The 576,716-nt window shown below is 43.2% G+C and overlaps 2 protein-coding genes and 2 long non-coding RNA genes across 12 annotated transcripts in view; 2 read left to right on the top strand and 2 right to left on the bottom strand.

Annotated features, from left to right (window-relative positions):
- DNAJC1 (DnaJ heat shock protein family (Hsp40) member C1) overlaps positions 1-248,655 on the top strand; it is a 255,175-nt gene extending 6,520 nt beyond the window's left edge. Inside the window, exons 2-12 of one of the 2 annotated variants that reach the window (XM_075922502.1) lie at positions 79,880-79,981; positions 80,776-80,822; positions 87,849-88,014; positions 89,133-89,230; positions 90,393-90,486; positions 104,830-104,920; positions 115,735-115,901; positions 213,719-213,838; positions 242,535-242,583; positions 245,421-245,905; positions 247,254-248,655. In XM_075922502.1, coding sequence (XP_075778617.1) covers positions 79,880-79,981; positions 80,776-80,822; positions 87,849-88,014; positions 89,133-89,230; positions 90,393-90,486; positions 104,830-104,920; positions 115,735-115,901; positions 213,719-213,838; positions 242,535-242,583; positions 245,421-245,905; positions 247,254-247,322 — 1,488 coding nt within the window. In that variant the 3' untranslated portion in view covers positions 247,323-248,655. Of the gene's footprint in view, positions 1-79,879; positions 79,982-80,775; positions 80,823-87,848; positions 88,015-89,132; positions 89,231-90,392; positions 90,487-104,829; positions 104,921-115,734; positions 115,902-213,718; positions 213,839-242,534; positions 242,584-245,420; positions 245,906-247,058; positions 247,092-247,253 lie in introns of those variants that run through there. The other variant, XM_075922503.1, reaches the window with a different exon arrangement.
- LOC142827358 (uncharacterized) lies at positions 221,954-231,490 on the bottom strand. The gene is made up of 3 exons (XR_012902069.1): positions 230,946-231,490; positions 229,670-229,790; positions 221,954-222,542 (listed from the first exon to the last, which is right to left on the bottom strand). It is a non-coding gene; the product is annotated as an uncharacterized LOC142827358 (long non-coding RNA).
- Positions 248,656-256,322: 7,667 nt separating the features above from the next.
- Positions 256,323-566,412, bottom strand: MLLT10 (MLLT10 histone lysine methyltransferase DOT1L cofactor). Of its 7 annotated transcripts, none has more exons than XM_075922496.1 (22): positions 566,261-566,412; positions 565,832-566,000; positions 560,505-560,584; positions 519,802-519,856; positions 489,997-490,106; positions 464,477-464,580; positions 437,519-437,612; positions 425,609-425,704; positions 392,893-392,988; positions 381,654-381,909; positions 376,960-377,529; positions 339,397-339,585; positions 333,730-333,908; positions 289,002-289,074; positions 276,541-276,745; positions 274,552-274,706; positions 272,412-272,600; positions 271,697-271,785; positions 271,216-271,568; positions 266,906-267,008; positions 265,658-265,870; positions 256,323-258,019 (listed from the first exon to the last, which is right to left on the bottom strand). In XM_075922496.1, exons 2-22 carry the CDS (start codon positions 565,998-566,000, stop codon positions 257,975-257,977), a joined length of 3,423 nt encoding a protein of 1,140 aa, XP_075778611.1. In that variant the 5' UTR covers positions 566,261-566,412; the 3' UTR covers positions 256,323-257,974. The 7 variants fall into 7 exon arrangements, with proteins under 7 accessions (XP_075778611.1, XP_075778610.1, XP_075778613.1 ...); XM_075922495.1 differs by having other exon boundaries at positions 566,183-566,298; XM_075922497.1 differs by lacking the exon at positions 276,541-276,745 and adding an exon at positions 290,368-290,485 and having other exon boundaries at positions 256,484-258,019; positions 566,183-566,298.
- On the top strand, positions 461,590-468,786 carry LOC142827357 (uncharacterized). 2 transcript variants are annotated; one of them, XR_012902067.1, is made up of 5 exons: positions 461,597-461,727; positions 461,831-461,870; positions 461,985-462,135; positions 466,224-466,405; positions 468,650-468,786. It is a non-coding gene; the product is annotated as an uncharacterized LOC142827357 (long non-coding RNA). The 2 variants fall into 2 exon arrangements; XR_012902068.1 differs by lacking the exon at positions 461,831-461,870 and having other exon boundaries at positions 461,590-461,727.
- Positions 566,413-576,716: the final 10,304 nt, after the last annotated feature.

Raw genomic sequence — 576,716 nt, 5'->3', positions numbered from 1 at the left:
GGGCTGCAGCAACCTATAAGATCATGCTACCAATTCAAGAAGGGGATTGAAAGTGGTCAAGCCCTAGGGCAGACTGTGTTCTCTTTTCCACCCTCTTTGATGTTGTGATCAGAGAAGTATTGTGTTCCAGACAAAGATTGAGTATTTGTACTCTCTCCTGTCCCCCAGATCTCTCTAGGTGTTTTCCACTAATGAATGGTACAGGCAGTGTCAGGGAAGCATGATGCCTAAGAACAAAGATGTGAGGATTCTATGACTAGTCTCCAACTCAGAAACTCCAACCAACAGGCATTGCTAGGGAAATATAACTATAATATTTGGGACTCTAGTTAAATGTAGTGATTCCTTACCCCCAGGATTCCAGGCAAGAGTTCTTACTCCCCTTAAAGGAAGGTAAGACAGTGCCCAAAGCTTTCCTCCAGACAGCACTGGATGTGGTAGGTTTAGCTGCCAGATAAATGGCCTTAGCGGTGCCCATGCAACATAGCTTGTGGCTACAGTCCTTGGGACTGCCCCAGGAGGGAGAGCAACTTATTCAGGACCTTCCATTTGAGAGCATTACTCTATTTTTTTTCAGAGCAGACAGATACAAAGCTACATGATCTGAAAGACTCCCTAGGTTTGTATGCTACTCAGGTTTCCAGGACGCATTTGCAGCCATCATCACCACTGAGATTCTCAGATCCACCACAGTAAGGCCTTACAAGAGAAGAGACAGAGTGTTTAAGCACTGCCAACCTACCCAGTTTTTCTTGACAAACCAGTTGGGCCCCACATCACTTTTGGCAAGCATTTTAAGGGTGCACGCAAGGATGGAATTCTAGTTTTTTGCCCTAGGAACTATCCCACATTTTTATTTCTGAATCATTTGTCTGTCTTGTTGCATGGACCTAAGTTACCTGGGAACATTGGGTGCTCAACACCATAGCAACTGGTTACACCTTTCAGGTTTTTTTATTACCCTCCTTCCTCATCCTTCTTTGGGGTCCCCTCTTACAAGCAGCTCCTTGTTCAGGAGGTGGACTCTTCATGACCTGTAGACGTAGGGGAGGAAGTTACTCAAGATATGAAGGGGGAAGAGTTTTATCTCTAATCCCAAAGCCAAAAGGCGGGGATGGGTGAGGGGCAGCCAAAGCCAAAAGAAGGGGGGGGCATGGTGAAAGGGTGCTTCAGACTCATTCTAGATCTGACTGTCACCTCAACAGATGTCATGAAGTTGAAGTTCCACATGATCTTCCTGGCCTTCATCATCCCCTCTCTGGTATGCCACTCTCAAAAGATGCCTATTTCCATATTTTTATTTTCTATGGTCACAGGCAATTCCTCTGGTCACAGGCAATTTTATGGTGTGGCAGTGCCAGTACCAATTCTTGGCACTACCCTTCAGCCTATCTTCTATTCCAAGAATCTTCATAAAGTGCATTGAATTGGTGACAGCTTACCTGGAAAATCAAGGTATGAAGATCTTTCTTTAGTGTGAGTCGTTGGGAATTGAACCTGCTTATAAATGAACAAAAAAGCCCACTCAATCACTATTCACATAAATTACATAACATCTTTAAAATATACTAGAAATGGTGAAAAAGTAAAAGAGTTAAGACAGGCTGCATTGGTATGTGTCAATGCCTTCTGTTAGTCTTGGTCCAAATAATTGGAGCCTATTACTATCTTATAGACAAAAGTTTTTCGAGTGATGTCCCTGTGGGTGCCCCACTGTCAGTATTGGTCTTGTCTCGGCACCACGGAGCGGAGACTTTCAAGCTGTGTTCAGGCGGGTTGCACAGATGTGAGCGGCGTTTCTGCCTTTGAAGCTAGTGTGCTCAACCTGACTTTTTTCTTTCTTCAATACCTCCCTTAGTTCCTTCTTCACTGGCTATGGACTGAGCTCAAACCCTCTCCTCCTCAGTGCACTTCTGGTAAAGCAAAGAAGTAATTTAGTTAGACAGAAGGCCTGAAGTACCCAGGATGACTTTTCCTTTTCAAATAATTCAATTAAAAAAAAAAAAAAACACACAAACCAAATAAAAAAAAAAAAAAGCCAGTAGTTTTTACCACCACACAGCGGCAAGCCACAACAAACTACCAAAAAAACCCCCAAAACCGAACAAAGAAACCAGGCACAGATGGCTCTGCTCAGACAGCTATATAGCAGTATAGTCTGGCACTAGGAGACATGTCGGGCTCCCCTAAAGACAAAAGATGGGACAAATGCCGAGACTCTATGCCAGCTTCTGATAGTCACAGCGAATGCATGCACTGTTTGGGGGACATGCATGTACCACAGCAATGTGTCCATTGTCGCAGCCTAACAGTGAGAGTTGGCAAGCAAAGAGAGCTTACAATACGCATTCTATCGACAAAGCCCTAGACCCTCCTAACTATAAAGGGGGCAATAAGGGCTCAGCCATGGTGTCCCCTCAGGGCAATCCCTCCAGCCCTTCACCTCAGAAAGCATGCTCCCTCTTGTCAAGAATGAGCAAAGGAGATAAACCAGGCATCTCGAGCATGGCAAAATCTGCAGCCTTCTCACTAACAGGCTCAAAAGCGTGCTCTAAACAGGTGGTGAAACCAGCTACCAGTCATCAAAAAGGTCACCTACTGAGGGCCCTGATGTAACAGAGGCACTACTGGCATTAATGGCACCTGGGATGCTGCAGGTACACTTGATATCCCTGGCGTAGTGCGAACCCCCAGGGTAGCCTTCACTGCGGGCACTGAGAAGAGGCAGAGCTAGCTCCAGCTGCTCTCCAGCACCTCACACTAACCCCATGTTCTCCGATGTATCAACTGCAGCCATGCCGCCACTGCAGGCACCAGTGGACTCGGCAACAGGACAGAAATCATCATCCCACTGCAATTCCCCAAGGCGCAAAACACAAGCTCCATCAATTCATGACAGGAGGACTAAAACCAGCTTCCCCGCTGAGTCTTCAGTACAATGCCACTCGGGCTCCCCATTATCAGTAACGGGCTTGCCACCCTCACTGTGCTCACCTGCTTAGTCACAACTCAGTGCCTACAACAGAGATTCAAGGAGTATTTTCTCCTCACAACACCCCTCCCCAGACAGCAAATGCATCATTCGGGGCACACAGGCTACCACATTATCAATATCCCCTGTGGCACCCTGATTGGCAGTACTATTCTAGACATAACAGCTGATGGTTCCCAGCGCCCCATTGCTGTTGGTCGCCATGACACACATCCACTGCCCTTCCTACACCTGCACAGAGATCACTGCCCTCTATATACTCAGATCCATTGCATTCCCCATCTGAGGACGTGGCTTTCGAGGCAGAGCAGATTGAGGATGATCCTACTATCTAACAATCGGACATGCCACCAAATGATAACTTCTCCTCTGCTCCTAATGAAGCAGTTATCCCAAATGACCCAACATATAGTGACGACCTCAAACAATTCCAGGACTTATTCAAAAGAGTGGCTGTCAGTCAGGAGGTCGTTTTTATCAGAGGTGCAGGAAAAATAAGACAGGCTTTTAAAGAACCTGCAGCCTTTAGCAAAATCCAAAATTGCTCTAGATGAAACAATGCTTGAGGAGCCGATAAAGTATGGCAAACACCAGCCACAGCCTTCCTCCTCCCTCCCCCCCAGTGAACAAAAGGGCTTATAGAAAGTACTTTGTCCTATCAGATGCTTTCTATATTTACACACTCAACCCAACTCTTTAATGGTTGATACTGTGAATCAAAGGTTCTCAAACCTCCAACACAAAGCACATACATAGGACAAAGACCACGAACGCCTGGATGTCTTTGGGAGGAAAACATATTCCTCTTCAACCCTTCAGGTTCGCATAGCCAACTACACAGCACTGCTTGCCAATGATGCTGTTGATAATTATGCAAAACTAACAGAGCTCATGCAGCATATTGCAGAGGACAAGAGACCTATCCTTAAAGCAATCATTAAAGAGGGATATAGTATATCCCTTATAGCGGTACAAATAGTCCTTGATGCCACAAATACTGCGGCAAGAGCTACTGCAATGTCTGTTGTAATGAAACATACCTCTTGCCTGCAAACAGCAAGAGTCCCTAAGGATCTCCAGGCCAAAGTAGAGGACCTGCCATTTGATAATGCCAAATTGTTGTCTGCAGGAACCGACGAGGCCTTGTATTCTAGAAAGATTTGCTCACCATCTTATTCTCGTTGGGGAGTACACTCCCCCTACCGAAGGAAGTGCTACACACCCTACCAAAGACACAAGGATAAAGCCTTTAACAGACAACAGCAGTTGAACAAAAGAACTTTTGTTCAACAGAACCTTTTGAATCTGCCCAACCTCCCCTCCACACCAGTACCAGGAGAGTCCAACATATTTCACCACCGCTTGCACCCCAAAAGTCCTTACCTCCTTGCAGTGGTGGACCAAGGCACAGAACCTCTGCAAAGGAGTGCCCTTCCACCACAATCAGCAGTCTAAACAGATCACTGTGGATGCCTCACTGATAGGTTGGAGCACACACTTTCAACAACAATTCGCACAAGGGAAGTGGTTCAAAGACCAGACCAGACTCCACATAAATCTGCTCGAGCTTTGAGCAGTTCACAATGTGTGCAAACACTTCCTCGTTATCAACAACATGATTACTATGTTTTCCATCAACGGGGTGCAAAATCCCAGTTGCTTTGTGGTGAGGAAATCAGGCTTTGGAATTGGTGTGTCTGCCACAACATATCTACATGGGGACAAGAATATCATGGCCAATACCCTCTGCCACAACTTTCTCACAGAACACGAGTGGGAACTACATGGTCAGATCACCCACAAGCTGTTCCAATGCTGAGGTCCACTACAAATAGATCTCTTTGTGACCAGAAAGAACTCCAAATGCCTCAATACTGTTTGAGAGCAGGCATAGGATGCGGCTCTTTAGGAGATGCAATGCTATTCCCATGGAATACTCACCTGTTATATGCCTTTCTTCCTATTCCTCTCATCCCCAGAGTTCTCCAGAAGATACAGGCAGATGGGGCCTGTGTAATTCTAATAGCCCCAGCGTGGCCTCGACAGATATGGTTCTCATGTCTTTATCAATTATCTCTATAACCTCTCTATCCACTTCTGACATGCCTGGACCGTCTCTCCCAGAACAAAGGACAATACTTCATCCCCAGCCACAAACACTACACCTGACAGCATGGTAGTGGGCACCCATGGGGGGGGACATCTCGAAGAACATCATTACTGCACTGAGTGAGTAACTTCTCTATTATCTTCCTTTTCTAAAATAGAGGCCTGTGACTCTTTTGGGTTTGCTCCCTGGTGATAACCATGCTATTTTTATAAGCCAGCCAAACAATACAAGTAAAAAAAGATTGTGTAATAGGTCTACCAAAAATGTTCAGTAATGCCTTTTATAGTTTCTGGAGACTAGTCAGGATGAGAGTTCCATTGTGCTAGATGTTCTAACATCCCTAGCTTATATGAAGCAGTTATTATAGTGAACCGCTAAATTTCCTAGCAATTACATGACTACACAATGTCCCTCTGGTGGTGGGGTCAGCAGTGCTTTCCCTGGCTCCACTCCCAAGGAGTCCCCTGCAGTCCTATGCTGCTGCCTCTGAAGCTGGTACGTGAGGGGAGACAGCTTTAAAAATAGGCTCCCTGTGCAGACTGGCTCCTGCCTGCTACCCTGCACTGCTGCTTCTGATACATCTTACAGAGAGGCTTCTGTTTGTGACAAGCCCGGGCCCACCACAGACAGAGGATGCTCCATGGCATCATCCCCCTCCCCTCTGTGGACAAGGGCTCCTGCTGCAAAGCAGCCTCTGTCCGTGGCGGCCCGGCTCCCCCCTCCGCTCCTTCTCCACCCTCCTCGTGGACAGGGGCTGCTGCTGCCCTGCATTGCTGCCTCTGACACAGAGGCAACAGCATGGGATGGCCCTCCTGCGTGCTCTTCATTGAAAACTTATGGATTGGGACTGAGCCAGCATGCCAGTCCGAGTTTTTTTTTTTTTTTTTTTTTTTTTTTTTAAATGCAGAGCATACCGGGAGGTGGGGGAATTGTTGCAGCAAACTGGGACCACTAATCATTAGCAATCATTGGCAGTCATTGGTTCTCTTCTGCTTCTTTAGGTATTTACTGCTTTAGATCAGTGGTGGGCAACCTACGATCTGTGGGTTCTAGGTGGCCCATTGGGATTCTGCGTGCAGCCTGGGAGACATTTTGTTTGCCATTGCCCATGGCGGGGTTGCCAGATTCTGCTGGCTTCTGTACATGTAGGTTTTTTTCTTCCGGTATTACTAAAGAAACATGCACGTAAAGGAAGGGCACCATGAAGTGGGGCACACGCTTATTGCATACAACATAGACTGGGCATCCAGTCAAAGCACTGCTACGTTTCAGTTGACACACTGCACATTCTAGGCATGCAAGTGCAGTGAGCAAAACTACCCTGTCCTGGGAGACCATCTTGGTTATGACAAACTTGTGGTCCACTCACTAGTCTAGGTTGCCCATCACTGCTTTAGATATTGTGCGTATAAGCACTATGCTGCACTCTGCTTTTTCAAAAGGAACAAGTCCTACATAAAGCTAATTCCTAGGGCCATGTCTGTGATACAAAATGTTGCCCTAACTTACATCAGCATACAGCTCCTGAGAAATTACATTTCATGGACATATTTACACTTTGCTCCTTGTGTTAGTAGTGCTTGTCCTTACTATATTGACTTGTACTCTGAGCTGTTTGTGGAATTAGAGTTTAAATTGGTGTAGTGGAACAGTTATGTCAGTGGAAGTGAGTTTAAGCATGGACACTTCTATAGGTAGGTTCACGTAAGCTGCCTTGCTGTCAAATGGGGGTGTAAAAATCAGTTAAATGTAACGGTGTAACCATTACAAATCCTAAAAATTACATGCACTATGGGCTCTGCAGTGTAAAGCCTATATAGAAATGACCCTGGCCATGCAGGCACTCTAGTGACAATGTAAAAGGCCACAGCTCCAGCTGCTACAGTAGTGGTGGCAGAAGTGGGAGCTCCAGGCTTTTTAGAATCACCAGGCCATGGGACAGTTGTCCCCTTTCCCCTCCCATCAATGGGGCCTGAGTCCAGTCATTAAACTGCTTCACCTGGTGCTCTGGTATGAATCCTCACAAGTATCTTTCAGTTGTGTCTACCCTATATTTGTCTTAAACTAAATATTTTGTCTATTGTTTGCTGCTTTGCCAGGGTGTAGGAACAGCCTGTATATTAGCTAGGGATGTAAAGGTTTAACTGGTGGTGTTGGAGCAGTCCAGACCCGTGGCTGGGGGGTCCCACGGCAGACAGGGGCTGCTTCAGCTCACCCTGGAGCAGCCTCTGTCTGCAACTGGTATCCCAGGAGGTACAGCCCTTGCCTGCAGTTTGGAGGGGTTCCAGCCCAGCAGTGGTCCGGGGGAGGGAGAACACTCCAGCCAGGCTGGAGCCTCCACCCACCCTCCCTGCTTGTCCTCCTTTAGTTGGTTAATTGGTTAGACAATATGTTTAACTGGTTAGCCAATTGAATGAGATTTTATAGCTCTAAGATTAGCATTGGAAAAATCCTAAGAAGGCAAATTTACCTATTTTTGCCAGCTATAAATTCAGCTAGTGGTACAGACATTCACTTAGGTTCATATTTGATTCTTAGATCCACATGAAACTGAGTTTTTTGTTGAGATTTTTGGTTTTTTTTTGAGATTTTTTTCTAGCTGCCCATCCTGCAAACTCAATCTCTAGACAGAAAGCTAAATTGTTTCATTGTTATGTGAAATCACTAGTTGTAGATTATACATTTGTAACCTGTGGTCGCAAACAACTTTGCTGTATGAATAAATATAGAATCCTTTTCATTTACATATGCATCCTCTCCAAGTCTCTTACCAGTTTTTCTAATCAGTGAGGAGTACTAATCTCAGATTTTTTTCAAGTTCCTGAGAACTGTTCTTCAATTATGTGTGTGTGTGTGTGTGTGTGTGTGTGTGTGTGTGTGTTTAATTTAAAAATACTGTAGTTGAAATTTGAGGTCAGGTGTCTAATGATGTCAGCAGTAGTGCCTGTGTTACGGAGAACTATAGAATACACAGTGAACATTCTCAGTGTTTTTGCTCTTTACACACAGTTTACTTCAGTGGTCCCCAACCTTTAGAGGCTGCCGGGTGCCAGGGGGCGGGCGGCCCCCCCCACAGCCGCGTGCTCGGGGGCGGCCCCCCCCCGCAAGCGCCGCGCTCCCGGAGCTGGCCTCCCCCCCCGCAAGCGCCGCGCGCCGGGGGCCGGCGCCCCCTCCTTCCCCCAAGTGCCGCGTGCCCGGGCCGGCGCTCCTCCTAAGCGCCGTGCGCCCGGGGTCGGCGCTCCCCCGCCAAGCGCCGCGCGTCCGGGGCCGGCGCTCCCCCCCTCGCCCTCCAAGCGCCGCGCGCCCGTGGCACGAGCGGCCAATTCGCGGCGCTCCCGGGGCCGGCGCTTACCATGCACCAGGGCCGGCTCCGGCACAGCGCATGCACCACGAGCCCAGGGCCAGGCCAGCCCCGAGCACTTGGCGGTCGCACAAAAATGGCCCCGCAGGCGCCATGGCACCCGCGGGCACCGTGTTGGGGACCACTGGCTTACTTCTACTTTAATGAATGTAAAGAAGCTAATATTTAAATCAAACACTTAAGACTTTAGGTGTGGATTTTACAAGACCTATTAAATAGTCTTGTATATAAAAAATATTGTTGCTTGAAAGAACACTTTCAAATGAAGAAACTAGTGTGCCTTTCCATATTAACAAATATTGGGGTTTGTTGTGGCCTTCATTCTTAAAGGAACAAAAGTAATTTGAAATCTTAATTAATTGAAGGGTTGAAAGTTCCAGATGGAGCTCTCATTCTTCCTGCCAATTGGTTTGTTCAGAATATTATTCTGTTTTTATAAATATTTTTCCTCTCCCTTCTTACTGTGTGAAAGACCCACAGAAACAGGAAACTGACTATTCCTAGGAACCCAGTGTGAATTAATAATAAACCAGGTTCAATTAAATACACAAAGTAAACACATTTAGGAATAGATTGTTTTATATATTCGACTGTAATATAATGCTGCTCTTCAACTATATGGCAATTTTTTTCCATAAAAGTGAGACTTAACAGTTAAAAGTGACTTTATCAACTTAACAGTGCCCCCAGAAAATTTTTGAAACCCTTCATGTTAGCTCAAGTGTTCTATTTCCCTCCCCTTCTTTTTCTTCTTTTCCCTTGGTGATTTTCTTCCAAGGGCATTTACAGGAAAACGTGATCTTCATTACTTAAGCAGTAAGAGCAATTGAACCTCTTATTCTCTTGGAAGTCATCTTTGACCTTGTAATTAGTAGCAGGAAAAATAAGCTTCTGAATGAGGAATGGTGATTTAGTCTACTGGATTGTGTTGATACTTCCTTTTTTTCCTTAAAAAAAAGGACTCCCATGCTTCCTCTTGATATGTTTCTGTACATACCACTGGACTCTCCATGTCTGCACTCACACCTCATACAGCTCAAATACAAGCTTGCACCCACTGTTTTATAGCTGTCCACAGGAGCTTCTTTCCTTTGACCCCTCTAGACAGTCCTCAGCGTGCCCATATCCCTAATAGGTTGCAGTTGTTTCATGTTAAAATTGTTCCCTTTTTGATGAATGGTGAACCTTTTTTTAGGTGTCGTTTAGGAAACTGATTTTGGTACCTCAGTAAGCTCACTTTTTTTTTAAAATTCATTTGTTTCTATATTTATATTTTTTTGAGTTAGGATGTTAGGAAGTACTTGAGATTTCATTTTTACTTTAAGGTCAATTACTCTTTTGGCAAAGAAGGGAAGAAAGCATCCAGAATGGAAGCATTCCTTAGATGAATTGATGTATAAATGGCTGTGCTGAGAGAATAACAAAGAGTCTGTTGTGCTGTTATACAAATGAGCCAATGCAGAACATGGGTAGAAGCAATTCTAAACAACAAAGATTTTGCTATTATGCAAAATAGGTCTGGTATTAAAAATGGGAAGAGAAGCAGAAAATTAGGATAGAATTTTTTAAATTGAATATTTTTCAGTGTTGTACAAGAAATCAGTAAACTTCAAAGCAATTTCTGTTGTTGAAGGTTTCCAATTTTGCTCTTAGATTGGTGCTTGTTCATTTCCTCCTCTCCTTCTTTTGACAGTACCGCCTATTCCTTAAAAGTTTGCTTCTATTAATATTTGACTACATGCTTTTTTTAGAGCATGGTCTGGCTTTATATTTTGAGTTTTTAAGCGCATAGTTGAAATTGTGAAGCATTTAGTGCTTCCCCTCCTCCCCCCCCAATAGAAGCTATTGTTTCGGGATGTGCATTACATAAATGTAATGGAGATGGTTTTAATGTATGGCTTGAAGTATTTTTTTTCTGCCAAGGAAATAGTTTAACAGGATGTTAAGCCCTGATCCAAAATTAGCCCCTGACTCAGCTCTTAAGCACGTGCTTATGTATTTTATTGGAACAGGGCATTAGTTTTACTTTGATCACTGTCTGAAATCAGTGTGTGACAAATATTCTGCCAGTGTAGCAGTACCATTCCAACTCAGCTGCAGAACTCCAAAATCTTCATTCTGAACAGTGGTTTTAGAAAACTGTTTACTGTTGAAGAAATATAGGATCCATTGAAAATGAAATGCTTGGTTGCACTCTTTTTGGCCTTACGGAAGATTGTGAGTGGCAACTAGTATCTAGTGAAGAAAAGGGGAAAATCAGCAGAGGCTGCTTTTCCCTACAAATAATTCCGAAGCACCCTGCTTTCAGGTACATAATATGGTACTTGTTAAAGGATTTGAGATGATATTTATGAGCAAAACAAGAAAACTGAGTTATGTCCATGGAACTGACATAGGACATTGGAGGCCAGTTTTTGTTGCAGCCCTTGGCAGGGAAAGGAAAGACATGTCCCAAAGACTAAAAATCAGGACTGGACCCGTCTGTACTTGATTCAGTTTCAGTGTCTCAAGCTGAGTATGGTTAATAGTTACTTATTTTTTTACATTTGTGTGTCTCTTCTTGAGGGGTTTCAGAAAATCTTCCTGTCTTGGACAGTGGACTCTGGAAAAATTATTTAGGAAGCATACTGCATTTTTCAAAATCTGAATCTTTATTACTATTGAACTAAGAATATAGGAACTGCTATACTTGATCACAAGCTGGGAAGAGCCTGTTTCCCACTTTAGTGCTAGATCTCGTTGGGGAAAGTTTGAGAGGCTGTGCAAGAAAAGGAAGTGTGGTCAACTTTGGCAAGTGATGTTCCAACTCCAGAATTTTCAGGAGCATACAAAAGCCGAAATGATAATGGAGAGAAGTCATATCCCCCAAAGCCATGGAAGGCTTTTTTCAAATGGAGGTTAAGAGGGAAATATATTGACTGGCAAAGACTCACAATTAGAGAACTAGAGACCGTGGTGAGATTCAAGTAATTAAAGAGGACGGTGGAAATTCCTTAATTATTTTCTGAAAAAGTGAGTTTTACCCATGAAAGCTCATGTTATAATATATTAATCTCTAAGGTGCCACAGGACTGCTTATTGTTTATAACATTGAGGTGGGTGGAGAAGTTGCTAGTGCTGATGGAAAAAGCAGCCACTGCTTTTCTTGAGATTTTTTGCTGATATAATTAAGTAGGAAAACTACGGTGCTTGTCAGGTATTGGTACTGAGGAGACTGGCCTGTTCTGGAAAACTGTCTGACAGAACCTACATCTCCAAGAAGGAGAAAGTGATGCCAGGCTTTAAAACTGTAAAAGACCACTTAACTCTTTTGCTTGAAGGGAATGCTGCAGGGGTTTTTAAGCTTACGCCACTACTGGTTTACCATTCCAAGAACCCTTGAACATTTAAGGGTATAATGAAAGCTGCTCTGCATGTCATGTGGAAGTCAAATCACAAGATTTGGGTATCTGGTAATTTTGGATGACTGATTCTTTCATGATTTTAAGTATCAGAGGGATAGCTATGTTAGTCTGAATCTGCAAAAGCAGCGAGGAGTCCTGTGGCACCTCCTTATAGACTAACTGAAGTGTTGGAGCATAAGCTTTCGTGGGCAAAGACCCACTTCGTCAGATGCATGTAGTGGAAATTTCCAGAGGCAGGTATAAATATGCAGGCCAGAATCAGGATGGAGATGACGAGGTGGATCCAATCGAGGAGGAGGAGGCCCACCTGGAGCCATTCACAGTCTTTGTTTAATCCAGAGTTGATTGTGTCCAATTCTATAGGCATCTTTCCTCAGATCCGACTAAGGAATACACTAAGAAACTGCACCATCTGCTCAGCACACTCCCTACACAAGCACAGGAACAAATCAACACACCCTTAGAGCCCCGACCAGAGTTGTTCTATCTATTACCCAAGATCCACAAACCTGGAAGTCCCGGATGCCCCATCATCTCGGGCATTGGCACTCTCACTGAAGGACTGTCTGGATATGTGGACTCTCTACTCAGACTCTACGCCACCAGCACTCCCAGTTACCTCCGTGACACTACGGATTTCCTGAGAAAACTGCAATGCATAGGTGATCTTCCAGAAAACACCATCCTAGCCACCATGGATGTAGAGCCGTGGTCCCCAACACGGTGCCCGCGGGGGCATTTCTCGGCGCCCACCAAGTGCTCAGGGCTGGCTTGGCCCTGGGCACGTGGCGCATGCGCGGTGCCGGAGCCGGCCCCGGGCGCGTGGCGCACTGTGAGCGCTGGCCCCAGGGGCGCCGCGGGTTCACCCCCCGCGGCGCATGGGGGGGGGGAGAAAGCGCTAGCGCCGGCCCCGGGCGCGCGGCGTTTGGGGGAGAGAGCACCGGCCCCGGGCGCGCGGCGCTTGGGGGAGGGAAGGAGGGGGAGGGAGAGAGCGCCAGCGCCGGCCCCGGGCGCGCAGCGCTTGGGGGGGAGAGCGCCGGTCTCAGGCGCGTGGCGCTTGAGGGGAGAGCGCCGGCCCCGGAATGCGGCTATGGGGGGGGCCACCCCCTGGCGCCCGGCGGGCGAACGGCCACGCCCCCGGCGCCCGGCAACCCCAAATGGTTGGGGACCACTGATGTAGAGGCTCTCTACACAAACATCCCACATGCAGATGGAGTCCAAGCTGACAGGAACTGTATCCCTGATGATGCCATAGCACAACTGGTGGCTGAACTCTGTGAATTTATCCTCACTCACAACTATTTCAGATTTGGTGACAATATATACCTCCAGACCAGTGGCACTGCTATGGGCACCTGCATGGCCCCACAATACACCAACATTTTTATGGCTGACCTGGAACAACGCTTCCTCAGCTCTCGTCCACTTACACCCCTTCTCTACCTACGCTACATCGATGACATCTTCATCATCTGGACCCATGGGAAGGAGACTCTGGAAGAATTTCACCATGATTTCAACAGCTTCCACCCCACCATCGACCTCAGCATGGACCAGTCTATATGGGAGGTCCATTTCCTGGACACCATGGTGCAAATAAGTGACGGTCACATCAATACCACCCTACGCCGAAAGCCTACCGACCGCTATGCTTACTTGCATGCCTCCAGCTTCCATCCTGGACACACCACATGATCCATTGTTTACAGCCAAGCACTGAGGTACAACCGCATATGCTCCAACCCCTCAGACAGAGACCTACACCTACAAGATCTTCAACAAGCATTCTGTAAACTACGATACCCACACGAGGAAGTGAAGAGACAGATTGACAGAGCCACATGTGTACCCAGAAACCGCCTGCTACAGGACAAGCCCAAGAAAGAAACCAACAGAACACCACTGGCCATCACCTACAGTCCTCAGCTAAAACCTCTCCAACGCATCATTAGTGATCTACAACCCATCCTGGACAATGATCCCTCGCTTTCACAGGCCTTGGGATGTAGGCCAGTCCTTGCGCACAGACAACCCGCCAACCTGAAGCATATTCTCACCAGCAACTACACACCGCACCATAATAACTCTAACTCAGGAACCAATCCATGCAACTAACCTCGGTGACAACTCTGCCCATATATATACACCAGCAACACCATCACAGGACCTAACCAGATCAGCCATACTGTCACTGGTTCATTCTCCTGCACATCTACTAATGTAATATATGCCATCATATGCCAACAATGCCCCACTGCTATATACATCAGCCAAACTGGACAGTCCCTACGTAAAAGAATCAATGGACTCAAATCAGATATTAGGCATGGCAACATACAAAAACCTGTAGGGGAACAGTTCAGTCTTCCTGGACACACAATTGCAGATCTAAAGGTAGCCATCCTGCAGCAAAAAACCATCAGGACCAGACTTCAAAGAGAAACTGCTGAGCTACAGTTCATCTTCAAGTTTGACACAATCAACTCTGGATTAAACAAAGACCGTGAATGGCTTCCTAACTACAAAAGCAGTTTCTACTCTCTTGGAATTCACACCTCTAGATCAGCTACTAGAAGTGGGCCTCATCCTTCTTGACTGGATCCACCTTGTCATCTCCATCCTGATTCTGGCCTGCACATTTATACCTGCCTCTGGAAATTTCCACTACATGCATCTGACGAAGTGGGTCTTTGCCCACGAAAGCTTATGCTCCAACACTTCAGTTAGTCTATAAGGAGGTGCCACAGAACTCCTTGCCGCTTTCATGATTTTGTATCTGTAATTAAATTGCTTTGTGCCAAAAATTATATTCCCTTCAAAATTTTGTTTGTGTTAGATAGCACACCAAGACACCCAGTTTTCCTAAATGATTTTCATCCTGACATCAAAGTTGTGTTGTTTCTTAACACAACCTCCTTGTTGCAGCCAAAGGGATCAAGGAGTTAAAGATAATTTAAGACTTAGTACACCCATAAAACCTTTGCACTGGCAATTAGGGCTACAAAAGGAGAAGAAGCTTCTGCTCTGAAAGGTTTCTGGAAGGGTTACAACATTTTCGCTGCAGTAAAGGACATTGGGGAGCATTGGGCTAAAGGGATGTAAAATCCCATTTAATTAGTTAACTAGTTAAATGTAATGTTGAACTGGTTAACCAATTAAAGAGGGGACCGATGGGGGGCTAGGGTAGCCCTCCTCCATGGACACGGGCTGCTCCGGATGGCTGGAGTGTCCCTCCCAACTGCAGGCTCCACGGGGCTGGAGCAGCCCCTTGCTGGCCCCCACCGATTAACCATTCACATCCTTATTGGGATGAAGTCATGCAGAACAACGTGAATGGGGTTTTGAAAATTTTTTGCCTTCGGTTTGTTAATGATTTTAAGGAGTTGGAGGAGACTCTGAAGAATGTCGCTGAAAATATAATTGAGATGGGAAAGCAACTCGATCTTGAACTGGAAGTGGGTGATGCAGAGGGCTTGTTGGACTCACACATAAGGTTTCTCTAATGATGACCTTGTGCAATTGGATGCACAAAAGATTGTGACAGAGAAGGTTGCATAGGTGTTGGCTGAGATGCCCCACCCAAAAGATTCACAACTAAAAAGTCTGAGGCCTTTAAGATTAAGGAGGTCATGGGCTGGCACTGTTTGAGAAGCAAGACCCAAACTCACCAGAGCTGTCAGAAATGCCCTCACATGTTACACGAAGATTTACCTTGAGAAAAAGAAGGTAACTATCCAGACTTCCCTAGAGACTTTTTTAAAGAAAACTGCTCCCAAGGAACCAGTACCATCAGCCTCCTCCTCCTCTAATAAAACCTGCCTTTCTTCAACCACCATTCAGGTTACATAAAAATAATTTCTTAGTCAATTTTATTTTTTTTGCTTTAATTACTGTTGCCTACAATTCTACATTGCGAATCTACAAAATTTCAGCTAGGGAAGTTAAATATCTGTTAATTGAATAGTCGATTAACCTCATGAATTCTTATCGATTAGTCGACTATTCTGTAGTCCCTGGGCAACCCATGTCTGGGGGGAAGGGGTCTGAGCTCCCAGACCTGGCATGAGCTGGAACTGAGCTGGGCTGCCTGCCTGCCTGTTTCCTAATACACTTTAAATACAGAGCTACAGCGAGGGTAGATCCAGGACCCAGTGCAAGCTGGGACTGAGCTGGGCTTCTGGTCAGGCTGCTAAAAAATGTACTGGCAAGGGCAGGGTGAGGGGGGAGGAGGGTAAATGCAAGTAGTCTATAGCATTAACCTATAAGGTTTTGCTGATCGGTTAATTGCCTATACTATTACATCTCTAATTTCAGCTACATTATGGGGGAAAATAGGTTTTTGTGGGGTAGCCTGGGATTCTAACGGCCATTTATAACATTGTTTCTATGGAAAAATGTGTTCCGAGTTCCAGGCAACCTACTTATAAATGAACTTTTAGAACACAACCCATTTGTAAGTTGGGGGCTTACTGTATTTCTCTTTTAGTTTTTTGAGCACTACCTTTCAGTTTCACTGGATTTCCTTTGTTCATGTGCTCCGGTACCTGTTTGACGTACCAGTTTTTGACAATACAAGTTAATGGAACAGCAGTCAAACAAAAAAAATCGCCAGTGAATCATATCTACTGAAAATACAGTCCCAGTAGTATGCCTCTTCATTGAAGATAGCAATCAGGGAGGCTGTTCCCATTAGAACTGTGATGAGAGAAACAGCATTTGATGTGGAAGGTTAGGAGCAAATTAATGAGACATTAAAAAAAATCTATATTTTAAAATTGGTTACTGCAGTATGCCCTACTACTGACCCTTCCTCCTCATGTTTCATTTCAGTAAGAACATAAGAATTGCAATACTGGAGCATACAAGACATCCATTTAGTTAATTATCCTGGGGGTGGTGAATACTGGATGCATCAATATAACGATACAGAAAACCCTGTAGTGGACAATTATGAAGTAACCTACCAGTGAGTTAGTGGCTGGCTCAGGACCTGAATCATGAGGATTTACATCCTACTTTAGCATTTGTGCATTGTAATTAACTATCAGTGTTTTCATGGTGTCTCTCTAAATATCCAATTATATTTAAATCCTATTAAGATCTTTACCTCAGTGGTATCCTGTGGTAACAAGGTCCAGAGGTTATTCATTGTATAAATATGTTTATTTCTAATGTGCTTTTTCTTACCCAACTTCTAATCCATGATAGTAGCTAATTTCTAAGTACAGGTTGGATCTCTGTAGTCCCGACTTCCCTTATCCAGTAGCATCTTTGGTTCTAGGCTGTAGCACTCACGGGGAAAAGCTGAGATCTTGAAATCAGCAACTTCTTCCTCTTTCTTCCTGAGTGCTGCAAATAGTTCATTTGTGGCATTCAGGTTCAGTGAGTGGGGGAAGAATGGGGCTGGATGGGGTACTTTTGAGGGTAGAGGCAGGATGGCTGCAAAGCACTGTGGGTGGGGACCAGGAGTACAGCCATCCATCCAGCAGCAGGGGCCCGGGAAGCAGCTCATCTGCTGAGGGACTTGATGTTCTCCAGTAGGGCTGCACTCATGGGGCTCTGCATCCACCCTGCCCCTTCCTCCAAAGTGCTCCTTCCCTTCCCCCCCCCACTCAGTTAATGCTGTCCCCTCTGCTGCCACTGGAGAGGCACCTGCAGCTGTTAGCTGGTGCCTGGTCAGGCAAATTCCCTGGTTCAGGTCAAGTACTGAGGGTGCCAGACCAGGAAGGTACAACCCAATGACTTTCTTACCCTGATTCCATAATGTTTTAAGGGACATAGTGTTTTTGAAAGATTTTATAAACTGCCACTTGGCTGTCCTGTAACATACAATTCTAATATTTTTTTCAGAGACATGGATGTGGGTGGACTTGCCCACAGTTGGAACAGGCATCAAAATAGAGTCAGATGCCAGAGCAGAAGTCAGGAATCTGAGCTGAAGATATCTAGAGCAAGACAAGACAGGAATAGGGGAAAAAACTAAGGTTGAAACAAGGTGGGGGTAAGGCTGGGAGCAAGTGGGCTCTGGTGCTATTGCAGCTGCAGGAAATTGCTTTGAGCAGCTGTCAAACTGTTGCTGCTGGGCGTGAGTTGGCCTAACTCTTCTCGCCAGTCACTGTGCATAGCTAGCTAAACAGTCTACTGCAGGCCAACTGTGCTTGTTAGATTGCCCACACACTGGCTATGCTGCAGGACCTGACTCTTGATAATATTGGAAAGACATGATTGTTCTTCTCAGAAATGTCCTTGTTAACAGGTGTAAAATTCTGTTTTTAATGATGTGACGACGCAGTCGGGGTTACCCGACTGCACCCCCGTAGCAGCAAGAACAGACTCCATCAGCCAGTAGAATAGAGGGTTTATTGCTTCTCCAGGATACAGCACAGCATAGACGTGCTATTGCTACAGGAGTTTGGGCCAGGATGCCTCCAACCCCTTGAGATGGGGTCCCTTGGCCCCTAGATTCCAGCCCCCTCCTTGGACTGGTTCCTCCATGATTCCAGCCCAAGACTGACCCTTCCCCCGAACACTCACTTCCCTAGTTCCCTTGCTGCCCCAACTTGTCTGATCCATTAGGTCTTTGTCTACGTGACTTAGGCAGCCCACCTGCTGGGAAGTGCTCACAGGCAGAGGCCAGTAGGGGTCATTCACAGTCTAAGCACAGCAACCAGCAAGGTATTGACGCTACATCACAACATGTGGATGAGTCAGTGGCAATCACATCTCACAATGCAGGGGGACCCCGGGATACAGAGCAGACAGCACCCTCACTACGTCACAAATGATCATTTCCATCAGTAATTCTAGAACTGAAATAGGGTTGACTGGTCTCAAATTGCTAAGATAATCCTTAGTGCCTTTTGAAAAGATAAATACAATATTTGTTGCCCTCCAGTCCATTGGCATAGTAGCTGATCTTAATCTGTGATATTTTTTGTTAGCAGTTTGGGCATTTCATCCAAGACTTCTGAACAAATTTAAGGATTAATATATCCCATTCTGCTTACTTATTTTATCAATCTGTTCTAATTCTCCTTGACATTTCAATCACTGGCAATACAGCCAGTTCTTTTCAGATTAATAAAGATGTTTTGTGTTTACCGTAGTTTAGCGAATATAACACGCACCCGTGTATAACCCACGGTTTTTCTTTTTTGTGTAAAAGAATCCTTAGATTGCCCGTGAGTCCTGCATTCATCCACTCACCGCATTCATGCCCAGGCCCTGTGCAACCGCAGCCAGGCACAACCCACCCTCCTCCGGGCGGGGGAGCAGAGAGCGCAGCACAGGCACGCTGGCTGGCCTGCAGGAGGGGACCTGTACTCACCCCCAGACTCCGCGCAGCCGCAGCAAGGCACAACCCACCCTCCTCCGGGCAGGGAAATGGAGAGCCCCCAGGCCCCATGAGTAAAAATAAATGTGTATACCCTGTGGACATGTATACCCCATGGGGGGGGGGCAGGTTTGTAAAAACGTGCATAACCGGTGGGTTATATATGCTAATTTACGGTAAATATTTTCTCCCCATTCTCAAAACAAAATGAAAAACCCCAACCAAATCATGGTGAAGATTGAGACAAATCTTTTCTTTATTTCAATGTCTTTATCCTCATTTAATTTTTTTATGTACTAACAAAATCAGTGGACTGACTGGCTGGATGCCTGTGGCTGTGATTAATATCTTATTATCTAATTCTGTTTTAATTTTTCTGTTTTTCTACCTTGCATTTCACCAGCCCTATTTGTGTTCTTTCTAGTTAAGGTGGGATTGGCTTTCACTCATTTGGTTAACTGTGGAGTTTTTAAACTCTCCAGTGGTTAAGTATGGGTTTCCTTTAAATTCTGGTATTCAGATTTTAAACTTCAGCTGTGAAAAATTAAAATTAGGAATAAATGGCTGGGGGAAAACACTGTTAAAAGTTTTCCATGCCAGCTAGAGCCAGTATTGAAAACTCAAACTTGGAATAAGATTTGCTTTTTGCAAAGACACTTCACTTGAAATGTGAGAGCTTTTAATGGTTTTTCAACTTAAAATATTTAAGTTGGAACCCCCTATTGTGGAAACAGATATCAAGATTTTAACATGAATATTTAAAGTACAATTAGGTCACATCTATTCTGCTAAAGGGAACTGCTCTTTAGGAAGGTGTTTGGGGGTACAACTGTAGTATAATAACTTCACTGAACTGCTGTTTGTTGTACATATACACTTTATTATTTTTGCTTCACATGTGCAATAATTGAACATCCTGGGTCAGACTCTGGCAGTGGCTTGCATACTGTTCACCCCACTAAAGCCAGACAGATGTAAATTGGTTAGAATTTGGCTCTCTGACCTTAAATTCCACAGTTTGCAATGCAGTTAGAGAGTTTGTTCTTTGTATGCAGTTTGCCTCTCCATGCCACATTTTTCTCTATTGATTAGTTGCATAGGATAATGTAGCAAGAGAGGGAGTAAGACTTTAGAACCTGGAGAAGCAGACTAACTAAAAGTAAGTCTGAATCACTCCTAGAATAAAAGGGAAATATTAATTTCTTCTTTGAATGCTGGTGCCTGTATGTATTCCACACATGGTATGCATTGCACGTCATGATTTGCGACTATACCCTGGAGTTCCTTATGCTCAGTATTAAGAGTGTAAGGAGAAGTATGGACCAAGCTCCTCTAGTTTTCTTACTACTGTATGGCATGAGTTGCAATCCTCTGTGTCCAAAGCTGCTTCATTGTGATAGTATCCATAAATGCACAATAAATAGCTTTTAGTATTTTACTGATTCTCGGTCTTTTCTATTAGCTTTTTATAGTTGGCATAAAGTAGTTTTTCCCTTGCTTGGGTACCCTGCCCGTGTGCTGCCCCCCACTTAGAGAGAGTATAGCTTTCCATTGCTACTGATCAGTGACAACAGTGCCTTTACTGCTTTGGGGAGGTTCACATCTTTGCCAAGTGCAACATCTCCTTGAACTGAGAGCGACAGGAGCTTCAACTGAGGAAGTAACCTGTGGCAAAGCTTGAGACCCCAGTCAGGTGCACACCAGGAGCAATCCTAGTCATGCCTCAGCAGCACTCCTGAATATGAGATCTGGAGCAGAAGCCAGAGCTGTTACGTCCAAGACGCTAGCCTCTCATAAGAAAAAAGCACTTTCATGGAAAGAAGACCAGATGCCCTTTCCGATCTGTTTGCAAAAGAAGGGAGGGATCTTTCCCTAACTCCCTACAAATTAAATGAGTCTTTGCACCCACATCTTAAAGCCTTAGATCCGTCAAAGCCTCCCAGCTGCAAATGTAAGGTGCAGAAGAGGAAGAATCTGATATTGGGAATATTAAAATGTTGAAATGAAAATTTCAGTGATTACACGGTTACATGCTGGGGACAGGTGTCTTCCACCTGCTTTCCATGCTGCTGCCTCTGATACCAGCTCCTGTCTGCCCTTCCCTGTGCAGCTGCCTTTGATAGAGGCAGTTTCATAGGATTGGGGAACCAATGCAGTTGACTGCATGACACATGTATGTGGACACTGCAGAAGACCAAGGTACATATCAATATTTTGGTGCTAAGAGCAATCAGTCTGTAATACATTCCTCCACTTACATGGTTTTGTCATATCAGGATAACATCAAACTATATTGTGACTATTTTCTACATAAATAAGATTAAAATTCTGTAATGGGTAAGTGTCAGGGACAATAAACAAATTCACAGTCACCTTTAACTTTTCTTGGCTCCAGTCCTGCTGCTGCTCTAGCCCTAATGGGGTTGATCTAGTCCCAGTCAGCTGCTCCCGCAATCTGTAGCTGTCCCATTCCTAGTCATTGCTTCAGCCCTGGAGCTGCTGTTCCAATGACTCTGGGGCTGACAGGTGTTACTGCCTACCCCAGAAGTAGTCCCGAGGTCTTGGAATCTCGGGGAATTCGTGACTTCTGTGACAGAATCTCTTTCTTGTACACAGTCAAGGAGGAGCAAAATCTCTTCCTCTCTGCATAGAAAGAGTGCACTTATGAAACTGATATATCTTGAACCACATACTACACTCTCAGTTATGTACCTCCAGGAGTCTCGAAACACTCTGGTGGATGATCTCTGCAGATAGTTCTCCACAGACCACATGTGGGAGAATTGCAATTCAGACCTAAATGAAATCTTCACTCAGTGGGAACACTGTCATGGGACCAGCTTGCTGCCCAGATGAACAAGAAGTTCAGTCTAGACTGGTCCATAACATCAAGACTTCAGGTATGGCATGCCGTTCCTCCCATTCCACTGCTACTCCAGGTTCTGTGGAAAAATTAATCACAACGAAATGCAAGCCAGTGTCATTGCACTAAGCTGGCCTAGACAGTTTTGGTTTCTGGACTTGCTGTCCTCCCATCATCATCTGACCTTTTGTAGATTTACTAACTCGGGAGAATAACCTGGCATATGGATGGGCATCAAACCTAAAGCATTCATGTTCAGAGACAGTTCAAACTATTCTCAACTATGGCAGAAAAGACTCGACCAGAAAATTCAGTGTAGCTGACATGGAGGCATGTTTTGTACATGAACTCAACAAAACCATTTAATTCCAGAGACAGCAGGTAGTCTAGAATGAAAGGAATATCTCCTTACTCTTAAGAATTGGATCTTCATTTAGCTTGCTCTAGATCTGCCTAGGAGTAATCAGTGCCTTCTGTCACTGAGTAGATGGCGATTTTGTTCTTACTCGTTAGATCGTAGTCAGATTCTTAAAATGTCTTACTAAGTTTTCCCATCAGGAATGAAGCTAGGGTGCAGCAGGCACACAGATACAGAAAGGCAGCAATCCAGAGTACCGTTCACACTTTGAAGCATTATGCTTTCATCCAATCCCCTTCTGCAGATGAAGCTATGTATGCTGTCTTCATCTTTGCACACCAGTCCTATTTGAATATTGCTTGCCAGTGAACCTCGTGTGAAATACATCCTCTGCATGGATCATCACTTTGTAGTGGTGTGTTACAGTGACCCCTGAGAGTGACGCTGCTTGGAATCATGTACTGCCTTAGGGTTGCCCATGGCAGAACGATCAAGGGCCAGGTTCCAGACCAGAGTATGATCCAAGAAGTTCTCAATGGCAAAGCAGACTGAGGAAAACTGCACCATGGAGTTGAAACTGTTGTGTAATATTACAGCCGCTGTGAAGACCGATGAAGGCTGGAGCAGATACAGGATCTCCAATCATCATGGTGCCCATGCCATTAGTTTCAAGCCCTCTATCTGTCAGGGACAGTATGGTAACTGTTGTGTATCAGTCTCTGCACTTTTAAAGAAGTCCCACACAGGCATCTTTCAGTTTTTGGGAAAACAACACCTGCACAAGTCAGAAGTCTGGTGATGATCAGTGAGTGGCAACAAGAACAGGACAGTGAGATCCAGAAGTTCCTCATTGCAGACTGACACACAGGCAGTGGGTGTGTGATTCAGTCGTCATGCTAGAGGACTCAGGCAGGACAAGCATCTCGGCTGCTGCACCAGTGACTGAGCAGTCCTCTTTAGGATCTATTCTGCTCACCCCATATGGGGAGGGAGATAGAAAAGGTGCTCTAAAAATAGTCCTCTTATCCTCCTGGCTGGATAGCCCCATCCAGTAGGATTACCATCCCAGCAGTCAAAAATGTAAGAAACTTTTCAACTTTGGAACCTGGAACGTACGTACCCTGATGGACAGTGACTGACCAGAGCGAGACACAGATATCATTGCTTGTGAATTGAATCAGTTTAACATCAATATTGCTGCTTTATCTGAAACTAGAAGAGGCGACAGGTGAGGGAGGAGAAAGGAGGATATACCTACTTCTGAAAGGGAAAATCTGTAGATGAGACTCAATTGCATGGAGTAGTCTTGCTATTAAGAACAAGCTTGTAAGGTGCTTCTCTGAGCTGCCAGTAGGCATCAGTGAGTAGCTTCTGATACTCTGATGCTCACCAAAAACCAACAGGTAACTATTGTGAGCGCCTATGCGCCAACAGTGGACACTGATGAGGATGTAAAGGAAGATTTCTACTCTCAGCTGGAAACCATTTTATCAGGGATCCCTAAAAAAGATAAGATCATTCTTCTGAAGGATTTCAATGCAGGTGTTGGATGAGACTTAAACCTGTGGAAAGCAACAATCAGGAAAGACGAAGTTGGTAAAGCAACTCAAATGGAATCCTGCTCCTGACCACGTGTGCTGACCATGAATTTATCATCACGAGCATCCTTTGTGATAAAAGAACAAGTTCAGAGCATCTTAGAGACACCCGTGTTCAAAGCACTGGCATCTGGGGTTCATGCTTGACTAGATCATGGTTCATGCTTGAGATTGTAGTGATATACTTCTCAGAAGAGCAATGACAAGTGCTGCTGGCTGCTGGACTGATCATCATCTCATTTGAGCGACACTGAAAATTAAGGTCGTCCCCAAACAAAGGCTGCAAAAGAAACAGATCAAGCACAAGCTGAAGGTTCAAGATCTGAATGACCCCCATTAAGCATGACCACTTCCAAGCAGTCTTAGAAGAATAGTTTCCATCAGAGTTTCTGGAAGAAACTGAGGAACCACTGGAGCCAGTTAAAAGCAGTAATCATCAATACCTGGGAGGAAACCATTGGCTACCACACCAGACAGCATCAGGATTGGTTTGATGAGAATGATGTTAAAATTGAGCAGCTCATCAGTGAGAAGAGAATGGCATTTCGTGTTTGGCAGAATGATATAAATTGCAAGACAAATAAGCCCATACTATGGTGAAGGCAGAAGTCAACATAAAACCAGAGAACTCAAGTACAAATGGTGGACTGAGCACAAGAACGGCAACATTTTGTGGATACTAGGGCTATCAAGCGTGATTAATTGTGTGCACCTCCCCTTTGAAACGCCGCTGTGGTATTTCAACGGGGCAGTGCTGCATGGAGCCTGGGATCAGCTAGAGTCCCCAGCTGACCTTGGGCTCCATTCAGCACTGCCCCTTTGAAGTGCTGGAGCAGCATTTCCAAAGAGCAGCGCAAGGAGGAGCCTGAGGTCAGCTGGAGTCCCCAGCTGTCTCTGGGCTCCTTGGAGTGCTGCCCCTTTGAAACGCCACAGTGGCACATCAAAGGGGTAGCGGAACACGGAGCCCAGGATCAGTTGGAGTGCCCCGCTGATCCCCGGTAGGGAAGTTAAAGACTAGTTGATTATTGGATAAGCAAATGCTTATCGTATGGTCAGTTGACTAGTGGACTAGTCTATTTCCCCCCCCCCGCCTTTGCTGCCTCTATCAGATAGAGGCAGCAAAGGAGCAGGGAAGGGATACTTCAAAGTGGCAGCACTACACAGTGGTGCAGCACTGCCACTTTGAAACCCCAAGATGATGGAAGCGGCGTTTCAAAGGGGGAGGCATGGAGCCCAGGGTCAGCTGGGGATGCCTCAGCTGATCCCAGGCTCCAGGGCTGCCCCTTTAAAATGCCACCTCCACATGTATTTCAAAGGGGCACTGGAGGCCCGGGTCAGCTGGGGAGTCCCCATGTGATCCCAGGCTCCGTGTTGCACTGCTCCTGTGAAGCGCCGAGGTGGCACTTCAAAGGGGCAGCATAGCATTAACGCTTGCGATTAACACATTAAAAAATTTAATGTGTTAATCTTGGACTGGGTTAATCGCAGTCATTAACACGTCAGTTGACAGCCCTAGTGGATACCCATAATACATGTGGTTTCTTTAGTGCTTTATAGGCTGTTTATGGGCCAGCTTGTCATGGCATGAACCTTACTTTTGAAGAACAAAGAATGAAACCATACTTTTGAAGGTCAATGAAGCCATTAATTTTCACTGGAAAAAACATTTTGAAGATATTCTTAATCATAATTCCATGGTTGCCGATTAAGTTCTTGAGGAAATCCCCCAACAACCTTCTAGGAATGAGCTTGGAGACCCTCCCAGTTTGTATGATGATACCAAGCTGGGAGGGGTTGCGACTGCTCTGGAGGTTAGGGTCGTCATTCAAAATGACCTGGACAAATTGGAGAAATGGTCTGAGGTAAATAGGATGAAGTTAAATAAAGACAAACGCAAAGTGCTCCACTTAGAAAGGAACAATCAGTTTCATATATACAGAATGGGAAGCGACTGTCTGGGAAGGAGTATGGCAGAAATGGATCTAGGGGTTATTGTGGACCACAAGTTGAATATGAGTCAGCAGTGTGATGCTGTTGCAAAGAAAGCAAACATGATTCTGGGATTCATTAACAGGTGTGTTGCGAGCAAGACAGAAGAAGTCATTCTTCCACTCTACTCTGCACTGGTTAGGCCTCAGTTGGAGTATTGTGTCCAGTTCTGGGCACCAAATTTCAAAAAAGATGTGGAGAAATTAGAGAGGGTCCAGAGAAGACCAACGAGAATGACTAAAGGTCTAGAGAACATGACCTATGAGGGAAGACTGAAGGAATTGGGTTTATTTTAGAAAAGAGAAGATTGAGGGGGGACATGATAGCAGTTTTCAGATATCTAAAAGGGTGTCATAAGGAGGAGGGAGAAAACTTGTTCATCTTGGCCTCTGGGGATAGAACAAGAAGCAATGGGCTTAAACTGCAGCAAGGGAGGTTTAGGTTGGACATTAGGAAAAAGTTCCTAACTGTTAGGGTAGTCAGACGCTGGAATAAATTGCCCATGGAGGTTGTGGAATCTCCATCTCTGGAGATATTTAAGAGTAGGTTAGAAAAATGTCTATCAGGAATGGTCCAGACAGTATCTAGTCCTGCTATGAGGGCAGGGGACTGGACTCAGTGACCTCTTGAGGTCCCTTCCAGTCCTAGTATTCTGTGATTTCTATGATTTTCTATGATTGTCTCTAATTTGCCATCCTCCCTTCTACTATATGTTAGAATCATGAACACTATAATTTCATGATCACTTTCACCCAAGCTGCCTTCCACTTTCAAATTCTCAACCAGTTCCTCCCTATTTGTTAAAATTAAGTCTAGAACAGCTTCCCTCCGGTAGCTTTTTCAGCTTTCTGAAATAAAAAGTTTTCTTCAATGCAGTCCAAGAACTTATTGGATAGTCTGTGCCCCGCTGTGTTAGTTTCCCAACATATAGCTGGATAATTGAAGTCCCCCATCACCACCAAATCCTGCGCTTTGGATGATTTTGTTAGTTGTTTTAAAAAAAGCCTCATTCACTTCTTCTGCCTGGGTAGGTGGCCTGTAGTAGACCCCTAGCATGACATCACCCTTGTTTTTTACCCATTTTAGCCTAATCCAGAGACTCTGAACACTTCCATCTCCTATGTCCATCTCCACCTCACTCCGAGTGTGTTCATTTTTAATATATAAGGCTAATACCTCCTCCCTTTTTTCCCCAGCTGTCCTTCCTGAGTAAACTGTACGCGTCTATACCAATATTCCAATCATGTGTATTATCCCACCACGTCTCTGTGATGCCAACGATGTCATAGTTGTATTTATTTATTAGCACTTCTAGTTCTTCCTACTTATTACTCATACTTCTTGCATTTGTATATAGGCTTCTAAGATACTGATTTGATCTTGTCTCCCAGTTTTGCCTTGTCCTTCCTTTCTCTCTGCTATTATAGCCCATGGGACCTTATCTATCAGCTCTCTGAGCTTACCAAAATCCGCCTTCCTGAAATCCATTGTCTGTTTTGCTGTTCTCCCTTGTACCCTTCCTTAGAATTGTAAACTCTATGATTTCATGATCACTTTCACCCAAGCTGCCTTCCACTTTCAAATTCTCAACCAGTTCCTCCCTATTTGTTAGGATCAGATCTAGAACAGCTTCCTGCCTGGTAGCTTTTTCAACCTTCTGAAATAAAAAGTTGTCTCCAGTGCAGTCCAAGAACTTATTGGATAGTCTGTGCCCTGCAGTGTTATTTTCCCAACATATATCTGGATAGTTGAAGTCTCCCATCACCACCAAACCTTGGGGTTTGGATGATTTTGTTAGTTGTTTAAAAAAAGCCTCATCCACTTCTTCTGCCTGGGTAGGTGGCCTGTAATAGACTCCTAGCATGACATCACCTTTGTTTTTAATCCCTTTTAGCCTAACCCAGAGACTTTCAAGACTTCCGTCTCCTATGCTCATCTCTACCTCACTCCAAGTGTGTTCATTTTTAATGTACAAGGCAACACCTCCTTCCTTTTTTCCTGTCTATTCTTCCTGAGCAAGCTGTACTCTTCCATACAAACATTCCAATCATGTGTATTATCCCACCAAGTTTCTGTGATGCCAACAATGTCATAGCTGTACTTATTTATTAGCACGTCCTGTTCTTCCTGCTTATTTCCCATACTTCTCGCATTTGTATATAGGCATCTAATATCCTGATTTGACCTTGCCTCCTAGTTTTGCCCTGACCCTCCTTTCTCTCTGCCATTGTAGCCCACGCTCTCTCCCATTTCCGACCCATCTCCCAGGTCTCCATGTTCTCCACTTACCTGTGGGCTTTGCTCACATGTCCCCGTCGAACGTAATTTAAAGCCCTCCTCACTAGGTTAGCCATTCTGTATCCAAATAGGGTCTTCCCCCTCCTCGTAAGGTGGACGCCATCCCTGCTTAGCAGTTCTTTCTGGAATAGCATCCCATGGTCGAGGAAGCCAAAGCCCTCCTGGCAACACCATCTTTGCAGCCAGACATTCACCTCTAGGATGCACCTGTCTCTGCCTGGGCAGAAGAGAATACCACTTGCGCTCCAAACTCCTTCAACCGACTTCCTTGGATCAACCAGGAGATCATGCATAATCTAAAAATAAAAAAGGAGTCATATAAAAAATGGAAACTAGGACAAATTACAAAGGATGAATATAAGCAAACAGCACAGGAATGCAGGAGCAAGATTAGAAAGGCAAAGGCACAAAACGAGCTCAAACTAGGTACAGGCATAAAGGGAAACAAGAAGACATTCTATAAATATATTAGAAGCAAGAGGAAGACCAAGGACAGGGTAGGCCTATTGCTCAGTGAGGAGCGGGAAACAGTAACAGGAAACTTGGAAATGGCGGAGAAGATTAATGACTTCTCTGAGAAATCTGATGAAGGAATGCCTGACATAGTGAATGCTAGTGGGAAAGAGGTAGGCTTAGAAGATAAAATAAAAAAAGAAGTTAAAAATCACTTAGAAAATTAGATGTCTGCAGGTCACCAGGGCTTGATGAAATGCATCCCAGAATACTCCAGGAGTTGATAGAGGAGGTATCTGAGCCTCTAGCTATCACCTTTGGAAAATCATGGGAGACAGGAGAGATTCCAGAAGATTGGAAAAGGGCAAATATAGTGCCCATCTATAAAAAGGGAAATAAAAACAACCGAGGAAACTATAGACCAGTCAGTTTAACTTCTGTGCCAGGAAAGAGAAAGTAATTAAGGAAATCATCTGTAAACACTTGGAAGATAATAAGGTAATAGGAAATAGCCAGCATGGATTTGTAAAGAACAAATCATGTCAAACGACTCTGATAGCTTTCTTTAATAGGATAATGACTTTTGTGGTAAGGGAGAAGCAGTGGACGTGGTATACCTAGACTTTAGTAAGGCATTTGATACGGTATTGCATGATCTTCTTATCAATAAACTAGGCAAATACAACTTAGATGGGGCTACTGTAAGGTGGGTTTATAACTGGCTGGATAACCTTTCCTAGAGAGTAGTTATTAATGGTTCACAATCCTGCTGGAAAGGAGTAACAAGTGGGGTTCCGCAGGGGTCTGTTTTGGAACCGGTTCTGTTCAATATCTTCATCAACAATTTAGATATTGGCATAGAGAGTATTCTTATTAAGTTTGCAGATGATACCAAGCTTGGACGGGTTACAAGTGCTTTGGAGGATAGGGTCATCATTCAAAATGATCTGGACAAATGATCTGTGGTAAATAGGATGAAGTTTAAGAAGGACAAAACCAAAGTGATCCACTTAGGAAGGAACAATCAGTTTCACACATACAGAATGGGAAGCGACTGTCTAGGAAGGAGTACGGCAGAAATGGATCTAGGGATTGTAGTGGACCACAAGCTAAATATGAGTTAACAGTGTGACGCTTTTGCAAAAAAAGCAAACATGATTCTGGGATGCATTAGCAGGTATGTTGTGAGCAAGACACGAAAAGTCTTTTTTCTGCTCTACTCTGCACTAATTAGGCCTCCACTGGAGTATTGTGTCCAGTTCTGGGTACCACATTTCAAAAAAGATGTGGAGAAATTGGAGAGGGTCCAGAAAAGAGCAACAAGAATGATTAAAGGTGTAGAAAACATGACATGAAGGAAGACTGAAAGAATTGGGCTTGTTGAGTTTGGAAAAGAGAAGATTGAGAGGGGACATGCTAACGGTTTTCAGGTATCCAAAAGGCAAGGAGGAGAGAGAAAACTTGTTCTTCCTGGCCTCTGAGGATAGAACAAAAAGCAATAGGCTTAAACTAGAGCAAGGGGGGCTTAGGTTGGATATTAGGAAAAAGTTCCTAACTGTCAGGGTGGTTAAGCATTGGAATAAATTGCCTAGAAAGGTTGTGGAATCTCCATCTGTGGAGATATTTAAGAGTAGGTTAGATAAATATCTATCAGGGCTGGTCTAGACAGTACTGGGTTCTGCCATGAAGACAGGGGACTGGACTCAATGACCTCTCGAGTTCCCTTTCAGTCCTAGTATTCTATGATTTAACATCCCTACTGTATATCAGGTGCTCATCTTTTGCAAAGATCTGCTGTGGTTAGTGCTTGCAAAGTGGCTTTTTAAAAGACATGCCTCAGCAGGGGAAGAGCCTGTCAGATGTTTAAGATGAGATATTTCTCACTTCGATGAAGTGTGAACTGTTACCCAGGCTAATGGAAGGCAACAGGGAAAGTTGTCAAACTCCTGCGAGTTCAACGTAAGCTGGTACAAATTAGCCTTATTAAACTTAAGAAGAGCAAGTGCAGACCCTCAACGTATCTATCACCGTTTTAGTCTTAGAACTGATAAATGGCAATTAATAATAAAAACTTACAATTTAGATGGATTTAAACCACAAGACTATATTGTACAATAAATAAAGAACATTCATTCATTGGGGAAGTCCCAATGAGAAGGGAAAGAAATACCACAGTCTTATGGCGCGGAGACGATGGACGAGGAGCTGGCGACCTACAAGCCATTGGTCCTTGCGGGCCTCAGGTGAGGAACAACCAGGAGTCCCTCGGTGGTAGTCTCTGGGTCAAAGCTGGTGACCTCAAGTCTTTGGTCCTTCCGGACCTCTGACGAGGAACAGCAGGCGATCCCACAAAGAGCTAAGATGAATCGCTGACGTCGCCTTCTGCGATGCATGATTCTTCGTGCTCTTCGGCGCAGCTGGAACAGACGATGTGGATAGCTACCTAACCTAACTAAAGAAAACCTATTTAAATCACAACGCGCATGTTGGATAAACTCGATGACAGCCGATAAGCAGTTACCGACGCGAACCTGCCGAACAAACACGACGACGATATCTAATCTACCTAATTCTAACTAAACCTAAATTAAGGAGTAGACCGTCCGTCTATTCCTAAAAGATTATAGCCTAGGCTACGATGAACCTAACTAAGCCCGATGACCCGACGCCACAACACAACTGTTGCTGCGTGGTCTTTTATAGGCTTGGCTAATGAATATGTATGAGTATTCCGCATTGAAATGATTGGTCAAGTCGGAATGCTCATTTACATGATTTCAAACCTATTGGTTCCCAGACCATAACAAATTATCATAAAGCATAACAGACAGGTAGGTCTACGTGGGGTACGTGACAAACATCAAACCCATAGTGGTTTTCATTTAAGTGACAGCACATCCCATGTGATTGACAGTTTACAATTGATTGACAACCATTGACCTGCAGATTAACAGACATTAACCCAACATAACTGAGCCTCATTTACATAATAAATCACAAAATGTACATAGTTCACAGCAACACATTCATTAAAAGATGGTGACTTCAATTCAGGCTAACAGAACAGGCATTTACTGAATTGCACCTGCCTGTGAGAAGAAGTGCAGAAAAATACATGGTCCGGTGTATGGGTGGTCTGAGGAGATATGCTCAAGGTCGTTCTTAAATTTAGCTAGAAGACTTCAGCTTTTCTTTGTTCGAATATTTTGACAATCTCTTGTGAAGTAACACTGGTTCAGCTCTGTGGAAACTGTTTAGAATCGGAACTGCACTAGCATTAGCACTTGTGAAGAAACATTCAAAAATTGCTAATGTATGTCCAGCTTGAGAGATCCAGGCCTTCTCCTGCAAAGAGTCCTTGGTACATTTCTTCATCCCATTGTAATGTGGCCATTCCATCAGCTTTCCCTACTGGTTGTTCATTTTCCCCCCCTCTTAGTTGGTAGCGTAGTGTTAAAACTTTTTATTTTGATAAGTTAGAACCTCCATCCCCCTTCCATGTTAAACCAAAGTCTAAAGAATGGCTTCGGTAAACTATTCTTAACTTTTTCTCGACCAAAGTGACCTCTCCAGAGTCTGAACAATTTTTCTCCCCCTCCACCATGCAATGTAGAGGATTTAAGGGGGCTCCCTTCCACTCACTATTGGCAGGGGCTGGTGAAACCATAGATTTAATAAAGGAAGCAGATATTTGTCCTAGGCTTCCTATGAACTCTGGTTCAGTTGTTCGTGGTCATGTCCTTCTTTGAGAAGAAAAACAAAACAAGTCCCACAAATAAACTGTCCTGGGGTTTCTCCTCGGTCTCTCAACTCTCTACACATCTGTAGTCGCTTCCCATGTTTGTCCCTTCCTATTACATGGCAGGTCTAAGTGTCTCTGAACTAATAGAGAAGATTGTTCTCTTACCAGTGTGATTTTATTGTTCCCTCCCTTGATTTTCACTTTGTTATGCAGTGTTGTTGCAGCCATGTTGATCCCAGGATAGTAGACACACAGTTTGAGTGAGGTAATATAATTTTTGGACCAGCTCCTGTCAGTGAAAGAAACAAGCTTTCAAGCTACATGGAAGGTCCTCTTCAGAAAAGCTTTGTGTATCTCAAGAGCTAGTCACTTTCATCTTTTATTGGTGGTCCAATGCACTTTGCCCACCTTGACTTTAAGTTCTAGGATTTTATAGTTTTTGGAACTGGCAACTCTCTCATGCAGGGAATGGCATCTCCAAAACAGTGCTTGTACTATTTTCATCTATTGCTCTGAATGAAAAATATACAAGTATTTGAACTGGCAAAGCTACTCGAAAAAAATATGAAATTGGAATGTTTCAGTTTCCATTAATGCCATTCCAGTGGTGTATGCATAAAGCTGGCAAATGCAGTTTCCGTTAACATACAGTGCGAGAGAGATTTTCAAAGACGCATGCATTTCTATATGTGTAGTCTCTATAGAGTCAGTGGGACTTCTGTTATTTAAAATACTAAAGTAGAGAGATTTGTATCTAAGGGTACATCTACACTGTTGCATATAGCTCAAAATAAGCTATCTAATTTGAGCTACGGAAATTGCATACCTTATTTTGAGAGAGCTTATTTTGAAATTTGGCACTATCTACACAGCACCAAATTTTGAAATAAAGTGCTATTCCGGTGTCTTCCTTTTTCCTTTTGCAACGAGGTTTACAGGAAGCCAGAATTAGACTCCTGTTTTTTCAAATCTATTTTGAAATAACAGGTATGCTGTTAAGATGCGGAGAATGCTATTTCGGGATAACAGACATTATCCTGAAATAGTGCCGCTGTGTAGATGTACCCTAAGTTACTCAAGGGATGGGTAAAAGAGGTAAATCAAGACCTTTCAGTCTGCCTCTGTTTTGCTACTGCTATAGCTTTTCCTCAGTTCCTTACGTGTTTTGTCTAGGTCAAATTCTTTTCCCGTGTGGACTTTATTTGCTCTCCCAGAACCCAATTTCGATTGCACAGCCTTCATTTGTTCAGCAGATTGCAGTTACACAACACAAATAGAGAAACTGGTCCAGTTGTATATATGCTACATAAGAAACTATGCCTAAGTTGTTGGCTGCTCTTTTGTTCTTCCTTTGGGAGATAGACAAAGGTAAGTTCAATAAGATGGTGGTTATGGTAGAATAATTATTATTCCATGTATTACGAAATTAACAAAGGCCAACATGGGAAATGTAATATATGCCAGCACAGTTCCTTTTTATCTCAGTGTCATATATTCTGAGTAACAGTGTCTTCTGGGCAGAAATCATAATCAGTTTTATTTCGTCAGGAATTTTGAAATAAAAGTGAGAATCTAAGGCCAGTACAGAAAACATCACTGTATTTCTAGGGATAAAGGTAAACTATCAGCATTTTGGAATCTACACTAGGATTTTAAATATAGAAAAAGCATGAACGTTTTACAGTATTTTTATTTTTTATATTTTCTGAAATATCCATGCATACTTACACTGATTATTTGGACACTAAATATTTTAACTTCAGTTTTGGTCTCTTACCACTTGATGGCAGTGAAGGAGTTAGTGTTGCCAGGAAAGGTTCAGGGCAAGAACCGATTATGAATAACAAAAGGGGAGGTACAATGGAAATCTTTGACATTTTAATATTTATCTCATTTCTAAGTGATATTACATATATTAAAATGATAGTAGAGAAAGAAAAACCTCTAGATGGAGCTTCAGTACTTCATAAGGAGGAGAGATTTCGGAATGTTTCTAAGTGGAGTGTTTCTAATTTGTTTTAAATAATTTTGTTAAACTAGAACACTTTTGTATTTGCAAATGGAATTTTACTTATTGCAACTATCAATTATGCTGTAAAATGTGTTATACCTCTTGAGAATCTTGCCATTTAGCATGTCACTTCTGACACTAGATTTAGTGCTGTAATCGTATTAGCTATGGCAAAAGTTTTAACAATTATCAAAGCAATATTAGAAATTTTGTGAATGGATAAGCGAATACTTGCCAAATGTGTGTCAACTAATTTTTGAAGGCATGTTAAAGAAAAATAACAATAGAAAGTTTCACATTTGATTGAAGCAAGGCAAAGTATGGAAGATATTGGTACAAGGCAAGTATGAAAATTGTTAGAATTCTAAACCATTTACCATCTTGGAAACAATGATTGTAACTTGACACCCTCAATATTATAATATACTAAAATCTGTTTTAGGCCCTTCAAGAAGGCTCCACCACTTCCCATACCTGTAGTCTCCTGGCCAACTTACTGTAGAGAAATTAACAACATAATGGCCCATATCTTTTAATTGGCTCCATGTGAGTGGATCCTCACATGCAGGTGGAACCCCATTTCAAGTAATTAGGGCTTTATATAGATTCTGGGCTCTACACACACTCATCCAGTTGTAAATTCAGGACTAATACAATTTGTTAGTGTTTTTGAAGTGTACAGTGTCTTTGACCTAAAGATGATCTGTGAGTTCTAGTACTGTGTATGTCTGTATCTCTTTCACATAAGTTGCTTGTTCCATTGTGTCTGTCCTTGTGTATTTTGAGGAAGCTTGTGTTTTACTGTAGTTATATACTGCAAATGTTATAGACATAGTTAGCAAATAACACTTAATTGTACCTAGTGTTTCCAATTTAATACAGCAGAGTTATGTTATATTCAAGTGGAAGAATTTGTTTAATGCTACATAGGCTATATTATTCTTATTACATATAACAATAACATCAATGGTGTGCATTAAGAAATACATTTACAAGTAAAATGTAGTAAATTGTATTACCCACCAAGAGACCAGGTGTAAATATGCTAAATACTTCAGCTATAGTCGTAGTATACTATAGGGCCTATGCAGGGACAACTGAGTCTATATGGTGTTGAAAAAAGTCTAAATCTAAGTGTTTTTAAAGGTTGTTCATCAGAAATATACATTCAATCAAATAGAATTGAAAAACTGAGTAGTTGACTTGAGTTCTAAATTTGCCTCCTAAAATGAATAAGTAAATTTTGCTGTTTCTGGAAATTTATGTGGATTGTTTAAAACTAGCCAATTAGCTTGTCATAAGACGGGATTTTCAGGTCTCTCCTCCACTGCGGTTTTCTCTCCTGAGCCTCCTGTGTCTGTCTGTCTCTCTCTCTCTCTCTCTCTCTCTCTCTCTCTCTCTCTCTCTCTCCCCTCCCCCCTCCTGTCTCCACCTCTCTCTCTCTCTCAGCTCTCCTCTGCCTCCTGCCTCTTTCTCTGTCTCTCTCTTTCTCTTCTCCTCCCCCTCCTGCCTCTCACTCAGGGGACCGTAGAGCCCAAACAGATATGCATGGGGAGCGCAGAGCCCAAACAGTCGCTTGCGCCTCTTGCTCCCATGCGGCGGCCTGGCTGAGTGGGCGAGGCCTGGCGGTGAAGCCTGGAGCCGCTGTCACGCTGCACGTCGCTGCCCTGCCCCCCTTCACCTCCCACCGTGGTGCTCGGCCGGGCTGCCGCGGGGGAGCAAGTGGCTGTTTGGGCTTTCCCGTGGCAGCCTGGCTGAGCAGCACAGAAGTCATCTGAGCGCCACAGCATGAGGCGAAGGGGGGCAGTGACGTTCACGGCCGGGGATGAGGCCTGGAGCCGCTGTCACGCTGCACGTCATAGCCCCACCCCCCCTTCGCCTCCCGCCGTGGCACTCGGCTGACTTCTGTGCTGCTCAGCTGGGCCGCTGAGGGGGAGCAAGCGGTGCAAACGGCCCTTTGGGCCCCGCACTCCCCATGCAGCACAGGCCACCCAGAGGGAACAGCCAGTATTTCAGGCAACAGCGCCGCCCAGAGGGAACTGCCAGCATTTCAGCGTTACAGACTCTCAGACATTGGGCTACTATATATATGATGAGAAAAGTGGGCAGTTCTGGCTATATTCATTTTCATGCCTCTGAAAGCATTTAACTGGTTTGTAGCAATGCCTTAAAACATCCTAATACAGCTTTTCCTAATATTTATGTAAAAAAGTAACTTTAATGTAAGAGAGGGCATGTTTTATGTCTGAAAGTAGCTAATTTTATTTGTTTAGGACACCAATGTTTTGTTACTCTTTTCTTCAGGCTAAATTAAATCACATAGCCACTAAAAATCAAGCTATATGGAAAATTGAGGTGTGCTTCTTTGCAAAATGTTAGTATTTCTATTTTCTAAGTTAAAGTAATCAGAAGATATATATTTGAATAAATGCAATGATTCACTAGCTTCTGCAGTTTACTGAAGAAAACATACATAAGTACTATGAATTGATGCCGTGAATGAATCAGGTATTTATAGTTGATAAATCTTGTGTTTATTAAATGGCCCTTGTTAAAAGTGTGTGGGGGCAGGGGAGGGAAATGTAATATACTCTCTCTTACTTTCGGGGGGATAATTGGTTTTTAGGTGTAGTTTTTGTGTTAATCAGCTCACTAGTAGCTGTTCCTTCGAAGCCAGGTGTTCCATTTGCTCCATATCTGATTAAATAGTGCAGTCTATGATAGAGAGGACATGTTCAGAAATGTCTCAAAATTCCTAAAGCTCATCTTCAATGCTAGCCTTTGCTGAATGAAATATAATTTTTAAAGTGACTTCTGTACTCTTCTGAGATGTAAAAGCAAGTATCTGGAAATCATTACTGACTACACATGACTTTTCTTCATGGACCAAATTCTTTGCAGTGTAATGCCATCGACTTCAATGAAACTGTGATGATTTAATATCCTCTAAGTATTTGGTTCTATGTGTATATATAAGTAAATGTTAAGCATAGAAAAGATCGATGAACATTATGCTTTAACATGTTAGAATTATACTGTTTTATTTTACAAATGGCATTATTGATGAACTAACAATTTTTTACTATGATGGTGTTTTCACATTTCTCTTTAATATTGAAAATAGACTTAACTCACTTATGGTGAGTTCCACTTTCAGGCTCTTGTTTGTTACCAAAATGCTGAATTTCTAAGTAGTGAAGGAAAATGTTTTTTTTAAAAGTAGCTTCCGTACGTTAAAATGTTAATATAAAAGTCAGTTACAATTTATATTGTTTGATTTAATTATCATTTTGACAGGATCAAAACTTGATTTTTAGTTTTGATTTGAAAGTGACTTCCTAGAATAAAAATCATTAACTTTATGATGAAAACCTTTGAGGAGAGGATTATAGGTTATAATGTTATAACACTTGTATTGAATTTAAAGTGACTTCTGTGTAAATCCCAAGCTGTTATTTTCTGTGTATATTAATAAAGCTAGCTGCATTTTTGCGAAAGGTTTTCAGTTTGCAATTATAAATGTGTGAAGTCTATCAACTGTGGTTCAGAATACTTTTCCTGAAATATCATTAGATTCAGTATTTGTGGCATACTTTAGACATAATCTTAAGTTCCTGTTTTGCTTAGACATTTTTAAGCTGTATCTTAAAGAAAAGAAAATCTGGTACCATAACTGGAAACTTAAGTGTAGTTGGGTTCTTTTTACATTATTGCTACCGGTATACTCTTTTATTTTATTTATGAATAGAAAAAACTGAATTTGTATGCTTCCAACTTCACTGAAACAAATTAGATGATAATGTCCTCTGAACAATTTTGTTTTATGTTTGAGCTAATGGTTTACTTTCAAGTTTAGAAATGTGTAGCAATTTTGTCTTTACAAAATTAATGAGGGTTTTATGAATAACCCCAGGGAAATATAACAATTCATAAGATTGACTAGCTTTTTTGACAACTCTAGGTAGTCTTATTTAATCTTAAAACTAGTGCTTTGGAACTTAAATTGCATTGTTCTGTGACCATTTGGTTAACTCAGTGGGCTAGGTTTGTTTCTTGTTGTGATGTAATGTCCATATTCATTTGAAATAGGAATTTTTCTTTTGAATGACTGACCAATGAGTGATGATTTTCCCCCTAAGGAAAGAGCAAAAATATTATTCTTCTCTCTCCATTTCTTTTTCCCCCCTGTACGCTGATTACTATTTGTATTGTTCTGAAGCGTATGTACCCAGTTATTTCTCCTATATATAAAAAACCTTTTCCTGCGGGATTGGTAGAATGACTGCTCTATGAAAAGTGAGGAGGGTGATGGTGCCATCCACACCTATCCCTTGGAGCAGTGTCGGCCTGCCTCTGGGCCCTGCCCCCAGCCTGCCTGGCCTACACAGCTGCCATGCAGCTTTGCTCTGTGTGGCCCGGCCACAGTGCTTGGGAGCCATGCTGCAGGTCTCCCTCCGAGTGAGCAGCTCTGGCATGTGCTGGTGACTCAGGCCAGTGCGCTCTTCCAGGAGTTCTGTCTCTGCATATCCCCTGGAGCAGCAGCCGCATGCCTCTGAACCCTGCACCTAGCCTGCCCAACCCTTGTGTCTGCCACGCGGCTTGGCTCTATGCGGCCCACGTTCAGGTGTGCTCTCCAGAACCCGCCATGAACTGGAAAGGTCTTGCCCCCGGCCACTTCCTCAGCTCCTTGGAGTGGCTGTTCTGTGCTCCCTGGGCTCACCACAGAGCAAAGCTGCCCCAACAGGCCCATGAAGAAAGGTTGGTCTGGGGGTGGGCTGTGGCTCCTGCTGAGGTGGCTGGAACTGTGCTGCCCAGCCTGGTGGTGCTCCTGGAGGGGAGGGGTGCACAGCTTGATGAATTCAAGGGAGAAAGGGGGATAGGGTTCATGTGCGGACAGGTGGTGTGGTGAGGGGGATGGTAGGGATGAGGGGGATATAGGAATGGAGGCAGTGGGATGAGCAATGTGGGGGTAGAGAGGAGTTAGGGAATTTTGGGGGTGTAGGGAATGGAGGTGGGTAGGGATGGAAGGAGGGGTGTAGGCAGTGTGGGGTTGGTTGGGGAGGGGCATGGGTGAAGGAGGATGGTGAGTACAGGAATGGAGGCATCATAATCAACAACAACCATGGGCTCAACGCCCATTAGTGTCCAATGCCTCCCTCACTATTTCCTTGGATCTTTCCCTGTCCAGTGCGGAATGGCTTAGTTTCTGTAGATTAGCTCTGCACCAATCTATCCATTCTCTGTGGGGTCCTCCTATTCGGACCAGGCAGGGGGATTAAATTGAAGTACAGGTTGTGGGGTTGGGGGAGAGCTGGGACTGGCCTGGCCTTGGCCCTGCCTGATGGTCGGAAGTGGGGAAGGGGGCTGGCCGGGGCTGCCACACCACACCTCAGTCCAGCCCTCCCCAATAGCCGGGGGAGAGAGCCAGGGCTGCCTACCCCCAGAAACAGGGGGTTGGCGAGCATAGCCAGCAGGGAGACTGCTCCCAAGTATCTTTTAATCACTTTTTCTTTATAGTCATTAATCACTAATATATATTTTATAATATCTCTTTTAGTTACCCCATTCTAATAGACTGCTGTTTCCCACCTGGTTTGTTTCAGATACTAGTTCTGAAGTGTTCAAATTAATGGCATTTGTTTTAAATACATCATCTGGATAAACTACATCCCCATTTTTTTTATGAATAAGTGAAACAAATTAAAGTTCCCTTTGCAATGAGAGCTTATAAATGTACCTTATTAACTGCTTAGTGAAGTGTTAGACTAAGATTTTCTGCATTTTGTTAGAAACTTGAAGACATGTCAGACATGTGGTAATATGTAAATTAAACTATTATGAATAAACGTATTTTTCAGATAAAATCATTCAATTTTAGAAACATTTACTAGGGCTCTCAAGCAATTAAAATTTATCATAATGAATCAGTTAAATCATAGAATTCCATTTATTTAAATATTTTTCAAGTTTTTTACATTTTTTGAATATATTGATTTCAGTTACAATGCAGAATACAAAGTGTACAGTGCTCACTGTAAAAAATGAGATGATGACTTGAAAAATACTTAATACAAATACTATAGTGTGATCTCTTTATAATGAAATTTAAATTTACAGATGTAGAATTAGATATAAAAATGTATTGAAAAAATCAAACTTTAGAGCCTAGAAATCAACTCGGTCCTATTTCTTATTCAGCTAATCACTCAGACAAAGAAGTTTGTTTACATTTATGGGTGATAATGCTGCCTGCTTCTTATTCATAATTTCACCTGAAAGTGAGAACAGGCATTAACATGGCACTATTGTAACTGGCATAGCAAGATATTTACATGGCAGATGTGCTAAAGATTCGTATGTCCCCTCATGCTTTAGTCACCATTCCAGAGAATATGCATCCCTGCTGATGATAGGTCCTGCTCAGTAACAATCCAAAGCAGTGTAGACCAACACGTATTCATTTCCATCATTTTAGTTAGATGCCACCAGCAGAAGGTTGACTTTCTTTTTTGTGATTTGGGTTCTGTAGTTTTCACATTGAAGTGTTGCTTTTAAGATGTGTGAAAGCATGCTCCATGCTTCATTCCTCTCAAAGTTTGTTAGAAATTTCAGATTCTTAAACCTTGGATCAAGTTTTGTAGCTATTTGTAAAAATCTTACTTTGGTACTTTCTTTGTGTTTTGTCAAATGTGCAGTGAAAGTTCTGAAAATGAACATGTTCTGAGACTTCTGAAACATGAAATGCATGGCAGAATGTGGGTAAAATAGAACCAAAAACATACAGTTCTCCTCCCAAGGAGTTTAGTCACATTTTTTAAGGCTTCTGGAATGATGGCCAGAGCATGAAGGGGCATATGAATGTTTAGCACATGGGTTCCCAAATCAATGTCATTTTCTTTACAGATTAGAAAATACAGGAAGCCCTCCCCATTATGTTTAAGGAAGGATGGTTTAGAAGTTCTCTCATTCATGATATTTTTAAAACTAATATCTAGATTATTCACATTTTTTCTGCAGGAGAGGAAGTGTCTGATATAGAATCATAGGACTGGAAGGGACCTCGAGAGGTCATCTAGTCCAGCCCTCCACCCTCAAGGCAGGACCAAGCTCCGTCTACACCATCCCTGACAGATGTCTATCTAACCTGTTCTTAAATATCTCCAGAGAGGGAGATTCCACCACCTCCCTTGGCAATTTATTCCAATATTTGACCACCCTGACAGTTTTTTCCTAATGTCCAATCTAAACTTCCCTTGCTGCACTTTAAGTCCATTACTCCTTGTCCTGTCCTCAGAAACCAAGAGGAACAAATTTTCTCCTTCCTCCTTGTGATACCCTTTTAGATATTTGAAAACCGCTATCATGTCCCCCCTTAATCTTCTTTTTTCCAAACTAAACAAGCCCAGTTCATGAAGCCTGGCTTCATAGGTCATGTTCTCTAGACCTTTAAGTGTTGAAAGTTAATGGAAGGAGACATAATGCAATGATTGACCTCTGTGTGCCCTTGTTGACAATTTTTGTTCCTAAAGTAGAATTTTATCATGTCTGTATCAAAGCAGCTCAATAACTTCAGTATTTATTGCATTTTCACATGCAGTGTGTTTTGTTTTATTAATTTAAGTTTATCTGGCATTATTCTTACAAAATAAATCTTTCATTTTTGGATATTCCACCAATAGATTTTTCCATTGTACTACTGTTGGAGCTGTTGCCTGGTCCACAGATTAAGAGGAGCTTCCTTATTTCCATATTCCATCTTTTAAAGAGGTCAACTCCCAATAAATCTCCTTAAATCCTGCCCAAGTTGTGTTTTTTCTTTTTTTAATTTGTACTTTTTAAAATACTTTTACCATTCAGCATTCCTGTATCACGTATGAAAGAGGCCTGACTGTTTTGCATTTTATATAGACATCAGGGGCAATATTATGTATTTTTTTAAATATAGAAATGGAGAAACAAACATTCACGGATTCTAAGGTCAGAAGGGTTCACCCTGATAACCAAGCCTGCCCTCCCTACATCTTTCGCACATAAAACACATAATTTCTTCCAGAAGCTGGAATAGAGCATACCTTTTAGAAAAATATCTGTTCTTGCTTTAGAGCAGAGCTACTCAACACGTGATCCGTGGGCTACATGTGGCACGCAGCCCATTTGTTTGCGGCCCTTGGTGCAGTTTGGGTTTACGTGGGGCTCAACATGCAGCCTGCAGGTGGGAGCCAAAACAAAATAGTCGTCAATATAATGGTCTTATGTTGATATGCGTTTTAGTAGTTAAATTCCTGGACTGTCATTGCTCATTAAAAGTGCTGTTATATAGGTGGAAATTGGGAAAATACTGCATTTTATTAATACAGTAAGTCCCCGGGTTATGTGGGTCTGACTTAAGTCGGACCCCTAGTTACGAATGCGGGGGGCGCAGCTAGTGCGAGGTGCCTCCCCCACTGTCGCCAACCTCCGGCGGCGCGGGGGCGCTTCCCCCCAAGCAGGCCAGGGAGACGCGGAGCTAGCGCCCCCCCCACTCCAGCAGAGCAGGGAGGTGTGGAGCGGCTTTTCTCGCTGCGGAGGACGCGGGTGGCAGGACCGCTGAGACACGCCACGGTCCTGACACCCGCGTTCTCCACGGCGAGAAAAGCTGCTCCGTGTCTCCCTGCTCTGCTGGGGGGTGGGTTCAACTAGTGCGCCCTCCCCCCCCCCCAGCAGACCAGGCTTTTCTCGCCGACGCCTGGGCTAGAGCAGCCGGGGGGCTGCCGGGTTGGTCCCACAGCGCCGAGGTGCGGCGCTACTGAACCAACCCAGCAGCACCCCAGCTGCTCTGCCCCAGGTGTCCCCAAGTCAGTTGCTGCTGAAACTGATCAGTGGCTGATTCCAAGGAAAATATCTTCCAAATATGGAATAACTGTAAAGCCACTTGAGCTTGGGCCTTCTGCACGCATTGCATTTTAGAATGGAAGAAGACTCTGTCATTGACATGCTCTTTCAGTCTCCCACACTCTAAAAGTCTACTTTAGAGGACAGTCCTTTGTCTCTTCAAGGAAATCATCCAATGGTTTCTCAGAGATGATTTGAGGTATTAATGCTGTAGTCAGATTATGGTCTCTTGTTTGACAAATAGGACGGAATCCTAACTAATATGCTAGAGAGGGGATTCTAAATTGAGAGACTCTTACTAAAGAGAGGACGTGTCTATTAAGTGTTTCTCGTAGAGTGTGTTTTAATACTGCTGTTTTTAACATGTTTCAAAAGTCTAGATACAAATACATGTATTTAAAAGGTATCAGAACAAATTGTGGAATTTTTTTTTCTGTTTTTGAAAGGTGAAATACCCTGCATTATCTGACCAACATTATTTTACTATAGGCGATGGTAATATAGCTTTGGTTGAGATTATGCAGGATATTGCTACTTTTTGCCAGATTGTTCTTGAAATCAAAGCATTTAAAAAAAAAACTCGGTAGTATTAAAAATATTTTTCCATAAATATGACAGCATCTGCTCTGTATTTTAGAACTAAAATATTTTAGTATTAATATTGGCATCTTCTTTGGTGGGGAAAGTTTTTTTTTTTTTTTTTGAAAATGAAAGAATGTGCCATAATATGATCGAATACATGCCAAATATTTTATGTTAAGATCCCCTGGCATAATAATTATTGCAACATCGTTCATGCCCATTTCAGTGGTACTGTTTCTTGGGTGATCCCCTGGAGAAAGTTGTCAGTGATTTCTCTAAATAGAATAACTTTCTCCATCTAGCTTTATCATCAGAAATGAAAAAAATATTTGTAGGAAAAGTACAGGTGAACACACGGTATTCATCACAGTGAATCCTTCTGATTAATTGGTTCTTTTGGAGCCAGGGAGTATTTTTCCAAACTTGCAAGACTGAGGCAAATAGAGCTCCAGTTTGAAAGATATGTATAACCTTACTGTTTTATTATTCCTTAAACTTCAGGAGAAAATTAATTTTTCCTTCTTGATCAATGCTTCCTCAAAAACTTTCTAAGAATTATATTAAAAATGGTTTGCATGGCACCAATTATACAATTAAGAGTTTTTCTTCTCTACTTTTTTATACCAGATAATTTGTATTTTGAAGTAAGTGTGTAAATATATATCCAGGCATACATGAGAGCAGTAATTCTAATACCCCCATCCAATCCTCATATATATATTATTCTGGTTTTATAATATCAGCGAAGATGGAATTTTACCTATCTTTGTTCAAATCATGACCCCGCTCCTGCAAGCAGATCCTCTCATAACTATTGACTTAAGGTTTTCTGCAGAAGTAATGTCTACACATACAAATCAGCCTGCAGTTGCAGGAATAGGACAATTGTCTGTAATATCACATTCGGAACAGAAAATATCACTTGACTCAATTAAGCCATGGATTCATGCTACTTTTTAATTAACCTGTTCTCAAAAATCCTAAATTCCTTTACCCATCTGGTATAGTCACTGTTCTCAGTCTACACTGATATTTCCAATTTATCTAAAACTGATCTGACAGGTCCACATTGAGAGAGGGTGTTTTCATTATCTGGATGACATACCTCTGAAAATATATTTAGAGAATGGTTCTCATCACATGATCCATTCATTGCATCATTGTTGCTGTGTATTAGTTGTTACAATAGTGCTTAAGCAAGGGTGGCATTTGGTAAGGGCAGGGGGCAGGGCTGCAGTTGGCAGTACCAGGACGCTGCTTGTTTTTTCCATTCTCCTGACTGTCAGGGACCAAGGGGAAAGTATAAAGCTTGCATGCATTCCTCTTAATCCCAGTTTGTGAGGGGAGATGGCAGAGAAGTAAAAAAGTCATATTGTGATCAACCAGTACAATCAGGCCCACGAGCCACCGAAATGATGCAACTACGAAAAAGACTAAGGCAATCCTAGTATGCATCAGGCTAAGTATTTCCAGTAGAGTCAATATGCTACAAACTCATAACAGAGAGATGGTTGCTGATCTGAGGAGCATAATTAGCTAAACCAAAAACTTTTGATATCTTCAGGCCTGTCCATCCAACTTTTTTTTTTTTTTAAAGATTACTTAACTGGTATTTCATGGTGAGTTTAAAAATTCAGTGTTTAAGCCTTTTCTCTCAAAGGATTTGCTCTCTCTAGCATGGTTGGAAATTGTCTTATCTGTAAATTTCAGTTGAGACTTTTTCTGTTTGTTAGCAAATGTGATGATTGCTAGATGCTCCGCAGAGTGTGCCATACACTTTGAAAGTGGGAGTGGAAAATGGTACCTAACTACCTAACTTTTTTTATTTGGAAATCTCCCACCTGCGAGTTTTTAATGTAGCATACATATCCTGTTGCAGTGCTATATTTTTTGTAGCATCTTTAATAAAACCTGCGTTCTGAAGTGCTCGGCATAGTTAAATAATGATTAGAAAATCTAAATTTAAAAGGTTAAATGAGAGAAGGAACAAGTGAGAAATGGCTTGATTGCATACATCTGTTTTTATACTGATGATCATAACTGTGATTTAAGAGTGTGCATATATAGGCTAATATTTATTCAGAGTTCTGAGCATCTGTAACTGTCAGTGAATACAGACAGTATTGTTGGTACTCAGTTCTCTTGGAAAATCAGGCCCAATGGTTGCTTGTCTTCTGATAAATGGATGCAGTAAAGACTGATAATGAGTCTGTCAGGTTTGGGAGAGATTATGTTGGTCTGATATCCTGCCAGGTTTGATATCCTTATCCTGGTCAAAGGAAAAATTATCAAACAAACCTGTAACTTTCCATCTACAGGATTCTGAAGCAGTTTAGCTCATAACTAGTCAGGCCTAGTGGTAAGAGTCTGAATGTCAAAGCAAAGGATTGAGACAGGCTCTGAGTCAGTCAGAGCTGAGTGTCAGAACCAGGTTATCAGGAGTCAGGGAAGGCAGGATCAAACTGAGGATGAGACACAGCTGTGTGTAAGGTGGGGTATGATCTGGTCTGGAGAAGCAAGTAGGGAAAGGATTTGCAGAGCTGAACACGGAGCAGAGTGCCATGGGCATGTATATTAAGCAGGCAGCAAGCTAATGCTGGGCTTAAGAAGTGGCCTGCTAGTTCCCTTAGCCAATCATGCAGGTTGGTCCATCTAGTAGAGATGAAAAATCCCATTTAATTGGTTAACCAGTTAAACATTGTTAATCCATTATAATGGATTAAAGAGGGCATGGGGGGACCAGCCTGAATGACTTGTGAGGCAGTCAGCAGTATTGAGCAGGTGCAGCTGCAGGACCTTGCCTCTCGCAAGTACAGGAAAATTTAATGGTATTTGACTTCACTGACAAGATTGGTATGAATCAGTGGCTGTAGAAATGTCTACTTTTGTTTTTAAAAGGAATAGACTGTAATACTAACCTTAGCAAATGATGTTATAATCCAAGTTTTTGGTGAATACCAATATATTGGAGCAAAACCCAGAGGCTTTTGAAAAATATATTAGCTCATAGTACAGTAAAGGTGGTTAATAAAGAAACCAAACAAATATTAGAAGTCCAAAACCAGGAATTGACCACATTCCATCTGAGATGTTTGTGGAGAAAACGTGGTGTCTGACGGTGGGATAAAGTAAGTAATGCTTATGTGCTACAAAGAACAGGTCAACAGAATGTAGAGACAAATGATTTAAGAAAACTGTTCGAGAGGTTTGGGCATGTTATATGGATGTAAAAAAAATCTGTTTCTAAACAAGCCTTCGAATGAATACTATTTGAAAGATGAAAAAGAGGACAATATGAAAACACATGAAAATCATTGAGAACAATATAATTGTCATGGAAACATACTACAATAAGGCAAGAAACATGGCATTAGACAGATGTGAAACCTCATGTCAAAAGACACAAGAACATCTGATCTAAAAAAATATCCTTTGTGGTAGTTTAAATCTGCAATCTAAAGTATATTGGTATTACTGCCATTTTAAGAGCCCCAGTTGTGGTCCAGGACTCTATTGTGCTAGCTGCTATACAAAGAACAAAAACTAATTTTTGCTCCAAAGAGTTTACAGCCTCTGCAAGAGATTGAAGATGGATATGAACAAGGAAACGAGTCGGTTTGATAGGCCATGGTCTCAGCACATAGCAGTGTTTCTGTTAAGTTTTTGTAGGCATCACCATAAAAAAAGTGTATTAAGGAGGGTTCTGAAGGAGGAGAACGAAATAGTTTTGTGTCTTTTATAGGAAGCATCTCCCAAATGTGAGAGGAGGTATAGGAATGTGGAGCACGAGGAGATAATTCAGAATCTGATGTATGAAAATTTTACAAGACTTGAGACTTTTTGTCTATATAACTAATCCCAGTGAACGAAGCACTCTGGGTAAAAGTTCAGAAGTGGTCCCATCGAAGTCTTGTTTTCAAAAGTGTCTTAAGGATTTATATTTGTAACTGGCTAATTTATATTTATACTTGTCACTTTTGAAAATAACATTTTGGTTCCTAAATCACTTGGGAACTTTTGGGCAATTTATTCTTTCTTGTTTTAAGTTCTGTTTTTAAAATTTCTCTAGTCCCAGTAAAATGTTATGTTACTGATCTTGTTTTTTGAATAAGTTAAATCAGGTTCATTCACAGAACAAAGTATAGTTTTGTAAAGATGAGAACATTGTTACTTTATGGTCTTGTAAACTGGAGATATGAAAAGGTTCTGTTTGGAGGAAGAAGATTATCAGTCTCCGTGATTTAGATGTTTAATTTTCCAGCATTCAGCTCATCCTGTGCTGCCCACATTAGTGGAAGATTGGCAAGAACTTTGTGAAACATTTTGTTTCATTCTTATCAAATGTAAGGCTTTCATGTTTTTGTAAGGCTATTGTTTCCTTCATCATTTAACCCTAAGAGCAAATGTATATGCCCAGAGAATTCTGAGGTGAAGAAAATGGGCAAAATACAGCTAATCTTCCAGCTCTTCTCCCTTTTCTCAAGTTAGCGCACTCCATCTCTCTGTTTTGTTCTTCACTCACCTTCAGCACAACCCACAGGAGAAAAAACACTCAGCAGCAAACTGTGAGCCTCTGTCTGTCAAATGTCTCCACTTGTTACTCTGTGGCAGAGGTGGGCAAAAGAGCCTTTGCGGTCTGGTTTTGGCCTGCCAAGCCAGTTGATCAGGCCTTTGGCCACCAGGCAACCCCTCTACACCCAGGCTAATCAAGATCTGGGATCAGGGGACGCATGAAGTCTTTTCCCCCTGCCAGGACCTTGCAATTGACAGTATGAAATTAACAGCACCCAGTATCAAATGTCTGCCCCTTGCAGGGTGGGGACAGAGGGTGAGAGACTTTGTGTGCTTCCTTTCCCCCCTGGCTCTGATTGGCCTCGGGCAGAGGGAGCATGCAGTGTCCTCTCACCGCCACAGGTATGCAGTACGTAGAGGGAACTGCTTTGAACTGTTGGCGGTTCTCTCTAGGTGATTTAGAGTGTGGGACCAAGACTTCATGTGCTCTTCCACACTCCAGGCCAGTAAGGGTCTGTGGGTGGGGGAGCACAGAAAGTGTCCTGGCCCTGCCCCTTCAGGATGGCCTGGGGGCACTTCAGAAATTTGTGAAGTGGCCCTCCTTCAAAAATTATTGCCCACCTCTGCTCTGGAGGTACCTCTCAAATATACTTGTTTTTGGGAGATGCCACTTATTTTCAAATATCTAAAAGGGTGTTATAAGGGGAAGGGGAAAAAATTGTGGATAGAACAAGAAGCAATGGGATTAAATTGCATCAAGGAAGGTTTAGGTTGGACATCAGGAAAGACTTTCTGCCTGTCAAGGTGGTTAAACACTGCAATTCATTGCCCTGGGGGGTTGTGGAATTTCTATCACTGGGGATGTTTAAGAGCAGGTTAGACAAACACCTGTCAGGGATGATCTAGAGTAGACAATGCTTGATCCTGTCATGAGAGCAGGGGACTGGACTTGATGACCTCTCAGGTCCCTTCAAGTTCTAGTGTTCTGTGATTCTATTTTAGTCTCAGAGATACATATATGCAACATAGATTTGGTGTCCTCTCACCTTTTATTGTTGAAAATTATCAGCAATAATTATTCAAATAAATATAATAGATCATTTCATTAAATGAAACATTTAAAGTTTCCTCATAAGTAATTTTTATGTGCTCCTGATTTTTGGTCTTATACACATTGCATTGCACGTTTGGGTCTTGGCAGATTCAGAGGCCTGATTTGGGGGGCATCCATGCTAGGAAGTACTTGGTGCTCTGAGCTGCTGCTTCACCTCTTGAGTCAAAATTGGAAGTAAATAGGAATTTTTTCTGTTTTACTCTGTGGGGATATAACCAAATCCACAAGGCTACCTGTGTAAGTTAGGGATGTTAAGGACTAGTCAACTAGAAAAATGGGGGACGAAGGGTTACCTCAAAGCGGCAGCACCACACAACTGATCCTCAGCTCAGCTGTGCAGCGCTGCCCCTTTGAAATGCTGCCTTGGAATTTGAAAGGGACAGCGCCGCACAGCTCAGCTGGGGATCAGCTGTGCAGCTGCCCTTTTGAAACACTGAAGAGGAGTTCAAAAGGGCAGTGCCACACATCTGATCCTAGGATCAGCTGTGTATCGCTGCCACGGGTGGAGCCCAGTATTACCGTGGAACCTGGGATCAGCTGGGGAGGATCAGTTGGGGTCAGCTGGGGAGGATCAGTCCTGCCCTGGAATCAGCTGGGGAGGATCAGTTGTGTGGTGCTGCCGCTTTGAGGTAACCCTTCGTCTCCCCTTTTTCATTGTACATTTCTTGTACATTTCAAAGCTGGCCCGTGTGCAGCCCGGAGTCAGCAGGATTTCCCGCTGGCCATGGGCTACATGTGGAGTTCTACACACTTCGGGCTGCACGCGGAGTTCCATTCCTGGCAAGGGCTCTTGTACATTTCAAAGGAAGAATGCAGAAGTGCTTATTGAGTAGTCAATAGAAATTCCATCTACTACTTGACTAGTCAATTAACCATTACTTTAACATCCTTAGTGCAAGTGTCCTAATCAGCCCATGTCTCCTTGTGTTCCCACCCTCTATTTAATTCTGGAATTTAAACTGTTGTGACCATTTAAAAAGTCTTGGGGGTGTTTTCATGGTTAAATGTGAGTGGAGAGTGCAAGAGGGAGATCTATCATGTCTGAATTCAAATGTATGAAATTAACAGCATTCAGAGATCAAATTCCATCTAGGCCAGGGAGAAAACATTTTCAGATTGGGTTTGAAAATGAGGTGTTTGGGAGGGGATGTTCCAAACAGTAGGAGTGGCAGAGGAGAAAGTTCTTTTGCACTATTAATATTGAGGCAGTGTGAAGAGATAGTTGTAAGAATTACCTGAGAGTCTAAGCTTGCTGCTGCCTTCAACAGCTAACATTGTCTCTCAGCTATCTTTGGTCAGTGATGGGTTTTGTACAATGCAATGTCTGGTGGAAAAAATTTCTGAATGCTAAGCTTCTAGAGTACTGGAGAGCAATCATTCAAAGGACCTGGTTGTATTAATAAATAACCTTGTGCTTAAAGCAGGGGTGGGCAAAAGGGACTCCACGGGCTGGATCCGGTTCACCAAGTGGATTGATCCAGCCCACTGAGGCCCTGCCGCTTCCCCACCCCCAGGCCAATTAGGGCCTGGGGAATAGGGGGAAGCGCATGCCATTTCCTCCACCCTGCAAGGAGCATGTAGCGCTTCTAAGTGCCATGGGCTCCTCACAGGGCAGGTGGAGACTTCATGTGCTGCCCTGCCCCCAGCCCTGATTGGCCTGGGGGCAGAAGGGGGAGCGCACAAACTCTCTTCCCACCTCCAGGGGTATGGGCTCCTAGGAGGAACCTCCAGGGGGGTGAGGGAAGGGGCAAAGACTTCATGCATCCTCCACCCCCTGAGCAGTCATGGTCTGTGGGTGGGGAAGCAGGGAAGTATACTGGCCCCACCACTTCTTCTTGAGGCCCTGCCCCTTCTGGTGCAGCCCGAGGCCACTTACAAATTTCTGAAGTGTCTCCCAGTAAAAAATTATTGCCCACCCTTGGCTTAAAGGATGAAACCAAAAACGTGTTGATTTGTGTTTGATGCTAATTGGCTTCAAAGTAAAACAAGTAAAGCAGGAAGAAATGTTTGCCTGATGAAAGGCTTGGTGTTTAAATACACAGGAAAAATTATTAATGAATTGTTGATTCTTATGCAAAAATGACCCTTGAGGAGGTCAATATCTGTGGGCGATCTGTCATGTAAATCCTGGATAATTATATAAGATAATTGGTAGATTTGACAAAAAAGAAGTTTCAAGTTTTCTTTTTTATGAATGGAGATGCTTTATTTATCATGGTGTCTGTTGTGTATTCTTGTTAACCCTTTTCTGTCCAAGCATGTGTGTCATGTTAATATACGTGAACATTCTAGGACACCCCACAAGCAAATAAAACATCTTTTGTGCCCTTAGGCATTTACAGTTTAATTAGAGAGCTGGAAACACATACACAGGATCAACAAATAAAGAGGGCTGGGGAAGTATGGAAAACTACGTACTATTATTAAAATCTAGTTATGCAGGCAGATATGGTTTTATGTCTTCAAATTAAGGTACAAAAACTTTTCTCTTGAATTTTAAAAGTATGTTTTTAAACATGAGGAAGGTAGAAAAAGTAGTTAAGGGTCTATATAGTAAGAAACCTAGGAGGGACAAAGGCCTTGCACCTGTAGTGAGTACCACAACTGGGACCCCAGCACCTATACAAAGCCTCACTGACTTCATTTAAACCTTGAAGTCATTTAAGCATTCTTTTATGCACAACTTTCTAACATTTTGCTTAAGAGGTTAACAGATGGCAATCCTGAATTTGTAACTTTTGTATTTTAAAGATATCCTGCTCGAAAAAAAGAATTATAGTTTAAGTAATTGGTATAATATTAAAGTGTACTGGTAATATGAAGAATGTTAGAGCAAAACCTGAAATTATTGTAGACCAGTCTAAAGCACCAGTTGGCCTGAAGGCAAACTTTATTTAGCAGAGTGCTATTTCCATTTGGCACTAGGATATATGACACACACACACTACAGAGGAATAAAGGGAAAAGTAAGTATAAACCAGTGATAGGCAACTTAGGCTAGTGAGTGAGCCTCATGAGGGCAGCACAGCAGCAGAGTCAACACCAACAAAACACTTGGTGCCAAAGACGCACAAAAAGCAGCTGGCATCGAGTCAGTCGCTACTGCAGACACTGCGAGCCTGGCCAGTTCCCATACTGCCCCTCCTCTGCCGGTACAGCAATTTACAAGTGCAGGGGAGGTCTGTTACTTTGGTGCTAGGATCACCATTATTTGGCACTAATGGCACTTCAAATACATCAAGGCATAGCTTCTCATCCACCCCAGCCGCATTAGTGGCCTCAGTATTTAGTGATGAGGATGATGATGTGACTACCCACGCACATTTGCTGAGGCACTCCTTATCCCTGCCTAAACAACAACGGCAACCACTGCAACGGCTCCCACCACCCATCCTACCCATTGACCATAGTGGGACCCTTGGGCAGTACACAGACCACAGCAGATACAGCAACCACAGCCGCCATCTCCAGTGCCAAAATCATATGCACTAACAGTACGCTCTCCAGATTGATACAGTTCAGATGCAGAAGAAGATGACTTAGACATTATGTGCTAACATCACACATCTTGTTCGCCTCCACCTATGCATATTTCAGCGTCCCTTGACAATACGGACATGCCCCCCTCCACTGATCTCAGAGCATTATTTTAGATTGTTCCAAGAACTTTTTAAGAGAGTTGCAGACACATTGGAGATTTCCCGACTGCTATTCCAGAGACGCAACATAAACTGTCAAACTTACTACATGCGTCTTCACATATGAAATTAGCAATCTCCATAAATGAGGCTCTCACAGACCCGGCCAAAAGTATCTGGCAGATGTCTGCCACAATATTGCCAACCAGCAGGAGGTCAGATTGAAAATACTGTGATACCCCTAAAGGAGCAGACTTCCTAGTCTCCTACCCAGCCCCAAATTCCCTAGTGGTAGAGATGGTAAATCAAAGAGGGAAACAACAGGCTACCCGAACCATCCCATAGGGACTGGAAGAGGCTGGAAAAAAAGCACACTCATCTGCAAGTCTACAGCTCAGAATAGCCAATTATTCAACACTACTAGGAAAATACACAATTACATTTTTGATCAGTTAGCTAATCCTAAAAGACTCACAGGCCACATTAAAAACTCTTGGCATCCATGTTCCTGTCACAAAGAGAAAACAGGGCAGGTTATTCACACAAGTACAGACCCACATCCTTTAACCAACAACTATGACAATAGACATTGACTGCATCAAAATAAGCACAGGCAGGCCTCTCAACAGTCAACATCCCAACAACCATCAACATCTCATCAAGCATTTTGAAGTCCTGGTCGAGGGGCCGATGACCCCAAAATTTCCACGGCTGGAATTTGAATCCTCCACAACATTTGGCGGCACACTAGCTGCATTCTGTCCAGCCTGGCGTACCATCACCATTGACAGGTGGGTCCTGGAAATCATAAAAACTGGTTAGTGCATCTCACTTTTAGTTATCCCCCTTCCCACCTCCTTTGCCTGTCCCTCTTCAGGAACCCCTTATGAACATGTGCTTGTATAAGAGGCAGAACACCTGCTCAAGCTAGGTGCCATAGAAGAGGCACCACAGGAGCACAGAGGTAAGCGTTTCTACTCCCATTACTTCCTCACCACCAAGAATCAGGAGGGCGGAGGTCGCTTCGTATGGTACCAGCGGTTCACGATGGCAACCCTCACCACAATTATTCCTACCTTAGAAAAGGGATCATGGTTGTCCACCCTTGACTTCCAGGATGTCTATTTTCATATATTGATTCACATGTTGCACAGACGCTTTCCTTCATTTCAAGTTAAAGAACAGACACTTCTAGTACATAGTGCTACCATCTGGACTCGCAATGGCCCCATAAGTGTTTTTGAAGGTTCTGGTAGTAGCAACGCACACTTACACAAAATGGGCATCACTATATACCTTAACATAGACGATTGTCTAGTAATGGGCACCATAGAACGAGACACAGTACAAGCTGTCACAACCACCAGAGCCCTATTTGACAGCCTTGGACTCCAGATAAATATAGCAAAATGCACACTAATCCCAACTCAAATATTAGTATTTATAGAGGTGCACTTAGATTGCAGAACAGCCATAGCCTCTTTACCAGAGCACAGATTTACAGCAATCAAGGACCTCATATTTACAGAGCAGGCCGGTCCAGTTGTAATGGCCCAATGTTGCCTACAAATATTAGGGCACATGGCAGCGACGATGTTCATGGTGCCACATGTCCACCTACACATGAGGACTCTAGGCATGGCTACACACAGTGCAGCCATTCAGCCATCATATAAACAAACAGCTTACTATGCCAACCAAGATAAAGACCTCACTCACATACTCAACAATGTATGTGTAGGGGTCCCCTTCCAAAGAACCCCTGCCATCAGTAACAGTTACTACAGATGCTTCACTTCTGGGCGGGGGTGCACACCTAGACCATCGAGTGGCACTGGCTCAATGGACTCAGGACGATACCAGGCAACAAATCAACTTACTCGAACTCAAGGCAGTATGAAATGCATGTACACCCTTTCTCCCCCAATCCAGAACAAAACAGTTCAGATTCTTACAGACAATGTAATTACAATGTATTATATCAACCGGTCACACCAACTCAGCCAAGAGCCAGTCCACTTGTGGGAATGGTGTACCCCCCCCCCCCCCCGGAACATACATCTGGTCACAACTTACCTCCCCAGCAAGGACAACATACTACTGGACAACTTAAGTAGACAATTTCCACAAAATCATGAATGGGAAATAAACCCATCAATGTTGACTTTTCTCTTCAAGAAGTTAATTAGAGCAAGGGATGATTTCAGAGCTACTGACTGACCTGGGCATCCTTGCCCTCCCTGAGAGCAGGCCAGGCCTCTCTCCTCCCCCTGCATCGGTCCAGGGCTTGTGCTCTGTTCATCTGTCTGTGTCCCTCACTCTGGTATGGGTCAAGCTTTAGGCAGCCCCCGGGGTCTGCTCCTTGAAGAACCTTGACTGTGGGGAGGGGTCACACTTTACCATGTGCCCCCAGGTCCTGTGATCTCTGACCCTGACCCTATCCTATCCTAGTCCCTAATGCCCTCCTCATCCTGGCCCCCACTCTCCCTGGCTCTGGGCCCTATCCCCCCACCCCATTGCTTCCTTCTCCCCGAGCCCCTCCACTGCCTCATCACCCCCCCCCATTTGGCTCCGCCATTCTCTTCCCTGCCCTATTGTTTCCTCGGACCCAGCACCCTCATCACCCCCAAACCACTGATACTCCAGATCCCCCGTCTGTCTCACATGGTGGCAGCTGCTCAAGGGTGGTTCTGGACGGAGCTCGGGGGCAGGACAACCTGTTTCCTGCCCCCTACCCCAACTGTGGGTCCCTGTATGCCAGTGGGGCCGGCCGGGGTGGACGGAGCGGCAGTGGCACATGTGCATGCGGGGGTCGTGCGGGGTCCTGGTGCTGCCCGGTGGTGGTGAGTGGGAAACTGTGGCAGCTCTTGGGGGCACCGGGGGCTGACTCAGTGGGGAACAGTGTTGGGTGGGGAAGGTTGGGGCTTTCTTCATGTCCCCCCTCTTCCACGCACCCTCTCATCTGGAAGCTGAAGTTCCAAGCCTCATGGCTGCATGGGCTCCCTGCTGCGTGGGAGAGAAGGGTGGGGGCTGAGTTCAGCCGCAGACCACCTGGGTCTTGTCAAAGAGTGGTCTTCAGACTGCTCTTTGAGAACTACTAGTCTAGATCAGGGTGGGAAACCTTTTTTCAGTTTGGGGATGGGGAGGGGAGCCAACCCATCAGTGAGAAGTGCAAAAAACCAAACCAGAACAAAAAGTCCCCACAACCATACACTCAGTCCCAAATCACAGAGTGTGTTGGAGAGATTTGGGGCTGCTGGTGCTCGTGCTCCAGCCATGGAGGTGAGTAGAGTTGAATGTCAAGGCTATCGTGGACCTAATCTGTGTCATAGGTTCCCCACCGCTGCTTGAGGCTATGCTCTATTTTACTTGCTAATGGCTATGTCAGCAATTTGTGTGTTTTAGCAGGAATTTTTAAAACTTAAGAATAATTGAAGACTTTGTCTTTTAGAAGCAAATACTAAATTGTAGTAAGCAACCGAGTCCTATTGTATAACCGCATTATAGTCAAGGGAACAATTTAGGATTTGAAATTTGTAGATTGGTAATTACAAACTGTGAATATTGATCTTTTTTTCTTGTGACTTAATCAGAGTGCGTGTGACTATCTGATCTATATTGCTTGGTAAACTTTTTTTTAAATTCATTAGTAATCATAGCTATGCTAAGTAGACTAGTTGAAAATAAGACTGTTGTACAATATAGTTTTAGCAGTTCTTGGAGTAAATTTATTAATGAAATCTCTGGAGAAGAGGTCTCAAAGTGTATGTTATTGGCACTGTACAGTACCTTGAAGAAATTGTGTGGGGATTGAATTGTTATCTGAGACTAGATCTGCAAAAGGAATTAGATGCCTAAATGCTACTTCAGGCTTATTCTTCCAACATTTCAGGTACTACTGAGATCCTCAAAACCCTTCTTAGCTTCCACTTAACCTTGCAAGTGTCTACGTTTCCACTGTTGGTCACCTAATTTTCTATCGTGCCCAGTCTTGGTGCCCACACGTGTCTCACACCCAAGTCTGTCTTAGGTGGCTCCTTGCTCATAGTGCTGATTTTTGTGGATCCCACTCTGATATGCCTCTCTCCCCATCCATTGTGTAGCGAGCCTAAGCATCTAACTCATATTTTGGATTTCACAGGATGGCAAGATCCCACATTCTCACAGGTACTTAGGTCACCTACTTATGTCATGCAATATACACTTGAAAACCCAATTGGTTACATGTACACATGTTCATGGTTGAAGAGTTCCCAAGTGAATATTTGCAAGTATATTGTTGAAGACACATAAGAATCTGTGTTGAAGTCTTTGAATTTTAGGCCAATGGTTGTTTTATCTGAAGGCTAAATGTATAATAAAATAGTTCTTAAACTAATTAGTTATCTTCAACTGCTGCCCACTTTTTCTAGCAATGTTGCTGATAACTGAGATTTACACTAAATGTTTCTAAATATAACTTTGATTGCTTTCAATTTTAGTAATACTTTTTAGCATAATATGAACCTCTTGCTCCCCTAAAGTATAAACTCGCAGAGAATGCTAGTTTTTTTCAGAGCATGGATATTAGGGCCAGATGGAAAATATCTTTGGTGTAATTCAAATTTACAACAAAAAAGAAACAGAAGATCAGTGTAGTCTAGTTAGAATTAAAGTGAATCTGAAACTTATTTTATATATACAGTAAGTGGGTATTACTACTAGCTTACAATATCGATTTAATGTTAATCTGCATAAGTAGCAATGCTTAAATATCTCAAAAATTTTAAGATTAGAATAAATCTTATAATGAGGCTGGTTTTCAAATAGAGAAATGCCTTTAATTTGTTCCAGCTCTCTTGTTTTCTGTATTATTTTTGTTTAAACTCTTGATTAGTCATCCATTAGGAGGTATGAAGTCAGTCTTCAGTACTTTATATTTGTTTCCTATCTCTAGAAATTTGGATTCAGACATTTTGGGTATTTCTACTCTGCATTTAAAAACCTTCAGCTGGACCATGCCAGCTGACTCAGGTTCACAGGGCTCAGGCTATAGCACTGTTTAATTGCAGAGTAAACATCCAGACTCCGGTTGGAGCATGGATTTTAGGACCCAGTGAGGTAGGAAGGTCTCAGAGCTTGGGTGGTAGCCTGGCTGAAATGTGTACACTGAAGTAAAGAGCCCTTCAGCTGGAGTGCCACGAGCCCAAGTCAGCACTGGGCCCAAGTTAGCTATGGGTTTGCAATGTAGACCTATCCTATTATCTACATTGTGAATTCTAACCCCTGAAGAACATAAGAACGGCCGTACTGGGTCAGACCAAAGGTCCATCTCGCCCAGTATCCTGTCTGCCGACAGTGGCCAGCACCAGGTGCCCCAGAGAGGGTGGACCGAAGACAATGATCAAGCGATTTGTCTCCTGCCATCCTTCTCCAGACTCTGACAAACAGAGGCCAGGGACACCAATTCTATTCCCTGGCTAATAGCCTTTTATGGACCTAACCTCCATGAAATTATCTAGCTTCTCTTTAAACTCTGTTATAGTCCTAGCCTTCACAGCCTCCTCTGGCAAGGAGTTCCAAAGGTTGACTACACGCTGTGTGAAGAACTTTCTTTTATTAGTTTTAAACCTGCTACCCATTACTTTCATTTGGTGTCCTCTAGTTCTTCTATTATGGGAACTAATAAATAACTTTTCTTTATCCGCCCTCTCCACACTACTGATAATTTTATATACCTCTATCATATCCCCCTCAGTCTCCTCTTTTCTAAACTGAAAAGTCCCAGTCGCTTTAACCTCCCCTCTCATGGGACCCGTTCCAAACTCCTTATCATTTTAGTTGCCCTTTTCTGAACCCTTTCCAAGGCCAAAATATCTTTTTTGAGGTGAGACCACATCTGTACACAGTATTCAAGATGTGGGCGTACCATAGTTTTATACAGGGGCAGTAAGATATTCTGTCTTATTTTCTATCCCTTTCTTAATAATTCCTAACATCCTATTTGCCTTTTTGACCGCCGCTGCACATTGTGTGGAAGTTTTCAGAGTGGAAGTTTTCAGAGAACTGTCCCCGATAACTCCAAGATCTCTTTCCTGATTTGTCATAGCCAAATTAGCCCCCATCATACTGTACCTATAGTTGGGGTTATTTTTCCCGATGTGCATTACTTTACACTTATCCACATTAAATTTCATTTGCCACTCAGTTTGGTGAGATCTTTTTGGAGTCTCTCACAGTCTGCTTCTGTCTTCACTATCCTAAACAGTTTGGTATCATCTGCAAACTTTACCACCTCACTGCTTTCCCCTTTCTCCAAATCATTTATGAATAAGTTGAAAAGGATTGATCCCAGGACTGACCCTTGGGGGACACCAGTAGTTACCCCTCTCCATTCTGAAAATTTACCATTTATTCCTACCCTTTTTTTCCTGTCTTTTAACCAGTTCTCACTCCAAGAAAGGACCTTCCCTCTTATCCCATGGCAGTGTAATTTACACAAGAGTCTTTGGTGAGGGACCTTGTCAAAGGCTTTCTGAAAATCTAAGTGGATCTACTGGATCCCCCTTGTCCACATGTTTGTTAACCCCTACAAAGAACTCTAATAGATTAGTAAGATGTGATTTCCCTTTACAGAAACCATGTTGACTTTTGTCCAACAAATTATGTTCTTCTACATGCCTCACAATTTTATTCTTTACTGTTGTTTCGACTAATTTGCCTGGTATGGAAGTAGGCTTACCGGTCTGTAATTGCCAGGATCGCCTCTAGAGCCCTTTTTAAATATTGGTGAAGATTCTTGTCATTTATAGTTTTGAGACTTTAAAAAACGTATGAGAAATTCTTCCTAATTTTGTAAGTCTGTTGCAGATAGGGATAGTAAGACATTAGAAACATTTACAAATAGATAGATCATTTACCCTTGAAATTTTAGGTAAGATGACTTTATTGCTAGAAAGATCCAGTGTACTCTTGCTTCAGGTAAACAGGTCGTTATGTCAAATTACAGACTGGGAGATAGGCAAAGATGTTTTTAAAAATTAAAAATAAATCTCTTTAGTTAGGTACTTTGCTTTATGGCTTATTAGTAGAATTAGTTGAAACATTAGTTCCTTTTTGAGTGTCTCCATGGGCATGCCACGACCATGCAAACAGACTAAAGACCTTCCTCTACAAAAGGTCTCTCCAATCACCTTCAGAGGACTCAACAACTGCCTCAGACTTACCATCCGAGCTGAAAGGTGTGGACAAATCAAGTCCCTCTACCTCTCCTTGGCAAGTCTGTTTCACAAACGAGATTATCTCCAGCGCAATCCTTGCCCTTGGCACTGTCTGCCTCAAGGGTCAGCACTGAAGAGAGGCCTGGCACATTGGCCTGGCACCGCCCAAGATGCTGGCACCGCATAAAAGGGTGCACTCAGAGCCCAAAGAAAAACAAGCGGCACCGACAACAGTGGCCACATTATCCGGCCAACACACACACTGCTCGGCACCAATGCAGCCAACTTGCTTGGCACTGACATCAGTACCAAAGAAATCCCATGCCAATATGCTTCCTCCAGACCAATCGGCACTGCCTATTTCCACAGCACTGAGCAATGCAAGAACCTCAACACCGTCCCAGGAGCATCGACAACACGATGCTCCTATCAGGAGCCACCCCTCCCTAGCACCGGTATCCCCAGGCTCCTCTAACATACTTATCTGAACATAAGAAGCCTATCCTCCTCAACTTTATGCAGGAGAGCCATACAGTTTCTTGCACGGCCCAACAGTCTGTGATGGATAGAGCAGACATGGCTGTATGCGTCTTTGCCTCAGCGATTGTGATGTGGAGAATATCTTGGCTCCAAGCATCTGGGGTTCCTAGGGATTTGCAGCAGAAAGTCATAGAATCATAGAGCTGGAAGAGACCTAAGGAGGTCATCAAGTCCAGCCCCCTGCCCAAGGCAGGACCAATCCCAACTAAATCAACCCAGACAGGGCTTTGTCAAGCTGAGATTTAAAAACCTCTAGGATGGAGATTCCACCACCTCCCTAGGTAACCCGTTCCAGTACTTCACTACCCTCCTAGTGAAATAGTTTTTCTTAATATCCAACCTACACCTCTCCCACTATAAGTTGAGACCATTGCTCCTTGTTCTGCCATTTGTCACTACTGCTAACAGCCTTTCTCCATCCTCTTTGGAACTTCCCTTCAGGAAGCTGAAGGCTACTATCAGATTCCCCCTCACTCTTCTCTTCTGCAGACTAAACAAACCTAAATCCCTTAGTTTCTTCTCATAGGTTATGTACTCCAGTCCCCTAATCATTTTGGTTGCCCTCTGCTGGACTCTCTCCAATGTGTCCGCATCCTTGCTAATAGTGGGGGGTTCAGAACTGGACACAATACTCCAGATGTGGCCTCACTAGAGCCGAATAAAGGGGAATAATCACTTCTCTAGATCTGCTGGCAGTGCTCCTCTTAATGCAACCTAATATGCCATTAGCCTTCTTGGCTACAAGGGCACACTGTTGACTCATATCCAGCTTCTCATCCACTGTAATCCCCAGGTCCTTTTCTGCAGAACTGCTACTTAGCCAGTCAATCCCCAGCCTGTATGCTTGGGATTCTTCTGTCCCAAGTGCAGGAATCTACATTTGTCCTTGTTGAACCTCATCAGATTTCTTGAGACCCAATCCTCTAATCTGTCTAGGTCACTCTGGACCCTATCTCTGCCCTCCAGCATATCTACCTCTCCTCCTAGCTTAGTGTCATCCTCAAACTTGCTGAGGGTGCAATCCATCCTCTCATCCAGGTCATTGATAAAAATGTTGAACGAAACAGGTTCTAGAACCGATCTTTGGGGCACTCCGCTAGAAACCAACTGCCAACCTGACATCGAGCCATTGATCACTACCCATTGGGCCTGACAATCTAGCCAGCTTTCTATCCATTTTACAGTCTGTATTCCCATCTATATTCCCTTAACTTGCTGGCAAGAATATTGTGGGAAACCGTATCAAAAGCTTTGCTAAAGTCAAGGTATATCACATCCACTGACTTCCCCATGTCTGCAGAGCCAGTTACCTTATCATAGAAGCTAATCAGATTTGTCAGGCAAGACTTGCCCTTCGTGAATCCATGTTGACTATTCCTGATCATTTTCCCCTCTTCCAAGGGCTTCAAAATGGATTCTTTAAGGATCCTCTCCAGGATTTTTCCAGGGACTGAGGTAAGGCCGACTGGTGTGTAGTTCCCTGGATTGTCCTCCATCCCTTTTTATAAAGATGGGCACTACATTTGCCTTTTTCCAATCCTCTGGGATCTCTCCCAGTCTCCATGAGTTTTCAAAGATAATGGCCAAAGGCTCCACAATGATATTTGTCAACTCCATCAGTACCCTCAGATGCATTAAATCCGGACCCATGGATGTGTTTATGTTTAGCTTTTCTACATCGTTCCTAACCTGTTCTTTCTCCACCAAGGGCTGTCCACCTCCTTCCCATACTGCATTGCCTAGTGCATTAGTTTGGGAGTTGACCTTGTCTGTGAAGACAGATGCAAAAAAAACAGAGTACTTCAGCTTTTCACACATCATCTGTCACTAGTTTACCTCCCTCATCCAGTAGGGGCCCCACACCCTCTCTGATTACCCCCTTACTACTAATATGCCTGTAGAAGCCTTTCTTGTTACCCTTCACATCCCTTGCGGGCTGCAATTCCAATTGTGCTTTCGCCTTCCTGATAACTCCCCTGCATTCTGAAGCAATATATCTATACTCCTCCCTAGTCATCTGTCTAAGTTTCCACTTCCTGTAAGATTACTTGTTGTGTTTAAGCTCACCAAGGATTTCCCCAGGAAGCCAGTCTGGTCACCTACTATATTTGCTTTTCTTACTGCGCATCAGTATGGTTTCTTCCTGTGCCTTTAATAAGTCTTTAAAATACTGCCAGCTCTCGTGGACTCTTTTCCCCATCAAGTTACCATCCTTGGGAATCCTGCCCATCAGTTCTCTGAGGGAGCAAAGTCTGATCTTCTGAAGTCCAGGGTGTATATTTTGCTACTCTCCTTTCTTTCTTTGGTCAGGATCTACCATCTCATGATCACTGCTTCCCAGGTTGTCACCCACCTCTACTTCCCCTACTAGTTCCTCCCTGTTTGTGAGCAGCAGGTCAAGCTGCGCATGGCCCCTGGTTGGTTCCTTCAGCACTTGTACCAAGAAGTTATCCCCCAACATTCTCCAAAAACTTCCTGGATTGTCTGTGTACTGCTGCATTGGTCTTCCAACAGATGTCAGGGTGATTAAGGTCCCCCATGAGAACCAGGGCCTGTGATCTGGAAGCTTCTCTCAGTTGTCTGAAGAAAGCCTCATCTACCTCATCCACCTTATCCGGTGATCAATAGCAGACACCAAACATATCACCCCTGTTGCTTCCACCTCTAAATTTAACCCATAGACTCTCAGACTTTTCTCCCTGTATATACTAGAGCTCTGAGCAATTATACTTCTCTCTCACATAAAATGCAACTTCTACTTTTCTCCCTGACCTGTTCCTCCTGAACAGTTTATATCCTTCCATGACAGTGCTCAAGTCATGCGAGTCATCCCGCCAAGTGTCTGTTATTCCAATTAAATCATAGTTCTTTGACTGTGCCAGGGCTTCTAATTCTTCCTGTTTGTTTCCCAGGCTTCTTGCATTTGTGTACAAACACCTTAGAAAGCCAGTTGATTGCCCTACCTTCTTCATTCGCATCAGGGGTCTTCCTTTGTTGCTCGTTCCTCCTTGTGTTTCTTCCTGGTATCTGACTTCCCCACTCCTCTCAGGGCTTTGGTCACCATCCCCCAATGAACCTAATTTAAAAGCCCTCACTAGGTTTGCAAGCGTGCCCGCAAAGATGCTCTTTCCTCTCTTGGTTAGGTGGATCCCATCTCTTCTTAACAATCCTTGTGCCTGAAATAGTCTCATGGTCGAAGAAACCAAAGCCCTGTTTCCGACGCCACCTGCGCAACCACGCATTTACTTCCTCAATTCGACATTCCCTACCTGGACCTTTTCCTTCAATAGGGAGAATGGACGAGAACACCACTTGTGCTTCAAATTCCTTTATCCTTCTTCCCAGTGTTACATAATCTGCAGTGACCTGCTCAAGGTCATTCTTGGCTGTATCGTTAGTTCCTACATGAAGAAGTAGGAAGGGGTAGCTATCCCAAGTTTTGATCAGTTTTGGAAGTGTCTCGGTTACATCTTGAATTTGAACTCCTAGTAAGCTGCACACTTCTTAAGATTCCAGGTCTGGACGGCAGATGTATGACTCAGTCCCTCTTAGGAGGGAGTCCCTGATCACTTTTGGTGGATGATGTACCCTTCTGATTTCTTCCCTGAGAGGTCTTTGCTAAAGCATTCTCCACGTCAGTGCCTGTGGAGCGAGCCTGTAGGCGGTTACTTACCTGTACAGGAATGGGGGATACGTGAGATAGCCGCCTTCTTTTAGAGGTTACGTGCTGACAGTTCTCTTCCTTGTTCTGTACTGCCCTTGCTGGCTATTCAGCCTGCTGTGCTTGCAGGATTTAATGCTGCCTTTATTGAGGAAGTCTTCATCCTCTCTGCTGGAACGTAGGGTTGATACTTGGGCCTCAAGTCCTCTAATTTTTTCTTCAAAAATGGCGACTAAATTGCACTTAGTGCAGATGAAATTTTTCTATCTTCCGGGAGGAAGACCAACATGGCACATGTTGTGCAGGTAACAACAGCAGACCTATCACTATCCATACCTGCCTTCCTTTGGAGAGATTCCTCAGATATTTTTAAAATGCCTCCTTGAAGGGCAGAAGAGAAAAGAAAATCAAGGAAAAGAGCATTCAACACTATGGAGCTCCCACAGGATGAACTCCCCTGTTGGCTGCTGCCCTGTTCGCTGCTCTCTGTGTTTGCTCTTGCTGCCTTTTTTATAAGGCTGAGGCTAGGCCCGGCTGAATGCCTTGCCTCTGATGAAATCAGGCCCTTAAGGCCCACCTGAAACAAAGCACTCCCAAATCACACTTTTCAAACTTTCCAACTGCTGCTTTTTTCAAATTGTGAAACACACAGGCAAACAAATGCTCAAAGACAGACAAACAATTTGATGCTCACAACACAGCTCCCCAAAAGCTAAACTTACCTGAGCTCCTCTCTGAAGTTTCCTAGGCAAACTCGCCTGTTGGCTGCTGCTCTCTGCTTCCGTTCTGGCTCACTTTTTTATAAGGCTGAGGCTAGGCCCAGCCCAAAGCCTAGCCTCTGGTGCAATCAACCCCTGAAGGCCCACCTGAGCTCAGGAAGTTTTGATTATACTTTAGTGTAAAGGTTTTAAAGAATGGCAAGTGTACCTCACCCCCTTCCCACTCCCGTTCCAAACTCCCTCTCAAAACTCCGATAGCAGCCCCTGTTCTCAAAGAAGACCTACCCTTCAATAAGACCAACCTCTTTTCTGCAAAAATGGTTGAAGTACTTCATTCGATGGAGGACTCCTGCACCACCCTCCGGACCCTGGGGAAGTACACGCCCTCATTTAAGAGAGCCAGATACAATTACCAAAGACCCAGGGAGTCATCTAGATAGCAACCAAGATATGACTTCTGACAAAAGCAAAGACTCCAATGATACAGCTCAACGCCAACAGCAACACTGAACAGGGGCAGCCTAACCCTCCACATCCAAACAGCAAATTTGAAGGTTCGGTCGGAAGCCAAAAAGAAACTCTCCTTGTGGTTACTCCATCAACCATTTGCAATTCAATCACCACCTCCACCCCTACCTTCAACAGTGGGCTCAAATGACATTACAAATGGGTCCTAGAGCTCATCCACTATGGTTACTCCATCCCTTTCATTTCTCTTCCCTCTACCCATCCTCGCTACCCGTCCCTCTTCAGGTATCCCTCTCATGAGGCCCTCCTCGAGCAAGAGGTGCTTAACCTCCTCCACCTAGATGCTATAGAACTGTTACTAACAGAGTTCCACAGCCGAAGGTTTTACTCAGCTTATTTTCTGACAAAAAAAGAATGGAGGATGGAGGCCCATTCTAGATTTACAAAAGCTCAACAAGTACATCACTTAATGATTCAAGATGGTGACCCTAGCAACAATAGTGCCAGCATTGGATCAAGGAGACTGGCTTTTGGCTCTTGACCTTCAAGATGCATGCAATCACTGTTATCAAGATGGATAACAATCCATCCCACCCACAGACATTTTCTATGATTCACAGTTGGCAGTCATCATTACCAATACCGAGTGCTCCCTTTTGGATTTTAACAGTCCCCAGGGTGTTTTCCAAAATGCTAGCCATTGTAGCGGCATGCCTACGTTGTCAGGGAGTCATAATATTTCCATACTTAGATGACTGTCTTATTAAAGGCACATCTCTCCAAGAGACAAACACATGACCGAGACTACCACGAATCTTTTTCTCCGCCTCGGTTTCAATATAAATTATGAAAAATCCATGCTCCATCCTATATAGAGGCTGGAATTTATAGAAGCACAGATCGATACCATCGTAGCCAAAGCAACTTTGCCCATGCACAGGTTCAGCACCTTATGCAACCTCATAATGGTAGCAAGAGCGACCCTACCACGACAGTTCATGAATGCCTAAAAATTTTGGGCCCCATGGCAGCCACAACCTACATTGCCAGTCTGGCGAGGCTCCACATCAGATGCCTTCAATCTTGTTTTGCCACATTTTACACCCCATTCAGAGACCTGCTCTCCAAGTCAGTTACCATTCTGCCATGGGTCCTCAACTCTTTGCACTGGTGGACGAATCCACACAATGTTTTAACTGGCGTTCTATTTCATCAACTAACCCCTACACTTAGTGTTACGACCGATGCATCACTCATGGGATGGGCTGCTCACCTAGAAGCCCTCACAGCCCAGGCAAATGGTCCTTTGCAGAGCAAACCCTCCATATCAACCTTTTGGAACTGAGCACAGTGCAATATGCATGCCAGCATTTTCTACACTACATAGCTCACAAGACTGTCAGCATCATGATGGACAATACCACTTGCATGTGTTATATCAATCGGCAAGGTGGTGCACGATCGCCGTCCCTATGTACAGAGGCGCTCAAGCTATGGAATTTGTACCTGGCATACCAATTACCCCCATTGCCACGTAGCTCCCAAGGGTGTTAAATGTTACAGCAAATGCCCTCAGTCGCAAGTTTTACAACCACCACGAGTGGGAGATGGGGATGCACGCCCTCGGTTATGTGTTTCGTAGAGGGGGTCAACGAGAGACCTTTTCGCGATCAGGAATGATTGCAAATGCCACCTTTACTGCTCCAGGGCAGCTTTAGGAAAGTACTCCCTGAGGGATGCTTTCGTCATCAAATGGGACGCACCGCTACTCTGTGATCCCATCCCTTCCCATTTTCCACAAGGTCAGAATCAAAATCAGAACAGATCGAGCTCACGCGATTCTCATCGCACCAGAATAGTCGAGACAGACATGGTATCCATACCTCCTCAGAATGACAGTCATAGATCCATATGCTTTTCCGCCTCAACACAATCTTCTCTTCCAGAATCATGGCAGAATTCTCCACCCTAAACTGCACAAACTCCACCTCCACGCTTGGCTCCTTTATGGCTCCAGGATCTGAGAACACGTGCTCTGAAAGAGTAAAATAAATACTAATCAACAGCAGAAGAGAGTCCACCAAAAAAACGTACCTCTACAACTGGAACAGGTTCGCCCAGTAGGTTAAATGTACTCATAATACTATACCCCCTGAGACCACCTCTCTCCCCCTCCTACTGGATGACCTCTTGTACCTTAGGAAGTTGGGCGGCACTGGCACTAAGTGCTATCAAGGTTCACGTGGCTGCTATAGCAGCCTAATCGCACTACTGAGGATGATTCTTTCCTTTCGAACCCAATAACCAAAAGATTCCTCACTGGTCTACAAAACACCTTTCCATCCGTTCGCCCACCAGTTCCTATCCGGGGACCTAAACCATGTACGCAAGAGCCTGACGAAGCCGCCTTTCGAGCCCTTGGCAACCTGCCCTTGGTCATACCTATCTATGAAAATATACTTTCTACTCACAATAATCTTCAGAAGAATAGTGGGGGAACTTGCCACCCTAATGGCAGACCCCCCCATACAATTTTCACCAAGGACAGGGTGACACTTCGACCTCACCCCAAATTTCTCCTGAAAGTTCCCTCTCCCTTCCACATCAATGAAACAATACTTACCTGTGTTTTTCCCCAAGCTGCATGCTGATCCATTACAAGCAGCATGGTACACCCTTGATGTCCGCAGAGCACTCGCAGTCTACATTGATCATATGAGAGCCTGGCGAATATCTCCTAGACTCTTCCTATCCTTTGCGGAATGATCCAAAGGGCAGCTGTCTCTTCTCAAAGGATCTCCAAGTGGATCTCTTCAGGTATCCACAACAAAGAACTACCAGGCACCATCATGGCCCATTCCACCAGAGCTGTGTCCTCTACAACTGCTTTCCTTAAAAATGTACCTCTACAGGACATTTGCAGTGCAGCCACTTGGTCATTACATCACACATTTGCACAACATTACACTCTTGCATCCTCCATAGAATCATCCATGGCTGTTGGACACGCAATATTATCCTCTGTGGCAACACCAGGACTCCAAACCCGCCTCCTCGAGCTGACTACTGCTTTATAGTCACCCAGAGGGGAGCATCCACGGGGACACTACGTGAAGGAGGAGTTACTCGCCTTGTGCAGTATTGGTGGTTCTTCAAGATGTGTGTCCCCGTGGTGCTCTACTATCTTCCCTCGTTCCCCTGCTTTGGAGCCCCATGTTCTACTAGCATGGATACAGAAGAAACAGAAGAAGCCACATCGCGCACATGCCTAACAGACACCAACGGCATGAGGTGGTGCGGTGGACACTGCTCGAAAAATCTCCGGTCGCTGGTGCAAGGACATACCAGCACCCAGAGTGGAGCATCCACAGGGACACACATCTCAAAGAACCCCCGTTACTGCACTCTTTCTTCTTCTTCGAGTGAGTGATGAGTGATGCTAGGTGCTCTACTGTTGGTGTCAGGCTCGTCCTGGTGCCACGGATCGGAAACTTTTACAGAAGTGTCCAGTTGGACTGTGCATGCACAAGAGGTGCACAGTGTTCCCACCTTTGACGTTCGCACGTGCAGCCTGACTCCTCTCAGTTCCTTCTTTGCTGCTGTCAGCTGCTGATGGAGTTCCAACCTGTCTCTTCCTCGTGTCACTTCTGTGAAGGAAAAGAAAGAAAATTAGATAGGTAAATCTGCAATATCTGTTCTGTTAGTTTTTCATTTGTTTAACAAATAGTTTAGAAAAAAGTTCTCTTACTTCAGTTTATATATAGTCAGACAGTTTACCTCTGCGCAGTGCCAAGCCATGGTGAACAAGAAAGAAACAAAGAAATAAAAAACGAGCTTTTACTCATAAGTAAGAATCACAGCAGCGAGTAGCATAGTCTACCACTTGATGGAACGCCGGGCTCTGGCTTAAAAAAATGCGAGAAATGCTGGGACTCTGCCTGCTTCTGAAGCCCTCGAATCCCATCCACATAACGGGCAATAAGGGCTCAGATGTGAGGTTCCCCTAAGGGGACGTCGCAAGTCCCTCACTGCAAAAAGCGCATTCAAAAACAAAGTCCTCACCAGCCCACTCCTTCCCATCATGAATTAGTATGGGAGATGAACCAGGTACCTCTGGCATTCAAAAAGCGCATGCCTGCTCACTAACAGCACGCTAAACAGCCTGAAAAACTGGCTCCTCAGCTATTTAAAAGGGCACCTTCTAAGGACCCTGAATCAAGAAAGGTGCCACTAGCACCAGCGCTATCTCTGGCATGCAGTGAGCCCCCGGCACATCTCTCACATCTGGCTCCGAGAAAAGACAAGGCAAACTCCAACCCTCCTCTCATGGTACAGACTAACCCTAGATCTCCTGGGGTTCCAACAGCATCGATGCCTCCGCTGCTGGCACCAGCAGACTCGGCACCAAGGCATAAAGCATCAAGTCACTGTTATTCCCCAACGTGTGGCAAAACATGCTCTCCATCAATAATTGACAGGAGAGCAAGAACCAGGTCCCCAAACAAGTCCTTGGCACGGCATCACTCAAACTCTCCCTTATCAATGAGAGACTCTTTGCCCTTGCCACACTCACCTATTTTATCACAGTTCAGTGCCTACCGGGGGATACAAGGATTGTGTTCTCTTCACAATACTCATCCCCAAAGAGAGCACATGCATCATATGGGGCACACAGGCTATGACACTCCTCAGTGCCCCCTGTTGCACTCATACTGGCAGTACTAGCCTCAGCCATGCTGGAGGAGCTGCTCCTTTCACCACTGTGATTTCGGAGAGCCTTGCAGCTTAGAAGTCTCCAGTGCAGTGGGAGGAGGAAGGAGTCCCCACCTCCTCCCCAGTAACTGTGTCCCCCTTTAGCTGATGATCCCTTTTGGTCAATTCCATTAGTCATGGCTCCCCATACCAGATTTCACCTGTACAACAATGTTAAGGGGGGGCCCATGCAGGCTGGTTTGTTTCAGTCCCCGCACTCTTCTAGGGACAGCCCATCTTACATGCCACCCTCAATACCATTTTTTGACTTAATAAAATCATCATTTTTAGATTGAAATGTTTCTCAAAATGTTGTCTTTGCCCAAAACAATATATTTTAAATAAGTATAGGAGAAATTTCTGCAGCAATTTAAATAGTAAGTGGTATGAAATAGGAATGTGATAATGTACAAGGTTAAATGGTTAACCAACGAGCCTGGGCTCATTGGTTAACTTGCATGGTTACACACAAAGTGGTGGTGGATTGTGTAGGTAGCTCCCCATGCCCACCTGCTCCCACAGAGACACCTCTTCTCTCCCCCCCTCCCCCCGGACCATGAATGTTGACTGACCAGAAAGTCGACCACAGTGGTTCAACCTGTAGCATGAGATTCATAGACATGAATGCTGGCAGTAAGATATGTGTGCTTTAGCTAGTTGAGATAAGGGCTAGGGATAATAATGGTTAACTGGTAAGCCTCACCTTAATGGGTAAGGCTTACTGGTTCTGGTTAACTGGTGGAGGCTGGAGTAGGTTTCCTCCCCCCCCCCCTCACTGCAGGCAGGGATCTGATCCAGCCTGGTGCAGGTGGGGGGCACTCCAAACTGGATGGGGGGGCCCCCGCAGTGGCCCAGCCCCCCCACATCTGTTTAATCAGATAACCAGTTAAACTTAACGTTTAACCGATTAACTAGACCAGTGGTCCCCAACCTTTCAAGTTGCCGGGCGCCAGGGGGCGTGGCCGTTCGCCCGCCGGGTGCCAGGGGGCGTGGCCGTACGCCCACCGGGTGCCCGGGGCCGGCGCTCCCCCCGCCAAGCGCCGCGCGCCCGGGGCCGGCGCTCCCCCCGCCAAGCGCCGCGCGCCCGGGGCCGGCGCTCCCCCCGCCAAGCGCCGCGCGCCCGGGGCCGGCGCTCCCCCCGCCAAGCGCCGCGCGCCCGGGGCCGGCGCTCCTCCCGCCAAGCGCCGCGCGCCCGGGGCCGGCGCTCCCCCCGCCAAGCGCCGCGCGCCCGGGGCCGGCGCTCCCCCCGCCAAGCGCCGCGCGCCCGGGGCCGGCGCTCCCCCCGCCAAGCGCCCGGGGCCAGGCCAGCCCCGAGCACCTGGCGGGCGCATGTGTTGGGGACCACGGAACTAGACAAACAGGATTTTACACCCCTAATAAGAATTGGGAATTTTATACTAGTAATGCTTCCTCTTATGGAGCAGGTTTCAGAGATAGCTGTGTTAGTCTGTTTCAGCAAAAACAACAAGGAGCCTAGGGCACCTTAAAGACTAACAATTTGATTATGGCATAAGCTTTCCTGAGTTGCAACTCCCCTCATCAGATGCTTGAAGGGAAAGAGAAAGAAAGAGATAGTACAGATACAGAGATGGGAGTGTTACATTAGAGCTAATTCAGTTAAGGTGGATGTGGATAAGAAGGTGAGAATACCTCAAGTGGAAAATTACTTATGATAAGGAGTCATTTCCAATTTCTATGCATGCTCTCTATGCATATGATGAAGTGGTTTTTACCTACGAAAGTTTATGCCCAAATACATCTGTTAGTTTATAAAGTGCCACAGGAATTCTCATTGTTTTTGCAGACTAACATGGCTACTTCTGAGACTAGGGTATATATGTAGACAGAATTGGCAACAGGGTTTGTTGCAGGGATTGATTCCTCGGTTTGTGTTTCTGTTGTGTGGTTGGTCGTGAGTATGTGTTTCTGGTTGGGGGGCTGTCAAGGAGTGGCCTGTCTCCCAAGGTCTGTAAGAGTAAGGGATTCTCATCTAGGATAGGTTGTAGATCCTTGATGATGTCTTGGAAAGATTTTAGCTGGTTGCTGTAGGTAATGCCCAGTGGTGTTCTGTTGCTTTCTTTTTTGGGCCTGTCCTGCAGTACGTGACTTTTGGGAACTTGCCTGGCTCTGTCAATCTGTTTCTTCACTTTCCCAGATGGGTATTGTAGTTTTAAAAATGTTTGATAGAGATCCTATAGGTGTTTATCTCTCTGAAGGACTGGAGCAAATTCATTTTTATCGAAGGGCTTGCCTGGAGACAGTGGATTGTGTGATGTATTCTGGATGAAAGCTGGAGGCATGTAGGTTAAGTATAGCAGTCAGTAGGTTTCCAGTAGAGGCAATATTTGTGACCATCACTTATTTGAACCATAGTGTCTAGGAAGTGGATCTCTTGTGTGGAGTGGTCCAGGCTGAGATCAATAGTGGGGTAGAAACTGTTTAAATCCCAGTTGAATTCTTCAAGGACTTCCTTCCCGTGGGTTCAGATGATGTTGTCATCAATGTAGTACTGGGGTGGGCAATAATTTGATGGGGAGCCACTCCCAAGATTTTGGTAAGTGGTCATACTTTTCTATGGAGGAGGTTGTGAGGTCTGGGATGGAGGTTGGGTGCAGAAGAGAGCTTGGGGTAAGAACTGGGGTGCAGGAGAGGGTGTGTTGAGAGATTGAGTAAAGGAGGGGGTTGTGATCTGGGACATAAGCTTAGAAAACAGGGTCTGGGTGAAGGGAATGGGTGCAGAAGAGGATCTGGCCTGAAGGAAGAGGGTGCAGAGTCTGGGAGGGAGCTGTGACCTGGGAGAGGGGGTGCAGAGGTTTTGGGTGGTGACCTGCTGGGGGTGGGGGGGAATGGCCTGGGGCAAGGAGTTGAGGGGAAAGAGGTGCTGAGGTGCAGAGACAAGCTCTGGCGAAGAGGGGCTTACCTAGATGACTCCTAGCCACCAGCCCTGCAGGATCCTGAGACAGGCTCCCTATCTGCAGCAGTTCCAGGCTGCTCAAAATGGCTGGATGTTTCCTGTGGTGCTCTGCTCTGGGTGCCAAGGAAGGCTTTGTGCACTGACCCTGCCTCCTAGCAAAATCTGTCAGCTCCTATTGGCCAGTAATGAAGCTGGGCCCTTGTGTGGCAGGGCTGAAGCCTGAGCCTCATTGCCTGGATCTGAAGAATTTAACTTAATTTCCCAGGGCCTCCTGTGGTATGGGGCCCCAAGCAGTTGCCCTGCTTGCTATTCCTAAGCTGACCCTGCACTCTTCCCCTCCAACCCATTGCATACCTCCCATCCCTAGAGGATAACAATCCCCAGGTTGAGAAACATTGATCTGTGTGAATTGAGCATCCCATGGAAGACCTCTGCATATCATAGAGGGTGTGTGCGCCCCTGGTTGTGAACCATTGGTCTGGAACATTAACAGGCCCCTCTGCTAATGGATGTGTGCATCTTAGGTAATTGCAATCATTTTCTTAGAAGCAAGAAGGAAAGCCCAATTTTTACTGAAATGTGAATGAAGCCCTCCTTGAAATCCCTAAAGCCACCACTTAAAAAAAATATTGAAAATGTGTCTGCAGGGGCTTCTTGGCTTCTTTCTATCTTCATTGGGACCCACCTCTACTTTTTTTTCTGGTCTGAATAGAGTATGGACTCTTCAGGACTATCTTAGTGCTGACTGTTCCTTGGCTTCCACTGGAGCCTCATTATAGGAGGCTACAGAAGGTGAAGCTGAGAGGCAGCTAGCAGTTAAAATAAACTAACAGATCGACAGGGCTCGACAAATAATGTAATCTACTCTCCCGTGGTGAGTAGATTACGACCTGGAAGAGCTGGTGCAGCGCAATCTGCGCGAAACCGCGCAGCTGGCAAACGGGGTTCACTGCCGCTTGGCGAGCCCTGAAAATAAAGGTTATTAAAGCAGCTGGTACAGACGCTGCTGGGATCTGAATACTGAAGTATAATAGCTCCCTTCAGCTCACATATTCAGGGCATTGTTTAGAATTGCATTTAACCAAAACCAAACAGGACTTTATACAACAAAGGTTACAGCTATTCGGGCATATCTGCAGAATGTACGAGAAGCGAAAAGTTAAGACCCTGGTATTCAGCATAATGGATGGTCCGAATAGGAGAGGCAGACCCTACAGAGAATGGGTGATATAGTAGATTGGTGCGGAGCTAGTCTACAGAAACTAAGCTGCCACTCACTGGACAGAGAAAGATGGAAGGAAATAGTGAGGGAGGAATCTGACACCAACGTGCATTGAGCCCATAGTTATTGATGATGATGAAGAGGATTCTCAGGTATTGTTGCAAGGTAAGTGTCTTTCTGTAATTGAGAATATACAGAGTTGTTACTTGTAACACACACAGGCTGAGGACAAAGACCCAAGATGTTCTACTGTGGTAGAAGGCTCAGGCCTTAGTAATCAATAGTTGTTCTTCATGATTCAGGCCACTGAAGGCAGAACATAAACAGATCTGGAAACTTATCTCAAAGTGCCAACATTATCTGAAGGCTTTCTTTTTAGTGAATAAAGTCTCAAGGAGGTTGTCTTCACTACATAATTTCATTGTATTTAGTTAGCTGGAGTAGTGATAGTTACTTTCAGATTAGTGTAGGCCAGGACAAATTGTGTTCATCTTTGTCAGCTAAACATAGCATGATGTTGAATGTGCTTTATACCTTATCTACCTCCTTTGCTTTTCCTTACCCCTTCCTACCTCCTTCTCTCAGGGTTTAATCATGATTACCTTACCAGCTGAACACAATTTGTTCTGGATTAACAGAGTGCAAAGCCATGATCCACATTGTATCTGCTAACTTGATTCTCTTCAACAGTATTGAAATACAGAAATGTTTTGTAGTGAGGACAAGCCCAGTCAGGAGATGAGATGTCTAATTGGAGTAATAAGTGGCAGTAAATAAGATGGTTCAGAAAGTAATTTAGATACTACCAAAGTATGTGCTGTGTAAATAGGTCAACTTTTATTTCATGCTTAATTTTCTATTTATAAAAATGTTTTCCTTTTTTCCCCCCCCAATCACTCTCTCCTGTTTAATTTTAATAAACAGAAATAATTGTAATAGGAGAGACATAACTCAAATGCTCTCAAAACCAATACCACTGTAATATTAGAAAAGCCCTTGGACTTAAAACCTTACAAAAATAAAAGATTTTAATTTGGGAACAATTCAGTTTAAATTTTCCTTCTAACAAAGAAACACTACAAATTCTTTTGTTAATCTGCTTCTGAGTCTGAAGGAGTTGACTCAGACAGTGTTCTTCCAACAACTCCTTAAAATTTCTTGTCAGACCTGTAGTGAAGCAACTCAGTTAATGGTCCTCCATAAAAATCAAACACAAATCTTGATACAGATGAAGAACATTAGTACTTAAGTTGGGAGGAAAAGAGTACCCAGGCAGTGTTCCCTCTAAGATTTCCCTCCCAGGAGGGGAGTGAGTTTTCATCTTGTGTACCAACATTGACATCATGTGCACTTGTTCAGATGTGCACCACTGTGGCAATCACCAGTTCCTAACAAAATTATATATATATATATATACATACACACACACACACACACACACACTTAAATTGTTATACAGGAAAAAAAATACTAAACCATGGTGTGAGGGGGTTCACTCACCACCATAGCACCCCCTGCCGTCTGTCCAAGGAATTAGCTCTTTCTGCTGGCAGGGTTCCTTCCCCTCAGGTGGTGTTTCCCCTCTTTCCTTTAGGCTGCGGCATTCTCTTCAGGACACTGCCCTCCGGCAGTGCTCATGTCAGTCTCTGAGCCCCCCCTTCGGGGGTTGTTGTTTCTTCAGTGGGCCGTTCTTCAGGCCCTGCAGTCTGGGGGTTTACTTGGCCAGAGCTCCCCTAGCCCTGCCCTCCTTCCAGCTCCTATTCTCCCAGCAGCCAGGCTCTCACTGCTCTCCCTAGGAGCAGCAGCCCATCCTCTTATATAGCTCCCAGCTGGGCCCTAATCAACTAATGCAGCCTCAGCTGGGGCTAGACTCCCAGGCCCTGCTCCAGGCTGGGGTTTGTCCTTAAAGGGCCAGTGCAGGGCAAACGCCCTGTCACACATGGGACAATTAATAAGGCGCATAACCCTGTAGTACAGGAATCAGGGCAGGGGGTGGGAGATGGCGCTTTTTTTATTAAAAAAAAAAAAAAAGTGCCTGTACTCTGAAAAGTTGTTGAGCTCTGACTGGAGGAGTCGGCACAATGTCTGGAGGTGTTGGTACTGCGTACTAGGCAGTACCATTACAAAAAAAGCACTGGTGGGAAGTATGGGGGGGCCTCAGGTCAGGGGGTGCAGGATTCAGGGCAGGGGGAGTTTAGGATGGGGGACTGAGAGATCAGGGAGGTGGCAGCTTCTTGCTGGGGGTGTGGCTGGAGCTAGGCTGCCCATTCCTCTGGTGGTTCCTTGAAGGGGGTGGGCCCAGGACTGTGTTGCCCAGTCCCTCAGGAAGCTGCTCACTGAGGGGGGGAGGGGAGAACTGAGCTGGGCTGCCTGACCCATGGGTGGCTTTCAGCTCTTCAGGGGAGGAAGGGCTGGGGCTGGGCTGCCCAGCTCCCTCAACCGGTGGATGAGGGGGGAGCTGGGGCTGTGCTGCCTAGCATGGCTAGCTCCTGGGGTAAGGGGGCCAGGGCTGCTGGCTGGTGTTGCAGCTGAGAACACCTGGCTGGTGGTGCAGCTGAGAACCAGGGCATAGGTTTGGGGGCCACAGGGTGGCTCCAGACCTGGCCGCCAGAGCTACTGCTGCCACTTGCCACATGGCTCTGGCCCCTGTTGGGAGAAAGGGCCAGTGGCAAGGCCCTTGGTAGGGGGAGGGAGCCCTGTTGCAAAGGCCCAATGTGGGGGGGAGGAGGGTTAGAGTTGGGGCTGGACCAAGGCTGAACCAGGGCTGGATGTCCCTCTGGCAGCTGCCTGCCCACATGGCAGCTGCCAGAGGGACATCCAGCCCTGACTTGAGCCAGGGTGCCTCCTGCGGGGTAACCCCTAGTCCAGCCCTTCCCCTCCCACATCAGACTTCTGCAGTGGGGCCCTCTTCCTCTGTCCCTGGACCTCGCTGCTGGCCCCTCCCTCCCACATACCACTGGCCTCTGACCCAGGGCTGGATGTCCCTCCAGCAGCTGCCATGTGGGCAGGTGGCTGCCACAGTTAAAATTGAGCAGCATGGCCCCTCTGCTGTCCGGGGAGGGGAAGTGTGCAGGAGCCATGGGGGCTTGAGTGGGGGGAGGAGGGGCACCCAGAAGCTATGGGGGCTCAGGTGGGGGGGGTGGCGCACAGGAGTTTGGGTGAGCCAAGCGACCTCTCAGGGGCTTGGGTCGGGCATGGTGCATGGGAGTTTGGGTGAGCTGTGCAACCTCTCGGGGGCTTGGAATGGGTGGTCGAGGGGGCACGTAGGAGCTGCAGAGGCTCGGGTGGGGGAGAGAGGTGTGAGTGAGGGGCAGAGGGGTGTGTGTGGGAGCTGCAGAGCACCACAGGGGCTTGGGTATGGGGAGGAGGTACGCGTGACGTGTGGTGTCCAGCTAGAGAGGAGGGGTGTGGGAGCCATGCGGCCTTGCTCATTGCAGGGGGTGGGGAGGCAGAGCCATGTGTCCTCCCCACTCCCTGTGAGAAGGAGAGAGAGAGAGAGCCAGGCCAGCCACAATCTTGGTCTGGCCCAACACTCCCTGGTGGCTGGAGGGAGGGAGCTGGGCCAACCTTGGTCTGGTCCAACTCCCCCAGCAACCAGAAGGGAGGGAGCCAGCCCAGCCAGAGCCTCTGTCTGGCCAACCCTCCACCTCTGGTGGCAGGAGGGAGAGAGGTGGTCCAGACTTGGTCCAGCCCAACATCCACTCCCTCCCCCCAATGGATGGAGGGGGAGAGCTGGGCCAGCTGCAGCATTGGTCTGGCCCAAGCCTAGCAGCCAGAGGGAGGGAACCAGGCCAGACACAGCCTTGGTCCAGCCAACCTCTTCCCCCCACCCCAGTGGCCAGAACAGGGAGAATTGGGGCAGGCCAGGATTGCCACGTCTTGGTCTGTCCCTCCCTGGTGGCTGTGGGGAGAGCTGGGGCTGCCTGTCCCTGGAGAGGGGTTGGCGAGTGTCACAAATGGGGCACCACCCCTAGTGTATATTATAAAAATATTCACTTCTGGGCTGAAAATTTTAGCCAGACTTATAGTTTCATGGTATAAACCTTAAAATTTGTTATGAAGACAATGGTTTGTAATGGAAAGTTTGAAAGACTAATTACAGTGTTGCTTTAGTTGTCTTATTTCAGTTTTGTTCTTCTAACAGCTGTTCTGTTATAAGGATCGGTTTGTTCGGTTTTTAATTAGTCCCTGTTGATAGTCATCTTAAAATATAACTTGGAGAATAAATTGTAAAACAAAAAATCTAAAATTTCACAAGACTTTTATTTTACTTCAGCATGTTTTGATAATAAAATCATCTTGGTCTGTTTAGGTTGTAGTCTTTTAGATTTAGGTATTCAGACTCGATACTGATACATTGCCCAAGTGATGCTTCCCATTAAACACAAATTCCTGGTTTATGACATACATGGCAACTTTGTGGATTTCTTAGTAAGCAATAGATATAACTTCATAAAATCCCTCTGATGTGGGTCATTTATATATTCGTAGTAACTTGGTTATGTTTAAAAGATGCACAGTAAATGGTAATATATGTGCAATTGATATAGTATTTTGTTTTATAGTCTCATCATTCAGAAACCTGAGAGAGGTAAAAATGAAATTGAAAGCACAAAGATTTGTCTTATCTTCTACATTGCAACTATATATAAGTATAGTCATGGTAGTTTCAAATTAAAAACAAACTGAACTTCAGAAAATATATTTCTTTAGGCATCCTGAAATTGAGTTTTCAAGAAAGTCCTATAAGCATGGAATTAGTGTAAATAATACTAAGGGAGGAATATGTTCCAAGGTCTGAAATTAAGATATTTATCATAATGTGAAAGAATGATGACTTTCTCGAAGATACATAGATATATTAATTTTTAATTTGTCTTTTTGATCTCTAAACTAGTGTAGAAATATTACTGGTTAATATTAAGAAAGTGTTTGGAAGTTTTTGCAAATACTAACTTGTAATGCGTGTATGGTAATGAAAGAAATTAAGATGAGAGCTGAATTGGAGTGAATGATTGTTCAGTCATGTGGGTCAGGCTAGCTGCATAGCGTGGTTGTTAGACTGATTGCTCAGATTACATTGCCTCAGGTCCTGCGTTTGGTTGGCTGTCTTCTTAGATCTTAACAAGGTTCTGGGAATTTGTTTCTGACAAAGTTTGCTTTGTGTTATTGCAGGATGCTTCATCTGTAGACATTAGGAAAGCATATCGTAAGCTTTCACTAACTCTACACCCAGATAAGAACAAAGATGAAAATGCAGAAACCCAGTTTAGACAAGTAAGTGACACATACTATCGGAGTGGGTGGGCAGGAATAAGTTCAGAATTTGTCTGACATTACTTATTACTATCATGAATAAATACAGTTTTGATAGCAAAGTAATATTTTGAAATTATTAGTAATTTTCAAACAAGGCAAGATTATTCCTATTTTAGTTGGATTTAGTGTTGGGCAGATATCACATAAATGTTCTGAACAATCTACAGTAACTTAGATTAATATTTGAATATATCTGGTTTACAAGCATTTTAAAATATTTGTATGTATTTCTGTTAACTGGAAAACAAATTTATTATGTTTTTCTATCTGTGTAAAAGCATGCATACCAACTTTTATTAAGGGGGAAAGTATGTTTGCAAGCATACACTTTGCCTTTTAATGTAAGTTGGGAAAGAACTGCTCATCAGTCTTCATTATTAGTCATTTAATGTAGATATCAGTAAAATATGTATCTTAAGTCTTGATCATTTTCTTTTCTGAATCCTGACATTTAATTGAGCAATAGCATGTACCTGTCATTATTCAGCCTTTACCTATTCAATGTACTTCACTAAATGAAGGCTACTTGCAGTGTGGTGGTATAATTCGAGAACCTGTGCACCTTTTGAAGAGATACTATCAACTTAAAAATCACATTCTTGATGGAAATTTTTTACCTATATGAGACAAATATCATGTTAGATTAAAATGATATTTAAGAGGGAAAAATCTATTTTAACTATTTGTTTTGTGCATTGTATTTTCACAATTTCTTAGTCACTTTCTTAATAAAAGCGATGTTTTTATTTTAGTTGGTGGCTATATATGAGGTTTTAAAGGATGAAGAGAGAAGGAAGAAGTGAGTATAGTTTGCATATTTTTAAAGATCTATGATGGATGCGAGTACTATGAAGATTTATGCAAATGCTTAACTTTATGCACTTGTGAATAACCCTATTGACATCATTGACTTACAATGATTATAGTTATGCTCTATTGTGCAAAGGCTTAAACACATGCATATTTTTTATTTAGCAACAATTTAAAATAAATAAGATATATATATATATAACTGTTTTAGTGAGATAAGATGATTACTCTCTTCAGTTCTGAATGTTTTTTAAAAGTAATTTGAATTGGGAGGGAAATGTTCTGTTAGAACAATCTCTAATAGATTAGTTTTTGTAGTTCTGTGTTTGTGGGTCATGTATGTGGGGATAGAGCAGGGTTAGTTGAGAATTACAACCCACTTTGTGCAGCTGTTAGTTCCTTCTCACTACGTAAGAACTTTCATATGATGCTTAGGTACTCTGTTGGTGAATGTTTCTAGCTTCACATATCTTTCTATTTTTCTTTTAAAAACATAAAATTATGATACTAAATTTATACATTTATAGTAGTCAGATAAGCCTAAGATTTTTTTTAAGTGATAAATAATTTTTCTGGTTTATACTAGTACCACAAAAGTTTAAGTGGTGTTTGTTCTGAGAATACCTGAAAGATAGCTTGAATGGATAGTATCTTATGTTTGGACTGCTTTCCAGAGGACTGTATTGTGCCTGAACATATAATCTGATTTAGGATATCCACTTAACCTGATAATCATTAGTTCAGCTTGGCTAAAGAAAGAGTCATGCTCCTAGCACAGGAGTTTCAGTAAAGTATCTTTAGGTTTACCGATCTCTAAACAGGGATTCTTACAACCTTCTCTTGAAAGCCTTTGGCTTTGTGGAAGTCTTGGCAGGAGTCCATGTCTCATAGTAGAGATTATCTTCTGTTTGGTAATCCTCTATTTTCAACAAGTCATGAAAATGTGTTTAAGGGAGGTTTTTTTAGATTGTGTATGTTTTCTCCTCTGCCTCCCTCTGTGGAATTTCAACTTGGAGTCACAGATCAAGGAGTTACAAAGTTTAACAATGGGTGCATGTGTCAGTATCTATTTTTAAATGGCTCTGACAGTAAGAATTAGCCTAAAATCTTATGTCATCTTGCTTTTGTGGGTTACATAATTTTAAATGTATTTCCTGTTTCACCATAGTTTAATGTTGAAAGTGTTTATCATGAAATTTGTCTTTGGAGTTCCTTAGGAATGTCCTCATATCTTAATACCATGATCTTGCTTTGCTTGCAGTTGTGATTCTGTAGCTTGACAACATTGTATTTATTTATCTAAACTGCTTTAGAAATTGATACTGTTAAATGTTGTAGCTGTTTCATATGGAATTTTTATTTCATCTTAAGGGTGCTTTGTATCAGTTAAGCTTAAGTTGATTCATTGCTAACAGTTTTTTCATATAGATATTTTTGTTTCCTAGAGAATGACTAGCCATTGTAGAGGCAAAAAGGTGGTGTTCACTTAAAAAGAGATTTCTTGCAATGGTGTGCACTTTTCAGCATAAGTTCTAGTTGTTTAGTCTCTTCTTTAGGAATCCTTTACTGAGTTGAAAAACTGAACTGACAGATACATACATAAGTAGAGGAGTATTCATCCCCCCCTTAAGGCACAACCAACACATAGGTAACTAGCTTATCTTGCTGAAAGTATCAACTAATCATGCTGTGAGTCATTCCTAGGGACATGCCTGAGGCCAGATGTCCCCCTTGCAGGCTTAAAGATCTGGGGGAGTGAGAGGAAAAGGATAATGGCCCCTCTTAGGGTTTTCTTACTCCATTGATGGGTTGGGGGATGCATTTCATAGGCTGGTGGACTGACCAGTGGTACTTAGGTAAGCCATTGTCCCTTGCAGCGTTCCCTCTATTTTTTTAATCCATGTGTGGAATACATTTTATGTGCACTGATGCATGTGTGGATGTGCACCACCAGTAGAAACAAATATTGCTTGCAGTAGGTACTCTGCTAATCAGCTGGGCCACATTCAAATTTCTCCTTGCCTCCCAGGCGCTCAGCTTACTGTAAGCACTGGCCTTGTATGCTTAGGAGAGTATAGGTAAGATCTGTCCCTCCAAGGCTATGTCTAGATTGCAAGCCTCTTTCGAAAGAGCCTCTTTCGAAAGAGAGCGTCTAGACTGCACGGAGAAATTTCGAAAAAGCGGCTTGCTTTTTCGAAAGAAAGCATCCAGTGAGTCTGGATGCTCTCTTTCGAAGAAGCCCTATTTACATTGAAGAACGCCTTCTTTCGAAAGAGGAACTTTCGAAAGAAGGCGTTCTTCCTCGTAAATTGAGGTTTACTGCCATCGAAAGAAAAGCCGCGTTCTTTCGAATTAATTTCGAAAGAACGCGGCTTGAGTCTGGACGCAGGGGAAGTTTTTTCGGGAAAAGGCTACTTTTCCCGAAAAAACCCCTGAGTCTGGACACAGCCCAAGTGATCCCTCTCCCTTTTCAGTTCCCCCATCCAAGCCCTACAATTAGCATTGGAAGAGTTTATGTGTGTGAGTGGGTTTTTGGTTGATTGTTTTTTTGTCTGCTGTGGGCATTATGCTGGTTATATTTTGGGGAATTTTCCCTCCAACATCGGCAAGTTGTCTGTAGGCATCATGGATTATTTTACTTCCCCACATCCGATCACACTTGGTCCAATAGGTGTCAGAATTTAGCAGATAGCAGGTGACCTTGTTGGTGGTACTTGTGCCATAGGAAATCTGGATCACTGATTAAACCAAAAGCAATAGTGCATGTTATGGGAAGCTAGCCCCTAAAGTAGCTGGGTAAAGCTGGTACAGCAAGACCAATCCCCTTTTCTCAACCCTTTAAACTTGAAGCCGCATAGAAGGGGTAGGTGGTCAGGTCCCAGCAATGGACTAGGACCAGGTATGGGTGACAGTTGTTGGCAGCCCTAAAGCAGATGGAAACAAAGAAGCAAAGGTGACCTCTATTGTATGAGTCACTGCAAGGTAGTTCCAAGACGAGTTAAGTTAATGAAGTTGCTACCTAATTAAACCACACTCCTTTCATCTTTTCTTTTTCCTGCATATCTAGGACTATGATTGAGTGTACAGAAAAAATAGTTACACTTTTACGGAACAAATCAGTGGAGCAACACCTTTTAGCAGGATTTATTTAAAAAGGAATCTTTCACTTTAAACACATAAAGCTAGGCATAATTTATATTTTTATTCTCTGTCATTTTGGAGTATAAACATGCCTTACAGAATTACAATTTACTAGTGGTAATATTTTATAAGAACAGTAAATAAAAACCTATTTGTCTTATCCAGAAAGGCCCACTCTACCAGTAGAGTATACTACTTCAGCTATTAATACTTCATATTTTCCTTTTTGATTTTAATAGTAGTTTAAATATGTATGTAATATGCATTAAAATATTTACTGTATGTATAAGCTGTATGCCCAGTGGTACAGTGCACAGAGCCCTTGATGTAAATTAATCCCTGTGAAAGTGTTATGTCCTAGATTGGATCTTGCATAGGCTTCCTGTGCTGGACGGAATTTCACCCAATAAGATTTATGTTGGGTAAAATTACAAGCTAAACTCATTGATAATCATTACTTCAATTTTAATTTGTGAAGCAAATGTATGCAATTTTGAACAGATTTTTTTCCATTACCTATATTTAAGTAAATGTCTTCATAAATTTAAATATTTGTGTTTTTAACTAACTTTTGGTTTATAAAGTCCACTTTCTGTAACATCGTGATTTCCATTATTGCAAATATTCATGTGTGAATCAAAATTAAAAAGCATCCTTGTAACATTTAATGAATATACATTAGCACTTCTTTTTGTAATCGTATGGCTTTATATGTAGCATATGGAAAGTATAAAGAATTCTTGACTATATGTGTATTACATGTTGCCATTGATAGTTTATGGAAAACTGCTGCTTTTTCTAAGATTTTAGATTTTAAATTTATAAGATCTCATTACTTCATACTTGTTTATTGTCCCTTTTAAAATCTACATTAGGTCTCTGAAGTAATGTGTGAAATGTGAAGTTTTGTGGGCTTTATAAAAATGTAAACATTTTATTATATGTTTGTAAAATAGCTTAATTATATTGTAATTTTGAACATAGCTACGTAGATTAATTGATTTTCTTGCACTATAATAAAATCTAAAGTTCTAAAACGTATAACTTGAATGTTATAGGTAGGAGAAATTATGAATTTTCATAACTGGTTCTTAATGGTGGTACTAAATTTTAAATTCATGTTTTTTATAAAAGTTTTACTGTCATTATGAAGTTTATTTTCTTGTGCTGTGATTCAATTACTTCCTAATATTTATTTTCCGCTATTAGTTGACGTTTATTTCAAAGCACACACAACTGCTGGGCACTCTCATTTGCCTTATACCAGTTGCTTTATGCGTGCTTGTATACATTTGAGGGCAGTGGAAAATAGGGTGGCTAGATCAGATGAAATTGTGCAGGAAGTAGAGGTAAGAAGTAGTAATTTAAAATAGGTTGATGCTTAGTAAATTAATTTTGAATATGATTTTCTTTGCTGCTCATGATTTGACTATCATTCATAGCTAATCATTTTTGTAAATAAGTACTTTGCTGAATAATTTGCATGCTTATTAATTAAACAGTGTCTTAAATGTGGAAAACAAAATGCAAGTTATGGTAGACTTCTGAGGAATTCTGCCATTGTTCATTTGTAACTCTAAAAATTATCGTGAAAGCATTTTTCAAATACACTGTTTAGTTTCTTTCAATGGTATATATTCTAAAAAGTGTTTATAACAGAAGCTATCTTCCTTTAAAATGGCCAGTCGTGTGAGCTATAATGTTCATTGATAGTAAAATCAATAGAGCATTGATTCTAAGACCTAATCCTCGGAGACTGTTGTTCGGAACACTAGACATAGCCTAGTAAGTAGGTGTACTGTTTAGATTGTTTAATGTATAAAATTCTGCTGTCTTAAATTTGGTTGTGTTAAAAAGGATTTATATATCATGAAGATAAGATTGCATTGTTGATACTCATAACAATATGGGAAAACAAATATTTTATCATAACTTACTTGTTTTCCCCTTACTAGCAGATAATGTAGGTCTAGTAGCTAATATAAAATATTTAGTAAATTAATAGTAATGTAGGAAAAGACTTCTATCCTTTTTCCTCCCACCTCCATATGTCTTTGAAAGCTTTAAATTGATGGTACACACGAACATAATATTTTGTTAGCAGATTTTTTTTCTAAAGTAAAATTATCCACAGTATTAGTTGCAAGTAATCATTTTGCTCCCAAAATATTTTTCTTGTATTTCAGTTCTAAACCATTTAGTAAGACTAGAATGCATTGTGATTTTTAAATTTAAACGTGGGTTAAAGTGGTGGAGTTTGCTTGGTTTGGTCTTGAAATATGCAGTGTTCTATCCTCTAGTAGTTTAGATTTAAAATGTAATTTCCTAAACTAAGTGCTGAGTAGGGTTTTTTCCTTAAACAGATTATATTGCCTCATATCTTACACTAATTTATTATGAAGGAAGAAAAGAGTTATCCTAAACTCAGAATTTACATTTCTGGATATTAATCTTATAAAATTATGAAAATGTAGATGAAGACAGTTTCATTGTAAATATCTTATTTAATATGTAAGCATTGAAGTCATCTGAATCTTGTGCTTTAAACCTTTTCCCTAGTAAATTACTAATATCTCCTGCCTTGAATAAATGGTCATTTATCAGAAGTCAAATTTTCTAGATTTGTTGAATTAAATATATTTTGCACTTAAACCCGTGTTTTTCCACTAAAAAAAAGTTGCCAACAATAAATCTTCATTTTTTTTAAATTTTGTAGTACATCTCCAAGGTATCAATTTAATAACTATCAAAGTAGCTACTGCAGTTGTTGCATTTAAATTGATTTACATGTCAAGACTGGCAGTTTAGCAGCTGCGCTATTATTCCTGGATCGGTCAATTTACTTGAGAAAAACCTACTACTGAGTTCTACTGACCTGCATGACAATATAGGCCCTATTTCTATTCCTGTAATTAGGCCTGCGACTAACTCAGAATATTTTTAATTAAAATATTTTGGTCAATGTGTTGCACCAAATTAGGCCTTTCAGTGCAGATTTAATTCTAGAAATGGTGTGATTAGAATATGTAATGAGTTGTGTTCAATTTAAGATTAACAGGTTGTGTATCTTGAACATACAGTATTTGAATGTGACTATTTTAAGTTTTATATTATAGCTTTTTCCAAAGTATATTAAATACATTAATTGGCAAAAACTGTTTATGCTAAAATACTTTGAGTAAATGTGGAAAAATAAGCTGACTGTTTTGTTCAGATGGCTTTTGTATTACCGTAATAAAAGAGCATAACCTTAAAATAAATTGAATAGTTAAATGTGAGAAGGTTAACTTTTCAATAGCAGTCTTTAGAAATAAAGTTGCTTGGATCCCGTGAACCTTGATTTTTAGCATCATAAGCAAGAGTTTAATTAGAAGGGTTATTACATTGCACATGCATTTTACTCTGTAATGGAAGTTGACATAACACAATAAAGAAAAACATGAGCAAAGACATTTTACCTCATTATTCATATTTTTAATTAGTAAAACACTTAAATAATTGCAACTTTGTTCCTTGCAGTCTCACATTTGTTGTTTTTCTTGTCCACTTATATCCTGAGCACTTGACCATTGATTGATATGATGTAGAACATACATTCTACAGCAAGCCCGGTTCACAAGTGAATCAGACGGGGATGCTGTAGGAACAGTATTTTACCACCTTTTCTGCAAGACATGGAAAACATTTCAACATCATGCTGCTTTGAATTCTGTCTATGCCCACATCATTGCTGGTATTTCAGAAATGTTATATGATGATGATGATTTTATTTAATCTTGTGGATTGTTGTGGTAATTTCTGTCTTTAACATGAATTGGGTAGGTTTATTTCATTTTAAACTCTCCATGAAAGCCTGTTATATTTGCTACTGTAGGTATGATGATATTCTGATCAATGGACTACCAGATTGGCGACAGCCTGTATTCTACTACAGGCGGGTGAGAAAAATGAGCAATGCTGAGCTGGCATTACTGTTGTTCATTATTCTCACAGTGGGTCATTATGCTGTGGTTTGGTCAATCTACCTGGAAAAACAGTGGGTAAGTATTAGTAATAAATCAAATGCAGTATAATCATTAGTTTATTTGAAATACTTTGCAAAAGTTTCCAAATAGGGATTTTTACTATTTGTCATTTTTCCATTAAAATTTGTGTTCTGATATATAAAATGTGATTAATTCAGTGGCACCTTACATACTAAGCTTTATTTGGCCATAAGCTTTCATGGGCAAAGACTTCAAGTAAGTCTTTGCTCATGATTGCTTATCTCCAAATTCTTGTTTTTGCAGATACAGACTAACATGACTACCCCTCTGTAAGCTGTATCAGTAGCAAAGATTTTATTAATTAGTTATATGTTCTAGATTCAAAAGTCAAAATGGAATTATTTTATATGGATGTAATACAAAATTGAATTTCTTGTATAGCTACTGATGACAATTAGTGAATAAGAGGAGTTTCTCTAGTTTCCAGAGGAACGAAAGACAACAGACACTTTCTCTATCGTATGTCGAAGCATAAACATGACGTTCCAAGGTCATGCTTTTGGTCTTCGCAAGTACTGGTTGTCTCTGGTCTTGATTTTCAGAATTCATACTCACTTTGGCTTTTCCTCTTACTGGAAGTTTTTCTAAATTAAAACCCTATAAATATTTTCATGTCAATTAGATTAACAGTCAAAGCTAAAACATTTCTTTAGTATTTATTTATTTCCCTCCCACCCCTACTTATCTTTGAAAGTTTTTGCTGCTACAAGTGAACATAAGATAGAAAGCAATCAGTTTTTGTTTATAATCTTAAAAAACATAATTGAACAGTATTCACATATTGGCATTTATTTACTCTTTTTATTTTCCAAGCTACATTATTAAAGTTGCTGAATGAGAAAGGAGGCAAGTTGAATGCTTTCTCTTCTTAGAAAACTTTGATTGCTATGGAGATACACATGACTGACAGAGCTGGACTTCATGTGTGTTTAAGGACTGGATGCCATGGCAACAGTTATTGTTAAAGATAGATGATTTTACTTAATCGTGTACGACCCTAGATATATTTGCATAAATGCTACTCTAATGTTTATCCTTCACACAAGAGTTCCAGTAACATTCATAGAGTACATGTTAATGATAATTATAACCGTAATTCTTTCTGCATTAAGGGTGAACTGCTTAGCAAAAAAAAGAGAGACAAGAAGAAAAAAACAGGAAGCAGGAGTGCAGATGAAGTAAAACTTGGTCCTGCTGACAAAAATGAAAGGTGGGAACCCTTACTAGTGTATTTTCACATTTAAATGATTTTGTCAGAGCTCTACTTCAGCTGCTAGCTTAGTTGATCAAATGTTTTACATTCAGTCTATATTCTTGTATGTGGTGCATCCACAGTGAAAGACAATCTTTTAAATTTATGAGAACATAGCAAAACTGGCAATGTGTACTAGGATTGTGATTTATAAATATTCAGTGAGGCTTTGGTATGAGTTTGTAATATGAAATGTGGTTATGTGGAAGATCCACAGTAGTTGTAAAACAAAGAATGTATTAAGTGTAGTTTATTTGTAGTAGGATGCATTTGGCTTAAAACATTTTATAAGAAGTTTATTATAAGCTTTTCCACTGAAGATTGAAATTAGGTTAAAAGTGTAAACTAATAAATTCACTGTTACTAAGTCTTTAATGGATTGGTCTGTAAGTGCTGAAATTTTGAAGGTTTTTTAATCTGTGTCATTGTTTGATTCACATAGAAACATTAGTAAAGGATTCTGACACTGCTTAGTTAAGAAACAACATAGGAAGGTAGTGACATCAAGTGTACTCCAAAAGATACCACCATTTCTTCTATTGATTCATAGAAAGAAATAAAGGGTTTAAATAGTTCACACAGCAGGGGCATGAACTGGATCAATGCAGGATGGAGATCAGAGACTATTGTGCCTGTCTTCTATTCTGATGACATCAGTGAGTAATGCTTCAGTGAACTGCAAACGACATTAATTTTTATGTATTGGTTTATTTATGCTACCGTCTTCATATTTAGTTGTCAGGACATGTGAACACTTTGGTGATGGTAGTCTTTTTTAGCTGATGTGATCATGTAAGCCTTAGGAATTTATTTTGTGTAACTGAAGAAAAGCCCTTGTTAAAAGAAGATTAAAAATATAACAATAGAAGAACATTGTCTAAATCTAGTTTTGATTCTTTGATTATATGTTTAATGGCTTCAATATTCATGATGAATATTTTGCATTAATGTTTATGCACTTTCACAATGGATTGATAAGCATTTTGAATTTTACTTCTAATTTGAGGCTGTAGGAAAGTTTGCTGATTTTTGTAAACAGGTATATTGTGTATGAATAATGTATATTGTGCAAGAATGAAAATGTATTTTTAATATTTAAAATAATTTTACTTTATTGTAGATCATTGGAAAAACCACAGTGGCGTGATTTACTTCCATGCAAGCTGGGAATTTTGTTCTGTCTTACTATAAAAGCATTACCTCAGCTGTTGCAGGTAAAATACAATTTGCACACCACTTTTTATAGGATTGTTTTGATGGTTTCATTATGCTGTGAACAAACACACTGTTGCTTGTTCATATGATTTTTCTGTCTTCAGAAGCACAGATAAGTTATTATTTTAAGGATATTTAAATGCTCATCTAAATGTGAATATATATTTCTAAAGTGAATATTTTGTTTAATATACTGTATTGTTCGGATAGTAGTTCTCTCATTAATTTGCACTCATATTTATAAACAGGCAAGACATTAAGAACTAACTGTTCAAGAATAAGTAGAAAAGGAAGGTGAAAATTACATGTATTTTAGGAAAAAGAAGCAGTGTGTTGAAATAAGCTGTAAGTGATAATAGTTAATTATAGTTTAAGTGTGTATATAAAATATACAGTATTTGTTATATTATGTATTAATATCCTGTTCAAATTTATTAGGAAACAGAAATAAATTGATGATGGCTTTTTTTCTGCATGGAGTAATTTTAGTTTTACCCTTTTCATTGGCAACTGATATCCATCTTTCCCTCAAATTAATCTGTAATTTTGTTCTAATGACTGAGGATTTGTTAACCTTCTATTATCAGCTTTTGCATATAAATCAGATTTTAAGGTAGTACAGTTAGTACTTTGGAGCAGGGGAGAAATCAGGAAAAGCAAAAATTAATATTAGCATGGGAACTTAAATTTGGCCAGCCTGTCTGTAAACAGTATTTTCTTACACTTTTTAAAAAAAGTGTTCAACAATAGTCTTGTTTGTTTAAGGCATAGTGTAAGATACGCAAATATATAACATCATCTATATAGCAACTATAGAGATAAAATACCTTCTTACATAATATATTTTTACACTCTGTGAGGTTTTCTTTTGGTTATATATGCTTTAGTAAATACAAAAAAAGGTGGTTGCACTTTTTATTATTATTGTTAGCCTTATTAATTCTGTAGGATTGTTATAAATGAAGGAAAGAAAGCAGAATAGATTTTGGCTTACACCTCATCAATATAATTCTTAACTTAGGCACCATTGCTGGAACTGTTTCCATGCATAGAATATTGAGGTTTCATTTGCATGCAGTTACCTTTACAAGAGCAGCACATAAAACAATCAAGAAAGCAAAACAATGAATTGGTTTACCTTTTATTAGATATAAACTTACTAAGGAAGTTGCTGAGACAATAAAAATGGATCTCCAGGACTGCCATTTGTAGTGCCTTTTTTAGGGACAAATTCTCTTGAATGTTAGTCGTAGACATCTTAACTTCTGTAATTTCGTATTTTATACAAAAATAATGGTATAGTTTTGATTTTGAATTAAAATAGATTTTTGTTAATTGTCTTGTTTTAAAGAAAATAATGGCCATGCTTTATTAAGGTGACTTCTTGTTCACAATTGGACTTTGAAGTTAATAACTCATTTTGGTGAACAAGTTGAGGGAAGAATGAATTCACAGATTGCTGATGCTATTTGTTGACAATTTGCTGTATTAGTTTACAGGACAGTAGCACCACTTATCGTTTTTTATTATTTTCTTCACAAATATATAGATGATTTTTTTTCTGGTGGAAGCATTGAATTTGTAAAACATTGCAGAATGTAATAAAAATTATGGAGGCCTGAAAATTGGGGATTTACAACATTTTTGTGTCTATAGTTTTCTCTTGGTCTTGACATTGACACAGTTTGGTTTGTTTGGATTTTTTGTTTGATAAATAATTTACAATTTCTCCAATCCTTTTTCAAGTGCAATTCCAACACCTGTCAGACTGGACAGAGAGAGGAATATTTGTTTGAAAGGATGATATATTGTCATTAAATAATGTTAAAAAATCTTTTATATCTACTGAACATGCCCTAGTTACTTTTTTCAGTCATGTAACTTTACTGTCCAACAGACTATTCTTAAACTTGGCTAGTGATACTCTATAATTAATTAAAGCTCCATTTCTATTTGAATTAACTGTGTGTAGGTGAGAAAGCATTGCAAATGTTGCCCATTCCACTCACTATTTTCACTCTTAAGCCTTATTTACTACAGATAGCTAGCTGAACAGATTGTCCTCAAATTTAAAAAATGAATAAATTTTTTCTGATACCAGACAGCTTCATGCCCAAAAGAGGCTTTAAAGAAAGTTAAAGCAAGATAATAATTAAGCTTGCAAAATAGTTTCAAGCTAGTGTTTGCTTTAAAAAATATTTATTTTTGAGATGGGGCATGTCAACATTCTACTTGCCACAGTTCTATCCACTTAAATTATTCAGATTGCAAGGATGCTATGAATGTTTAATTTTAATTTATCCAACTGAGTGTCTTCCTCCCCTTTCCTCCTTAAAAAAATATCAAATTTGAGAAGGAGGCACTTAAAATAATTAAGGTGGGCCTTTGCTTGAGAGAGATGCTTTGTTTGCATGTCCTTGGAATGGTCTATGTCATTTTATTATACTCTGCTTTTTTGCATCATGGTGTTAAAAGAAAAATTAAAGCAAGATGTGTGAGAGAAATGTAGAACTTTCAAAACTGAATTATATAAGAGATATTTTATTTTTAATATTTGGGGAACATGATTTAAGAGGAGGAAGAGGAACAAGATGGATTTTCATAGTTTTGCCTATGAGGTTAGTAAATTTAGGGGAGGTGAAAGTAAAGAAAACTAAGTTTTAAAAAATAGTAATTGTAGGATGGGAGCTTGTTGAAAGACATGATGGTAACCAAGTTGATAGTCTAAGCCAAATCAGGGTGTTGCTTTTTTGTGAATATAGTTTGAAACACTTAAACATCAACTTGAATTATTCAGTGTAATTTGTACTATAATAAAATGTATGATTTGTATTTTACTATGAGAATACAATAAATGGTTTAGATATGAGACACATAAATAGGGTACATATTTGTTATTCGGGCCATTTTTGTTGATTATTTTAAATGAAGGAAGGAAGATTGTAGGTAGCTTTTTTTTTTTCTTAAAAATAAACAGACAAAACAATCCCCTTTCGCAATACAGCTTAGAGATTCAAAAGTCAAGCTTGTAAACAAAAGAATGAAACTGCTTACTAGTGTGTGAGTATCGTAGTCTAAATCAGAAGTGTAATTCAGAGAGACACTTGTGTTAATTACAAATTTTAATGATCTTTGTGTGGTACTAAAGCAGACATATCTGTGAATAGACTGATTTTTAACAAAAAGGTGACTGACGGTTTCTGTCTATAGATGAAGACATACAACTTAAAGAAACTCTTTTGCTGTTTCTTAAAGCTGCTCACTATCCACTCTTTATTCTCATTGTTGCTTTTAGATACCTGAAAAATAAAGGTGTTCTCTATTAAGCCAATTTTTTTAGAGCAAGTATTCTTGTCTTTTCTTCTATATTCCTTGAAGTGGAAGCTTAAAAATTAGTGTGTAAGTCTTCATTCTGTACTAACTTTGTCAGCATAGCACTAGGAAACATTTTTGTTAGTTAATTTGTCATGTTGCTGCTTGTCTTCCTATAATGAAGGAAGCATTTTTGTCTGGTTTCTCCAGAAATGGACTCTTGTAAAGAAAATGGAATTCTCCTATTATCTGCAGAATAATGATACAAGCTTCACTGAATATTTCCATTAATAGGTTGTTGGAAAGTCTAGTGATTCTCCAGTGGTGAGGAGTTCTTCAGTCTCCATATATATTTGCACTGAATGTAACCTATTGAGATTGTCAACAAGGTTTCTAATTATGATGGTGACTTTTGGAACTAATTTCAATTTAAATGATTTCTTTGCAGACAAAATAAAAATTACCACTAAATTAATCTATGTAGACAATGTATAATAGTGAGTTACTATCCTAGATTCAGTGTAACTAAGCAGTGAGCAAGATGTATTTAATTTCTTAGCAATACAGTGTTGAATTAAAAGAAAAATCCAGGAGAAAATTTTCACTGTATTTAAACAGTTTTTTTAAAGATAGTCCTGTTCTTTCCCCAACAGGTCAGAAGTATTTTGTTGATCACAAAAACCTATACTAAAAAGCATTTTGTCTTTGGCAAAAATTGTCATATTTCCTTTGTTTTGTGATCTAATCAAATGTTTTGTTGTGTATTTCCTACATTTCAGTTTAATATTTTACTTTAATATCAAATGTATTGCATCTATAATATTTAAATAACATAAAAACACATGGGCTTTAACAGAGGGAACTTGCAAGCATAAGTTTTTAACCTTTAGAAAACTATTTAATTCCTAGGAGGATGACAACTGGGACCTACCTAGTTTTCTAGAGTTTTAGGATCTCTAGTACTGGAACGCTGCACTTATTAAGAAAAGTTCCTAGCTTCTGCAAGATAGGGAAGGGCGAGATGTGTCACAGAATGGGTGAGCATTTATCCTTCCTGGAACCAGACAAAATAATTTTGTGGCCCTGGGTACTATGGGAATTAGGGACCTCCTCTTACTTAAAGTGCATCTGTCCATAGATACCCCACATCACATAGACATCCAAATACCCCTTCTGTCTCAGCAACCCTCCATCTGCCCCTAGTATGCCCCATACATATCCCAGGAGGCAGGGCATGCATTTGACTAACTGCAATCTGCAACGTGTTATCTTTACCAGTAGTCCCCAGTATCCCAGCTCTCAACCTATCTGACCCTTCAACATCACCAACTGTCCCTCACTCTGTAGCCCTCTAACAATTCTCATTCAGATCACAACCTACCAACAGCTTGCCCCAGCTTCTCGCCTCCTGACCTTCCTGGCCATTCATTGGTGCAGGTCTTCGCTCAGGTCTTGAACCAGCATCCCATAGCTCCTATCAATCCCAGCTCCGCAGATCTGCTGACTTCCTTTGCTTCCTATGCCTTTCATGAACTTCATGGCATCTGAGCTGCCCACTGTCAGGACAAATTTGAATGAGTGATGGTGTGAACAGTGACAGATTCTCAGTGCTGCCCTGGTTTTGTGTTTTTTGGTGTGTGTCCCCCCCGCAAGTGCGCTGAGTGCATACCAGTTAACCTGTGCCTGACTGGAACTAATTTCATCATTTTAGGGGAAATGGCAGTGGAAGGTTGCGTTGGAGCTCATAGGTCAAGGCAGAGATTAAGTGGCTCAGAAGGTGTCAGGCAAAGGAAGGTTTGGGGTAAAGCAGGGACTGTGGAAGGTAAGCAAGAATTATTTAGCTTGTTCTAAGTGGGTTACATCATCTGGTATGCACTAGAGGAAATAAGTGACTTCTAGTTTGGGAGGGAGCAGAAGGTAATCGGGAGTGGAATAAAAGTTACAGGAGGGAAGAGAATCACTAAAAGAATATACTTGTCTGCAGCTTACTGTAGTCTGAGGGTTAACACATCTATTTTTTTCTTATCATTTTTATGCAGTGTTTGTTGAAAGACAAACTGGTACATAGAGATATTTTTCTTAAGGCTTGTCTACACATAAAGTGCTGAAGCATTGCAGTTGCACTGCTGTAGCACTTTAGTGAAGTTGATACTTCACTGATAGGAGAGCTTCCCCCAGAGGTGTGGTAAATCCACCTCAAGTTAGAGGCAGTAGCATTGTTAAGGAGTGAGGCACCTCCTCTCTCCCCCTCCCCCCATTGATACAGCTCTGTCTCCTTGGGATTAGGTCAGTATAACTGCATTACTCATGAGTTGTGGATTTAAGTTTGTAGCATAAACCTAGCCTGAGCATGCTTTTTTGTTTTTGATCATGGATAGTATTTCATGTTCATTTAAATTTTTGACATTCCATTCATTACCTTGACAATGCGCTGATGTCAGGGTTACTTATGCAACGAAGAGCATTTTTGTCACATGGTAGTTGGCATTGTTAATTGTACAAGATTTGGCAAATCCTAGATTGTGTTTTCAGATAGCTCCAACTTGACCCTTTCTTCATATTCTCATATACAAAAAAATACCACAGGCTGCCCCTGACTTGCAACGCGATTGGTTCCTGGGATAGGACGTAAGTTGGGGGTTATCGGCCTGTTCTGCACTTAAAAAAATGGCTGTAAGTGCAGGGGGGAGAGGATTGCAACTTGGGCCATCATAAGGCAATGGTTTCCTGTACATACTTAGGATAGTTTCTATGATTGTTATAACTCTCATACAGACTACATATATTAACATTAAAAAACAACTACTAATGATCCAAAAACTATGGAGATGACCATATGGTACTATGTGTAAATATGAGAGAGAGAGAGAGAGAGAGACAGAGAGACAGAGAGAGATTGAGCGTCCGTCCGTCCGGTGGGACAACAGAGTGATGTCATCATATCACTGTCCATCCCACAATCCTTCCCTCCCTGATGCGTTGTGGCTGGGGGGAAGAGCATGGGACCTGTGCAGACTTTCCCATTTGCACAGGCAGGGGGGAAGGGCTGCCAGCCACGTGGCCTTTTCCCAATGTGACGGAAGAGGGGGGGAACCACCACCTGTGAGACCTTCGCCACTTGCAGGGTTGGGGTGGCTGGCCGGCTGGCTGGAGAGAGACAGCTGGGTCAGCTGCCTTGGACTGGCAGCTGGAGGGAAAGAGCCAGGCCAGCTGTGACCTCAGCCCGGTCACACCTGCCCCTGGTGGCCAGAGGGAGAGAGCTGGGCCAGCCTCGGCCCGTCCCAACCTGCTGCGGCCAGATGGAGAGAGTCAGGCCAGCCGCAGACTCGGCCAGGCCCAACCCCCAGCCGCTGGAGGGAGAGAGCTACGCCAGCCTTGGCCCAGCTCAACCCCTTGCGGCTGGAGGGAGAGAGCTGGTTAGCTTCAGCCTTGGCCTTTCCCAAGCCCCCGGTGACTGGAGGGAGAGAGCCAGGCCAACCGTAGCCTCAGTCCAGCCCAACCCCCCTGGTGGCTGGAAGGAGAGATCTGGGCTAGCTTCCGCCTCAACCCAGGCCAGCCCTATCCCCAGCCCCACCCCCTCCTGCGGCCAGAGGGAGAGAGCTAGGGCAGCTTCAGCCTCTGCCCAGCTCAATCCCCCTGCAGCTGGAAGGAGAGAGCCAGGCTAGCTATGGCCTCAGAGCAGCCTGGCCCTTCCAGCGGTTGGAGGGAGAGAGCCAGGCCAGCTGCAGCCTTGGCCTGGTCCAACCTCCTGGTGGTCAGAGGGAAAAAGCCATGCCAGACTTGGCCTAACCCAACCTCCTGGTGACTGGAGGGAGAGAGCTGGGCCAGCTCTGGCCTTGGCCTTTGCCTGGCCCAACTCCCCCTGGCTGTTTGCCAGAGGGAGAAAGCCAGGCCCCCTGCAGCTGGAGGGAAAGAGCCAGGCCAGCCTTGGCATGGCCCAGTCCCCTGGCGGCCAGAAAGAGAGATCTGGGCCAGCTGCAGCATCGGCACAGCCCAACCTGCTGGCTGCTTGCCAGAGGGAGAGAGCTCGGTTTGGTGCAGCCCAACACCCCGGCAGCTGGAGGGAGAGAGCTGGGCCACCTCAGACTGGCCCAGTCTGGCCCCACGCCCTGCAGCTGGAGAGAGGGGAGAGCCAGTACAGACCAGGGCTGCCACCCCTTTGTCTGGCCCTCCCTGACTACTGGGTGGAGATCCGAGGCTGCCTACCCCCAGAGAGAGGGGGACTGGTGAGCGTAGTGAGCAGGGGGCACTGTTCTTTAGTAATTACATATTTCCAGGTGGGTTGTTGATCTGTGTGAGTATGGGAGTGCTGGAGTTCCAGTATTTTCAGACCAGCTATCCTTAAACTTAAAGAAAGGACTGTGTCAACTAATACAGGGCCAGAGCAAGTGAGAGTCTGATTTTTTTTTTAAAACCATGGAATGTGCCAGAAATCACACCTGGTTCAGTGAGGCAACCCTCTCCCTTTTTCGCCCTTGTTTTGTTTGCTTGGCTCTGTCCTTCTTGTGAGGGGAAAGAGGAGAGTTCAATGAGGGCCATGTGAAGAGAAGCAGAACAGCAAAGTCTGGTCAAAGCAATTGATTGTAATCCTCAATTCTGTATATTAATTCCAGTATCAGAAAAACACCATGGTAAAGATGGTAGCTTTTCTTTATTTAAAAAAAAAAAAATCAAGTGAGGATTTATTTTGTTGCCCTTCACTTTCAAGAACTTTTATTCTACCTGGCACCATAACACTAATCTCATTTTGTAAAGCACATTTTGTTGATGTAATCTGTAAATTTACTGACTGCTCATGTAACGCTGACATGCGGAACGAAACCTGGGACCTCTGGAGCTTAGTGCATGAGCCTCAACAGCTTGAGTTAAAAGCCAGCTGGCTCTCAGCTAAGGCTGTAGAGTACTTTCATTCTTTTTTTCTGTAAGTGGTCTAAGTCAGTGTTCCCAACCTTTTTTATGCCAGGGACCAGCAAACTCATTCACAAACCTTTGGAGGACTGGCAACACTGTATTTGCATATTCATTATGCAAATACAGTGTTACCTAACTGACTAGATCCAACCCAGCCCTTGGTTCCCAGTGCCTAATACCCTTTGACCCCATCCCTATGCCCCATGCCCTTTGAGTCTTTAACCTCTGACCCTGATAGCCCATGCCAAAGAGCTCTTGCCCCGTGATCCCACCATGCCCTCACCCAACATTCCTTTGCCCTCCCCACACCATCACTGCCCAGAATAAGGCTGCCTCCCTAGGGAGCGTGGCTGTTACTGCCATGTGGAAAGGGGGAGCAGCTGCTGGCGACACGTGCGCGCTCCCTCCCCCTTCGTGTCCCCTCCCTCCCCAAGTCCATCTTGCGCCCCCATGGGTGGGAGTGTGGAGTGCTGGTCTCTGACCAGGTTGCCATTACTGAGTGGAGAGGAGCGAAGTGCCTCCTCTTGCTGCTGCCTCAGCTCCGCAGCCGGCACAAGTGGCTGCACGGGAAGAACGCGGAGCCCCGGCTGACTGCCATTACTGAGAAGGGAGGGAGGTGTTTCCTCATGCCGCTGCCACCTCAGCCTTAGTGCTGCTGTCTGCAAAAGTGGCTGAGCAGAAAGGGCAAGCAGCTATTGGCAGGGCGTGCACCCCTTTCTCCTTTACGCCCTCTACTTCCCCAAGAGTGGGGGAGGAGGTGAGAGGAAGGTGCCTCCTGCTCCATTTCCCCCTGCTATGCCTCAGCCACCATGAATCTCTGTGAACAGCCGGCTTGAGCTTCAGCAATCACCATGGCCCGGCAGCCAGTGGGTCACGGCCAGGCAGTGGTCCGTAGCTCAGCGGTTGGGAACTGCTGGTCTAAGTGCCATCCCATTGGACTGTACAGTATATGTGTGGGTTACACTGGGAACACTGTATATCATGTGGCAGAGCTATGAAAACCTTAACTTCATGTGTCCATGCTTGTGTGTGATAGCATGTGGACTATTATATTACATTTAACTGTCTTTGTCTTTAATATACTTGTTTGAAAGATCAACCAAATCAAATCAAGTATATAAGCTAAGTGTATACCTGTACAATTGTACATGTGTTTGTACATGAGTACAAATACACACAGCATTGCTGGGAGCCTACAGCTCATGACAGTAATACATTACACTTTCCTTAACTGTCTTGATATTCTTTTCAAATGCTTCTACTCAGTGGTACAAATAAATAAAAGTTCCTGCCAGTGTGCGAGCGGTGAGGGCACCAGCTGAGGTTCTGTGTGTGTCTTCCATGTAGGGTTGCCAGGTGTCTGGTTTTGAACCAGATAGTCCAGTATTTGAGTTTTCTGTTTGGGAAACAAATTGAGAAAATATAAATGAGGAAAATATAAATGTCCGGTATTTTCTAAATAAGATGTAATGTAGATTGTGATGTAATGTCAAGTCTGTCCGGTATTTTTGTTGAAACCATCTGGCAACCCTACTGCCATGTCTCAAGCCTGGGGACCCACATTACTTCAGGGGAGGGGCGGCTTGGAGGGCAGTACAGTAGCTAGAGGAGGTGCTGGCAGTTCTGCTATCCTTCCCTTGCTGGGTGGGGCAGTGGGGAAGGAGCAGAATTGCCAGCTCTACTCCCCGCAACCCTGTACACAGAGATAGAGCTCCGTGGAGAGGCTGGGGGCAGGGCTGGGAGTTCTGCTTCTTTTCCTGCTCCCCCCACCCCCAGTGGGGACAGGAGCAGAACTTCCAGCTCCACCTCCACCCCTCCACAGAACTGCTGCTTCTCTGTGTACATGGAGGGGTTCTGGCAATTCTGCTTCTTTCACTGTTGGGAGGGGTAGCAGGGAAAGGAGTAGAATATTGGCGGCGCTGCTGTAGTGCTCTGAGGGCTTTACACAGAGACACTGCAGCCAGTGAAGGGGATGAGATGGCCGGCAGGGAGTCTTTCCAATACTCCATACTGGCTAAAAATAACTTGCCGGGTTGTACCAGCCTACCCACCAACACTACTTCTACTTCACAAGCAGATTCCTTCAAACAGGAGGAAAACACTTGTTTTTATTAATAAATGTGCCCAAACTGTTCCCTTTAGGCAGAACATTTCCAAATTGCTTGTTTCTTTGGAAATGTGAGCTTTGATACAGATTCAGATGTCATGCTTGAACTGCTCTTTAATTCTTTGAGGACTTAACACGTACCAAATATGAAATGTAGATGTAGATATATTTTGAATTATTGGAATGCAAAATAAATTGGTTGGTCAAAGATGTGCTTAGAAGTGTGACTTATCCAAATTGGGGGAGTGTGCAAATTATATTTTTATATTTATATTTTCAAAATTTCATAGAATAATCCTCAGCAGTTTGGCCTGAAAATGATCATAATACAATAAAATCGAATCCCAAAATGTCTTGGAAAGCTAGGAGACTAAACATGAGGATTTATAATGAAATGACATTTCAACCATAACTAAAGAAATATGGCAATTAATTCACTGCAGGATTGGGCAGTAGCAAAAATATGTTGGTGAGTGGGAGAGCTCACATTCGAATGTAAGGATTTGGTATGATACCAGGGTTATAGAAAAAGTTACCGGTTTAAGTAAGTTACTTGGTATAACTAGCTTTCTTTTTAATTTTTTTTCCTAACAAGTTTCCCTGGTTCTTAATCTTTCTGTAAATCTACGCTTTTTCAGTTTTCATTTTGAATTTCACTGAATTTTTTTTGGGCCAACTATCTATATATTAGGGATTTTAAAATGCATTTAATTAATCCTGTAACTGCTGAAAAATTCAGACTTTGCACAGTTACATGTTTGGGGGCGGGGACAGCCGGCTCTCTGGGAGCCGGTATGCACGAGGAGTTTGCTTATAACCATGAAGGTTAACCGATGAGTCCAGCTCATCATTTAACTGTGTACCCAGTTACACTTTCAAATTTCTACTATGTGTATATGCAAATATAGATGTATATACCCAAATTCTGCTCTGAATTGCAACTTTTTAGCTCCCAACTTTTTAGCTCCCATAGCCAAATGTTAACATTTTGAAAGTAGAATTAAACCTATAAATATTTTAAATTAGTTATTTTTCTTATTGCTGTCTTTTTGCACAGATCTACACATGTTGTTTTTATAAGATGTGCTGCCATTGTGTTCTTTATTCATGTTAAGGCTGGTATTCTGATTGTACAATAATTAATTGTATTTAATGAAAAATATTCATACAGTACACTGTTTGGTATGTATTAACCTGAGCAGTGCTGCCCACTTTATAGAGATACATCAAATTTAGTATTGCTGTTGCTCTATCCGCTTCTGACTAGTTTTCTTTGTTTTTCTGCTATTGTGTCTCATTTTCATCTGAGCCACTGTTCCAATTGTTCCATGATTGACACACCAGAGAGATTGACAGTTACCCCCTAGTGCCTGCTGTCTAGGGGTCCCATAAGCAATAATGGATTTTGCACCAGAATTTAGCATCAAATATTGGTTTTCAATGTTAAATCAGAAATGCTGGATGAGTGTATCCTCTTAAAAATCATAGCTTTACACAAAAGGGTACTTGGGATATTTGTAATCTAAACTTTTATGTATTCAGTAGTTTCATGTTGGTGATTATTCTGGTTAAATCTATAAGTAACCACATAAATACATGGAAAACTTCTTGTGTGTAAGTGGGGATTTCAAATTTCAGTTTTAATTCAGTTCATAATTTTTCAGTGATTTGGTTTAGAAAATAGGAAGTACCTTTAACAGAGCTTGCACTGGAATTGTTATGATGTTCAGGATACCTGCTGTAAATGATAACCATCCTGTATCCCACGCATACAAACATGTACGGGCCCTTTCCTATCGTGATTTAATCACGTGCTTAAATTGTGCACTTCAGACCACGTTCTCTGGTATATTGTGTCCAAATAATGCAAAATAGATAGAAACTGTTCAGAAATGTCCAGTGGAGTATGTCTTCTGCACATGGTGATATCTCTTGTGGCATAAAACTGGTAGAGATGACATAGCCATAACTTGTTCCTGATTCCCCTCATTCCACAGCAACTCACATGCTTTAGGGTTCGATGGTCTCTAAACTGAATGCAGGTGAGAATCCAACTCTCTGAATAGTTCCATTGTCTTTGGTGGGTATTCTTCACAGTGCACACAGCACAAGTATAAGGGTTTTTTATTATTATTGGGGGGTTTAATCATGACCCAAGATTATACATTCGTCAGTGCAAGGACCACGTTTTCGTTATGTGTATGTACAGTGTGTAAGCTTGATTGATGGGTTGGGACCTTTAGGTGCTAACACAATGCATATATAATAATTGATTGCATAACATCTGCGTGGTGGACTTTTTTTTGTATAGCTGCCAACAGTGGTAATGTAGGATGCAAACAGAAAAAGACTACTTAACACAGTTTATAAATAATATTTCATTAAAATTGCTTCTATTTTTTATTAAGAAAAAAACCTGATTTATAAATTTAAAAAATATTGTAAAGGTGTTTCCTGGTACAGGAATAGTCAAAATGAAATAGAATGTTTATAAAAAGAAACTGAACAACTAATTGCTAGTGCATTAAAGGAAGAAATAATTACTTATTTTTGGCATTAATAGATTAAATAAGGTATAATTGTTATTTTAGGGAATAACTCAATTAAAATTAAGTTTAGTGTTACTAATCTTGATGTGATAGAATGTTGTGCATATCTAAAGTTAATAAACGTAGTTGCAAACACTTCTGTTTCAACACTTTATCTTAGTTCTTGTTACTGGTTGAATGCAGATTTACTTAGTGCATAAATAGGAATGCAACTTTAATTCGATTAACTGGCCATGATTGCAGGAAAACTTTCTCTCACTTATCTCAACTCTGAAATTGTAAAAGCTAAATTAGAGAGCTTTTTTCATTATGAATTAATTTAAGTCTGTTTGAAGATTATTATTTCTCACTTATATTTCTGTCCATAGTTGTCTTGATACAAATCTTAATCTTACAAGTGCTGTAAGTTTCTAATGTAAATCTGATAAACTGGTTTTTTAATCAGTAAGGCTAGCAAAAACCATAAAAAATGTTTGATGTTTATGCTTAACTGCTGATGTCTTTTTCACAATTTTAAAAGTATTATTAAAGAAGTGGATTTTTTTGGTCCTTTTGTTGAATTTTGTTATAAATGATTTTGCAGCAAGGCGTTTACTGCCATGCAATAGAAAAAAAGTCAGCTTTTATTATAAATTTTATTTTTAAATATCTGTTTGTGTGGTGATGAGCTTCTTGTTACTTGAACTTCTAGATGGTTGGGGTGAGCAAAATGAGTGCATGTTTTCTTAAACATCTGATTAGGGAAGCATTACCTTCTAATGTACAGGCCATTAAAGTCTCTTCTGAAGGTGTTTTTCCTTTTTCTTTTAAGTTTCATGTATATATTACATTTTAATCTAGACATTATTAAATATGGACTTAACACATACATTCTGGCTACGTCTACACTGGCCCCTTTTCCGGAAGGGGCATGTAAATTTCACCAGTCGTCGTAGGGAAATCCGCGGGGGATTTAAATATCCCCCGCGGCATTTAAATAAAAATGTCCGCCGCTTTTTTCCGGCTTTTAAAAAAGCCGGAAAAGAGCGTCTAGACTGGCCCCGATCCTCCGGAAAAAGTGCCCTACTTCAAAGTAGGAATAAGACCCCCCGGAAAAGGGCACTTTTTCCGGAGGATCGGGGCCAGTCTAGACGCTCTTTTCCGGCTTTTTTAAAAGCCGGAAAAAAGCGGCGGACATTTTTATTTAAATGCCGCGGGGGATATTTAAATCCCCCGCGGATTTCCCTACGACGACTGGTGAAATTTACATGCCCCTTCCGGAAAAGGGGCCAGTGTAGACGTAGCCTCAAAGTTCAAAGCAAGTCATTCCTATAACTTGAAAATTGCTGTCTTTTTAGTGGATTGAGTGAGTTTTCATTTGCTTTTTAAAGAATTAATTTAAAGTAGAATAATTTAAAACAGTGCCATTGTGACAAGGTTATTTATATCAAGGTTGCTAATGTCATTGCAACATTTTCTTAAAGGATGCCAGACAATCATATATAGAAAATAAAGAAAAAAACATGAAGGCGAGAGAAGATGCCCTGGCTAGAGCTGAACTTGAAACACTTCAGAGTGAGTTTTTATTACTGTCTTAATACACAATGAATGTAATTTATGATAACATACGTAACTGCAGAAGGTAAATAGGAAAATATGCTTTGATTGTTCTGAAATTTGTTTTGCAAGGTTTTTATGCAGTCTAGTGAAAGTGACTTCTGTGATATGACTTTTGAATGATTTCACTTAACCTGAGACAGGTTGTGTCCAGTAACGACTTTGGTGACATTGTTTTCAGAAACAGTCTCAGGTTGTATCTACCTATAATTGCAGGTATGTCTTATAGTGCTTATGTGCATATGGGGTAGATGTCTGTGTGCTATAAAATGCACCCATAGTTACGTGCACCTATAAAAACTTAGAGGCAGACTTCAGGTGCAGAGTTGTGACACTATTGACATTGGAACTTTAGGGTAGAAGATCCCTCTGTTCTTCATACACAAAAGTGAAAGCAAATAAGTAACTAGCATACATATTTTAATAGTGAGGCTTGGATGACTTTCCCTTTTCTAATTCCTTTTTTTCATCATAACTAAACTTTTAAAACTTGTTTGTAAAAGAAGCCAAAATGTATTTGTTTGAAATGAGTATAATGTTCCTCTATGCATTTTTTTTATTTTGGTGTGTGTACTTAAAGCTACTAAATATTGTGAGGCATAGAATATACATAAGGAAAACCCTTTAGAAATTAATAGTAAAGTCCCATTTTCCTATGGTCCCAGGGTTTTGTAAAATCAGCAGAGATGGCTTAGCATAATTTGGTACTATCTCCCCTAAGCCTCAAGTACAAAGATCATTCTGCTTTTCAGTTGATACAGACTGCCAGCTACAAAATTGGCTTTATATTTCATCTTGCAAATTGTGGGATAGCAGTGTGAAAACTGCAACAGTGTTTATCAGTCACTTCATGATATTAGAATGCATTGTCATTTTGTTTCATTTGAATGATGACCTACAACAAAGTTTTCCAAACTGTGCTCCAGGGATTACTGGGGCTCCATGTGCTGTGTCCAGGGGCTCCATGAGAAAATATTAATGACAGTTACATGATCCTGTAATTTTGTTACTAATTTTCTGATAGTTTTCTTGAAAAAAAAATGATAAGAAATAAAATAGAATTCCAAAACTTTGTATATTTATTTGAGTACTTATTGAATTTTTTAAAAATCATAATATTTTAAGGGCTCTGCCAAATTTTCAGGACTCCCTAGGCCTATAGGGTCTCTGTGGCTTAAGAAGTTAGGGAAACCCTGACCTAGAGCATATCAATTACAATCTTTTAATATTTTGTTTAAAAAGACTAGTTATGATGCTAGAAGTGCAAATCAAACATGAAAACATGAAAATTGTAGTGGTTTATGATCCTATGTTCATATTATTTTTTAAATGGCAGATTTTTTTCAGCATTTTTCTCCTCAGTACAGGAAGTGCAGGGAGAGGCAAAGATATTAATTATGACCCTAATTAGTAGAGTTTGTGGTGGAATTTGACAAAGCCTTAATTGGGCTACTGACACTGAGCAGTGCAGTTATTGGCTAACGATGTGTTGTCCATCATATATTTTAAAAATGATATTCAAAAGTGTTAAACATTTTACAATGTTCAAGACTGTGTGTTCTGAAGTCAAAATATGTAATAAGAAATCTCCAGCGATTGCATACAAAACAAAAATTCTTTTAAAGTTAAGTTCATTGTTTACTTCAGAATTAGCATATCAAGGTTGACAATCCCCAAATGTGCATTTCAATTGCCCCTTTCTTTCTTAATTTTAAAGACCATCAGTGGACTACTGAGTTCATAATAACATTTCCATCTATCTAATTGAGTAAATGCATCTCATGCAGATTAGTAATAGCTGTTTTACGCTGCCTGTTTTTCATGATCTAATTGCTAATTTGCCCTCATGTCTATCTGCTTTACTGTTGAAATTGTGTAATATTCTCTGGGGGATCGAACTAGAACCAGTGCAAAGGGGAATTCCCTATAACTTGCAAATAGGAGAGAATGCAGCATGGAGGTCTCATTAACGTGATGCATTGCTAGAGAAGATACAAAGTGTGAAAAGGTAATTTCTTGATAAGTAAATATTATCCTGCCAGGGAAATCTCTGTGTAGAATTTTAGCTTATTCTATTGACACCTGTGCATGATTCCTGTTAGCACTTCTCACTATACAGTAAACCTTTTATCACCTCACCTCATGTTTGTGTAAAATATAATTATTAAATCCTCCATAAAGTAGATATTTATAAAAATGTGGTTTATAGAAAGTTTTTCTATTTATTGCAATTATATGTAGCTATGTTTTTAGTGACAGAGCTGAAAATATTTATTATTTTAACATGTGAATTTTCTCATTTCTCTATTTAAATTCTTAGGATGCTGGGAAAACCATAACTTGTTACAAGGATACCAGAAAAGAGAGACAACCCAATTCTAAAGTGCAACTTTATTTGTAGAATTAAAAGTGATTTTTCATTGAACTAATAGTATACATGTTGGTAATCCCTGTGGTAAGGGATGTTCCTGTGACTATAGTTAGTTCCTTCTAAATTTTGGTGTTAAACAGGTGATTTATAATTCTTGTTCAGTGATCACCAGACTAAGTAGCCTTAGGCTTCCTAAGACTAGCCAGCTATCCATTTTCTCAGTTGGGAACTCAACTTACTTTAAGAGTTTAAGCAACTGCTAAGTCAAACTTTGGCAGTATATACTGGTTGGTTTCTCTCATGTTTTGGGGAGTGTACATTACAGAGTTTCTGAAATTCAGAATTGTAAAGGTCTGCTTTTGAGATGTTTTATGGGTCTTTTTTAAAGAGAGTTCAAGCACAAGTTGAAGGCCAACTGGATTTGAAGGTACTAAGCACCTCTGAAAATCAGGTTTGGGAGCTACATCTGCTGAAAGTGCCAAATGTTAAAACAAACGTATTTGTAAATAAGAAGAATTGGGGGGTGGGAAACCAGACACCAGGTTAAAAAGATACATTTTGTTCAACATATTTGAGGAAGGGGGAAGACAAAAGTGACCTTTGAGCTATCTTTTTGCCTCATCCATTCATGATGCCATCTCGCTATGCAAGGCAAGGGTATTGGATGGTATAATACTGACTTTACATCACTGGGAGAGACTCCCATCTATCCATTCTTCTTCGAGTAGTGTCCCAGTGGGTGCTCCACTGTTGGTGACCAATCATCCCCACAGCTGCAGATCAGAGCTTTTCAGAGCAGTTATCAGCTGGGCCACACGTACGCGAGAGGCACCTTGCACTGTTCGTGCTTCAGCGGCTCACGCACACGTGACATGTTCCCTTCCCTTCCTTTCCCCAGTTCCTTGCTTACCGCCCTTTGGTCACAGACGGAGCTCTTCTCTCACCTAAAGTGTCTTCTCCTCTGATTATGTTCTTCAAATTTAATAGTTTTATTAGTTCTAGTGTTGTTTTCTAACTACATACGTTTGTTGCTCTGTCAAAAAAAAAGGGGGGGAGTTCTTTGTTTGAAGGGTCGCAGGCAAACTGTCTCCTTCCTGACCCCCTGTTCCATCGTATGTTTAAAAAAAGAAAAAAAAAAAAAAGCAGAAACGAACAAACCAGAGCAACAAGCAAAGAAAGCATTAAGATGATGATAATACAAAGCAAAAGACTAACTGCCATATAAACAAACCGTGGTCTCACTAACAATACAATGCTGGGCTCTCCAGGGTTTAAGTAATGCAAGACCTGTGGGGGATCTGTCGAGGGGCAACCTACTCTGGGAGGCCCCTCAACTTTAGTCCTCCTTGCGGCTTACCTGCCGGGGTCCCTACACGTGTCCTTCCCTGAGGGACATAATACTGCCCCGCAGCCAAAGTCCGTACCCAGACCCTTATGGCAGGGTTAATACAGCCTGGCGGCCAGAGTCCATTCCTCAGTCCCCTCTTATTAGGTATAATATGACCCAGAGGCCGAAGTCCATCCACAGGCCCTTATAGCAAGGTTAATATGGCCTTGAGGTCTAGTTCACAAGCTTGTAGGCACCTCAAGCCACCTACAAGGTGGTAGAGGGACCTGGGCCCTCCTACTCCATAGCCCTGTAGACCGTGGCTGAGGCCGCTGCTACACTCAACGGGGAATCCTTCCCCAACACACTGAGCACTCTAGGGTGACTCCCCACCCTAGGCTACTTCCTACTGGGGTCTGGCGGATGTCTGCCCCGTGATTTCCCCATAATCCTCTGGCCTTGCAGGTAGTAGTTCCTGGCCTGGCTGCCGCTGGAAGCTCTAGTCACTCTTCTGCTCTAGAGTTATCCCAGCAACTCCTTCCCCATCAGCCCCAACTGAGTTGTCCCAGGGCTTTTTATAGTCTGGTTCCTCCAGGAGCATGCCCAGCAGAGCTGTGGGGGAGGGGCTCTTTCAACCAGTTGGGCAGAGCTTACTCCCTGCTCTTCACTGCAGGGTTGATATACCCCGTCACAGGATCCCATGCCTGTTTCTGAAAGACACTCTTCATGTATACGCTGCTTGGATGAAGCCCACAAAAGTGAGCACTGTCACAGTCTTACTGCGAGAGCCAGAAAGGACAGGGAGCTTCAGCTCCACTTGATTCTATGCAGCCCACAGAGGACCCAGAACCCTCCCAACCTCCCAGAGAGTCTAATAAGAAAAGGGCTTCTTCTCCACTGCAAAAGTGCCCAAGGAAGTGAACCTCCCCTGCGAGATCCCTCCCGCCTAACCCGTCTCCAAGGGTTAACAAGGGAGATAAACCCAGCACCTCTGATACAGTGGTATCGAGACCACCCACCGGCACCACCTCTATTGCTGCACATAACACCTCAGTGCCAATTGACTCATCATCAGCACTGGAGAGACCTCAAAGGCAATCCCTATCAGAGGCACTAGCATGTGACCCAGTGCTGATTAAGAGTTCGGCACAGACGCCTAAGCTCACGCATTGCAAACCATCAGTGCCGGCTCTCAGAGCCAATGCCTGACACAATGCTCTCCCCATTTGAAGTCTTGGCATGGAGGAGGGACAGAGAATGACAAGCTTCCCTCCCCCTGTCGAAGGAGCCACCTCAAGCACTTTTCTCTTCATATATGCCTCACCAAAACTAGTAAGCTCTCTCAGGCTGTCAGAATGCATGGGATTTGGTGAAGATGATAGAAGGAGTGTTTTCTCCTCACAGTACTCCTCTCCAACTGCATCTAAGCATTACTACTATCTCCGTGACAAACATCACTCCACGTTACTCGGACTGGCCATACCCTCCTCCATACTATCCACCCTTTGGGCCACTATGGGAACATTGGAGTTATTGGAGGTGCTGCTTCATGGCTCCATACACCCCAGCGAGGAGACCTCCACCATCCTCGCCCCGCCACACATTCCTAACCACGGTCAATTCGGAGGAGGAAGAGGGTCAGATCCTTGATGAGCAGACTGATGCACAAGCTCCCGTGTGCTCACCTAATGACAACTCATCATCACTACCCAATGAAGCAGTTATTCTAGATGATACATACCCCTCAGACAATTCCAAGAACTTTTTAAAAGGGTGGCTGACACCCAGGAGGTATAGCTACAGGAGCTTAAGGAAAAACAACACTGCCTCCTTAAACATATACAGCCCATCTCTCAAGGTAAAGTTGCGCTACCTCTCGATGAGGCTATTATGAAAGTTTCTGAAGAAATATGGCAGACTCCGGCTTCCATCCAACCTACCTGTAAAAGAGCAGATAAAAAGTACTTCGTACTTCCTAAAGATCTTGATTTCCTTTTCTCTCATCTGCAGCCCAACTTGCTAATAATGGACACTGCCAATAATCAATCCAGCATTTCTCAATTTAAATCCACATTTGTTGACAAAGAACTTAAAAAGTTGAACCTGTTTGGCAGGAAAGTATATTACTCTGCCACACTACAGCTTAGAATCACAAACTATTCAGTGCTCCTAGCGAATCACGACTTCGATAACTATTCTAAGCTAATTGAGTTAATGGAACACCTCCTGGACCCCAAGAGACCTATACTGAAGGCAGTCATACATGAAGGCCACACCATCACCTGCACAGCTCTTCAGTCCTCACTCACTGTGGCAGGCACGGCTGGTAGAGTGACAGCTATGGCAGTCATTGTGCGATGGTCTTTGTGGCTCCAGGCAGCAGGGGTGCCTAAGGAACTGCAGTCCGAGGTGGAGGACCTCCCCTTTGACAAGCAGAAGCTCTTTGAAGCTTAGATGGATGACGTCCTACATAGCAGCAAAGAGTCCGGAACTAATTTAAGGACACTAGGCATGTACACCCCACCATATCGCAGGAAGTGCTATACACCTTATAATAGAAACAAGAACAGCTATTTCAGCCATTCACAGCAGAGAAACCTTATGAGTTCAACCAAAACAGACAACACCTTCAGAGTCTTGCCCCTTGGGCTCCCAGGCTGCCAAGCAGCAGATTTGAGAATTTGGTTGAGGGTCTGTCTGACCTCCCCACTCATTCAGTGCCAACAAGTCAGTGCCATCTTTTCACCCACAGTCTATGTCCCTTCCTCCATCACTGGGACTCTATAACATCAGACCAGTGGGTGTTGCAGATCATTCGTACAGAATACACCATCCCCTTCATTTCACTATCCCTTAACCTTCCCCTATCCTTCTTCAGGGACCCCTCTCATGAGACTCCTCTCAGGCAAGAAAACGATTGTCTCCTCCATCTCAGAGCAATAGAGAGGGTCCCAGATGTGTTCGGGGAAGGGGTTTCTACTCCAAATACTTCCTCACCGAGAAACACATAGGGGGTTGGAGACCAATTCTGGATCTCTGCAACTTAAACAAGTTCCTGCGAAAACAAGAGTTCAGAATGGTCACATTGGGTTCTATTATCCCAGCACTGGACAAGGAGGACTGGTTCACAGCCTTCAACCTATAGGACTCATGTTTTCACGTGGCAATACATTCCTCCCACGGATGCTTCCTCAGATTCACTGTGGGCAAGGACCACTTCCAATACAAAGGTCCTCCTCTTTGAACTTTCTTTGGCCCCTGGGGTCTTTTCAAAGGTCCTGCCGGTGGTAGCTGCTTACCTCAGACAGCAAGGTGTGATCATCTATCCGTACCTAGACAACTGCCTGATAAAAGGGTGATCCAATGGGGACATCACCAATATGATCATCAGGACCAGACACCTTTTTCAGTGTCTAGGCCTACTTATAAATGATCACAAGTCCACCCCAGAGCCCATTCAAGACAGAATTTATTGGGGCCCATCTCAATTCCTTGTCAGCCTAAGCTTATCTTCCATGTCTCTGTTTCGATGTGCTGCAGGACTTGGTATCCATTCTTTTCCATGAGCACCTCTACTACCATACTTATCTGCCTCAGACTTATGGGCCACATGGCCTCCAGTACTTGCATTGTAGAGCAAGCACGACTCCACCTTCATGCCGTACAACATTGGCTAGCAACGTATATAAGCTGTCCAGCCATCCACTTTTCAAAGTAGTCTCTGTTCCCAAAAGCGTATTGCATTCTCTCAAATGGTAGACGTCATCTGACAGTCTCCTAGTTGGGGTTCCCTTCCATCAGCTCAATCCAGTGATGCAGTTCACCATGGAAACCTTCTGCTAGGCCGGGGGGCTCGCCTATATCATCACACCATCCAGGGCAGATGGCTCCCCCACGAAACAGTACTAAACATCAACCTCTTCGACCTCAGGGCTGTCAGGAATGCCTGCAGGCATTTTGCTATAATCATTCCCAACTCATTGATGTGTGTATTCACAGACAACATGACCACCATGTTTTATATTGACAGAAAGGGGGGTGCCTGGTCCCAGTCGCTTTGTGAAGAGGGAGTGCGTCTGTGGAACTGGTGCATTCACCACAAAGTCACCTTGAGGGCATCATACCTACCTGGCATGAACACCACCATAGTGGTTGATCTGAGTCACAATTTCTTTACGGACCATGAATGGGAGATATACCCAGTGGTCCTTGCCTCTGTCTTTCACAGGCGGGGCTACCCACCTATAGACCTCTTTGCAACTCGCCACAAAACCAAATGCCCCCACTTCTACTGTCAAGCAGGGCTAGGTGAGGGATCAGCAGGTGATGCCTTCCTAATTTCCTGGAGGGAACCTCTGCATTATGCCCTCTCACCAATTCCATTGTTCCTGAGAGTCCTTTTCAAAGTTCGGTCCAACTCGGCTCGACTCATCCTGATAGCACCTTCTTGGTTGAAATAGATTTGGTTTCCTTGTCTCCAGCCTGTCCATCAAACCACCAGTTCCTCTTCCTCACCACTATGACCTCTTTTTTCAAAATCGAGGCATGCTTCTGAACCCCCAGCCCTACACCCTGCACATTCATGCCTGGCTCCTCTCCGGTTCCATGACAATTAAACCCTCTGTTCAGAGCAGGTGAGGACTGTGCTTTTACACAGAAGACATCCGTCAACCAGAGCCACTTAACTGCCAAAATGGAGACAGTTCTACTTGTGGCACCAACAAAAGCACGTTGATCCCCAGACTTCACTGATACAAACAAAATGCAGGACAATGTAGCACTTTAAAGACTAACAAGATGGTTTATTAGATGATGAGCTTTCGTGGGCCAGACCCACTTCCTCAGATCAAATAGTGGAAGAAAGTAGTCACAAACAGTCCTTGATACAAACAGTCCTTGATTACATACTACACGTAAACCACGGGGGTCTGTCCATTTCCTTACTGAAGGTACATCTTGCTGCAATATCAGCCTTTCACATACGGGTTGATGGGTCATTGGTCTTTGCTCACCTTATTACCAGGAGATTCCTAAAAGGGTTCACAAATTTGTACTCCCCACAGAGAGTACCTGCCCCCTCGTGGAGCATGGTATTGGACTGCCTCATGAGACCTCCTTTCGAATCTATGGCTACCTGTACTTTTCTATTCCTATCAATGAAGGCGGTGTTCCTAATTGCCATCACCTCTGCAAGAAGAGTTAGCAAGATAGCGGCACTGATGGTGGGACCACTTTACACCATCTTCACAAAGGACAAAGTAACCCTGCGCCCACAACCCTCCTTCCTGCCCAAAGTCTGCTCCTCCTTCCACATCAGTGAACCGATAGTGTTATGCACATTTTTTCCTAAACCCCATATATCTAGAGATGCTGTGCTACATACTCTTGACATTAGGTGCTCATTGGCCTTTTACATTGACAGAATCCGAGCCTTCTGTAAAACTATACACCTCTTTGTGTCTATTGCAGAACACTCGCGAGGCACACCAATCTCAACTCAGTGTATTTCTAGATGGAGATCATCTTGCATAGTCCAGTGTCACTCTACCCACAATAGGCCTTTACCAGCCCCACCAAGAGCACACTCTACTCATGCTACGGTGACATCAATGGCTTTTCTAAAGAACGTGTGTAGGGTAAACTGAGGCAGTCCATGATATCTTGCTGAGAACTGACAACTCAAATCCGAAATTATTAGGCCAGGCCTGGAAAGCATACGGGCAGGCAGTTACCGTGTCCCTGGTTCCCTGGCAACTACATTCCAAAGGGGCCTCACTCTGATAAGGCCTGGCTGGTATCAGCCAGGCTGCATGGTTTTTTCTTACTGTCTCCTGTGATTTCAGATTAATGAGCTTGGATCTCAAGGACTGTTCCAACACAAGGATGGAGTCATCTCGCAGTAGACATCACAATTTCAGCTAACAAGCTAACAGCAATATATCCATTCTGGGGGCTGCTATCCTGTTTATGTTGGCTCATTTAGCTTGTTAGGAATAACTACCTGTATTAGTGATAACATGTTTAATTGGCAATGGGCGGAGATACTGTGTAACTTTTGTAGTCCACTGGCTTATGTGCATATCTCACTTCCACTGCTAGACCTATCAAATCACTTCTCTGTCCATCTGCTACCTATATAATCTAATGTATGTTTTGGTTAAGTTAGTGCTCTCTGGGCTAATACCTGGTTGGCATTTCACCAGCGCTGTGTGTTCAATAAATCCTCTGCTTGTTTTCACCTGCACCCAGTGTGTCCGGAATTATTCCCTACAACGTGCCCCTTACAGTTGTCTACCAGACAGCGACCTGGTCGTCCGACCATGCTCGTGCCAGACACTGCAATTATGCCACAGGTTACTGAAGATACACTGGTGGCTATGACAGTGTTATCTACATCTGTCAAGCAGTGACTCTGAGCCCCACCATCCTGGTGGAGTACTGCTTTGTATTCCCCAACAGTGGAGCACCCACGGGGATACTACTTGAAGAAGAAAAGGAAGTTACTCACCTGTGCAGTAATGACTATTCTTCGAGATGTGTCCCCCTATGGGTGCTCCACTACCCTCCCTTCCTCCCCGCTGCTTGGAGTTTAATTTACTTGGGCATATATGAGAAACTGAGGAGGGGTGGGCTACGTGTGTGTGAGGTGCTGAAGCGCAAACAGCATGAGGCGCCTCTCGTGCGTGCATGTCCCGGCTGATAACTGCCCTGAAAAGCTCCAATGTATGACACTGGGGATGACCCATTACCAACAGTAGAGCACCCATGGGGACATACATCTCGAAGAACAGTCGTTACAGCACAGGTGAGTAACTTCCTTTTTAGGGCAACTTTTCAGCTGCTGCTCAGAGACTGAAGATCTAGCCTGACTCTGTATTTAATTTTAACTTTGCAGAAAAATGAAACATACTGTTCAGTTTTGGCTATGATAAACATTTGTCTTCTTTCTCCCTAATTAAAAGAATGAATCTCCTTTTTAACTGAAAATTTCATCTTAACATTGACCATGGAGAGGTGAAGAACACCTCTAAATCAACAACAATAGTAATAGATCATTTCTATCTATTGTTGTAGAGGAGAAGAAACCTAAAGTCAAGAAACCAAAGTCTGAATTCCCTATATATATTGCTTCAGAATCCAATGCATATATACCGTCATATGATCACGGAGCATCTATTGAAGAGATTGAGGAACAGGTGGATGATTGGTTGGAGAATAAGAACAGAACATACAAAAAAAAGGCAAGTTAAAATGTCCCTTTACATTTGTCAAGTATATTTACAAATTCTTTTTTCAGTGATTGCACCTGTGCATTCAGCTCTTGGTGTGTGTGTGTGTGTGTGTGTGTGTGTGTGTGTGTGTGTGTGTGTGTGTGTGTGTGTGTGTGTGTGTGTGTGTGTGTGTGTGTGTGTGTGTGTGTGTGTGTGTGTGTGTGTGTGTGTACGCGCGCATATGCGCGCGCCCTGCTCGCAGTCAGCAGAAATTTTCCCCTCAGTGGTATCTGTTGGGCTGCTTGAGCACCCTTTGCTTATCGTGTGGCACTGGTACCAATATAAAGGGCTCAGCCAACCCCAAGTCTCCTCAGTTCCTTCTTACTACCAGTAACAGTCCCTGGAAGGCAGGTCTTGTTTTTTTAAATATTCTGTGTCTGTGTTCTCTTATATTTTATTCTAAATAGTTTACCATTATTAAGTACACCAGACTTTGTTTTTCCTTTGTTTTCAAACACTTTTTCCATTTCCTACGTGCTTGGTCCCATATCACTGTAGGCCATTGGGTGTTGAGCACTGAGAAGTAGGAGCCACACACTAATTTATTTCTGTCCCTCTCACGAAGAACTTCGGGTGCAGGAAGTTGTCTCTCTTTCAGGTGAGAACCATAGAGGAGGTTCCATAGAATTTACAAGAGAAGGATTTCTACTCCCATTATTTCCTAATCCCAAAAGCAAAGAGGAGTCTCAGACCTGTATCAGCTCTCAAAAAGATAAAAGTTTGCATGGTCACCCTGGCTTTAATTTTTTTCTCTCTTCAGATCCTGTAGACTGTTAGATAACCTTTGATTTAAGACACCCTACTTTCACGTGTTGATCTACAGAGCGCATAGAAAGTCCTCCTCCAACTATTATTTCTGTGGGTGCTCCAATCAGATGTTAGTACATCCTCACGTTGGTGATCAGAGATCTTTAGCCTTCCCACAACGCACATGCATGGTCACTGTCTCTCGCTGTTTTCGTCCGTTAGCTGCATGCGTGGTATGGGTCCCCTCAGCTCCTTTTCAACTGTCATTGGCAGAAGACAGAGTTTTGGAACAGTGCTCTCCCAACTGAAAAAAGATTTAAAAAATTAGTAGTTTTAGTAATTTTAATAGTTATTGGTCAATTGTTGGTTAGCCTTAGTTGTTTTTTCTTAAAAGAAAAACAAGACAAATACAAACAAACAAAAAAACCACACACCAACACTGTTGCTCCCCAGGTTTGTTTTGGGTTTTTTTCCCCATTTTTTTCTCCAAATTCTACGTGCCTCCGTTTTTCTCATTATGCCAGGTTCCTCTGGCTTTAAAAAGATGTGTTTCTTTCAGAAACTCAGTGCCCACTTAGGATGGACATGCCTCCTGCATAAAGTGCCTCAGCAAAGGCCATGTATCAGAGAAATGCCTACACTGTTAGAGCATGGCTGCTAGGGCAAGAGAAGACCAGGAGATGAAGCTCAAGAACGTGCTGTGGGAGAAATTCCTTCAGCCTCTGGAGTCGAAGACAGTGGTGCCTGTGGAGCCATTAACTTTGAGGAAAAGAGCAAATTCATTCCCTATGCGGGACCCCCCCATAAGTCGTGGGCTTCTCTGGCACGGTCCCTGCCAGCTGTGACGTCAGCATCCCTTGCTGCTCGTCCACCAGTGCCGTCCACCTTTGGCACTGTGGGAAAGTGCAAAGCAATACCGACAAACAGGGCAGAGTTTGAGCTGAAGAGAAAAACCAGCTCGTCTGCACAGTCTGGCATAGCCTCTCTCTTGGCACCAACCAAAGCTGACATGCTGCCTCCACCAGTGCTAATGGATATGGCGGCACCAGAATGATCTTCTGACTCCTGATGCCTGCTGGAACCTAAGCACACACCCGCACTAGAGATTCCAAAGCCACGAGCCCAGAAAGCAACAGAGTCCTGGCACTGAACACAACTGCCAGCACCATTACCTCTGGTGCTGACAGACAACTCACCTCCTCATTCTCCCATAATTGAGGAAGCTAGTCCACATTGACATTCCTCTGAGTACATTTCATTTCCCCCTACTCCATCCTCTACTGGCACCAGACCCGGCACTAGCCATGGGAGCAGGCTCTCCTCTAAGTACTTATCACCAACAGTGTCATTGGAGCATTCAATTCGGCACTGACCACCATGCCATCATCCATAGAACCTTTGGTTTAACAACTTGTGGCCTTATCCTCTGCAGCAGTATAAATCTCAGTGGCCACCCTGGGAACTGTGGTGCCAATACCGCACCCACTCTTCACATTGGTGCCAATCATGGGAGTCAACTTTAGCAACCCCAGCACACACAACAGTGTGGTCTCTTCCTCCTACTGCTCAGTCCTTGCCAACCCTCCCTCCCCCACCATCATCCTCGATGACCACTCAATCAGATCCTGTGGAGGAGGATGACAGTTTACTTCGATTGAATTCCAACAACTACTCTCCACTTCCTCACTCTTCTTTGTCCCCTGACAAGGCTATGTTTTCTTCTTCTTCCTCTCCCCCCGCAGATGACCTGAAGCAATTTCAGTATCTATTTAAGAGCGTGGCATAGTCCCAACACATAGCTCTGCAGGAGGTAAAAGAAAACCAGCATAAGTTGCTGAAAATTGTGCAGCCTACCACATCTAAAATAACACTACTGGTTGACGAGGCCATTATGGAACCATCTGAAACTATATGGCAGACATTGGCCTCTACCCCCCTCCACTAATCGCAGGGCAGATAGAAAATACTTTGTCCCAGTGAAGGGTATGGATTTTCTTTTCTCCCACCCCAGCCAAATTTATTGGTGGTAGATGCTGTCCATCGTAATTCTAGACAGCCACAATTTAAATTGATGCCCCAGGATGAAGAACATAAGAGACTGAATATTTTCGGGAGGAAAGTTTACTCCTCTGCCACTCTGCAGTTCAGAATCTCCCAACTACACAACCCTCCTTGCCAACTACGATCATGCCAATTAAACTAGGCTGCAGGAGCTTTTAAAGGACCTCTTTGAACAAAAGAGGCCACAGTTACAATCAGTCATGTAAGAGGGCCAATTAATTGCCTAGACGGCGCTGCAGGTGTCCATGGATGTAGTGGATATGGTGGCCAGGGTGACAGCAACAGCAGTTGTACTGTACGTCATGGTTACAATCATTGGGCATCCCCCATGAGCTACAGACAAAAGTAGAGGTGGTTCTTCGAGTGATTGTTCATATCCATTCGAATGAGGTGTGCACGCACAGCGTGCACGATATCCCGGAGCTTTTTTCCTTAGCAGGTTGCTGCCTGGAGTGACACTGCTATAGCAGAGCATAAATACCCCTGCTGGCGCTCCCCCTCCTCAGTTCCTTCTTACCACCCGTGACGGTCATTGGAGCTTCGCTGCTTTTGTGCAGTTTCTAGCATGTGTTGTTTGCCCACTGGCAGTTCTTCTTTTATTGTTTTTCAAGTAGTTGTAGTTGTTAGGTACCTAGTTAAGTGTTTGTAGTTGTTATCTCTCCCCTTCAGGGGAGGGGGATGCCAGGCCCGCACGGCTTTAAACCTTGTGCGTCCTGTGCAAAATCAATGCCTAAAGGAGACCCCCACGATGCTTGCCTTAAAGTGTCTGGGAGAGTCCCACTTCACAGACTCTTGTAAAATTTGTAGAAGTTTTAAGCCGCGTACTAAGCGGGAAAGAGATTCCCACTTAAAATTGCTGCTTATGGAGTTGGCTCTCCAACTGGCACAGTCTCGAGAGGTCATGGTGCGTAGTGCACTGGCGTCGGTGCGAGAAGCAGAACTAGGCCCCTCCCATACCAGGGCACCGAAGACGTCAGCACCCAGGCACCGGTTACAGTCCCCAGCTCCGAAGAGGAAGAAGGACTCTAGGGGAAGGTCACCAGGTCATAAGACCCATGTGGGCCGGCACCGCCTACGTTCCCTGTGCCCAGACTCCCCCAGATCAAGTCGTGTCGGTGCACAGAGGGGGAGTGATGACCCACCTCGTGCTCAGAGCCCAGGTCCGATTCCCACACACTGGCCTTCCACTCCAGAGACATTCGAGGCAGCCCACGAGCTCATTGAGCTGATGGCCTCGCCTCCATCGCCCCTGCACTCGGAGGGGTTTTTGCCTTCGGCACCAGGGGCCATGGCGGCACCAGTTGCAGCACCAAAGCCAGTAGCCTGGTTGGCACCGGTGGCTTTCAGCACCAGTGGCTTCTACAGCGCCAGCATCAATGTCAACGTTGATGACAGCATTGACACCTGCACTGAGGGCATCGGCATCGGCGGATCCCCAGCACGTGTGAGGGGACCACACGGCACTGGTAGTTAATGCCTGTTCTCAGGGCGCATGTCTGGCACCAGCATCGCATGCTTCGTTGTCACCGGCGCCATTTGCAGCCCCCACTCCTAGTTCTGTGCAGCAGCTGCCCAGCACCGGAGTTCCGGCACCGCCATTAATGCATCCACCCAGACAGACCTATGAAGGAAAGCCAGAGTCCATGTCTAGGTATAGGCTTAGTCTCCCTTCCAGGCACTCCTCCACAGCACCGCCCTGGTCCGCTTTGGACTACTCCTCTGAGTCTGAGGCAGAGTTGCTGTACTTGGAGGGCTCGTCTAGGGTTTCGTCTTGTTACTGCTCACATTCTCGGCACCTGCCAGTGCTGAAAGATTTTCAGCAGATGTGGCCTCCGCAGGTTCAACCGCCCTGGCCATTTTGGATGCCTTGGGCATATCATCAGTGGCAGAGCCCACTGCCACCCTTTTGAGCATCCAGTGTCTCCCATCGGAGGAGCACCCTGTCCGCCTCAATGTAGAGACCTTCTTCGTCCTCTAGGGTAGACAGTCCACAGAGGGGGAAGGCATTAGGGGAAGTGCCTCCAGTGGGTACCCCACAACCTGCTTGTGCAGAACCCCAGCAGACGACCTGCTCTCCAGAGGTGGTGGAAGACCCTGGGCCTGTTAGGGAGTCATCATCATCATCGTCCCCCGATGAGGCCCTGGCGGACCCAGCTCCGTCCATGCCAGCAATAGACTCTAGAGCGCATCAAGAGTTTCTCTATAGGCTGACAGCTAATCTGGGAGTACCAGCGGAGTCAGAGGCTGAGGATTCCTACCCAATGGTTGACATCCTCACTGCAGATGCCCCTGCCAACTTGGCCCTACCTCTAAATAAGACAGTGGCTAAGATCATAAACACCTTGTAGGAAACTCCAGCACCTATAATCCCCATCCTTAAAGGGGTTGAGAAAGAGGTACTTCGTTCCACAATCAGGGCATGAGCACCTCTACTCGCATCCGGTTCCAGGTTCACTGGTGGTCCAGGCGGACACTCAGAAGGATAGGCAGGGGCATCCTAGACCTACACCAAAGGCCAAGGAGCCCAAGCGCCTTGACTTGCTGGGGCGCAGTCTGTGTGACAGGCGGTGTCCAGTTGTGCATCACCAACCAGCAGGTGATGCTCAGTCACTATGCCTATAACATGTGGCAGGCGATGGATAAGTTCCGGGACAGGCTGCTCCCAGATGCTAGGCAGGAGTTCGCGGCTATGGCCACGGAGGGGAGGACCATAGCATGCACGGCCCTATAAGCCTCCCTGGATGCAGTGGACTCAGTGGCCAGGACCATGGCCTCTGGTATGGTCATGTGTTGGAGTGCCTGGCTGCAGGTGTCGGGGATCCCGCTGGATGTGCAGTCCACGATCAAAGACCTTCCCTTTGATGAGAGAGCCCCTTTTTCCGAACACACGGACTCCAGACTGCGTAGTCTGAAGGACACAAGGACTATGCTTAGAGTGCTAGGCATTCACACTCCAGCGCCTCAGAGGAGGCAGCTACTTATTAGGCAGCCGGGGAGATCGCAGTTCCAGCCTTCTCAGCTGGACCAGTGGAGGTGTCATCCTCGTGGTTCGAGCTGAGGTATAGGTAGTGCGGCAGGTGCCGCTTCCACCTGTAATAGGTGACATCGCCCGCAGGCTGATGCAGATAGGGGAGTCATTCAGCCCTCCACCCAGCAGTCTAAGCAGACATTTTGATAGTGCGCCTGAGGACCGTGTACCAGCCCCCGATATCACCCCGCCATTTAGGGACAGGTTGCCTCATTTTTCCCGAGCCTGGGCCCGCATCACGTCCAACAGGTGGGTGCTGGGCTTGGTAAGGATGGGTTACTCCATCCCCTTTTTGAGTTCCCTGCCTTCCCTTCCCCCCTCCAAGTCCCTTTTCAGGGCCCCATCTCACGAGGCCCTCCTCCGTCAGGAGGTCCTCTCACTCATGGAAAAGGGAGTGGTGGAAAGGATCCCGTCCCATTGGGAGGACAAGGGGTTCTATTCCCATTATTTGATTATCCCCAAGCCCAAGGGAGGACTTCGTCCTATCCTGGATCTCAGAAACATCAACAAAGCTATAAAAAAGGCAAGGTTCAGGATGCTGACCCTGGCCTCCATTATTCCAGCTCTAGAAATAGGGGATTGGTATGCGACCCTCGACTTGAAGGACCACTTATTTTCACGTGTCCATACGGCCAAGTCACAGGAGCTTTCTCCGTTTTGTAGTGGCCCACAGCCACTATCAGTTTGCTGTGCTCCCCTTTGGGCTCTCCACTGCCCCCAGGGTCTTTACAAAATGTATGGCGGTGGTGGCGGCCGTTCTCAGGAGGCACGGAGTCTTAAGTGTTTCCATACTGAGATGACTGGCTCATTCATGGGCGGTCCAGGGAACCAGTTATAGCGCATATAGACTTTACAAGGACTGTCTTCGGAAAGCTCAGGCTCACGTTAATGAGGAGAAGTCACTGCTAACCCCCTTGCAGGACATAGAGTTTGTGGGGGCCTATATAGATGCCAGATAGGGGCAGGCATATCTCTTCAGGACCAGATTCCAAACTATGGCTGCCTAACGCTGTTCCCACTCACAACGGCTCAGAATTGCATGAAACTGCTTGGACATATGGCAGCCTACACATATGTGGTCCGTCACGCCAGGTTGAGACTCAGATCGGTGCAGGTTTGGCTGGCAAGGTCTTTCAACAAGGCCAGAGCACATTGGGACACCCTGACGGTGATTGCCTCCCTGCAATGGTGGGCTCGGGAGGACAAAGTGTGCAAAGGGGTGCCTTTTCAGGTGGAGGTTCCCTTGGTCACACTAATAACCGGTGCCTCCGACAAGGGTTGGGGTGCACATTTGGAGCGCTACAGGACACGGGTTATGGGCTTCCCTTGAAAAGGTCCTACATATAAACGTCAGGGAGTTGAGGGCTGGCAGGAGGGCATGCAAGGTCTTCCTGACCACTCTCTTAGGGAAATCTGTATCGGTGATGCTAGACAACAAGGCAGCAGTGTTTTATAGAAACAAGCAAGGGGGGGTTCGGTCTTCTCCCCTGTATCGCGAAGCTGTGGGAGTTTTGCATAGCCCCTGATATTCAGTTCCAGGTGGTGTACTTGCCAGGTTGCAAGAACACACTGGCAGACTCACTGAGTAGGTCCTTCAGAGCCCACAAGTGGTGCTTGAAGAATGTCACTCTTTTACCTCTCTTCCAGAAGTGGGGTCCTCCACAGGAGGACCTGTTTGCCACAGAGGCAAACAGGAAGTGTCCCCAATACTACTTATTCCTGGGCCTAGAGATGGAGTCAAAAGGGGATGCCTTGGTCGCTCCTTGGCCGTGGGGACTACTGTATATTTTCCACCCATTCCCCGTTGTTCCCAGGGTTCTAACCAAGATCAGGTAGTCCAAGTCTCGAGTCATCTTGATAGCCCCGGACTGGCCCAGACAGTTTTGGTACCCCATGCTATTGGAACTGGTGCGGGACAAGCTGCAACCCCTCTCGCTAGTTCCGGATTTGATCACGCAATCCTGGGAGGGGGTCTCTTCTACCATCCAAATATCAAGTCCCTCTACCTGATGGCATGGCTTATTCATGGCTAACGCAGCCTGAGCTTGCCTGCTCTGAGGGTGTGCAGGCAGTTCTTCTGGGGAGCAGAACGCTGGCTACCAGGTTGTCCTATGCCGCTAAGTGGAAGAGGTTCTCCCTGTGGGTGTTCAGGAAGGGCATAGACCTGTCCTCGGCCCCTATCCCAGTGGTCCTTGACTATCTTTTTGAACTGTGTCAGGCAAGCCTGTTCACCTCGTCTATGAGGGTCCACTTAGTGTCCCTGTTGGCCTGGGGGTTGGCGGCAGATCCCTTTTCACTAGCCCTGTGGTTAAGAGGTTCTTCAAGGGGCTAGATAGGTTGTTCCCGTATGTGGGCACCCGTGCCTCAGTGGGATCTGAACCTGGTGCTTACTTGACTTATGTCTCCCCCGTTTGAGCCCTTAGCCACGTGTCCACTTAACAGTTGTTTAAGGTGGCGTTCATAGTAGCCATTACCTCAGCGCGCAGGATGTCGGAGCTTCGGGCTCTGACCGTGGAACCATGCTATGTAGTGTTTTCAGCGGATAGGGTCAGCTTACACCCCCACCCAGCATTTCTCCCCAAGATGGTGTCATCTTTCCACATGTCCCAGGACATTTATTTATCCATTTTCTTCTCAAAGCCCCACCTCTCCCCTAAGGAGCAGGCCTTGCATTCTCTCGATGCAAAAAGAGCTGTAGCTTTTTATTTAAACAGAACAAAGCACTTCCGCAAATCTTCTCAGCTGTTTATTTCTTTTGCGTAAAGGATGAAGGGGTTGCCGGTGTTGGCCCAAAGGCTGTCCACTTGGATCTTCTTATGTATCAGGGAGTGTTACGTTATGGCGCACAAAGAGCTGCCCCAGGTCAGCACTCACTACCAGAGCGCAGGTGTCCTCTGTGGCTTTTGTGGCACAGGTGCCTATCATTGATACTTGTAGAGCGGCCATGTGGTCCTCCGTCAACATATTTGCTGCACATTATGCCATTACCCAGCAAGCCAGAAGTGACACTGCCCTGGGTTCTGCGGTACTCAGTTCAGTTCTGTGAAAAGGACAATAAGGGGAGAAAGTTTATACGTGTGGACAATGTTGCTACCTCAGTTGAGTACTTTGCGTTCAATAAAGTTTGATGGTTATGTTGCTTATCTGTTGGTGACTTGTTTCTCTCAGGAATGTCTCTACCCCACCTCCTTTGGGTTTAGCTGGGGAGTCACCTCATTCGAATGGACATGAGCAATCACTCGAAGAAGAAAAAACGGTTACTTAGCTGTAACTCTTGTTCTTCGAGATGTGTTGCTCATGTCCATTCGATTTCCCCCCTCCCCCCACCTCCACTCCGTCAGAGTCTCCGGCAAGAAGGAACTGAGGAGGGGGAGTGCCGGCAGGGGTATTCATGCTCCGCTACAGCAGCACCACTCCAGGGGGCGACCTGCTAGCCCGACGGATACCTCCAGGGAAAAAACTCTCTGGGATACCGTGCATGCAGCGCTTGCACACCTCATTCGAATGGACATGAGCAACACATCTCAAAGAACAACAGTTACAGGTAAGAAACCGTTTTATCTGCGTTTTGACAGGAATCAACTTTTTGCGGCTCAAACGGACAAGGTTCTTCACTCAATGAAGGATTTGTAAACACCTCTTCAAACATTAGGCATATACATGCCACTTAATAAGAGAAGGAGGTACATCCCGTATCAGAGGCCAAGAGATGGCTCTTATCAGACAGCAATAGAGGTCATTTGATCATAGGTCCAAACAATGGCCCGATATGTGAAGAGCTCAGCACATCCACTGCAAATTTGAAGGTGTGGTCAAGGGCCTGCGCGACCTCCCTACAGAACCAGTGCACACCCCTTACATTTTCCATCACTTTCTGAGACCTTTTTACCATCAGTGGGACCTCATTACTATGGACTAATGGGTACTCAAGAGCATCAAAACAGGCTATACAATCCCCTTTACTTCTATTTCCCCTACCTAACCACCCTTCCCATCCCTCTTCAGGGACCCCTCTCGTGAGTCCCTTCTATAAGCAGAGGTACAAAAACTACTCAGCTGGGGGCCTTAGAGCACGTTCCACCCAAATTTCACGAAGACGGTTTTATTTCAGCTATTTCCTTCCAAAAAGACAGAAGGTTAGAGGCCGATCTTAGATCTCAGGAAACTCAACAAGTTTGTCCACAACCATAAATTCAGGATGGTGACTTTGGGAACTATCACACCTGCACTGGATAAGGGGGATTGGTTCTCAGCCCTTGACCTTCAAGATGCATACTTGCACATAACTATCCACCCAGCTCACAGGAAGTTTGTCTGGTTTACAGTAGGCAATGACCATTATCAGTATCGAGTCCTTCCCTTTGGACTTTCTACATCACCACATGAAATTTCCAAGATGTTGGCCATTGTGCCTGCATTCCTCAGAAAGCAAGGCATTATCATATTCCCATTCTTAGAAGATTGTCTAATCAAAGGGACTTCACGACAACAAATGCTAATCATGACAGACATTACCAGGGATGTTTTTTCCTGACAGGATATGCTTGTAAATGTACAGAAATTCACTCTGGAACCTACCTAGAGAATAGAATTCATCCGAGCATTGCTAGATGCTGTGACAGCCAGAGCCTCTTTTCCTCTACACCAATTTCAAGCCCTATGCGATATAATAGACAGTGTACTTCATGTTCCTATTACAACTGTCTGCATCTGTCTTCAGGTTGTAGGCCACATAGCAGCTGCTAGTTTTGTGGTATGTCTCGCGAGACTCGACATGCAATGTCTACATGCATTGTTGGCCTCAGTTTACACCCCCAACTGGCACAGCTTTGCCAAATGAGTCGCACATCTGCCATTAGTGTTGACATCACTGCAATGGTGGACCTGTTCACATAATCTGCCCTTTCACCATTCAGACCCCTCACACGTAATAACTACAGATGCATCCTTCACAGGATGGGATGCCCACTGTGGACATCAGATGGTGATCAGCTGTTTGTCGGTTCAGTGCGCTAGTCTGGACGCTCCCGCGCCAACATGAAAGCCCTTTATCGACCTCCCCGGTAAACCTCATCCTACGAGGCATAATGGGGAGGTCGATAAAGGGCTTTCAGGTCGGCGTGGGAGCGTCCAGACTAGCGCGCTGAGCCAACAAACAGCTGATCAGCTGTTTGTCGGCTCAGCGCGGCAGCCATTTAAATTTAAATGAATCCGCGATTATTTAAATCACGGCTTCATTTCCCTTTGCCGTTCAGCCTAATCTACATGGCTCCATCGATGGAGCCATGTAGTTTAGACACACCTCCAGATAGTAAAGCTTTGCTATTCTTTCCCCCCAATTCTACTCCTGAACTCTAACAAGCAGGACCACATCTAGGTTACATTAATAACTTCAGTGTGGTCCTACAATTACAATGGTTTCCCGCTCTATTAAATCTCTCCATGGCAATGCCAGTCTGACTCAAGTTGCATTTGAATTTGATCTCCCAAGAGTACAGTCAGCTGCTGCACCCAAACTTGCAGTTCCTTCATTTAATGGCCTGGAAGCTCCTTAGCTAAATCCCGAAGAGCAAACTTGTTTGGCACAATTTTTCCAGATCTTATTAAGTAGCAGAAAGCACTCCATCAGAGCTGCCTACCTGTCAAAATGGAAACAATTCTATGGGCTTGTCAGAGAGGCATTTCACTGATGCAGTCACCAATCCAACATGTATTTAACTGTCCAGGTTCACTTGGCAGCAATATCAGCTTTCCACCCTTGTGTGGATAGCTATTGTTGTTTTTTAAATGAAATGACATTTGGGTTCTGTAAAGGCCTGAAGAGGTTGTACCTTCAATTAAAGCAGGATTTTTCCTGTCCAATTTGAACTTTGGTCTTATTTAATCTTATGAGACCACCATTTGAGCCTTTAACAGTGTGTTCTTTATTGCACCATTTGTGGAAGATGGTTATCCTAATTACTATTGATAGTGCAAGAAGATATCTGAACTCCATGTCCTCATCTGAGTTCCTTCTCTAGCAGTAGTTTTAAATTTTCATGTCAGTCAATTTACTTACATTTAAGCAGCAACCTAGTTATTGGTGCACACTTTTTTCCTCTCATTATGCCATCATCCAGTACAATTGAGATCATGCCAAATTCAGTCAAGCAGTATTACAGTGTGTATGTGAATTCCAATCCCTCTGTTTATATTATTGCTTAGCAGACACCAAGAGTGGATTGTACATGTGCAATCACTTGAAGAAGAAAAACAGTTACTAAGCTTTTGTGACTGTTTTTCTTTGAGATGATCTGCATGTATCCATTTAATGATTGGCCCTCCTACTCTTCTAAATCAGAGTTTCTGGAAAGAAGGAACTAAGTGGGCTAAGGGTCTGCTGGTTGCTTTATACTGGTATAAGCAGCACACAACCACATTAAGGCACTTTACTCACCCTAAGGGTACCAGTGAGGGAAAAATGTCTGCGGCCTGCGTGTAGTGCATGCATACAAAGGAAGGAATGGACATGTGCAACACATCTCAGTTTTTTACCTTACATTTAAACTTTTATCTTTAGGGATTTTTTTTTTTTTTTTGGATAAGGTCATTGTGACCTATGAATCCCTTTATGCCGACTGGCAAAGGGCACATTCAATATGCCATTTTCAGAATATCTGATGAGACGGTATCTTGTATGGCATATAAACCTGTTGTCATACTGATCAGTGTCATCATGTGGTGTATGTATGTATAAGGAGTTTTGTGTGTGTGCTGGAAATATGTTTGTAAAGCATATTTTGGAACTAGTGGGCACGAAAATTGCCCTGGACAAAGGAATGCTGTGTTATTCTTTGCCTGTCTCTCCAATACAAATTGACCAAGGGGAGGCAAGAGACGACGAACGCACATTTTCATCTAAGGTAAAGTAATTAAACCAACTGGAAAAGCAAATGAACCACAACCAGGTTTTATGTTTCTATTGGTGATGCACATGCCTTGAGGCACATAAAATTTTATTCTCCACATGGATAGAAAAAATTTGCATATGGATAGAAAAGGTTAGAGGAATCACTGGTCATGAGTGATTCAGAGACCTAGGATTAGATCATGTATTTCTAAAATGGGGAGTTCCCTTGGTAGATCTGTTTGCGTCCAGTGTGAAAGTGGTTTTCCCATTTATGCAGCTGATCTTGCAGGCTCTGTCTGATGCTCCCATCCCAACTCTTTGCTTGACAAGCTGGTGCAACCTTCTCCCACAAACAGCACAAAATTGAATTCAGGACCCAGCAATCATGCTTGGCAGCAATCTATTCTAAATCGGTTGCCTGAGTAACCACAGGGATTCCTTTATCTTTCCTATACAATGACAACATTCCAAAGTTGAACCCATTCAACCTTTGCTCTTGACAAAAATCTGTTTGAAGACTCAAATTATAGACTCTTTTTTTCTTAAACTATTATGAGGCTCTCTTCACTGATCCAGGGATGCTTCAAGAGCTGAGGACCTAGCACTGAGTTGGCTACAGTCAGCACTGATAACATGAAACAAAGCCTTTCCTCATCAGATGATGGAAGACGGGAGCCTTCAATCTCTAACACTTCTGTGGCCTCAGCTAGTTCTGAACAGAAGGCTGACTGGTTGGTTGGTTATAATAAAAGGTTTTGGTTGAATCAGACTAACTTCAGCCCAGTAACTGGCTTTCTTTGAAGTCGAAGGCACACTTTTTGTCAGCAGAAGCTGATGGTTAATGTCATGTTTATTATCTCTGCAAACTTATATATCCATTACTATAAACTACTCATAGTCTCCTATAGACAACCACCTAACCTCAAGATGATTCTTACCAACAACCACAGGACATACCACACTAATACCAACCCTGGTACCTTCCCTTGCAACAAACCCTGTTGCCAGCTTTGTCCACATATTCACTCTGCTGATACCATTATTGGACCTAACCAAGTGAGTTATAAGATCAAGAATACATATTCCTGCGCATCCAGAAATATAATTTATGCTATCATGTGCCGAAAGTGTCCGTCTGCTTTGTACATTGGACAAACGTCTCAAACACTTCGCCAAAGGATCAATGCCCACAAAACAGATATCAGACAGGATCACAAAGAAAAAACAGTTTCTTGCCATTTCAACCAGAAAGGACACTGTCTCAACAACTTAACTACCTGCATCCTACTACAAAGACCTTTCAAATCTGCACTTGAAAGGGAATCCTCTGAACTGTCATTCATGCTAAAATTCGACACTCTACATCTGAGTTTAAACAAAGGATCTAGTTATCTTACCCATTACAAAGATAGCTTCCCCAATGATCACCTCTAATATCATTAGCCCACAGACATTCATCTTTCCCCCTCCCCATTTCCCTTCTGTTCTGAAATTTGATTTGTCCTTTTCATATGTGTTCATTTTTTAAATTGTATCATTTGGTATATATGGTTAACAATTTTCTTCCACTACTTGATCTGAGGAAGTGGGTCTGGCCCACGAAAGCTCATCATCTAATAAACCATCTTGTTAGTCTTTAAAGTGCTACGTAGTCCTGTATTTTGATATAAACTACCAGTGACTATTAACAAGGACATAAGCAGTAACCATTCCTCGTGATATACTCTGGGCTATATAAGGTTTGCTTATAAATCTTTAGATGATAGACGAGAGAGTCAGCGTTCATCATCACATTAACAACCAAAAATTCCAGAAGTTACTGTCTTTCTGTTCTTCTGCCTAACACCAAACTTTCCAAGAGCACTTACTGTGGTGTCATTATTCTTTCCTGTCTGCACATTAGTCACCTTGAGGTTGTACTGACATCTCTTCTTGGTGTTTCATTAACAATTCACTTCAGTTGCTAGTAAAAACTGTCTGCAGCTGCATCATTGGTCTTGATGTTGGTGGACCATTTACTGTAATGACAAGAAGATATCCAGAGACAGTATGAAATCAGACACTGATAAGTAATTCAGTCTCTTGTAAACCTTGCAATTTCCATTAGGCATTGGGTGAAACTACTGTGAACACCCATGTGCCACCAGTCCATTGGGATGACATCAGAATAAAATATATGGTCTTCCACTTTCTTTTCAGTGCTTCCTGACCAGTGAATGAACATGCAGCTAAGTCTGGGAAGGCAAATGTGATAATGATGTAGGCTCTTCCAGACTGCCTGGTGTACTAATGTCATCCCTAGTGATTGGAAAAACAGTGTTGTTCTGCTTCTGTTCAAAATGGGTGCTAAGGCAGAACATAGTAATTACAGAGATATTATGCTGTTGTTAGTTTATGGGAAAGTCATTTATCTCATGCTAGCACGTTGAATCAATGATGCACTTTGTGACAAGGACCAGAATATTCAGTACAGCTTAAGAATGGATTGTTCTACTGTTGACCAGATCTTTACCTTGAGACAAAGCTTTTTAAGAAGATAAACAAATTTAATAAGCCATGTTTGGCACTTTTTATAAACTTCCATCAGGCTTGTGATCAGTAGATCAGACAAGTTTGTGAGATTTGAAGAGGTGACTTAGTGTCCCTGGGAAGACAGTGTCATTGATAGGAGAGCGCTACAGTGAACCAGAAAGCTGTATTTGAGTTAATGATGTATATGCATCATAGTTCCCAGTGTCTATAAGAATTCAGCAAGGCTGCGTTCTATCATCAACATTCAATAGCAACATTGATTAATTGATAGATATGCTTGAGAAGGCAGCTGTTGGGAGTGTTGAGCTGAACCCAATTCTGTTTAGAGATCTCAAATATTCCAATAACATTGTTTTGTTGGATCAATTGGTGAATTGCTGCAGCTGTTGGCTGATGGTCTTGTTATTAATCTGTATAAAAGTAAATTACTGGCTGTTGCTATCAAGCAACTTTCAGATCTTGATTACGATTACAATCAGCTTACTATTAAATCTGTCTGGACTGGTCATCAGGCAAGTGAGAACTATCAAATTTCTGGGCAGCATCATAGTGTTGGAAGATGCTTAAAAGGATAACATTCATAGAACAGTATCTTCAGCCATTTTGAGAGCTTCTCAGTAGCTTGTGGAGGAGTCATGATATCAGACTTTCTATGAAGCTGAAGGTCTTTAGACTCAGGATCATACCAACTCTGTTGTACTTAAGTGAAATATGTGCATTGAGGAAAGCTATAGAACGCAAGATGAGTATTTTTGATTCTCATTGTCTTCATCATTTGCTCCATATTAAACGGCACAACAAGATCAGAAATATAATTAATACCAATTAACATGGGTTTATGGAAAATAGCTCTTGTCAAACTAATTTGATTTTTTTTATGTGATTGCAAGTTTTGTTTATAAGATGGTAGTATTAGTTCCATTTATTTAGACTTCTGTAGAGCATTTGACTTGGTACCACACACATTTTCATTGAAAAAAACCCTAAAACTATGTAAAATTAGCATGACATGTGAAATGGATTAAAAGCTGACAATGAAATTAGTCTGCAAATGTAATTGTAAACAGGGAATCATCATTGGATGGGTTTGGTTAGGGATAGAGCAGGGATCAGTTCTTGCCTTAATGCTATTTAACATCATTATCCAATGACCTGGAATAAAACATAAAATCATCACTGATAGTTTGCAGATGGCCCCAAAATTGGGGAAGTGGTAAATAATGAAGATGACAGGTCACTGATAGTGATGTGAAGCTATTGGTAACCTGGGGGTGAGCAAATAATATGCATTTTAATATGGCTAAATGTCTACATGTATAAACAAGAAACGTAAACCACATTTACAGGGTGAGGGATTGAATCTTGGAAACAATGACTCTGAAAAAGATTTGAGTCTTGGTCAATAATCAGCTGAAAATGATGCACCAGTACAGTGTAGTGACCAAAAGGGCTAATGTAATTCTTGGATCCATACAGAGAACATGAGAATAGCTATACCGGGTCAGACCAATGGTCCATCTAGCCACCAGTATTCTATCTTCCAGCAGTGGCAATGCCAGGTGCCAGAACAGGGAATCCTTAAGTGATTTATCCCCTGTTGCCCAATCCCAGCTTCTGACAGAGGCTGGGGACACCATTCCTGCCTATCCTAGCTAATAACTATTGATGGACCTGTCCTCCACAAACTTCTCTAGTTTTTTGAAAAACTCTGTTATAGTCTTGGTCTTCACAACATCCTCTGGGAATGAGTTCTACAAGTTGAGTGTGTGTTATGTGAAGAAATACTTCCTTTTGTTTGTTTTAAACCTGCCTACTAATTTCATTTGGTGACCTCTAGTTCTTGTGTTATAAGGAGTAATTAACTCTTCTTTTTTCACTTTCTCTATACCAGTCAATTTTATAAACCTGTATCATATCCTCCCTAATCATCTATTTTCCAAGATGAAAAGTCCCCAATCTTGTTAACCTCTCCTCATATTGAAGCTGTTCCATATCCTTAATCATTTTTGTTGCCATTTTTGTAACCTTTCCATTTCCAATATATCTTTTTTGAGATGGCGTAATCACATCTGTATGCAGTATTCAAAATGTGAACATACAGTATTTTCTATTTTATTACCTATCCCTTTCTTAATGATTCCCAACATTCAGTTCTCTTTTTTGACTGTTGCTGAACATTGAGTAAATGTTTTCAGAGAACAATTCACAATGACTCCAAGATTCCATTGAGTGAGTAATTTAGATCCCATTATTTTATATGCAGAGTTGGGAGTATGTTTGTCTAAAATCTGAAGTCTGAAGAACATATCTTGTAAGTCGATACAGGAGAATATACAACTTTATAAAAGCAAAATAGAAGCACGGGTTGGACCTCCCTGTTCTGGAATCCTCAGGACCTGAAAGATCCTGGATAAAGGGATTTGCCATAACTCCGGGAAAGTTTGGGAAGGGGGAATGGTGCCAGCCTTCTCACTGGGCTCCTGTACCCAGCCAGCTGGCACCTCTACCCCTGGTCCTGTGACTGCAGCAGCCTTGTAGGTTCTGCAGTCACGACAGCATTTCTGCCCCACAAGCTCTGACAGCTCTGCTGGGCAGTTCTGCTCCAAGCCACTGATAGCCTTTGCTGCTGGACTTCTCTAGTCCAGCAATACCCGTGGACTTGATGCACCACAGATATTGGCCAGATCAGGGAGATACTGGACCACAGAGGTTCAACCTGTAAACAGTTGCAGACACATGTTATAATGCAAAGTACTCAGAAAAGCAAATTTTGAACAATTTCAGTTAGTATTCATAAATCTAGATTGCTGTTTTGGTTGTTTGAAGAGGAAAAGTTGTTGCTCCTGAAAATGTTTGTGTTGTAGTACAGTCTAAAGGCTTCTGTTAGGATCAGGATCCCATTATGTTAGACCCTGTTCAAACACATATGAAGACATGATCTCTGCACTGAATAACTTAGGGTATGTCTACACTACAATGTTAGTTCGAACTAACAGACGTTAGTTCGAACTAGCATTCATAGGCGCTACACTAGCGCTCCGCTAGTTCGAATTTAAATCGAACTAGAGGAGCGCTTAGTTCGAACTAAGAAAACCTCATTTTACGAGGATTAAGCCTAGTTCGAACTAGCTAGTTCGAATTAAGGGGTGTGTAGCCCCTTAATTCGAACTAGTGGGAGGCTAGCCCTCCCCAGGTTTCCCTGGTGGCCACTCTGGCCAACACCAGGGAAACTCTATTGCCCCCCTCCCGGCCCCGGACCCCTTAAAGGGGCACGGGCTGACTACGGTGCCCGTGTCAGGTGCAAGCCTGCCAGCACCCAGCCAGCAGACCCTGCACCTGGCACGGCACAGAGCCATCCACCCGATGTCCCCCAGCCCACCCCCTCTTCCCGGGACCAGGCTGGCGGCTCCCGGGAGCTTGCCTGGGACCGCAAGAGGCGGGCACCTTTCTGGGCTAGTGCAGACATCGTGGACCTCGTCCACGATCTCCGCACTAGGCACAGGAAAGTGGCCGTCTAAGGCAGGAGAGCTGCCAGCCTGGCCACCCAGGAGCAGGTTGGCATGAAAATCAAGGGGGTCCACTGAGACCCCCAACCCTGAGCCCTGAGCTTACAATGGCCGTACTGGGTCAGACCAAAGGTCCATCTAGCTCAGTAGCCTGTCTGCCCACAGCGGCCAACCCTAGGGACCCTGGAGGGGATGGACCGAAGACAGTGACCAAGCCATTTGTCTCGTGCCATCCCTCTCCAGCTTTCCACAAACTTGGGCAGGGACACCACTCCTACCCCCTGGCTAAGACTACTCCATGGACCCAACCTCCATGACTTGATCTCACTTCCCTTTCAACTCTGTTCTAGTTGTAGCTTTCACAGCCTCCTGCAGCAAGGAGTTCCACAGGTTAACTATTTGCTTTGTGAACAACAACTTTCTCTTACTAGTTTGAAGCCTGCTACCCATTCCTTTCCTTTGGTGTCCTCTAGTCCTTCTTTATGGGAACTCATGAAGAACTTTTCTGAATGCACCCTCTCCACCCAACCCCTGCTTTTAGAGACCTCTATCCTGTCCCCGCTCCATCTCTTCTTTTCTAAGCTGAACAGTCCCAGTCTCTGTAGCCTCTCTTCATCTGGGACCTGTTCCCAACTCCTGATCATGTTAGTTGCCCTCCCCTCTCCCAGCCTTTCTCTTCCCCTCTCCCACCTCCTTTTCCCAGTCTCCCCCAGTTTTGTTCAATAAAGACAGAGTCAATGTTGGAAGAAACGTTATCTTTATTTTGTACATCAGGAAGGGGGGCTAGGGAAGGGTAAGTGGAAGGAGGTGAGGGAGGAATGGGGTACGAGCCCCCGATGGGGAGGACTGGGCTGGCTCTGCGGGCTTCTGGGGGTGGAAGCTCTTCTGCAGCCCCCCAATTGCCCCCTCTCCCCAGATGGCAGCCTGCGTCAAGTGCAGCCAGTCTGATGGCCGAGTGCTGTGATGTGCCCAGTGTGGGCACTCTGGGCACTCCAAGCCAGGACTGGTTTTCAAGCGGGGCACCCCTGAGAACTGTCTGTCCGGGGTGGGGGTCGGGTCCCTTTAAGCGCAGCCCTCGGCTAGCCTGAGACAGCATCTCCACGCTCTAAGTCCTCCTCTGATGCCCTGCCGGCACTGCTTCCGGCCATCCTTAAGCCCTGTTCAGGGTCCACTCAATGTGTACATGCTAGTTCGAATTAGCAAAACGCTAATTCGAACTAGTTTTTAGTTCTAGACGCGTTAGTTCGAATTAGCTTAGTTCGAATTAACTAATTCGAACTAAGTTAGTTCGAACTAACTCTGTAGTGTAGACGTACCCTTAGAGTCTTCTTTGAGTGTTTGCTCATGTCCATTCAGTATAGGTGTTTGTGCCTGCCACATGCACCAGTGCTGGCATTTTTTCTCTAAGCAGTACCTGTAGGGGCCAGTGTCCCCATTGGCCCCTGGAATGGCGCACACATGCCACACTATATAGCAGTGGTCACCAACTAGTCGATCAAGATCGACTGGTTGATTGTGGTGCCCTTAGGGCTCGATCAGCGCTGCCAGCTGGCTGGGCAGCTGTCTCTCTTTGATCCAGCCCAGCTGGAGTGTGGTGCAGCTTTGGTGGGCTGAATGCCCCAGCCAGCTTGGTTGGAACAAACTGGCAGCCACCCGGCCAGCTGACCATGGTTTTCAGCCCTAGTGGCTGCCCCTGTATGCACCAGCCCAGCTGGCCAAAGAGTTTAGCCTTCCGAGGCTGCGCTGCGCTCCACCTGGGCTGGAGCAGAGGGGTGGCTGCCATTCTTTCATCCAGCCATCTGGAGCATAGCAGGCTGAAAGCTATGGCCCGCAAGTCTGTGCCACACTCCTTCAAAGAGCTGCCTGCCCCTCTTTGTTAACTTGTCGGCGGGGAGGGGGGAAGAGGCATGCATGCAAACACACACATGCGTCCTTGCTCTTGCCTCCTGCTCCGGGAGGGGACTGGGTGGCTGGCATACGTGGGGCGCTGGGGAGAGGGCTACACCACATTGTTCCCTGTGGGCTGTGTGCGGGATTGGAGAGCCCCTTCTCCAATGCCCCCCTGCACCCGGCAAGGCTGAAGCCAGCCCTGGGCTCCCGGACTCTGCCTGCCGCAGCCGAAGCCCCGGGGCCACTGTCTGTTGGTGCTGGGCTGGGCAGGGAAGAGACTGCCTCTTCCCCATCCTCCCCCAGCTCTGCTCCCTGGAGGCTGCAAGTACCAGTGCTGCTATCCTGCCGGTGAGTGCGCTGGGGGCACAGGGATGTGGGAGCAGCGGGGGGGGGGGGGGGAGCAGAATGCAGGGGCAGGATGGGAGGGGGCAGAGGTTGCACTGAGGGGTATGGGATTATTCAGGGGATCAGGCTGCGGGGGTAGGGGTTGCACTGAGGGGCATGGGGTGATGATGGGGGGGATCAGTCTGAAGGAAATCATGGGGCTGAGGGGAGCGAGGTTGGAGGAAAGGGAAAATGTGAGGGGGGATACAGCTATTTGGCAGCATTCTCACCCTTTCAGCTTTTCTGTGTTACTGCCCTCAACCCTCTCCTGCCCCCAAACTCCCTCTCATACTCCCATCCCACATCCTCTCTTGCTGTTAAACTCCCTCCCAGATCCTGCATCCATATCCTTCTTGCTGGCAGCCCTTTCCCGCACGTTCAACCCCTCATTTTTGTTCCCATCCCAAAGCCTATGGGCATCCACAAAATCCACTAACTCTGAAACCCCAGAAAAGTAAACCTGTCCTATGGGAAGCCATGAACTTCAGTACTTCCTACCCCTGTGGGGGCTGAAGTACCAGAGGAGTGAGGTGTGTCATTTGGGGGCCACATCAGTGAGGGTTGGGGGTTTGGGGAAGAGTTTTTTTGCTTCACACTTGTGTGGTCCCCAGTTGATTTTTCTGTGGGTCAGTGGCCCATGACTCAAAAAAAGGTCCCCACACCTGCCATAAATAAAGAAAAAATTGAAACCTTTTGTGTTGGACATAAATGAAAAATGAAGTTTGATCAACTAACATGAGTAAGTTAAAATGCTTAATCTGTTTAATTTAAATTAAATCATTCCCCCCATCTATAGCACTAGCAAAATGGCTCGGGTGTAATTAACAGTGAGTTTCCATTAGCAACGGGTAGTCCACCAAAAGATTTGGAAAGGGCGGGGCCTCGGGAAGGGATGGGGTAGATCAAGGCTTGCCCTGACATTTCATAAGTGAACTTGGGTGTAAAAAGGTTGGAGAGTACTGCTATATAGGATGCCCCATCCCCTCCCTTCTCAATTCCTTCTTACTGCCAGTGATGGTGTTTGGAACAGTATGCTCCCGCCTTAGCAGTAACAAGCACTCCCTTTGCATTGTTGATAGTTCTAAATAAACTAAGTACCTTCAGGTGCTTACTGATTGCCAGTTCTGCCTTCCTGTTTTTCCCATTGATATTTTTATATCTTCTGCTCCTTGTTTCCCACCCCCTTCCTTTTTTCCTTTCCCCTATAAAGTGCTACCAGACCATTTGTTGTTTTTTAAGTTTGTCCTGTACAGACTAACTCAGCTATCCCCTGAAGTACCTGTAAATTGTTGGACTTCTAATTCCCTTTGAAGAGACTCTGCCTGGGTGATGGAGCATGTCCTGCTCCCCTGGCTTGAAAGCCTGTGCAGGAAGCCACAGGTCCATGCCAGTCAGCGATACACATGCTGACTGCCTGCGTTTCCTGGGGGAAGGACATACTTTGCACGAGTGTTGCGTTTGCAGGTCCTTCTGTCCCAAAACTATTAAAGTGTGAAGCATTTGTCTTAGAGCACTCTTAATGGAGTCCACACTTGCCCTGCAGGATCAGCGGTCAGACTTGGCACCAAGTATCAGTGCCTTGGTGCTCAGCACACCACCAACAACTATGGCTCAATGCTAGATATCGCCCAAAGCCCCAACTAGGCCTGCTAGAAAGCTGGGAAGAGACAAGTCCCCTTGTAAGGATAAAGGGAAGAAGAGTGACTAGCCTGTGCACAAGCCGGAAGACCCACAGAAGGCACCAAGCCCAGCATCTGGGTCACCTTCATCGGTACTGGATACCTGTCTCCCCTCCACACCAGGGACCTTCCAGGATGCATAGAACTTAAGTGTCATGCATGTATTGCTCCCGATTCCGACAGGACCCTGGCACAGGAGTAAACCGCCATTTGGCCCCTTGTCTCCTGGCATGGTCTGATCTTGCTCTCCTATGGTGTCCGAGAGGAGAACGCTCCCAAGTCCCCAGAGGTTTGCATGTGAGAGACTGGGGCATGGCGCATGATCTCCTGTGTAACTGGAGTTGGTGTGCAGATTTGTGCAGGCATGTGCCTCCTGACACAAAAGGTGGTGAAGGGACAGTGATTCTTCCTACTCACCATGCTGACTTTGGGACTGTTCAGCATGCCGTAGATACTTGCAGGCACTGAGACTCCTCAGCTGCAGAGGCACAGCTGGCTTCTCCTTGTCTCCATCCCGGCACCATGGATCTTCTCTTTGGCACCATTTTCTGGACTCAAGTGACTCTTTGGGGCATCATAGCTCTCGCGGACACTGCAGACATTCCCAGATTCCAACGTCTCTATTGGTAGTGGAGTCCCAGCACCGGAAAAACCACTGCTTCCGCTCTTGGTTGTGGGTGTCGGGGAATGTCCTCTCCTGTAGCCTGGCTTCAGAAGTGGCCTCGATCCCTCTGGTGCAGCAGTTGGCACAAACCTTGGTGATGTTGATGCTAGCACTGCCAGTGCCATCCCATGGCATGTCGTGGCCATCATATCAGTGGCAGGCGCAGTAGTGCCCATGCACCGCCTGGGGCTTTCTGGTACACCCCCAGCTTACCTACTCAGTCACCAGAGCGTCCCAGTTCCCCTTGGTGACAACACAGTCTTGTGGGCAGCAAGGTGATGCAAGGACGCCAGCCCCACCTCAACAGACAGAAGGGTCAAGTGGCCAAACTCAACCTCATAAGGAAGGTCAACTGGCCCTGGCTGCCTCTTCGTTGCTGGATGAAGCAATTGTGGCTTCTCCCCCAGCATTACCTCAGGAGGACTTGAGAGCCCACCAGGACCTCTTTAGGAGGGTGGCTAATGGCTTGGGTGTCTAGGCCAAAGAGGTACAAGAAACCACGGACTCATTGTTCCGGGTTCTGGGTCAAGCAGGTCCTGGCAGTATGGCCTTGATTCTGCACGAGGCGATCGCCAAGTTTGCCAAGGCCCTCCTCCAATCAGCCCTCTTGGCTATAGGAGGGATTGGAAGTACTTTGTCCTGGCGGGAGGCACGACTGCCTTTACACCCATCCACTACCCAACTCCCTTGTGGTGGAATCAGTCAACCACAGGAAGTGCCAGGGCCGGCCAGCCCTCACCCTTAAGAATGAAGACTCCAAACGCTTGGACTTTTTTTGTAGAAAGATTTATTCTTCTTTGAGTGATTGCTCATGTCCATTTCATGTAGATGTGTGTACGCTGAAGTGGCGCCGGTATCATCATCAACAACCATGGGCTCAACGACCATGGTGTCCGAAGGCTCTCTTACTATTTCCTTCCATCTTTCCCTGTCCAGCAGAGTGGCTTAGTTTCTGTAGACTAGCTCCGCACCAATCTACTATATCATCTACCCATTCTCTTTGGGGTCTGCCTCTTCTATTCAGACCATCCATTATGCCAAAAACCAGTGTCTTAACTTTTTGCTCATTGTTCATTCTGCAGATATGCCCAAATAGCTGTAACTTCCATTGTATAACCTTCTGCAGTAGGTTCTCTTTCGGCTGTATCTTCCTATATAATTCCTTGTTGGTGACCTTCTGCATCCATCCTGTTCTCAGGCTCTTTCTATAACAACTCCCCTTGAACGCTAATATCCTTCTCTTCAAATCTTTCGTTATCACCCATGTCTCACATCCGTACAGCATGCTGCTAAATACACACGTTTTCAAGACGCTCAGCTTCGTTTCTAAGCTAATCGCTTTTCTTTTCCAGATCTTATCCATTGCCTTAAGAGTCACTCTTGCTTTGGCTGTTCTAGTCACTATTTCCTTCTTACAGTCTAGATCATACATTGTGTTGCTCCCAAAATATGTGAACTTCTCTACATTCTCTAGTTCAATCCCATCTACACTGATCTTCCTTCCTATTTCCTTATCTCCAAATACCATTGTCTTCATTTTATCAATATTCATAATCAGTCCACTCTTCCCTCCATGCTTTTCATGGACCCGAGTGCACACCAGAACCTTCTTCGCTGCCTTGCCCAGAGTCTTGGGATCCAGGCTGAGAGGGTGTTGGAAGACTCCAACCCTACTGTCAACATCTTACAGTCTGACACCCTTACCAGAGTGGCACTCCCTGTCAACAAAACAGTGGCCAATATCTCAAAGTCCCTCTGGCAAACCCCAGCCTCTATCCCATCGATGGACAAGAAGGGCAAGTGGCAGTTCTTCATGTCCCAGGAGGGGAACAAATACCTGTTCTCCCATCTGCCTCCCTGGTCCTTAGTCCTCCAGGCAGTACACCAAAGGGAGCAGCAGGGCCAGCCGGGTGCCACGTCCAAGAACAGGGATGCCAAAAAGATGGACCTGTTGGGCAGGAAAGCTTACGATTACAGAGGCCTCCAATTTTGCATAGTGAACCAGCAAGTTCTGCTGTCTCGCTATGCCTTTAACACCTGGGTCTCCATGGACAAGTTTACTGAGCTGCTCCGCAGGGACTCTCAGCCCAAATTTAGAGCCCTCTCAAGGGCAGCGCTCCAGGTGGCCCTTGATGCAGCTGATGCAGTTGCACGGGCTATAGCTATGGGGCTGGTACTACGCCGCAGCTCCTGGCTGCAAGTGTCTGGTGTACCCCCAGATCTCCAAAGTACCAACCAGGACCTCCCCTTTGAGGGCCCGTCTCTATTCTCCGAGCAGAGAGACCAGCATCTGCATGATCTCAAGGATGCCCGGGCCATGTTAAAGTCCCTGGGTATTCACACCCTGGCTACTCAACCAAGCTCCTTCTCTGGCAGGAATGCCCCTAGACCTTCCCAGCAGGGCACATGTCTTGACTACTTCCTTTGCCGTAGTAGGAACGGCAGTGGAAGAAACAGCAGGTACTGTCCCTGGCTGGCACAAGATCAAGGTCAGGGCCCACCTGGCAAGTCCTCGGGGCCCCGTGAAGGGTTTTGAGGGTACACCCAAGGACAGCTAACCATCCTCATCCTTCCCTTTCTGGGACCACCTATTTCCTTTCCAAGGGGCCTGGAAGTCCATTACCTCTGACCATTGGGTCCTGGAAACAGTGGGAAGGGGGTATGTCATCCCTTTCAGTTCTGTTCCTCCTTCCCATCCTCCTGCCCCATCCCTCTTCAGGGACCCCTCTCAAGAGTTTCTCCTTTAGGAGGAGGTTCTTCAGCTCCTCACCCTGGGGACCGTAGAGCCGGTTCCCCACCAAGGTTTTGGGCTGGGGCTTCTATTCCTGGTATTTCCTGGTCCCCAAAGTCAAGGGTGGGTTTCGTCCCATCCTGGTTCTCAGGGATCTGGATGCCTTCATTGTCAAGACAAAATTCAAGATGGTGATTCTGGCATACATCATTCCCTGTCTAGCTTCTGGAGACTGGTATGTTGCCCTTGAGCTAAAAGATGCCTACTTTCACATTTGCATTGCGCACCACTTTACAGTGAGTGGAGACCCTACCAGTTCATAGCCCTTCCCTTTCATATTTCCATGACCTCCCGGATCTTCACAAAGTGTATGGCCTTCGTTGCTGCCACTCTGAGAAAAAGAGGTGTCCAGGTGTTCCCCTATCTGTATGACTGGCTTTTGCAAGGGCAAACAGCGAACCAAGTGCAGGCCCACATCACCTTGGTCCACCACCTTTTTCGGCAGTTGGACCTGCTCCTGAAGATGGCCAAATCGACTTTGGTGCCTACTCCGGGGATAGAGTTTGTAGGCGCCAATTTAGACTCCACATCATCCAGGGCCTCCCTCCCCGGGTCCCACTTCCTGGGACTGCAGTTGGGACATGCAAGCGTTTCCGATAACCACGGCCAGGGCCTGCATGTGCTTTCTGGGTCTAATGGCCACATGTACCTACATCACACAGCACACCAGGCTCCGTATGCACCCACTGCAGATGTGATTGGCACGGATCCACAACCCGGCCTTTCACCCTGGCACAGGGTGGTGACAGTTCCCTCCAATGTCCTTTGCTCCCTGGATTGGTGGACCCAGGAGGAGGAGATCTGCACCAGAATCCCATTCTCCAGGCCCATATCGATCCTCCGGCTTGTGACAGATGCATCAGACACTAGTTGTGGGTCCACCTGGGAGACATGCAGACTCAAGGTATGTGGTCCCAGGACGACCTCTCCCTGCACATCAATGTCAGGGAGCTGCAGGTGGTCCGCCTTTCCTGTGCGGCCTTCCTTCCTTGGCTCAGGGGCAAGTCAGTCCTCATCCTGTCCAACAATATGTCGGCAGTTTCATACATCAACAGATAGGGAGGAGCCCGCTCTCTTCACCTGTGTCAGGAAACCCTTTACCTGTGGGACTTCTGCATCGGGGTGGGTATTCACCCAATGGCCTCCTATCTCCCGGGTTCCCAGAACACTTTGGTGGACCAGCCGAGCAGGTCCGTCTCCAGCCACAAATGGTCCCTCAGAGAGGACATGGCCCTCTGGATCTTCCACTAGTGGAAGTTTCCTCTTCTGAACCTGTTCACCACCTGACAGATCAGCAAGTGCCCAAGGTTCTACTCCCTCGTGGCGCTGGGGTGGAACTACCTGGGAGATGCGTTACTCATACCCTGGCCTGGGGGGTCTGCTTTATGCGTTCCCACCAGTTCACTGGCTCTTGACTCTCCTGAGTCTGTTGTGCAAAACACTGGTAGCACTTCCACTGGTCTCAGACCTGATTACACAGGACTGAGGCAGGCTTCGCCACCCGAACCTGCATTCCCTGCACCTTATGACATGGAAGCTCCTTGGCTGACAGCAGCGGAGCTTCCGTGCTTGGTTTGTGTGCAGAAGGTACTGTTGGGCAGTAGGAAACCTTCCACTATGACTACATATCTGGCCAAGTGGAATCAATTCCATTTCTGGACTACCCAGAGGGGGTATCTCCTACGGACACACCAGTCTCCCTGGTCCTGGATTACCTTCTGGATCTTAGGCTTCAGGGGTTATCCTCCTCCTCGATTAAGGTTCACTTAGTAGCTATCTCTGCTTTCCACTTTAGTGCCAGGGGTAAGACTCTTTCCAGACCCAATGGTGAAGAGATTTTTGAAGGGCCTGGAGAGGCTTTACCCACACATTTGGCAGCCTGTCCCCCAGTGGGACCTCAGCCTGGTCCTGTCTAAACTTATGGGACCTCCCTTTGAACTCCTGGCGACGTGCTCATTGCTACATCTGTTCTACTAGGTATCCTTGCTGGTGGCCGTCATGTCGGCCAGATCTGTGTCTGAGCTGAAGGCTCTCACTTTGGACTCCCTATATACTGTTTTCTTTAAGGATAGAGTCAGATTGTGCCCCCACTTCGCCTTCCTGCCAAAGGTGGTGTCTAACTTCCATGTGTCACAGGACATTTTCCTTCCATTATTTTACCCCCGAACCTCACGCATTGGGTAAGGAACAGGTGTTGCACACTTGGATGTTAGGAGGGCATTAGCCTTTTATTTAGAGAGAGCGAAGCCTTTCCACAAGTTGCCTCAGCTCTTTGTTGCCATTGCAGAGCGGCTGAAAGGCCAGCCTGTCTCTGTACAAAGGATCCCTTTCTGGATCACGGCATGTATTAGGGAATGCTATGGGCTAGCTGTGGTCCCAGCACCTCCCCTCATGGCCCACTCTACTAGAGCTCAGGCCTCCTCCGCAGCTTTTGTGGCTCAGATCCTGATCCTGGACATCTGCAGGGTTGCCACATTATCCTGTGTCCACACCTTTGCTAATCCCTACACTCTGACACATCAAGCAAGGGAGGACGCTGCTCTGGGTAGGGCTGTCCTCCACTCAGTGGAAAGTTAAAACTCCGACCCCGCCTCCTGGGGTTTCTGCTTTGGAGTCACCTACATGGAATGGACATGAGCAATCACTTGAAGAAAGGAGGGTTTCTTACCTCGTAACTGTTGTTCTTTGAGATGTGTTGCTCATGTCCATTCCAAATCCCACCCACCTCCCTTTCCTCGGAGTGGTCTGGTAAGAAGGAACAAAGAAGGTGGAGGGCCAGTAGGGGCTCCCCTGCTGGTCTGATGGGTAGTGCTAAGGGAAACATTTCTGATGACACGTTCATGCTGCGCTCACACATCTACATGAATGGACACGAGGAACACATCCTTGAAGAACAACTGTTATGAGGTAAGTAACTGTTCTTTCTTCAGCCAGTTTTCAGTTAAGGGTGGCAAATTACCAGGCTTTGTTCACCAGGTAGGAGGTAAACCTGCAGGTAGGAGGAGTACCTGGCAGGCACTGGCTAGATTTGAGACTTTCTTGCCTGAAGCCTCCTGCAAGGAGTATAAGGTCCTGTTGAGGATGGATCCTCTGTGGCACTGGTGGCCTTGCAGGCAGCATCTGATGCTGTGGACTCGGTGGCTTGCTTTATGGCTTCCGCCATCTCCATGAGGCATGCAGCCTGGCTTCTGTCGGGCCTGTCTCCGGAGGTGTGGGACTCCATTCAGGACCTCCCTTTTGACACGGAGGCCCTATTCTCAGAGCAGATGAACACTAAATTGCATGGGTTAAAGGACTCCCGAACGACCTTGAAAAACCTATGCCTCTACATCCCCGGTTCTGAGAGGAAGAGGTTTAAGCCCCAGTACTCACAACAAAGGGGCCAGTATCCCCACCAGGAGAGAGCTTTTTCATCCTCTGTCTGGCCAACAATCGAACAGCCAGGAAAAACCCCAGGACAAGCGTTCCTTTTGAGGGTACACCCAGGGACTACATTACTATACTCCCAAGATCCTACCCATCTGTTCTCCTTCAGGCTACATCCCTTTCTTTTGGAGTGGATGGACATTATATCAGACCATTGGGTCCTAGCCACTGTCCAGTGTGGCTACCTCCTCCAGCTCTCCTCCACAACACTCTCTGTCCCCGTCCCTCTTCAGGGACCCTTCTCATGAGCAGATTTTTGAATAGGAGCTATCCCATTTGCTGCAGATGGGAGCAGTGGAGAGGGTATTTCCAGAGTTCGAGAACAAAGGTTTCTACTCCTGATACTTTTTGATCTCAATGGTGAAAAGGGGCATATAGACTACATTGAACTTGGGGGACCTCAACAAATATTTGGTCTGCCTTAAGTTGCATATTGTCTCCCTGGCAACTATCATTCCTGACCTGTGCCAAATAAAGGAGAATAATAACTTCTCTAGATATGCTGGAAATGCTCCTCCTAATTCATCTTCATATGCCATTAGCCTTCTTCACTACCAGGGCACACCATTAACTCATATCCAGCTTCTCATCCATTGTAATCCCCAGGTCCTTTTCTGCTGAACTGGTACTTATCCAGTCAGTCCCCAGCCTGTAACAGTGCTTGTGATTCTTCCATCCCAAGTGCAAGACTCTGCCCTTGTCCTTGTTGAAGCAAAATACAGGACTATGTAGCACTTTAAAAACTAACAAGATGGTTTATTAGATGATGAGCTTTTGTGGGCTCTGTATTTTGCTTCAGCTATACCAGACTAACATGGCTACATTTCTATCACTTGTCCTTGTTGAACCTCATCAGATTTTTTCCCCCCAATCCTCCAGTTTTCTAGGTCACTCTGGACCCTATCCCTATCCTCCAGCATATCTACCTCTCCCCGTAGCTTAGTGTCATCCGCAGACTTGCTGAGGGTGCAATCCATCCCATCATCCAGGTCATTAATAAAGATGTTGAACAAAACCGGCCCTAGAATCCATCCTTGGCACACTCCACTTGAAACCGACTGCCAACCAAACATCAAGCTGTTGATCGCTACCCATTGGGCCCAACAATTTAGCCAGATTTCTATCCACCTTGCAATCCATTTATCCTTTATGGGGCAATAGTGAAAGGGCAAATGTCCTAGCAGCGGGGAGAGAGACACTCACCAAGGGGACAGTTGATAGCTCCTTCTGGTGCCCAGTGGCCATTTGGGAGACCATCAGGATTTAGTCCAATGGAGGGGCCACATGGGGCCACTTTTGGCTCCTTTTCAGCAAAGAAAAGGTTATTAACTAGCTTCCAGCAGAAGCAATAACAGTTCTCCAGATGCAAAAAGAGGGTCTATTCTAGGGGAGATAGCAGCTGCTCCCCCCTGCAGAAGTGATACATCTGCTCCCCATCTAAACATGTGGCTATGTCTTCTGTGGAATCATAGGACTGGAAAGAATCTTGAGAGGTCATCAAGTCCAGTCCCCTGAACTCAAGGCAGGAACAAGCATCATCTAGACCCGTGGTGTCCAACCAGTTTTGAAGCAGCAACCACATTCAGTTGGCCAAATAGACACATTGTTCAAGCCAACTAACAACACTCAAGCAGCCAAATAGCTACATGTGGCTAGTGGCTAGCGTGTTGGACACCACAAATCTAGACCATCCCAGACAGGTGTTTGTCTAACCTTGTCAAGGCTGTTCCCCACTCTGGCACTCCAAGTGCTGAAGGTGGGGGCCCACAAGAGATCTTAAAAATAATAGCTTACCTCTATAAGGCTTCTGCTTAAAAAAAAAAACTCCCCAAGGTTACTGATCCTGGGAGACAAGCGGCCACCAGCAAGTGATACAACTCTTTTCTTCTTGAATCCAAGAAGAAAGCACTTGGAACTTCTTCCAGAGGGGTACCCCAAGCTCTTTTTTCAAGCTCTCTTGTGGTAAAAAGAGAAAGCAAATTGCAGTCTCTGATAACTGACCTCTGAGAATTAGGCATGCATACACAGACCTCCTGTTACCTTCCAGGACACAAGAATCAAATCATCACTTTAACAAAAGTGATTTTATTAACAGACCAAAAAGATATACTTGATAAAGCATACTTGATTGCTAAGTGTTACAGAGCAACAGAGAAAATAATGGATGAAAACACAGAAAAAATGATATCTCTGGGTGACAGCTTAGATACAGTATACGGTGGGGGGGGGGGGGGGCACATGACTTTAGGACAGAGAAGTTTAACCAAACAACAAAACAAAGAAAATAACCTGATCACGTCTAAATAGACATTATATTCCCTATCTACTCACATGTTTCAAGATCTAGTCCATTTCCATGCCTAGTGTTCTTTGTAGGCATGGTAGTTTTGCCTGGTTCAGTTCATCTTGTTCCCCCAGATCCTGGCTTAAAACTCACACAAAGAAGAGAAAGCAAGCAGGGCTTCTTTTATTACAAAACTCAACACCTTCCCCCATTGGCTCTCCTGGCTCCCTGCCAACACCTCCTAGCTATGTGAGTTTAACCCTTTGGTTACTTTATGCTGGGATGTTCAGAGCATTTCTCCTATCCATCACAAACCTGCTCTTAAAAATCTCCAGTGATGGGAATTCTACAACCTCACTAGGCATTTTTTCCAGTGCTTGCCCACCCTGGCAGGAAGCTTTTTTCTAATCTAAAGGTCTCCTTCGCTGTATTTTAAGCCCATTGCTTCTTGTCCTATCATCAGACGTTAAGAAGAATAATTTTTCTTCCTTCTCTTTGTAGCAACCTTTTTGGTATTTGAAATCTGCTATCATGTCCCCTCTCAGTCTTCTCTTCTTCAGATTAAAGAAACTCAATTCTTTAGATCTTCCCTCATAGGTCATTCTTTCTAGACCTTTCATAATTTTTATTGCTCTTCTCTGGGCTTTTTCCAGTTCATCCACATCTTTATTAAAATGTGACACAGAACTTCACACAATACTCTAGTTGAGGCCTACTCAGTGCTTATAGCACTCCTGTTAATACATCCCAGAATAATGTTTACTTTCTTTGTAACAGTATTACACTGTTGTTTCATATTTTTCTAGTGGTCCACTGTGACCCTTATATCCCTTTCTGTAGTACTCCTTCCTAGATAGTCATTTCCCATTTGTATGTGTGAAACTGATTGCTAATTCCTAAATGGAATACTTTGCATTTATCTTTATTGAATTTCATCGTATTTACCTCTGACCGTTTCTTGTTGTCTAGATCATTTTGAATGTTAATCCTATCCTCCAAAGCACTTGCAGCCCCTCCTATTTTGGTATCATCCACAAACTTTAAGTGCACTCCCAATGCCATTATATAAATCATTGAAGATATTGAACAGAACTGGACTGAGAACTGATCCCTGCAGAACCACTTGTTATGCCTTTCCAGAATGACTGTGAACAATTGATAACTGCTCTCTGGGAACAGTTATCTAATCAGTTATGCTCCCACCTTATAGTAATTCCTTCTAGGTCTGTGGTCACCAACAGGTCGAAATCGATCACGAGGCCTCGACCAATCGATTGCAAAGCGTTCGGGCAACCCCACCCCCTATTTTCCCCCCACCCCCGAGAAGCCACACTACCTACCTCTAGTGTAGTGCCGGCTTCCCGCGGGGTGGACGGAAGTCCTGTCTGAAGCCCACGTCATTTCCGGGGTTTCTGGAATTGCGCGGGCTGCTCCCCTCCCACAGCTCTGTTGCGTGCTGGGGGAGGGGGTGTCAGCCCTGAAGGAGGAGTGCGGAGGCTTCCCTGTGCCGCCGGCGCCAGAGGGGTGAGTTGAGCGCAGGGGTTTCCCTGTGCCGCAGGAGCGGGGGGCGGCCCCGTGGTTTGGCCCCGCTGCGGGAGGGGAGGGTGTTGGCTGGGTCGTGCCGTGCCATGGGAGGTGGGTTTGACCCCAGGGCAGGCACCCGCGGGGGTTGGCCATGCTGCATGAGGGGTCTGGCCGTGCTGCGCCGCGGGAGGAGGGTTTGGCCCCGGGGTAGATGCTCGTGGGGGTTGGCCGCGCTGTGGGAGGAGAGAGGAAGGGGGGGATGGGCTGTGCTGTGCCGTGGAAGGGGCATTTGGCCCCAGGGCAGGCTCCTGTGGGGGTTTGGCCCCACCGCGGGGGGGGGGGGAGCTCGGGCTCAGAGAAGGCATATGCTGGCTTCGCTCTGGGGGGGGAATCCTGGGAGGAGGCAGATGCAGGGGACTCTCTGCTGCCACTGGCACCCTGCTCCTCAGACCCCACTCCCCTGTCCCCAGCTACAGAACTCTGTCCCCACTCCCCTGTCTCCAGCTACAGAACTCTGTCCCCATTCCTGTCCCCACTCCCCGAACTCTGTCCCCACTCCCCTGTCTGCAGCTACAGAACTCTGTCCCCACTCCCCTGTCTCCAGCTACAGAACTCTGTCCCCATTCCTGTCCCCACTCCCTGAACTCTGTCCCCACTGGCACCCTGTCCCGTGCTGCAGAACCCTGTCCTCTGCCCTCCCAGCACCCTGTTCCCTCTCCCCTGCCCCCAGCCGCAGAACTCTGTCCCCACAAAATGTATAATTATAAATGCTTCATTTTAGATTTAAATAGCATGAATAAAAAACAGACCACTTATTTCAGAACTATAAACACGTGATTTTAATTTTATATATCGCATAATTTAAAAATAAACTGTTTATCAGAGTGTATAAGTAAGGGCTGGGGATAGCAAGTGATGGACAGGAGGAGAATAGAGAGGGTGGGGCTTCAAGGAAGGGGCGGGGCGGTAGATCTTCACCTGTTCTGAGATTTAAAAAGTGATCTTCGGTGTGAAAAGGTTGGAGACCACTGATCTAGGTGGTGTTTGCTTAGTTTGTTGCTGACAAGGTCATGCATATCTGTATCAAAATCCTTAGTTAAGTCTAGGTATACCGTATCTACCTCTGGCGACAGAGGCATGTAGTCTAGACGTACCCGAAGAGAATACCACCTTTGCTCTAAATTCCTTCACTCGTACTACCACATTCCTGTAGTCACTTCATGCCTCACAGTATTAGTGTCCACATGGATGAGTAGCATGGAGAAATAGTTGGAGGGCCAGATGATCATCAAGATTTGCTCTGTAATGGTTCAGATACAGGCAGGCAGTCTGCTTCCCCCCAAAGCCTCACATGCCCCTGCAGAATATATTCCACAGGCCCTCCTGGGTGGCCAATCCCATACTTTGAGAACCTCTTCTGTGGGGAAACTACTCTCCCCACGCTCTCTGCCTGTGGAGCGGAAAGGCTAGGAACCATGCAGTGACTCTGTGGTGGCTAGGAAGGGTCCTGTATCCCTGGGTGGCTCTACTAGCATCAGGTTTATTGTCTTGGCCCCTACTCATGTGCAGAAAAAGATCATTTGTGCACACACCTCCTCAGAATTTGGCTTCTGGTGGGCAGAGGGCAAAGGCCTTTGGGGTCTTTGCCAAGGGTACAACCAGGAAGCCAGCAGATTCTGTTCTATCCCTCCTTCTTCCTCTCCCTGATGTGTGGTGGCAGGAGTCAAAGTATTGATAGCATGGGTTCCCTCCTGCAGGCAGGGGAAGGAACACTGTATCTTAATGGAGAAACGGAGTGTTGTGGTCTCAGTGGTAGGTAAGGATTAATTTGGGCAGCTTTTACGTTTAATTGTGGACTTGGAGATGCAGTCTCCGTACAAGAGAACATGCTCAATCTTCACAGGAAGGGATCAGACAAGGTGCAGTGGCCTTACACAGGTGCAGAAGCAGAGTCACAAGAGGAGACTAGCTTGGCAGGAGCCAAGTCAACAACAGGAATCATTCACTTTGAGGATGGTGGTGAATCAGAGGAGTGCATTCCCCTCAGTGGGGTCCTGAACCCTCATATGGGAGGTCCACAAGCTAGATTCAGGCTCTGTGTTTAAGGATATTGATGGTCCAATCTTTATTAGGGTGAATGAGTATGACCATGAGTGGATGAGTGGGCCTGTTCCTCATTCCCATAACCTGTTAACAGTTCAGCAGGCATCTTCAGAATGTGATAGTGGGTTCTCCAGCAATCTACAGATCCTGACGGGGGGATTGCAGACCTTGGCCCTCAGGGACAAGGGTGACAGTACAGATTCCTCCTCATTTGGACACTTCACCCCAAGGGATACAAGGGTGACCTTGTAAAATCACTGGTATTGGTAGCCCATAGGTTGGGCAGGCTGGCTGAAAAGAGTGGGACACTCTCAGAGGAAGGATGACACACACATGTTTGGTGTGGGACTGATTTCTTGCAAAGGAATATAGAGCAATTAGGAGTCCCTTTCCTTTGCCAGTGATAACATTCCTAATGAAACCAGGCAGGAGATACAGCATATTACATCTGTGGAGCTTATATGGAGTAATAGTCTATCTGTTTAAGGGGTTAAGGAAAAGGTTGGAAAGGGAAACTTCTGAATGTATGTATCATGCTGTTCAGAGAAGAGCTGAGAGAGGTATGTAGGGTGTTTATCTGCGTTTAGCCATTCCTGTTGTTTTTCCATAGTCATAGCCAAAAGCTGTTGCTTTTCAGAACCATTTAGTTGATTGATTTTTGTATGATCATTGGTTTCTAAATTATCTGGTTCAGTATAATCAATACATGGCCAGAATTCATTCCAGGAGCCAATTTAGAGCCAGTCTCATTCCAAGACTCAAATATAGACAGCTCTTTGAAGTCAGCTGTTTATAAAAATTTGTGTAAGATTCAAATTCCATTGATCCTAGTAATAATCTCTGTAAGAGGTTTCACTTGTATCAATGTTCATATTTTCTATAATGCCATAGTCTGTGGGCAGAATGAGGCTTATGATTACTAGCAAAAACAATAACAAATGTTTCCATCTTCTGTCAATAGTTTTTCAATGGCAGGATGAGATGGAGCATTATCCATCAGTAGCACAGCTCAGATAGGTAAAGTGGAACAAAGTGTTAAAAAAAAGTTGCTTTTATCCATCCAAGCACTGCACTGGCTGTGGTAATGGACAGGAAGAGCTGGCATAGTGACATTTGCAAAGCAGCAAGGCTCCACATTTTCATGAATGAACTAATGGGAGACTGAAATTCCAACTTGTGTTAGTAGTAGCCATCAGTGTGAACCAATCTTCACTGGGTTTGAAATTCTTTACCTGTTTTTTTGGCCTGCCTGCCAAAGTGTTTGGAAGCAGGTGCCAGTAAAGGGCCTCTCATTACAGCTAAATTCTCGGTCTGCGTTATGTTCATGCTGTTCATTAAATGATTGAACATGTTGTAAAGTAACAATGGGCCTGGGGCAGCTCTGAGAGGGTCAAATCAGGGCAAATTGCTTAGAAACTACTTACAGCACACGACTGGAGTCCTCCTCTATAAGGCACCAATCCAGTCACAAAGAACACTTCAGCTGCCAATCTGACCAGCAAGAAGTCACACAAGCAATCCCCTTAGACACTCCAGCTTTACCTGTGCCACAACTAGTACTACTCCTTATACAGATGAGAAGTTATAAAAACCAAGCTCACCAAATCCAAACAGGTTCTATCTTTCCCAAAGGACCACCCACATTCCCAGGTCAATTGATACCTCAGATCTTACCCAAAAGAGCATGTGTACCAATCCTTTAGAATCTAAATGTTTCTTAATAAAAGAAAGAAATGGTTGAGAGTAGAATTATTAAAGAAAGCACATTAGATACATCAAACACCAAGTTCTTGATGCAGGCTCTTAGTGGAGATGTAATAAACTGCTATCTTAAACATCTCTGGAGTACATCCTATGTTAGGATGGGTCAACAGATCTTTCCGGGCTCACTGACCTTAGCAAAGATGCATCTGAAGTTAAGAGCAGGATTGAAGACAAAGATGGAGGAACCCCAAGGATCCTTTTATAATTTTGCCCATGTGGAGGGAAATCCATTGTTCTCCAGAGTGATGGTACCTCCCAAAATGAAGCTGATCACATGATCAGCTAACCTGTCCATGTCCTTTTTATGCAAACAGCCTTGTGGTACCTGCTAGTCTGCATATTCCCAGCAGAATTCCTCAGGTGTTTATTGGCAACACTTAAGGCCCATTGTTCATGCAGCATAGCTCTTCACTAAGCACACAGTAGGTGATCGATACCTGCTGTTGTCTCTCAGATACAAAACATTTAAAATACAAGTACAGAGCTCATATTCATAACTTTACATACAGAAATCATACATGTATGTGAGCAGTACAAACAGAATCAGCAAAGTATAAGCTCTCACTAAACACCTCACTTGGCTCACTTTGCACAGAATGTGGGCCAAACATACAACAGTGGATGCAATGATGATCTGCATTTTCCTATAAAATCCAATCATGTGACAGGTGTTTTTAAATTAACCAGTGTTATTTGAGTTAGCTGTCAGACTTCTTGCACTCCAACAGCTGTATTCCATGCGTATTTTGAACTGGCAGAGCCACCCGGGCTTGCTTTAAAGTGGTCCTCACTTTTGTCTGGATGTATTTCTTGGGAGAGTAACTTTGGGTGTGTCTAGGCTACACGGAGTTTTTTTTTTTTTTAAAAGTGGCCTTTTTTCGAAAAACTTCCCCTGCGTCTAGACTGCTGCTGCGTTCTTTTGAAAGTAAATCGAAAGAACGTAGCAGTTTTTTCGACCGTGGAAAACCTTGTTTTATGAGGAAGAATGCCTTTTTTTGAAAGTGCTTTTTCGAAAAAATGCTCTATGTAATGCAAACTGCTTTTTCGAAAGAGAGCATCCAGACTTCCTGGGTGCTCTCTCTTAAAAAGGCGGTTTTCTTTTTCGAAAGTACTGGTTGTAGTCTAGACGCTTTTTCGAAAGAGGCTTTTTCGAAAGTATCTTTCAAAAAAGCCTCTTTCGAAAGACGCTTGCAGTCTAGATGTAGCCTTAGTCTTTTCTGTAACCTCGCACCTTATAGCTGAGCCTTTTGATCTTTCCTGTGCAAAACACAGATGTATTGCATTATCAAAAAGTAGCAGGTTTGTGAACAGTACACAAGGATTTTACTGATCACACTGTCTTTGACTTCTTTTGCAGATAGCTTTATTTTTTCTTGTTTTTTTTTAAATAACTGTGACAGTTGATTTCCCAATACCATATTCTGCTACTATGTTACTAATGCTAACACTGTTGTCACTGTCAATTTTTTTAAAATAATTCTAGCTGTGTCAACTGAAAGTGAGACACATTTGCACTTCCCATTGCCTGCTGTTTTGCTTAGTCCTACAGGGTTAGTATTTGAGGGGTGAGGGGAGTTTTGGGGTGTATTTTTTTTTAATCTTTGTTGTTGCCTGATTGCATACTGCTCTTTCGAAATTAGTTGTGCAATTGACCAATCAGTTTGTAACTTTGGTGTTTATATCTCTGAAGTTCTACTGTATGTGAGCATAATTTTGTGAGAGAAGCCCAGAGACATGTATTTCCTTCCTGAAGTATTAGGACTTAATGGTAAGGACTTTTGCTAAATATGGTGGACTAGCATATTTAAGATATGACAGGAAATGTAGAGGTCAGCATCTGAGCCTGATTTACTTTGATGGGTAAAATAGACCAGGAACTTGAGCTTGGAGGTATAACTCCTTATCACCTTGCCCAGCTGGCATTCACAGGCAGCAGGTTGCTAGTTCCAAAACCATGTTTTCAAAATTTGGCTATGAAAGCTAGTGTATATATTTTGCATTGATGATAGGAAATGCTTTCATACCTAAAAGAGGAGAGCGAAGGTAAGCAGATGTTCTTTCCAGAATGTCTTATTCTGCCACTCCGCCCCCCCCCCCGCCCCCCTCACATACACTTACTTGGAAAGAACTGTATCGTCTATCCCTTCCCATTGCTTATTATATGTGTGCTGTACCATACCAGTCAAAATGTAGTTTGTAGCTTTGCTCAGCATACAGGTCATTTTAGAATTATGCAGTCTCAACTGTTTATACACAAACCAGATCCATAAATTGTATCTCTGCTAGCACCAGACAGTGTCATCCTTAATTATTCCATGTACGTGATGACACATGTAGCATCACACAAGCATAATGTTTCAATGCTGAAGAGACTTGCAATTTTTGAATGATTTATAGTTAAAATAAGGTCCATATAATTTAAACTAAATAAATATGACAGCACTACCATTTTTCATTGTGCTTTGATCTACAGATTCACTAGAATGTATACTTCAGCCTTACTGAAACCTGGGGGGCAAAAACAGATGGCCAGTTACTGGCATCAGGGGACTGTTGCACCCCCTTATGTTTTTATTGGTTGTGTCCTGCTTCCACAATGACAGGGAGATTCAGTCAGGTCCTCCACCGAAGAGCTTTTGTGAGGAAAATTCTACCACTTTAATTCAAATTTCAGATTTACAGTTCAGCTCAGTAACATGGTTGCTGGTCATGTCTCAGGGCCATATTTTCATTTTGGGGTGATTTTCTTCTCAATATTGCTTTCCCTTTTGAGGCAGCAAAGTAGACTAGGAGACATTTTTTAAAAAATCCTAAAATTCCATAGGCCTTCTTATCACATTTCATGTTTTTGTTGGGATATATAAAAATTAATAGGGGTCTGAGATAGCTATCCATTAATGGTTAAAAGGGTCCAGCCACCACAGGCATTGCCCATTAAGCATGTTTCCCCCCCTTTGTCCTTGCAGCCTAGAAAGATAGTTGCACTGAACAGTGTCTTTGTTTTGTCATCTTACTTGCTCTGCAAAAACACTTTCAGTGTCAGAGCTCTTTCCCCCCACCTTGTAAGATGTTGATTAAGACAGTATGTAATCCTGATTTAGCTAAAAACCAGTAAACAACAGAGGCAGGTATAATTGTGTTCATCACCTGCTTATTAATATTCATAGTATGGGAGTTAACTTTACTAAATAAGGATTTAGGGAAGGTAGTGATAGATGTGTGAAATAACATACTAAAATGAATAAAGGAGTATAACTGGTACCAAATCATTGTCACTCGGAACATTGTGTTGGGGGTCCGAGGAAAACGTGCATTAGCAATAAAGTAGTTATTTTACTCTATCCACTCCTGGGTCACCTGTTTCTTCTCTAAGGCCTTTTTCTTCACTGCGAGTGAAGAGGAAATGTACCAAACTGTTAGGCTTCGTCTACACTGCCAGTTTTTTCCTGCAGAAAATATGCTAATGAGGGAGTCAATAGCATAAGTCACCATCTCATTAGCATATTTTCTGCCATTTCTTTTTGCACAAAAAGAAGCAGTGTGGACTCTTTTTTGCGTAAAAAACCCCCAAACATCCATACTCCTGCTTTTGTGCAAAAAATATGCTAATGAGTTTGACTTATGCTAATGAGTCCCTCATTAGCATATTTTCTGCTGAATAAACTGGCAGTATAGACAAAGCCTAACAGTTCTGGAACATTTTCTCTTCCTTAAGTGCTCCCAGTCTTCTCCCTTGAGGTCAATGCTCAGATGACATTTTGAAGTGCCATCTCTTGTTTGTGTAGACCAGTGTTTCCCAATTTTATTTGGCCATGGAACCCTTTTGAACACGAAAGAATTTTGCGGAACCCCTGACTGACTGCACTGAGTAGTAACATCATCATCCCCACTCTCTGGCTAAGTTGACATAACACAGGGACACTTATCGTGGCAAACACAAATGAAAATTGTTTTCAGTAAAATTAATAAATGAATGAAAATTCCATTCCATTACAGTAATTCAGGTTGTAATGGAATTTTTTCATGGTATCCCTACTTTCACTTCATGGAACCCCGGCGTTCTGTGGAACACCATTTGGGAAACACTGGTGTAGACTGATTAGGTTAACTAATAAAGAAACAGAATTTGTAATACATAATTGGGTAACTGGTCACACTGCTCACATAGTAAATCCCAGATATCAACTATTCAAAGGAGTATTTGCTACAAACCATTTAAAATAGGACCAAATGCATTTCTAAATCCTGTTAGACTAATATGAATAATGGACTAGTCTTCAAGTGATGGTCCAGTTGCATTCCACTGATAGTTATTTGCACGTCCCCAGAGCCAGAGCTTTCCAAGAGGTAGTCAAGGGTGCTGTTTTGAGAGTGTGGAGCGGGGGGGGGACAGCAGTTGTGCATACTGGGATGTGGCTTGCTTTTCTTCCCATTCACCTGACAGTAAGGGAGCGAGGGGAAAGTACATGGCTTCTGTGCAGGCCTCTCACTCCTGGCTGGTGAAGGGAGGGGGCAGAGGAGTAATTCACAGAACCCAAGTACTTTCCCCTCACTCCCTTATCACCAGGGGAATAGGAGGAAAAGCAAGCCACATTCTGATATGCACAGATGCTGCCCCCCTGCTCTCCCAAAGCAGCACCCCTGCAGGTAGTGTCCGTCCATCTGCATGTGCACCCTCATACTGCCTGATGGTTTCACTTGAGCTGATAAAGGGTGGGGAAGACTAGTTGTGCCTTCCGACCCTTTTCACCACTGCACAATCCAAGTTGGAGCTTCTGCTTTTTTCTTAGTGATGCACTTTTAGCTTTACAGAAAATGAGTTTTTTATTCATGAACATAGGTTTTTGGGGATTTTTTTTGTAGTAGTTTCTTAGGTTTAAGGACTTTTGGGTGCTGCTTTGGTGGTTTCCTGCCAAGATCCCATTCCCTCCCTCCCCCAGCTCTCAAATTTGGGTACTGGCTTATGCTGGAGATGCAGGGATTCAAGATCTGCACCTCTTGTCGTTGCTTGTTTTCTATCAGCGAGGAGCATTGATGCTGTGTGTACTGTTGGGGAAAAGCCCACATCCAATCCAGGTGCAGTATGTGCCTTTCCTTTCCTGCATGTGTCTAGGAAGGGTGAGCCGTCCACCTAAAAAAGCCCCTCATGGAGATCGCCATGGGCCATGTTTGAATTCTGGCCTGGTAATTCCCTTCTCCATCAGTCTGAGCAGTTCTGGAGTGTGCCTCTTACCACAGAATCCCAGTCCAGTTCCATCTGTACTACTGCTATGGATCCCACACTGGAGCTTAGCCACGAGTCATGGAAAAATTGACATACGCATGGCAGTAAGTCAGATGCAAGAAAGATGCTGAATCATCCATGAGTTCTAATCACAAAGGAGCAGCACATTCCAAGGCCCACAAGAGCAATAAAGTTTCACGGCTTGCTGGATCCATCAGTCTCAGTTGTTGAACAGCATACCCTTCCTGCAACAGTTCTGTGATGTTTTGTGAATCATCAGTCCTAAGACAGATTCTCATTCTGGATCCAGTTGGGAGACTTGAATGTACTCCTGGACCTCATTAATTGTTGTCTTGGGGAGATGAGCACTCTTTGTGCTCTGTTCCACTTTCCTGGTAAAAGGGGTTCCTCTCCTACATTGGATCTGATACCCTCTAGTTATGTTTCTACAATACACACCTTTTGTCAGGTTCTGGTTCCTCCAAGTCAAAGGGCTTCATGGTGCATCACTTCCCTTCCAAATGCTTGACTGTCTGAAGGTCCTGATGGCATTGTGCCTCTGCTCAGGAATCACTGGTACCTAGCTCCATGGCCACCGATGCAGGAGCATCAGTATCAACAAGGTTAGACATATTGGAGCTCATGGCCCCAATATCCACATTCAGAACAATCCTGCTCCATCCAGGAGGAGTCCCCTATTTTACTGACCTACCCTTCATCAAGTAGACATTTGGAAATAGGGAATACGATCAGAGCTGGGCTACATTTCTTTTGTTCGTCTCCAGACATGGTTGTGGTGTTGATGCCTTTCTCTCTCCCGATGACTGTCATCGATTTCAGGAGCTGCTAAGAATACCTAATGCTTTTCAAATTCAATTGAAAGAAGTGCAGGCCAGACAGTACCAACTGCTGATATTTTGCTTGCATCAGTATCTGCTAGAGTGGTTCTCTCAATCAACAATACTATTCACTGACTGGCACGTACTATGTTGTGGCATAGTGGGAGTGCCGTCTGCTCTGCATCCCAGGGTCCCCCTGTGTTGTGATGTGTGATTCCCACTGACTCGCCCACATGTTGTGATGTAGTGTCAGTACCTTGCTGATTGCTATGCTTGGGCAGTGGGCTGTGGAGGACCCCCACGGGCAGTTGTCTGTAAGCATGGCCCAGGAAGAGGGGCCTCAGGACAGTGTTAAGGGAAGAGACGGGACAAAGGAAGTGTGTTCTGGGGGAAGGGTCAGTCTTGGGCTGGAATCATGGAGGAACCAGTCTAAGGAGAGGGATGGAATCCAGGGGCCTAGGGATCCCATCTCAAGGGGTCTGAGGTATCCTGGCCCAGACTCTTGTCAACACATCACTTCTATGCTGTGCTGTATCCTGGAGAAGCAATAAACCCCCTCTAGTCTACCGGCTGGTAGAGTCTGTTCTTGCTGCTATGGGGGTGCAGGATTGGGGGAACCCTGAGTGCGCCGTTACAGTGGTGTACCACAGTCATGGGTACCCCAACCATAAAGGGGCTGAAAGTGTCATCTCCAAGAGGTGTTCTTCTTTGAGTGATGTCCCCATGGGTGTTCCATATTGGTGATGGGTGGTCCCTGGAACTGCAGATCGGAGTTTTTGGAAGCAGTTGTCAGTTGGACTGTGCATGCGCAAAAGGTGCCTCGTGCCGTTCGTGCCTTGATGCCTCACTTGTGGAACCCAACCCCCCCCCTTCAGTTCCTTGCTTACTGCCCTCAGTCGCAGGCAGAGCCTCAGACATTTTTGCCACATGCAGTTAATTAGCATTGTTTGGTGTTTCTTAGAATAGTTAGCAGTTCTTGTTATTGGTTAAGTAGAGAATTTCATCTGAAGGGAGCTGCGGGGCAGCGGCGGTGCTCTGACTGAAAAGATAAGCTACTTGATTTATTTTCCTCTCTCTACTCTTCCCTCCATTTCCCCTAAAAAAAAAATTAAATTAAAAATTAAGAGTGAAAAAGAGGAATGAAACAGACAACCAAGAACAGGGGCCCATCAGCGATGCCATGCTGGGTTCACCAAGATTTAAAAAGTGCGACTCGTAATGAACCCATGCCGGTTTTGGATGGTCATGCATCCTGTATTCGCTGCATAGAAGAGGCTCTCTCATGTACCTCAGAAATTTGAGCATTGCCGTAGCCTGACAGCCCATGCTAGAAAGGATAGGGCGCTTCAGCTCTGAATGATTTTATTTGAGAAGGCTATCTAACCCACAGATGAGACACAGCCCCCACCTCAACTGGAGACAGCAAAGGAAAGATCGGCCTCACCTCTACCACATGAGGGCTCAAAGAAGAGAACTTCTCTTGGGAAGTCTCTCCCTCCAGTTCTGTCTCCCAGAGTTAGCAGAGGAGATGCATTGGGTACTTCTGGTACCGTGGTGCCAAGACCATCTACTGGCACCACCTCCTCAGGCTCTTGCATATCCTTGGTGCCAACATAAATATCCTCAGCACCGGAGGAGTCTCACAGATAAGCTTTGGCACCGGCTCCTCTGAAGTCTCAGGACCCTGTACCAGTGAAGCCATTGGCACCGTCAGCCAAGCAGCCCCCCTCTGCAGGTCATCAGTGCTGCCTCCAGCCTCTGTGGCACCAGCCTGAGTGCCACTGCCAGCACTGCAGCCTGCACCAGTTCATGACCGCCCGTAGGGTGAGGATTCAGTACTGCCAAGACAGGCTCACGAATCACCAGTATTGGCCAGACATGAAACCTGCCGTGCTTCCCTTCCGCCATCAGGGAAAATTCCCCGGTGTTGTTCTCTCCATATGCTTCTCTGGGCTCCATCAGATTCTAATCCCAGTGCTTGATTCCATCAGATCCCCATCCCCAGTGCTGTCTGAGTGCTCTGCCTTTGCAGATGATGACCAGTTTTGTCTTCTCCTCACAGAACTCCTCCCCTACTGCATCCAGACACTATTACAGCCTTTGACAGACCCCGCCACCTACTGTACTACTCTCACTGGCCGCACCCACCCCATTGGCCTCCATGGAAGCCCTGGGGCCCACGTAGACACTGTTCCATGCTGCATCCACCCCGGCTAAGAGACCTCCACCAACTTCACACTCTCACATATTTCCAATCACAGTGGATTCGGAGGGGGAGGGCCAGATTAAAGATGTGGAGCCTGAGAAGCATGCTCCTGAGGATTTACCCACTGATAACTCTTCATCATCACCTGATCAAGTGGTGATCCCAGAGGACACATGTCCTGTTGATGACTTGAAACAATTTCAAGCCCTTTTTAAGAAAGTGGCTGTGAGCCAAGAGGTTAAGCTCTGGGAGGTTAAAGAAAATCAACACTGCCTTCTGAAAAATATCCATCCTACTTCACAAGGAAAAATCACATTTCCTATTGATGAGGCCATGATGGAGGTATTGGATGAGATATGGCAAACTCTTGCTTCCATCCAGCTGATGTGCAAAAGAGCCAACAGGAAGTATTTTGTCCCTCCTAAGGACCTAGACTTCCTTTTTTCCCACCCTAACCAAACTCCTTGGTTGTGGATGCAGCAAAACACTGAGCCAAGACTCCACATTTTAGGTCAACAGCCAAGTATAAGGAACATAAGAAATTGCATCTTTTTGGAAGAAAATTATACTCCTCCAACATTCTTCAGCTCCAAATTGTGAACTATTCAGCACTCTTAGCCAATCATGATTTTGATAACTATGGAACATCTACCAGACTCTTAAGAGACCCAACCCTAAGTCTGTAATCCATGATGGGCATACAGTTATGCACACGGCCTTGCAGTCTTCACTCGATATGGCAGACAATACTGCTAGGGCAACAGGACCTTCAGTCTAAGGTAGAGGCTCTCCCACTTGACAAACAAAAGCTGTTCACCGCCAACACTGATGAAGTTCTGCAAAGCAGTAAGGACTCATGTGCTACACTCCATGTGGTTGGCATATATACGCTGCCATATCAACAGAAATGCTACACCCCCATACAAGAAGAACAGGGATAGCTACTACAGCCAGCTGCAGCAGAGGTCATACAACTACACTCCATCTACTCCAATCACACTCCACCATTTCTCAGGTGACTAAATAACACATTTGAGAATTTGGTCGAGGATCTGTCTGACCTTCCCATGAATCTAGTGACGACAAATCAGTATACTCTTTTTTTTACACAGACTATGTCCCTTTTCCCAACACTGCTCATTCATAACATTGAATCAATGGGTTTGGAAATTATCCGTTCAGGATATTCCATTCCCTGAAACTCACTTCCCCTACCCTTCCTCCTACCCCATCTCTCTTGAAGGACCCCTCCCACAAGACTCCTCTCTGACAAGAAATCGACTGCCTTCTTTACCTAAGGGCAATAGAGAGGGTTCCCGACACCTGTTAAGGAAGGGATTTTTATTCCAAATACTTCCTGACCCAGAAATGCACTGGTGGCTGGAGACCCATATTATATCTCCACAAATTAAAGAAATTCCTACGCAAACAGTGATTCAAGATGGTTACACTGGCATCAGTTATTCTGGCACTGGATGAAGGGGACTGGTTCGCAGCCCTTGATCTACAGGACATGTATTTTCACTTTGCTATGCACCCTGCTCACAGATGATATCTATGACTCACTGTGACCGAGGACCACTTCGGCCTATCCTCCACTGCCAGGTTTTTTCAAAGGTCCTGGCAGTGGTGACAGCTTATCTTTGGTGACAGGGAGGTAGTGATATTTCCTTATTTGGATAATTGCCTTATAAAGGGTTGATCACAGGCAGAGGCAACTGACATGGTCTGGAAAACCAAACACTTATTTCACTTTATTTCACTGTCTGGGACTCCTGATAAATGAACAGAAGTCAACTTTGGGTCCCGTTCAAGGCATCAAGTTATTTGAGGCTCATCTTGATTCTTTATCTACTCAAGCTTACCTACCACAACAATGGTTTGCAGTGCTACACGATCTTGTAGCCATGTTATTTGTGAGCCCTTTCACCACTGTACGTACCTGCCTCTAGTTGATGGTGGAATGCACTTACATTGTGCAGTTCACACATCTCCACTGCTGTGTCCTTCATCATTCACTGGCATGAGTCTACATGCTGTCCTGCCACCCACTTCACAAACCAGTTACCATTCCAAAGGTATTGGACTCTCAAATGGTGGACGTTACCTGACAACCTTTTTGCAGGTGGTTCTTTCCACCAGCCAGAAACAATAGTGCAAATTACTACTTATGCCACCTCACTGGGCTGGGGCGCATACCTGCAACACCTCTCCACTAAGGGCAGGCAGTTGCCACACAAAACCATACTACACATCAGTCTTCTTAAACTCAGGGTCATGAGGCATGTGTGCACACACTTCATTCCCAACAATACCAGCTGCATAGCCTACATACTTACAGACAATATGATGACCATGTTCTATGTAAATAGGCAGATCGGTGCCTGTTCCCGATACCTTTGTGTGGAAGCCATCTGTTTATGGAATTGGTGTATTTGCCACAGTCATCTTAAGAGCCTCATATCTCCCAGGTGTGAACAATGTCATGGCGGACATATTGAGCTGCAACTTCTCCACCAACCATGAGTGGGAATTACACCCATCAGAGCTTACCCCTATGTTCCATCAATGGGGCTATCCATCTGTTGGAATACCAAGTGTTCTCGCTTCTCTTCCTATGCCAGGGATCGTTGTGGGACACCTTCCTGATGAATTGGAATGAACCGCTGCACACTTTTCCACTAATCCCAGGTCCTGTGCAAGATTCACTTTGATGGGGCCCAGGTCATCTTGGTAGCCCCCTCATGATCCAGGCAGGCCTGGTTTCCATAGCACCAAAGCATGTCGCTAAAACCACCGTATCCGTTTCTTCACCATCATGACCTCCTATCTCAGAACCAGGGGCAACTACTCCATCCTCAGACTCGCATCATTCATCTACATGCGTGGCTCCTATCTGGTTCCATGGGTCTGAATCCCAATGTTCTGAGCAAACGAAATCTGTTCTTCTTCATAGCAGGACGCCATCTACCAGAATTTCTTACCTATAGAAATGGAAGTGGTTTTCTTCTTGGTATCAACAGGCACATGTCGATCCCTGCACAGCTCCTTTTTGCTGTGTCCTGGACTATATATTACATCTAAAGACTATGGGGAGGGGGTCTATGTGTTCTTCCATCAAGATGCATCTGGTGGCAAAAACGGCCTTTCATGACCAGGTGAATGGATCATGTCTTTTTGCACATCTTACAATGAGGAGATTTCTCTGGGGTCTCCTGAATCTCCCCCCCCCCCCCCCACACACACACATACACAGTTCCAGCGCCCTCATGGGCCTTGAATTTGGTGCTTAATTGCCTTATGCGACTCCCTTTTAAACCTATGACTATGTGTCCACTACCTTTCCTTCTGATAAAGATGCTGTTCCTGGTTGCCATTACCTCTGCCAGGAGTGTCAGCGAGATAGGAGCATTAGTAGTCGACCCACCTTACACAATCTTCTCAAAGGACTAGGTGACTTTATGGCCACATCCTACATTTTTGCCTAAAATTGGTACTTCATTCCACAACAATGAGCTCATAGTTTTGCCTGCTTTCTTTCTGAAACCTCACACTTCCCCCAGGGATGCGATGCTTCATACTCTAGACATTCGACGAGCATTGGCCTTTTACATAGACAGGACTCATATTTTCTGCAGATCTGCTTGTCTTTTTTATCTCTATTGCAGAGCATTCGCGGGGTATACCAGTTTCGATCCAGAGAATCTCCAGATGGATATCGTGCTATATAGTACACTTTTGTTCCTTTCGGAATAGATTGCTCTCATCTCCACCAAGAGCACACTCTACTCTTGTGAGTGCCATCTTCTACCTTTTTGGACAATGTGCCCCTCAGGAACATCTACGAAGCAGCAATTTGGTCATCTGGCCACATCTTAGCTAGGCATTATGCCATCATGCCTCAGCTTGCAGCTGATACAAGGGTGACTACATTGGAGTTATCCTCAGCTGCCAAACAGTGACTCCAAGTTCCACCATCTATGCTGATCACTGCTGTGTAGCCACCAACAGTGAAGCACCCCAGGGGACATCACTTGAAGAAGAAAAGGAAGTTACCCTGTGTGGTAACGAGTAATCTTCAAGATGTGTGTCCTCGTGGGCGCTCCATGACCCTCCCTTTCTCTCCTCTACTCGGAGCCCGGGCTACTCAGGTGTACACAAAGAACTGAAGTAAAGGGGTTGGGCCTTGTGTGCACGGTGCAGATGGCACGAGGTGCCTTTCGTGTATGTGCGGCCCAACTGATAACTGCTTCAAAAAATTCTGACTTGTGGCCCCAGGGACCAACCATCACCAAAGTGGAGTAGCTACAGGAACACACATCTTGAAGAACAGTCGTTACCACACAGGGTGAATAACTTTCTTTTCTCCGACTATCTGCCTAATTGATGTTTCAGGCTGCCACAGAGTGAGCCAAACAGCAGCATCTACTTTTACCTCCCTCTTAGAAGGAGGGCACGAGGTTAGACCTTATGGGTAGGATGGTCTTTTTTTCAGCCACTCTTCTGTTCTCTGTTTCAGATTACTTGTACATTTTGAACTATAGACCGATGGCAAACTTTGTGGACAAGCTACCCAACCAGGATTGTACCTGCTTCCAAGCTATTTTAGAGAAGAGCAAATTGACCACTAGAATCATATTTTATACTGCAGTTGATTCTGCAAACGTGTCTTCGCATACAATGGCAGTTGGAATTGTCATTTTAAAAAATCCTGGTTATGCTCCTCAGGGAGTGTAGGAAAGTACAGAGCACAACTGAGAGCTTTCCTTTTTGATGAATTACACGTCTTCAGTCAGAGGACAGATGATTCCTTACGTTCACTGAAATACTGGAGAGCCACCCTGTGATAACTGGGCATTTACATGCAAATGTCCAAATGAAAATGTTATTGCCTGCCATCTACACAATGCCACAAAGCTCCCTGTTCTACTACTTGGAAATCTCTGAGCTTCGATAGAAACACCCAAATGTAGAATCATAGAACACTAGAACTGGAAGGGACCTTGAGAGGTCATCGAGTCCATTCCCCTGCCCTCATGGCCGGGTCCACTACCATCAGACCATCCCTGACAGGTGTTTGTCTAACCTCCTCTTAAATATCTCCACAGATGGAGATTCCACAACATCCCTAGGCATCTTATTCCAGTGTTTAACTACCCTGGGAATGTCTAGGCAACCGAAGTTGCAAATGAAGCCCGGGATTTGAATTTCATGGAACGAGGTGTACCAGTAGTTCGGAATAGGAAGCCTAATCCGAACTACCTACTCCATGCCACGTGTAGCCGCGGGCACAGAGTCTGAACTAGCGGGGCTTTAAAAATGGCGGCGCCCGGCAAGATGCAAATGAAGCCCAGGAAATTCAAATCCCAGGCTTCATTTGCAACTTTGGTTGCCTACATTAACCACCCTAGTTCGAACTAAGGTGGTAGTGTAGACATACCCCCTGATAGTAAGTTTTTTCTAATGTCCAACCTAACCCTCCCTTGCTGCAGTTTAAGCCCATTGCTTCTTGTCCTAACCTCAGAGGCTAAAGAAAACAATTTTTCTCTCTCCTCCTTATGATGCCCTTTTAGATACCTGAAAACCACTTGTCCCCCTCAGTCTTCTCCTTTCCAAACTAAACAGGCATAACTCTTTCAGTCTTCCTTCATAGGTCATGTTCTCTAGGCCATGAATCATTCTTGTTGCTCTTCTCTAGACCTTGTCAAATGTCTCCACATCTTTCTTGAAATGTGGTGCCCAGAACTGGACACAATACTCCAATTGAGGCCTAATGAGCGGAGAGGAGAGCGGAAGAATGACTTCTCATGTCTTGCTCACAACACTCCTGTTGATGCATCCCAGAATCATGTTTGGTTTTTCTGCAACAGTGTCACACTGTTGACTCATATTTAGCTTGTGGTGCACTATGACTCCTAGATCCCTTTCTGCCGTACTCCTTCCTAGACAGTCGCTTCCCATTCTCTATGTGTGAGACTGATTGTTCCTTCCTAAGTGGAGTACTTTGCATTTGTCCTTTATAAACTTTGTCCTATTTACCTCAGACCATTTCTCCAGTTTGTCCAGATCATTTTGAATTATGACCCTATCTTCCAAAGCAGTTGCAACCCCCCCCCCCCAGCTTGGTATAATATGCAAACTTAATAAGCGTACTCTCTATGCCGGTATCTAAATCGTTGATGAAGATACTGAACAGAATTGGTCCCAAAACAGACCCCTGCAGAACCCCATTTGTTATGCGTTTGCAGCAGGATTGTGAACCATAAATAACTACAGTAAACTTCCGATAATCCGGCACCTTTAGGACCCAGGGGGTGCCGGATTATCAGATATGCCGGACTATCAGAAGGGGGGGCTATGAGGGGTCTGGAGTGGAGTGGGAGGGGATGCCACCCCAGACCCCTCATAGCCCCCCCTTACGATAGTCCGGCTCTGCCCCAGGCGTCCCTGATTCAGCTGCTGCTGGTGAGTTTCAGCAGCAGCTGAATCGGGGATGCCTGCAATAGAGCAGCTGGGGTGCTGCCGGGTTGGTCCCGCAGCGCCGAGGGGCGGCGCTACGGCACCAACCCGGCAGCACCCCAGCTGCTCTTGGGGACGCCTGGGGCAGAGCAGCTGGAGTGCTGCCGGTTTGGTCCCACAGCGCCAAAGGACGGCGCTGTGGGACCAACTCGGCAGCACCCCAGCTGCTCTGCCCCAGGGGTCCCCAAGTCAGCCGCTGCTGAAACAGATCAGCGGCTGATTCCAGGAAGCCCTGGGCAGCTGAAACAGATCAGCGGCTGATTCCAGGAAGCCCGGGGCAGAGCTGCTCTGCCCCGGGCTTCCTGGAATCAGCCGCTGATCTGTTTCAGCAGCGGCTGACTTGGGGACCCCTGGGGCAGAGCAGTTGGGGTCCTGCTGGGTTGATCCCGCAGCGCCGAGGGGCGGTGCTACGAGACCAACCCCGCAGCACCCCAACTGCTGTGCCCCAGGCGTCCGGATTCAGCCTGCTGGTGAAACTGACACTGCTGGTCAGTTTCAGCAGCGGCTGAATCCCGACGCCTGGGGCAAAGCAGCTGGGGTGCTGCGGGGTTGGTCTTGTAGCGCCGCCCCTCGGCACTGCGGGACCAACCCGGCAGCACCCCAGCTGCTCTGCCCCAGGGGTCCCCAAGTCAGCCGCTGCTGAAATAGATCAGCGGCTGATTCCAGGAAGCCCCGGGCAGAGCAGCTCTGCCCCGGGCTTCCTGGAATCAGCCTCTGATCTGTTTCAGCAGCGGCTGAATCGGGGACCCCTGGGGCAGAGCAGGTGGGGTCCTGCCGGGTTGGTCCCGTAGCGCCGTCCTTTGGCGCTGCGGGACCAACCGGGCAGCACTCCAGCTGCTCTGCCCTAGGCGTCCCCAAGAGCAGCTGGGGTGCTGCCGTGTTGGTCCCGCAGCCCCGAGGGGCAGTGCTACGAGACCAACCCGGCAGCACCCCAGCTGCTCTGCTCCCGGCTTCCTCGATTCAGCTGCTGGACAGTTTCAGCAGCAGCTGAATGGGGGAAGCCTGTCCGGCTGCGCCAGCACTTCCGGGTTCCTGATGGTGCCGGACCATCAGGAGTTCCGGAGCATTGGATGCTGGACTAATGGAGTTTTACTGTACTCTGAGAATGGTTATCCAGCCAGTTATGCACCCACCTTATAGTAGCTCCATCTAAGTTGTATTTGCCTAGTTTATTGATAAGAATATCATGCGAGGCCACGTCAAATGCCTTATTAAAGTCTAGGTATACCTTATCCACAAGATTCGTTATCCTATCAAAGAAAGCTATTAGATTGGTTTGACATGATTTGTTCTTTACAAATCCATGCTGGTTGTTACCTATCACCTTATTATCTTCCAGGTATTTGCTGATGAATTCCTTAATTACTTGCTCCATTATCTTTTTTGGCACAAAAATTAAACTGACTGGTCTGTAGTTTCCTGTGTTTTTCTTATTTCCCTTTTTATAGATGGGTACTATATTTGCCCTTTTCCAGTCTTCTGGAATCTCTCGTCTTCCATGATTTTTCCTATGGAAAGATCCCATCTGAAGGCAGTCCACCTTGCAGCCCTCCATGCAGCACGCTCAGTCTTCATATAAGTGGATATTTCTGAATGCTGCTAGAGAGCCATCAGTCAGTTTGTATCCCAACGCTCTAGCCAGCCACCCCTTTAGAGGTCCATCTCAAACTCTTTCTGCCATCATGGAGTGCATTAACAATGGACAAATGGGTCTAGAATGTTATTTGATTCAGCTATATGATTGAGTTTATGATGCTACCTCCTCCACATCCCATTTCAAGGACCATTCTCTCACCAGTATTCTTGCTTTAGCAGTGGAATAGAGCCAGTCTGCCACAAAGTTTAAGAGCACAGGGTTCTATTTTATCTATTTCCTGGTGCCCAAGGAAAAGGGTTTAAGACCAATCCTGGATCTCTGGTGCCTCCGGCTTTGAATTTGGAAGCCAAACTTCCACATGGTCACACTTGGAACAATCATGTTCTCACAAAAAAGGCATGTGTTTTTTAGCTCTTTGATATGAAGATGCCTACTTTCACATTGCTTCAGAGGGGTAGCCGAATTAGTCTGTAACAGGAAAAACTTAAAAAACAACAAATAGTCTAGTAGCACTTTAAAGACTAACAAAACACGTAGATGGTATCATGAGCTTTCGTGGGCAAAACCTACTTCTTCAGATGACTGGAGTATAATGAGTCCAGATCCAAGAATAAATAAGGGAAGGAGGGAGGAGGAGAGGGAATAAAAAGGGGTTGGGAGGAAGAAAAAGAGACAGTGAGTAGATAAAACTTAAAAAACAACAATTAGTCTAGTAGAACTTTAAAGATGAACAAAACATTTAGATGGTGAGTAGATAGTTCAAGTAGTTACAGTAGTCTGTTAAGAACCATTAGCACCTCCATTGTTTGTTTGTTTGGTTACGTTATTAAAAGGTGGAAGATAGCGTGAGCCTTCCAGTATCCCTGTTTAGACCATTAGCATAAGAATTAAACTTGTGAATGAAGTTTAGTTCTAATCCTTCTCTGTGTATTTGGTTTGTAGAATTGGTCTGAAACAAAAGGACGACTTAAAGTTCTATTAATTGCGCTTCAAACGGGCACCGCAATGCAGAACTGGGGATCAACTGGGTACTCCAGCTGATCTCGGGTTTCAAAAGTTCTGCCCCTTTGAGGCCCCGGGGTGGCGTTTCCAAGGGGCAGCGCAATGTGGAGCCGGGGAACAGCTGGGCACACCAGCTGATATTGGGCTCTGTTTTGCGCTGCCCCTTGGAAACGCTGCCCTGGCGCTTTAAAGGGGGCAGCGCTGCATGGAGCCTGGGGTCAGCTAGGGACTCTAGCTGATCCCAGGCTCCATGCAGCGCTGCTTTGTTGAAATGCTGCGGCAGCGTTTCCCAGGGGAGGCACATGCGATTAATTGCGATTAGATTTTTTAATCGCTTAACAGCCCTAATTTCAATCAAGGTCATTAAGGTTAATGTTCTTTTTTGGGTGATGTCCCCGTTGGTGCTCCACTGTTGGTGTTGGTCTTGTTCCAGCACTGCAGATCACAGATTTTTCCAGTAGTATCTGGTTGGGCCATGAATGTGTATCAGGGGCATGTGCTATTCACGTCTTTGGAGTTTGTGCGCATGGCCCAACTCCCATCAGTTCCTTCGTACTGCCCTTGGTTGCAGACGGAGCTCAGTTCCTCTCTTCTACTTTCCTTTCCTGTGAACAAGAATGGAGTTAGTTAGTTAGCCAGTTATAATTCCTGGTTTTGTATAGTGTTCTTATGCTTAGTAATTAAACAAAAAAAGAGACTTTTCCTCATGTAATTAGTTCTCCCTCAACCCATTGAGAGAGTCCGCACTGAAACTGGGCCTGCAACGGCCCTTCACAGTAAGAAGAAGAAAAATCTAGGTTTGATTTAAAACTATTAAAACCTCCCTTTGACAGCGAGACCTCACAACACTAAGGTAACACTGAGTTAAACACCGTTTAAAAAAATAGCTCCACATAACACATTGTAGCATGCTACTCTGAATGGTCCTATCACGCTCACCACACATCACAGTGGTCCCATGCCACCATTGTGCTCCATCATGGCATCTTTTCACAGCGCCACCAATGCCTGTCCACAGATCACTACTGTCCTCCCATTCTCATAGTCTTCTTCTATTGATAGAGGACCCAGACACCAAAGATGCACAAATTAGCAATGAGCCAGACCATGAACCAAAGGATGCATCACCAATAGACAGAGCATTGTCCTCCCCTGACGAGGCGGACATTTCAGACGATACGTCTCCAACTGGTGACTTGAAACAATTTCATGAGCTTTTTAAAAGGATCACTACCAGCCAGAAAAAACAACACAGGCTTCTAGAGAACCTATGCCCAAAAGCCAAATCAAAGATTGTGTTTCCGGCTGATGAAGCTATTATGGAAGCAACAGATTAGGTATGGCAGACACCGGCATTAGCTCTGCCTAGTAACAAGTGGGTTGATAAGAAGTATGTCATACCTTCGAAGGGCATGCACTTCTTATTCATGCATCTGCAACCAAACTCTCTAGTAGTAGATGCAGCAAATCAGAGATCCAAAAATCCCCATTACAAGTTGTCTGTCCACGACAAGGATCATAAGAAACTAGATCTGTTTGGCAGGAAGGTATATTCTTTCTCCACTTTGCAGCTCAGGATAGCTATCTACACTGCATTGCTTGTAAACCATGATTTCAACAATTATGCCAAACTAATCGAGTTAATGCAGCATTCACTGGATGACAAGTGACCCATCTTAAAATCCATTGTTCAGGAAGGTTATGCCACCTTGTGCATAGCACTTCAGATGTCAGTGGATGCGGCAGATACAGCAGCAAGAGCAATGGCTACCTCGGTAGTCATACAATGTTCTTTGTTGCAAACTGTGCAGGGGTGCCAAAAGAGTTGCAAACTAAGGTTGAAGAATTACCGTTTGATAAAGAGAAACTTTTTGCTGCAAAGGCTGACGAAGTTCTATATTCTAGTAAACATTCCAGAGCAACATTATGTACTCTCAGGATGTACATACCTCCTTATTGTAGTTATACTCCTTTCCAGAGGAACCAAGATTTCTCTGACACTGGGTATCAACAAAGACCCTTCAAACAAAACCAGTCAAGGTCAAGAAACCAGTGACTATGAGAGGTACCAATAACCGTGCCCCCAACCAACAAGCCTCTAAACATCAGGTTTGAAGCCCTGGTCGAGGGCTTGAAAGACCTCTCCAGTCCACTAGTGCCTTATGATCACACAACCTTTCATTACCATCCTCATCCCTTTTACAACCTATGAGCAGCAATTACTGCCAATTTTTGGGTCCTAGAAATAATAAAACGCAGATACTGGATTCCCTTAGCCTCAATTCCCCTAACCTCCCCTCCCACCCTGTCCCTCTTCAGGGACCCCTCTCATGAAACACATCTGTGACAAGAGGTGTAACATCTTTTATGAATAGAAGCCATAGAAAGCATGCCCAAACAACATTAGGATAGGGGATTCTACTTAAACTATTTTCTTACAGGAAAAAGAATGGGTGGTTGGAGACCCATTCTCAGTATTAGACATCTAAACAAATACCTCCGCAAACAGCGTTTTAAAATGACCACACTTGCATCTATCATCCTGGCTCTAGATGAAGGAGACTGGTTTGCAGCCCTTGACGTAAAATCATGAGTGGTGTGGAGAGGGCCGATAAAGAAAAGTTATTTATTATTTCTGTAAACAGAAGAACTAGAGGACACCAAATGAAATTAATGGGTAGCAGGTTTAAAACTAATAAAAGAAAGTTCTTCTTCACACAGCGTGTAGTCCACCTATAGAACTCCTTGCCAGAGGAGGCTGTGAAGGCTAGGACTATAATAGAGTTTAAAGAGAGGCTAGATAATTTTATGGAGGTTAGGTCCATAAAAGGCTATTAGCCAGGGGATAAAATTGTGTCCTTGGCCTCTGTTTGTCAGAGGCTGGAGAGGGATGGCAGGAGACAAATCACTTGATCATTGTCTTCAGTCCACCCTCTCTGGGGCACCTGGTGCTGGCCACTGTCGGCAGACAGGATACTGAGCTAGATGGACCTTTGGTCTGACCCAGTACGGCCGTTCTTATGTTCTTATGACCTGCACGATGCCTACTTCCATGTCACCATTCACCAGGTGCACAGATGATTCCTCCGTTTTACCATTGCTGCCTATCATTTTCAATATCGAATCTACCTTTTGGACTTTCTTCTGTCCCCAGAGTCTTTTCAAAGATCCTGGAGATTGAGACAGCCTATATACGCCACAAAGGTATCATAATATTTTCTTTCCTAGGTGACTGCCTTACACGAGGCCTATCTTGACAAGAAACACTACAGATACTCCGCTTCACCAATCTCTTGGCTTCATCATAAACAAAGTCTATCGTATGCCCGACGCAGTCACTAGCACTCATAGGAGCCTGCCTAGATTCCACCACAGCATGAGCATTCCTTCTTGTCTGGCGATTCGAGGCCATAAAAAGTCTTATTTTGATTATGGTGTCCAGTCCTACTGTCAGTACTCCCTGTCTTCGTTTTATTGGGCATATGGTGGCCACGACCTATGTGTTTCCTTATGCACATCTGCACTTTTGTTGTCTCCAGAATTGGCTGTCTTCAGTCTACATCCTGGCTAAATATCACGTGCGCAGGCAGGTGTCCATTCCTCCGAAAGTTATTGAGTCATTGCGATGGTGGACCAACCCAAAAAACCTCCTCTCTGGTGTCCCCTTCCATCAGACACAACCATCTATACAGATTACCAGGGATGCCTCTCTCCTGGGCTGGGGAGCGCATATGCAACACCACTGCGCTCAGGGCAAATGGACACCCCAGAATCTAGTTTGCACATCAGTCTGGAGCTCCGTGTGGTAGCCAGCGCCTATAAGCATTTCTTCCAGTACATTTGCAGATCCACACTGCATCCTCACCAACAATGTTATCACCATGTTCTATATCAATCGTCAGGTTGATGCCTGCTCTCCATCCCTCTGTGTGGAGGCTGTGCACCTATGGAACTGGTGGATAAACAACGTCAACCTTGTTCCATTATACCTCCCGTGGGTTAACAATACAACTGCGGATGCTCTTAGCCAGTACTTTGCAGCAGAGGACGAGTGGGAGAGCCATGCAGAAGTCATACAGGCCATATTTCATCACTGGAGATTTCCAACAATATGACTTACCAGAATGCCAAGTGTCCTCAGTATTGCTTCAGAACAGGAGTAGGACTAGGCTCACTAGGGGAAGCTTTCCTAATCACATGGGAGGCTCCCTTCTGTTACACATTTCCTCCAATACCCCTCATTCCAAGGGTCATCAAGAAGATACAGTTGGATAATGCCCAAGTCATCCTCATAGCCAGAGCTTGACAATTAGTAGTAGATTACAAGCCAGTACAGCTGCGCAGTGCGCCTAACCACGCGGCTGGCGAGCCGTGCTCATAGCCCCAGCGTGGGCCAGACAGACCTGGTTTCTCTATCTCTATCCAATGTCTTGTTGACCTCCTTACCCCTTTCTGATTCATTCAGAACTCCTGACTCAGAAGGCAGGTGCTCTTCTCTAACCTCAACCAGAAACAGTGCATCTCACGGCATGGCTTCTCTCTGGTTCTCAGAAGAGTTACTTATGACAAGAGAGGGAAGTGTTGCTTTAGAGTTGGCTACAGACCACTCGCAGTACTTACCTGCAGAAATGGAAATGTTTCACAACATGGTGCTGTGAAAGGGGCATCCAACCAACCATTGCTACCCTACAAACTATTCTCATATAATGCACTCAAGATTCATAATGTAATTACCTCAGACAACAAAGATGATCACTCACCTCCCTGAGAGCACACCTTGCTGTGATGACAGCCTTTCACTCTCCAATCATTATTTGCACACCCTACCATTAAGAGATTTCTCAAAGGGCTACAAAATTTAATCCCTCCATGTAAACCCTTGGCTCGCATGTGGAACTTAAGAGTTGACACTTGACTCACTAACCAGACCACCGTTTGAGCGACATGCTCACTCTCTCTATTAACAACAAAGACAGTATTCCTAGTCGCAATCACATCTGCAAGATGAGTGAGTGAGATTGTAGCCCTCACGACATTCCCGCCTTACACAATATTCCGTAAGAAGAGAGTGGTTCTCTGACCACACGCTACCTTTCTACCCTAAGTTTGCTTAGAATTACACTTCATTGAGCCCCTTGACCTCCCTACATTCTACCCAAAGCCTCATGCTTCCTGTAGGGAGGCATTGTTATATACCCTGAATGTCTGCAGGGCACTATCCTTTTACATTGACCGCACATGACCTTTCTGCAGATCAGACTCTATTTTTGTGACTTGCAGAATGCTCTCGGGGAACACCATTATCACCTCAATGTATTTCCAAATTCATGACATCCTGCATCACCCAATGTTACTCACTCAGAGGCAGAACACTTCCTGCACCCCCTAAGGCACACTCTACATGACTGGTAGCCACCTCGACCACCTTTTCAAAGGGAGTTTCTCTCAAAGACATCTGTGTGGCAGCTACGTGGTCATCAAACCACACTTTCATGAGACATTACACAATTCCTTCACAAGTAGATGTAAGTACTATAGTACCTCATCCAGTCCTTTAATCGGCCCATAACACTTAATCAGAAGCTTGCCTTCCAGATTGTAGGTTCTGCTGCATAGTCACCAACAGAGGAGCACCCACGAGGACAGCACTCGAAGAGGAAAGAGAAGTTACTCACCTTGTGCCGTAATGACAGTTCTTCGAGATATGTGTCCCCATGGGTGCTCCACGACCCACCTTTCCTCCTCCCGTCTTTGGATACATCATATCCAAGAGGGTGTGCATGAAGAAACTGAGGGGAGTCGGGCTGCCTGTAGAAACTCCAAAGGGGCAAACATCATGTGCCTCTGCTGCACGTGTGTGACCTGACCAGATACTGCTGGAAAAAATTCCGATCTGTGGTGCTTGGAAGAGCCCAACACCAACAATGAAGCACCCACGGGGGGACACATCACGAAGAACTATCGTTACTGCACAAGGTGAGTAACTTCCCTTTCTTCCTCCTTCCTTAGTTTAGTGTCAGACTTCTTTCTGCCTAACCCTCTTGAGGCAGAATTCTCATCCCAGGCGTAACATTTTGTCCTTATACTTCTCTCTGTTGCTGACTACAGGATAGTGGTTTCAAAACCCTTTTTAGACTTAACATTTAATGTAAAGTTTCCTTTCTCCTTTGTGTTACTAGACTTAAATCTTACATTAGGATTTTGTAAATTCCTAATGCTAACCTACTCATAGATATCTGTCCTATTATGAAATATCTATCACTATGATACTATACAAAGTTTGCATTCTCCAGGTTTAAAATATTATAGTATTATCCAGAGGCTTCAGTCAGAATTGGGGTTTCCTTTTACTGAGTGTGGTTTGGGTCCTGTACTGGACTAAATGCTGGAATCATTTTTGTTATGAATCCTCACTGGGTGCTTTCTCTCCCAGTGGGTTTTCTTGAAAATCTTTTAATTTTTTTTTTGCTCTGATTTCATTTTTAGTGGTTTATAATGTACTTCCTGTCTTCATGAATGTGCATGGCATAATCTGTAAACAGTTTGTTCTCCTTGGATGAAATATTGATCTCACAGATATTAATGTGAAATTTGCCATTGTCTTCAGTGGAGCCAGGCAGGATTTGCACCCTTTGCAAATCTTAGAGACCTCAGACAGTTTCTCCTTTCAGAATCTGGAGTTTATTTCATGTCATTTATAATCTTAACTCCATTAAGATAATATCTCAGAAGATAATAATCCAGATTCCACCTTTATAAAAAATAAATTCTCTAGATCTTATTCATTTTAACATTGCAATGTCAGCAGTTCTTTGTTATTTGCTTGCTTTGTAAGGATGGAATAAAGGTGGGGAAAGATGGTGCCTGATTCCTTGCAGCTGAACTAAATGTGTGTGGGCAGAAGTCATGTGATTTATTATTTTTTTATTTTTATTTTATTTTATCCTGAAGTATTTGGGTGTGTGTGTGTGTGTGTGTGTGTGTGTGTGTAATTATAGAAGAGTATGGCTCAGTTTTCTAAAGCAGGAATAGTAAAAACTAGGGATGCGAATGAATAGTCAACTAGTTGATTAATTGATAAGCCTCGGCTTATTTGTTAATCTAGTGGACTACTTGCATTCCCCCTTTGCTGCCTCTATCAGAGTCAGCAGCTTGGGGCAGCAGGCAGCCAGTCTGCGAGAGGTGCTGTTTTTTAAACTGTCTCCCCTTGCAGACCGGCTCCTGCCTGGCACCCCATACTGCTCCTTCTGATAGAGAAGCAGCAGTGCGGAGTGTCAAGGGACTCCCCAGGAGTGGGGCTGGAGTGCACTGGCTGCCAGCCCTGTCCCCGGCGACTATAGAATAGTTGACTAACTGCTAAAGAATTCATGCCGTTACTCAACTATTCAGGTAACTAATAGCTAACATCCCTACTAAAAACCATTTAAATTATGTCACATTGCTGATGAGTTTATATAACATGCATTTTCTTTGGCTATTTCACTTCAGATGTCACCTACACCATAAGAAATATTTAAATGTGTTTTATTTAGTTTATATTTTAATTTCAAATAATAATTCAGCTTTCACAGTTGGGTTAAGGGATTGAGATGCTGGTCAGTTTTTCAAGTTATTGAATTGTAGGTGGTAGTTTCATTTGGGTAGTGAAGCTTTCTTAGTTAATGTAGTGGGTTTGTTTTTTCTCAGCCTTGGTTACCAGAGTACAATATTTCATGGATGCGTTATAGATAACTGAGAAACGTAGCTTTTTAGTAATGAAGCCTTTATTTGCTAGCTTGTAGAGGAACATTATGTGGCAGAAAATCTTCCATAGAGTTGAGGTTTAATTTGTTATTCTTTGTGCAATATAGTGATATAAACACAGTTTAAATACTAAATTATTATTTTTAGTTTAAAAATGGATACTGACAATTAAATCTTAGTCCTTTCATAATCTTGCACATCTTATAATTGTCAGCTACCTCACCACCTGCTCTCTTCTGCCTTGAATCTTACCACATCTGTGCTGCTTTGAAATCTGAGAATGCTTTCTCTTTAGTAGCAAATAATATGCTGCTTGTTCTAGTCAGACATCTTATTATGGATTACCTGAATACAGTTTCCATACTGTTGTTAAAAAAATGTTAATTCCTTGAATGAGCCATTTCTATTTCAGCAAGATTAAGATGTATGAATCAGATGTTTTAATAAATTAGCCCTTTTCTGGTTTATTCTGTATTAATATACCATCTAAGGCCAACTCTATTGAAACATTTTTGAAGGAAAGGGTACTATGTAGAGACACAATAAAGACAGTATTTGAAACAAGTCTACCCTTTTTATTATATATGTTCCATTTATACTGAGTTGACAGATCTAGAATGAAGTCCTGTTTATTTGAGGGACAGGTACATCATGGGTAAATAGGAGTAGAGGAGACTCCCTACTTGCGACGTGATTGGTTCTGGGGGAAGCGTCGCAAGTTGGGGGCATTGTAACTTGAACCCTCATTTAAGATAGGTGCTGTGCGCCATCATAAATGCTGGCCAAGGACATAAGTCGGGGGTTTTCAGCTCCTTCCACGCTTACAAAAATGGTTGTAAGTGCGGGGGGTTGGAACTCGGGCGATTGCAAGTTGGAGGCCTCATGTACAAGCTTCCCCATGGTACCCTGCTATTGTGCCTCAACCCTGATTCACAGGGATTGCCATGGGTTGGGAAGGTAATTCAGTCTACACATGCCCATTCAATCTAAGGCCTCTTTCTTGAGAATGCCAACAAAGATACCAATTAGTGTCAGTTACAGAGTAGCCCACTAAGAGCCAGTCTATGACCACAAACACATTTCACCTAAGCTTCACCCATCAAATGGTAATGATTTCAAGTCACTACTGATCTAGGCCATATTGAATCCAGTGACCTAGAGGTGAAAAGCTCAGTATCCTATTACAAATCTCCTAAGCAATCTGGTCCCCTGGAAAAGAGATTTAAAAGAGACTGTTCAGCATTAAAATGGCATTCGTCCCCTATTACACCAGATGTCTCCTTACTGTTTCTATCTTCTTAGTCCTATTTCATAACAATAGCATGATGAGAGAGAGCTCCTAGCCTATAAAGTGTTAATATAATAAAATCCTTGCATAATTCACAAGGCATAAGTGACTCCTTGAGTAAGAAATATCTGACTTACAGCCATTTGAAAACCGAACTTTAATAATACAGTTGTTTTTGTCCTATATTTATACTTATTGTAACAGGAATCTTAAACATATTAGCCAAGGAGACTGGATGGCTCACACAAGGGGTGCAAGACAGAATAACTTGTCAGCGCTTCTTCCTAGTTCCTCTGATGCTTAGCTCCATGTCCTCTGTGCAGCAGAATGAAATTAATAAAATATCAAGGCCAAAGTAATAGTTTGGAGCAATGTGAGGAAGCTTCTTCTCTGGAACATGCTTCCTATGCTATAGTTGTGTGATAAGTAAACAGGGCTTTTGTTATCCAGGGCTGTGAGTTTGGCATCATTTAACACTACTTAATATACTGAAAATAAATTTACACTAACATTTTCGTTAATCTCATGTGTGTTGTGAATTCTTGTTCTTTCATCGTCCTTTGTCCCAGCATGTGATGAAAATGTAAACTTGAAAAAATCAAAGGCTTTTTCCCCTAAAATATTATACCAGTAGTTATAAGTGAATAATATTTCTTGGTTTTGGGGCTAATATCTTGTTATGTAGCTACCATGTCTTAGCAAATTAATAGTTCTTGGATTTGTTGATGTTAAATTGCACAGAATTATGTATTCTTAGATGTCTCCCTTTACACAATTTAATTTTCAGTTCTCATTTTTTCCTTGTGGAAAACAGCTTATACCCACAAATCCAGATGATTTGGAAGCTGTGTGTACTCACCATCACCTCTAAAAATCAGGCCACTTAATATCAATCCAGTCTACAATGTTAAGCATACAATACTGTTCATTTGCTGAGCAGTTCTTTAAGTTTATACAGCTGTGTCAGCTATTTGACAATACTGTTACATTTGCCTTTGATGTTACACCTGCTGTTGTTTTTTTCATTATGACAGATGTGCATCAAAGGATGAACTAAATTTGTTAATACAGAGTTAAGAAAAAATTATAATGCCAATTATGAATTTGGGGGAAATATACTTGTGATAATCAGGAGCTATGTTAATAGTATTAATCACTAATCCAAGAATTATGGGTATGACAAAAATCGGATCAAATATATTAAGACACCGAATAAACATTAATTAAATAATGTCATACAAGAGTTAAAATTCAATATCCAATCCTTGTTTTTCCACCTCTTCTATTTCAGTTTCCTTGACCCATTTCCAAAATGATTGGAAAAGTGTTAAATATACTAACTTGTCTAACACACATCAACTTTTGGTATATAGTGCATAGTCATGGTATGCTCAGAATCGAGCATGCTCAGTCCAGTTGGCATGTAGGAGTTGTTTGTGGCTGGACCACATTCAAGTACAGATGGACTCTTCAAAGTATCATGCTGTCAGCCTCTCAAAAACCTTCATGAATGGCAGATTGGAGAGGAGTCTCAGGTGTATTTATGGAAGGAAACTAAATGCAGTTGGCAGTCAATGACAGGGATGGAAGGGTTTATAACTATTTGTTCATGCTCCCCTTCTGAGCCTATATTTGACTCTAGGATTCCTAAGTCTCAGTACTACTCAGCTGCCTAACACAGAGCAATGAAGCCAGCAGGCAGTGTGAGTGTTTCATGCTTTTGTAGTGATTTATCCATACAGAGAAAATAGTCTGCTATTGCTTTAAAAAGTACTTGATTATGTATTAATGATCTATAGTGCATACACAGAATGGGGGCAGATAAAAGTTGCACAGGTAACTTTATTCTGCAGTTTCCTAACTTGTGAGTGATTGGTTGTGCAAACTGTATAGATCTTTCTAAGTATTTTTTTTTTTGGAAAGGTAACTGGTGGAGCCTCCCAAGGGTCTGTCCTGGTACCCATCCTATTCAACTTATTTATATATGATCTAGAGAAAGGGGTAAACAGTGAGGTGGCAAAATTTGCAGATGATACCAAACTACTCAAGAGAGTTAGGACCAAAGCAGACAGTGAAGAGCTTCAAAAAGATCTCACCAAACTAAGTGATTGGGCAACAAAACGAAAATGAAATTTTATGTTGAAAAATGTAAAGTAATGCACACTGAAAAAAATAATCCCAACTATATATACAATGTGATGGGGACTAATTTGGCTACAGCTACTCAAGAGAGAGATCTTGGAGTCATTGTGGATAGTTCTCTGAAAACATCCACTCAGTGTGCAGCAGCAGTCAAAAAAGCAAATAGAATGTTAGGAGTCAATAAAAAAGGGATAGAGAATAAGACAGAAAATATCTTATTGCCTCCATATAAAACCCTGGTATGCCCATATCTTGAAAACTGCATACAGATGTGGTCGCCTCATCTCAAAAAAGATATTTTGGTGTTGGATAAGGTTCAGAAAATGGCAACAAAAATTATTAGGGGTTTGGAACGGGTCCAATATGAAGAGAGATTAAAAAGATTTAGACTCTTCAGCTTAGAAAAGAGGAGACTAAGGGGGGATATTATAGAGGTCTATAAAATCATGAGTGGTGTGGAAAAAGTGAAAAAGGAGAAGTTATTTACTTATTCCCATAATATAAGAACTAAGGAGTCACCAAATGAAATTAATAGTTTAAAGCAGGTTTAAAGCAAATAAAAGGAAGTTTTTCTTTACTCAGTGCACAGTCAACCTGTGGAACTCCTTGCCAGAGGATGTAGTGAAGACTAGAACTTTAACAGGGTTCAAAAAAGAGCTAGATAGGTTCATGGAGGTTAGGTCCATCTATAGCTATTAGCCAGGATGGGTAGGAATGGTATCCCTAGCCTCTGTTTCTCTGGAGGTGGGTGACAGGGGAGGAATCACGTGAGGATTACCTGTTGTGATTCCTCCCTGTGGGGCATCTGGTATTGGACACTGTCAGCAGACAGAATACTGGGCTAGATGGACATTTGGTCTGACCCAGTATGGCCATTCTTATATATGTGGATATTTTCCTGAAATTATATAGTTTTGTCAGTTCTAGTGTGGTACAGTGAGGAAGAGTGGCACACATTATTATTCATTTTCTACAACATAGAATACATGTGCTCTGTAGTCCAATTTCACCTTAATAATAGCGTCTCCGATAAGTCAGTATCCTAGACAATGTAATTGTTTCTTTTACTTGTGGTTGATGTTGAGGGAGCAAGTGCTGTGATTATATTTTCTATTCAAACTTAAATGTTTTGACTTGGTAAGCATTCTTTTCCAGAGTGACCTAGCAGAACTTTGGCCAGGGATAAATAAACTTGGATCTTTGATATATACTTTTTGGTCTGTACAGCCATCATCCTTTTTTGTATTCCAGGTATCAATTAAAGTTGGTCCACTTGCCTGATCTTCTCCTCTTAGTGGTATCCTGTGCCTTTATATATAGAGATGAGATCTTGTTACTGTCAGTATTTAACAGACACCCTATCAAATTTTCTGCATATATGGCAGCATGTGTTACATCTTTGTTTTCTTTCCTCCTGAGAATTCTCACATTATGTTATGAATTTTAATTTACAAATTTCTGGTTCTCAGAAGGCAGCCCTGTTGATAGTCTGTCAATGGGGCATGTCTTCTCTTGTCAGTTAGCTGGAGCCACCTATCCACCAACATTTTCCAGAAGTTTTTATCTACCCTAAATGGATAGCTGGGTCATTCAGAAATTCCTTCTCTCTCCAATATACCTTCATAATCAGTAGGGAAACCCCTTTTTCTTACTTCAATTATTGTCTTATATAATCCTCACTTCTTCACTGTTTCTTCTGTTCTTCTCACTCATAGGAGAGAATCAACAAACATACCATACTGTTTGTAGGGAAGAAAAATTGATAGCTCAAACAACTTTACTTTCTACTCAGTCTCAACTGGGTTTTTATGTATTGCTGTTTTGCAAACAATAATCTGTCCACATTACCCTCTGTATTTTCCATCTTGTTCAGATCTTGTTTTCCAGGACATAATCTTTGCTAACTTCTGCTCTAAAGATACTAAAGGGAGTTGTGTTTTAGAGAGTCGAGGTAGGTGAGGTAATGTCTTCTATTGGACCAACTTCCAATAGTGAAAAGAGACAAGTGAAAAGAGTGGTGAGTGGGCCAAGTTTACACAGAGTTCTTCTTAGGTCTTGTGGCATTTTTTGGCAATTATAGTTTAGCATTTCTCATGTATTTCTCTTCGGAATTAAATCTTGGCACAAAGGTACCTTGCGATGTGCAAGATGACAAGCACATGTATGCAGAGTCGATATGCAAGCCTGGAAGTTTTCTTTTGTGATTTTACATTACCTGTAAGGCACAATTAAGTACAAATATATGTTCTGAGGAAGTCTGTTTGTGAATTCCAGTTACTAGTGAATTAAATTATTCCTGTTGTAAAATTTAGGGTTGAAATTCTTGAAGAGAAAATATAAGTAAAAACATCTCTTTATCACAATGTTTGCCTTAAGATGGTATTTCTCCCAGAAAATTTAAGATTAATCTTAGTCTTCATAATTTTTTCCTGGTTAATTAAGTCTTTGATGGTGGGAGTGGTGCAAATTAGCTGTCCATAACAAAAGTCATTTTGTTCAGGACATGAAATGGAATGAAAGACATTGGAGTGGATTTTGTGTGACAGGCTGAATTTTATTAACACTTCTTAACACTGGCTAAGGGCGGTTTATGCTCTCCCATCTCATATGCCAGGTACTTCACTGGGTCCAGTGCAGGGTTACAGTACTATAGCTAACTAATAATGTATGATATTCACCACAGCCTACCCCCAGGAAAGCAGGATAAGGATTACAGTAACTCCTCACTTAGTCATCCCTGTTAACATTGTTTCACTATTAAGTTGTTGATCTGTTTATAGGCCGGGGTCAGTGGTGGTGGTGGTGGTGGTGGTACTGGACACCCTTAAGCTCCAGGACCCAATTATTTCTTCCTCTGTGGTCATATGCCAGTTATGGTGTTTTCCAAAAAAATGTTTCCTTCCTTTAGTTTTTCTATCGCCTGTGAAGGCTCTCACAATCACGGGAAAGTGACTATGTTGTGGAGAGTGTAAACAAAATGCACTCCCCCTGAATTTTTTTTCTCTAATTTCTTTGTTTTAATTTGGTAGGCAAAATTTTCAGAAAGATAGTATTGGTATATCTGAGATATATCAACCATCTTCAATATTAAAATGTTGTTGCCCTTTTTTGCAATTTTCAGTAAACATTGGAACAATCAATTTGATGTACTGCTTTTTCAAGAGAGAATGACTGAGCTGTTATTAAAAATTCACATTTGTATTTTTGTGCATTTATAAAAAATTGTAAAATTACACTTTTATGTTATGAGCTATTAACATATCTCACAATTGCCATTTATTCTTAGGCATGAAACATAACACGTGATAGAATTTGGGATAAGGCATCTAGGATATTGAATGCAAGTAAGAATTTTAGATCCTAAGATTATAAAATGCCCAGAATGTGTGGGACTTACTTTAGCCATCCTTCTAAACTTCTTAAAATAGAAAACTATCAACATAAAAATACACTAGAATTTTTATGGACAATAAACTGATTTCTAGCTATATAGTCAAATATTGCTTAGTCATGGATCCCAGTTTACTCTTTTCACTCCAGAGCTTCCAGAAGTGTAATAGGGAATACTGCAGTTTAACTCTGTAGCAAATAAGGGCCATCACCTCCTACCAAAATCTCTAACTTCTACTATCTGTAATGGAGCTAACTCCATGGGATCCAGATCTCTTGCACCTTTAGAGAATGGTGAAGGAGTTATCTTTTAATTCACTGTCAATCTTCCTTGTGACCTTTTATAGCAGTAGTAATAACTTGATCGCTCAGCTCTAATGTGGGAAAATTAGTTAAAATCCAGCATATGAAATATTACTCTGTATCCTATGTTAATATTTCCAAAAGCTCAATAACATGCAGTATTAAATGGAAGTGAACCTTTATGGTCACTAAGAAATACTATAAAAGTAGCATGGGACATTATAGGAGTATGAAAATGGCTGCTTACTATGCCAAAGCACAAACGCAATAGCCTTGCAAGGGAAAAAACATGCCTTAGTTGAAATGATTTAACAGATGTATCTTTTATCACTGTCTTTGTGCTGCTTTTCTCTATTTGCAAGTCTGAGCAACACTTGTCCAAAAATTTAAAAATACTTATTTCTGTTCATTTAGAAAAATGCAAACACCACTATCCGCAGTTTCTTGCTGAAAGATGTATTTCTCTAAACTGATGTGTTATGCAAATCTCTTGCAACATTGTTTGTGTGTCCATTTGTATTTCTTTAAAAGATCTTACTGATCTATCATTTGGAAATGCAATTAGACAATTCAAAAACAGTGTGTGAAAATTCTTTCTTTGGGAATTGTCTCCAGGCTAATGTGTACATCACAGGCCAAACCTAATTATCTGTTCAACCTGTAGTTTATCTGGTCTACATGCCTGAGTGTCTGACAATCAAATTTACTGAAGTGTTTTTCATATTTTTCTGCTTTAAAACAATTGTCTTGAAACACCTAACAATTAGAAAATAAATGAGTTAACACTCTCTAAGTACTACCAGATAAGTGTAATACTCAATTAAAAACTAAATTTTAATTTCTGTTCAATTAAATGGACTGAAATAATTTTGATATATTTATGAACCACTTTATTGCGACATTTTTATTCCAGTTTTCTTGATAGAAATCAAGAATTAGGGGTTCCAGAATAAGGGGAGAAATTAGTGCTTACCTTTTTTTTCTTGGCTTGCTTCAGTGCAAATGCACAAATGAAATGGCTGTATGTACAGTATAGAACTTCTTAAATATGTACTTAATCATGGTTCAAAAGCTAAGAGAATGTAGTAATTTTTGCTACCTTCATATATATTACAAGTAATGATAATAGCTATTTGAAATACACTTTACACATTCTGGGCTCTTAACTGCTGTTCTCCATAGCAAATTGCACACTGAAACCAGAGTCAGTACTAAATGGAACCTAAAATATATTGTTTTTTCTATAAAAACAGAGAAGGGTGAGGAAAAGTACTGGAGGGTTGCACTTTTCAGGGCAAATATATCCATTCTGAGGAGTTGTTTACAGTAGTTTTTAACTTTGATTGCCAATTAATTTGTACATACCAGTCTGGAGAGCCCACACATCTTTGTTCCCAAGACATAACCATTTGTGGTTTTCCACTCAGCCAACGTAATAGTTAATCTTGACCTAACAGTGATTTTTTTTCCTAGTGCCAAATGTATGTTAACACCTTTACTTCAGTTAATCTGGTTGAAGTCCAGTCTACTTTAGAGAAGAAGATAAGGCTGAAGATAAGCCTGGTCGTTTTCAGAGCACATTGCCCCATTTCTTACAAAAGTATTCCAGGGTCAACCATATGCTTGTGTGTCCTAAAACACTTAATTAAACAGTAAAGATTTTTTTTGTCTCTTGTCTTCTCTTTTATTGCATTTGTTCAGTACCTAGTATGATGTGATACTGATCCATGTGTAGGGAGCTTAGGTGCTATTGTAATACAAATAATAAACAATGATTGACAATCAGTTAACATAAGTTAAAAATCTCTGTTGTAGATTTTAGGAGAGAGCCAGCAGAGCCACCAGACATTGGTCCCTGGTAATAAAATAAAACTAGGACCAAAAAATAGTTGATCTTAAATGAGCCTAGATAATAAAAAAAGAGGTAGAGAGTTTTTCAAAACTTTATATTGAATTAATAAAAAGCCTGTTTGTTGTTCCAGCTGTAAAGCATACACTGTGAAAAATGTGAAGTCTAAGCCATTAAAATTGCTATATAACAATAAAAATTGCAATAGTGCCTTGAACTAACTTTTCAAACATGACAAATCATTAACATTTTGATAGTCAAGCTACTAGATATTAATACTTAATACCATCTTATCTTTTTTCATAAAACTACATAGTAGCATTAACACACACTTACTTCTAAGTTGGTGTACATAACTATTTTAAAATAAGTGTGGTTTTTTTTATTGTTGTTTATATTATACCTGTAGTTCTGTTTTGAAAAAAAAGACAAATTACTGTTTTAAAAGGAAGAGCCATAAAGTATACTATATATATATTCTTTGTGCAATTTCAATGTATATTTCAATTGACAAAGTATTTTTCATTTGTCCTTTAGTGCACAGAATTTATTCTGAAAATAAGGAAGAGATTTTTCTTTGAAAAAAATTAGAAGATTTTCTTACTGAGCGTCCCAATTAGATCAATTTGCATCCTGCTCTGGTAATATAAGAAAGAAACTGAAATCTTAACTCTTCCTTGATGTCTTATTTGCCAGTCATGTCCATGTATGGTTGATGCTCTAAGGGGAGTGGGGATCAGGGCTTGTAAAATACCCCAAGAAAATAACTGAGGCTTAAGAGAAAACAGCTTTGGCTAACTGTTCAATATGAGTAAAACTACTTTCATGAATATTTCTGTTTTCCCTCCTCCACATTGGTTGCACTCTAGCAAGAAGTTTAAAAACTAGGGAATGGGAATGAGGCAGATTACATATTTAAAAAAAATCACTGTAATTTAATCTAGATTTACCGTAAATTAAACTACAGGTTGGACCTCTAAAAACTGGTACTTGCTTGTCCGGCAACATCCAAGTCCATCAGAACCACAGATGTTCCTGGACCAGGGAGTCTGGCTGGGAGCCCCAATGGCAAGATGACTGGGGGATGGAGACCCAGTTGCACAGTCAGGGCCGTGGCATCCCAGTAGTGGGGCCCTGGACATGGCAGCCCTGGTAACCGGGCTGAGGCCAGAGATGCAGCAGCCATGGCAGCCCTAGTAGCAGAGGCAGAGCCGGGGACACTGCAGCCCTGGTAGCGGAGGCAAGGCAAAGGACATGGCAGCCCTGGTAGCAGAGTCGGGGCTGGGGATGCAGCAGTCTGGGCTGCTGGGGATTCAGCAACATGGTAGCCTGGCAGAGTGGAGGTGGCTAGGGCTGTCAGTGAGGAGGGGAGACAGGCTGGGGGGCAGGTAGAGGGGACCTCCCCTGATCCGGCACATACCCTCGTTCAGACTGGTGGGGTCCCAAGGATGCCGAACCAGAAAGGTCCAATCTGCACTATGATAAACTAATCCATTCAACTACTTATGTCTGAGACATTATTTAAGTATTACAATGATAAAACTACTAAATAAAAAAATGACATGAAGTCAAACAAAAGTATCTTCACCAAACAGTCTTCAGTGGTGCTTACTGGTGAGCTGAGGGAACTTAATTAAAACAGCAAAGGTCAAGGGATGGATCTAAAAGTAATATGAAAATTAGAGCTGTCAAACAATTAAACACAATTGTTCAATTAAAAAAATAATTGTGATTAATCACACTATTAAGCAATAATAGAATGTCATTTATTTAAATATTTTGAAAGTTTTCCACATATATTTTCAAATATATTGAATTATATTCAGATATATTGAATTCAATTATAACACGTAATACAAAGTATACAGTGCTCACTTTCTTTTTATTACAAATACCTGTACTGTAATAAAGAAATGAAAGAAATAGTATTTCAGTTCACCTAATGGAAGTACTGTAGTGCAATTTCTTTATCATGAAAGTTGAACTTAGATGTAAAATTATGTAAAAAAAAAAACCCTCTCAAAAACAAAACAGTGCAAAATTTTAAAGCCTACACGTCCACTCAGTTCTATTTCTTGTTCAGCCACTCGCTCAGACAAGTTTGTTTACATTTGCATGAGACAGTGCTGCTTGCTTCTTGTTTACAATGTCACTTGAAAGTGAGAATTGGCATTTGTATGGTACTGTTGTAGCTGGCATTGCAAGATATTTGTGCCAGATACACTAAATATTCATATGTCCCTTCATGCTTCGATCATCATTCTAGAGTACATGCATCCATGCTAATGATGAGCTCTGCTCAAGAAAAAGAAAAAGCAGTGTTAGCTGACACATGTTCATTTTAATCATCTGTGTCAGATGCCATCAGCAGAAGGTTGATTTTCCTTTTTGGTGGTTGAGCTTCTGAAGTTTCCGCATTAGTGTTATTCTTTTAAGACTTCTGAAAGCATGTTCCATGCCTCATCCCACTCAGATTTTGGAAGGCACTTCATATTCTTAAACCTTCTGTCAAGTGCTGTAGCTATCTTTGGAAATCTCACATCCCTACCTTCTTTGCGTTTTATTGTATCTTCTGTGAACATGTTCTTAAAAAACACATGTGCTGGGTCATCATCTGAGTCTGCTATAACATAAAATATATGACAGATGTGGATAAAACACAGCGGAGGAGATATACAATTCTCCCAGAAGTTTAGTCACAATTATAATTCACATTTTTTTTAAATGAGTGATCAGCGTGAAAGCATGTCCTGTGGAATGGTGGCCAAAGCATGAAAGACCGTATAAATGTTAAGCATATTTGGCACATTAATGCCTTGTAATGCCAGCAACAGAAGTGCCATGTGAATGCCTGTTCTCACTTTAAGGTAACATTGTAAATAATAAGTAGGCAGCATTCTCTTCTGTAAAGGTAAATAAACTTATTTGTCTTGTTGATTGGCTGAACAAGAAGTAGGACTGAGTGGACTTTCAGGCTCTAAAGTTTTGCATTGGTTGTTTTTGAGTACAGTTTTATAACAAAAATCTACATTTTCATAAGTTGTATTTTGACAAAGAGATTGTACTACAGTACTTGTATGACATGAATGTAAAAATATGATTTATTTTATCCGGTTCACAAGATCTTCAAAAGTAATTTTGCCAAGACTAAAAAAGAAAGGTAATGTATTACATACAATAGAAAGTGTATGGGCAGCTAATAGTTCAGGTACAGTGTTTAAGTGTTGTACAGCAGGAGCACAGATGTCTACTGCAGTTCTCTCTTGAGACTGGGAGCTCCATAATCACTAATGATACTAGGGCCTGATCAAGGTTTAATTGTGCAAGAGGAAGACAGTTGTGCTGGTGTCATCTGGAAATACTTATTTGCAAGTGTAGCTGTTAGAGAGACATGGTGGATGAGATAATATTTTTTATTGGACCGACTTATGTTGGTGAAACTCAGGCTTCTGTCCTTTACCAGTAGGTGGTCGTCCAATATAAAATGTTGCTTCACCCACCTTATCTATTTGATAATATTGATATTCCAAGTGTTTACTCTTTTACACTATAGCAGTTTTTTGTACAAGGATGCTTTTGACTTTCCGATGTGAGTGGACATATCTTTTCTGTTGATCACTTCACTTCCATGATTTATTTCAATGGGGGCGTTGTTTCTGCCTGTGATAACTAGTTTGTGCTTGTTGTCTTGAATGAGTTCTGTACAAATTATGTCAATACACTATTTTTTATTTTCAGTTATCATTTCTGTGACGGTAGCTGTGTACTTGTATTCATGTGATGTACTCTGCTTGCTTCTGTAGCTATGCTAGATCTTGTGACACTGTGCCGAAGTCTTCATACCTGTCAAAGACAAGATCACCTGCTGTTTGCTTGTGTCATCATCCTTGATGATACCACATGCTGACCAGTGTACTACTCAATATTTCTTGTGAAATATTGTGATGTTCTGTTGAGGACACCCATATCTCTGTTACCTCGCTGTCTCAGCAGGTGAAAGCTTTACTGAGGATTAGATAGTATGTCATCTCCCTGCCACACCAACCTATCTGCTTCACCAGAAAACTCTTTGGCTATGTCTACAATACAGGGTATTTGCGCAAAAAACAGCTGGTTTTGCACAAAAACCCACAGAGCGTCCACACTTCAAGCGTGTTTTTGCGCAAGTGAATTTACAGTAAATCAAAAGAACAGAGGGGTTTTTGTGGTGAAGGTATTCCTCTTTCTATGAGGAATAACTCCTTTTTGCACAAGAGTTCTTAAACAAAAAGATGTGTGTGGATGGGCAACAGGGTTTTTTTGCGCATTAAGAGACAATCGAAAAAAGCACAGGTGCTCTGGTGGCTATTCTGTGAATAGCAATCAGATCTTTCTTTCGAGACAGCATCTATGCAGTCTGGACACTCTCTTGTGCAAGAAGTTTTTGCGGATGATCTCTTGCAGAAGAAGCCTGCAGTGTAGACGTAACCCTTGAGACTCCTGAAGTTTATACCTAGCCTTGCAGGTAGCATGCAGAGAACCCCAGTTCCTGAGTTCCTCTGCAGTTTCCACGACTTCTCAATTAAGTATGTTGCTTTCAAAGAGACTGTATACACTAGCCTGTTAAGCTAACTGAAGACTCACTCTACTTTAATATATAGTAGTAAGGTGGTTTTGTAATAAAACAATAATAAATTTAACAACAAATAACAGATACGTAATACTAAGCAAGAAAAAAGGATTTTTTAAACTAAGCAATATTTTTTTTTGTTTACATGAAGCATCTGTAACCATCCAGCGTAGGTGATCCAACTGTACCCTATGCCCTCTAAGTGATGGATAACTCAATTGTCTTATTTTTCTCCCCTTATTATTACCCATAGTCTGTTGTCTTTGTTTCAGAGCCAGACAGACTTCCTAGTGTATAGCAGCCAATTTATGACAAAATATTCTTAATATCAGTCTCTTATGAACTTGCTTGTTGGTCTGTCACTCGTTAATAGATAAGAATAGTGTCCACTATCTTTGTTGGACCAACCTGTGCATGCTTTTTTGTCACTGCCATTTTCTCTGCTATTGTTGGTATTATGTCTCAGAATCCTGTGGTCTAGCTACAACCAATTCTTGGATTTGCTAAATTCCAATTGTGAGTGTGTCATTAACATGTACTGGTGCTGATACTCTGTCACTGGCTGGGTTACTGCTGTCTCTGTGTGCTTGGTGGGATCTGAGGGATTGATAAACATCTGTGGCTTTTCACTTGTGGATTCTCTGTTGCATCTGTAGCAACCCTTGGTTAGATGTTTTTAAATATTTGTATATGTGCCTCTTTGGTGTCATTTATGTTTGCAGTGTTTTCCACCAGCCAGCTGCACATGTAGAAGCTAAAAACGCAACTCTTGAGAGTCTCTGGTTTAAGGATGGTCCCAATGATGCCACTGCAGTCCTGGATATAACTTACGAAGGTGGTTTCAATATATGTATCACTGCATATACCATTCTATGTTCCTAGAACATGGTGAACCAAGAGAACAATTGACTGTATTTTTGGTTGATCATGTGTTAATGTTTATAATTGTCCAATATTTAAAATTTTAATGATGAAGAGTGAATATGTAAAAATTTAAATGAGCACGTTCTGGGAGTACAAGAAGAATGTGCCTTTGTGTGTTAGTTCAAGGGAAAGATTCATAAGCTTGACACAGCTGAGGATTGAATCCCAAAACTCAGGAGCCTCTATCTACAGTGCTAAAATCAGTGAATTTTCTGCAAGGGGACATTGCATTCTGTTCTATTTGCTGTATTTCAAATCCTCTCATGGCAAATCCATGTCTATACCAAACAGTCTCAGGGTCAAAAATTACAGCACTGGACTGGTGGCAAATGTGCATTAAATCACTGAATTTTTTCATGATCTGGCCCATTTGATGACCTTGTGGAGATGATGTCTTAGGTGATTTGTGTGAGCTATATAGTTAGATGTGAATTTGCTGACATAATTCAATTTGCCTAACAACTTTTGAATTCTCTTTTTATCTTCAGGATTTGAATGTTCAGTATTCCTTCAGTCTGATTCATCTGGCCATATTCCCTTGGAGTTTAGTCTCTTGCCCAGGTGTGTTGTTTCCATTGTTTGGAACAATCAGGCTGTTAGCTCTTTCAATTTCCAAAACTCACCTCCGTCAATCCTGATGTTCAATGATAATGCCGCTCAAAATTGTGTCATAGTGTACATTATCATGCCAGCTAGACCTATTGGTATGTAGCTGATTATACAATGAAATACTTCTGGAGCCAAAAAGCAGTCTTAGGAAGCAGTATTTGTTGAAAGTGCAGATCTTGGAGCTCTCTGTGTGCAAAATTCAACCCATGCATCTAATTTGCTGAATAATTTGTCTCCTGCCATCTCAAATAGCAGTGCTCTTCTTGTGGTCAAATGGAAGTGTTCTCTTTTGATGTTTCTGTTCAGTTTCTGGAGTCCAAGCTGGAGTCACCCTTCTTTTTTGCCTACAATTAATGGGTGATCCTAGTCTACTGGTTCTGCTCTTCTCCAGGTGATACCATTTACTTCCATATTTTGCAGTTCTTCTAGCCTCTTTCTTAAGCCTGGTGGAACTTTTTGTGTAGCATGTATCGCAGGTTCTGCATTGTCTCTTTATGTTACTGGGGAATGCCTCTTTCCTGTGACTACATCTTCTTATGATGTATCTTCATCTGCATATCTGATTTTTGTTGTCTTTCTGTGTCTCAAAGGTATACATTATCTAAATGAAACGAAGCACTCCACACAAGTGTAGGCCTAAGATTGGTTGCTTGCTTCTGCGTGCCACCACAAATTCTTGTTTGTTTTCCCTTTTGTGCTTAAGTGTTAGTTTGCATTCTCCCAACACTGGAATTGTTCCTCCGGTATAACCTTTCATAGAGACTTTTGACTTTTTAGGTGCTCCTTACATCTCTCTCTTTCAGTTATTATAGTGGTGCAATGGTGTCACTGTAGTTGACCTTTTTAAGTCCTCTAAAATTGACATGCTTAGTTGGGTTCCTTTAAAATCTGGTGTACCTCAAGAAGATTCAGGTGGGTTAATGATCTAAATTGAGCGTCATTTGCGTGAAGGGTTGCAGAAATATAAGCCCCTTCCCCTACATAGACATTATTCTATAAGTTTCTAGTTGGTGTGTGTGTGTGTGTGTGTGTGTGTGTGTGTGTGTGTGTGTGTGTGTGTGTGTGTGTGTGTGTGTGTGTGTGTGTGTGTAGAGAGCTAGAGATCAAACTGTTGATGTAGAACAGCTCAAAATGGTCTTAATCTGTTTTAGTGACGGTAGAGTATGGCACCCGCTAAATCATCTTTGGAAAATCCAAAATGAGAACAATATTTCACAACATACACAGTTTTTTAGTGTGACTGCCCCAATCCATTTTTGCATTTAATACATCCACTTTCCTGTATTCTCTGCATGTTTTAGCATAATGGTAGAGCTTATTACAGTTTTTACGTATTTGCCTGAATGCCTGACATTTTCTATAGTCATGGTGATTGCCACATCGTTGGCATTGTTTCCTGCTTTTCATTTTTCTGTCCCTGTCCAATTTAATTTCGCTAAACTTCTCCCTTGCTGGTTTAGCTATTGTACTCGTAGTTATAGCTCTATGCTTTCTCTAGGTTCTTTATTTGTGTTTTGGCTTGTTCTACTGGTTGGTATATACACAGCTTCCCTTCTACTGTTAGATCCATCTCCCTTAGTAACTGTTCATGTACTTTTTTATTGTTACATCCATGGTCCAGTCTTAATCCATAATCATAAAACACGAGATTGAGAGCTCTGCAGGCTGAAGCCCTGTGTTTTCAAAATGCACACAGTATGGATAAGCAGTATTACAGTGCACCCTCCCCTCCCCATTCTCCCACCAGTGTGGCTTAACTCTGTTCTGGATGGACCATTCCTTCAGGCTGAGATGGTGAATTGGCTTCCATGCCCAATTACTACTTGGTCTTTCTATTGATAATGCCAATAAGAATGCTAATTGTGGTGGGTTTTGTCATGTAGACTGTTCACTGGGAACTGGTTCAAAATCACTAACCCACTATGCCTAAACCATAATGGTCTTCAGAGCAGGGATTTTCATGGTTCTTCTTCGAGTAGTGTCCCCGTGGGTGCTCCACTGTGGGTGAAGGGTCGCCCTGAGCCTCAGATCGGAGCTTTGTATAGCAGTTTCCCCTGTTGAGCCACGCATGCCCAGGAGGCGTCTCGAGCCCTTCCCGCCTCCTGAGGAGCGTGACTCAACCCCCTCCCTTTCAGTTCCTCTTTAACCGCCCTCGTCAGCTGATGGAGCAAACAGGAGCTCCCTGTCAGACTCTCTGACTACTTTCCTCTCCCCAGTTTAGTCATAGTTCTTTTCCCCTGTTATTCCAAGTTAGCTTTCCTTGTTTCTTTCAAAAAAAAAACAAAAAAACACCCTAGTAAAAAGAAGAATACACTTACCTAAATCCCCCCTCAGGGGGCTTGAACCCGTTTCAAACCGGGACTCTGAGGTACCAGCGTTCTCACAGCTGTTCAACACAGGAAAGAAAGAAAAGAGTTTAACAAAAAAAATAAAAAAAACCAACACACGGAGACTGACAACAACAACAGTAACAGCCAAATAAATACATAGAACAAGCTCAAAGAGGAGAGAACTGGCCATGTCCGGCTCCTCAGGCTTTAAAAAGTGTGACCAATGCCGGGATCCTATGCCGGCTTCAGATGGGCATTCAAAGTGCATTCGCTGTTTGGGGGAATCTCACTCTCCCCACAGCTGCACTCATTGCAATTCACTCACGGCGAGAGCCAGGAAGGACCGAGAACTCCGCCTGAGAATGATTTTATTTGAAAAGGCTTTACAGCCCGCTGGGGAACAGGCAGCAACGCGACAAGAGCCCCCCCACCCCCACCCTCCAGGAGTGAGCCGAGTGGCAGACCCTCACCATCCCGCTCCCTACCAGCCTCTTCCTCTCCAAAACATGGAGGAGAAGCACACCAGAGCAGGAGGACCCCTGCCACGAAGGCTTCAGGGCGATCCTCCCACTCCGCACCGGCATCGGGGCGTGCTACAGCTGAGCAGCCCTGGGAGCACTCCAAGCAGCCGGCACAGCAAGAAAAGCCAGCGCCGAAGCAAACCGCGGTGCCGCTTCAAACTGCGGCACCACTTCCAGCCCTGATGCTGCCTCAAGCTTCGGCGGCGCCGAAAGCCACAGCACAGCTTAAAGCTGCGGTACCGACTAAAGCCACGGCACCGCAGCAGAGCAAATCACAGCCTGCCAAGCGCCCGGCACCAGCTCCAACTAAGCAGCATGATGCTGCACTAACACTGCCAGTACAACCAGACAGGCAGCCAAATGAGACTGCTAGGGATCAGCCTCAGCAGGAAACTGACTCACACAGCAGCCTGTACTATCAGTGCCTGCCTTCCACATCTTACTCACCTGGGAGATCCCCATCAAGGCTATCCCCTCCCAGGTCTACGTCACTCTTATCCGGCCAAGATGCTCCTCTTCCTGAGGATGACCACCACATGTCTTATTCCTCGAGGCACGCATCACCTAGGCAGCCTCGCTTTCACCATTACAGGGTTCCACCACAACAGAACCCATGGCACCCATACTGGCCGTACCCACCCCCACCTTATCCACCACAATAGGGACCCTGGGAACACTGGGAGCCATGTGGACGACGCTCCCCAACTCACTCTACTCCATCCCAGAGAAGCTCATCTCGGCCGCAGCCCCTACCTCCAGCAACTCTTTCGGATGAAGAGACGGACCAAATCTCTGACAATGAATCAGACATTCATTCTATAAATGTCACACATTCTGATGCTCCCGATACACAATCAAATGAAGCGGTAGTACCATCAGATTCTGCACCAATTGATGATCTAAAACAGTTCCAGGAACTATTCAAGAGGGTAGCGACAAGCCAGAATGTTTCCCTGAAAGAGGTCCAGAAAAAACAGTACCAATTGCTAAAAAATCTCCATCCTACATTACATAGCAAGATTGCCCTGCCTATAGACGAGGCAATAATGGAGACCTCGGAAGACCTGGAAAACACCTGCATCCATTCAGCCAACTAATAAGAGAATCGACAGGACGTACTTTGTCCCATCAAAAGACAACGACTTTCTCTTCACACACCCACAACCTAATTCATTAGTCGTAGACTCAGCACAACAACGTGCAAAGCTCCCACAATACAAGTTGGGCAACTCAGACAAGGACCACAAAAAGTTGGACTCCTTTGGCAAGAAAGTATACTCCTCTTCCACCCTACAACTCAGAATATCGAACTACTCCGCTCTTTTAGCAAATCATGACTTTGACAATTACTCGAAACTGGGAGAACTGGTGCCACATCTCCCTGAGTCCAAAAGATCCATCTTGAAAGCAATAGTTCATGAGGGCCATATGATCGCCCGCACCGCTCTCCAAACTGCAATGGATGTTGCTGACACCGCAGCCCGAATTACAGCTACAGCGGTGGTCATGCATAGAGCTTCTTGGCTCCAGTTGTCAGGAGTTCCCCGCGAACTCCAGCCTAAAGTGGAAGATTTGCCATTCGACAAGCAAAAGCTATTTGCAGCTACTACGGACGAAATGCTCCATAAAAGCAAAAATTCTAAGTCCACACTTCGCACGTTGGGCCTGTACACGCCGTCCTATAAACGTGGAGGATATACCCCATATAACTCATACAACTGATACCGATATGGGCAATACAATCGACCACAGAGGCCCTATGAAGACACTAGACCAAGGCAACGAGGTCCCAGAAGGCGCCCCAACCAGGCCCTCCCACCAACTACCCAACCATCTAAACAACAAATTTGAAGATTTGGTCGGGGGCCTGCAACACCTCTCTTACGATCTACCACGAGTTCAAAATGGCCATCTATTCACCCACCGTTTGCAGCCATTCTTTCCTCAATGGGAATCCATAACATCGGACCACTGGGTTTTAGAGATAATTCGAGTGGGCTACATCATCCCATTTACCTCTATCCCCTCTACCCTTCCCCCATCCCGTCCCTCTTCAGGGACCACTCTCACGAAACCCTTCTAAAACAAGAAATCGATCGACTCCTCCTCATCGGAGCTGTAGAAAGGGTACCCCGAGAGTTCCACGGGAGAGGGTTTTACTCGAACTATTTCTTAACCGAAAATCGAACAGGGGGTTGGAGACCTATATTGGACCTCCGCAAACCGAACAAGTTTCTCAAGAAACAGCATTTCAAGATGGTCACACTGTCCACTATCATTGCTGCGCTAGATCAAGGAGACTGGTTTGCAGCCCTCGACCTCCAAGATGCCTATTTCCATGTAACCATCCACCCTTCCCACAGATGCTACCTACGCTTCATGTTGGGACCAGACCACTTCCAGTACAGGGTTCTTCCCTTCGGTCTCTCATCAGCTCCGAGGGTATTTTCGAAGGTACTGGCGGTCGTAACGGCATATCTCAGATGACAAAATTTCATCATATTTCCCTATCTAGACGACTGCCTTCTAAAGGGATCCTCGTACGCTGAAACGGCCTCTATGATACATACAACCACGACCCTCCTCAGTCATCTAGGCCTTCTAATCAACCAAGACAAGTCAACTCTGCACCCGGTTCAAGACATAGAGTTCATTGGTGCACGCCTGGACTCAGTTACAGCCCGGGCATACCTACCTCAGCAACGTTTTGCAACTATGCAAGAAATTATAAACGGGATGCTTACAGTTCCTACCACCACGGTACTTACATGCCTCCGACTAATGGGGCACATGGCTTCCACCACCTACGTAGTCCACCACGCTCGTCTGCATTTTCAATGTTTTCAGCTCTGGATTGCAACCGTTTATATCCCATTACGACACCCTCGAAACAAAACGGTTACTATCCCACCAGACGTGCTGGCATCCTTACGATGGTGGACAGTGCCAAACAATCTTCTGACGGGGGTTCCATTCCAACAAACCGAACCCACTATCCAAATCACCACAGATGCTTCCCTGCTCGGCTGGGGGGCACATATGGACGGTCATGAAGTTCAAGGCAGGTGGTCCCCAAACAAGACACTCTTACATATCAATCTCCTTGAACTGAGGGCAGTAAGGAATGCCTGTGCACACTTTGCCTCCGACATTGCCAATCACACAGTCCGCATCCTAACGGACAACATCTGCATGATGTTCTACATAAACAGACAGGGTGGAGCCCGCTCCCGCTCCTTATGCGCGGAGGCTATTTGCCTGTGGAACTCGTGCATCCGCAACCAAGTCACCCTTATAGCATCCTACTTGCCCGGAGTGAACAACATCAAAGCGGACTCCCTCAGCCGAAACTTCACCTCAGACCACGAATGGGAGTTACATATGGAGGTAATGAACTCAATTTTCCACCAGTGGGGATGGCCATTGATAGACCTCTTTGCTTCTACCCAGAACACCAAATGTCCCCAATTCTGCTCACGTGCGGGACTTGGCAAACGCTCTCTGGGGGATGCCTTCCTAATCAAATGGACAGCCCCCCTACACTACTCCTTTCCTCCCATACTGCTCATCCCAAGAGTCCTGTGCAAGATCCTGAGAGACAAAGCCCTAGTCATCCTGATTGCGCCATCATGGCCTCACCAAACCTGGTACCCATACCTTCACAGGCTAGCGGTCCAGCCTCCCTACCCACTACCGTTCCAGATAGACCTACTATCTCAGGACGATGGCAGGATATTGCATCCACAACTCAATACCCTGCATCTTTAGGCATGGCTTCTCTCTGGTTCTCGGAGGTAGAAGATCGCTGCTCCCAGCGAGTAAAAGACGTCCTCCTCCACAGCAGGAGACAGTCTACTCAGAAAACTTACCAAGAGAAATGGACACGTTTCTGTCACTGGTGTCAGCGAGCCAAAGTGGAGCCCCGTGCCACACCACTAGATACCATCCTAGACTACATTCTGGACCTTAAAGCATCAGGACTCTCAATCTCCTCCCTAAGAGTACACCTCTCTGCAATAGCAGCATTTCATACGTCAGTAGATGGCTTCTCCATTTTTAACCATCCTATTACAAAAAGATTCCTCAAGGGACTCCAGAATGTGTACCCACCACATAGGGCCCCACCCCCTTTGTGGGACCTAAATCTTGTTTTGAAGTGCCTCACCAGACCTCCCTTTGAGCCACTGGCAACAGTACCACTTCCTTTCCTTTTTATGAAGGTCGGTTTCCTCTTAGCCATCACCTCTGTCAGGAGGGTGAGCGAACTTGGAGCATTAATGTCAGAGCCTCCTTACACAGTTTTCACAAAGGATAGGGTCATACTTAGACCCCACCCCACGTTTTTGCCAAAGGTCTGTACAGAATTCCATCTCAACGAACCGATCGTGTTACCTACCTTTTTCCCAAAACCGTATTCTTCGCAGACAGATGCCAGCCTGCATACTCTGGATATCCGGAGGGCTCTGGCCTTCCTCCTAGAAAGAACAAAACCATTTCGTAAATCTGAAAGACTTTTTATCTCCATTGCTGAACGATCCAAAGGGACACCAATATCATCTCAACGAATCTCAAAGTGGATATCGACATGCATAATCAAGTGTCACTCTCTGGGCAATAGACCGCTACTACGCCCACCACAAGCGCATTCTACTCGAGCCACGGCTGCTTCTACAGCCTTTCTGGGCAATGTCCCCTTAAGAGACATTTACCGGGCAGCAACATGGTCTTCAGATCATACCTTTGCTAAACATTACGCTATTCTTCCACAACTTAAGAGTGACTCAGCAGTTGCCACGGCAGTGCTCTCCACCACTGCCAAACATTGACTCTGGCTCCCTCCAGCCATATACTGGATACTGCTTTGTAGTCACCTACAGTGGAGCACCCACAGGGACACTACTCGAAGAAGAAAAGGGAGTTACTCACCTTGTGCAGTAACTAGTATTCTTCGAGATGTGTGTCCCCGTGGGTGCTCCACGACCCTCCCTGCCTCCTCTCTGCTTGGAGTCGAAATTACTCGGGCGAAGACGAGGAACTGAAAGGGAGGAGGTTGAGTCACGCTCCTCAAGAGGCGGGAAGGGCTTGAGACGCCTCCTGGGCATGCGTGGCTCAATAGGGGAAACTGCTATACAAAGCTCCGATCTGAGGCTCAGGGCGACCCTTCACCTATAGTGGAGCACCCACGGGGATACACATCTCGAAGAACACTCGTTACTGCACAAGGTGAGTAACTCCCTTTTTTTTTGCTTTTCTACAGCACCTACCACAAAGGGTCCTAATTTTGAATGGATGGTAGTCATCACTTGTATAAATATCATTTTTTTAAAATAAAGGTCCAGAGCTGGGTGATCCACTGATGTTATAAATGGGAATATCAAGAAGGAGTAGAGAATTCATTTTACCTCTAGGCTTATTGGGTAGTCGAAGCACCAAGGAGGAGGGGAAGCAGGAGCCAGTGCTGGGAGAAGCTAGCTTAAAAGCTGGTTGCCCCCAGCACCGTCTCCGGGATGGGGGGGCGGCAATCAGGAAATGTCGCTGCCCACGGCTCTTGTACATTTCAAAGGAAGAGGTGCAGTGGGGATAATGGGACAGAGAACACCCTTCTTCATGACTAATCGAGTAATCAATGGATATTTCATTGAGTACTTGATTAGCTGATTAATTGAAATGTAACGTCCCTAGTAAATGGCATTTCTGAGATCAATCCTGGAAATATTGTGTCTAGTTCTGGGTGTTTGTGTTCTTAAAAGAATGTCTAAAAATTGGAAAAGATTCAAAGAAGAGCCACAAAAATTATTCAGAGGGTGGAGAGATGCCTTATTGTGAGATTTAGCGCCCAGTCTGTTTAATTTATCACAGAAACGCTCAAGAGGTGACTTGATTACAGTAAATAAGTAACTTCCGGGGGAGAAAATAACATAGTGAAGGGCTTCTTAACTTAGTTGCATATCAAGAACCAGCAGCTGAGTATTAAAACTAGAGATGTGAACGGGTGACCAATTGATACTTAACGAATAATGCTTACTGCTGGACAGCTCCCCCACAGAACCTGGTAAGCATCTGGGATTTTCCCCTCCTGGCCGGGAAAAAATCAGAAAATACCATACATTTTAGGTGTCCGGTATTTTCTGAAATTTTTTTTACCGGACAGGAGGCGAAAATACCGGACTGTCCAGTTCAGTACCGGGCACCTGGCAACCCTACACTCAAGCACGTTTCCTAAAGAGCTGCTGGTGCAACACTAAACTGAGCCCTGCTCTCAGACCTGAAGAAGAGCTCTGCATATAGCTTGGTTCTTACCAGTGCTCCCTGACCATAGAAAGGAGCCTGGGTCACAAAGTGCCTGAGTCCAGCCCAGCTCCACTCCCCACAGCCTGATTACACTGCTCAGAGCGGGCGGGGGTCAGGCCCTGTGTGGCTACTACCAAGAGCCACCAAGCTGGAAATGACGGGAGATAGCAGACTCTGCTCTTCAAAGCAGCCACCTGCTACCCAAAGCAGAGAGGCAGACTCTGGGGCAACGCAATGGCAGGGCTGGGGGGGTGGTCATGGGGAACTCTGAACTCAGGCAGCAGGTGTGGATAGGAAAGTGACTCTCCCATAGCCAGGTCTTTGGTCAGTGGGAAGAGGCAGAAATTCTACCCGTCAGTTTTGTCTGAGAGCCCATGGAAGGCACCTAAATGCAGCCACAAACACCTGCTGGCCTCTCTTCCAGACAAGGGCTGCACAATGTGCTTGAACAGCACCCAGGAGCACGGACAGGGCTCCTCCTCCTCCCCAACGCATCACTCCTACGTCAGATGCAAGGAGACGCAACCAGCTGAGGGCTCCCAGCCCTGATTGTGGCCCCACCTCCCCAGCCACTCCCCCTGCACCTGCTAGGCTTCCATTGGGCTCCCAGCCGGAAAAACAGAAAATACAGGACATTGCACATGTCTGGTATTTTCTGAATTTTTTTACTGGTCTGAGGGCGCCAAAAACATACTGTCCAGATGAATACCGGACACCTGACAACCCTAGATACTTTTCAAATCAAGTCTTGGATGTCTTTCTGCAAGATATGTTTTAGTTAAACACAAAGTATTAGGCTCAGAGTGTGGGTAACTGAAGGTACGTCTACACTTGCCCCCTACTTGGAAGCAGGGAGGCAAATGAAGGCGACGAAGTTGCAAATCAAGCGCGGGATTTAAATATCCCGCGCTTGATTAGCATAGTTGCGTCCGGTCGTCATGTTGGAAATTGACTAGCCCGAATTAACTCACCGCATGTAGACATGGTAGTCCGAGGGAAAACCCCATACTTCGAATTAACTGTACTCCTCCTGCAATTTGCCTCCCTACTTCAAAGTAGGGGGCAAGTGTAGACGTACCCTGACTGAAATTCTGTGATCTGTGTTATTCAGGAAGTCAGACTACATGATTTAATAGTTCCTTCTATCCTTAAAATCTACAGCTGCGTATTTCACTACCTTTCTGTGAATCATCCAGCCCATAGTGAGTACTTTATCAGTCTTTTCGCAGTACATCTGTGTGGTGTTTCAGGAATTGTGTAGTCAGTCTACATATCCTTATTTTGGTTTGCATTGCAATTTCCATAGTGGTCTGTGTGCTGTTTCTCAAGGGTATCCAGGGTTGTGAAGCACCACACAGTGGATCAGTTCCCCAAGTACACTGGCCACAGGCAACACAAGCACCCACTTTAGGCCACAGAGGCCCTCCAGTCATTCTGCATGTTAGCAATAGACATCCTCGAGCCCTCCAAATGTCTGCAGAAAAGTGTCCAGTTCCAGATCCACTGGATACTTGCAATCTTCCCCAATTTGCTGCTTTTAAATAATAGTACACCCTAGCTTAGTAGTTCTACCTCAGATCACTTCTCAGATTAATGCCTGATACTTAGATAAGTTTACAGTAAAATCAAGCATAAAATTAACAAAGCCTAGATATTCAAATAATAGCTAGTAGAAGTAATGGAAACAAATGGTTATATATGAAATAAAATTGTAGCGTATGTTCTAGATCCTACACTTAATGAACAAAATACTGTGGTCTCGAGCATTGCTTACTCAAAATCTTTGCTGTGCTTTACAGTCCATCTGGTTGTGCTCTTCTCCAACTCCTGCTCCCTTCATGAGTCAAGCATGCTGTCAGATTGACTTCTTGGTGAAAGATCTAGTATGTTCCCTTGAGCTCCAAAATATACCAGAGCAATTCTTTGTCTTTATTCCTAAAAATGGTATCCCTGCTATTTGTTACATCTTGGAGATTTCCTTTCTTGTAGATTTTTGTACATCTTGGAGATTTCCTTTCTTGTAGATTTTTGTAATCTCTTATTAGCCCGCAGCTAAGTATGCATACAGGCATACATTGTGAGGCATACAATACACAAATAGCCAACCAAGGAGACAGGCGTCTGCTACCTCCTGCCTGAAAAGAATCTTTTTTACTTGAGAACCTGCCTTAATGCCAAAACTTTAAGAACGTAATTTTAAATATAGATAAGTAACTCCTTAAATATTTTTCATACGTGCATTTTGTAGTGATTATGTCATTTAGTGGCTCTTGAGCCCTTCGGTGCACTGTTGTGCATATGTTTGACCTATGGGATCCCTCTATAGCCATATACATCCACTGGGTCCCCTGCTAGTTGGTAGTCAGTGGTCCCTGGATTACAGGATGTACCTGCAATACTGAAAGCTTTCAAACCATTGAACAAAAAATTCCTTTGTTATATCTACTGTGACACCCACAAACCACTGACTGTCTGATTATTTCTATTTGTGGGTAAATGGGGATTTAAAAAAAAATGTTATCAATGTTATATTGCCTTATATGGCTGATCATTATTTTGATCTCTACTATTTACACATTTTTACCTTTTCTCCCTTCATTGTGTTGGACCATGAGGATCTAAGAGACAACTAAACTCGTAAAGGCAGGGACTGTGGCTTCTTATGTATGGTATTCACTTAGCACATTGTGAGAACTACTGGAAACAAATAATAACTTAACTTCTTGTTGATGGGATTTACCAGTCTGAAATAGTAAATGTGGGTTACTTTTCAGCCTATATCCTCTCAAGATAGTTGTATACATGTTACTCAACTCAAGAGTGAGAATGAGAATGTTAAAGTAAGAATCACTCCTTGCCATGCTTAGATTGTAGAAAGTATTTGAAAATAAATATTTTAATTAACATTGGTGTTTCTGAACAAAATGATGCAGCCATCTTTGCTTTTCAAAAATAAAGTAACAGCTGTGATACTAACCTTACAGAATACACAGAAAGGTTTGAATGCCAGGTTCCAATCTAATTTACTTATCAAAGTGAATGTTAATATTTGTAAATTAGACTCTTCATTTAAACGCTGAAAGATTTAAACAACCTTCTGACGGTTAAAACTGGTATTAAAGCTGGCTTACATATTCACCCAAAGCCTGCCAAAAAGCCAGTGTCAAACATGTCATTTTATCAAGATGGCAGCCACTATAAATCTCAGAAATACCCATTGTAATTAAAATCAACTATTCACATCTCAGTTTATTCATGAGAAGTGCTTCTTAGCATATGATTTTGCTTTGAACAAAATGAAAGCATTTTTAAGGTCACCTGCTGACTTAAATTTCTTCTACATAGTATCTTAATATATTATGCTAGTTTCCAGATGCCATACTCCAGGTTCATGTGTGAATGGGGGTATCGTTGTCCTAAGTGCTATACAGAGTTAGATGTGGTTCCTGCCTTGAAGAGCTTACAAGAAGCTCTAAGGTGATGTAGAGAGTTTGTATTATATATACATTTGCTATTTTAAAAAAGCTTCTGTAACTACAACTGTAAATACATATTCTTAGTGCCCTGCAAATTTGTGGATATCTGCTTTATATCCACAGGTATCCACATCTGTGGACCATTTTTGCAGGTATAAATGCAGATACAAATTTTGTATCTAGAACCTAGCAAATTTGAAACCCTGAAAATCTGTGTATCTGCTTAGTATCTGTGTCCATGGATGTGGATGCAGATATCCATAGATTGATTATGCAGATATGGATACAAATTTTGTATACATGTTGGGCTCTACATTTTGCCATCAGAGGTGGACTATAGATCTGCAGGGCTCTGAGCTAGAGTAAGTGGAGGCCCTTTCCCTCCCATTCTGACTGCAATCACACAGCCGTTCCAGCTGGGGCGTGGAGTCAAAGCGTGGGGAGCTTCCCCTGCTCTGAAGCAGGAAAATCAGGCAGAGTGGGTTGGGACACCAGGCTGCCCAATTTTCCAGGCCCCCTCTGCATGAGCCCTATTGTGCCAGTAGCTAGTCTGCCACTGATAACTCCAACTTCCTTTCAGACTCGTTAGTTAAACTTCAACTGATTTCTAGTAAGGGCATTGTAGTGGAAGTGAGTTTTGAAAGAAGACACAAGTTCAGGAATAGTATATATCTGAGTGATAATTGTATATCCCAAAAATGTAAGAGCTGAGTGTGAATTCAGTTGAATGTGAGCTCTAGGGACTGGTGTATGTCTTTAATCTGAACCAACGGTTCGGAACACAATGTTATAGACTGAGTAGCCTTGCTAAAGCAGAGCAGATTTCAGCAAACGTTTGCATTTACAGGCGTGCAAAAAATAATTTAAAAATCCTGTACTTTCTGTAATGTATATAGTACAAATAAAATATACCTTGAATTACAAAATCCATTTGGTTGTAGGGGTCTTGGTTAAAGATCTCATCCTGCAAATGTTAATTCACATGATTAAAAACATGAAAAGACTTGTTTGCGTGCTTAATTATTCACATGCATGAGTGTTAGCATGATCCGAGCCTAAAAATATATTTCATTCAGTAAGCTAACCGAAGTGATTCTTGTGGTGAAATCCTGCTCTTATTAAAATCAATGACCAAACAGTCATTGACTTCAAATTGGGCTAGGCTATGTGTGCAGTGCCTGATGTACACATGTCCTGGCTCCTGCATCTACAAACTTGTGATCACCAAGCCACATTGCAGAATACCTGTGCACTCAAACTTTGTAATTGGTTCATTTGTCACAATGTGCTTATCTCAGCTGTCTGTCTACTAGGGATACAGAATATGAGATACAAATGATAACCATGAATGGAAGATGAACATTTTGAGGAACCCCAACTACAAATCTCTTTGATAGTATGTCTTTGTTTCTGGCTCCAGGGCCAATCTGGGGAAACATTCATTCAGACACACCCTAATCCTCCTATGGGACAGAGTACTCTTGTATGCCTTCCCACAGTTTCTTTTCTGACCAAGGTTCTGTTGAAAATTTGAAGAGGCACAGCAAGAGTTATTGTGATTGTCCTCTACTGGCTAAGACAAATCTGGTTCCTTTATGTGACACAGATGGCAATATGTCCCCTGGTTACCCTTTGGCTCATTCTGCTCTGGCTTTCTCGTAGTGATGGGTTGGTCCTTCACCCAGATTTGTTGTTTTCTACCTCCTGCTTTGACCGGACATGGCAACTTGCTTTCTCTGATACCTATTCACAGGGCTCGACAATTAGGGCAATTTTAGCCCAGCATGGCGCCGCAACACAGTCAGCGCATGCTCAGCGTGCATGCGCAACGTGCCAAACCGCACGGCTAGCGAGCGGGGCTCACCGCCACTTGTCAAGCTCTGCCTATTCATGAAGACAGAATTTCTAATTGCCATTACCTCAGCTAGGCACATGAAGTAGTGCCTTACAGCCAGACCCACCACGTATTTTTTTTATAAGACAAAGCAACTCTGAGGCTGCATCCCAAGTTTCTCCCTAAAGTTGCCTCCACTTTCCATAGGAATCAACAGATCCATCTTCCATGGGTTTTTTCTACAAAATCACATTTTGACAACAGGCAGGTAATTTTGCATATGCTACATCTTAGAAGAGTACTGACATTCTAGCCCCTGTCCTCTGGTGCTGTCCTTGTCCACTCTGCTGTTGGTCTGAAAATTGTATTTGTGTGACTCGAGATGATTGGACAGGACTGTGGGCTTTGGAGGTGATGGCAGTGTTTGGTCAGATTCTTCATAGTAATTGCTAGGCTTTCCAGTCTTTTCTTTCATGTTGAAGTAGGTGGTCTTGAAGTGCTTGGTCTGCTCCCTGAAATAGTGTGTAGTCTGGTCTGTCCTAACCTCCACCACTCTCACTGAGATTTTGCTATACATATCCATGTTTTTGTTGCTTCTGCCAAAAAAAAAAAAAAAAAGGCAGGGTTGAGGGGCGAGAGGCTTGTAGTCCTCACACTGAAAGTTTGCCAGAATCACTGGTTGAGCATCTTTCTTGTTTGAGCTGGATTTAGTTGTTTTGACGGTAGCATAGTTCACAAGCAATGAAGGATTAATGTCTAATGGCTCTATTTAAACCAGCAGTAAGCTTCCTGTAGGAGGTCAGCAGATAGAAGAGCTGGAAAATACAGGCCATGGGAACTGTGGAATAGCATTGGCAGACCATCCAAGACCATTTTAAATCAGTTACACATGCTTTAGCTACATCCTTCAGTATGGGCGGGCAGACACACGCTAGAGCGGGACATAAATTTGTACCTGTACCCTCAGATAAGATGGCAAGAATAAGTGTATGTTTAAAAAACAACAAATGGTCTGGTAGCACTTTATAGACTAACAAAACATGCAGATGGTATCATGGGCTTTCATGGGCACAACCCACTTCTTCAGAAAAGCTCATGATGCATGTTTTGTGAGTCTATAAGTGCTACCAGACCATTTGTTGTTTTTTTAAGTTTATCCCATAGGGTATGTCTACACTGCCATTCTAGTTCGAACTAGGGTGGCTAAGGTAGGCATTCGAACTTGCAAATGAAGCCCAGGATTTAAATATCCCAGTCTTCATTTGCATGTTCCTGGGCGGGTGCCATTTTTAAATGCCCGTAGTTCGAACTACCTGCCCGCGGCTACACGCGACATGGACTAGGTAGTTCGAATTAAAGCTCCTAATTCGAACTACCATTATTCTTCCTGCAAGGAGGCTTAATGGTAGTTCGAATTAGGAGTTTTAGTTCGAACTACCTAGTCCATGCCGTGTGTAGCCACAGGCAGGTAGTTCGAACTACAGGCATTTAAAAATGGCGCCCGCCCGGGAACATGCAAATGAAGCCCGGGATATTTAAATCCCGGGCTTCACTTGCAAGTTCAAATGCCTACATTAGCCACCCTAGTTCGAACTAGGGTGGCAGTGTAGACATACCCATACAGATTAACTCGGCTACTCCCTGAAGCTAAGTGTATGTTGATAGCTAATAAACTACAATAGCACAATTGCAGTGCTGTACCTGTACCTGTGTAGCAATTCAGCATAAATACTACAGTGACAGACACCACCTTCTCAAGAGGCAGTAGCTCTGTCAATGGAAGAATTCTTCTGTTGACTTAGAAATGTCCTGACCCAAAGTTAGGTTGGCTCATCCATCTCTGGGTTTTTCACTTCACTACAGAGGTGAAAGTAAGCAGGTGCGGCCTAGTGTTCAGCTCCAGTAAGATTCGGCTGCACTCTGGCAAGCACTGGCTGGGCGTGCCACTCTGTAGGAGGCAGGCAGGAAAGATGAAGGGGCCGGCAGGAGGTGCACGCTGTAAGGGAGGTGAATACGCTCCCAGTCCCATCTGGCTGCAGTGCTTGGCCCCAGACCCACTCTTCCATGGCATGGGTAGGAAGGGAGATAGTAGAATTGACTGCAGTGACTCAGTCCCAGCCAGGTAAGTTAACCTGGCTCTTCCTCCATTCTCCTCCCATGTCCCAGTTCCCTGACTTCTGCACTTCAGACCCTAACCCCCTTCCCTGAGCCTCTCATACACCACAACTCTGACTGCACCCCCACACATCTCTAGCCCCCTGCCTTGACTCCTACACCCCGACCCCAACCGGGGGGAGTGGAGGAGGGAGGTTGTGATAATATAGTACCTGTAAGAAATTTAGGTTACTTTCACCCCTGCTTCCATGAGACACATAGTCATGCTAATATAACTTTTTGGTGTGTTTTGAGAATGTATGTCCAAAGGCTTTATGTATTGGATAGCAGGGAAGGTGAGGCTGAGCTAAAATGTGCACGAAACAGTGCCTAACTTCTTGTGGGGTAGGCCAATGACAGAATTTCAGTCTTTGAATTTCTTAATAATCATCAAATTAGAATGGATTCTTTTTAAACTTAGGCACTTTTATGTGAACTCTAAAATGTAAATAATTCTCAAGTCTATCAGTAAAATTGTATGCAGTTGTGTGACTCTTCAAAATGTTCACAATTTTAAATTAGAGATCTAAAAGATTGTTTTGTTTGAAACCAAATGGTAGTCTGTGGTGTTAGTTTATTTAAAAAATGAATTATTTTTATAAAGGAGACCTCATAGCATATACTTGCTTTTGCTACAAGGAGCTACATGAAATAATTAAAGATATAAAAGCATGTAATAGTTATGGAAAATAACATAAGGCAGTTTTACTCGCTCTTCAAAGATTGCAGAGAAGTTTGCGTATATTGATTCTTACAAGACCTGTACAATAAACCATTTAATGGAATATAATTTGAGCAAATGCTATGATTGTTTTTGTATTTGTAAATGTAATTTATTTAATGTTAAAAGCTGAGGCCTATAGCTCTGCTTCCTTTTATTTTGCATTCAGTGTGGCGAGTTAATCCCAGAGCAGAGCTTTTCTGATGCAAAATGCTTATGCAGTCACATCAGCTGTCCCCTCACTATATGGTATCTTCCATTATTTAACTGCAAAGATTAATTTTGGTCCAGTGTTTCAGTAATATTGGACACATGATTAACGTGACAAAGCAGTATGCTTATGCATTCATTTGAGATTCTCGGTTACAGTTGGATCCAGATCAGAACAAGGAGAATACATTCACACTATGGCCACCCTCCTGGCTGCTTGTAGTAGTTGGATCATAGTAGGCGCTGTTTCATCTAAAGACACAATTATCTATTGCTGAGGAATTGCAAATTCACCAAAGCTCTTTACAGCACTAGTGGTTAATGATGGATTCCTGAAAAGGTCTATCAAAGAATTTTGGTCCTTGTTATAATTGTTTAAAATTGTATTAATGTAAGTTATCGTGTTATTGAAATAAAATTTTCATTCAGTACATTGGTATCTTAGCTGAATGCAGAATTTAGGGTTTTGTTTGCTTTTTTAAAAATCAGTAGGTAGTAGGTTTTTATTAGAATTTCGGAATGATGATAGCTAAGGAAAATGAGTATTGTGTTTACTTGTGTAACATTTATCCACAGGAATTTAAATATGTAACACATCCAAGAATCGAAACTTATGAAAATTGTTTTAAAGAAATGAAAACCTATCAGATGTTTTGCTGCCTCTAAATTGTTTCTGTTAGTGCAGAAATATTACTTTGATTTTTGTGTGAAATTGTTTGGATATGCTTTAAATATTGTGTTAACATCTATTTATGCAGCTACTTTATGTTATAAGCATTTACATTTGAAATCAATGTAAAACATAATTTTAATTTGTTATTGAAGCAAAGTTGCATTCACAAATGCTTACATTCAATGTGTGCATTATATTACTTATGAAAAACTTAGTGAAAATTAAAATTCCCTACTCAGCTGTTTCATTTTAAAAATAAATGGTACTGGAATTATATTTTCAAAGCTAGAATATTTAAAGGTACCCAAGAACGTCATATCTATGGACCCCAAAGTTATGCAAATATAGTAATAAAGAAGTTTTAATTTAGAACAAATAAGTTTGTATTTTGTACAACAAATAAAATATAAGGTTGCAGTGTTGTATGACATGTTTTTTGTATTTAGCATTTTCTCCGTAAACACCTTTACTATATATTTAATGTATGTGCTATATCTCTCACACATGTTAAATATAAACTATGATAGACAATTAATCTGTGCTTGTATTAAAAACTATATAAATATGAATATTTGAGGCTTTTAGTATTTGATGAACAAAGAATTATGTGGCTACAAAATAGAACAATTGATAAAATCCTCCCCACTATTGGCTATTATTTACTGTCTCTTAAGTGGCAGGTTGTATTTATGCCAATTTATCTGCTTCAGGGAACATTCTTGATAGCAGAACAAAGTGAATAAAAGTAGTTTGCTTTGCAAATGAATGCAAATGGTAGAGCCTTTCGGGAAGCCCTTTAACAGGGGCAGTGCACTTTGATTATGAGTGAAGCTGCCATTTGGACATGGTGAAAAGAGCACGCTTGAACCATTGATTGGGGGAGACAGTAAAAAGTCAGGAAGGGCCCTTTAAGCTTGCAGTGCGGCAGGCGGATGTCAGTGTGGTTAGAGCACAGTGGGAGAATGACAGGCAGGATTAGTGTCAGGGAGAAGCTTTGCTGTAGCTGTGGAGATGGTCCCTGGGGTCACTCACCTCTGACTGTTGTTCTGTGCTGATGGCTCTGTAATGCAAACTGCTTGATATATTTCTGTTCATTATCAGAAATGGTGATTAGAAGAAGTATTTGTCATAAAGGATTATTTTAAAAATAAAATGCTTAACTCCTTTTTACAAATGCTTAGTTCAATAGTCACTAGTTTTACTCATATGGAAGACTGAGTACAAAGCCTTGTGTTCTTGGAGAGGCAATTTAACATAAAAAGATGTAATAGTTAATATTGCTATTATATCTGAGGAACCGGTGTTTTCTTGCTTATTTGGTTGTCATAAAGGAGGAAATTGTTTATCATTTGCAGTGTGCTGATGCAGTAGAACATTGTTTTATATTTTAGTTATTGGGCCTTGTTGCTCTTTGAAAATGTCCAGTTTCTTTCTGTTTTCTTCATGTGCGTGGTCACTGAAGCCACGGGCAATAGAAAAATGTATTTGCTTTAGAAAAATTCATAGTGGAATACAAAATTGTCAGATTTCACGGCTGTATGATCTCGAAATGTTAAACTATACATATATTATAGTGGCTTTAACAACTAACTGAATTGGGCATAGTGTTTTTAAGATACAGATTGATAATTAACATTTAGGATTATTTTCAATATTTTTTAATTGAGGACTTTTAAAATATTTCTCCTTCTTTATGGATAATTCAAGTATATGTAAGAGGATTTTATATATTATCTATAATGTTGATATCTTAGATTGTGGTTTATTTTAATTTTTACTGCTCGCTTTTTTCATAGTGTCATAAGTTAAATGTATCTACTGCACTAACATGCATTTTGCGTATTAAATAATTTTAAAGGTTCAAGTTCAATCACTGGAAGTTGTTTATGTCCTGTTTTCTGTAACAGCAGAAGAAACAGAGCATTCAACTAACAAGTTTTTAAAGCAGTATTAAATTACTTTATTTGTTACAGCATCCATTATTTGATTAATTTAAGTGTTCAATATTTTATTTGACTACTTTTTTTTCTAATTTCCCAAACATTTACACATGTTTTGCAGGCACCTGAATGGACAGAAGAGGACCTTAGCCAGCTGACAAGAAGTATGGTTAAGTTCCCAGGGGGGACCCCAGGTCGATGGGAAAAGATTGCTCACGAATTGGGTCGATCAGCGGCAGATGTGAGTTCACTCAGATTTGCTTTGTATGGAGAGTGACAAACCAGAACAAGACAGGCAGTGTAGAAGGTAGACATAGATGGGGTCCAACATTGTCTTTTGAGAGGAGCTGCAATCCTTTCAGGACCTGGAAGTGAACCATTAACTAACTAAGCAAGAAGCAGATGTCAGCAGTCCCTTGCTCCACAATTAACAGCTGTAACTGATCAGCTGTATGGGGGATTCTGGTGCTTAGAGACTTGAACTACTTGTAACCTGATAACAGAAAAACAATGCCTGCTTTTAGTGTTTGTGGTAACCCCTTTTAACTCAAAAGGAAATTTGTGAGACTTAGTTTACAGTTCTGTTTAAGCCGGGGGTTTTTTAAGTATGAATCAGCTAATAGCATTTATACAGGTGGTTTCCATTAATTAAACTGAACTATTTCTACAAAACAGTTGGTATGAGATTGATAGTATTGCATTTCTTATTTTCATACTATAATATGCTTAACAGTCATATTGTGTAAAATAATTAATATCCTTATTCAAATACATATTTTATAGTGGTGTGACATACATACATGTAATATATACACACATAGTTAAGGATTTAATGTATTGTTATCTTGAAAACTCTTGAGTGGCCTATAAAAGGATTTTTTTTTTCATTTTCAGCAATAGATCACTTGTATGTGCGCCACAGTGTCTGCAGAGGGCATTCAATAGTCCTTTCAGTTGATCCTATTCCAAAGGATCTGGACTCTGGAGGAGTTCAGTAGCACAAGGTTTAAATGTTTAATTCAGTTGATGTACATTTTGGGACTTAATATTCTATATTTAATAATAAAAAATCTAGCAAAGGTTTTTTCGGAAAATCAAACCTTCATTTAGTCAAATAGTCACAAATTTATCATATAGGTTACAGTAGGTTATCTGCAAGCCCGTTTATAAAGCTTTTTTTAAACTTTTTCTTTGGAAACGAATAATGGAAAGGTGATTTTTATTTCTAGCATGAGATTATTAAGACGTTAAATAAGCCTGTATTATTTACAAGCAAGCTGTAGGGTTCTTGAGGTGCACATAACTAAGCAATGTATGATGCAGTATACTACAGATGGTGAAATATGTTGTGTTCAATTTAGATATGAGGTGTCTCTCACTTAACAGTACTGACCAAAGAGGGTTTTATTAGAAGACATTTTATTTTACACAGCAGTTCTGAGTAATATATTTTATTTTAAGCAGCTTGACAGCGTACTATGTGTGAAAAATAAATCTTTAAACAAAGACTTGCACAAAAATTGTAAACAAAATCTGCCTGAGACAGACTATTATCTATCTATCTATCTATCTATCTATCTATCTATCTATCTATCTATCTATCTATCTACAAGTTTTTCCTATGGGATGCCAGAGTGACATCATCATGTCACTCTGGCGTCCAACAGACTCCGCCCTTGCGTGGCCTCCCTGCCCCAGACAGTGTTCGGAGATGGCAAAACTGCCTTGCAGCCCAGCCTGAGCAGATTCTACTTCCCTGCAGGAGGGTGGCGGGAGTGAGGGCAGCAGTGGCTCTTTGCTGTTCTTGGAGCCCCGACTCTCTGGGACCCAGTGGGAACCGCTACCTCCGGCTGCCTTGGGCCAGGGCCAAGAGCCTGCCCGGTGCTTCAGCCTCAACGTCCCTGTCCCCCACAAGACTAGCGCACCATCACCGGCTTCCTGTGGGACAGGGAGAAGAGGTGAAAGCCCCAAGATGCCAAGCTAGGTCCGGTTTTCGCTCCCCTGTTGCAGAGTCTTGGGGCTTTCTCCTCTTCCTCCCTCCACTGCAGGAAGCTGGTGCTGGCGCACTAATCTTGCAGGCGGGAGAGTTGAGGCTGGAGCACTGGACTGTCTGCAGCCTGAGCACTCCCAGCCCTGGCCTAAAGCAGCTGGAGATGGCAGTTACCTGCTGGGTCCCAGAATGTTGGGGAGCCGAGTGCAGCAAGGAGCCACTGCCGCCCTTGCCCCCGCTGCCCCCTGGCCTGGCCTTGGCCCTCTTTTGGCAGCCAGAGGGGGGCTGAGAGACCAGGGCTGGTTGCAACTAGGGAGGCTGGGGCTGGCTGCGACTGGGGAGAAGGGTGCGGAGGCCGGGACTGGCTGCAGTCAGGGTGGTGGGGGAAGGCTGGGGATGGCTGTGACCAGGGAGGGAGGTGGAAGGTGCCGAGAAGCCAGGTCTGGCATGGCCTTGGCCCTCCCTGGTGGCTGGGGGGAGAGCTGACCATCTCCTCTCCCCAGCAGCCGGGTCTGGCGCGGCCCACGATCCTCCCTTGTGGTTGGTTCTGGAATGGCCCACGGCCCTCCCCAGTGGCTGGAGGTATGCAGGGGGTAGGTCTGGCATGGCCCCAGTGCTTCCTGGCGGCTCTGGGGAGAGCCGGTCTTACTGACACCCAGAGACTGGGATGGCCCCAGTGGCCAGAGAGGCAGGGGGCCAAGAGGCTGGGTCTGGCGTGGCTTCAGCCCTGTCTGGCAGCTGAGAGGGAGCAAGAGGCTGGGGCTGCTTACTGCCAGAGACAGTGGGGTTTGTAAGAGTAGTGAGTAGGGGGCACTGCTCCCTAGTATTATTTATGTTGCTGTAGTGTCTGGGAGTGTTAGTCATGGACCAGGACCCTATTCTAGTAGGCACTATACAGACAGACAATTAAAAAAAATTTAGAATCTGTCTTTGAACACCTAGTGTAGTGGTTTTCAAAATGCCAATTGTGATCCAGTAGTGGGTTGAGGAATGTGCTCAACCTCCTAGTGGCTCTGCTCAGCACTGCTGAACAGGCCATTAGAAGTCCCATCAGCAGTGCTGCCTGGCTAAGGTTGGGTCATGACCCAGTCTTTGAAAACCACTGGGCTAGTCCTAATATGTTTGGACACGGCGCTGCACCCTGGAAGTGACCAGTAGTAGATCCAGCTCCTAGGCAGGGAATTCACGGGGCTCTGCATGCTGCCCCCAGCCCAATCACCAGATTCACACTTCAATTGGACAAGAACTGGTCAGTGGGAGCTGGGTAGTGATGCCTGTGGGTAGGAGCTGCATGGACTTGCTTGCCTGCCTCCCCCTAGGAATCAGACATGCTGCTGGCCACTTCAGGGGTACAGTGTGGTGTGTGATGCCAGAAGAGGCAGGAAGGTCTACATTAGTCTCCCTACTATGCCACTGACTGGGAGCCGCTGGAGGTAAGCCCATACCCCGAGCTCCTGCCCCAGCTCTGAGACCCTCAAGCTCAGAGCCCTCCTCCGGCACCCCAAGCCCTTCATCCCTGACCCTACCCCAGAGCCTGAACCTCCAGCTCAGAGCTATGATTCCTCCCTCCCCTCAATCCCATCCCCCAGCCCAGACCCCCCTTCCACACTCTAAGCCCCTCATTCCCAGCCTTCACCCCTGTAACTCTAACCCTCTGCCTCCACTCCTTCCTAGTTCCCACACGCCAAACCCTTCATCCCCAGCTCTGTTGAGTCACAGGCATCAACAATTTTCTTCAGTTGGGTTGCCTGAAAAAAGTTTGAAAACCACTGATCTAGTGGGCCCTCACCAAAGTCCCTGGATGCTAACCCCCTACATCAGGGGTACGGGGAACCTCAGGCCCATGGGCCGGATGTGGCCCTCAGCTTGCCTGGATCCAGCCCCTGAGGCTCAGGGCTCCCTGCAGCACTGGGGAATCCATGATGATGCTCCAGTCCCTCTGCCACCCACCACAGGGCTGGAGCATGCAAATCTACTAGCCTGGGCTCCTCTAGGCTCTGGTGTGTGAGGGGAATACCTCTCCTTCTCAGTCGGGGGCCACATCAGTGAGGGGTTGGGATTTTATTTTTTTGCTTCTTACTTGTGTGTAGCCCTTGACTGATTTTTCTGTGGGACAGCGGGCCACAGCTGTTAAAAAGGTTCCCCACCCCAAGCTGAATGATGCAAAAAGGAGTCCTAAAATAATACATTTGACGGCCTTCTTCCTCTCTTGTCAGTTTTGTGCGTACTTATGTAAAAATATGTTGCTGTAGAGAGCCTTTCACAGATGAGAGATCCCAAAATGTTACCTGTACATGCCAAATACTGGAGGAAAGAAAGAAGACTGCCACTCAAACTCCAGAGAGACAGTTTCAACCACTGGATCCTCTGTCCTCTGAGCTATCTAGTGAGCTAAGGGATAGATATATCCTGTAAGCAGTCTTACTGAGCTGGCAAGCAAAAAAGAATTGCAAGAGGATTTTTTACAAGGGGAAATCAGGATCTGGAAATAACCTGCTATAGCATGGGTTCCCAAACGGGGGGGGGGGGGGGGCATGAGGTGACCCAGACCCCCCTCCCCCCAATCAAGTTTTGCTGTCCCAGTCAGTTCTTTTTTTTCTAAAGTTTTGTTGCTATTTTGGGGGGAGGAGGGGGGGAGCATGAGGGTTTTTCAAAAACCAAAAAGGTGGCGTGATGCCAAAAAGTTTGGGAACCACTGAGCTATAGCATTGCTATAGCATTTGTGTGGCCTATATATATGTAACAGGATGGATCCTGTTGAAGCTAGCCATCCCTGATTACAGAATGAGTCACACGTGGAAGAGATCAGGACTCAGGACAATTGCCCTATAAAGAGCCTCAGGAGGCTGCAAAGAAAAGGGGAGGGAGGAAGCTCAGGAAATTGTAGTCTGTGTGAAGGGCTCCTGCAGGGAAAACCGCAAGACCAAGGGAGCTGTAAGAGAGCAGAGCCCAGGGAAGAGAAGGCTCCGGTGTGGAAACCCAGACACAATTTGGGCCTACAATTTAGAGGCCTAAAGGTCTGTGCCAGAAGACTTAAGTTTCAGCTAGGGCAAGCTGAGAGAATGAGGTGTGAAGACAGAGTGGGACAGAAGAAGCATTCCAGCTGTGAGAGAAGACTCCGGTGCTACATATGAATTGTTGTGTGATGATGCACTTTATTTTGGAACTGTGAGGATTAAGAGTTGTTTGTTATTACAGTAGCCCTGGGACAGGAGATTTATCCACATGAAAGCCTGCAGTTCTAAAGGGTCCTGCAAATGGGAGTTAATAGGGTCAGTATAGCTGCAAAGTGAATTTGGCCAAAGGAGGGTACTCAGTACATAGTCACTCCACTATGCAGAGTGTAAACCTGGTCTATGCTAGGCTTTAATCTGAACTCTTCCTCCTAATGCTAGTGCAGTTCCACTTTCGTATGTCAGGCACCAGCAATTGCTATTATGAGTGTGTTGTATAGGCCTGCACTGAGCAGGTGTCAATGAAATGGTGCTTAAAATGGCTCCCTCACAGTTGCTGCCTTGGTGTTAGAAACTCTGAAGTTAGGAGCTACCATAAACATAGCCATTATGCTGTGGATATTAGGCCATCCCTTAATTTTGTCAAAGAGGACATAGGATCTTTATTTGCAGTCTAGTCCAGCATTAGGCAGGCTAAATGAACATAGGGTTTGTCTCGTCTAAGGAATGAACCAGAACTCTTTTGTGACCTACAAAACAAAAAATAATAGCGTGGCCTCTTTCTTCCTTTACAATAATTCTTGCTTAGTTTTTGCCTGGAAATATTGGGATTATCAAGTCTTGTTTTCCCTTGTTTTTTGCTGTGAAATTCTTTGTAAGACTACCAAACTACTGTACAGTAATTACTCGGTTAACACGTGCCCACTTAACATGTTTTTGGGATAGCACGATTTTTGGGGGGGGGGATATTTTTGAATAACATGGTTTCCCCAGCTGGCCTGTCGCCGGCGGCTGCGCGGGGCTTCCCCTGCCTCCCTGCAAAGTGGCGGAGGGTTCGCCGCTCACCACACCATTCCCCGGCGACACTTCCCCTCCGCTCGCCACACACAGTGCAGGACCCGTCAGACCCATCGCAGGGGCATACTGTACTCCCAACCCAATCTCCCTCTCCTTCCCTCCCGTTCCCTTCCCCAGACCCAAACACCTCCCCTCCCTGCTGTAACCCAGTCCCCTTTCTCCCCCAATCTTATGTCCCAGTGCCGGCTGCTAACAAGTGCAGGCTGGAGCTGCGAGTGCACATGCGGCTCTCAGCAGCCCCGCCGACAGAGCGGTTAACCGCAGGACTTCTGGGTTCCAGCTGATGCCCTATTGGGAGTTTTACTGTACTGTACAGTACAGTACATCGTCTAATGTTGACATTGATGACTCAGCACCAACAGAAAATTGACTTTGACATCACTGCTTGAAACACAACCTCCACCTTTTCCACTATTTTCAATGGGAAAATTGACCCCACATAACACGTTTTCACTTAACACAATCATTTTCTGAAACGTATCTACCATGTTAAATGAGGAATTACTGTATTTGAATCTTTGAGGCTTGCTCCCAAGTGTTTATCAGGAGCTTGGCTAAATAGGTATTAACAAAAATAGTGTTTTGTTTTTTTTAAATAATCCAGTTAGAAATCTTCCCTTTTCTCAACTACTCAAGTTTCAGTGTTTTATGCCTTCATCCCACTGGCTCTGTAGTCAGCTAAAGATCCTTTACTAAAAACAGAGCAAAACTGTGTTTGCAGTGTTAAAGAAAACCCTAAACTTTTCATACATAACCAAGAAGCAAAAAAAGAGCACCAATGGAATTTTTTCTTTACAATTTGTAGGTCATACTATATTCCTTTGTGATGTTATGATTTGCAGTACTAAACTTTTCTGAGGTCCTCGTTTCCACTGGTATTCTTAAGCAGAATGAAGTGATTTAAGGAGAGGTTTCTGGCTTTTGTCAATATGTCAGATCCTTACTGTTATTTTAACTTAGTCTTTTTGTGATTTCATTTGTTTTTGCGTGTTGGCTTTTCTTTGTGCATTGAGTGTACGGAGTTGTTTTTTTAATCTCATCCTGACAGTATGGCATATAATGTGCTTTTGGCCATTTTTAAGTGTCCAGTTTTAAGGGGCTTTTGGTCCATATCTCTATCACCTTTGCCTGAAAAGTTTGTTTGTTACTTAAAAAACACTGCTTAGAAATATCAGAAATGCGGTATGCTGTTACTGGGTTCTGCTGGATAACATCATTGATACCTAAGCATTCTGAACTTTATATATATTGAGCATGTTTGCCTTGCAGTGAGATGAAGGCACCTTTGCTTAGTGCCTTGACCAAACAGTGGTTGGAGGGAGTTCAGGGGAAGGAAGCTCATACCTTGCTGCTGATTAGTGATAAGGGACTATGATGAGTTCCTTCCTGGGGTGCCACCTGAAACTGGTACTGCTGAGACCTTTGACCCACTCTCACAATGTGTTCTTGTGACAAGCTATAGACTGCTCCCAGTCCTATTCTTACAGCAGCATTCACACAGGTAGGGACACACCCAGCTGCAGTTCACATCTGCAGGCTCTGCGTGAACCTACACTAGAAAGGCTGCAGCCAAGGCAACTCCCCAGGCATGCATGCACCCCCTGCAAAGTATAAACTCAATTTTATGCCATCTTGTCCTGCACAGGGAACATAACATGAATAACATAAGCGCAAAGAGTTTGCTCTTCCCTCAGTGTAAAGAGGAATATGCAACAGTTTTTGCCCCTTGAGCAAAGATTTCTAGGCAATTGACTCCATACTCACTGGTTTAGATTAAAACTTAAAATATATTAACTGCAAAAGAGAGATTTGAAATGATTATAAGGGATAGCAAACAGATCAAAGCGGATTACCTAACAAAACACAAACTACAGGCTGAACCTCGCTGCTCCTTCACCCTCTGGGCCTGACTTGTCTCGAATGAGGGAATTTACTAGATATGGGGCGGTCCCCTGCCACAGGTCTCCCTGGATACTGCCCCTCCCTCTGGATGGCTCTGCTCCAGCCCTGCTGCTACAGGGCTTGGGCTTGGCACATTGCCGCCAGCCAGATGAGGCTCTCCAGGGACAGAGCTCCCCAGCCACCACAGCCCTGCTTCTGCCTCACCCAGCTGAGGCTTCTCAGGGAGAGGGCTCCTCCGCTGCCCTGCTTCCTGGGCACTAGACTCAATGGCTGAGCTGCTGCTACCATGGCCCGTCAGGTCTTTCTGGGGACAGGGCTCACCGGCTGCTGGCAGCCTCACTTGCTCTCCCCTGGTATGGGGCTCCATGGCACTGCTGCCGTGCCATGGCTCCATGGTGACAGGGCTCGCCAGTTTCACTGCTGAATTGCCTGGATGGGGTTCCCTGGGGACGGGGCTCTACAGCTGCCCCACTGCTGCCATGCCGGGATGGTGCTGCACAGGGACAGGACTCATTTGTCCTTCTGCTTCCCTGCCTGGCTGGGGCTCTCTGGGGAGGGGACCTACCCGTCTGATGATGGGGCTCCCCTCCACTGCATTCCTTGACTGGCTCTCATTCCCAGTTGCCAGGGCTCTCTGCTCCAGCAATATCTGCGATTCTGCCCACCACAGATGTTGACGGACTAGAGAGTCTCGGATTTAAGAGGTTCAACCTAAAGTATGTTAGATTAGATATGAATTTTCTCCATAACTGATGGCACAGGCAAACTTGTAGATACTTAAGCACAAACTGCTTTACCTTTACAGCTTGGGTTTCTCAGGTCTTCATGCAGACTAGAATCCCTTTAACCTAGGTCCAGAACTTACCCCAATTTAGTATTTGTTTCCAGGAGTCTTCTTGTGTGAGGAATGAAGAACAGCTGATGATGTTACTTTTCGCCTTATAAATCTTGATCATATGGCAGGAACTCTTTGTTTCAAAACTTGGTGCCTCCACTGGTTTGTGGACATCCCGAGATGGAGCCTAGAGATAGGTGGCATGGTCACATGTTTTTGTAGTGTTATAGCAACCATTGCTTACAGGATTCCAAAACATCAACAGGAAGGAGAAGATACTGCCTTTGATGGGCCATCAGCAGCATCCGGCTGCTTAATTGTTGAACCTAAAGGCTGCCTATGGGTGTTTTCCCTCTTGGTTCTTGATGCTGGTTCCATAAAACATCCAAAAATATCTCCAGTATTCGCAACTGAGACACTCCCATTCTGAAATCTTTCACTTGGGCTTGGTTTTCTTTGGTCTTATGGGATCCTCTTATGTTAACTACTGTCTCTAAGATATGTCTGTTTTGCATCTCAAGCTGAACCATCCCCTCGCTCCCCCAGCAGCAAGGAGCCTGCACTGACACTCCTGCCTTATGACCTCCTGCAAGATTGGAGCGCCAATGCCTGCTTCCTGCGGGGAGGGGGGAAAGCCCCGAGCCTCTCCCACGGATCTGGCTTTTAGGGAAGAAGTGGAGCCAGAAGCAGCTAGGTGTGCTGCTACTTCCTTATTCACCCACTCACCCCGGCCGGGGCACAGAAGCACAAGGACGTGCTTCTTTCAGGCTTTCTCCACTGCTCCCATTGGCCGGAATCCAGGAGCAAGGTGTAAAAGAAAGTAAGTGCCCCCAGCTCCCTCATGCCAAGACCCCCAATTCCCTCCACCAAGACCCCATACCTCCAGCCCACTCCTGCACCCTCCCACCTGGCCAGACACCCTACTTCCAGCCCACTCCTCTACCCCTCCAGCATGCTCCTGCACCCTCCCCTGCTCCTTGCCCCTAGCCAGACATCTGCTCCCAGCCTGCTCCTGAACCCTCCCCCTTGGCCACACACCCTACTCCCAGCCTGCTCCTGCACCTGTCCCACCACCCAGACCTCACCCCCACCTGTACCCCACTCCTTATTCCACTCACTGGCAGCCCTGCCCCACACACTGAACCCCCTCATTTTGGCCCCACTCCAGGGCCTAGGAAGCCCACAAAATGCACTGACCCAGAAGAGTAAATCTGGCCTGAGGCCTTGAACCTCAGTCCTCCCTTCCCCTCTCTCCACCTGGAGCTCCTGTGGAGTGAGGTTGTTTCATTGGTGGGGAGGAGCGCATCAGTGTGAGGATTGTTTTTTTTTGTTTTTTGCTTCTTACTTGTGGGGTCCCCAACTGAATTTTTTTTTGTGGGAGTCAGTGGCCCCTGAACCAAAAAAGGTTCCCCATCCCTGCAATAAATAAAGACAACCTTGAAATGTTTTTTGTTGGACATAATATTTTACTTTATTTAAAATGAAGCCTGGCCAACAAGCCCCTGCTTGGGGCCCAGCCCCCATCTGGCTATAGTGCCCTGTCTCCAGTCCTGATCCTGGGACTGGCCCAGAAGTCCAGCCCTATCTGGCCTCAGGAAGGGCTGGTGGTGGCCCCCCTCCTGCTGCGGCATGTGTAGGAGGGGAGGCCACAATCCAGCTGTGGCGATCCTGGCCCGGGCTGTTGTCCAGGTACAGCAGCCCAGCCCTGGCCAGGTAAAGTAATCGAGCCCCAGAATCCCCACATACTTTATTTCCCACCCCCTGCGCCCTTGCATTTCCCGCACACCCTAATTCCCTGCCCTAAGTCTACATCCCAGTCTCCTGCACCCCCCACATCTATGAACTGCACCTGTAGCAGCAGCAGATGTCCCACTAAATAAAAGTCTGTGAGTACAGTGTTTCATTTATACTATTATTAATCAACATGTCAGTTATCAATAATATTAAGTTGTACATTGTCAATAATGCAAATGGGCATTCTTATATGGCTCTTTGTTGACCGTTTGTTCAGAATTTTAATGTAGTTTGGTTTTTTGGTTTGAAGAGGTTGCCAACCCCTGCTTTAAATAGTGCAGCCAGCCACTTTCCTCTGATTTGGCTTTACTTACAACTCAGAGAACAATGACAGGCTGAGTTTTATATCCTGTGTGCTGGTCTGTAAGGGTATGTCTACGCTGCAGAGATATTCCGGAAAAAACGCTGTTTTTCTGGAAAAACTACACTTACATCCACACTACTATTGCGTTCTTTCGACAGAAAATCAAAACAATAGAGGGTTTTTTCTGACAGCAGTAAACCTCTTTCTACAAGGAAGAAGCCTTTTTCTGAAAAAGCTTTTTTGGAAAAAGGTGTGTGTGGACGTGGAAGAGTATGGGGTTTTTTTGGAAAGAAGAGGCCTCCAGCAAAAAGCACAGCTGCCCTAGTGGCCATTCCATCCGCAGTAATCACAACTGAAATGCAAGATAGCATCCAATTAATGTGGACACTATCTTTCAAAAAAGCAGATCGCTTTTTCGTTGCGCTTTTGCTGTGTAAATGCTGTTTTGAGAAAAGTTTTTCCAGAAGATCTCTTCTGGAAAAGCTTCTTCCAAAAAAAGCTTGCAGTCTATACGTAGCCTTTAAGTTAGATTGGCTTAACTACAACCCCTCAGAGCTGTGAAATATTTTGAACCCTATGTTAGTGTAGTGATGTTGACCTAAGCCATGCTATAGACACCACTCAGTCAACAGAAGAATTCTTCCATTGACCTCACTACCAGCTTTTGAGGTGTGTCCACACTACAGGGTTTTGTTGACAAAAGTGGACTTTTGTCGTCAAAACTATACCTGCGTCTACGCTACCACTGAGTTCTGTCGACATAACTTCAACAGTACTCGACAGTCTTGTTGATGGCGGTAAACCTCATTCTGTGAGGAATAACTCCTTTTGTCGACAGATTTCTGTCAACAGAAGGCGTTATTGCATCTACGCTGTCTTTTGCGTCTACACTCTCATGTCGACAAAGCGGCTTGCTTTGTTGACAGAACTGGCTGTAGTCTAGACGCTCTTTGTCAACATGAGTGTGTAGATGCAAAGCCTCTGTCGACAAAAGCCTGTAGTGAAGATGTACCCTTAGAGTGGTGGATTTACTACAGCAACGTAAGAACCCCTTCCATTACTGTATTAAATGTCTTTACAGGCAGTCCCCGGGTTACGTCAGTCCGACTTAAGTTGGACCCCTAGTGCCTCCCCCACTGTTGCCACCTCTGGCGGCACGGGGGGCGCTTCCCCCCAGCAGACCAGGGAGACGCGGAGCGGCTTTTCTCGCTGCAGAGGACGCGGGCGGCGGGACCGCCGAGACGCGCCGCGGTCCCGCCGCCCGCGTCCTCCGCGGCGAGAAAAGCCGCTCCTCATCTCCCTGGTCTGCTGGGGGGGCGGGGGAAATGCAGCTAGTGCGCCCCCCCCCCAGCAGACCAGGCTTTTCTCACCGACGCCTGGGCTAGAGCAGCTGGGGGGCTGCCGGGTTGGTCCCACAGCGCTGAGGTGCGGCGCTACTGGACCAACCCAGCAGCATCTCAGCTGCTCTGCCCTAGGCGTCCCCAAGTCAGCTGCTGCTGAAACTGACCAGCGGCTGACTACAGGAAGCCCGAGGCAGAGCTGCTCTGCCCCGGGCTTCCTGGAATCAGCCGCTGATCAGTTTTAGCAGCGGCTGACTTGGGGACCTACCCAGCAGCGCCCCAGCTGCTCTGTCCTAGGCGTCCAGATTCAGCCGCTGTTGAAACTGATCAGCGGCTGATTCCAGGAAGCCCGGGGCAGAGCAGCTCTGTCTCGGGCTTCCTGTAGTCAGCCGCTGGTCAGTTTCAGCAGCGGCTGACTTGGGAACACCTGGGGCAGAGCATCTGGGGTGCTGCCAGGTTGGTCCAGTAGCGCCGAGGAGCGGTGCTGCGGGACCAACCCAGCAGCACTTCAGTTGCTCTGCCCCAGGCGTGTCCGATTCAGCCGCTGCTGGTCAGTTTCAACAGCGGCTGAATCTGGACGCCAGTTCCGACTTACATACAAATTCAACTTAAGAACAAACCTACGGTCCCTATCTTATATGTAACCCGAGGACTGCCTGTAGTGCAGCTCTGCTGGTAATTGCATTTCTAGTGTAGACATACCTTAAACTTTCTTACCAAACATGACTTTTCTTTGGGTCTCCTTGTCGGATATCATTTGCTTCAGCCTCTAAGTCCCTCTGTCTCTGAGGGTACGTCTACACTACAACGTTAATTCGAACTAACTTAGTTCGAATTAGTTAATTCGAACTAAGCTAATTCGAACTAACGCATCTAGAACTAAAAACTAGTTTGAATTAGCGTTTTGCTAATTCGAACTAGCAAGTCCACATTGAGTGGACCCTGAACAGGGCTTAAGGATGGCCGGAAGCAGTGCCGGCCGGGCATCAGAGGAGGACTTAGAGCGTGGAGATGCTGTCTCAGGCTAGCCGAGGGCTGCGCTTAAAGGGTCCCGACCCCCACCCCGGACAGACAGTTCTAAGGGGTGCCCCGCTTGCAAAGCAGTCCTGGCTTGGATTGCCCGGAGTACCCACACTGGGCACATCACACCACTCGGCCATCAGCCCGGCTGCACTTGCCGCAGGCTGCCATCTGGGGAGAGGGGGCAATCGGGGGGCTGCAGGAGAGCTTCCACCCCCAGAAGCCCGCAGAGCCAGCCCAGTCCTCCCCATCGGGGGCTCGTACCCCATTCCTCCCTCACCTCCTTTCACTTACCCTTCCCTAGCCCCCCTTCTTATTGATGTACAAAATAAAGATAACGTTTCTTCCAACATTGACTCTGTCTTTATTGAACAAAACTGGGGGAGACTGGGAAAAGGAGGTGGGAGAGGGGAAGAGAAAGGCTGGGAGAGGGGAGGGCAACTAACATGATCAGGGGTTGGGAACAGGTCCCAGATGAAGAGAGGCTACAGAGACTGGGACTGTTCAGCTTAGAAAAGAGGAGATGGAGCGGGGACAGGATAGAGGTCTCTAAAAGCAGGGGTTGTGTGGAGAGGGTGCACACAGAAAAGTTCTTCATGAGTTCCCATAAAGAAGGACTAGAGGACACCAAAGGAAAGGAATGGGTAGCAGGCTTCAAACTAGTAAGAGAAAGTTGTTGTTCACAAAGCAAATAGTTAACCTGTGGAACTCCTTGTTGCAGGAGGCTGTGAAGGCTACAACTAGAACAGAGTTTAAAGGGAAGTGAGATCAAGTCATGGAGGTTGGGTCCATGGAGTAGTCTTAGCCAGGGGGTAGGAGTGGTGTCCCTGCCCAAAGTTTGTGGAAAGCTGGAGAGGGATGGCACGAGACAAATGGCTTGGTCACTGTCTTCGGTCCATCCCCTCCAGGGTCCCTAGGGTTGGCCGCTGTCGGCAGACAGGCTACTGGGCTAGATGGACCTTTGGTCTGACCCAGGACGGCCATTGTAAGCTCAAGGCTCAGGGTCGGGGGTCTCAGTGGACCCCCTTGATTTTCATGCACACCTGCTCCTGGGTGGCCAGGCTGGCAGCTCTCCTGCCCTAGATGGCCACTTTCCTGTGCCTAGTGCGGAGATCGTGGACGAGGTCCACGATGTCCGCACTAGCCCAGGAAGGTGCCCGCCTCTTGCGGTCCAGGGCAAGCTCCCGGGAGCCGCCAGCCTGGTCCCGGGAAGAGGGGGTGGGCTGGGGGACATCGGGTGGGTGGCTCTGTGCCTTGCCAGGTGCAGGGTCTGCTGGCTGGGTGCTGGCAGGCTTGCACCTGGCTCGGGCACCATAGCCAGCCCGTGCCCCTTTAAAGGGTCCGGGGCCGGAAGGGGGGCATAGAGTTTCCCTGGTGTTGGCCAGAGTGGCCACCAGGGAAACCTGGGGAGGGCTAGCCTCCCACTAGTTCGAATTAAGGGGCTACACAGCCGTTAATTCGAACTAGTAAGTTCGAACTAGGCTTAATCCTCGTAAAATGAGGTTTTCCTAGTTCGAACTAAGCGCTCCGCTAGTTCGATTCAAATTCGAAGCGGCTATGAATATTAGTTCGAACTAACGTCCGTTAGTTCGAACTAACATTGTAGTGTAGACATACCCCGAGATGCATATCCTGTTCGGAGTTAAGATGCGACTACCACTGTGATGTAATAGGCATATATTTTTATGCAGGATTTAAGCACACAACATCATAACGAATATGAGGAGTCCTATGCAGACTTTACTGTCCTGCTACGAGGGGGAATGACAGCCTTCTTGAGAGGGGCAAACACTTCAAACCTTTCAATGCTATACTAGTATCTGAAGCATATATGAGAGTAAGGGACAATAAGGGGCAAACATGGGAGGGGCAGTCCGTAAGAGATTAGAGACAACTCTGATCGCTCTCTCTCTCTCTCTCTCACACTCACACACACACACACACACACACAACAACGACAAAAAAAAGGATGGATGGAGGAAATTTTATAGATGCTGACAAATATAGAAACAAATTCTGAGGAAGTAGGTTTTGCCTAGGAAAGCTCATGATATAGATATATTTTTGTTAGTCTCTAAGGTGCTATAAGACTACTTGTCATTTTCTTATTTTGGGAGAGTTGACTTTGGTTCAATTAACAATCTGATAAAAGAAACCCAGAAAAAAAAATCTCTTCAAATTGACAGATACAAGTGTGAAATTAGAAACTGTGTCATCACTGCCGATGCTTAGTAGTTATTTTGTACTATTAGTTTGGTGGTTGTTCAATTCAAGAAGTTCACATACAATAATAGCTTCACAGTTGGTTTTTCTCCTACTGTGAAAAATTACTAGAATCAACTAAGACCAATTTTGATAGATATCTGGTCTAACTTAATTTTATAAGTTACCTACAACTCCTTGCAAATAGGGAATAATAATATGACAGACAGACACATAACTATGTGGCCTTGCTGGCTGCTGCTATAACTTTGGTCTTTTGATGTACAGTAAAGTAATTCTAATATCTCTCAAGAAAATCATCATCAATCAGTGTATCAAAAACTCCAAAACAAACCAGGGAAAGCCAGGCTCAGTGTATTCATGTGTCTAATTATCTAAAACTAGTAACTAGTAGTTTAATATGGGGTTTGTAAATCATCTTAATTCCATCCAAAATAGAATTCTCAAAACTGATCAGTATAATGAAACAAGACTGTATTTGTAACTGCAAAGATAATACAACTTGAAAAATAATTTTCTCTGTACTTGGCTTGTGGTATTAATTAGATTTGTTTTCATCAAGTGTTTTGATTATGAAAGGAAAACTGGGTTCAGTTTACTCTAATCACAGTTCCTGCCTGCTGACCTGCTTACCTGTACCAGTGCTCTTGGTCAGCCTCCACACATCTGGTCCTTGACCCATTTTCCTTGCAGAATTTGTAGCTTCAGGCTTAGGTCTCATTTCTGTCTTGTAGTGCTTAAGGAAACAATTTCCCTTAAAAAAGACAAAATTGTACATTAGAAATGTTTAAACAATGTGGAAAACCAATAATATATCTTAAATTAGGAAAGCTAGTTTCAAGTCTGATATATGTATCTAATGTTCAGTTTGCCAAATAAAGATTGATTACAAATGATGCAACTAGCATTGTTAAATGTAAAGGCACAGAAAAGGGAGCTGCATAAATCATTATAAAAATATACAATTAATGACCACCCAAGATCTATGTTGGTACACATAAAAAGTTTAAAATGTTAATTTATGCCTTTTAGCAAATTATTTTGGTAACCACAAGGGGCATTCAAATAGTTTTTTATTTCCTCTGTTATTTTTTACAATCTGGCATGCAAAACACACCTTAATGTGATTATTAACTGCAGGTTTTCTAAATTAAAGGCAAAGGGATCTCAGATTTCATACTTGTGAAGTAATATCATTCTCTTGCCTGAGAGGATGTAAACTGATTCGTGCTTGCCTCTGCGGTCACTAATCTCTCGCATTCAGGTTGCGATAGCGGACAGATAGGGGATTTGCTGCCAGCATGGAAAAAGGCCCTGGTAGGCAGCAAAACAACAGACAGGTGGATAGATTTAAGAAGACTTTTACTAATTAGCATGTTGCCTGACAGTATGAGGTAAGAGTTGTGCAGTTCTGTAAGCTTCCCCATATGTCAAAGAAAAGATGATGAAATAATTAATGAGCTTTGAGCTTTTCAGGCTGAGCTCCTGGTCATACATTAATTTTATACTTGTTTGTTTTATTATGAAAGGGATTGCTTATTTTTAAAAATATACAAACTAGGTTTATACTAAATGTATTAGCTTATCACTGGGAAGAACATCTAGCTATGGAATGATCCAAAAATGAAAGTTAGATTTATTGGGTTTGTTTTAGGGTTTTGCCACTAGAAAACCTATTTTTGGAAGTGCTGATTTTCTTAGTCTGTTTTACATTTTAGTGTCTATAATGTGGACATTTTAAAAGCACAATCACTGTAATCTCTGGTATTTTAATACCGTGATTCTCTCAATTATGGGTTCTGACAGCCTCACGTGTGTTAATAGGCTTATCCTCGCAAAAGCCATGCAAGTTGAAGAATTACAATTTTATTGATGGGGAATTGAAGCACAGAAAGATTAAATTCCTTACCCCAAGTCACACAGGTATTCTTTGGCAGAGTTATTAATGGAATACAGGTCTCCAGAATCCCACTCCAGTGCCTAAACCAGAAAACCACTGTTAGAAGAGATTTTCTGATCTATAACGATTAATACAATTCGATTTAGACACCAATTGCAATATATATGTACTGCCTCTTGCAAGACTGTTGTCCTTAAAACACTAAATTGACCCCATCTGGTAGTAAATTCAATACAGTAACATTTCCATGAATTATATTTGAAAGTGTTATACAGGCAGTCCCCGGGTTACGTACAAGATAGGGACTATAGGTTTGTTCTTAAGTTGAATTTGTATGTAAGTCGGAACTGGCTCCAGATTCAGCTGCTGCCACTGAAACTGACCGGGGGCTGACTACAGGAAGCCGGAGGCAGAGTTGCTCTGCCTCCAGCTTCCTGGAATCAGCCTGATCAGTTTCAACAGCTGCTGAATCTGGAGCCTGGGACAGAACAGCTGGGGCGCTGCCCGGTAGGTTCCCACAGGACCAACCCGGCAGCACCCCAGCTGCTCTACCCGAGGCGTCCCGCAACAAAAGCCTGGTGTGCTGGCGGGGGGGGGGGGGGGGCGCACTAGCTGCACCCCCTCCCCCCCAGCAGACGAGGGAGACCCGAGCAAAGTTGCCCACACCTCCGATTTTGTCCTCCTTCAGTTTGGTAATCAGTCTATTGGAACATTACATAACATAGGTGAGAAAATACGTGCCTTGCATGTTTGAGATTCTATTGACAATCAGTCAACAACAGTTCCTCTTATGCAGATACCTGACCTACCAACATTGCATATAGATGGCATTGACATTGAATGGTGAATAGTTTTATCTGTCTGGTTAGCTTGTTGATGATAGGAGGGTCAGAGATTGGGTCAGTCTTGCATTATTGGCATTTCAGCATCTTCAGAGGCCTTTGGATGGCAGGATATCTGTGTGACAACTGAGATACAAGTGTATTAGTGATGACACCTCTATTGTGTGGAGCAGAAACAAGACTGTTAAAAATAGCTGTGGAGAGAAAATGGAACAGTTGTCTATGTCAAAAGATGCAACATATTCTTAAGTTCCATTGGTTTGATTTTTGTCATAAACAAGGAGATATTGACAGTGATCCTTATGACAGTTTCCTGCACATTCCCTCTAGGTGTAAAATCTACTATTCCTTTCCCCCTTCTTTTAGAAAGTTTCAGGTGTTCTGGGAACACAGGCACTTAGTAGAACTCTCTCTTAGGCTCCAATCTGATCCAGGGCTTTCCTGATTGTCAGCCCTCCCACTGGAGCCTTGGTGTAATGCCTATCTGTCATGAATGCTCTTCATCTCTAATTCTTGAGCAGCCCAAGGACTTGTCTAAACAAAGGCATAAGGAGAGTAAAGGTAAATACCTCCTTAAGAAAAGGGATAAATTGCCTCAAGACCTCTAAGAAGTGTGGTTGTGTTTGGAAGTGAGCAGGAGCATGTATCAGCACTGATGGTACCGAGAGAAAATGGTCTGAAATGTTCTACTCAAGGCGCAGGGACAGCCCCTACTACCTCCCAAAGAGTGAAGGCCTATTCACCTTCTCTACTGATGACACATCACCACAAGAAGGTACCTCATACAATCCTGCACCAGCGGATTTACCTAGAGTTAGAAATTCTTCCCACTCTCTCTACCTGGTAGGCCTGCGTATTTCTTTCTTGTGGCTCTGGTGACCTACACTAATATGGAATCACTTATCCTTCCGGATTCAATATTCCATAGGACATTTCTACACCAGTGGAATGTCATTCACCAGTTCCAAGTACCAGTCATGGTGTAAAAGCTCCAACACCATTACTGTGCCACTAACCACCAGTTCCTCTCACCAACTGGAGTTTCACAAGATGGTATCATTGTCTCCTCCAATGGAGTCAGACAACTGATCATCTGATGAACAAGAATCTGTACCAGCAGCTACCCTTTTGGACCTGAGTTGAAAGATGAGCCTTTATGGCTTCCAGAGCCTCCCAGATTCCTTCATGTTCACACAGATCTCATTATTAGGCAAGGGTTCCTATTGCTATATAAGCCTGCCTACTAGTCATTCTGAATCTCCTGTGATCTTTACTTTACTTTAGAGCTCTGGATTACAGGGATTCTCAGAGAAGAACCTTAGACCCTTAGAAATGCTTTGAAGAAGAGGTATAGCTGATAACACTGGATCCACTGGCAGCACTTGCTTCCTCCTTTCCAAATGAGATTGTGGCACCAGACTCATCCTCATCACCAGATAACTATTGACAGGCTCAAGATCTCTCGAAGGATTGTGGAAATTCTTCGGCTTTCCTGGAGGAGGATCAAGTTTCAACCCATGGGTTTCTAGATACTCTCTAATATCCTAGCAACATGGTGCTCCCTATTAATGAGGTCATTTTGGAAGCTGCTAGGATGGTTTGGCATACCACAGCTGCCTGTGCCCTGGCCTTGAAAGGGGAAGAGAAAAAGGTCCTATTTTTTCTGTACTAAAGGGTAGAATATTTGTTCTCATCCTAATCTGAACTCTCTCATGATCCAGACTATCATGGAACAAAATGGGCTGTACCAGCCTACATTTTCTTCTTCAGGCAAGACTGTCAAGAGCCTGGATTCCTTCAGCAGAAATAATTGTCAGCTACTTTTTTATATAGTGAATTACCAGGCATTAGAGTCCAAGTATAACTTACTTAATTACAACAAATAATTGGAATTCTTTAATAATCTGGCACAGCACCTCATGCTTCCATTTCAGGCCATCCTGGGTGAAGGGAAATTGGGTATCAGATCATCCCTTCAGGCATCATTTGATGCAAGGGGTCTGGCTTCCGTCTCTGTGGGAACTTCAGTAATGAAGAGGTAGGCTTCATTGTAGCAATCCACAGGTTTCCCCAATGAGATTTAGGCAACAGTAGAAAATCTCTCCCTTCAGGATTAACAACTTGTTTTACAAGAAAAGAGATGAGTCACATCATTGCTTTAAGAATGGCAGTCGTCTCCTTGGTGATACTTTCTCAGTCTTGACAGAGTAAATATTCCATTCTGCTTCCAAAGGGTGCAGCGCACCAGGCACAATACACCATCATCATCCACTCTTGAGTCCCAGCCTATCAGCAAGATAGAATGCTTAAGACCCATCAGCCAGTCTCTGAAAGAAACTAGCCAACCAGCGACTGAAGAGCATACAAAGGTGGCAACATTTATGTCAGATAAATGTCTCCTAGCCATGACCTCAACCAGCTTCAATATCTACTCCTTTCTACTCTCTCTCAAAAACTTCCTTCCCCATCGCCTTCAAGAACCACTCTCAAGAAGTCTCTCAAACAGGGGGTGGACTCCCTAATTCATTTAGCAATGACAGAGCCTGTGTCCCCTCAAGACAGGGACAAAGCTTTTACTCAAGATATTCCATTCCCTCCATTGTTCTGACTGCCTTAGAGGCAGCTAGTGCCTGTTTTTTCAGGGGTGTGTAATTTTCCTTGCTACTCTTTCAGACCCGACTCCAGAATTCCAGTGGAATTCCTTGTGACTTTTCTGGGAATTTTTGCCATAAGCTCCAATATGGGCTTGCCTCCGTATAACCACTATACACCATGGCATTAGCTTGATACCTTCAGGGTTCTAAAGCAATTTGTTTGGCAGTGGGTTATTTTAGGCTATTAAAAGCTTTTTATTTTTTATTTTTCTATACACACATTTTTTTTTGTATCACTTGGTACAAGGGTTTAGTTATATGGGCTACATTTGGGATTTTTTCCAAAACCCAGTGGCTCTCAAAAACTTCTGTAATTTCTGCAGTGCCTGCTAGTTTAAGATTTTATTATTGACAGTATTTGGGATTAACGTCTGCTGCCGGACCATAGAATACCTAAAAATGTAACCTTCTGTGCAGATCCCTGGATTTTACTGGCCTTAAACATAAATCCTTGCTGCACTAAATGTCAAAATGGCCTGCCCTGCTGCATAAACCTGCTTCAGGGTATCACCTCCAATCATGTCATTTACATAATTCTATATTTTTACCCCATCAAGGAGGATTGCACCTATTAGTTTTTCTGCAATAATGCTGTGACACAGTGTAGGATTGTGCACCCACCCTTGTGGCAAGTGGGTGAATTGCATACTACGCTCCTCCCCACTGAATTCCAAAGTGTCCCCGTGACCTTTTATGTAGGGTAATGAAAAAAAATGCATTAACGTTATTTACCACCACCATCCATTGGTACACTTTACACTGTCAATTATTTTTTTAATATATGGGACTGCAGTGTTCAGTGGCAGAGTTTGCACATTAAGGCTCCTAAAATGTACTGTTGATTTCCAGGTCCCATTCGGTTTTTGCACTGGCTGTTACATTTTGGCGACTGCTTTGTAACAATTCCTTTCCTTTTTAGCTTGTTAAGAATAGCTTGGATTTCTCCCCTAGCATCTGGGGCCACTTTATACTACTTTACCTGCACTTTTTTGGAGGTGGGGAGGAACAAAGAGAGGTCTTTTTTTTACATGCCCATACACATTTTTTCCCTAGGTATATTCCCTTCAGTTGGTTTTTGCTGTGGGACTGCTGTGATACTGGCAATGGCTTTTTCAAAAGCCCAAACTTTTTCTTTGAGAGTCCACTCTTTCTTCTAGTACATCAATTTTCAAGATGTTTCTGATACCAGGAGCTACTACTACATCTAGGTGAACCCTTTCCCCAGTTTCTATTTTCATTGTTACTGTCTGGAGGGTCCCATTTACCCCTCTTCTGGTGACACCTTGCAGGTGTAGTTGCCTGGCATCCCAAGGGTATGTACGATCCTCCAGTACTGTAACCTCTGCACCTGTATTTACCAACATATCCCTAAGTTTCCAATTATTAGTATCCCAGTTAATTTTTACCCACATCATGGGGTTCCAATCTTTGGTGGCCACTGCATTAGAGTGCCCCGCCATTGATTTGGCTGATTGGTGGGCCCGGTCTTAATCTAGTGGTTTAGTTTTTCAGGGTTCCAGGTCAGGGTGTCCTGTTTTTCAGTGTCCCATTGGGAGGGTTTTTTATGGGGTCCAGAGGAGCAGAAGGCTCAGTAGTCTTGCCCCCTTTATTCCTATTCCTCTGCTGTCATTTTTTTAAACACGGCTACGTATAGGGCTTCATCCCATTTGTTCATGTTTTCCCTCTGACTTATTAATCATTTTCATAGAGCTTTACGAGTGGGCACCTTACTTTTGTCGGCTCCCATGACAGCTACGTCTTGATCCTTTCCTCAGCTGTTTTTTCCTGTAGCCCCTAGACCTTTCTTAGATGCCATTGTACTTACTGCAACCGTGATAGGGTGGCCCACCATAGCTGAAGAAAGCCCCATTAAGAAACTGTGCAGCTGGGGGGTTCCCTTTTTAGAGTTTTTGGAACATTGAGGCAGTGACTTCTATCTCATTGGGATCATCAGGACCTCCCTCATCAAATAACACTTTACCTACTGCTAGTTCATGGAGAGCCTCACCCCGTTTATTACCTATGTGTGCCAATAGAATGCTTAAGACCCATCAGCCAGTCTCTGAAAGAAACTAGCCAACCAGTGACTGAAGAGCATACAAAGGTGGCAATATTTATGTCAGATAAATGTCTCCTAGCCATGACCTCAACCAGCTTCAATATCTACTCCTTTCTACTCTCTCTCAAAAACTTCCTTCCCCATCGCCTTCAAGAACCACTCTCAAGAAGTCTCTCAAACAGGGGGTGGACTCCCTAATTCATTTAGCAATGACAGAGCCTGTGTCCCCTCAAGACAGGGACAAAGCTTTTACTCAAGATATTCCATTCCCTCCATTGTTCTGACTGCCTTATAGGCAGCTAGTGCCTGTTTTTTCAGGGGTGTGTAATTTTCCTTGCTACTCTTTCAGACCCGACTCCAGAATTCCAGTGGAATTCCTTGTGACTTTTCTGGGAATTTTTGCCATAAGCTCCAATATGGGCTTGCCTCCGTATAACCACTATACACCATGGCATTAGCTTGATACCTTCAGGGTTCTAAAGCAATTTGTTTGGCAGTGGGTTATTTTAGGCTATTAAAAGCTTTTTATTTTTTATTTTTCTATACACACTTTTTTTTTGTATCACCTATTTTGTGCCAATGGGGAATGGGCTCATCCATATCATCTATAGAGTCATATTTACTCTGTACAGCCCCTCTTAACATGTCCCAAATGTTCCCACTATGGCTCTTAAAGACTTGATTAATAACAGGGCCAGAGGATGGTTTATCCAACGCCCTAGCCTCCTTTTTCCTAGTACGATAGCATCTCACCCTTGATTTTAAACCTGGAGTAACCTCTTGGAAATGGTTTCCTTTGTTCTCCAACTGATTCACTGTTGGAGATCATTCAGTTCAGGGGCAATGTAATTCCTACTTTTAGTAACTGTTTTACCCCTCTCACGTCCTTCGCCTCCTGCAGTTGATATACTGACTACAGGGACAGGGAGTTGGGCAGAGTTTTCCCGATCACCATCCATTTTCTCTGTCTTAAGGATGTCATCTGCCCCCTCTACATTATCATCACTCTAGATATCTCCATCCCAATCCTCTGAGTCTCAATCATCCTGCCTGTATAAGGCTGCCAACTTTGCACTGCTAACTTTGTTTCTACTATAAGAAGCCACCTGTATCTCAGTGGTCTGCCTCCCTTGCGATACTAGGAGTTCGTTTAATTTCCTCTCTTGACTGTCTACGAAACTCTGCGCCTCCCTCATTCCCTGCCTTAACAATTGAATGGTATTTTCAGCTTGTTCCAATTATAGATGTAGTTTGTTTTGCTCACTGGCTACTTGATCCATATGTCTGTCTTCTGCCTCTAAGGCAGTTAGCTAGAGCCAGGAGATCACCTGATGAGCGGTACTGTTTTGTCCTTTCGGCATGTCTACAAGTTCCCCAGGCTTTCACCATATCGCCTTAATTTCATCTCTAACCCAGCCGACTGGTGGCTGACTTCGTGCAAGATATTGTGTAAGAACAGTCCAGGGATTGTCAGGTGGTCATCCTGGTATCAATCGCTGGTCCTGATCTTCCTGGCCTCCTGTATGTTTGAACAGAGGCATTCTTCTAATTTCCTAGTGATCTGGGTCCCCTTGTATCCTGTTTATGACACCAGTTGTCGTGTGTTTGAGGTATTGGACCCAAAAGGAGCCAGGAAACACTAGAGATATTCACTCAACTTTTACCTTTATTGCAAACCTTATAGTTAATGTTACCAATAGCTATAAGTCACATACAGTTCACCTGTTAAGCAGTCTTACAATGCCGGACAAGAGGTTGTGACCCCTCTTTTCCCCATGCGTGGAGGCACCTACAATGCATTTGCCAGTATGAACAGTTCAGCTTTTGGTTGCCACAAACAAAGTATGTGGATGTACCGTGCTCAGTCCCTCCTAGTGATTGCCTTGCTTAAACCTATATTTATACTAGGCTTGACTTGGTTACCTATAACTGATTAACCACACATTGTCTAGAACTACATTGCTTTTTTCTTCTTTAACCTAAAGTACGCTACAACAGTAGTGTATCGTAAGTAAAACTAGTAATGGATGAGTTAATCAGTAAATTGTTTACTTCTTTTTGGCTAATAGTTTTATGACTGCCAGGTCATGTTTTATACTTCTGCTTATCTTTTGGAATGTTTCTATTTAATTCATTGTGATTATTTATTGTGGTCATGCTCTGCCAACTTCCTTAAGCACAGAAAGCCGTATTTTTACATGCTTGCTTCAGGCCTTGCCTGCATACTCATATTGCATCCAACTTTATCCAGGTGTAAGCTTGCCTGATCACCTGACCATACTTCGGTCAAGACAGTGCCATGCAGACTTCCCCACAAAGACTTATATGTCCCGTAGACCCAAAGACTTATGCCAGGAGGAGCTGGCCATTGGTTTTCCAGACTGAGGATTGAGAAATAGGCCAATAACATATCTTTATATAAAAAGTTAAGTTACAAAACCACAACAACGTATCCATTCAGGCAAACAGCATGCCAAGGTAATGGACTTTCTCTCAGCAGGAAAACAGGACCTGGTGAGAGATGACAGAAAGCCATGACACTTTTTGCAAAAGTAAAAATCTTTATGAAACTAGGTTTCCTGGAACACTAAAACAATGGCTCCAACAACAAATGCCACACAAGTGATGGAAAAAATGAATACATATTATCTGGAAATCCTTGGAATTAAGTGAAAGTCAGTGGCCAAGAGCTGACAAAAAGCAATTAAAAAATGAAGGTAGTTACATTTGTGGAGGCAAGGTGGTTACCACTCGGCGGGAACAGCATTAACATGGATCCTGAAGTAGAAAAATCACAGATGGAAGCTGATTAATAGCATATTGTTCCACATTAAGTATCAAACACAGTCCGTGAAAATGACAGTTATTCAGTGTTACCCACCTACAGGCAACTACGGGGATAAGATCAAAGATCAGTTCTGTAATTGCTTACGAACTCTGGTTCATAGTATAAAATCTTCTTGTAGTGGATAGGTCAGATCAAAGAAATGGGAAAGAATGTCCTTGTGTCCCTACATCAGAACAATAAAAGACTGGCAGGACTGTGCCTGTTATCATGACATAAGTTGTGGATACCCATAAAGAAACTTGGAATCACGAGGAGCCAGTCTGACAGTGTGTGTACTAGAAAGGCGTTTAGATCAACTCCCTGGGACGTCATAGAGTAAGTACAAAGGAGTTGATGTCAGAATTTGTGGGGCAAGGCTGAAGATTAAACTTAAGAAAATCTAAATTATCCAGATATTAAGAAAATTGATAACAAAAGGCTAACATGTGAGAAGAGATTTAACACGTTACAAAAGTTAGAGGCATCATAAAAATGTAGAACTGGAAGGAACTGCAGTTGGTCATCTAGTCCAGTCCCAGCAACCACCTGCCAAATCTGGTACTATTAAGAATCTGGCCAGAGGAGGTGATGGTGCCGGTGCCACTGCCCACCTTAAAACATTTAGTTCAATGGTTAGACAACTTGGGTCTGGGTTCAGTTCCCTTCCTAAGCAGAAGAGAGAGAGGATCTTATCTGGGCTTTCCCATACTGCTTAGGAGAGTGCTTTAACCACTCAGCTGATGTTAGGCTCCCTTAATCCCTCCTGTTGAAGCAGTTCCATTGTTTACAAATAATTAGAGTTACTGGAAAATTAGGACTGAACCCTAGGGCTACATCTACACTGCAGGCTTCTTGTAAGAACTTTTTGTAGAAGAGGTTTTCCATAAAAAGTTCTTGCGCAAGAGTGCATCCACACTGCCATATGCTTTTGTGCAGGAGAGCGTCCACACTGCTGTGGATGCTCTTGCACAAGAAAGCTCTGATGGCCATTCATAGGCACCTGTGCTTTTTTCTGATAGGGGTTTTGTTGTCCATCCACACACGCCTTTTTGCACAAGAGGTCTTGCGCTAAAAGGCTTATTCCTTGTAGAAAGAGGAATAACTCTTGCGCAAAAAGCCCTGTCTTCTGATGATCTACTGTACTCTTTGTTGCGCAAAAATGCACTTGGTGTGTGCACGCTCTGCAAGTTTTTGCGCAAAAACTCTGCAGTGTAGATGTAGCTTGGGTGTCCCTCCTCCCCAGTGGATGCCCAACCATTGGCTATTAGGTAATTCTCTTTCTCAGGACTAGAGACTTTGTTAAATGTTTCAATAGAGGAAGCTGAGGGAGCCCCATATCCCAGCTGAGTGATCTCACCACTAAATTAAAAGTGTTAAGTTGATCACCACCATCACCTTCTCTGGTCTGTTTGTGCAGAGTGAGACAGGTGACTACGGTAATTCATTTGACAAGAAATGACTTGGACATCTGAGCTGCCTGCCTTCAGGAGAGGGGTTCGTGACTGAGATTGCAAGCAAAGATAGAGGTTCTCTGCATCCAGGACTAGGTGCCTATGTTCATGAGAGCTTTAGGGCACAAATGCCCTCTCTCACCCACATCTCCCATTGGCTAGGGTAAGCAGCTCCCAGAATAGTGTGCTAGCTTTTGTGGATCACATTTTTTGGCACCTGTCTCTCTCCATTCATTGTATAAGGAACCTTATAAGACCTTATGTTGTGTGGGAGCACATTAGAAGCTTTACTAAAATCAAGATAATGTCCTCTGCTTCCCCCATCCATTAGGCCATTAGCCCATGAAAGAAGGAAATTAAGTTGGTTCAGCATGATTTTTCCAAATAAATCCATGTTGGCTATTATTAATCACTCTGTTTTTCTCGAAAGACAGGTGCTATGTTTTTTCTATCCTCTTGGACCTCCCCTATCCTCCATGAGTTCTTGAAGATAATTGCTAACAGTTCCAACATTGCTTCATGTAGTTCTTTAAGAGTTCTAGGATGAACCTTGTCAGGCCCTGCTGCCTTAAATAAATCTAATTGTATTCAATTGTTTCATCCCTACTCTATCTTGCATTCCTTTCCCTTTGTTTTTAATTTTAATTGTGTTAATACATCTGATCGCCATTAACCACTTTATTGGAGACTGAAACAAAATAGGCATTAAGTGTGTCAGTCTTCTTGATGTCATCTGTTGTTAAAACTCCTTCCTTACTATCTAGTGGATGTGCACTTTCCTTCAGCTTTTTTCCTGCTTCTAATGTGCGTATAAAATCCTTCTTACTGCTTTTTACATCCCATGTAATTCCTTTTGTCTTTCTGATTTTGCTTGTGCTAGTCTTTTGTACTCCACCATAGTAATTTGTCCATGTTTTCAGTTTTTGTGTGATTCTTTTTGATCTTTAGGTCATTAAAGAGTTCTGAGAGAGCCATATTGTCCTCTTACTATTTTTCCTATTTTGCTTCCATCAGAATAGTGTACCCTCTTACCTTGAATATTTATTGTTTCTTTGAGAAACAGCCAGTTCTTCTGAACTCCTTTATCCCTTAGATTTTCTTCCCAGGGGGGCTTATCTATCACCTCTCTGAGTTGGTTAAAATAATTTTTTTATGTCCACAGTCCTTATTCTGTTGCTCATGTTTCTTTCTTTCCTTGGAGTTATGAAGGCTATCACAATCACTTTCACCCAAATTGTCTTAGGTTTTCAGGTTCCCAATCAATTTCTCCATTAGTCAGAATCAAGTCTAAAATAGCTGTTCCTCTCTTCCTCCACGTTTTGAAGCAAAAATTGTCCCCAATATGTTCCAGGAACTTACTGGACATTTTGTGTTTTGCTATATTACTTTTCCAACAGATGTCTGGATCAGTAAAGTCCGCTTGTGTTTTTCATATTTTTGTTGTTTGTCCTGGGAAAGTCTCACCCACCTCTGCCTTTTCAGTTGGTAATCTATAATAGACTCCTGTTGTGACATTGCTTCTGTTTTTCCCATGCCTTTCCCCTGCAGGCTAAGCCTGAAAAACCAGCTGTTAACCATTTAAAACTGCCATGGGCTGCTGAATAAGACCTAGCAGAAGAACATTAGTATGATACCACAGTAGTGTTTTGTACATGTTAAAATGATAATATTTGGGGGTAAGCTGTTTGTGAATCTTTAAAAGCCTAATTGAATAATCAGTAGTCAACAATGCAGTTTTTAATTTGGGCTCTTTTTTAAAAAACAGGTCACCATGAAAGCAAAGCAATTGAAGGAATCTGTTGCACATACCCCAGGTATGTATTCCTAAGTCTGAATCAATGCTATTAAAAACAAATTATTTATGTTATGCATTTCCAATATATAGCACATTTTGCAGCTTTCAGAGGGATGTTTGTAGCTTTGTCTGTGAAAGCACCACACTCCTGCTCTCAGCAAGCACAAAGGTTGATGGACATTCTGAGGATGTCCTCCCCTTAGAAGTGGCTCTGTAAAGGCTCTCTTTAGGACATTTGTATTCTGTTTATTTATTCTAATGGTATCTATGAGTGTGCTAGTTAACTTGGAGATTAAAATAATAACCAGGTAATTCCCCACCCTGAAATGCTTACAATTGAATTGAGATGACTGACTGACAAAAGGATCTGGGCTTGGAGAATACAGTGCAGGATTTTTAACAATGTATTTAACCCCTTTCAAGGTGCTACTATTTTGTTTGTTATAAAGTTTTTAATTTCTTTTTCTAGAAAATTGAAAATATTTCAACCCTTGCCTGTTTCCAATTTATTTTATTTTAGCCCTTATTTTGGGGGAGTGGATGTTCATGGTTTCAGTGAGTAATCTGTTTTTGAATATTCTGGATTTGCCATTCTTGCCAGAATTAAATAAAATCTAGCTACTAGAACCTACTGAATACCAGAAAAACTTTACATTTTTTGCTCAAATTGAAATTGAATTGTATTTTTTCACGTTTTCTCTGTGTGCGTTAGAATGTTGGGAGAAAGTAGTCAAATTTTAATCCCATACATGCTCTCAGGAATCTTATTTTAATCTTGCATTTATTATAATGAATTCATAGTGGCATGCAAATGCTACCAAAACTTCCATATTTAAATAGAATGGATTTCCTAAACCCCTCACAAGAGCCATGAGAAAGTCATTAAATGAGTAACACAAGAATCTGACAATATACTTTGCAGCGAGGATGAACATACGTGCTCAATTTCTTGTATGATTGTGATGAGACACTTAGGTTCAAATTGCAATCAGACAATAAATGTATAGTAGATCAGTCATTTCAGGAATGATGTAAGTTTACATTTTCTAAAATTCTCCTTTCCTGCCTGTAACCTCTTCCAGTGAAGATTTGAAAAGGAATGGTGTAGATTGAGAGTGATAGATATGAGAAGGCTGGGGCAGTCAGGATAAACACAGGGGACAAAGAACAGAAGTGCACCCAGGGAAACTAGATAATTTACAATGATATGGGAATTTGGACAACAGAGAATTCAATAAATATGACATATAAGGAATGAGAGGAGAGGGGATTATGAACTTCAAAGAAAACACAGTTACAGAGAAACAATGAGAAGAGGTTGCTATTATGGACTGGTTTGGAGAGAGGTAGAAAGAAAAGAAATGGTGGGGTTAGAACAGGAAGTACATATACAATGTTTAGTGATTTTTTTTTTAATTTCAGGTATTCATACTCTTTTATTGTATTTCCCTTGCATTTATTCCTTAACTCTGTTTGCTCAAAATAGTCACCCAGTCCCCCTTCTGTCAGTATAACTGTATACTCTGCATTATGTAATTCATAGCTGGAAACAGATCAGAATACACAGAAACATTCCATTGGATGGGGACCTCATGCATCATGTATAGTGGGAATAACCATCTTTGAACTTTTAATGTTTGTGCTGGCCTTTTGTGTTGTATATCTGAGGGGAAACACCAAGAGATAAATCTACAAAGGGACTTAGGTGCTTAGTAGGCTTTTTAGACACAAGTCCAAAATTCAGAGCCTTAAAACTTCTTTTCACCTGTCACCTAACTACACCCGAGTTTCCCCAGTAAACTCCCCTTGATGCCTACATTTCTTCCATGGCATGCCCAAAGCCTTCAGAGTCTTGGTACCTCAGAGCTATTTGGTGCCTAAAGTCTAGGCTAGGGAGAGAATGAGAATACTCGTTAGGCTACAGTCAGTGTATACTCTCTGGAGCTGCAGGTTCCAGTTCATGCTCCATTGTCTATTTGAGTATTTTATAAAAAAGCATGGGACAGATTCAACAGGAGAGACTTTAAGAGGCCTTCTGCAGAATGCCTATGTGGTTAGAGCATTCTTCTGTGGGGGGGAGACTTGGATTCAAGTGACTGCTGAGAATCAGGAGTGGTATGTTTGAACCTACGACTTCCACATCTTAGGTGAGCAGTGGGCTATAAGGCTGACCTGACTTACTTAACTCTAGGAGAGAGTTTGCAACCATAAACCCCCCACATGGAGACAGGCACCTCCCTTTGAGGAGTGGGGCTTTGACCCCATCCCTCTGCCCAGCATGTTTTGTTGCTTAAATTAGGTAGCTTCCTACTCACCTAACTTGCATTTCACCCCATGCATTGTATAGTATGCCCATCTGGGCACCGGAGGTGGCTTCTACTGGATGGCAGGACACCTAATTTTAGATACTGTGACACTGAATTTAAGCCCTCTTTGTGGATCTAGCCCAAAATATATATGAACCTTGTGGTTTGTAAGTGATGAATTTGGCAGGTTACTACAGATAGAAGGATAAAAGATAAATGTTTTTTAAACTTTTTTTTAATTAAAACCTTCTAAAATGCAGAAAATTGCCCTTAGTATTTTGAAATGCTCAGGGAAGGGAGAGCGTTAGAATTCCTGTAGTATTTTGTTTGTTTCCAGACTCGCTTTAACTGGCTTCCAATTTACTGAGAGGGAGTTATGCCACAACCTCTGCTCCAGCAGTTCTGTTGGTTTTTGGGGGACTTTGTAACTTGGTTTGTCAACCACAAGGGCTCTCCCTGCTCTGTCTCACAGCTATAGATCTCTTAGCACTACCCAGTTCTCTTTTCATTTGACGTCAGTGGTTTTTACATATAATGCTATTTCCAACAGGAATTGTTAGATTCTCTGATCTTAGAAACTTGGCCCAGAATTCGAGAAATGCCAAAACGAACTTGGATTTGCCAGACAATATAATTACACAGCGAGATATAGATGAGGAGGAGGAGGAGAAAGAGAAGGAGAACTATGATCATGACCCAGAACAGATGGATATTCCAACAAATCACAGAGAAGCTATGCCGAGTGAAACTAGACACCGCAAGCGAAAAATAGCCAATTCATCTGAAATAACTCTAGCAACAATGAAAGAGGTGGTAGAAGATAAATGCAGGGGAAAGCGTCAGAAAGACTTTGATAACACAGAAAAGGATGAATATAGCGATGATGAGAGCAGAAAAAAAGAGAAAAGCCATGGTTCTGAAGAACTGTGGACTCAGAATCAACAGAATCGTCTTGAATTAGCCTTACAACAGTATCCAAAGGGAACATCAGACCGCTGGGATAAGATAGCAAAATGTGTCCCAGGAAAAAGTAAGGTATGGTCATTGTTTTCTCTAGGTTTAAACTACTTATAAACCAATAAGTTATCTGGATAGGACTTTTCCTACCAAGTGGCTATCAGTCTGAGGTCTTTAATCCAGCCTGTTACTATCTGGTAACTCAAAGGTATTATTTCCGCATAGATTGATACTTTATTTTTAAATTATTTTCTTCGTGTTGGAAAAATTAAGTCAAACTGACTGCCATTTTTTAAAGTATCAGACTTTACTCACAGTTAAAAATTGGAAAGGCTAGAGGAAAATAGATTCAAGTTTTCATCAAATCCTAATTGTTGCATTTGGTGACTGAATGTTTGATAATCTTCCATGCTCACGTTTTCTATAGCATCTTCTGCACTGAACAGTTGATGAATGAACCATTAATAGAAGTAATTCCAATGATTGTCATAATCCTCAATAACCTATTTAATTTACCAGTATACTAGGATATTTTAGATAACATAATTTCTCTTTATGTAAAGATCGTATTTAATTTCTAGAAAATGAAGCAAAAGCATGTGGAGAAGCTGAAATTATAAATCTATTAAATTATATGGAAGACAAGCCCTAGGCAGAACTAACAAAGGCAACGTGTTCATGACCAAACCTTTAGTTTGTCATTGGGTAGGTTCAGTAAGAGCCCAGTATTTGTGATTCAGTTCAATTTGCAGTGAGATCCAGTGCTGATGCTTTGAAGCAGCAGGATATCTTCATGTTACTTGCACCAAAAGATCAATGTTAGTAAGGAGGGAAGTGCATGAGGGGTTCAACCAACAGGCGGTTTTGCTCTCAAAATAGTCCAGCAATTTAAATTCTATGATGGGTTTGCTACATTAGAGTAACAGTAAGGGCTTGTCTATGTTTGGAAATATATGAATTACCTGTTCCAGGCTCTATACTTGGTAGCTGTTTTGGTAAATTTTCATGAGTAGACAAGTCCTAAGAGTGAGGCAATTTCAGAGACACTGTTGACAATATTACAAAACTCTGCTGGTTCCCTATTTTAATAATTAGTTTGCTAGACGTTGTCAAGAAAGAGACTGTTAATATAAGGCACATTTTCTTCTATTTTTCTCTGGTCTCTAAAAACATCTGTAAAGGGCCCTGCACTGAAAATTCTTTTTCGTACTCCAATTTTCATTATCTGCAGATTGCCTTGGACTTCTGAACATTCAGTACATGGGTGAATATTCTTTTACATGTTTTCAGTAGTAAAACTACTTTAAAAACATCCTTAACAGTTTTTATAAGACATAAAATGCGTTCAATAGAAGTAATAGGAAGATACTAAATCATAGTTAATCCTTTTAAAAGATAAAAATTGTGTGTTGTGTTTTTTTTGCAGGAAGAGTGTGTGGCAAGATACAAGTTGCTTGTTGAACTGGTACAAAAGAAAAAAATGGCTAAAAGCTGAATCTTCTGAGCAAAAGAGTTTTATTTCTATTTTTCAGAATGAGATTATATTTTAAATCTCATATGCAGACATTTGAATTTTTGTACTGCAGTATTTCTATCTGTCATGTGCCTTAGTAAAAACAAAATATCAATAAATCTTATGCTGTCTTGCTTAACAATTTTCTGTGTTGAAGAATTTAGATGTATTTTGTTTTGGAGAACGACCTTCACAGACATCTTATTGCATATGTCTTGGTAACTGGTAGATCTTTCAGAAGACCCTTGTAGTTTATTGCATGGTGACTTCAGTATGAATGAATGTGCAGTATACAAAGGGTAAAAGGTGTCACCTTTCAGGAGGCAAAAGAGATGTACATTTATATAAAAGCAGTTCTAAAAATGTAAACAAAAATGAGATTGTGCTATGCATGTATGTCTGCGTAGATGTGTGTACATACATTTAATGTACACATACTACTTAAAAATGTGTTATATATTTTAGAGCTATGAACGTTACACATATTCATATATATTATGCCTGCAATATAATTTCTCTTTCACATAGCTTGTGATAATATGCAGTAATATTAAGTAGTGCTATTATTTAGCTATATTTTAATTAAAGTTTTAAGAGGGTTTACTTCTAACATATGTTTCATATCATTCAGATTTTGAATTTACAGAATTTGATTTAAATATCAACATTCATATCCCCACTATTATTTTAATTTTTCCTATTTGTAGTTCTCCTTTTGTTACTTTTGCTGCTTCATTTTTACAGCTGAGCAACTATATTTAGTTATAGTTCATCACTTGCTGCAGTGCTGTTTAGAACTTTGAAAAGCTATAAGAAGATTTAAACAATGGAGTGATAAGGTCATTAAAATGACACCAGCAAATTGGAGATGTGAAATATACTCTTGTGCCAGAATATGAAGGACTACGGCCTCTTTTAGAATTACTCTAAAATTTAATATAAATATTTAATGCTGATATGGTTTAAAGGCCTTTTTTTCTCCTTAAAGGGATGGTAGACAGCTATAGTTCCAGAGCTGAAATCAGTGGAAGCTATTTGTGCTTAGGAGCAGAGCTGCTCAGAAATTTTCCACTGGAACATTTTTCATTGAAAAACTGATTCACTGAAAGAAACATATTGCAGAAATGTCTCAATATAAACAAAATTTCATTTGAGGGAAGAATAAAGGGGGGGTATATTTCAATGAGGTGAAAATATTCTGTTTTCAGAATGAAATTTTCAGAATGAAATTTCAAATTTTTTAGCATATTTTTAATTTATATTTGTTTTATTCATATACACATACTCTTAAATAAAAATATCAAAATTAAAACAATGTTTCAGCTGATCCACAACAACTTTGTTGCATGGGAAATTTTGAATTTTTTTGTCCTGTTTAAGAAAAGAAAAAGCTTTCAGACTGTGGAAACTTCCGTGAAATAGAAAATCTGGTTCTTGCCCAGCTCTGAAAAATTATGTCCTCTATATGATAAAATTTAGTGTTACTTTTAGCAATTATTTTCCAAATAAAAATTCTAAGGTGCAAATTTTAACTTAATAACCCTAAAAGTTAACTTAGAAATATACATGTATAATATTGACTGTGGAATTATTCAGCAGATTTTCAGAGACAGAATAGTATTACATATCCAGTATGTCTTTTTCATTCACTTGGAATTTCATTTGAGAGTCAACTTTCTTCATTTTGCTGAGAACTAAAACCCAGATCCTCAGATGTAACTAAATCATTATTTCAGTTATGTTATCTTGTGTCTGGAAAAACTTCACTGATTTTACTAATGTTTTCTATACCAGATAAAAGTTATTCTGAGTTTAACTATTATATTTATTGATCAAGAGTTCAAGGTGGAATTTTCAGCAGTTGAGTAAAAATAGGGTTTTAAAGCAATGGATTCTCTTTTTCATCTTTGGGGGTATGGAGTTTGTTTTTGTTTTTTTTTCTGTCTAGCAGGGGAAACAGGAAGTCTACAGCTCAGATTCCTCAGGAATGTCTCAAATTTTGTAAAATATAATTTTAACTGCCATATCCTGAGCTATTAGGCAAGGCTGGGGCAGGAATAGGGACAGGATTCAAGAGCAGGCCGGAAGCCTAGGGAGTCTGTAACATCGGGCAGCAGGAGTGTTCCTAGCTGAGTGGTGCTGTTGCACAGAGATATTGAGCAGAACTGGACCCAGAATTGATCCCTGTAGAACCCACTCATACCCTTCCAGCGTGACTGAGAGCTAATTTCTGGGAATTGTTTTGCACCCACCTTATAGTAGGTGCATCTAGGTTGCATTTCCCTAATTTATGAGGTGATCATGTGAGATAGAATCAAACAACTTTCGTTGACAAGGTAACGAGCCTTATGGATGGGGGGAAGCAGTTGACATGGTATATCTTGACTTCAGTAAAGGTCTTTAATCCCCCAGTTTATATTTTTCCCTTTTTACAGATTGGCTCTATATTTGCCATTTTCCAGTCTTCTGAAAAGTCATGGAAGATGGAGAGATTACAGAGATACTCACTAATGGCTCAGATATCTCCTCAGTCAGCTCTTTGAATGTTCTAAGATATATTTCATCAGACCCTGGAAACTTGAAGACATCTAATTTGTCTAAGTAATTTTAACTTGTTCTTTTTTAATCTATGATCCTACCTCATTTTCACTGGCATTCACTATGTTAGATGTCCAGTCTCCACCAAACCTCTTGGTGAAATTAAGCACTTATGCCATTTCCACATTCTCTGTTTTTATTCACCTTTTCCCCCAACTGAATAATGGTCCTACCCTGTCTTTGATTTTCTTCTTCTAATGTATTTGTAGAATATTTTCTTGTTACCCTTTCTCTATAGCTAGTTTGATCTCATTCTGTGCCTTGGCCTTTTTAATTTTGTCTCTGCAGACTTGTGTTGTTTGTTTATATTCGTCCTTGATGGAGTTTCTACTTTTTGTTGGACTCTTTTTTGATTTTTAAGATCATTGAAGTCCTGATGGTTAAGTCAGAGAAGTCTCCATCATCCACTTATAAAGGGTAAATCTACCTTCCCACGCTCAGGCCTCATTTTTTTTAAAAGGCTGGATAAGAGTTCTTCTGCCTTGTCAGGAGCCAATTCCCCCATTGATTGTCAACTTGGTTCTTTCAGCACTTACAGGCTCTCTGTTTGAACCAATGGTTGAGTTCCCTCTTATACCTCTCCATGAACACTTCATTACTGGTGACCATTATAGTAATGAGAAAGTTAGGAAAGATCAAAATCCTGATGGCTGACGTTTCTTTTGCAGCCATCCATCTTGATAGGACACCCTTGAAGACGCTCTCAGAACTCCATAATTCTGTTCTTTGATAAAAATTTCAATCTAAATCAGAAAATTCATTTATCTGTATTTTTCCTAAGCCTCATGCTTGCAAGTTGGAGGCTGCTTTACACTCATTGGCTGCATCTAGACTGGCAAGTTTTTCCGCAAAAGCAGCTGCTTTTGCAGAAAAACTTGCCAGCTGTCTACACTGGCCGCTTGAATTTCCACAAGAACACTGACTTCCTACCATCTGAAATCAGTACTTCTTGCAGAAATGCTATGCTGCTCCTGTTCGGGCAAAAGCCCTCTTGCGCAAATGCTTTTGCACAAGAGCCAGTGTAGACAACGCGGTATTGTTTTGCGCAAAAAAGCCCCAATCGCGAAAATGGCGATTGGGGCTTTCTTGCACAAAACCGCGTCTAGATTGGCACGGAAGCTTTTCCGCAAAAAGTGCTTTTGCGAAAAAGCGTCTGTGCCAATCTAGACGCTCTTTTCTGCAAATGCTTTTAACGGAAAACTTTTCTGTTAAAAGCATTTGCAGAAAATCATGCCAGTCTAGACGTAGCCATTGGATATTAGAGTGCCAGGGCTTTTTTATCTACAAAGAATGAAGAAATTCAGATATTCAACAAGACACTTTGTAGCAATTGTGGAAAAGATGAAAGACCTTCCCACATTTCCTAAATGTATATTTGGCTGTATAAGAGCTTGTTATGAATGAAGAAGGGCCTTCCCATGTAAAGCTTCCTCTAATAGGCTACGGCTACACCAGAGGTCTCCAACCTTTTAGAGCATGAGATCACTTTTTTAATTTAAGTGCAATCCAAGATCTACCTCAAATATAAATGCCCTGGCCCCGCCTTCTTCCCTCCCCCTTCTACAAAGCCCCCCCCCCCCCCCCCCCCGCTCACTCCATCCTCCCTCTCTTGCCCAACCTCACTCACTTTCAGCAGGCTGGGGCAGTGGGTTGGGCTGCAGGCTCTGGGTCTTGGATTAAGGGATCTGGAGTGTGAGGAGCTCTGAGCTGCTCTTGGGGCAGGCAGTTGTGGTGCTGGAGTGCTCAGGGCAGGGGTTTGGGGTTCACGACTGGGGTAGGATGTGGGCTCCAGCTGGACACTGCTTACCTCAGGTGGCTCCAGGGTGGTGGTGCAGGGGGGCTAAGGCAGGCTCCCCCCTGCCCTGGACCACTCTCTAAAGCAGCCAGCAAACTCCCTCCCAAGTCCTGTTATGCTCCCTCTCTGCTCTGTGGAGATAGGATACAGAATGGGGGGGAGGGGACACCCTGACATCAGCACCCTCCTTACCCTGCCCTGTTCTGCACAGAAAGCAGGAGGCTCCCAGGGGGAGGGGCAGCTCCAAGGCAAAGGGCAGGAGATGCACAGCAGTGCAGGGGGAGGGAGGGACAGGGAGAGGTAGCTGAAGTGCTGGCACTTGATAATAGCATGTTGGCCAAACCAGTCAGGATCCCCTGTCGGATGCTCCAAGATCTATCGGTTGATCCCGATCGACTGGTTGGTGACCACTGGGCTACACTATGAACTTTTTCCGGAAGAGGAAATGCAAATTGAGTGCTTATTTGCATATCTCACACTCATTTGCACATTCTCTTCTTATCCTTTTTCCAGAGGAGTTTGTTGCGCAAAAAAGCACTGTGTAAATGGTGCCTTTTTGTGCAAAACCCCCCTTTTGAGCAAGATCCCTTCTTCCTGAGTAAGAAGTGGACTCAGCAAGGCAGCTGTTCACATATTCACTAAGCACTATAGATTTACAAAAGTCTCTGGGTCAGCTTCTGCATTTGGTTAGGTAGCATTCTAATTATTCTTCTATACCTGACCTATGCACTCCAATGCAGTGGTCCACTCATTGGGAGTCAACAATCATGAAAAGCTATATGCACAGTCACACAAAGGAGAATGAGAAGTTAATTACCTTACTCTAATGCAGTTCTTCAAGATGTGTTGTCCATATATACATTCTATGAGTTCCCCACCATCCCACCTACATTACTGTCCTCCTTCTGGGTTGAGGGGCAATTTGATAATGATTGACATCAACCCTTCCATGCCCCAGCTGAGAAGCATGAGGGTTTTTTTGCCTCAAGCCTCACTAAAAAGATTAAATTATGCAGTGAGAACTGACCCAAATAATTCATTTAGCTTTTCTGAAATGGCTTTTTCCTTGAGTGCTCCTTTAGTACCTTGGTCATAACGTAGCCCCACTGATTGATTGTGTAATAAGATTCTTCTGATTGATATACTTTAAAGAATTTTGCCGTTAGTTTTTGTGTCTTGTGCCATAACTTGCGCTTTTCTACTTTCCTCAGAAGGAGTTGAGTTTTTAAAGGATTCCATTTTGCCTTTAGCTGTCTTTCTTACTCTGCTGTTTAGCCATGGTAGCACTTTTTGGTCCTCTTACCTTTTTTTTTTTTTTTTTTAAATTTGGGGATATACATTTAGTTTGAGCCGCTATGCTTGTTTTCACTAGTTTCCATGCAGCTTACAGGAACTTCACTTTTGTAGCTGTTCCTTTTCATTTCCATGTAACTATCATCCTAATTTTTGTGTAGTCCCTCTTTTTGAAATTAAATGTTACTATGGTAGGTTTCTTTGGTATTTTCTCATGATAAGAATGTTACATTTAATTACATTATTATCAAGTGGTTCACCTATAGTTACCTCTTGAACCAGTTCCTTGTGTGTCTATCCTGGTGAGTTCTAGGACTAGCTGCTCCAAGAAGCAGTCATAAGAGGCAAGTGTGGGTCAACATCCCTTTAGTTCCTCCTCTTTCTGAAAATTCAAGTAGATCCATAGCAGCATGGTTGGATGGCAGTTAGTGGAATACCGAAAGGGGCCACATATCTGGAAATGGAAATTATAGTAAGTATTCCACATGTGGGGTGGACAAACAGTCCTCAGACTGGGTGTAAGATGGCAACAAAGATGCATGCAAGACTGCAGATCCCACTCCTGCATCCTCAGCAGTAGCCTGGACTAATGCATGATACCTAGCAAATGTGCGTATGGAGCTTTAGGTGGCTTCTTTGCATGTCTTACTTCAGGACTTCCTGCAGCAATGCTACTGTGGTGCCCTATGCTCTCGTGGAGTGGGCCATTATACAACTGGGAGACAGGATGCAGTGTGGTCTGTAGCATTTAATAATGCAGTCAAAAATCCATTTAGAAATCCTCTGAGAGGATGTAGCTTAATCCCAAGATCTCTATGCTAATGTGACACAGGATCTGAGAGATTTTTCTCATGGGCTTGGTTCTTTCCAGGTAAAAAGCTGGTGCATGTCTAACATCGAGGGAGTGAGAGATCTTTTCAGGAGAAGCATGAGATTTCTGAAAAAGAACAGGTAGGAAAATACAATGGCTAAGATGGAATTTGAAGGAAATCTTGGATAGAAATTTAGGGTGATGGTGAAAGGATACTTTGAGAGAGATCGTAAAGGGAGTGGTGTCTGCATCACTTTAGAGGTCTGGAACAGTGTTCCATTCATAGGCCTGACAACTTCATGGGACCATAATGAAAATAAATACTCTAAATAATGTTTAAATAACAGTTACCAGAGAGCTCTTAGTATGGTTTCCAGTGGTATAAGTCCAGGTCATCTGTGGTAAAAAAATACTCGCTCTCACATCAACCCCATTTTGAATCATGAGACTGAAGGATTCCCATCTAGTGGGCTGAAATTGAACCATGTAATAGGTCATGTTTAAAAAAAAAAGCATTGACAGCACTATTTTGCAAGAATACCATTTTGAAAATGTAGGCTCCATTTAGGGGCTATATAATAGATTTGCAGCTCTGCATAGGATTGTTTTTTTTAAATATAACACTAAGCCTACGTCTACACTGCAGGCTACTTGTGCAAAAATAGCCATTCTTGCGCAAAAACTTGCGGAGCGTCTACACCACACACACATTCTTGCGCAAGTAAATTTACAGTAAAGCGGTGGAACAGAGGGCTTCTTGCACAGGAGTTATTCCTTTCCCCACGAGAAATAAGCCCGCTTGCACAAGAGCTCTTGCACAAGAAGGCAGTATGGACGGGTAATGGGTTTCTTGAGCAAGAAACCCCTAAGGCTAAAATGGCCATCAGAGCTTTCTTGCGCAAGAGAGCACCCACGCTGCCATGGACACTCTTGCGCAAAAGCACATTGTAGTGTGGATATGCTCTTGTGCAAGAAGCCTGCAGTGTAGATGTAGCCTAAGTCTTGCTCTTCTAGCTGTAAGGCAGATCAACAACTCTTTTCAATGATCTGTTGTCTGTGACAGTGCCCTTTTATATACTTTTTCCCAGCTTGCTCTTTGACACTTTATGAAAGTGCTGCTGTATATCCACATTTAAGGCAGCAACATTACAAAACGTGCTTTCAGCTTTTATGGAGCAGGTTGCTCAAGATTAACAACAATTTGTTCTCAAGCTGTATTGCCTGCACAGAACTTCATTATAGGGTCATGGAATAACGGACAAGGGGCTTGTGAGCTTTGCTCAAATCCTACTTCATACAACTCAAGCTGGTCCCTGCACTCAACTTATTATAAGCCCTTTTATAGCTGAAATCCACCAGGCACTACAAAAGCTACTGCTAGTTAAGAATGCCTTTTCCCCTATAACCTTGCCTTCACAGCACGGTTTGTAGTCAACACACAACTGGACCCATCCACTGTGGCTGTGTCTACATTGGCAAGATTTTGCTCAAAAGCAGTTGCTTGCCACCTGTCTACACGGGCCACGAGTATTTGTGCAAGAACACTGATGTTCTACTGTATGAAATCAGTGCTGCTTGCGCAAATACTCTGACGCTCCTGCTCAGGGATAAGTGTTCTTGCGCAAGAGGCTAGTTGAGACAGGTAACATCAATTTCTTGCGCAAGAAAGCCTGATGGCTAAAATGGCCATCGGAGCTTTCTTGCGCAAGAGAGCGTCTACACGGGCAAGGATGCTTTTGCACAAAGGCATATGCCAGTATAGATGCTCTCTTTTGCAAATACTTTTAACGGAAAAAGTTTTCCGTTAAGTATTTGCGCAAAATCATGCAAGTGTAGAGACAGCCTGTATGAATAGGGAGAATAAGACCCTTTTCCAATGGGACAGCCTTGATTAATTCCATGGTGTAGGAAGCCACAGAGTGTATGGCAAACCTAGACATCAACCTTTACTGCAGTCAGGGGCCACACACAAGTGAGAAGCAAAACAAAAAAACACCGCTTCATGCATGATAAGCAGAAAAAGAGAGAGATACACACCTCAATCATGCAACCTGGGGGCAGGGTTCCCCTTGCACTCCAGCCTGGGGGAAAGAGGGACATCAAGGCTCAAGGATTCTAGCCAGGGCCCTATTAACTCTCTTAAGGACCTGGAGCTAGTAGATAATGTGGGATCATCCTAGACTCTGGGGTGGTGCTACTGGAGAATGGGCTGGGGGGCTATATGATTTGGGTGGGATAGGGATCCGCAGGTGGCTCTGTGCTGCTCTCCATTAGCAGGAGCTGCTCCCATTGGAGAGCATTCCTGGCAAAGAGAAGTAAGGGGGTGGTGCCAGCAAGCCAGCACAGGGGACAGAATTTCCCTGTGCTACCATTCCTGGTGCAGAGGCACTTCATTCCCCCGCCAGACCCCTTATTTTAAAGTTATTTATTAGTGTTAAAATGTATTTTGCAAGCAAAATTAGACGAAAGGAAACAAAGAAACTGGTCATTGTAAATAATTTTAGTATAAGGCTGATGGCTGATTCTTACAGTATTGCAACAGTATTAAAATCTGGCCCATCATGGAATATTAATAGAATTGGAAGGACAGAATATCCTCCAACCTCTACAAAAATCTTTCACACAGTTGTGAAGTGTACCACTATGAACATTATTAAAATTTATTAACAAAAGCTCTGTACATATCTTTTCATACTCTTGGAATTTTACATCTAGGCAAAATAACAGCACATTTTAATTTTATCATTTGTACAAATTGTTACAGAATACAAACCAGTGGGTTAAGTAAAATAAACCACACTGATTTACTTTTTGCAAAATATCCACACAAGTGATGTGACAATTTTTTAAAATGCCAAAGAACATATAAAAATAAATTATTTGATTATATCTACCTATTAGAAATATTACAAATCAAAATATCAATGTTTTCTTATGAATTTATCACAATACAAAACAGATTCACAAAAACCTTATTTACAGAAATGAGGTAAGAACTGTGCAATGTTTAACCAAGAGATATATTGCAGAATTAACATGTTCTTCCAATTAAGTACACAGTGGAGGTCTAATCACAGCTGGGTCCTTTTCCACTAATAATTTACAATTTAGTGGTCATTACTCCAATTTTTATCTATACCACACTGCATATATAGAGTGATTGCCATGAAATCATTATGCTAAGTGAAAACATTCTAACAGTAAGTTCACACATTTCAACCACTGGTATATTTCATTGGAAAATGTTTAAATATCGACTCACTTTTTGTTGGTAATTTATTAGTGAAGAGACCCAGGTAACAATTTGCCTGAGCTATCTACAGTGGCATCAGCACTTCTAATAAAGGCAGAACAACGGGGAAGGCTGCTGGTGCAATGTTGAATATTTCTTCTGCTTATAAGGATTTGTCTAATGCATGCTCAGCTGCCTGCAGCCATTTCAAAACAATGGAGGTAGCAACAGGCACTTGGTGTTAGGCTACACACTACCAGTTCTTTTCAAAGTGGCATATGTGATAAGATTTTTTTTCGCTCATTTAAACTGATCTGGTTTCTGCAACAACCTTAGAAATCCAAAAAACTTAAATTAATGTTAATAACTTTTGGACTTTACCTTGAAATTCTTATTCTGACGAAATTTGATGGACTGACAAGTTCAGAATTGTATTCTTTGTATCATGAGTCAGATTTCAAAACGTGTTTAAAAAAGTCAAAAAGACCTAACAGTAAATCCATGCAGCCAATTACAAGCTGGATCTGAAAGCATTTGCAAGTGCAGCAGAGACAAAGTTGGTTGGTTGCTAAGACTCCTAAAACCAAGTAATATGTGGCTGGAATAAGTGTTTTCAGTTTACTAGCCCTCCAACTTTTTGTAGTTGTACTTAGTATTGTCATACTGAGAAAATAATTATGGTTTGTAGAATCTAATATCTTGCAGTGTCTGGGAAATCTTAAAAAGTAGTTCATTTCAGTGCAACCAGAAAATAAATCAAAGCCTTAGAAGAATGTCTTTATAAAGATAAATCCTTTGCTGTGCAGTTAGGTCCTTGTTGCATTTCTTCATGTTTGCAGAAAGGAAGATCTGCAGTTTGCAGCTAGATGAAGTGCTATAACAGCAGGATATTCAGTTCTCAAATGTCAACTTTTTTCAGAAGCAACCGATCCCGTTTTATCATTAAGCCTCTGTGGTTAAAAAAAAAAAAATTATACAACCAGACAATACTTTATTGATCTGCTAAACTCTACAACTTCTACATATACGTGAAAAGGCATGACTGGAATACAGTCTGGACACACAAATTGGTAAGATTAGATAGCTGTGCTAACAAATGAAATGTAGAAGCTTCATCTCATGATTTTAAAAAAGTATTCACACATCTTGGAAACAAAAGTTTGGAAAGAAGAAGGAAAGTACAGCAAAGTTATTTTAGACCTCCAGAATTACCACCAGGAAAGAAACCCCTGCTTTGGTTCTGCTCCAGGCTACTGCTCTCGTCTTGGGACCATCTAATTCTGTATTTTCTGTTGCTTTTGCCCTGGCAATGTTCATTGGGTCAAAACAATTCCATCTATAGATCCAAAAACCTCTCACCATGGAAGTATCATGTCTTAAGAACACTGTTCTTAGACCACAACATACACTTTCTGCCCCTTGCCTACCCTTCCCCTTCTGTCCCCTCTTGCATAGTGACCAGCATGACTTTGACAGCTGCTATTATTTGGGAAAATCCCAGATTTCTGGGTTTGTCACATCCGTATAGTATTTATTTTTGATCAGGACAAATAATTGAAAAGGTAAGTAAAGCCTTCCTTTTAAAGGCTATGGGGAATGTATAGATCTTAAGTTTCATAAAATTATTTTATTTCCTACATGCAAAGTTCCATAGCAATGACCAAAATCTATGAACTGTATATGTGTTCCACTCAATAACTAGGAAAGTGCACGCATGGGCACTTCCAGAGCAGTATAAAAGGAGATTCATATCATCATGCTAATGCAGGAGATCAAAAGTAACAGTGGCTAGAAATAAAATTTGTGGAAGGCAAAATGTCAACTGACTTAACTTTTTAAGGCATTACATAGAATTATAGAATACTAAAACTGGAAAGGACCTCAAGAGATCACATCCAGTCCAGTCCCCGGCCCTCATGGCATAACCAAGCATAATCTAGATCAGTGGTTCCCAAACTTTTCAGCATCACATCCCCCTTTTGATTTTTGAGAAACCCTCACGCCCCCCACCTCATCTTGACCATCATCCAACCTCTCTTTTAACAAAAAATTCAATTTGTAATTTAAAATTAAAAATAAACACAAAAACTTGGTATAAAAATTATTTAAAATTAAAGATATGCACAAATAGTTTCTCTTGGCACAAAAATTTAATAAAAATGTAATTTAACATAAGAAATAGCAGAAACAAATTGAATTTAATGTGAAGGATGATGCTGCATTTTCTTCATGATTTGGGAAATCCTAGGTTTGAAAGATGAAAGTGTGAAACGTAACTCATTTTCGACATTCAGTCGATTTCTTTGTTTTGTTTTTAATGTGACTGAACCTGAAAAGCTTTTTTCACAGAGGTACATTGATGAAAATGAAATAATACGTAGTGCTTCTTCTCCAACTTTTGAGTACATTGGGAAATATTTTATCCAAAATTCCTCCAGGCTTGTGTTTTCGAAATTCTCTCTCTCACTTGAATCATATTTTATTTTGAGTGCTTGTTCTTGCAATACTTCTGGTAATGAATCAACATCAATGTTGAATGTATTGCATTCTGATTTATGAATGGGTTTGCCAGAAAAGCTGTCTGTAAAATAGCGGATGAACTCGTCAGCAAGGCAGTCCAGATGAAACAATTTTTGTTCTTCGCATCCTCTTTACAAGCTTCTTGGAAACCTTCATTTTCAGCAAGTGATGAAAATGTTGGAAAAGACAAAAAGTTAGGCGTCTGGGCTTGTGTTTAATGTTTCCAAAGCTGGATTTTTTCCGTAAATGCTCTGATGGCATCATAGTGCACTATAATGTTTGCAGCGTTGTTTCTTTGCAGCTTCAAATTGTGTTTGTTCAAAGATTCAAAAATATCCACCAGGTATGCCAGTGAAAGTTGAAACATTTGGTCCGTAAATGCATGATATAACTCTTCTTTCTTCTGTTGCTTGAGGAAAATTTCCACATCATCTTTTATTTCGAATAATCTTGAAAGCATGTTACCTTTGGAAAGCCATCGTACCTCCATGTGAAACAAACGAGTTTTATGATACACTTCCAAATCCGTACAAAGAGCATCAAAGAGTCACGTATTTAAAGCACTGTTCTTCACAAAATTGACAACTTTGATGGCCAAATTCAATGAAGGGTCATCTGGAAGGGTTTAGTGGCCCACGCTTGTCTGTATATGACGCAGTGAGTTGTGGTTACGGCTGGATTTTTTTCTTTCACCAACATCACAAATCCAGAACGAGAGCCAAGCATTGCTGGAGCACCATCTGTGCATACCCCAACCAGTTTTCCCCATGAAAGTCTATTTTCTTCAAAACAGTCGGAAATTGTTTTCATAATATCAAAAGCCTTTGATGTGGTCATCTATTTATTCGAAAAAAGTATTTCTTTCACTGTTCCATTGTTAAGTAATCAAACATATACAAGCAACTGACAGTATTGTGCTTCATCAGTGGTATTGTCACACAATTGAAAAAAAAAAAAAAAGGAGACGCCAACACTGCCTCCACAATTTGAAGTTTAAGATCTTTCACCAGCTCATCGATGTGATGTTTCACAGAACTGTCAGAAAGCAACATTTCCAATAGTTTTTTCTTGCTTTCAACACCAACCACAATATCAGCTGCTTTCAACAAGCAAGGCTTCATAAGAGTTTCTCTGATTATGTACGCTTTCTTGGCTTTAGCGATGAGCAATGACAGTTCATAAGATGCTTCTACCACTTTGGCCAACGCTTGATGAAAAGCTCCAGTAGTGTCCAGCTTCATGCGTTTCAAATTTTGAAGTTTATCAGCAAAAAAATCTTTTGGTTTCTCTGTCAAAGCGCAGTGGGTCTTCGTCAAATGTTGCCCAAGACAACTAGGTCTCAAGGCGTCATTGCTAAGAACTGTGTGGCATACTATATATGCATTGAGGATGATCAGTCCCATTTTTTTCCATGATGGTGAAGCCATACTTAATGTAGTCTTCATTTTACAGTAAAACGCCATTAGTCCGGCATCCATTTGTCCAGCACTCCTGATAGTCCGGCATCAACTGGAACCTGGAACTGCTCAGATCAGCTGCTCTCATGGCTGGGTCGCTGTGACCCACGCCATTCTGCTCACGGTCCCCAGTGCGCACAACGTACAGCCTGCATATGCTAGCAGCCGGCTGCTGAGCACAGGCAGCTGCTTTGGGATCTGGATATAAAGTTGGAGGAGAAGGGGGATTGGGTGACAGCAGGGAGGGGAGGTGTTTGGCTCTGGGGAAGGGAAGGGAGATGGGGTTGTGCACGATGTCCCGGCCAGCTCATTGAGAAGCCGGCCACTCAGCGCACTTGCCCCAACGCCAGGAGGGAGATGCCCGGCTGCACCAGTGACTCCGGGACCCAAGCATAAGGGGAGGGGGAGAGATTGGGTTGGGAGGATGCCCTCTTATAGTAGCTCTGGCATATCCGATAATCTGGCACCACCTATTCCCAAAGGTGCTGGATTATCGGAAGTGTATTATACTTCCTTTTCTTAATCGTAGCCATAATATATTAATTAAAAAAATCTATAAAAATAATTTTCCCGATTAGAATAAATTTAATGGCCGCAAGTTACTTTGAGAAGTTATTGCAAATGTTTATTTACTACTACTATTACGTACAGACGCGTGCTGCCATATATATATACCCCACCACCAGTGACTGCGGAAGACTGGCTACCTACTGCCATGATAGAACAGTCCCAAACACACCTGCAAGCGTGCTAGAAAGTTTGAAAAAGTTCTATTGCCTTCTACATCGTTCTTTGGCCTTCCCAAATTGGTACCCCTACACGTTGAAAGGCTATATATGAAAATTCGCATTTCATGGTATGAAATTTGAAAATTAAAACTTTTTTACGGTGGTAGTGTCTCCAATCTTTTTACACACAAGATCACTTTTTAAATGTCAGGGCAAGCCCCAACATCCCACCCATTTCTAGAGGCCCCAGCCCTTACTCACTCTCACTGAGTTGAGATAGGATGTGTGGGCTCTGGGTTGGGAGTGTGGGAACAGGTGACATGTACAAACTGTGGGAGAGAATTTGGGTGCAGGAAGAGGTGAAGAAGAGGCTTCTGGCTCAGGGAGGGAGCTCCAGGCTGGAGAGTGTTAGGGTCAGGGGAAGTGTTGGGGTGCTGAGCAAACCAGAGGCTTCTGGATGTGAGGGTGCTGGGGTGTATGAGGAGCTCAGGGCAGGGGGGTTGGCAGTATGATGGGCTCAGGACACAAATTTGTAGTGTGTGGATTGTGAAGTAATGTTGTGGCAGAAGACTGGGGGAGGTGAGAGGCTCAGGATTGAGGTGTGTGTGTGGGGCTGCAAGGGTGTTATGTTGTGGCCAGATGGGGGGTTGGCCCCAACTGGGGCTTTGTGAGCTAGGCTTCATTTTTAAATAAAATATGTCCAGCACAAATGTTTCAGCATTGTCTTTATTTATGGGAAGAGCAGGGAACCTGTCGGGTCACTGAGCCACGAAAAAAATAAGTCAGGGAACACACAAGTGAGATGCAAAAAAATCCCCAAAACCCTCCTGGCCCCAACTGAGACACCTCCTGATCCTCGCACCCCAGCCCCACGAGGGTAGGAGTGAGGTTCAAGGCCTCAGGCTAGATTAATTCTTCTGGGGTTTGAGGGTTAGTGGAATTTGTGGGGCCCTCTACACTCTGAGGTGTGCGGGACAAGGCTGCCAGTCAGTGAGATACAGATGGGGTGCAGAATCTGGGTGGAAAATAGGCTGCAGGAGCAAGCCGGGGGTAGGTGTCTGGCCAGGAGGTAAGGGGCAGAAGCAGAGTCCTGCTGGGGCCCTGAACAGGGAGCAGATGGGGCCTTGGGCGGGGGGAGAATGGTGTTCATGGGGGTTTGGGATCTGGGCAGGGTACACAGGGCTTGGGGTCTGGGCAGGTAGGGCATTATACTCGTGGGTCCTTGTAGAAACCCTCCTTGTAGAAACCCTTTTAGATACTTGAAAACTGCTATCATGTCCCCTCTCAATCTTCTCTTTTTCATATTAAACAAGTCCAATTCCTTCAGGCTTGCCTCGCAGCTTGTGTTTTCTAGACCTTTAATCATTTTTGTTGCTCTTCTCTGGACCTTCTCCAATTTCTCCACATCTTTCTTGAAATGTGGTACCCAGAATTGGTCACAATACTCCAGTTGAGGCCCAATCAGCACAGAGTAGAGCAGAAGAATGATTTCTCATGCCTTGCTCACAACACTCCTGTTAATGCATCTCAGAATCATGTTTGCTTTTTTTGCAACAGTGTCACACTTTGACTCATATTTAGCTTGTGATCCACTACGATCCCTAAATTCCTTTCTACAGTACTTCTTCCTAGACAGTCACTTCCCATTCTGTATGTGTGAAATGGATTGTTCCTTCCTATGTTGAGTATTTTGCATTTGTCCTTATTAAACTTCATCCTATTTACCTCAGACCTTTCTCCAGTTTGTCCAGATCATGTTGATTTATGATCCTATCCTCCAAAGCAGTTGCAACCCCTCTCAGGGTGGTATCATCTGCAAACTTAATAAGTGTACTCTCTATGTCATCATCTAAAATTGTCAATGAAGATATTGAACAGAACCAGTCCCAAAACAGACCCTTGCAGAACCTCATTTGTTATGCCCTTCCATCATGACTTAACCATTAATAACTATTCTGAGAACAACAATGAATGGTCTGGTAGCTTAATTGGTACAAAACATGTAGATGATATCATGAGTTTTCGTAGGCACAGCCCACTTCTTCAGATGATCGGAGTTTTGAGTTTAGGATGTGCAGACCCAAAATAAATAGGAGAGGGTAAGGGGAGGGAAAAAAAGAGGAGGTGGAAGACAGGGAGCTAGAGGGAATCAGTAAGTATCTGAAGATTGGGTAGTTAAAATGAAGCAGATAAGAATCAAAGTTAATTGATAGTATCCTTCCTGACATAGGAGTTTTTACTTTCATCCGGTGTTAAGTTGGTAGTGCCTTTTTTCCCACCCCCCTCCTCTTCCCCTCTCCTATTTATTTTGGGTCTGCACATCCTAAACTCATAACTCTGGTCATCTGAAGAAGTGGGCTGTGCCCACGAAAGCTCATGATACCATCTACATGTTTTATTCGTCTATAAAGTGCTACCAGACCATTTGGTTTTTTTTTTGTTTTGTTTTTTATGTACAGACTAACGTGGCTACCCCCTGAAGTCTCTGAGAATAGTTATCCAGCCAGTTATGCACCCAGCCAGTTAATAGCCCCATCTAAATTGTATTTGCCTAGCTTATTGATAAAAAGGACATGAAAGACTGTATCAAATGCCTTACTAAAGTCTAGGTATACCACATCCCTTGCATGTCCCTTATTCAATCAGATTGGTTTGACATGGTTTGTTCTTGACAAATCCATGCTGGCTGTTACCTATTATCTTATTTTCTTCCGGGTGTTTGCAAATGAATTCCTTAATTACCTGTTCCATTATCTGCCCTGGCAGAGAAGTTAAACTGACTGGTCTGTAATTGCCGGGTTGTTCTCATTTCCCTTTTTATAGATGGGTACTATATTTGCCCTTTTCCAGTCTTCTGGAATCTCTCCCAACTTAACGCTCAGATACTTCCTCTATCAGCTCTTTGTGTATTTTAGGATGCATTTCATCAGACCCTGGTGACCTGAAGACATCTAACTTTTCTAAGTAATTTTTAACTTTTTCTTTTCTTTTAATTTCTAAACCTACCCCATTTCCACTAGAATTCACTATGTTAGGCATCCTGTCACCATCAATCTTCTTGGTGAAGACGGAAACAAAGAAGTCATTAAGCACCTCTGCCACTTCCCAAGTTTCCTGTTAGCGTTTCTCCTTCCTCACTGAGCATTTGGGAAAAAAATAATATGATTGACAAGTTCCTCTGCCATGATAGCCAATGCCCAAAGACTAGGGGACCCTCTTGAAGTTCAGCCTGACAAAATTGCACTCAGACACACGCAGACAGGTTTGGATTTCTGCATCTCTCTAGCAGATGGGACAAGTGATGGAGATATTGGTAGCCTCTGTTGAAACACTTACAGAGATGAGCTAGCCATGGAAAATAAAAAGTGTGGGGCTGGGGGCAGACAGTCCTTAGCTATGTGCGGTGCACTCCACTCCATCCCCCTTCCTTTCCCAGCTGTTTGCCACCAAAGCGCATCACTGTTTAAAGAGCTGGGGGCCCCCAGGGCTGCAATGACAGCCCTGGGCCCTTTAGAATCACTGGGCTTCAGAGCAGCTGCCCTCTCTGCCCCTCTATTGGTGTGCCTGAATGTCAATTAAACAAAGATAAATGAAAGAAGTTCACTAGAGAGTGTCTTGCACATATCTTACAAGCATCTAGTGCAGACCACTCTTAGAGTGAGGATACTGAGCGAGGCGGACTACTGATCTTATCCAGTATAGCAATTACTACAGCAAGTGGGTTAGAGTCTGAAGAACCCTAAATAAAGTCCTTCTACAGACAAAAGACATAGGTTACACCAAATTAAACTTGTGATTCTCCTCAAGCGATGTCTCTGAATTTGGCACAATATTCCTTTAATTATATCACTGAAAATGCCATTATAGGTGAAAAGGCACTTACTGTCACTTTTTGAGTTGCATTATCCCCGTGGATTGTAAGAAATGGGTTGGTTGTAGTTGTATGAAGGGGTGATGCCTGAGTGCCTGAAAGCAGATTATTTATGGGTATCTGTGCAGCTCCTGGGATCTGCAATTGCTGCATATCAGGCTGGTGCTGTTGGTGTTGATGGCGCTGTTGCTGCACAAGCTGATACAGAAGGGCCTGATGTTGTTCCTTAGGTAATATAAGGGAAAAACATCCTGATCAACAATCATTCAATGAATGGTTACTCGTTTCCAGGTCCTTTCCTACCATAGACTTTATTGCAGTGTAATCAATTTATCACATTCCAAGTAACTTGAGTTACAGTGATGAAGCTCCACAGGAATGATGGAAAAGAGAGCTTCTTAAAGCTTTTGTGAATTCAGCAGCTCAACAGAAGTTCAGCTGAGCCAGCTGGCTTGGACAAGCCTCTATTGCTGTACAGACACACATTTCAAAATCAGTCTCTGCTGAAGTGCAGTGCTCTATTTCTGGGCATGGCAGTGGCCAAAGGAGAAGAAAAAGGTCCTGCTGCTCCCAGAAGACAACGAACACCCCAAGCCAGCAGCTCCTCTGGGCTCTGCGGCTGAACCACCTCTAGCAAGGCTACACAACCCCAAACAGAAGACACTGTCCCATCTCTAGCCACATCTTCTGTCTGAAGTTGTACAGCCACACAAGAGATGGTATAGCCATATGGCCAAGAAGAGCTGATGCGAGTGGCAGCACCACATTCTTTTCCTTTGGCCATTGTGGTTACTGGGAGTAGATCCCTGCAGATCAGCAGATATCTGTATCTATCTGTGGATATCCTCATCCTAGAATAGAATTCATACTGGGCTCTGTCTATCACGAGACCATTGATTTGATATTCTTTTCTTACAAAAAAAGGGTCTCCAAAATGTTGACACAGAATTAAAATCACACTACTTCCAATACAATACAAACTACAGTATTTCCAAGCAGTTGCCAAGTGGCATATATATCCTTCAACGCACACCACTATTTACAGTGAACGTATTCTCCATATTATAAAAAGGTGCAGACAATTGAACAATGAACTATTTTTGAAAATTATTTTTAAACAGACATGTGACCAAGGAGTTCATTCACACAAGTCTAATATTTGTATTAGCATAAGGAGTTTGTCTATATCTCAAGAAAGAAGTGGTTCTGTCTCAAGTTTACACAAAATATAGTTAATTCTATTCTAAGTATAGGACATACTGATGTGAGTTGCTGAGTATTCAGTAACTGCTGAAATTGCTGATGCTGTTGATGGAGCAGAAGTTGTCTCTGCTGGTCAGGAAGTAATCCGAGTCCTGAGGCACTGCAAAGCAAAACCCAAGCTCTTAGTTTCTGCAATGTAACATTGTAGGTAACATACTTGACTAATGGAGGCCTGAGACATCCATTTTACTTCAGCATTACAAATCCAAACCATGTATGCACTTTTCGGTAAGTAGTAGTTACTTGCTATAAACCATTTTGTCAAGTGAATACCAATTGCAAATAAGTAGTTATTTCTTGCATAAATTGGACAGCAAAATAAGAAATACAGTTATAATATGCACACAACTTACAAACATTTTGTTCACATATGCCTGAATACTTGAATCTAACTCTCAAACCCAAATTTAACTATGCTGATGCCTTGCAGATCTGTCTACTACAGATCTGTCCAAACTGAAATCTCAGTCTCTTTCTCTCTCTGACATCTTCTAATGGATGTCTAGCCATATCAGCTCAAGCTCAACATGGCTAAAACAGAAACTCTCAATTCCTCCTCTTTAGATGCCCCCAATATCTCCTCTCTAAAGTACTACAGATAGCACCACCATTCTACCTGTAACCAGGCCAAGAACTTGAATTTAATTTTTAGCTTGGACATCTCTCTACACCCTCACATACAGGGCTGGACTAAGAAAGGGACTACAGGGGCTGCAGCCCAGGGTCACAGGCTAAGGAAGGAGGACTCTAGGCTGCTGCCAATACAGGATTTACTTTTTTGTAGGCCTCTGACTAATATATCATTTATCTGCAGAAAAATAGGATTGTTCCCCAGCCACAGCTGTCCATTTCACTACTGAAAACAGTAATGAGAAGTGTGTGTGGATCTATGAAAGCAACATGTACGCACAGGTCTTCAGTTACACTATCTCCCACATTAAGTTGTTTTTTCAGATCCATGACCTTGACAATTAACTAATAGTGGCCATTCACCCTAAATATTGGTGAATTCTTTAAAACCTTAGGACTGTGTCCATGCTAGCATTTTTTTTTCAATATAGGAATGCTTGTATAGACAAGTTGTCAGTGTTTATTCCATCATGTCCTCTAACCTTGTTCAAAGCAAATCTAGCCAACATTGTGGCAAAACTGCAATGCCTCCCTAAGCCCTGTCTAAATAAGCACTCCCACTGTGTCAGCTGTATCAGTAATAGTACGAAAGCAAGAGACTTTTTCAAAGGTATTTAGTATAGAAAAGACACAGGGTAATGAATGTAAGTGTAGCTGAACCAGTGCTGAACATGGTTTAACTGTAAGAGTGGACAGGACAGAACAGTGCTCAGCAAATGTTCAGAAACAATGGTTTTTAAGTTTCTGTGTGAAACGATAGCTAGCTAGCTAGATATCTGCACCTAAAGATGTGCAAGAATCCTTCAAAAACATGGAAAGACACAATATGACTCCTTACAAACTAAGGCAAGCAAATAAGGGAGAAACAAGACAGCAGGAATAGGAGGAATACTCCAGTGGCATTAATAAGATTATACAGTTAATCAGTGAAAGTTAGTGCTTGCTCTGATGCAGTAAGGAAGGTGGATTTGTTTTTTGTAAAGTATGACTACATGGATGTACTAGTTGAATTACATGCAGAAATGGGTCCTAGGAAGGAAGGTACTTGAAAGAGAAGGAGGAACATTACAAATGAGCAACAAGTGCATGGAAGAAGAGCATGAGTGGGACACTGAAGTTGGCATTGTTCAGGGAGCAAAGCAGAAAATGAAATAAGAAAGGAGAAAGGAAGGTAACTGGGGGCACAGTCACAGTTATGAACCACCTGGAATGGGCAGATGTGATATTGAAACTTAAAATAGTGGAGAAGAGAGACTCTTCAAAGTGTTTCCAAGATGGGAGGGTATGTATTTAAATTGACAGTTAATAGAATTTTGAAAGCATCATTTGAATGGATAGAAGCAGATGATGTGTTTATCCAAAAGGCCGTAGAGGAGCAGGTTACCATAACTGAAGCTACAATATGAGGAAGGCATGCACAAGAGTTTTTGCAGGATCTCGACAGACAGAAACATATGGTCAGATTTTACCAACATTGTAGAGAAAAATATGGCAGTATTTGGACCCCATCACTATATATGTGAGAAGAAAATTATAATAGGAAAAACAGTTTAAAAACCCTAAATTTTGGTTGCCTAACACTTCCTATTATAAAATGACAACTTTGTTAGTCAACAGCAATAGTGCCCTTGAGCTATAGACATGCCTATTTTTTGTATCATGACATTCTATCCAGCTCTTTCTAAGAGATAAACTTATTAGAAATAGTCCCTTCTCTTATTTCATTTCTGAGAACAACACACAAACATTCAAAAGTGCTACACTCTCAGGCTACATCTACACTATGGGGTTTTTGTGCAAAAATCCGCGGAGTGTCCACACCTTAAGCACGTTTTTGTGCAAGTAAATTTACAGTAAATCAAAAGAAGAGGGGTTTTTGCGGTGAAGGTATTCCTCTTTCTATGAGGAATAACTCCTTTTTGCACAAGAGCAACAGGGTTTTTTTGCACAAAAAGAGCCAATTGATAAAAGCACAGGTGGTCTGGTGGCTATTCTGTGAATAGCAATCAGATCTTTCATTTGAGAGAGCATCCGTGCAGTCTGGGATGTGGGAGAAGGAGAGATCTGGAGTTGGTCTCCCCACCTCAAGAAATGGCTGAGGTTACCAATGCCCCCTTTTGGGAGAACCAAATGAAGCTGAGATGCTCCCTTGCCCCTGGAAGTTAGACAGCCCCAGGCTGTGTCTAAACTACATCCCTTTTCTCGAAAAAGGGATGTAAATTAGACACTTCGAAATTACAAATGAAGCCAGGATTTAAATTTCCCACATTTCATTTGCATAATGGCAATTGCCTTTTTTTTTTTTCAAAACGGGGCTTTTAAATAGAAAAACGGCAGTTTAGATGGGGATTGTTCAAAAATAAAACCCTTTTTTGAAAGATCCTGTACTCCTCATTTTTTCAGGAGTACAGGATCTTTCAAAAAAGGGTTTTATTTTTGAACAATCCCCATCTAAACAGCCATTTTTCTTTCGAAAAGCCCCTTATAAAAAAAAACGCGGCTGCCATTATGCAAATGAAGCACAGGAAATTTAAATCCCGGCTTCATTTGCAATTTTGAAGTGTCTAATTTACATCCCTTTTTCAAGAAAGGGAGGTAGTTTAGACACAACCTCAGTCACACGTAGCAGCCCATTTCCTCTACTTCCACTCTCTGGGGGCAGCCCACATGGAACTGGAGCTTCTATAATTCCCAAGTGGTGCAGGAAGCAAGAGAGCAGGACTAGGCTGGCCTCTCATCTCAACTACCTTCCAATACAAATAGACTGATCCTCCCTCTGGGATAACAGTCATCCCCTGTTGCCAGATAACACAGTTAGATAGATGCAGTGATAGCAGTCTATACTACAATCCTGAAGGGTTAGGATTCAAACACTGTTTATGATACATTTTGTTGAGAGGGAGGGGAGTTGTTATAGATGCTCATAACTTAATTTGTTTTTACAGTTGTTCTTTAAACAAACAAACCAAAAAAAACCAGGAAATTATTTACAAAAAGACTACATTAAAAGAACATTATTTAGCTTGCAAATTAAACATTCAAATTAGGAAATGCCAAATTTATGATAGTTCATGTAACAATAATGCTGCCCAACTTATGCAAGGGGGAAAAACTAAGATTCACTGGAACTTTTAAATATACCATTTTCTAACTTTGGAGTGCTTGATTTTCTAACATAAATACTCTTTTTGTGTAATTTTTTATTATATAATATACTGCCTGTAGGATACAATGCAACACCATTCTTCAAGTCATTTTCAATGCTACTTCACTGCCACTGGAAAAAGTTTACTCTAGTTAAGATTACTTTTCTTTTGAGTGAACTATTTGGGCTCATTGTGACACATTAAAGGGATCAAATAGAGCATATTTAGAAGCAAACATAAATGGCAGAAATAGATGAACTAACATGATCAGTGAAGCCCCCAAAATTGTAGGATGGGTACTGTATATTTTTATACAGAATACTGTTGATTTCTAAACTTCATTCTCCATGATGCAATTACATTCCTGTCCTCTTAATCCTGATCTTACACAGAACACAAAAATCTAGACAGGCATTCATATGCTAGAAGAAATGCTAAATAAAATTAACTCTATGCTGTTTAACCAAATTAAGATAGTGTTGCACATAGTGTATGGTGACAGTAAAAAATATATTACAATAAGAATGTTACCTGTTATTTAGTGTTGTTGGCAAAGGATGCGTTACACTAGGTGGCACAGCTGCATGAGTGAGAGGAGAAGGATTCTGGGATATTGTAGCAGGGGTCTGAATCACCCCATTTAAAGCCCCGACAATTCCATTGATTGCCAGATGGTTAGCTGGCAAAGCTCCAATTATTCCGCCCACACCAGCCACTGCAGGAATGGTGGATGTTACAGTCTGCATACCACTAGATAGTGCTCCCACTGTCACACCATTGACATGCTGAACTCCTGAACCTGCCTGAGCAGGACTTTGCCCAGAAGGTGGTGGAGTGGAAAGAACTGATGAACTGCAGGTACTTTGTCCACTGGAGGTTATTTCCTAATGTAAAAAACAAAGAAAAACAGTCTCAGCTATACAGAATTTCAAACCTAACAGAAGAGAGCAGGGATTTTGAGATGACGTTAATTTATAACAAGGTAAGAAAACAATAATAAAAACAAAATTACCTGGTTTAACACAGGGACAGTATTGTCGGGTAAAAAACTGTTCCCCAGATGAGGGCTTTTACTGCTGTTCAAGGAATCAGTGCTAGATGCTAAAGTGATAATTCAAAAAATAAAGTAGTTTAATTTTCGCATTTAATGTGTTTAAAATATTAAAATATTCAGAATAATTTATTTCAGCAGAATACTGATGTTAATTATAGAATACACAAAGCTTAAACATAAATTTCATTTCTTATCATCACAACCCTAAAGTCAAATATTAGCTTAACTGATTAGTGAAAGGTGATAAATGGATTCAAGACGGAATGGTAAAAAAAAAGTAAAGTCTTGGACATAAATACCAATTATTTGTGCAAATCTCATGCTTCTTTAAATACATTTTAAAAAGGGGAAATGTTTCTTTTGTGAAAACTTTCCAAGACTTTTACTTTTAATTGTTTTTGTACAAGACAAGTAAATTGTTCAGGGAAAGCTTATATCTAAAAAATTGCCAAATCCAATATAAACTTATCAATTTTTTTCCAACAAAAATAATGATATGTACCAGAAAGATCATTTTTAAAAACACAAATTATACTGATCTATTCTCTTTATACACACATGCATCTCCTACTCATGGTAAATAGTGGTAAAATAGGCCTTTCACATAAAGAGTCTTCATTCGTCTTTGATAAGAGAACTTTGCAAAATGTGGGAAACATTTTTTTCTACTTACCAGCTTGTGCTGGAAATGCATGTACTTGATGAGATGGGCTAGGGTTTGAAGTTATTGTTGGAAAGGGAACTGAAAGCTGTGCATTTAATAGCTGGAGGCGCTCCTTTTTAGCAGTGAGGTTCTTAATCTGCTCTTCTAATCGTCGATTTTCAACTTGAAGTTGGTGTAATGACTTCAACATTCCCAGAACTAGAAAACAATTGACTAATAAATCTGACTCTTTTAAAGTCGCATTTAAAGTTTTTTCTTATAAAGAATGTCTCAGGATTGCACAATATGTCATGTGCTAGAGTTTTAAATTCAGTATAAATCCTTAGCATCTCTAGTTATGCACTGAAAATTAACAGTGCCAATTAGGATAGAATTTAAACTGAAAATCCGTCCCAAAAACTACTGAACAATGTACTAAAATAAAGAAAATAAATCTTAAAATCTTTCCTTTTGAAATCAGATGTATGCTATTTACAATATATAAACTAATATATAACTTAAGATCCAAATCCTGCAACTATGGATCCATGTGGATGGACCCTTATTTCTATGCAGTGACAGTCGAATCATTATGGTCTATGCTGATTTTGAGCAGGTTTCAGTACAATGAACTTCTTCAATTAATATAGCCATAAAAAAGAAAATAAAAACAGGATTGGGTTATGAAGCTTAAAATACAACAAACTCTAAGATATATGCATTATTTTATGTAGTCAACTAATATTGTATTTTAAAACCCCAAAAGAAAAGGAGCAAAAGAAGCTTCTCTGTTGAGTTCTTTATCACATAAACTGCAAATTTATTTGATCAATGAATATCCTTTATTCAGATTTGGGGAGAGGAAGAGCATTGGTTGTTTTTGTTTTGAATCACCATACACCTTGCTGGATGCCAAATCTTCCAGCTGCTTTCAGTGTTGATCTATAGATCACCCAGCAGGGAGCACTACATGAGCACTGCAGTTACCACCCTTTCTTTACAGATAAAGCACATCATCATCTGAAAAGACACAGCTTTTACTGTGCACATTTCCTCAAATTCTGATTTTGTTCCAGAACATGGATGTCCCAACTAGAGCTACAGAGTGACTGTTATGCCACAGGGATAGCCAGCCACTTTTTAAATACCAAAATGTATTTGTTTAACATGACCTCTGGGCCTACAACAGACACAAGTCTACTGGTATAGGCACATCTGGTCATTTCCCAAGGATTTAGCTTTTATCCCTCCTCTTCAAGAACATACAAAGGAACCCTCAGAGCGCCCAAATGAGATGCAATAAGACTTAGCTAAACCTGTCCTCCAGCTATCATGTTTAAAGGATTATCCCTGCATGAATTTCCTCACAATTAGCATTTTTGTCAGGGTACCATTCATAAAAGTACCAACTAGATGGCACTTTATTCTCTACCAACAACCAGAATAGCATGTTCAATAACATAAATATACAAAAAAGTGACAAAATAATTATTTTTATTCCTTTTCTAAAACTATTCTACCAATTTTATTGATACTGAGTTTTCATCAATTATGAATAAATCAAAAGCAATATTTTTTCCTCAGTTAAGTTTTATTTGTATTCACTTATTTCATTTTGGTAAACAAAACTCTTGAAAAATAAATAACTTATACAAAAATTGTATGAAACAAAGAACAAACAAATACAAAAACCCTGAGGACAGCTGCACAACACTTGTGAAAAACAACAGTGTTTCTCACAACAAGCGAAGCAGGTAGTTTAGACTAAAAATACCAGAAATAAAGCTCTAAAGAAAATATTTCAGAATATCAGCATCACATAAAATAAAGCACAAATCAGGAAATATGCCTTCATACTAATCACCAGGGCTCGCTGAGCAGCGGTGAACCCTGCTCGCCAGCCGCATGGTTCTGCGCATCTGCAGATCATTCTGCGCATGTGCAGATCGCTCTGCGCCAGCTCTTCCGGGGTGTAATCTACTCGCCACAGGCGAGTAGATTACATTGTTTGTAGAGCCATGCTAATCACTATCAAACAGAAGTTATAAATTATGCAGCATAAAATGGCAATCAGGTTGTGTAAAGTCTTGTATCACATTCACTGGGCGATAATTGTCTAGAACACTGCCCCTCTAAAAAAAAAAAAAAAAAAAAAAATGTGAATACTTACTGTCATTAGGGGTGCCCTGTTCTAGCAAAAATTGCTGTCCTTCACTCCATTGCCTCTCCAAAAGCTGTTCAATGCTGGCAGCTACCGGGGGCAAATTTTCCACACTGCTGTTCACTGACTGGTCATAGCGAATCTGTAAGCTGCTTACAGGAGATCTGTTGAAAACATTGTAATTACACATTTAAAAGAAGGAGGGAAGGTATTTAGCAAAGGGCCCATAAAGTTTCTTACCTTGTGCTAGCCTCTAGCATGTATATAGTCCAGAGTTTACCATACTAAACTTGTCAAAGTCATTAGGAACTCTGAGCTCTCATCATCCAGTTTTTTGATATATGTTGCATATGTCCATTCCAATATAGGTGTGTGCATGCCCTGAGCACAGATTCCAGAAATGTTTCTTCTAGTGATATCGTTCAGGTCAGCTCCAAAGTCCTCTGGTGTCACGTGCTCATGCTGCCAGTATAAATGGCCCCATAGACCCTATTATCATTCATTTCTTCTTACCAACCAACTCTGATAAGTGAGCCCAGTAGGTGGGTTTTGGAATGGACATGTTCAACACATCCTGAAGTACAACAGTTATGGAAAGATTAGTATCCCTTTTTTCTACTTGAGTGTCTGCACATTTCCATTCCAAATCAGGGTTCAGAGTTCAAGGGCAGATTGACTGTTCGCCCAAATATGGCATTGTCTCCAGTCTGCTGGGTAATGGCATAATGCATTGTGAATGGGTGGACTGACAATCAGGTTTCTACCCTGCAGATGTTGTGAATTGAAACTTGTTCTAGAAAAGCAGTGGAGAAGGCTTAAGACCTTGTGGAGTGAGCCATCAGATTAACTGGAGTTCATAACATGCTGGAATGCAAGACGTAATCCAAAATAAGATTTTCTGTGCAGAGATGGGGAGACCCTTCATTTTTTCTACTATCGCTATAAATAGCTGAGTAGATCTGCAGAGTGATCTGATTATTTGTATGTAGAAAGCCAGGGCCTGCCTGACATCCATAGAGTAAAGGCACTGTTCCTCTTTATTCACATGTGGCTTAGGGTAGAATCATGGCAGGAAGATTCTTGACTGCAGTGGAATTGTGAAACCACATTTAAGAGGAATGGTGCATGTGGCTGTAACTTGGGTGGGCAAAATATGGTCCAGAGGGCTGGATCCATCCCATCAAACCTTTGGCTCCATCTGGTGGCCCAACAGGCTCCTTGAGCAGGCTCCCTGTCTTCCGCATCCCCATTACCCCCCTGCCTGATCCTGGACACCCCCCCCCCCCCATCACCCTCCTCCAGTCAGAATTCTCTCCCCATACTCCTCCTGGACCCTGCATGCACTCCTGCACCCCTATCCCCTACCCCAAGTCACAGCCCCCACCTTAACCCAAACTCCCTCCCAGACCTCACACTACCTCCTACAGCCCAATCCTTTACCTCAAGCTTCCTCCTGCACACAACTTCAGTGGCAGACCCAGCACCACCTCCATTAATATCACAGAAAAGTGCAGCCTTTTACCACTTACTAAATTCTTGGAGTGGCTTCCCCCAAAAAAATTATCCCTGCTGTAATTGGACTTTATCATTAAAAACGACTGTATATAGGGACATTAACATGAGGGCCCAGATCTCAGCATATTCTGGTTGAAGTGATGACCACTAGGAAGGCCACCTTCCAGGAAACATTCAACACTGAACACGTTGCTAGCAGCTCAAATGGGGATTCGGTAAGCTTTGACAGGAAAAGGCTCATGTCCCAAGGAGGGACGAAATTACTAATTTGTTAGGTGAAACAGAACTTTTTCCAATGGCTTCCACCTGAAGAAGGGAGTGGATTTCCTTTTTCCAACAGTTACTCATGAAAAGGGTCCCTCAAGAAAGACATGAGATTGGAAGCTGGGATTACATGTTGCAATCCAGTTCTATTGTGCTGAGAACCTAGAAATCTGAAAAAGTCCAGACATCCAGGAAGTTGGAGAAGAAGAAATTACTCACCTTGGTGCACTAACAACAGTTCTTCGAGATGTGTCCCCCCGTGGGTGCTCCACTGTTGGTGTCAGGTGGTCTCGGCACGGCAGATTGGACTTTTCATGAGCAGTAGTCAGCCGGACCGCACATGTGTGGCTTCCACCTCGAGCCATTTGTGCCCTTTTGATCATGCCACAGTCCAGCTCCTGCCAGTTCGAGTCCATCTGGATAGCTGAAAGACACAACGTGAGACTCCGAAGTGGGGAGGAGGGCAAGTAGTGGAGCACCCACGGGGGGGACACATCTCAAAGAACCGTCATTACTGCACCAAGGTGAGTAACTTCCTCTTCTTCTTCGAGTGATGTCCCTGTGGGTGCTCCACTGTTGGTGACTGTGAAGCAGTACTCAAGAGCAAGTGGAAGGTGGGCCTCGGAGTCATGACTTGATGGTAGTCAATAGCACTGCAGAGGCCATGGTAGTGTCCTTAGCTTGTCACTGGTGGGCCATATAGTCGCTAAACAAATGTCTCTGAGGGGGACTCCCTAAAGGAAAGCTGTGGAGGTCACTACAGCTCTGATAGAATGTGCTGTAGGTGTCTCAGGAAGTGATTTATTATTAATGGTATAAGTTCTTTGTAATGCAGGAAATTATAAGCTTGGAAATGCAGTGCAATGAGAGTGGGTCACTTTTGGTGCATTCCGCTATTGAGATTAGCAAATGCTCAGAGCTCAGATTTACGGAAAGTTCAAGTTCTGTCTATATAGAACGTGAGTGCTCTGTGGACATCCACAGAATGAAGCATAGCATCCCGAGAAGTCAAGTGTGGCATAGGGAAAAAGGAAGGACGGACAATTGGTTCATCTATGTGGAATTCCGAACAAACTTTGGGGATAAAGAAGAATGTGGGTGCAATATAACACTGTCCTTATTAAAAATGGTGTAGGGTGGTACTGCCATTAAAGCTGCCAGTTCTCCTACTCTGCAGGCAGAAGTGACTGAAAATAGAAAAATTACCTTCAGCGTCATTATGAAAAGTGGACAGGTAGCTAAAGGTTCAAAGGGAGCATGGGTAAGTGTCCAACACCATCTCCAGATTCTGTACTGTCAGTGGTAGTCTACATGGTGGTTATAGGTTAGATAGGCTTTTAATGAATCTTTTAGTTATAGGGTGTGTGAAAATTGAACAACTATCAACAGTTTGATGAAAAGCAGTAATGGCTACCAAATGTACTTTTAAGGAGGGAAGGGCCAACATAGCGTCGTTCAAGAACGAGATATAGTTCGCAATTTTGTGTAGAGGTACTGTACCTGGGTCCAAAGCTTTGTTAGAACATCATGAAAGGAATCTACACCATTTTTGGAGGTAAGTGGAATGGGTAGATTGCTCCCTGCTGTGCAAGAGGACATTTTTCACTTGGTTAGAACTATGAAATTCCCCTTTATAGAACCAACAATAAGCCAAGCTCTCAGGTATAGAACATGTGACTATGGGTGGAGTAAGGTTCTACTGTTCTGAGTTAGGAGGTCACGGTGAATGGGAAGGTAATAGGGTGGTTGAGGAGATAAAGGATCCATATCTGTTGTGCCCCAAACGGAGCTAAGAGAATAACTGTTGCTTCATCTCTGTTGATCTTTTCCAGCACTCAGGGAATGAGAGGAGTGGGAGGGAATGCGTACAAAAGTGGGCCTTTCCAGTTGAGGAGAAAGGCATCCCCTAGAGATCCTGGTCCGATACCAGCTCTGGAGCAATAAGGTCAACATATGTGTTCTTGTAGGAAGCGAACAGGTCTATTTTCGGGTGTCCCCCATCAGTGGAAGATGGGTTGAAGAACCCAGGGATGAAGCTCCCACTCATGATCTGGGGCAAAATACCTGCTGAGAGTGTCTGCTGTTATGTTCTTGATGCCAGGTAAGTATGAAGCTATCAAAGTGACTCTGTTCCATATGCACCACTTCCATAATTGGACTGTTTCAGTACACAGAGAATGGGATCAAGCCTCCCCCCCTTGGAGATTTATATAATACATTGCTGGTATGTTGTCGGTCAGTATTCTGGTATGTTGTCTCGAGTATGTGTAACGAAATGCTTGCATGCATTGAAGACAGCCCTGAGTTCCAATAAATTTATATGTAAGGTCACCTCTCGGGTCATCCAGTGTCCTTGTATTGACATGCTGCCTGTGTGAGCATCCCATCCAATGAGGAAAGCATCTGTGGTTATGTGGGCAAAGGGCTGATCTCGATCAAATGGACGCCTGCCAAAAGGTTGTGTGGATAGGTCCACCATTTGACAGACCTTACAACATGGAAAGGAGGAGAGACTCATCTGTGCACTTGCTATCTGTGGTGAGTATAAATAGAGGCAATCCAATGCTGGAGGCATCAAAAGTGCAGGCGTGTGAGGTTGACCACATATGTGGTAGCAGCCATGTGGCCCAAGAGCTGAAGGCAGGTAAATATTGGGACTGTAGGACTAGTCGTGAGAGCAACGACAAGGTCTTGGATCGCTTGAAACCTTTATAACAGTAGGTATTCTCTTGCAGAGGTAGAGTCCAGTTGAGCCCCTATAAATTCCAGGGTCTTTGTAGGCTGTAGCGTTGATTTTGGGATGTCGAGAATAAGATCAAGAAGCTTGAATGTCTGCCTAGTTATTAGTATCATTTGGTGTGCCTGCCTCAGATGGACCTTTTATTAAGCAATCGTCCAGGTAAGGAAAAATAATCACGGCCTGCCTACAAAGTGTTTTGAGAATACTCTGGGTGCAGAAGATAGGCCAAAAGGCAGCACCCGATACTGATAGTGATCTGATCCCACCACAAAATGCAGGAACCGTCTGCGTGCGGGGTGTATAGTAATATGATAATAGGCATCCTACAGGTCGAGGGCTGCAAACCAATCTCCCTTCTCTAACGCTGGAATTATCGATGCTAGGGTCACCATTTTGAATTATTTTTGAAGGTACTGATTCAATCTGTTGATACCCTGAGTATGAGAACTCATGGTGTTTCCAATATGGTACATACCGTTTACAGCGGTAGGGTGGGGTATACATTCCCAGGGATCACAAGGTCATTTTTAAGTCTTTACTGGAATGTAAGACCTCATCAGTCTTTTCAGCAAACAACTTTTGCTTATCAAAAGGGAGATCCTCCATTTTTGTTTGTAACTCACGAGAGACCCCAGCGGATTTTAGCCACGAAGCTTCTCCTCATGACTACCCATGTTGCCGTAGCTTGAGCTACTAAGTCAGCTACCAGTAGTACTATTTGAAGGGCGGTCCTTGACGAGGTGTACCCCTCTTGCACAATGAATTTCAATATTGGCCTCTTTGAGTCTGTCAGGTATTCCATTAGCATGGTGAGTTTGGTATAATTGTTGAAATTGTGATTTGACAGTAGTGCTGCATAGCTAGCTATGTAGAGAAGCCAGGTTGATGAGGAGTAAAGTTTTCTGCTGAATTGATCCATGCGCTTGCTCTCCTTATCCACAGTGGTGCTCTTATATTACAGAAGCTTAGATCTTTGTTGGGCAGCATCCACCACCAGTGAGTGGAAAACCAAAAAGTCAGCTCACTTTAGAGGGACGAAGTACTTTCTGACTGCATGTTTATTGGTTGGAGGCACTGATGCTGAGGTCTGCCAGATCTCATCAGTGGCCTGTGTAATGGCCTCGTCTACTGGAATTGCAATCTTTGCACACTGCGAGGGCTAAATATTTTTGAGAAGTCAATGTTGTTTTTCCTGTACTTCAAATAATTGTACGTCCTGACCCACAGCAACTGTCTTAAAGAGAACCTGAAACTGCTTCAGGTCGTCTGTGATCACCAGATATAACTGTCTCATTGGGAGATGATGAAGACTGATCTGTTGGTGAAATAAGTGGGGGCTGCTCTTCTGCCTCAGATAACTGACTCTTCTCAAGTTCGGAGTGTTGAGCCATAGAGGGAAAAGTAGGAGGTGTGACTACCATCTCCTGCCTTTGAGGTGGTCAGGAAGAAATTGTGGGTGCATGACTGAACGCCCATGGCAACAGGGTGGGCAATATTCATGCTGTTGATAAAGATATAGTGTCAAACCATGATGAGGATAGTAATGGTAGTATACTGGGCTGTGATGTTGATATTCTGATCAAGTAGGGGAAGACTATCTAGATGAAAAGACACTCCTATGAGGAGAATGATAGTGTACTGGAAGATTTGCAGAACGTGGAGAATTGGGTGACCATCTCAAGGATGGTGGAGGTGAACAAAAGGCATATATCTCCTGTATGGAGCCGGTGACCAATGATAACTAGGTCTGTAGTGTCTGCTTTGGCCATGCTTCGTGTTGCTCCCTCTTTACCAGGGTGAATGTGGTAAAGGTGGTGCTGAGGATGGTACTGGAGAGAAAGTTAGAGGTTCCGGACTTATTTGTCTTGCTGAGTCAGATTTTTGTCTTGCCTTTTTAGGCACCGGTGGACTGAGCAGCAGGCACAGTGCTGAAACCGGCTCCGTTTGATTGTGAGACTTTTTCGCTGGTGCAGACATTGGCACCGATGGCGGCGGTGCCAGAGATGACGGCACTGTGTTGGTGGGTGCCGGAGTTGACAGTGCCGCTAATGGCGGTGCCATGACGGCCGGTGCCGGGGTTGGCAGTGTCGTAATGGTCGGTGCAGTAGCCAGCGGTGCCGTTTGGCAAGCTGATATGACCGTTGAAGGCACCAACGTTGATTTGTGCCTAGATTTTGGTTTCGGGGCCCTTTTTTTGCCATGCTCCTGCGGTACTGGCTTATCATCCACACTCACTCGGCCAGTCAAGGTCAGTGTAAGGGAGCGAGCTAGTGAGGCTCTTATTTGAGTGGGAGTCGAGTCTGGAAAAGTGGCTCTCCATTTTTCATTCCTAGGTGAGCATGATCTACAGGCTGACTGGGATAATTCCATGGGTTATAAGGCCTTGTCAAAGAGCAACATCTTCAGCCTCATTTCTCTGTCTCAGCATGCTCTGACCGTAAGTGTGGCGCAGTGAACATTCTTATGCATTCAGCATGGCCATCAGATGCAATGCATCATGGCATGTGGTGCACTTCTTGAACCCAGGGGAGCCCAGTATAATGGTAGGTCTCCCTGTGTGTCTTGAGAAAAGGGTTTGTAATCTAACAGCTAATGAAGAGAAAACAAATTTAAATTACTAAAAGTACTACTATCTTTAGAACTAAACTATCAGAACGTGACTAAACTACAATTAAGTACTAAAGGTAAATTTTCTTTCCTGACTGGATTGTCTGAGGAGGGCTCGCTCCATCTGCGATTGTAGGCAGCGAAGAAGCAACTGGTGGGACCTGGACCGCGCATGTGATCAAAAAGGTGTGAACAGTTCAAGGCGCAAACCCCGCATGTGCAGTCCAGCTGACTACTGCTCATGAAAACTCTGATATGCGGCGCTGGGATGACCCAACACCAACAGTGGAACACACTTGAAGACATCATTTGAAGAAGAACAAGGAGGTAACTAAATCCCTATGTAGAAAGGATTGTGATGCTGAGCCTGTGTGTCTTGTCAAAATGACGATCCCAAGTGTCTGAGATTGGACTGCAACTCTAGCCATGGAGGATGGGAGAGAGGGTCTGCACCTGAATCCTCTGCTGATCCTGCCTGGATAGCAGTGAAAAGCCATGGTCTGTCTGCCAAGACCTGTAGTGTTTCCTCAACCATACTGGTATTTACAGCCTCAAGGATTTCAAGGTTGTCTTTGAGTCCTTGAAACCATGCAGCCTACCATCTTTTTGCTCAGAAAAGAGAGAGAACTCTTCAAAGAGAAGGTCTTATATAGTTTGTTGCGATTCATGTGGGAGACCCAAGGGTTGCAATCATGAGCCCCTATGCATAGTTACTGCAAGGCCATTGATCTGACCATGGAATCAGTGGCGTGCAGGGCCACCTGAAGGGAGGCATGTGCCACTATCTTCTCTGGTTTGACTAAGGATGAGAACTCCAGTCTAGAATCCTAGGATAGCATGTTTAGACATTTTAACATCACACATTTTAAATTCATAGACACCCAGCAAAGCTTGCTCTCTTTCAATGTGGACCTGTAAGCCCAATGTGGAATATGTTTTTGGCTACATTTCTTTAGATCCTTCACCTTCGATATAGGACCCACATTCCTTGATAATAATCCCTTTTGTTGGTGGCCACTACATACAGGGATCTCTGAGCTGATGAGGAAAAAAAGGAATTCCTACCCCTTGGTTGGTAGAAAGTCCACTATAGAAGGAAGTGAGGCAAGAGTTTGCGACAGGGCCTTGACCTGGTGTTCCTTGTGGTCATTTTGTGTCAGGGAGTCCCAAATGCCATTACTGCCTCTTCTAGAGAGGAGGATGAGTAGGCTATAATGAGTCAAGAAGCCTCTGTCAATGTCCACAGGGGCATGCGGGGCTTCCTATTGAGATTTGGTGCTGTGCTTGACACTGGAGTCCAGATCCGGATTATCTTGATGTGGCCTTGTCTCTAAGACAGTGGAGAATGAATGCCTCAAGGGGATGCTTAGTGTTGGAGGAACCCCCTTCCCAAGGTTCCAAATTGGCTGCTGCATAGCTGCTGGATCCCATGATTCAGAGGAACTACTGTACTTTGGGTTGTGATGGAAAAGGAATGGCCTGGCAAGCACCAAAGTTGGCTGCTGCAATGAGGAAAATAAGAACCCACATGCAAGGAAGATGAATTGTAGAGAGCAGAGTAATGCAATATCTCCTGGTGAAGATCTCGAGACTGTGAATGGGACTGTTCCGCAAACAGCAGCTGTGGCACCAGGTGAAATCCTGGTGACAATTGCCTGCTGCTTGGGAGCAACAGCAGCATCAAGTCTTGACACTATAGGTTGCCCATACTGGGAAGGTGAGACAGTTCCTGAACATGGAAAATGCCTCAGGTGTTGACTGTCCCACAAACTGGCCAGTACAATGTCAGCCCTGAGGAAGGTGACCCTGTGTGTCAGTAGAGTTTGCGTGGGCATTGGAATTGCAAGCACTTCTTGGTACCAGGGGAGAAGAGCGGTTCAACATAAGTCTCATTCTATCCTGGTCGTCTTTTGCCTTCAGCACCGGGGGACTGGCTCTTCCCTTGATGCTTAATGGTGCTTCTTCTTATTCACTGGGGAAGATAATCAGTGCCACAAATCCTGATCTATGTGAGGAATGAGATGCACCACAAGTGAAGTGCTTGGAGCCAATTCCAAGTGTGGTTCCAAGGCAGATCTTGAAGCAATCTCCATAAGGAGGACCATTAGTTTTGCTGCTTAGTCCATTTTGGTTTGAGGTCTGAAGTCCTTGCAGACTTGGCAGCAGTCTTTCTTATGAGATTCCCCAAAGCATTTAGAATGGCTTAAGTGTTGGTCATTTAAAAGCACAGACTTATCACCCAAGGTCCATGGCTTGAAACCCAGCCACAAAAGCATGCTCTGGCCCTCGGGGAAGTAGAAGACCTCACTAGCTAAGCACAGAAACATCTAAAACTAAATACTAAAACCTACTAAAATTATTAAACTAATTCGTATCCCACTGCAATAACAATTTACATTAAGAACTAGAGAAAAAAATAGAAGGACTGCCTGAACAAGTGGGGTTCTAGCAACTGTCATGGGGAGGTAAGATGGAGTTGAAGGGGAGTGGGATTGGCGGGGTTCTTTAAACTGATGCAATAATCACCCAGCCCCAGAAGATGCTGGTGCTGACTTGATGGATACCACTGACGGGAATATATTCTGGCAACTGTGCTAAAGGTGTGCACACCCCTACACTAGAATGATCATGTGAAAATAGTTGAAATAGTATTATTTCATAACCCCTCCCTGCCAAAAAAACACATTAGAGTTGCACTCAAAAGTCAAAAATAACACAGTTAAAATTGCTTATCCAACCATTAACTGCCACCTTTGTGCATATGCATACATATACTTTCTTTATATATATAATCATGTCCTAGTCTTTCCATTGGGCCCATCCCATTCACAGTGAATTTCACCACTTTGAAGAAAGCCATTACAAGGTCTATGTACTCCATAATTGCTTTTCAAGGTTTCACTTGCAATCTACAAAGTGGACAGTACTCAGTGAACAGATCAGCTGCTCAATATTTCTTCTTATCCCCATGGTTTCCTGTAAGGCCCTGTGCCTCATTCCGAGCAAGATCTAAAGCCAATTGAAGTTATAAGCATCTTTCCATTGCCTCCAGTGGGCTCTGGATCAGATCTTTCCATATTACTTACTTGTGGTGTGACTGCAACTTCCAAACAAGAAGCAGAATCCCACAATTACAGATCTTGTATAAATATATAACAAGTTTGTCATTTGAAAAGAAAGTAGACCAAAACAACAGGTAGATATAAACAGACAGGGAGACAACAAGGAAACAGTGATTACATTATGATTAAGGCTCCATGTCTGTCATGGAGTTCTCAGAAGTTATGGATTCTGTGACTTTTTGTGACCTTTGTGACTTCTGCAAAGGTTCTGCAGCCAGCTATACTGGCCACTTCTGGAGCAGTCCCAGGTCAGCTGCACCAAACCAGCCCCAAGGGTGGCCATACCAACTACTAGTTGGTAGAGTCCAGCACCTAATGCCACTGGCTCTGCCCTATAGAGGAGCCCTCCCACAACTAAGATTTGGTTAGGATATTTATAGTGCTAGTCATAGACAGGTCATAGGCTGTGAATTTTTGTTTATTGCCCATGGCCTGTTTACTAAAAATACCCATGATTAAACTGCAGTCTTAATTATGATTCATATAATAAGCAGTGGTCACAGTACAGCAGATGCCTAACAACTGTCAAATGCTTTGCAGGCATTACAGCATAGGTGATTTTGATTTAGAGAAGGAAAATACAATAACTGCAGATTTTTAGAGGTTACTTCTACTACACGGAAAGGATGACGTGAGAGAAACTGCAAAGGAGCTTCTGAAAAATTTGACAAATTGATAAAGGTTGGGATTACTAGTGAAGCAGAGGCAGAGTAGATGGTTCAACAGCATATAAGTGATATGCAGGCAAAGATAGGCCAAGAATGGACTTAAATGTCACCACAAACTACTTGTCTTCATCTGGCTGAAGTGATGGACAAGGAAGAAGACTCTTGCAGAATCATTAACTGATTTACTATACTACACTGAAATCTGCACTATAAGAAACTTCTTTCTGTATAGGTTTTCTAAGGTATTTGCAACACCCCTGTGAGGTCAGAAAGTATGTTCTTTGTATTTTACAGCTGTAGCAAAGAGATTTAACAACTTGTCTAAGGTCATACATGAAGTCTGTAGAAAGTCAAGAATAGAATCTAAATAATCTGTATTTCAGTGCACTGCCTTAGCTATGAAGCAATCTATACGTTTCCAGTACTCCTTTGTTTTATTTACTACAAGGGAACAAGTCATGGGCATTGATAAAAATAGTATTTGATCCTGTAATAAAAGACTATATTGTAATTCATATGTACAAGAGGGTAGAGCTAAAGCTGGGTAGACAACTCACTCTCATTTCCTGATATCTGAGCACTTCATTTTCAACCTTAACATTCTTCCCTTGCCTCATTTCAGGTATTTATACCATGCCTCTTTATATACACGTGTCTCCTGTTTATTGCAGTCAAGGAATAACTGTTTAAATTCTCAGCCTTGCTATTATATTAACATATTGATTTACATTTACACAGGGATGTACATACATATTTAAAAACAGGTATTATACACTGACAAATATGTGATGTTGTTCAAATTTGAACATTACAAGTAGCCCTGCAGAAATGAATTAGTGGGCAGAGGTTATGCTAGGAAAGCAAACTTGCAAGGTATGTAATATTGATGATATTTTACAGTATCACTGATACCAATATTAGACAAAGTATCTTACAAGATGTGCCATGTAAGGTATCAGTGGAAAAGTTATGATTGGCTAAATATGATAATCATGTTTGTATGTATGTACAATCTTAGTCTTGTGAATTATACATGTGTGGTATATTTGTAAAACCTATGCTGTGTATCTGGATAGTATCTCCAGACAGATAACCAAACAATTAGGCTGGATAGTGCTGATGCCTATCGAAGGAAATCAACCATACAATCAACCCATTGATAGAGGTTTACATAGATATAAAACAAATATTCACATCCACATTTGCAAAAATAATCCACAGATGTGGATACCTGTGGATATAATACAGATATCTGCAAAGTTGCAGGGTTCTAGATAGAAAATTTGTATCTACATCTTTATCTGCAAAAATGAGCCACAGATATCCGCATTCATATCCGCAGATGCGGACAGCATGGATATGAAGCAGATACCCGCTAATTTACAGGGCTCTGTCCATCGAAAGAAGCTAGGGACTTCACCTATGTGTCAAACAGGACATGCAGAAACATGCTGGTGGACAGGGTACTCTCATGTGTGGTAAGTTTGCATTTGGGACAATGGAATTACAAGCCACAGGGTAAAGAATATAAAAAGGCAGCTGCATCTTCTCCATCTTGCATTCAATTCTGCTTCATAGCCCTGAAGAAAATTCTCTACAAACTGAAGCACTGAACAAGATGGACCCATCTAAGCTTTGGGTGTTTTCCAGAGGGATTCCACAAGCCAGCAAACTTCTCAGTGTTGATAAGAACCTGATGTATCGCCCCTGAAGTTTTATGTATGCAAATCATCGTTTTGACCATTTAACAATTCTCATGTTCATATATATAGTTGTAGATTCTAAAGAATTAATTGGCAATGTGATATTTTAGAAAAGACTCAAACTAGTATTAAGAACATATGAATATTTTGTATACTAAGCAGAATTTTACATTAACGTCTCACTTTACTTGACCTATGCATTGGCTGATAGTCAGGGAACTAGAATGAAATAAAGGCTGGCTATGTGATATCCTTTTTTCAGCTTCTTGATAATCAGTGTGGGAGATGAGTAGAATTTATGTTTGATTGGTGAATCTAACTTCAGCTTTAACCTCCTATTTTGGGAGAATCTACTCTCCTTTTGGCAGCCTTTTCAGTGTGGGCTATCGTCGGCACCATAGGTCACAGTATGGTCCTTTTTGATATCATAGATGAGCTAGTGTCACTGCCTATCATTAACATTGCCTGACATTTCCTATAAGACTCAGTTTTCGAGTGCTTATAACTTTGCCAAACTTTTATTATGTGTACTGAATTTTTTTCCATGTTGGATGTCTGTCTCAAGCTGAATTTCTTTGCTAAATTTCCAGCCAACACAATTCAGCCATTTACAAGGTTAGAGAAAAGGAGATTGTTTTTCCCATGTTAAAAAATTCTAGTGACATTTTCCTTTAACAGCTCTAGTTTCCCCATAGTTGGATCCACCGATATATAACAAACATTAATTTATAGCAATTTTGTTTTTTTAATTACAGACTTCAATAACAATCTCAAACTGTAATAATAAAATACAATGTTACAATACTATAATATGGTAACTGAAATTCTTTGGAGGCCTATTGTCAGACCTGGCAGATGGCAAGCTGAGGCAAGAGCAGATGCAAGCTGGAGAAGAGGCAGGTTGGTGTGAAAACTGCCACGGCTAAGCAGGAGCAAGAGCAAAGGGAGTCTGTTGACGTTATTGGCACTGGAAGAGTTCCTGATCAGATCAGACTTGCTGAGCAGATTTCCCTTTGGAACCTATATATGAATTCACCTGGATGGGTCCTCACCTGTGAATAGGCTGAAACTGGTGGACTTACCAGTATCAAAGATGCTATATCAGGCTTAAGCAGACTTGGGCTCTGAAATACCTGAGGTTCAGGCATGCTCAGAGCTAACACACCTATCTAACAGTCCTTACACAGGCAAAACTTAGCCATTGGCCAAACAAGGGGCACAACAGTATCCTTAAAATACCATAGTGTTCAATTAGGCCACATATGCAAAATAAGCATTCTTAATAAATAACCACCATTATTTCCAAATAGCATTCCTATTTCACTTAAAGCATTTACCCAATGCCCAGACTATATGAATTTTCCCTTATAAGTATATTCTAAAAATCAATGGCAACAATTATAAGTATGTTATAGTGAAAAAAAATTATAGAAAGAAGATTCTATTGTCAAATTTAAATAATGGAAGTCATGTGTGCTTTCTCTAGAGCAAGAAAATACAATATTTGGATTTAGTAATGTTGCCTATGTTTTACCCTCAGCATAAAATAAATTGTTTCTATTAGCCCATTTTTTACTTACATTCAATATTCCCAAAAAGTTTTAATGCCATTACGGTCATCTTGTAATCTTAGGTAAAGAGATCATGTATCTTGCCAATCTAATCATGTGTGTTTCAGTTCATATCAGAATAAATTTGGTACCATTTTTCTTATTTTCTAGACATATACATTATCTGCATAATTCTTTAGAAACTTAAATATATGCATATTCATAAAAAATAATTTCCAAATCTTAAAATGTTTTCTTTGCCTGTACTCTCCAATGTCAATAATGCTTACCTTGGTGAGAGACTTCCTCTGGGTGAACCTCCCCTGCCAACAAGGCCCAGAGTATTATCTCCAAGATCTTGATCTGCAATTTAAATATTTCAGAACTGATTAGGTTACTCTTATTAGATAGGAGTTTTAAAGTTGCTGTATTTTTAAAATATATTAATCCTTATCCACTACCTATTAATGTGTAGTTAGTTGAAGACTGCTGAACTGTAGCATGTAAGGCGTTGTCCTTACACATTTCTGTGGGTGTACCAGGCCATGGATTATGTTCAGTTCTTTCATTCCTTTCTGTTTTACAGCACAGAAGCGTGGTTTGCATTTGCAGTACCCTCCCCTCAGCCACTTTTAATTTCTACGGTGAAAGTAATGAATCACAGCTGTGGACAGCTAATCTGTATGCTTATCACAGCAAATCCTCATGCTTTGTATTTTTTTAAACACTTTTCATCCAAAGACAACCCATAAAATATAAAATGCATAAAACCTACCAGCAACTAACAATTATATATTGGTTTAAAGATTTACTGAACATTTTACTGAAGTGCTTACTTTATAAATTGTTACTGTTTATAAGCAAAAGCATAGGAAAAACGTTTTCTAAAATGTATTCAAACAAACAAAACCCCTCATTAAATATAAAGAAATGTTTTGCTTGGAAGGACTCAAAAAGGTTATTTTCCCTATGGCCTCTCAGTAAAATAACCCTATCTGCCCCCTTCAAGGATTCCCTCCTCCTTTTCTGAGTCAAATGACCTCTGACCTCTTAGAAGGCAAAGACATGACTGATCCATTCTTGGTAAACTGTTAAACTCATTCCCTTCCCCCAAACAGGCATGACTACTATGACATGTCAACAAATCCTTAAGGATGGAATGAAACAAAGCAAATCCAGTAGCTCATTAAAACTGGTCTCTTCTGCAATGTTGCAAAATTTCAATTGGTAAATATTCACAGGATTATTAAACATTGTAGAAGTTCTATAACAGGATCCTTCTTCCACACAAAGTTGAGTGTAATGCAATTTCATGAATTATGCAAATAAAGGTTTAAACTATTCAAGACAAAACCCAGTACTGTGTTACTTTCTTTGCAAAGAACTAAGAGAACTGAACACATCAATCACAAAAGTCACAAGAGACATTGTTGCATTCCTGCCTGCTGATGGCTCTGCTTAAACATTTACATTTCAGACAGTAAAAAATGCATAGCCATTTTGCACTAACAAAAAGAATTTACTTCCAGCATGCAAGAATCATGTGTCATTTAGGAACCAAATCCCCAGCCAAGATTTCACAAACTTAGTGGTCATATTTTTTTAAATAGTTAAAATCAGGAAAGCAGATGCTTTGAACAATTCTATCAAGCTTACCTGCTTGACTGTTTTCAGACTGAGCTATAAGTGCTGCCATTGCTGATTTAGGATTCAGCCTATTGCCATACATGTGGGATGGAGGCAAACTGAGGGAAGATCCAGGTAGAGTATTTGCCTGTAAGAGTACAATTAAAACTACCATCTTTAAATATTCTGGGAGAAAAATCCTTAATTTATTTTAAGGACACCTTCCTCATGAATTAAAATTAATTACTAGCATGCAAAATACTGAGACATTACTGTACATTTAAAAAATAATTAATGATTTTCAATCAAGATTTGGGAATAAAGAAATATAATTGCAATACTTTCTAAATGTATTAGAGTGTAAATTGCTATTTACTCCGGCACATACATTAAGCAAGAACAAATGTACTATATGAACTGTTAGAAAATTTTGAATTTCAACTTTTAAATGACTAGCATACAAGTAGGATGTGCAGACTTGCTTACAATTCCTAAGTATGCAGTCAATGCCAGGACTTAGTAGCATGGTGACCATGTGGTTATCCTACTAATTATTTAATCTTATTAAACCATTTACAAAATAAGGGCAGGTAGACAACAGATGTCTCACAAATGCTTGGGTTCCTTACATCACAAGCAGGCTGTGGAGGTCAAAAGGTCTAACTTCCAGCTCTATAGTTTAACTACACAGAGCCATATTTCCTTTGCTCTACTCTGTCATTAGTAAAACCTGCACACTATTTTGTTACTTCCTATTTTGATAGGCTTGGAAGCCTGGTGTTTTTTTGTTTTGTTTTGTTTTTATTTTAAAGAAAGCAAACAGCCATTACAAGTATGTTTTCTATACAATACAGGGCTCAACGAATCACAGTTTTGCCCTGACCCCATATAAGGAACTGTATTTTTGGCAGCTGGCCAGCTCTACTTACTGAAGAGCTCGTCAAAAGTTTGTATTCATTCATGTTGCTAACCACAATTCTGAAAGTCTTTGCTGGGACTTGTGCCAAACAAGCGAAAATGAACCCTTAAACAGATGAAGCTAAGGAGGCTGGCCAAAAACTTGCATAATCCAATGCAATAAAAATACCTTCCTCCCTTGGCTGTTTATACTTTCTCTCTTTCGAAGAACAGATCTTCCTTAATACTGAATTTTGGAAGTGTACTATCACATGCAAAAACAATGCTGTTGATGCTGAGACAAGTTTATATATATTAACATGATAAAATACGCATTTTCAAAATAAAAAAAAGTTTTATGGCTATGCTTTTGTGTTTACAGAAAAACAGATTCATAACCTGTGAGATTACATAAACAATAATCTTAGTATGATCCTGAATAAGAATATGCAAATGAGCTTTTTATGAGAAATGAATGCTTATTTTAAGATGTAAAAAAGAAGGTGAACAGCAGGGAAGTCAAGTTGCAGGACATTTTGACATATATAACAGCACACAAGAGACAAGAGACACATACTGGTTATTACAAGAAAAATATTACACAGTATAAACTATGTCTCTGGAAAGAATCATACACTGCCATTAAGGTTTGGCTTTTAGCCAACTTATTAAACTTGATGAATGGACTTTTACAAATTCACACAACTGTTTTCAATGATGTTGTCTTTACTATATACTAAGTGAGAAATTGTGGCCAGTACTTCTATTCAAGTTTTTCTACTGAGGACAATTTTAGAACAATTTTAGAACAAACAAACAAACATAAAATGTGGGAACAAGAAATTGTGTAAGACAATGTACTGTTTCAATTGTCATTTTAATAGATGTTTAATAAGAACGTAAGTCACAAATGCTCACAGGTTTATGAAGTATGAAGAATCTGGCCCTTATTTCAGGTTTCGTAGAATTATATTATATTTCCATTAGAATAACTCTGGAAAAGTTATAAGCCTTTGAAAATACTATTTCTTTTCACTTACCTGTTTGTGCCAATATGTCCCTGAAATGTAGTAGATTAATTTCCACTAAATTCAGTGACACACTGTGATGGAGAGTCAGTACATTGTTTTCCTCAATAAAAACCTATAGCATGACTTCAAATAGACTAGCATTATTTGTTAGTAACTTTTCATTTTTCCTTTCATGCAAATAAGAACGACAAATTTCTGGTAAACACTTTAGCTGAAGAAAACTTTAACAAACAGAAAATATATCCAATAAAGGGATTATTTGCTCCTATATTTTAAAAAAGGCAAAACCAACAAGGTAAAAAACATTGTATATTCCAAATTTAAGTGTAAATGATGCAGTTATAGATTGTATTAGTATATTTCTATCCAACACATGTAAACTATATTTTATTAATATTTAATTCTGGAGAGTTCATAGTTCTAGCATTTCAAGAAGTTTTTTTAAAATCAAGTCAAAAGGCTACACTACTCACTCTATTGCAGAGACTGGGAGCGTGCTGCTGCCTTCCAGTTATTCTAATTCTGCTATTTAATTCACAGCAAGATTAATAAAACTAAAATAAAATAGTATGTTTAAAATTTCAATAAATGTATAATTGTGGCAGAATCGCCCTAATCAGCAGAAACAAAACATGTTTAGTAGGTTAAAATTAAGAAAAACTGGATGAAATTAGTTACCATGATCTACACTACACATTTTGAAAAGAAGAGCAAGTCTCTGTTGAGAAGCTATCAGCGCTCAAAACAACAGACATCAAAGAAATTAAATGTTTGCTATGTGGGCTAATATACTAGATCAAAAGGCTTCACATGATTTGAACAATATTTAAGAGTCAGGTTTTTCACAAACGGTGTTTCACTGAGTACATTTAAATCTTTGTTTACAAAGTAAAAATGTTTTAAAGACTTCCTGTGATGTAAGCTAGAACTACAGAATTCCTAGTGACATCACACAGCTTATGTAACTCCTCCACGAAAAACTACTCAAATAGTGGCAGTAAAACTTTTGAACGATATTCTTTTTATGAGGAAGGAAAATGTCACAAATATAGATTTGAAGTACTACTATGTGTGTAACGACTTCATCTGACAGGAAAGTAAGGAAGGTATTAGAGTAATGCATTATTTAAAGGTGAAAAAGGCGCTTCACATTTCACTCAGTTGAAACAGGCTGTAGCATGCATTTATTAAAAACGCACAATCATCCTGTCAATACATATTAAGGTCATAGGACTGAAAGAAGCGCTAAAATGCATCACTTTTAAAGCTGTAGTATTCTTTATATCAGTTGATTCCATTTAACAGTCAACTTGCAACACATGGCTAAAATGTATACAATTTTCATATTTATATTTAATTAAATCTTTATTTTTTAATTTTCAAAAAACAACTCTTATGCAAAATTATTTTAACTAATAGATTTAAGCCTAATTAGAGACATGTTATATTTTGATTTTATTTATGGAAAATTCAATAAAGGAGCAAATGTCCTTAAGACGAAGGAATAGCTTATTATAAGATGAAATGATGATTCCAATTGGTCTCTAATGTATTTCTCATATATTGCAAAGGAAAGGCATATATATTTTAATTAAGATTTAAATTTATTTGTACAGATCAACTGAATTCAATAAGTTATATAAATATCCTGTAAAATATTTTTAATATATCAACAACACCGATGTTTCTTGGGAGCAATGTACAAAAATATTACTTTACATATAAATGAATATATTTTAGGAATAATAAAAGTTTCTGAAATTAACAAAAAGTATTAGCTTTCAGTAATGGACATTACTTTAATTTTTCAGGGAAAAAAAGAAGTTTCTTGCCTAAAAAAAGTTACATAGAAAGCAATCAAAGGGAATACAAGGAATTAGTTAGCTATATAAAATTTCTATCAGAAAGGTCTTGATAATCTGAGAACCCATGAGTGCGCACATTCCCCTGTTTCTTTCAAGTTTTATGCCATGAAATATTTTCTGATAACAGGCCTCATTTCTGTCTGAGCTCAACACCAGTAAGGTTTTAATACTCAGCGTGTGATGAGAGATGAAACCAAGTGTGAACAACTTTCAGGTCCCATGAGTAGGCTGACTATTGAAGCTGTCAGGTTCAATTGCATCACTGGACATTATTCAATGCCCCAAACTGCTCCCTAATTGTTAAGGGCTTAACATATTCAAAACCATTGTTTAGGCTAATGCTGAAATGCCTACAGTTGAGTTTCCATAAAGAAGGGGGAGGGATTTAATTGTAGTTAAACCATTACTGAACTCTCCTTCATTCATGATAGGACAACAAGAATGGGCTGAACAACCTATTCCAAGTCTGCTTCTTAATCATTTTATATCTAATCAATACACTTCTTCCCTTTTGATTAAAAATATAGACATTGCTAATAGTTTAGTACCACAATATTTTGGTCATTCTTTCAAGCAAATGGAAGATAATTTCATTACCTATTTCAGTTCAGAGATATTTGTCATTAAACGATGGATGGAATTTTTCTTTAAACTTTAGAAAAAAAATATTTATTCTTACTTCTGACTTAAGATGTCTGTGCACCAAATACGAACAGCAAAAAAGAATATTTAAGAATACAATACTATGGACTAATTCTTGGAATTTTTTTCACATTTTTGATGTCTTGTGACAAAAAAAAAATACTCATACGCGTGCCATGCTTACCAGACACTAATTATGTTTCAGCAATCTTTCTAAAGGAAACCACACTATACAAAACCATGTTGTAGGATTTTTAAAATACACAGTAATTAAAATAATGTCCATATTAGCTTTGCCTTGATTTGGAAGACCCAAAATTTCTGGTACAAATTTAACACAAGAAAAGAAAGATGTCATACACATAACATTTTTATCAAGTATTATCCAAAACTCGTATCTTGAAATCTGTAGATGTAAGATGATACCAGTTGAAATTTGCTTTTGGGTCTATCTGCTTTTTTCCTTTTTAAAAAAGGTATGATAAAACAATGTTATCCCTTTTTACAAATTTCAACAACAAATTCTGCTCCAAATTCTGGTTGACTCTCTGATAGGATTTGGGGACCAGCTATAATGGTCCTACTTTCAGTTCTAGCACCTCACATGCTCCACCCCGTACCATTTATAGCATGATTAAATTGCTGCTGAATTATTGTGCAGTCCTGGGAAATCCAGAAAAAAAATTTGGCTGAGTCAGACAGAATTACTTTTGGCATACTTGCTGCAATATCTTCTGGAAACCCTCACTACATGTGAGGGATATGTTTTAAAAGGCACAATTTACAGCTAAACTATCTGTAGAAAAAATGCTTAAACTTTCTAGTGTTTTTCTGACATCCAGAAAAAGCTGGGATTTGAAAGCCAATTTTTAAAAGGTTCAATGCAGTTAAATGCTTCAACATTTATTTCCGTGTCACCATAAAATCTGTGCAGTAATGTAGGACATATAATAGAAAATATCTACTAACCTGCTTCTTGGATTGAAACTTGTGATACTGTTGAAAACCTAAAGCCAACATTTTCATTTGTCTTGTTAATTTCTTTTTCAATTGTCATACTGTTTTCACAATAAACCTTAAAACAATCCATCGAATAACTTCTTCAGTGCACAAGCTTACAGCTATTAATGACTGAAGGTGGGAATACCACAAGCTTCCTACAGCAAATCCCACTTATCCATTCACTCTTATATCAGCAGAAGGAAACAAATCAAACACCTAGGATACGTCTACATTGCACATTCTTGCGCAAGAAGATATGCAAATGAAGCGTGACTATGAATATCGCCGCACCTCATTTGCATACCTATTGAGCCACCATTTTGCGTAAGGGGCTTTTGCACAAGGAGCAGTCTACACTGCTCCTTATTGCGCAAAAACCCCCTTTTGCGCAAGAGCAGTTCTGCCCGAAAATAAGCAGCAGAACCGCTCTTGCGCAAGAGGGGATTTTTGTGCAAAAATATGCATCACCGTGCCTCATTTGCATATATTCTTGCGCAAGAATGAGCAATGTAGACGTAGCCCTACATAAGAACAGCCGTACTGGGTCAGACCAAAGGTCCATCTAGCCCAGTATCTTGTCTGCCGACAGTGGCCAGCACCAGGTGCCCCAGAGAGGGTGGACCGAAGAGAATGATCAAGCGATTTGTCTCCTGCCATCCCTCTCCAGCTTCTGACAAACAGAGGCCAAGGACATCATTTTATCCCCTGGCTTAATAGCCTTTTATGGACCTAACCTCCATGAAATTATCTAGCTTCTCTTTAAAACCTATTATAGTCCTAGCCTTCACAGCCGCCTCTGGCAAGGAGTTCCACAGGTTGACTACACGCTGTGTGAAGAAGAACTTTCTTTTATTAGTTTTAAACCTGCTACCCATTAATTTCATTTGGTGTCCTCTAGTTCTTCTATTTAGGGAACTAATAAATAACTTTTCTTTATCAGCCCTCTCCACACCACTCATGATTTTATAGACCTCTATCATATCCCCCCTCAGTCTCCTCTTTTCTAAACTGAAAAGTCCCAGTCGCTTTAACCTCTCCTCAAATGGGACCCGTTCCAAACCCCTAATCATTTTAGTTGCCCTTTTCTGAACCCTTTCCAAGGCCAAAATATCTTTTTTGAGGTGAGGAGACCACATCTGTACACAGTATTCAAGATGTGGGTGTACCATAGTTTTATACAGGGGCAGTAAGATATTCTGAGTCTTATTTTCTATCCCTTTCTTAATAATTCCTAGCATCCTATTTGCCTTTTTGACCACCGCTGCACACTGTGTGGAAGTTTTCAGAGAACTGTCCACAATAACACCAAGATCTCTTTCCTGATTTGTCGTAGCCAAATTAGCCCTCATCATACTGTACGTATAGTTTGGGTTATTTTTCCCGATGTGCATTACTTTACACTTATCCACATTAAATTTCATTTGCCATTTTGTTGCCCAATCACTCAGTTCAGTGAGATCTTCTTAGAGTCCCTTACAAGTCTGCTTCTGTCTTGACTATCCTAAACAGTTTGGTATCATCTGCAAACTTAACCTCACTTAAGCCCTACTGTATGTAGCTGTTATTTATTCCTTCTCTAAAAGAATATTTATTCCCTGGCCCTTAGTCAAGTTCTTCAAAATCAGAAAGTTTTTCATCAATGGTAAAACTGGAATGATCTGTCCATAGGAGAAGTTCAACAAGCAAGAAGCTTTTTTTTTTACTATTTATTTGAAACAAAACAATTTGACTAGGTAATTCTGTTAGAATATGCCGGACAAATGAGAATAAAAGAACCATAGAAGAAATCTCATACTAACCTTAGAAGTGAAAAATGTAACTTCTCAATCAAAAGGACATAACTATTGATGTGTATAATTAAAATAAAGATCAAATTTTAACTATATGCTGTTCCTCCAGTTTATTATCTGAAATAATTAAACTACTATACTGATTTTTACAGCAGCACTGAGAAGGCAAATTATTTAAGTTATTGTAACCACGATGAAGATTCTATCTACAAAAACAGATACCCAATTGCTAGTTTTAAGTGAAATCAATTGTTTTTATTAAATTCGGGCATAAATCCTTCAATTAAAAGGAAAAAAACACCTTACCTTTCAAAGAAAAGTGTTCAAACACTCTCTAAGAGAGGCAAGAATGAAAACTACTGGGAAACACAGTGGGATTTGAAAGGCAAAATGAAAAATTAATGGCACACCTACTGAAACTAATTTATACCTTTACCCACTGTACAACAAGGGCACATCAAATCATTAAAAACCACAAAGACAGAAGGTCTATCTTCCTGTAATGTGAAACATCTATAATGTCAACTGTATTACTGGTTTACTGATCTCTTCTATGTTAACTAAACTGGATATTCTATAAATTATTCATTAAGTATAAACTCTAATAATTTTATATATGCACAAAATAAGAGTAACAACAGATAATGTTGAAATATCACATTAGGGTACAAATTATTTTAAAGTAGATCTTGCACAATTTTTCAAAATGAGGCCTACAGGTATATGATTCTGGGGATTCTCCACCTTCTTCACAACTTAAAAGTTGAGCTTTTATTCAGAGTAGTATTCCGGATGCCCTTTTATCCTAGTTTGTTCCCGTAGTCCTTTTACCTCTCTACCCCGTGGCAGTTAACCAGTATCTACTTTATAGATTTGACTGTTATAATACCAAACTTAAAAGATAATCAGTCTCTCTTAAAACCAAGAACCTATATATTGGAATTCCCAAATTATTTTTTTACACTGGCTGGCACCAGAACAGCAGGATTTGATTTAGTAATAAAATCGCTATCAACATTTATTCTGTAATAGTTTTATTTTCTTAGTATGGGTATTCAAAAATAAACCTACTTGATCAGAAAGACACTAATACTACTACAAATAATCTGTAATTTAAAAAATTCTTCATAATTATTTCAAAATATTAAGAGCAATGAGTGAACTGTTTTTTCAATAAGCATTGGTATTTTAAATTCCAAAATAAAGTCCAGTACTCTTTGTTTTTATTCAGATGACAAAACAAACATCCAAAAAAACCAAGTCCAAAGAATTACTGCTCTCTAAAGGATGTTTTCAAAATATACTACATTTTATATGTGGCCTATAAGTACTTTGTGTCAGAAATGAACTTTGCAGCTTGTAAACAAATGATTCACCATATAAAGTGATTTAAAAGATTTTGAAAGTCATACCAAATTTTACCTAAATATTTTTGTTTCCTTTCACTGCATATAGACTAGAAAATTTCACATTTTTCACATTCAACACCAACACTATTGTCTCAGGAAGCTAAATTGAAGTAGTGCTACATTCAGTTCAACCAAGAGGTCAATGTGCCTCAGTTGCCTGGAGACTGATGGTTGCTACAGCAGCACTAGATAAGCCAAGCTAAATAAGCTTCAGTTTGAAGGCAGAAAACATTTACTACTAGACTGAAACACAGATGCAGTTGTCTCAGCATGCAGCAGTGTACAAAATCACGCAAGTGCCTATCAGTCTAGTTGTATGTTCATATAAATATGTAAAGTCCATCTTATTATTGCAAGAAGAAGAAAATATAAACAGTAAAGATTTAACTATACCAACAACTGGGTTTACTTGGAACTATGATTCCTTTGTTCTTCTAGTTGAGTCACATGTTACAAGGAATTTTCCCTCTAGCTGTAAATTCTTCCTCCTACTCTTCCCCACACTCACACCCAAAATCCTTAGTCATAATAAATGAAAAGAAAGTCTTTTACCTAGTTATGCCTGGAAATAATCAACAATAAATTAAAACAGATTTTAAATAATGAACAAATAAATGCATATTGAAAGTCTTATTAACACAACCGTCTTGTAATATCAATGACTCACGAAAAATCTCCTTAAGTTTAAATATAATTTCATCTGATAAAAAAATGTGGGTTTTTTTGAGTTTAGGAGTAAAGTGACTATCTTGCAGGAATCCCTCCTCTCACATTGTAGAGGGATGATGTGAAATGCCCTCTAAATTAGTCAACATTACTTCCACTATAGAATGATAGAAGACATTCTCCTTTTACCATACATGCTGTCATCCCCTGAAGGCCTAGAAACTAAGGACAGAATTCACGACCTGACATCTGATTCCACCATACAAGCAGTGTTTTGACCTGCCACTAGACATTCAGATCAGCCCAAATATTAACAATTTAATTTATCAGATGAAATTGTGTCAAACAAGAGTTACGGTCGAGTACATATCAATAACTTATGGGTAAAAATATGAGCGTGATTTTATATTTACATCAGAAACAAACACTACAATCCAGGAAACCAAGATTTAAAAGTTCAAATTCAGAAGAAATCCAAACAAGTTCAGACATGGAAATGTATATTTAATGTACCCAAACCTTAATGCTGCCCTGCTGTACCACTATACAAGAACTGTAAAATTATGATTACAGCATAATATTGTCTGTAATTTCAGATTAGTTTCAAAAGGTTTTTTTTTTTTTTTTTAATGATTTTGCTCGTGGTACTTGTGCAGAGTTGAGTTAAGATTGTTTGGGTGTCTTATCTGTGCTTTGTTCTTCTGTATATTTACCTCACTTATGGCTCTTTATGTAGAGTAATAGAATTCACTGACAACACTGTAATTGGAAATAATGTTAGGAAAATAGAAACATGAGAAGTGCCATACTGGATCAATCAATCTCGTCCAGTATCCTGTTTCTGACAATGGTCAGTACCATATGTTCCAGAGGAAGGTGCAAGCAACCTCATTTTTAAAAGTTTGTGACTTCGACCCTGAAATATAATGTGTAATCTAGCCTCTAAAATTTATCAGCATTTATTATGACAACACTGCATATTCTTATTATCCATAATCATGTCCAAACCCTCTTTAAATCTTACTACATTAAGTTTAATTATATGTTACGTGAAAGTATGTTTAATCAGTTTTGCTGTTTTAATTGAATTACATTTCTCCTTTATGTTTGTGTTATGAGACAGGAAGAACAAAGAGATTGATATGGATATAACTAATAAATCAAGTTAACCAGTTAAACGTTAGGTTAACCAACTAAGCAGGATGCAGCCCCAGCGTTGGGGCTGCTGTCGCCACCTGGGGCAGGAAGCCCCCGCCCCCAGCCCTAGGAATGCTGTCACAGACAATGACAGGACGATCCTGGTCCTGGAACTGCTGCTGCCACCACCAGCAGGATGCTCCTGACTCTGGTCTCAGCCACAGAACACTCTAGGCTCTGGGGCTTCTGCCACTACTGGCAACAGAAGGCTTCCAACCCTGGAGCTGGGACTGCTGCCAGCTCCTGGACCCTTTGGGGCAGCCCTCCGCCTGTGGCCCCTGACCAGTGGCCTTGAGCACTGAGCTTTCCCATGTGGACTTCCTATCTAGGGTCTGAAGCGTCAGATATCAGTCTGCAATGGGGACTGGATTGCAAGGGAACTCCTTGCAGGACTGAGGCTGGCCCCAGCCACTACACGGGACATGCCTGTACATGGTCTAGTACTTTGACTACCAAGTCGTTTGTATTTACTGGAGATGCAGACTAACTCTAACCATGCCTGCAATATCCAGAGATGGAGTCGGGCATTTTGTACCACATAAGTGCAGACTGCCATCTGATCTAACAACTACAGACAGGTGCAGAAGGTAGTGAGCAGAAGATCCCTCAGACAGGATAGTATATGATATGGTTTTTGAAGCGAGACTGCAGGACGAATGTGCTTGCCCAATGAATTCTATCCATTGCATAGGTGTGAGGGTTGACTTCTTTAGGTTTAACAACAGGCCCAGGTTGCAGCATATGACTCACACCAGATGGAGGCTGCTCTAAATCTGCTTCCATTACCTGCTACTGATGAGCCAATCATTGAGATAAGGGTAGACCTGGACCCCCCCCAGCAGCAGCTGAAGGGACCATGTATTTCAAAAAGCCTTTGGAACTTATGAGAGGCCAAAGGAGAGCGCTTTAAACTGGAAATGGTGCTGACCCACCATGAAGCATAAGAACTGTGTCCCAGGAAGATGGAGATGTGGAAATAAGTGTCTTTCCAATCAAGAGGCATGTACCAGTCACCTGATATAGGGAGGGAAGAATGAAAGCCAGAGAATCCACATAAAACTTCAACTTTCCAAGGTACCTGTTGAATTGCTACAGGTCTAGAATGGGATGTAGAGCCACTTTTGCCTTTGGGATCAGGAAAGTGGAAGTAGAAACCTTTCCCCTTCATTTCCTGAGTGACTAACTCTACTGCCTCCGGTTGCAGTAGGTTGTTTACCTCCTGAACAAGGAGCTGTTCATGGGAAGAGTGCCTGAAGAGTGCCAAGAAAGGAGTGGGAGGTAGGAAGGGCATAAACTGGAGAGTATACCCCAATAACACTATATCTAATACCTAACGTTTGGAGATAAGCCTCGACCAGGCCAAATGTAAGGGGCAGAGGCTGTTTAGGAAAAAAAGGGGGGGCAGACCCAGTACTTAGCCTGGTGTGTTGCTCCCAAGCACACCTCAATATGAGTGCTTGTGGCCCCTGTGGTGTTTTGCCAGGCCAGGTTACACTAGAGAATGGGAGAAAGAAGGTGGTGGCATGTCTTTCCTCTTTGCAGGACTTTGCCAAGACTGGCACTGCCTTGACAGCAGAGGATGAAAGAATGGTTACCCTGTAGCCTGAGGAGTATGTATCCCTAGTTAGTGGAGGGTAGCCTGAGTGTATCAGACAATGTTACCTGGGAGGGTTTCAATACTGTCTCATCTAGGGAGGAGAACTACCAGGGAAGGTCTCAGGGCATCATCATCCACTCAGGAGGGAGATCCTGGGTGGGCACTGGTTCTTTGCTCACAGCACCCACTGGCACATCCTGCAATGACCCAAATGCAGCTGTGAGTTTATCTGATGTGGTAATCAAGGACTGGCGTTACTGGGGCATAACTTGCACATTCCAGGTGTTCCAATAAGGACACTGAATTGGTCATGGGCCTTGCTGCCTAGGGATGTAGTCACCTGCCAAATGATATCTGCCCTATTCTAGCTTTTTTTTTTTTTGTTTGTTTTTTTAAAGGTAGCTAGTAATGTAAGGGGCCTAGAAGATTAATTTCCTCTGTAGGATATAGCTTTAGCAAAAATATATATATTTTTGGCACAGATGGCGTGTCTAAGGGAGAGGGCTCAGATAACATCATGGCAGTTGTGACAGGCAGAGGAAGATATGGAAATAAGATCTGGACTGGCCAGCCAAGGAGAATGAGGTTAGACACTATGTGCTATTCCTTGTTCCAGTCCTGTTCGCAGCCTCAATAATTCTGGGAACTTTAATACCTAGCCATCGGCCCTGAGGGTGCTGCTGCTGAATGCCAGGTCAGTATCCCAGAGGACAGCTGTCATCCGTGATTTAATCCTGGATGAAGGGGCTGACCTGGCTCGTATCACTGAGACCTGGCTGGGAGTGGAGGGAGGTGCTGACCTTTCCCAATTGTGCCCAGTTGGGTTCTCAGTACAGCATCAGCCACAGCTTAGTGGTCATGGAGGCGGGGTGGCAACTGTCTATTGAGATGCTATCTCAGTGGCTAGGGCCTTGGTCCAACAAAGTGTTAGATTCGAGTGTTTGTACTTGATGTTGGGTGGCCGGGATAGGTTGGGTATGCTGCTTATGTACCGTCCACCTTGCTGTATGGCAGATGCTCTGCTTGAGCTGGCCAACATGGTCTCGGACGCGGCATTGAGGACCTCGAGGCTTCTGGTCCTGGAGGACTTTAATATCCACGCTGAGGCTGTCCTGTCTGGTCTGGCCCGAATTTTATGGATACCATGACCACCCTAGGACTATCCCAAGAAATAACTGACCCAACGCATGTTGCAGGTCATACGCTCGATCTGGTTTTTTGAACGAAGGGTGATAGAATTCTTGGGATAAGGGATGTGGCTACATTCCGTCTGTCACGGACTCATCACTACCTGGTCAAGTTTAGACTATCTGCTGACCTTCCCCTCCACAGAGGCGGGGGACCAAGTAAGATGATGGATCAGGAGGGCTTCCTGAGGTCCCTGAGGGATTGTTCACCCGTTATGGCAAATGGTCCTGTAGGTGCCCTAGTTGATACATGGAACACCGAGGTAGCCCGGGCAGTTGACATGATTGCTCTTAAGTGCCCTCTTTGGGCTAGTCAAGCTAAGTTTGCTCCAAAATGAGGAGTAACATTAGTTCAAACCAAGGAGGTTTGGTTCGAAATAACGCGTCCTGGCGTGCACTTTCACTTTCGAAATAGCTGTTGATTGGAGTAACGCACTGGCGAGATCATGCTAATGAAGCACAGGATATTTAAATCCCCACTTCATTGACTATTTCGAATGCCTACATTTGCATCCCTAGTTCAAACTAGGGTGCAAGTGTAGACATATCCTAAGTGGGGCACAGAATGTGTTGAGCGCACCACCCAGCCATTTTTCTCTGAATTGATTTCAGCTATTGTAGACTGAGGATGTGGACAAGGTGCTCGGAGGAGTGCGACCAACCATGTGCTCACTTGACCCCTGCCCTTCATGGCTTGTTAAATCTAGTTGGGAAGGGATGACTAGCTGGGTCCAGAGGATTATTAATGCGTCTTTTAGATCTGGTATGGTTCCTGCCACCTTGAAAGAAGCAGTGATAAAACTGTTACTCAAGAAGACTTCCCTGGACCCACATGATTTCAATAACTATCGCCCAATTGCTAATATTCCCTTCTTGGACAAGGGACTTGAACAGGCGGTGGCATTGCAACTCCAAGCTTTCTTGGAAAAAACAGACTACTTAGATCCATTTGAGTCTGGCTTTAGGCCTGGTTTTGGAACCGCCTTGGTCACCCTGGTAGATGACTTATGCCAGGAGATAGACGGGGGAGTACATCCTGTTGATTCTCTTAGACCTCTCAGCGGCTTTTGATACCATCCACCATGATATCCTTCTGGGATGCCTGGTGGAGTTGGGTATTGGAGGCATTGTTTGGCAGTGGTTCCGGTCCTACCTGTCGGGACGCTTTCAGAAGGTGGAGCTGGGGGCTGCTATTAGACCCTCTGGCGATTGTGCTATGGGGTCCCGCAAGGTTCCATCTTGTCCCTTATGCTGTTTAATATCTACATGAAGCCGCTGAGAGAGGTCATAAGGCGTTTTGGAGGATGGTGCCATCAATATGCAGATGACGCCCAACTCTATTGCCCTGTGACATCAGAACCAGGTGTGGCGGTGACTGATTTACATCGGAGTCTGGAGGCGGTGATGGTTTGGATGAAGTCAAACAAGCTGAAGTTGAATCCAGATAAGACTGAGGTCCTCTGGATCAGGAGGCCATCTGTTCGGGAATGTGGCGTGGCACCTGTTCTAGATGAGGTTACTCTCCCCCTGAAAGAACAGGTACGCAGCTTGGGAGTCATCCTAGACCCTTTTTTAACATTTGAAAACCAGATTCCTTCAGTGGAAAGGAGTGCTTTTTGGCAGCTTCGTCTGATCCACCAGCTGCGACCCTTCCTGAACAAGCATGACTTGGCCACAGTGATCCATGCTCTTGTTACATCCAGACAGGATTACTGTAATGCACTTTATGTGGGGCTGCCTCTAGAAAGCCTTTGGAAACTTCATCTGGTCCAGAATGCAGCTGCTCGAGTCTTAACTAATGCTAGTTATATGGAGCACATTATGCCAGTGCTTCGGCAGCTACACTGGCTTCCGGTATGTTTCCGGACACAATTTAAGGTTTTAGTTATGCCCTATAAGCCCTTAAATGGGTTGGTTCAGAGGTATCTGAAGGACTGTCTTCTCCCATATAAAATTGCCCGGGGATTGAGGTCGGCTGGGGAGGTTTTGCTTCGTGTTCCCCCACTTGTTGAGATGAGATTAACATCTACGCGGAACAGGGCCTTCTCAGCTTTTGCTCCCAGGCTGTGGAATTCTCTTCCTTGGAATCTTTGCATGGCACAACGCTCGCCCATTGTTTTGGCATCAGGCTAACGCCATCCTTTTTACTCGTGCTTTTATTAATGTTTGAATCTGTATTTCTGTGTTCCTCTTCTTGATATGTTTTTAGCAGATTTTATATCCTTCTGAGGTCTCGTGTTTTAAATTTTTATATATATTTGTATTGTGTTTAAAAAATTTTTTGTAAGCCGCCTCGAATATTTTAAATAGAGAGGCTGGCTAAAAATATTTAAATAAATAAAAATAAAATATATATATGGTGATAAGATTTATTTTTCTGTTATTTTCCAAGAGATGTGTTAGGCAAGAGTTTTATGGTTGGCAAAACAGGTTATTTCTTAATTTTGATCAGACTCAACAGCAAAAACTGCCAGCCAGCATCAACTGGTTCCATATAAAGTCAGAGGCCAGATTTCCTGGAAGAAACAGCAGGTTCCTGCTTTTTGTTGTCCATTCTGGGACGTGACCAAAGAAAATGTCATTCATGTCTCATACATATTAATAAATTCCCCCCTTCCCAGTATTTCTTCCGATTAGAAATAGCACTCACAGAACTCTTAGGATACCAAGCCCAACTTTGGGCAAGGGGTTGAACATCCAGAACACTTTGGTGCCAAAAAGGGTATTTAGGCCCAGGAAATTGGGAGATCGGGGCTGCTGCTTCAGCCGTTGCTGACAGAGCCCACTTCGGAATGATTTTAAGGTCAGAATCCAAATACCTATTCTCTATCCTATCTCTGTATTTCTATCTTGCTTCTTTATTTTGTTTAAGTTTTGCTTTTACATATCTCATACACCACCTGCTCCAAGGCCTTTCAGGCAAAGGGAGGTTGGTCCTTCCACACCCAGCTTTGGGGGCATTAAAATCCTGTGGGTATGAGATATTGTTAAATGATTAATCTCTGTATACCTAGATATGTTTTAGTTTTATTTTTTTAATGCCATTTGGGGAAGGTATTCAGTTAATCTGTGTTCTTGCTGCCATATTAGTTATAATCATAATCCCCTTGGTAATAAAACTGTTGTCCATTTCATGTCCTGAGTTAAAGTGTGATTGCTGTTGATCGCCTCCTCACGAGGAGGAATCTTATGGTTCCATCCCACTGTAACCAGGGACAGAGAAGACAAACTTAGAATTTCTGATCAGACTGACCCACCTACATTTCACTAAGGCTCCTTCCTAAGCTACAATGTGAAATATCAATTAATTGAATAGTCGAGTAACCTCACAAATTCTTATAGGTTAGCCAACTATTCTATAGTCCCAAGGGGTGCGACTGGCAGCCAATGTGCTCCGGCCCCATTCCCGGGGAGCCCCCTTTCGCCCAGTGCTGCTGCATCTATCTCAGAGGCAGCAGTGTGGGGTGCCAGGTGGGAGCTGATTCATGAGGGGAATCCATTTAAGAACAGCTCCCCATGAGGACCGGCTGCCTGCCACCCCACACTGCTGCCTCCTATAAAGAGGCAGAAGCACGGGGTAGCAGCAGCCCCTGTCGAGGGTGGGAGTCTGAGCTCCCAGACTCAGTGCAAACCAGGCTGCCTGCCTACCCAACTCCTACCACACTTTAAATGCAGAGCTACAGCAGGGGTAGGTCCAGGACCCAGCGCAAGCTGGGACTAAGCCAAGCTGCTGGCCAGCCTGCTAAAATATTTACTGGTGGGGGGAGGGGAGAGGGAATGTGTGTAGTCTATAGCATTAACCTACTGTGGAGCTACTGTCTTTCTCTGGATGAGCTCCAGGTGAAGGTGTAGACTGGGAGCCCAGAGCTGACAATCTGTATTGGTAAGAAAGAGATCTGGACCAACATGAAGACCAAGGATATAACAACCTACACTTCAGCCTGGTTTTGGAGATCAGCAGTGCTCATTTGACTTACACGAAGCCTTTCCAATGGTCTTGCCCTGATGGGGAGCTTTAGCTTGTTCCAACACCACACAAGGTGCTAAATTGTATTGGGAACACTCTTTGCTTTTCCAGAACCAGGGCTAAGAAAAAACTGTCTGTGCTCTTAACCTGGATCCCCTACTGCTCCCTGGAGTTAATAGTGGGCCTCTTCTGGGTAGGGAGGAGAAACATTGCAGGTCTGGGGTGGGCAGATGGCCTGAGTAGGGTCTTTTGTCCAATGGTGCTTGATCAAGCTTGCTCTGCGCTTTCCTCTTAACTCTCTTCTTTGAAGCTGGTGATGGGGACTGGTGTTGGAAGGACCCCGGAGCTGGAGATGTGCTATATACCAAAGCTGAAATGCTAGGTTATGCGGTAGGCCATGCCAGCTCTGAGCATGGGCAAAGGGCAGCCTCAATCAGCAATGTCCTCAAACTGATGTCACACTCTTTCTGTGCCCTGGGATGGAAATTCTTACAGAAGCAATGCTCTTCTTTAATGTGGGATTTCCCTCCAGGAAACAAACACTATCATGTGGATTGCTAACAGGCATAGACCTGTTGCAGTCAGAACAGGACTTAAAACCCATAGACTTGGGCATGCCTTGCCTGGAGCAAAGTCCCCACTAGGACCGTAACTCACACTTAACTATTGCTAACAAACAAATGAAATATTTGGAGGTCCAGAGAGAGAAAAAAATGCAGACCATTTGGGACTCTCCTTCCAGATGATGTTGGGGTGTCCTCTCACACAGAGGTTACCTCTCCAGAGGAGGGAACTTACTCCAGTCATTAGAAAAAGGCAAGTGTTAATAATGGAGATTCAATCATTAGAAACATAGATAGCAGGGTTTGCGATGACTGGGAGAACCATATGGTGACTTGCCTGCCTGGTGCGAGAGGTGCGGATCTCTCAAGGCATCTAGATAGTCTTCAGTGTAGTGCTGGGGAGGAGCCGGTGGTCATGGTATATGTAGGTACCAATAACATACGGAAGGGTGTGAGAAACATCCTGCAGGCCAAATTGAGGCTGCTAGGAAAGAGACTGAAATCCAGGACCTCAATGGTGGCTCTCTCAGAAATGCTTCCAGTTCCACATGCAGGGCCAGGTAGGCAGGCAGAGCTTCCCAGCCTCAATGCGTGGATGAGACGATGGTATAGGGAGATGGGGTTTAGATTTATAAGTAACTGGGGAAACTTTTGGGTTGGGGGAGCCTATAAAGGAAGGATGGAATCCACCTAAACCAAAGTGGATCAAGACTGCTGGCACTTAACATTAAAAGGTCGCAGAGCATTTTTTAAACTAAGAGATGGGGGAAAGTCCATTGGTGAAAAGGAGCACATGGATCATCAGACAGAGACTTCTCTTAGAGGAGAGTCTATTGACAGACATTTTCTAGGTTTTAGTCAGGAGAAAAGGACGGAAGAGGATAAAGTATGGGCCAGATCAGACGTGAAACTTTCACATAAAAAAAAATCTGACACCAGAAAAGGGCAGACAACCAGTGACAAGTTTTTAAAGTGCTTGTACAAAAATGCTAGAATTCTAAATAATAAGACGGGTGAACTACAGTGCCTTCTGTTAAAGGAGGATATTGATATAATAGGCATCACAGAAACCTAGTGGAGTGAGGACAATCAATGGGACACAATCATACCAGGGTACAAAATATATCGAAAGGACAGAACAGGTCGTGCGGGAGGGAGGGGAGGAGAGTGGAACTATATGTGAAAGAAAATGTAGAATCAAATGAAGTAAACATCTTAAATGAATCAACATGTTCCACAGAATCTCTATGGATAGTAATTCCATGCTCTAATAAGAATATAACAGTAGGGATATATTATTGACCACCAAACCAGGTGACAGTTACTATAGTGACTATAAAATGCTAAAGGAGATTAGAGTCTATCAAAATTAAAACTCAATAATAGTAGGGGATTTCAATTATCGCCATACTGACTGGATACATGTCACCTCAGGACGAAATGCAGACACAAAACTTCTCGACACCTTAAACGATTGCTTCTTGGGGCAGCTGGTACAGGAACCCAGAAGGGGAGAGGCAATTATCAATTTAGTACTGAATGCAGCGCGGGATCAGGTCCAAGACGTAAATATTACAGGACCACTTGGAAATAGTGACCATAATATAACAACATTTAACATTCCTGTGTGGGAAGAACACCTCAGCACCCCCCAACACTGTGGCATTTAATTTCAGAAAGAGGAACTATGCAAAAATAAGGAGGTTAAACAGAAATTAAAAGGTACAATTACTAAAGTAAAATCCCAGCAAGCTCCATGGACACTTTTCAAAGACACCATAATAGAGGCCCAACTTAAATCTATACCCCAAATTAAAAAACAGAGTAAAAGAACTAAAAAAGAGCCACTGTGGCTTACCAAACATGGAAAAAGAAGCAGCGAGAGATAAAAAGGCATCTTTTAAAAAGTAGAAGTCAAATCTTAGTGAGGAAAATAGAAAGGAGCATAAACACAATCAAATTAAGAGTAAAAATGTAAAAAGAAAAGTAAAAAAGGAGTTTGAAGAACAGCTAGCCAAAAACTCAAAAGGTAATACAGGCAGTCCCCGGGTTACGTACAAGATAGAGACTGTAGGTTTGTTCTTAAGTTGAATTTGTATGCAAGTCGGAACTGGTACATATTGTAGGGGAAACTTTAGCCAAACATTTCTCCAGAGCTCAGTTTTATTCTCCCACACTTCACTTCCCTCAGTTCTTTATTCTCAAGCTGAGGTGTCTGCTGAGAAAAGCCGCTCTGCATCTCCCTGGTCTGCTGGGGGGGGGGGGGGGGGGCGCTAGCTAGGCGTCTCCCTGGTTTGCTGGGGGGAAGCAGCTAGTGCAGGGTTACCTCACCCCGTTTGTAAGTAGGGATCCGATGTAAGTCGGATCCATGTAACCCGGGGACTGCCTGTAACAAAATGTTTTTTAAGTATGTCAGAAGCAGGAAGCCTTCTAAACAGCCATTGGGCCCCTGGAAGATCCAGATACAAAAGGAGCACTTAAAAATGATAAAGTAATTGTGGAGAAACTAAATTAATTCTTTGCTTCAATCTTCACAGCTGAGGATGATAGGGACCAATCCTATTCAACATACTCATAAATGATTTGGCGAAATGGGTAAACAATGAAGTGGCAAAATTTGCAGACGATACTAAACTGCTCAAGATAGTTAAGACCAAATCAGACTGTGAAGAACTTCAAAAAGATCTCACCAAACTAAGTGACTGGACAACAAAATGGCAAATGCAATTTAATGTGGATAAATGTAAAGTAATGCGCATTGGAAAAAATAACCCCAACTATACATACAATATGATGGGGGCTAATTAAGCTACAACTTAGCAGGAAAGAGATCTTGGAGTCATCGTGGATAGTTCCCTGAAGACATCCACACAGTGTGCAGAGGCAGTCAAAAAATCAAACAGGATACTAGGAATCATTTAAAAAGGGATAGAGAATAAGATGGAGAATATCTTATTGCGCTTATATAAATCCATGGTACGCCCGCATCTTTAATACTGAGTACAGAGGTGGTCTCCACATCTCAAAAAAGATATATCGGCATTAGAAAAGGTTCAGAGAAGGGCAACTAAAATGATGAGGGGTTTGCAATGGATCCCACATGAGGAAAGATTAAAGAGACTAGGACTTTTAAGCTTGAAAAAGAGGAGACTGAGGGGGATATGATAGAGGTCTATAAAACCATGAGTGATGTGGAGAAAGTAAATAAGGAAAAGTTAGTTATTTGTTCCCATAATATAAGAACTAGGGGCCACCAAATTAAATTAATGGGCAGCAGGTTTAAAACAAATAAAAGGAAGTTCTTCTTCACACAGCGCTCACTCAACCAGTGAAACTCCTTGCCTGAGGAGGTTGTGAAGGCTAGGACTATAACAGGGTTTAAAAGAAAACTAGATAAATTCATGTAGGTGAAGTCCATTAATGGCTATTAGCAAGGATGGGTAAGGAATGGTGTCTCTAGCCTCTGTTTGTCAGTGGGTGGAGATGGATGGCAGGAGAGTGATGGCTTGATCATTACCAGTTAGATTCACTCCCTCTGGGGCACCTAGCATTGGCCACTGTTGGCAGACAGCATACTGGGCTGGATGGACCTTTGGTCTGACCCAGTATAGCCATTCTTATGTTACGTGGACAGAGGCTGGTCCACGGCAGTAGCCCCTGACTGTAGAGGTCCAGGCTCACCACAGAGGCTGCTCCGTGGGATGTGGAGCAATGTGTGTCTGCAGGGAGCTCGGACCAGAGACATAGTGAGGGAGAGGCAGGAGAGAGGGGGAAGTTGTCCCTGGGCGCCACGCTAGGGGGCACCAGGCTGGGGTGGGACTGGACAAGCCACACAGGCCCACGTGACACAGAGCAGCGAGCCGGAAGCTGGGCCATGTGATGACTCCCTGTACACACTGTGAGCCGAGGCATCCGGGCTTGGTGGCAGGAACAGACACCAGTGAAATAAACAATCTTGGTGAGGAGCTGAAAGGCTTTATTCTATGTATGTAAAAGGAAACTGCCCTGTGGACACTGAGGGTGTGCATTCTTGCTTCAAACTGATTGGTGTGAGGTTGGGGAAAAATACTAGGAGGTGAATGGTCTGATTTATATGAAAGAAAAAACATATCTTGGGCAGGAATTTGGGATGAGTTCATAGGGTTACCATGTCCTTAAAAAAGGTGGCATAAGAGGGGTTGGCCATTAGTGCTGCTATTTCTCCCACGTCTCCTGAGGTAATGGCCAATAAAAAGGCAATCTTCATTGACAAGTAAAGAAGGGAACATGTGGCCATGGGTTTGAATGGTTGTTTAGTAAGTGTGTTAAGAACCAAGTGCAAATCCCATAGTTCAGTTGCAGGAGCTATGTCAGGTTATAGGGCCTGGAGGCCCTTAAGGAAACATTTTGTTATTGCATGGGCAAATATGGTAGTATGGTCTATTTTTATGTGGAAGGTTGTGATTGCTGCCAGGTGGACCTTAATCAAGCTCATGGAAAGATGAGATAGTTTCAAGTACTAGGATGGAAGGTAATAGAGCCACCTCGGGTGGAATGTTTCACAATATAGCCCATCTGACAAATAATGACCATTTGTGGGCATGTTTTTCGAGTAGTTTTTGCCTTGTTATGCAGTAGTAAGTTCTGTATTTGTTCTGAGCATTGGAGCTCTAACCCTGAGAGCCATCTAGGTACCAAACTTTGAAGTGAAGCCTGGGTAATTAGGTCTGCTGAATTTGGAGCCCTTTTTGGTATAACAAGTTCAGGCTCTGCAGTAGAGTGATTGGGGGAAACAGAGACATCCTATTGAGAAAGAGAAACCATGGTTGATGTTTGTGGTGAAAAGGTCATCTGAGGATAGCCTCAGTGATGGAAGATTGTTGATAGTACTCTGTCATTAATCTGCCACTCATGCTCTTGAAGTAGGGTTCTACTGAGAGCATCGGCTGTGGTACTTAAAATTCCCAGGAGTATGCACTTCCAAGTAATCCCATGTTTGAGGCACCAGTTTCACAGGGTGATAGCCTACATACATAGAACATGGAAGCACGCAACACTCTACCTGTTTATATAAAACATGCATGGAATGTTGCCAGTGTAGACTCTCATATATCTACCCAATAATACTGGTAGAAAATAATGGCATGCAAGCCTGACTGCTCTGAGCTCCAAAACATTTTATGTGGGGGGGTCCTCTCTGTTGAGGACCACTGACCCTGAGTTGCTGCGTTTGCCATGAGCGCTCTGCATCCTGTGAGGGAAGTATCTTTTGTGATGATCACAAAGGGTTCTGGAGTTAGGCAGGGAATTCCTGTACATAGATTTTCGGTCTTTGTCCACCATAATATTGCACTTTTCACTGTTACAGGGATGGAGTCTTGGTCAGGGGATGGCAATTTGGTTTATATACTGTCCTGAAGACAGCACACATTTGGTACTACTGGATTGCATAATGCGATATGCCCCAGCAGTTGCAGGCAATCGTGGGCTGTGACACGGGGCATTACCCATAGCTTGAAAATGAGGTCCCTGATTCTTTCAAACCTGTCAGTTGGAAAAGAGGCTATGGACATTTTTTAATTTAATTGGGCTCTGATGAACTCTATTGGTTGCAATGGTGTGAGCACTGATTTTGTCTTGTTTATTACCAGGCCCAAGGAGTGGAAGCATGCTTTAACTAGGGAAATACTGTAGTGGGAGTCTATTTTGGATTTTGCCTTGATCAAGCAATCATCCTGGTTAGGAAAGATGATAATGTCTTGCTTCCTTAGGTAACCAGTAACTACAGCCAGCATTTTGGAAAAAAACTCTTAAGTGCTCTGGGGACTCCAAATGGCAGGACCATATACTGACAGTACTTAGGATGAAGCACAGAAAGCGTCTATGAGCGGGGTGAACTGTTACATGAAAATAGGCATCCTGTAAGTTGAGAGATGAAAACCAACTGCCTTGCTTCAATGCTGAGATGAGAGTGGCTAGTGTCACCACCTTGAATCTTTGCCTTTTTACGTATTTAAGGGCTCTGAGATCTAAGATTGGGTGCCAACCTACATTCTTTTTCTGAGTAAGGAAGTAATATGGGTAAAAACCTCTTCCCTTGTATTTGTGCAACCTGCTTCTATGGCATCCAGCAGGAGGAGGTATTTGACCTCCTGCTTTAGCATTAGATTGTGAAAGTAGTCCCTAAAGAGGGATAGGGTGGAATGGTGAGGAGGAGGGATGGAGGTGAAGGGGATGGTTTATCCCAATTGAATTGTTTGGAGAATCCATTTGTCAGATGTTATAGACTGCCATTTAGTGTAAAGAGGCAGGAGACAATTATTAAATCTTTTGTAACGGAGTAATGATTCTGGAGTGGGTGATACTGCTTCAACCAAGTTCCCAAATTTGATTATTTTCCCAAGATGGCTGATTCGTAGCGTTGATTTTGTGTGTCTACGCTGATGTCTATTATGGCCATATTGTTCTTGTATGTGGCGGTTTTGTCTTTGGTGTTGATACATATATATTGCAGGTACCTTGGTCTGGAGTACGGCTGGTATCTATATTGCCTTATATCCCCTATAGGGATCTAAGGCTAGGACAGTGGTCTCCAGTGGTTTTTTTACACCCAAGGTTGCTTTTTAAATGTAAAGACAAGACAAGATTTACCCCATCCCTTCTCCAAGACCACACCCCTTTCTTGAAGCCCCGCCCTCTCTGTTCCCCTCCTCTCCATCACTTGCTATCCCTGGTCCTTATACACTTTCAGGGTATAGATACGCTGCCGCTTTTTTCAATCCTTCGTTGGAAGAGGTTTTTCCAACATTTGGCCCATCTACACTGGAAAAACCCCTTCTTTTGGAAGCCCCCTTATTCCTCGTGGAACAAGGAATACAGGGGCTTCCAAAAGAGCATGTTTGCCCAAAACACTCTTGTAGTCTAGTCGTAAACTCACCGTGTTGAGACAGGAGGTGCGGGCTCTGGGATGGGAATGAGGAATTTGGGTGCGGGAAGGTGTAAGAGGTGAAACTCCGGGAGGGAATCTGGATGCAGGAGGATGTGGAGAAGAGGATGCTGGCTTGGGGAAGGGACTCCAGGCTGGGGAGTGCTGGGGTCAGGTGGAGGGTTGGGGCGCTGCACAAGCCACAGGCTTGTGGATGTGAAGGTTCAGGGGTTTCGGCTGGGCTGGGCTGTGTGAGGGGCTCAGGACACATATTTGCGGTCTGTGGATGGTGCGGGAGTGTTGTGGCAGAAGACTGAGGATGTGGGGGTGCAGGAGTTTAGGGATGCCAGAGGTTCAGGACAGGGGGCTTCAGTGTATGATAGGCTCAGAGTTGGGGTCGGGGTGCAGAGACAAGAGTGATATGATCCTGTGACCAGATGGGGGCTTGGCCCCAATTGGGGGCTTGTTGTCCAGGCTTCATTTTTAAATAAAATATTATGCCAAACACAAAAGGTTTTAGCATTGTCTTTATTTATGAGAGGGGCGGGGAACCTGTTTTGAGTCTGGGGTCACTGACACACAGAAAAGTCAGCTGGGGCTACACAAGTGAGATGCAAAAACACAACTCCTCCAACCCCCCCTCCCCCAAGCTTCACTAATGTGGCACCAACTGTGCTGGTGGGGGCAGGGGACAGGGTGTTGAGGTAAGGGACAGTGTCAGTGGGTACTGGGCTAAGAGGCTGGGGACAGGGTTCTGGTGGGTGCTGGGGCAGGTTGCCAGTGGGTCCTGGGGTAGGGGAACAGGCTGCTGGAGCAGGGGTCAGGGTGCCAGGGCAGGGTGCTTGTGGGAGAGGGTCTAGCCAGGGGAAGGGGACAGAGTCAGCTCAGGCCAGTACCTGGGGATCCTGCAGCCAGTCTCAGGATACACGTGAGCTGCTCCCCCCGTCCCCCAAACAGCAGTCGCGTTTCCTGAAACGCCAGGTCTGTGGCACACCGGCAACTTCCTTCCCCTGCTGCCTTCCTGCACGGGGGAGAGGGGTAGGAGTCCCAGGAGGAAACGTGCGCTGGGCAATTCCTTCTCCTGCAAGAGTGGGGGGAAGTCCCAGGACTGCCCCAACTCCGACAGCTCAGGCAGCATTGCTGCCTGAGCAGTTGTAGCTGGCACGGCCCCGGGACCCCCACGCTCCCATGCAGGAAGCAGGGGAAGGACATCGCCAGCGCACCACAGACCTGACTTCAGGAAATGCATCGGTTATTTGGGGGAAAGGTGAGCAACTGGCGCACTTCTTGAAAGCCCGGAAGTTGTGCACAGATGTGGGACTTCTCCCCACCCCACAAGAAGCCGGCGCTACCTCCATTGTCGCTGGAGGTTGCGTCAGTGAGGGCATTTTGGAGTGGGGGATATGGGGGGGCCCCCGAACACCTCGCCATTGACTGGTCGAACCCTGCTGATTGACCAATTGATTGCGATCGACAGGTTGGTGACCATAGGGCTAGGATGAGTAGATGGTGTAGAGACCTCGGTGCCAGAAGACAATTGGGGCAAAAAACTTATGTCCACATCACCATTGTCAGTGGATAGTTCCATAGGCACCATGCCATGTTTCAGTACTGCTGGGGCAGGTGCCAAGAAATGGAGAACTGAAAGTGGAAAAGACCAGCAAGTCCATCTGATGTAGGTACTTCAGTGCTAGAATAAATGGTGCCGTTGTAATATGCACCGTAGCTAGTACCAATACTGGTGGTGGTGTTGTCAGTGCGGATGTCTGCTCTGGTGCCACAGCAGTAACAGTATACCAACAGGTGTTACCACAAACCAGCATCTGATGCGGATAACTGTTTCGGTACTTTGCCAGCAGTTCTCTGCACCAACATAGTGGCATCCTGGTTGATCAGTACCATGCTGGTTCCTGAGCTGTGTGAGGCAAGCACAGCGAGGCTTGTTGCCTCAGTAGGACTTCTGTGTGCCCTGTTCTTGAAAGCACTGCAATCGGTGAGGAGACACCTGGTGCATCATATGTGCTGAGGTACGGTGCCTGTCTCGGCCCTCAGTGTCAAATTCATACTTGTGTGCCATTTGGCTGACTGAGCTTTATGAGGCATGGATGAGGCACATTTCCTGGGAGACTTCTTCCCTTATCAAATCGCGAGGGAGAGGGGGGGTTCAACCTGATCAGTGCTTGGATCAGAGGCTGGGTGCTGGGACTTCTCCAGCATGATCATTTTTAAGCAGGAATCCCTATCCCTGCAGGTTCATGCTTTAAGCTTAGTGCAATAATGACAGTCCTGTTGGACATGGGATTCCCTTAGGCAGCAAATGTATTTTGAATGCCCATCAGACACAGGCACAATACTGTTGCTGCTTGAACAGCATTTAAAGCCTGTTGACCACTGTTCCCTCCAAGCTGCGCTGCAGCACAGCTTCACAGGTGATTAATCAACCCTGCCCAGTCAAAGGCTCAGAGCCCACTGACTGGGCTGTGCTGATTAATCACCTGTGAAACTGTGCTGAGATGCAGTTTAGAGGGAACACTGCCAGTGACCCTGACATCTTTAGCTATATTTATGTAATCCGAACAACAGCAGAAATACAACTTTGGGAAGGAAAGGTTTTTTTTAAGGAGAGCGAACCTGGATCAAATGGGGAGTGAATGAACAAAGAAAACTAGAACTATCTACTTATCTACAAAGTTAACAACGATGAGCAAAGAGTGCTGCTGAGCTCCATCTCAAACTCCCAGACATGGTAAGAAGGAACGTGGACTCTGGCTTCACACACTGGCTTGATTCCTAATTTTTCTCCTAAACAGCAAGAGCTAGAACCACCAAATTTAGTATACATTTTCCACTTTTCATAACTTAAAACAACGTAAGGGTTTGGTAGTACCAGGAAAATGGGATGTGCGTGGAAAATGGGATTGCTTCTTATAAAACCATACAGGAAAGAGACAGAATCAGCAGGCAGGTGAAAGGAGCTGATTATGGACACCCCTTCTTCTCCCCCCGCTTTCCCTGTCTGGGACTGCTTCAGCCCCGAGCCTCCCACTCCTACAAGCCTTTTAGGGAGAAAGAGGAAGGGGGCTAAAGCTCCCAATTCCCAGGTTCACACGGGAATACTGCTGGCTGTTCCCCTTGAACAAGGAGCTGCATTCCTCACTCTAGCTGGGGAGCACAAGGAGCAGATGAGCAAACATGAAGAGATGCTTCTCACCTGTCCCCATGCTGCTGTGATGAGAGGGGGCTTAGGTAGTCCTCTCTCCCCAGGGCCTACTGGACCCCTTAATCCCCAGCCCCACCCCAGATCAATGATTTAAATGATCCGTGTACAATTTCATTTTATTTTCCAAAAAACAAAAATTAATTCAGTTAAGAACCTGAGCAACAATGGGCAAATCTAGTCTTCCATGTTAGTACGAAAAAGACAGTTACCTACTTTCTTGTAACTGGTGTTCTTCGAAATGTGTTGTTCTATGCCCATTTCAATGAGGTGTGCACGCATCATGCGCACAAACATTAGAAACTTTTCCTTAGCAGCTCCTATCAGGTTGGCTATGAAGCCTCCTGGACTGACCAACCCAACTCTCCACCCCACTTTGGTTCCTTCTTCCAGCTACTCTGACAAGAGGGGAAGGAGGGTGGGGTATTGGAATGGATGTGAACAACACATCTTGAACACCAGTTATAAGAAAGCAGGTAATTTTTCTTCATCAACTGCTTGTTTACGTTGATTCCAAGCAGGTGACTCCCAAACTGCTGCACCCTGGAGGTGGGGTCAGAGTTAGGAATCACTCATTACAGTTCTGCCAACTGCTGCATCAGCCCTACTTTGATGATCGATGGCACAGTGAGCAATGAATGTATTCACCAAAGACCAGGTTGTCGCCCTACAGATTTCGTGCATGGGAACCTGGGCCAGAAATGCAGTGGAGGAGGCCTGTGCACTGTCTGAGCGGGCTGTGACTGAAGGTGATGGGATTCTCGCTAAATCATAATAGGTGCAAATATAATTGGATACCCAAGAAGATATGCGTTGTGATGAGATAGAGCTGCCCTTCATTCGGTCAGCTATCATACAAAGAGCTGGATTGACTTCCTAAATGGTCTTGTGAGCTCAATATAGAATTCACATCCAGTATGTGCAGCTCCTGCTGCTGACTATTTGTGTGTAGTTTCGGATAGAAAACCAGGAGGAAAATGTCATGCCTCAGGTTAAATTGTAAAACTACCTTAGGTAGAAAGGCTGGGTGTACTGTAAGCAACACCTTGTCTTTATGGAAAATAGTATATGGGGGTTCTGAAGAAAGGACTCTAAACTCAGAAACCTTTCTAGCAGTTACAACTGCTATCAGAAAAGTCTCTTTAAAGGAAAGGTGTAGCATGGAGCTAATGGCTCAAAGGGTGGGGCCACAAGTTAGTGAGAACCAAATTAAGGTCCCATGTGGGTCCCTCAGGAGGGAGGGAGTAGGGAAAGAGTCTATCCAAAACCTTTTGGAAGCAGGTTACCATGAGGTCAAACAAGGAATGCTGAAAATGACATGGATGAAAAGCTGAAATAGCTGCTTAATAGACCTTATCCAAGAAAAGCATCTGGTCCTGTGTTCGTAAATAGAGGAGGTAATCCTGAATAAGGGGAACTGGTGCACACAGGAAAAATATCACGCTGTGTGCACCAACAAGAGAACCTCTTCCATTTGGCCAAATATATGGCTCTAGTGGAAGGCTTCCTGCTACCTAACAGCACCTCTTGCTCCAGAGGAAGGCTTTCTGCTATCCAATAGCACCTCTCAACTGAACATTGCAATTCTAAAGTGTTAAGCCACGTAGTCTCCATGCCATGAGATGGAGAGACTGGAGGTCTGGATGCCAGAAGCGACCCTGATCCCGCAAAATGAGGTTCAGGTAAGAGAGAGAGCAATCAGAGCCTCCACTAAAAACTCTAACAGGATAGCGAACCAATGTTGGGGAAGCCATCCTGGAGCCAGTAGTATACATCTGCTCCATCCCTGCATATCTTCAACAGGACCTTGTGAGTAAGTGGTATGGGGGGAAACATATACATTGACTGCACTCTCCCCAAGCCCCATGAATCATGAATGCATCCACAGTAGAACCAGTGCTATAGCTTTGAAGAAGTAGAATGTACTGAATTGCTTGTTGATTCTGGTGGTGAGTAAATTAGTCAGGGAAAGCCCTACCTCAGGAAAATTGATTGGATGACATCTGTTATGATGGACCACTCATGTATAAGAAACATTCTGAGATTGTCTGCCAGGTCGTTCTGAAAGCTTGGGAGATAATGGGCCTCAAGGTGAATGGAATGAGCTATGCAGGCCTCAAAGATGCCGGGCTTCTTGGCAGAAAGGAAACAACCTTGCTCCCCCTTGTTTATGTAGAACTGGAACACTAGCCTGACAGCCCTGAGTTCCTTGACATTGATGTGTAGTCTGGAATCTGTTTGGTCCCATGTGTCCTGTGTCTTGAGGCTCCCCAAGTGGTGAGCTCCCCTCCCAGTGTCTGAAGCGTCCATTACTAGTACCAATGTAGAAAATGGGTTGAAAGGGACTCCCTCACACACTCTGTATGGGTCCAGCCACCAGCTGAGAGTGGTAATCACATTGAGAATTGTCGCTACAAGATCCAGGCTGTCCTGCATTGGATGGTAAGTTGAAGCAAGGCAAGCTTGGAGTGGTCTGAGATGTAAGTCTAGTGACATAAGAGAAAAACACCATGTGTCCCAGCAGGCATAAACATTCCCTTGCAGTTGTGATTGGGTGCTAAATGAGCGATTTAACAATATCTGCCATGGTTTGAAACCATGAGATGGGGAGAATGGCTCTCACCTGAATTGAGTTAAGAATCTCCCCAATGAAATCTATTTTTTATACAGGAGTCATGTGGACATTTAGGAAAAGCCCTAGCAATTCGAACATGGCCACAGTCAATTGAGTAACAGTCTGTAGTTGCTCCCTGGAACCACTTTTGAGCAGTCAGTGATCCAAATATGGATGAACTTAGACTCCTCTCCAGTACAAAAAGGCTGCCACCACTGCCATGCATTTGGTGACTACGTATGGGGCCATGGACAGACCAAAAGGGAGAAGTGTAAACTGAAAATGGTTGTAGTTCACCATGAACCTGAGATATCACCTATGTGCTGAGAGAACCGTAATATGAAAGCATGCATCTTTCATCTCGACGGTGGCATACTAGTCTCCTAAAGCCAACAAGGGGATAATGATAGCTAGAGATACCATGCAGAATTTCAGCCTCATGTACTGGTTGAGGCCTCTTAAGACCTCCCTTGGCCTTGGGGTTTAGGAAGTATCAGAGTAAAACTCCTTGCCTCTTAAATTATGAGGGACTATTATACCTAGATTGAGGAGTAATTACACCTCCTGTATCAGAAGTTCCTCATGAGAGGGATCCCTGAAGAGGGATGTGGGAAGGGGATTGGGAGGAAGAGGAGAACTGAAGAGAATATCTCACCATGACCGTGAGTAAAACCCATAGGTCTGATGTGATACAGAAGTGGGAAAGACGATTCAGAAAGCCTGGGTGTATATCATAGGTTAGATCTGGTAACACCATCCTCTAGTACACGTTAAAAACCTTTTGGCTTCCTTGGCTTTTGGGGCCGGAGCTTGCTGCCCATGCTTCTCCTTTTCATTAAGGCTGTGTCTAGACTACATGGCTCCATCAACGGAGACATGTAGATGAGGGTTGTAGGCAAAGGGAAATGAAGTGGCGATTTAAATAATCGCCGCTTCATTTAAATTTACATGGCTACCGCACTGAGCCGACAAACAGCTAATCAGCTGTTTGTCGGCTCAGCGCGCTAGTCTGGACACTCCCCTGCCGACATCAAAGCCCTTTGTTGGCAGCCCCGTTATTCCTCATGGGATGAGGTTTACCAGGGCTGCCGACAAAGGGCTTTGATGTCAGCAGGGGAGCGTCCAGACTAGCGCGCTGAGCAGACAAACAGCTGATTAGCTGTTTGTCGGCTCAGCGCAGCAGCCATGTAAATTTAAATGAAGCGGCAAATATTTAAATCGCCGCTTCATTTCCCTTTGCCCAATAAACAAATCTACATGGCTCCGTCGACGGAGCCATGTAGTGTAGACGTACCCTAACAGTCGCTAATACCAATTAAGAAGGATATGGGTGGGAAAATAGGAATTCGTACTCTCTATAACAAGGGTCGGCAACCATTCCAAACTGGCATGACAAGATTTAACCCTCCTGCTCTGGGTCTCTCTCCCAGGAGGAGGAGGAAGGGCTCTTTTCACCATGTGCCATGCTTTGTCTCCTGCCTGGGGCTCTGCTCCAGCTTTTCCTATGGGGAGGAGAAAAGAGGGAAGGAGCATTTGCGTGTTTCCTCAGAAGCCGGATGCAGCGCACCACCTTGGGTCTCCCCCCGCCACAAGAAGCCAGCACTGGCTCCAACCTAGCAAGGGACGTGATGCTGGATCACCAACACGGGCTGGGGTCAGGGTAGCTTGGGGGGGGAGGTCATTTAAATGGGTGAATGGGTGACCCTGGGGTGGCCAGCCTTGCTGGAGTGAGGTCCCGTGGGGGTCTGGTCCATGGCACCCTCGCCTTCCTGCCAAAGACCCAGGTGCTCTGAGGCCAATGTGGCTTTCAGGCAGGGTGGCCCCCCACGAGTTTACATCTCCCCTCAGCCTGGGCAGTACTCACCCTCTATCACAGTGGTTCTCAAACTTTTTGGTCCATGGACCACCTGGCTCAATGAAAACCTTTCTTTGCTAATGGAAATTCACCATTAATTACATAATGACACCCAAGCCATTTTGCGAAAGCTATAGCAATGAAAAATGGTTTAATTTAAATTATTAGACAGATTAAGCATTTTAACTCTAAGTTGATTTAAAATGAAGTTTAATAAACTATGTAAAATACTAATTTATGTCCAACACCAAAGGTTTCAATGTTTTCTTTACTTATGGCGGGGTGGGAAAACTATCAGTTGGGGACCACACAAGTGACAAGCAAAAAAAACTACTACAAAACCCCACAACCCTCTGATCCTGACCCACGCCCCAATCCCCAATTCCACCATTACCTCCTCACCCCAACCCTCCCACCCCCAATCTCCCATCCCTCCCATGGGGTCAGAGGGTGGTACTGGCTCTGTGCGGGGGTCCCTGTGCTGCCTGGTGGAAACAGGCAGGGATCTGGGGCGGCTCTCAGGGACACCGGGGTGGGGGGAGGACTTCCCCACTCCATTGCTTCCTTTTCGCATAGCCCCGCCACTGCCTCATCACCCCCCAGGCCTTGACACCCAAAGCCCCCCTTGCCTATCTCACATGGTGGTGGCTGCTCAAAGACAGTCCCAGCCAGGTTCTGGGAACAGGTCCCCACAGCATGCATGCTCTGTGCTGGGTCCCTTCTCCACGGAAGCAGGGTCCCTTCCCCATTGCTTCCTTTCCCCCCAGCTCCGCTGCATGCCAGTAGGGCCGGGGCAAGAAGAGCAGCGGCAGCATGCAGGCGGGGGTGAGGCCTCAATCCTGCAGGGGGGAAACTGTCCTGACTCTGCATAGGATCCCAGTACCGCCCAGCGGATAGGAAGCTGGGCGGTTTTTGGGGACTCCATGGTGGATGTGAGTCGGGGCTTTCTTCACCTCCCCCAGTCACGTATGCCTGGAAGCCGGAGGTGATGTTCCAAGCCTCATGGCTGTGCAGACTGCGGGGTGTGGAAAAAGGGGCTCACAGCTCCAGTTACAGGCTCAGTGTGCCACTGAAAATTGTCTCGTGTGCCACACGTGCCATAGGTTGCCAACACCTGCTCTATAGGGAATGAAGTATCATCTTTCTACCCCTTAAGCTAGGGATGGGCTAGAGGGCCTCAATGGGCTGCACCCGGCCCACCAAGTGGGTTGATCCAGCCTGCAGAGGCCCTGCCACTCTCCTGTCCCCAAGCCAATCACGGCCCAGGGAGCATGAGGCGCTTAGGGTCAACCCTGGCGGGTGACTAAGCGCTGTGCGCCTGAGAGCAGGGAGCAAGAGACTGTGACCTGGGTGTGGGGAAAGCGCGCAATCAGGGCTTGGGGGCAGCAGGAGTGCGTGAAGTCTCCTCCCACTTTGCTCCCATACAGCAGGGAGTGTGTGGTGCTCAGAAGCAGGACAAGGGCAGGAAGAGACTTTGTGTGCATTCCCCCCATTCCCCAGCCCTGATTGGCCTGGGGGTGACGGGGAACATGCAAAGTCTCCTCCCACTGCCAGAGGCACAGGCACCTAGAGGGAACTTCCAGCTGGTGGTTCTCTCTGGGGTGGGGGCAAAGACTTCACGAGATCTCCCACCCCCAGACTAATCTCAGTCTGTGGGCAGGGAGGCAGGGAAGCACGGAAGTGTTCTTGCCCTCCCCTTCCACCTGAGGCCCCATCCTTTCCAAGGCGGCCCAGAGCCACTTCAAAAATTTCTGAAGTGGCCTTTAGTCAAAAATTATTATTCATCCTTGCCTTTAGCTATAAGGAGAACCGAGGCTGGTGTTTGCCATAGGGCTATACAGGCAATTGGAAATAAAGGAAAAGGAGACTGCTAAACCATGCACAACCATTGGGAGCATGGTGGCAGAGAGTCATTTTGCCTGCAGATAAGAGCAGAAACACTATATGATTCATTATTCAAGTTGTGTACTGAATAAAAGCATAAGTTTGGGAAAGGAGGAAGAGGAGAGGGGAGAAAGTAGTATGATTATGTAATAAATACTCATAAGGAGTCAAAATAATTAATACTGGCATTTCCTAATTTGTTAGTATTTCACTTTCCAAACTTAATATTCTTCTAATTCAACCTTTTGCACAGAATTTGCACATTTTCTGTGTGTGTGATGCTGTGGGTTTTTTTTAATTGAAAAACTAGACATATAAGCATGGGCATCAGTTTATCTGTCTGACAATCCTAAATGAAGCGATTCTGAGACTATGCATTTGGATTTGTAGGGAAGTATAGTTTAGCGCTTAAAAAGGAACCAGAAGGTACCATTTTTGAGTTCCCTTTAAAAACAAACAAAACCAGTGTTTTGTATTTACACTGTAGTCATTCGCCAGTGGACCTTAAAGCACTGGCTTTGAGTAGAGAAGATGGGTATACAAAAATAATATGTCTAACACTAATGACCATAATATTTTCCATTAATATGTTTACCATATTAGTTGTTTACACTGTGCAACTTCTAATTTATAGTCATTGCTATGAACTACAATTTTCCCCCATTTGTAAAATATATTGGGTTACTTTATTTTTTTATTGTTGCTTTCACTCTCATCCCTTCTTAACAAGGACAGTTTTAAACCACCATAGCCTTCTTTCCTGATTGTAGATTTGTGGCATTTTGGGCAGCTAGTAAAATATTTGTTAACTCCTAATCATTATTGATACTAAGTATTTCCTCTCAATCACTTTCGCTCATAATAGTTTTCAGCCCTGGGAAATTGATCTCCTAGTCCTGGTCTATGCTAAGAAGCTATTTTGAAATAACCCCCTCCTCCTAATTTCAAACTAACAAATGGACCATCCACACTACCAAGCTCGTAATTTCAAAACAACAGGCTGGTTATTTTGAAATCTATACTCCTGGTTTCCTCAGGGAATAACACTAACTTTGAAATTGTTATTTCGAAATAGCATTAGTGTGGATGATCTAGTGCTGCTAATTTGAAATAATTAGCCACTCACAGCTGCACATGTGGCCACTCTGGCCACACCTGCCAGCTTCACCATTCTCCTTCTCCTGCAGAGCTAAAACAGCAAGCTGCAGGAGAAGAGAGGGCTACTCACCTTCTTCAGCAACTGATGTTCTTTGAGATGGGGGTCCCTGTATGTGTTCCATCTTAGGTGTTTTGGCTTCGCAGAGTGCCCAGCCAGAAGATTTCAATAGCAATGCTAGTGACAGGTAGTTCGCACAAGCACAACACACTCCACGCGCTGGGCTACTAATGCGCATGCGTGGGCTACGATTCCTTCAGTTCCTTCTCTGCCCTGGTAGGGATGCATGATGATGCGCTGAAGCACAGGGGAGGAAAGGTAGGTGGTGGAGAACCCACAGGGACACCTATCTCAAAGAACCTCAATTACTGCAAAAAGTAAGTAACCCTCTCTTCTTCTTCGAGGAGTGTCCCTGTGGGTGCTCCACCTAAGGTGATTATGAAGCAGTGTGTCCACTGGAGGCACCTAGTGTCCTCACGGACAGCCGTGAGGATGGAGTGACCGAACAGGGTTCCACTAGAGAGATATGAGTTGAGGGCGTAATGGGTCAACAAAGTATGAGCGGACGACCAGGTAGCTGATTTACTGCTATCTGACAGGAATGCCCTAGATATATGCAGCTGATGCAGCCATGGCTCTGGTTGAACATGCACTAAGTTGTGCAGGCGATTCTTTGCTGAAGGATGATTAGCTACTCTCATGCACTCCACTATCTATTTGGAGAGTCTCAGAGGAAATAGGGAGTCCCAGAAATGGTTCAAGCAGTTGAAATAAATAATCTGTTGGTTCTACGGATGTGTGGTTCTATCTATGTAGAACATGATGGTCCTGCAGAGGTCAAGGCTATGAAGCGTTACTTGAGCCGTGTTGTCATGAGGTTCAGGAAAGAAGACAGGTAAGTTGATGGGTTCATTGCAATGGAATGTTGAGGGGACCTTTGGCATGAACTTGGGGAGAAGCCGAAGTACAACTTTGTCTTTATGGAAGACGGTGAATGGTGAGTCTATCATTAGGGTCCCGATTTCTCCAACTGTTTTGGCAGATGTTATAGCCACAAGGAAGGCCACATTCATGGAAAGGTGGACCAATGTTGGTGGACCAAGAGGTAGACCAAGGTTGCCATCGCCTTGAAGAGCTTTCTTGTTAGGGCCCTAATAATGAGATAGAGGGTCCAGGTGGGGACTGGTGGTTTGATGGGCAGGTAGGTGTATTGCAGGCCTTTAAGAAATCTTTTAGTTATCGGGTTTGTGAACATCGATGTATTGTCTATTGGTTGGTGTAGAGCTGTGATTGCAGCAAGATGGATTTTAAGGAAGCTCAAGGAAAGGCCCAAGTTCTTAAGCTGAGTGATGCATTGCAAGACTGCAGGTAGTGGAGCTGAGGCCGCATCAAGGTTGTTTCTTTGGGACCAAGCAGAGAAGCATCACCATTTGTACAGGTAAGATTTCCAAGTGGATGTTCTATGGCTGTTGAGGAGAATTTCTTGGACTTGATTTATGCATTTTGATTCTAGTGGAGTGAGCCACTGAGAAATCATGCCTAGAGCTGGAAAAGGTGATGGACGCGACTGCAGTGTGGGGTGAGAAGATGCTATGGCTGCTTGGATGACATTTGGAGCAGGTAAGAGTACCACTTTTGTCTCGGCCATCCGGGTCGATGAGGATAACATTGGCCCTGTCCATTCAAATTTTGTTGACCACTTGATGGAGAAGAGGTATTAGTGGAAAAGCACAGAGGAGTTCTATGCCCCAGTGGATTGTGAATGCATCTCTCGAGGAGTGTGAGCCAATGCCTGCACAAACAGTATTGCGAGCCCTTTCTGTTGGTATGAGTCGCAAAGAGGTCTATCTGGGGAAAACCTCAACATTGGAAGATTTGGTGTAAGATGGTGGGGTCCATTTCCTACTCATGGCTGGAGGAGAAGTTCCTGCTGAGAGTGTTCGCTGTTATGTTGTCTTTGCCTGAGAGGTGTGAGGCAATTAGCGTTATGTTGTGTACAATACACCACATCCAGAGGCGGACTGCTTCCTTGCAGAGGAGGTAAGATCTGGCCCCTCCCTGCCTGTTGATGTAAAACATTGCAGCTTGGTTGTCTGTAAAAATCTGTACAGTGGAGTTGGAGATGTGGTCTTGGAAGTGCCAGCAAGCGTAGAACACCGCACAGAGCTTGAGGGTATTGATATGTAGAATGGTCTCTGTGGGCAACCATCAGTCTTGTGTGGTAAGGGTACCTAGGACCCCTGTACACACATTTTCTGTGTTCGACCACGAAGGGAGCGAGTTTCTGATGGTGAGTGCACCAAGACCAGCTTGAGAAGGCTCTCTCTCCTCGGTCTGTGGACTGTAATGAGCCAATGTTGTAGCGGCCTCATGTATAGTCTAGCATGAGGGACTACCATGGTGGTGGCTGCCATGTGGCCTAAGAGCTGGAGACATGCTCTGGTGGGTAGTTGGGGAGCGGTGCAGTAGAGCTGGATGAGTTCCCATATGGCTAGGAATCTGTGATGGGGCAAAGATGCAGTGACAGTGATGCAGTCTAAGCAGTCCCCTATGAACTCTAGCACCTGGGCTGGCTGGAGTTGACACTTCGAAAGGTTTATCTGGAGACCCAGGGATCAAGAGTTCCTTGGTTGTACTGAATGACTTTTGTGTTTTTCGAAGGGAGTCAGCTCTTATAAGGCAGTCATCCAGATAAGGGAAGATGGACACTCCCTGTCTACACAGATGAGCCACAACTACTGCCAGTACCTTGGAGAATACCCTCAGCATGGTGGAAAGGCCAAAGAGGAGTACCATGTACTGGAAGGGTTGTCCATCCGCAGTAAATCTGCGATACTTCCTGTGTACGAGGTGGATAGGCACATGGAAATATGCATCCTGGAGGTCAAGAGTCACCAACCAGTCATCTTTGTTGAGGGAGGGAATGATGGTGGAGAGGATTACCATGCAGAAGTGTTGGGAAAGAACATGCCTGTTGAAGCCTCTGAGATCTAAGATTGGCCTCCATTCCCCGACTTCTTTTCGATGAGGAAATACTGGGAATAGAAGCCAGTGTTGCGGTACTGATGGGGAATGTGTTCCACTGCTTTGATGGAGAGAAGGAGGTCGATTTCTTGGCATAGGATAGACTCTTGAGATGGGTCCCTGAAGAAGGATGGGGTGGGTGGTTGGGGTTTTGGGATGGACAGAAAAGATATGTAGTACTCACTCTTTATGATGTCCAGGACCCACTTGTCAAATGTTATGAAGCACCAGTGATGATGGAAAGGTGCTAGGCGTTGTGTGGATACTGGCATGAAGGACAGGAGAGGAAAGATGAATTTGACGACTTCCGACCTGAGCTTCAAAACGTTTGTCTGTTATTAGAGGGCTGGGACAGGGCAAGCTGGTTGACGGGGTAGACTTATGTCCTGGCGGTGTCGCTTTCTCTAGTTGTACTGCCTCTGTGGGTGAGCAAAGAGGGCAGATCTGTATCTCAGGGTATAACCTTTGTTTTGTTTTCGTTTTGACACAAAAACCTGAATGCCCAGTGTACGAAGAGTGGCCCTAGAGTCTTTCAAGGAGTGCAATAAAGTGTCAGTAGACTCCGTGAAGAGCTTTAGGCCCTCAAATGGGAGGTCATCTACCCTTTTCTAGACTTCCTTTGGAAAGCTAGATGTGGAGCCAGGATGCTCTCTTCATCATGACCACGGCTGTAAGAGTCAAGTGGAGTCAAGCTGCAAGGTGTCAACAGAGTCAAGGGCTCTGTAGGGCTGTCCTGGCCATTGGGGCACCCTCATTTGTGTTGGCTTTAAACTGTTCCCTTTTCTGTTCTGAAATATATTGAATAAAAATGGATATCTGTTCAAAAATGTGATGTTTATATCTTACTAACATAGCAGTATAGTTTGAGATCCATAGCTGGAGGGAGAAAGGAGTAGGCTTTTCTGCCCATAAGGTCAAGTCATTTCCATTCCTTATCAAAGGAGTGGATTTGGCTATGGTGTGTTTGGTCCTCTAGTTAGCAGTATCTACTATGAGGGAATTGGGAGGGGTGTGTGTGAAGAGAAACTCCATAACCTGAGAGGAGACATAGTATTTTCTATCTGCCTTCTTGCCCACTGGGGATATGGTGGCGGGTGTTTGCCATAGTTATTTAGCGGGATCCATGAGGGCAGAGTCCATGGGTAACACTCATTTAACCGCTGGTGTGACGAGTAAGATGCTGGTGAGCTTATATTGGGTGTCAGGCTGTGTCATTAATGAAATTTCTAATACATGAGCTACCCTTTTAAAGAGGTCCTGGAAAATCCTGGAATCATTACCTGCTAAAGGAGGCGATAGCATGAAGGCATCCTCCAGAGGGCAAGAAGACAACTGAGTTGGTGGGTGAGATGAATCAGAGTCATTGTCCCTGAAAGGGTGATCAAAATCGGTTTGATACCCAAACACATCTACGGAGGTCACCGATGAGGGTCTCGAGTGGACCTGTTCAGCATGATGGTATTGCTGCTGCTGCTGCTGGTGTGTTTAGAAAGATGCCCAGGGATCCCAATAGGACCAAGTAGGAGGCATGAGCATAGGTGGCGGTAGCCATTGGGTGAGGTGCCACAGAGGTATAATGGATTGTGGCTGAACCGTCTTCTTCTTAGGGGATAACATGGTGTTTAGAAGAGAGGCAGCTTCTTCCTCACTTCATAAAGGAAGTGCAGAAGCTGCTAGAGTTGCTGGAGAGAACCTGGCTAGTGCTGAGGAGGCATCAGTACTGAAAGGTGGAGTTGTGGGTAGTGAGGTGGCTTTAGCTGGTCTGCAGATATAAAAGAAAAGATTGGAGACACAGTAGGCAGGAGGTAATGTGCCTTTTGACTAGCTCAGTACCAGGGAAGGCGCACGCGCTGACTGTGTTGAGTGTGCTGCTTTTGTGAAACTGATATTTTTATAAATAGCGAAGCACAGTGCTGAGTATGCCAGATTTACCGGGCTAGCCCTGGGTTTTTCTGCCGCAGGGGGTTTAGGCTTGTTAGCCTATTTTGGCATTGTGGCCAGGTCCTGGGACCTTCAGGGTGTAGTGAGTGATCACAGCCCGGTAAGCTCTTGTCCGGAGCCCCCATAGGGGGCAGAACTGGCTTGGATTTCTGGGATTTCCCTTTCTTAGGTGAAAGGGATTCCCTATTAGCGTCTGCATGTGGTCTCTTAGATTGTTTAGAGGTTGCAAAGCTCGCAGCTGAAACCACTAGAGCTGCCTTATGTGACATCGTCGTTGTGAGGGTTTAAGCAGGGATTCAGGGTAACCCCGGGTCTGCATTTGGTTTAAGTGACGGTTCAAGTGAGAGAAGTTTCAGTTACGGCTCTCTAGCTTTGTGTGCCCCAGCTGTCAGGGCATCTATGATGGGCACGATGAATCATGCCGAAGTTCTCCCCCAGGCAGCGGAGATAAAATGAATGCCCTTGGGAGCACAGAATATACAAGTGGCAAAAAATATATAGCGATCGAAGCCAGCAGACTGTGGTGTGAGTCAGGGAGGGGGAGTGTCGTGAGGAGCTTTCCGAGGAATTTTTTTTCTTGGAACAATGTAAATGAAATGAAAATGCGGAGAGAGAACCCCTTTGGGCCGATCCCCATGAGGGGAAAGCCAAAGGCAGTGAGCCTCCGCATATCTGTGGCTCCATGGTTGATCACAAAGAAAAAAAAATTTTTTTATTCCTATAAAGTAAAATAGAAACAGTTTGAAGGCTAAAGCTAACTAAAATCTATGATAACAAAGCTAACTATCTGTCTCAAGAGCTCAGTGTAGAGCGCACTGCAGGTTCCAACCAATGCCGGTGGTGGCAGAGAAGGAACTGAAGGGATAGTAGCCCGTGCATGAGCATTAGCTGCCTGGAGCGTATAGTGTGCTGCGCATGTGTGAATTACCTGTCACTATCACTGCTATTGAAATCTTCCAATCGGGCGCGCTGCAGCACCCAAACACCTATGGTGGAGCACCCACAGGGACACTGCTAAAAAAGATGAGGAGCTTGTGGCATATGGCCAGCATGGCAAACCCTGTGCCATACAGCCAGAGCCAACGGAGCCATGGCAGACCTCAACACTCCCTCTGAGGGCTGTCACTGGCCAGAGATGCTTGAGAGCTCTGGCCTGGATTGGTGGGGAGAGTCTGGACCTCATCGAGAAGTGAGAGAAGGAGACCAAACTCCGGCACCTCCACACCAGGAAAAGGAATGCTGAGGTCTATGGTTGGAGGGCCACCACCAGCCTGGCCAACAAAAGCCACGCCTGGACCCTTGACCAGGTCTGGATGACAATAGAAGAGGTCCAGCAGGCCTACAAGTCCAGGAAGCAGAGCAGACGCATTGGGGTGGCACCACACACATGTTGCTATTACAAATAGTTCAGTGCCATCCTGAGAAGGGAGGCCAGTCACAGCTGGGCCCTCCCTGGCGACCGGCAGTAAGTGGGAACAGCTGTGTGTATATAGGGAAAGTTACAGAACTCAACTGAAGTGCTTTCTCCAGGTTCGTCCAAAGCCTGGGAGACATCCTAGGAGGGGGAGGACTGGCTCCAGGGTGAGGAGCAGGTCCTGACTGGCAGGCATGGCCGTCTCTCTGGCCACTGCTGCTGTCTCCTCCATAACCCCACTCTCATGGAGACTGACATTGGGAGTGTCCTGGCTAGACTCAATGACAACGGAGTGGGGGCAGGATTAACAAGGTTGCGCCAGGCTCTCCGGGGAGGGGAGAGGCTGCACCCAGGAAGAGGCCGGGTAAAAAGCCACAGCTGCTATGGCTCTCTCCCCAGCCACTGGGAAAAGGAGGAAAGAGGAGAGCTTGGCTGTAGGCAGCCCCAGCTCTCAAAGTGGGCCCTGGGAATCGCCAGGCTGGGATTGGGTGGGGTTTGGCCCCGGTGGACACGGAATGACATCACTTTATCATCCCACAGGAATTGAGAGAGAGAGAGAGAGAGAGAAAAAATATGAAAATGTACATGCTCCATTTGAATCATTGCTCTGAGGTTGGGCTGGAGATCAGGGGTTCATATGCAGGCTGCCCTGTGGGGAGAGGATTATCCCACCCCCCACTCACAACAGGAGCTTGGGGCAAAGTGAGAAGCACCTCTCCATGGCAGATGCAGCTACAGCAGATACAGCCAGGGGAGACCTGCATGTCCCCCAGCTGTGGCAAGTCTACGTTCATCTGCTTTCTGTGTTCACCAACAAGACCAAGGAATGCAGCAAACTTTCCTCTCACTCCCTGATGAAAGGGAACAGAAACCAATGTTCCCAAATGAATGGGGGAAGGGAGGGGAGAGAGAGAGCTGTAGCCCCCTGTCCTTCCTATAGGGCACCTGGAGGCTCAGGGGTGAGACAGTCTTGTACCAAGGGGAGAAGGGGTACGTTGCCTGACAGCCCCTTTCACCTGCCTACTGATTCGATTTTCTCTTTTATGAGAAGCAATCCCATTCCAGGCACATCCAATTTTTCTGACACAACCAAACCCTTACCTTGCTTTAAGTTATAATACTAGGAAGCTGTATACTACATTTGGTGGTCCTCGCTCTTACTGTTTAAGAGGAGTTATTAGACAGACTCTCTCAAATATATATTAAGCAGTTATCACAATATTATGAACAGCAAGATGAATTGTGGTTACAATACCCTAACTTGTGCTGATATCACAATAATATTGTTATTACTTTATTCTTCCTTTATTTTTAAATATGCACCTGTTTACTCTCAAACCTAAACTGTAGACTCTCTGAGGCGGGGATGGTCATTTCATAGGCCCTGTAAGCATGACAATAACTCATCACCACCATTACCAACAAACAACATTTCTTTTTAAAAAATACAGTGGTTATTCCCAATAACCTTTTCCCACACAAATGCAGGGGAAATCTTTAATGGTTTAAAACTGAAAATAAACAGCTAAGATGAATATTTTTACCTATCCAAATGCCTGTGATGATTTACCTGAGTTGTAGCAACAACAGTAGTTATAGAAGCTGTAGCTGAAGGTGACAAAGCCCCCACTTGCTGCAGGTGACTAGAAGCCTGATGAGGTAAATGAGAATTGGAAACGGGAGTGCTAGGTCCTGAGCCAGATACCGCATTTGGAAAGGATACTGCTACATCATTGCTGCTATAAATACCTGAAAAATAACACCAAATGTTTTATACAAAATATTCTCTCTTGTATTCATTAGTAGCCATGAATATTTACCACAGAAAATGAATATAGCCAGTTAAATAAAAAAGCTGAAATCAAGATTATTTAAAGAACATTACAGAAAATTATTGGGATACGAATTTCATCCAAAATGATAGAAATATTCTCAACTCCAGAATATTTCAAAACTCAAACACTTGCTTTGATTTAGCAGTATTTTTTCTAAAATATCACAATATGATTTTTATATGCCATATCAAATACATCTAAATATTAGCACTACTACAATTTGCTGCTAAAAGATTTGCTTTCAACACAGCATGTAATCAGCTTACTAACTTCAATGAACTACAACGTTGAAATTAGCAAAGAATTGTGCATTTTATTGTACAACTGAAAAAGGAATAATTTATATGAAAACATGTTTTTTCTGAAAATAAACAAACACCAATTCTGTCCTACAGACATTTTCAAAAACACAAATGTTATAAGAGTATTCCTGAAGTTTAAGAAAGGTTACCTGTGTATTTTTAAAATAAAACTGACAGACAAGTCTGAGCACGGAGTGACCAGATTTGATGGAAGAAGTGGTGGTATTCCCATTTACTCAAAAACCTAAATGCCACACAAACATCAAGGCTGTGTCAAGACTGGCAAGTTTTTCCGCAAAATCTTCTGGTTTTGCGGAAAAACTTGCCAGCTGTCTACACTGACCGCTCGAATTTCCAGAAAAGCACTGACGATTTCCTGTAAAAACATCAGTGCTTTTCCGGAAATACTATGCTACTTCCGTTCAGGCAAAAGTCTTTTTCCGAAAGACTTTTGCGCGAAAGGGCCAGTGTAGACAGCATAGTATTGTTTTCCGCAAAAAAGGCGATCGGGGCTTTTTTGCAGAAAACCGCGTCTATATTGGCCATGGACGCTTTTCTGCAAAAAGTGCTTTTGCGGAAAAGCATCCTGCCAATCTAGACGTGCTTTTCCGAAAATGCTTTTAACGGAAAACTTTTCAGTTAAAAGCATTTTCGGAAATTCATGCCAGTCTAGACGTAGCACAAGAGAGACACAAAATGCTGCAAGACTCACGATTAAATCATCAGAGTTGGCATCTCTGTAACGTTAATGTTCCCATAAATGGTAACTGGGAGGAGAGCACTTGGGTCTAGAAGTCTCTGCTACACCCAGGTAGTTCAGACACATTTCTATCTGAGGCTAAGGCTACATCTACACTTAACATTAAAGCCCTGCTGTGGCCGTACTTTAAAGTTAAAGTATGGCCACAGCACCAATACCATGAGAGAGTTCTTGCTGCACTATGTAAACCACCTAAACAAGGAGCATGGCTCCCAGCACTGAGAGTACAACTACACTGCATGCTTATTTCGTAATATGCTATTCCAGAATAGTTATTCCAAAATATCTTATTTTGAAATAGCTTGTCTACACTGCAGGGAAGCCTCAAAATTAGTCCAAGGCAGGCTTCCCTAATGTAGATGCCCTATCTTGATTCAGAGCCCCTGAGGCACTGGGAAGGAATAACTTAGAATAGCCCTGGTGAGGGGCTATTTTGAAATAGCAGCAGTGGAGCGTCTACACATGTCTTATATTGAAATGGCTCTCTCGGAATAGGCGTTATTCCTCATAGAATGAGGTTTACAGATTTCGGAATAAGCCGTCTGTTATTTCAAAATTATTTTGAAATAATGGAATGGCTGTGTAGATGTTCACACTGTTATTTCAAAATAACACTAGTTATCTCGAAATAACGGTGCAGTGTAGACACTCTCTAAGAGCCAATTTACACTAGGACTATGTCTACACTGCAGACTTTTTGCACTAAAATGGACATCAGAGCTTTCTTGCACAAGAGAACGTCCACAATGCCATGAATGTTCTTGTGCAAAAGCACATCTCTTGCGCAAAAGCATATCGCAAAACAGCTCTTGCACAAAAAGCCTGCAGTGTAGACATAGCCCAGCACTTTACAGCATTGTAACTTACTGTGCTTCGCATGGTTGTTTTTTCAAACCCTGGAGACAGAAAGTTGCAGCACAGATAAGAGGCAGGGTAGACATGGCCTTAGCCAGAAGACAAGAAACAGATTAGATTTTTCAGCCATTCCATATTAGGCTTTTTAGCAACTATTAAGAATCTTACAACATTAGCAGTAGGTGCTGCAACTCCTAGTTTAGTTTGACTTTAGGACAGAGAATAAATTTTGCAAGATAAAAGCTTCCATCATGAATTTTAATGTCCATGGAATGAAAAACTTTATGGCAATTTTTTCAAAAAGACCAACAATCATTTAATTTTTCTAATTCATCCAAAACAGGCTTGGTAACAAAATATACAATGAGCCTGACTATTTGCTACTTCTATAAAATTTAATTTTAGGAGGAATTTCTCTCATTACCTTAAAACGGGGGTCTACAACCTATGGCTCAGTATGGAACCAAATACGCTACTTTTGTAATTTCCTAAATACAAGCAACTTTTTAAATTAAAGTGAAAAATTAATTCAAAATTTTTAAAACCCCATAATTATTCATTTCAAATTTTTTTGTCTATTTCACCTTTAACTGTTCATCCAGTCTCTCTACTCATTGGGGGTCATGTGTATACTCTTTTTATTTGAGTGGTCGAGAAATCTTTCCATCATCATAGGTGATGGTGAACTTTGTGACTTCCCAAAGGTAAAAATGGTGAAGAGAAAGAGAGATGAGTACCAACATTTTCAAAAGGAGAAAACAACTTCTATGCATTTGTGGAGAAGTCTGGATCTCCACACTGTCTCATTTGTAGTGAGACATTGTCCTCAAACAAAAAAAACTGAATTTAGAATGGCATTTCATGACAAAATATGCAGCATTGGTTACAAAATACTCTGTGGGTGACACACGGGGAAAAAAGCCTGTGAGGAGCTGCAGTGAAAAATGAACACTGGACAAAATAGCATGCTGGCATGATCACAAAAAGGTGGGAGCTTAAACTCTGCAAGTTTTGCAGGCTCATACAGCATTATTTGATAAGGGAACCCCTTTCACAGACAGGGATTACATAAAGAGATGCATGCTAAAAATTGTCATGAACTATTTGATGAGTTTCACAACAACGACAAAAATCTTACAGAAAATTCAAGACATTATCAGCAAAAACAGTTCATGACAGATCTGAAAATGGCCCATCAAATCAACAAGGAACAAATACAAAAAGGAACAAACGCACAAAGAAAATACATGAAGAAATACATGACTGCAGTGAAAAATCAAACAAGGGGCGAAGACATCTGTGATGAATTTTGTGAACAAGAAAGAAATACAGTTGGATAATCATATGTCTGTGTATATGAACGATGCATCTAGCATTGTTGGCAAATTCAGGGAATTCCTTACTCTTTTGTCAGAACAGCTGAACTGCCTGTTTCTAAATTTTCATTGCATTGTGCATCAGGAGGCACTTTGTGCACAATCTTGTGGAACCAAACTCAGAAATGTAATGAGACTGGTCATTTGCACTGTCAGTTTGATTCTTGCAAGAGCCCTTAATCATCGTCAATGTCAGCTACTACTCAAGGAAGTAGATTCTGAATACCCAGAGGTACTAATGCACAGCAATGTTCACTGGTTATCTTGTGGCAAAGTTTTGTCTTGTTTTGCAGCCTGCATGAACGAGATTAAGCCATTTTTTTATATGAAGGCTGTCAAACATGCCAAGCTTTCTGACTGTGATTCATTACTCAAGTTTTACTAACTCGTCAACATTACTGATCATTTGAATGAGTTAAACCTTAAGCTACAAGGGCAAGGAAATACAGTCTTGCCTCTGCAGCAGTGTTTAGATTTGAGTCAAAATTAACTGTCTTCATCAAAGATATTAAGACGAGCAGACTGGCATATTTTGAAAGATTACGAATGTTTTCTGATTCGTATCAGAAGCTGTTTCTTGACTACATCCCTCTTTCGACAGAGGGATGTAAACTAGACACATTGAAATTGCAAATGAAGCAAGGATTTAAATATCCTGTGCTTCATTTGCATAATCACGTCATGACGCTCTTTCCAAAAATCGCCATTTCAAAAGTAAAACCGCAGTCTAGACGCAGTTCTTTCAAAACGGCAGGCTTTTCTGAAAGATCCTGTACAGCTCAAAAAATGAGGTTTACGGGCTCTTTAGAAAAAGCCTGACGTTTCTGAAAGAACCGCATCTAGACTGCCATTTTACTTTCAAAATGGCACTTTTTCAAAAGAGCGCCATGACACGATTATACAAATGAAGCATGAAATATTTAAATCCCCGCTTCATTTGCAATTTCGACATGTCTAATTTACATCCCTCTGTCAAAAGAGGGATGTAGTCTAGACACAGTCAGAGAGAGAATCCAAACAACAGACCTGATTTGCAGCAGCTTGCATTCAAGTCTTATTTTGCTGACTTTTGCAAACACAGTACTCTACTTTCATGATTCGTCCACATAAAGCATCCACTGAAGAACTGGGTTTGACAGTCATTCTAGGCATCTCAGCAATTTGGAAATGGAAATAGCAGATTTCAAGGACTCTGATATCTGGGTGGAAAAATTAATCAAGCTGAATTCTGATTTAGAATGTCTTGCTCGACAACATTCAGAATTGGCAAAAATGAACAAATGGGCTGACATGAAGAAATTGGAGCACAATGATAATCTGAATCTGCAAACTTGGAAAGAACTTCCTATCACATACAACACCATGTAGAATCTCAGCTTCGCCTTACTTTCAATGTTTGGCTCCACCTATATGTGTAAGCAGACTTTCTCTCATTTAAATCACATCAAAAATATTTTGTGCTCCACATTGACAGAAGATAACCTGAATGTGTGCATGAAGCTGGATTTGACCAGTTATGATGTAAAATTCAAATAAATGTGTGAAAAGATGCAGCAGCACAAGTCCCATTAAATCAGTGGTCACCAACCAGTAGATTGGGATCTACCGATAGATCTTGGAGCCTCTGACAGGTGATCTTGACTTGTTTGGCCAGGAAGCTTTCAAGAGCTGTCATTTCAGTTGTGCCTCCACTCACTGTCTTGCTGCTCCTGCCCATTGCTTTGGAACTGCCACTATGGGAGCCTCCTGCTTGCTGTGCAGGGTGTAGGAGGAAGAAGAGGAGGGTGCTGTTGTTAGGGTGTAGCTCCTCCCCCTACTTCTATACCCTATCTCCACACAGAGAGAAGGGGATGGAAGGAGCTTGGCAATGCAAATCTCTGTCACTCTCACACACTGTGTGTGTGTGTCTGTTTGTCATTCTCAAAAACACACACTGCCCTTCACTCTTATCTCCCGCCCCAAAACACGTGTGGAGGATTGTTGTTACTTCTTTCACTGCTTACAAAGTGTGTTATTTTTAGTTTTTAACTAGTCTGTGCATTTCATCATTTTCATTTCTCTTTTAGGCTTAAATTTAATTCTTTGAGTAGTGACTTCTAAAATGCCTACCTATCGGGGATGGAGCAATTATCCTTGTTGTAACTGCTACTCCTGGAAGTGGCTGGCACGTCCCTGCAGGCCCTGAGAAAGGCAGAACAGGGGTCTCCACATGCTGTCCTTGCCTGCAAACACCACTGCTGCAGCTCCCATTGATCAGTAACAGGGAACCGTGGCCAGTAGAAGCTGTGGGCTCAGTGCCTGTAGATGAGGAGCAGCACATGGTGCCATGGAGTTACTGCTGTACATGCCAGTTTTCAGGAGTGGTGCAGAACCAGGGCAGGGGTAAGCCTGCCTTAATCCCACTGCTCCACCACCTGGATGCCCTCTCCGTTAAATGGTGCCCAGCCAGAATCTGCTTCCTGAACCAATCCCAGCCCTGAACCCCCTCCTGCACCCAACCTCCTGCCCAGATGTGAGTCTCCCTGCACCCAAACTCCTTCCCAGAGCTTGAAACCCCTCCTGGACCACAATCCCCCACCCTGGGCTAAGCCCCAAGCCCCTGCCACCCTCCAAACCTCTTGGCTCAAGACCAGAGTCTTCACCCAAACCCCCTATTCCAGCCTGGTGAAAGTGAGTGAGGATGGGGGAGGAAGGGGGATGTGGAGTGAGCAGGTTGAAGCCTCAGAGAAGGGCTGGAGCAGGGGCAGAGCCTCAAAGAAAGGGCAGGAAGGAAGTGGGGCAAGGGTATTTGGGTTTGAGGTAGATCTTACATTGCAGTTAAATTGAAAAAGTAATCGTGTGGTTAAAAAGGTTGGAGCCCACTGCATTAAATAAAGTCTGTGAATATAATGTTTCAATTATGCTATTCCTAATCATCACATCAATTAACATGATGACATAACTTCTTTATATTGACATAAAATGCAAGAAAGCAGAACATTCGAAACTTTGCCTACAAGAAGTTATTGCTTCTTGCTCTTTAAAACAGAAAATCAGGAGGCACAAATGTCTGAAACCTTGTTTAATATTGCTTACACAGTAACTAACCATAGTTTCAGATTTTGAAATTAGTTCAAAACTAATGTGTTCAAAATTTAGAACAAGACTAAACTTGATCTTATTTATGAATCTACTATATCACTGAAGTACAAGAGACTACTACAAGAGACACACCTCAAGAATGCATATAGAAAACAAGATTTATTGCTGTGCACACTGAACAGATCTACTGACAAGTTTGTAGCAGAGCAAGAGTAAGGTATACTACAAATCTGTGCTTGCCAATAAGGCTATGTCTAGACTACATCCCTCTGTTGAAAGGGAGATGTAAATGAGCCCAACCGAAAGTGCAAATGAAGCGAGGATTTAAATATCCCACGCTTCCTTTGCATAGTCACATCCGATCGCTGTTTCGAAAAAGGGTATTTCGAAAGTGAAATCACAGTGTAGACACGTTTCCTCCTCCCCCCCCCTCCCCCCCGGAAGAACCCGTACTCATCATTTTTTCAGGAGTATGGGTTCTTTCGAAATAGGTGGGGGTTTTTTTTCTGAAAGAACCGCGTCTAGGCTGTGGTTTCATTTTCGAAATACCCTTTTTCTAAACAGCGATCAGACACGAATATGCAAATGAAGCATGGGATATTTAAATCCGTGCTTAATTTGCATTTTCAATCGGGCTCATTTATATCCCTCTTTCGACAGAGGGATGTAGTCTAGACAAACCCTCAATGTTATAGTCCCTTTGCTGATATACAGTAGCAGACTTCAAATCTGAAACAGTTAGTGGTAACATATAAAATGTGATGTGGTTTAAGACAGATTAGTTCAAATTAGATCTGACTAGCCTAAATTTAGAAAGTGCTGCAGCAAATAAAGGCTGTTTAAGTGGTGTGCAGGCCAAGGTTAGACAGCATACACCTTTTTCTGCTGCAGCTGTGCATTGCAGTAAACTTAAGCTTGCAATTCTTGATCTCAAAAAAACCCCACCCTCTCTTTAGAAGCCTGAGTATACATTTTGAAAGTCATTTCAATTTCTTCTATTTCAGTTCCTAAAGATGAAAAACCTCAAATTCTTACTGGTGACTGTGGCAACATTATATTCTGAATTGCTAATATGGACCTAACAGGTTAACTGGTGGCCCGGCCAGACCCATGACGCTGAGTTACCGGCTGGGGCACTCCAGCCTGGCTGAAATGGAGCAGCTTCTCAACCACAGCATGGTTCCATAGGCCCAGCCTAGCTGAAGCAGCCCACAACTGGTGGTGCAGTGGGCCCCGCCTAGTCCAACCACACCCTGTCCTAAGGGGGCTTTGGCCCCATCTGGCTAAAGCAGCCTGCAGTGCTGCGGGCCTGGCCGAGCTGGAGCAGCCCCTTCCCCACAGAATCCCAGTTAAGTGGTAAACAGTTAAACGTAACATTTAACTGGTTAACTGATTAAATAGGATTTTACATTCTTAATTGCTGGTTAGTATGAAGCTCTCTGAAGAAACTTTTTCAGGGTCTGAGGCAGTTCAAGTTGCGAGTATTTGAGGAAATCAAGACAGGCAATTCTGCAGACAGAAACTGTAGACAGATGGATGTACTCATATTGTACTTGATGTCTTTCTTTCTACCTTGAGAAATATCTCCACTTTGCAAGAGGTCTTTAGTGAAACTAACAACACTGAAAGACAACTCTGCCTCTTAAGGATGGCAAAACTGAATAGGGGAAATATTTCTGTTTCTCTGAGAACTGGCAGCAACTACTACATACATGGTTTCAATGCTTTACCTTCACACACTGTTTGACTGTTTCAAAAGACTTGGTCTACTACAATGCACTTGGAGTCAGGAGGAAATGAGAGAGCATTTACAATGGTTTCCTCTAAAATTATAATTAAGGACCATGAAATATACAAAAACTGACAGGTTTCATATATGATTAACAAAACTTTTCACCACTAGGTCTCCATATGCCCATCTGGATATTAGGGATGTTAGCTATTAGATAACTGAATAATCGTGTTACCATATGAGATCTTCATGGTTACATGACTATTCGATAGTCTCCAGGGGCAGGCTGGCAGCCAGTGAACTCCTGGCCCCACTCCAGGGGAGCCCCCAGCCACTCCACACTGCAGCCTCTTTAGCAGAGTCAGAAGCGCAGGGTGGAACGGGGAGCCAGTCCGCAAGGGGAGCCAGTTTAAAAAACAGCTCCCCTCATGGACTGGCTGCCTGGGGTGGCAGCAGCCCCTGACCATTGGGGGGTTGAAGCTCCCCACAGATAGAGGCTGCTCCATGGGATGCGAAGCAGCCACTGTCCATGGGGAGCTCAGACCCTACACGGACAGGGGCTGCTACCATGAAGTATCCTCTGCCTGTGGCGGGCTCAGGCTTGCTGCAAACGGAGGCAGTTCTGGGAAATGCAAAGCAGCCGCTGTTCGTGGAGAGCTCGAACCTACCATGGACAAAGGCTGCTACCGTGAAGCAGCCTCTGCCCGCAGGGAGCTCAGACTTCCCACAGACAGATGCTTCTTTGAGGCAGCCTCCTCTGCCTTCCCCTCCCCTTCTGCCTCTAATAGAGGCAGCAGCATATGGGGGGACGGAGGTGATACCCTAGAGCTGGTGCTAGGGGGAGCCAGCTTTTAAGATGGCTCCCCCAAGCACCAGCTCCTTCCTGCTCTCCCAGGCAGCAACAGGGGGAAATACGAGTAGACGACAAGATGAACCAATAAGTCTAGGCTTATCAGCAGTTACTCGTCTAATCAGTTAACATCCCTACTGGATATAAGCTCTTATCCTTTAGCATTACAGGTTGAACCTCCCTAGTCTAGCACTTTTGGGACCTGACTGGTACCAAACCAGAGAATTTGCCAAACCACAGGAAGTCAATATTGTAGTAAGTAGGGTACTAGCCAACTGCCAAGTCCCTGGATCTCACTCATCCTGAAGAAACTGAGTTAAGAGGTGAAGAACTATTGTTCCTCCCAACTATCCAGAAAAACCTTTTGGCATGTGATGATCAACAGAATCTGGTTCCATGCATAATGATTCTTAAACCAATTTGGAACAAATAGAAAAACTTAATGTTAACAAATCACCGGGAACAGATGGCATTCCTCCAAGGGTTCTAAAAGAACTCAAATGGGAAATTGCTGACCTATTCTATGGTTTGTAACCTATTCTTTAAATCAGCTTCCGTACCTAATGACTGGAAGGTAGCTAACATGACACCAATATTTAAAAAGGGCTCCAGAGGTGATCCTGGCAATTACAGACCGGTAAGTCTAACTTCAGTACCAGGCAAATTAGTCGAAACAATAGTAAAGAATAAAATTGTCAGGCACGTAGGAGAACATAATTTGTTGGACAAAAGTCAAAATGGTTTCTGTAAAGGGAATTCATGTCTTACTAATCTATTAGAGTTCTTTGAAGGGGTTAACAAACATGCGGACAAGGGGGAACCAGTAGATATAGTATACTTAGATTTTCAGAAAGCCTTTGACAAGGTCCTTCACCAAAGGCTCTTGTGTAAATTACATTGTCATGGGATAAGAGAGAAGGTCCTTTCATGGACTGAGAACCAGTTAAAAGACAGGAAACAAAGGGAAGGAATAAATGATAAATTTTCAGAATAGAGAGGGTTAACTAGTGGTGTCCCACTAAAGTCAGTCCTGGGACCAATCCTGTTCAACTTATTCATAAATGATCTGGAGAAAGGGGTAAAGTAGTGAGGTTGTAAAGTTTGCAGATGATACTAAACTGTTTAGGATAGTCAAGACAGAAACAGACTGTGAAGAACTTCAAAAAGATCTCACCAAACCGAGTGATTGGGCAACAAAATGTCAAATGAAATTGAATGTGCATAAGTGTAAAGTAATGCACGTTGGAAAAAATAACCCCAACTATACGTACAGTATGACAGGGGCTAATTTGGTTACGACAAATCAGGAAAGAGATGTTGGAGTTATCGTGGATAGTTCTCTGAAAACTTCCACACTGTGCGCAGCGGTGGTCAAAAAGGTAAATAGGATGTTAGGAATTAAGAAAGGGATAGAAAATAAGACACAGAATATCTTACTGCCCAGTATAAAACTATGGTACGCCCACGTCTTGAATACTGTGTACAGATGTGGTCTCCTCACCTCAAAAATATATTTTGGCCTTAGAAAGGGTTCACAAAAGGGCAACTAAAATGATTAGAGGTTTGGAACGGGTCCCATATGAAGAGAGGTTAAAGTGACTGGGACTTTTCAGTTTAGAAAAGAGGAGACTAAGGGGGGATATGATAGAAGTATCTAAAATCATGAGTGGTATAGAGAGGGCGAATAAAGAAAAGTTATTTATTAGTTCCCATAATAGAAGAATTAGAGGACACCAAATGAAAGTAATGGGTAGCAGGTTTAAAACTAATAAAAGAAAGTTCTTCTTCACACAGCACGTAGTCAACCTGTGGAACTCCTTGCCAGAGGAGGCTGTGAAGGCTAGGACTATAACAGAGTTTAAAGAGAAGCTAGATAATTTCATGGAGGTTAGGTTCATAAAAGGCTATTAGCCAGGGGATAGAAATGGTGTCCCTGGCCTCTGTTTGTCAGAAGCTGGAGATGGATGGCAGAAGACAAATCGCTTGATCATTGTCTTCGGTCCATCCCCTCTGGGGCACCTGGTGCTGGCCACTGTCGGCAGACAGGCTACTGGGCTAGATGGACCTTTGGTCTGACCCAGTACGGCCATTCTTATGTTCAATGGCAGTCAGTGTATATATACAGTGACTAGTAATTACAACTAGTCTCTCTCCTGGTACTACTTGGAGTTTTTGCATTCTGTAAGGCTCATGGTACAAGAACTGCAGAATTAATTGCTTATGTCTCTGTTGATCCTGGAAAGTCCCAAGGAGGTGTTGAGGAAGTGAGAAATCTACAAGTGACCTAACAATTTTATAGAGGTGATCTGTTACAGTGCATTCAGTAATAAATTCAGTGTATTTGTCTTCTACTTTCAAGAATAGCATTTTGGATTTGCTCCTACATCCTCTGAAGTTAATGATAAAATGCTCAAGATCTGATCTATTCTAGGGGACAAAATCCACCTAAGATATGCAACTCCAGCTACGTGAATAATATAGCTGGAGTCAATGTCACTTGGGTTGAATTTCCACCGTGACCGCAATGCAGTTGATCAACAGAAGAAACTCTCCTGTACACTTCCCTTTACTCCTCGCAACCCACTGGAATACCAGAGTTTACGGGGGCCCAATCAGCAGGGCTGTGTCTACATTGGCATCCCTTTCCGGAAAAGGGATGCTAATGAGACACTTCGGAATTTCAAATCCGCGGGGGATTTAAATATCCCTCGCGGCATTTGCATTGCATTTACATGGCTGCCGCTTTTTTCCGGCTCGGGGTTTTTGCTGGAGAAAAGCGCCAGTGTAGACGCGATTCTCCGGAAAATAAGCCCTTTTCCGGAAGATCCCTTATTCCTACTTGAAAAGGGCTTATTTTCCGGAGAATCGCGTCTACACTGGTGCTTTTCTCCGGCAAAAACCCCGAGCCGGAAAAAAGCAGCAGCCATGTAAATGCAAATGCCGTGGGGGATATTTAAATCCCCCGCAGATTTGCAATTCCGAAGTGTCTCATTAGCATCCCCTTTCCGGAAAGGGATGCCAATGTAGACACAGCCCAGTTGATTTATTCAGTCTTTAATAGATACACTAAATAGAAACCTGAGAGATCAATCTCCACACCATCGATCTCCTAGTAAGTGCAAACAATCCCCCAGTGTCTTCCATTGTACATAATCAGGTCATTAACGAGCCACCACAGATATACAGATATCAATGTAGTAACTGGAAAAGAAAATTACTTGTTCTGTACTAGTAGTCTTCAAGATGTGTTCCTCATGTTCATTCAACGTAGGCATGTGTGCCTGCCACATGCACCGCTGCTGGAAGCTTTACCATAAGCAGTACCCGTAGGGGCCAGGGCTCCCAGCATCTCCTGGAGTGGCGCATGCATACTGCACTAGATAGAGTACCCCCGGCCCCTCCTACCTCTATTCCTTCTTGTCAGAACTCAGACACATGGGAGGAGAGTGAGAGGTCGAATGACATGAGCAACACATCTCAAACTTCAGTCATAGAACAGATAACTGCCTTTTCTTCTTTGAGGATTTGTTCATGTCCATTCAAAATAGGTGACTATAAGCAGTGTCTCCAGAGGTCGGTAGGTGATATGGAAATGCAGACTGCCAAATGCAGCATCATCCCTGGCCTGCTGCATAATGACATAATGAAACGAACATATTTACCGATGACCACATCACCACTCGGCAAAAGTCCTGAATCAGGACATGCAAAAGGTAAGAGTGTGAGGAAGCCTGAGTCCTGGTAGAGTGGGCCCTGATCAGCTTTGGCAGTTGGGCCTCCGCCAACTCATAGCATATGTGGATGGAGGAAGTGATCCATTTAGACCAGTGGTCCCCAAACTTTTGGGGCTGCCAGGCGCCCGGACGCCGGGCCACTCATGTGCCGGGCACGCAGGGGCTGGGCCGCAAACATGCCCGGGGGCGGGGCTGCACACATGCCTAGAGACGGGGCCACACACGCGCCCAAGGGCAGGGCCACCCATGCGCTGCACTCCCGGGGCATGCACAGCCCATGCTCTGCACAACCGGGGGCAGGGCCGCCCATGTGCTGCGTGCCTGGGGCTAGCGCCGCCCCTGTGCCACGCGCCCAGGGGCCAGCATCGCCCATATGCCGCATACCCGGTGCCGGCACAGCCCTTGCGTTGTGCACCCAGAGGCGGGGCAATCCATATGCTGCGCACCCAAGGGCCGGCACCGCCCATGCACCACGTGCCCAGGGGCCAGCACCGCCCATGCACCACGTGACCGGGGGCGGGGCTGGCCCCGATCATTCAGCGGGTGCACAGAAATGGCCCAGTGGGCGCCATGGAGCCATGGGCACCGCGTTGGGGACCACTGATTTAGACAGTCAATAGGAGGAAATCAGGGAATCCCTCCCACGCTCCACATAGGCCACAAGACCTACTAAAGGCCTGTGTCCTCTCCAGGTAAAACGTCAGCTATTGGCACACATCGAGTGTATAGCAGCACCTCTTGTCATTGGTATCACAAGGTCTGTGGTAGAAGACCAATAGAAAAATGTCTTCATCTGCATGGAAGGCAGAGACCACCTTAGGAAGGAAGGTCAGATGAGGCTGCAGTGAGACCTTATTCTTCAAGAGACGGGTATAGAGAGGTCCCCGTGTCAGGGTTCAGAGTTCCCACACACGTCTAAGCCAATGTGATGGCAATCAGGAAGGCTAACTTGAAGGAGAACAGCAACAAGGGACACGTGGCCAGGGGCTCAAACAGAGGTCCCATTAGTTGTGCCAAGACCAGTTCAGATCCCACTGTGGGAGTAGGTATCTGGTCTCAGGGTATAGTCATTCCAGGCCTCTCAGGAACCAGGACGTGACATCATGGGGGAATACCAAATGGCCTTGCATGGGCATCTGAAATAAGGAAATGGCCGCCAGGTAGACTCTAATGGTGGACAAAGAAAGGACCTTCTGCTTCAGATGGAGCAGGTAGTCCAGCATTTCCTGAAGGGAGGCTTCAGATAGGATGACCTGCCACTGCTGTGCCTATACCAACAAACGGGTCCATTTGGCACCATAGGTAGACTGCGTCGAGAGCTTTCAACTCTCAAGGACAACCCTCTGAACGCCATCCAAACATGCCAGCTCCTGAGTGTTCAACCACAGATGAACCATGGTGTCAGGCAGAGCGAGCTGAGGTTTGGGTGGAACAGATGCCCTTGATCCTGGGACAGCAAGTCCAGTCTCAGTAGTAACCACTTGGGTGCACAGGACACTAGGTTAATTAGTGCCCTGAAGCAGTGCTGGCGAGGCCAGGTTGGAACTATGAGGATCGTCGTTACCTTGTCCCTTTTGACCTTCTGCAGGACCTTGTTGATGAGGGAAAATGGAGAGAAGGCACAGAGAAGATACCTCGACCAGAAGTATAGGATCCAGAAGGCAGCCCTGCTCAAGGCTGAACTGGGAGCAGAACTGCCTGCATTTTGCATTGTCTTTCATTGCAAAGAGGTCCACTAGGGGACAGTCCCAGTTGTGGAAGAGGGAGGTGATCACCTTGAGGTGTAGAGCCCACTCATGGTGAGAGGAGAACTCTCTGCTGAGATGATCTGTGATCGCATTCGATATCCCTGGGAGATGATGGGCCTCTAGCACAATGCTGTGCAAGAGCCTCATAGTTTCAACCCAGAGCCTCATAGTTTCCCTGCAGAGGTCCAGGGAGCAGGCCACCTTGCCTGTTTATGTAGTACTTGGTGATGGTGGTGTCTGTGAGGACGCACACCACCTTGCCCACAAGCTGGGCTTTTTTGATCACCCTGAGCTCTTTCATATTTGTGTGGCGAGATCTCTCTTTTACGGATGACACACCCTGAGTGTGAAGGGTCCCCATGTCGGCCCCCCCAACTGCAGTCCAGATCTTTAATCTCAATGGGCCTTTGATGAGCCTGTCATCCAGGTAAGGGCACACCTATACCCTGATGCCTCAGGTGTGCTGCAAACACCAACATACACTTGATGAAAATCCTGGGGGCCATAGACAGGCCAAAGGGCTATGCTTATGTGCATGCTTCCTTATCTCCCAACTATGCTCCAGCACGAGGTCCATAGTGGTGATACCATAGCTGTAACCCTTGGACTCCACAGTTAGAGGTGCACTCCTGGAAGCCTCACGCCTACGTACGGAGGGAGGGAGGGTGCAAGTCAAGATGTGAATGAGGTCTCATGGCAACTTCCATGAGATGCTTCCTGAGGCAGAGAGTCTAGCCTTCTCAGGTATGGCTTGTCAAGGATTGGCAGATAAAACCTACATAATATTATGGGCTTCTCCCAAGCAGTACAAACAGTGTTGATATTCCTCACCTCCTTTGATGTCCAGCCATCAATATGATCTCAATATGACCAAAAGTGAACTTGTTAACATTAAACATTGCTTGTTGCCAAAAAAGCAAATATGATTCTAGCTTGTATCAACAGGTGTGTTGTAAGCAAAACTCGTGAAGTCATTCTGCCGCTCTACTCTGCACTAGTTAGGCCTCAGCTGGAGTACTGTGTCCAGTTCTGGGCGCCACATTTCAAGAAAGATGTGGAGAAATTGGAAAGGGTACAGAGAAGAGCGACAAGAATGATTAAAGGTCTAGAGAACATGACCTATGAAGCCAGGCTTCATGAACTGGGCTTATTTAGTTTGGAAAAAAGAAGATTAAGGGGGGACATGATAGCGGTTTTCAAATATCTAAAAGGGTGTCACAAGGAGGAAGGAGAAAATTTGTTCCTCTTGGTTTCTGAGGACAGGACAAGGAGTAATGGGCTTAAAGTGCAGCAGGGGAGGTTTAGATTGGACATTAGGAAAAAATTCCTAACTGTCAGGGTGGTCAAATATTGGAATAAATTGCCAAGGGAGGTGGTGGAATCTCCCTCTCTGGAGATATTTAAGAACAGGTTAGATAGACATCTGTCAGGGATGGTGTAGGTGGAGCTTGGTCCTGCCTTGAGGGCGGGGGGCTGGACTCGATGACCTCTTGAGGTCCCTTCCAGTCCTATTATTCTATGATTCTATGAACACTTCTAGTTTTTCCTCTCACACCACTCCAGTTATCCAGGCCCATAACATGGGTAACCACTTTGAGTCTCAAATAGCCACAGTTATGTCTAAATATTGCCCTTAACCTAGATCCAGCCTTTCTATCCTGTTCACATTACCAAATAAACTCTCGTCTAGACCATCATCAATTTAATGTTTCAATACTTTAAAAGATCCTGAGGCATGCAACAAAACCAGACTAAAAAAAGTGAGGGTCTGAGAGGTAATTCCAAATTGGAAAGTCTTAGCGTGACGGGGAAACCGCTTCCTGCACTCCTCTCAGCTGGCCGGCGGATGCCAGCAGCTGCAGGGATGCAGCAACTCCCGCCGCCAGCCGGAAACGGCCCCCCGGCGACACAGGTTCTGAGGGGCATGGGACGCAGACAGGAGGAGAGCCGGGCGAGGGCCAAACCCTGGTGACCCCCGGCGGACTGGCAGCACCCACCGGCCGGGGGAACGCCAGCCCCGCCGTGGGGGGCAAACGGCGGGCTGACCGTGCAGGTGCAGGCGAGCTGGGAGTCAGGTGGGAGGGCGCTAGGACCCGAGAGGATGCTGACCGTGCCAAACATACAGGGGAGGGTCACCGGTCGGGACGCTCAAGAGAGGGGGAGTTGGGAGCAAACGGGGGAGGGAGAGCGGGCACTGGTGGTGCTCTCATCCCTTGCAGGCAGAGGAGAGGAGCGCGGAGGGCCGAGAACACCAAGGCCAACGGACGCCCAGGACGTCCATGCCGACGGCGACGGCATCTCCTCGAGATGTGCTTGGAGCAACCCGACGGCTGGTGACCAACCTGGACGAGCCAGGGGCTGGGGCATAGCGGCCCGAGCACCGAGAAGGGAAACGCCGGCGCAACCAATGCCCAAGACGGCAAGAGAGGGACTGAAGCTCAGGGAAGGAGACTGAGAGGTGGGGTGCCGGAAAGAGTAGCAGAACGTACCTCGCCACACTTAGCAAGACTGTAAAGGGGAATAATACCACATCAAGTTAAGATTTGAAGTAACATACCAGTCTAACAGAACTCTGCAGGCTGTCCAAAACTATCGCATTAATATCCAAGTAATATTAAGCTGCCCACAATAAGTTCAAAATGTATTAACATTGTCAGAGTGTCGTGGTTGTTTGCTTAACAAGGAAGCAAAATTATGTATCTCCACATATTAGAATAGTAGTACAAACTGTTGAGAATGTAAGTAGCCATCACCATTATATCACTATGAATGAAGCATAGAAGACTTGAAAAATTAGTATAAAACAAAAGTCTTAGAACTGGAATAATGCTATTATCTCTCTCACATATACACACACACATGGCCTGAAGAATTATTGACCTATCAGGCTCCTGCAGGCAATCTACAAAGTTTTCATTAAGGTATTAAACATCTGACTTACCGCAGCCCTAGATTTAATAAAATCAATAAAATATGCAGAACTTCAATCAGAATTTTCCACAAAAGACTGACTTTAGTGATAAAACAAACCTCTGGAGAAGATACTACTACAACTTACCATCACATATGGTATTCAACAACAATGAGATTACTTTTGAGTTACAACAGAAAGTTAAGACAATAAGATGTTAACATGTTAAAGATCACGTTTAACAGACATACAAAAGAATACACCTGGAGACCAGCGTTTCACTGAACAATAAGAATATATTTTAATAAATCTATCTTGTGCTGTTTCTTGGATTACTTACAGTAGCCTAAATTGTAAAACGGATTTGGTTTTTTACATTTCTTTTGCTAACATTTACTAACTACTAAACATTCTATCATAATAGATGGAATGCCAAGTATATTTTTACTTGTAAGCCTGGGGCTAAAATACAACTAAGTGAAATATTTTCTAATAAGAATTTGTTTTGTCCTCAAAATATACCTGCTTCTGATTTCAAGAGCCTGTAGTAAATGATCTTAATGTTGACAAAAGTTAATTCAAAACTTCAACTGTGATTGGGTTAATTAGCTTCAGTCAAATCTGTCCCATGATATCAGTTCTGTTCCCTTAATTGGCTGAGACTACTAACTCATGTAAATCAAGATAGATATGCAATGGATTTTTCTTATTTATCAACTGTAGAGAGACAAGGCAAGGAGGAATGTGATGACGGGGGTGGGGGGAGCCAATTGTTGATAATGCAGAAGAGGAGGTACTCACATTAATTTTCTTTGTCATCACTTACAGGGTGGCCACCTAAAGAATACAGACCTCTGGCTACACTTTGGCAGAACGTACCTGTGTCTTCTGCTGAGCAGCCGGAGACCCCAGTAATCCAAAATGTGATAACAGTAATTCAGTTCTGCATCATGCAGAGTGATAACAGCCACAGAGAGACAGAAGACCATTTTCATATAGGCCACTACCTGTTCATACTCAGCATAACGATCTGGCTGATGCAAACCACATTTTTTTTCCTTCGGTGCACAGATCCACTAAGAGTATAATGACTCCTACCCTCAGCTTGGACTTCTGTTTTGTCTACATCATGGACGGGATGATCTTGGAGGCCCAGAATCTGTAAAGATCTCTGTGCTACTTCTGGAGTTGAATTCCCTAGCTGTTTTAAGCCATGTCTCTAGTAAACAGAGGAGTGACACTACAGAAGTCAATAAAGCGTTCGATTTAGTGGGTCTAGTAAGGTTCCCTTAAATGGAATGCTAAGAGCATCCCCATCAACTTCGGAACTCCTTGCAGTCAAGGAGAGTATGGGAAGTTGATGGAGTCACCCAAGAAATTCGGCTTAAAGTAAGTCGACTCCAGATACATTATTTACATAAATGGAGTTGCATATCTTAAGCCAACCTTCCGATTTAGATTAGACCTGCCCTTACTCTCCATCTCATGCTTTTCTGAATGTATGTTATAATTCTAGACTATTTATATGTTGCTTTATCCTTCCAGTGTTCATTCCACAATATACAACTACCAACGACAGCTGCCACAGTTAATTTTTTCTCAATGGGTGCTGTTTGAATGCTGAATTCTTAGGAAAAATCAGACTGACATTACTTCTGATTTATATATTTTAAGCTATTATGGCATAAAAGCATAAACAAGATAAAGTATAAATCTCTTGTTACTTACATTACTAACAACGAGATAAGAGAAAGTTACTCACCTTGTGCAGTAACTGATGTTTTTCGAGATGGATGGCCCTGTGGGTGCTCCGCCTTAAGTGTTTGACACTTCTAGTTGGAGAATTATAATACGAGTGCCCTCGGTAGGCTGCATACACGGAGCAGCCGGCACATGCCATTTGGAGCAGCTACTCCATGTGTGCAGCCAACCATCCCTTCAGTTCCTTCTCTGCCCCAGAAATGATACGCACCAAAGCAGAGAGGAGAAAGGGTGAGTGGTGGAGCACCAACAGGGACAACCATCTCGAAGAACATCAGTTACTGCATACAGTGAGTAACCTTTCCTTCTTCTTTGAGGAGTGTTGCCGTGGGTGTTCTATCTTAGGTGATTATGAAGCAGTAGTCATACTCAGTGGAGGAAACTTAGGTAAGCTTGGATTAACCGTAGATAGTACAGTGTGTATTAACTGTTTATCGGAAGCTGAGTAGGTCTCTATGCCGTAATGCTTAGTAAAAGTATGTGTTGACACCCAGGTTGTAGCCTCACAGATACAATTTATAGGTACAGTTTCAAGGACAGCGGTGTATGCTATCATTGCCATGGTTAAATGAGACCTTACTACTGCTGGGGGCTCCTGATAGAAAATGCTATATGCTATGCATATGCATCCGGAAATCCATTTGAACAGTCTTTGTTCCAAAATGGACATAACCCTGAGACTTTTCTGTGGATGAAACAATGTCTCTGCCTTCTGGAAGGGTCTTGTCTTTTGTAAGAAAAGGGCAATTGCCCTGGAGACATCCAAAGTATGTAAGGCGGGCATCCCTGTTGCTTTTATGAGGTTTGGGAAAGAAAATGGGTAAGTATATAGATATGTGGCAATGGAGAGGTGTAGGTACTTTGGGGAAAATTTGGGATGTGGGCAGAAGACAACCTTATCTTTGTGGAAGATGGTATATGGCGGGTCCTGAGGGCCCCAAAGTTTACCTGTGTGGTAGGGTGTTGAAAACAAATGGTAATCTTCAGCAGGAGGATAGGATGCTGTATTCACAGAAAGGTGCACCCTTACAGAGCTACGGTAATGAAATATTTGTGGGAGGTCATCTGATGTGGGTGAAATATGCTGGTTGTCACACCATAGGGTAAAACTGCCATTTATGTAAGTATGCTTTTCTTGTCAATGGCCTCCAACAGTTGAGGATGGTCTCGTGCACTCGTACAGAGCATACTGCTTCAAGTGGAGTTAATCAGGAAGGAACCAAACTGGAGCTGTAAGGTCTCGATAGTGAAGTGATTCAGTCCTCCGTTGTGAGCGACAAGGCAAGGAACAGATGGAAAGCAGTAAGGAGGCACCATGGTCACGTGAAGGAGCTGCAGAAACCAGGTCTATCTGGGCCAATTCGGTGCAATTAGAATGAAACTTGCTTTGTCCTGTTTTATTTTTAGGATTACTTGTTGTAGGAGTAGAAAGGGTGGGAATGCATCCCACTTTATTGTGAATGCAACCCCCAGAGACTGAGGCCCAAGTCCTGACCTGGAGCAATAATGTGGGCATTTGGTGTTTGAACAGTTTGCAAACAGATCTATAGTGGGGTACTCCCAGCATTTTAATACTGGAACTAGTATGCTGGGGTTGAGTTTCCACTTGTATTTCTGGGCAATGTTGTCTGCAACAACATTGTCTTTGCCTTGGAGAAAGGTTGCTATTAGGTGAATGTTGTGCAGAATGCACCATTCCCATAGCTCAGGCATGTCCAAAGTCCGGCCCGCGGGCCAACTGCGGCCCGTGTTCCGGTTTAATACGGCCCCACAGGTAATTTGGCAATATCTATCTTTTAAGGCCCCCAACAAATCCATATGTATTGAGATGAATACATTGTAAAATCTCAGTTAATGTCAGTTGGTCTAAATCAGTTATAAATATATTTGGACACAACATGTATACTTGGTGTTATGTTCCTGTTCATATTTTTTGAACTTAAAAGTTGACAGTCAACCTTTATTACCAATAATATGTAATGTACTTTACAATGTTCCTGACATATATTTCAGCTTCCTGGATTTTTTTTCATCTGGCCTTCAGATATGAAAGGCAGAGTGATTTAACACCTGTGTAGATTTGTCATCCATGTGACTAAATGAAAAGTATGCCGTTTGCAATAAACTTTGCATAAAATAGTTAATTTGCATTTAATTTTAATGGTTCAAAGAATGTCAGGCAAAATGGTCGGCCCTCACGCATGTTCACTTCATCAAATCTGGCCCTCTTTGAAAAAAGTTTGGACACCCCTGCCATAGCTGAACCACTTCTAGGCACAGCAGCTAAGACAAGGCTCCACCCTGAGAGTTAATGTAAAACTCTGTTGTAAGGTTGTCCGTCAATATCTGCACTGTTTTGTTTTGGATCAATGGGAAAAAGTGCATACATGCATTGTGGACTGCTCTGAGCTCCAAGAGGTCGATGTGTAGTCTGGACTCCTTTTGTGACCATCATGCTTGGACAGAGTGATGGTTGACATGGGCTCCCCAACCTATTCAAGATGCCTCTGTAGTGATCTTCAAATATGGGAGTACTAGATGAAAGAGAACTCTTCTGACATAGTTATCCTGGATCATCCACCAAGAGAGGAACCTCTTTCATCTTGGAGGGCATGGAGAGCTGTTTGTTCATATGGTGGGCATGTGGTCTGTATACTGTGCGTACCCAAGCCTGTAATGGTCTCATGCAGAGATGTGCCTGTGGGACATTGAAGATAGCCTACAAACTGAAGGCAATGTTTTGCTGTAACTTATGGGCTGGTCTGAACTAGGGAAATCAAATCTACGATGGTTGTAAATCTCTGCAGCGGAAGTGATGCTGTCGCTGTTGTGCGATCCACATAAGCGCCTATGCACTCTAAGTACTGAACAGGAGTCAGAGTGAATTTTTGGAGATTTAACTAAAGACCTAGTTTGATGAATAAGGCTCTGGTGATGGTGACTGCCTGAACTGTCTTGCAGTAGGTAGGTCCTTTTAGTAGGCAATCATCCTGGTATGGAAAGATGGCAATTCCTATTCTGCGTAAAAGTGCTGCCGCTACTGCTAGGACTTTGGAAAAGACTTGTGGGATTTTAGAGAGCCCGAATGGGTGTACTCTGTATTGGAAGTAATCATCATGGATAGCAAATAGAAGGTAACGTCTGTGTGCAGGGTACATAGAAGTATAAGTCCTGTAGATCAAGGATAGACAGCCAGTCACCTCTCTCAAGGGCTGGGATTATGGTGGTTAGTCACTGTTTTGAAACGCTATATGAATGAACTAGCTAATGTTGTGAATGAACTAGCTGAAGTCGAGCATGAGCCTCCATTCACCTGTTTTCTTGGTTGTAAAAAAATAGTGGGAGTAGAACCCTATGCTGCTGGGGTATATATTCTATTGCTCCCAATTGCAGAAGGTGGTTCAGTTCCTGCATGAGAGCAACTTTGTGAGAGGGGTTCCTGAAGAGGAATGGGTGGTACGTTTGGTGGCAGTTGGGTAAACGAAAACAGTAACTAGCACCCATCTGCTGGTAGTGATGTTGTTCCATCCTTGAGAAAAGGAGGCTAGTCTGTTCCCAAATGGTATGGGCAAGCTTAGATGTTGCCTTGGAGAAACCAGAGCTGTCTGACCCTTGACCAAACCTTCAAAAGGTTTGACATGAAGTTGAGGGTTCAGAGGTTGATGTCAGGTCAGCTGTTGTCTGTGTCTATTCTGATGTTGTCAGTGCTTGTTAGCATAATGCCTCTGTAGCTATGTGAATGGAGTTGATTTGTATCTCTGGCTGCAAGGACTTAAAATCGTCCCCTGTAGTAGGAAGTGGAGGCATGATAGTATTGTTGGGTGAGGAGGAGGATGTGTGTGTCGGTGGAGGACATGCAGCTCTCTGTTCCTCCTCTACTATATCAGGGTCCTCCTCTTCTTCAGCCATAAATTGATTAGGCAAGTGTATGGTAGCTGTTCAGTACCTGGGTGTCAGAAATGTTTATGGGGATGTTTTGGGCTGTATATAGTACAACTGTCCCAATAGGGTCACTTGGGTAGCAATGGTGAGGGTAGCCACTGCAAAAGCTTTTGAGTTAGCCTTTGAGTATGCATGCCAAGGGGTTCCTCGTTCCTCATCACTAGAGAGCAGAGGAGCTGATCCCGCTGATGCAGTTGACAGGCTGAAGTGGGATGTATTCCGTGTACCGTTGGTGCCAAACATAGGTGTTCCTGGAACTGAGGTGACTAGCAGATCTGCATTGGTCATGAAAGCTTGCAGTACCAGGATGCACAGTGCAGATGTCAGTACTGAGGGGAGTTGTGTCATTAAGCTCTGTGCTGATGGTGCTGAATGCTTGCTCTGTACTGATGGTGCAGTTGGTGGTGGCATAGTGCTGATGCTGTGTGTGGTTTTGCCAGTACTGGTGGTGAAGGGAGTTTAGCTGGTGCTGATGTAGCTGTCTTGGACTTAGGTTAGGCTGGTGAATCAGAGCTGGTCTACAACCTGTCCTTTGTATCTTGCGCCATGTTGGTGCTGGACTTGCCCAGTGCCTTGCATGGAGCAACCACAGGGACACTCCTCAAAGAATAATCAAAGTAGTATATAAAAACAAAAAAGCTTGATGCATTTTGCACATCACCAAAATTTGAATACCTCAACAAAATTACATCTATATGTAAAACTGATTTAAACTACAGTAAATATCTTGAACTTTCAGAAAAAATTAGTGAACCAGCAAAAGGACCTTAAAAAATTATCACTAGTGAAATCATACAAAAAACGCAACATCAAAATTTTGCATGACAGAAAATAAATAAAGCATGAAACACATTAGGATTCTTGAAGTTCCCATGGACAATGAAATGGAGAACTTTAACTTCTAACTATGCCTAACAACTACTCTAACTACTATAGGTGAGACCTGAGCAGATCCAAACCATAGAGTTTGCTGACCAGGGGAAGTCCAGACTCCACTCCCAGCTGTCTGCCCTACTCCTGGGTGCCAGCCCTAGCAGATGGGCTCTGCTCTTGGTGATGCTGCGCTCCCCACCACCGGTCCCACTGTTTCTGGCTTCATTGGATAGTCTGTTGACTAGTTGATTCTTCCCCTGCCCCTCCCCCTGCCCTCGTTTCAATGAGATAGAGGCAGCAAAGAGGGGGGAGGAGTACTCCTAAGGCAATGTTTCAAAGGGGCAGCCGCTGCACAGCTGAGTGGCACTGCCCCTTTAAAACGCCAAAATACTATGGAGCCCGAGGTCAGCTGGGGACTCCCCAGCTTATCCTGGGTTCTGGGGAAATGCCATGCGGAACCAGGGCCAGCTGGGGACTCCACAGCAGACTCCGGGTTCCACACAGCATTTCCCCAGAACCCAGAGTCCCCAGCTGACCCCGGGTTCTGGGGAAATGCCTTGCGGAACCCGGGATCAGTTGGGGAGTTCCTACCTGACCCTGGATTACGTGGCTGCCCCTTTGAAATGAGGAGGTGGCGTTTCAAAGGGGTAGCCATGGAACCTGAAGTCAGAGGGGGACTTTGAGTCCCGCACTGACTCCGGGCTCCATGGCTTTGAAATGCACAAGAACCCCGACTGGGAACTCTTGTACATTTCAAAGCAGGCACCCACATGCAGCCCAGAGTCAGCGAGACTTCCCACTGGCCCCAGGCTGTACGTGGCGTTCCACATTCCTCCTTTGAAATGTAGAAGAGCCCCAGCAGACGTGCCTATCGAGTAGTCAATTAAACTCATTTTAACATCCCTACTCCAGATGCCTGGGGCCACTGCCTCCAACCACTTGCTGGGGCTGTGCTCCCTGCTATGCCAGCCTGGACTACACTCTCAGCTGCCAGCCTGAGCTCTATTCCCTGCCATCCCACCAGCCCTTGAACCTGGCCAGCCGGGATTTTTTGGTCCAGCAATATCTGTGGCCCTGCCAGACCATGGATGTTACCAAACCAGAGAGTCCTGAATTTCTGAGGTTCAACCTATATAAGCAAACTATTTACAAGACCCTAAGGCACGAACTCAGAAGAGACAAAAACTGTTAGCCCTTGCTAAGCAAGGAAAAGACAGCTCCAACTAACCACCAATGGTAGTAAGAAGGTACTAAGAGGGCACAGGGTCAGTGGTGCCTAATATAGGCGATGCACAAGCATGGCACTCAAAAGGACACCACAGCTTATCCTATGGACACTGCTAAAGCAAAAAATCACTGACCACTATGCATGTGGGCATACACACATCTAGAATGGAATCACTAGCAAGTTCTCGAAAAAACCTAAAACTTTTAACTGTACCTCCCACACCCCAGCCAGCGTAAACTTGTTACCTGAAATATATTTTGTTACTTGATCCAGAACAGTCTATTTGTTTGTAAGCAATACTGCTTTTTCCATATGCTTTTACTCAATAAGAGAAACAAAAAAACAGTGTGTACTTTCTCTAGTATATGACCCACATTTAAAACAAGGCTGTTAATTAACCCTGGCCTTTGGACTGTAGTTTAACCAAAAAATGATAGAGGAAAATCTCTAACTGTCTTAATATATTTGTGAGGGTAGATGCAAGTTAAATGTAACCTGAAAGCAAAGGGTTTGCAGAAAGTCATCAACCTTCTTTGAAAACCCACTCCCCCAAAAGTTGAAAGGTTAATAGCTGTACTTATATAATTAGTACTGCTTTTTTAAAACAGTGGGGAGACTAATTTTCTCAGAATCTGAGCCTCATGCTTAATTTTCTGTGTCAGTGACATCACAACCACAACATACAAAAATGCTGGTTATGCTACTCAATTCTTATATAGTTCTACAAAATGTCCATTATACTTCAAGGACTACGATCTAGGGCCATGATCTTGCAATGAACGCTGTATGATCAAGGCATTCAAGATGGCATGGAGTTCACTGTGGTACTGAGGTTTAATTAAGAAAACAGCAATAGGAAAAGATGGCAAAAATTAGAGGAAAGAAAATATGAGAATAAGATTATTTAGGAAAGTAATGTAAATGTCTTGCACACATCTTTTCATCTTAACGTTAAAGATAAGTAAGTAGCATTGGTAGATCTAGTCCACTACACCAATATTCTTCTTCATAAATCCCGAAAATGTGTCAAAATATTTCTATTTTGTTAGAATTTCTTATGCTTAGACTCAGAACAAAGGATTTTTTTAAAAAAGTTTCAACAATATCAGTTTTGTCATCTGTAAGTCAAAACATTAAAAAGATGTCCTTAAAATTAAAAAATTGTATTTTATGTTTGGATAATTACTAAGTGGCAGATCTGATTTTTCTTTTAAATTCATTTTTGGGCAGAAACTTTGAGAAACATATGACTAAAGATAGAAGTTGCAATAGTTTTCCTTAAAAACATTTTCAGAAAAAGTGACAAAACAAAGAAATAGAATTGAATACATCTTTAAAAGCACAAAATAAGGTGAAACCATAGGGGAAGCGGATGTAGTTTTAAAGGGAGACAACACATTCAGAAAAGACAGTGACTATTATGCCACACCACAATATGGCTGACAGAAGTTATCATCTTAGGCTAAATACTACCTGAAGATGTTTGTCTATAACAGTTTATATGCATAGCCCAAAACTAACTACTTTTATTAACTACTTTCAAATTTTAAATTTGCCAACGAGTTTTCACTTTCAGAGGCCAACTTGCCATTATATCTGGAATTGTTTTTGTGACGACTGGTTCTTGAAGACCATTTTCAAACACAGCCCACATTTTTAACAGTGATAGGGCTGAAAGCGCTCTTTTAACATAACCTTTCTTCCATGGCCATGATAAAAACTCACTTCAGTAAAGTAAACAAAAAGAATTGTATGTTTTCCTCTCACAAATTCTCTGGTTTAGGGGGATGCTGATTATGGAGAGCAGCCACAATCTGCTATAATTTGCTTTTGCTTTAAATGCCTGCACAATCAAGAAAAAAACATCACACTTAGAGTTCCCTTTCTCTTTGGCCATATAACCACCTGTTGCCTAATAAAATTCAAGCAAATTTTCTCTTTTTAATAAGATTAGAATTTTTCCAATTTTACCACAGTGATCAAAATTTATTTTAAAAGTTTTGGAATGTTAAATGTGTTAAAGTGATTTTGGGAAAATAGTGAATATGGGGTGAATTATTCACAGTTTAATCTCCCAAATAGAATACAATATCCTAGATTGTAATGGCAATGTGTATATATAAACTGCATAATTCTAAATAGTACACGTAGAGCTCACAAGAGGTGTAGTTAAAACTGTCTGAGACATCCAATTATAAGACTCCTGTTTTCCAGTTATAAATAACTTCGTAAAAATCTGTTAGGGCTGAAATTTTCTATGCCTTAGGCTGAATTCAGCAAGAATAGTTCAGCCATTTCCAGATAATAATTCTCCTCTAACCCCCCCCCCCTTCCTCCACTTTAGTTGAGAAGCTCTAAACTTTTTTTTTTTTTTAAGCAGAAACTTGAAATTTGGCAAAGAAATCACCGTGGTGATGAACCTTTTACCATTCCCATGAAAAAACACCCTAATTTGACCAATCTGGCCTGCACAACTATGGCCAGGTTTTCTTGGCAGCGGGGTGGCCTAGTGGTTAGGCTCTAGATTTAAATGGTGGGAAAGGGTTGCAGACTGGTGCCGCCCCGGCCGGGCCGAAGGAACTGCGCCCCACTATGTTAATACAGTCCTTCAGTTTGGGGTGTAGCCCCAAGAGTCAAGATTTCCCTCTTAGTGAGGGTTTCTAGCAGGTCCCCCCACTTTTTGTTCTGGGGGGGTGGGATGGGGTGGAGGCTTACTGTCTCCATTGTCTGTCCAAATAGACAAGCTTGGGTTCGGGCCCTGAAGATTGCAGAACCATACTCCTATCTCCTTGCTGGTCACCCACTAACTGAGTCAGGATCCTTCCTTTTATCCTTCCTCAGACCTGGCACTGGTTGCAGATAAAGCGGGGTGGGGCTAGCTGGGCAAAATGGTTTTGTTTAACCCCTGCAATGTCAGGCCCTCCTCTCTTCACTCCCTCACAACAACCTTAACTCAGACCACCTGTGCATATGTTGTATGACAGTGGTTCCAACCTTGCTTATGCTGCAGAACGGCAAACCCATTCACAAACATTTGATGGACTATCGATATTTACATATTTGCATATTCATTATGCAAATAACAAATATGCAAATATATTGTAATCTGTCTAGCCCCAACTCCGCCCCTTGCTCCTCAGTGCCTAACACCCTTTGACTCCCACTATTGACCCTTTAACCTCTGATCTCTGCAGCCCTCACCTGTATATTGGGTTGTTGTAGATATAGAACATGTTGTTACAGAAACTAAGTTAGGTCATGAGGGGTCAGCCCAGCCAGTTTGGGCCGGTTCTAGTTAGTTCTGTGTTATGAACACCTGCAACTGCTCAAGCTCTCTGTGTTTCCAGTGATTTCTTTCTAAACTATGGAACTCCAAACAATATAACATCACTCATCCCCCCATTTCTCTCCACCCCACCATACCCCCACATATCCCAGAGCTAGGCTGCTCTCTCTAGGAAGTATGGCTGTTACCGCTGTGTGGGCAGGGAGAGCAGTCCTCCTCCTTCATGCCCCCTCCTTCCCCAAACACATCTTATGCCCCCATTAGTGGGGAGGGGGAGAGCGCAGAGCCCTGGTGAGCCACCATTATGGAGGGGTGGGGGGGAGAGAAGGGAGGAGCCAGAGCCTCAGCCCGGCTGTGTAGGCAGGGGACAACCCAGAGAAAGGCTGCCCCCTCTAGGGAGCATGGCTTTTAATGCTGTGTGGGTGGGGAGAGCAGCCCTCCTCCTTCATGCCCCTTCCTTCCCCAAGCACATCTTGCATCCCAATGGGTAGAGGGCAGGAGAGCAGAGTCCCAGCCAGCTGCCATTACAGGGAGGAAGAGAGATGGAGAAGCCTCATCCCCAGCATTGCTACAGGCAAAAGCAGCTATATGGACAGGGGAGAGCCCTAGAGAGGCTCCTCCTGCTCTGCCTCAGCCCCAGTGAGTGCTGCCGCCAGCAAAAGCAGCTGCGTAGGAGGGAGAAGCGTCTAGCCCTGGGGAGGAGCCTCCTGCTCCACCTCCTTCAGCCACTGCTGGCAAAAGCAGCCACATGGGCAGAGGGAGCAGTTGTTGGCAGTGTGTGTTACTTCCTCTTTCTTCACACCCCTCCCTCCCCAAACACGTCATGGGGAAGTGGGAAGGAGGAGCCTCCTGCTGCAGCCACCGGAACCACCACAGAGCTTTGTGTGGACTTCAGGACCACACTCTGTAAGCAGAATCCTCTGTCTCTTATTCTGGAGCTGGTAGATTGCATTCAAATGGCCACTATCTTCATATAGCAAAACTGTCGAGGAATTTTAAACTCAGTTTATATAAGAGCTGGGGATCAATGGAATACCAACTTTTCAAACCTCATATAGGGCTTTCATAGAAGTGTAGGATTGGTCTTTAATGGAAAGAAGTTACTCATCCTGTGCAGTAACAATGGTTCTTCAAGAAGCGTGTCCCTGTGGGTGCTGCACTCACATCTCGGTACGGACTCGTGCCACTGATCGGAGATTTTTGCCTGGCAATGCCTCCCATGCTGTGCATGTGCAGTCACCATCTGGCACTCTTTTTATTTGTTAGGTATGCACGAAGCACAAGCCTCCTTCTGTTCCTTTTCTACTGGAAATCCAATAAAGGACTCCAAGTAGAGAGGAGGAAGGGAGGGTAGTAGAGCACCCACAGGCAAACACATCTCAAAGAACCATCATTACTGGAGAGGGTGAGTAACTTCTCCCTTGAGTTGTGTCCCTGCGGGTGTTCCACTCAGGTGACTTAGTAACAGTACCCGCCATACGGTGATGGCTGTTGGAATCATTTATGTGAAGAAGCAAAGACTGCATTTCCTAGAGTGGTGGTAGCTATGGGTCCTTTCTGTAGAGCATAATGTTGTGCAAAAGTATGATAGGAAGACCATGTCACTGCTCTACAAATGTCCACTAGTGGCACATTATGTAGGAAAGCAGGTGATGTGGCTATTGCACATGTCTAGTGTGCTCTAACAGTCTGCGGTGGTTCTTTTCTCTGCTGTGCCGGAAATTGAAAGAACCAGGGAACAAGCAGCCCAGGACATGGCAGGCAGTAATCATTACGGGGAAGCACAAAGCATTGCAGTGCCTCTGTGGAGAGATGAGTACAGGGCCTTGAGCGTGCCCGTGTCTTTTGGGACTTATCTCCAAGTGGCTGGAGGGATTTCTCCAAGAGAAGATTCTTCAACCACATTTTGCAGTCTTTCCTTGCTCTGGCTTTATGTTCATTGGAGACAGAATCACAGAATCCTTAACCTAGAAGGGACCTCAAGAGGTCATTGATTCCAGACCTCTGTCTCATTGCAGGACCAAACACTGCCTAGATCAGCCCTGACAGATATCTATCCAAACGTGCTCTTAAATACCTCTAGTGATGGAGATGCCACAACCTCCCTAAGCAATTTTTTAGTGTTTGAATAATGTCCAACCTAAATCTCCCTAGCTGCAATTTAAACCCATTACTTCTTGTCCTATCCTCAGAGACCAAGGAGAACAATTTTTCTTCTTCCTCCTTGTAATACCCTTTTAGATACTTGAAAACTGTTATCATGTCTCCTCTGAGTCTTCTCTTTTCTAAAGTAAACAAGCCTAGTTCTTTCAGTCTTCCCTCATAGATCATGTTTTCTTGTCCTTTAATAATTTTTGTTGCTCTTCTCTGAACATTCTCCAATTTCTCCATATCAAGATGGTGCCCACAACTGGACACAATACTCCAATTGGGGCCTAATTAATGCAGAGTAGAGCGGAAGAATAACTTCTTGTGTCTTGTTCCCAGCACTCCTGTTAATGCATCTCAGAATCATGTTTGCTTTTTTTTTTAACTCATGTTTAACTTGTCATCCACTATGACCCCTAAACCCCTGTCTGCAGTACTCCTTCCTAGACCAGTGTTTCCCAATTGGTGCTCCGCGGAATCCTGGGGTTCCACGGAGCAAAACTAGGGGTTCCGCGTGGAGCCGGCACTCCCCCACTCCTCCTTAGAGAGAGAGAGAGCCGGCTAGCCAGCAGAGGCATGGGAGGCAAGTTGTATAGGCTCGTGGTACCCATGCTCCATCAATATTTGGAACTGGAGCTGGCCCCGGCCCCAGCCACCCTGAGTGTCCTCCCACCCCAGCACCAGAACGTCTCTCGCCCAGCTCTGGCCCCAGACCATCCCTGCCATGCGCAACCTTAACTGAGCTCCCCCTTGCTGGCTGCTGCTGCCCTGAGCATCGTGCTCAAACCGGTGAGCGGGGAGACGCCCGGGTGTGACCTGACGTAACGTCACGGCCTGGGATTATAAAACTGCTGGGTGCTGCATTGCACCGTGCGGCTGCATTGCGGGTTCGGAGTCCGGGGACTAAGCACAGACTGCGGCCTCGCAAACTGGAAGGCAGAAGGTAGGGGAAGGGCTGGGAGAGGAAGGGGCTTGGGCAGAGGGGGAGGGGGGACACCAAAGGGACAGGGTAGAGGAGAGACAAATGACAGGGGGCCAAGTGCAAGCAATGAGGAAAAAGGCAGGAGGGGAGGTGTCAGTGGGAGGGGGACAGGGTGATGCTGGGAGGGGAGAGGGTAAGGACATTAGGGGCTAGAGGGAGGAGGGAGAGGTGCTGGGAGAAGGCTTGAAAGAAGGGGTGGGCATGAGGAAGGCCGGGATGGAGCAAGTCATGTGTGAGGGCACAGGGGCATGAAGGGAACGGGGGCAGAGGGTGGTAAAGGGTTGGTCATCAGGGAAAAAGAGGGCAAAAGGGGTAGAGGCAGTGAGGGAAGGGGGAGGCAACAGGAGGGTGCAGGAGTAAGAAAAGGCACAAGTGCCAGGGGATTCTGGGGGTGAAGCGGAAGGGCAGACACCTGCAGGGGAGGGACCAGCACCCAAGAAGAGACACAGGGCAGGTTTGTAGAGGGAGGTTTTAGAAGAGGGGATGAGGAGGGGTAGCTCACATGATCAGTGTGGGGCTACTGGAAGGAGAGAAGGGCTGGTGGAGGGGAGCAGGTTGCAGGAGGGCTTGTAGGGATAACATATTAATGTATTGAAAATGATTCCCCCAAATGGAAGTGACTCCCCATAATTTGTTCCCCACAACTTAAAGTGTTTAGATTTATTATTAATTATTATTATTATTTGTTAAGATTGTTAAATGTTTAGATTTATTATTATTATTGCCCCTTTAGAATATAATGTATTAGGTCATGTAACTTAGAACTGTTAAGAATATAATCCTATGTAGCCAGAAACAGCCCCCCCTCCTCCCCTGTGTCCCAGGGCATGCTCAAGCTTGTGCAAGGGGCTGCTTGAAATTGACATTGCAGAGATACATTGTAACAATGCATTGTCAAGCCACTAACTCTGCTATGGGAGCCAAGCCCTGTAATTGACTAAGGGTATTGTTACATAATTAACGCCTGGTCTCTTTAAAACATTGTAACTTTATTCAGCACTCAGAGAATGTTTTAAGCAATACCACCCAGAAACTTTTGTAACTACAACTTTTATTATTATACATTTTGGTGGAGAATGCGAAAGGGGGAATATTGGTAAAGAGCCTCAGGTATTGTGGACATTGGTGTGCACACAGCTGACTCTACAGACAGCAGTTCTCTTTTTTTTTTTTGGTTAACCAAAGCCTGCTGACCTCCAGAGGGTAGAGACTACACAAAAGAGCTCATAATAAAGAGAAGCTACGGTTATTTATTGAAATAATCTAGGCTGTGTAACTAGAAGCTACAATTACTGAAATAATTTAGGCTGTAAATAGAAGCTACGACTATTGAAATAATCTAGGCTGTATAACTAGAAGCTACAATTATTAAAATAATTTAGGCTGTAAAAAGAAGCTACGATTATTCATTGATAGTCTAGGCTGTGTCACTCGCTGCAAGGGTTCAGGGGTGATAAAGGAAACTACACAAGTGTTAAAGATGTTTAAGAAAAGTCCAGGGAAAGCGGTCTCAGAGGGAGGAATAGAGTTTGAAGGAGCTCAAACCTCACCTTTTATAAAAAAAATAACACCCTTTAAACAAATCCTTCAGAGATATGGGCACAAGTCCTTGGACTAAACAAGCCCTTGAAGATGTTTGTAATATTTTGAACCTAGAGGATAGATTGGCACAGTATATCCTCATGTACAAACCTTCTAATGCTGCCAAAGGAGATGCAGCAGCAATTTGGCTATTATGGGAGGCATGTAATGACAGTTACCTCCACTTAGCTACCTGCAAAGAAGAAAAAAAAATCTCTCTCTGCAGGAAAAGCTAAACCCAAAAGAAAAAGGGGAAAAAAACACAGATTCAGTTTGGCTCCTATGAAACCTGTAATGAGGTGTTCCTCAAATTGACTGAATATAAGAATTCAAATATGAAACTGCAAAATGTAAAAGCCTCTGCTGCAGAAGCAAAAAGGTGGAAATGTCTGTCCCTCAGTACCCAGACACAGCTAGATTCCCTTAAGGATGGGTACTGAGAGTTAAAGTAGCACTCTCAAAGTTTTCAGGGATATGCTTAAGAAAAAGAATCAGAAGGTGTGGGGTTTAGTGAACAAGGCCACTCTCCTTGCTAAACTGGTAATGGGACAAAGCCTGTGTCCATGAAAAAGGGCCATTCAGAAAGAAAAACAGGATCAAGGCCCAGACAAGCAGGCAGGCAAAAGATAGATTGAAGGCCTTGTGGTAGAACTGAGAAAAAGCAGTAAGTACAGGCACTGAAAATCTAAATTCTTAAAACAATACTTACAAGAAGTAATATCTGAAGCAAGGCCAGTTTTCATTTTAAGAAATAAGAAAGTGTTTTAAGAAAGAAAAAAAAACACAGAGAAGTTAACTCTACAGAGTATGGAAGGAATTGAGCAGTTGTGAAAATGCTAAAATGTTATAGGAAAAGAATTCTTGGTTTCTTTGCAGCCATTCTAAAGGAAAAATGGGCCCTTTTCCAAAAGAGTGTCTGTAAATAATCCAGGCAAATTTGACTAAAGAACTTCAAGGGGGTTTTAATTGGGAACTTAACTACCCCCAAATGAATAAAAGTGAATGTAATCTTTGTACAGGTATGTAGAAATAGTGTTAGAAATATTCAGAGAATATATGCATGTATCTGTGTGTAAATATAGTGTAAATAGGAGGTGAGGTTGTTAAGATCCAGAACTCCTGATTTGTAGGTTAGTGAACTGTTTTGTATGCTTAAAACAAATTGGTTTGTTTTGTTTTCAGTAAAGCCATTTCATTCCAAGTTGTTTAATAAAAGTATAGGAAAACTCAGTGAGCATAAAAGAAATAGTTACACCCGATGCAAAAATTAATATGGCTAAATAACATTATAAACAAAAAATGCACATTTTCCTGTAACATGCAATATATATTGTAGGAGGAGGTAAAAACTGCAAACAAATTAAAATCCTGGGAGGGCTCCAGGAGCCACAACAGGATGTAATTTCCTTTTCAGGTTGCTGTGTGAGAGAGCAGGACTTAAAGTAAAAACTTAAAACTGTAAATCTCTGGCAAAAGTTATTGTGTCTCTTTTTAAGACAAAGCTACAAACAGCTTTTAATCTAAAAGCAAGCCAGAAAGTGTTTGTGGTACAAATGCCCTAGCTGGCAGCACAAAAAAGGTTTGCAGGTAAATAAATAGCTTGATTAGCAAACTACCTGAGATCAGAACAAAAAGCGGTCTGCATATGGAAAGATTTCAAAATGGGTTTGAACACACTGGCCTCAAAGCTAAGTTGTTTAAATAAAAGGCATGCTATCACAGGATACTTAAACACCTATTGCTAAGATCCACAGGGCTACTTGTTATTTGATGCTAATGTTCATATAACCCTGTAATGTGTACATGATTTTCTTTTGGAAAAAGAAAAACCTTTAGAATGTTAAAATGATCATTGGAAACACATCTCACACTTAAAAACCTCCCAGCATTATAGTAATAATTCTTCTTGACTACTCTCTATGCATAAACCTAACACAGCAGAAACTTGCTAACCTAGTCTGCTGTACAAGAAGAAAACTAAAGTACACCTCCTAAATTTGATAATTACACAGTGGGGTAATTCACTCAAAACCCTTAAGGGGTAGAAACCATTGAAACCTGTTTTTTGCCTACAAAACAAAAATATTTACCTATAGGAGTAATTGTAAGCAAAGAGAAATGAAAGCATATTTGTAAAAAAAAAAAAGTATGTAAATAATAATGTGCCACCCCCAAAGGGGTGGGAAGTATGTTCTTGTTTTGTCTTTCAGAAAATCAGGACAAGCTGGTACCAGCTAAATACCCTACAACACCACTGATGTATTGTTGCAACAAAAAATGTTTTGTGTTTGTTTCATGTCTGTCTGTCTAACTAGCTAGTATACTGTGTTAAAAATAATACTGCACTAGGCAGAAAAGGTTCAATAAGCATTAAACATTTTAACTGCATTTAAAGAAACCCAGTGTGGATGGCTGTGAAGAGATCTCAGAGGGACTGAGGGTTGTTTCAGAAGAGGCAGAATCAGCCAGGGAATTGGAGCAGTCTGGCAACCAAGTGACTGGGTATGACCAGCTTGCTGGGAAGTCAGTGTGTTTGGGACAGAAGTGTTCCCAGGGGAGGCACACCCAGCCAGGCTTTTTGTCTTTGGAAGAAGGAGTTTTGCATTTGAAACCACAGGGCAATGGGGCAAAACCTGTGTGGCCAAGGAAGGCTGCAGATTTTTCAACCTAGAAACCCAAAATTGTCAGTGTACACTTGGGATAAATTTGTTCCTGCTACTTATGCTAACTTTCATGACCACTGTACTGCAGTTACTAAGAATGTAACAATGTTCAATGGGCGTGATTTTGTACCAAAACCCTGAAAATGGTTAAAAAATATACCCAAGGACACATTGTATGTTCAAAAGCCATTTAACACTGGTATTTTACTGTTAGTGCTTGTAATTAGTGTTAAAGCTTCTTACCTGAGAAAGGGGAATTCCAAAATTGGTGTGTGCTGTAAAAAGGGAAACTGAGGCACACCACCAATTTTGTTTTCAGAGCTAAATGCCTACACTATGTGGGATAAGAGCACATACATTCATGCACTGTTAATTGGGTTTCAGACTGTTGCCCAAGCTGCCCTGGATAAAATCACTATTTTCTCTCGCTCTGGGCAAAGTCACCTAACCTGGATAAAGAGAATATTTGTTACATTACAATCACAAACACACGTTGGCTCACGATACCTTCTTTTAAACAAGTTGAATAAAAAGTGACACTACAATTATACCAGATATCGTAGTGTCAAAAGGGGGAGTATGAAGGGATAACATATTAATGTATTGAAAATGATTTACCCCAAATGGAAGTGACTCCCCATAATTTGTTCCCCACAACTTAAAGTGTTTAGATTTATTATTAATTCTTCTTCTTCTTATTAATATTATTATTATTTGTTAAGATTGTTAAATGTTTAGATTTATTATTATTGCCCCTTTAGAATATAATGTATTAGGTCATGTAACTTAGAACTGTTAAGAATATAATCCTATGTAGCCAGAAACAGCCCTCCCTCCCCACCTGTGTCCCAGGGCATGCTCAAGCTTGTGCAAGGGGCTGCTTGAAATTGACATTGCAGAGATACATTGTAACAATGCATTGTCAAGCCACTAACTCTGCTATGGGAGCCAAGCCCTGTAATTGACTAAGGGCATTGTTACATAATTAACGCCTGGTCTCTTCAAAACATTGTAACTTTACTCAGCACTCAGAGAATGTTTTAAGCAATACCACCCAGAAACTTTTGTAACTACAAACTTTTATTATTATACAAAATACTGTATAGGAAACATTAATTAGGGAATGTATGTAAGAGAGAGAGAGAGAGAGTGCTTGGATGATGAATGAATGGTTCTGAGAGGTGCAGCCTGAGAATATAGCAACAAAGGGCTGAAGAAGGTGTCAGGTGCCAGTGCAACCAAAAGGTGTCAAGTGGAGAAAACCAAGTACTGGAGGTCCACCCGATTAGATCACTGACGAGCACCTGGCAGCCACCCTGAAAACATCAGCATGATGCAGCAATTTCCATAGACTGGCATAGGAAAAAATTCCTATAAGAACTGGACTAAAAAACTATGGAATCAGAGTCCAAGGTCCTGCTGCCAGCCTACCAGGAGCTTCAGATGCGCATCTGATCAGGACTTCGCTCCCCACTACCATCACATGTGTACAGAGTACCTGGCCAGTATTCTGTCACAAGCAACTTCCAGGCTGGTAACTATAACAAATACACAGAACCTGAATGAATGGATGAATGAATGTTTATATGTATAAGGGTTAAGTAGTTAAACAATGTTGTTTGTTTCTATCTTTTCTTTATTTTTTTATTATCTTTACAATAAATGTGGCTTTTTGCCTTATCCCCCTCATAAGATCCTGCTTGCTTTTATTGGTACAACAGGCTGAGGGCAGTGAGAAGGGCAGGAGTCAGGACAGCAGAGGAGGGTGAGGAGTTGGGAGGCAGCAGGCACCAGCAGAGCTGATGGAACAAGGAGAAGAGACATGGCAGCAGAGAGAAAAGGTAAAGGTTTAAAAAATTTTATTAATAACTTGGGTGCCACAGTGGCACATCCAAATAAGTCACATGAACTCAGTACTGGTGCACAACACAAAATTCATTTTGCTCATGCGAGCAAACTCTTAGGCTATGTCTACACTGGCGGTTTCTTGTGCAAGAACATCCTGTGGAAGAACCATATTGCACAAGAGTTCTTGTGCAAGAACACATCCACTGCCATGTGCGAGCTGTGCTTTTGCACAAGAGCATCTATGGTAGTGTGGACACTCTCCTGACCAAGAAAATGCCAATGGCCATTTTAGCCATAGGGCTTTCTTGCACAAGAAATTCATGTTGCCTATCTACACTGGCCTGTTGTGCAAGAACAGTTGCGCAAAAGGGCTTATTCCTGAGCGAGAGCATCATAGTTCTTGTGCAAGAAGCCCTGATTTCATACATGAGAACGTCAGTGTACTTGTGCAAGAACACACATCCAGTGTAGATAGGCAGCAAGCTTTGCTCAAGAGCAGCCGCTTTGGTGCAAGATCACGCCAGTGTAGACACAGCCAAGGGGAGGGAGAGAGGCAGGGGCAGGGAATCAGCGCTGACTCAGCATGTCTGCATGGTTTGGGGGAAGGTGCAGGGAAATTGAGCTCAGCTGGGTTGCAGAGAGGGGAGGTCCGGGAAGCTGGGCTGGGCTGGGCTGGGCTGCATGGTGGGGGTATGTGTGTGGAGCTCAGAGCTCTATTTGGCTGCAGGAGGAGGTAGGTTCCAGGAACCAGGGCTAGACTCAAGGGGAGAGAGGGGCAGGGAATCAGCACTTGGCTCAGGAGTTTTGGGGGGATTGGGGGAGGCACAGGGAAATGGGGCTCAGCTGTGCTGTGGGGGGAGGCATACAGGGAACCAGTGCAGTGCTCAGCTGGGCTGAGGTGGATGGGGGAAGCCATACGGAACAGACGGGCAGCTCAGCTGGGCTGTGAGGGGCTGCAGGGAACTGGTGCTGCACTCTCTTGGATTGTGGGGGATGGTTTGGGGGGGAGGTGCAGGTAACCTGCAGGGATGGGCATCTCAGTTGGATTGCAGGGGATAGAGGTGCAAAGAAGCCTAGTGGGCGGGGGGAAACCAGGAGCCCTGAAATGACCTCCCCTGGTCCAAAAATCCCTCATCTGGGACCAGTCAGGTCCAGAGGGTGTCAGATCAGGGAGGTCCAACTCCTACCCAAGTCCCCTCCTTGCACCCTCACTCGTAGCCAGACACTCTACCCCCAATCTGCTCCTGTTCCCTCTCCCAGCCAGACACCCTACATCCAGCCTGCTTCTGCACCCTACCCACCACCCAGACCTTACCCCCATCTGCCCCCCACCTCCCTCCCAGATCCTGCAACCCATCCCTATCCCGCTCCTTGGCAGCCCTGCCATCCACTCTAGCACCACCCTGGCCCTGGCCCCAGCACCCTGCCTCACACCACTGGACTCAGCATCACCCTGGCCCTGGCCCCAGCACCTTGCCATCCACGCTAGCACCCAGCAGCACCCTGATCCTTGTCCCAGCATCCTGCCAGTCACCCTACTGCTCAGCAGGACCATGTCCCTGACCCCAGCACCCTGCCGCCTGCCTGCCCCAGCACCCCGCCACCTGAGCCATCATCCTTCCACCGAGCAGCACCCTCTCCCCAGCCCCAGCACCCACTTTCACTCTGTCCCCTGCCCCCAGCAGCACATTTGGGACCACATTAGTGAGGCTTGGGGGTTTTTGGAGGATTGTTAGTTTTTTTCGGGTTTTTTGCATCTCACTTGTGTGGCCCCAATTGATTTTCTGTGGGTCAGTGACCCTTGACTCAAAACAGGTTTCTCACCCCTCTCATAAATAAAGCATACTAAAACCTTTTGAGTTTGACATAATATTTTATTTAAAAATGAAGCCTGGCCAACAAGCCCCCGATTGGGGCCAAATCCCCATCTCCCTGCAGCATCATAACACTCCTGCACCACCTGGCCCCAAATCTGAGCCTATCATACACTGGAACCCCCTGTCCTGAGCCTCTTACATCCCCAAACTCCTGCACCCCACATCCCCAGTCTTCTGCCGAAACACTCCTGCACTATCCACATATCACAAATCTGTGTCCTGAGCCCGTCATACTCACAACCTTCTTTCCCTGAGTCCCTCACATATCCAGCCCAAACTCCTGCACCCTCACATCCACAAGCCCATGGCTTGCTCAGCACCCCAACCTTCCACCTGAGCCCAATACTCCCGAGCCTGAGCCCCTTCCCCGAGCTAACATCCCCTTCTCCTGCATCCAAATTCCCTCCCACAGCTTGTACTTCTCACCTCTTCCCACACCCAAATCCCTCATTCCCACTCCACACCTCCTGTCTCAACCTAGTGAGAGTGTATAAGGGCTGGGGATAGTAAAGTGATGAAGACGAGGGGAACAGAGTGGATGAGGCCTCAAGGAAGAGGGGTGGGAGGCCTTGGGGAAGGAATGTGATTTTCATGCATTGGCGGGGATTTTCATGAACTGGTGGGTCCCTCCTACCCCTCACCCCCCTTTATTTTTTTATTTTTTTTGCTTGACAAACCTAGGGGTTCCTTGAAATTCTGAAAAGCGGAAAAGGGTTCCTCGGCCAAATAAAATTGGGAAACACTGTCCTAGACAATCACTTCCCGTTCTGTGTGAAATTGGTGGTTCCTTCCTAACTGGAGAACTTTGAATTTGTCTTTATTAAACTTCATCCTATTTACTTCAGATCATTTCTCCAGATCATTTTGAATTTTGACTCTATCCTCCAAAGCACTTGAAATCCCTCCCAGTTTGGTATCATCTGCAAACTTAATAAGCATACTCTCTATGCCAATATCTAAATTGATGAAGATATTGAACAGAACCAGTCCCAAAACAGATCCCTGCAGAACTCCACTTGTAATGTCCTTTCAGCATGATTGTGAACCATTAATAACTACTCTCTCAGAATGGTTATCCAGCCAATTATGCACCCACCTTATAGTAGCCCCATCTAGGTTGTATTTCCCTAGTTTATTGATAAGGTGGTCATAGGAGAATGTGTCAAATGCTTAACTAAGATCTTACTTAATTAAGAGCAGATTGGATAAACATCTATCAGAGAAGATCTGAATGATGCTTGGTCTTGCCATGAGGTCAGGGGACTGGAATTGATGACACATCTGCAAAGAAAAGTTCTTAGCTTTTCAACTGATAGACTTAGGAGGCCTAAGAATGGATTTTCAAACAGTAACATGTGTAGATATGTACAGTTATTTGGGGTTATTTTTAGTGGATATTTTACAGTTCCTACATGGAGTGAGGATATCTGCAAGGTCTCTGAGACATCCAGCACCAAGCTTGTAAGGCAAGAGGAGGTGTGTTTTAGTGTGTGGCTCAATCAAAGATAGTGCACGTGTCTACCGGAGGCAAAAAAATACATCCACAACTGCAGTCTGGATTTACCCTAAGGCTAAGTCTACACTGGCCCCTTTTCCGGAAGGGGCATGTTAATTTCAGCTATCGTAATAGGGAAATCCGCGGGGGATTTAAATATCCCCCGCGGCATTTAAATAAAAATGTCCGCCGCTTTTTTCCGGCTTTTAGAAAAGCCGGAAAAGAGCGTCTAGACTGGCCCCGATCCTCCGGAAAAAGCGCCCTTTTCCGGAGGATCTTATTCCTACTTCAAAGGAAAACTTCAAAGTAGGAATAAGATCCTCCGGAAAAGGGCGCTTTTTCCGGAGGATCGGGGCCAGTCTAGACGCTCTTTTCCGGCTTTTCTAAAAGCCGGAAAAAAGCGGCGGACATTTTTATTTAAATGCTGCGGGGGATATTTAAATCTCCCGCGGATTTCCCTATTACGATAGCTGAAATTAACATGCCCCTTCCGGAAAAGGGGCCAGTGTAGACGTAGCCCATGAGTACTATGCCAAAAACCAAAAGGATAGAGACAAAGAAACAATAAGAGGAATGGATCTCGCATCTCAATCTGCTATCTGCTACTATGCCACTGTAAAATCTGACTGACTTTAATGGGATTCCATACAGATGCAGAAGTATGCACAAGCAGATCTTGATGCAGGATTAGGACATAATTCTGAAGTGCTTGGCTATCACCAAACAATAACAAAGTAATACATAGTAAAATACATTTTGAAAATTAATATTTATCTGGAAAACAAAAACCTAATTAAATATTTATCTCTATACCCTAAGATTTTCCCATTAATTTCAATGCAGAAGTTTACCTTCTGATTCTAAGTTCTATGACTTAATCTTATTAGAAGGAAAATGGCATCCTACATAAAGCATTTTTTTTTTGTGAACTACAAATTGTTTTACATTTTACTTTTGGGATATGTGTCATTTTGAACAAAAAAACGTGGAGTTTTCCTTTAGTTATATTCTGAAGTCTCTATAGCTAGGCTCTGAAGTCTGTGCACATGTATAATTAAAAATATGTGAAACTGTACTGTATCCAACACCACAGCTATGAAGCCACAAAAATGAAACCAAAAGAAAATAATACAAAACAGCAAAATTAATACTGCAATAGAGATGTCAAGTGATTACATTTAGTGATCCAAATAGAAAGGTATTGTAAAGAGCCTTGAAGATAACAGAACTCTGGTGAATATAATGGCTTAAAGTTGCTCCATAGACTGGAGAAGAAAAGCCTATCCCTTGCCCAGTTCACATTTAGCCTTAGAAACAGACAAAGAACAACTCTGTCAAACTGAGCTGCCATACAGAGAGAAATGGTCACTCAGGCACATTGGCCTGGATGATGATGGATTCATAAAGCACACTTTTAAACCAACACCATATTTAAGCTAGTACTTTTTCCATAAAAAAATTTTCAAAACATTTTGTCCAGATGGACTGAAATTAACCAAGTGAAGTCTGTCAGCTGCAGACGATGCTGTATATATTTTAATACTGATTTTGTTTTGTATATGCAACAGAACATAAAACTCTGTAACTTGCACAAGATATCATTTACTGCAGCTACATCTTATACTATATCATCTTATGCTACGTCATATCATACTTTATACATGTAATTGTTTCTTTCTATAGCTTTGGTGGTCAGGCTAATACTAGATACAGACAGATCCGTATCTGTTTAAGAATTATATGCATCTACATATATGACAATAAGTCTTACCACCTTAACATCATTATCTGTGTATCCATTCTTTTTTTCAAAAGAAACATTAAAGACTTTTAAAGTAAAATGCTCTATTTCTAAAAGTATACTCAGAATTCTGACTTTCTAAAATGAAGCCATGCATCTGAGATATGAAGTAACATATCTGAAACATTTACCTGAACCAACTGGAGATGATCCTACACTAAGACTCTGTAAGCTTCCATTCCTGAGCAATGTTGGAGATTTCTGAAGACTGGAGCTTGTTGCACTCCCTGCAGCAGATGCCACAGATGATGTTGGAGAAGCCGAAGAAACTGATAGGTGCGAAATACCCTCCTGACTTTTATTTCCTTTGGGCCTACCAGGCCCATGTTTATTTTGTTTATTTCCTTTCCGTTTCTTTTCTGTTATCGTCTCTTCTTCTAGCACAGAGGTTTGGACTCGCTTGTATCCTGTTGAAGTAAGGCTTGTATTACCTAAGTCTCCAGGTAAGCTGTCAAAGTTTTTAGACTGGGAAACAACTGCTGAGGCTGAAGGGAGACCAATTAAGGAATTAAAACAATTCACACTCACTTCCTGGTTTCCCATTTCTCCTTTATGTACATCTTTGGTTGATAAAGTCTGTTGGGAATGAGTGTAACTGTCATTACGCAGATCTGATTCTGTAAAACTCAAAAAATCCTGGGGAGATTGAACTGAACTTCCAGAAGATGATTTTACACTGCCAGGTGTCCCCAAAAAACTACCTAAAGAAAGAAGAAAAGCCACAAATTAAATATTTTATTATGTTTAATGTTGTTTATTTTAAAAATAAAATGTTTCTATCACTGTTAAAACTGCTTAAGAAGCTGAATAGTCTAGAAAATAAAACTTGGGAGGTGGAGGTCCCTTTTGAAACAGATCTTTACCACCTCAGGGCTTGTCTATGTGAACAGTTGGAATGTGGCAAAAGAGGGTGTATATCTACCTTGCATTTGACAGCTGTGCACTGTTTTGTGGACCCTGCTGCAGCACACGTACACCCTGATGCACTTTAACCTACTTCACTTTGAAATAGGAGTAGACAGCAATGTTCTACAGAAACTCTATTGTGCAGAAGTAGGATCCACGTAGGTGGAAATCTAGTTCAAGATACATTTACACCCTAGCCTGCTACAAATGCAGGGCTTGTAATGTAATTTTTAAAACATCTATTTTGGTTTCATTATTATTACCATGTTTGCTTCTTACTTTTTTCACCCAAATGGGTCTGATTCTTAGTCACCTCACTCCTGAGCTTGGGACAGGGACGGAGTGGAAAGGAGAAAGTAAGTAGAACAGACAGACAAAAGTGGCTTGTAATCTTCTCATGCCCCCTACATTTTGGCATCATGGTGGGCCACAGTGTAAATAAAAGCACATTGCTTTATCTTACACTCTGATAAGCCTCCAAAGACATAAAGAGTAACTAGCACAGTGTACAATAGTCACATCCCCAGTCTGCTTACACTCTGCTTTTGACATGCCCCCTAAAACAGGGTTCTGAAGTAGGGCTATACATAGAGCACTTGCACCAGTTCCACACTGGCTATAGAGGTACTCTTCAGAAGGGTAATAGATATGTAGCCGAGTATATGAAGGGGTATTTCTCAGGTGGTTGTATAAAATAGAGATATTAGCATGTACTTGTTTACACGATAAACCTGGGCTCACTGGTTAATCCTAATGGTTACAGAGGCAGCAAAGTCGGGGGAGAAGTGAACGCTGGTGTTCCACAGAGACAGCAACACAGACGGGAGCTGGTGTTGGGGGGGGAACCATCTTAAAAGCCGGCTCCTGCCTGCCCCCCTGCATGTAAATGTGCAACCGCTAAAAATGTCAGTGGCTACATCTTTACAAAAATAAATGTGTTTTTTTTTTAACTCCTAGTATAAAGGGGCACTTTAAGCCTTTCATACTGTAGGAAAAGCATAAAAAACATTTACATAACTGAGAGTCAGTGTTCCCTGTAAGCTGAGTGCCTGCCCAACAAAGATGCAGGTGCTTCCAAGCTGATTGACAGAGCGCCCTAAGCTACCCACAGCCAGCAGAATGTGTTTCTATTGTTGAAGCACATCTGCACATGCCTCAGTGCACATAACAAAATTTATTCCACACATGGACGGAAACAAATTAGAGGGACCATTGCTGAGACTCATGCTACCTCACTTTCTACTTCTCATATATTAGCACAATGTTGAAATGACTTAGTTTCAAATATACAGAGAAATGCTTAAAAAATCCAAATACAAATGTGTTTTCACTGAATTCGGCAAGTATTTCTGGACCTTTTTAAAGTTAGGTTTTGAAAAATACTGAATATGGGACATAATTACCTGCAAGTTGGTCTCCTTTGAAGAATACATTTAGAATTCCTTTAACCCTATTTTTTTATATTATATTCACACACCAAGTAGGTATAGAAAAAGAGTCAAACAATACATTTTCGGAAACTGGTAAAAGCGCTTTATCAACAAAAGCCATATTTTAACATTAGTACTCCATTAAAGTAAACTCAAATTAAAAATCAGTTAAAAAATAAATAATTTACATTATATCAATGATTCTAAGATAACTTCAATTTTGCCACTTAATTTGCATTCATATAAAGATGCTTTCCATCATCAATTCTGACCTATCGCATGTTTCTTTTATATGTTGGTTTTTACAGCTGCTATAAAGATCAAACTAATGTATTAAATATTTTTAAACTACAAAGTATTTTAGGAGCAACTGGTATTCCTAATCAATAAGGTACTTTAAACACTAAATCTTTACTAACTTGGTAAGAAGAGTGGGGAATAATGCTATAAATTCTCTCTGTTCAACAGCACTCTGTTACCATTCTTGGCGCCTATTTTTCTTTCACTTTTCTTTCATTCTGGGCTCTGATTTTTAAGAGTTAATACCGTAAAAATCTAAACAAAACATTACCTATATTTTCTCATGCTTCAATACAACACACTGATCGCATTTGGATTATTTTAGCATGCAGAATGCAAACTGAAGGCATTGTTTCAAAAAGTCTAAGTATAGAGGATGAATTGCTACCCAAAAGTTTTGTAATTTAAACCTGTAAACGGTACACATGCAAACATTTCTATTGGCTTCAACATGGGCATCAAGGACAAGCCTGAAAAGAGTAGTGAATCCATTCATAATTTTGCCATAACGAAAAGAGCCTGACTTATTAAAGAACATTTGCATTATCCTATTTTGAAACACTATACACTTCCAAAAGAATGCAAAGAGAAATTGTAGATTTAAAAGAGCTAGTAGAAGTTGCAATTATTTCCCATCATATTTTTCAAGACACAGCCTGCATTTTAATAATACTGTTACAATACCTTTATTTGCAAGAACGCTTATCCTTATTAATTTGTTTAATACTATGTTATATACGTGTAAAAATCACCACTAACATAAGCTATAAGGGCATCCATTGCAGAACACGCCAACATTTTTACAAGTGTCTTAGTCAAAACAGTCATTTGATTCATCTTCAATATTTGCTCTTGAGAAAAAAAATTGTTGTGGCCAGCTTTGATTTGAAAAGCAGAGGAAGTCACGTAAATCCAAGTGACTCCTTCAAACGGTATGATTTTATGAATTAAACATATCTTATGTATTAAATTACCTGCCTAAAATCAGCAAATTTAAAAAATAATAATTGTCATGTGCATAATAAAGTACTACACTATATTCATATTTAAGAAATGATCTCTTTCAATATAAGATTTCAATAATACTCAAGAATGTAAAGTAAAACACCCTCTCAAAACAAATCTGCAAATGGTATACCACACATGCTCACACACAATAAAAACCTTAACCAATACATGAAATAAGATATAAAATCATAACCGGCTGTTATCATTCTGATATTCACCAACTGGAAATTTTAGAATTAATATAAATCATCTTCAAAATACATGAGTTGTGGGTTTATGTTCCACAGATTATTAATACAAATTATTGATAAAATCTGTTAAATGTAAAAACTATTACAAATTCTGACTACTCTTCCTGACTACCACAATTTATCCTACAGACAGACCAGAAATAGTGTGTGTTTTTGGTTGGGTTGGTTTTTTTTTTTGGGGGGGGGGGGGGGAGTATTGTCTTAATGATGCCAGTAATGGCTCCAGTATGCTATTTTAGAATGTCAGAAAGACCTATGGTATATGTAAGTGATAAAATTGTATATAAAAATTACTAAAATGTGTATAACATATATACATCCTCAAAAATATTTCATACCCAGTAGACAGACCAGAATGGTGTAAACATTAAAATGTGCATTTATATTTTTGAAAGCACATTGTAGACTCATAAAAAGCTTTGTAAGACAAGTTTCAGTCTATCTTAAATAATCATTTGGGACACAAATGATACATGTTTTAATGTACATAAAATACAAATAGAAGCTTCTTCAGTGTCAGTTTTACACTCAGCAATTTAAAATTACTATTATTAAAATGTCTTCTATATTTGGACCATATATGCCAAATTTCAGCACTAAGCAGATTTACCAAGAGCCGAAAACAGAAATGTCAAGCGAAAACTAAATCTAAATGGTCATAAATTGACTTCTCCTGTAAAAATAGAACATATACATAGCATACATGAAGAGAAACACATTACTTCGTTTTCAGAAAAAGAGAACAGCAAAAAGACGCAACAAGCATTTATTAATTTCAAATAACCAAACTTTTCTATCATTATTCTGGAAAACGGGTAAACTATTTTTTAAATTTAAATATGAAAGATTTCTATTTACTTGTAGGTCCAGCATGGAAGCAGTATTATTTTTTATTATTATTGTTATTATTATTATTAATAATAATAATACCTGGCTGAAAAGGACTAGCAGCTGATACTGTTGTTCCTGGATTCCTTCCACCAGCAGGTTTTCTTCCTCTCTGACCTGAGTTGTGACCTGCAGATTTCTTCCCTTTGCTCTCTGACCCTCTGGTCTCTGAAGCATCTCTTCCACTTGAAGTATGTGCAGACACTTCCTGGAAATTTGCATTTGTAAATCGAGCTGTGGTATCTTCCAACCGCTTCAAAGAGCCTGGCATCGAATTGTTGATAGTGCTTGTGTAAGTCTAACATTTTGATTAAAAGAAAAGAAGTTAAGAGGAGACTGTTAAGACCACAAAAAACTGTACATCAAGCAATAAAAAAAACTAGTGGAAGAGATAAACATTCAAGTACCGTAATATTAAAGAAAACAATATACTTTTACTTTCATAAATGAGTGTATATTTTAAAGAATAATTTGAAATGTTTAATCTTATTATGTTACAACAGCACCATAAAATAAAGAATAGAAAGTCAGTTACTAATATGTAATATTTCAGATCAGATATAGTACCAGCTGTCAGTTCAGTTAGCAAGCATCAAATTGCAGCAATTAGTGGAAATGTATGTGCTGACATAGCCACTATATTTATCAAAAGGCAAACAGTAACAGCTCTACTTATCAAAATAATGCTAAAATTTCAGCAATAATTGCCAAGTTTGTGAAACATGGTGTACAATCAGAAAGCCTACAGTTTTACAATTATGTCACCAATCTTGCAGAGTTGCTTATGTACTTAATTTCACACAATTAGTAGATTGCTTAAAGTTCATGAAGTTAAACATAAGTGTAAGCCTTTGAAAGATTCTAAAAACAGCTTCATGGTACAGAAAATGTTTACATTTTGAGGTTGGATGGGAGTATCTGAATTACTTTACAGAATTCCAAGACTATTTTCAGCTGCACATGTGTAGCAAAAATTCCATCACATTAAAAGGGAGATCTGAAATACTATGAAAGATCAGATTTTTATATTTTATATTATATATACATATGCTATATTATTATGAAATTACACACGCATAGTCTTAAGATATGACTTTAAACTGAGAGAAATGCTTATTTCTTATAAAACTAAACTAGACCAGAAACTGTGTGATTATGACAATGTCTTGTTTATTAGGCAAAACGAGGAGTGTTTAAATGATGATTATTCAGATGTAGAAGTTACTTTGAAGAAATTATTGGGCTGTTAATATAACACGATTAAATTCTAAAAGCTTGGCTGTGTGATTGTTGGCAAAAATCTTAGAATAGTAGTAAATGATAACTATTTTGATAACAGAGAAATTCTGACTCCATTGAAATCAATGGCAAAAATTCCTATTCCATATCTATATTTATGTTGAGTTTATCTCGTATTTCTATGAACGAGTTAATACTGTATGGATTATAAGGTATTCTTAGGCCTTTCGCTGGTAGTGATATTTTAAAGCAGGTTTTCTGTGATATAATTTATGTAGGCTAAAATGAAAAAATATGGAGTTATTAAATATCATTGTATTTGTAAAGTTTTTAGAAACTAATAAAGATGAAGGACTTTAATATGATGGGTGAAAAAAATATGAGGAAAAGGAGTGACATTCAGTAGTTGTATTTTTTACTAAACTGAGCAGACACATAATTAAATAAAACACTAATTTGCATAGAAAACCTATGTAGTAAATAATGGTTAAACAGGCCTTTGTTTAAATATTACATAACAATATTAAACAGTATATTTTCCTTTCTGATTATTAATGCTCTGAGATTCAGGACAGCACTTAAATATCTTCATACCCATCTCCACTAAGAAAAACATTTATACATGTGTTGTTTAAGACCCATTAAAACTATTCTCTAAAACGACACTTTCCTGAATTGGGTCTATAGCACTATAAACACTACTTCATCATCTTGCACACTGAGCTTTTATATAGATGGCAAGAAAAAATTCTCTTCCTTTTCACTAATACAGGTTGGACCTCCCTTGTCTGACACCCTAAGGACCTGAGTGGTCCCGAACAAGAGTATTTGCCAAATGAAGGGAAGTCCTTCCCAACATGGCCTGTGCTGCCCCCTGCTAGCACTCCAGCTGAACCCCGCTGCTGCCTGCCCAGACATGGCTCCCCAGGCTGGAGCTCCATGGCTACTGGGGCTGATTCTCCGCAGCTGTTGGGGCCAGGGCTCTGTGGCTATCAGGGCTGATTAGGCTCCATGGCTGCTGGGACCTGGCAGCTGTCATGGTGGCCAGAGCTCCATGGCTGCTGGGGCTCAACAGCTGCTGCAGCCAGTCCCCACTACCTCTTGGCAGCAGGGACCTACTGCGCCACCCACCCCTCCTCCACCCTCCTGCCCTGTGCTGTGACCTCTTTATACCTGGGTTCTGTGGTCCAAGAACATCTGTAGCCCGGCATGTTGCCAAACCAAAGAGTCCCAGTTAAAGAAGGTACAATTTGTATAACCACACCAGCCAGAAACTCAAAAAAAAATCATATTAATAAAATTCTCCTGTGACAATACAATTCAGGTTTCACATGTTGGGATATACTACTAAAACTGTGAGAATTCAGGAAGCTATACTGAGCAAAATGGTCCCACCTTTTAATCAGTAAGATATTAATATTCAGCAATATCTATTTTTCACTTGAGAAAAGCTATTTGTTTACTCAACAGCATCTTCAGAAGCAATATATTCTCATGTTATTTTGTTTCATTCTAACTATATTTTTTTAAGTTTTCACAGTTTTATACAAACAATGCAAATTATGGTACAGAACAGGGAAGTACTTTTCTAAATTATTACTTGTAAGTATACCAACTAACTCTCAAAGTGATTTTAGTAAGATATGAAATCCAATTTGCACAGACCAATAGGATTTAAGCTCCTTAAACTCCATGGCTTACTTTAGAAATATGAACCTTTTGCATGCTGTGCAGGTCAATTGGGAAACCACCCCAGCTCATTTTTCAATCATTTTTCCATTAGCTTGGACTGGTCTTGAAGCTCTCCATCCCACTCTCATGTGACCTGTATAACCTAGTACAGGTCAAAAGCCATGTAAAGAAAACACATTGGTACTCTTCACTTGTGTCAAGTGGAGAAGAGGGAGGAAACTCAGCAAGGGTGCTGTAAATGGAACATAATATGAACTCCTACTTAGAGGATCAAATTAGGTTTGGTCAGTTCCCCAATGTCACTTAATGGAAAAGATACTAGAGTCACTCAGAAGTTTAAAGTTGCTACTTTGCTGTACTCCAACTCTAAGTATATGTATTATAACATTCTGATCCTCCTAAAGTCTGGAATTCTAGAAATCATATTGTATTCATATTAGCTAGCTAAATTCAGAAAAAGCAACAAAATATGAAAAGCTATGCACTCAATTCTAACTATTTCTCTTTTGTCACTATAGCAAATAAACAAAGTTATAATATGTAGTACAATGAGCTAAATCCCCAGACATACCATGCAACACCATTAAGCGAAACGCGATCCTAAAATGCAAATTGCAAAAAGTCATAGAGCTACAAAATCATCAATTGTAAAAAACCCTTGATAGAGCCCTAACAAAAGATCTAACATGTAATTTTATTGTATCTGGGTGCGAAGAATGGAAGTTGTCAGTCAGGCTAATTACTTAAAATGAAAGTAAGCGAAGTGAGGTTTATCTAAAACTGCTAATGTGACTCAGTTCAGACAAGAAAAAATATCACTTGGAATTTTCTGAAGAGTAGTGAGGGAAGAAAATCTGTATAACTAACAAATTAATGAGTCTGTACTCCCATCCCCAGACCTGACATGAAAAGCTCAAGCATCAGCCTAATTGGAGCTTCTGTTCATCCTACCCCACCAGGCCAACTAGCTGGATGTTAAAGCACCGCATAACACAAGCTAAAGAGTTTTGTGTGTGGATGGGAATCAAGTTATGGGTAATATTCAAGTTATAACTTGATCTAACTATGCTGTCAAGAAACACCCAAAGACAGACATAGACCCAGACCCAATATGCTTACTGCAAAAAGAGACAGACCAACAGACAAAGAGATCCAATGAAACAGGCAAAGACATCAGGATAATGGCAAGAACATATTTTCATTCCAGTAATTTACCATATGTGTTTGGTCAGTTTTTATTTTCTTTTGTTGGTTTGGGGTGTGGGGCAATGGTCATTGGGATGAAGGCCAGTTAGGTGCACGGTTAAGAACATAAAAACATGAGAACAGTCATACTGGGTCAGACCAAGTTCCATCTAGCCCAGTATCCTGTCTGCCAACAGTGGTCAATGTCAGATGCTCCAGAGGGAGTGAACAGAAGAGGAAATCATCATGTGATGCCTCTCCTGTCGCCCATTTCCAGGCAAACAGAGGCTAGGGTCCCAATTCCTGCCCATCCTGGCTAACCTAACCTCCCTCAATGAATCTATCTAGCTCTTTTTTGAACCCTGTTAAAGTTCCTGGTCTTCACAACATCCTCTGGCAAGGAGTTACACAGGTTATCTGTGAGCTATATGAAGAAAAACTTCCTTTTGTTTGTTTTAAACCTGTTAACAATTAATTTCATTTGGAGACACCAGGTTCTCATGTTATGGGAACAAGTAAATACTGTTTCCTTATTCGCTTTTTCCACATCAGTCATCATTTTATATACCTCTATCATATCCTCTTTTAGTCTTCTCTTTTCTAAGATGAAAAGTCCTAGTCCTTTTAATCTCTCTTATTGCACCCATTCCAAACCCCTAATAATTTTGTCACCCTTTTCTGAATCTTTTCCACTTCCAATATGTCTTTTTTTGAGATGAGACGACCACAAGTGTAGGCAGTATTCAAGATGTGGGTGTACTATGGTGTTATACAGAGGCTCAAAAAGGCTAGACACCCCAGGTTTATATCAATTCCCTGAGTGAAATAAGATATATTAGAAAAAACACTTAATTCCAATATAACTGTGTCCACACTCAGGCTTTGGCTGATGTAAATTTTCTGCAAAAAACAAAAATAATAAAACCAATGTAACCAATCTTGTTATATTGGCAGGAGTTTCTAGTGAGGACCTTGTGTAAGGATGAGATAAGCTTACTGTTTGACAGTTGATTTTTCTTGGTGCTCTAAAATCCACAAGCACACTCAAATTGTTTTTAAAAGTACAATGCTGATTAGGGGGGTCTAAGAGTAGGATTATTGGCAAAATTAGAGTCCTTTTGATCAAGGACCTCCCAAGAGTCAACAATTCTGGAATAAACAACCTTACAGTAACATTTTCTAAAGTTCCTACAATTTTTTACACACAGCAGAGGCTCAAAATATGGCTCTGATCCACCTCAAATTGGTATCACCTAATTACATCTGAACTCAGATTGGGTCCCGCACCTACTAGCACTTTCCTAGAGTAATTTTTAAAAAGTTAAGTATTTAATTTAACTCTATAAACTGACTTGAAACTGTGTGCTAGAGACATCAATTTGTGCATGCAGTGCAAAACTGCTGCTCTGGATTGTCTCAGTGTTTGTATAGGCACACCTACTGCCTGTTACTGGGCAGCTCATGGCAACATGTCATAGCCACTGAACATGAACAATTCCCAAAAACTGTGATTATGAGTTCTGCTCTCAAGAGATCTCTGAGAATGTCTGCTGTGCACTCTACCATTCTCTGCCCACATTTTGCTTTGGATGAAGGGCTGCACCAGGGTCCCACTTTTAGAAGTTTTACCCTGGGAGAAGAGCTTTTTATTTAAGAGCATATATTTCAAAATGCTTTAAAATCCACTCAGATACTTAGATTATCTTGAAAACGATTATGTCAGGGCACAGGGCAAATAGTGTGCATTTGGGGTCATTTGACAAGGAGTTCCTCAGTTACGGCTGTCCCAGTACAAAGTTAATTGTTATAATCAAACTACTCTAAATCCCACTTGCCCCAGGAAATTGTCTTGAAAACTGATGTGTCACAGCAAACCTTCCCCTTGACTCAAAGTCTGTCTGAAAGAGCACAGCCTTTTGGGACAAATGGGCTACTTCATCTCTCTGCAATCCTCCTATGGTACAGGAGTCCTTCACCCTACGCTAGTCCCCAAAATGGAATAAGGAGCTTGACAGGCCAGTTGCCTCTTTCTTTCCATCCTCTAATCCCTCCAACTCTACCTGGATCATGGAGGCAACAGGGGGAGAAGAGACCTGACAGCTGAGTGGTTGTGTGGAAGACCCACTGATCCTCTATCAGTGTCCCTTAAGCATGCTCTCCCACTACCATCACTTTCTCAAAATAAAAGGGGAACAGACTATCAAAAACTTTGTTACACTTAACTAGCAGTGCCTCATCTTTTTTCCAGAACACTTAACATGCATAAACCTATAAATCCAGGAAATAAAGTATCATGGGAAACATCTAGCATTGTGAGAGTCAGCAAGAGTGTATACCATTACATTGGATACCACACAGATAATGGCAGATTATTTATGGGACTGGTCAGGTTTCGTTTTCTTCCATTACCAATTGCTAACTGCAGAGGGAGGAAAGAGTTCAGGTTCTGCTGGGGGGAAGGGTGTGGACACCATTATCTTAACTTCATTTTCCATCTTAACTTCATATCTTTGTTTAGAGGCGTAAGTATAAGTGAATTTGACATTCTGGATAGGTATGAGGAACTGCTGGTTAATCTTAACTTTGCATTAATAAGTAGCAAAATTGTATTTTAATTCAGTTTTCTTCCTGTTCTGTCTTCGCCCAATACTTCCTATCCTTCCCTTCAGTCAAATCCTGTTAACACAGATTATGAGAAAAGCCTAAAGAGTAAGGGAGGGTTGCACATGTAACCTCCAAGTTTTAGGGTGAAAAAGAAGTATTCACTTCAGAGCCCAGGCTGAGGCCCTATTCCACACATACTGCTACAGTGTCAACTGGAAGTCTTGGTACCTCAGATGGCTATAACCTTATCCTAGAAGATAGATTCTGCTGTGACTCCCACCTCACGTAACAGTGAGAAAGTCAGGTGGGTCCCTAGTGCCTCTACTTTGCCTTGGTACGGCAGGACTTGCTCAGGAATCTCAGTGCAAGTAGAATATCCATCATTTATAAGTATTCATGTTTTCATTTCAAAAGAATCTTAGAACATTAGGTATCACCATAACATCCTTGTGAAGTAGGTCACACTTCACACACACTTTATTGGAAGAAAATCATGCAAAGTTTAAATGAATTACCCAGGAACACAGAAGGAATACCAATCCTGAGACAGGCCAATACACCAAAAGCTGTTCAGAGCTCTCAATATTTTAGTATTACAAACTAATTCTATGTCCTATATCAAATATAATAGTGTCACAAGCAATTTCTCTTCTACTACTTCCATTTCCAACATGCTGAGCTGCAGCACAATCAAATATCACCCATAAAAGTAGCTTTGGATTTTTATTTTTAATAATGATGCCAACAGCACTTCTCTAGTCTTCAGGCTAACTTTTAAATGCAATAGTCAATTTGAAATTAATTAACTTTTAATTTCAAATACAGATTGAAAAAAAGATATATATTTTCCTATGTATCCCCATATTATCGATACCAGGGACTGCAAACAAAGTTAATATAAAAAACTTGTGTTATGCTATGAAGGTGTAATCAAGGACATGTTAAAAAAAATTGACAGTCTCTTAACACTGATGTAACTGGACGGGATGGAAGAAGGAAAACTGATGCAGATCATCCATCTGACTGCATTTAACTGATGTTGGAACATTTTTCTTGGCAACTCTGATTATAGGGTTTCAATGGTTTTCACAGTCTCTTGCCACATTTGTCTTACATTTAGCAAGTACAAGTACACTATGCTGGTCCAGGCCCGGCCAAGACAGAAGTCAACAGCTGTAAAAATGATGAATCCAAGACCAAAAAAGGCCATATATTCCACAGTCACAGATGAACTTCTTTAGAAAATTTCCCTTCACAAGACATTTGAGGAACACATCAAAGGCAGGTTTACTATATTATCTGAGTTCCAATTAGATTATGAAACCATAAAAGCGTGCACAGTTCAAATAAGCATTCCTAATCTTAATAAGAATAAATGAAAGTGTCCAATCATGCTGAGAACATCTGCTCTCCTAGTGATGGATCTCCAAAACTTTTACAATTCTTGAAACAGTGATTATATCCTCTAGAGTTTTAGACAGTGAAAAGCAGAAGTTTCAGGTTTTTACATGTTCTAACAAGTATCTTGGTGTTTTTCAAGCATAAAGGTTAAATGTTTTTGAGTAAGGAGTCAAATTCCAGCAACTAAACTACCACATGATAAGGCCTGGGTGCAGGGGTTTGTCAGCTTTCCATAGAAAGATCAAACAATTATACAGATAAATACCAAGAAATAAATAACTCAAAACAACACTTTTCAAAATCAGGTGTCAAACACTACTGAGAATCTGAGATCCCAAAAGAATGGGAGAAATGCATTCAAACTCCAAGGAAGGAAAACATATTTATAAGATACTTTGTGGAAGAAGTGGGCTGTGCCCACGAAAGCTCACGATACCATCTACATGTTTTGTTAGTCTAAAAGTGCTACCAGACGATTAGTTGTTTTTTTCTGTAATAGACTAACTCAACTACCCCCTGAAGCATCATTCGTGTAGGTCACTTTTTGTAGTCCCACTTAAAAATAGTCTTTACAACTTGGCATTTCACACAGGTCACTTTAGTTAGAGTCAAGTCAGCACTAAGGACGTTAAGAGGCAGGTAACTGGCTAATCATGTAGTTGATACAATTTCTATAGACTACACAATTAGTTGATAAGGGTAAGCGATAAGTCCCAGCTTGCACCAGGTCAGGAGCTACCCCCCACTGCAGCTCTGCAGTTTAAATGAAGTAAAATCAGATACATTTAAAATGCAGTGTCACAGCAAGGATAGGTTCCAGAACCTTGCACAAGCAAGGACTGAGCTGGACTTGCTCAGTCCCAGCTCATGCTGGGTCCAGCAGCCTCTGTCCCCGGGCTGACTGCAAACAGTTCATCTAGTCAACTACTTGTATTCCCCCTTGCTGCTTCTATCAGCCAGTACTGTCCCCATTGCTATTTCTGTATCGGAGGCAGCAAGGTGGGGGGAGCAGCAGCTGGTGCAGGGGGGGAACTGTCTTAAAAGCCAGTTTCTTCCAGCACCAGCTCCGGAGTGCTGTCTGCTCCCTGCCCGGCGCTACTGCCTCTGTCTGCCATGGACAGAGGCTTCTTTCTGGCAGCCTCCTCCACTCCCCACCCCGCCAGCAGCCTCTGTCCATAGTTAGCTCGGGCCTCTGTGGACATGGACTGCTGTCAACCGGAGAGGCAGCAGCATGGAGTGGCATGCATCTGTGAGGGGAGCTAGTTTTTAAACTGGCTCCACTCACAGACCGGCTCCTGCCTGGCACTCTGCACTGCTGCTTGCCCGGGCTAGCAGGGGGCTCCCCAGAAGTGGGGCCGGATTGACTGGCTGCCAGCCCCGCACCTGGAGACTATAGAATGGTTAACTAACCATTAAAAATTCATGAGGTTAGTCGACTATTCAATTAACCAATAGCTAATATCCCTAGTTCCAGCCCAACTGAGGACTGTGGGGGGCAGATAGGGGGCTGGAATGCCAGCGCAGGTTCCCCCATGCTTGGGAGGGGCCCTAAGCTTGGGAGCCAGATCCAGGCAAACCAGGGGCTGCACCTGGTCCACGGGCCTTAGGTTCCCTACCCCTGACTTAAAGTAATCCAAGGGTTTGGTTGCGTCAGGAAAATGAGATGTGCCTGGAATGGGACTGCTTCTCCTAAAAATATAGAGAAAACAGACAAAATCTCCAGGCAAGTGCAAGGGACTGGCTATGGTCAAGCCTTCCTTCACCAGTCAGGGACCGCCCCAACCCAAAGCCTCCCACCCACCCAGAATCATACACTGAATGAAAACAGTGATGGCTGTTCCTCTTCATCAGGAAGTGCAGCAAAAGTGCACAGTTGCTGTATTCCTCACTCTGGCTGAGGAGCGCAGAGGGCAGACAAACTGTACACTTTGCATTTGCTCCCTGACAGGGACAGGAAGGTGAAGAAAAAACAGCCCTGTTACAAATGGGGGGAGGGGGCTTTTGGGCCCTTCGCCCTCACATACACAACTCTGCCCAGGGCCCCTCCTGATCCCCCAAACCTGACTCCAGCACCCCATATGCTAAGAATCTAACAGTGTAACCGGTAAATGGTTAACTAAGAAACATGAGCTTATTGATTACCATAACGGTTATATGTCGGCTCCCGGTCTCACTCTCGAGGCGAGCCACCTTCTATCCGACACTGCTGGCTCTACATCAGAGCCTGCAGCACAGGGCAGCAACCAGCTCCATTGGAGTGGAGTTGGGAGCAAATACACGCTTGCTCCCAGGAAGCCGGCTTCTGTCCTATGCTGCCACCTCTATCAGAGGCAGCCGACTCCCCAAGAGCAGAGTGACAGGCAGGAGCCAACTGCCCGTCCCCTCACATTGCTCCTTCTGTATCAGAGGCAGCAACACAGGACAGCTGCCAGCTCCCCAAGAACGGGGCAGCAGGCACACATCTGCTCCCAGGGAGCCAGCTGCCACTCCGCACTACTGCCACTGCTTCTGTCACCACCAGCTCCAGGGGAGCCAACTCCTGCCCCGTGCGGCAAGCTCTGCAGTAGAAAGTTTATCAGAGCATGCAGTGCTGCTAGCTCCCCGGAAGTGGGGCTGGCAGCCAGGAGCTGGCCCCTCTCCTGGGGAACCGGCTGCACTGCAGGATCTACAGTATAAGCTTTATATTGCAGAGCCCACAGCATGTAACTGCTAAGATTTTTAATGGTTATACAGTACCTAATTAACCCCTTTTTAGCATCCCTACCACAACCCCCTGCTCTCTGCCCTGAGTCCCTATTAAGGACCTGAGCAACAGAGGGTAAATTTACTTGTTTTTAATATTTCTGAATTCACCAAATTTTATCACACACAAGTACAACTTCTTTATAGTCTCTATAGCCCCATGGTGTTGAGCTAATTCTGAAGCAATAGGCGCTATAGCCAAATAGCCACATGTGGTTAATGGCTAGCACGTAGGACACCACAGCTATAACCATTACATAATAACCATTATGCAATTATAAAATGCTCAGACATTCTTCATACTGCAGACTTCGGAGTTTACAACACTGTGTTACTAAAAACATGTTTCACAATGTAAATTTAATAATAAAATTTAACTTAAATCTTAGAGGGGAGGAAAAATGAATCCTTAACTTACTTTCTCTGTAGTTACAGTAAGAGACGGAACCAAAGATGGTGAGGATTCAGGTTGCTTCTTGTATTTCTGTTTGTGTTTGTCTTTTTCTTTATATTTCTAAAAAATATGAAAGCAAAATATAACCCAAGTTCTTGTTAATCTTCAACGTAACCCATGTATTACACACACAATGTAATTTTATTATATAAACATTAAAACAAATGTTGACTATAGAAGTTATATGCATGTGAAATATTAAACACGCACTTTGTTCAGCAGAACCATAAGAATGTTTGTATTGGGAAGCAGCATATTCTTTATTAGTTACAGTAATTATTATTGAATTACTATTACTAAAATAAAACTATCTTGCCAAAAATTAAAGATCTACTACTGTAATATTACAGAAGAAATGAATTAAAAAGCTTTTCCATTATGTTTTGAAGTTTTTGTATTTCCACTAGAATTACTGTATTCATAATGAACATTTTATTTATCATTTGGTTATTACTATAAATCAGTAGTTTAAAAAGTACTATAAATCAGGCAGAATATTAACTAATTTACACATCTCAGGCTTGCCTTACTACTGGTATCACAAATGATAATTTTATCAAGATGGCCATTTCCAGAAAACTATACTAATATTATTTATTACAAACTTCAGCCTCAGGGTAAAGTGATTAGTTCATGTACTGAGAGGAAATCAATTCTGAACTTTCAGTGAATTACACTGAATAAATAGTAGATTTCTCTTTTAAAATGGGCTGAAAAACTAGAAAGTATTTCTGTTTTCCTTTATTTTCTGACCAACACAAGTATAGCTAGCTACTACTGTGCAAATACCAAAGAAAATTGTCTCTTTTCCTGTTTTCAATCTAAGGACATGAGGCCACCTACAAGCCCCTCCGTTTGCAAAATCAGGACCTAAATTTTGTGTTTGGAGAAATCAATAGAAGGGTAGTAACAAACAATCTTTGATTTTTATAGCAATAATATGCTCTAGGGGAAATGAACAATTAACAAATCAGTTTAATGCTGTAGAAGTACTTCTATTTTTTCCTGTAACTGAATAGCAAATGGATTTAGATTTTTAATTAGGGCTGTCAATTAATCGCAGTTAACTCGTGATTAACTCAAAAAAGATTAGTCACAATTAATCACAGTTTTAATTGCACTTTTAAATAATAGACTACTTTTTCAAATATATTTATTTCAATCACAACACACAGTGTACAAACCTCACTTTATATTATATTTTCTTTAAAATATTTACACTATAAAAATGATATAGTAATACATAATAAAGTACTGTAGTGCAATTTCTTTACTGTGAATGTGCAACTTACAAATATTCAGTAAAACCTATGCTATCTGGAACTTAAGCATCCGAAAAACTGTAGAAACTGGCAAATTACTTACGCCAGGAAAAGCAAAATAAAACAAAACAAAAATGGAAACTGGCCCTTTAAGTGCCAGGCCACTCCTCAGACAAGTGTGTAGCATGTACCTAGGGGAGGGGCGAACAGCAGCAGAAAGCAAGCATCTCGGCTCCCCCCGCAGCTCCTGGAATCCCCGGCAGGCCAGCACTGCCCCCCCCCCCCCCGATCCTCCCACCCCGCCATCTCCGCCTCCCACCCCCCTTCACCAGGCCACATCCCTTCCCCCCCCCCACAAGCAGGCCACATCCCGGCCCCCGCACAGCTCTCATGGCCCCCCCTTGTAGGCCCCGCAGAGTGTTCCCCTTCCCCCCCCCCCCCCCCCCCAGATAACCAGAATGTTTAGGTTACCGGCACACCCTAATCCCTGGGATTGCCGGATAACACAGGTTTTGCTGTAAATTGTTTGTTACATAACTGCACTAAAAAAAAAAAAAAAAAAAAAATCACAAAACTTCAAAGATCCAAATCTGCTCAGTACTACTTCTTGTTAATCCAATTACCAAGACAAACAAGGTTGTTTACATTTATGCAAGATGCTGCTGCCGATTTTTTATTGACAATGTCACCAGAAAGTGAGAACGTAGCTGAAGTTGCAAGGTATTTACATGCCAGATATGCCCTTTCTTGCTTTGGCCACCATTCCAGAGGACATACTTCCATGCTGATGATGCTAGCTAAAAAAATAACCTCTTAATTAAATTTGTTACTGAACTTCTCAGGGGAGAACTGTATGTCTCCTGCTCTGTTTTACCCACACTCTGCCATAGATTTCATCTTACAGTACTCTTGAATGACGACTCAGTATATTGTTCATTTTAAAAACACTTTCACTGCAAATCTAACAAATTCAAAGGTACCAATGTGAGATTTTTACAGATCATTACAGCACTCAACCTAAGGTTTAAGAATCTGAAGTGCATTCCAAATTCTTAGAGGGACAAGGTATGGAGCATGCTTTCTGAAGTTGTAAAAAAGCAATAATCTGATGCCAAAACTAGAAAACCCCAACCACCGAGAAAAAAAAAATCTACCTTCTGCTGGTGGCATCTGATTCAGATGATGAAAATAAACATGCATCAGTTCACATTGTTATCTAGTAGAACCCATCATAAGCATGGACATATGTCCTCTGGAATGGTGGCTGAAACATGAAGGAACATGAATCTTTAGTGAATATGCATGTAAATATCCTATGATGCTAGCTACAGCAGTGCCATGTGAATGCCTATTCTCACTTTCAGATAACATTGTAAATAACAATCAGGTAGCATTATCACCTACAAATGTAAACAAACTTGTCCGAATGATTTGCTGAACAGGAAATAAGAATGAGTGGACTTACAGGCTCTAAAGTTTTACATGGTTTTGTTTTCAAGTGCAGGGTTTTTTGTACATAATTCTACATTTGTAAGCTCAACTTTCATGATAAAGAAACTGCATGACAGTACTTATGGTAGGTAATTTGAAAAATACTATTTATTTTGTTTTTTACAGTGCAAATATTTGTAACCAAAACAAGTGTGCAGTGTGCACTTTATATTTGGGGTTGCAATTAAAAATCAATGTACTTGAAAAGGTAGAAAACATCCAAAATATTTAAATAAATTGTATTCTGTTATTGTTTTAACAGTGTGATTAATAATACAATTAATTGCAATTAAATTTTTAATCCTGCAATTAATCATGATTTTTTTTAAATCATTCAACACCCCTAGTTTTAATTTCTCCCTAAAAATATTACTGAACTTTTATTTAAACAGCTCATGCTTAACTTATTAGAGAGCAGGGGAAAAGATTATTTGTAAGCAACTGTTGCTTGACTATGTTGCTTCTGCAGATTCACATCTGTCAAAATTCTGTGTACCTGCACCATACCCAGAAGAACAGTACTGTATGTATGACCACTTCTTCACAGAAACAAATGTTTGGCGATAAAACTACAAAAAGTATGCATGGTCCCAACTCCTTTTGGCTAACTGAAAGACTCAGAACAACTGCTCCAAAAAGTGGAGAAGGAAGGTGGGCTCTCCAAAAGCATTATATTCAAACCATTATTGGTAAGTAATCTCTCTTTTTCTTGCAAGAACTATTACTGTAGATCCAAATAAAGATTAAGTGGCTATGCAATCCCCAAGCAGGAGAGCAAAATATTTATTTAATAATGATTACAAAACCTCTCTTATTGTAACACTGTACCAAATCAGATATCATATCACAGGAGTAGTGCATGTAAATCCATACAACTCCAAACATCAGTTTTCTACATATTTGCAACAGAAGAGCCATCAGCATGCCACAAAAGCTACTTTAGAGATCGCTGAATGAGCTTTTAAACGTCCCTAGTAAAGGGTCACTAACTAACTGAAAAAGTATACACACAAAGTCTAATACATTCTGAAAATATGAGTATACTCTACTCTACATACATAACCTATGAATAACTGATTTTCAAAAAAGTTTTATCTTCTCTAAATAACTCAACACCCTCTTAACATCAAGTTTATATGACTCAGTCTAACCAGGGAGTTAATATTGTTTTAAAATACAATTTCAGCATAAATATAGGGCAAGAACATGAAACTGTTTTGCCCTTGTGAAACAGAGTGTATAGAGTAGAGATGTTAGATAGCAATGAATTGAATAGTCATGTAACCACATAAAATATTATCGGTTACATGACTATTTGATAGACCTTGGGGGCAGGGCTGGCAGCCCCCTGCCGGAGGAGCCCGCTAACGCCCCTCCGGAGAAGCTCTCCCCTGCCACCCTACGCTGCTGCTTCTATAGGAGAGGCAGCAGCGGGGTAGTAGGTGGAGCCAGTCCATGAAGCCAGCACACGAGAAGAGCCAGCTTAAAAGACAGAGAAGCAGCAGCACAGAGGGAGGGAGGGAGCAGCTTGTGTGAGCAGATACACACAGGGAGCTGGCTTGAAAGCCAGATTCCTGCATGTACTGGCTCCTGCCTGCATCCTCCTCACCCTCCACGTTGCTGCTTCTCTACCAGAGGCAGCAGCGCTGAGGATGTTGGGGGAGGTGGCTCCAAGGATCCATTGCTTGTGAGCTACAGGCTTAAAAGCCACTTCCCCATGGGACAGGTTCCTGACCCCTCCCTCTTGCTGGCTTGAAACAGAGGCAGGGGGGAAGGGAGGGCAGCCTGCATCTAAGTCAATAAGATTAACCTATAAGCCTAGGCTAATTGGTTAATCATGTACAGGTACTTGACTACACATTGACATTCCTAATAAAGAGTACCAACAACCACAAATGCCTGTTAGCACCCATGAAGTTAATATAGCAATAAAAGATAATATTTAGAAATGGGTAGTACAGAGAACTCTCATAAACAGTTCAAAAGTTGTTTCCATTGGTCTTAAATTTTAATTTCAAGCCACTAAAATGGAAAATGCTGAAGAACAAAGGAATCTGCAATGCTGCAGTAGAAAATATACATAGAGCTGGGCAGTATTTTAACAAAAATGCAGTTTTGATGGACTCAAATCTATTTGTGAATCTGACACAAATTCACTCAATATTTGTTACCTGAAAAAATATTTTCAGGGATTGGCAGTGGCAGTGGAGGTGACAGCCTCCCTCAAACTTCAGACTACTGGTTAAAGCACTCAGCTGAGATATTGGAAACCAGATTTCCATTTCCATTGCTAGTTGTTGTAACACAGGGATTTGAAATTGAGTTTCCCATGCTCTGAGTGTCCTAACTACCAGGCTATGGAGTCACTTATTCATACAATCCCTACCTATGGCTCAATGACTATTTATTCTTATTCATAGTAATTACCTAGGATGTGGGAGGTTCAAGTTTAAGTCTCTGTTACAATTACTATTTAATTATATAGAAAAAGTACAAAAGCTTCGACAGCAGATTATGAGAGACCCATAACAGTATAACCCATAGCCAAGTAGCTAGGGCACAATAGTGCAATGCAATTAAGAACTATATTCAAATTCCTTCTCCACACTAGGCAGAGCGGGAGATTGATTCCAAGCCTCCCACATCATAAGTCAGTGCTTTAAATCACTAGGTTGAAGTTATAAAGGAGGTCATCACCATAACCACCATGCAAAAAAAAATGTATTTCAGGTCAAATATAACATGTTTCATTTAACCTAAAACACTTTTTTTATTTGCCATTTTTTTTCAATTTCTGGATTCCAGTAAATTTAACTTTTTTCTGAACTGCGAGTAAACCGAAAAATAATTTCTCCCCCAGATCTAGAAACCACTTAGCGTATTCTAAAACAGAAAATGTTGATATATTTAATAAAAAAAACACTCAAAATACCAGAAATCAATGTTAGTAAAATAGGCAACCTATTGGCCACTGGCAGACAACCTGGGCACTCAGGATGAAATACTGTAAATTTCAAAAAAGGTTGTTTGAGTTCAACAAACCGGAAGTGAAAAGTCCAGATAAGAACTATGAGAAGCAAGTGAATTTGTCTCCTCTTATCTCTTCCTTATAACATACAAAAAAAAATCTAAGAAATGCAAAAAAGAAATGATTACTCCAATCATAAAAAAGCCATCTGTCAACATGCCAGTATCCTTTTCTGCCCTTTAACAAAAAGGGGATATATACACATTATTTTTTTAAAGCAAAATGTATTATGAACAGATGATTCCCTTTTCCAGAATACAGCCTGTGCCACTGCTGTCTTCAAGGACAATTTTTCTTGTTCCTCTTTCCATAGGAGAGTCTCAAGTGAAACCTTTTCCCTAACTGATGAAAATCAGTCTTGTAGATTTGATAACATAAGCAGCAGTTACCAAGATGAATCTCTGACACAAAAGGCTGAGAATGATACATGGCTATAGTACTACGTTTATTTGACATAACTCTTGATTTTGTATAAGGCCAGTTTCTCAAGCTGTGGGTCCCGACTACCCGGGGGTCACGAGCAACTTAGAGGGGGGTCACAAAGTTTGAGAACCCCTGGTATAAGGAAACATGTCAGAACTCAAGGTATAGCTGGAAGTTCTAGTATATTTATTGGAAGTATAATAGCCCAAAAAGTCCTCAAGGTCGTCTTTAGGCCAAGGACTTGAAACAGGACTACTTTCAGAAACTAAAACTCCTTGATAGCAGTGGGTTTGAATTGACCAATCATCCAACTACATCTACCAATGAGATTCCTAAATTTCTAAAATGAATTGCCTTGACTGCCTCACATTTTGTTAAAACCTTAGCACATGGTGAGAGTCTAAGAGACAGCACGTTATAATTATGAATGTTTCTTACGCAGTACTAAAGATACTGTCCACTTGCAACTCTGATAGAACTATGACAATTTGTGCTTGAACACTGAGGGTATGTCTAGACTACATGGCCCCGTCACCAGAGCCATGTAGATTAGTTTACTAGACATACTCAAATGAAGCGGCGATTTAAATAATCGCCGCTTCATTTCAATTAAAATGGCTGCTGTGCTGAGCCAATCAGCTGTTTGTCGGCTCAGCGCGCTAGTATGGACACTCCGCAGTCGACATGAAAGACATTTATCGACTGCTCCGGTAAACCTCATCCAAGGCATAACGGGGTGGTCGACAAATGCCTTTGATGTCGACCGCGGAGCATCCAGACTAGTGTGCTAAGCCAACAAAACAGCTGATCGGCTCAGCGCGGCAGCCATTTTAATTTAAATGAAGCAGCAATTATTTAAATCGCCGCTTCATTTGGGTATGTCTAGTAAACTAATCTACATGGCTCTGGCGACAGAGCCATGTAGTCTAGACATACCCTGAATGGCCTAATCAAGTCCCATCACAACATAATACTTGAATCTCCAGATACATCTGTTCAACTGTTTCCAATCTAACAAAGTAACATATACCTCTTAAGAGCACAAAAATAGATCCCTAAAAAATATAGGGAAGATGGATTAGGAGGCAGCACCTAGCAGAACTACACTGCATAACACAGCCCTTCTGGATGACTTTTAGAACCCAACAATTCATAATGATACCATCCTAGGCTGCAAGAAAATGATACCACCAAAATGATACCACCCCAGTGCTGAAAAAGGAAACAGAAGGGTTTGATACAAATGCTCTTGTGTTCCATGGATTCAGAACAGAAGTTCCCGCAGAAGCTGTTGAGGTGCAGACTTTGATAACCTGATAGTTAAGACCTCCAAAAATATCCACTAAATAAATCTGTCCACTCAAAAAGAAGATACTAAATGTTCACTAGGGCTAATCACTTCAGCGTGACTCAAGATAAAATTACACAGCATTATCAAGGCATAGGCAGCCATCAAAATGAGGTTCTAAGACAACTTTCCTGTCAAACAATCTACTTAGCTGGCCTTCAGATGCTGCTTTGGCCTTAGAAAAGTAAAAGAAGTGGGCAAAGTCCATTTGAGCTAAAGGGTTAAATCTGATTCTAGAGTTGGCCAGATTTACCTCAAGATATATCCCATGTGATCCCACTAGTCTTGGTACCAAAAACACAGCCCTACTTCTGGGAAGAAAAAAAGAAGAGACGACAGACGAGAAACCATTCGCACAAAGTCCGAAAGGCTGAAGATCTGGCTAACACATTGGTCTGGCATTCCCTCCAGACCTAAAGGTCATCCCTTAGATTTACTACCACAGGTTCCTCAGGACATGCCACAGAAGATGATTCCAGGTTACACACTCTCTGAAGAGCCTTCAGATCTTAAGATCTTATCCCTAAAGACCTGTAGTTAGATTCATATTACATCTTCTATGATGGATCATAACTCTTCTGAAAAGAACCATATTTTTAACTTATTTTCAAAGTAGCTGGCAGGGATTAGATGCCTCAATATAAACTGATCCCAGCTGGACCAATGATGTCAGAATCAAGGAAACCCTTGACGAGGCAATTTGATTAAAAGACTATTGCAGAGTCTCTGCTTCTACCAAGACTCAGGACTGAAGCAAGTTTCAAACACACAAAAAATCTGCTCAAGATACAAAGACCTGGCTTCCACAAGGTGACAGAGTATTCAGCTGCAGTCTCTCTTCTCACGAGATAAAGCAGCAAGAGATCCAGTGACCCTTCATAGAAATTGTATTGTCATACAATGCAATTTTGGATACTTACTTTGCATGATCAGCCAGTTAAAAAAGAAAAGCAATACAATAAAGGAGGACTAAACTGGATCAGCAGCTATAGTAAACTCACATCAAAGCAAAGCTCCAAGACAAGTAGTGAATTTAACAACAGTATGATCTTCTAGTCTAAAACAAAGTTTAAAAAACTCAGGAAAATGGGACAGAAGTTGCCCAAAATAATGGATGCACGGTTGCTAAATGAAGGCATCAGAACTATAAAAGAACTGAAGGCAGGTGGAAACTATATATCCCATTTACTGCCTCAGGTCTGAACATGTAAGATTCATAAGATGGATCTCAACTGTTTCTAACCAGCACTGCATTTTAGATAGCTGTGTTCTTGGTACAAACAATTACACATCCCATAAACAGGGATCTGTAGGGGTGTAGCCAGACACAAAAACCCCATCTTGTTTTTCCACGAGCCCCATCTTGTTCCCCCCCCCCCCCCCCCGCAGAGAGCAAGAGAAAGACAGTCAGCCTTTGATGCCCTGGGAACACAGGTTTGCTGCCTGTCCCTGACTCTACCATAAACAGAAACCAGACAGTAAATGGGCTAGCTGACGACTGGGAGGCCTCCCGTCGCCGTGATGGCTAGTACCAGTAATTGACACGCCTGCACTGTCCCAGGAGAGGAATCTTCACCCATCACATACCAGAGGTGCCCATTGTCTGCATTTTCCCAGGTGTAAATTATGCTTTGCACCCTTCGTGGGAAACTTGGTGTTCAAAGCCATTTTTCCTAATTGGCCACTTGAAACCAGGAAGAAGCCTACATGACCCAAGGGGTATAAAAGAGGTTCAGCAGCCCACCCCATTTGAGCTCCAATCTTCTATACCTGCTGGCAGGTATTGATTGTCTCCCGAGGTCTGTGGGACGCCCAACCTCGCCCTACTTCTTCCCGAGGGATTGAGAGAAAGACGCTGGCCACGCCAAGTCTGGAACGCAGGGGTAAGAATCTATACCTGCTATGTGTCTATTTTGCATGCATTTAATAAGAGCTCAGAGAACCAAAGGGTTTCATGGTACCTGTAAGTGACTTACTAGTGTAATTTCTGTCCTGTCCTTTGTAGTGTCTGTGTTATCTGTAACACAGTAGTAGCATTTAACAACTAAGTTTACCCTGTAACAATAAATAGTAACTGTTTAAGCTTTAACCTGGCTCCTTCAGTTGCTGTAACAGAACCAAGCACAATTTAAAAGAACTTCAGCCGGTCATAAGGGACTCACTGCCCTGACCGTCGGCTGACAAGGGGCAATTTTCAGAGTATTCATTAATAACCATATTTAAAAAGACATGCAATGAAGTTCATGATAATGACAAAATATTTATATTGTGAAGACAAATATTTATGATATTGATATTAAATATATATTTACATACATATGCATAAGAACAAGCAAACCTTAATCTAGGATATCGCTAAACGACAACTAGTGTAAAGTGAGACTGGTATTTCATAGCTGTGATTAACCAGAAAGCTTTATTTCACATTTGGGAGCGCAAAAGCACCTTTTTAAAGTTACATAACACAAACTACTTTAATTACAATAATTGCAGGCTGCAGGATAAGAAAAAGACAGCAGCATATCATTTTTTTTAATACAGAAGCAACTGCAATTACAGACACTGTCCTCTATCAAGAAAAAAATGAGAAGACAAGACATATTTCTATTTTCTCACAAAGGCAAAAGATTTAATGTTACGAATGATAAACTATTATGAGTTATTGACTTAAAAATTCTTAGCTTTAGCAGAACTGCATCCTGTGTGTTCTAGATTATTTCGGGGGGATTAAAGATGTTCACCTGTTTTCTTTTCTACCCTTACAGACATAGCAAAACTTCCATCATTAACTACCAGAAGGAAAATGTCACCTCCTATGTAAAATAATTCCATAAGTCTATTTCATAGTTGTATTTTTATGTCTAAGAAAACGCTTACAGGATCGTCACCTGAATTTTAATTTTAAAAAATCTAAATGTGAGACATCTTTCTTCATTCTGATCACAGAAATCCTGGGAACAAAAAAAGCTATCTTGGGAGTTAGTTAGGGGGTGAAGTGGAAAGAAATAAGAGGATTGCCCTAATATGTGGGAGAATTTTGTAGGAGTGTCCAACTGGGAACTCATGTCAGAAGTGCATGGGCAGCCAGCTTTTAAGCCAGCTCCCCATGTGTACCAGTTCCTGCGGAACCACCTCACACCTGCTTCCTCCCGCCTCCCCCCCGGACTGCCTCCCACAGAGGCAGCAATGCGAAGGAGTGGGGACGATAGGTGGGGAGCCATCTTAAAAGCTGGCTCCCCAGGAATACCACCTCCTGCTTGTTTCTCTCCCCCTCCCCCTCCACACACACACTGTGTAAAGGTGTAAGCAATATGAATTTCTGTGGTTACACGTTTACATAATTAACATATTTTAACATCCCTTATTTACACGCACACACACACACACACACACACACGTTTGTTCTACAAGATTCCAGTGAATGAAAATGCTCAACTTTCAATCAATTCATCTATTTCCCCAACAAGCACCATTGACATGTAAAGCAAAGTGACATTTAAGTAAGCTTGCTAATAGATGGGGCCATGATGTAACCAAAAAGCCATTTCTCATCACCTATATCAGTTGCAACCTATTAGATTGGTTAGACAAATCATGTCAAATCATCTGAATAGCTTTCTTTGACAGGGTAACAAGCCTGATGGATTTGGAAAAGTAACAGATAGATCTTGACTTTATAAAGGCTTTGATACGTCTCATTTGACCTTCTCACTAACAAACCAGCGAAATACAACCTAGTAAGAGGGAGAAGAGTACATGTTGGAGTATTTAAAACTGGAAGTACTATCCTAGGGATTGTGGCAAGTGCAGCAGCACTTGTCACTGGATAAAATGCCATGTACCTAAACATAATAGAGCAGTGGAGAGAAAATAAGAGAGAGAAAGATGAGTGCATAGCTGGCTGGAAACCCATTCCTAGAAAATAGTTATCAGTGGTTCACAGTCACATTCACCATCACATACTGAGTAGGGTCCCACCAGGCTCAGTTCTGTGTCCTGTTCTTTTTCAATATCTTCATCCATGCTTTAGACAGTGGCACAGAGTACATTCATAAAATTTGTGGATGATACCAAACTGGGAGGGATTTCAAGTGCTTTGGAGGATAGGATTATAATTCAAAATCACCTTGACAAACTAGAGTAACTATCTGAAGTAAAGAGGATAAAATTCAGTAAGGAGAAATGCAAAATACTCCACTTAGGAAGGAACAATCAGTTGCAAATATACAGAATGGGAAAGGAGTACCAAAGAAGGAGATCTGCAGAAAAGGATCTGAAGATCATAACGCATCACAAAATAAATATGAGTTAACAATGTAGCACTGTTGCAAAAAAGGCAAATATTCTTGGTGATATTAGCAGGAGTGTTCTAAGCATGACACAAGAAGTAATTATCTCACTCCACAATGAATAGGCTTCAACTGGCGTACTGTGTCAAGTTCTGGGTGCCACATTTCAGATGTGGATGAATTGGAAAAAGTCTAGAGAAGAGCAACAAAAATTATTTAAGATCTAGAAAGCATGATTAATGAGGGAAGTTTGAAAAAATTGGGTTTGTTTAGTCTGTACAAAAGAAGACTTAGAGGGGACATGATAACTGCTTTCAAGTATCTAAAATGGTGTTACAGGGGGGAAGGAGAAAAAATATTCTCCTTAATCTCTGATGACAGGACAAGAAGCAACGCTCTTAAATTGCAGCACAGGAGGTTTGGTTGCACATTAGGAAAAACTTCCTGTCAGGATAGTTAAACACTGAAATAAATTGCCCAGGGAGGTTGTAGAATCTGTTATTGGAAATTTTTAAGAACAGGTTAGACTAACACCAGTCAGGGATGTCTAAATCAGTGGTTCTCAGTCTGCCGCGCACAGACCACTTACAGCTCAATTAGCACAGAGCTGTGGCCCATGTGACATCCTCAGGGACATACAGGTAGTACTGGATACAGCCCACCTTACACACTGTGGCCCACAGTGGTAAATAAGTTAAGAACCACTGGTCTAGATCATACTTAGTTTGCCTTAAGTGCAGGGCACTGTACTGGAAGACCACTTTTTACTGAGTCTTCCTAAAAATTCAAATAGGTAGAGATGAACATTTTACCATTGCAGAACCTTAGGAGCGTGTCAGGATTCTTATCTTATTAAGCAATACTCCTTTTGGTGTTTTATCATTTACAGATTTTTTCAACTATTATTTCTTCTACTGAAAAGACATAGACATGTAATTCCCAGGATCATTGTTAGCACTTTTAATAAAGATGGGTATCCTCGAGCACAGAAGTTTGATGATATATTACTTATTTGTATTAGTATCTTTGTTAGTATAAATCCTTCAGAATTGAAAACTGAAGGATGTCAGGGGTCCTAGAGATATACTGCAGTTCAAATTGATTAAACAACTTACGAAAATTTCTCTGACAAAAGGAAACCTACTTAAGGCACTCCCATAGTCATCACATAAGATAATGGGTATCACTGTAGAGAAATTAAATGCTTATTTTCTTAATTTTGGAATGCTAGATGATCCACTGAAACACTAGGAGTCCCAACCTCTGGGTTACATAAAAAAAATTCTTTGTATTTTTTACTTTTTTTAATGTCCACTTTAAAAAAAAAGTTTCACGGGTGTCAGACTGTCTTCTTTTCCATTATTATCTGCTGCCACCACTCCAGCAAGGCCCCCTTGCTGCCAGACTTCCCGCCTCTGGGTCTCTCTTGTCCAGGCACATCTGAGGTCTTGCCAAACAACCTACGTTGCTAGACCAAAGAGTCCCAGCTTAGAGAGGTTCAATCTGTAATTCTGAAGTACCCATCACTAATTAGTAAGAAAGAGTTACTCATCTTGTGCAGTAACGGTGGTTCTTCGAAATGTGTCCCCGTGGGTGCTCCACTCTGGGTGCTGGTGTGTCCTCACGCTGGCAACTTTTCTAGCAGTTTCTGCCATGCCGCGCAGGCGCAATGGTGCCCTCTAGCGGTGTAGGAATTGTAAAGCGTATGTGCGCGGCTCCTCCGTTCCTTCTCTACCCGCTAGAGTATAAGGCTCCAAGCAAGGGAAGGAAGGAGGGTAGTGGAGCACCCACGGTGACACATCTCGAAAAACTACCGTTACTGCACAAGGTGAGTAACTCTTTCTTCTCCTTCGAGTGGTCCCCTCTGGGTGACTACAAAGCAGTTGTCGGCTCACGGAGGTGGGTTTGGAGCCGTGTAGTAGTAATTGTGGACAATACAGCCTGTCCCACTGCCATGGAGGATGCTCTGGAAGAGGAAAGAACATAATGTTGTGCAAAAGAGTAGTCAGATGACCAGGTGGCAGCATTGCAAATGTCTTGCAGTGGAACGTTATGAAGGAAGGTGGTTGTGGCAGCTACCACCCTGGTGGAATGAGCTGTGACAGTTCCAGGTAAGCATAGGGCATAAGTTCAAATGCAGGAAGTAATCCATTTAGAAATGCTCTGAGATGAGACTGCTTGTCCCCTAGATCTCTCAGCATATATAAGAGATGAAAAGTCTAGGTGAGGCTCGCCACGGTTTCGTGTGATCAACGTAGAAGGCTAGGGCTCGTTGGACGTCGAGAGTATGCCATGCAGCCTGGACTGGGTCAACGTGAGGCTTCGGAAAGAAGGCAGGTAAGTGTATGGGTTCATTCATGTGGAAGGGGGAGGGTACCTTATGGAGGAACTTAGGGTGGGGTCAGAGTATCACCCTATCCTTTGTAAATACAGTGAATGGAGGGTCAGCCATCAAGGCCGCAAGCTCACTCACCCTCCTTCTGGAGGTAATAGCAACGAGGAAGGATACTTTCATAGACAAATGAGACCAAGAGCAAGTGGCTATAAGTTCGAATGGCGGTTTTGTAAGGCTCTTTAGAATGTGGTTTAAGTCCCAGATGGGGACTGGTGGACGGACAGGAGGAAAGGTATTTTGCAGCCCCTTAAAGAAGCGTTTGGTCAATGGGTTAGCAAGAAAAGAAGTGCCGTCTGTGGGATAGTGAAAGGCAGCTATGGCGGCAGAGTGGATCTTGATACTGCTAAGTGCTAGGACCAACTGTTTTAGGGATAGTAAATAGTCCAGTAGAGTAGGCAAAGGAGCGAGCTGTGGTGGGGTCACATGCGTTTGAGCAAACCAGTGAGACAATCGAATCCATTTATACAGGTAAGCTCTTCTAGTGGAACGTCTTCTACTGTTAATCAGAATGTCCTTCGCCTGTTCTGAGCAGGCAGCCTCGGCATCCTGCAGCCATGAAGGAGCCAGGCACAGAGATGGAGCTTGGTAACATCTGGATGGAGAGTCCAACCATGGTTCTGCGACATAAGGTTGTGCTGAAGAGGAAAGGGGTATGGGTCCATCACTGCCATCCTGAGAAGGTAAGGAAACCACGTTTGTCTGGGCCACGCAGGTGCCACTAAAATGAGCCGCGCCTGGTCCGTCCTGATATTGTTGAGGACTCTGTGTAGGAGCGGGAAGTGGGGAAACGCGTACAGGAGAGGGGCGTCCCATGTGATGGAGCAGGCGCCTCCGAGGGAACGTTTCCCTAGGGCTCCTCTGGAGCAGTAAAGGTGGCACTTTCTGTCGGTTTTTGTCGTGAAGAGGTCCACGTCTGGTTGGCCCCAGTGAAGGAAGAGCGGAGTGAGGACACGTCTGTCGAGCTCCCATTCGTGCTGGTCCAGAAACGTACAGCTTAGTGCATCTGCTGTGATGTTCAGTATTCCGGAAAGGTAAACGGCCAAAGGGGTGACCCCATGTAACAGGCACCAGTTCCAGAGCTTGATAGCTTCCGAACACAGGGAAAGGGATCAAGCACCCCCTTGACGGTTGATGTAATATATGCAGGTGGTATTGTCCGTCATGATGGTAATAGACTTGTGAACTATGTACTTTGTGAAATGTTGGTACGCATATCTGACCGCCCGTAACTTGAGGAGGTTGATATGGAAAGTCTGCTTCATAAATGACTATCTGCCCTGGGCCGTGATGTGGCCTAAGTGGGCCCCCCCATCCCATGAGTGAGGCATTTGTTATAACTGTGAGAGTGGAAGGTGGACGTTGGAAAGGAACGCCCTGTAACATGTTTTGAGGAACAGTCCACCAAAGTAGGGAGTTAGTGATGCATGGTGGAATGGCAACGGGCTTGGAAAGTTGGCCTCTGGAAGGCTTGTAAACTGTCACGAGCCAGGACTGGAGAGGTCTCACGTGAAATCTGGCCAAGTTGACGACGATGGTCGTGGAAGCCATGCGCCCGAGGATCTTGAGGCAGTCGCAGACTGTGACAGTCGGCACCGATTGTACTGCCCTGATAAGGTCGCATATGGTTGCGAACCTGTGCTCGGGAAGTGTAGCCCTCGCTGTGACCGTGTCGATGAGGACACCTATGAATTCTAGTCTCTGCACTGGGAGTAGGGTGGATTTTGCATAATTTATGTGAAACCCTAGGCTGAGTTGAAGGGCTACTGTGGTATCTGTCATGGCCTTGGTCTCGTGGAAGGACGCACCTTTTCTGAGGCAATCGTCCAGATACGGGAATATTATGATGCCTTGACGTCAAAGTGAGGCCATAACAACTGCCAGGGTTTTGATGGCGGATGGGGTGTGATGTGCTGTTGTTGTTGCCACTGTGGTCTACTGAGTTGCCGCTGAGTTCTTTGTTTCTGGTGGAAATCGTATTTGGGTTGTTGTCTAAACAACTCTCTTGGGCATTGGTAAGGCAGGTACCTAGTTCTCTTGAATGGAGGAGTGTACATTCTGAGGGTTCTGAGAGTCATACGGGAGTCCTTCATAAAATGCAACACCTCGTCGGTTTTAGCTGCAAAAAGGTTGGTCCGGTCAAAAGGCAGGTCCTCAACCTTCTGCTGTAGATCCTTAGGTACCCCAGATGCGTGTAACCAAGAAATCCTGCGAAGCACAATCACCATGGCCATAATATGAGCTGCGGTGTCTTCCAGGTCCATGGAGGACTGTAAGGCTGTGCAGGAGATGGTGTGGCCTTCCTGCATAATATTGAGCAGGGTTGACCTTTTGTGCTCCGGAAGGTGCTGGAGGAGGTCTTGGAGCTTGGAGTAATTAGTGTGCTTGTAGTCTGCGAGCACGGCAGTATAGTTCACCGCCCTGAGGAGTAATGTGGCTGAAGAGTAAACTTTTCGGCCCATAATGTCCACTTCCTTGTGGTCCTTATCCTGTGCGATCATTCTAAGGTTAGGCTGTTTACTTTTGTGTCGCACCGAGTCTACCATTAGAGAATTAGAAGGTGAATGGGTAAAAAGGAAGTCCATATTCTTTGGAGCAGAGCAAGGCGATGCGGCTTGGGTGGTGGCGGTGCCGACAGTGGGGGCGTTGATGGTGCTGAGGCTTGTTCCAGCACCGGAGCAGTCGAAGGTGGTTTGTCAGCACGGGCCTTCTTCGCTGCCGAGCTCGGTGCTGTTTTGGCATGGCTCGGCGCCGTACGCTATTTCAGTAGAGCAGTCGGTGCCGAGGACAGCTTAGGTGCAGTAGCGTTCGGTGCCGCTGACTTTTGTCTTGGCTCTGAATGAGCTCTTTTATGCTGTGCCGACATCTTAATCTGCGCCACACCTGAGGTTCCCAACCTATCCTCAGTGCTGACCCGTACCACTGACAGTGCCGAGGATAGAGATGGAGTCAGAGAGAGAGACCGGTTTTGGAGGTCATGGAGCCAGAGTGGGCGGCAAGTTGACTTTTCTCCATACCCTTACTCAGTTGAGGTGGTCTAGACATCGCAGGAGAGTCCTTGGAGGAAGGACGTAGGGTCTTCTCATATAAGAGAGTCTTTAGTCTGTTGGCTTGGTCTCAGCGTGCCCTCGCTGTGAATTTGGAGCAGTGCAGGCACTTTTGAGTCTGGTGCACCTCCCCAAGGCACTTAATACACTTCGAGTGCCCGTCCGAAGCGGGCATGGCATCTCGACATGACTCGCAATGTTTGAAGCCCGGAGAGCCGGGCATGAGGGGTTGGGGAAAAGCGGCAAGCCGCAACGAGAAAAAAATTTTTTTTTAAACTAGTCTGGGAAGGAGAATAGGGCTAAAAACTTGGATAATGAGTTAACTAAGAATTAAAACAGGGTATTTAACTATTTTTTCACAGACGTAAGGAGAACAGTCGGCTCCGTCTGCTGCCAAGGACGGCAGAGAAGGAACTGAGGAGCCGCGCCGCGCATGCACTCAACAATTCCTACGTTGCTAGAGGGCACCATTGCGCCTGCACGGCATGGCAAAAACTGCTAGAAAAGTCTCCAGTCGCCGGCACAAGGACGCACCAGCACCCAGAGTGGAGCTCCCATGGGGACCACTCGAAAGGCCACATTTAGCACTTTTACAGCATTTCACATCTTCAGATTGCTGTACAAAATTAATCACCATGACAATTGCAGAATCAACACTCGCAATGTCATGTATGTCTAAGGCTTTTTCTACACTACACAACTTTTGGCAAGACCACTGTGTCACCAAAAGTCAGGCACTGAAAATACTGTAGATCCACTTTCCAACAAAAAACTTTTACCCCCCACAAGTGCAGACAAAGTACTGTTTACACTAGCACTCGCTGCAGCAAAGCTTTTTGGGTTCCAGGGAAGAGGGGACAATTAAGCACCTGTGAACAACAAAAGTCTTTTCACTCAATTGTCAGTGTAGATAATTGGTTTATGCTACAGCCTTTTGTCAATGTAACAAAATCACTCAGGGGCATGGCAGATCTATCAACATAGCTATGGTCTCTCAAGGAGATGGAGCATGAAGAAGTTACCTACCTTGATGGTAAAGATGGTTCTTCTAGATCAGTGGTCTCCAATCTTTTTACACCCAAGATCACTTTTTAAATGAAAGAACGAGCCAAGATCTACCACCCCGCCCCTTCCTTCAAGCCCTACTCTCTCTATTCTCCTCCTCTCCATCACTTGCTATCCCCAACCCTTATACTGATGCTTTTTCCCCCCCAATTCTTCTGTAGGAAGAGGTTTTTCCAACATTTGACCTGTCTCGACTGGACCAAATGTCAGAAAAAACCCTCCGTTTGGAAGCCCTCTTATTCCTCGTGGAAAGAGGAATATAGGGGTTACCAAAAGAGCATGTTTGCTCCTCCACTTTTTTTTTAGTGGAAGAACAAACGCATCCCTGGATGTGGAAGAGTTTTTCTGGGATACCTCTGGAATCCCGGAAAAACTCCTGCAATCTAGCTGTACCCTCATTGGGTTGAGACAGGTTGTGTGGGCTCTGGGGTGGGAAAGAGGGGTTTGGGTGTGGAAAGGAGTGAGAAGTGCAAGTTCTGGGAGGGAAATTTGGATGCAAGAGGAGGTGGAGGAGAGGATGCTGGTTCAGGGAGGGGGCTCCAGGCTGGGGAGGGTTGGGGTCAGGTGGAGGGTTGGGGTACTGAGCAAGCCACAGGCTTGTGGATGTGAGGGAACAGGAGTTTGGGTTGAGGGATGGGAGGCGCTCAGGGCAGGGAGGTTAGGAGTATAATGGGCTCAGGATGCAGATTTGTGGTGTGTGGATGGTGTAGGAGCATTGTGGCAAAAGACTGAGGATGTGGGGGTGCAGGAGTTTGGCAATGTGAGAGGCTCAGGACGGGGGGTTCCAGTGTATGACAGGTTCAAATCTAGGGTCTGGGGGAGGAGCGGCAGGAGAGTTATGATGCTGCGGACAGATGGGGGTTTGTTGGCCAGGCTTCATTTTTAAATAAAATATGTCAAACACAAAAAGTTTCAGCATTGTTTTTATTTATGAGAACCTGTTTTGATTCAGGGGTCACTGAAAAGTCAGTTGGGGACACACAAGTGAGATGCAAAAAAAAAGTAACTCCTCCAAAGCCTCACTAATGTGGCCCCAACTGTGCTGGTGGAAGCAGGGGACATGGAACTGGGGAAGGGTGCTAGTGGGTGCTGGGACAGAGGACAGGATGGCAGTGGAGACAAGGGTCAGGATGCTGGGGTGGGGACAGGGTGCCAGCGGGGGCAGGGGGACAGGGTGCCGGTGGGGGCAGAGTGCCAGTGGGAACTGGGAGCAGGGTTTTGGTGGGGGCAGGGAATCCTCCACCCTCCCCCCAGAGAAGGGAAGCTCCAGCAAGAGTCTCCTCCCGGGACTCCTCCCCCACCCCCCACAAAGGAGGAAAGCTCCAGCGTATGCTTCCCCCTGGGACTCCCCTCCTCCTCCCCGGCGCATGCTTCCCTCCAGGATTCCTACCTCCTCCCCCATAGAGGAGGGAAGCCCCGGCATGCACTCCCCCTCGGGACTCCTCCCCACCTCCCCGGCGCACACTTGCCCTAGGACAGTGGTCCCCAACCTTTTGGGGCTGCCGGGTGCCTAGGGGTGGGGCCACTCGCACTGGGCAGGGCCACCCATACGCTGCGCCCAGGGACCGGGGCCACCCATGCGCCGCACTCCTGGGGCCAGAGCCACTCCTGTGCCGCATGCCCAGGAGCCAGCAGCGCCCATGCGCTGCGTGCCTGGGGCCGGCGCCGCTCCTGTGCCACGTGTTCAGGGGCGGGGACACTCATACATCACGCGCCCAGGGCCGGCACAGCCCATATACTGCGTGCCTGGGGGTGGGGGGTTAGGCCGACCATGTGCCGCGCACCCAAGGGCCCGCACTGCCCATACATCGCACGCCCAGGGCTGGCAAAGCCCTTGCGCTGTGGACCCGGGGGCAGGGCCACTCATACGCTGCGCGCCCAGGGGCCGGCACCGCCCATGCACCATGTGACTGGGGGCGGGGCTGGCCCCGATCACTCAGCAAGCGCATAGAAATGGCCCAGTGAGCACCATGGTGCCCGCGGGCACCGGATTGGGGACCACTACCCTAGGGACTCCTACCTCCTCCCCCGCAGAGGAGGGGAGTCCCGGTGCGCACCTTCCCCTGGAAGCCCCCGCATGTACCTTCCTCCGGGACTCCTACCTCCACAGACCTGGAGGAGGGGAGCAGGCAGTGCACTTCCGGAAACCCCAGAAGTGGCACGCAGCTGCCGGACTTCCCTCTACCCCACAGGAAGTTGGCACTACCTCCATTTTCAGAGGTAGGCAGCGGGGCTTCTTGGGGGTGGGGGAAATTGGGGAGCCCCTGATGCCCCGTGATTGACAGGTTGGTGACCATGATTCTAGATGTATGTCCCTGTGGGTGCTCCACATTAGGTGTTGGTGCATCCCAATGTCAGCCTATTGGAGAATTTTCCTAGCAGGATCTGGATGCACCATATGCACACAGTAGCCACCTTGAATATTGTCTGTTAGCTATGTGCACAGCACGATCCCCTCACCATTCCTTCTCTACAGTGGTAATCCTGATTACCGACTCCAAAGTAGAAGGCAGGAGGATAGGTAATTGAGCACCCACAGACATACACATCTCAAAGAACCATTGTTACCATCAAGGTAAGTAACTTCTTTGAGTGATGTCCCCATGGGTGCTCCACATTAGGTGACTGTAAAACAGTGCCCTGATGGAGGGGGGGCTTTGGAGAGGTGGTTGCACCAGAGGAGAGAGAGAGGACTGTTCGACCTAGGGTAGTGGCAGGTATCAGACCTGGTGTGATAGCACAGTGGTTAGCAAAGATGTAGTCTGATGACCACAGGACAGCCCTACAAATGTCCAATATGGGACATTAGCTAGAAAAGCCATAGACATCACTATGGCCCTTGTGGAATGTGCTGTGACATGGAGGGCAGGTTGTTTATTCTATATGGGGTAACATTGGATACATGATGATATCCACCTGGCAATGAGCTGAGAGGTGACTGGCTGGCCTTTGGAGTGCTCTAAAGTAGACAAGAAGAGCCTGGGAGATTTACAGAATGACCAGATTCTGTCCAGGTAAAAGGCAAGGTCCATTCTAATGTCCAACGTGTATAAGGATGCCTCTAAAGGGTGTTCATGAAATTTAGGAAAAAACGTAGGTAGATATATTGGTTCATTAACATTAAAGGCAGAAGCTACTTTCAGCAGACATTTAGGATAAGGTCATAGAATGACTTTATGCCTCAAATACCATGAAAGAAGGATCTGCCATGAGCACTGCTATTTCTCCCACTCTCCTCACTGAGGTTATTATAATGAGGAAGGACACTTTCACTGACAAATGAAGGAGGAACAAGAAGGCAAGAGATTCAGAAGGATGCCTCATAAGAGCATTCATGACCAACTTTAGATCCCAGGGTGGCTCTGGCTCAGGGACAACTAGGTATACTTTGAGTAGGCCAATTAAAAATCCTTTGGTTGTAGGGTGTGAAATTATGGAAAACCCCTGGTTTATGAACTATGGTGATGGCGGAAAGATGGACTTTTATAGAACTGACTGATGAGCCAGGTTCCTTGAGATCTAAGAGGTAACTCAAGAATGGATGAAATGCCAGAAGTAGATGGGGAGGTAATCTGTCTGGTCTTGAACCAGGTGGAGAATTGTGTCCATTTATGGAGGTAAGTACATCTGGTGGAAGGTCGGCAGCTATTCAGAAGGATATGTTTCACTCAATCATAGCAAGTGTGTTCAGCATTGTGGCACTATGGAATAACCTGGCTTTGAGGTGAAAACTGGTGGGAATGGGATGTACCAGACAACTCCGTTGCTACACGAATGGGTCTAGCTGGTTCAGAAAGAGTTGAGGGTTGCATAGTACAAGTTGAAGGAGATAGGGGAACTGTGATTGCTTGGGCCACATTGGTAAGATCAAGATGATGAGAGCTCGATCTTGTCAATCACCCAACTGATAAGTGGTAGAGGTGGAAAAGCGTAGAGCAGAGGTAAGAGAATCTTTTTGGGGGGCTACCGACCCACAGGAAAGTTAGTTGGGGGCCCACATATAAGTGAGAATAAAAAAAACCCACAACCCTCATTGACGTGTCCCCCAACTGAGAAGACGAAAGACACTCCCCACATTACCCTCACACATCAGAGCCTTGGGGGGGGAGGGCAGCCTAGCAGATTGAGAGTCCTCCAGCCACATAGTGGGGCAACAAGGAGGCTGGAGTACAGTCTGGGCTCTATAATGCTGTGAGGGCCCCTGAGCCTTGGGGGCCAGATCCAGGCAAGCCGACGAGAGGTGGGGGAGGCATATCCAGCCCCTGGGCCTGAGGTTCTCCACCCTGGCATACAGGAAGTGTCTTGACCATGTCACAAGAAAGGCATCTCCAAGTGATCCCTTCCCCATGCTTGCCAGCTCTGAAGCAGAAACAGTGACATTTGCGATTCTTTCACATGGTGATCAGGTCAGTGTCTGCAATTCACCAGTTGAGGAACATTGTTTGAATGACTGTTGGGTGAATTCTCATTCGTGTTGCTGGAAGAAGCTGCAGCTGAGGCCATCTGCCCTCATATTCTGGTTGCATGGCAGGTATGATGCTAAGGGCATTATGTTATGGCGAATACACTAGTTCCAGAATTTTACCACCTCCAAGCATAGACAGTGTCATCATGCTCCTCCCTGGCCATTTATTTAAGACATGCAACTGGTTTTGTCAGTAAAGATGCAGACCATTTGGTTCTGGATTATAGGGATAAAGTGTTTTCAGGCATTGCGGACAGCTCAGAGTTCTAATAAATTGATGTGGAGCTTTGTTTCAAATGGATTCCATCTGCATTGTTTTATTAGATGTCCCAGGTGAGCCCCCAGCCTAATATGGGAGGCATCCATGGTGAATATGTAAGATGGCGGATCTTGGTGAAAGGGTACGCCCTGCATGACATTGCATGGTTCCAACAACCAATCCAGGGATAGTAGAACACATTATGGTGGTAAAACTCTCTTGTATAGCAGGCTCTGTATACTGTGATGAGCCATGCTTTAAGGTAGTACATGTGGAGTCTGGCATATTTGACCTGGTAGAGGCTATATGACCCAGTATTTGTAAACAAGTCATGATATTGGTAAAGGGACTGAATTTGACTGTGGAAATAAATATCCCCAGAGCCATGAATCTGTTTTGTAGTGTTGTGGTTCTTACATTGCATTCAAATGAGCTCCTATGAACTCAAGCGTCTGCGTGGGAACGAGAGTGGATTTTTGGTAGTTTTTCTAGTAACCCCAGAGTGTGGAAGAGTGATATCATCGCCTGCAACATGATTTGTCTTTTTTTGCAGGTCGATCCTTTGATTAGGCAATCATCGAGGTACTGCAAAATTATTACCTGATGACATTGAAGATGTGCTGCAACTAATGCTAGGGTTTGAGAGAAAACCCTGGGAGCTGTGGAAATACCAAATGGTCACTGGAAATGCCATAATGATCACTGCCAGTCGTGAATCGCAGAAACCGTCTGTGGGACAGGTGAAGGGTCATGTGGAAATAGGATTCTTGGAGGTTGAGGGCCGAGAACCAGTCACCAGTGCGGGGATGATCATGGAGAAGGTAACTATTTTGAACCTGCTGTTTTGGACAAATTTGTTGAGGATTCTGAGATCTAATATAGGTCTCCAAACTCTCATCTTCTTTTAAGTGAGGAAACAGTAGGAATAGAATCCTCTGCCGTGGTATTGGGGTGGTACTTGTTCTACTCCTCCAAGTTGGAGAAGGTACTGAACCTCCAAGTGTAGAAAACTCATGAGAAGGGTCCCTGAAGAGTAAAAGGGAGGGTAGGTGGCACTTGTTTAAAGGGAATTAGCTATCCTGATTGGATCATTTTCAAAACACACCGGTCCAATGTGATGTTCACCCAAGAATGGAAGAAAGGGAGGAGCCGGTAGGATGGATTTGAAGTTTGCACTGAAATTGGGATGTTCAGACCCTTGACCAAAACTTCAAAAGCCTTGTTTCAAGGTAGATGGCTGGTTAGTTGACAGTGGAGCTTGTTGTGGGTGATAACATTGGTAACATTGCCTGGATCAGTATTCAAAAGGCTTAAATTGGGGTCTAGTGTATGGATTGCTACCCTAAATTATAGTGTAGCTGAGCAATAGAACTTATGCCCTAGAAAGTCTAAGTGCTTATGGTCCTTGTCTTGCGGTAATTTCACTTTATAGTGAACCATGTCAACGACCAGCAAATTCAGGGAAGAATGGGGAAAAAAATCAATATCTTTCTCTGGGACAAAATATTTTCTGTCAACTCTTTTGCTAGTGGAGGGGGAGCCTGATGCCAGAGTCTGCCAAATAACGTCTGATGGTTCTAGGATAGTATCATCTGTAGGAAGGGCTATCTTTGTAGTGCCAGAGGGTGATAGTATCTTCAACAGTTCATGTTCTTCCTGCACCTCTTGCAGGAACTGTTTGATGTCTTCTGTCAGTGGGATCACTGCCTCATCCGGGGAGGAAGAGGAGTTGTGACGAGGGAATTGGACCTCTCAACCTCTTCCACCTCCATGGTCTCATCTTCTCGCATCTTAGATGTTATACGAAGTGATGATGGTCTGGATGGTGACCACGCTGGTGTGCTTAGGGCAGTGTGATTTCAGCTGTAGGAAGACCAAGTTTGCCATGGTGCCCAGTGTGGCAGATAGGATGGAGGAGGGTATAGCCATGCATGTTGGTACCAATGAGGTGGCAGTGGTCTATCTAAGGATATGGACGATGGTCAGTTCCATATAGGTTTATGGCTCGTCAGTGACGAATGTTGTGAGAAGCAGCAGATACACTGGTCATCCACTCTGGCATCGCTATCATGTGTAGAGAGCACCAGAGACTTAGACAAGGGAGGGACGGTGCTGGTAGAGGAATGGTTGGTAGTGCGCAAAGAGATCTGTGGTGCAGGAGACTGTGCATCAGCCTGATGGAGGAAGTGTGTTGGTGCAGAGGACCTCTTTGGTGTAGAGTATTCTGGTACCAAGGAGGAAGCAGTTGTCGGTGCAGGAGAGTGGGTCGGCACTGACAGCAGTGCCAGAGGAGGCAGCATGTCGGTATAGGTAGCTTTAGGCACCTGGTGCCATGCAGTGGTATGGCACGGTGCCATGGTCTTCAATGCTGATGTGGTTGTCTTCTCCAATGGAGCCTTCCTGGGCACTGAGGGCTTCCATGAAGAGAAGGTGCCAGGCTTGTCACCTGTGCTTAATTTTAGCTGAAGTAGGAACCAGAGGTAGAGAGTTAGCAGGCAAAATAATCTACTTACAAGAGTCCTTGCTGGAGAGGAGGAAGATGCTCGTCATTTTGTTGCTGCATGAGGCTGAGCCTTTTCTTTAGCTCCGGTGGAAGGAGCATCCTCCATACTAGGCCTGAGAGACTTCTCCCATAGATAGGACTGGAACAAAGCTCTCTATCATGACAGGTCGATGCTGTCATGCTACTGCAGTATGAGCATTTGGCAGGAATATGCTGCCCACTGAGACAGCAGATGCATGAGGAGTGGCCATCCGATACGGGCACTGCCTCCCTGCATGTGTCTCACCTCTTGAAACCTGGAGTTCTGAGCACTGTAGTGACAGACTGAAATCACTCTCCTCGCTCCACAAGTTTGATGTTTGTTTTTTTTTTAAATAAAAAGGGAACCAAGGGAGGTTCTGAGGGGTAAGGAAAACATGACCTCAAGGTTGTTCATTTATTCCAAAAGAAAAAAAAATTAATAGAGGGCAATGAAAAGGAAAAAAAACGAGGAAAGCTGAGGAAAAAAGTTACTAAATATAATATTTATCTTTTTAGGAGAAGGCACCTGTACTCCTAAGTGCTCCATCTGCTGCTGGGGATGGTAGAGAAGGAACTGAGCCAGAATGGCACTGCGCACACACCTAACAAAACAACACAACACACAAGGCAGCTACTGCACATGCACAGCGCATCCAGATACTGCTAAGAAAATTCTCCAATCAATCAGCACGGGGACTCACCAACTTCTAATGTGGAGCACCCAAGGGGACATCACTCAAAAAAGAACAACATCTTCACTCAGGCTGTGTCCATGGTACATGGTTAAGTCGACTTAAGATACGTCAGTATTGAGTCACTGCTATAATTAAACTGCTGTTGCATGTCCACACTATATTCCTCATGTTGGTGGAGCACATACATCCAAAATATCAGCTCCTGCACTGACACAGAAAGCAATGCACTATGAATAGCTGCATTATGCTTTGGAAAGGGTTTACAATGCCAATATGGGGACAGGTACAGTATCATATGGAAGGCTTCTCAATCCCATCTTTCCTGGGCATCCTACTACACTGCCAACTGCTTTTCAATTGCTCTGGTAACATGCAATCTAATCACCTTCAACATGGATCCTTCACTGCATTCAATTTTGTGCTGTCTTTTATGAACTCAAGTCTCTATGAGGAGATCAGCAGGATGCTATTTGGTTGAAGGATGTTTTGAAGGAACATATTAACACTAAGACACAGTAATGTGTGATGGTGTATTGTGCTAAGCCTGGCACTGTTCCTTTGCACTATACTATAAAGCTTTGTAATGACTGCTATGTGTGCCAAAATGTAACACGTTAAATAACTTTTTAAAGCAGCACCTGGTAATATGACCAAACTGAAACGGCTGAAGATATAAGAAGCCCACAGAAGGGGTGAGAGTTTTTGAGGGGGTGTATGCATGTAAGAGAGAGATGGTATGTGTGCTTGGGGACACTGAATGTTTTGATACACTGTCTCCTTAAGTACAGAATTCACCAGTCTGAAAACTTGTTCAGAGAGCAGCCAGAAGCAAACAATCCTGAGTCAGAAGCTGGTGCACAGACAGCAGCAGCTTCCTCCTCAACTTTCAACCCAGCTCAGTGGAGACCAGCACATCAGCAGGGGGAACAGGACATCCCAACATCAGCCTCTGACTCCTCCCCCGCTCTTCACAGCCAACAGTCTCATCCCTAGCCCCACCCAGCAGCAGTCCATTCTACCTCCCTGATACTGCAGTCCCGGTGCCAAGAACAGCAGGATTTTCCACTCATGTTTTGATTATATGATTTTCTCCAACTTCTCAAACAGCCTTTTCTCCCCACAGACCAAGGAGATTCACCATCACATGCCAGACAAGAGTGTGTTTGTTGCCAAGAGGAAGCATGCTCAGATGGGCAACAGCTGTGTGAGCTCTCCATGCTGAGCAATTTCTAAATTTCCTGTGAAAGGAGAGTGGCTCATGCCTTTGTACCTGGATGGAAGGCAGCAAATTTCAAATCAGTGAGCAGAGTAGTCACAGTGGGTACTGTGGAATACCTACCTGGAGGCTAGTTAAATGATGTAAGGGACACAATGTCTACCTGATGCTGTGTCACTCTGTCGCAAAAAGTTCTATCATTCTCATTGAGATGGTTTTGTTTTGTCAACATAGAATAAAAGATTTTTGGCAGGAAGAACATTGCAGTGTGTACACCTCCACTGTTTTGCCAACAAAACTATAGTGTAAACAAGGCCTCGGTGTTATAGTAGCACAGCTGCAGCACTGTACGTGTATAAATGCACTCAAATAAGAAATGTGATAAATGTTATACAAAGCCAGAATGTTCTGCTATCTATCATAAAATCCTATGCTGTCCACAGGCTAGTTTTCAGGAAACCAACTGATGTGCTACAGGAAGTCTGGAATTACAAGCTACTCTACATATATTTGATTACCCTAAATAAATCATCTTCTTAATAACTGAAAATATCTGGAGTTGAGTGTGCCTGGCCTTTCAGGGTCAAAACAAGAACGAACACAAAATCAGGGAATGGCTCTCCCCAAAACAAATCAGCTAAGAAGAGCAGACCCAATTCATAAATGACAAAGCATGAAACACACACCATAGGAACCATTCTAGCCAGGGCAAAGACAGAGCAACCCCTAACTGACCCAAGATCAGGAGAAGCACATAAGTTGGATTTCAGATACCCTTGGCTATCCTTTTATTAAAATTTAAACAAACAATCAGAGAAATATTACAATATATTTCCTTTGGAGGATACAAATAGTTAATTTGTCTTTTAAATTAAGAAGGCTTAGATTTACAACAACTAAAACTTTAGTTTAATTTACAATTTTATCGGAACTTTTTTTAATTATCTGGGTTTGTTACTCAGTCAAAATGCTATATGAATTGTGGTTTGAGGCTATTTTTAATCTTATTTCTTGAAGGTTGAGTTCCTTTACAATTATTGTTCTGAGAAATGCAAGCAATGTAATATTTTCTATCAACATTTTAGGTCTAATGCTGGATTGGAAAAATCTTTAGAGGAAATATTACTATCCCAAAGTTATTTTTGATGTCATCAGAAAATAAAAACTCATTATAAGCATCTAGCAAATATGGATTAATATCACTGGTAGCTTCAGTAAATATGACAACACAGGGAAATAAAAAAAATGTGAGAAAATAGCCTATAGAAAATAAAATTTATCTGAATTCCCATTTTACATTTAAAGGGACATGAGTAAAAAAAGAGGATTATGTGAAAATGAGACCTTCGTTCTCAGACTTCAGCAAGAGTTGCATGTGCTTACCTAAAGACAGAATCCGGCCCTTGTTTATGTACATGTTAAACTACTTTTTAACCCTGTTACCGCAGCAAAAATAATACTGAATTATATGCGGGTTTACATATCACGAGAATGATTAACTTACAGATGAAGAGTGTTTACTTATCGGTAATACTAGAGTCAGCACTGGAAACTCAATCTAGTCTGACAGTGAGGAGTAAAATAAATATAAATATACCATCTTTTTACTTGGAAACCAAGCAGGTTCACCATGGAAGCCAGTAAAAAAGAAACACCAGCATCCATTATGCTATTTTTAAAGAGTCAGTTTTCAGGGTATAAGCACACACTTCAAGGCCATTTGAATTTAACTAGTTAACCACTCCTTTACCCACTGTGCACAATTCATATTCATTTGTTTTCTGACTACATTGCATACAGGATAAACAAGACCACATTTTTAGATCCAACACATTACAATCAAACAGTCCTATTCAAGGATTATTGCCATTAAACTCTCAAAGGTAGATTTTACAATCCAGAAGAAGGAGAAAGGAGGAGGAGAAGGACAGCCAGAGGGTTTTTCATTACATCTTCAACAGTTTTCAACTATCCAAAGCTACATTCATTTTTGTTTTGGGACCACATCCCATAAATAGCACTAGTTTATATTTTTCCAAGGCTCCATAAAAACTAAGTCACATAAAGACAAGCAGCGATGGATTGCCATCTGCTGTTGCTTGCAAAAGATAAATCAAGTTTAACAAAATAACTAATCTTCATACTACACTATGCTTGTTGATCTGTAATAAAATAACAACAATAATACCTAGATCTCATATAGCAATCTTCATCAGCCAATTTTACAAAAGAGGTTACTGAAAGTATTCCAAGCAAAGAAAAGCATTCTGCAATACAATTTTAAGAGGTCTGTCCTCTAATAATGCAAATTATTAAAAGGTAAAAAAATACACCTATGAAAAAGTTAACTATAGTAAACTACCTTTTTTGTGATCTGTGGTCTTAACCGTGAAAGTGCTTTACAAATATGTGATATGTAAAGTGAACAAAGATTGATGTATGAAATAACTATCCCATTTACAATATGAAGAACCTTTCAAATACCAAAATAGTAGATAACTATCAAATTAACAGAACTGCTTGGCTTTGTTTTACAGATATTGTGGATTTAATTCTGCCTCTGGGGTAGTACTGAAGGCAAGGTTCACAGAACCTTTATCTCCTTTTCTCAGTACATCTAGAAAGGGAGCAAATACAATTCAACTCCCAGAACTGGGAAGTACAAATATAAATAATAGTGGAGCTGGTGGAATTAACTGTCACAGACAGAAGAGATGCTAGGTGTGGCAAGTATTGAGCAGCTGTGCTAGGAAGTGCTGGCTATACTTGTTGAATAGGTGTAGCAAGAGGTGCCCTTCCTAGTGTTCCCCGCAAGGACTAGACATATGAGTTTAATACGCATAATACCCTCTCTCACTTCTCTTCAATGCTGCTCAAGTTTTAACAGCTATAAATCAGACCCATGTTCACACCTAATAATTACAGGAGAGTAATTTGATTTACATTTTAAAAATTAAGTAGCATGTTTGAGTTGTCAGCTTTGTTCTATTGTAAACAGACTAAATTGATCAACCCCTATTCTGAAAAATTGTAAAATGCAACATGATAGACAAACAAATAGTGATATTACTACTGACTTCAGCTAATAGCAAGACAAATATTAATTGCTTTCACTTTATAAAAGTTTTGTCATCCATATTTATTCTAAGACTTTGTTTTTGAGTTTCCGTCCAATAAATAATTAGGATGTGCTAATATTTCCAGTCCTAATGTTACACTATCCATAATACCTCCACTGCAAAAGCCTACAAAGCAAATGTCGCAAGTAGACATCAAAATGTTTTCTAACAGATTTCAGATTTATTTCCCAAAATCAAATTCTTTTCTGGCATAATGTATTTTTTAATTTTTAAAGTTAGTTTAGAGAGAAAAAATACATCTGAATCAAGTTACCTGCAGAGGTGCCAGGTGAGGTAAAAGGGTAAGTAGTTAATGTAATTATTCAGACAAAGCACAGCCAAGATTAAATGTTTAAAAAAATCTCGAGGAAAACTAGGAAGCACATTCAGACTAGGGTTGTAATAGTGTAGTCGATTAACCGATAAGTAAAAGCTTATAGGTTAATGCTATAGACTACACGCATTTCCCCTACCCTTGCCAGTAAATTTAGCAGCAGGCTGGCCACAGTCTGGCTCAGTCCTGGCTTGAAATGGGTCCGCGCTAGAGCTCTGTATTTAAAGTGTATTAGGAGCTGGGCAGGCAGGCAGCCCCGCTCAGTTCTATCTCGCACCAGGTACAGGAGCTCAGACCCCCTTAGACAGGAGCTGCTACCCCCCTGCGTTGCTGCCTATTTATGAGAGGTAGCAGCATAGGGCGACAGGCAGCTGGTCTGCGAGGGAAGCTGGTTTTTAAACTGGCTCCCCTTGTGGTCCAGCACCCTCCTGCCACCCTGCACTGCTGCCTCTGATACAAAGGCAGCAGCACAGAGTGGCAGGGGGCTCCTCAGGAGTGAAGCTGGAGCATACTGGCTGCCAGCCCTGCCCCCAGAGACTACAGATTAGTCAAATAACTGACAAGAATTCTTAGTTATTCGACTATTCAATTAACCAATATTTAACATCCCTAATTCAGACATGGTGAAAATGTGCTTGCAGATCTAAAAATCCACAAAATTTCTCTCTGAGGAAAGACCCTATATACTATTCATTCAAATTTCTTCTCTCTACTATTAAAACTGTAGTTTCTAAATACCATAAACAAACATATTTAATAAAGAAACATGTTTATGTATCTCAATTTTATTCTTATTTCATCCTTTGAATAAATATGAAATTTCAAGTCTTTTCATTCAAAATTTTAAAAGATTAAATTTAAAAAAAGAAAAAATAGGAATACAGGGTTTGTACCTGTAAACTGTCACTTTTATGATCCCTAGGGATGCAAGTAGGTTTGCATTATTATGTAATTATCTGCTATTTTGTTCTACAATGTTCAGACAGCAAAATGACCTTACATAATTGTGAATTTGGTAGCGTGAGCCAAAAATTTGCAAGCATTCACTTACCAATATAGAATCAACCTTCTTCCCTAAACTATCTAAAATCAAAGTATAAGAAGAGTAAGTCAACAAGGATTCAAATTAGATGTTAATCATGCTCTTTATATTTAAAAAAAATTCAAATTCCCATGTGACACGTCATTCTGCCATCACAGTGGGCTTAACTGTACCTCTCAAAATAATCTGCCAACAAGCAATCTTGCTAACCTCAAACCTAATTTATCCAATGATGAAGGGAAAAAACAAAAAAATAAGAGGTATTTAATTACTGCACCTAATGCGACTGGTTACCAATATGTGTTTTAAAACTGTCTTTTTATAGTAACAAAAACAAACAAACAAAGATATCACCAAAAAAAAAATCTTTTAGTTTTCATTAAAGATGAAGGAAACCACATGAAACCACTTCCCCAACAATTTCTCTACTCTTGCCTCCAGGGAGCTAAGTTAGAGGAGGGAGAAAAGGGAAAGTGTATATACACAAGTGTACCCAAATAGAAAGCTTCCCCTTAGGTTCTATATTACCTATAGTTTACCATCTTCATTATTTACTCTCAATATTCTACATCTCAGAAACAAATCTTCTCCATATCTTTTAGCAATAACTAAATGAAATATTTACAAGGTGCTATTATTAAGCAGATGTGCCACATAATTAGCAACAACAAATCCACTTACTTTTTTCTCCTTCTCATGATGTTTATCCTGAGAGTGAGAGGAAGAATCACTTAAACTTTGATCATATGACCTATTAGATCCCCGTTTGCTCTTTTTCTAAAAAGAGAAGATATGTATGTAAAAAAGGAACCATTTTAATAAATTATGGTACAATCCATTTCAACTGGGCTTGATAAAAAATGTCTTGCTGATCAAAAAAAAAGCTTTTAATTGAGAGCTTGACAAAAACTGACAATGACAATGTTGTTTGAAGTATTAAAAAAGTCAACTATCCCAAATAGTAATAGATATGTAGCCGTGTTAGTCTGGTCTAGCTGAAACAAAAAACAGGAATGTAGCACTTTAAAGACTAATAAACCATCTTGTTAGTCTTTAAAGTGCTACATAGTCCTGTTTTTTGTTTCAACTATCCCAAACATATCAGAAGTCAACTACTCTCAGACTGACATCTAGAACCTGTCAATTTGCAAATATGGTTTCCACAAAAGAAAAAAAAAATCTTTTAACATTAAATTATGCTTAGTTTCTCACCTTCTGGTAACTTATAATAAAAAAACAAAAAAGATTTTTCCTTTTGTGAGAATGTGATATAGGCAAGTTACTCACCTTGTGTAGTAACAACCGTTTTCAGATATGTGTCCCCCCCGTGGGTGCTCTACGGTTGGTGTCGGGCTCGTCCCAGCACTGCAGATTGGAGATTTTTCAAGCAGTATCTGGTCGAGCCGCGCATGCTCATACGCTGCGTGTGCAGGTTCACGCCTTTGAAGTTCATACACATGGCCCGATTCTCCTCAGTTTTCATCGTAACCACCTGTCATTGTAAGATATATCCGAAGAGCAGAAATAGAATGGTGGGTCATGGAGCACCCACAGGGACATACATCTCGAAGAACTGTTGTTACTGCACAAGGTGAATAACTTCCCTTTCTTTTCTGAGTGATGTCCCTGTGAGTGCTCCACAGTGGGAGCAGTGGTGCCTCTATAGCAGTACCCACAGTGAGGACAGTGGACTTTGGATTATGAGGTATGCACAGATTCAAGGACTGCCTGGGCTATGGGAGAACTCCTCTCCTATTGAGGGATGATAGCATAGTGTCTCACAAAAGCGTGGTTGGACACCCACGTACCTGCTGCACAGATATCTTTAAGGGGGCCCCCCTTGAGGAAGGCAGTTGATGCAGCCATGGCCTGTGCAGAGTGAGCTCTTGAGGTTGGAGGAAGATGTCTGCTGTGCAAAGAGTAACATTGGGTAATACAAGATGTAATTATTTTGGAATACGCTGTGAGGATAGTGGTGTACCAGGCCATCGCTCTGTAAGGGAGAGGAATAATTACTGTGATTTACAGACGGGTTGTATGTATGCGGTCGATATAGAATGCTAATGCTCTACGGACTTCTAGTGTGTGTAGTACTGTGTGTCCTTGAGAAAAGCATGTGGCTTTGAGTGAAATACAGGTAGAACAATCAGTTCGCTTGCATGAAACTCCAAGCATACTTTCAGTAGAAAGGAAGGATGAGATCAGAGGACCACTCTGTCCTTGTAAAACATTGTATAGGGTGGTTCTGCCATGAGAGGCGCAATTTTGCTCACTCGCCTCGCTGATGTGATCGCAGTTAGAAAGACTGTATCTGATGTTAATAATGGGAGGGAACAAGTAGCTAGAGGCTCGAATGGAGTTCCCGTCAGTGTGTTCAGAACAAGACGCAGATCCCATGAGGAATTTAAGGGCCTGGGCAGTTGAAAAAGATTATGCAGCCCTCTAATGAATCTCTTTGAGACTAGGTGGGCAAATATCGAATATCCGTCCGTGGGCAGGTGGAAAGCCGTCAGTGCAGCAAGATACACTTGAGGGAGGAGAGTGACAGACGTCGGTCCTTGGGCTGCATAAGATAGTCCAGCACCATATGTAGCGGGGCAGCCTTCGGAGGAGTATTGTTATTGTTGTACCACGCTACAAAGCAATTCCACTTGTGGAAGTAAGTGTTATGTGTAGACTGTCTTCTACTGTTTATCAGGACTGTTTTCACCTGTTAAAAACAGCGCTTTCCCATCTCCAAGAGCCAGACAGAAGCCATGCATCCAGATATAGTGATTCTGGTTGGGGATGGAGAAGGTTGTACGCATTCTGGAACAGGAGATCTCGTCAACTTGGAAGGGGGTAGGGAGGTTGACAACACATTCGATAAAGATAAGGAAACCAAGTCTGTCTGACCAGGCAGGGGCTATAAAAATGACCTGAGCATTGCCCTGTTCGATGTTTCTGCATACTCTGGGTATGAGAGGAATCAAAGGAAAAGCGTAGAGAAGGTGAGCCTGCCACTGTATGAGAAAGGCATCTCTGAAAGATCACGGACCTATCCCCATTCTGGAGCAGTATTGGGGACACTTGGAATTCTGGTACGTTGCAAAAAGATTTACCGTTGGGTAACTCCACATGCGGAACAGCATGTGTAGGATATTTGTGTGAAGTTCCAATTCGTGGGCTGTAATGAAATGACGACTTAGAGCATCTGTAGTCGTGTTGCTGATCCCTGGGAGATACAACGCAACAAGAGTAACGCTGTTGGGACACACCAATTCCATAAAACATGGAGGTGGTATTATCTGTTAAAATGCATATTGTACAGCTTCAGATATCTTGGACGAAGTGTTTGCAAGCATTGCCCACAGCACATAGTTCTAAGAGATTGATATGCCATCAGAACTGCTGATCCGACCATCTGCCCTGAGCAAAACGGCCTTGCATGTGTGCACCTCACCAGAGGAGGGAAGCATCTGTAGTGATCTGGGTAGAGGATTGGAACTGGAAGGGAACCCTCCTGTAGGAGGTTTCCTGGATTGGTCCACTATTGTAAGGAGGTGAGTACGTTGACAAGGATGAATACTCGTTTCTGCAGGTGGTATTTGGCTGGGGTATAGACCGAGGAGAGCCAATGTTGAAGGCAGTGAAAGTGGTGGCATGCGTATAATACTATGTAAGTCATGGCAGCCATGTGGCCCATAAGTCGAAGGCAGATTAGTACTGTGACAGTAGGGCTAGTTGTTATAATTGTTATAAGGTTTATTATGGATTCAAATTGATGACTGGAAAGGTATGCCTTAACAGTGGTGGAATTGAGATGAGCTCCTATGACTACGTGGAGCATAGAACTCCAATGACTACATGGACCACAGAGTGGATTTCTAGTCATTTATAATAAGGCCAAGAGATTCAAACAGCTTCTTGGTAGACTGTATCGCTTGTGCAGTCGCTTGTTGGGATAGATCCCGTAGGAGGCAGTCGTCAAACTAAGGAAATAACATGAAACGCTCATTTCATAGGTGCGCTGCTACCATGTCTACGGTCTTCAAAAAGACTCCGGAGGGCAGACTCGGTACTGAAAATGGTCCGAGCGGATCGCAAAGCGAAGAAAGTGCCTGTGAGCTGTGTGTATAGTTATATCAGCGTAAGCATCTTCCAGGTCGAGGGCTGCAAACCAGTCCCCCTCCTCTACTACAGGAATGATGGATGTGAGCGTAATCATCTTGAATCATTGCCTGCAGAGGTACTTCTTTAGGTGGCATAGGTCTCGAACCCCCAGATCTCTTTTCTGTAAGTAAACAGTTTGAGTAGGAATCCCTACCCCAGTATTGCTCAGGCACCCTCTCTATGACCTCTATGTGTAGAACATGGTCCACTTCTTGACAAAGCAGGGACTCGTGAGAGGGGTCCCTGAAGAGGGCAGGGTGGGGGCTTTGATAGAAGAGGGATGGAGTATCCGCATTTTACTATATCCAGCACCCAACGTCTGTGGTGACTGCTGCCCATTGGTGGAAAAAAGGGTGCAGGCAATGATGGAAAGTCACTCGGTTGTGAGGCACTGGAAGAGTGGGGAGGTTGTGCTGGCCCTCAACCAAAACCTTAAACTTGCTGCCTGGAGGGATGTTGAGTGGACACTCAGTTGTTTGGAGCACGGTGATGCTGATTTTTCATCCTGAGCCAATTCTGATCCAAGAGTCATTGCTGTTATCTATAAAAGGGTTGTCTCTGATAGGGAGGGTATAGTCTCCAGAGGTATGGTGGTGTGTATATACCCAGAGTGTGCAGTGTTGTGAGTGAGTCCTTACTGGAATGAAGGGCTTCATCAGTGCGCTCCACAAACAGTTTTTGTTTGTCAAACGGTAAGTCGTCTATCTTTGTTTGTAGGTCTCTGGGAACACCTGCACCCTGCAACCATGAAGTACGTGTCATAACTACTAGTGTAGTTGTTGCTTGTGCTGCTGTGTCAGCAGCATCCAATGCTATCTGCTGGGCAGTATGGGATGTCGTATCCCTCCTAAACTATGGACTTCAGGATCGGTCTTTTGTTATCAGATAGGTGTTGCATTACTTCAGTCAAGTTGGCATCATTATCAAAGCTGTGGATGGCGAAGTCGTAGATGGTGAGCAGAGCAGTATAATTTGCTATGCGTAGTTGTAGTGTGGATGATAAGTACATTTTTCTGCCGAAAAGGTCTAGCCATTTGTTGTGGCAAGATAACTTATACTGTGGGATTTTGGATCTCTGGTTAGCTGCATTGACAACACGAGAGTTGAGTTGTGGATGAAGAAATAGGAAGTTCATGCCTTTTGAAGGAACAAAATATTCCTGTCTGCGCGTTTATTAGTAGGAAGAGCCGAGACCAGTGTCTGCCACACCTCATCCACCACCTCCACGATGGCCTTGTCCATTGGGAGTGCGATCTTTGTTTTTGCGGATGGCTGTAGATTTTTCAAGAGTCTACGTCCCATAGATTCACCTCTTGGCTAGTAGCAATCCATCTGAAAAGCTCATGAAATTGCTTTAAATCATCAGTGGGTGATGTGTCATCCTGGATGATCGCCTCATCATGGGAGGAGGATGACTTCTCTGCTGCAGAGGTTCCCAGTTGGCTCTGACCCATGTCATTATTAATCTGCCCTTCTTCCATTTCCAGATCCTCCGTAGAAGGAGGGCTACACGCATAAGAGGGAGGTGCCGATATGTGGACAGAAGTTGACTGTGGTGTAGAACAATGTTTGGATGAGGCGCAGTGGCTATGTGGGGACCATCAGGCTGTGTAATGTGAGTAGTAGGAGCACTCTGGGTACCACAGGGACAGTGAGAATAAAATGCTTGGTGCCACTCGCAAGGCATCGGTGATCTGGCAAGAGAGGAGTGCTGAGAGGAAAAGACACTCCTACAGTTCTCCTCATATTCAGTATATGAGAGGACTGGTGATCTTGGTGAGTGAGGTGCAATTCTTGGCGGTGACAGAGTAACTCTTGTGGAAACTCCGCCGTGGTGATCTCAAACAGGCTCTGTCTCTTGGCACTGAGTCATCATGGCCATGGTAATAATGAGAATTATATGAGGAGTAGTGGTGGTCGGGGACTCCCTCCTAAGAGGGACTGAGCCATCCATCTGTCGTCCGGACCTGGAATCTCAAGAGGTGTGCTGCTTAACGGGAGCTCAAATTCAGGATGTGACTGAGAGGCTTACAAAACTGATCAAACCTTCGGATCACTACCCATTCCTGTTTCTCCACGTGGAAACTAATGATAGGGCCGAGAATGACCTTGAGCAGGCTACTGTGGATTATGTAGTGCTGGGAAGAAGGATCAAAGAATTCGAAGTGCAAGTGGTGTTCTCATCTATCCTCCCTGTAGAAGGAAAAGGACTGGGCAGGGATCGTCGAATTGAGGAAGTAAATGCGTGGTTGTGCAGGTGGTGTCGCAGAGAGGGCTTTGGCTTCTTCGGCCATGGGACTCTGTCCCGGGCACAAGGATTGTTAGGAAGAGATGGGATCCACCTAACCAAGAGAGGAAGGAGCATCTTCGCAGGCAGGCTTGCAAACCTAGTGAGGAGGGCATTAAACTAGGTTCGTTGGGACACAGTGACCAAAACCCTGAGGGGAGTGGGAAAGTCGGATACCGGGAAGAAATGCAAAGAGCAAAGAGCAAGAAAGGGGGAACCCTGATTCAAATGGAGAAGATAGGGCGATGAACTGGTTACCTGAGGTGTTTGTACACTAATGCGAGAAGCCTGGGCAACAAACAGGAAGAACTGGAGGCCCTGGTCCAGTCCAAGAAATATGATTTAATTAGGATAACAGAGACTTGGTGGGGTGACTCACATGACTGGAGCGCTGTCATGGAAGAGTATAGACTGTTTGGGAAGAACAGGCAGGTGAGAAAAGGAGGAGGAGTTGCACTATATGTAAGAGAGCACTATGACTGCTCAGAACTCCAGTATATAGAGGGAGAAAAACCTGTTGAGAATCTATGGTTTAAGTTTAGAGGTGCAAACAGCAGCAGTGATGTTGTGGTTGGTGTCTACTACAGGCCACTGAATCAGGTGCATGAGGTAGATGAGGCTTTCTTCCGACAACTAAAGAAGCTTCCAGATTGCAGGCCCTGGTTCTCATGGGGGACTTTAATCACCCTGACATCTGTTGGGAGACCAATACAGCAGTACACAGGCAATCCAGGAAGTTTTTGGAGAATGTTGGGGATAACTTCTTGATATAAGTGCTGAAGGATCAACCAGGTGGCATGCGCAGCTTGACCTTCTGCTCACAAACAGGGAGGAACTAATAGAGGAAGCAGAGGTGGGTGACAACCTCGGAAGCAGTGATCCTAACCAAAGGAAGAAAAGAGAGTACTAAAATACACACCTTAAGACTTCAGAAAAGCAGATTTTGACTCCCTCAGAGACCTGATGGGCAGAATCCCCTGGGATGTTAACATGAAGGGGAAAGGAGTCCAGGACAGCTGGCAGTATTTTAAAGAAGCCTTATTGAAGGCACAGAAAGAAACCATCCCGATGCGTAGCAAGAGAGGCAAACATGGTAGGAGACTGGATTGGCTTACGGGGGAAATCCTTGGTGAACTTAAGCACAAAAAGAAAGCTTAAAAAAAGTGGAAACTTGGACAAATGACCAGGGAGGGGTATAAATGTATAGCTCAAGAATGCAGGGGGGTTATTAGGAAGGCAAAAGTGCAATTGGAATTGCGACTGGCAAAGGATGTGAAGGATAACAAGAAAGGTTTCTACAGGCATGTTAACAAGAAGGTGATCAGTGAGGGTGTGGGGCCCCTACTGGATAAAGGAGGTAACCTAGTGACAGATGATGTGAGGAAAGCTTAAGTACTCAATGCTTTCTTTGCCTCTATACTCACGGACAAGGTTAGCTCCTGGATTAATGCAATAAGTGACACAAGAAGGGATGGAGATGGACAGCCCTTGGTGGGTAAAGAACAGGTTAGGAACTATTTAGAAAAGCCAAATGTACACAAATCCCTGGGTCCGGACTTAATGTATCTGAGGGTACTGAGGGAGTTGGCAAATGTCATTGAGGAGCCTTTGGCCATTATCTTCGAAAAGTCATGGAGATCGGGAGAGATCCCGGATGATTAGAAAAAGGCAAATGTAGTGCCCATCTTCAACAAAGGGAAGAAGGACGATCCAGGGAACTATTGGCCGGTGAATCTTAGCTCGATCTCTGGAAAAATCATGGAAGGGATCCTTAAGGAATCCATTTTGAGGCACTTGGAAGGGAGGAAAGTGATCAGGAATAGTCAGCATGGATTCACAAAGGACAAGTCGTGCCTGACCAATCTGATTAGCTTCTATGATGAGGACTCCGTGGACATAGGATGGTCAGTGGATGTGATATACCTTGACTTTACAAAGCTTTTGATAGGGTCTCCCACAATTCCTGTCAGCAAGTTACGGGAACGTGGACTGGATAAATGGACGGTAAGATGGATAGAAAGATGGCTAGAAGGCCGGGCCCAGCGGGTAGTGATCAATGGCTCGATGTCAGGATGGTGGTCGGTTTCTAGCAGAGTGCCCCAAGGTTCAGTTCTAGGATCGGTTTTGTTCAATATCTTTATTAATGACCTGGATGAGGGGATGGATTGCACCCTCAGCAAGTTTGCAGATAACACTAAGCTACGGGGAGAGGTAGATATGCTTGAGGGCAGAAATAGGGTCCAGAGTGACTCAGACAAATTGGAGGATTGGGCCACAAGAAATCTGATGAGGTTCAACAAGGACAAGTACAGAGTCCTGCACTTGGGATGGAAGAATCCCAAGCATTGTTACAGGCTGGGGACCAACCAGCTAAGTAGTAGTTCTGCAGAAAAGAACCTGGGGGTTACAGTCAATGAGAAGCTGGATATGAGTCAATAGTGTGCCCTTGTAACCAACAAGGCTAATGGCATATTAGGTTGCAGTAAGAGGAGCATTGGCAGCAGATCCAGAGATGTCATTATTCAGCTCTGGTGAGGCCACATCTGGAGTAGTGTGTCCAGTTCTGGGCCCCCCACTACAAAAAGGATGTGGACGCATTGGAGAGGGTCTAGCAGAGGCAACCAAAATGATTAGGGGGCTGGAGCATATGACCTATGAGGAGAGACTGAGGGAGTTGGGTCTGTTTAGTCTGCAGAAGCGAAGAGTGAGGAGGGATTTGATAGTAGCCTTCAACTTCCTGAAGGGAAGTTCCAAAGAGGATGATGAAAGGCTGTTCTCGGTAGTGACAGACTGCAGAACAAGAAGCAATGGTCTCAAGTTGTGGTGGGAGAGGTCCAGGTTGAATATTAGGGAAAACTATTTCACTAGGAGAGTGATGAAGCACTGGAATAGGTTACCTAGAGAAGTAGTGGAGTCTCCATCCCTAGAAGTGTTTAAATCTCGGCTTGACAAAGCCCTGGCTGGGTTGATTTAGTTGGGATTGATCCTACCTAGATCAGAGGGCTAGACTTGATGACCTTCTGAGGTCTCTTCCAACTCTATGGTTCTATGATTCTAGTAGTGGTGGCAGGAAGAAGAGGACTCCCGTTGCATTGCGGTAGCTGATGCTGCTGGAGGGCGCATTGGTGCCAGTGGGGAAGAGCTCAGTTCCGAGCTGGGAGAGTGAGTCAGTGGTCTGGATGATTTTGACTTCATCTTCATCGGTGCTGATGTTTCAGTCAGCACCTGTGGTATGGCTGGTGCCCGTGTCTTGTCCGTTTCCCCATTGCCGGGTATCACCAGTGCCAGCATGGTCAGTGCTGAGAGTTGCGGAGTTTTCTATTTTGGTCCTGCAACAGACACGGCTCGAGGTCGCCCAGTGCCAGAGGTGCCCGGCTTGTCTCCCTTACTGATTCTGGGAGGCAGTAATCGGATTGGAGATGTTCTCCTTTTTGCAGGCAGTAGAGATGATGGTGAGCCTGTCTGCTTCTTTTGCTTAGCCAAGGCCTCTTGCTGAGAACCCCCATCCTTGGCAGGCTGTGGTTCCAATGCCTTGTCGAAAAGGAGCATGCAAAGTCTAAGCTTTGTTCTTCTAAGCCCTAGTCATAAGGCTTCTGCAAGGCTACGTATAGACTAAAAGCCGCTTTTGAAAGAGGCTTTTTCCAAAGATACTTTTGAAAAAGCCTCTTTCAAAAAAATGCATCTAGACTACAACCAGTACTTTCGAAAAAGCAAGCCACTTTTTTGAAAGAGAGCACCCAGACAGTCTGGATGCTCTCTTTTGAAAAAGCACAGTTTGCATTTGTGGCGTAGTGGGGGTGCTGTTTGACTGTATATTGGTGTTGTTTGTTACCAGGCAAGCCGGGCATTTTGGTTGACTCCTTTTCGTAGATAGATTTTTTTTTTAATCTTCCTGTGTTCTTCTCTCCCCCTTTCTTTTTTTTTTTTAAGAAGGGGAAGGGAGGAACAAATTGAGTGCTTGTTCTGATGCAGTGATTATTTACATAAGACAACAGGATAGCTAATCTAATTCTTTTTTTTTCTTTTTGCAATTGAATGACTAAACACAATAACTAACAACTAAACAACCGTAACTTATTATCTACAGGATCCTGAGAGGAGGAGAGAACTGGACTCCGTCTGCAACTGAGGGCAGTTTGAGGAAAACTGAGGAGAATTGGGCCAAGCGCGCGAACTTCAAAGGCATGAACCAAATGCGCCACATATAAGCATGTGTGGCCCCACCAGATACTATTTGAAAAATCTCCCACCTGTAGCACCGGGAGGAGCTCGATACCAACAGTGGAGCACCCACGGGGACATCACTCAAAGAAAACCATGGTGCTGACACTGCCATTAACTTAAAGAAGACACAGGGAAAAATGCATATTTGAGGCATGGCTCAGGTGTAGCACAGCTTCACAGGTGATTATTCAGCCCTCTCCCCTCCCTCCTTCCCCAGCAGGAGCCCTGAGGCTCCGACAGGGCAGGGATGATTAATCACCTGTGACCCTGTGGGAACACTGGTCACTTTATAATTCCACCACAAAATAAGCAAGGCATTTCTCAGTGACTGCACAATTAAGTCATTTTAAAAGCACTAAGCCCAAAATGCCTTCTCTAACCATCCCAAGTTCTCAAGATTACAACAGAAATGCACTACCTCAGTATCTTACTACTACTGTAAAGGGAAAAAACTGTTCATTTACTAGACATTATTGATAGTTAGGACATCACTAACAATCCATCAGGAAGCTTTATATGACCAACATTCTCTACCATATTTGTTATACTTGTTTATTCAATCTACTGGTAAAAAGTTACATGCAACAAAACATTTAAAATGTGGAGATTTTTTTTTATAAAAGAATACTAATGTGATAATTGTGTAAGTGCCCATAAATCATGTCTGCACTGAAGCACTGAGGCAATATTCAGTATTGGTGTAAACATCAGCTGAATCATTGAAGTTATGCCTGCTTACATTAACAGCTAAATTTAACTCTGGGATTTGAATATTATTTTAATAAATAAAACCTGTAAATCCTCCAAGTCTGAACACACACATTAATATGAAGAGATACTCAAAATTATCAAATCAATCATCAGAAGAGGCACATACCACTCAACTCACGAGGCCTGATTCAAAGCCCACTGAAGTCAATGGGAGTTTTTCCAATGACTTCAAAGAGCACTGGACCAAGCCCTAAAGCATTCACTTCCCAGTGTGCTTCAAAAGAAGATAGCCAAGTATCTCAACTGGATGTAGAGTAATGAATCAACAGGTAGAATGCTAGAAGAACAATCTCAGAAGAAGGAATAAGAATTTAAGGGCTGACGTATCCTCCAATATGCGACTTTCCAAGAAGAAAAAGATTTGTTAATATGCTTCCAAAAGAGGTAAGTGTAGCCAACTAAACAGATAAGAAAAGGAAACATTACAAGACCATAATGCAAACAAACATAGGTACTGACTCCATGGGTGGAGAATCCAGAGGAAAAAAATAATGGGTACTCTCTGCACCCACTGGCAACCCTTCCCACCAGCTCCTTTCCCTTCTGCCAGCAGGCCCCACCGATCAGCTCTTCCCTCCCCACCAATGCCTCCTGCCCGCCACAATCAGCTGTTCAGCAGCATACAGAAAGTGCTGGGGAGAAGCAGGGGCAGGGCATGCTCAAGAGAAAGGATGGAACAGAGATGGAAAGAAGTGAGGCAGGGACAGAGAGGGGGGTGGGAAGCGTTGGGATGGGACTTTGTGGGGAAGGGGAAAGGCAAGGTCTGGGGCAGAGAACAACTCCAGAGAAAGTGGAAAGTTGGCACCTCCGCAATTAGAAGCTCATTTTGAACAGTGCCAGTCTATCACATGTCTTTTTTAAGTCACTGTCTAATCATGCTCCCTCTTTTTTTCTGACAGATCATACATACTAAAGCAAAAGTTCATAACATTCAAATACATTTTCTGGTAGCATTTTTACCCTCAAAATTAAATCATTGCCATATGGAAAATAAGAAAATTTTCAACACGATTTTGTATAATTTTATTCCATTTCTTCTACAGGCAACACTCTTACCCAAATATAATATTTTTTAATGACTACTAGTAACTCAAGTCATTGAGTAAAAAAAACAAGTTAACGTGATATTTTATATATTGAACTGAATAAATTCTTACCAGCTTACTAAAATGGTATTTACAGTATCCACAGTATTGGACATTATCTGCACCATTACCCTCTTCTTCACAAAGAAGTCCTGCAAACTGTGCACTGGAAAAAAAACAAAACCAACAACATTCAAGATCAAAAGTAATTTTATCAAGTCACCTCAATATCTGCAGAAAAGACTTTCAAATATAGATGCCTAAAGTTAGTGGGGAGATTTCCAAAAGGTAGTACATGCAGCTATCACTTCTCAATGTGAAGTGCTGCCTCACTGACCTTTGTAAGTCTACCCCGAGTCTACTCAATCCATATTTAGACATCTAAATAAGGCACTAGTCCTACAACGGACGCAGTTGGGTACAAAACACATTTTAAAATCAGGTCACTAACTGAGTTTCCTAACTCTAAACTTGTCCACATTTGTAGTAGCGTGCAGGGTACATGTAACTACAAAGGGCAGCAAAAGGTAGCCTGCATCCACACACACTGCTGTATGTAGTTCCACAAGGCATTGAAAGGATCCAGAGGCGGGAAGCTGAAGGAAGGATCCTTCAGCAGCAGCAGCCCCAGCAGCAGCAACCAGAGTTTTTCCTTGCTACCATTATACCTGTTAGAGCCTTTTCCCACCACAATTAAAGGCTTCAGCACTGAGGAGCTACTGGAGCCTGTCCATGCTACCAGTGTCTTTCACTGTGGCAGTGGGGAGGGTAGCAGTGGGGAGCAGAGGGACACGATATTATTAAATTTAGCAATGTGTATATGGAGGCACTGTTTAGGCATATAGAGAGCCATGTAAGATATATGCCCTAGTGCTCAAGCAGGTAGGATATTCTACTTTCCTAAGCAGTGCCTCATCTACCCTGCCACTTACACCTACACTAGTTGGGCAAAAAACGTCTGTACTTTACATACTGCCACACTGTAGATTTACCTTCAAACTCTTAGCCTTAAAAACTTCATTTATCTAAGCAAAAAAATAGTTTTCAACAGACTGATGGACAACAGTAGAAACTATTCAAGTTCTGAACATGTCAACAGCTCCTCTTCTGATTTACCAGTGGCATTCCATTAACAGAAAATATAAATATTTATGAATTTTTAAATAAAACTGAAAGCACCATAACAAATGAAGCCAGATTTTATTGCTTTAAAATGGTCAGTACAAATTAAACAGTAATAAGTTACCAGAACCAGACTGTTTTCACCCATAGGTTCGGAACAAACTCCAATGCAAAACTACTAACTGTGGTACATAAATAATATAAACCAGTAGAAAAATGCTGCTGGTTGTAGGTGTTCTGCTAATCAGCTGGGAAGCAGAATGGGAAGACAAATAGTGATGTCCTCCACAGGTCAGTACTGGGACCAGTGCTGTTCAACATATTCATAAATGATCTGGGAAAAGGGGTCAACAATGAAGTAGCAAAGCCATGGATGATATAAACCTATTTAAGATAGTTAAGTCCAAAGCAGACTCTGAAGAATTACAAGGGGGAAGGTCACAAAACTGAGTGACTGAGGAAAGTATTTTTTTCACAGAATGTACAGACAAACTGTGGAACTCTTTGCCGGGAGTGTTGTGAAGATGGACTACAGTTCAAGACCGCAGGGTTTTAAAAAAAAAACCACAAGAACTGTATAGGTTCATGGAGGACAGACCCAATAATGGCAATAAGCTAAGATGGGCCGGGACAGTATGCCTAGCCTCTATTGCAAGAAACTGGAAATGGATGAGTGACCAAAAAAATAGCAGATGAAATTCTATGTTGATAAATGCAAAGTAATGCACATTGCAAAACATGATCCCAATTATACATAAACCTTGATTTTAATTAGCTGTTACCACTCAAGAAACAGATCTTGGAGTTATCTGTGGATAGTTCTCTGGAAACATCCACTCAATATGCAGTAGCAGTCAAAAAGCTAACAAACCACTGGGAATCATTAGGAAAGGGACAGTTAATAAGACATAAAATATCTTATTGACTCTATATAAATGCATGGTATGCCCACATCTTGAATACTGCATAAGATGGGGTTGCCCCATCTCTAAAAAAATATGCTGCAATTGAAAAGGTACAGAAAAGGACAACTAAAATGACTGATTAGCTTCTGTATAAGGAGAAGTTCATTAAGACTGGGACATTTCATCTTGTAAAAGAACAACTAAAGGGGAATATGAGAGAGGTCTATAAAATAATGATTGGTGTGGAGAACGTAAAGAAGGAAGCGTTATTTACTCACTCATATAACAGAAGGACTAGAGATCACTACATGAAATAAATAGGCAACCATTTTAAAACCAACAAAAGTATTCCTTCACATGACGCTCAGTCCATGTGTAACTCTTCGACAAAGGATATTGTGAACACCAAGACTATAACAGAGTTCAAAAAAAGAACTTGATAGGTCCATCAAAGGCTATTACCCAGGAGGGACAGGGTTTGTGTTCCTGCCGCTGTTGCAAGAAGCTGGGAATGGGTGACAGGATATGGATCACTTGTTCTGTTTATGCCTTCTGAAGCACCTAGCATTAGTTATTATCAGAAGACAGGATACTAGGTTAGATGGACCTATGCTGTGAGCCAGTATGACTGTTCTCAAGCTCTTGTATTCATTGAGAAGGCTCTCTGAAGAGGGAAGGGAGTTGTGGAGGGGATAAGGATGTAAAATGGATAGAATACCCATTGCGAACAATCTCCAAGGCCTATCAGTCATATCTTATGCATTCCCACATGCCATGGAATGTTGGCGAACAGTAGCCAAATTGGTAAATAGTAGTGGTCAGCTATAGTGACTGGGTGGCGGAGAGGTCTATGAATGCCTCAACCAACACACCAAAATTAGTATTTCGAAGTGGATGGCTAGGACAGTTTCTCAACCTTTTTTTTTTATACAGAGTACCCCTTTAAAAAAAATATAAGTACCCACAGTACCTACAGTTTTCAGACACAATTTTTTTTCTCTCAGTGCAACACATTTGTTTAAACAACTTAATTGTAGCCAGGCAGATGATAAAATTTTTGGGTGTAAAAAGTAAAAAAATAATAAAGCACTGTAAAACTTAAAACAAAAACTGAGTTTTCTCCAAATTTCAGTTGTGTTGACGTACCCCCCAGATTTCTCTCAAGTACTTGTAAGGGTACTAGTACCACTGATTGAGAAACATTGGACTAGGACATGGAAGATTATGGACCAGATGGTTTACATCTCAGGAATTTAGTTTTCTATGTCCCTGATTTGTAGTAGTGCTGAGTCAGGTTTTGGGAGGTACATGGCTTATGATGTGGCTACATCCTGGCATGTAGATGCCTAGTGAGGAGAGAGTAGTCCTAGAATCTTTTTGTGTGTGAAAGAAACACATCTGTCTTCTCCATTAGGCACTTAATGTCTTCAAAGAGAAGGCTTTCAATGGTTGATTGCTTCTCTTTTGGGAAACATGACAGAGGTAGCCATTATGCACGTCTCAAACATTGCAATGGAGATGAATCTGGCCATTCTGTCAACTGTATTGAGAGCAATGGAGTCTTGGCCATTAACTGTCCCTCTTGAATAATGGCTCTTCAATAAAATTGTTCAGTTTCATACAATTTAGGGTGGGCATGGCCAACCCGCGGCTCTTCTCCCGATCAGAGCGGCTCACAAAGCCACCCCTGAGGCTCGCAAAGCCATCCCCACGGCCCCTGAACGTGGCCCACACCTCCTGGCTCCTGTGTGCTCACTAGGGTAGGGGAGCTGTCCGGATCAAAATGAAGGATCCAATATGGCGGCCGCCAACGGAAGCCTGCTGATGCCAAAAAGCCTTCTTAAAGGGCAAGTACCTTGGGGGTGTGATGGGTTTTTTTGTTTTTTTCTCCCCTCTACAACTTTGTGTCCCAGCTCTTCTCACTGGATCCAGCTGGATCTTGGCTCTTCGTCCGGAATGGATTGGCCACCCCTGGTTTAGGGCATTATACTTCATCATTAGGATTTGGTAATAGGCTATTTGAAACTGCAGCATGGGTGAAGAGTATGGTTTCTCTCAAAAAGATTCAAATGCTTCTAGTCCCCATCATAAGGAGTAGACCTCATCTGGTGTTGATGGCCATAAAAATTAACAGAGTACACCACAATGGATTTGGGTGGAAAATGAGAGAAGAGGAATTCTGTCTCCCTTGCTGAGACACAACATTTTTTTTTATCTGCCCACTGGCAAGCAGGTGCTACTGATGCTTTACGGTTTGCATTTGGGTTGCAGGGTTCAATTTAATAAGGAGGGCAATTTCTGAGGGCAAGAATGAAAGGAGCATGTCAAGAGTTTTTTGGTGGGTATGCTTGACTTCTGCTATGGTATCCAAAGAGTGTCTGCCACTCTCTTCAATAGGTCTTGGAACAGGCATCAGTCAGACTTTGGAGGGGAGGCATAACAGACTCATCAGGACAGGAAGAGGATATGGCACTTTGGTCACCTTTTCCTCAATGCCACCCTGCTAATTTTTTTTGAGGGAGGAGGAGATTCCAAAGTTCCAGATGATGCAGCCAAAGGTGAGCATCACAAGGATTCTTGGGTGGGGTTAGAAGCTTGAGAGGTATGGGGGCAATATGTAGCCCAAGAGTCCCAGTATAGCCACTGAGGCGGTGATGGCATACAGCCCAATGGTGGTGCCCTATGGTTGACTGTACCCAGATGATGGTGGCGGGGCCCTCTCAGGATATGCTCACAGGCCCTATTGGTATCGGGTACCATAGGGATCTAGGGAGGAGTATTGTAGTAATTCCTATTCTGGTTGCTGTCTAAGTATACACTTTAGAATGAGGGAGCATGGTAGAACAGCAGGGAAGATTCCTATACCATACAGATTCTCATGGCAGAGGTCCCTGTACAGAGAAGACACTGGTACCTCAGATATGTGACAATCCCTTGAGTGCTGAAATTTCAGCAGTACTAAACAACTTGGTGCCTTTGGCAATACCAGAAAGGAGGGAGATCATGCCCGTACCAACCCTTCTGGTGCTCATAGTGCAGGGGTGGCCAACCCGCAGTCATCTGAAGAAACGGGTTGTGCCCACGAAAGCTTATGATACCATCTACATGTTTTGTTAGTCTATAAAGTGCTACCAGATTATCTGTTGTTTTTTAAGTTCTTCAAAAGAAAGACTGTAGTGCTACTCTCTCAAATTAAGCATCATCTCCAGAGGCATGGAAGGTTGCAAAATGGGTGGTGAACATGAATAGAAGACCTGATGGTACCTCTAAAAATGTAAGTAGTGGGAACATGACTCATAAAAGATATTGAGGAAACTTGAGCCCTTGCTAAAACTCTGTGGGCTAGAAGAACTTTAGGAATATCATAGCAGAACTGAATATAGGAGAAAATTTAGTAAAATATCCTCATAAATAACAGGCTTTTCCGTCATTCTATCTGCAACAGACATATATTTAAGGACATGATAGCAACTCCTTAGTCTTTTATAGGCAAACTGCAAAGTTCTGAGAACAATCGAAGTATGAACTTTCTCTTCATCTTTGTAAAGGTGGGGTTTCAGAAAGAATGTCAAGAATATAGTCGGATTTATATGAAAATTGGAAGCCATGTCGGTAAAAAATTTAGAGTATAGACACAAACCTCCTGTGTCTCTTTCAAAGAAAGCATAAGGAAGGTCACCCATACAAGCCTGACGTTTCACAGATCTCCTAACTGAAACAATAGGTACTAAGAATGCACCTTGATCAACAGAGCAAACATGACATATGTAATTATAGTTTCAAAGGGACCCCATGTTAACAACAAAAGAACCAAATTTAAATCCTAGGATGATATTGGCAAGAAGAAGAAGTTTGTCCAAACAATGGGAGGTTGATTTTCTTCACCTTTATAAGGGTGGAATGCAGAGGTGGCAGCTAAATGCACTCTAATGGAACTGACCAAAAGACCTGTTCATTTAAGGTGGAGTACCCAATACAAAATAAACTAACAATAAGAGCTTACATCCTTCTGCTGGGACAACAATGAAAATTCAAAGGCTCTAATAGACACATCATTAGGCAAAGCTGTTCTAGGAGGACTTTTGGAATAAAAAATGTTCACTGACTTGTGAGGGTAAGCTTAGACCTGCATTCCCAGGGTAGCTGCCACCCTCTTCAACAGATCCTGATAGGTTTTGTAGTCATCTGCAACTGACAATTACAAATCTAGCACTATAGCCTCATTCAACAAACAGTATTGAGCAGGTGGTAATGGAGCCTCTTCCATCAGAAGATCTGAAAAAAGTTGGATAACATACACAGATTGCTAGGTACCAATATTAGTAATAGGAACTGCATCTCCATGGGGATCTCATAGCTCGATGACATGGAGAAGAAGCCCTGGGGTCAATAAGCTGTATTCAGAAATTCCAAAAGAGCCACTGCTACATTTGATAAGATATTGGAGCCCAGCCCCATGGTAATCTGTCTCATGATCAGCTTCCATAAGGATCATGGTATTGAGATCTTGATCTATGCACCAAAGAACAGGGTGAACCTTGTGACCTTCTAAAATAGAAATCCAACTGGCAGGAAACCACCTCCAAGTCAGAAGATGAATTGACATCAGAATGCCAAGGAAGTGCAATATCAGTGGAAAAGGCAATGACCATGACCAAGAAGACATTAACAGTATCAGTTATAGCCAGGGCTCGCTGAACCACAGTGAGCCCCACTCACCAGCCGTGCTGTCCGGTGATCTGCGCATGCGCAGATTGCCCGAACCCAGCTCTAGTTTGTCGAGCCCTGGTTATAGCATATAGGGCTTTCCCATGGAAGGTATCATGTCTTTAGTTCAATGTCCTAATGCACCAGAACCAGACAGTGCTGCTGTAAGGTTTGATATCTATACGTAAGCACTGTTGATATCAAAGTAGATCCTGGGATGTATAGTTTAGATGCCTGGAAAAGTAAGAGTTGCAGTCTCATCCTGCATCAGCAGTAAATCCAGTATTGATAAAGTCTCTGTGGTCACATAAATCTCTGCCACCATCAGTACCAATAAAGTGACATGCACAACTGAGGAGGTCAATCCTGTTGAAAGTCTAGGAAATGTAATCCATTTCAGGGGTACAACTGCACTATGAGTGTTCTACCATCAGTACCCAACTTCCTTCTGTCAGAGTCCCAAGGAAACTCAGCTGACAAAAAGAAAGACTCCTTCTGGCCAAAGGAAATACAAGTACTAGTCTTCTCCTGGTGGTTATAAGGTATCAAGGACAGAGAATGGTGTCTTTTCTCTTGCTCCCTTCAATGCAGGGAAGCCACTGAGTCAATCAGCACATTCTGAAGAAGAGTCAAACACCCTGGCTGTGTCTAGACTGGCCAGTTTTTCCAGAAAATCAGCCACTTTTCCGGAAAAACTTACCAGCTGTCTACATTGGCCGCTTGAATTTCCACAAAAGCATAGACGATCTCATGTAAGATTGTCAGTGTTCTTGCAGAAATACTATGCTGCTCCTGTTTGGGCAAAAGTCCCTTTTGCGCAAAAGGGCCAGTGTAGACAGCTGAGATGTGTTTTGCGCAAAAAAGCCCCGATCGCGAAAATGGCAATCAGGGCTTTTTTGCGCAAAAGCGCATCTAGATTGGCCATGGACGCTTTTCCACAAAAAGTGCTTTTGCGGAAAAGTGTCCATGCCAATCTAGACACTCTTTTCCGAAAATGCTTTTAACGGAAAACTTTTCCTTTAAAAGCATTTCCGGAAAATCATGCCAGTCTAGACGTAGCCCCTATGTATTGAATCAGTAGGTAGGAAGTGAGAACACCATGCTTCCTCTATTAAGATGTGTTGAAGTCAGACCTCCCTAAGCATCATTTGTGTCTTAAACACTCTGCAACTAGGACACTTATGCGTAATATGATGCTCCTCTGAGCATTTTCACTATCTGGAATGGGGCCTGATGACTAGCATGGACTTATAACAAGAATAGCATTTGAAAGACAAAGATTTCAGCATGCCCCCATACTAAGCTAAACTTCAAGAAAAACGAACAAAAATGAGTTTTAGAAAAATGTAAAAAATTAATTAATTTATTTAAACTAAAGAACGATATACAGACAAAATTATCTTTAAACAAAATCTAAAGGAGAAAAGTAAGGAGAGAGAAGCACTCACTCTGCTCCAACTACCAACACTGGGAAATGATACGGAACTGAGGAGACTCGAGGCAACTATGCTGTTTAGACTTGTAGCTGGCAGCACAAGAATGTAGACAGTAGATGTGCTGCCCTAGTAGGTACCACTATCAAAAGATCAACTCTGGCACCAGGGCAAGGTGGCACAAAACATCTGAAGTGGAATGCAAGCACTCAAGAAACAAAGCTACACAAACCCCAATTTTTTGCTTCAAACTTCATGAGCAACCATAGCCCAAAATACACAAAACTAGCTTTATATCCATTTATTTTCTCCATATTATTACACATTCCCTCCTTTTTACAAAAGTTACATGGGTCCCTCAAAACACTGATCAACTCCAGGCTCTACTGAACAAAATTCTAAACCCTATAAGTATTCTATTTCACATATCCACTTACACATCTAATACCAAAAAGCACCAGACTCAGGAAAGGCATGGACAGGGGTGAAATTAACTTAAATTTCTTACATCTTTCCCCCCAGGGGGGCAGTGAGAGCAGTGGATTGAGGAGGGGCAATATGTCAGTACCTGTAAGTCTGAGGTGGAGTACAGGGAGCTCAGAGCAGGGGGTGGGGAAGGAATTGCGAGGGCTCAGGGTAGGAGGTGGTTAAGGGAGAAGTTCCTGCTGAGATCGTCCGCTAACTGAGGGTATGTCTACACTACCCCCCTAGTTCGAACTAGGGGGGTAATGTATGCATACCGAACTTGCTAATGAAGCCCGGGATTTGAATTTCCCGGGCTTCATTAGCATAAAGCCGGCTCCGCCACTTTTAAAAGCCGGCTTGTTCGAACCCCGTGCCGCGCGGCTACACGCGGCACGGGCTAGATAGTTCGGAATAACTACGTAGTTCGAACTATCTGTACGCCTCGTGGAACGAGGTTTACAGATAGATCGGAATGGCTACGTAGTTCGAACTATCTAGCCCGTGCCGCGTGTAGCCGCACGGCACGGGGTTCGAACAAGCCGGCTTTTAAAAATGGAGGAGCCGGCTTTATGCTAATGAAGCCCGGGAAATTCAAATCCCGGGCTTCATTAGCAAGTTCGGTATGCATACATTACCCCCCTAGTTCGAACTAGGGGGGTAGTGTAGACATACCCATATGGTCTTTGCCTGGGACATATGTGGCTATGAGATGAATGTGGTGAGGAATACACCATTCCCATAACTGTACTGCTTCCTGACAGAGTTAGTGAGAACGGACACCACCCTGCTTGCTGATGTAGTGCACTGCTGTCGTATTGTTCGTCAGTACGTGGACGGTATTGTTGCATATTATGTGGGAGAAGTGCATGCATGCATACCGGACTGCTCTGAGCTCTATCTAGCAAGTTGATGTGTCTGCATTGTTCGTCCGCTGTCCACCTGGCTTGGACTACTTCTAGATGAGCCCCCTACCCTGTTAATGATACGTCTGTGGTAACTGTGAGCACTGGAGGATTCAGTTGAAATGGAATCCCTGTGCATACATTGTTGGGCTGTGTCCAACAGGTAAGGGATGCTTTTACGCTGCATGGTATATTGAGAGATTTGTTCAGCAGGTGTACATGTGGCCTGTACACTGACCTGAGCCAAATATGCATCGGTCTCATATGCAGGCATGCGTAAGGCATGAAGAAAATGGTGGCTGCCATGTGACTGAGGACGCGCTGGCACTGTCTGGCAGTTATACAGGGACTGAATTATGCCAGGTGCCCCAGGTCTTGGATTTCTGTGAATTTGGGCTGTGGGAACAAAGCTATTGCTGTTTCGCAGTCCAGGTGTGTCCTGATAAAGTCTAGAGTGTGCATTGGGTGCAAGACACACTTTGCTGGGTTTATGCATAGCTGGAGCCTGTCGAAAAGTGCCCTGGTAAATGTTCGTGCCAGTTGCGTATGGTGAGGTGATTGACCCTTTATGAGGCAGTCGTCGAGGTATGGAAAAATGGTGATTCCCCTTGTTCAGAGGTGAGCAGTGACCACTGCTAACACCTTTGAGAATACCCTCGGGGCAGTCAATAGGCTGAAAGGCAGTACTCTGTACTGGAAATATTGGTTCACCACTGTGAATCTGAGAAAGCGTCTGTGTAAGGAGTGTATTACAATGTGAAAGTAAGCATCGTGAAGGTTGAGGATGGACAGCCAATCTCCTTTCTCAAGACCGGATATAACTGTGGCGAGAGTTACCATCTTGAATCGTTGGTATTGAACGTACCGATTGAGTCTCCTGAGATCTACTATAGGTCTCCAACCCTGTTTTCTTTATTGTGAGGAAATAGTGAAAGTAAAACCCTTTTCCTTTGTGCTTGAAGGGTACCTCTTCTATGGCCCCCAATTGCAGGAGACGATGTGCCTTTTGCATGAGCACCATCTCATGAGAAGTGTCACTGAAGAGGGATGGGGATGATGGTTGTGGGTGGGGGTTAGAGGTATTGGGAATTACATAGCCCGTGTTGATGATCTCAAGAACCCGATTGTACATCATAATTGATCGCCAGACAGAACAGAATCCTGCTAGTCTGGAACCAAATATGGTATAAGGCTTGGCCTGCTGCCCTGGATGTATGGGGGCTGTCCAACCCTCAACCAAGGGTTCAAAATGATTGACATGCTGGAGCCTGCTGAGTGATGAGTTCTTCTGATGATTCTCTATGTCTGGGTTGTCTTGAATGCTGTTTGTTATCATATTGCTTTGTGTGGTTGAAAGGCATCAGTTTGTATCTGTAGGTAAACTGTCTTTTCTGCTTCCTCCTATTGGCAGGAAGTTGGATGCCGAGCATTCGGAGAGTGATACGGGAGTCTTTCAGAGAGTGAAGAGTGGTATTCAAGGTTTCTGCATGGGGACATCTCGAATGGAAGGTCTTCAATTGTGGTCTGGATTTCTTTAGGAAAACCTGAGAGTTATTGAGCCAGGACGCACATCTCAAGATCACTGTGGATGCCAGAGATCTGGAGGCTGTATCTGCGGAATCAAGGGCAGACTGAAGCACGGTTCTAGAGATTAAGAAGATTAAGAAGCCCTCCTTCATCAGAGTTTTGTATTCTTCTCTTTTGTTGTCTGGTAGAATTTCAATAAAAGTTGACAATTGATCAAAGATATGATGTGTATATTTGGAAAGAAGCACTACGTAGTTGGCAATGTGTAGCTGGAGGCTTTGCGAACAGGTGATTGCTAACAGGGAGTTTTGAGAGGGAGTTCTCCAGGTGAAGGAGAAGCAGATACAGGACTCTTGAGACGCCTCTGCTGATTGGCTGAGCCTTGGTAGGGGGAGGGGCTTTATAAGGCAGTGGGCAAGCAACCAAGGAGCTTGCGAACAGGACAGCAGCGATGGTTGATGATGGGTCTGCTGTTGTTACCTGCACGGCGTGTGCCATGTTTGTCTTCCTCCCGGAAGAAAGAACGGATTTCATCTGCACAAAGTGCAAGCTGGTCGAGATTTTGGAAGAAAAAATTAGAGGACTGGAGGCCCAAGTGTCGACCTTACGCTTGATCAGAGAGGATGAAGACTTCCTCGATAGAAGGCAGCAATTGATCCTTCAAGCACGGCAGACAGAGGAGCCAGTGAGGGCAGTACGTGACCAAGAAGAAAACTGGCAGCATGTAACTTCTAGAAGGGGAAAAAGGCCAGCACAGGATTCCCCCGATGCTATAGAGGTAAGCAATCACTTTCAAGCTCTCTCCACAGGCTCTGCAGTGCTGAAAGCTCTGGAAGGGAACTCACAAGGTAGAAACCAGAAGGGAGCACCATCTACTGAAAGGCATGGGATGCGTAGTCCTAAGGATGGGGGTTCCACGGCCACCACTCCCAAAAGGAAACGACGGGTGGTGGTGGTCGGGGACTCCCTCCTAAGAGGGACTGAGCCATCCCTCTGCCGTCCGGACCTGGAATCTCGAGAGGTGTGCTGCTTACCGGGAGCTCGCATTCGGGATGTCACTGAGAGGCTTAGCAAGCTGATCAAACCTTCAGATCGCTACCCCTTCCTGCTTCTCCATGTAGGAACGAATGATACGGCCAAGAATGACCTTGAGCGGGTTGCTGCAGATTATGTAGCGCTGGGAAGAAGGATCCAAGAATGTGGAGCGCAAGTGGTGTTCTCGTCCATCCTCCCTGTTGAAGGGAAAGGACTGGGCAGGGATCGTCGAATTGAGGATGTAAATGCGTGGTTGCGCAGGTGTTGTCGCAGAGAGGGCTTTGGTTTCTTCGACCATGGGACTCTGTTCCGGGCGCAAGGATTGTTAGGAAGAGATGGGATCCATCTAACGAAGAGAGGAAGGAGCATCTTCGCGGGCAGGCTTGCAAACCTAGTGAGGAGGGCTTTAAACTAGGTTCGTCGGGGGACGGTGACCAAAACCCTGAGGGGAGTGGGAAAGTCAGATACCGGGAAGAAATGCATAGAGCAAGGAGCGAGAAAGGAGGACCCCAGTTTCGAATGGAGTGCAATCAACTGGTTACCTGAAGTGTTTGTACACTAATGCGAGAAGCCTGGGCAACAAGCAGGAAGAACTGGAGGCCCCGGCCCAGACCAAGAAATATGACTTAATTGGGATAACAGAGACTTGGTGGGATGACTCGCATGACTGGAGCGCTGTCATGGAAGGGTATAGATTGTTCAGGAAGAATAGGCAGGGGAGAAAAGGAGGAGGAGTTGCACTATATGTAAGAGAGCACTATGATTGCTCTGAACTCCAGTATAAAGAGGGAGAAAAACTTGTTGAAAGTCTATGGGTCAGGTTTAAAGGAGCAAACAGCAGTGATGTTGTGGTTGGTATCTGCTACAGGCCACCGAACCAGGTGGATGAGGTAGATGAGGCTTTCTTCGGACAACTGAGCGAAGCTTCCAGATCGCAGGCCCTGGTTCTCATGGGGGACTTTAATCACCCTGACATCTGTTGGGAAACCAATACGGCAGTACACAGGCAATCCAGGAAGTTTTTGGAGAATGTTGGGGATAACTTCTTGGTACAAGGGCTGAAGGATCCGACCAGGGGCCGTGCACAGCTTGACCTTCTCCTCACAAACAGGGAGGAACTAATAGGGGACGTAGAGGTGGGTGACAACCTGGGAAGCAGTGATCATGAGATGGTAGATTTCAGGATCCTGACCAAAGGAAGGAAAAGAGTAGTAAAATACACACCTTCGACTTCAAAAAAAGCAGATTTTGACTCCCTCAGAGACCTGATGGGCAGAATCCCCTGGGATGTTAACATGAAGGGGAAAGGAGTCCAGGACAGCTGGCAGTATTTTAAAGAAGCCTTATTGAAGGCACAGAAAGAAACCATCCCGACGCGTAGCAAGAGAGGCAAACCTGGTAGGAGACCGGATTGGCTTATAGGGGAAATCCTTGGTGAACTTAAGCACAAAAAGGAAGCTTACAGAAAGTGGAAACTTGGACAAATGACTAGGGAGGAGTTTAAATGTATAGTTCGAGAATGCTGGGGGATTATCAGGAAGGCGAAAGCGCAAATGGAGTTACGACTGGCTAAGGATGTGAAGGATAACAAGAAAGGTTTCTACAGGCATGTCAACAAGAAGAAGGTGATCAGAGAGGGTGTGCAGTCCCTAATGGATGAAGGAGGTAACCTAGTGACAGAGGATGTGGGGAAAGCTGAAGTACTCAATGCTTTCTTTGCCTCTGTATTCACGGACAAGGTCGGCTCCTGGACTTCTGTGCTAAGTGACGCAAGATGGGAAGAAGATGGACAGCCCTTGGTGGGTAAAGAACAGGTTAGGAACTATTTAGAAAAGCTAAATGTACACAAATCCATGGGTCTGGACTTAATGCACCCGAGGGTACTGAGGGAGTTGGCAAATGTCATTAAGGAGCCTTTGGCCATTATCTTTGAAAAGTCATGGAGATCGGGAGAAATCCCGGATGATTGGAAAAAGGCAAATGTAGTGCCCATTTTCAAAAAAGGGAAGGAGGACGATCCAGGGAACTATAGGCCGGTCAGTCTTACCTCGGTTCCCAGAAAAATCATGGAAGCGATCCTAAAGGAATCCATTTTGAGACACTTGGATGAGAGGAAAGTGATCAGGAATAGTCAGCATGGATTCACAAAGGGCAAGTCGTGCCTGACCAATCTGATTAGCTTCTATGATGAGGTAACTGGCTTGGTGGACATGGGAAAGTCAGTGGATGTTATATACCTTGACTTTAGCAAGGCTTTTGATACGGTCTCCCACAATATTCTTGCTAGCAAGTTAAGGGAATGTGGATTGGATAAATGGACGGTAAGATGGATAGAAAGATGGCTAGAAGGCCGGGCCCAGCGGGTAGTGAAAAACGGTAAGATGTCAGGATGGCGGTCGGTTTCTAGTGGTGTGCCCCAAGGTTCGGTTCTAGGACCGGTTTTGTTCAATATCTTTATTAATGACCTGGATGAGGGGATAGATTGCACCCTCAGCAAGTTTGCAGATGACACTAAGCTGGGGGGAGAGGTAGATACGCTTAAGGGCAGAGATAGGATCCAGAGTGACTTAGACAAATTGGAGGATTGGGCCACTAGAAATCTCATGAGATTCAACAAAGACAAGTGTAGTGTCCTGCACTTGGGACGGAAGAATCCCAAGCATAGTTACAGGCTGGGGACCAACCAGTTAAGTTGTAGTTCTGCAGAAAAGGACCTGGGGGTTACAGTGGATGAGAAGCTAGATATGAGTTAACAGTGTGCCCTTGTAGCCAAGAAGGCTAATGGCATATTAGGATGCATTAAGAGGAGCATTGCCAGCAGATCCAGAGATGTCATTATTCCCCTTTATTCGGCTTTGGTGAGGCCACATCTGGAGTATTGTGTCCAGTTCTGGGCCCCCCCACTACAAAAAGGATGCGGAAGCATTGGAGAGGGTCCAGCGGAGGGCAACCAAAATGATTAGGGGGCTGGAGCATATGACCTACGAGGAGAGGCTGAGGGACTTGGGTCTGTTTAGTCTGCAGAAGCAAAGAGTGAGGGGGGATTTGATAGCAGCCTTCAACTTCCTGAAGGGAGGTTCCAAAGAGGATGGAGAGAGGCTGTTCTCAGTAGTGACAGATGGCAGAACAAGGAGCAATGGTCTCAAGTTGTGGTGGGAGAGGTCCAGATTGGATATTAGAAAAAACTATTTTACTAGAAGGGTAGTGAAGCATTGGAATGGGTTACCTAGGGAAGTAGTGGAGTCTCCATCCCTAGAGGTATTTAAGCCTCGGTATGACAAAGCCCTGGCCGTGTTGATTTAGATGGGATTGGTCCTGCCTAGAGCGGGGGGCTGGACTTGACGACCTTCTGGGGTCTCTTCCAGTTCTATGAATCTATGATAAAGGGATGGTTGGATGAAATAACATGCTCTTGGTAACTAATTGACCATTCATTATCAGTCGGAAATAGGTCAATGGAGGGATGATAGGAGTTGCTATAGGGAACTTTCTGGGTGTCTGGCTGGTGAGTCTTGCCCACATGCTCAGGTTTTAGCTGATCGCCATATTTGGGGTCGGGAAGGAATTTTCCTCCAGGGTAGATTGGCAGAGGCCCTGGAGGTTTTTCGCCTTCCTCTGTAGCATTGGGCACAGATCACAGCTGAAGGACTCTCTGCATGTTGGGTCCTTCAAAGTATTTGAATGCTTCAATATCTTTGATATAGGTGAGAGGATTATTCTAAGAGGGGTGGTTGAGATTCTGTGGCCTGTACTGTGCAGGGGGTCAGACTAGATGATCATAATGGTCCCTTCTGACCTTAAAGTCTATGAATCTATGAATCTATGAGAAGAGTATGCTCTCTTGCCCATGGCATCAAGCCTTTTCCATTATTTATCATAAGGGGTTGACCACATGGCCTGCTGCTTACCCCTTTTTCCAGCTTCTACTATGAGTGAGTTTGGAGGGTGGTGGGTGAAAAATTCCACACCCTGTGTGGTGACATAATATTTTTGATCAAGTCTCTTCAATGTTTGTGGGATTGTCGCCAGCGTTTTCCACAGGAGCTTAGCTGGGTCCATCAATGGCTAATTCATGAGTACTGAGAGTCTGGTTTGTGCTGAGGGGTAAAGGATGTTAATTAGCTTATGCTGTGTATCTGGAGGATTGGAGAGGGATATTTCCAGTTTGTCAATTACCCTCTTAAAAAGGTCCTGGAAAGGACTTAAAATCATCTCCCGCACGTGTTATTAATGGGGGTATAAATGTCTCTGCCAACGAGAATGGAGAAGAGTGTATAGGTAAGGAAGAGTTTGAGGGCTGTTCCACCTCTGCAGTCTCTGTGTCATCTTCACATTCAGAGAATTCAGACTTTTCCAGCGACTGTAAGCTAGGAGGTTTAGGTTTGGCAGATGGATGGTAATGATGCCCCGTTTGGGGAATGGGCTGTTCTCTAAATGTAGTCCATGGGTCTCAATACGGCCAACTTAGTGGCATGAATGGTGGTACCCAGTACTGCTGCCACTGTTGGGGGTGTATCGGTTTCAGTGAGGAGGTCTTAGGAAGAGTAGGTTAAGGTAAGTCTTCCTCCTCAGAGTCACTGAAGCGTGGTGATAAAGCCCCAGGAGAACCAGAAAATGAAGACTTAGAACTGGCTGGGGTGTCATCGGTGCCAAAAAGCGAGGTTCCTGGCACCGAAGCTATAGAAAGCTCCGCCACTGTGGTGAACTGAAGAAACATAGGAGGCGGGGACACTGGCAGTATAGCACTGTGTGGGATCGGTGTCAGTAATGCATAAGGCACCAGAAGCATGCCTGGTGCTTTGGAGCGCTTGATTGGTGCCAGCTGCTCAGTGTGCTGCACACATGCTGCTGACAGTGCCGGCACAGAGTGAGGGGTTGTTGGTGCCCGCCTTTTTTCTGATGGCGTTTTAGCGGGTGCGGGAACAGCAGCTTTATGCATCTGCCCCGCTGTGCAGCTGTGAGAGGAGGGACGAGATCTCTGTTTATAGTCACGGCTTTTATGGGAGCTGGAACCTAAACTCTTAACTGTCCCCCTTGATAGTGTAGGGGTGGCAGCGTCAAGACTTGAATTTGTCAATTTCCTCACCGGGATGTAGACCACGAGGAAGTATGAGACTGCTTTCTCATTGAGGGAGATTTCAGTTTGGTGCTCAGGCTTTTAGTTGGTGCTCTGCCCCTGGTGGGCTATGACTGAGGGGAGAGTTTAGGGAAACATCTGAAGGAGGTTTCAATGCTGTCTCCATCTCCAACACAAGGAGTTGTAGTTTCCTCGCTCTCCTTGTGTGCTTAGTCAGTTTCTTGCAGTCCTGACAGTGCTCTATATTGTGGTCTTGTCCCAGACAGCGGACACACAGAGCATGCACATCCGCTACAGCTATAGAAAGACCACAGCCCAGACACTTTTTAGAGCCAGAGGAGCCAGGCATGACCTGAGTAATATCTTGAACGATGGTAGCTGCTGTCAAAGTGGAGTCAGGGGAAGCAGCAAGAATGCCGCCTGACAGAGATCCTTGTTTTTCTTATCAAATAAATAGCATCAGTTCAGTTGCTTATTAGTTGGAGTTAAGGCTGAGTAGCTAAAAGGACAGAGAAGGTTGAATGTGAGGGCAACTGCTGAGCTGCAACTGAAGCCGGCGGTGGTCAGAAAAGAACTGAGGAGCTGGATGGCCGCATACATGCATTACACACACTAGACGTTTCATGCCAGAGCCTGGTGCACGTGGCCAGCTGGGGGATGGGGGGAAAGGGGACACTGCTACTAACAATCTCCAGCTGGTGATGGCGCAGCTAAAGATGGAGAACTCACAGGGACACTCCTTGAAGACGAAGTATAAAATATAACTAAGGCCTTTGGCCTGAAAACATTTACTCACTTGAGAAACTGAAGGCATGCAAATAATCACACTAAATTAATAGGACTATATGCATGGCTGAAGTTACTCATGCATGAATGTTTTCAGGAGCAAACCTTAAGTATTATTTTCATGCCTCAAAGAAAACCTGAAGTTCAGTCTTCACCAAGAAAAATAAGCTTGACTGGACTGAAAAAGTGTAATTCTGTATCTCATTAAATAACATTTCCCAGATTTGGCAAAATATTGCAAATGCACTATTAACTGGCACACATACGTAACTGAGGCATGCTGAAATATAATTCTGCACTGCTTCAAGCAAGAAGAAAAACCAGATAATTTGCATCTAGACAATACGCTACAGCATATGGTCACAGCCTAAATGTTCACACACACACACACACACACACACACACACACACACACACACACACAATAAACTGTCAAACATTTTCATAATTTGTTGTGGTTTTGAATAAACGCTTCACAAGTTATCCTTTGATACTTGAGACTTCTCAAAGTAAAGTTTCAGCAAGCTAAAGTATTACTTAACATACAGTAACTGGTTCTTCAAGATGTATAGTTCCTATCTTTGTATCAGCGGGGATGCACATGTGCTCCATGCATTTGAAAACAGAAGAAACTTGCAGACCTGTTGATTCATGCCTGTGACTCTTTCCTTTCCTCCCACTCCAAAGCGAGAGAATAAGGAACACTGCTGACCAACTCTTTTCTCCAGTACCTCTCTAACGCAAATAAAAAGATAGTTACCTATTTCTGTAACTGGTGTTCTTCAAAATATGTTGCTTATGTCCATTCAATGTAAGTGTTTGTGCTGGCTTGCTGACTGATGGCATAATGGGATGTAAACATGAGCACTGAGGACCATGTTGCCGCCTTGCAGATGTCTTGAATAGAGACGTGGACCAGGAAAGCTGCTGAAGAGGCTTATGAGCTGAGAGAATGAGCCCTCACTAGTGGGGGTGGCTGAATCCCTGCCGGTTCGTAGCACATCTGATACAGAAGATGTTCCACTTGGAAATCATCTGGGATGATGCCGGAAGACCTTTCATACGGTCAGCATAGGCCAAAAACAGCTGTGAGGATTTATGAAAGGGCTTCATTCTCAAGGCAAGCACCCTCCCTAATTGTCAAGGTGTATAGGCGTCTTTATTCGCAGGTTTGCTGTTGCTTGGGTTAGATGCCCCTATCCTTTATTGTCCGTGGAAGAAAGGATCTGCAGCTCCGACACTTGTCCAAAATGTGGGCTTCACCGAGGCAGCAAAGGCAATCAGCATGCAGTAAAAGCCTAGGACAAGTAGCACAGGCCTTAAAGCCAGAGGGTGCACAGCTTTGATTGGAGTAATGAAAGGGACATGGTGGAACATGATCTGAACACTGTCATGGAAGGAAAACAATATGTCTGGGCCCCCTGGAAGCAATTGGGATCAGCAACACTTCTTACTACTTGTTCTTTCTTAGAGACCAAGGTAAGAATGAAATGGGTGGGAAGGCATGTTATTTGTCCTAACCATGGAACTAGAAACTTGTCTCCTCTGGAGACCTGACCTTGAGCACCCTGAACAGTGGACTGGGCATTTTTTGTTCTCCAGAGATGCAACGATATTACAACACAGGGATCACAAATGCAAAAATGTTCTGAACCACCAAATGAGGTTATTTACCTCAATAGTAACTGATGTTCTTTGAGATGAGTGTCCCCGTGGGTGCTTCACATTAGGTCGGTGCGCTGCCCGAGCCTCAAAGCAGAGATTTCATAGCAGTGTCCCCGGGGCCACGTTTAGATTTATTATTATTATTGCCCCTTTAGAATATAATGTATTAGGTCATGTAACTTAGAACTGTTAAGAATATAATCCTATGTAGCCAGAAACAGCCCCCCCCCCCGTGCTCCAGGGCATGCTCAAGCTTGTGCAAGGGGCTGCTTAAAATTGACATTGCGGAGATACATTGTAACAATGCATTGTCAAGCCACTAACTCTGCTATGGGAGCCAAGCCCTGTAATTGACTAAGGGCATTGTTACATAATTAACGCCTGTTCTCTTTAAAACATTGTAACTTTATTCAGCACTCAGAGAATGTTTTAAGCAATACCACCCAGAAACTTTTGTAACTACAACTTTTATTATTATACAAAATACTGTATGAATGTATGAGAGAGTGCTTGGACGATGAATGAATGGTTCTGAGAGGTGCCAGCCTGAGAATACAGCAACAAAGGGCTGAAGAAGGCGTCAGGTGCCAGTGCAACCAAAAGGTGTCAAGTGGAGAAAACCTAGTACTGGAGGTCCACCCGATGAGATCACTGACGAGCACCTGGCAGCCACCCTGAAAACATCAGCATGATGCAGCAATTTCCATAGACTGGCATAGGAAAAAATTCCTATAAGAACTGGACTAAAAAACTATGGAATCAGAGTTCAAGGTCCTGCTGCCAGCCTACCAGGAGCTTCAGACGCGCATCTGATCAGAACTTCGCTCCCCACTACCATCACTTGTGTACAGAGTACCTGGCCAGTATTCTGTCACAAGCAACTTCCAGGCTGGTAACTATAACAAATACACAGAACCTGAATGAATGGATGAATGAATGTTTATATGTATAAGGGTTAAGTAGTTAAACAACGTTGTTTGCTTCTCTCTTTTCTTTATTTTTTTATTATTATCTTTACAATAAATGTGGCTTTTTGCCTTACCCTCCTCATAAGATCCTGCTTGCTTTTATTTGATATAACATAGGGACTTCAGATCTGGCAAAAACTGCAGAAAAAACTGCCTTAGCCAGTTTCAGTTTGGAAATATGTCCCTGCATAAGCGCATAGTGCTTTGCAAAAATGTGGTCGAAGGACCATGTGGCAGCTCCACAGATGTCTTTTCTGGGTACTTTACATAAGGAATGCTACCGAGGTAGCCATGGCTCTGGTTGAGTGTGCCCTTATGCTCTCTGGAGGGAGCACGTCTGACTGTGCATAGCAAAGCTTCATGCAATCCGAGATCCAGAGGGAGAGGTCTTTGTGATGAGATGGCCTGGCCCTTATTGTGGTTTGCTATTGAAAGAAATAGTCTGCAAGATGCTAGGAATGGTCTTGTTCAACTGTAGGTAAAAAGAAAGCACTCTGCACAGGTCAAGAGTATACATTTTCATCTCGAAAGAGTTGGCTCTGGTTTGGGAAAGGAGGTAGGAAGATGTATTGTCTGGTTGATATGGAAGGATGAGTATACTTTGGGGAGGAATTTGGGGTGGGTACGAAAAAGTGACCTCGTCTTTAAAAAAGGTGGTATATTGAGGATCCGCCATTAGGGCCACGATCTCTCCTACCCTATGGACGAGTTGTTTATCTTGGAGTGGAATGCAGTAATGGCCGCAAGGTGAACTTTAATGGAGCTTATTGTGAGGCCCGCTTGTGTAAGGTGCAGAACATAGTCAAGGATGAAAGGTAAGGGGGGGTGTTGAAGGAACCAGCTGGTGACAAGCACACCATGCCAAGAATCTTTTCCGTTTTTGAACGTAAGTCTTGCGGGTGCTCTGCACCCTACTGTGTAGATGAGGGGTCCCCAACATGGTGCCCACCGGGGCATTTATGTGCGCCCAAGCCTGTGTTTTGAAACAGTGGTCTCCCAAGTGGGGTACACGAGACGATCGGAGGGAGCACATGGGGAGACACTGGTTCGCAAGACATCCAAGGGAGCGCATGCGCAGCGAACACACCGGGCATGAGCTCCCTCGGATGTCTTGTAAACAGGGCACCTCCCCTCTCACCTGCTGCGCAGCAGCATGTGCTCCCTCCAATTGTCTCTCGCACCCCATCTGTGCAACAGATGAGAGGGGAAATGCCAGGTTCACAATACATCCGAGGGAGCGCATGCGCGGCGTGTTCAAATGCCGGCGCAACAGCTGACAGGGGAGATGCCCAGCATGCCGTGACATCACGGCCCAGCTACAGGCCCAGCATGTGGTCTGGGGCACGGAAGCAGCTGGGGCAGAGCCCGATCACAGACTCAAACTGGAAGGCAGAAAGTGGGGGTATGGGAAAAATACGGGGAAAGGGCGAGAGAGGAAGGGGCTTGTGCTGAGGGGAGGGGGGAAGGTCAGGAGAAGAAAGGGGAAGGCACCAATGGACAGTGTGGAGGAGAGACAAATGCCAGGAGGCCAAGTGGAGACAATGAGGAAAAGGGCAGGAGGGGAGGTGTCAGTGGGAGGAGGCACAGGATGATACTGGGAGAGGAGAGGGTAAGGGCATTGGGGGCTAGAGAGGGAAAGGGAAGGTGCTGGGAGAAGGCTTGAAAAAAGGGGTGGGCATGAGGAAGGCGGGGATGGAGCAAATCATGCGTGAGGGCACAGGGGCATGAGGAGAACGGGGGCAGATGGTGGTGAGGGGATGGGCATCAGGGAAAAAGAGGGCAAAAGGGGCAGGGGCAGTGAGAGGCACCAGGAGAGTGCAGGGCTAAGGGAAGGTGCAGGTGTCAGGGGATTCTGGGGGTGAAGCAGAAGGGCAGACACCTGCAGGGGAAGGACGAGCATCAGAGGAGAGAGGAAGGGCATGCGTGTAGAAGGAGGCGTTAGGAGAGTGGGTAGCTCACATGATCAGAGTGGGGCTACTGGAGGAGTGGGCACAGGGGGGAGAGAAGGGCTGGTGGAGGTGGGCAGGTCTCAGGAGGGCTGAGGGCAGTGAGAAGGGCAGGAGTCAGGACAGCAGAGGAGGGTAAGAGGTTGGGGGGGCAGCAGGCACCGGGGAGCTGATGGAGCAAGGATAGGAAACATGGCAGCAGATGGTGGGGATGGGGAAGTGAGATTTAAAGGTGCCATAATGTTTGGGGGGGGGGGGTAGGGGAGAAGGGTGCTTTTTGTGCTCAACATTTGGACATCCCTCCCCTTTTTATTAATGCAGAATTTTGTTTAAAAATGAATTGCAATATAATTAAAATAAAAATTATCCAACTAAATTAAAGTGTCTACCAAATTTAACCAATTCACATTTAATATGAAAATAGCCTTCAATTTGCACATTTGACGGCTTTTTTATATTTTTTTTCTCCAAAGGGGGGGGGGGAATAATTGCTGAATAATTTAATTAATACCTTTACATGTAAAATTACCTTTTTTATCTTATGGAGTCATATATTATGTAAAATTAAATATAATGTTTTTCATATTATTTAATGTACATCTACAAAATAAGTCTTGAAAAACTGTTGGCGCCCACCACACTCTTCTGAAAACATGAATGGGATATTGGCCACAAAAAGATTGGGGACCACTGGTGTAGAAGAACCATTTGTACTTGCTGAGAGCAGGTCAACTCTAGGACAGAGAACCATCCAGGACCCATGCCTTCAGGTGTAGTAAGTGGAGGTTTGGATGGGCATCTTTGGAGCCCGGGTGAAGAAGGAGATCCATGATACAACCTAAGTGGATTGGTGGGGCACAGGACATCGCCGCTACGAAGGGAAACCATAGCTCTCGTGGCCATGTTGGTGCTATGAGATGAGCCCTGTCCCTCCTTATCTTGTGAACTACCCTGTTCAATAAGGGTACTGGAGGAAATGCGTAGAATATGTGATACTTGCCTAACCCTGCCCTGAAACAGAATAAGGAGCACTGACTGTTGGACTGCGTTGCAAACAGGTCTGTGGTAGAGTGACCCCATCGGTGGAAGATGTCCAACAGTATGTGCAGGTTCATTTACCACTCGTGTTCGACCAGGAGGGCTCTGCTGAGTGCATCTGCCATTGTATTCAGGGCACCTGGAAGAGACACTGCAGTGATAACTGTGTTGTATTTCAGGCACCAGTTCCAAAGTTCTTTGAGGTCTGTGCAGAGTACAGAAGATCGGGCTATGCCCTGACAATTTATGTAAAACATTGCTGTGATATTGTCTGTGTACAGTCTAATGAGTCTGTGGGCGATAAAAGGGAGGAATTTGACGTATGCATTCCTGACTGCCCGCAGTTCTAGAACATTTAGGTGCAAGTTGGACCACAGGCCCTGACAGGTATGACAACATAGATGGGCATCCCATCCTCTATGAGATACATCTGTTGTCATGGAGACGGATGGTTCTGATAGGTGGAAGGTGACTCTGGAACACAGGTTCCGAGGGCTCGGCCACCAGTGTAAGGATTCCTTTACTATCCCTGGAAAAGCAAGGGATTTGAATACCAGATGGACATTGGGTTTGTACACCTGTCCCAGCCAGCTCTGTAAGCATCTCATGTGTAGACGAGCGTTGCCGACTATGGAACTGCATGCTGCCATATGCCCCAACAGCCGAAGGCATTCAAGTGCTGTTGTACAGGATCTGAATCGTAAGGTATTTATCAAGGCTACAATTTTTTGAAAACAGTCTGTAGATAGGCATGTGGTGGCCATTGTCAAATCAAGGCATGCTCTTATAAACTGTATTTTTTGTGTAGGAAAGAGTGTCGATTTGGCTTCGTTCACCTGAAGACCCAGGTATCAGAATAGGTGTCTTGTGATTGACAGAAAATGGCAGGAATCATTGTGTGAGCACGACTTGAGGAGGCAGTCACCTAGGTAAGGAAATATGATAACACTTTGTTTCCTCAGGTACGCTGTGACAACTGCCAGCACCCTTGAGAAGGCCCTTGGGGCCGTAGAGAGAATGTCTGTCAACTTGAATGTCCTGGTAAATGCACTGCTAAGAGGATGACCTGGTGGCAAATACATTAATTCTGAAGATTGAAAGATTACAAAGAAGGTAGGACGTTGCTCCCCCTTGTTTGTCAATCCAGAACACTGTTCTAAGGTGGTCCAGCATGATTTGGACTTGCAGAGTTCGAATAAATAGTAGCTCCATAAGATTTGTGTTCAACTGGAATTGCTGGGGAGTCCATGTACTTTTTGTTAAATATTCATTCAGAGGGGCTTCTCACCCTATTAAGGAATATCATCTGGGATCAGTGTCTTTGTATGTGGAAGAGGATCAAAGAGTCTCCTCTCCTCCCCACATACAACCAACTTCATTTTCCTCCCACCATGAGAGACACTTGTCCTCAGAACAAAAGATGGGGAGTCAAAACTAATTTGACAAGCTAGTATTTGCCCAGCATATACCCTATCCATATCCAACTCTACAGACACAATGGCAAAATTTCGTGAAGGGTATCGTGTAAGTACATGAAGCCATGTGACCTAGAAGGATTAATCAGGTGTGAACTGACATCTATGGACTTAGCTGAAACTAACAGACAAGGTACATCTGAGCTGAGACCAGTAAGCTACGACACTGATAAATTCCAGTGTTCCCACAATAATATAGTTCCCATTTATAAAAAGGGAAATAAGAACAACCCAGGAAACTACAGACCAGTTAGTTCAACTTCTGTGCCAGGGAAGATAATGGAGCAAGTAATTAAGGAAATCTTCTGTAAGCAATTGGAAGGTGGCAAGATGATAGGGAACAGCCAGTATGGATTTGTAAAGAACAAATCATGTCAAAACAATCTGATTGCTTTCTTTGGTAGGATAACGAGTCTTGTGGATAAGGGAGAAGCGGTGAATGTGGTATACCTAGACTTTAATAAGGCGTTTGATACGGTCTCACATGATATTCTTATAAATAAACTAGGCAAATACAACTTAGATGGGGCTACTACAAGGTGGGTGCATAATTGGCTGGATAACCATACTCAGAGAGTAGTTATTAATGGTTCACAATCCTGCTGGAAAGGTATAACAAGTGGGGTTCTGCAGGGGCCTGTTTTGGGACCAGCTCTGTTCAATATTTTCATCAACAATTTAAATATTGGCACAGAAAGTATGCTTATTAAGTTTGCAGATGATACTAAGCTGGGAGGGGTTGCGACTGCTCTGGAGGATAGGGTCATAATTCAAAATGATCTGGACAAATTGGAGAAATGGTCTGAGGTAAACAGGATGAAGTTTAATAAAGACAAATGCAAAGTGCTCCACTTAGGAAGAAACAATCCGTTTCACACATAAAGAATGGGAAGCGACTGTCTAGGAAGGAGTACGGCAGAAAGCCATCTAGGGGTTATAGTGGACCACAAGCTGACTATGAGTCCGCAGTGTGATGCTGTTGCAAAAAAAGCAAACATGGTTCTGGGATGCATTAACAGGTGTGTTGTGAGCAAGACATGAGAAGTCATTCTTCCACTCTACTCTGCGCTAGTTAGGCCTCAGTTGGAGTCTTGTGTCCAGTTCTGGCACCGCATTTCAAGAAAGATGTGGAGAAATTGGAAAGGTTCCAGAGAAGAGCAACAAGAATGATTAAAGGTCTAGAGAACATGACCTATGAAGGAAGGCTGAAAGAATTGGGTTTGTTTAGTTTAGAAAAGAAAAGATTGAGGGGGGACATGATAGCAGTTTTCAGGTATCTAAAAGGGTGTCATAAGGAGGAGGGAGAAAACTTGTTCATCTTGGCCTCTGAGGGTAGGACAAGAAGCAATGGGCTTAAACTGCAGCAAGGGAGGTTTAGGTTGGATATTAGGAAAAAGTTCCTAACTGTCAGGGTAGTCAAACACTGAAATAAATTTCCCAGGGAGGTTGTGGAATCTCCATCTGTGGAGATATTTAAGAGTAGGTTAGATAAATGTCTATCAGGGATGGTCTAGACAGCATTTGGTCCTGCCATGAGGCCAGGGGACTGGACTCGATGACCTCTTGAGGTCCCTTCCAGTCCTAGTATTCTATGATTCTATGAATAAAATGTAAAGTCTGTGGAAACTAAAATAGACTTGTGTTTAGCTGAAATCCCTATGAATGAAGAATATTGCTATCTGTACCTCCTGAACTAAGTATTGCATCATTTCTAGCATCCTATAAAACACAGGTTGATCCTGGCCACTAAAATGTGTTTATGGCATGTAATGTTTCCCTATTAAATTTTTCATATTTAGCGATGAAAAAATGGCATTTATTTCAATGAGAAACAATCCAGCATTAAGCCTGGCCTCTCAGATGCCACAGTATTCAGTGCCTCAGAAATTCCAGGAATAAACTGTTCATTTTGGTACTGCGTTCTCCAGTTTTCTTTAAAAACAAGAATTCTGGCACATTACACAATAATATACACTTACCATGTTACATGGAAAGCTTGTCGACATCCATGTTTGTTACATGTCATGCAAGCACCAGTTGCTGCTTTGCTTTCTCTGCCTTGTTCATCACAAATATAGCATGTCTATTAAAGAAAAGAAAAGTATTAACATATCATATAAAGTACCCAAAGTATTTTTGTGTTACTCAAAGGAAGCATTTTATATCGTGTGCTAGAAAGACCAACTGATTTTCTCAATCTTGTATTCAGGCTTACTTGAGGACTCCTTTACACAGCCTAATCACAATTTTCCAAAGCAGATTACTATATACACTGTTTAGGATTTGCACGGCACTTTACCTGTCCTAAGTACTGTACAAACATTAAATTAACCAAGTCTATACACTACCTCTATATTATCCTAATTCAGTATTATCCCAACTTTAACTACGGGGACTACTGAGGCACAGAAATTAAGCAACTTGTCTTAACAGATAATAGGCAAAGACTAACACATGATTAGAACTCAAGATTTTCTGAATATCCTATGCTTGTGTTCATTCAGGATGTTAACTCTTGGGTCTTTGTGTAAACATGTAAACCACTTGAAATTTTAGTGGTTACAAGGTTTACACATGGGAGGGCAGGTAGGAGCTAGTGTTCGCAGGAGAAGCCATCTTATAAGCCAGCTCCCCGCACGTGCTAGCTCCTGCATGTGCCCACCGCTGCCTTTGTGGAAGGCAGCAAGGAAGGCAGGTGGCTCCATGCACCTGACACACATGGAGAACTAGTTTAAAAACCGACTCCCTGCCCGTGCCGGCTCCCGCCTGACCCATGCGCGCTGCTGCCACTGTGGGAGGCAGTGTGAAGCAGTGGGGACAAGCAGCTCCACAGGAGCCTGCACACGCCTGATACAGAGACAGTAAGGGGAGGGGAATGAAGGTAGGATTAACTATGTTGAAGTTTATCAGTAAATTGTGTGGTCGACTACCTTTTGACATCCCTAGTGATCATTCATTCAAATCATTCTCATATGTTTGCGTATATGTATAATTATTGGTAGCAGAATTGTGGTAGCACTTAGAAATTACAACCAGTATCAGTATCTAGGTACTGTCTATACATGTAGATAGCCTAATTCATGTCCAAAAGAGCTTCCTGTTTAAAGATAAAATGTAAAACACTTGTAATGCATTCTGACGTACTAGCAGTGCTTTTTTTGTGATGGTACTGCCCGGTACTCAGTACTGGCACCTTCTGACACAGTACCAGCACCTCTAGTCAGAGCTCAACAACTTTTCCCCTAGAGTACTGGCACTTTTTTTTTTTTTTAAACCAAAAAAAGTGCTGCATACAAGTGGAAATAATTTTCGGAAAGTCTCACAAGTCTCCAAGACTACCTGGGATTCAGAGACCTTTGACCAAGTTTAATAAAGGTATTAAACACTGTTTTTATTTAAATATGAATCTAACAGCACAGCTTTACAACCACCTGGATAGAAACTAGTCTAGCTGGAACTGTATTTAAACTGAGTTTAATTCAGCATCCTAAACACATATCAAAAACCAACGAAATATTCAGATTTAAAGCAGATTTCTAAAAATGTCATTACAAAATCTCACCAAATGCACTGTAATTACAGAGACCCATAACAATGTATTGAATTTTGCAAATCAAGTGAATAATCAAAAAGAACAAAAATAATCCATCAAAATGTATTTCATTATTTGATAAGTGTATTTGCAATTGTAATTATAAATACTCACCTCGCACTGGGATGTTTCAGCATTGAAGGCACGTCCTCAGGGTGGCAGATTGAAGAAGCCCTCCATGGAGTGATCCCGAGGGGTTGCACCAAATAATATGGAATAAGGTGCTGGGGACCAACAGTACCTAGGAGAAGGGAAACTCTGACTCCAAACCAGGGCAGACTGAGCTCGCTAAGCCTTTTTAGGCGCATCAGAGAAGGTAACTCCAATCTCAAACCTGCGCTCTCTCTCCCTCCAGTGTACATGTCATAGTTTCTGTGCCTGTGCACAATTGTCGGAGTAAGAAGAGAGAGTGGGGTTGGAACTCACAAGCCTGCCTCACTTAAATCCAAGAGACCATGTCAATAATGTCAAGGGTGATTTGCAGTGCTGTATGGGCAGCTGTGTAGCCTTCCTGCACCACGGCTTTCAAGATTTGTCTCTTAGCGTCAGGCTAGTACTCCATGAGGGTGACAAGCTTGGAGTAATTGTTGAAATCATAATTGGCAAGTTGAGACACATAATTAGCCATCCTAAGCGTTGCCATGGGAGAAGAATAGACTTTTCTGCCCAACAAGTCCAGGAGTTTGGCATCCTTATCAAGATCTGCATTCCTGCCTTGCGCTGTCTTTGACCTTTGTTGTGCCGCATCCATAACTATGGAATTTGGCTGAGGAGGCGTAAATAAGAATTCTGTGTCTTTAGTGGCAACAAAATATTTCTTGTCTGCATGCTTATTGGTAGGTGGCGCAGAAGCTGGAGTTTGCCAGATATCATTGACAATTTCCAGGATGGCTTCGTCGACAGGTAGAGCCAATTTAAATTACTAGGACTGCTGTAAATTTTTCAGGAGACGGTGTTGCTTCTGTGGCTTATCTGTTGTGTGTAGTTCCTGAGATTGGGCTACCCTTTTCAACAGCTCCTGGAACTGCTTCTAATCGTCTGCAGGAAAAGAGTCGCCCTGAAAAATTGCATTGTCCAGTGAGGAGGACAATTGATCTCTGGGGGAGTACATGTGCTGTTGCTCTCGAGTAGGGACTGTCATCCCCCTCATGGTGGCTAGAAGTATAGGGTGCAGCACCCGTGGGTGTCGGAGGAGCTTGTTGAGGAAGCGGAATGCTCCAAGCCAAATGGTATGGTGATTGGGATTGAGCTGGTCTGGGTGATCTGGATGGTGAGTGCACTGTACTACACGAGACTAGACATTCACGGTAGTAATAAGTGTAACACTGGATACGATGGTGATAATCGTCAGGGGAATGCCTTGGAGAATAGGAGCCTGCTCTCCTGTAGTAGTGAGAATACCGTAAGGGAGTTGGAGACACCAGTGACCCGGATTGCACTGTGTAGTACGAGGGTGAACGAGAGCGATAGGACCTGTAATGACGTGGAGGGGCGCGGGACCAACGTGGGGATGTGAAATGTCCTCGTGGAGGTGAGATGTAGTGAGTATGGCAGTGATTTCCTGAGCTATGGGGAGGTGGAGGAGAAGGCTCTGGAGAAAAAACAGCCATCTCAGACTGGGCGTTGGTGTGCGCACGTGACTTGTTTTCCGTTGTGCCTTAGTTGGTACTGTGGAGGCATGCGAAGAAGGCGGAGCTGTGACTACGGGGCTATTAGGTGCGGAGTCAAAGGATCTCGGTTCCAACCCCTGTCGGCATCAAGGTGGAGTTAGCGGTGCCGGTGTGGGTAATGCCACCGCTGGTAGTAAAGCTGGACCTGGTGCAGACGAGGCCGGTGCCGATGGAGAAAGAGGCGGTGCCATCCGCTTCAGTGCCGGGGTCTCCAATCTTGGAGTGGCACGTGGTTGAGTCGGTGGTCGCCACTGCAGATTCAGGTCGTGGTGCCTTGCATGCTGCCAGCACCAGCATAGATGTAATAGTGAGACTCGGCGCGGAGGTACTACGGCCTTTAGATGCCTTGACTGCCGCATGCTTGGGCATCAACCCAGACATGCTTCAGTGCGTCTCCTGCACTAACACTCCTGGCGGGAGCAGAGCTCTTCTTGTCATGTGACTTACGCGCCACAGCAGTTTCATCCGTTGACCGGTCTGCTGACGCCGGCTGTAATGCCTTGTTAAACAACAGCATTTTTAGCTGCATTTCCCTGTCCCACCTTGCGCGGGCCTTTAGTTTTAAACAATGTGCGCACTTTTGGGGGATGTGGCCTTCCCCCAAGCACTTTATACAACAGGAATGGCCATCCGATGCCAGCATGGCGTCCCAACATGAGGCACACTTTTTAAACACAGGGGATCTGGGCATGATGCCAGCAAAGTCTGGTACAGACTCTATGAAGTTAGTCATGAGACTGAAGAACTATGTATATAAGAACTATTCTTTTTTTCCTTTTTTTTTTTTTAAACTGGAACGAAGTGAACTAACTAAACTATAAGGACGGGGGCAAACTGGGACAACAAACAAACTTTCTACTCTCTAACAGCTTTTCTATTTTTCTCCTCAGGACGGAGGAAGGAGCTCATCCCAACTCCATCTGCAGCCGTGGATGGTTAGGAGGAACTGGCAGGCCAGACCGTGCGTTGCAGAAAGGGCGAGAACGGCACAAGATGGTGTCTCCGCATGCGCGCTCCGGGGGGTGGGGGTGCTAATGAAAACTCTCCAGACTGGGACGAGCCCAACACCTTTAGTGGAGCACTCATGGGGACACTACTCAACGAAGAACGGATAGTGCTAAAATCTTTGACCGCTGGGCTGAACATTTCCACAAAGTATTGAATAAGACCTTGACTTTTGATAGCAGCCTTCTTGAAGAGTTTTCTCAGTGGGCTAATGATTTACAGCTGGATATACCACCAACTCTCGATGAGGTACAAAAAGCTGTTAAACAGATAAAATCTGGAAAGGCACCTGGCAGTGATGCAATTCCATCAGAAATTTATAAAGCTGCTGGTGGCCAGCTGATGTACCATCTCACCCATTTACTTAGCACCATTTAGGAAAAGGAGCTAGTCCCCCAGGACTTCAAAGATGCCTTGATTGTACATATATATAAGAGGAAAGGTAACCATGCATCTTGTGATGACCATCGGGGCATCTCTCTGCTCTCTATAGCTGGTAAGATCCTGGCCTGCATCCTTTACAATCAATTCTCACTACATGTGTTTAAAAATGGTATTATCCCTGAAAGCGGATTTCGTCCCGGTTGAGACACTGCTGATATGATATTTACAGCAGAAGGATATAAGAGAAATGTAGAAAGCAACATCAGGACCTCTATCTGATTTTCATCTACTTGACCAAGATGTTCGACACGGTCAACAGAAATGGGCTCTGGAAAATACTTGGATGAATTGGTTATTCTGAAGAATTTATCAACATTGTTTGGTCTCTCCACGATGGCATGCTTGGTCGCGTCCTTGACAATGGAGACACATCAGCACCTTTTGAAATATCAAATGGTACAAAGCAAGGATATGTCCTTGCTCCTATCCTGTTCAACATCTACTTTTCAATGATGCTATTAGCTGCTTTTAAAGACTGCACGTTGGGCATACTTATTCAGTTTCGAACAGATGGCAGTATTTTCAGTCTCCGGAGACTCCAGGCTCGCACTGAAGTGGCTACTACAACTATTTATGACCTTCTGTCTGCCGATTACTGTGCATTGCTGGCTCATTCAGTTAAGGATGCACAGGAGCTTTTTGATCACTTTGTTACTTCTGCTCACCGTTTTGGACTTTCAGTGAGCCTCAAGAAGACAGAAGTTATGCCTCAGCCTGTCTAGAAAGAGCCCAGCACACCAGTGATTACGGCTGCTGGTATAGTCCTTAAGGCTGTCATCAAGTTCTGCTACCTGGGAAGTCTACTGTCCTCTAGCATAAATGTGGATCATGACATAGCTGCTCGACTAGCCAAAGCCAGCACTGCCTTTGGAAAACTGACCAAACGCCTATGGAATGACCATGGTATTAAACTCCATACCAAGATAGTGGTTTATCAGGCAGTTGTCCTGAATGTCCTGCTGTATGACTCGGAGTCATGGACAATATATTGTCTCCATGTTTTGAAGCTCGATCAGTTCCATATGCTTGTCTGAGGAAGATTGCCCATGTGAACAGATGGGACAAAATTCCTAATATGGAGGTTCTTAAGCTGTATTGTGTCATGGGCATGGAAGAAATGCTTATGAACAGACAGTTTCGCTGGATTGGTCATGTTATGAGGATGGATGATACACAGATACCAAAAGATGGTCTTCTATGCCCAGCTTGCTCATGGAAAGCGCTCTATCGGTGGTCAATATAAGTGCTAGAAAGACATCTTAAAAGCCAATATGAAGTCATGCGGCATATCTCCCAATGATCTCGAATCTCTAGTTTAGGTTAGATTGTCCTGGCGACAAACCATTGTACTGGCTCTTAACTGCTTTGAGAGTCAGCATACGCAGGCATTGCAGGAAAAGCGGAGGATTTGAAAAGAGAATATAGCACCTGCAGTTGGTGGCTTTTTATGTGACATCTGTAATCGGCTCTGCCGATCAAGGACTGGTTTAGTTACTCATCAAAGGTGTCATAGATGACATCCGTCAACCAATGGCTCAGTCCAAGAAGATAAATACTCAATATATTAGTACACATATTACTATGTATTTTCTAAAATAATGAAGGCTTTATTACAGTCAACTTCACTATCGTTTCTCCTATTTAAAGCTTTGGTAGGAAATGTGTGAAATAACTGATTTTTTTATAATACAAATTTTAGGCTGTTCTGATTACGGAAGTGCAAATTAAGAGAGATTCTGCTGGCCCTTATTTATAATATAGTTGCAACCTATTGCTAGGACCCTATCAAATTCACAGCCATGCAAATGTACTATAGACTGTGAAATCTGGTCTGCCCACTGTGAAATCTAGTCTTTTACATGCTTTACCCTATACTATACATATTTCACAGTGTTCCTCTAATCGACGGTACTGACCCAAAAGGCAGTTACAGGAGGGTTGCAAGGTTATTTTAAGAGCATCACGGTATTGCTACCCTTACTTCTGCACTGCCTTCAGAACTAAGTGCCATAAGAACACAAGAATGGCCATCCTGGGTCAGACCAAAGGTCCATCCAGCCCAGTATCCTGTCTGCTGACAGTGGACAATGCCAGGTGCCCCAGAGGGAATGAACGGAATAGGTAATGATCAAGCCATCTCTCTCCTGCCATCCATCTCCACCCTCTGACAAACAGAGGCTGGGGACACCATTCCTACCCATCCTGACTAATAGCCATTAATGGACTTCACGTCCATGAATTTATCTAGTTCTCTTTTAAACCCTGTTACAGTCCTAGCCTTCATAACCTCCTCAGGCAAGGAGTTCCACAGGTTGACTGTGCGCTCTGTGAAGAAGAACTTTCTTTTATTTGTTTTAAACCTGCTGCCCATTAATTTAATGGCCCCTAGTTCTTATATTATGGGAACAAATAACTAACTTTTCCTTATTCACTTTTTCCACACTACTCATGATTTTATAGACCTCTATCATATCCCCCGTCTCCTCTTTTCCAAGCTGAAAAGTCCTAGTCTCTTTAATCTCGCCTCATGAGAGACCCGTTCCAAACCCCTAATCATCTTAGTTGTCCTTCTCTGAACCTTTTCTAATGCCAGTATATCTTTTTTTAGATGAGGAGACCACCTCTGTACTCAGTATTCAAGATGTGGGCATACCATGGATTTATATAAAGGCAATGAGATATTCTTAGTTTTATTCTCTATCCCTTTTTTTAATGATTCCTAACATCCTGTTTGATTTTTTTGACTGTCTCTGTACACTCTGTGGACGTCTTCAGAGAACTATCCACGATGACTCCAAGATTTCTTTCCTGATCAGTTGTAGCTAAATTAGCCCCCATCATATGGTATGTATACTTGGGGTTATTTTTTCCAATGTGCATTACTTTACATTTATCCACATTAAATTGCATTTGCCATTTTGTTGTCCAGTCACTTAGTTTGGTGAGATCTTTTTCAAGTTCTTCACAGTCTGATTTGGTCTTAACTATCTTGAGCGGTTTAGTATCGTCTGCAAACTTTGCCACCTCACCGTTTACCCCTTTCTCCAGATCATAGGACTGACCCTTGGGGAACACCACTAGTTACCCCTCTCCATTCTGAAAACTTACCATTTATTCCTACTCTTTGTTTCCTGTCTTTTAACCAGTTCTCAATCCATGAAAGGACCTTCCCTCTTATTCCATGACAACTTAATTTACATAAGAGCCTTTGGTGAGGGACCTTGTCAAAGGCTTTCTGGAAATCTAAGTACACTATATCTACTGGATCCTCCTTGTCCACATGTTTATTGACCCCTCTATATCGGGATCACCTCTATAGAGCCATTTTTAAATAATTGCATTACATTAGCTATCTTCCAGTCGTTGGGTACAGAAGCAGATTTAAAGTCTAGGTTACAAACCATAATTAATAGTTCCACAATTTCACATTTGAGTTCTTTCAGACTCTCAGTGTCCAGAGAGGAGCAGCTGTTGTCCAGGTACCCAGGTCTGAAGGTAGCACCCTAAGAGCATCAGCACAGAAGTTAGGGTGGCAGTACCACACCATGCCACCTTTACTTCTGTGCCGAAGCTGGGTGGCCAGAGAGTAACACCTGTTGACTGAAGGCCCAGCTCTGCAAGCAACAACAGAGACAAAAAAGTATAAATACTATACCATGCCATCTTTACTTTTGTGCTGCTGCTGCTAGCAGCTTTGCCTTCAGGTCTGGGCTCCTGGCCAGCAGCTGCTGTTCTCCAGTGGCCCAGCTCTGAAAGCAGTGCTCCTCCCTCCCCCTACCAGGAATATAAAAGTAAGGGGAGCAGTATTATAACCTTCCTTGTGATAACCCTGTAGCACACCACAAAATTCCTTTTTGGGTCAGGACCCCCGATTTGAGAAACACTGTAAAATCTGTATAGTATAGGGTAAAGCACATAAAAGACCAGATTTCACAGTCTATAGTATATTTGCATGGCTGTGAATTTGGTAGAGTCCTAGCAATAGGTTGCAACTATATTATAAATAAGGGCCAGCAGAATCTCTCTTAATTTGCACCCCTACAATTATAACACTGTGGGAATTTCAGGTTTAAACAGCTGATACTACTATCACCCTGAAATTTACCAAAATGGCCCATACATTTGGTGGGGCCCTACCTATTACATAAACAAATGAAAATGATTCTTAACTAGAAATCCTTCATAGAGGCATCCTCTTATCTGGACCGGCCAAAATTAAAATGTATTACATAAAAACAAAAATGTCAAATGCACACAGGGATACACAAGGCCATTTTGACAAAGGTGTAGACAAGCCCAACATCAGTAAATGGCATTATGACCTGGTGCACAGAGCTAGAGTACCACTCAGGCTTGGCCTGGTTGCCACTCATCTGTGACACAAGGAAGGCCAGGCCAGGCCAAACCCAAATGGCACTGCAAACCTGCATGCTGGATCGCAACATCACTTCGTTCTGGGGCATACTAAAATGTGGACCCAATGCAAAATGCCTCTTTTGGATGGTCTCCACTAGATTTTTAAAAAGCAGAATTTGCTAACATACTAATATCACACCTTAAATTCTAGACTAGACAAGAACTGTTTGAGAGGCCTCAGATCTGGAAACGATTTTACTAATTCCTCATCTCATTCATCTTCTTCCCCCCAGCAGGAGGAGGATGAGAAGAAGCTTTTGTTTGGTATCTATTTTTTAGTATCTCCTTTGTTTACACTATATCATATCTTTACATTAAAGGAAAGAAGAAAAATAACACTAATGCTTACATATGACTTACACTAAAGTGGAGCAAAAGGAAATGAATGGGAAATATGGGAGAAGATATAACGGATATAGAGAGTACAATTTTAAGAAAAAAGTGAGTATAGAAGAGGTGAACATAAAAAAAAGACAGAAAATATACCAACTAAAACAAAATACAACAGATAAAGACACTTAAAGAAATGAAATTATGACTTAAGGATAGAATGGTTTTTATGGTCTTTGGACTAGAATTTCAGATGTGTTATTAGCATACATTAGGTAACCTATGCAAACTAAAATATTTTACAGAATCAAGCACCAATAAAGCCATACACATGGTCCCCACTAGTCTTTCCAAAGGCATAATTAGCTAACACCACACCTTAAATCCCAGTCTAGACAAGAACTATTGGAGAGGCCTCATATCTAAGAATGATTTTATTCATTCATCTCATTCACTTGGTGCCACAGTTCCCTCTAAGCTGCACAACTGTGCACGCGCGCACACACACACACACACACACACACACAAAATTTCTACCCCACCCATCTCCTAAGCAGAGCCGTGCAGCAGCAGGACAGGAGACGGGAAGCAGGCAGCTAGCTGCTTGATCAACAAGCCAGAGGAGCTGCGTGGTGGGCTGGATGCCACTCTGACCGGCCGGGGCCAGAGGAACCACGTGGCGGGCGAACGGCCGCCAGGGATTGGGACCATGGATGGGCAAGTTGCTGCCGCTGGGGGTTGGGATTGAAGAGATTCTTCATTACTATTTTTAAAACAGAGAAGGGAAAGATACCAAAAATGAAATGATCAGAGTTGAGAACAAATGCTGGATCTTAAGTCCTCTTGCTGTATATGCGGCTGTATCAATGGATCACTGCCCAAGAATTCACACCATAAGCAAGTCTGGAGCTAAGTGCTGTACTGTGTCCTTTATTATAGCCTTCAAGTGTATGAAGTAGTATGTATAGTGAGCTGGAGGAGAGAAGGTAGGACTATTGCAGTTTGCTTTTATCTGTGCCCAGCTCTCCAGATGACTTCCTGTGTGACTTCAGGCAATTTATTGACTACTCCATGCATCAGTTTGTCTGTCTATAGCATAGGGACATTGTGCCTCAAAAGCATCACAGAAGGTTTGGGATGCCTTGTTCACTTAATGTGGGTAAAGTGGCATGAGACTGCCAGCGCAAAGGGGAAACAGTTATCTGCTACACTGAGAGCCTAATATCACCTTAGTAGGACAAGCTATGAGCTTCCTCCCCATCTCCAAAGCACCAAATGTATATCCATGCCACTGCTGCCCTCAGCTTCACACCCTCACACCCCCTTGCCCGGAGCTGCAAGAATGGGGAAGCACAGAGCTCCTCCTTTGGCAGGGGACTTCTCCCATGCGTGGGTGTCACAGTGGTCCACATCCAAACAGTGCACATAACCTCACTGTTGGCACACAAGACAAAACTCACTCCACTTAGAGGGAACACTACCTGGTGCATCAAGATCATTCACACAATACCTGAGATCACTTGCTAGTCCAACTCCCAATGAGTATCACATGACCTTCAATATTTATATATTAAGAAAAAGCAAGGTCACCAGCTAACAATTTTTTTTGCGTTTCAAATGTACTTTGGTTATCAATCCTTTGTTTTGTTTACAACTTACATGAACAGAAAGATTAAGTTCTAGCAAAATCCATAACACTTAAGATCCAGCAACTACTGTATTACTTTACTGCCAAGAATTTCTCTTAGCAGTATTTTAGTTGTTTTTCCACAGTAAAACAAATGATAAAACATCTATTCAATATGGATGCGGGTCCTCTCTATTCCAGACTTTGAATTGCATTTAATTATTGCACATAAACATCATTTAAACTAATGGCCAAATTAAATGGTCACCCTATTTATAACGTGATAAATGACTAATGAACTGTATTATAAACAAGTTTACAAAACAATGCCATATATTAGCTACAAATTCTTAACAAGTTCAGCATAATTCAATTCTTCCTGCACTATCCGTAAGAACTCTGACTATTCAATGCTTAACTATAAGCGTAAAGAGGGCTAAACACATTACACTTCTCCTTTGTTGACAGGGCTAAAAGTCTACTCTCAAGACAAACATCCCTAGCACTCAGTTCTGTTCTCTTGGTACTGTAGACGAGACACAAAGGATTAAAGTTCCCTTCATGTGGTACTAGCCCAGTACTTTGCAAAGTCAGTTCAAGAGGCCACATATTACTATGAACTCTCCCTAACCCCAAATAAGATTTTAGATGCCTGAATTGTAGCAACCTATGTATGCACCATGAGCATCCAAAAGAGCGTCAGTCATTTCTTAGTACTGATAAAGGAAGAAGGAGCTTAAAACTTTCCTCCATCTCTGGGCCTCCAGTGAGCGAGGTGATGACAATAAACAAACTGATAAAGTGGGACAAAGTTCCCAGTTAAACAAGGATGCTATGCTTGGAGCAAAACATAAATTTCAGAGGCTTTTTCCATTATAGGATTTTTCCAATAAACACTGTGAATTACTATGTTTGCTTATATTCTGAAAGAGATTTTTAATATCTCTGGAAAAAATTCCAAGTTTGAGGGAAGAAATAAAAACTGTAAATAAAAATCAGCTTTAAAATGTTTTCTTTTGAACAGTGCACAGATCATAGTTATGATGTATACCACCAGAAGCACCCATGCATCCACAAAAGTTACTCTTTGCAAGCTGTGATAATTTCTCACTTGATTACAGAATGTAATCATTCATTTTAAATAAAGTTTTTAATTCTTACAGTTATACAGCCTTTTAAAACTAGACTGTTAGCATGAAACAATAGCTAAAGCCACGGTTCTCAAACTGTGGGTCCCAACCCCCCAAGGGGTCGCAAGCAAGTTAGAGGGGGGGTCGCGGTATCACAAAATTTGAGAATCCCTGAGATAAAGAACTATGACTTACCACTATTAACCAATAGGTCTTAACTCTAAAGTGCAATACTGACCATTTTAGGAAAAATATTCAGCCAATACACTTATTCATTCTGACTGAACACCACACTGTATAGAACTGGATGATTCCCAAACTGCAGTCCATGACCCCAAACAGAATCACAGTATCAGCAGATGGGATCGCAATCCCCTAGTGTGCAGAGGATATCATTTTGCTCAGCGTGACCCTGCATGTATGAAGTCATGATGCATGGATGACATTCCACAAAATGGCATCCTCCACACTGCGTGAAGTTGCATGCAAAACACATCATCATAGTAATCGTGTAATGCAGAGGATGCTATTTTGTACAGCAAAATAGTTCCTCTGTATGGCATAACTTTAGCTGGTGCCTGTGAGGTCATGAAAAGCAGAGGGCACCATTTTACTCTACAAAATGCTGTCCTTCATGCAGCATGACTTCATTGGAATGGTGTATGAAGTCATTTTGTACAGTGGATGCCATTTTGCTCTTCAAAATGACATCCTCTATCCTGTCAGGAGTCTTTTGAGGAAACAATTAAAATGAAGTCACGCTGGCAAAAAGTTTGAAAACCCCTTAGAGTTAATGAGCATTTTTCCATCTCTGAGCTGTTCAAATTATGGTCCTAATTCTCATTTAATATTGTTGTAGAAAAAAGAAAATAGATGTAACGGATGTATCAGTTGCTTTTAATATTTTTATTAATGGCAGATGTTCCAGCTGCCTATTATGATGTTGTGCCTACATGATTACCAGGGATTGAGTCCAATATGAGCTGACTGCATGTAAGCAGGAAAGGAGACAACACTCTTTCGTGATTACCACTTACTTGAAGGACAATGCCAAGAGCCAAATGCTTTGAAGACATATCCCAACCCCTCTGGGGGGGGGCTACATAAACTGGTTCACCAGACCACACACAGCAAGACAAAGCACTTATGGACTGATAAGAGGTTTACTCCTGAAGAACTGTGGAAGAGAAAGTGGGACTGTGGACAAGCAAAGCGAAGTGCCTGGAATAAGGGCTATATCCTGATAGATTAGGTCTGTCTACTTTACATAAAATAAATATACCTATAGACTATTTGCTGTGATAAACTCCTTTTAGCTTCTGTTATAATTTGTTCCTACTGCCGAGTCAACAACATTTTGTTTTGAAAAGAATGAATGTGTACACACACACACACACACACACACAACACAAACACACACACACACACACACAGGTGACAACTCCTCAACAGAAGACTTGAAGTTTTCAGATCCAATTGAAACTGCTCCAGAAACATGGTCGTTCACATGCTACTATTTATCCCAAAAGCTGGTCCTTACTGTAGGAAAATCATAAGATTCCACCCACGGACAGGTTAAGGCAAATGGCCTAACAACTGAGGGAGTACCACTTAGATTTAGAGGGGTCAAAGGTGCATCTAATCTTCCTGTGGTAGTAGATCCCACCTATGTGTGCTAGATCAGGGATGAGCAATAATTTTCAATGGGTGGGCACTCCAAGAATTTGGTAAGCAGTCAAGGGCTTGACTGGTATTAATGGAGGAGGTGTGGGGGTCTGTGTTGGAAGTGAGTGCCAGTTTCCAGATATGGGAGCTGCAAGATTTTGCTGGGGGCAGGGCCAGCATGCAAAGCCTCGTTTCCCCTCTCCACGAGCTCACAGTGTTCAGAGAGCTGCTCTGAGTGCAGAGTAGAGGCAGGGCAGGCAAGGAGCACAGTAGAGGCTTCTGCAGGCCAGATCTGATGGCTTGGCGGGCCGCATCTGGCACACGGGACGTATTTTGCCCATTCAGTGCTAGATAATGAGAATAAATCCAAAGCATTTGTGAGCACCAAAGTAGAGAAAGGAACTTTCTACAACTAACTGCTTGCAGATACCATGGGAGTAAAAATCCTATACTGATGGCTCCAAGCTTTTTATGTTTACAGCTTCAGCAGAAGTTCAAAATCTCCAGTTTCCCAGGAAACACTCAAATAAATGCAACACTGACAGCTTGCCCTACTACTGAGTGGATCCAGAATATCCAGATTTATCTCATCAACTCAGCAGAAGTTTCCAAACGGAATTTTAAAAAGTTAAAAGTTGATATATTTTTAGCTAAATCTGAGAGTATCAATTTTCAGGTAAAATTAACTGATTTGAAATGATCCAGTCTGTACAAAATCCTGGGTGCAGGGATGAAAGTTACTTAAAATTCTAATAGTTACTGTTATATCGCAACCCACACTTGGGAAGGACAGGGAAGAGGGTTGGGGGTGAGGGGCTGTGATAGGACAGTACCTGTGAGAAATTTAAGTGTGGGATGGAGGGAGAGCACGAAGTGTGGGGATGCATGAGTCAAAGCAGGGGTGGAGAACGGGAAGGCTCAGGGCAGGGGTGTGGAAGGTGTGTAGAGTATAGAGATGCAGGAGTCAGGGCAGGTGGCTGTAGGTTGTGGGGGTGCTCAGGACAGGAGATTGGAGGGGAGCTCAAAGCTGGGAGTGTGGCCATATGGTTGTCTGGCCTCTGGATCCTCAAAGCAATGAGGAGCACACTTGCCCAGCTGCCTGAACACCAGGGCTAGCCACAGTGGCTGGGACCACCCTGCCCAGCTGCTTGGAGCACCAGAGCTATAGTCTGGGTGCACAGTAGCCACACCACACAGGGTACTTGAAGCATCAAGAGCTCCGCCCCCAGCTGGCTGGTCTCCTACACATGTGCTGCATCAGGACGTACTGGCTTACCTTTATCAGGGAGTAAATAATAAACACTTGCATGAGAGGGCTACTATTTGTGCAAGCCTTCTTGGAAGTATTTATGTGGGCTGACCTTTCCTTCTAAGAATCTGAGTAAATCAACCCATGAGAGTAATCCAAGATATTTAAAGCTGTATTATACAATGGATGTGGCCACCTCAAGGAGAGTCAATCCAACAGTTTCAGATAGGCAGTGCCAAGCTTCCCTTTGATACAACAAATAGACTTTTACTTCTGTTCAAGATTACTGTATTATGTCAGCAACTACTTACATTCATTCATCTTCAACAAAATCCTATGTAAATGTACTTGTGTGTATGCATCCTTCTTTATTTTTATATGCACACACAAACACTTCCCATCTATTATTTTTCTATTTACACTTAATTGAATATATCCAGCCTACTTAGGATTCTATAGGAAAGTAAAATCTCTAGAGGCTCTTCCTAAATTATCTGCTTCAGTTTGTGTATCTGCTAATTTGGCAAGCATACAGTTTGAAGTTGGCAGCCTTTTAAAAAGGGATGGCAATCAGAACTCTTTTCCTTGGTTATAAATTTACTTTTCAAAACACTACTACTTTCTTTTTAAGGGCTTTTCGTAATACCTACATTTCAGAAAAAGCAGCTTTTCCCATTCTTCAAAGAACATGCTCTTCAAACTGGCATAGTGTGGATTAAAAACTTCTATATAGTTTAGGGATGTTAAATATGGGTTAATTTAATAGTTGATTAACCTCCTGAATTCTTATCAGTTACTCGACTATTTTATAGTCCCCAGGGGTGGGACCGGAGCCAGTGCACTCGGCCCCACTCCCAAGGAGCCCACTGCCACTCCACGCTGCTACCTCTGTATCAAAGGCAGTAGCGTGGGGTATCAGGCAGGAGCTGGTCCACAAGGGGAGCCAGTTTAAAGAACAGCTCCCTTCTCAGACTGGCTGCCTATCGCCCCATGCCGCTGCCTCTGATATAGAGGCAGCAGCCCCTGACCAGGGCGGGATCTGAGCTCCAACACAGCACGATCCAGGACTGAGCCGGGCTGCATGCCCATCTTGCACCTAATATACTTTAAATGCAGAGCTGCAGCAGCAGTATGTCACAGACCCAGCGCGAGCCAGGACTAAGACAGGCTGCTGGCCAGCCTACTAAAAAATTTACTGCCAGGGAGAAATGCATGTAATCTATAGCATTTACCTGTAAGCTTTTGCTTACTGGTTAAACAGTTAATCAACTAGACCAGGGCTATTCAATATGCGGCCCATGGCCCGTTTGTTTGCAGCCCGCAGTGCAGTTTGGGTTTACATGGGGCTCAACCCATGGCTCGCCGGTGGGAGCCAAAACTAAAAAATAGTCAATATAATGGTCTTCTGTTGATATGCGTTTTAGTAGTTCAATTCCTGCACTGTCATTGCTCATTGAAACTGCTGTCCTGTGTGGAAATCAGGTAAATATTGCATTTTATTAATATCAGCAGAAATGACTTAAATGGGGCCTGTATGTTGTGTACTCTTGCCTTAATCTTTGTATTCATGCCCATCAGTGTGAAAAACTGTTTGCATATATATGCAATCACACTTAAGTTGCAGCCCTCGGCATGTGCTGAGAGTATCATTGTAACCCCCAGGGCTTCCAAAGTTGAGCAGCCCTGAACTAGACTATTACATCCCTAATATAGTTCAGTATAAAAAACAAACAAGTGCATTTGTATGACCTTAAGATGAATTACTTTTTAAATAGAAAAATACATGGAGGAAATTTAGAGGTTACTTAGAAGTAAGATTTAGCTGGTATGCTGTCAAGGATGATAAAAATACTTTTTAAATGAAAGGGTCACTCAATCTGACAGAGCAATCTTTAAATAATTTATTATAAATTGTTTTAATTATTTATTTTTAAAGTTGACATACTTTTTTTAATGTTGCTCCCTTTTGATGTTTCAAATATTATTTTGAGCAAGTGAAAGAACAGCAAAGAGTACTCAGGGCATATTCCACTCTCACCCACTTTCTCTGGGCACATTCCCATCTATTGCCTCTTCAGTATTAGTTTTGATATAGCTGTTAAATACTTTCTTACAGAGCCTGAAAAAGATGTGCACCATTAACAAACTGCAAAAGTGACTGTCAAATAAATAAAGATAAACAAATTTAAAATATTTTTGCACTCTCTTTCTCTCCTCCGCAGTTATAGTAATCGTATGGCCTACTCAGAATGATAGATAGTAAATACAATTTTCACATGGAAGTAAGATTTTTGTTTAGTAAATTTTCCTTTAAAAACGAAGTTTTGCTCTGTATTTAGTCCCATAAAACAGAAGTCTTTCACAAAACTTATAAATGGTATTTATGAAAAAAGCATATTTTTCTTGCAAAGGACACATCACAAAGGCATTATATAGCAATATTCATCTAGTTTATATATCATAGTTCAGTTTAAGTAATTCAGAGCAGCTAGTTCATAAAAAATACTGAAAGATTCATTTAAATAGTTTGGATAATGGCTGGCATCTAGGTATGGTAGTGCTTCTGCCATTCATAAGACCTCTATTCTCAGCTGCACTCATACAACATTTTGCAGTAAAGTGAAACCTTTGTAATCAGGCACTCTGTTAACTAGAAAACTTTGTTAACCAGCATTGCCCCCTACCACAATACTCTCACATCTTCAGGCGCACAGGCCTAGCTTGGTTTACCATGATTGTCTTAACCATTTCTTATTTAAGTACTAATCATCTTTAACTCAAAATAGAAATGTAAGACCAACTGCCTCACACTACAAAACTACCAATATGAAAAACTTGAGTTTTACTATTATTGTCCGTTGTTTTTTCCTAGGTTGATGGGACCCTCAAATAACTAGAATTTTTAGATAATCCTCTAATCCCTGAGCATGCCGGATAACACAGAAAACCTGTATTTAATAGTAGCAACCTGAATCAAATAAAGCATCACTAAAAATGGTAATTAAGTACATTTCACAGGCTGAGGGTTGGCTAAAGTAAGAAATCTCAACCCTAATAAAAGAAAATTAACATAAAATCCCCAAAGACCTTGGCTGAAATCCTATCCTGACAAGGATGAGAAACAAGGCAGGTGAGGAAATATCTTTCATTAGACCAACTCCTGTTAGTGAAATAAAAGCTTTGAAGTTTAAACAGAGCTTCTTCTTCAGGTCTGTGAAAGGTACTTAGATTGTTCAGCATAAGTAATTAACTTATTGTAATAGACCATTTAAGGTGAAGTGACCAATTAACACCTCTGTAAAACAAAAAGGGGGGTTAATGGGTACAGACTGTTGTATTAAAACATAAACCCAGTGTTTTAATTAAGTTAATGATTTTAGTGTCTAGCATAGACATAAATTTAAGTACCCTGGTTGGACTTCTGAATGTGCTGTGCAGGTTTCCTTTCAGAATGAAAACAGGGGTCAGATATAGAGTGATTGCTTTGTGAAAACTGTTCACCCAATGCATGATGTGGTGTTTTTGTCTTATTTTTTTGTGCAAATAAATTTGAGAGTAGAGAGGTTTGTCTCATTTTTTCCAAATAGTTGTTATAGACAGGGCTCGAAAAATACACTCGCCCATGGCGAGTACATTTTACCAGCTGGTGAGTGCAGGGGAAGACTACGGAAGGTGCAGCCCCATCCGATCCGCCAGCAAGTGGAGGAGCAGAGCGCCGCTGGGGAGGGGGAAGTGCGGCAATTCTCAGCGCCGGGTTGCCTGCATGCAGCTCTGGCATGAGGAGCTGGGATGAGAGCCAGAGGGTGGGACACCAGCAGATGCCAGGACGTTAGTGTGATGTGGCATCCTGACGTCACGGCCAGCGACCGCCAGATTCAAAAAGGCAAAGTGGAACCCCACAAAGTGGAAGCCAGAAGCCAGGTAGGGGAGGGGCAAGGGCAGGGCTTGTGCTGTGCAGTGCAGTGCAGTGCAGCGCGGAGCGGAGCGGAGCGGAGCGGAGCGGAGCGGAGGGAAGGGAAGGGAAGGGAAAAAATATGGGGAAGGGGCTTGTGCTAAGGGGAGGAGGACAGGAGAAGAAGAAGAAGAAAGGGGAAGGCACCAAGGGAGAGGGGTGCAGGAGAGACAAATTCCAGGGGGCCAAGTGCAGACAGTGAGGAAAAGGGCAGGAGAGGAAGTGTCAGTGGGAGGGGGGATAGGGTGATGCTGGGAGAGGAGAGGATAAAGGCATTAGGGACTAGAGGGGGGAGGGGAAGGTGCTGGGAGAAGGCTTGAAAGAAGGGGTGGGCATGAGGAAGGCAGGGATGGAGCAAGGCATGTGTGAGGGCACAGGGGCATGAAGGGAACAGGGGCAGAGGGTGGTGAGGGGGTGGGTAACAGGGAAAAAAGGGCAAAGGGGGCAGGGGCAGTGAGGGAAGGGGGAGATACCAATAGGGTGCAGGTGCCAGGGGATTCTGGGGGTGAAGCAGAAGGGCAGACACCTGTAGGGGAGGGACCAGCACCAGAGGAGAGAGGCAGGGCAGGTGTGTAGAGGGAGGTGTTAGGAGAGGGGATGAGGAGGGGTAGCACACATGATCAGAGTGGGGCTACTGGAGGAGTGGGAACAGGAGGGGAGAGAAGGGCTGGTGGAGGGGGGCAGGTCTCAGGAAGGCTGAGAGCAGTGAGAAGGGCAGGAGTGAGGACATCAGAGGAGGGTGAGGGGATGGGGGGCAGCAGGCACCAGGGGAGCTGATGGAGCAAGGGAAGGAGACATGGCAGCAGAGGGAAAAGGTAGAGGTTTATAAGATATGTATTAATACCTTGGGTGATATTTATTAATAACGTATTAGTAATTACTGTTCTTATTAGAAATTTATGCCATTAAAAAAAAATTTTGGGGGGGAGGAAATCCCTTTTTTGTCCGGCGAGTAGGGTTTTTCATAATTTGTCAAGCCCTGGTTATAGATATTTAAGTACACTGGATGAACTGCACCACATGTTCTGACAGGCATGCACAGGACCCAAAAATCTTGAAAGGTGTATTGTAAGGAATGTTTATCATTGTAGCACCAAAAATATGTCTGCAGGCTTTGCATCTCACTCTATATCTGACCAGCAGGGTCCCATATCGCTTTGAGTTGATGTGCCCTCTCTGTGAGGAGCTTGCACAGACCAGGACACACCAACACAAAGCAGCACCAGTCCATGACAATAACAAAGCAATCACTCCTTTTCTGATCTCTCAGTCCTCATCCTCTAAAGGAACCCTTTAAAACACCTTCAAAAGGCAATCCTAGGAGCAGAAATTCATAACTTTGCTAGACACTAAAAGTCACTGACTTTGACTATGTTTTACATTAGAGACCTTACAGTGGAACAGCTGTACGACTCCATGATGACAAGAAAGCCCAACAAGCAGCAGTTGCAAAGTTGGCAGGAGTCCATCTCCAGATGGCATAGTGCTATCCACACATGCACTTTTGTTGTGAAATTTATGTTGGGGGGGGGGTGTTCCACAGCCTCACCATCAAAAGTGCTAGTATAGACATAGTCTTAATAAATTCACTGAATTTAAGCTTTTTACAACTATCTATAACCCACTAATTCCCCTTTTGGTCCTATGACTCCAGAGATATTAACTAGCCATTTCAGCTTAAAGATCTTTTACAATATACATAAAATACTTGTGTTAAACAATCTGTTCTACCACATACTTAGCTATCCAGACTTTAAGAAAAGTTCTGTGTAAGCCTGAAAATGTGTGTCTTACTTTGAAAGAAGTTGGTCCAATAAAATAGAATACTTCACCCACTTTGTCTCTCTAATATCCTGGGACCAGCACAGATTCAACAATGAAAACTAAGTAAGAAAGAGTAATTGGAGATACCAAGAAAGGTTAGGTCAGAAGTTCTAAAAATGGTGGGTTTTTTTTATTTTGTTTGTTTTTTGGGGGAGGGAAGCCTGCAAAATAAGTCTAAACCAAATTTCCAAGAAAACAAGTCCCATACGAACTTAAAAATTACATAGCAGGCAGAGTAGGTCTTAGGTTCCTAAGCATGAAAATAGGCCTGTGTTTTAACTAGGGATGGGAAAGGTTAACCAGTAAGCGTTACCTTTAATGGATGTCCAGACCAGCTCCAGTTCATTATGGCCTAGGCACATTTCAGGCAGGGACTGCTCTGGGCATCCGGACCTGGCCCTGTCTGTAGCAGGTCCAGAGGGGCACAGGCAGGGGGGGCTCTCCAGCTGCAGGGAGAGGGGAACCCTGCAGCCTAGCTAAGCTAGAGCACTCCCTCTTTAATTGGTTGATTGGTTATAAGTTAACCAATTAAATGGGATTTTACATATCTAGTTTGAACGTCTCCTTCAAAAGCACCAAACTAAAAACTAGAAGAGAGAAAGATCATCACAGGTATTTTGTCTTGGATTTCCAGATAATTGATGCTTGACAAATGTGTGAAGGACTTTCAGTTAGATATAGTTGGGGGTCCGACAGATTTGCTGGGTCCCTGAGCAAAGTGAGTGAAAGGCAGCTCTGCACTGCCAGAAGGGGCATGACCTCTGGTGGAAGGGGTGGGGCTATAACAGCTAGCTCTCAGTGCCGCCCGGAGTACACTGTACCAGGTCCCTCCAGAGCCCTCAGAGCTGTCTAGACAGCGGAGTGCAGCACTCTGGAGGCTATTTAAAGAACCAGAGGCTCTGGACATTGCCAATCCTTCAGTAGAAGCAGCCAGGAACTCCAGGCCCTTTTGAACTGCCAAGCTCAAGGGCAACTGCTCCCCTCCTGCATGAGCGGACCAAACAAAAATAAACATAGGTATTAGCAGAAGGAACAAGATCATTTAGCAGAAAGTACAACAGTTTGAGCAAGCAGTTAAAGATTTTAGTGATAAAAGCAAGGAGATGACAAAAATAGTGGCAGACAAAATTAACAAGAGAGATTAAAGGGTAAATTTTCAAAGTAGGACACGGAGATTTACAAACACTATTTCAATCAATGTCAATGGAAATGGTGCCAGACACACACACACGACTATGAAACAAACTAAAAAAGGAGGGGAAAAAATTTTCTACAAGCAAAGATAGACTATCAGAAGAAGAAAGAAAATAGTCATGCCATTTCAAGGGGACAATGGTACTGCAGATGTGTCACAGGTCCAGAATTTGTGGAGAGATAGGACTGAACAAGCTTGACAGCACATCTAACACAGCTAATGTGTTAAAAACCCACACCCTGAGAAACATAGTTAAGCTGACTTAAGACCCTGTGATCACAGATCTAGGTCAGTGAAACAATTTGTCTGTCAACCTACGTACACTTCTCAGGAAGAGGGATTATCTACACAAGGGTTTCCTAACCTATAGGTCAGGACCCAAATATAGGTCGCCATTATATTTCAAAAGGATCACCAAGTGTCTCCCCAGGAAGCTCTGCCTCCCCTCCTCCTCCCATTTTTGAACTGCCTTGGATCACCAAGTCTTCCTGAATTGTCAAAATGGGTCCCCATCTGGAAAAGATTGGGACCCGCTGATCTACACCAATGGAAGAATCCCTCTCAACAGCATATGCAATGTCTACACTGAAGTGCTATAGCTGTAAAACAAGCCCTAAATATCTCTTGGCCATTTTGAAACCCAGTAAGTGAAAGCAGCAAAAATATCAGGCTGTAAAGATTAGGAGAATGTGAAAAAAGCAGAGAAAAGCCAAGAGAGAGTGGGATCACAAAATATAGAGCAGTAAAAGAAAAAATAAAGTCAAATATATGAAACAGGAAATGAGAAGCACAATGGAGAGGTTGGGAAACACAAGGTAAGTAAGTGTGAATTCTTTAAAGCAATGGTCCCCAACTTTTTGGGCTGCCACGTGTCCGGGCACAGGACAGGATTGCACAGGACAGGATTGGGGGGACTAGCCGGGCAGCTCCAGGGGCACCAACCTACGGGGGGTGCCTGATGGCAGCTGTAAGGGGCGCCGCGCGTCCAGTCACAAGGCGTCCCTTAGAGCTGCCATCAGGCGCCACGCGCCCGATGGCAGCTGTAAGATGCACAGCGCGCCAGGAAGCGGGACCACGCATGCACTGTGCGCCCAGGGGCAGAGCCACGCATGCATCGCGCACCTGCTGCCCAGGGCACAGGAATGGCTCGAGCTGGCCCTAGCCACGCGCCCAGAGCTCCGGGCGCAAGAATGGTTTGGGCTGGCCCTGGTCACTCAGCAGGTGTACATAAATGCCCCAGCGGGTGCCATGGCACCCGTGGGCACTGCGTTGTGGACCACTGCTTTAAAGGAAGGGCCACCATAAAAAGTGAAAGAATATCATTACTAGAGAATCCTATTCTTCTTGTTTCAGGCCCTGAAAATTCTGTCTGACCATTAGAACTGCAATAACAGAAAGAAAAAAACTAAAATAAATATTAAAAAATTAGAGTTGTCAATTAATTGCAGATAACTCAAAACAAATTAACTCAATTAAAAATTAATCACAGTTTTAATCACATTAAACAATAGAATAACACATTTAAATATTTTGCATGTTTTCTATATTTTCAAACATACCGATTTCAACTGCAACACAGAATAAATATAAAGTGTATAATGCTCACTTTATACTATTTTTGTTACAAATATTTGGACTGTAATGAAAAACTGAAGAAACAGTATCTTTCAGTTCACCTCATACAAATTCTGAAGTGCAGTGGTTCTCAACCAGCAGGACATGTACCCCTGGGAGTACATGAACTCATCTAAATATTTGCCTAGATTTGCAACAGGCTACATAAAAGCACAAGTGAAGTCAGTAAAAACTACCATTTCATATAGACAAAATGAAAATATAAACAATACTTCAGTAATAGTGTTCTGTGACACTTGTATTTTTATGTCTGATTTTGTAACTAACTACTTTTTAAGAGAGGTGAAACTTGGGGTGTGCAAGACAAATCAGGCTCCTGAAAAAGGTACAGTAATCTAAAAAGTATGAGAACCACCGCTGTAGTGTAATCTCAATCATAAAAGTGCAATTTATAATTGTAGGGTTTTCTTTACATAACTACACTCAAAAACAAAACAATGTAAAACTTTAGCACCTACAAGGCCACTCAGTTCTACTTCTTGTTCAGCCTACATTAACAGTGCAACTACACTGCACCTTTAGCTAAAAAAAAAAAAACACTATTTTGAGACATCCCTTGTCCCTCATGAAACAAGATTTACAGGGATGCCAAAATAGTGTGTCAGCCGTATTTCGCAGTAGCGGACATGTTCAAAAGATGCAAGGCATATCTATATTGCAATAATAAGACAAACAAGTTTGACATTTGCGGGACCAACTTGTTTACAGTGTCAAATGAAAGTGTGATCTGGCATTAACCTGAAATTGTTTTAGATAGCAAAGTATTTATGTGTCGAACATAATAAAATTTGCATGCCCCTTCATCCTTCAACCACCATTCCAGCAAACAGCATTCCATTCTATTATTAACAGTGAAACTAAAATTGCGATTAATTGCAATTATTTTTAATCCCATTATTTTAATTGTTTGACAATCCTACAAAAATACAAAAGAGATACACGGAATAATATGAATTAGAAATTAACAAAAGGGCTTGAGTTACAAAAAGAGGAAACCAAAAAAAATACAAAGAGATAGGAAGTTGTTAGACAAATACATGTTGAAAATGAGAGAAATTCAGAAATGAACACATTGAGTAAAAAAATTAAGTGTTGTGAGACTAGAAAAGAAAAACAGCTCAATCCTATTAACAGCTACTTACATGAGCAGTCTTTACACATATAAATGATTCCACTGAAATAAATGGTACAGCTGGGGCAGTAGAGGTTTGCTGGATCTACTGAATAGCTTAATATAACCTTTATGTTCTTAAAACACACAAAAGAAATACTCTTGTGTATGAATAATCATAGCTATATATAAAGAAGTGTTAACAGCAATAATTACTAAAAAGTGATCTATTTTAAAACAGTAATTTTAAAATATTGTAATTTTTTAACAATAGACTATTTTGTAAAAAAAGAAATACCCAAGGAGATAATTCACACCCTATAATTTATAAGTATTTCAATGATATACTGCAATGAAGAACGTTTTAATAATCACGCTTTATTAGCTCTTGGAATTTAGTATAAAAATGTAAATAGCAGAAATGCTTAGAAATAACTCTAATGCTTTGTTTTCTATATGAAAAATAAAGATATTCTAAAAAATGTAATGCAATACATTTAAATTAAATTATACCTTTTAAAAAAATGTAAAGTACCAGTTATATGCTTAACTTTAAAATTATATTTTAACAAGCTTAAAACTAAATATCACAGTTTTTTAAAATAATGAAGTCACATACAGAGACATAAGCCATAAACACACACATAATTATACCTTATTATAACGATCATGAGGAACAGACTGCAACACGATAGGTTCCATTGTAGAAACATTTGCAAACTGCACCTCGGGAATGTACAGGGCACAAACCACATGAGCCCAACCTACAAAAAGTTATAATTGCATTTTATTTTAATGCCTTTTAAAAACTCAAAGGACATTTCAATTACAGAAAAGATAACCTTTCATATTATGTTTTGCCATAGACTGTTTTAATTATTTAGAACATTACAGATTTAACTTACTTTTTTAAAGATTCCTTCCATCATAACATGCAAAGGTAGGAATGGCCACAATATATTTTCAAAGTCTATTGTCTCAAAGTACAGAAAATTTAGATATAATACTCATGGAACGGTAAAGGTAATAATTTAGCCAAACAAATCCTAACACACTGATGGGAGAAGGGATTGTTTAACATTCAAAATCAATGGCATGAATTCCTCAATTCTGAAACAATATATACAGAGAATTATTTCATGAATAGTATTTATCTGAGCTTTGTCATCCACGTAATCTTCCTTTTGCATATTGGGTTATTTTCCCTATTTTCTCTTAAGATCAGTAAATTAATTTTGTTTTGACTAGTAGGTTCATGGAACATGTTTATTAATAACCATTCTACTTTAAAACGTTCTCTTACCATAACTCTCAGCACAGTAAGAATGAAAGATTATTTCACATTCTCCTCTCTTATTAGCTCCAATAAGTAAAACCAATATTTTCTTTTCATCTTCATATTGATAGCTTTGATACAAAACATCAGCATGTGCTCACTAATAAATATTTTGTCACCACCTTTTGGTAAATCCTGAACAGTATTTTTAGGGGGAGTAGAGAGCTCATTTTCCTAGCAATTTGCAGAGATTTTTGACCTAGAAAAGAGCCTACCTAATTTTAGGCTTTCTTTTGTTCCCAAAAGGAGTCAACAATCTGTGCCAGCTGAAGAACACAGTTTAACACATTTGTTTCTGTTTGTTCAAATACAGCTCAGCTTCACGTTACTTTGCTATTTAAGAATTTACCATATTCTACCACGAACTGTTTTACATACACACTACTAGGCAGTTAATCTGAAAGAGACACTTATTAATATAAAAGAGTTCCATGCATTATAACAATAAAAGTATTCAGTGCAGAGGTGTTGCAACTCAAAAGGAATTTGGTGCCTCTAATCCTACTGCTCCATAACAAAAATTATCTGGATGGTGCACAGCATAGTATTTAGTTACAAGAGTAGTATAGGTTAGACCTCCCTTAACTGGGACTCCCTGCTCTGGCAATAACTGTGGTCCAGCACATACCACAGATGTTCCTGGACCACAGAGCCCAGGAACAGAGAGGTCTGGTGGCACGGCAGGAGCACCAGAGCTGGCACTAGCAACTCAGATGGGAGTCCAGTGTGGGGCGGGGAGCTCCGGTCCCAGCAGCAGCCATGGAGCTCCACTCTGGTCAAGTTCTGGCTCCAGCAGCCAGGGAGCTCCACCCCCAGCCTCAGCAGCAGCCAGAGCGCTCTGGCCCCCGCCAAGGCACTCCAGGCCTCTTCCACAGCCCTTTGCTGCACAGCTCTGGCCCAAGCTGCAAAGCTCTGTGGCACTCCAGCACTGGTGGCATCTGGCAAGACCCAGCGGGTTGGGGCAGCAACAGAGGCAGGATGGAGCCCTAATCCGGTAGCAGAATGCCAGAAGGGGAGGGACCTCCTCTGGTCCGGCAAATCCCCTCGTTCGGGACTAGTCAGGTCCCAAGGGTGCCAGACCAACAAGGTCCAACCTGTAGAAATATTTGTAGGATTCTCCTTTAAAATGAATTGCCTCATCCCTCTATTCACACCACTCGTTATATGCCCTTAAACATTCATTTAAAATATCTCATTTTCATTATTTGGATTAAAATAAACTGTTGATTTTTCCCCACACATCATAAAAATTACCTCTATATTGATACATGCAATAACAGAAAAACACCTACTGCTTCAATACAGATTAAGATAATCTTCCAAAATGTTTAAAATTTACAATACTCAGTCTTAAGTTTCCCAACTTCATAATATCAAAACTGCAGAATCTTGACTCCCAAACATAATTCTTCTAACAAGTTAGCTTCAACTTATAATAATCAGTATTAATAACTGTTTAGACTGGTATTAAAATGAGTGGAACATAACACAGAATTCATGTTTTTCTTCACAAGCAGTTTTCTTCTTGGCTAGAAAAACAAACTATTCAGAACTATTGGTTCTCTATTGATCTCAGACTAATACTTAACTTTTTTTTAAAACTAAACTGATGTTTTCTCTCAGTATATTTGTGCATAATACTTTAATCTGTGTAGAAAACTTAAAACTCAATCAGATAGTGATTACAATCAGCTATATTCATTGACTAGAAGTTCTGGCATAGTATATTAATACATTGTTCTACAATGACTTGTTATATTTTACTGTTTTCTCCACGTGGCTTTTTTTATAGAACTCTTCACATGTACTACTCTCCTTTCTTATACTCATTTTGTAAAGTGCTAACTTCATAAAGCACTGTAAACAACTTTAGAGGACCCACACAGCCTCTCTCTTTCCTTTTCAACCCACTCTTCAAGTTGAAAACATAGCAGCTAATGGAAAAAAAGTATTCAAGAGCTTTACTAAGGCTTAGGGCTCCCTGCCACTAAAGTATTACAAACACACTTGCAGTAACAGTATTATAAGGTTGTTCCACATGAAGTATTGTACTAATTATTTTCCTATCTGGAAAATGTTCAATATAGTAAGTAGATCACTAACCTGAAAAATCCACTAACACTGTAAAATATGACAGAGATAATATCAATGGCTGCTCAGCACCATTTTTACATCAGTTATTAACAGGCAAGATAGACATTTTATTGGCTATAGACTGTAGAATATTCCAATTTCTATTTACAATAATTAAACTACAAAATGTACTTTGTCTTTTCATAAAAAGTGACAAACTGAAGTATCTTAATTCTTCCACTGCAAATCCATACTGTGAGTTTCAAGGTCTTCTAATTACAGCCAGGCTGAGCTTTTAATTGAATGCTAATCTATTCTGGATCTTCACTGCAAACAGTGAGGCTCAGGACCAATAATTGCCTACAGTTAAAATCTATTTATTTTGATTCATATAAGTATAACATATAATTATGTTATTTTAAACCACTTCTGAGAGACCCGTTCACCAAAGCAGGAATAAGGCACACCTTCTTTGATACACTCAAGATGAAGCATCTCTAAGGCTTCATCCTGAAATAATAGGGAAAAGTGAATTCTTACTGCTCAGTGCCACCCAGAGCAGTACAGGGGGTGAAAGGATTCCTCCATATATCTCCCTTTGGGAACACTGCTATGTTAGCATGCTCTTTTCTAGTAACTCAGTAGTGAGAGAGTCATTGCCTCCTGTTGCATATTTATATGTAGGATTAAGGGAGGAGGAAGCCTTATACTGCTTCCAGCTGCAGAGAACCCTACAACGGATTCCTGTGCCATATGGATTTGCAGCTATGAGAGAGCCCTAGAGGGATCTCTGACAGTTGACATAACATGAGCGGAGGTTTATTTCTGCTCTGGAACAGCAGCCTCTAGGAGCTTCTAACAGACAAACCCCAGATAAATAAACTTTTAATTTGTTTCTAAAACAATACTTCTCTTTGACCATTATTAGCCCACACATTCATTATTATATAAGGCTCTGGTTTAAAAAAAAAATCCCCTTTTTCTCCAGTGCTGGCCTTTTGGGAAAGACTTTTAACAGCCATCATCACAGGGGGGCTGCCAGAACCACAGTAGACTTATTCAGGTTTTTCTAAGCTACAGGGATAAATATCCAGTATTGTATTCTGACTGGTATTTCAAAAAAGTTGAAAAACTCTAATTTTCTACTTTTATTTCCAAAGAAAAGTCTGGGAGGTTTCAAAATATTATTTGTAGGTTGCTTTAAAGTTGTCCTTACAAGAATCCCAGTATTGCTAACCCCAAGCATTTCAGAAAGCATAAATTAGGCTTTTACACCAAAAAAATCATTATTAGTTTAAAAACAATGAGAGTCAGAAGTGATGGGTTAATTTTATTTGCCTTATGATTTTTAGTATCTAACATTCAATATTTTCAATCTTTTCTTTACAATCATGAGGGCCAGAAACTTATTTTTTATTCAACTAAAGCCAAGATTCTCACAATCATCCAACTGGAGAAGCAGCAATTTTTACAAAAAAAAAACCCACCAAATATCATGATAAGTTCAAAAAATCTGGAGTTGGCAAGACTAAGGGACATAAAATAAAAAAAAATATGTTTATCCTTCGACAATGAATCTAAAAGGTAAAAGATTTCCCACAATGAATAAAACTATGTTTTCAAGTGTACTTTACTTTTTTTAAATAGGCATTTCTGAGCTTCCTGTTGATAACTTCCATCTTATTAGCAATTGATAGTTTGTGATATTTGCAGAAGGGAGTGTACCAAGGAACAGAGGGGCAGTGCCTGGAAGAAAGAGCAGAGCAGAAATGCTTCTGCATCTTTGCATAGGAGCCAGACCTGCTGCTAGCTGCTCCAGGGGCATTAGATCCACTGTGCCAGGGACAGAAAGGAAGCCTGCTTCTGCACCAACAATGCACTGCCGACCTCTACCCAAACCCAATGCCCACTCCTGCACTGCAAACATCTCACCCCCTCAGCCACACCCCAGAGCTCTAGTCTAACCCACTCTTACAATCCAAGACCCTGCCCCAGTTCAGAATCCCCTCCCATACCCAAACCCCCTCATTCCCATCTCCACTGGGTTGCAGGCATCAACAATTTACTTTTACTGGGTCACCAGAAAAAAAAAGCTTGAAAACCATTAATCTACCATGTTTCTTCAGTCCTTTTTAGTCATTGTTTTCCAACATATATTCTCAACTCAGAGATGCAGGATATTGTATTTGGCTGCAGTGAAAAACAAGTGTCTCAAATGAGTCCATCTTAACAAGAGATCCAAATGGTTTTGTAGAACTGACCTATTTTAGTCATCTACCATTTCACTAATTTTTGGTGTCATTTTCAAACTTTACCATCACTGAGTATCTTTTCCCTCCATATCCTCGAGGCACACATCAAACTGCCTCAGTCTAAACACAGTTCCTTTCAGGACCCTAATAAAAGTAACTTTTCTGAATTATGATCATCTAAACAAAGCTGCTTTGAGAGCTCCCTGTTATCCAGTTAAAATTCATTTAATAGATGCTACACTCATTTTGTCTAATGCTAATTTTTTATTCAGAATGTCATGTAGAAATAAGTCAAATGTCTTCTAGAAGTCTATTATGTGAAAGCTATTTTTATCATGCAATCTTGTAATGTCATCAAAAACAAATCTCAATTTAAGAATTTCTTTTCCATAAGATCATGTTGATTAGCATTAATTTTAAAACTGTCATTTTGATTACTAATGTGAGTGCATCCAATGCTAGGCTTGCCATGATTTTGTCTGGATTCAGCATCAAGCTAACTGCCCTGTATTTACTCGTCATCTTGTTTATCATCCTATTTCTCGTTTTAAAATATTGGCACATTAGCTTCCCGCTGCTCCCCTTGGCTGCAAACAGTAAACCAGAGTCAATGGGAGCCATGAGGCTCCGTGGATGCAGCACTGGTAAGTAAACACACTGGTGCGACCAGTTAGCAGGTTTCTCAGAGGTTTCACAGACCACTTTGAGAAACATCACCTTAAGTCAAAGTGATCAGTTAATAGTGGTGCATGAAGCATCAGGTAGTGAAGTTCCCAGATCTGGTTTAATCCTAATAATGTGGCTGGGGCTTTTCAGGGGGAAAAAGCCCCAATTATCAGGAATCTTGTGATCAAATCAGTATAGTTGGCACCACTGACATCTAGTCAGTTTCACAAAATGAGTTGATAGTTTCACAGTTTACACTTATGAGTAATGACAGCTCTGCCAACACAGTGGTTTCCTGGCAGTGGTGAGGAACTAGCAGCCAGAAGCAGCTCTAGCCTTGCTGTGCTGCCAGTGGTGGCGACAGAAGCACCCAGCAGGTTTTTAATCTCGGAGGGGCGGCAAGTGGGGCCAAGGAACACATTGGGGGGAGCACACAGGCTAGCAGACATAGTCAGGAGACATGTGGGGGAAAATACAAAGACACACATACACACCCTCAATCTTTGCCAGCAGAGGATGCCTGCTAATATCATCTTAGGACTGGCACTCACCCTGAGGTAAACTGAATCTGAGATACCTGATATATAGCAAAGCCTGTACCAGTGGCCACTGATATTCATTGATAACTTTTAGCTTCCTTTGTAAATTGCCTGCTTTTTAATAACTATTCATTTACAGTCATTGCTACCAACTTTCCCTTCTCCATTTAGTTACATACATATATAAAATGTATTGCTGCTTTAATTTCCCTTTTTAAATAGACTTCTCTCACTGAACTTAAAGAATCAATGTACCCAAGAATCTTGTGAAAGAGCCAACCTTCCAATCTGAAGGACTGTGTAATGCCAGGGTTTTTTTTTCCAGTTCTGGTCACCATCACAAGACACTCAAATACCAAATGTAATTGAAAATTTATTTTCAGATTCACTTTCTGGTTGATTCACAGCAGAGAATGTTTCTTAACTTTCAAAATATTCAACTTTTGGGCTTAAATGAAAAAAAATACTAATGCAGCTAGTTAATATTTCCTCTCTTCCAATAGTTTCTATCAGAAAACTTACACCTAAAATGTAAATGTAAAAAGCTATGTTATTGTGTTTCACAAATTATGTTACCGTTAACTAGTTTATTAAAATTAGCTTTGAAGTTTGGACTTTAACAAGGTTTCATTTCCTACTGAGTTTGGAAAAAAAAAAAAAGAAAGTACACTCTTTGTAACTTTGAGTTCTGTTTAAGAACTAAATGTGGGGCTTTTATTGGGATTTAAACATGTATAAATAGTAAATAAATAGGCACTATTATTCTGTTGTGGGATTTTTTTGTTAATTTTGCTTTTGTTTTGGCCTTTAATCTTTATAAAAGTGTGTATCAGAATATGATCTCTCAAATTTTTACTAGTTCTTTCTTAGAACGTGCATTTTACCTATCCAAAGTGTTAATTCACTCAAAGGAAGTAACTACAATGTGGTATTGCTGCTTGCAAGTTTAACTGTTCTAAAATGTTGTACATAATTAATGTTCAACAATGATGTAATAATGTCAGGTTCTAGAATCCAGAATAGAAATACATAACAGGTCTGCTGACTTGCACTGGCAGAGAGATCTGGTGGATCCCATTAGTTAAAATCAAGATTTTTTTTTTTAATTTGCTGACTCATAGAAACTAAAAGGGGAAAACAGAGGGGTCCTTTCAGGGAACTAGAATAAATCTCTATAAAAGTAAGGAGCATCATTTGCTGCTGCTTCTCCCTTCCCCAATTTTTTTATGATCCATTATGTTTTTCACTCCCTGTCCTACACAGGCTTTGAAAGATAATTACATATAATATTCTGTATGCTGGCAACTTTCCCCTTGCCCCAAAGAAGTTTTTTGAAATGCTCACTTTGGTAAGAAATTCATCATTCTTTAGGTTAACAATAATGAAAACCCCAAAAGGTGAACTTAAACCTTTATCCAGTGTATGTATCATGTTAGAAACAGAAGAGAAACACTACATGCCTATATGGCATTATTACTAATAATACGAACTGTGTTTAAAAGATACAGCCAAACTGCTTTTCAAGTCAGAGCAAAGTTAATCAAATATATCTTCCATGTAATATTATAAGAATTCGGTATATAACATATTTAAACACAAAATTAGACAGTTAAAGCCTTGTTTTACACTTTTTATTCACAAGTACTTTCACGTACTACAGAGTTAATACAGGAATTTCTAATACAATTTCTTCTTTCAACAATCTACATTTCATAAACTTAAACACTAGTAACCTTTTACTTCATAATACAATAGCAGCAAAAGATTTATATGGAAAAAGCCATATATACTACAACTACAATGATCTAAGAGCAGGTCATATATAGGAGCATGCAAATACAAGTTCCATCACTGAAATAGTTATCACTTGGGCACAATATGACAGCTATTTAACACCACAGAATAACACTACCCAAAATGGTTTGACACAAATTCCACTTAAAACCAACATGCAATGGAGAATTCACAAAGACAGCGTATAATTACTGGATTTTTTTTTTAATTTAAAGTAGCCAGCTACTCCATCTCTATGTATTTTGAATGCAAAGTTACTGTAAAATCCTAAAATTCAATATTAATATTCTTTGCAATTTACTAGTGCTAGTTTCATTCAAAGATATGCACAAATAGTATAGGAAGCTCTTACTTTTTTTTTTTTTACATAATCTTAGGCTATGTCTACATAGTGTTATTCCAGAACTGATGTTATTCCGAAATAACATAGTCTGCATCTACACACAAGCAGTTATTTTGACAATGTTGAAATAATGATGAGCTGGATGACTACTTACTCCGACCCCTTACTCCTCATTGTACAAGTTGTACAATGAGGGGTTATAGGAAAATCCGGAGAAGAGTGCTCTCTCTCGAAATAACTGCTTTGTAGACAGCACTAAAAGTCAAAAGAAGCTACAGTAGACTTCCGATAATCCGGAACCTATGGGACCTAGGTGGTGCCAGATTATCAAATATGCTGGACTATCAGGAGGTACTATAAACTGGTTATATATATACTATATACATTATATACTGTATATAAAGTGTTCTTAACCCTTTTTATTTTACATACTGTATACAGTAAACTGTAATGTTTTAATTTTAAGCCTTTTTCACCCTTTTTGCTCAGTTCAGCTGCTGCCGCTGTTACCTTGTGACTCATTTTTTGCCAAAGCTCACTCACTAAGCTCTTGCCATTTTAATGCCAGACTATCAGGAGTGCCAGACTATTGGATGCTGGACTATTGGAGTTTTACTGTATTTTGATTTAAGCTACAAAATTAGCGTAACTCAAGTTGTGTAGCTTATTTCGAGTTTAGCCTGACTGTGTAGACGTGCCCATAAGACGTTCTTAGAAGAGACTTAGAAGAACACAAAAAAGAACCCTCCAGTGATTAGTTATAGTACTTAAAATACTTTTAGTACTTATTATAGAAAAGTATGCTGTGGCTTATTTTCTAAATACTTTTTAGAAATATGTGTTTCAGTATCTACATTCAGTTAAATGAGCTGCTGGCTCTCTAAATGGAGGTATGCATCTTCCTATTTCACATTTTTGTTCAAAAGCACCAAAAATTAGATAAAACTTCTGAACTAATTCATTTTTTAGCAGCTGATTTAAAAAGTTGTTTGTCCAGTCCTCTAAAAATGCAGTTATATGTACATGATAAGCATTAGGGTTTAACAACTGCTAAATCAAATGTGTTTAAATATATTAAAAATATTTAAACTGATTTCCAGTACTTCTACAATGGTAATACATATTTTTGTATTACTACTTTGCATCATGTTGTCAAGACAGAAGCTTCCTGGTTGATTACAGGTTTTTTCCTGTTAACTTTTTATAATTAGATAAGAGAATAATCTACTTAATAACAACTGAATTAATTGTACTGGATTTTACTTTCATTACTTACATATTTTACTTTCATTAAAACTATTACCAAAACAGAAAGTATGTATTATACTATTTAGCAAAACCTGTAAAGATGAACTTAGCAACCCGAAAAAAAATCCGCTAAAAGCACTCTCTCTCACATTTGGACTGAGACTGGAGACAAGTAAAGGGCATAGAAGACAACTTTATATTCTTCTCGTGAACAGTCTACATTTTGAGACTGAGGCACAACATTCACATCTAAGGGAAGGACCTATTTTAATGGTCCATCCTTTGAATTATAATTTGAGAGCTCTGGGAAGAACAGGAAATAGCAACCTATCAGAACAACAGGGGAAGGACTTCATAACATTTTGTAATGTACAGCTATTGACAAAGTGTTTCCTAACTAACATACCTGGATTCATCCTCATATGAAACCATGGTATCCAGACAGCTTGCAAGAAAAGCAACAAGAGAGAAGGTAGCTAGAGTACCAGTAGCAAAAGTCTCAATCCAAACATTGCAACTAATAATTTATGAAATCTTATGTGATGGAGGAGGCAAATTATGTTTACTTCTGGCATCAATAATCCACTTGGATTATTGATCCACTTGTGTCAGCTTTGACTGCTAACACAAGGGCAATGTAACATTCATGTATGAGCTAAAAGACACTGCTTCCAATTGTTCTGGCGTCAGCACATGAGGCACCTGTGCACCATTTGGAATCCATACAGGGACCATAATTCAATTTAAAAACAAAATCTGAATGAACAGAACTGTTTCCAGAACGTGTTAAATTAGGGTTGTTTGCATCCGGTAACAAAATATAGCATTTGTCACTAAGGATTTTCACCTTATTTTGCAGATCAACTGACTAAGATTTGGATTGAGTTATATGTCACGGTGATAAAGCTAAGTCTGAAAAAGAACTTTTAGGTTGGATTTTTAATCCACGTCACACGCTAAACTTCTGGGAGGACTAAGAGATTTTTAGATTGTCCCCTGTGAATTAGAATCATGAAGGTCAACAAGGAGGGAGACTGAGACACGTTATCTTAACTGTCTGTCCACCTCTTTTAACCATTTTTTTAAATATAGGGGGCTATGCTCCCTGCTTGCTACACTCACAGCACCGGCTCTGCCCCGCTGCAGGACCAAGGCCACGGCAGCCCCACCTCTCTCCCCCCAGCCACCGGGGGGGGGTTGGGCCGGAGTCAGGCCAAGGCCTGGCCGGAGCGGGCCTGTCTCCCCTCCCCCCCCCCCCCGAACTCCAGGAGTTGGGCTAGGACGAGGCCTGGCTGTGGCAGGCCTGGCTCTCTCCCAGCTCACCCCCCAAGCACGGGGGAGGGGAGAGGACGCATGTCTCGCGGCTCCCCCAGAGCATGGGAGAAAAGGAGGAGGCTGCGTGGCTCAGCTCCCCGGAGCATGGAGTGGCCATGCCACTGAAGGTGAAGGGAGGGGCTGTGGGACGCAAAGCGACACATGACATCACTCTGTCATCCTGCAGGAAAGTTTTTTATAGAGAGAAAGATTTGGTCAAGAGACATTCACTGTCAGTATCTCAAACCCTTCTTTCCCTTTCAAGAAAAATAAGGCTGTACAGATAACATTTTGACAATTCATGCAGTATTCACTTTCTTTGACCCCAGTCAATTTGTCTAGTGTTAAGCTTAGGTATAACAAGGAGACTCCATCCATTGTGTTTGTTGATTTCCTTCTGGGGTGGATGAAGATAGCCTGCATATGACGACTCTTTAGATCGGTCATCTTCAGTGCTTTTGAAAATAAGGTGTTGTTGGCATACCAACAGACCCTATCAGAAGTAGACAGAATAATTCAAGTGGCTCCAGTTCTTTCCAAAAGATGCCAGAATGTAATATTGAACAAGAGCTCATCTGCCAAGGTGACACTCTCATTCAGGGCTTTAGAGAATCCCATTGTCACCCAACCCATTCAATGTTTATGAGGCCCCATATACTTCAGTGACGGCAAACAGTGGCTAAACAGCAAACAGGATCCTGCACAATAGTAAGAATATACATTTTGTACTTTTACGATTATGCACAATGTCATTCCTACAAAATCTGTCATAGAATGCTGGATGTGCACACATATCTACGGTGTAAGGTTTTTAAAGAGGCCACAAAGTAAACTGTATGAAATTTAATTTATCGTCCTTGAGGATGAAAGCTAAGCCAGCCCTCCTTCAATTTGATGTTTTTGAACAATTTGCTGTTGAGAATTTGCACAGCTTGGATTGAAGTAGCTAAATCACACTAAAACAGCTTTAGATTTAATGCAGTTTGACCCTGTAGAGTAGGGTCAAAAACAGTTTTATCTGACTTTGCTATTATATGGGGAAGGATCCTAAAACTTATCAAAATTATTAATTATCAGGAAGAAGATATTTCAAATACATTTATATTTCAAACTTCCATCAAATCTATTTTCCCCAGTAAAAAGAAAGGTCTCTTAAATTAAGTGGTTAGTGGTTCATTTTTCATTTCCACCTGTTAAAGTTTTATACCAATTGTAAAAGAGGATTAACATGTTCCTGAATTTACAGTAACAGTGAGATGCAGCCACTTCTGGCACATGTCAGCAGACTGCATTCTACCACTCACCTTCTCATATATGAGTGCTTACTGAAAATGCAACATAGCAGTAAAGAAACAGGGAAAGCTGCTGACTCAAAAGAACTGCATGTGATATTCCTTACAGACTTTGGAGAACCCAGTTCTAACCCTTGAAAAATGATGACATAAAACATTGCACTATTAGCTGGCTTTCTACCAAGCAGCTGCATGTGACTTATCTTGGTGAAAAGCTTACATAAGGAATGCTGTTACACAGCATTCCTGATCATCATCCAACTGGATCAGATTTCAAACAATTTCTACCAGTGCCAACCTTTTAGTTCAGATAAAAACAATGCAGAAAATCATTGTAAAATACTCATTCCAACAATATCAAAACATTTCTCAACAGTTTTTTTAAAAGTAGTAAATTACACACTTGAAGAGATTTTCATAAGTGCCTGCTATCATGAGAGAATATAAATATAAAACTTAGAGGTAAACTTTAGTCATTTTTACTTCTAGTACTTGTGTGGTCCTCCCCTTAAAACTGATTTTTAAAATCATAGCATTTCAGTCAATCCAATTAAAAACATTTCACTGGATACAAAATTATCATTCCCCCTAACATAGGGAGACTTATTTTCTATTCATGGCTAATTTTCTATTTTTAATATTAAATATCACTGAAGTTAAATAGTAGTGTTTATTAAACTGCATTATTTTGGATTTTGAAAAAGGTTTTATAGCAAAATAATATTAACTTGCAATATCCCACAAAGTCCTACAAATCACACAACAGGAATAATTACTTTTTGTTTACAAGACCATAAACAATTTTAATCCAATATTTTTACAACAGTACTAACATATTAGGTAGTCAAATTGAAAGAATGTTCCACTCTTTGGATACTCAGAACTTAATTCTTATACTTTATTCCTATGGTTTCTAAATGCATGAAAGTGGTCAAGACTGGTACATCCAACTACCCTTCACAAGCATGTTATCTGCATGTTTCTAATAAAACTAGCTGTCGAAACAGTGAGTAATAGTCAACTATGGTCTCTATTATACAGTACAGGGAAATTGCATCGCTGTTTTTAAAAGTCATATTGATTAAAATGGGCCAAACGTTGTAGTTTTTACTCTGCCCTGACTCAGACAAAAAGATAAAAGAAAACTTACTAAAAATCAGAAAAAGTTTGTTTGAGGAAAGATTTCAAGAGCTGGCCATTTCAAGTAGCTGGTGCAAACACTGTTTGAGCCAAGACGAGTTTTCACAACATGACAAATTATCATGTAACCTGTTAACTAAAGCTACTTTCTGCATCAGTTATTGAAAGCTACTTCAAAATACACTAGGAAAGCTAATAAATGTTTTTCCTGCACTGAAGAAGCCTCACCCATGGCAACAGCCATAGAACCTATAATGAGTGGAATAAGAGAAACGCAAAAATCTAAACCAGAATATCTACCATTGCTAATGATGCAGAAACTCCTTACAAAAATTTCTAGTGTGAACACAACTTTCCTGTATAGGCAAGTGACAATTAACATTTAATATTAATACTTCTTTAAAATCAATCTATACTTATACTGACCATATATAGTGATTTTTCCGGGACTGTACTGATATTAAGGAGTCTGACCCGGTGCCACATCAAGTAGTAAAATGTCCCGGAAATCTCTGTTGGACATTTCACTACTGATGCAGACTTGGACTTCCAGGAAGAAGAAACTGTAAGTTCATTGCTCCTGGTACAACTTAGCACAACAGCAGCAGCGTGCTCTCCCCCATCCCCTTACAGAGCGCGTATTGGAGCTTTGCCAGCTGGGGCAGGCTTCTGGTGGCACGCAGCTCTGGCCGCTCCACCATCCACTACCCTACTACCACACACCCTACTTACCTCGCAGGACTAACCCTGTCCCACAGGGCCTCTGGGGCAGGCACACAGCCTCCTCTACTTTTGCAGGCGGCGGCTTGTTACAGCAGCCACTGCTGCTGGAAATGGGAGGGATAGCTACATCTGAGGTTCCCAGTAGCCACTCTTGGACCTCAGCATTTTTTAATTGCTGCCTGCACTCCAGCAGAGGTTGCGCGGAACTCAGCTGGGGCGCTGCCACCCCGTTGGGGCATGCTCCCGTTCGCTGCCCCCCATGCACTGCTGCTTTCTCTCCCGTGTGCGGCCCTCCTCACCCTGTTGGGGAAGCAGCAGTGAGCCTGGTCTGGCGGGGAAGGTCAGGGTTTCTTTAAACCCCTCCCCCCCGTGATTTTTTCTCTCTCTCTCTCTCTCCCCCTTCCTTCCTCCCTCCAGTGGGAAGCCCGACCTGATGCTGTTGCCCCGCAGCTGCACTGGTATCCCAGCTGCATGGGGAGGGGACTGAGCTCCCTCTCCCTCCCCCCTTCAGGGAGAACGGGAGCATGCTGCTTGGAGGCTTCCCCTGCTGCAACTGGGTGCCAAGCCAGGTAAGCGTCACCCCTCATGCCCAGATCCCACACCCAAATCCCCCTCACTCACCTCTTACCCCACCAAGACCCCTCCTGTACCCTCCCTCCTGGTCAGGCACCCTGCTCCAAGTCTCTCCTGTACTCTCCCTCCTGGCCCGAAACCCTATCCCCAGACTGCTCCTGCACCCTCCCTTCTGGCCAGAGAGCCTATCTCCATCTGTGCACCCTACCTCCCACCCCAACCTCACAACCTCTCCCCATTCTGCACCCCACCTCCCACCCAGATTCTGAACCCCATCCCTATCTCTCATACTGGCAGCTCTGTCCTGCACACTAAACCCTTTTTCTCCCCACGCCAGAGCCTAAGGGGGTCCATAAAATTCACTAATTCCAGAACCCGAGAAAAGTAAATCTAGCCTATGGAAAGCCCTTAACTAGGGACGTTAGGGAGTAGTCGACTGCTCAGTAAGAAAAAGCTTAGTGGGTAGTCGAGTAGAGTATCAACTACTTTCTTCCCCTCCCCACCCTCCTACTGCCTCCATAGAGGCAGCGAGGGGAAAATAGCTGGTGCTGGTGAGAGGAAGCCGACTTAAAACCTGGTTTCCTCAGTACCATCTTCACAGTGCTGCCTGCCTCTGCTCCCATAGCCTCTTTCAGAAGAGCTGGGCCACTCGTGAACAGGTGCTGCTGGACTCAGTGCAAGCCGGGACTGTGCAGTCCCGGCTCATGATGGTCACTGCACTTCTGCATTTTAAATGTAGTAAGAGTCTGGCAGCTCTTACTACATTTAAAATGCAGAGCCACAGCACCGGTGGCTCCCAGAGTCTGAATCCCAGCTAGAGCCAGCTCCTGAAGCTACCCCACTGTGGCTCTTGCAGAGCAGTGCTTATCAACTAATCATGTAGTTTATACAAATTGTATCAACTATACGATTACCCTGATAACCGCAATTTAATGTCCTTACCTTGAACCTAATTCCTGTCTGTCTCATTCCCTTGTCCTGCAGAGCTGGGACATAAGAGGAGTCAGGTGTCTCAGTTGGGGGCCAGATCAGAGACGGTTGGGGGTTTTGGGAGGAGTTATTTTTGCTTATCACTTGTGTGCTGATTTTTCTATGGGTCAGTGGTCCCCACCCCGCCATAAAGTAAAGAAAACATTGAAACCTTTTGTGTTCATCATAAATTAATATTTTACTTTATTTAAAATGAAGTTTGATAAATTAATACAAGAAAGTTAAAACAATCTGTTTAATAATTTAAATTAAACCATTCTCCCTAGCTGCAGCACTAGCAAAATGGCTCGAGCGTAATTATGTAATTAACAGTGAGTTTCCATTAGCAACTGGTGGTCTGCAGAAAGGTTTGCAGTATAGCTGCATGGGATGGTCCTTTGGGGGCTAAATCCATCCTTATTGGCAGAGAACAGTGGGAGGAGTTCTTAGAGGGGTCACACAACACCCTTTACTTCGGCTCATATGTCCATCTTAATCCTGGAAGTACTACCTCCAGGTGTGGGACTTTATGTGACAGGTGAGAATGGTCTAAGAGATCAGGGGGTGGGGCTAATGAGGCTGGGGATGTGGCTAATGTGTCCCTATTTTTGGTTCAGAAAATATGGTCACCATATCTATACTGCCAAAACTTCCCTGAGGTAGGTGGCAAGGAAATCATGTTATAACAATGATGTCACCAGTGTAGATGAGGAAAAATCATGTTCTAACCATGTTCAGAAACCATGTCACATACTATGGGCTCTAAGTTCTTGTTTACAACAAGCTTATTCTTCTAAAATTTCCCAGTCAGTTGAAATTATACTGAAGACAGCCCTGATACAGACAATGCATCATATGCTGCTGGAATTTCAAACACTACATACAGGCACATATGCAGGAATTTCTGTGGAAGGGTGCTTTTTTTGTAAATGTGGACTGCAAGGGTGTAAATGCACCCTTCCACGATCCCCCAAGTAAGCATGCTCCAGCCAGCTGGGAGTGGGGGGGGGAGGGAAAGGCAGGAAGCAGCATACTGCCCAAGCCTCCATCCCCCCATGTTCCAGCTGGCCTGGGGAAGGCTGAGGCAGATTTTCCTCCCCTCCCGCTGGAGAGGGGCCGGGGGTGGGGCTGGGCCTCGTTCCTCGGTGGGTGGGAGGGAATCAGCCCCAGCCTTCCCCTGGCTGGCAGGAGTATGGGGGAGGGAGGCTTGGGCAACACATTTCTCCTGCCTTCCCTGGCCAGCTAGAGCACATTTACTTGGGGAACCATAGGGGGGTGCATTCACACCCTTCCCTCCACCCCCACATATGGGCCTGATATATAACACAACTGCTCTGAGCAGGTTTAAACAACAGTCCTTATAATTCCAGTACCCACAAGAAGCCAAGGCTATCACTGATGGCGCTGAAACAATGAGGGGGGGGAGGGGATAGAAAACAGAAAAGACCTAGAATACTAGAACAGATACGTGAAGTTTCTACATCTTTTGCTATTTTTATGCCTTTATGGATGCACAAATAAAATCAAAACTTTATTAAAAAGTAGAAGAGGAAAGTGAACTCTGGAGCTTTTAGTGCTGGGTAGCAGGGTCTGTGCAGTAAGCTACAGGTTGAACCTCTGTGGTCCTGGGCTCTCTGGCAGGACCATAGATGCTGCAGAACCAGAGAACCATGGCCAAGAAAGAAGCCAGGAGCCCAGTGTTGGGGCTGGCAGTGGAGCTAGCCTGGGGGCAGGAAGCCAGCAGCGCGGAACCCATGGCCGGGGCCAACAGCAGAGCCTGGATAGGGATGCGGAGCCTGCCTGGCAGCCAGGGCTGGACCCAACAGCCCAGCCCAGCTGGGCATGCAGAGCCTGGCCAGGGCTGGACCCAGTAGTGCAGGCCAGCCAGGGCCAGGTCCAGGGCCAGACCTGGCAATGCAGCTCGGCCTGGAGTGCAGAGCCTACCCAACAGCCAGAAGCAGAACTAACTCAAGCAGTGCAGCCCAGCCGGGAGCATGGAGCCTACCCAGTAGCTCAGACCAGAGCAGGAAGTGCAGACTTGCCAGAGGTGCTGTCATGATCATGAGAGATGGCCAGTAGCCTGGGGACTATGGGGTTAACTATACCTAAGCCAGGTAGAGTCGGCCAATAGGAATTTCAAACTGGGACAAAGGAATGTTTCATTTTTCCCTCCTTTGTCCCTGAGTTTTTTCTCTCCATTTACTAAGGGGGACAGACACTAGGTTTCCCTCCAAGAAAAGACTCTTCACTATCTGTAAGTAGGGTAAAGTTTAGATAAATCTGCTAGGTTTTATTGTTTTATGGTTTGGGAATGGGAATCTGATGTCTGTGCATTTAAAAATGTGTTTTCCTCTACTTTGTAACTAAGTTTTGACCCATGGTGGAATCCCCCCATGAGTATATTAATTTGTGACTTTTTATTATGCTTAAAACAGAAATATTGTGGTGATAATAAAGTTATTTCTCTTTTCTTTTTATTAACCTGGTATTGGTTAATATTTGTGTCCTGGTTTTACTTTTGGAACTGAGATTTCCCAAGTAGTCTCAACCTGGTTTCTTTATTATTACTTGGGTGGTAGCAGCAGATTTTTTTATTCAGCAGATTTTTTTATTCTCAAAATCTAGGTTTTTAAGATTTGGGGGGGGGGGGGGGGGGGGGAGTTTTATACCAAAGCCTGGAAAGATCAGGTTTTAGGGTACTTTTGTGGGACCCCACTTGTGCATTCATCATACCAGAGTGGGAAAAAAGCCTTGACAGGTGCAGAGCCCACCCAGTAGCCAGAGCCCACAGCTGGCAGTCCAGACCAGCTGGGAGCACAGAACTTGCCCAACAACCCAGACTAGGAATGGAAACACAGCTTGGCCAGGAGCACAAAACCAACCCGGTGGCTGAGGACAGACACAACCTGCCAGGGACATGGAGCCCAGCTGCCAGGGCCAGTGGCCAGGCCAGTAGCTGTGATAGGAGCCAGACCAGCTGGCAAAGGAGCCAAGCAGAGGCATTAAGCCCAGAGTGAAGCTGAGACAGGTCTGCTGATGGACTCCAGAAGAGCTGGGAGTCCATCAGCAAAGGGGCCAGAAATGACCTTCCCTGATCCTACAAAATCCCTTGTCCCATCAAGGGTGCTGGGCTAGAAAGATCCAATCTTTTGTACACTGTACAGTTTAAACTCCAGCTCAGCAGTGGGCAAGTTGTGACTCATTGGGGTTCTATGTGTGGCCCACAAGATGTTTTGTTTATCGTTGTCCATGCACAGTGTTGCCAGATTCTACTGGTTTTCATCAGTGAAGATTTTTTCCTACTGGTATTACAAAAGTGACATGCACATAAAGCAAGAGCACATGAAGTGAGGTGCATGCTGACTGCACATAACATTGACTGAGAGCTGTGAACTCACTTTGCATCCAATCTAAGCACTGCTACCATTCAATTGGCACACCCTACAAATTATAGGTACACAAGTGCAGTTAGCAAAACATTTTCAGGAGGCCATCTTGGTTCTGACCATCCTTAGGGCCATTAATGTAGCCCATTCACTAGCCTAGAGTTGCCCCTCACTGCTTCAGCTTGTCATACACTAACTCTCTGTACAGACAATTCCCCCAATTTTCCAAAGGAATCAGAAACTTATTATGTCCAAATAATATTTGAATGCAAATACTTTGCCAGAATTATAATTATTCTAGCCAACATGAGAAGAGATTTTTCTTCTGAGAATGGTGCTAACTCAAACCATGCTAACAAACCTATGCCTTCTTATAGCAGGTTATTGGTGGAAACTAGAGATGTTAAAATTAGATTAATCAACTAATCAAATAGTTGATGGAATTTCCATCGACTATTCAACTAGTCGATATGGGGCACTTCCACTTTGAAATGCAGCAAGAGCCTAAGCAGGGGCTTTTGTGCATTTCAAAGACTGAAACACCGCATGGAGCCTGGGGCCAGCGGGGTACTCTACTGGCCCTAGGCTCCATGTGACGACCCCAGCAGGGACTCTTGTACATTTCACCTGTGCCCCTGTCCCCTCCAACGGAGCTGGGGCTGGGGGGAACTAGCTTTTAAGCTGGCTCCCCCAAGCACCCTCTCCTCCTGCCACCATTACTGCCTCTGATAGAAGCCGCGGGGGGGGGGGGGGGGGGGGGAGAGAAGGAGCAACTAGTCAACTATCCAATTAGCTTTTGCTTATCAGATAGTCAACTAGTCACTTACATCCCTAGTGGGAAGTGGGAAACAGTATTATACTGAAGCAATCAAGTAAGAGGAGGACATTTAGGATTGGTCAGGTCAGTGTTTCCAGGCCAACAAAAAATAAAGCAACCTAACTCCCACATCAGGGAGTAAGACACTGATTTTTTTGTTTAAGTGAAATCGAATATATCACCAAGTCAGTCCCTAGTGATGTGCCTGATAACAACCCAGTTTTGATTCCCAGTCTCTGTTCTCCACTTATATGATGGAGCCTCAGAATACTGTATAGGAAACATGATGGCCACGAGATAAAGCCTAAAAGAGAAAGCTCGTTAAAATGAAAGTCACAGTAAGGAAAGATCAATCAGGACTCCAATAGGTAGATAGATCACTTCCCTCCCTACCCAGAAGAAACAACTAAACAAATCAGACCCCTGAAAGCATTTCTTTCTGCTGACAAAACACAAGCATCCAGAAGAGTTTCAAGATATTAAGGAAAAAATTATGAAACCACTGTGTGAGTTCAGAAGAAAAAAAAAGTATACATTCAGAAGGAATGGAGAATAGGAAATTATGTAAGTTATGCAACCATAAAACAAGATAGCAGCTCCAAGTAACTAGAGTCAAGCCTATTATATTCAATATCCAGGAGAAGATCTAGTGCTTCTCTTGTTCAATAAAGCTCACACATTGATTCAGAAACAAAGTTGTGCATGTCACTGAATATGCATATTCTTTTTACCACACCTGTAAGCTTAGCAAATAGACACTTCCACACAAACTTTATTCTACTCAGCCGCAGCTGTACTCAGATATTAATTTAATTTAAAAGATACATTGTAACAGTTATGCTCAGAAGACCCCATTAGAATCAGGATCCAACTGTGCTAAGTTCTAAAGGTGAAGGTTACACATCTATTTCAGCCTCAAATCCATCTCCTCGCTCATAGTCCATCCCTTCTTTGATGCAGTTACATAAGTCCACAAACAGAAAACATTTTTATCAGCATAGATTTTGGAAAACAATGTACTAGACTCTGATTCATAGCTATTATAGTATAGCTATTCCAGAAGCACAATATTGCTTCTGAAGTGTCTAGAAGAGAAATGAGACAAGATATATCACGCTGTCAAATTGCTGAAAGAAAAGGTCTTATTTTGGACTCAGACCATTATGAGATGAGGGCAGTGGTTACAGATGTGTAACCACACTATGGTAGTTGTTGCCAGTAGAAGCTAGAGCCAAAACCACGTAAATCAATATTCAGATATTCTTAACAGCTCTGACCCTTCATATAGCTAGGGTATCTGCAGTAGATTAAAAGGATTTGTGGTTAATATTGAGATTGCTACAGAGGTAAAGGACTGGTCATTAAAACGCTAGCAAAATCAAGATAATTTGTGGAAACTTACATGTTTATGTATTTAATCCTATTTACAACATTATAACTATTTTAGTTTCACAGATACAAATCATTACTTATAATTCCAAAGACTACATCACTAACAGGAAAGAGGTGTTGACAGTTTGCATTAAAGTAGATCTGAAAGTATGGGATTTTCCCATCAAAACTCATTGGAAATCAAGTTGCAAAGTTCATATAAGGGACTGTAGATACCTCGTGGGGGATTTTTTATTTACTTAATATTTTGTTGACTCTTCATTCAACATCAGATATTTATCATACTTTGTAAGATCTCTGAAACGTTTATTTTCCATATTTTCTAATGGGAAAGATACTATTTTCCAATGTTATTTTTCCCTTCAAAAGAAGGACTTTTCTTAGAAGCAAGTGGCAAAGCTACAATCTGAACACTGCCAAGGAGTTCACTACCACAAGCAGTGTAACTGGAAGAAAAGAATGGATAAAAAAATCCACCAGTACTCCCATTCCCTCAACATCCCAAAGAAAAAGATTAAGCCTATAATTCAAGCATTTGACTAGGACTCAGCAGTTTTGCCTTGGTTTCCCATATTTTAAATTTAGTATTTCCATAAAATTTAAGACCAGAAGTGACCATTAGATTGTCTAGCTTGAACTTGGGGATATCACAGACCACTAAATTTTACCACGTTTTGCCTACATTGAGCCAAAAATAGGTTAGGCTATAGTACTTCAGTCCTCAGAAGACAAAACTGTGACGTAAGTGAAGAGGAGGGACCACGGTGCAACTGATTCCTCAAGAAGCTACAATGTCATGGACCTGATTAAGTGACAAATGCCCAGATGATCCTAGTAAGCAAGCCACATAGCATGCTACAGAGGAGCCAAAAACCTCCAAGGTCCTTGTCAACCTGGAGAAAATTCTTTTCCAACTCTAAACCTAGCAATCAATTTGGCCCTCAGCATGTGAGCAAGACACTCCAATCAACAGTGCTACATAGTCCTGTATTTTGTTTCAGCTACACCAGACTAACACGGCTACATTTCTATCACAATCAACTTTGTGAGGAAGAAGATTCATTGTATCACCTTGGAACACTAGTCTATCCTGTCCTTTATTCTGCCATCAGCTGTAGTCAAATTCTGATCAGGATATTAATGGTAGGTATGTTAAAATGTGTGTATTAGGGTAACCTGTAACCACTGAAAATCTCAGCAGTTTACACTGTTACCCACACTGCAGGCTTAGCTTTATACTGAAAAGCCAACAGCAAAGTCTCCCTGGGAGCAGGGCTACCTCCTGGGGAAAGGCTTTGCTGCCACGACAAAGCCTCCTCCCTGGAAGCCTGCCTGAGTCAGCAAAGCCTCCTCCCCTGGAATGAGAAGATCTTGTTCACCTGGCTCTGCTTCTGGGGAAGAGGCTTCGCTGAGTGTAACCGACACCATTAACCAATAAGCATCTGCTTATCAGTTAAACAGTTAGTCATTTACACTCAAACATCGCTAATTAATAAATAACTGAAAGAAATGTAGCCATGTTAGTCTGGTGTAGCTGAAACAAAATACAAGACTATGTAGCACTTTAAAGACTAACAAGATGGTTTATTAGATGATGAGCTTTCGTGGACCAGACCCACTTCCTCAGATCAAATAGTGGAAGAAAATAGTCACAGCCATATATACCAAAGGATACAATTTTTTAAAATGAACACATATGAAAAGGACAAATCACATTTCAGAACAGAAGGGGGATGCGGGGGGGGGGGGGGAGGAATGTGTTGGACAGGTTTAAGTTGGGAGCTGTAGGTGATGACAAGTGGTGTTCTATTGTTGGTTTTCTTGGGTCTGTCTTGTAGTAGATGGTTTCTAGGTATTCGTTTGGCTCTTTCAATTTGCTTTTCATCTACTACAAGACAGACCCAAGAAAACCAACAATAGAACACCACTTGTCATCACCTACAGCTCCCAACTTAAACCTGTCCAACACATCATCAATAAATTACAGCCTATACTGGAACAGGACACTAAACTCCAAGAAGCTCTGGGAGACAGACCCATAGTCTCCTATAGACAACCACCTAACCTCAAGATGATTCTTACCAACAACCACAGGACATACCACACTAATACCAACCCTGGTACTTTCCCTTGCAACAAACCCCGTTGCCAGCTTTGTCCACATATTCACTCTGCTGACACCATTATTGGGCCTAACCAAGTGAGTTATAAGATCAAGAATACATATTCCTGCGCCTCCAGAAATATAATCTATGCTATCATGTGCCGAAAGTGTCTGTCTGCAATGTACATTGGACAAACGTCTCAGACACTTCACCAAAGAATCAATGCCCACGAACAGACATTAGACAGGATCACAAAGAAAAAACAGTTGCTTGCCATTTCAACCAGGAAGGACACTGTCTCAATGACCTACTCACCTGCATCCTACTTCAGAAGACATTCAAATCTGCACTTGAAAGGGAATCCTCTGAACTGGCATTCATGCTAAAATTCGACACTCTCCGCAGGGGGCTGAACAAAGATCCCAGCTATCTTACCCATTACAAAGATAGCTTCCCCAATTATCACCTCTAATACTATTAACTCACAGACATCTACCTTCCCCACCTCTAATATCATTAACTCACAGGCATTCACATTCCTTCCCCCCCCCCCCCCGTCCCCGCATCCCCCTTTTGTTCTGAAATGTGATTTGTCCTTTTCATATGTTCATTTTTTTTTAATTGTATCCTTTGGTATATATGGCTGTGACTATTTTCTTCCACTATTTGATCTGAGGAAGTGGGTCTGGCCCACGAAAGCTCATCATCTAATAAACCATCTTGTTAGTCTTTAAAGTGCTACATAGTTCTGTATTTAATAAATAACTGGTTAGCCAACTAGCCAGTACCTGGGGATGGGCTGGGAGCAAGCAGCCCCACATGGGGCCAGAAACATCTAGGCTAAAGAAGGCCCTGTCCATGGCAGGGGCAGGGGGGTTGAAAGAGCACTCCAGCCTGGTCACAACAAGCAGGGGAGCCACTCCAGCATAGCCAGAATGGGGCAGCCCCTATCCCACCCCCAATTAATAAGTTAACCAGTTAAACATAACATTTTACTAGTTAACTAATTAAATACGATTTTGTATCCCTAATTCTGATGCTTTTTTCAGAGGAAGGACGGATCAAGCTAATTAAGTCATTAGAAGAAAATTAATTTCTGTCCCCTGCAGAAGACCAATTGATGCTTAAGACTTAATTACAGCCAGTGTCATAACACAAAACTGTTAATGCTATTATAGGGAGGGCAACACAGAATCACGTGTTCTCCCCATGACCCATGAAAGAAGGTAATGAATGCATTCACAGATTCATATTCAAAGATCAGAAAGGACCACCACAACCATCTAACCCAGGGATCAGCAACCTTTTCAAACCAAAGAGCCAAACTACATCAAAATTCAGAACAAATGGTCAACAAAGAGCACTTGCATGACATCACAATGCCCATTTGCATGACTGAAAATATACAACTTTATATTATTGATAACGGACATGATGATAGCATAAATGAAACACTGTACTCAAACTTTATTTAACGGGACTTCTGCTGCTGCTGGGGATGCAGTTTGTGGATGTGTAGGATCCCGGGTTGAGGTGTAAGAGGGGTTCAGAGTAGGGGGTTGGTGTGTGTGGGAGGTGCAGGAGGCCAGGCAGGGTGCTGGCAGTGGGAAATAAAGATATGTGAGGAGGCTCTGGGGCTGGATTACCTTACGTGGCCAGGGCTGGGCTGCTGCACAATGGCAGCAGTGGCTGGACTACAGGCTGGGCCAGCATCACTGCATCTGGATCATGGCCTCCGTTCCTACCCATGCCCAGTGGGAGGGAGGTTGCAACCAGTCCTACCTGCGGCCAGATAAGGGCTGGGCTGTGGGGCCTGCTTCAGCGTTGAGGACAGGATGCAGCAGCCAGGATTGGGACTGGACCCCTATTGGAGCCTTGTTGGCCAGGCTTAATATTTTAGTTTATTTAAAAATGATGTCCGACACAAAAGTCTTCAATATTGTCTTTATTTACGGAAGGGTCGGGGGCCAATGACCCACAGAAAAAAATCAGTTGGGGTTCACACAAAAATAAGCAGCAAAAAACACTCCAAAAACCCCCAGCACTCACTGATGTAGCCCCCAACTGAAACACCTCACTCCTCTAGTTCTCTAGTCCCATGATGGGGGGGGTGGGGAAGGCAGGGAGGAGTGATGTTCAAGGCCTCAGGCCAGATTAACTCATCTGAGTTCCAGGGTTAGCGGATTCTGCAGATGGGGCCAAAATGAGGGGGTAAGCATGTGGGACAGAGCTGCCAAAGAGTGGGATGGGGGTGCAGGATCTGGAGTGCCAGAGGGGATGAGGCTACAAGGTCTGAGTAGGAGATAGGGTGCAAGAGCAGGCTGGGAGTAGGGTGTCTGGCCAGGAGAAAGGAAGAGTGGAGTCTGGCCAAGAACCCTAGGCATGAGGAGGTTGGGGGTGGGGGAGGGGGAGGAACTTACTTGTTTTCACACCACTCCCAGCACCACAGGCCAGGCACTGCCTCCCACTGCTTCCATTGGCTAGGGGGAAAACCTCCAGGAAGTACATTCGCACACTGATATTCCCCCAGCCAGGGATGGGGGAAGGAAAGCAGTAGCATGAGCAGCCGCTTCTAGATTTGCTTGTTCCTCGCCAGCCGTATTTGGTGGGGAAGCTCGGGGCTTTCACCTCCCACAACAGGAAGCCAGTGCTAGTGCATCAATCTTGCAGGGGGCCATGAGGCTGGAGCGGCAGCATGGGCTGTGTGCGGTAACAGCCATTTTATTGCCCTGTTGTGGGGGGAGTGAGGAACAGCTTAGCTGGAGCTACCAAAGAGCCAAATTTTGCTTGGGAGCCTTGGGTTGCCAGCCCCTGCTCTAACTTAATCCTCCCACAGATACAAGCCATAGAATTTCTCTCAGAAATTGGCTGAAAGCACATGGGTTTAAAAGATATCAAGAGAGATTTCCAAACAGTGGTAAGTCCACAACTTCCCGTTTAAGCTACTCCAATGTTTAAATTATACTCACTGCTAGGAAATTGCATGTTATTTCAAGGCTGAATTTGTCCAACTTCATGTTTTTACATAAGAATATAAGAAACATTAGAATATAAGAAAGGCCATACTAGGGCAGACCAAACTCTCTTTTATTAGTTTTAAACTTGCTACCTATTAATTTCATTTGGTGACACCTAATTCTTATGTTATTGAAACAAGTAAATAAACTTTCCTTATTTACTTTCTCCACACAAGTCATGATTTCATAGTCCTCTATCATATCCATCCTTGGTTGTCTCTTTTCTAAGCTGAAAAGACTCAGAGTTATTAATCTCTCATCATATGGAAGTCCTTTAGCTTGCCCTTTACTGATCTTTCTTCATTGCCAGTATATCTTTTTTGAGATGAGGTGACTACATCTCCATTCAATATTCAAGATGTGGGCTTACCAAGGGTTTTTATATAAGCAATAAGATATTTAGTGTGTCTTTCTTAATTATTCCTAATATTTTGTTTGCTTTGACTGCTCCTGCATATCGTGTGGATAATTTCCAAGAACTATCCACAATGACTCTAACATCTCTCTTGTGTGTGGTAACAGCTAATTAAGTCCTTATTATATATGAATAGTTGGCATTATGTTTTCCAATATGTATTACTTTGCATTTATCAAGATTAAAATTAATCTGCCATTTTATTGCCCAGTTACCTAGTTTTGTGAAATCTTTTTGAAGCTCTTCAGTCTACTTTGGATTTAAATATCTTGAGCAGTTTAGTATCATTTGCAATTTGTGCCACCTGGCTGTTTACCCCTTTTCTTCAGATCGTTTTTTAATATGTTGAAAAGGATATGTCCCTAGGGAACCCCACTAGCTACCTCTTCCCATTCTGAAAACTGACCATTTAGTCCTACCCCTTTGTTTCCCATCTTTTAACCAGCTAGCAATCCATGAGAGGACATTCCTGCTTATCCCATGACAGCTTACTTTGCTAAAGAACCTATGTTGAGGGACCTTGTCAAAGGCTTTCTGGAAATCTAAGTATACTATATTCACTGGATTCCCCCTTGTCCACATGGCTTGCTGACCCCCTTTATCAGCAGGTTGAAAAGCTATTTTTTCCCCCATCTATAAGTACCTATGCACAGGAATTAAGTCATCCCAATCTTCCCTTCAATAAACAAAATAGGTTCTTGCTTCTGTAACTCTCAAAAGCTTGTTTTCTATACTCTGAATCACTTGTGCAGCCCTCCTTTGAACTCTCAACACTATTTCTACATCCTTCTTGAAACATGGACTCCAGAACTGGACAAAGTATCCTAGCAGTAGTCTTACTAATGTATTGTTCAGAGACAAGGTAACTTCCCTACTTCTATTGAATATTCCTTTCATCATCTGAGGAACACATTACCCATTTTTTCCCAACAGCTCTATACTGAAAGCACATTTCATGTATCTATAAATGCTTCTCTTAGCCCTGGAAAGCAGAGACTATCTCCCTTCCTAAAGGTACAGCTCACATTCTTTGTTCCCAGGTATATTATGTGGCATTTAATTATATTAAAATGCATTTTTTTGGAGTGTAACCATTTAATCAAGTGATAGAGATCACCATGAGTAACCTGTCTTCATTAACTATCCCACCAATCCTTATCAGCAAATATTTTATATTATGTCTAGATCATTGATAAATATATGGAATAGTGTTGAACCATAAACTGATCCTTGATGGACACTGCTAGAAACAGCCCCAGTTACTGATGTCTCACTAGTAGCAACTCTATTTTGAGATCTGTAAGTGAGCTAGTATTTAATCCAGCTAACGTGTGCCCTAGGTTTCCATGTAATGCGAGTTTTTTAGTCAAAATGTCATTTGGAACTTAGTCAAATGCCTTGGGGACATCCAAATAAACGATATCAACTATATATCCATAATCCTGTCAAAACGTGTGTTTGGACTGGCATTATATTTTTAGCCTATCATTCTTTGTATATACAATTCCACTGTTTTGTCAGGGATGTACAGCTTCCTCGGGAGTCATTCTTTTTAAAATAATACTACTACTTCCCTACCTCTGAGGGATGTTTAAGGTGGAATTCATTAGTGTATGTGAAGTATTCATATAGTATGGTTATGAATGCTTCAGTAAATCCTATTAAAAACACACACTCAAACTGGGGTATAGAAGCCACCCCATAAGAGATCCTCAGCAGGCAACAGGAATAGTATATGAATGGATTTGCAAAATCTTGCTCATTAATCCCTTTTCCACACCAGATTTTGACTAGCTCTACTAAATCTGCCCTTTACAGCCACTAATATGAGGGAAGGACAGAATTTAGCTCTTGATTAAAGTTTTGGAAACAGACATGTATTTCTAAGAATTATTAAAATGTTCTTTTATATCCCCCAGACATAAAAACCTCACAATTACCTTTAACGATATTACTCATTTATTCAGAACTCAGAATTGATAATGCACTGAACATCATCATGAACAGATGTGAAGATAGTAAATCACTACTGCAGTGGTCCCCAACATGGTGCCCGCGGGCGCCATGGCTCCCGCCGGGCCATTTATGTGCACCCGCAGAGCAATCTGGGTTGGCCCCGCCCCCCCGCGTGCAGCAGGTGCCAGCCTCGGGCATGCAGCGCCTGGGCGGCCCCTGCCCGGGGTCACAGCACATGCCGGTGCCGACCCCAGGCATGCGGCGCCTGGGCGGCCCCTGCCTGGGGTCACAGCACATGCCGGTTCCGGCCCTAGCCCCGGGCACGTGACACATGCCAGAGCTGGCCCCAGGAGCTCAGCACCTGGGCAGCCCCTGCCCGGGGTCACGGCACATGCCAGTGCCAGCCCCGGGCGTGCGGCACCTGGGCGGCCCCTGCCCGGGGTCGCGGCACATGCCGGTGCCGGCCCCGGGAGCACGGCGCATACTTGGCCCTACACCCACAGGCCCGTGGCCCACAAGAGGCCCCGCCCCCGAACTCGCAGCACGTGAGCAGCCTCGCCCCCAGCAGCCCCAAAACATTGGGGACCACTGCACTACTGCATCTTTTCCATCTTTAATTCCTGTGTTGAAGAACCTATTTGTAATGATGCATGTTTCATGCATCAATGTAGTTAGCTTGACCTATAATTTTGGATGTCCCAGACTTCCCACACCTGAAAATGGGTTAGGCAGGGCATTCTCAACAGCAGCTTCCAATGACTGTTCTTCTTCTAAAGTGTGTACGTAATTTACCTTTATCTTAATGAATCTCATGATTAGAATCTTCTGTATTACACTTCAGTTGTCTTTGTCAGAGATTTGTATTTTTAAATACAGAAAATAAAATATACAGTGAATTGTTCATGTTATCAGATTCAAGTTCATCCTAATTTGGACAACTACAGCATATTATATTTTACTGTAAAATAAAGCTTCTGGGGTCAGCTATTGTGTTAAAACAGTAGCTTGTTTTACTTGCAGGTAATGCAATCTTTATATATTTCACATGACAGTTAACTTCCCTTTTATTAAGTAAAAAATTAAAAGACAAAAATCAAAATGGAACTTACCCCCATTATCTGTTCTCTTTAAAGCACCATCCTTGTGAGGGCACAATTCACATCTCTAAGGAAAAGCAAAAACAAAAAGGATTAGAATGATCAAAGGAACATGAAAAGAGAAACCACATACATTAAACAAAAGTATTATGCTAATTGTCTTCTATAACTGGCAGATAATTTATTAAAAGCAACTGGCTACACATTTCCATTAATCTAAACAATACTAAGGATGTATTCATATTACAGAGCTCTGAGGCACAGACAACTGGTGCTTGCGGAGGGAGGGTGGGAATAAAGGGAGGGCCACTTAGAGAAACGAGGGGCATGAGGAGGCACCCCATTTACCTATTAAGATTTTAGGAGGGATATAGGCAGTGGGTCTCCTATGCTCTGAGGGAATGAAGTGCTAATTTCTGATATGTTTCAATCCATGGCACTGTACTCCTTAAATAGGAAAAAAGTTACTTGCAATTCTACTTCTCTCCAAATCTCTTTTAGAATTCTTATTTCTGGATTTTCACTCCCTAAAAAGATAGCAGACTTCCAAAGATTTCCGAGGGAAAGGCTAATCCCCAAGGAACTAGGATGTAAACCAAGACTACATGAGATATATTTCCTTCCACTTGGATCATGAGGTCCATTGAAGCCATAGGGTACGTCTAGACTACATGCCTCTGTCGCCAGAGGCATGTAGATTGGCTACCAGACATAGGAAAATGAAGCGGCGATTTAAATAATCGCCGCTTCATTTAAATTTACATGGCTGCCACGCTGAGCAGACAAACAGCTGATCAGCTGTTTGTCGGCTCAGCGAGATAGTCTGACGCGCGGGTGTCGACATCAAAGGTATTTGTCGACCACCCAAGTAAACCTCATCCCAGGAGGCATACCTGGGTGGTCGACAAATACCTTTGATGTCGACACCCGCGCGTCCAGACTATGGCGCTGATCAGCTGTTTGTCGGCTCAGCACAGCAGCCATGTAAATTTAAATGAAGCGGCGATTATTTAAATCACCGCTTTATTTTCCTATGTCTGGTAGCCTAATCTACACGCCTCTGGCGACAGAAGCATGTAGTCTAGACGTACCCATGGATACAACAAATACAGCTGCAGATATAATACTCAACCTTCATAGCATGGTCCAAGAAGTCACCTGCTGGAACTTGCTTTTCCCTGCTGACACAACTGATAATGTCTTGCATTCTGTTCCAAGACAGCAGGCTTTCAACTGGGCCTTTTATAACAGGGCTCCACTGCCAAAAAGTAGTGACACTGGAGGCACTAGAATTCATGACAAGCTATCCAAACTCCTCAGTGTTGACACTGTCAATTCTTTTTTGACATTCTTCAGAATCAGCTACAGCTACATCCAGTAAGCTTCTTAGTAGAAAACTGACCTGGTAACATCTTGGAGTAGTATGCACTACTTCTTAACCAGTTTAGAAACTGGAACAACAGGAAAAGCATGGCAGACATTTCACTTCACCAATTGCCCCAAAGCAGCATGTAAAAGCATTACAATTAAACAGGAGGTCCTGGTCCAGACATCTAGTGATTGCGGCAAGTGTACACCCATAAACTGATAGTAACTCATTCCTGACAACCAGTGTTCCCTGTAAGTTGTGCACTTGCTCAGGAAAGAATCCCATCCCATGATTACTGAGCCAACAGCTGAGTGTGTGTTTCTACTGATGGTGCACGTAAAACATTTACTCTGCACATTGATGGGAAAAGCCTGAACATGGATGGAAAAGATTAGAGAGAACATTGCTGACAACGTATCCACCTTTTTAAGAATCTGAAGAAAAGTCAGATCCTCGCATGAAGAATTACTGCAATACCTGCTCCTTGAGTGGAGATATAATTGACATCAGTAGAGAATGGCCAGTTCACCAGTGTCCCACAGACAACAATATTCTTCCTGACCATCAGTTTCTTCTCACTCAGATGGCTGATCATAGTGAGGTGATGGAGGAGCCTCCAACACTGACAGGTGGATGTCAAGTTCTTTTAAGGAAGAATCACAAACCCCATTCTTAATTACCATTTGGTTTTTTTTTCAATCTATAGCAAAACTCCTACTGGAAACAGTGAGGCCTGCACAAATATAAAAGAATTTGGCATAAGAACTTAAGAACAGCCATACAGGGTGAGATGAAAGGTTCCTTTAACCCAGTATCCTGTCTTCTGAGAGTGGCTAATGTTAGGGCCACAGCAGGAATGAATAGAACAGGCAGTCACCAAGTGATCCCTCTCCAACAGCCCATTTCGAGCTTCTGACAAGCAGAAGCTAAGGACACCATTCCTACCCATCCTGGCTAATAACCATTGATGGACCTTTCCTTCATAAATCTATCTAGTTCTTTTTTGAATCCTGTGAAAGTCCTAGTCTTCACAACATCCTCTGGCAAGGAGTTCTACAGGTTCACTATGAGTTGTGTGAAGAAATACTTCCTTTTGTTCATTTTAAACCTGCTAATTATTAATTTCATTTGGTGCCCCCTGAGTTCTTCTGTTATGGGAAAAAGTAAATACTTTTTAAAAGGTAATAACTAAAACTCTTACATTACTTATTATTTCTTCAGTACACAGTTGTCATTCAGCACCACATTGGGGGGTAGAATCACTGATACTTTTGCTCTTTGTTTTTCCTCCATCCCCATCCTCTCCTGTCCATATCTTCTCCACCTTCTCTCAGTATTTTGTTTCTGTTTCTTTTCCGTTACAAGTGATTTCAGCTACTGTGGCAGTTGGGATTGTGTGACTGTGAGTGTTTGATCTTTTGCTCCCTTGATTCCTTTTGATCAGCCTCACTCAGCTTTGGGATCAGCCTCACCCTGTGTGGCTAACCAAGCGGTAGGCAGGCTTTAAAAGCCAGAGGCAGAGCAACCAAGGGAGCGAAACACACAGGGGGCTGCAGAAGAAGTTTGAGAGGGAGATCTAATATGGCTAGGAAGAACCACAACACCTGTGCCAGCACTGTTTCTGTCTCCTCGACCTGCGCCTGCAGCCAGACAGACCACCTTGCCATGAATGCCTCTACCCAGATCCTGGTGTGTTTTTGCAGGAGCTGTAGCTTGCAATTCCCACTTACTGAAATCCAGGCTGGGGAGATCATCTAATGTGAAATGTGCCTGCTGATGGAAGCTCTGAAGAGGCAGGTGGGAGAGCTACAGGAAGAGGTGGCTTAAGCTGAGGTACATCCAAATTCACAAGGAATTCCTGGAGAGTATTCATGTGGAGACTGCTGAGAAAGCTATCCCATTACAAAAGACTGATGACAAAAGACTGGTAGAGGAGGAGATGGCTCACTCTCAGGGGGGACACTGACAGCTAGTCATTTCTGGCAGCAGGCAGTGCTTCACCCCTGCTCCCAACCCTCCCACAGTGGTTCTGAAGAACCATTATGCTATTCTGGATATGGGAGATCAGGAATCACACTCTAAAGCAGAAGAGAAGAATTGTACCCCCAAGGTTGGGAGATCTGCAGCCACCACTATGAGGAGGAAACAGAGTAGTGGTGGTGGGAATCTCCCTTCTGAGGGGGACAAAGGCACCCATCTATCACCCTAACATGTCCTTTTGGGAAGTATGCTGCCTGCCAGGGGCCTGTATCAGAGATGTTACAGAGGCATTGTCGAGGATTATTCAGCCTTCTGACTACTATCCCATGCTACACATTCGTGTGGGCACAAATGATACTGCAGAGTGTGGCCTTGAGTGGATCAAGAGCTACTACAGGCCTCTGGGAGTACGGATGAAGGAATTTGGAGCACAGGTGGTATTCTCTTCAGTCCTTCCTGTCAAAGGTAGATGCCTAGGCAGAGACAGGTTCATCCTGGAGGTGAATGTCTGGCTGCGAAAATGACATTGTCAGGAGGACTTTGGCTTTCTTGACCACGGGATACTGTTCCAAGAGGGGAGGACTGCTAAGCAAGGATGGGGTTCAACTTTCAAGGAAGGGGAAGATAGTATTTGGATTCAGACTGGCTAACCTAGTGATGAGGGCTTTAAACTAGGTTTGATGGGGGTAGGTGACCAAAGTCTACAAGTAAGTGAAAAACATGGAGACCTGGGAGATGGCTCAGAAATGGAAGGGACCATGGGCTGTAATATCAGAGATAAAGGAGGGACAAGGCAGAACTGGGGGGCAAAATCTAATCAGTATTTTAGATGCCTATATACAAATGCAAGAAGTATGTGGAAGAAGCAGGAAGAACCTGAAGTGCTAATAAACAAACATAGCTATGACGTAGTTGGTATCACAGAGACTTGGTGGGATAATACACACGATTGAAATAGTGGTGTAGAAGAGTACTGCTTGGTCAGGAAGTATAGGCAGGGGAAAAAAGGAGGAGGTGTTGCCTTATATATTAAAAATGTATGCACTTGGACTGAGGTTGAGATGGACATAAGAGGCAGACTCCTTCAGAATCTCTGGGTTAGGTTAAAAGGAGTAAAAAATAAGGATGATGTCATGCTAGATGTCTACTACAGACCACCTAGCCAGGCAGAAGAGGTGGATAAGGCTTTTTTTTTTTAAACTAACAAAATCATCCAAAGCGCAGGATTTCGTGGTGATGGGAGACTTCAACTATCCGGACATCTGTTGGGAAACTAACACAGCAGGGCACAGATTATCCAAAAAAATTCTTGGACTGCATTGGAGACAGTTTTTTATTTCGGAAGGTTGAGAAAGCCTCTAAGGGGGAAGCTGTCCTTGATTTGATTTTAACAAATAGGGAAGAATTGGTTCAAAATTTGAAAGCGGAAACCATCTTGGGTGAAAGTGGCCATGAAATCATAGAGTTCGTGATTCTAAGGCAGCAGTTCTCAAACTTTTCAGGCTCTGGAGCCCTTTATATGTGTAAAAATGTATGCAGAGCCCCAGCAGTCCACTGATTGTATGTGTTGTACCTATCGATGTTTCCCATTTGTCAACCTCGCGGAACCCCTGGAGATGTCTCCCAGTTTGAGAAACACTATTCTAAGAAATGGTAGAAGGGAGAACAGAAAAATGGAGACAACAGATTTCAGGAATGCAGATTTTAGTATAGGTAAGGTCCCATGGGAAGGAAGACTAAGAGGGAAAAACAACTGAAGACAGTTGGCACTTTTTCCAAAGGACATTATTAAGGGCCCAAAAGCAAACTATTCCACTATGTAGTTAAGCTAGAAAGTATGGCAGAAGACCACCTTGGATCAACCGGGAGATCTTATATGATTTAAAAATAAGGAGGAGTTGTATAAAAAGTGGAAACCAGGTCAAATAACAAAAAATGAATATAAGAAAACAATCTAAGGTAAGATTAGAAAGGCAAAGGTACAAAATGAGCTAAATCAAGCTAGGGGCATAAAGGGCAACAAGAAGTTCTACAAGTTATATTAGGAGCAAGAGGAAGACCAAGGACAGGGTATGCCTATTGCTCAGTGAAGAGGGAGAAACAATAACAGGAAACTTGGAAATGGCAGAGGTGCTTAATGACTTCATTTCAGTTTTTGTCAAGAAGATGGATGATAAGATGCTTAACACAGAGAATGCTCGTGGAAATGGAGTAGGTTCAGACATTAAAATAAAAGAACAAGTTAAAAATTATTTAGAATAGTTAGATGTGTGCAAGTCACCAGGGCCTTATGAAATGCAGTCTAGAATACTTAAGGAGCTGATAAAAGAGATATCTGAGACTTTAGTTATGATCTTTCAAGAGTCATGGAAGTTGGGAGAGATTCCAGAATACTGGATGAGGGCAAATATAGTGTCCATCTATAAAAAGGGAAATAAGAACAACCCAGGAAACTACAGGCCAGTCAGTTTAACTTCTGTGCCAGGAAAGATAATGGAGCAAGCAATTAAGGAATTTATCTGCAAATATCTGGAAGATAATAAGGTGATAGGTATCAGTCAGCATGGATTTGTAATATTAAACCAATCAGCTTTCCTAGACAGGACATCAAGCCTTGTGCATAAGGGAGAAGCAGAGGCCATGGTATTTACAGGCAGTCCCCGAGTTATGTGGATCCGACTTATGTCGGATCCCTACATACGAACGGGGCTTTTCTCACCGCGGAGGATGCGGGCGGCGGGACTGCCCAGACGCGCCGCGGTCCCGCCGCCTGCGTCCTCTGCGATGAGAAAAGCTGCTCCGCGTCTCCCTGGTCTGCTGGGGGGCCCCCCCAGCAGACCAGGGAGACGCGGAGCAAAACTGCGGAGGACGCGGGCGGCGGGACCACGGCACATCTCGGCAGTCCTGCCGCCCGCGTCTCCCTGGTCTGCTGGGACGGGGGGGGGGCCGCAACTAGTGGGCCCTCCCCCCCATCACACCAGGCTTTTCTCGCCATGGTGGACGCGGGCGGTCCAGCCGCCCGCGTCCTCAGCAGCGAGAAAAGCCACTCTGAGTCTCCCCGGTCTGCTGGGGGGGGGCCCTCCCCCCAGGAGACCAGGGAGACGCAGAGCAAAGCCGCGGAGGACGCGGGTGGCGGGACTGCGGCGCGTCTCGGCGGTCCCGCCCGCCGCCCGCATCTCCCTGGTTTGCTGGGGGGGGGGGGGCACAGCTAGTGCACCCCCCTCCCCACCCCAATGGACCAGGCTTTCTTCGCCGCGGAGGATGCGGGCGGTCCTGCCGCGCGCGTCCTCCGCAGCGAGAAAAGCCGCTCCGCATATCCCTGGTCTGCTGGGGGGGCCCCCAGCAGACCAGGGAGATGCAGAGCAAAGCCGTGGAGGACACGGGCGGCAGGACCGCGGCGCGTCTCAGCGGTCCCGCCGCCTGCATCTCCCTGGTTTGCTGTGGGGGTGGGGCGCGGCTAGTGCGCCCCCTCCCCCCCCCCCAGCAGACCAGGCTTTTCTCGCCGACGCCTGGGGTAGAGCAGCTGGGGCGCTGCCGGGTTGGTCCCACAGCGCCGCTCCTCGGCGCTACTGGACCTACCCGGCAGCACCCCAGCTGCTCTGCCCCAGGCGTCCCCAAGTCAGCTGCTGCTGAAACTGATCAGCAGCTAATTCCAGGAAGCCCGGGGCAGAGCAGCTCTGCCTCGGGCTTTCTGCAGTCAGCCGCTGGTCAGTTTCAACAGCAGCTGAATCTGGACTCCAGTTCTGACTTACATACAAATTCAACTTAACAAACCAACCTACAGTCCCTATCTTGTACGTAACCCGGGGACTGCCTGTATAGACTTTAGTGAGGCTAGATGGGGCTACTATAAGGTGAGTGCGTAATAGGCTGGACAACCACTCTCAGAGAGTAGTTATTAACGGCTCACAATCATTCTGAAAGGGCATAACAAGTGGGGCTCCGCAGGGGTCTGTTGTGGGACCGGTTCTGTTAAATGTCTTCATCAATTATTAGATGATGGCATAGAGAGTACGATTATTAAATTTGCAAAGGATACCAAGTTGCGAGGGGTTGTAAGTGCGTTAGAGAATAGGGTCAAAATTCAAAATGGACAAAACTGGAGAAATGCTCTGAGATAAACAGGATGAAGTTTAATAAGAACAAATGCAAAGTACTCCACTTAGGAAGGAACGATCAGTTTCACAGATACAGAATGGGAAATGATTGTCTAGGAAAGAGTACTGCTGAAAAGGATTTAAGGGTCATAGTGGACAGCAAGTTAAACAGAAGTCAACAGTGTGATACTACTGCTAAAAAAGCAAACATGATTCTGAGATGCATTAACAGGAGTGTTGTGAGCAAGACACGAGAAGGCATTCTTCCGCTCTACTCTGCACTGATTAGGCCTCAATTGGAGTATTGTGTCCAGTTGTGGGCACCACATTTCAAGAAAGATGTGGAGAAATTGGAGAAGGTCCAGAGAAGAGCAACAAAAATTATTAATGGTCTATAAAACATGACCTATGAGGGAAGACTGAAAGAATTAGGCTTGTTTAGTTTAGAAAAGAGAAGTCTGAGAGGGGACATGATAGCATTTTTCAAGGATCTAAAAGGGCGTTACAAGGAGGAGGGAGAAAAATTCTTCTCCTTGGCCTCTGAGGATAGGACAAAAAGCAATGGGCTTAAATTGCAGCAAGGAAGGTTCAGGTTGGATATTAAGCACCCTTAAAGGAAGTTTTTCCTAAACACTGGAATAAATTGCCTGGGGGAGTTGTGAATCTCCGTTACTTGAGATATTTAAGAGCAGGTTAGAGAGACACCTGTCAGGGATGATCTAGACAGTGCTTAGTCCTGCCATGAGGGCAGAGGACTGGACTCAAGGACCTCTTGAGGTCCCTTCTAGTTGTATGATTCTATTATTTACTTCCTGCAGCACCTTTCAAATTCCACATGCCACAGGATTCACTCTCACTGTTTCCTCCTAGTATTTGCTAAAACAATTGGCAGTTAATAATGAATGCTTATTTTAAGGTGTCATCATGTGACTTTAGAATTGGTTAGTAACAAGATGGTTTCAATGCTCAGTCATTTTTTCAGGCTGCCTGCAGACTCAGACAGTCACCATTACATCAGCTAAACCCTTCAAAAATATGAACTGAGCATATCTGCAATCAAAACGGTAATTTTTTAAATTAAAACAAATTCTGAAGAATCCACATAGGTCGTGTAGATCACAAAAATACAATGTATATGTGGCATGTTTGACAGACACCTACTCTCCAGGCATCAAATTACGTGCAATGAGGCCCTTTAAAGTGGGAGTAATACCATAGTTAAAATCAGCATACTAAAGGAGCTAATTCCACAGCATGTATGCATTCTTGGCACAATGAGGATTCTGACTGTGCAAACACCTCTGATAACAGTTTTGACGAACCCAAGGTATCACTGAAAGTAATTACTACAGCTTCAAACATTAACAGGCTTGGCCTGCCTAGGTCCTCAAATGTGCATTACTACTGAAGCCTCTCAGAGCAGTTTCCCAATCCTAAATATATACAGTATACACAAGAGAGATAAAAGAAGCTTCAAACGCTAACACACATAAAGTTATTAAAAGCTTCAGCACCGGCAAGTCAAAGAGCAGCTTTATTTTATCCCAGTATTGCTTAATACTACTAGAACTGACTTCAAACATCAGTATCTGTACATGGGAAAAACACTGGCAAGAAAATGACACAAGATGCTGATGTCTGCACTACATGCTTTGAGTGCAAACCCAAATCCCTCGACATATAATACCAATTTAGGCTTTCCTATTTCAAAACACTGGTCTGATCTGAAGCTGAGATCATGGGAACTTCTGCAGTAAAGTTGCTTCAAGGAACACTTCTCTAGGATACTTGCGTAGTTGAGACAATATCTGTCCCAAGTATTCCTTTCACAGGACACATGGAAGAGAACGCACACATGCCTTTTTCATAAGACATGCCTCTAGAGTTAAGGGAACATATTATGATACCCTGAAAGGACACAAAAACACTAATATACTTACAAAGCAGGTAAATGACATTCACAGAATTCTGAAGTGTCAATTGAAAGAGCTAAAACCTTCAGTGTCTAAAACAGACCTACACCACAAAAATACAGGTTACTTATTTGTAACTGGTGGTCCCTCAGGAGGGGTGAGTCACACCTGTTTTACACATGTGACTATGCTCCATGCACCTGAGACTGGAAAATCTTGCAACTAGTGTCCATTGGTACATGCCTGCCTCCTGGCTTTCCCCACATGCAGTACTGAGTATATAAAGGGAGTTGCAGGCTCACCATCTCTCCAGTTCTTTCTCTACCAGAAATCTAGTCATAATCCAAAGAAGGGGAAAGAAAGACATGAAGTGGAATATAAATTGGAACCACACATCTCAAAGAACTCCCAATTACAGGCAAGTAACCTCCATTTCTTTTTCATGTGCTGGTTTCTATGCATATTCCATTATGTAGGTGACTGGCTAGTAGTAGCTAGATCAGAGAAAGGCAGTATGAGGATGCAGGCAGTATAGACATCTAACACCGCAATCCCAAGAGCTGCATCAGCAGAAGAGGCTTGGATTAAAAATAACACTTTGTGAACTTCTGAATTGTGAAATTCTGAACTTCTAGGTTGCTCCCTTACAAGTGGTCAGCATAAGGCACCTCTCAAAGAGATGCTACTGAATTCACCTGTGCACTAGTGAAATGGACCCTAGCCCAATCTGGGGGAGGAAGAAGTGGAAATTGACAGCAAAGGAGGATGTAGCCAGAAATCCAGTTTGAGTATCCGTGCAGATACTGCTCATCTCCATGCTTACTCTGCAATAGCAACTAAGAGTATAGGTGATTTTCTATGCAGGTATAACAGCTATTTGTCATCTGGCATCAAAAGGATGAAGTCTCCTTTCTTGGCTGGAAAAATGAGGCTTTGGGAAGAATACCAGTAAATTAATCAATTGGTTTATGTGGAACTCAGAAATTATCTTTGGGATAAATTTGGGTAGAAGAAAGGGATACCTTCTTATGAAACAGAGTGCAGCAAGTTGGCCATGTAGGCCATCCAGCTCACCTACACTTCTGGCCAATATGATGATGACCAAGAAGGTGACCTTCATAGACAGGCAGAACACTGAGCACATGGCCATCAGTTTGAAAGATGCCCCAGTAAGTGCTGCTGTATAAGTATAATGGCTTCATTAGTACAGGCAGTCCCCAACTTACGCGGATCCGCACTTACGAACGGGGCTTTCTCGCCCCGGAGGTCGAGGTAGCGGATTGCTACCTGCGAGCTCCGGGGCGAGAAAGCCCCGTTCGTAAGCTGCTCCGGTGCCCCTGGTCTGCTGGAGACCATCTCCAGCAGACCAGGGGCACTGGGCGGTTCCCGCGCTTCTGAGGCTTTGCCAGAGCAAAGCCTCAGAAGCGCGGGAACCCGCCGCTGCTGCCGCTTCAGTCGGGGTGCCTGTGGTCTGCTGGGGACGGTCCCCAGCAGACCACAGGCACGGGGACTGAAGCCGCAGCCGTGGGGGGTCCCGCGCCTCTGAGGCTTTGCCAGAGCAAAGCCTCAGAGGCGCGGCACCCCGCTGCCGCTGCGGCTCTGCTCCCGTATCCCTGGTCTGCTGGGGGGGGGGGGGGCCGCGGCTAGTGTCCCCCCCCCCCCCCCCCCCAGCAGACCAGGCTTTTGTTTTGGACCCTGGAGCAGAGCAGCTGGGGCGCTGCCGATTGGTCCTGCAGCGCCTTCTGGGCACTACTGGACCAACCCGGCAGCACCCCAGCTGCTCTGCCCCAGGTCCTGATTCAGCCGCTGCTGGTCAGTTTCAGCAGCGGCTGAATCAGGACGCCTGGGGCAGAGCAGCTGGGGTGCTGCTGGGTTGGTCCAGTAGCGCCAAGGAGCGGTGCTACTGGAGCAACCCAGCAGCACCCCAGCTGCTCTGCCCCAGGCGTCCCCAAGTCAGCTGCTGCTGAAACTGACCAGCGCTGACTACAGGAAGCCCGAGGCAGAGTTGCTCTGGCCCAGGCTTCCTGGAATCAGCTGCTGATCAGTTTCAGCAGCAGCTGACTTGGGGAAGCTTGGGGTTCTTAAATTGAATCTGTATGTAAGTCAGAACTGGAGGTCAGTTTCAGCAGCGGCTGAATCTGGACGCCAGTTCCGACTTACATACAGATTCAACTTAAGAACAAACCTACAGTCCCTATCTTGTACGTAACCCGGGGACTGCCTGTAGTGGGAAGATACTACTCAGACCCTTTAGGAATCTGGCTGCTACCTGGGAGGCTTATACATACCCTAAAACCTTGGGATAGGTACATCTTCCAAGCTGAGAGAGTGTTGAGTCAGAGAGGAATTCCTTCTCCTGGAAACAAGTTCAGAGGTGGATCACATTTTATATCTGTGGGAGCACACCTTACTCTCATTAGAAGCCTGAGACAATGGGCCATTAGGCCGGTTTAGATAAATCTTTGCTTCTAAAATTTGTGCAAAGAATGCTTGAGAACTGAGGTCAATGTACAAGGGAGTCTCCCGGGTCTGGATCTGACTGGGATCTCATAGCCTTCTCCATGAGGTTCTTCCTCAGTTCAAGCTCTTATCCCTCTCAGGTCCAGGGTGGGAAGAAATGAATCAACATGTTCAACAGAATCACTAAGGATAGTAATTCCATGCTCCAATAATAAGAATTTAGCAGTAGGGATATATTATTGACCACCTGACCAGGACAGTGATACAGACACTGAAATGCTAAGGGAGATTAGACAGGCTATCAAAATAAAAAACTCTATAATAACGGGGAATTTTAATTATCCCCATATTGATTGGGTATATGTCACCTCAGGAAGAGAAGCAGAGATAAAATTTCTCAATGGCTTAAATGACTGCTTCTTGGAGCACCTGATACAGGAACCCACAAGAGAAGAGGCAATTCTCGATTTAGTCCTGATTAGAGCGTAGGATCAGGTCCAGGCGATAACTATTACAGGATCGCTTAGGAATAGTGACCATAATATAACAACATTTAACATTCCTGTGGTGGGAAAAACACCTCAGCAGTCCAGCACTCTGGCATTTAATTTCAAAAAGGGGAATTAAACAAAAATGAGGAGATTAGTTAAACAAAAATTAAAAGGCACAGTAACTAGAGCCAAATCCCTGAAAGCTGCATGGAAACTTTTTAAAGACACCATACTAGAGGCCCAACTTAAATGTATACCCCAAATTAAAAAAACATAGTAAGATACCTAAAAGAGAGTCATCATGGCTTAACCACCATGTAAAAGAAGCAGTGAGGGACAAAAAGGTATCTTTCAAGAAGTGGAAGTCCAATCCAAGTGAGATAAATAGAAAGGAACATAAACACTGTCAAATCAAGTGTAAAAATATAACAACAAAAGCAAAAAAAGATTTTTCAGGAACAGATAGCCAAAAACTGAAAAACCAACCGCAAAATATTTTTAAGTACATTAAAAGCAGGAAGTCTGCTAAAATCATATAAAAGGTATATAAAATCATTAATGGTATGGAGAGGGTGCATAAAGAAAAGTTATTCATTAGTTCCCATAATATAAGGGGTAGAAGACACCAAATGAAATTAATGGGTAGCAGGTTTAAAACTAATAAGCGAAAGTTCTTCTTCACACAGCGCATAGTCAACCTGTGGAACTCCTTGCCAGAGGAGGCTGTGAAGGCTAGAACTATAACAGAGTTTAAAGAGAAGCTAGATAAATTCATGGAGGTTAGGTCCATAAAAGGCTATTAGCCAGGGGGTAGGATTGGTGTCCCTGGCCTCTGTTTGTCAGAGGCTGGAGACGGATGGCACGAGACAAATCTCTTGATCATTGTTTTCGGTCCACCCCCTCCAGGGCCCTTGGCGCTGGCCACTGTCGGCAGACAGGCTACTGGGCTAGATGGACCTTTGGTCTGACCCAGTACGGCCGTTCTTATGTTTTTCTTATGTAAGAATCCTCATCCCGCTCCTGCGCCTAACCTCCAAGCCAGACCCCACATTCCCACCCTTCTCCTGCACCCATTTTGTCATCATAGGCAGTTAGCTGGTAGTCTGCAGAAAGGTCTGCGTTTAGCGGGGTGGGATGCAGAATGAAAAATTTGAGAACCACTGTATTGGATGCTTCAAAATGCCCGACTCAGCCATCTGGTCTAGCTCTTCATAAGTCAAAGATTTAAAAAGACATGTATTTATTGGGGTTTTTTAGCTTAAGCCCACCGCAATACAGAACTCTTTGTACTGTGTTTTTGTTCAACATTTCACAATACATAGCCATGTACCCTTATTACCAAAAGTATTCTCCATGGATAAGTGGCAAAAAAAGAAACTTTGGCTTCTAACAATTGGACTCTGGCTGTAACAAATGAGCAAAATGTTGGGCCAGGGAAAAAAAGGACAATCACAGCCTTTTGTGACTGAAAAATTACAAACGCAGGTGGATTCACTTGCATTGGAAATAAAGATGCTCCCGACATGCAGTGCATGGTGTGCAGCAAAGTACTTTCCAATAATTCTCTGATACCTGCTAAACTATGAAGGCATTTAGAAAGAAATCATTCTGAACACAAAGACAAAGGCAAAAGTTTTTTCAAGTGAAAGCTTGACACACTTTCAAATAGTAAACTCTCACTGATTAAAACTGCTATATCAGACAAAAACACAACAGAAGCATCCTATAAAGTGAGCTACCATATTACACATGCTTGAGAAACACATACGACAGAAAAACTCACGCAAAAGAGAGAGAAATATGTATCCTTGATAAACAATCTAGTAAAAAAGTGGAAGTAGTGCTGCTGTTAAACCATACTGTTGCATGTTGCATTCAAGACCTTGCTGCTGATATTGAGGAAGAGCTAGTAAGGGGTCTGCCAAGTTTTCAGGACCTCATAGGGGCTCCACAGCCGAAAAAGTTTGGGAAACCCTGAATAGAGCAATATGAAACTCATAAATGTAAACTGAGGAGATGCTAGAGCTTGCAATATTAGCCTAAACGGTCATGAAAGCCACACCAGTTCCATTGCCAGTTTTCAGTGATAAGGGAAAGTTATTCACCTGTGCAGTAACTTGAGGTCTTCAAGATGGTTGTTCCCCTGGGTGCTCCACCTTAGGTGCTTCAGTGCCGCTGAACCCGCAATCGGAGATTTGTTACAGCAGTGTTCCATGGTCAGCCGTGCATGTAAGTAGTTGAGGTGTGTTCTGAGGAGACTATTGCACATAGGCAGCCAGCCCCAAAGGAGTAGGGTGGGTGGTGGAGCACCCACAGAGAAAACCATCTCAAAGAACTCCAGTTACTGCACAGGTGAGTAACACCTTCCCTTCTTCTTCAAAGAGTGTCCCCATAGGTGCTTCACCTTAGGTGATTACAAAGCAGTATTCGTAGTAGGAGGTGGGAGCTTCAGCTGTTGAGCCCGAGAGTATGTGTGGCCAAATCAGATTTACAAACTGATCAGTCAGCCACACTCCTCATCTAGAATTACAATCAGGCAGCAGCAAATAAATCAAGCAAATACAGTACAGTACCTGTGTTCCCTGCAAGCTGAGCCCTTGGGTAGTGCCCACCAGAGATTTAGGTGCCATCCAACTGATTAGCAGATCGCCCACAACTGCTCACAGCAGATAGCATGGGTTTCTATTGGTAGTGCACATTTGCACATTCCTTAGTGAACACAGCATTTATTCCACCCAAGGATGGAAAAAACTTAAGAGAGAACCTTGTACAGTACTGTGTTAAATTACAAAAAAAGGGGGGAAAGTCTAAAAAAGATATGACAAGTGAAGAAAACTGTTTCTCTAATTCTTTCATTTAAATTAAGATGGTTAAAAGAAGCATTTTTCTTCTGCATATTAAAGTTTCAAAGCTGCACTGCATCAATGTTCCAGTGTAAACTTTTGAAAGAACAACTGTAACTTTTTCTTGAGTTACAAACATTTCAAACAGTTACAAACAGCTGATCAGCACAGCATGGCCGCCATTTTAATTTAAATGAAGTGGCGATTAAATCGCTGCTTCATTTCCCTTTGCTGAGTAAACAAATCTACATGGCTCTGTCGACGGAGCCACGTAGTCTAGATGTGCCCCTAGTTATTTCAAACATCTCAGATATGGAAATGGTTCATAACTTGAAATGTTTGTAACTCAAGAAAAAGTTATAGTTGTTCTTTCAAAAGTTTACACTGGGATGTTTATTTAAATCGCCACTTCATTTCCCTTTGCCTGCAACCCTAACCTGTCGACAGAGCCACGTAGTTTAGACGTGCCCTAAGATTCTACTATATGTGGTTCTAAAACAAACTACCTGGAAAACATGTTGAAAACTCCCATTCTCAGACAAAATCTACTGAAATAAATTGATGAGTATGAGTCAGTATTTTTCAGCAAGGAGTCACAGTTGTGCAAATTTGTAAATGAAATATTTCATAGTAATAAAATAAGAGTGTCATAGTGGAATATGATCCCATCGTGCCACATAGTATATGAGGCCCTCTACATAATGAACATCCCATTCAAAGATAATTATTCATCTTAACTTAGGGTATGTCTTCGTTACTGCCACTACAGTGGAACAGTTACAATGTTGAAATTGTGTCACAGTAGTGCAGATGCCTCCATCACTGACAGAAGTGTTTCTTTTCCCATCAACAAAAGTAATCCACCTGGTTGACCAATGGTGCCTTGGTAAACCTAGCTACAGCACTCAAGATATGACATTTTTTACAGCCTTAAACAACATACCGTATTTTCCGGCGTATAGGGCGACTGGGCGTATAAGACGACCCCCTATTTTTTTAATTAAAAGATAGGGTTTCATCTTATACCCCAGCGCCCCTCTGCCTCCTTTGCTCCCGGTGTCCCTGGTCTGCTGGAGATGGTCCCCAGCAGACCAGAGGCACCGGGAGCAAAGCCGCAGCAGCTTTCAAAGCCGCGGAGGGGCTCCGGCGGCGGGGCATCCCAGGCGCGCCTGGGATGTATACCCGGCGTACAAGACGACCCCCGATTTTTGGGGGATGTTTTTTAACATCAGAGGTCGTCTTGTATGCCGGAATATACGATAGTTAAGTCAGTCTAATTTTTAAATTTAGACCAGATTGTCAGGTTCAATAGCCACATTGTTAAACACAGATGAGCTAATCAGCAAGAAGTAAATGGCCCTGGCAAAGATGGTCAGGCCTGTTAGGGATAATTAGTGGAGCACTCAGGTTTTTACCAGGCCTGATTATCAGTGTGGCTTTGGGTTAGTCTGCAGTTAGTAAAGAGTAACTGATTACTAGATATTTGACTTTAGTCTTTGAAGCAGCAGAAAAGGAAAAAAATGCATAGAGAAATTGATTTGGTTAGGGATAAGCTAGAGCAGTAGTTCCCAAACTTTTTTAAACCGCAGGCCAGCAAACCCATTCACAAACTTTTGGCAGATCAATAACATTTTATTTGAATATTCATTATGTAAAATATTAGCCCAATGTCTGTGACTAACGCTGAAATGCTGGCTGTTCCCTCTGGACGGCGCTGTTGCCTCCCGCCGTGGCACTCAGCTGACTTTTGCGCCACTCAGCTGGGCCGCCACATGGGAGCAAGCAGCACAAGCGGCTGTTTGGGGTCCGTGCTCCCTATGCAGCACAAGGGTGCTGCATGAGGAGCATGGGGCTCAAATGGCCGCTTGCATCACTTGCTCCTGCATGGCGGCCCAGCTCAGCAGCGCAGAAGTCAGCCGAGTGCCATGGCAGGAGGCAACAGCGCCGCCCACAGGGAACAGCCAGGGGGCGGAGCCTGGACGAGCATGCGTCTCTGACATCAGGAAAGGGCACCGGATTTAAAAGGAGGAAAGCAGAGCAGACACAGAGGATGCGGGGGAGCCAGAGAGTAGAATGGAGGAGGCGAAGGACAGCAAAAGAGAGAGTGAGACACACACAGCAGGAGGAGGAGAAGAGAAACACAGAGTGAGAGGCAGAAGGGGGAGAAAAGAAAGAGAGAGAGGCAGGAGGCGAACGAGAGCTGAGAGAGAGAGAGGGCGAGGCAGTAGGAGGAGGAGAGAGGTGCTTGCTCCCGCGCGGCAGCCTGGCTGAGCGGCGCAGAAGTCAGCCGAGCGCCACGGCAGGAGGTGAAGGGGGGCGGGGTGGTGACGTACACGCCCAGGGGGCGGGGCCTGGACGAGTGTGCATCCCCGAGACAGAGGAGAGCGGAGAGAGAGAGAGAGAGAGAAAGACTCAGGAGGGGGAAAAAGAGACAGAGAGAGAGGCAGAAGGCGGAGGAGAGCTGAGAGAGAGAGACTCAGAGTGAGAGGCTCCCACCACCAGACCTCCCCCAAGTGCCAGCTTCCTGTTTGCAGAGCCTGGCTGCACGCAATCCCCCCCAAAGCCCCGTCCAGTGCAAGCCCCCAGTCCCAAATATTAGCCCAGTCCCTAGTGGCCCCCCCAGTGCCAGCCCTACCCTCATAACCCCCAGGAATCTTGGGTCAACTTCTGTAAGTAGAATCATTGGTTCATTTTTGGTGAATTTTAGATCAATATGATGATGATAAAGGGAAAAATATATGCATCAGAGAGCTTCCTTGCGTAGTGACCATTCTAATTCTCAGCTTGCCTGAGTAATTTATTCATTTTGAAGTGGGAAAGTGAGGGATGAGGTCAAGGCTCATGAAAGGACAGTAACACTATTCTGATTGCAAGAAAGAAATATTTTAGGTTTTATCAAATACACCACAAGCACATGGAACAAAGCCAAACCTGAACATCACTCCTAAGAGATCTCACTGAACCAAGATGCAGAGGAAAGGCCCATGCTATGCACAGAGGGAGATCTGTGTAGATGGGTGGTGAAAGAGAAGAAAGAACAGAACAACCTGAGGAAAGAGAAAAATATCAACAGTGGCAAACCATGTGAAGTCTTTAACAACAAATAGCATGCCACTCCTTAAGCACCCGGTGAACTTAGAAAGCATGTGATAAAGATCCACTTGTTCTGACCCTCTGAGCGTACAATAGTTATCTTCTACTAACAATGAACAGATCTACAAATCTTTACTTGTACAGGTTGTACCTCTCTAAACCAGGACTCTTTGGTCCAGCAACATCCATGGTCCAGCAGGACCATGGATGTTCCTGGACCAGAAAGCCCATAGGCAAGGAGGCCAGTGATGGCCAGGGGGCCTAGGCAATGTGGGGAGCACAATGCCAGAGGGCTCAGATGATGCAGGAAATCCTGCAATGTGGCCAGGAGCCCCACAGGAGGGGTCTGCCAGAGCAGGGAGCTCCAGTGGCACAGCCAGGAGTCCCACAAGAGGGGCTCAGGGGGCTCAGGCAGCATGGGGCGCTTGGGCAATGCAGCTAAGAGCCCTGCAGCAGGGGCTCAGGTGGCATGGGGCGCTCCGGTTGCACAGCGAGGAGTACAGCACTAGCTGAGGCATCATAGGGAGTTCCGCAGCACAGCTAGGACCCCTGCAGCAAGGGGCTCAGGCAGCACATCTGGGAGTTCCAGGGCTGAGCGATCCAGCCAGGGCCAGCTGCACAGCTGGCTGAAGGCAGTGGGGGCCAGCTGGAGCCAGAAGCAGAGTCAGTGGGTGCCTGGGAGGCCAGTAACAGGGGATCTCCCCGATCAGGCAAATTCCTTTATTCAGGACCGGACAGGTCCCAAGGTTGCTGTGTAACAATTTGGTTTTTCTATAGCCACATTGGTAGGCCTAAAGCCTTCCTCTGCAGCCAGATTGACGAGCAGCAGCCAGGCTATTAGAAGGAGGTTCTGTCCTAAGGGCACCCACAGTCACCAGATAAAGAAATAGATTGCAAGACGGGTAAAGAAAACTAAGTTAACAACATTTCGTTTGGCAAGGAACTGTTTATCAATAGTTGAGGTTGTAGAATACTCATTCTATGATATGGTTCTAACTTCCGTATTATTTATCTGTATGATCTCTGGTTTTTAATTGTTTCTGTCTAGTGTATAATTAATTTTGCTATGTCTAAATCAACTAAGGTGGTACGGTATGATTGGTTAGGTAATTCTATTACAGTATGTTATGATTGGTTAGTAAAATTATACTAAAATGACTGGTTACATTTAACAGCACTCAGGTTGCATTATATAAACTGGAATCCAAATGGAAGAATCCAAACCAACTCCAGGACACAGCTCCAAGATCAGAGTTGCCAGACCTCAATCCCTTGCCAATGACACCGGGCTAAAACCGGAATCCCTCAGATGGACCCGATCCTGACTGGCCATCAAGACAAGTTCATCTGTCTTATTGGGAGTGGTGAGCACTGTACGCCCCACAAACCCACAAAGTATAAGGTTACACCTAAGCCTTTAGAAGGGTATGGGAGGGTGACTATATTGGAAATATTATGCCTGAGCCCTAGAAACAGCTACGGGTGGATGTCTATATTGAGAGGATTATGCCTGAGTCCTAGGAATGGGTAAGGGTGGGTGCCCCTAGAGAGTATGATTATTTTGTGTGGGTAACAATTGGGCCATGGAGATCCAACCTGTATAATTAAAATCGCATGACCAGCCCTAAGGAATCCAATGGAAATACTTAGCCGAACAAGGATGTTCATCAAAGTAAGAGTTTTCACGATTAAGGCTCAAGTTTCTCATGAAGCAGTAAACAGTATAATTGCATATGAAGGATTAACTTGCAAAATTTCCACAGAAAACACTTGGATTTTTTTTTAAATGGAAACTCCTAAATAGGGATGTTAAATTTTGATTAATCAGCTAATCGAGTAGTTGATGGACTTGATTAGTCAATAAAGGGGATGCTCACTATCCCACTGCCCTCTCCCTTTGAAATGTACAAGAGCCCTGGCAGCTTCTGTCATTTCCCAGAGACAGTGCGGGGGAGGAGGAGCCCGAAACCAACTTTTAAGCCAGCTCCCCCCAGTGCGGGCTCATGCTCCCCCCCCCCCCCGCTGCTTCTCTCTGATGGGGGGGAAGGAGGGGAGCAACTAGCAGAGTTCTTACTCAGCTATCCAATAAGCATTTGCTTATCAGATAGTCGACTAGTCACTTACATCCTTACTCTTAAATTGTTTTCCCTAGCAGAAACTGACTTATTTAGAGATAGTTAAAATAAAGAAAAAAGTTTCACCAAAAATGTTAAAGTTGTTTCTCTTTTGTAAGGTTAAGGCTGCCATCCATTTTTCCCCCTAAGTTTTTGTTGTTGCCGCTACTTTTAGTGGAATCAGTTATTTATGAAATCATTGAAATTTCTCATTTACTAAAACCCAGGTTTTTAAGAGAAGAAGATTCCATGGAGATTTGGCAATTTTGAGGTCCATTTTCATTTAAAAAATCATTTTTAAAAGTCTTTTTCTGAGAAAAACTTAAAATTTTATCCAGCTCCACTAGTTTCATGTGATTGCTATCAGCTTTTACCAAAAAGAGATTATGTAGACAAAAATGGTAAATGCTTTATGGAAAGTAAGTAATTCAGGAAATATTGTAATGTGGTATTTTGTTACGTAAGTACAATAGAAGATAGAGTTAATCATTAATGCCACTAATCCAAAAACCCATGCAAAAATTTCCATAATTAACATGAATTGGGGGGATGAATGGAGAAGAAACACATGCTGCACTTCTAGGGAATTCATCTCTGAACCCTTTACTGAGATTAGAATTGTGATCTTCCTCCCTTTACTACCCCCCACCCAAAAGAATCTGAAGTATAATTTATTTTCACATTTTTCATTTATTTGAAGTCTTTTTAATAGAATTAAGCAGTATATGCAAATTGTTTGGCTTACATGTATACTTTCCATCCCAAATTATGTTATACCCTGTTTGATGGGGTACACATATTCTACTCTAAGGAAGATAAAGTAAATCCCACATTATGGATGGCTGAAGTTCCGCCTATCATACTGTGCTGGGCATGCTCCAACTGCTGCTTCAATATAAGAGAGCAGCTCAGCTTATTCTGGGCTGACCAACAGGGAGAAAGGACAGTCAGCAGAAGCTCCAGCCCAAGACTGTAGGAAGCAGAGACGCTGAAGCCTAGACAGGAAACCAGTTGCCTACAGACAACTGACAGAAATCGGAGTCTCAACAAGCTACTGGTGCCAGAAAGTTTGGAGGCCTGAAAACAAATGAATCCCAGCTTCAGGACTCACAGTAGGAAGTGGCCAGGGAGGAGGGGTGAGCGGTATCTTCTATCCAAGGAAAGCCCATGTGTTGCAGTAGGATCTTGATGACTGGGTGGTGACCATACTCACTCCCAACAAACACTGGGCAGGGACCTGGTAGAGAGGGAGAGCTGGGTCCCTGATCCCAGCTGCTACCCACACCAAGGTGGTGGCCCACTTCACTAACTTTGGCCATTAGGCTGCACAGATCTAAACTCAAGGGCAGCAGCACTGATTCCAGATATTAGGAAGCTCAGCACTTTGCCAGAAGGCAAACATCTTGGCCCTGACTACTGAGTCACGCTGATTTCAGCCTAAGGATCATGTGATAGCAGTCACAGTGATAACACAACCTCACCTCCTCCTGAAATAGGACAGGATGTGCATACTCTGTGACACAGAGCAAAATCACATTTATATATTCTAGAAACAGCCCCTACATTCTAAGCACTTTTTTCCTGTAGGAAACTGATTCATATTGCCAAATACTGGCATGCAGACAAGATCATTTAAAAACACATTTGCTTTTGATTAAAAAAAAAATCAAACTACTTTACTCGTTTTAACCTTAATAAACACAATGATACAAATGTTATATTAGAACACTGTAATTCTGAGAAATGGACATGCAGCATCATTCTGGCCTCTCCTTACCATACACTGGGGAGGAACTACAATATAAAAAAAACACAGAACATTCTTCTGTAATTCCTAATATTTAGGCAAAAATACTCATGTTGGTTTTACTATTTTTTAAAAAAGGAACTATTTTTTTAAACTTTACAAACAAGGAAAGAAAGCAGAAATTATGCTTTCCCAGGGTCAATCATTTCATTGCTTTTCTTCTCAATTTGCTTCTAAACAACTCTTCTCTAATGCACACTATGGAATTTCAAGGAAATTTCGAGATGTGTTAGAATGCCAACTCAACATATTCTCAAAGCACAATGGTTGGATTACAGAAAAAAGACAAAAACAGGTGATATAAGTATAATTCCAATTTTTTGAAGAACTCTACATCACTCTAACATATTACAGTAAATTGGGAGGCCTTCTTATATTTATAGGGATAGGTTTTGTTTCTGAGTTACTGAAATAAGTTTAATCTCCCAAATCTGTGACTCCCTAGGCCGGCAACATCCATGGTCCAGCAGGGCCATGGATGTTGCTGGACCAAAGAGCCCTGGAGGCAGGAGTGGGCGCCAGCCAGGAGAACATGGAAGATGGGGAGCCCCAGCTGGACCAGGAAGTGGCTACGGAGCCCCTGACCTGGAAAATCCCCAGTGTCATTGGAGCCTGGCAGCAACTGGGGAGCCCCAGCCCCAGTTGGGGAATCCCCAGTGGCTGTGGTGACAGGCAGCAGCTGGGGGAGCCTCCAGTGGCAGCAAGGCTGGCAGGGAATGGGGGACCCTGGTGGCAGCAAGTGGGCAGCATGGCGGGGAGCCCCAACCGAACCAGCAATAGTAGGGCCAGCAGGAAGGCAAGAATCCTCAGGGAGAGGAGCCAGCCAGCAGGGAAACAATAACCTCTCCTAGTCTGGCAAACTCCCAGGTTCAGGACTGCTGGTTCGGGACCACTCAGGTCCCAAGAGTTCCAGACCAGGGAGTTCCAACCTGTACCATCTAATTAATGACAGCATTTATTCTTTGCCCTCTCCTGAACCTCTTTTCTTGAAGCTTAAATTTTCTCACATCTTCATTCAATTTTTTAAAATTTCTCACTCATCTCAGCTTCATCCCTAGTACACCCCACCATATTACTGCAGACAGACTGTAATCCCAGTTTAGCACGTCTTTAGTAAAAATGAACAAAAGATTAGGAGTACTGCCCTATCTACATGGATGCCCTTTGAAACAGCCAAATATGTAAAGACTGCTTTTTGGCAAATAAACAAAAAATACCACAATTAAAAAGACAAAAACTCACCAAGCATTGTTGGTGTCTGCCTGTTGGGACTGAGCCTGGCTCCTGACTCCGGAATTTCTAGCCTGCTGCATGGTGCCACAGTCCATTCAGAGATGGGCTGGTTCACCCTCTCTCATGGTGTAGGGAAAGGAGAGAAGGGAGGGAGTGGAGTGGCATCCAGGAAAAATTTTAATAAGTATTGTTGCTGCCCACAGTGCCACTCATACAAATTTGGCCCAATCTCCCTCCAATATGACAGAGGGATGTTTGGGCCAAATTTGAGCAGTGTGCGATCCCAGCTTCCAGGACCCAGTCTCCCTTCCCCATCAGGATAGAACCCAACCTCCAGAGCAAGGGTGGGCAATCATTTTTGATGGAGGGCCACTCCAAGAATTTGGAAAATGGTCAAAGGCCGCACTCTTCCATGATATTAATGGTGGAGGTGCGGAGACTGGGATGGAGGTTGGGTGTAGAAGGGAGCTTGGAGTAAGGGAGGGAGTTTGGATGAAGGAGGCAGTTATGACCTAGGACACTGGACTGTGGTGAAGGGGGTTGGATTGTGACCTAGGGCAGGGAACTGGGGTACAGGAAGGGATGCAGGGATTTGGACTGTGAGCTAGTGCAGGAGGGGACTATGATCTGGGGCAGGTGATTGGGGTGCCGGATCTGGAAGGGGATATGGGTACAGAAGAGGGGAAGAAGATTGGGATTGTGCTGGGGGCGGGGGCAGCTCCTAATGCTTCCCCTTCTCTTCCAGACTGACAGTCTTTGAAGAAAAACTGCCCCAACAGCTGCATTTCTGAGCGGCATGCGAGTGAGGCGAGACAAGCGGGGATCCTGACAACTCGCTGAGTGCTCGGGGACCAATTCCCCACCTTGGGCTACTTCCTACCAGTTCCTGACAGATCTCTTCTCCATAGTCTCACTCTGTCTCTGCAGCTTCTCGTGTAGCACCTCTCGGCACAGCTGTCACTGCTTGCACTTCCTCCCATGGAGCGCTCTCAGCTCCTCCTTTCCCTTCAGCAGTCAGACCTGAGTTTTCCATTTCTTCAGGAGATTCATGTGGTAGGTCCGGATCCCTCTCTTCCTTCCTGTCAGCCGCACCTTGTAGTCCACTGGCCCTACACGTCATACCACCTCAAAAGGGCTCTGCCACTCTGCCAGTAGTTTGGACTTCTTTGAAGGCAGCATAAGGAGGACATAATATCCCAGCTTGAAGGTGCGAAGCCTCGTCCCATGATTATAATGCCACACTTGGGGCTGTTATGCCTGTAAAAGGTTTGTTCGGACGAATTCTCCCAGCTTCTGGAGCCACTCAGGGAGTTATAGAAATATAGGGGACTGATCCCATGACTCATGACTCCTGGGCTTCCCAGGTTTCCTTCAACAAATCGAGTATCTCCCGTGGTTGCCTCCCATAAAGGAGCTCAAATGGTGAGAAGCCTGTGGAAGCCTGGAGAACTTTGCACAATGTGAAAAACGGGGCTGGGAGTAGTTTGTCCCAGTTTCAGAAGTCCTCACTCCCAAACCTCCACAGCATTCTTTTTAAAGTTTGATCAAAATATCCTACTAACCCACTGATCTGGGGGTAATAAACCATGGTCCTTAGAGCCCTAATATTCAGTAACTGGCACAATTGAGCCATCGGTTTCAATGACACATTAACCCCTTGATCAGTTTTGATTTCCCTGGGTAACCCTACTGATAGATTCATACAGATTTTACTGATTTATGTATTGATTATAATGAATAAATGGGGTAAGAATGAGTAAGAATAAATGTGGATGTGGTATGATTGTTGAGTGGAAAGAAGAGTCTGAAGATAAAGAGACAAAACATCAGGAGACCCGAATGAACCCCATCTGTATTTTGTTGGGACCAGCAGCTGCCACAATACCTCGTGCGTCTGAGGATCCTTGGCCATGCAGTAGAGGCGATCATCACACACCTCAAACCAGGATCTCCAGGGTGTCCACTATTCTGCGTCCCCTCTGTCTCTGGCCCCACTACTTGTTCCTAGGCACAGCTCAGGGTCGGAGCTTCTTGCTGATCTCAAATGAAGTCATCGCTAGTATCAAGATAACTGACCTCAGTCTCCCTCATTGGCTCGGTCTCTGGAGCCTGCTGGGAGGAAGTTCCATGTTCTGACACGGAGCCTCCCTCCGGCGTACCATTGCTCTCCTGGGTCATCAACCCCCACCTTCTTGGGCATGCCCTAACCTCCTCTGGCTCTTGCCGACTTCAGTCCCTGACTATCCGTCGGAAACCCCGCTGATCCCAGCCCAAAATCACCAGATCTGGGAGCTAACCCAACTTGACAGACTCCTTCCTCACACGTATCTGACAGCTGCACCCAGGTGGTCAGATACAATTGCACATCCCCATCTACACAATTAATTAGGATAGGTACTCCAGCAGACTCAGGGGACTCCACCAGGTCAGCCTACACCAATGTCTGGCTGCACCCAGAGTCGACCAGGGCAGTTACCAGGATCCCCTCTACCCTCAAGCTCGCTAACAACTTAGCAGGGCCTCTCCCCCTGGCCCTATGGCCTGCCATCAGTACCTGTCCATAACTTCAAGCCATGTAGGGGCAATCTCACTGAAAGTGCCCCTCCTGTCCACAAGTATAACATTCACCCTGACTGGCCCCTTTCGGCTTTCCTGACTTCTCTTCCTCTGCCTCATTTGTCCGAGTGTTCTTCCCCCGATCCAGTGGAAGTCCTGCAGGTTGCCTCCTCGCTGGTCCCACATCAGGCCACTGCATCCGAGCATGGTACTTTGAGCCTCTGGGTTCTTGCTGGTGGGTGGTTCCCCCGGGCTTGAGTGCAAGGGCCTGATGCTCATCCACTCCCTTGCCCCTCACATCTGGGCCCTCTGCTGCTAAGCAGTCTTCCATCAGTGAGACAGCCTCATTAAGGGAGTTCAGGCAGTGCCGCCTCATCCACCTCCACCCCCTGGCAGGCAGGATTTGTAAAAATTGCTCCAGGACCACTGCCTTGGCAACTTGTACCCATCCATCTCTCAGATTCCATCCAGCGTCAGCAATAATCTCAGAGTTTTTGTGCCATAGTCCGCAGCTTGGCCCTCAGGGGGTATCATTCTTAGCAGAATCACTGCCGGTAAGTTTCTTGGTTAATGTCCATCTGGCCTATAATTGCCCCCTTAACCTTGTGATACTCCAAAGCATCTCAGGGGTCTAAATAATGATAGGCCACCTAAACAGGCCCCATCAAATATGCAGCTAATATAGAGGCCGAATATTCCTCTGGTCATCTGGCCACCGTTGCAATCCTCTTAAAGGTCACCAGGAAAGCCTCATGGTCATCGCCCTGTCCCATCTTGCTGAGGTAGATGGGCAGCCTCTGCCTGTCCCTCATGACCCCTTCTCCTGATGGGCTAGTAACTGATGCCGGCGCTGACCTCCACAGCCTTGCTAGTTGCTGAAGACCCTGGGTCTTATTGGATCCACTGCTGGGTAGTGAGTTCTCGTAGCAGTTGTTGCTGCTTCTGGTGCTGAGTTGCTTGCAGCTGTGGTTGGGTGACTAACTGTTGCAGCAGTTGGTTTTGCTGTTGCTGCAACTGGGTTGCCTGCTGCTGTTGGTTCTCCAGCAGCCACTCAAACAGCTTCCCCCGATCCATGGCTTTAGTCTCACTAGCCCTCTTCCCTGGGTTCTCTATAGCGTGTTCTATCTGGCCTGACCACTCATCCCCTTATTTCAAGGGAAAGATCGAGCTCATGCCCACATTCTCCACCATGCTGTCAAGGGTTGACCTACATGCAGAGGACCCTCAAGCCTAATCTACTTCGATTGGGTGCCTTGTTTGTCACCGCATCAAAGTACAGGCTCAACAGCCTCAGTTTGCACCCCTAACCGTTGATTCAGGATAATATGGCCCAGAAGCCCAAGTCCATATGCAGGTCCCTGCAACTCAGGGTAATACTGCCCAGCTGATCCTGGGCTCCATGCAACGCTGCCACCATGAAATGCCGCGAGAAGCCTGACACCGGGCTCCCTGCGGCATTTATAACAGCAGCACCACATGGAGCAGTGGACCCTGGGCTCATGTGGCACTGCCGCTTTGAAGTACTCCCCTCTTTTACCATCACCTCTTGCTAACTCTATCTGACAAAGACAGCAAGGGAGGGAGGAAGCGACTAGTCTTTCACATCCCTAATCAGTGGGGGATCACACAAATGAGAAGCAAAAAACACTCCTACAAAAAACCCTGACCCTCACAGATGTGGCCCCCCAACTCAGACACCTCACTCCTCTGGTGCTCCAGCCTCATGGGGTAAGGGGAAGGAACAGGGAGGACTGAGGCTCAGGGTTTCCCATAGGCCAGATTTACTTTTCTGGGGTTCCGGAGTTAGATTTTAGGGACCGTTGGGCTCTAGGTAGGGACAAAAATGAGAGGTTCAGTGTGCAAGACAGGCTGCCAGCAATAGGATAGGGATGGTGATGCAGGACCAGGGAGGGAGGTGGGGTGAAGAAGGGGGAGAGGTTGCGAGGTCTGGCTGCAAGGTAGGGTGCAGAAGCAAGCTGGGAGTAGGATGTCTGGCCAGCTAGAGGGAGCAAGAGCACAGGCAGGTGCAGTGTCTCGCCAGGAAGGAAGGTGTCAGAGCAAGCTGGGGGTGCAGGGTCTTGGGGAGGGGAGAGAAGGTGAGTGAGGGGGATTCGGGTGTGGCGACTGGGCATGAGGGGGCTTACCTGGCTTTGCATGCCCTTGCAGCAACTGCTGCAGCCCACACTGTCCTGGGCTACCCCAGAGGTCGGAGGCCCCACTGCCATGCAGTCCTAAGCTGACCTTAGACCATGGGGCCACAGCAGCAGCGCCTCTGGGGCTGCCCTGGATCATGTGGCCACAGCAGCAGCACCTCCGCCCTGGCCGAAGTGCCACTGAGGAGACTTAGCCCCAGCATTGCCTCCTCCCAGCGCAGCCTAACCTGCTGCAGGGAAGAGGGAGTGCTCTCCTGCAATTGCACAGGGGAAGAGGGCTGGGGCTGATCTCCCTCCCAAGTGCCGCTGAAAGTCGGCTCGCATGCCATAAGCAGCACACGTGCCATAGGTTCCTGACCCCCTGTTCAAGGCAGATTCGTCTCTAAGACCCATCTTCCTTCATGTTTAACTGAATCTTTCACCAGTTATCCAAGCTTCTACCATGCCTAGAATGAAAGCATAGTAGTAATCCAATCTGGGACAACATTTGAAGCTTAAATGAACACTTTTTCTGAAACAGTATATTCTCTGTGTCTACTTACAAGTACTTCTCTCAGGCAACATATTGCACTTGTGCTTCAGAACTCAACTATTTTCTGAATAGTTCCCAGGTGCCATTCAAGATATTTGTTTATATTTATAAAATCCCTGATGGTTTGAATACTGTGTACTATAGACTACCCCTCTCTCCTTGTGTTGCAACCATTTAACACATGCTATTAGCTAAAATACTGACGTCAACAATCCCTAGACATTTTGTTCAAAAAGACAGGAAAGTTTCCATAGTGGAAAAACCATTCACTATATAATGTATTCCCTGTTCTGGTCCTACAAGTCAGATAGTTTGCAGACCATCAGAGCACAAAGTAAGGCCTACTGGCTTACCTATTTACTCAATTTTTCTAAGAAGGAAGAGCTGATTGGGGAAGTCTCCATTTTCGTTTGTTACATGTTAGTGACAACACTAGATCAATCTAAATTTTTATTCCATATTTTAAAAAGTCTGAACTGTTCCTGTGCCCAGATTTTAGCACAGATGCATTCCTTAGAAGTCTAGATAAAGTCTCAGGCTAGCCAACCAAGTTTCACCAGTCCTAGAGGGGAGCCTGAACAGCCCTGCCTTGACTAAAAAGTCTACCTTGCCAAAGTACAGATCTCTAACTAAGCAAAACCCAGGCCTGCCTTAAGTCTGGTGCACATAAGCACGCAGGCAAGGCTGCAGATGGGGAGGCGGGGGAGCAGAACTTTCAAAGGCAGGAATGTTTTTTGCACAATCATGCAGATTCAGCATGGTACAGCGAGACCATGCCAAGAACACTGAGAAGAACCTTGTATTGGTACATTCTATTCTGATAAGAGAAAATTCAAGATACAGCCATAAAACTATTAATGAAGCACAGTTTTTGCAACATCCTGAGTAGCAGAATATACCCCAAACAAGGGCATTGGGCATGTTAGGTATCTTAAGCAATGCATAATCAATTGATAGATATTACTAGAACAACCAAGTCCTGCTTTGCTTTAAAATGGGCTTAGTAAGAAGAATTGATAGGAGGTAGTAAACAGGATTGACCCACAGGTCCTGCTCGTTGTAACTAGATGTAAAAAGACACTTCAGACTGGCTATGGCAATGCATGGCATCGTGAAGTTTGGGAGTCAAAAGGACCACAAACCTCCTGCCTGGTACTGTTGGTGGCATGTGGGTGAAGTGTAAGTGAACTAGACTTAAATATTGTATTATACTAAATCTTCTATTAGTTGCTTTTGTATCATTTTGGGTTGTACTAATTGTTTTCAGAATTCATAGTGTTTAAGGTTTAAATCGTGTAGTCAAAGTTTATAAGGCTTGTAAAACATCAACTATATTAACTGCTTTAAGTTTGCACTAAATAAGAAAATGGTTAAGTCTCTCTGGAGTGTCCTCGTTTCCCTCAGATCTAAAATAAATCAAACCACATGACACCCTCTCTACCCCAATTCTAAGATCAGGTGGCTAGTGCAAAACTTTATCAGTGCTACAACATTCACGCAACTATTTTAGAGAGGTAGTGTAAGGCCCACAGAACAAGTCAGTCTTCACAGTCTGGAAAACTAATGCCCCGCTGCAGTGTAGACATATGCAGTGATGCCCCACTGAAGCTATCAAGGCTTTGTGTGGTTCCAACCATCCATTCAATGTTCTAAATTGCAAGATATGCATGGAAGTCTTCATTATTATTTCCCATTCCAACCAAAACACTGTGCAGGTGTTTTCTTCTGGGTTTGTTTCTATTTTATCGTAACAGCTTTACTGTCGTTTTTCTTTTATTACCTAAGGCAGGGGTCTGCAAACTATGGCTCTTTTGTCATTCCCAAACGACACACCACTTCTTAAATTAAAATGAAAAATTCAAAAAACTTTAAAAATTTATAAATACTCATGAAAAAATGATGGTTTTGTCCATTTCACCATTAACTGTTCATTTTAACAATCATCCATCCTCTTCACTCATTGGGGGTCATGCATATTCTTTTTTTATTTGATTGGTCAAGAAATCTTTCCATCACCATACATGACAGTGAACTCTATAACCCCCAACAGCAAAAATGGCAAAGAAAAAGAGAGATGACACATACTAAAATTTTCAAAAGGAGTGGACAGACTTGTATGCATTTATGGATAGATCTGAATCTCCACACAGTCTCACTTGTAGTGAGACAGAGTTCTCAAACAAAACAAACAAAAATGAATTTCATGACAAAACTTGCAGCATTTGCTACAAAATACCCCAAGAATGATGCATGAAAAAAGCCTGTGAGAAGCTACAGCAAAAAATGAACGCTGAACAAAATAGCCTGCTGACGTGGTCAAAAAAAAAAGTGGGATCTTAAACTGCACAAGTTTTATGAGTTCATACAGAATTATTCGAGAGGGAAAGCCTTTCACTGATGAGGATTACATGAAGATATGCATGCTAAAAATTGGTCATGAACTATTTGATGAGTTTCACAATAAGGACAAAAATCTTACAGAAAATCCAAGGCATGCCATTATCGGCAAAAACAGTCCATGGCAAAGCTATGAAAATGGCACATCAGATCAACAAGGAAAAAAATGCAAAAACTGCGTACAGCTACTTATTTTTTGTTTGCTTTGGATAGGACAACCAACATGTGATATTAATCAGTTGCGTATTCTGCGATGATATATTTTTGGAAATTATGTGCACAAATAAATGATTGAGATATTACCAATGAAAAATCAAATACAAGGGTAAACACATCCTTAAAACTGTGATGAACTTTGTAAAATGAGAAAAAAAGTGCAGTTGTATAATCCTGTGTCTGTGTGTATGGGTGGTGCCCCTAGCATGGTCAGCAAACACAGGGGATTCCTTACTCTTTTGTCAGAACAGCTGCATCGCCCCCTTTTGAACTTTCACTTTTGAACTTTGTGCACAATCCTGTGGAACTAAACTCAGAAATGTAATGGGACTGGTCGTTCACACTGTCAACTGGATTCTTGTCCAAGCTCTTAATCACGATCAATTTCAATCACTGCTCAAGGAAGTAGATTCTGAATACATCCATCTACTAATGCACAGTGTTTGCTGGTTATCTCATGGCAAAAATTTTCCCTCGTTTTGTTGCCTACATTAACGAGATCAATCCATTTTTGGATATGAAGGGTGTCAAACACACCAAGCTTTCAGACTGACTGGTTGCTCAAGTTCTACTATATCGTCGTCATTACTGGTCATCTGAATGAGTTAAGCGTTAAGCTACAAGGACAAGGAAATACAGTCTTGACTCTGCAGCAGGCAGTGTTTGGATCTGAGTCAAAATTGACTGTCTTCATCAAAGATAGAGACAGGGAGACTGGCACATTTAAAAGATTATGAATGTGTTGTGATTCATATCAGAGAGAGAATCCAAATAACAGACGTGATTTGCAGCAGCCCGCCGCGTTTGTTTCTGAGTTCCTAATTGTATTCATGTCTCATTTCGTTGACTTTTGCAAATACAATGCACTGTTCAAGTTTATGATTCGTCCACATAAATCGTCCATTGAAGAACTGGATTTGACAGTCATTCCAGGCATCTCAGTCAGCAATTCAGAAACAGAAATAGCAGATTTCAAGGAGTCTGATGTCTGGATGGAAAAATTCATCAAGCTGAATTCTGATTTATAATGTCTTGCTCGACAACGTGCAGAATTGGCAAAAATGCACAAATGGGCTGATATGGAGAAATTGGAGCACAATGATAATCTGATTCCAAGTTTGCAGAAAGAACTTCCTGTCACATGCAACACCACACATAATTTCAGCTTGGCTTTACTTTCAATGTTTGGCACCACCTATATGTGAGAGCAGGCTCTCTCTCATTTGAACCACATCAAAAGTAATTTGCGCTAAAGATTGACAGAAGAAAGCCTGCATGCATGCATGAAGCTGGATTTGACCAGTTATGATGGAAACTACAAAGAAATTTGAGAAAAGATGAAGCAGCAGAAGTCCCATTAAATAAAGTTATTGAGTACAACATTTCATGTATGCTATTATTAATCATTATGTCAATTATTAGTAATATTAAGTTGTATATTTTCAATCATATAAATGGCCATTCTTATCCTGGCTCTTTGTTGACCACTTGTTCTGAATTTTGAAGTCGTTTGACTCTTTGGTTTGAAAAAGTTGCTGACCCCTAACCTAACGAAACACTCTAACCAGCTTACGTGCAGCCCTAACGACAAACTCTAGAGGTATGTATGATGACAGCATGGCACATGTTTTTCCTTACTGTAGTTTCTTACCTCCAAAGTTTTACTACAAATAAAGGCTAGAGCCCTGGCCATGGTATGGAAACATTTGAAACAGGAAAACTACCAGCATGGTTTTTCTTTAATTCCAACTAACTATTATGAATACTATATAATCGTGCTGGCAATTGGATCCATCCAATAAAATATTTGGCTTTAAATACATTAATGGGAGAACATGCCTTTTTAGAATGAAAAAAACAGTAGTACAGACAGTTAAATTCATTACCATATAGTAAACCTAGGGAACTCCTTGCCAGAGAATGTTGCTCAGACCAGGACTTTTACGGGGTTCAAAAAGAGTTAGACAAATTCATGGAGGTTAGGTCCATCAATGCCTATTAGCCAGAACGGGTAGGAATGGTGTCCCTAGCCTTTGTTTGTCAGAGGCTGGGAATGGGTGACAGGGGAGGAACCACTTGATTATGTGTTTTATTAATTCCCCCCAGGGCACCTAGCATTGGCCACTGTCAGAAGACAGGATACTGGGTTAGATGGATCTTTGGTCCCAGTATGACCATTCTTAAGTCACTAAGGTCATGTCTACACTATGAAATGTAGTCACATTTATTAAAATTGACTTTTTAGCACCAGATTTTGCCAAGTCAAAGGTGTATGTCCCCACAGTACGCAAGAATTAGACTCATTTCAAAGTAGCACATCCCCATTAGAATGACAACCATTGTCTTTCAGAGTGATGCACTGTGGGTAGCTATACCACAATTCCTATGCCCCTTTGCATTCTGGGTGATGCTCCTAGTGCACACTGGGAACAATACTGTACAGCAGGTGGTTCTGGGTACGTTATCAGCATCCCATAATGCACTTGTCTTCTCCCTCCTCCCCCTGCCCTTGCTTGAACACAACAGTAAATGCCTCTTTGCACCGTTTTATCCCTCGGCTATCCACAAAGATGCCATAGCAGCATAACCATGGAACCCACTGTGGAGCCCATTGAGCATCAAAGCATTATGACAATCATATTAACCACAGTGAGCCTATGATAGAGTATATCCAAAGAATATCTAGTGTTCACTGGAACGAGGATGACTCTCAGGAGGCCACGAACATTCTCTTCTGCAAAGCACTTGAACTGAGCAACTGGCAAATGCTGCCCACATTTGATTCTCTTGACACAGTGGAATGCTGCTTATGGTTCTGTCAGATAAGCACAGACTGATGGGACTGCATAGTTATGAGAGTATGGGATGATTAGCAGTGGGCTGCAAAACTTTCATATGAATAAGGCCACTATCATGGAAATTTGTGAATTGCTTTTCCTCCTTCTCTGAATCGCAAGAATACCAGAATGATACCCACACCAACAGTGGAGAAGTGAGTGATAACTGCCCTGTGAAAGCTTGCAACATCAGACAGCTATCGGTCACTTAGGAATCAATTTAGAGTGGGGAAAATATACAGTGGGGGCTTTTGTGATGCAAGTAGCCAAGGCAATCAACATTCTTCTGCTATGGAGGATTATGACTGGGAAACGTGAAGGACACAGTGGAGGGCTTTGCCATAATGGGTTTCCCTAACTGTGGTGGGACAATAGATGGAATGCACATCCCCATCCTGGCACCCGACCACTTTGTTAAGGAGTACATGAACTGCAAGGGGTACTTCTTGATGGTGCTGATGGATCACAGACATCACGTGGAATGACTGGGAAAGGTGTGTGACACATGCATATTTAGGAACTGCTGCCTCTTCAGAAAGCAGCAAACTGTAACTTTCTTCCCAAACTGGAAAATGACCACGAGAGATGCTGAAATGGCAATAATGATCAGCCCTCTCTCAACAGCTCAGCAGCACAGCTTCACAGATGATTAATCAGGCCCACTCAGTCAGAGGCTCAGGGCTCTTTCATGGAGCTGACTGACTACGCAGGGCTGATGAACCACCTGGGAAGCTCAGCTGCCATGCACTATCACTGATAGTGATCCTTAGAGACCCAACCTACCCCTTGCATCCAAGACTCATGAAGCCATACCCAAGCAGCCTGGACCGTAATGAGAAGCAGTTCAACTACAGGCTAAGCAAACGCAGAATGGTGTAGAACGTGCTTTGGGATGTTTAATGGGAAAGTTCCACAGTCTACTGACTAGGTTAGACCCCCAATAAATGCAACTTTCCCATGTAGTGGCAGCCTGCTGTGTGCTAGGAATGGAAAGAATTAATAAAACTATTAATCATGTAACTGATACCAATTCTATCAGTTACACCATTAACCATTCCCAGCAGCCCCATGCAGAGTTTATACATTAATGGTAAATGATAAGTTAACCAGTTAAATTCTTACATCCATACTGTGTGCTCCATAATATTTGTGAGAGTAAGGAGGAAAGTTATAAAATGGCAAGGGTGGGGGTTGATACCTAGCCAGCAATTATGAGCAGCCACACAACAGAGCACTAAGGAGAGCACAACGAGGGGCACTGCAAATCAGAGACTTGGAAAGTCAGTTTTATGAACGGCCAGATTTATGAGCCATGCATGTTGCTCTCAACAAGGTGCCCCTGCATTCAGTGTACTTGCCTGTAACTCCCACACACACACCTCTTCAACATAAGCAATAAAGAGACTGCTGTTCAGAAAGCATGCGGTTTTATTTAGGGCACAGAAGGGACAGAAAAAGAGTTCATGGTGGGAGCTTGGGGGAGGAGGGGTTGATGACAACTGTAAGAAGGACAGCCTTTTGCTTCAGGAAGCATCCCAGAGGGTTGAATGAGAACCTGCCCTTGACTCTCCATCCTGCATTCTAAAGACCCTGGGAGATGGAGAAATGAAACTTGATGAGGAGGGAATGTGGTTCTGCAAGGGCTGGAGGAGGTGTCTATGCACAAAGCTGTCCTGGAAGGCTGCCATGCGGTCCATCACATCCGCCATGGTGTTCAAGACCTTTTCCCGGTTCTTCACTTCCAGCTCCCTACACACTCTCAACTCCAGCAGCAGCATATTCCTCCACTCACTTAAGGACTCCCTGTCCAAGTGGATGGATTGCATTTGCTCCTTGAATATGTCACTCCAACTCCATTTTCACCTGCAGATTTGTGCCAACCAGACAGCTGGTGGAGCCAGGGAAGTGTGCAGCATGCTTGCTGATGTTTCTGCTGTAACAAAAAGTGAAGAGCAGACTTTACAGGGATATATTATAGAGCATAAAACCTTATCTGTTAGTAGCTTAGGGGAGCAGCTGGACTCGGTTTGGTGGCACATATGATAAGGGACAGGCCGGAGCTTGAGAACGTAGGGGAAGCGGGTCTGGGTGGGGCAGCAGGGTAGATAAGAGGCTCACATGGCACCTGTGTGTTCAGCAACCTCCCACCCTACAGTTGGCAGGAGTGCACAACTTTCGCTTCCCAGAGGACCATGAAGGTGGGAGGGGGAGGAGGACTGGGCATGGCAGCAGAGCAGGGACTGAAGCCATGTTTCCTGAGCAAACAGAGATTTAGTGCAGACATGCCAGCAATTAGCTTCCCCTACCTCACCCAGATTAACATACGAGATATCAATTTTCTCTGAATCATACTGATCGGGAGTAGAAGATGACTGACTGGCCAGAAACCTGGACCTTATGCTGCAATGCTCTGTGCTGCAATGATGCCAGACCACTTACTGCTGGCTTGACATGGAAAGTGGCAAACATAATAAGGTAGGCCTCCCCAGAAACCTTGAGAAGGATTACAGAGTTCCTCTATGAGAGCTTTATGGAGTTGTGCAGGGAGGACTCACACTTCCATCTCCAGACACATTAACAAGCTGGTCTGGGACACCCCCCTCACACTGTGCAGGCACAGTAGCCATCATAGATCACACCCAATTTCCTTAATCCGCTTGTAGCATGATGAAAAAATGTAAACTCACCAAAAGTGTCTTCTCCGGGATCAGTGCCTAGCTGCGAATCATGATGGGAGGAGCAGATTGTTTCTCAAATTATGAAAAGGTGCCTTGCTGTCGGTGACATTGGTTATACCTCTTGCCTGCTGAACACTTTCCTCCTCCTTCTCATTGACTCTGCCCTCCACACCGCTGCCCAAGGATGCAAGAGGAGTATCTTAGGAAGTATCCATAGACTGGCTAGGCAAGTTGATTGGGGTCCGCCTAGCTTGTAGCTTCTCATAGAAGTGGGGCATGTTTGCAGAAATGATTCAGACCATTCACTTGCCTCCTTTGCCTTCTGGTACAAAAGCCTCAGTTCCTTATTTGTGTGTGCCAATGCTGGGTGTCCCTGGAATATCCTCGCTTTTCCATGCCCTCTGCGATCAAGGCATATAAAGCAGTGTTCCTTTTCTGGCTTGTAGTTCTACAAGAACAGATTCCACTCCCCACACAGCTCTGAGGTCCAGGATCTCTTGCATGCTCCATGCTGGTATTCATCTGTGACCCTGGAAACTCGTAGGGTCAGGTGTGCTGCTCAGGTGTGCTGCCTGCTCCAAGATCTGCTCACCATGCTGGAAATGAAATTCAAATTTTCCCAGAGGTTCTCCTGTTCACCTGCAGAGCAAGAGTTGACAGTCCAGGCCAGAGCAGTCACCACAGCACACTGTGGAACACTTCCTGGAGGCTAAAAACTTCAACTTTCATATCGCTGCTTCTGCACTACCATAAGGATGACTACGCATGGTTGAATTTCACGTCACTCCTCATGAAAAACAGGAGTACCGAAACTGACTTTCATGGACGTTAAAGTCGTCGAAACAGCCTTGGTGGTGTGGACTTGTTTAGAAATATGACCTAAACTCCCAGGGCAGACCAGGTCTAAGGAATGTAAGATCATTTTCACCTGCTTTCTTGTTTAACTTATTCTCAAATATCTGAGAAGTCTTAATGAATTACATAAAACATGGATAACTTACTTAATACTCTAATCGCTTCTTCACATTGTTTTGAACTTTTCCTATTGGGGCCCATTCTTCTTGGTACCATGCAAAGCACAAAGACATGGTCCCTGCTTCAAAAAGCTTGTTAAGATGTTACATGACAGACAAGGAGATACAGTATTTGCTTGTAATATAAAAATATACAATTTGTGAATTATTAGAACAGATTGGACCTCTCTGATTCAACATCCTCGGGACCTGACCAGTCCTAAACCAGGAAATTTGCCAGACTTGAGAAGGTTCACTGCCATAGCTCCCAGCTCCAGGAGGGCTCCCCACTACCTCCATCCCTGGCCAGGCTGCCTGTTGGGTTGCTGACCCTGTTACTGCTCCCCTGACTGGATTGTCTGCTAAGCTCCAGCAACCCACAATGCCACAGGATTCGACAGGCTCCAGCCCTGCGCTTCCAGAGCTACCAAGGGCTCAGACTCTGGTCCCAGCCCCAATTGACGGGGGCTGCTGGAGCTACTACCAGCCCTGGCCCCACTGTCACGGACTGCCAAAGGCTTGGGCTGATGCCCCACAGCAGCCCACAGACTCTGGCCCCGCTTCCGTGGGCTGCTCAGGGCTCTGGCTCCGCACTGCACTCTCATGGTCTGTCGCCGGCCCAGTTCTGCGCTGTTGGAGGCTGCCCCGTGCCACAAGCTGCCAGGGGCTGCTGCCAGATCCAGTTCCACTGTTGCAGGCTGCTGGGGGCTGCCACCACACCCACTCCCTGCTTCGTCCTGCTGCTTTAGCCTGGTCCCTCCTGAATTACCCTCCTGCCATTAGGCTACTGGGAATCCTGATCCAGGAATAGTCATGGTCTTGCAGGACCACAGATATTGCCAGACCAGAGAATTCTGGTTTTGGGAGGTGCAACCTGTAGACTAAGTAAGTGCCAGCTATCTCCATCTGCCCATTTCTTAAATGTGTCATAGCAGAAAGAAAAGCTTTAGTGCACAAAAATATTGAAATCTAGTATCCAACCAAATCAGATGTAATTAGCTTACTAATATTGATGGCAATTAACCATTTAAAGCAACTGTGCATCAGCGAGAGAACATATGCCTAGAGTTAGTGCTATTAATTATAGCCCATTTCAAAATCAAGAGGTTTCAGCACACTAATTGAAAATTGTTCAATAAAATACAGCCTATTTAATTCTAATTTTGTTTCTAGACAAATATTAAGCAGAACTACTACATTTGACCATCATACTTGCAGATTCAAGGGTTTGCTTGCATAACACATCTTCTTACACTACAGCTATGTCTGCATAACTAGTTATGACAAAATTACAGAACGGACCTTAACTGAATTCCATAACACGGTCAGAGCTTTAGCCTACTTATGAAACCGTGTTAAGATCTAGTCTACACTACAGTACTATAAAATGGAATACTGTAACCAGGTCACAGATCAGCTGTGTTAGGACTGTAGCATAGACAGACCCTTTTTTAGTTGGACACTGTTGGGGCAGAAAGGTGACAGATTGAGAAGTTTGGTGTCAAAGGCTGTCAGTAAAAGGGTCTGGACCAGTACCAACTTCTCAAAACTGCCATAGCATATATATTTTCCTCTTGACCTAGAAGGCTCACTTCCAGTGGCTGCAAGGGTAGTTCACTTCCTGGTAATTCAGTACTTTGCCTCTGCTGAGGATACCAATAAAGGTACCAATCAGAGCCAAGTATGAGCCTTCTGACTTTAAAAGCATCTAAAAAGGCACCATAATGTCATCTGACCACGTTCTAATTTCCGCCAAAAAAAGTTTTCAAAGAATTAGTTGTGTGCTTTAAAAAAAATAAAAAACATAAAACCCACACTTTTGTTCTGGTAGAAGGATTTTCTGAATCTTTCAATTTTGTCTTGTAAAATCTAGAAGTTAAGGAGGAGAGAAAACTCTCTGATTAAATTATTTTATGCCACGTTAGTCCCAAAACTGTTTTTAATCACAAACTTACAGGGACACTAGCAGTTTTCACAGACACACTAACTCTTATGGACAATACTTTTTAAAACTGTTACTTTTTCAACACCCAACACTGCTGTAATATATTAGAGAAAAAAGTCTGTTTTAGTTTGTGTACTTGGCAAGACTTGTAGTATACAGTTAAGCAGTTTCCCCTACCAGCTAGGGATGTAAAAAGTTAACTGTTTAACTGGTCACCTGGTAAGCTTATTGGAATGCTTGCCGGGTAACTGGTTAGACAACCAATCGCGTCAGACTGAAGCTGCCCTCGCTGAGTCTCGCTGGCTGCAAGGGGGCAACAGGCGGGACCATACCTGTGTCTACTCCCCCACCCCAGGCCCTGGCCGCGCTGGAGCATCGTGAATGGCCATGCCAGTGCAGAACAGGCGGGATCCCAATCTCAGCCGTGCTGGAGCAGCCTGGGCATTCAGATGCAACTATGACGTGACCTCGGCTGCACAGGCACTGCACAGTGGTATCCCGACCCCAACCATGCTAGCGTGGATTGGTAGCCCAAGCTGCGCTGGGTCATGAGGAAGGACCTGGCCCTTGCAACAAAGCCCAGGAGGACAGCAGGAACCTAACCCCGGGGGCTGCTTTCCACCTGCCTGCCAATGATTAACAAGTCTAATTTTATCCGTTTAACCAGTTAACTATTCTAACAGTTTTTTACATCCCTTATCTTTGTATGGGTCTTTTACACAATACAATAAGGAATAACAGGAGAGAACTTTGGAAAGTGTGACTAAAAATCACAAAAATTGCCAGGGATACATCTGTACCTGAGTAATAACAAACTATTTTAAACTTAAAAAAAGACAGCAACAAATAAACAGAACAAAAATATATTTCAGAATGATGGTGTCTAACATGGAATTAAACAAACAGAAAGTTCAACAAATGTTTAATAACATTGCTACAAAGCAATTTTGTAGTATTATTTAACAAACAAACAAACAAAAACACCTACCACTCTGGCTGCTCTTTCTTGAGATTCACACTTCCTGCAAAACCAAGGTCCAGTAGGTACTTGAACAATTCCATAGCAAGCTGTTTCAGACAAGATAAAATATTTTAGCAATCATAATGCAATTCTACAATATGGTTCTACTTTGCTCTGTTATAACTAATTCATTGACGGAGCTTGAAGCATTTACTCCCCCCTAAAATCTACTTCTATGGGTAAAACATGTTATTCCCAATAAACTGTCAAAATTACCACTCAAGCTAGTAGTCAAGTACAAACTACTTAATCTGTAAGTTTATGCAAAATACTTGTTTTGATTAAGTAAAACAAACTGCAATTTACCTTACTCTGAAAACAAAAATTGTTCAAATATAGTTTAGATGTTTTACATGCAGTATGTTTTGCTGTTTAATTTAGGATAGAAGACAGCTTCACAAAACCACATCTGTCTTTTGTAGTGTTAAAAAAATTTTAAATAAAAGTTTATTGCGTTACACTAGAACTGGAAAAAATGGTCACAAAAATAACATTTAACTTCAATAACATGACTTTTTGTGCACTTGCGCACTGCAGCAAGCACAAGATATTTCTAAACGTAGAAATAATATTTTGTCTCACGAGGCAAGTGCAGTTACGGATATGACAAAACTGAACAAGATCAAAACTAGATTTGAAGTCACAATACATTTTAATGCCTCAATCTTTGAAACATTGCACTTATAAATTACTTGCACTATTAAGTAGCCCAAGTTCAAAGTAAACTCTTGTAGGTTCTGATTTTACTATAGTCCTGATTTTGAAAGCATACATGTGAATCCCTTTATTCCCATATGCAGGGTTTACTGACTTCAGAGGGGCTAAACGTAAATATAAAAGTCTCTCTATTCGGATCACCTTGCTGAATTCGGGTCTAAGTTTGTCTGGTGTATAACAAAAGAGGGTCCTAGCAGGATGTGTTTAATAGTTTAAATATTAAATATCCATAACAGGAAACTCAAAGTAATAGTTCTCATAGCACCAGTAATGGTGTCCCCTGGGAACCTCAAGTACAAATATTTGTATAGACAGGTTTATTTGTAATGCCTCTGTACATACAACAAAGTCAAATTATGTTTCCCACAGAATAATTTTGAATTTGACTTTCTACACTTCAGATATCAAATGCTGTATGAACCCAGTTTATGAAATACATTTTGCTTGCAGTGCCAGATTATTTCAAATTCTAAATATACAGTCAGGTAAAAAGTAGCAATTAAAAAGTCACCTGACAAATTAGCTGCAAACAACAAAGAGGAGTGGAGGGGGAAATACAACTAACTAGTAAAATACTCTAATACAGTGTTTCTCAATCGGTGGTATGAGTACCCTTAGGGGTACTCGAGAGAAGTCGGGGGGGGGTATGTCAACACAACTGAAATTTGGAGAAAACTGAATTTTTGTTTTAAGTTTTACAGCGACTTCTTATTTTTGTACTTTTTACACCCAAAAATTTCATCACCCGCCTGGCTACGATGAAGTTGTTTAAACAAATATGTTGCCATGGTACAAAAAAATTGTGTGTCTGAAAACTGTAGGTACTAGGGGTACTTATTATTCCCTTTTATTATTTGTGTAGGTTAAAGTTCTGTAATATAGATGTAATGAAGAGAAAACATTTTTCTTCATTGACCTACCACAAACTAAAATTGGCAAAGACAAGTAGAGAGGGAGATACTTCCCACCTCCCAAAAAACAAGAAATTTGGCATAATAACTTGTTTGCACAGTCAAGTAAATATGCACTACATTTGAAGATTCAAAATATCATCAGAAAGGATACAACAATTCTGACCTTACTGTTGAAGACCTGTCTCAGCACATATAATTGGAAATTGGCAATAGTGCAGAATAGGGATGTTAAAATGTGTTCATTTTAGTAAACTTGTACCCATTGAAATTATCAGCGGGTACATGTTTACACACAAGGGGAAAGCTACTCCACAGGAGCTGCCCCTCCTCTCACACTGCTGATTCGCAGAAGCAGCTGTCAGGGGGCAGGAGAGAACCAGTGCTCACGGGGAGCCAGCTTTTAAGCAGAATCTGGGAAAGGGGGAGAGGCAGGCACCTCTGCAAGAGCTAGTACGCATGGAGAGCCAGCTTAAATGCCAGCTCTCACCTGTCCCCACAAGCTGCTTCCTCTGTATCAGAGGCAGCAGTGCGGGGGCGCATGCAGCTCCACAGGAGCTGGTGTTTGCGGGGAGCCTGAGACAGAGGCAGCAATGTGGGAGGGAAGGGGGGCTGCATGTAACTGTGAAGGTTAACCAATGAGCCTGGGCTCATCAGTTAACCATTTACACGATTACACTATCATATCCCTAGTGCAGAGAAACATAGCATATAATATAAGGAAGTAAATGATAAGGGAAATTCAGGGAGTGAGGTTGGCAAGTCAGTTCCAGGTCCATCACAGGTAGTGACATTCCTCATTTGAAATGTAAGGTAAGTTCCAAATATATCTGCATCTGTGTCTTGAATATCACTCCTGTGCATTAACAAATTTAAAGATTGTTTGTTGTTCAATATATGATTTCCTTATGATTACATTTTTGTTATTTCTACATAAAGTTTCTTCAATGAGTTAAGAGGATTTATCTTCTCAGAGGATTAAATAATTAAATTTTAAAGAAGCTTCTTCAGAACTGACAAGAGTGACAGCCTCGTATCTGAGAAGTCTGATATGCAAATAATTATAACTTCCCAAAAAAGGAGATGTTTAATTTTTAGACTATTAAGTAGCATGAAAATTCAGCCCCAAAAGGGTATCAGGACTGTTGTAAGCATTCTGACTTTTAAAAAATGCAAGTGCCTCCTCTATCAGTTCCACAATGTCAACTGTGAAGATCTGCACCATTTTTAATAACATACACTCAAAATAAACTTTAGGGCTAGATCTACACTGGCATGATTTTCCGAAAATGCTTTTAACGGAAAACTTTTCCGTTAAAAGCATTTTCGGAAAAGCTCGTCTAGATTTTCGGAAAAGCACGTCCGTGGCCAATCTAGACGTGGTTTTCTGCAAAAAAGCCCCAATCGACATTTTTGCAATCGGGGCTTTTTTGCGGAAAACACTACTATGCTGTTTACACTGGCCCTTTTGTGCAAAAGTCTTTCAGAAAAAGACTTTTGCCCAAAAGGGAGCAGCATAGTATTTCCGGAAAATCACTGACGGCCTTACATGAGATCGTCAGTGCTTTTCCGGAAATTCAAGCGGCCAGTGTAGACAGCTAGCAAGTTTTTCCGCAAAAGCAGATGATTTTGTGGAAAAACTTGCCAATCTAGACACAGCCTAGCTGTAAATATGGTAGACGTATGTCAGTAATTCTTCCTTTTTTGAAACCACCACAATAGTGTTTGACTTCAAAAAATGTAAGAGTATCATCATCAGGTTTTATTACTGAAATTGCATCTTCCCTTCCATATTTGGATTTTGAATAAACATAGTTGCAATTCAGTTATGTCCAATTTAAGATTCCCTGTCTACATTAGGGACATTTTCCAATACTTTCCCCACATTGCTAACCCTAATTTAACTCCACAGGCAATAGAAATACTGAAGATCATAAGACAGAAGTGCTGTTACCACTTTTTTCAGCATTTTCATATGATCCCGCTCAGAGCACCATATGTATAACCCTAGACCTCCCGAGGTTACCAACACTTACGAAGCTAAACTGGTGTTAGCAAAAGTAAACATATTTATTTTTGCATGAACTAAGTTTGGTAAAAGTGACTGCCTCCTTCTCCTTCTGAATACAAATAGTCTTTATGTTCTGGTCATTCTTCTCTTATTCTAAACTACATAAAAACAAAAACCCAAAATCTTGATGCAAGCATAACTATAGGCAAAGGAGGACACCTTTCAGCATCAGCTCCACTCTGGAAACAGGGCAACACTAAATCAAAAACAGACTCACTACATTAGGTACTCTTCAGCCTGCCTTCAGTTCAGGACACTAAGTTCTTTACAAGGGATAATTTAGTTCCCTTTGCGGGTCTATCTGAATTGCCCCCACTTTTATTTTATCAACTGGGGAGTAAGCTTCATAAATACAATGTATGTATGTTATGAACTGTTTTGCATGTAATACAAATGCAGGAGTGGAAAATATTTAATCAGTAAAGTACAAATGCCTCAATCTCTCACAAATCTCAGGTACTCAGATGAATGAGCTGAATAAGACACCAGCTTCTCCACTGCTCTTACTTATACAATATATTTTTTTAAATTCCATATTTTCTGATTTATTTTAGATACAGTCACCTTGGAGTTGGAGGAAAGAGAAACTACAAACAGCCCTTACAGTTCCTTATTTCTGCTCTTCATTTAGAAGTTAGGATTATTTTGTTCCTTTTCTAGTCAGGTGAAAACACCACAAACCAGTCTGTCCTCCTCCCAAAGTAAAGGCAACCCAATGACAGCAACACAGTAATCATACATACATTTTGCACCACAGTCAGAGCTGGATACCCACCAATCCCCTCCACTAATCCAGGCAGATCCAAGACCAGTTAGTAATACCAGCCCCTCTCCACCACCAAAACCACTACAACTGGAAGTCTCCACAGCTACCAGACACTATCAGCCAAATGACATTCAGGGAAAGAGCAACAAGAAGGGTGAGATAATATATTTTATTGGACCAACTTTGTTAGTAAGAAATAAGCCTCTAAGCTTACTGAGAGCTCTTCTTCAAGAAAAAGAGTTCTATGTACGCTTCTGATCTTGTTTCTTTCTCCAAGAGAAGGTGGTCCAGTAAAAAAAATATCTCATCCCTCTTGTCTCTCTAATACCCTGGAATCAACAGAGCTAAAACACTGCAAACTTTCAGGGAAAGCAGCAAACAGTAGGGACAAACATAACAGATGAGTCTGTTTTTGCCCACTTTTCCCAGCCTCTCCCATCCTGGCTTCCCTCAGACAGGTATGGGATTTGGAGGAGAGAAAATGGGCAACTTCTAGAGAAGGGGACGGCCAGGGTGGGCAGTTGACGTGATAGGGGCACGTTGTGGGGTGGGGGAGGAATGTAAGCGAGAAAGCAGTTTTGGAAGAAAGCGGGGCAGGTTGGTCGGGTGGGACTAGAAGCGAGCGCGCAGGTGAACGTACAGTGGGGGGAGGGGCGGGAAGGTGCTCGTATCAGGAAGAAACGGTAAAGAGGCTGTGGGAAACCGTGGCTGAGGGAGGCAGGAAGCAGGGAGGTTGGGGGGCTGTGATGAGAGCAGGTCAGGGAGGGTCTCAGGTGGGAGACAGGGGGCCTGAAGCAGGAGACTGCCTGTAGGCCGGACAGTCACTCACCTTGATGCACTGCGACATTGCAGCCGTGCCCGTCGCAGTATACCAGCGGGTTCTCGGCCCAGCCCCTCTCGTCGGAGCACACGCAGCAGCCACCGATCATCTCCTTCATGCTATTGGAGAACTCGCCCTCCAGTGACACAGGCAGTAGTAGCGGCTCGCTGGAGACCATCTAAGGGTTAAAAATACCGTCAACACAGCAGCGACCCTGCCTCGCTCCCTCCCCCGGCCGGGGCTGCCCCTCAGGCACTCAGCCGCCGCCGCTGCCGCCACGGCAGTGATTTAGGACCCATGTCCGCGGGCGGAGTGTCTCCTCGCCCCCACCCGGGCTGTATCAGTCAGTCCCGCACGCACACAGGGGCAGCACACTGAGGACGACGGCAGGCAGGCAGGCAGGCAGCCCAGCAAGGCCCGCGCGCAGGCGCGCTGTACCTCCCTGTGGCGAAGGCCTGGGTCCGGGCTATCTCGCAGTGCCTCATGGGCCGCCAGAGGAACGTGAGCGACGGCGGAGTTCTGACCCTCCAACGGTTCTAACCACTATCCAAATAGAGCGCGTGCGCGAGGCTGGCTCAGGATAGGGAGAGAAGCAGGCCCCCCTCGTGGCCTGCGCGCGTGCGAGCCCAGGAGCTTACTAGAGCGCGCGCCAGCCGGAAGACTCCCATATCTCTGCCACCTGATGTGCGAGTTGCCCCGGCCAGGCTGCACACGGAGTGGCAGCTCAGGCCTGCTGGCTAGCCTGCGACTCCGAGTGACACCCTTCCTCCGCCCGGGCGGCCGCCCCTCACCACTGGAGCAAGGGCCAACACACCACCGCCTGGCAGGCCCAAGTCTGGGGTTACCCCTGTTCCCGTCTAATGACCTGTGTGCAGCCGCAGGCCCTTTCACATCCCCCTCGGTAGGGCTGCTGAACTAATACATTCCCCATCCACCCCCAGCTTCTCCCAAAAAAATCTTTCTACTACCTTATTGCTGTCCTCAGTGTGACTGCAGGACTCATTCTTTCTTATTTCTGCTGCCCTTACATCCCACCCCCATGCACACAATCTGTGCTCTCTTGTTTATTTTCCTCTCAGTGTGACTAATGAACTAATACGTAATACAGATAATAAATTGTAATTAATTCTGGGCTTTTGCCCCCCCCCCCCAAAAAAAAAACTTTTGCAATGTGGGTGCACCTCCATCTTGGCAGTTAATGCCACTATTGTGAACATGGTGTTAAATAGAAAATATGACAATCTGATGCAAGACAGGCCCTCCTCAAAAACCATTTTGAGTACAACTGTTCTCTACATTTACTTAAAGATAGTATATTTGTTGCTGGTTTGGTTTTGTTTTTAATGTAAATTCACCTGCTGTCTATTCCAAAAAAGCAGAGAGAAACTGTGGGGGAGGGGCGGGAGAGGTGGTCAGCAGCAAGGAAAATCTTCGGCTTTTCAATTCTCCTTTGTAAGCAGGTATGGCTTCAGCAGAAGGAACTAATTGTGGTGGTTGTTGAGTGTGTAGAGAGATTAAACACAGCCTTGCAAAATTCTGCTCCATCAAGTGCCCTAAGGCCAGTAATAATTTTCCTTTTTTCCCAGAAACCTATCACTGATTTATTTTCATTATCATTCAAAAGGGCAGGCAAGCAGAATTTGCACATGGGCTGGTAAATTTTCATGATTTTGTAAGACTAGCTTAGTAACATTTTAGAATTTGTTTACATCAGTACTATTATATGTATTGTTCTGAGTGTTATTACGTATACACAGAAAGTGTAGGGTTGGATGCATTTTATAAATTGCTAAATAAATAATAAAACCTGTGCACATATGCATGTCTTGTGAAGAGGAGGGGGGCTGTGCACTACTCTTGCCCCTTGGGATATCCGAGAATGCAATGCAGTTTGTGCGCAAGATATCTTAGGTCAGGCTCTTTCTCTCCTTCAAAGTTTTAAATAAAATTATGTAGATAGAAAAGGAAGAACAGGGGGAAAGGAGCAATGAAGATTATTTCTTACAGAGATAGGCCCTAGCTAAACATTTTATTAACATAGAGCTCTTTAAGTCTGTAATCTTCCAAAAATTGCTTCAAAAGGATATATAACAGAGTTTTGTTATTAAAAAGAGGATGCCTTAAAAGATTTAGAATAGTTCCATTTCAGTTAAATCACCCTTCAAAACAAAAGTTCTATAATGACAGAATACAATTTAGAATGTAGAACTGTTTACATTACATGACATATTGGCAAGACAATTTTGATTGCTTTTTGGACTTGTAAAATAATCTGAAAATTGCAGGTGCACACCAACTACTTTGTTTGGGAATAAAGGATTTAATGGCCTGAAGTTCTAAAAACCCACAAATTATTTGAAACTGAGAGATACAGTATCCCAGGCCCCCTTCATTCCTGTCAGGAAAATGACATCTAATTTAAACAGCATCCTCAATTATTTTGTTAAGCTTGACCCAAAAAAAAATCATGGTATAAAAGCAATTTTTTTCATAATTTCCCTGATAGGTAATATTAGCACATAAATATCTCTCTCTTTTTGTAATAGTATAGCAAACATAATATGGTTTTGGGAATTAACATGCCCATGCTTGAAAAACTTACATTGCAACAAAAAATTAGAAACAATGTTTTCTCCTAGTTTGTTAGCAGTTTGGAAAGATTTTCTTAAGAAAGTGACTGTACTTTAGGATACTCATTATGTAATTTATTATGTTTTTAAAAATAGATTTTCCTCTATGTGATATTAGTTCTTAAAATTCAGCCCCTCAGAAAAACTACAAGTTGTCATAAAAGAAAGTCTTATTGCAACAACTATCAAAAGATTTCACCAAGAATATATTTTGCAACAATTTAACATATTTCAAATAAAAGTATAATTTGGATCTATCTATATAATACATTAACACGGTTTAAGTAATGCCACTTCAATACTGATCAACTTGAAATTAACTTCTGTAAAAATGCAGTCAAACTTCGATGCTCTAAATTATTTAATAAAATCTGCTTATTTTGATTGTAGTTTAGTTCCTATGATGGAATGAACATTAGATAGGCTGAAAGAAACTCCATGATCACTACCTTATGAAAGTGTGTAATATTTGATGGCAGAATTTAGATAACCTCTTGTTAGTTTTGTAAAACAATCATTTGGAGGAGACCTTTGAAATGCAAAGGAGAAGATATGCATTACCACAAAATAAGTATTGCAAGTAATCTGCCTGTAACAGCTATGAGATCAGAAATAAAATCTTGTAGCATGTATTTTTATGAGTCTAGTGATTAATAAGCACTGACATGATACGGGGAGGGGGGGTAATTTTCTTTTGGAAAAAACAAGTCAGCCCTTCTTGAAGTGATTTACACACATATATGGGGGTTATAATAATTAAAACAGAAGTAATTCAAAGAATATGAATGAATCATTTAAGTTTTAACTTGTGTAAGGGGTAGATATAATTGTTATATTAAGAGGTGTCTACAAAACATGAAATTTGACAGTAAAATTATGAGGGAAAGGGCATAATGCAAAATTATACATTTTTCTGTATTTTTTTATATTTTAAATTTCCCAAATTATTTATTTGTAGTCCCAGAGGCAAATGGGAATTATACTTACAAACTGGCAATTGTTTACAAAAAAGGTTTCTGATATTGCTCAAGAAAATGTTAAATACCTTATTCAGTGATTACATGAAGCACAGTCCATCACTCCAGACTCAGACAAAATAAGAAAAGTACTTATATTTTTGATTACCAATTAGCAATTTCCTATAACAGTTCTCACATGTTTTAGAATATTTTCTTTACATCTTGCTAAACATTTTTAAGACATACAAAAACACATCCCTGTGCTTGCTTAGTGAAAGAAGGGTCTCTGTTTAATCATTTAATTGACAGAAATACAGCATATTAAAAATTAAAGCAGGTGCAATATTCCTAATATTCCTTAGATATAAACATTTGAGGAATAGCAGACAAAGCAAAGAAATGCATTCATCGTATGTCATATTTTCAAAAGCAAGAGGTATATTTAGGAGTTGTGTTTCTGGGATTCTAGGTAGGAGAACTGGATTCTTCATAGGAAGGAAGTCTTTCCTAGAAAATGTAGACTGTATTTTTAATTGAGCCCATATTCAAAGGGCTTTCATCTTTACCTGTGTGTAAAGGGAGGTTATGCAAAACAAAACATATAATTAAAAATAGTTACAATCACTTGACATTAAATAGGTAAGTTACTAATGTTTATATTTTTCAATTTAAAATACATTGGGAATTTTGTTTGGCTGTTGTATATACTGTATGTTGTTAACATCACAAATAGCTTTAATCAGAATCAATGTTAATAATGGCTATTTGCTTATTCCTAAGAAGAAAGTGGCAAAACAGTCACTCTATACAATGTAGACAGAATGTGACTCTTGCATTCTGACCTTTGCACATAGTGTGTTTTAAATGGCAGATTGGCTCGGATCCAACAAATTTAGCCATGTTCAATTATGAGGGACATAACATATCTATGAAATCCATAGTAAAAATATTCATCTAGTCTTTGCTGTATGTTTTCTCAAAAGTTATACCACCAAAAAGTAGAGTTTTCTATTTTCTTCAGTACATGGATACCAATTATCAAACCAGTATATATTATTCTACCATTATGTAATTTTTAATAGTTAAAAAGTTTTCTTATTCATTTATCTTTAATCTAGTGGTTTGTATCTTGTACACTTATAGATTATACAAGTATAAGTAGTATCTAAGACTATCAGATGTATGCTTTGAATACCCTACTTCTTTATTGTCCCATTGCCATTTGTGTGAATGTAAATATAGTTTTAAAATGGCACTATTGTTTCACCATTCCTTTAAAACTACTGTTTAAAAAAATTAATTTTATTGTTTTAATTGCACTATCACCTTTGGAAGCTTCTGGCAAATTCTATTTAACCAGGAGCAATAAATGAAATAGGTGGTTTTCAAGTACTGCTTCTGTTACTAATGTTGACATTTAAATGTTAATTCTAGTCTGAGGTTTACTGTAAACATGAAGCAAGGTTTTTTCCTTGAATAAACAATCTTACTCCAATATTCTAAGTAAAGGAATTGTAACAATGTTTTTAAGATTGGTGCTTAGTCCTTTTTAAAAGGTTTAACATTCTCTAAGTGATATAGGTTAAAGATTCAAATTTAGCAATGAATTTATAATTCTCTACATTAAAAGTGCATTGAAATGTTATCCACATTTTATGAGTCATCAAAATAATAATTACAGTATATTACAAAGGAACCTGAAATAAACTTCTAACAAACCATACTGAATATTAATGCTGTGCTAATCCTTGAAAAGCTGGGTGAGTAAACTCTGGAATTTAGATTTGTAATTTAAATGCAATGCACAGCTTTTCTTTATAGAAGACATATCTACTGCAGAGTTTGGGATTTTTTGTGATGTATTTATTAATTTATTGGGATTTTAAGAAGTACATTTACATAGTCATCCCAAAAACAAACCATACATTATCATTGTGTGTGCAGATCTGTGTAGAATTTTTTTAAATTAGCATTTTTATACTAAAGCAGTATCTTATATTTTTATTTGTGGTGTTATGATTAGTAGTGTAATTTTAATATCAAGGGTTACATCTCCTTTATTTCCACTTAAGAGTTACATTCATATTATAATTAATACAAGAAATGACGTGCTGAGTTTCTAATCAAGTGTCTTGATATAAAGTTATTTTAAGATTGATCTGTATAAATTAAATCCATATATGCAATTTCAGGATAATGGGGTGGAACAGAGAAAAGTCAGTTTTGTTTTATACTACAACAACTTGGAGTAAATGAACCACATTCGTGGGCTCTATAAATGATATTAGCCTCGTTTACCAAGTACCATTTGGACAAAACAATGTTACTTTTTTATTTAAAGTGTTTTCTTCTCAATAAGGGGCCATCACCTCCCAATCTCAAAATCACGCCCAAGAATATGTTAATTAATTGTATTGTGTTCCTGAAATAAAGAAGTGGCCAAATGCAATAAAAAAGACCTTCGATCAATGGGCTATGTTCCCACTGTTAGTTGCTAAAAGTAATTTCACACTTTTCTTCTGTGTGATGTTTTATATTAAAAACTTTCAGATATGTCGACATACGGTGTATCTTGGGACATTTAACATTTCCAGAGAATTAAGGATGCAAGCCTAGATCACTTTGTCAATCTTACCATGGTACTTCAAAGTTGGAATGTGGATAATTTTTATATCATGGTACTTCCCCAATTAAAAACAACAATGATCCTTTGTGAAAGGAGGACTATATTAAATACATCAACATATTCCATACAAGACAAATACAATATAAAGAACACCAAAGAGTGACCAGAAATGGTGTTCCCCTGACTATTTTAAAATCTTTTTCTTTCAGCAGGAAAATTTTGAATCCACAATTTGCAATATATATTTACTAAAACAATATGATCTCATGTAATTTCATTTTAAATTAAATTTTTCTCAAGTTGTGTTCACATTTTGAAAATCACCTAACAGCATTTGAGAGTAAAACACATTTCAACTGGGAAAACAAACAGATGTCTTAAATATTTTTCTTATTTTAAGCCAATTTATTTGGCAGCTTTTCTCACGTGAAAAATAAACATTTTAAATCTTCAAATGATTTTAAGACTTCTGCCATCTACATTTAATTGCATTTTATTCAACGATGGAATCCCACAAAAACTGCAAGTTTACAGTGAAGGGAAGGAACAGCAAAAACACATTCTGTATATACTTTTAAACAACTTAAACGTGACTGCAAGCCCTAAGTTTCCATGCTAGGGAGAAAAGTCAGTCCTTAGCATCTAACTGACAGTAATTCCTATCTATAAACATCTGTTAACTTCTTGTAGTTAAAACTTTTGTCAAATGTTAGTTTGTGGTGATGTGTAAATGTAGTATTGAATAAGACGTCAATTCTAATTTGTTAAAATAAAATTCCAAGCCCTGTGAAACAATATACTGAAACGAATCGTTATTTTAGAGGGAATTTGTGCAAAACTATTTTAAAATTTCTCCAGAAATTATCCTTCTTCCTAATAAATATTAGACTCCCCACACACACGCTGCTTAATTCTTACTAAGCTGAAATACGCAAAGATTATTTTGTTTTAAAGAATACAGCATTTTATATGAAAGAATATTTCCAGCAAGTTAGTTAACTGTTCTAATGTAATGTACAGTGTGAATTTCAACTCTGGGTGGAGTGCTAAAATCATTTATTTGTAAATAAGTTTTTTAAACATTAAAACAAATAATACGTTTTCTGAAAAGCACTTAAAAAAATTAAACCGAACAAACACGCAATTGGCAATTGACAAAATTTGTGGCTTCCTTGTTTATATTAAATACGAAATAAGATTAATCCTCGATTTTATCCTTAAGAAACAGTCAAACCTGTTCTCTTCAAAATTATATTTGACTGTATTTGTTATTCCTAATCCTGTGATTCTGAAAGTTGCTTTTCTCCGTTTCTTTACGAAGAGCCGTTCTAAAAATCCACTCACAAACATTCTATGTATAAATCCAGCCCTGTGGTGGGGTTTTTACCTTTTGTGTACCATGTAAATTACAGCCTCACTGGAGCATCCCTCAGTGAATAGTACTTTTAAATAGTCCTCTCTACTTATTTACCAGTTGTCTTGGAGGAAACCCCTGAGCTGCTGAGTAGGATATAATACAAACTTGCGCCATAACCCAACTGTGTTTGGAGCTAACATAAAATGCGGTGCAGCGGGAGCTCGTCTCCTTCCCTCGCTCTGGGAGGACAAACCCAGCCAGCTGAAAACAGCGCGAAGAAGGCGGCCTGTGAACAATGGGAGCGGCAGGAGAAAAAGAAGCCCAAAGTACACTTCCTCTCTTTCACTGCAGCCCTCTCGAGCCAGTCTATCCGAGCCACTCATTCACTGCACCGTCCCCAGGCCGCCTACCCCGCACGCCCACTGCAGCAACCTTCACCAAGCCCGCCTGCTTGCATTTCCTGTCTCAACGGCTGTAGCCTGCCCCACTCGCTCATTGCAGCCCCTTTTCTTCTTCATAACTGCTCTCTTCAGGAGCCCGCCCCACTCCCAGCCTGTAGTTTCTTGCTAGTCAATCTCTCCATGATGGCCCTTAATGTTGCCTCCATGAGCCCACCCGTTCTCTGTTAGCCTGCCTACTATTTTCCCTTTGCTCTCCGCGCTAGCTACAGTCTTCTGCTAACCCTTTTGACCAACGCACAAGCCGAAGAGTCCTTTTGTTGAGGACACCCACAGACTTACTCTGTCAGCTGCTCACCCTCAATGTAAAATGTTTTAAAAGAAGAGTAGGAGATTATTTAGCTGGCCAGCAGCCAACTGTTCTCCAGATCCTAGCCTGGGTCAGGGTTCCAATTATGCTGACCTACAAGGATCGTGCCAACTCCACTTGTTACCACTGGCCTTCCCCCAGCTGGCCTCAATTCTGCTTATTTCCTCACATAGCACGAGCACTGCCAGCAGGAGAGGAGGAAGCACTGCAGCATGTGGGTTAATGCAGTGCTTCCTTCTTCCCTTCAGGGGACAGTACTATACACCAAGCTGGTCAGCGGCCGTGCTCCTCCTTGACCCCTAAACATTCTCTTCCACGCTGCAGTAACTGGCAAGAGGAAGAGAAAAATGGGATGAAATCAAGAGAAAACAAAACAAAGTAGACGGGAAATAGAGGAGACAGGTCCTCTCCAATACCATCCATTTGAATGGTCTATATAATCTTAACTTCCTTTCTCAAAAGTTGACAGAGATTCACTGTAGCCTTCCCAAACCTGATTAGTCACTTTTTCGCTTCAGCCTGCCTGCTCCACTAAAACATTCACTACAGCTCGCCTCAACTCTCCTGAAGAGCTATATTTGAGTGAATGGGAGTCAGTCGCGGGAGCATTTTCCTTCCTCGCTCGCTCTGTCTAGCTTGCCGAAACCTATCCACTCTCTCACCCAAACAACCTAATAGCACTAGCCCTTTCCTCTCTGCAGTCTCTTGCCGAACCATGAGTGCCTTAGTTTTTCTAACTCCTTCCTCACAGTTGTATAACTCTTCTCTCAAGTAAACGATGTTCCTTTTAAACTATTATGGTCCATTCTTCAAATTTTAATAGTCTAAATCTAAGGGTTTATTTTGGGGGGAGGGGAAATTAAGTCCATGTAATGATGTTTTAACCAGCTTCTTTCTCACTTTAACTTTATATGTAGATCAAACATTTCACACATTATCTGGAAAATGTACCAAACCAACACTAATTATTTTAGGGGTTTATTACCGAAATGTAATAAAATGTGGTTGCTTTTTAATCTGATTTGTATTAGGGGAACAGGGTTATAATTAAATATGTTTTAATCCCCTTTATCTCATATATTTTGTTAGTTAAAATCTGCTTATATAAATCAGATGTTTCTCTCTGGCATATTAAACATTAAATAATGGAAAAAGATCAACACTTGGGGCAAAATTTAGCACAAAAATGAGGGATGAGGGGGCTTTATTTGTGTTGGGGGGAAATCCTGACTTGATTTAAATAATTGAATTAGGGTTTAACTGAATAATGTTTATATTTGGGTGATTTATTTAATGTCACATTTAATTCTTCACCTCTTTCCTTAAGGCTCAAGATGAGACAGTTTAAAATTTGAGACATTCATGTTTGCCAATACAATAATATTCAACAGGCAACACTCAGTCCCATTATTCCTCCCTGCCTGTATTTCTCCTCCAACACATGCAAGTAAGTATCCAATTCCTCTCAATCTTAGTGAACAATTCCCCTCTCTCTGAAGGCCTAAATTCCTTTTCTACTATATTTGGTAAAGGTACAAAAATCTTTCTTCCCCTTCAGTTTGTGTTCATTATTTGGCCACAGGGGCAGTCTAAATTCTGCTACAATCTTCTTCCCCCAAATAATCCCCTTTTTAATTATTTTTCTCTGTGGTGCCTTCTTTCCCTCCTATTGTCTTCCATAAAAGGTTATTTTTGGGAACTCTCTCTGATCTTGGCCCCCTCCCCATGTGTATAATGACTTTAAATTCGTTGGAATAATCTTCCCTCTCTCTTTCTAGCTTGCCCTCCATCTCCCATTATGTTGGAGCCTAGAGAGGCTGTATTCGGGGCGGGAAGATACTTCAATTCCTGTTCCAAACACATGTATAACCCCTTTAAACTCCTTGGAACTATTTCAGCCTGCAGGGGTTAAACTGCTATTTAAGCACCACGGGCTATCCCAAATATTGCAATCTCTACATGCCATTCCAGGTATTGAAACACGTGTTTTGGATTTTTTGGGGTTTTTTGTTTGTTTGTTTGTTTAGTTTCTCAACATACTATTCGGGGACATAGTGGGTCTGCCTTAAACTGTGCCGATTCCACGTGTTCACTTTCAACTCATGTGAGCACCCCCCGCCACTGCATCTGCAGACCTGGCTCATCGGATCCCACCCCCACAGATTTTATAGGCTACTAATATACTGCTTGGGGCTATGACAGGAGCACCCCCAAATCCTGCTGCCTCCACAGGGGCCCTCTTTCAACTGATCTACGCAGCCCCGCCCCGTAAGGCTGTGCCCCGGGCTCGCTCAGTGCAAGCTGCCGCTGCCCGGGCGCTGGGCTGCGCTCTGGGTGTGTGACTTCCGGAGAGCCCAATGGCGGGGGAAGGGGGGCGATTACGACAGGCTCGAGCTCGGCACGAGCGCGGCCGGCCGGAGGAATTGTGGGTAAGCCAGTGCCCGAGCGGCAAAAGGAAAGGAAACGCAGAGAAGGGGGAAGGGGAGGGGAGAAGGTGAAAGGTCAGCGGCCGGGAGCCCCCGCGCTCTGCGCCCAAATGAATGGAAGGAGCTGC

Source organism: Pelodiscus sinensis, chromosome 2 (assembly GCF_049634645.1).
Source record: "Pelodiscus sinensis isolate JC-2024 chromosome 2, ASM4963464v1, whole genome shotgun sequence".
Classification (NCBI taxonomy): Eukaryota; Metazoa; Chordata; order Testudines; family Trionychidae; genus Pelodiscus; species Pelodiscus sinensis.
Note: the sequence above shows the minus strand (reverse complement) of the source record. Positions and strands in the feature narration are given on the sequence as shown.

Coding starts and splice junctions, on each gene's coding strand:
- MLLT10 (XM_075922496.1), bottom strand. CDS start 566,000: ATGGTCTCCAGCGAGCCGCTACTACTGCCTGTGTCACTGGAGGGCGAG. Junction 560,585..565,831: donor CAATGTCGCAGTGCATCAAG/GTGAGTGACTGT, acceptor TGTCTGAAACAG/CTTGCTATGGAATTGTTCAA. Junction 381,910..392,892: donor TTACTGTAACTACAGAGAAA/GTAAGTTAAGGA, acceptor TCAAAATGTTAG/ACTTACACAAGCACTATCAA.